Source organism: Rousettus aegyptiacus, unplaced genomic scaffold (assembly GCF_014176215.1).
Source record: "Rousettus aegyptiacus isolate mRouAeg1 unplaced genomic scaffold, mRouAeg1.p scaffold_m13_p_7, whole genome shotgun sequence".
Taxonomy (NCBI): Eukaryota; Metazoa; Chordata; class Mammalia; order Chiroptera; family Pteropodidae; genus Rousettus; species Rousettus aegyptiacus.
This window is the reverse complement of record NW_023416310.1, coordinates 96,087,809-96,664,524: the sequence shown is the minus strand read 5'-3', so window position 1 is coordinate 96,664,524 and position 576,716 is coordinate 96,087,809. Positions and strand designations below refer to the sequence as shown.

The following is a 576,716-nucleotide window of genomic DNA, read 5'->3' as shown; positions in this document are numbered from 1 at the left end:
TTATAATTCTAGAAGGATTGAATTTTGTATAAGCAGCATATATTTTTAATATTAATGAACCTAAATAAAATAAGTAGAAGACCAAAAAAAAAATAAATCACACAGGAAGTATAACCAAAATTTATCTTTTAAAAACCTAAAATATATGGCTATATGTTCACTTTTTCAAAAAGCACAGTTGTGTACAACAGAGGCTGTTTTACAACAGTACAAGCAGATATACTTTTACTGGATAGTGGTCCCCAGATCTTTTTTCCTTTATTAGTTGCTTCTAGGAATTTCCAAGACACCAAGTACCCTTCGCTTTGGGAAGGTCATTGATTTTGTACAACTTTGTAACCACTTCAGGAGGAGACTTATGTATAATACATAAGGAACATCACCGCAGTAGAAAGGAGAGTAAGGCCAGTACAGGAAGTGCTATTAAAGGATAAAGGTAACTTTGCAGCTTTGCCCAGTGTCCACATTCATTCAGAAAATGTTAATTCATCTGTCATTTTAAATTCTTCAGCTCAGACCCTCCTGCTGAGTTCCAAACTCTCATATCCTATTACCTAATATCTCTGCTTGGCTTTCTCTCAGGCAATTCACACAGTCTAAAGTTGAACAGTTGACTTCCAGGCCTGCTTAGACCATCTCTTCCCACAGTCCTTTTAGAATTTGATAACGCCGTCCACTCAGTTCTTCATGCCGGAAACTGGGGAGTCATTCTTGATAAACTTCCTCTCTCAAGGGGAATTTGTCCTCTTATTAATCAGTCCTGTAAATTCTGTCTCTGAAATTTAGCTTACAGGGTCCATCTTCAAATGACAACTGTTCCTTTGGTCCATGTCACCATCTTATCTCCCCTGGATAGATGTAATAGCATTGTAACTGGTTTTCCCGCACCTCTGCCGTCCACCCCGGCTCTCCATAGACAATTCTCTATACAGCAATTACAATAATGTTTTAAAATATATACATGGGATCATCTCACACTCCTGTTTAAAACCTACAATGGTTTACCTTTGAATAAATGGAGTAGAACCCAAACTCTTTATGGTAATGTACAATACTGTAAGATGTGGCCTGTAGTTGTTCCTCAGCCATGTCTGTCACTCTCTAATTGCTTCCTATGCTTTAGCCACGCTGGCTGTCTTTCTAATCTTCAAGAGTACCCTGGACTTTCCTAGGTTAGTGCCCTCACACTTGCTGTTCCCTCAGTAGGGAATGCTCTCCCCACTATTTTCACTGATGGCCCCTTCTAAATTATTTATTTATTCACTTGGTTATCATCCACCTCCCTCATTGCAGTACTCCATGATGATCAATATCATGCCTATTTCTTGCACCATAGTGTTTCCAATAGCCATGAGAATGTCTGACACATAATAGTCATTCAATCAACATTTGTAGAATGAATGTTAGCCAACCCTGTCCTTAAACATGTTGAGCAGGAGAGGTAAGTTATGTGCACACCTAACTCCAATATAATATGTAAATTAAAACTATATGTAAGAGGTACCAGGAAAGTGGTACAGATGTTTAGGGCTTAGTTCAGTCCTTCTCACAAAGTTAATGTTCAAGAAATGTTGAATGAATGAAAAGTTCACCAGCATCAGAAAGTGGACATGTTTTCTTTTAATAAGAATGTAGTGAGATTGGTTATGATTTATCTCTGCAGTTAAGATTCTGACACTCTAACTTAAGGCAATATTTTTAAAATAAATTCTGACTTTTAAAAATAAAAAAATAATTGGAAGTAAGTAGAAATAAATGGAAATACAGTGCAATAACATATTAATCAAGGATTAGTTTCAAAATAAGTGTATATGGTGAATATTATGTTTGAATAATGTTAAGCTTGAAAAGTCATATACATCTTTTCAAGTACAAATTTTCCTAGTTGTGTTGGTACCACCCTACCAGGAAATTCTCATGTACACTAAAGCTTGAAAACCACTAAACTCTAAATCAAGGAACAAAATGAATGCCTATATCTGAACATTCAATTTTTTTCTGCATTGAAGATAAATGATGAATGGGGATTGATGGAGGGTTATAAAGTGCTCTTGCTTGCAAACACGGTTTACTCCATTCACTTTTTTTGATTGAGATATAATTGACATATAACATTATATTAATTTCAGACATACAACATAACAATTCAATATCTGTATATATTACAAAATGATCATCACAGTTTAGTTGGTATTTTTCACCACATATAGTTATAATTTTTTCCAGTGATGGGAACTTTTAAGATATACTCTTTTTGTATTATTAACTGTAGTCACCATGCTGGACATTACGTTCCCTTGACTTATTTATTTTATAACTGGAAGTTTGTACCATTTAACCACATTTCACCCATTTTGCCCATTCCCCATCTCTCAAACCTCATTACCCACCTCTGGCAACTACCATTCTATTCTTTGTATCTATGAATTTGTTTTTTTTTTCATTCACTTTTGATATTCACTCAATAATTTAATGCATATTAAAATATTCCTTTAGTGAGAATTAAATTTGGTGATATATGGGAACACACTTAGCTCTGGGACTGTCACATACTAGATACTAAATGAATGCTTGGTGAATTTGAATTTAAAACTTGCTTCATTAGACTATCATACAAGAGTTTTAAAAATAGTTATTATGGAGAAGAATATGATGACCTGCTTCCTGTATTTCTAAGTTGGAATTTCCTGTTATAACACTATTGAATCCCTCTGTGATGTTTTTCAAATACAGTGGGTGGAGGAATAAGCATAGGGAATAATCAATGATAGTTTGCTGTGCCTACCACCAACCTATAATTCTCAACTTTCCAGAATTTTAGCTGGATTTTTCATCCAGGGATGAAATATTCATCCTTGTACCCAGGAAACTAACAGTCTGACTTTATCAGACTAGTTGGTACTTTTCTAGCACATCATTACTGACCCTTTGCAAAGCATGACTTTTTGTAATTTGAAAATCCCCTTTATTCTTCAGCTCCTAGTTGATGTTGCACTAAGTCCACATATCCTAGGAGGCATAGCTGTCCTCTATATTCTATGCATACATTGATTTATGAACCAATAAATGTTTCATATACAGTTGAGATTTTAAATGAGCTGATCATAATTGAATCAAAGAGCACTGCAGAAAACCAATCATGGGAGACAATGATGAAATTTTAATTATAAAGGATATTGAATGTTCTAAGGTGACAACTCTGTTATAATAGATGTAACATTGAATTAGAAAGAGAGGAAGTGAAATTTTTGTCCAGTTTTGCTTGAAATCAACTCTGTATTTCTAGTAAATTATTACACTATTCTCTGCTTTAATTTTACACCTTTGTTAAAGTTATTACTCTATGGTCTTTGGTTAACTGGATTTAATAGAGAATTGCCCAGTAGATTTAGATAAAGAAAGTCACAAATTTGTGTTGATTATTTGGGGGAGTTTTGTATAGTTTTTTTCTCTATTCAGTACTGAAAAGCTGAAGTCGGCATCAACCAACCTCAAGTTGTAGATGCACCAAGTTAAATGATTTTTAAGATCTTTAAAAGCATTAGTATAAATAACCAGTACCATTTCTTCTCAATTCTGTGAGTCAGGTAGTGTATGCTTCCTTCCCTTGTGATAGAATAGAGAGTATGTAGAAGCTTGGATTTTCTATTCTTTTTTGATTCATCTCTCCTTTCTCCTCAGATTACTTGGATAATTCCATGAGACTTTCTATCCTATGCTGCCCCCTCTTTTTCTAGCTAATAATCATTGAGAATTTATGTAATGAAATTTTTATATGCTTCATCTCAATAAATGTCAAGCAGCAATTTTTTTGTAGTATTATGTTTTCCTTAATTTACCTTTAATTACTAGAGAAATTAAACCACTTTCCCAAGGAGACATAATTAATAAGTAGTAGAGCCTGATCTTGAGTCTTTGAGTCTGGTTTTATATCAAGCAGGATTTCTATAAGGTGGCTCTACCTAGGTTCATGATCTAAGCACACACTATGATTTAAGACCTTGAAGTGAGGTTGTGGTCTATAATTGCTAGTGGAATTTAACTCTAGATATTACTACCTAAAAATATGCTTTGTAAAAAATTCTGAGATTACCATAGAATTGAAGAATCTATGTCTTTTCCAAATAACTTTGATTAAAAAGGCTTTGATAAAGAAAGGTTTTAGGTTATGTTAATTATCTCATCAAAATGCCTGAAAGGGTCTTTTAATATTCACCAAAAATCACCATGTGGCTAATTTTTAGAGGATTTATATTTTATCCATCTTATAATATGTTGTATACATAACTGCTGAAGGAATTATGTAACAAAATCTATCACAAGGAAAACATGAGTTGGTTTATATCAGAAAAGTCCAAGTCATTTGTAAAACTCTATTACTTAGGCAGAATATTGTAGGTGGAAAGATAATATTGAAAGAAGAGATTAGGATATGAAATACAATTGTATTTAGCATAATATTGCTTAGGCCAGCCATTTAAAAACATATTCAGAAGATTCAATTGAAGTCTCTAAAAGAAAAAGAAATTTGTAGTTATGAAAACAATTGAGTAGGATCCCATATAAAATACTTGGAAATTAATAGCTTGTGACAAACAATATGATTTTTCTTGAATTCAGGTATAGTTGGCATAACTTTAATTTCAGGTGTGTAACATGATTTGGTATTTGAATAATACAATTCTTAATTAGAAGTGCATGCATAGTGGTCAAATGTTGTGTTACAATCTCAAGAAATGGGCATGGAGAAAACTTCTTGTAGATATTGATAAATTTCTTCACCTTTTGGGGATCCAGTTTCTTCATCTTCATTGGGCTTTCAAGAGGATTAAATGGGATAATATAGAGAGAAATAATGTGTAAACTGTTAGTGCTAAGGCACCAGAAAGCAAGGGGAACCCAGAGAGCCAACAATTAATTACTTGATACTCTTAGGCAGACATATAGGTTTCTTCAGTTTTTTTTTTTTCCAAGCAGCAAACGCTGTAAGTATAGAAAAGAGAAACCATGGCCTTCATTTAGACTGAGCTTAGGTCATATCTTGGAAAATAGTTCAAATTCAAGGTACTTCGATAGTATCTAGATTTTTTGAAATAGAAAAAGTATCCAAATTAATGAATGCTTTGGCTAAAACCCACTTGGGAACAAGGATGTTCTCGAGTGCCAAAGTACCATCTTATCTTATTCTATGGCTAAAATCCCAAGAATTGCAGAGGAGAAACAGGGCCAAACAAAGTTTTCTATTAAAATAAAAGGCCCCAAGTGATGAATGGAAACTTGGAACCGGTTTTAATGGCAACGCCAGAAGCCAAAAATTAGCTTAAATACAAACTCACAAATATCTTGCATGTATTAAGTATCAAATAGAACATTGGTAGTAATTTTAGTGAATTAGAAACATGGCTTAACCCAGGCAGTTGTAACCTTATTCCAGATTGCTCAACTTGCTGCTGGCTTGGCTTGGAAACTTGATGTTTCCTTGTCTCGAGTCATTGATAAAACATTGAATGGGATAAGATCAAGGGTGAATGGATCTCTGCAGTCACTCACTGGGCTTCTCCCTCCAGATTGACATATTAATAAACACTCTTTGGCATTGTTATTCAAACAATTATAAAACTACCTAACTATACTGTCTTGTGGCCTTTGTTTCTTCATTTGGACTGCAAGCATATTGGGAGATTTTAACATCTCCATTAATTCCAGATACACTGTGCCTGTAGCATTTCCCTTATCAGTGATTCTAGCAACTAAAAATCAAAAATGCCTACATAATTTTTTTTTTTCTCTGTGGTAGGGTTGATGTTACCACTTTTGAGTTGAAAAGTAATCCCCAGTATGAATGCCTTTATTTCTAACTGCTAATAAACAATTGCTTTAGTAATATTAGAGTTTTGAAGGAATTTATAACAAGCTCAAGGGCACGTCTTAAAAACAGAAAATCTGGTTCTCTAGTCACATTTGTAAGATCATTTTGCTACACACACTTAACTTACTTATAAGCACTTTTATGCTTCCTATCTCTTCACTGATCTTGAGGTTTGAGTTCTGCTTAAACATTTCCTTCAATGAAAAATAAAGAATTTGGGTGAGATACTTTCTAAATACCTCTCAACCTTAAACATTCAATGATTCTCGTTAGGCCATCTCAATTAGGAATATCAGTAGAGAAGCAAAACCCCAACATAATTGAATAGTTTGATTTTATCTATGAATATTGCACAATCTGTCTCAAGCCTTTAACCTACTCTCCCTTTTTATTGTTATCCTTCCAAAGTTTGAGTCCCTTCATTTGCTCTGAGCAATTTTCCATTGCCCAAGTCAAAAAGCAACAGTATATTAGTTTCATAGAACTAAACATTTAGAGGATATTTCCCTAAAAGCTAATGTATTCCCTCTTCAGAGAAGGGAATGTATAAAAAATTCAGCTCTTATGTTATATGAAAAATCTTTTTTTATTTCCCCATCCACTGGATGTTACTATATCTGTAAAGAATGTTACAATCATATGGGAAAGTATTTTTCTTCTGGAGAAACATAAAGAATGGAAGTCCTGTTCCTTCATAACAAGATAGAGTTTTTTTTTTTAACTACCCTGGACCACATTAAACATTGGGATGTTCATTTGTTTTTGTTTTAAATTACATATCATGTGCTCAATTTGTGGAAAACATAAATACACAACTTCGAAAATGAAAATTAGGTCCTTCCTTATTTGACAGGTATTCTCATAATGGTCAGCCCAAAGCTTGAGCAAACTAATGAGCATATCATGTCCCCTTGCCCTGTGGCCAAAGGGCTCCAGATTGTTTGATTCCCCAAAGTAAAATGATTTTTGATGCTAATAAAAGAAAAAGGGAAATGTATGTGAATTAGATTCATGGAGTGCCAGTATTTTTCTTAGAGGATTAATACAGTTGTGATGTGATTGATTTTGCTCCTGTGCCCAGTGACCTCATCATGATAGATGTATTTTACAAATAGAATTAAGGGATGCAATCGAGATACTATTTCAAAGTTTTTGTCCAGCATGGAGGTAAATAAAACCATGCCTTATCATGGCACATCTCTTATTGTGTCACTTTTCTTGTTAGTTATGAACAAGTAATTGCTTTATTTTATAATTTGTCATTATAAAATAAAAAGAATGATAACATAAAATTGGGGGGCAGAGTCTTTCTTAGAATCCAGCACCTTTATTAGTGGGATTTAGTTTTCCAGGTTAGAAATACTTTGTATTTCAAATTTTAAAGGAAGAAAACTATAGTAAATATTATTGCAGGCTCTTGAGCCCTTCTCCATTAGACATGGTCTGTCCATGTACAACCAATGGGAAGTGCTTGAATTGTAGCAGTTTCTCCTGAATTTGCTAAAAACATCTGAATATGAAACAATCATCAGTTATTATTGAGTGTTTATAAGATTTCCCATTGAGAAGAATAGCCACAAATACAAGACATGGCATCTGCTTCCCCGTTGCTTATAATTAAGATAAAGAAATAATATTAAAGCATTTTGATGAATTAAAGAATGACATGTCAGCATTCAGGGATATGTGGTAGACTGTGAAGGAGAAAAAAGAAAAGACCATTATGTTTAGAATAGACACTGTTTCATGGGTTAGGTGGGTCTTAAGATGGACTTTGAAATGTATGTAAGATTTAGAAAGGGGGAGAGAAATGAAGTGATTTCTATTTGAGAGAATTATACAAGTAAAGTTGTAAATTTAGTTCTGTTAAAAAAAAAAGACATTAAGTACTTCTGTGCCAAGTCTATATTGGGTGCTGGAGATGATAGCATGTTTGGGAACTCTTCTGCACTTTGTTGCCGAAGTATTTTCACATATCTTAAAATGGTGAATCTGTTGTGAGGAAATCAGTACCTTGAAGGAATTCTTATGGCAGAAATCTCTTTTCCTTGGTGACATAGAAGGGGACTGGTTTTTGTTTTCAAAATATAGGACGAGCTCTAGAAATAACTGAAAAAGCATAACTTTGGTGCACACTCATCTTCCACTGCATCATGGCCTTTCTATCTGGCATAGTTACAGGTGCTTATCTGTGCTTGATACCTAAAGGGCTGTGCCATACATAGACCGTCAATTACGGTATTATCTGATGATAATGAATTGTTGCATTTTAATAATAATAGCAATAATGTACTTATTAATATTTGTGAGTCACTATGCAAATTGTTTTATATACATCATCTCAAGTAATCATAATGACCCTATGAGTTTTACTTAATATTACCTTCCCCAGGTAAAATGAGTAAACGAGAGCTTAGATTAAGTATCATGTCCAAGGCCATATACGTGGTCATTGGCAGGGGTGTGACCGACTGCAAAGTCTGTGTTCCTAATTACTGTGTTCTGCTTTTTAATAGGGGGGTTCTTGAAGGTCCAAGGGAAGAGAATGCATAGTGGAAAGGTTGAGGCATTAGCATTAATATTTGTAGACAGGGCACTTGCCAGCAGTCTAAGCAATCCCATTACGCCAACTAGTAAGCAAGAGTCGAAGTATAATAGTGTGAGGAACTAAATCATTGCAGTGCCAAATATAGAGTATACCATCTCTTTAGACAATGTCATTGAGGTGGCTAATTTGTGTTGGCTCTGTTTGCCTTTTCAATCATTGAGGGACTAAATACTAGTTGAAGCTTATGATCCTGACACATCAAAATGGACAACCTAGAAGGTGTCCTTGCTGGAAGATGACAGGATTGCCAAAAGACGAGCCCTGGTTTTTCTCCCGAGATGTGACACTTGGGGGCTTCCATTAAAAACATCACCAAGCCTCTGTCACTTTAAGCTCTTCCTTAAGTGCCTGTGATCTTTTCTGGGGCACGGGTCCATGCATGGTCAGTACCCAGTGGCCAGGTTTCTGAGCTGTGGGCAGAGGAGGCAGCAACTGTGAGGGCCTGGGAGGAGATGTAGGAAGAAAAGGTCATTCTTCCTGACAACTTATAACTTGATTCCACTTATAAGCCATTTATTTTCAGAAATAAGTAATGGGTGAAGACAAAGGCCAGGCCTACAATTCATGCACTTGAGAGTTTAAGGCTTTCTGAGATCAAATTACCACAGCAAACAGAGACAAAGTTGCTGTAGGGACGTTTTGGGAGGAAGCAGACAGAGAAGGAGAAGCCAGAGACCTAAGAAAGGAGACAGGAATAGAATGTGATGGAAATTGCTTCCCACTCTCTGTACCCTTGAGGGAAAAAAAAAGGACAAATAAGAAGCAGCAGTGATAGGAGGAAGCTGGGAGCTTCTCTGGACTACAATTGGTTAGGTCGAAGAGTGCTGTCAGTGAGTGTACTTGGTGGGTGGAAGGAAGGGATGTGATAGTCCAGGCCTTTGAAATCTGGGTGTCAGGATCATTGCCTTGGCCCCTTCAACTATACCCTCAAGAAGGGAAGCATGCCAAATGTTAGGTCTTATTCTGGCTTTGTTCCCTTTCATAGCTAGAAAATGATCTACAAAGAAAGATCTGGGAGTGAGAGGATGCTAGGAGATGAAGAAAAGAAAGGACATTTTAGTAATGTGACACTTTAGTAAGTGCTTTTTGTTTGTGTGGCAATGGATTTTAAACTCCCATGGAATAGACCTGGGAACAGTGGATGTTTAGAACAGAGAAGCAGAGACAATGACATAGCACAGAAAGGCTTCCTCTGATCCTTCTGCCTCTCACTCACCAAAGAGAAGTGGTTGTCTTTTTGTTGTCTCTGCAGCAATACAAGGTGGAGTCTTAGGGGAACCAAGGCCCAGAGATGCAAAGGAGCCTTATATTAATGAAAGGTGAGCTGCAGCCATTGACATTGCTGGCTGTGATAAGATAAACCCCAGCCTGCCATATTTTGCTTAATGGAATTTTCACTGCAAGGCATCTATGGACTCCAGATTCCAGCCAAGCATGGGAGATCAAGAGTAACTCTTGATTTAGTGGTTTTTGTGGGCTCCTGAAGACATTGTCATCCATTAGAAAAAAAAAAAATTTAAATCACTCTTGAAAGAACAAAGAAAATGTCTTGGATGATAAATGAAAAAGATTTGAAGTAGAATAAGGAAAAGCTTGAGAGAAGAATCTCTTTAAAATCTTACTAGATTTCCTCCACTGTGATCCAAAGGGGTCAAATAAGAACTTAGCCTGCAGTTTCATGGAGCCAATTTTTTAAAGAGAGAATTTAAAACATGAAATGTTGGTTATTTGCCAAGGCACACACTGAAAGGAAGGGCCACTTGGCTAGGAGTAGAATTGAGAGTTGGATCCCAGGATGCTAGGTTTAGGCTTGCTCCTAGGGAAGACTGCACTTGCTACTCCTCTCCCCTTTGCATTAGGAGCTGAACACTTTCTGCAGTACTTAGGAGTATTCCAGGGCAAATGTCAGAGGTCAGGTAGATAATCTCCATCAGTAACCCCAGAGCACCTCCCCTGCGTTTGTTTCCTTCGAACGTGGAGCGTCCGCCCAGGTGCCTCTACTCTGCTAAGGCCTTCGGTTTCTTTTCCTGAGTTGCGCTTGGAAATCTTGTCCTAGGGAGCTGATAGCCTGAGTCCTAGAGACAACTGCATTTTCCATAATAATCTCCTTACAAGACCCCATTGAGCAGCAGAAGGACTGTGGAGACTGGCTGAACAGAGCGGGAGGGGGGAGGCAGCAGGGAGGGAGAAAGGGAGTGGCCGCGTTCGCGTGGTCTGCTGGGATCTGCTGGGTCCTGGGTGAAGGAGTTGGGGCTGGAGTGGCTGGAGCGACTGAGCAGTCCTGGACGCCGTCCGCCACCTCGGTGCGGAATCGGAGCCCAACCTGCTGAGCACAGGTCCCCCTCCTCTTCTGCTTCCTTTTTCCTCCCCCTGGAACAGCGGCGGCGGCGGCGGCGGCGGCGGCGGCCGCAGGAAGCGAAGCCAGGCTGAGTGACTGGGAGGCGAGCGGAGGAGCTGGGATATGGGGACTCAGCGGGGCGGCGGGGCCGGGAGCCCTCCGGAGGCCCTACGAGGGGAGCGACCCCGGGCGTTTGCTAGCGCGTGAGCGGTGGGGAGCGGGCGCCGGGCCGCACGAGCGGAGGCGGAGGCGGGGCCCCGGCGTGGAGCGCGGCTGAGGAAGCTGCTGCCTCCGGCCCTGCCCCGCTGCCTCCGCCGCGGCCGGTGGCTATGGAGCTGGCTGGCACCAGACCTGGAGCGACAGAGCATCCACGACTCCGGCCGCCCATGTCCTGGCTGCTGCTGCTGCCGGCGCCTCTCCTACTGCTGCTGCTGCCGGGCCCAGCGGCCTCCCAGCTGCGATACTCGGTGCCGGAGGAGCAGACGCCCGGTGCGCTCGTGGGCAACGTGGCTAGCGCGCTGGGGCTGGAGCTGCGGCGCTTGGGGCCGGGCTGCCTGCGCATCAACCATCTGGGTGCACCCAGCCCGCGCTATCTGGAGCTGGACTTGACAAGTGGAGCGCTCTTCGTCAACGAGCGCATTGACCGGGAGGCGCTGTGTGAACAGCGGCCTCGCTGCCTGCTCAGCTTAGAAGTGCTGGCGCACAACCCCGTGGCGGTGAGCGCCGTGGAGGTGGAGGTACTGGACATCAACGACAACTCGCCGCGCTTCCCGCGGCCGGACTACCAGCTTCAGGTCAGCGAATCGGTGGCGCCCGGAGCGCGCTTTCACATAGAGAGCGCGCAGGACCCCGACGTGGGCGCCAACTCGGTGCAGACATACGAGCTCAGCCCCAGCGAGCACTTCGAGCTGGACCTGAAACCCCTGCAGGAGAACAGTAAGGTGTTGGAGCTGGTGCTGCGTAAGGGCCTAGACCGCGAGCAGGCAATCTGGCACCGCCTGGTTCTTACAGCTGTGGACGGGGGCAGCCCAGCCCGCTCCGGCACGGCCCAGATCTCTGTACGTGTCTTGGACACTAACGACAATTCTCCCACCTTCGACCAGTCCACGTACCGCGTCCAGCTTCGGGAGGACTCGCCTCCAGGCACATTGGTGGTGAAGCTGAATGCCTCAGATCCGGATGAGGGCTCCAACGGCGAGCTCAGGTATTCCTTGAGCAGCTACACATCGGACAGGGAAAGACAGCTTTTCAGCATCGATGCTAGCACAGGGGAAGTGCGGGTAAGTGGAGCGCTGGATTATGAGGAGGCTTCTTCCTATCAGATCTACGTGCAGGCGACTGACCGGGGTCCAGTGCCCATGGTTGGTCACTGCAAGGTGCTGGTGGACATCGTGGACGTGAATGATAATGCACCAGAGGTGGTGCTCACAGACCTGTATAGCCCCGTGCCTGAGGATGCTGCACCCAACACCGTTGTGGCCCTTCTCAGTGTCAATGACCAAGACTCAGGCCCCAACAGGAGAGTGAGCCTGGGTCTGGGAACTACACTGCCTTTCCGACTGAATGGCTTTGGAAACTCCTACACTCTGGTGGTTAGTGGCCCGCTGGACAGGGAGCAAGTGGCCGCCTACAACATCACAGTGATAGCTACTGATGGGGGAGTACCACAGCTCACATCCCAGCGGACACTGCAGGTTGAGATCTCTGATATCAATGACAATCCACCAAGCTTCCTGAAGGACTCCTACTCCATCTATGTCCAGGAGAACAATTTGCCAGGAGTGTTGCTCTGCACTGTGCAAGCCACAGACCCAGATGAAAAGGAGAATGCAGAGGTGACCTACTCCCTCCTGGAGAGGGAGATTCAAGGGCTGCCAGTTACCTCCTATGTCTCCATTAACAGTGCCAGTGGCAGCCTTTATGCTGTCAACTCCTTTGACTATGAGAAGTTTCGGGAGTTCTTCGTGGCTGTGGAGGCCCAGGACAAGGGGAGCCCACCACTGAGCAGCAGTGTGACCGCCAACGTGTATGTGGTAGACGTGAATGACCACGCCCCTTACATCCTGTACCCTACCTCAACCAATTCGTCAGCAGCCATTGAGATGGTGCCTCGAACTGCCCCTGCTGGCTACCTGGTCACCAAAGTCATAGCCATGGACTCAGACTCTGGGCAAAATGCTTGGCTCTTTTACCATCTGGCCCAGACTTCTGACCTGGATCTCTTTAAAGTAGAGCTACACACAGGAGAAATTAGGACTACCAGGAAGATGGGAGATGAGAGTGGAACCACTTTCAACCTGACCGTGGTGGTCCGAGACAATGGTGAGCCATCTCTGTCAGCCTCTGTAGCCATCACAGTAGCTGTGGTGGATAGAGTTTCCAGAATCCTCCCTGATACCCAGAGACATGTTAAGAGTCCTCGGACATACTCAGAAATTACACTTTATCTAATAATAGCATTAAGCACAGTGTCTTTTATATTCCTTTTGACAATCATTGTTTTGAGCATCATCAAGTGCTACCGCTATACTGCATATGGCACTGCGTGCTGCGGAGGCTTCTGTGGAGTGAGGGAGCGGTGCCCTGCAGAACTGTACAAACAGGCCAACAACAATATTGATGCCAGGATACCACATGGCCTCAAAGTGCAGCCTCACTTCATTGAAGTGCGAGGGAATGGCTCCCTCACCAAGACCTACTGCTACAAGGCCTGTCTGACAACAGGCTCAGGGAGTGACACTTTCATGTTTTATAACACAGGGGCTCAGACAGGACCTGGGCCTGGGGGAGCTCAAGCAGCAGCAAGTGACAGCAGGCACCTCACGGGCCAAAGTGGACAGAGTGCCGGGAACCTGATTATTCTCAAAAATGAGGCTGTTTCTCAAAATGAGGTGAGATAGTAATCAGAAGGTCTTCTACAAAGTCACCCATTCTTCACAGCTCTATGATATCATGTAGTTGGCTTTACTGAGTTATTAACAGTGACTGGGGTTATCTGGCAAAGTAAGTATATATAGGACCTGTGATTTGATTATAATTGGCTATGTATTCTCTCTAGAAAAATGGTAGTAGAAAATTATTTTGCTTTCCATTTTCTTTTCAGACATGTGGAGACTTGTTTGAGAAATGAATATTAGTCCTAAATATTTGATATTAGAGCACAGCTCTTTAGAGAAATGGTATAGGCTTGAGAATAAGATGATGCTATAGGGTAAAATTTTATGAAATCAAGGAGAAATGGCTTCTGTTGTATCATCTACAGGGAAAGTTCTCTTTTGAAGTGCTATAGGAGTATTGTTTTTTAAAAAGCTCTGAGACTGTAGTGGTCATTCTCTGTATGCTGTCCTGTTTATACCTTAGACTGTCTACAGTGAAAGTATCCAGTTAATATTTCTAGTAATTGCACTGAACTAATGAGATAGGATCTTCTGGAAATTTGTGGCAGAGGAGATAAAGCCATAGAATGTGGATCTCACCCTGAAGCCAAAGTTTGCTTTGGCTGTTTGATGTGCCCTTCTGTAGAGGCTGTCAGAGGACATGAATGATGGCAAGCAGAGAGACCAAGAAACCATTTTCATCTGCTTGGGCCCTGGCAATATTAGAATGAGTGGATTAGGATATGGGTGTATGGTGAAGGCCAGAACAAGCTGGGATTGTGGAGAAAGAGAAGGAGAAAAGAACTCCTTTTTAGCCACTTTCATTAACATAAAGTGAATTCATTGTAAGAGGATTTCCCTGCATTTAGCTTAGATGCAATCAGTAATCTTCTGATTTTCTGTTGATAGTTCCTAAGGTTTTGATGAGATGTGAAGTAGTCCCTTCAAGCCCCTCATGTCTTTAAGTTAAATAATAATACTTCAAACAATATTCAACATGTTCCAAACACACATTCATTTTATGAATCTAAAATTTAGTTTGCAATAGCTACAAAAGGCTTGGAAAGTAGATAAGTTACTGTACACGAAAAATAGGTGTTAGTAAATACACTGGTTTTAAATTTTAAGTGAGCATAAGACCAGCTTGCTCATTATTATAAAGAATGTTTCTGAATTATTGGACATTGTGTAGATGTGTTTGTATAGTGTGTTTGTCTTCATATGCATACTTGAAATAACAGAGATCTGTTTTGCGATTCTTTAAACTTGGATTTCAGAAGCCAAAATTGTATGCCATAAATAGTGGTGAATTGTTATCTCCCATACAACTACTTTGTAGCTAGGGCTTTTAGAGCTATTACAAAATGAGTTAATAATAACTGCCCCTCCTGTATTTTTTGTGTTGTATTTTCATTGACATATTTCATTGTCTTTTTATTAATGTCCATAGTTTTACATTCTAAATTCATGCTAATCTTGATTAAAGTAATGCATACACACAGAAAAAAAACAAAGATGGATTGAGAGAACTTCTTGTGTACACTGCAGGTAGATTTATCAGAAAAGCCTGGTGTTTGTCAGTACTGAGCTGCCATGGGAGGCAAATTGCAGAAGAACAGGGAGAAAAACCAAGGAGCTTCTAGAAATCTGCAGATCATAGCTTTTGAAACATGTCAAAGGGCTTAGCTTTAAATAAGGATGCTGTAGACATTTGCTTAATAAATTCCTATGAAGCCCTCTGGGGCCTGGGGTGGGCCGCAGATGGAGGGGCATGCAGGCCAGGCAAGCTTTTCCACCAGGTGTGACCTGTAGCTCAGAGGGATGACAGGCTTACCCTCTCTTCCTAGCTCAAAGCTTGGGGCAGTTTGATACATGAACTATTTCTGTTTTACGCTGACCTGTGTGTTAATACATACTTTGGTACACAAACGTTTAATCTAGGAAGAAAATCATGTCAGAAAAGTGCTTACTCTTGTGGGATTTTGCCAGGAGAGGACATGTTTAAATAAAGGCAAATTTCTGCCAGACACTTTTAGAAATCAGTGAAGGGGCTTAAGACCTACAGCTCCTGACATTATTGCAGTGATGGGGAGAGAGTGTCATATTGTCATAGCATGGCAAAATGGGAACAAAAGTCACTCAACTCTGAAAGTCATCACTGCTAGATCAACCTGTTAAATTCTCATGATAGGCTTTTACTTCTCCATACCTAGTTACTGCAGATGGCAGGAGAGTCCTGGGGTCCAATTAATGCCACGTGCCTACATTAAAATTAGATGGGGGATGGAGAGGATGAATAAGGGAATTTGTACTCACTGACTACCCTGCTGCATAAAAATGTTCTGCTTTGCAATATATGTATGGTTTCATCACCTAAGTCATATGTTAAACACTTATCAGTATCTGGCATGTGAGGAAACAAGCTCAGGGAGGTTAGGAGACATATCAAATCACTCCACTAGTGATATTTTAAGTCATGTCTGTCTAACTCCAAAGACTTTGCTTTTTGAAATAGCATGAGTAGACAAAAATCTCAAACGTCTATAGTCCTTTTGATACGAGACACTCAGAGATTTAGGCTACCACTGATTTGCCTAGTAGTGTATATTAACTGCTTTTGGGAAAAGAGTAATTTCTTGCATTGAAGTAGGTCATAAATGGGAGGATCGATGAGTAAAAATGTTACTACCAAGCTAATGTATTTTTATGTATTTGTTTTAGCAATGGCATAGCCTATTAAGATCTTTTATCTCTATTCTTTCTCTGATTTCTCTCTTGCTGCTCATTAAACATCAGCATTTAACACCAGACTCTAATCTTTTGGTGAATTTTAACCCCAGTGAGCTTATTTCATAAGCCACTTGTGCAGTGAGGTTTTTGAAGTAACTATTTGGCAATAGGGCAGAATTTCTCTTTGGAGATTTCTGAAAACCTAATACTGAATGTGATTGGCACTGCTTTCAGAGTCTCCAAGAAAAAGAACCTAATCTTAAGGTGAATTCTGTGCATTTGTGGTCCTGTGGACTGTTAAAGAGTACTTTGAGTATTCTGTGCCTCAGTGGGACTAGTTCACACAAAATGCAGAAATTAGTTAAGTTTGCATTCATTTTTACTTATTTAAAATCCATTTGTAGTCACCGGGTCTTCAGATATTTCTGTCACTGTGTGTACCTATTTACCCTAATTTCAGATGAAATGACCTACAACAGTTAACCCTTCTTAAGTGGCACCTAATTTATTTTCCTCAGGACTGATTTTTCTCTCTGGTGACTCTATCCTGGATCAGAATTTATACTTAGTGTAAAATGACATGCTGTGAATTTATAAAAAGTGCACAATGGTCAGAATAGGCAAAAAAAAAATGTATCTGTGAACTTTCGTTTTACTCTTTTATCCTCTAATAGGGTGGGGCTGTTTTGTTTTGCCATTTTCATATTGGTTTAGGACTGTTCTGAGAAAATGGTTATTTTCTTTGGTCTGATAATATAATAATTTCTTCAAATTACCTCCTTCCTCTCTTTTCCTACAGATCTGCTGAGCCAGATGGAATTATGGCTGAGCTCTTCTCTGTCTCTTTATCTTGCACATATTCCTACTGATGAAGAAATCTATTTATTATAGCTCGAATGTCATTGGCCTACCCTTTCCTCTGACCCAGGAGTGAGCAGTCATATGGGCATCTGGTCTACCTCAGAACACTCTGCAGGGACACAGCCTGGCATATTATAAATTGTCTATTGGCATGCCCGTCTGCTTGACAGAATAGCAGAACCAGTTCTGGATACTTGCCTTGATTGGCCACCATTTTTGCTCTCAGTGAGAGGTCAGGATGATGTTAGTTTGCAAATGTTTGAGGAAAAATTGCCATTACCAAGCCCAGAGATTTAGCGAAATTTAATGGGGATTTACAGGTGTTTTTGAATCTGACTTTTGTAGGACTTCACCTGGTTCAATGTTTCTATGCTTATTACAATGTAAATGTAAATTTAGCTTATTCATATGATAATATTTTGAGCATTATAATCTTTAACCGTGATTTCAAAAATCAAATGTCAAGAGAGTTCCTTAGGAGTCTGAATATGATACAAGTTTTTCCTTTCAAGAATTTGAACTTGAGAAATGCAGTAAAGTATCTGACTTTGCAAAGGTGAAGATAAATGTTCGTTCCTTGGCACATAAGCAACACCAGTTCCTTTCTGGCCTTGCAGGGTCAGAGCTCTGGGCTCCAGGGAAGTGAAACTGTGAGTGAGAGAGTAACTGCTGTGTTAGCAGGCTGTGCATCCGGAATTTAGCAAACCTAGCATTTTATGTTGTACTAAAATCCATTAGGTATGTTTTAAAGTCATGTTTATTTTACTTTCCTGCTCTGTGTATCAGGAGTTGTAAATGACTGCAGAGGAAAGTATTTAACCTAGAATTCTCATATTTATCATATTTTCCATTTGCTTTATTAGATAACTAATACTGTAACATACCAATGACTATTTTAAAAGTTATATTCCTTTTTGCCTTAATGACCCAACAGTATATATAATCATTTTGCATTGCTTTGTAACAAATTACCACAACTTATGGTTAAAAATAATACTCATTTATTGTCTCAGATTCCTGCATGACTGTGATTGGGTTCTCTGCTCAGGTTTTCACAAGGCTGAAATCGACACAGCATCTGGGCTGAGTCCTCTTCTGGAGGCTATGGGGAAGAATCTGCTTTCAAGCTTATTCAGGTGGTTGGCAGAATTCAGTTACCTGAGGATTAGGAGTCCCCATTTTCTTAATTACTGTTGGCTGGAAGTCAGTCTTCGCTCCTAGAGATTGCTCTCAGTTCCTTGCTCCATAGTCCCCTCCATCTTCAGAGCTAACAATGAGAATCTTCTCTCATCTAGAGTCCTTCAAATGCCTCAGATCTCTCTGATACCTGTCTCTGATCTCTAGACTCAAATTTAAAGGGCTCATGTGATTAGGTCAGTCTCACCTGGATGATCTCCCTTTCTTAAAGCCAGTCATGGCATATAACATAGCCTAATCACAGAGTAAGAGCCATCATGTACAGTCTTGGAGATTATTCAGATCATATACACCAGGGCATGGAGGTCTTGGGGGCTCTCTTAGGGTTCTGCCTGTCATAGTTTATAGAAGTGTTCACAGAATATCACTGTGAAAAATCTACAGTGAATAAATCTTTAATAGAGTCCTATTAGGAAGGAAAAGGAGATGGTTCACCTAGTTTCACATCTCAGAGGGCCATTTAATGATAGCTTCAACATGATAGCCTATCATTTCCAGAGTCATCCTATGAATCTATGAATGACAGGGTATTTTTAACCTATTTTGCTTTAAATCGGTCATGGTAGAGGCAATTCACTCTTCTGTAGCTCAAATATACTGTGGTATAATTAATAAATAATACTATTACAGAATAAAGTAAGTCTTAGCTATAATTTTGATTGAAACTTAAGTGGGTTCTTGTTCTTCAGTAATACTACATCACACACATGGATTACCTAATTCACTTTCTCCACATCTGGAGTTTTGTGACCATTATTCTACTAAAGGGGTAAGCTTTGGAACAACAGAACATTCTGGGGCTTTTCACCAAAATAAAATATGCGTAGTCTGGGCTGTATTATCGAAATATTAGAAAGCTAAATAATCACAATTAGTTCAAGGCCTTAATATATGTCTCAGAAGTCAGTTTTTCAGTTCGAATTTTTCCAAGTTTAATCAAATTTGGATGAAATCTGTGTATATTTTATTGTGTTTAATTTTGTATCATTTAAAATAAAGCAATATCTGGGAAGCTCAGAAGTAAAAAAGAGAAAAAAAACATACATCATTCCCCGTAAATTGATTTAAAACAGAGAATTTCATGTTAGGTAAACATAATTATCAGCCAAATCCACCAACCAGGCAAGTATATAGCTGAACCCTGCTAGGTTCTGAGGACATAGCTATGTGTTATAAATATCTGAGGATATTCATATGTTTTTTGAACAAAACAGATATAATCCCTTTTACAGAATATATGGTCTGACAAAGAAAGTATTAGGATAAATGCAACAATGTGTCTAAAGTGCTTATTCCATTGTATACATATTTTCCCAACAATGTTGCCTAGTGTTGTGTGGATACTTAAAACGTTAATTACTTTCTTCCTTACCTTTTCCCTGACTGAACTTAATGCCATAAGATGTCTCATAACTATGATTCTGACAAATGAATCTCAGAATCATCTCGTTGCTCATGGACTATTGTAAAAAATAGCAGCATGACAAATTAAATGTTATTGAGGAAGTGAGTTTATGTAATGAACTGAATTTCCTGGTCAGTCCTGCTAGAACTGTACAATTCAGCAAAATGAGGTTGGTGATTTCATTCCAAAGATCAAGTTGCAGCAATTTTCATCACGAATGTTACCCAGTCATTGAAAAACTGGCAACATTGACTCAACAGATGTTAAAGTCTTGAAGGAAGGTTCTCACAGCTGACAAGCTGACACTAGAGCCTCTTGCTGAGTGTAAAGAGATGGTGATGACATGATTAATAAAAAGTATTTCAGTCATATTTTCAGGTTCATAAAATCATTTGCAAGTATTTTCTCTTTTATTCCTAATAACAGCACTGGTAGAAAATGGAAACGCCTTCATTTTGTCTGTAGATAGTTTTAGGCTACTTTATATGGAATATTTATAGCATTTTGTGAACTTAAAAACCAAGGATGAAGCAACTTGCATATTTAAATTTTACCAGTGGAATGGCAGGGAACCATAGAGGGCAGTTAGTGTATGGGGACATTTGAAGTAAAGTGTCCCAGAGTTGTAGCTTTTTCTGGGCCTTGACTTTGGCTCAGTCTTTGAATACCATTTAGCCATCCCGAAGTCTCTGGAAATTGAGATGCTGCTCACTTCTCTGGATGTTGTGAAGAAGTTTGTTTGTGAAATACTGTGCATTCTGTGAATGAACTATAAAATGAAAAGAATAAGATTTATTGACTCTTGAAATAGTTTATTAGTATTCAAATTAGCTGTGTCTACCCAATATGAAAGTTATAATCCAGAGGAAATATAGAATACAAGATCTGTCTCCTCATCTTTCCACTCAAATAGACAGGATCACTTTAATTTCTTCCCATGAAAACACAGCAAGAGGAACATCTATGACAGGTTTTTCATAATAAAACTTTTGCTAATTGATACAAGATAGTGGTGGTCATTGATTTTTGTCCACGTTGATTCCTGGGTAGCTTCTACTCAGCACATAACTCCCCAAACAGTCCTTAGGTGCCCATATTTTCCTCTTTTTCCTTTCCACTTTGGACTGAAAGTGTGTAGACACAGGGCAACAGATCTTTCAGCACATAAATGGTGCAGAGTGAGTCAGGTTCTTTTTAGGTATCAGTTATTCCCTGCTAAACAATCAGAGCTTTGTGGATGATAATTGAGTGAGGAGGCAAAGCACTCAGAGGAGCCGGGAACAAGTACAATTTTATGAGAAGGATTATGTAGCAAAACGAAGTCAAACTCCGCTGTGGTTTTTTTCCCTCTCCCTAGTATCCCTTTTCAATCAGCAGCAGAGGCGGGGTTATCAGTCACCTTATGACTGGGCACATCTGTCCTGGGTCAAACATGCTGCAGTCTGCAAAGCCAGCAGCAGATTGCAGTCCTCTGCAGTCCAGCCAGACCAGCAAAACTCGTGTAGTCATGCGCCCTGTTATATCTAGAATACCAAATCGGGGATATTCCCTTAACATTTGAGATTAGAAACAACGAAAGCTTTTCCTGTCTCAAAACAGATGGTTCTTTTCCAGTGTTGCTTTCAGAACATAGACCTGTTTGCGGGAAGGCGAAGCCAAAACTGTTCCTCACAGCATCATTACATCTGGTCTTCCATGATATTTAACCTATGCAAGGAAAATTTAACTTCCTCCTGAGATGCTATATGTATGGATTTCAGAGTTGCACATGAAAAGGCACCTTCAGTACATTTTTAGGTGGATGGACAGACATACTTAAGAAACAACTAATCAATTAACATCACTGGGAGGTCATCGTTTGGCCATATTAACAAAAACTCCCTTTGTGATTTTGCAGCCACGACAGCCCAATCCTGACTGGCGTTACTCTGCCTCCCTGAGAGCAGGAATGCACAGGTATGTATTTCCCTCTTTCCTTCACTCAGAAGTAACTTTGACTTTGTATGGTTCAGATAAACTATGTATCTACAGGCTGGAAGCAGCTGTCAAAACTAAGAAGCTTTAGACATTTTGCCAGGGAAATGCAATTATTTTTGTCTCTGTGTCTATTCCTTGAAACATTGGAAGTGGTCAGTGCCAAATGCTTATCAAGTGTTGGCAAATAAGAGTCTCTTGTAAAATTATGTACTTTCTGCTGTATACTTTCATCAGAATTTCCATAAGGAAATAATTCCAACTTCCTTCATCCCTTCTCCACCTATACTTTCTGTCCCTCTCTTAAAAATTATTATTATGTGGTGACAGAAAGAAATCTAACTATGGGAGGTAAACACACAATGTAAAAATATATATATATTTTACCTGTTAAAATGTTTAGCTGAAACTTATCGGATTTTGTTAACCATTGTCACCATAAAAAATAAATTAATTAATTAAAAAATACTGAATACAGCTAAAATGGGATTTTCACATTAAGTTTGCAACCTTCATTATAATTCAGAGATAATCAAATTTAAAGATATATGCTTTATGGAAAATTAAGCTGAGTCATGCTAATATTGAGTTGTTGAAACGATATTGTCTTTTGCGCATTAAATCAGAAATTCCTACCATTAGCCTGCCAGTGTCTACCTGTATTAATAAAACCTGTTGCCATTAAAAAAAATGATTATTAATGCTAATGCCTTTAAACTTGAGTACATTGTATAATGTATATGTACATGTTGTCTGCCTTGGTTTTCTATCACATACCGGCTGTTATGTCCTATCAGCCACAATAATTGATGATGGTTCTTGCTCGTGTTCACCCCTATTCGAGTCTCCTTATCATTTTTATCTTGTTGCTATCATGTGGCCATCAATGGCATGGGCTTTTCGGAGGATGAGCCATGTGACGGGCCTTTATTAAATATCTGAAGACCAAATCTAGCTTACTTTAAATTAACCTGGAGTAATAGTATTACTCTAAGACTCGGATTAAATATAATTTTGCTTTCTCTACTTTGTCTTTTTGACAGTAATTGATTAGTTACCATTATCCCTAGAGCCGATCTGTTGTCTGTGCCATGGGGCCAAAGAAAAGATTCATTATTTGTGAATGTCCGTGGAAGTCAAATGTGGAGGATGATCACCACCACCAAAATGATCTAGTTTTAAAGAAGAAATAAACTTCAAACTTAAGCCCCTCAAAAATATCTGGGCCACTCTTTAAGTTGATCTTCACCAAACCTAGATCAATTTCTGAAGAAAAAGCTTACAAAGCATGTGTTGAGTTCATGAAAAATTAGTTTCATTCCATTCAAAATGTATTCAATTAAGATAAGTTAACATAGTTGCAAGCATTACATTACAAATTGAGCAGAAATCATTATAATGGCTGCTGTTTCTGAACAAGAAGTAATCAGTGAAGGGCCGAAGATCATAGGTGGCTTGGTAGAATGTCACATTGGAACCTAGGTCACAATTTTTGGCCAGAAACATTTATATAAGGATTCTTTTTGTTTGTTACTGACCAGCTTATGTTTTTGCCTGCATCTGAGCTATTGCGGTGAAGCCACACAATAAGAAAAAGTATGATTTACATACCAACTCTTTCTCGACTGAATTAGTGCCTTACTTGAAAAGTACCCAAGTGATAAGATATACCTTAAAAGCTACACTTAAGATAAAATACTAAAATATATCACTTTCTTATCCCATTTTCAAATTAAAAAAAAACAACAAAGTACTCCTATTCAGGTTTTAATTAAGATATTATGAGATTTCAGCAGGATAAGAAATGAAATAAAAATTGAAGCTAAATGTAGTTTATTCTTCACAATGAAGTATATTGACCATATATTAGAGTGTGAACTTAAATAATACTCATCCTTTTCACACCTGGCTTCTTGGCCTTTCTAGCCTCAGACATCATGTAACTATTCCTTTGAAAATTCTGCTTTGAGCTGAGCTGGTTCTAGGGTAGTTATATCTGCAGAATTAAACCGATTGAACCCAAATAATTTGCTGGTAGGATTCAGGAACACCTGAAGGATATTAATATTTTAAAGAAAGAGCAGATTCTAGGGTATAGAAGAAGGGAAGAATAGCAATAGGGCAGAGCTTAATGATTGAATTTCTAAAGAGTAAGAGAATATTGAATTTATAGATGGTCTTCCCCTTGATAGTTCAAGTTTGCCTGCTCTGTTGCTTCATATAACCCCATTCAGATGGTATTATAAGTTTTATATGAGTAACTTACTTTGTAAGATGAACCAATGTCTAGTTTAAAAGAGTCCTCTAATTTTGGTGAGGGTTTTATTGGATAATATTTACTCTCAAGGTCCCATTTGTTCATTCATTCATTCATTCAACAAATATTTGAGGGTCTAATAAGTGCTAGAATTAGACATAACACAACTGACTGTGCTATTCTCTCCACCTTTGAACAGTTTATGTTCTCTCTCTATTTGCCTCAGACAGTCTTCCAGATAATGTCTTACTGCCTGCCATATTTCATGCTGAATCAATTTCTTCTGAACTGGCATCCATGAGTGGTGGTATTAAGCTTCCTCTAGTCCCAAGAAATGTAGGATGGGACAAAAATAAGGTTAAGAATCAATTGGGTAGTCAAACTAGAATAATGCTACAGTTATCAGCAGAAAATTTTCGTGTGTTTTCTTCTTTGCTATAGAGAATTCAGAAACAAGAGAAGCAGTGGAGAGGCTTTTGAGACTAAGCTCTCATCTGCTTCAACATTAAGATGTTAAAATGAAAAAAAAATGTTAAAATGACATTAGCCCTCTGATGGGCTTCCAGTTAGATTAAATGAATACCATGGTATTAATGAAAACCAAAATTGCCATGAAGATAAAACATGTTTATTGCCCAAATGATACAGCAGGCAGTATGTCAGCAAGGCTTGTGCAGTTTATGGCTGCTCAGCAGTAATTGCTTCTGTTTCGAGCATGAGTAGAATGTGTTAGCTGCAGCCTTGCCTCCAGAGATATAAGCATTTTCTGAGGGTGGAAGGAGATCTGGAAAGGCATTTTTGGTCTAACTGTTATTTGGGTGTATGTGTTTAATCAGCTCTGTGCACCTGGAGGAGGCTGGCATTCTACGGGCTGGTCCAGGAGGACCTGATCAGCAGTGGCCAACAGTATCGAGTGCAACACCAGGTAAAGACCCAGGGTTTCTCCCTTCTTGCTAGGGTTCTTGAAAGCAATCAGATGATCTGTTTTTGTAAGACTAGAAATGTTAATGGCTCTATTTTTATTTGTTCTTCTTTTCCTTACATGCATGACTTCCTTACATACATGATTATTTTGATTTTCTACTTAATGTCCTTCACGGGTTTAAAATAGATAATATAAGGTTATATGTGTGTGGGGGGGGCGGTGAAGTGTTTTTTTAAAAAATAACTAGTTAACTTTCAAATGCTTAGGTTCTCTGAGTTTCCTAGAGAAAATTTTGTGGCCTCATGCACAGAGATGGCACTGTTAGTAAAGACCTTTTTGTTGAAGACCGTGGAAACCCACTCAAAGTAGTGAACAAAAAGGAAGTGGGTGGGTGGATGGATGGATGGATGGATGGGTGAATGGGTGGGTGGACGGACGGACGGACAGACGGACAGACAGATAGATAGATGAAAGAAAGAAAGGTGTTTCTCATGGAAGTGAGACGTTATCAGAACCAAGGCGCCTCTTTCTTTGACTTCAGGTCAAAGTCAGATCTCTTTTATTCTGCAAATTCATCTTTACTACCTTGACATGCACATTGCCAAACATGACACCCTAACAGTTTCTTAGTTCAGAGGACAAATGGGGACCAAATCCTAATCCAAACTTTCAGGAAAAAGGATATTCCAGGTTGAACCCAAGAACCAAATGGCTGGGTGAGCACAAAAAATTGCTTAAAGTGACATTTCCTTAGTTTCCTTATTCTTGCCCAATCACTAAAACAGTCTCATATAATAAAAATATGGCTTCGGAGGCTCATCCCTGTGGCAGTTTACAGAAAAGAAGGGTTATGGACACTGAAAATGGTGTCTACTCTGCTTCTCATATGAATAGAACTTTATGACGATGATAATAGTTGTAAATTATTGAGCCATAATATACCCAGACACTGTGCCAAGCACGTTACATGTGTATCTCATTTATTCCTCATGACAACCTGGCAAAGGATTTATTGTACCTATTTTATAGATGAGAAACTGTGAACACAGAGAAGTTAAGAAACATACCCAGGCTCATATAGTTTGTAAATGGCAGAAGTAGGATTCAAACCCAAGTGTGTCTAGCTCCAAATACAAGTATATCTAGCACTTATATTCAGAGCATGGCTGGTCTGCAAGAATCCATCCAATTTCAAATACATACACACATACATAACAGATGACATAAGTGTGTGTGTAAAAAGTACTTTCCAAAAATAATCAGGTGCCTTCAAATAATTAGGCTATCCAAGTGACATGTGCAGCTAAGGGCCTGTTTTTGCTGGCAACTCGTAAGGGCTTTTGTTGATTCTAATCAGCAAGCTTTTGCTATTTATGAATGTTGCATAATTCAACCAAAAGTCACATTTGTCAAAAAACAAATGCACAAGTTAAAGCAATTCATTAGAAGGCTACTATTGCCAGATGGCAAGGGGAAGAATATAAAATACTTCATTGACAAATCCGCAGCCCCAATGCCAATGATGGAGTGAATAAGTGATGGAAGAGAAAGCGAGTTTAGACTGCCAAGTATTGCAGGATGGGGAGGCGTCTAGAAAAGTGAGAACTACCTAATCAAAGCAGCCACATGAAATCATGCCCTGCTGTCCTGCCTCATGTCAGGATGTTTCTTGTACTCCTGAGGGCTTTGTAGGTCAGTCTGGTGAGCCAAGAAGTAACTTTGAATACATTCTCCCTTTTACCGATGATGCTAACTGGTGTATATTTCTAGGCAAATGCGAAATAGGAACTGTCTACTGATTATTTTATTTGAATTTGGCCCAGGTCTCTCCTTCGAATTCAAAAGAATGTTAGGAACCCATCTTCTTGACAAAAGATAGGGAAGGAGTCTCCATTGCTCCCCTTCCCTACTCTCCTACCCCCCTTTTTTTATAATCCCTTCCCTCCAGGACTTTGCCTCGCTGATGACTCATGCGTTGCAGTCCTCATGGACTGAGGTGGACAGAGCTTACATCTTCCAGTTACTCCATGAGATGACCCAACCATACTTTCACTATACCTCCACACCAACGACATGAAGTTAAAGAGATATTCCTCTGCCTTCTGCTCTGTACTTTTAGGTTATAGGACTCAAAATATGTTCTGCACTGTTTGAAGGAGTATGGCATAAAGATTAAGATTATGTTTTGGAATCAGATCGGAATTGAATTACAATTCCAAACTTACTTGCTGGGCGAGCATAATTCGTATTTTCTTAATTATGTCATCTCTGTAAATTAGGTCTGATAATAACACCTATATTATTGAGTTGCCATGATAGCTAAAGAAGAAAGAGCTGAAAATAGTGCTTGACATAGAATATTAATAAATGTCTCATCTTTTTACTCCTTTTATTCTGGGATACTTTTGTGCAATCTGTAATGTAGCCTCGGCTGATAAGCTGGTGGCCAGAATTCAGTTGTTTTCACTTCTAGGCCCAGACAGAAACCCTCAAAGGTTTTCTGGATCATCTTGACATCTATTCAGTTCAGTCATCCCTCAGCTGTCCTCTTGGAGATGAAACGAGGAGGATTTATTCGTTTTGCCCAAAGAAAAGGAAAATGTTTTGAAAAACTTGGTTGTTTCCAGTCCCAAATAGAGCGTGTCTTTCATTGATTCTGTTCACTGACTAAGGTGCAATTGCTTCCAAACAGCTTCCTCTTGGTGCCTGAGTCTCCTTACGCTTGTGTCTGAGACCTGCTCATGCACCAGCACCTTCTCATACAGCAGCTGCAGTCGTGGGCATAGAGGGAGAGAGGCCTGCTGTGCGGTATCCTCATTCACACGTGTTCCTGCAGTTGTTTTTCCTCCACTGATGAATTCTTTTGCTTTGTTACTAAACTGTTCATTTATTTTCACAATCCACAAAAGCCTGGGGTAAGATGCCAGGCTCTGAAGGGATGTATGGGGACATCACCAGGTGATGTTTGCCGCAGGATAAACAAGTCAGGTATTAACTCCGTCAATCTTGATTACTGGCTCTTCTCTCCAGCCTCCTCTGTGTGAGCAGACCTGGGCCACGGGGCTTCTTACTTCTTTGGCAGCTTCCTGTGAGACTGAGTGGAAGAAGAAAATGAGCTAAATAGGGAGTGCAGGGCATACTGTCACAGCCTATTCTCCAGATGGAGGAATGTGTTTGGAGGAGAGTCATGTGAAGGGCCAGTCGTTCACCTTTAAAACTCTGACTTTTTCAGTGTGAATGCTCTGAAGAGGTTTTAATGAGTGCCCTCTTGTGACTAGTTCCTAGAGAGAGTTCTGAGACATTATAAAAATACTGCCCTTGCCTTCTAGAGAGTTGATCTGGCTTCAGGGCATCAGACTGCTTTTCTCTTTCCCGCTGATTCATCCAAGCTCCTCTTTCTATATTTCATGGGATCTCAGGACTTACCTAAGGCAGCAACAGTAGATTATTTTTTTGGAGTGGGAGCTATTCACTATTTTCAAAAGAGCACAGGGAATTCCCAAACACACAGCACTGCCAAAGATAACTTTATAGTTCATCAAGCAACACCCCAGGGGATCCAGGACTGAACAGTGAAAGATTAATTAGGTAGGAATGGCAACTAAGGCAACGAGGCTCAGTTAGTTCACCTCAGTTTAGAGCCACTGGGCAGTTCTCAAAGGGTGGTTCCCCGGAGCAGTGGCACTAACCATGCCTACTGAACCAACCTGAAATTCTCAGGGTGGGACTCAGTCATCTGTATTTTAACAAGCCCTCTGTGTGATTCTGATGTACCCTAAAGTTTAAGAACTGGTTTGGAAAGTTAAGAGTAAATATTCATGAGGTTGTCTGATATCTTTGGATATCAGAAACCATGCAAGGAAGTATCTGCTTATGATTCTTGCAAGAAATAGAAAGCCTTTCTCCATATCAGAGAATCACTAAGAGCTCAGGCTCTGGGTCTGAGTAACTCTCCTGTGGATTCTAGCTCTGCCACTCAGCAGTTGTATGTCCCGGGGACCATTACTTAATTTTCCAGTTTCCAGTTTCTTTCTCTGTAAAATGGAGATAATACCAGTACCTACCTTATAGGGTTGCTGCAAGAATTAAATGAGATAGTACACACATATTACAGAGCTTGGAGAACAATGTTTAGTAAATGGTGGCTATTTTTATGATTTGTCAAGGTATGAGTCTATCCTTCAGCTTCAGAATGTAGGTCTGAGTTGTTCTGAGTAGTCTCTGTGGGAAGGCTCTATTATACAGAAGATTTTTTTAACGTGCCTGTCTTTTTGTGTCCTTGGGGGATATTTTTGCCCTGGTTTGCCACATTTCTTTGCTCTGTGTAAAATGGACATAGTTTGTGTCCTAGTTTTAAGGGCGGTGGGGTGGGCTTTTATTTGTCTTAGAGATTCCTACCCCTCTGACAAAATCAACTCCCCACAGAAGGCCACCATGGAGTCCTCCATCTCTGGCTCTTCCCCAGAAAAAGGAAAAAAAAAAAAAGCCATGATCCTTAAGTTTTTTGGAATCCATTTAGGAGAACTGCCAACATGAATTTTTCCACTTCATGATCGAGCGCAGCCTCAGGCCCTGTTTGAGAATTTAGAAAGCATGCTGTTCCACTAACCTGCTCACCCTCGATTTCTGCTGTTGTCATGGCAATGATAGTCCTGGGAGGTGTGTGCATATCCTTATTAGGGGGCAAAAAATGAGATCAGTGGTTTCTGGGTGGGACAGCTCCATCCTGGCAGTATGTTCCTCTCTCACCTTGCATCTCACAGCCCAGGAGTGTCATCTTGGCTCAGGGGTCTCTAGCTGAGTAAAGTGAATTCTTTAAGAAGCACTTCTACTTTCTGGGGGTGTAAAGCTTATCATATCTGTTAGAGGTCTCTCTGTAGCTTATATTATGTATTCTGACCTGGAGGGAGGGAGCCATATGGTATGGAAGGGGAATTAGAATCCTCTAACCTAGGGGAAGCCACGAAGCTTACGTCTTTGCTGGCTCCATCCATCTATCCATCTATGACTTTCTTCATCTTCTTCGAAGAACACGCTACATCTTCTATTTTTAATGGTCATGGAAATAAACAACTAAAGTGAAGGCTTCCTGGTTTCTCCGAAATTAAATCTTTCTGTTTAATAGATTCTGAGATAGTTCTTTCCTTCCGCCCTGTAGTTCGTGCACCTCTTGTTTCTCCTACACCAAATCTTCCAGGAGTGGTAGCCCTGGGCAGAGTGCAGTCGGGGTTAGGGCCATGGCACAGAATAAGTGAATTTCTTCTCTAACAGTGGCCTAAAACAGAGATTGTGTGCCCCCTGAAAATCTAATCCCACACGAACTCAGACATGTGCTCCTGTACCTTAGAGGGCGAAGTGAAAAGAGAGCAGCAGGAACTGTTCCCTTCGCCTGCATTTCCCTTCAGGTCCCACAGATGCAGTGAAGCAGCTAATGCAGGTAGAAAATGGAGACTCGTTAAGGTTCCTTCGGTTGTCATTGATCCCTCTGATGTGCCACCGGAGTGGTACAGTCTGGCCCCTGAAAACTTCATCGTGAGAAAATGCCTTTCGAATCTGTCTTAGAAAAATAACACAGCTTATCCTCCTTTTGTTTAAGAGTGTTGCATGGGACAGGAAGAGTTTCCAAATCACCATCCCTTTAGCTTTCCCTATGCACAATCCCTCATACCTTACGTTTTAAGCCCCTTAGCAAAAGGGATACTCAAGTTTCTACTGGGAAGATCCTAGTATCACAAAGGACCAAGGAAGCGGGAGAGGGGTCACCAGCTCTGCCACCTGACTCAGCTCAAAGATGACAGGTTACCTGTCATCTGTATGTTTGAGAGCTCTGTGGGGAAGGAGCAAAGGAGGGTAGGAGTTCACATTTCATTCTGTGGGAAAGATTGGTTGAATTGTCGGGCTTGGGGCTCTTGCCTGGGAGGTGCTTGGACAAGAAGGATCTACTTATACCGTGGGTTGAGGGAAAAAGAGTAGTGATAACTTATAATTCCTTTAAGCTTTGCAGCTCCAGCAAGCACTGCTCTCAATCTCACTGATTCTACTGAACTAGAAATAAAGGTCTTTAATGACAAACATTTTCAGAAAAACTCAGCCCAGATTCCAAAAGAACTTGCAAAGCTCATTTTCACAGAGGCAGTCAACTTTGCAGTTGAGAAGGTCATTGCCTAATCTGGAGAAACATATTCAGGCCAAGCACTGCTGAGACTAGGGGCCTCTAGGGAAGGGTCACAGAAGAGAGCTCGTTCCCAGGAAGCCTGGAAGCGAGCATGTGGATCAGAGAGGAGCCTCTCTCTGCCTCAGCACTTGAAGCCTGTTACCCAGACAGAAAAGGGAGCGGAAGCAGATACCAGTGCTGTTCCACGCGTGTCTCAGTGAGACCAAGAGCTTCCTCAGCAGCTGTCCTGCCTGGAATGGTCTGTCTCCAAGGGAGTGGGCTTAGCGAAGGACGGGGGGAGGCGGTCCTGAGGATGGCAATACCAAAGGAAATAAGGGGGAAAAGGATATTTGTGCTGATACTAAAACAGGAAATTGAGAGAAGTCAGACTGAAAAGGTATAACTCTAGAAGGTTAGGATATGAAAAGGTAACTTCTGAGAACCAAATTTGGATCCACAAGAGAACAAGGATGGCCCTTGAGCCCTTTGAGCTGTTCTTCTCTTGCTCAGGCCTGTTTCCATGTCTGGAAGTGTACTGTTGCTTTATTTTCACTTCCAACAAAGCTATTTGCTGATGGGAAAAAAGAAAAAAGAAAAAAAAGGTCATGGGGGTAGGGAGCACAGCATAGGGAATGCAGTTGGCATTAATGTAAAGGCTAGGTGGAGAGCCAGAGGAGAGAAAGAGCAATTAGGGGGATCATTTTATAAGCTATATATATATGTCTAACCAATGTACTGTATTGGCTATTGAAACTAATAAAATAATTTTTTTTAAAAAAAGAGAACAGGTTTGATGAGAAGTTTATTGTTACTAGAGTTGTGTCCCCCGACTGCTGAATCCCAAACAGGGCATCCTGGGCCTCCAGATTACAGCTGCCATTGAATATTAAAACACACACACACACACACACACACACACACACACACACACACACACACACAAAACCAAACCTAAAAAAAAAAGTAAAGCCTCTTCTGTACAGAAGGTCTGAACAAACAAGTTTGTTGTTGATGGTCCAAGAAAGTCCGCCAGCTTCGGCTTACTTCCAGCACTGGGCCAATCTTGTGTTCAGGGCTGTTGCTCTAGGTGACATCGTGGACCAAGCTGAGTAGTGAAGTGATGTTCCCCAAGTCTTCTCTCTTATCTTTTTTGACTCTGCATCATATATATTGTTTTAACCAAGAACATATGTGTCACATCTGTTCCCACAATCACCTGGGGTCACCTAAAGGTCTGTGGCAAGACTGGAAGCCTCGGCGAGTGTGAATGGTTTATATTAGGTGCTCACCAAGCTGCATGTCAGAGAGAGTTCTGGGAGGAGAAGAGCATTGGCAGATATGGAACCAGCCCAGATCTGGACACCTTTGAGCCTGTGAGCCTGGTTCTGTGTTTGATGATGAACCCAGGGAACACAGAAGTTCCCTTCTCTCAGCCAACGTCTGTTAGCACGGAAGTGTGTGTGTCTTTGTGTCAGTGGGATGGTCTTTGTTGTTGAAATTTCAGAGTCTTTAAATCCTAGGCTATTGTCCCGTAATTTGTAGAAACAGTTTAGAATAAGAGAAAGGAAAACAATAATAGCTACTAATATTGAGAACGCAATATGCACTTTACATGCCATAACTCCTTAAACAAGAGAAGCACATTATTATTTTCATGTTTTAGAGAAGAAAATTGAGGCTCACAGTCACACAGTGTTTTTTGGTCACCATTATATGTCAAGCAAGGTGTCTAGCACACAGTAGTGCTTAGTAAATATTTGTTGAATTGATTAATGACTACGATGGCAAAGACAATATTTCAACCACTGTCTGCCTGCTGCTGAGCCCTGTGCACTTTAACTAACACACTACCATTACTTTATCCCACTTGTGTGATGACCTGGAAAGGGCTGTTCACTGAGTTCGAGGCTGGCCGTATGGATCTGATTAATTTCCCATCACTGCTGTAACATGTTATCATAAACTTTGTGGCTCAAAGCAACACATTTTTTTTTTTTTAATGTCTGCAGCACCTGGTCTTCCTAGGTGGTCTCCCATCCAAGTACTAACCAGGCCCGACCCTGCTTAACTTCCAAGATCAGATGGGATTGGGCATGTTCAGCGTGGCATGGCTATAGGACACCACAAATTTTTTTATCTTAGCATTCTGGAGGTCAGATGTTCAAAATGGGTTCTCCTGGGCTAAAATCAAGGTGGGTTCCTGCCATTATATAACAAGGATCCACTTTCTTTCAGTTTCCAATAACGTGTTCCTCATTTCCATCTGAGTCCTCACCGACAGTGCCTTTCATGTCCATATTTCTACCAACAATCTGTTCAAGGTAATCAGGGTGCTTCCTCCCATGCTCCTCAAAATTCTTCCAATTTCTACCCATTGCCCAATGCCAAAGCCACTTCCACAATTTCAGTTACTTGTTAACAGCAGCACCTCACTTCCGGGTACCAAATCTGTATTAGTTTCCCATTACTACTGTAACAAATTACCACAAACTGCGTGACTTAAAATAAAATACAGTTTTGTTATCCTGTAGTTCTGGCAATCAGAAGTCCAAAATGGCTTTCATTAGCCTAAATTCAAGGCAAAACGGGGCTGCATTTCTTCTGGAGGCTTTAGGGAAGGATCCTTTTCTTTGCCTTTTCCAGGGTTTAGAGGCTGCCAGTGTTTCTGTCCTCCTGGCTCCTTCCTCATCTTCAAAGCCAGCAGCACAGCATGTGCAAATCTCTCTCTTCTGACTCTCCTGCCTTCCCTTTTCACTTCTAAGGACCCTTGTGATTACAGTGGGCCCACCTGGATAATCCAGAATAATCTCTCTATCGGCAGGATCTTTAATTCAGTCACATCTGCCAAATTCCTTTTGTCATGTAACATAACATTTTCACAAGTTCAGGAATTAAGACCATGGGCATCTCTGGGGGACCATTATCTTTCTACCACAGGGTCTTTCATGCTCAGGCAGAAGTAGCTGTGTGTGTTTCTGTGTGTGTAAATTTTAGTGAAGGTAAAATAAGGTGCATATTTAAAATAAAATAAGGTGCACACAACAACTTTGAAAAGAGTGTGGTCACCGCGGACTAGACTTTAAATGCTTTTCGAAGGCTATTAATTTTCAGAAGTTTGGTGGAGACTAGTTAATCACTTTGCTTTCCCTCTAACTCTTAACTAAGAATAGATGCAAGGAACTAACTGAGGGATCAAAGTTCAAAATGAAGTATATTATTGGTAAAGATGGTCTGGAGAATATGACCTTCAACCTTTCAAATGCAAGGGAAGAAAATGAATGGCAGACCTCTCTCTATCCTGGTTTGATTATCAGACAGAGGCTGAGCTGGAGCTGAGAAAGGTAATTAGAGGTGAGGCACTTCACAAAAAGAATAGTGACTGTTGATACTAACTGCTCAATCAAGAAGCACAGTCCATTTAAAGTATGATTCACGGTAATCTCCCCAGTCAGATAAGCAACTTTTCCTTCCTGGGAAGAGCTACCTCCTTGAGATCCAGACAAGCTAGGCACCTCCAAAGCCTAGAGCATCTCAGCACCCTGAACTAAAGGTGAGATCTCCCTTCCTAGCCTACCCTCCACAGGACAGAACTATTGGTTTGGTGAGTGTTCCCTTCTCTATGAGCAGAGGTGGAAATGTGGAGAAGGGAAGGAAATGGTTCCCACTATATTATTAAAGGCTGAGAGATATTGTTCTGTCCCAGGCTTAAGAGTATTTGCCCAAAAAATATTTTGGTGGCGTAGTTAGGAGAAGATAGTACTCTTTGGATCATCTACAGGATAATCTAGAAGGAATCAATAAAGGGCATGGTAGCCAATGGAAAAGTCTCTGTCCCCAGGGTGATGCCAGGAGACAGGGGGAATGCATATTGCCTGTCCTGTATGTATCTAGCATCTGTGTCTAAGAGGAAGCAGATGAAAGCGTATATTTAGGTCTTCCCTCGAGAAGAAAGTGCAGAGCCTGATCAGTGTGTTTGTGTTGGGGGTTGCAGGCATTGGGGCAAAGGAGGTACTTTAGTCAGCATTCCTAAATCTTGCTTTTCCCCAATGATGCATCTTGTGTCAGGGTCAGGAGTCAGGGTGGTTATGGGCCAATTCTGTGGATACACATGTACTCAGGTTTTGTTTGTTTGTTTTTTAGGAGCATTTTGCTTAAATAGAAACCTATTCTTATACTAGCTACCTTGAGATCTGGACAGGCTGGGCATCTCCAAAGCCTAGAGCGTCTCAGCACCCTTAGCAGCTCTGATTGGAGAATAAATTACCCCTCATATCTCTAACAGTGATTAGGCATGAGACCCACAAAAGAGCTTCCTTGGAGGCCAGCATCCCCCGGAGGCTCCTTGTGTCACCAAGATGTCGATCCAACTTCTGGCCTGCAGTCAGTGGGATTGTGTTTAGTCAGTGATCAGTGTCACACTAATTTTCCTCTATTGGACCAAGTATAGATTGATTCTAAATATTTGCCTTGGGAAAATTTCTTTAGGGAGGGTGAGCTCTTTAATATGTTCTCTCTAAATCTAGAGATTTAGAGGTATAAGTTAGCTGCCTTGGATGTTTCTCACTCAGGGTCACAACTTTGCCTCCAGGATACTAGTTTCTAAATGGTTGTGATTCGAAAGGCGCTAAGAAGATCCTCACAAAACCTCCTTCGTAGGCAGGTCCCCAGAGCTCTGTTGGAAACCACCACCACCAGTATTCTCTTTAAAATCTTCATTCATTCATTCATATTCTCTCTCTCTCTCTCTCTCTCTCTCTCTCTCTCTCTCTCTCTCTCTCTCTCTCTCTCTCTCTCTCTCTCTCTCACACACACACACACACACACACACACACACACAGAAGTAAAATATCAGAATATCATGTCCAACAGTACTTTCCTTGGCTTGGCTTCAATATGGAATTTGGTTGAAACCTCCTATATAGTCATTAAACATTTATTAAGCACCCACTTAAGGCCAGTCTCTGTTCTAGGTGATGCTAATACAATATTAAATATAACACAATCCTGTCCTCATAATCTAGTGGAGGGGAAAAATAAACGTAAAGAAATAAGACAGACATATTGTAATGACCATAATAGTGCCATGCACAGGCAGGGCCCGTGAGGGGGAAGGAAGCTGGAACAGACCACAAGGGCTTGTCAGTTTAGAATGGGACCCAGAGTCTGTCTATGTTATAATCAGTACAAACCCCGTGTAAATATGGTAGCTGGTTCACCTATCCTGAGAAGGGCCCCCCACCCCCAATTATTTCCAGAGGCCCCAAACCCTCCCTTTGATAGAACTGGGAATTTAGGCTTTAGGTCAGAGATTATGTAACATGTAGTATAGGTAGCGAAGGATGGTAAGTACGATGTGGGAAGGAAGAGAGTTCCAGGAAGAGGGAACAATACACGCATTAAACAAACAAACAAAAAAATCAGAAGTGCATAATCTGGGAGAATAGAATGAGGGCATTTGTTGGGCGAGGTGGAATGGAGGACTATTGGGAAATGAGATCAGAAGGATAGACTGGAGTCAGATTTTGTAGGGCTTTAAAAATCCTGCTAAAGAACTTGTAGTTGCATTTGCTGGCAATGGAGAGTCACCGGAAGAATTGCTTTTTTAAGATAGGAGGCTCTATGAGCCCCCTTTGCTCTATGAATCATCAAAAATCAACCTATAATATATCAAGACAAGCTCATGACTTATCGGCTTTGTTTTTCTCTACCTCAACCAAGGATTGGAAACTTTGAGTGTCTAGAAATTTGGGCCCAAAAGGGAAGCGAATATAACATTTTTGCAGAAAGGACTGGCCTTGGAAATGTTCTTAGATACTTTCGGTGGACTTGGCCTGACTGTGTCTGAGAAAATGTAGAGACTGGAGGGCAGGTTTGTTTAAACCTGCCTTGTGTGAACTTCTTAAGAGTGGTGGGGTGGCATAATGCCTCCCATCCCTGTTGTACTACTTAATCATTGTGCCTCAGATTTATTAATGTGTGAAAGAGGCAAGACTGTGGGCTGCTATAAGCATTAAATGAGACATTGCATGCAGAAATGCTTAGCTCATGGGAAGCATGCAAACATGCTAGCATTTACTCAATTTAATACTCCTGGCACTTAGCACAGTACCTGGCACACAGTAAAAAGGATTCAAATATTTTTTGCTAGATCCAGCAGAATAATATTGAATGTGCAGTGAGGGATACTAGTAGTGGAAGGGATTCTCCTTGATGACATTCTCTCGTGCTTCTCCTGCAGTGTTCTGACAGCACCTCCATTTTATACCCTCGATGCAAGGATATCACTACTTGTCTAGAAATGGTTGCTCAAGGCTGAGAAGTGACTTAGCAACACAGAGCCTGGGACTGCTGCCAAATTTAAGAAGCACAGATTGTAACAAAGTAAGGGAGAAGGATGCAGAAGAGTTTGAAAACCCAACCAAAGCTGTGTTGTTGTTAGGAGACGTGATTATGCCTCATACATTCTGGGGTGGGACAGGCGGTGTGAAACCCCTGGGAAGAGTCAGGTCAGATTATGGTGCTCCAGGAGGAACCCAGCAGGAAGCAAAGCTGCTTCCTGGGGCCCTGCACTTAGAAGGGCCCTGTGTGGTTTAATATTATGCCGCCGCCATCTTGAAGTTCTTAATGATTTTTTAATAAAGGGTCCCCATTTTTATTTTGCACTGGGCCCTACAAATCATGTAGCTGATCCTGGGTGCAGGCTATCTGGGACACTGACCTTTTGTCTCAGCTAGTTGTTGAGCTAGTTTTTTAATTTGCAGATGATTATACAAGTAGTGACTGGGCTAGAATTATTTTTAATCTCTCTCTCTCTCTCTCTGATTTAATTATAAAAGGGCAAAAATCATAACAACTTAAATCTGTACAGAATTAAAATGAGTAGTGCCTTACTCCCATCTCTAGTCACACTCCCCAGAAGTAACCATTACCAATAGTTTAGTGTCTATCCCCCTACTTTCTATAAGTATAAAAATTTAAATACTGTATTATAAAATAATATGCAATTACATTGTTGATGTAAATATTAAACAACGCAGCATCATTTGCAGAACAATATTCAAGTTTTCCTCAATCTCACTCCCCTTCAATGAGGAAACCATTGTGAATGGTTTTGTGTGTATCCTCCAAGTTTTTAAAAATTAATATACTTTATTTTTTAGAGTAGTTTGTGGTTTACAGCAAAATTGACCAGAAAGTACAAACAGTTTCCCAGGTACCCCTGTCCCCACACCTGCAGAGCCTCTGCTGCTATTGGTGTCCAGTGCCGGGGTGGAATATTTGTTATAATAGATGAACCTATATTGACACATCATCATTATGTAAAGTTCATAGTTTTTTCTAGGGTTCTTTCTAGTAATTTTTAATGATATGGGTGATATATGAATGTTTTTTCTATGTTTACAAACAAATATGTAAGCTTTCAAAAGCAAAATGAGATAATGTCATGCATATTAGTACTATATACAGCTCTTTTTTTTTTTTTTAAGAAAAATCCCCTTCCAAGTTAGTACATATAGACCTAGCTCATTTTTTTTTAATAAGAGCATGCTCCGTTGTATGCCTATACAATAATTTATCCAGTTTCCTATTGGTATCCAATATGTATGTTTTTTTGAACAATGCAATGCAATTTTTATACATATATTTTATGCATTCCTCCTAGTATTAGATAGGAGAGATTTCCAGAAGTGTAATTAGAGGGTCATAGGATATGAACACATCAAATTGGCACTGTCTTATCCGGGGTTGGACTGTACTTGTACACTTCCCTTTGACCCTCACCTCTAGCTAGTGCTATATGTCACTTAACTCAGTGACACTATCATCAAAGGACTTAACCCTCAGGGTTGAGAATACTGGAACAGAAGGAGAGGAGAGAATATACTTGTGAATAGTAATTGTGATAGAGCTAACCTGTATCAAGCATTTCAACCATATTTTGTGCACCTAAGCCAGGTATTGTTCTCAGTGCTTTTTGTATATTATCTCCTTTAACATGTATACGCAGCCCCAGGGATAAGTCTATTATTATACCCATTTTAGTGCCTAGGAAACAGACACCTAGGGTCAAGTAAGGGTACACATCTATCTAGTAAGTGGTGAGGCCCGGGGGTGAAGCAGGCTCTCTAAAGTGTAATGCCCTCTTTATGCCAGAGTTTCTCTACCTTGTTTATTCCTTAAAACAATATTGTATCTTGTCATTTACTTGTCTTTTTCTATACCCTAACTCTTTGAGGGTAGGGTAGCTGTCCTAATATTCGTATCCCTATCCCTGATTCCTGGCACAATGTCTAATTTATTGTACATAATAAATAAATTTATTTGAATGGATAACAGTGCCTCTGGGAGGTAGCTACTATGTTCATGTTACAGCTGAAGAAACTACAAGTCAATGCTACCCAAACAACACAGGAGAAAGAGTAGAAAGCAGAATGGTGGAGCTGTGGTTTGACCCCAAGTCTTTCTATACTTAGTCCAGCATGCTGATCACGGTGTCCAAGCTGCCCTCTCCTGCCTGCTTCCGAAGGCTCTGGACAATGGCTCCCCACTGAGCAACCAGTTCTAAGCTGGAAAATTTCCTAGATAGATATCTTTAATGATCCTGGGGAGGGGCAAAGAGGGGGCAACCAGAAAAGAGAGTTTTTGGAAGTACAGCTATGGGAATAATTGTTAGAGGGAGAGTCAGGTTCCCAGAGGAATTCTACTTAGTAATAATATAGATCCTTTATTTCAGATTCTGCATGCCAACATCAGTCAGTGTGATTTACAAGCATTGTGGGCATTTTAATGCCCACAATCCCATTAGAAGGATAGTGTTATCTCTGTTTTACATATGAAAGAATGGGGCTGAGAGGCCAAGTGATTTGCTCAAGGTTACACAACAAATAAATATAGTAAAGCTGAGATTTCGACTGGAATATGTGTGGACTCCAAACCTTCTTTTTAAGCATTCTGCTACCCCCAGAATATAACAGCAGCTTGAGGCTGGGGGCATTGTGAGAAGGAGGCCTTAAGGGGAAATTGCCCTCCTTAGACCCTAGGGGACTTTTAGCAACTAGGAAATAAGGTAGAGAAAACCATACAGCCTGAGCCCTGCTGGGTTAGGGGTCACAGAAAGAAGAAATGTGATTTAATTTATTTTTTTTTTTTTTTTTTTTTTTTTTTTTTTTTTTTTTTTTTTTTTTGCTAGCTAGGAAGAGCTAGGAAGATTCAAGACCAGCAATTCTGATTTTTGAATCTGGGTTCCTAGCACGTGATGTCTTTCTACTCTTAACCTAGAAATGGCAGAGTTATTTTGGGCACAAAGCAAGAGCTGTGGCTTTAAAAATAAGCCACTGTATTTATCTCTTCCGCTCCAAGATTACTGAAAATTAGCCCAGCTGTGGCCTGAGGCACCAGGCAGCCACAAAATCTTCTTCTAGATCGCTCAACCCACCCAAAACCGGTGAAACACTCGGGGGTGGCAGCCTCTGGGGAGTAGTGTCACATCAGCTTCTCACATCACCAAGCCTACCATCTGATCACACACATCATCCCTTTCCAGCTACTCTAGGGATCAGAGTCTTATGCCTGTGAATTGAGCTGTTATGCCTATGAATTGAGCGCATCTCTGTCTCTCCCCTCATCCCCAAAGCTTCAAGAAATTAAAAAAATAATAATAACAATTCTATTATTGAGCTGGGTAGTTATTGTGAGAATAATCTTTTAGCTTTATTACCAAATCTCTCTGTGATTCAGGGCAAATCATCTTGCTGTAATTTAAGACTTCAGTTTATTTATAAAATGGAAATCTTAAATAGATATGTATAATGTAAATAAACAAATATAATATAATATACATATTTACAAATAAACATATATGTAAAATGCTTCATAAAGTACCTGACCCATACTCAGTAATCAATCAATAGTCCTTAAACAAATCTGTTGCTCTGATCTTGCTACCAAGTAAAATGTAATGAGTTGTTACTTCGTGCCAGGCACTACCTTATGTGCTCTATAATTGCAACCCTATGAAGTGGGTGCTATTGCCTCCTATACACATGAAAACTGAGGCCCAGAGATATGAAATAATTTGCTAAACATCACCGAATTGATGTAGCCAGATTTAACCCTGGTGTTCTGATTGTAGAGCCTAAGGTCTTACAGAGAACAGGAGGTATATTTTTACATTTCTTGTTTCCATGGAAAATTCTTTCCACTGTCAACTGAAGGACTAAGGAGCAGTGGGAAATGCAGGAAACCCGCCCCAGGTAGTTCGAGCTTTCTCCCCATCTCTCTGATCCTGGACAGGATCTGAGTTTCAGACCACAGTTCTCCCGTGTTTTGTGAGCTGTCATTACTCAGATTAACGTTGCCCGATTCCTGAAGGATTACTTGAGGGAGAGGAGGCGGAGCTTGCCCAAGCAATTCACACACCCTACAGATGGCCGAGTAGGGGGTGGGGAGGGAGCTAGAGATGTTTTACAGCCTAGTCTTTCAGCTTTTTGCCTTTTGGGCAGGCTGAGCGTGTATAATTCTACAACCTGCCAAATTCTGGTAGATACACACGTGTGCGCGCGCGTGCACGCACATTCACGCAGAGGAAAAGAGATAGAGACAGAGATGAAATGGTTGCTCAAAGCCAAAGAAGGCTCTCATGAAATCGGAGATGCTTGAAAGGCTGCGGTGGTAGCCTCAAGCGGGGAGAGGAGTCCAGGAAGGGGTTGAGGCGGGGGTAGCCCTGCCAGAAAACCTGGGTGTTTACTTGCAAACTCAGAATCTGCAGAGCCTTCTGTGTCCTGACTTCTCCCAGCACAGCCAGAGGCAGAGGCAGAGCACCCGCGCGGGAGAAAAGCCAATGGTCCAGGGGAGCTGTCTGGCTGGGCCAGAAACGGCTGTAATCATTTAATAGCCTTTGCTGGCTGCACTGACCTAGCAGAGTGGGCGGGTAGGCAGCCTCCAGAGTGCTGTCTGGCAAGATAATCCCTGGCTTTAATCAAAATGATGGGTTTTCTGGAAGCTCTTTATTAACCTTAGCACCGGAATCTCAGAGGTGGTAACAAAGGGATGAATGGGGAGCAAAGGGGAGGGGCTGAGACCTGCAGACTGGGATGTGCTTTTCCTGAGCTTGTCATTCCCCAACCCCCACCCTCCCCATCTCCTTTCTGCTGATTCTAGCTTAGAGGCTCCTGCCTGCATCTCTGTCTCCCAAATGGTGACAAAACAGATATAATTATAGTAATTGCTACATTCGTATAATGCTTCAGGATTTTCAAAGGGCCTTCATATACAGCTCAGGATGTGGGTCTCATAATTGGAGTGAGACTGCTTAGATCTGAGTCCCAGGCTCTGCCAGTTAGTAACTATGTGACTATTATTAGTCCTTAGTCTCCTCATTTGTAAACACATATCTATTAAACAGACATGGATACTGGCAATATCTACTTCATATAGTTCTTGTGAGGAGCAAAAATCATATTGCATGCAAGTCTGCTTAGTGCAGTGCCACACACATAGGAAGGGCTCAGGAAGTGTGAGCTACATCCCTAACCTCGGTGTAGACAGGTGATCATCCCCATTTTATCTGAGAGGAAACCGAGGCTCAGAGATATTTATATACATTGCCCAGGCATATAAACTATTAGGTGACAGAGTCAAGGCAGGCCCTCAAGTTCAGAAGAGCCAAAGCAAGATTAAGAGCGGAAAACAGAGTTAAACGCCCCCAACAATCTCCCATACATGCCCCCCTATAAGCTTTCCAGAAAGCAACATCCTTGGCCAAAAGGACTTTCTGTCGTTCTGTTAGGGGTAGTCGGATAAACCTCTCATGGCCAGTAGCTGATTGTTCAGGGCAGTTCACAGTAGGAGTTGTGGGGCAGTTCACAAGTCTGGCATTTGCTTCACAGTCTTCAGGACCTTCCTTGGCATCTGCATTGGTAAAGCCTTCAGCCCATTCATTCTCAGTCACAGAGACTTAACTCCATTCAGAGCTGGTTTAATATGAAAGAGGAAAGGAAGTAGTGAATGTTGCCAAGAACACCCTAGGCAGTGCCCAAAGGAAGTGCCTAAACTGGATCTCAGGATTAAGTAACGTGGTCAGCTACCTCCAAAGGACAGTTTTTATTTATTTTTCATTATTTTATTTATTTATTTATTTTTTAGGCAAGGCAACCCTTGGTTGACCTCACAGATTGCAAGGATCTTGTCAGTTCGCAATCCCTTATTTTATTTATTTATTTTTTTCTATTTTACGCCTACAGCACCTGGTCTTTCTAGATGGTCTCCCATCCAAGTACTAACTAGGTCCGACCCTGCTTTGCTTCCTAGATCAGACATCAGGCTTGTTCAGGGTAGCATGGCTGTAGACTGGAGGGCGACTTTTAAAGTTGCAGATTTTTATTCTTTTTTTTACAAAAGTACATTGTTCTGGTTTTTAAATGTATTCATACCTGTTGTGGAGAAATCAGCCAATACCAAAAAAAAAAAAAAAAAGGCAAAATCATTGACTATGATGATCATTTTCTATTAGAACTTTCAAATCTCAATAGTTTGTAATCTGAAAATCAGGAACGGGCTGTGCCTAAGGATCCAGACCTGCACCTGCTTGAAGTGCGTCTGAAATCCTCTTGCTAGGCTCTAACTGAGCCATTCATTTGGCTCTTTGTCTGCCTGTGAGCTAGGTTCCCCAGGAGCAGAGGGGAGGGGACTTGTGGGAAGTGCAAGGATGGGGGAAGGGAGGCAGCGCTGAAAGAAGAAACCTTCCCTTGATGGATGATTTGCTGGGACTGGCCCTGGGCCAGGATTAGGGACAGAAAAGGTGTGTCTTCCTTTCTCTCTTGTTCAGAAGGGAGTATCTCCTTGATTCTGCCCCTAAATCACAGCATTTTATAGGCAAAGCTGCCCAAGGGTTTCTGTGCTCTTGGCCAAAAGGGACTCAGACTAGATGGTCAGCAAATGCTGTTTGTCAGATTCTTAAGCTATTATATCACCTAAATGAGCCCTCAGAGATTTGCTTACACATCAACCCTAACAGGTTAGGCACAAGGGTTTGTGAGGGATTGGAGAAACCAGGTCTTGTTCGGCTCTGCCGAAGCAGAATGTGAGAGGATGCACCTGAATGCTCATCTCATTGCTTCTTTGAGTTTAAGCTGACTGAGTCAGACCCAACCAAGACTCCCGGCAAAGGCTGGAGAAGCTCAGAGACACGTTAAGGAAGCTCATTAACTATTAGCAGTCCTGCTGTGAGGGGCTCTGCCAGGTGAAGATGTCTCAGCTCTGCCCCTACAGACAACAGGCCCAAAGACCTTGTGCAGAGTCCTAGCTGTGGTTGGAAAAAATTTCCATCCTGGGCTCTGTGAAATCAACTGAAGGACTGAGGAGTGGTGTTGACACCCTGTCCTCTTAGACACCAAATCAGAGGCCTTTAAATGCATTTTTCACATTTGTCTGTCTCTCAGAGTCAGGGCCTGTATTTGAAAGGTAAAAGGCAAATTCTTGGCTGAGCTCAATTGCAGATTCAATTATCTTAGATGAATCAAAGAAAGTAGTCTCAGAGAAAAAATATCTATTGCCCTTTGTCCAAAGAGCTTTAGTGTCAGCTTTTCCAGGGGAAGCATGGTGTAGGGAAAGGGATTAGGGAAGAGAAGAAAGTTTCTTACTCCCTTTCTCCACTGCCTTGAACTAAATCTGCAACATCCATATTCTGCACCAAGAGCTGCACCATATATAGTTGCCCGTGTGAGGTTCTATTTATTGAGCTTTTACCTTGTGCTGGAGTCAAGCTTAGCGCTTTACATGCATTACCTCGTTGGCTTTAGGGACTCTAAAAGTGCCGTCAATTGAAAGTTGTTTGATCTTCTAGGGAGTAGGCACCGCTGCCACTTCTCATATCAGTCCTTTCATTCATGCATCCAGCAAGGATTTATTAAATACCTTTTATGGGCCAGGGATTGTGCTAGACACTGTTTATACATTGGTGAATAAAATAGACATATTTTCTGCCTCCATGGACCTTATAGTGATAGAGACAGAGAAGGAGGAGCCACTTGGCTAGGGTGCCTCTGAGGAGGTTACATTTAGGCATAGACTTGAAGAATGAGGAGTCATGCTAAGAATGGAGAGATCATTCTAGAACAAAGGGAAACCGCAAGTGTGCAGATCTTGAGGCAAAAACAATCCTAAGGGGACTAAGGGGGTGTTTGTGGAACTGAAAGAAGGACAGCATGGTTGGAGAATAGTGGTAAGAGGGAGACTTGTAGGTGAGATTGGAGAATTAAAAAATTAGATTATTGAAAGGCCTTTGACTTCTTTTCTCAAGGCCATAGAAAGTTTCTGAATACTTTTAAGCAGGGGAGTAATATAATCTGATATCACTGTATCAGATATATCTATTTTTTAAGGATTTTACTATATAATATTATGCTTTGGTTTTTTTAAAAGGGAAAAAGACTTTAAGGCTCTTATTGTAATTCACATATGAGATAATGGTGTCCTGAAAAAACATAGTAGCATTGAAAATGGGGAGAAAAGGACAAAGTCAAGGTATATTTAGGATGCATAGGTCTTGATATATTATAAAGGAAGAATGAAGATAAGAAAAAAATGGAGAATGGCTTTGAAGTTTCTGGCTTAAGCATTGGGGTGAATAATGTCATTTATGACAGTGCAGAGATTTAGAATGGAACAGATAAGAGGAAGCATGACTTTGATTTGAGATTCCCTCAGTTTGAGATTTCCATGAGACCTCCAAGAGGAGATATCAGATAAGCAGGTGGATACATGAGATTGGAGTATAGAGAGATAGCGGCTTTAGATATAAATTTGTACCTCATCAGCAAATTTAGATAGTATATATACCCATGGACATGGCTGAGATCCCAAAAGGGCAGAGTGAAGAGAAAGAAGAGAAGGTTTAGGACCAAACCCAAAGATGCTCCTGTAAGAAAACTAACAAAGAACAGCCAGAGGAATAGGTCAGGAGAATGGACAAGGAACTGATAAAAATAAGTGCTTCAAAAAAGGGATGGCAAATGCTGCAAAGAGATTCAATAAGATGAAGACCAAAATGTCTCCACTGGCTTTAGAAATAATGTAACTAGTGAGCTTGCTGTGAGCAATGTTAGAAAAGTAGTGCTCAAGGATGTCAATTAGAGAACATTGAGAAGTGACAGGAGGAAAAACCTGATGTAGAGAACCCAAAACTGCAATTAAATGTAAATGGTTTATCTAGTGGAACTTTTCACAACTCCACTAAAGGAGCAGTGTCAGATACATGAACACTGCTGTGATGTCAAAGGTTCCAGTGTCATGGCTACTGGGATTACTTTACCCAGATGAACCATTACCCTTCCTCCCTTCCTCTCTTCCTCTGACCTCTGCTGATGTAGAAGTCATTAGTATACTTTTGGTGTGTTTTTCAACTAGACTCTTGGGAAAGTCTTGCATTGAAAACCCTCTTGGATGCATAATCATTTTCTCAAATCTCAGTGCAAATTTCATCTCTCTTCTGGAATCTCCTTTGACTTTCTCAAATATAATTAATAATTGTCTCCTCTGGAGTCCCGTAATATTTTACATGTTCCTTGGTAATTGCAGTTATCAAATTGGGTTATAATTGCTTAATGTATGTCCCACCTAGACTGTGAGCACAGTAAGGGGGCTGGGTTTGGAAAGTAAGGTTGGCTCCTAGTGTTGGCTCCCAAACAAACAGGCAGGATTCCACACTCTTATGCTGCGTAGTATCCCTCTATATCCACAGTTCTTCCCATCTCTCTTCTGCTTTATCCTACCACCCCTCAAGGTCATTATAATAGAATTAGGATCAAATACAGTTGGCCCTTGAACAATGGGATTTGAACTGCACATGTCCATTTATAGGTGGATTTTTTGGATAAATATGTACAGTAGTGTAAATGCATTTTTCTTATAATTGTCTTAATAACATTTTATTTTCTCTTGCTTATTTTATTGTAAGAATACAGTGTATAATACATATAACATACAAAATATATATTAATCAACTTCATTTTATTGATAAGGCTTCTGGTCAACAGTAGGCTGGCTATTAGTGGTTAAGTTTTGGGGGAGTCAAAAGTTATATGCAGATTTTCAACTGTGTGTGTGTGGGGGGGTGCGGTTGGGTATCTCTAACCCCCACAATGTTCAAGGGTCAACTTGAACAAGTAATTTAGCTTTTGTTTCAGACAGAGTAGGTGTCAAGATACATTTGTAGCCAAAGTTTTCTCTAATTCATACACTAAAAGAAGTATATTCTGTTTTGTTTTGTTTTGTTTTGTTTTACATCTTAAACTGCATCATATATTTCTAGTTTAGGTCCCCCCACCATTAGCCAAAGAAAATTAAAGCATTTTGAGTACAGTTGCAGACAAGGTTCTGAAATCTGGCCATTCTTGGTTTGGGGAGCATCCTTCAGGTGATGCAGAATATACTATGTCAGCTGCCTTTTATGTTACCATCATTATTGAAACCTCTATTTAAAAATTTCTGACAGAAATTGGAGACCTCAGAGGTCCTTAGACTGGTTTGAGAAACAGCAATGTAGTAGTACCTGACATCAAGTGAGATGTCCCAGGGTGTCTCTCATCGTAGAAAGGTTTAAAAAAGTTAGCACTGATTGCTCCCGGGAATCCCCTGTTTATAGTAGTTCTTAGGACCTTAGGTTGTTATTGTGTTTTGTTTTTTTTTTTTCTGAAAAAGATTCTCTTTAATTTTATATATATTATTGAAGTATAATTGATGCATTTTAGATATACAACATAATGATTCGATATTTGTATTCATTATAAAATGATCACCACCACAAATCTAGTTAATGTGTCACTATACATAGTTACAAATTATTTTTCTTGTGATGAGAACTTTTAAGATCTATTCTCTTGGCAACTTTCAAATATGCAATACAGTATTATTAACTATAATCACTATGCTGTACATTATATCCCCATGACTTATTTATTTTATAACTGGAAGTTTGTACCTTTTAACTCCCTTCACCCATTTCGCCACCACCTCCCGCAACCACCAATCTGTCCTCTGTATCTGAGTTTGTTTTCTCTTCTTTTTTTTTAGATTCCACATATAAGTGATATCATATGGTATTTGCCTTTCTCTGTCTAGCTTATCTCACTTAGTGTAATGCCCTCAAGGTCCATCCATGTTGTTGTAAGTGGCAAGATTTTATTATTTTTAATGGCTGAATAATGATTTATTTATCCATTTTTATCCATTCATCCAGCAGTGGACATACATGTCGTTTCCATGTCTTGGATATTGTAAATAATGCTGCAATGAACATGGGAGTACACCTATCTTTTTAAGTTAGTTTTTTCCACCCCACCCCCTTTGGTTAAATACCTAGCAGTTGACTTGCTGGATCATATGGTAGTTTTATTCTTAATTTTTTGAGGAACCTCTATACTGTTTTCCATAGTGGCTGCACCAATTTACAATCCCACCAACAGTACACGAGGGTTTCCTTTTCCCCATATCCTTACCAACACTTGTTATTTCTTGTCTTTTTGATAGCAGTTAATTCTGGCTGGTGTGAGGTAGTATTTCATTTTGGTTTTGATTTGCAATTATTTAATGATTAGTGATGTTGAGGACCATTTCATTTACCTGTTAGCAATCTGTATGTTTTCTTTGAAAAAATGTCTATTCAGATCTTCTGCTCATTTTTTAACTGGATTTATTTATTTATTTATTTATTTTTATTTTTATTTTTTGCTATTGAGTTGGATGAGTTCTTTACGTATTTTGGACAGTAACACTTTATCAAATATATGATTTGCATATATTTGCATGTATTCTTTATTCAATAGTTTCCTTTTAATTTCGTTGACTTTTTTTTCTTCTGTACAAAAGCATTTTAGTTTGATGTAGTCCCATTTGTTTATTTTTGCTTTTGTTATTTTTTCTTCTGGTGTCAGATAAAAAAAAAAATGACAAGACTAATGTCAAGAAGTTTACTGCCTATATTTTCTTCTAGGAATTTTATGGTTTCAGATCTTATACTCAAAACTTGAATACATTTTGAGTTAATTTTTGTATATGGTATAAAATAGTGGTCCAGTTTCATTCTTTTGCATGTGGCTGTTCAGTTTCCCCAACATAGTTTTATTGAAGAGACTGTCCTTTCTCCATGGTATATTCTTGGCTCCTTTGTTGTAAATTAATTGACCGTATATGCATGAGTTTATTTCTGGGCTCTCTTTTCCATTCCATTGATCTATATGTCTGTTTTTATGCCAATACCATACTGTTTTGATTACTATAGCTTTGTAATAGTTTGAAATCAGGGAGCATCGTGCCTCTGGGTTTGTTCTTTTCAAGATTGGTCTGGCTATTCCCTGTCTTTTGTGTTTTCATACAAATTTTAAGATTGTTTGTTCTGTTTCTATTAAAAAATACCATTGGAATTCTGATAGGGATTGCATTGAATTGATAGATTGCTTTGGGTTGTACGGATATTTTAACAATATTAATTATTCCAATCCATGATCAGGGTATATCTTTCCACTTATTTGTGTCTTCCATTTCTTTCATTAATGTCTTATAATTTTCAACATACAGGTCTTTTACCTCCTAGGTTAAAATTTATTCCTAAGTATTTTATTGCATATTCTGCTTTAATCCAGTACATTTCATGCCCCATTCCCCGGCAAGATAATCACAAAAATATTCTTTGGGTAATTCTTCATAAAGAACCAAAAAATATAGATTTCTGGATCCACTGCTAAGAAATCTGCCTTCCTGCTTGTAATCAAATACAGCCCTTGTATTCAGGCTTAAAGAAATAACCCATGATTTTGAGGGGGCCAGGCCTCTATCTATGTAGCTTTTCTTGTACTTTACCCACTAATGGGCATGGGAGGCATATGACTGTTACTGACTTTTGATGTTTTGTCTTTTAGAACCAGAGGCAGGAGAGGTGTCCCCTCCAGTCGGTGCTGGAGTCAACAGCAACAGCTGGACCTTTAAATACGGACCAGGCAACCCCAAACAATCTGGTCCCGGTGAGTTGCCAGACAAATTCATTATCCCAGGATCTCCTGCAATCATCTCCATCCGGCAGGAGCCTACTAACAGCCAAATTGACAAAAGTGACTTCATAACCTTCGGCAAAAAGGAGGAGACCAAGAAAAAGAAGAAAAAGAAGAAGGGTAACAAGACCCAAGACAAAAAAGAGAAAGGGAACAGCACGACTGACAACAGTGACCAGTGAGGTCATGTAATGGAAACAAGCCACTTAGCCAGTTTTTGTAATAATGGCGAATCCCTCCCATGTAGCAACGCCCTACTCCTTTCTCCTATCCACGCGAGCCCTCTCTTACTAGACCTCAGAAATCTGCAGAAAGTTCCCTGTGTCTGTCTAGATCTCATTTAACAGGTTTTGTCTTAAAAGCTTTACTAAGTCTGGTGTTAACTCTTTTCTCCACTCTGGCTTGTTTTCAGAACCTAAAAAGCAGACCCAAGTTTCCTTTCTCCTCCGCCGAAAAGGAGAGGCTTCCCAGCCCCGCCAGTGAGAGGTTGGACTCTCTGCCCTGTGCTCCGGGGATCCTGTCTTGATGACACTTACAGGGCAGGCTGAAAGGTTTTGAGATTGAGCAGCTTGGGTATCTGTGGCCACTGGGTATGTGTGGCTACCGTGGGTATGTGAGTGCCAGATGTTGGCTGGGATGGGCCAGATTAGTCTAGCTGGTGCAAGGAGGGCTGGGAAACCAAGGCAAATAAACAGTGGGAGTTACCAGACTGGAGGGGAAATGTGGAATTTAAAAGGGACCAGACTTTCTAAATCTTACAACTCAAGAGGCGGTGGCCACCCTCTAGCAGACAAAACCACCTTCACTGACAAGGCTTTAGAAGTCCCTAAAGTCTGTTGGCTGTGATATCACTATACTTAAAACTCACATCATATCTACAAGCCAATAGCTCAGTGTTTAACAGGGGGCCAGCCAGGGCGACAGAAGCAGATCTGATGTGTTTCCTGTACATGTCCTTGTGCTCACTTTATTAAAAATTCTTTTGCACACAATGTTTGTGAAAAGGCCAGATCCTTTTCCAGCAACACATATGCAAAAGCTAAAGAGAAAAAGAAAACCCCAACACCTCACTCATGCTGTTTGTTGTTTGATAGATTTATTTAAAAAAGATAAAATCTATAAGTATAAATCTTTAAAGAGAACTATGATGAGAGCAATGCCCCTAAACTCCCCTCAAAAGAGAATTCAGTCGACAGCCATTTAAATGATCATTGCTGCTACAGAAGTGCTTTAAGAGAACTGCCTGAAACATCTGTATTATACCGGCCACCTGCCAATCACAGCTTTACTCTTTCAGGTCACTCTGAGGCTGCCTCTTGCATGTGTTGATTACTAAATAAAAGAATCTTTCTCTCTCTCTTTTCTAAGAAACAATTATGTGCACTTTGAATACACAACCTTCTCTAGCCAACTATATCAAGACCCAGAAATTGAAGAAAAATATTGTTTTCTCATATGTACAGTGAGCAGACTTTTCAATCTAATTCTGTGATTTGTCTTGGTGTGCGAGCCTACACCTTCCCTTTGGTTTCGTTTACCTTTTCTATTACACTATGAATTGCTAATCTTGCTAACACCTATGATGTTCCTGAAATCAATCTCCCATATGTATGCTGTATGCTATTATAAGACTCCTGAAATATACTTACTCTGTGCTTGTGTATGTGAATGTTAATGCAACTATTACCTAGAGTGAACTTTAAGCTTTACTGTTGAATGTAATTCCATTATATTTCCTTTTGTACACCTGTGAAAAAGTGGAGTAGCGTTTTTTTTTTAAACCATTGTTAATTTAATCAGCTTTTGTGTATGTAAGACACAGTAAAATTTCTTTCTTAAATCAAGATAATGGTGATTCAAGGAATTTTATTTATGGTCAGCCAAGAGCCGCTCCCTTGCCAAGACTCCTGCTGGCAAGGGAATGGGTAAAGCTGTTTTTTTCTAGTAACAATTCTGGAATGAATACTGAAGATATTCCCTGAGGGTGTGCAAGCACAAAATTTATCAATCTGACGTCTTTGAAAGTGGCAGAATGCTTCGAAATTTTAATGACAGCTGGAATATCAGCTCATAGAGAAAAACAAAATTTACTGTCACCTTAAATAAGAAATTTTAACTTTGTTAAAATGTATAATTTAGAAATTTGAGTAATTATCTTTTAAAAGTTAACGTAAAAGAGGTAGGAGTCTGTTATTAAAACAAAAGCATTAAATCTCAAAAAAAAATCTGTTTGTCTACTTTTAGCTTCATTCTCCCATGTTTTGAAGGGTGTGTAACTTCAGCTCTGCAGGATTGCATGGGGTAAAACTTCTTGCCAACACATGTGAACCATTGCTACATTGTAGGTTGTGATCATTTTGCCCCACTGAAACCCATGTACCTGACCTTACGTGCCTTTTGAATACTAGGAGAATTGGGCTAATTTATTAATGATGATAATTATAATGTATCTGTACAGCACTTTTTACCTTGACAAAGTGCTTTCCAATCCATGTTAGTTACTAGTTATTACAGCTGTAAGGATAAAACACATCATGTGGATTCATTTTTAATTGGTGCTATTGGTATTTCCTCTGTTATTACTAATAAATGGAAAATGGTGGTATGAAAGAAATGGTGGTCATTTCTAAGTATAAGAGTAGGAGAAAATAGCACACTTAGTTATTGTTATCGAAGAAAGTTTCAGTATGGAACTTACTGTATTACCCTCTGGCTATCTCCCTGGCTTTTATGCTCATTACTATGGCAGAACACCCAATGGAACCAAACTCCATAATGTTACTAGAATGGGCAGCCAGTAGGTTTCTGGATCACTTTCCAGTACATTATTTCAGTCTTCTCTGATAAGAATTGCAACAAACCAATTTTTATCACTAGAGTACTCTAGTCATTTTGTTCATTTTTTATTTAGCCCTTGCACCTCTCTACAGTTGAGAAGTCAAATAATGCTCCCCAAGAATTTAACTTTTATTGAGTATAGAGTATGTGCCAGCCACTGTAATAGGTTCAGTTTGTGGTACATGCTCTGTAACAAATGGACTATATTTTCCTTCTGTAGTTAAATTTTTATGGGTATAGACTTTCAATGCAGTGATTCTTGACAGGGAACATTTTTGGTTTTTGTTACTTGAGTAAGGAATGCTATTGGCACCTAGGAGGTAGAGGTCAAAGATGCTGCTAAAGACCCTATAATGCACAAGACAGTCCTCCACAACAAAGAATCTCCCAGCTCAAAATGTCAGTACTAAGATTGAGAAATCTTGAGATAAGAGTGACCATTTAATTTGTTATCAAGTCTATTTTTGAGATAAAGACACCATTAATAATTACAAGATGTGGACTGCGATTATCCCAGACAAACCAGGATGTATGTGACTCTACTCAAAGGAAGAAAGAAGCTGGTACACTTACTAGAACCTTGAGAAAGCTACTACTCTCAGTTTTCAGCCTCTGTTTCACCATCTATAATATAAGAATAATATAGTACATACTTTATAGATTTGTGGGGAAGATTTAATGAGATAATCTCAAAAAGACTTTAGAGGTCTGGCACACCATAGTGCTCAATTAATAGCTATTGATATTAATAATCTTTTCCTTCCATTTCCTTATCCCTCTTTTGCAGATTTAGCTATTGCGCTCAGGGTACTTTCCCTCCTGATTAAATTGTGAATGAGAGAAGGTAAAATAAATCAACATAGATTTCGTAATAAAAATATTTTTACTCCTCCACTTTTTTGCTCACCCTTGAAGGAAAAAAAAGTAAAGTCAGTTGCATAACTTTTTATCTATTTCTATTATGAATAATAATCAGGGCTCTAAGTAAGTAGTCAAGTCACTAGTCTCTTTATAGCTAGCTGTTCCACATCAGTGGTCAGTGATCTGAAAGTCGGGGACCAAAGGAATCTGCATTTTCAAATGAATAAATTCCATGCGAGCCTAAGTACAACAACTTGAGAGAGAGAAAGAGAGAGAGAGAGAGAGAGAGAAAGAGAGAGAGAGAGATAAGTTACCTCTAACAACTTCTTTTGGCAGATGGGCAAAACACTAAAAGATCCATGAACTTGCCTAGTGTCCTCCAGGCAATCAGGAACAACTCAGGTTCCATCTCTTTTAAGGGTCAGTCTACTTGACATGTGTCTCACATATACAGAATGCAGGCGTCATTCTCCAGAAGAACTGCAATTCATCTCATTTTCAAGGACGAGGAAAGCCTTCGCTATTGGTTTTTGGGCCCTAAGTAAGATTCTGAGTTTCAGGATCTTGTATTAGTATATTTTATGTTTCGTAAATTTGAAACATAATCTTAAAGCACAGATGTAATCGACCAAAAACACTAATGCAATACTAGTGTTAAATTTAGATTTTAAAACCACCAAAACATCAAGAGATATACTAAAAGCACAAAAAAAAAGCTACAGATATACTTCCTGAGGTCTTGAAAGTCCCAACTTTCCTTACGAAACGGCAAGTTCTTGACCCATTTTATCATCTTTTCATGTGCTTCCTCTTCTTGCAGAAGAAGCTGATCACCTAATTTCTGCCATAATTGGCTCGGATGTTGGCTAGCAGGACATATAACTTGCAACCTGAAAAATCCCTTCTGATTTTATGTGTGCGCGCACGCGTACACACACACATACACACACACACACACACACACACACACACACCTATTATAATTACGAAGGAAGCTTGAGTAAATCAGCCTGGTGCTGGTCTCCCTTAGAAACTGTGCCCAAGACTGGTATATAGCAGTCTTAATTATCAGAACTAGTTAGGTAATGTATTTGTTGGTTCCCATTTTCTTTTGAGGTTGATCCGTGGGGAAATGTCTGCCGAAACATTAAATCTTAAGTCTTTTGCTTCAAAAATAAGTCTGTGAGTTTGTCTGTGAGCTTAAGCTCCTGTAAAATAGACCCCAGTAGATTTAGTTCCATAATATGCAATCTATTCTGCATAAAGAAATAAGGGAGACTGGGTTGTGAAAAACATAAAGCCCAGCAATTTGTTAGGTTATGCAATTACCTGAGCATCATCAACCCACAAAGAACATGAGCAATTCAGACAAGCATTCAGTCAGTTGCTGGTCTTCAAGCAGAACTAAAATAATTGCCAGTGGAGGCATATACAGGAGATTAATTAAACAGTTCCCACTTTTAAGCTTTGCTTTCACTAGCCTAACTTTTGAAATGTTATGTGATGCTAAATTTTTATTATAAAAGTAATCATCTTATTTTTTATAAATCCAAAGGCATAGAATCCAGAGGCATAGAAAAAAACTATTAATCTGCTCACCAGCTTCTTTCAATTCTCACTCACTCAGGAATCCAGTGTTAAGATATTCAGGTGTGTTTTTCCACATTTTTTTCTCTCACCGCACACACTTCTATTATAATTAGGTTGGAGACTTTAGTCAATAAGCTTAGTACTATTTTCCCTTTGAAGTTATGCCTAAGGGCGGTATACAGCAATCCTAATGTCATAACCAGTAAGGTAAAATGAGGATTAAATTTATGTGAGATCTATATTTATATCTATATCTATCTATACCTATCTATCTATATCTATATATCTCATGTAAGTTTAATTGCTTTTTAAAATAAAAACAAGATAATACCATACTCATTATCCTGAAGCTTTTTTTAAAAAAAATAACTTACAAGAACATGGAGATTGCTTCAAGTAAACTCACAATCATTCTTTTTAATTCCTGTACAAATTCTACACACTGGCCACATAATGTCATAATGCATTTAGCATTAATGGACAATTGGGTTGCATCCAGATTTTTGCTACTTGAAAAAAAAAGGTAGCATAGTGTGCAATGATAAATTCAGTACCTGAGCTTTATAGAACCTGGGCTAAGTGTACCCCAAAGAGAAAATTTGGAAAGATTTTATGAACTTCATGTGTAAAGGATAGTACTAGTCTTATCTCCTGTAACATGCTTTTTCCCACATAAATAGAAATCTTTTGAATTACTTGCATATATTCCATGATATGGTTATAATATAATTTATTTCTCTAAATGTAATTTCATCACATAAGTCCCAGTTAATAGATTTTAAAGGTTTTCCAAAATTTTTCTACCTCAAACAGTGTTACAGTGAACACTCTTACCACATTTGGAATATTAGCCCAATATTCCTTCAAGATAAGCCCCAACAAGGAAATTACTGAATAAAAAAAACATGCACATTAAACTTTTCATACATACTACAAAATTGGTCCCTGAAAACACAGTATACTCCTACCAACGGTTTATGAGAATTTTTACACCTTGCCTAACATTGGATATTATCAGTCATTCTCATTTTCGAAATATGATAAGCAAAGCATTGTGGTTTAATTTGCATTTCTTTGATTAGCATAATGTTGCACATTTTTTTCCCGCCTCTTCTATCAGAAGATTATGGTGTGACTAGTCTGATTTATGGTTATTATGTAAGCCCTGACAGCAATGCAAGTGGCTGGCTTAAGCTTCTATTGGTGAGGCATCCATTTCGAAGATGGCTAGCTTGAATAAACGCATTGCCAGCCACTGGACTAAATGAAGAGTGAGGCTGTGCCACCTCACCCCTCAGCGCTCGGCCCTCCCCAGGCTCCTTTGTTTCAGAGACCTTAGCTAATTTTGATAACTAATCATTTGGGCTACTTGTTTTTTCTCTTCTTGCACTTTAAATTCACACTCATATTTTATTTTATTTTATTTTATTTTATTTTATTTTATTTTATTTTATTTTATTTTATTTTATTTTATTTTATTTTATTTTATTTTATTTTTCCCCCTTTTAAATCTGCCTCCCCACCGCCGCCTCACTTAAACCCCTGACTCATGGATGTTGCTGTTTTCCCTTAAGAACTGGATCTCTGAAGGCATGTGTACACCCAGGGCCTAGGGCCTGGGGCTGGGGCCTGGGGCTGGGGCCTGGTCTGTGGCATGAACCCAGGACCTTCTGCATGCAAAGCAGATGTGGTAACCATTACACTATGGAGCCCCCCCTCCCCACACACACTCTTATGTTTTAAATTCACCAATGAAGAGTGAGGCCATGAAACCCAGGGCCCCCACTCTCAAGCCCAATAAAAGCAGAAGCCCAGGCCTCTGCTTTCAGATGCTCGCTCTCCCTCTCCCTGCTACCTCTCTGTGTGGCCCAAGGTGTGCTGTGTAATTTCCAGGATCTGTAAGTAAGAACTCCTTTTGCTCTCCAAAGTTTCCCGACAGTTATTACTGAGGGTGTATTGCAATCAGTAACTATAAGGGCTGATCCAGCCATAACACTGGTTATTGATAGGCTAAGACCAGCACAAAACAGATGTCAACTATTTACCAGAATACAAGATGCCTTTCAGCAAATTTGGCTTTAAAACAGTGTGAAAAATTGATGGTGTTATTTGGCTTAGTAGATACGTTAGATAGATTACAGTATGTGATCTCAGAATCAATGATTAGTCCATATATTTGTGCGATGGATAATTACTATAATAAATGCAGACTCAGCATTTCAGTGGAAGGAACAGAATGCATTAGGCCTGTGTCCCAGAGGGCTTGCTGGATCAGGAGCTAAGAAACCAGTGGGCCAGTTGCGCTGCTTTAGAGCTCTACTCTTCAGTCTTCATAGTGACTTGAGACCAAACCACACCATGCAAGATTTTGTCTTCTGCTTTTCTGAAAAAGAGCCCACATGTCACTGTTCAGAAGTTTCCCTAACTCAAGTAGCAGACCTAGAGCCTGTTTCATGTGGGTCTTGGATTTATCGAAAGAGCTGGCAATGTGTAGTAACAATACCAACAATATCAATTTTAACACTGATGTCTAATCCTACACCAGGAGAGAGAGCTGAGTTAAAAGAATTAATATTTGTAAAGATCTTAGTACAGGGTCAGGCATGGAGAAAGCACTTAATAAATGTGAGCCATTTTTTTTTTTAATTGACAATGGGCACCTGAGTCTATTTTGAATGACTGGGAATTAATTTGTTTTTTTCTTTTCCTTTCCTTTCTCCTTTCCCCCACCTCTCCAATTTTTCCTTGTTCCCAATGTGACTTTTCCTTCCCCCTGATTTTTTTTTTTACTCCTCCTCACCATTTTTCCTTTTCTCTTCTCTCTCCTTCCCATACCTTTATTAAACTCTTTTCTCATCTTCTCAACTCCAGTGAGAGCCAGGTTATGGTTGAAACTTTCAACCACTCAAAGTCAACACACTGCAAAAAATCGCTTTATATAAAGTGAATCTGCCTAATGTTTAATTGGGTTAAAATTTAATTTCTCCAATTCAATGCATTTCACGTGGAATATACTGAGTGTACTCTTTTCTCATGCTTTAATAGTAAGTTAAATTGACATTTTCTCTCTTATATTTCAAGGGTTTCTACTTGATACTTTAGTACTTTTATTTTAATTTCAGGAAAACATGCATGTTGTAGGCTTCTAGTCAGAATGAGAAAGTGTCTAGACAAAGTTGGTCACTTGCAGAGATAACAATCCTTCTAATTAAGAAAACAAACATCACATAATTATTGGGGCCTGTCAAAATCCAACACTTTATCACTGTGTACCCAAAGCTTTGAAGATATTCAAAACCTTTTATCTATTTCTTGAACTTACATTTAGACAAACCTGCACCAAGATCTTCATTATGTTTTTATTGTTAATGGTTCAATAGTGGTTACTGATTTTATGTTGTATCCACCAACAAAATTATCACTAAAAAGCAAAAATCAAGATGCAAAAAAGGCTAGAAGGAAATATATAAAAAACCTTAACAATGTTTATGTTTAAGTAGTAAGACAAAGACTGATATCTTGATTATGTGCTTATATCTTTTAAATTAGCCTGCCCTACCTTTATGACCTTATAAAATGTATATACCAAAATAAATTTAAAAGCAAATTGATTTATCATTTGGATTATTTTAGGTTAATATATTTTTAAATAAGTCTGGAGGTAGAGAATCAAAGCTGATAGAGGATGTCTTTAGAGACCTACTGTCATATCTTCTGCTCTGCCATCCTTGGCATGAGATTTCTTCGTTGTTAAGGTCTTCCATAATTCAATATGACTGCTAGATTTGTAGCCATTTCTGGAACAAGAAAGAAGAAGGGAAGTCTTTAAAGATTTCTCAGAAGTTCCGCCTAACATTTTTATTTACATCTCACTGGCTGGCCAAAAAAAAAAAAAAAAAAATCACATTGTCAAAACTAGAGTCAAAGACATGACCAACTAAAAATCAGGGTTCTCTATCTAAAAAGAAGATAGAATATTGTAGCCTCTACCACAAAATAGATAAATTTTAAAAAAAAATCTCAAAATGGGAAAAGATTTTATAAGTATGACAGAGTACTAAGAAGGCAATAAAAAAGAAAAACTTTGTATAGACAATGTTTTTAAAATTATATTTCAAAAATCATCATGAACAAAATCAAAAGATAAAATATCTTTTTATTAATATCATAGAGAAGGTCAAATTTCTATACATATAAACAACTCCTACAAATTAATAAGTAAAAGCTCACAAAACCAATAGAAAAAAATGTGCAAAGAATATTTTACCGAAAAGGAAGATACAGACATTTGGAACATATGGTTAAAACAAATTCAAAATAACAACTCCAGTGAGATATTATTTTTTTCATATATTGATTAGAAATTGCTGAAAAGTTTAACAACTGTGTTGATAAGTCAAGAGGTGCCCTCATATGCTGTGTATTTGGTCTTCTTGTGCCTCACTTCAGATCCTCTAAACTTCACCTTTTTTCAGTGTTGCTGTATTAAAAAAAAAATCTCTGTGGGCTTAGACTGATTTCCTCTAAGTCTTTTGCTTTCTTTCCTTAGAGCTGTTCCGTTATCTCCTACTGGGACACTAGTGGTCGAAGATACAGGTTTACTCTAGAAGTGTTAGGATTTAATACCTCTGGGTCAGCCTTTAACCAATGAAGGGTGAGGACTTTTGATCAAAGGTTTCTCCCTATTGATCCTCTGATGAACAATTACAAGGGGCATCCCACATCTTCCTCTGAGGCTCCTAGTTGGCTGGAGCCCCAGTTGCCCACAGTGGTCATCTTGATAATGCATCCTTATATTGGCTTTTCTGTTTCACTTTTCCTGGTAATTCGCTTCTCCTTTGGATCACCTCCCAAACTGAATACCTGTGTACAATTCTTGCTTCAGGCTTTGCTTTCGAGAGTAATTTGAATTCAGACATACTGCTAATGGAATATAAATTAGTAAGAGTAATTGGACAGTTTTTACCACAATTTAAAAAATATTGCCCTAACAATTCCACTTTAGGAATTGATTTTAAAGATATATACTAATATTTTAGCATATGAGGAAAGATGGTTGTAAAATAATGTTCATTAGAGTGCTATATAATAACCAGGATTTTTAAAAAAAAACCCATTGAATTTACTAAAGTATGAGATTGCTTAAATAAATGTCAATATATCTATACAATGTAATAAATAATAAGCAGGTGGTAAATAATGAAGTAGTTTTATATGGTAAGAGCTTTAAAATTGGTGTAGAGCAGGAAATATTCTGTTAGTACCATATATGTATTCATTCCCTGGAAAGAAATACATGGATCCAACATCATCAGTGGGTTGTCTCTGAGAACTTGGTGGCTTCAGGTAAATGTGAGAGAGATTTGTTTTTATATTATATAATTTTGTATTTTAAATGTATTGTGCCATGTGAATATACCACTATTTAATTTTTATGTCAAGCAAAAATTTTTTTTGTTTTGTTATTAATATGTCATGATTTCGTATTATTTTGCTATTTGGAATGCTGGGCCCTGTCTGAATGCCTGTCGGAAATGTCTACTATATCTATTTACTTTTTCTTAATTTGAAAACTATCAAAAATTTCAAATATATAAATTAGAATGAACAGTACAATGAACCCTCATGTGACTATTATTCAGCTTTGAACAATTATCATTTGCCAATTTTGTTTCATTCATCTCTCCACTTTCCCCCCTGGAATGTTAAAGCAAATCCCAGAAATATACCATTTCACCTGTAAAAATCTACTGTTATTTTCAAAGCTCTGATGCTTCAGTAATTGGACATGACATCGTATGTTGTAAAATTTTATTTAATGCATGAATACAAAACAATAATGTCAAATAGCAAAAAGGAAGTAAATACTCAAAAGGATTAAATTGGATGAATCACATGAAGCTTAATATATTAAACATATTTATTAGAAATATAAAAACAATAGATATTTAATAGCCTCTTAGTAACTGACAGGCTAAAAATGAATTCTTGAACTGCCTAGAAATGGGGAAAACATACTTATAAAAAGATGCAAAGTTATTCAGAAATCATTAAATAAACCCAGCCCAATCTGTATGATCTACATACACCAGAGCAGTGGCTGTTAATCCTGGTTATATCTAGAGTTTCAGGTAGAGTTGCCAGATTTTGCAAATAAAAATATAAGACAGCCAGTTAAATTTGAATTTCAGATAAATAGCAAATAATTTTTTAGTATAAATATGTCTCACGCAATATTTGGAACATATTTATCCTAAAATATTATTATTTGTTTTATCTGTACTATTTGTTCAACTGAATCAGAATCTCTGAGGTTGTAGCCTAGCCATTAGTATTTTAAAAAATTCCCCAGGTCAGAATGAACTGATTTAAAGCTAAAATTCAGAACCACTGCTCTAGAAAATGCTAATTTTTAGCTGAATTAATTGGGTAAATTGGCATCAGAGGAATTGACTTTAGATGAAATGGTATCAGGTGAGCTAAATCCCCATCACCGTCTTAGCATACTACTTTCAAAAGGCTGTCCATCCCTCTTGGTGTATTGTGTAGCCTAAGAACCAAATCCATTTTGTAGGCATTATTTACAAGGTCCCACTCTGAATCTGGCATCTGCCTTTGGCTGTCTTCTTGCGTAAGTGAGGCCTCTTCCGAGAGGAGCAGTGTGCATCTCTTGCCTATCAGCAAAGGCCTGGAACTGAAGATGTGAACATTCCCTCCATCTTGGAGGTTGAAACACCCTGACTCCAAGTCAGTGATGGTTCAGAAATCTCCTTTGACGCTTTATGGGCACTTTTATTTTCACTTGCATAGATAGAGAAACTGTAAGAGTAAGTCGATGACTTACTTGTAAGCATCAGGGACATAACCAGAGGCAAACGCAGGGATCCTAACTCCTACTTCAGTTGATTTAAGAAAAGATGTCGTGGTGAAAGTCTCTGATATTGCTTGGTGTTGCTCAAAAAAATAGATCAGACTTTGACATTTGTCGACTTTTTTCAAAACAAAATGTCACCTGAAAGCACTTCTTTCCACTTCTCTGTAGCTAAGGTACTATCTGCCTCCTCATCAGCTCCCAGTGACCAGGGTGGCAGAGAAGAATGGGCTGTTATTTGATGCCAAATTGGATCTGCAGAGATTCGGTGAACTAAGACTAGAGAATTATTACAGTGGCTCAGAATGTGTGTGTCTATTTGTGATTTTTAGCAATGATAACAAGCAAGACTTACTTTTAATTTCCTTTTAAATATTAGGATGTTTCAAAAAGTCCACAGTTACTGATTATGCCATTGTGTTTCTGATCTTGGTGATAGAAAGTAGCCAACTTTTAAACTTAAAAAGAAATTCATCTGGAAGGCTCTAACTGAACTTTCCGTATTTCAAGAGCACCCTTCCTAGCCATAGGGGAAATGAGTATGCTTCAGCTCAGGGCTGCTTTTCAGTCATCCTTGTGCTTTGGTTGTCACGAGCCATTGCGCCATGCAAGAAGAGCTGGCAGCACAACTACCATCCCCACAGTCATGCTCCTGAGAATCATGAGCCTCAGAGTGGGTTTGTCTTCAAAATGGATAGAAAGCCAGAATGTTGATTCCTCCTGCAATTGACAATATCCAAGGCAACAGAAGGAAACTCTCAGGCCAGATGGCAACCGCCCCTGTCTAGACCTCCAAACCTGCATTGGCAGGGGTTAAAGGGGTCTCTCTGGGGCCCTGTGCTTAAAGGAAGATATCAATTTTAGCTATGTGAGAGCCTCAGAATTCTGAATGTTTCTGACAAAATTCCCACCACTCACTCCCAAGTCATATAGCCTCACCAACACTGTCTGCTGTTAGGACTAGCAGAATTAACCTTACAGTTTATATCAGCTTACAAAAGTTCAGAACTCCGCAATAACGCTTTCCCTCTAGGGAGTTATTCTGTGGATTCATTTTTTTGTACTATGTCTAACCTCTTCACGCCTGAAATCCTTCCACTGTGTCCTCTGGCCAACCAGCAAAATCTCCTAGGCCCTCAGCCTCCTGCTTGAAAATTCACCTTCTGCTAACTAAAACCTGGCTCTCCCTGAGGACATTTCTATTTATTTTTCTCAAAATGTAGTTGTGGTTTCTTCTTAGCCCTAATACTACTGAGCCTAGAGAGAAGAAATTCTCTTTCTTACTCCTCATTACCACTTCCCGTTGCTTACCCTAATGACATTCAGCTTAGAGTCTCGTGTCATCAAATTTTAGTACCCATGACCTGCAACACTTCCTTAACATCAGTTTCAAGCATCAGACAGTCTGGTACCCCCTCCAATTTGAAAAGTGAGTTTTAAAAATCATGACATATCACTGTAAATAATGTAGTATGTACCTCCTAAATATAAGGACATGCTCCTACATAATTGTGATGACATTTTCACACTTAAGGAAATTAATATTATTTTGATGAGTCTACCTTATATGCAGTCCATATTCAATTTAATCAATTTCCCCCAAAATGTATAGTTTTCTTTCAATTTGTGATCCAATTGTGTTCCACTTATTGCATTTGGTTATCATTGGTGTTCAGTCTTTTTTGAGTTAGAATGGTTTCCTTACCTTATTTGTTTTTCATATAATTGACTTTTTAAAAAGTCCTGGCTAGTTATTCTATAGAATATTCTACATTGTGGACTTGCCTAATTCTGTCCTCTCATGATTAAACTGTAGTTAAACATTTTTTGGCATAAATACTATATATATGTATATATAGCACCCAAAAATATATATTGCCTCTTATCAGGAGGTATACAGTATCAGGTGATATTGTCCCACTATTGGTTGTCCCACTACTGGTGATGTTAAATTTGGTCACTGGGTTAAGGCAGTGGCCACCACATCTCTTCTTTGTAGAAATATATTTTCATCTTGAAATTAGTAGGTAATACATAGGTTTTAACATCCACTTATGTTGTTCATTGATAATATCTATTATGTTGGGGGTTACCAGATGTTAATTTTCTAATTCTATTATTCCTTCTTCATGTATTAGCTAGGTTTTTTTTTCCTGAATAAAAGAGTTTTTCCTATTTCCTTCCTCTATCTCTTTTGAGTATGAATGTGGAAAAACAGACTTATTTTTTTTAAGGTATAGTAAATATTATCATCATTATTATTTTTGATGTTCAACATCTCTTCAGTTTGGCCAGTAATAGCCCTTTCAAGTAAGTTCTCTGTCCTTTTGACCGGAACTTCTCATTCTTTGAGAATTCTTTGCTTTCTAGAAATATAATCGTTCAGACTTATTTTATACTTTTCTTGCCCCAGACCTGGAAGCAGGCATTTCTCTAAAGATCTCTGGTTCCTTTTAGTGGAAAATAGTATTTAGAAACCAAAGTCTAGATGATACATGTATTCATTGTTACTAGGTGTTTGAGTTTCTGGCCTCTATTAGGGGACTTGCATTCACGGGTTTATTTGAATACTTCCAGTTAAAATCCAATGGCTTATGGTTCTTACACTTCCTTTCTTCAGTAACAACCCTGGTTCTAAACAACAGTTACATATTTACTCATTTTTTTTCATCTTACAATATACACAAAATAGTTTCAGAATTATACCACCAATATGACTGGCAACCACAACAAATCTACTAAGAAAATGTTTCTTACTCTCACAATCCCACTCTAATCATGCTTTCACCATGACCATTCCACTGAAATGCTCTTTTCAATTCTCAGCTCTCATCTTACTTGACATTTCTGCAGCACTGACCACAGTAAATCCCCTTTCCTCCTTGGAACACTTTCTTTACATGTTTTTTACATGTTACTGGTTTTCCTCTTGGGTCAGTGGTTCTCCTCAGTCTCCTTGGTTAGTCCCTCATCATCACTACAACCTCTTAATGTTGGCGGGCTACAAGGATTGGTTCTTATACCTCTAGTCTCTCTTACCTCCTTGCACTTCCTTGGTTATTTCATCCAGTCCCATAAATTTATGAACCACCTACTCACTAACTACTTCCCAATTTTATCTTGAAGTTCCAACACCTTTCTTGAACTCCAGACTTGTATATACAATTGCCTACTCAACATCTCTATATGGCTATCTAATTGATATATCAAATTTAACATTTCCAAATGCAATTTTTTTATCTTTCTCCCCCAAATCTTTTCTTTCTTATGACAGTTATTGGCAGCACATGCTTCCAGTTGCTTAGGCCAAATTCCAGAGTTATCCTTGTCCTTGATGTCTCTCTCTCTCTCTTTTAAATTATATCTAATTCATCAGCGAATTTTATTGTTTTTATCTTCAGACTTTACTGAGAATCCAACTAATTCTAGTGGCATTATTTAAAAGGAATCCAAGCTGTATGATAGTTCCATAATAGATCGTCACATTAGATCAGATTTTTATTTTATCTCTTCATTAAATCTGCTCCGCCAAGATCACAAGGGACCGCCATCTTTCTATCTTAAGTTTCATATTCCTAAACTTTCAGCATTATTTCCACAGTATTTCCTTCCACCTTTTGGACATATTTTCTCTACATGGTTTTCAGGGCACATTCTCCTGAATTTCCTCCTACCACATTGACTACTCCCCTCCAGTCTCCTTTGCTGGCTTCTTCCCATTTTCTAGACCTCTAACTGTTGAAGTGCCCTAGGATTGGCTGTCTTCTCTAATTCACTAATTCCCTAGGTGATCACATGTAGTTTTACTGTTTAATTATGCTTTTTCTAAACCTTAACCTAAAATTCATATTTCTAAATGTGATAGCTCCCCTATATACTCAGACCCAAATATTCAATTGCCCAGTCAATATACTTTAATTGTTTTTGAATTTAACATGTATTTTAAATTTAACATGTCCAAAACTCTTGATTTTCCATCTCAAAACTAATCCAAACTTGCCCCATATCAGTAAATGGCACCACCAAGCACCAAGATACACCAAAGAGACTGAGGGCCATTCTTTTTTTTGTTATTTAACATAATATACCCAAACCCATCCTTAGATCATGTCAATTTTATCTTTAAAATATGCCCCAAATCCAACCATTTTTTAAAATTAACTCTAGCACTATCACCCTTATTCGGACTAAGCCTTTTAACTGGTCTCTCTTCTTCCATCCATACAACAACCAGACTTATCTTTTTATGACATAAATAAAATCTTCATTCAAAACCCCTATTAGTTTCTTACCATTTCTTTTCTTCTTTATAACACTCACCATATCTCATGCAATGTTCCGTATCTGTTTGTAGGCTCTCTAAAGGGAGGGACTTTGTATTATTCATACTGTGTACCCAGAGCCTAGAAGGGTGCCTGACACTTAGTAGATAATTAATAAATATTTGTTGAATAAATGAATGAATCACCATGTAGTAAAAAAAAAACTTTGTCATTTTAACCTGACAAAGATAAACTATGCTTATCTGATCATACCTGTCTTTGTAGCTATATCCTATGATCATACTTAGAGCATCATTTCTCACATGACTGTAAAGAGAATGCAAACTCTTCATCCTAGATTACCTTTTCTTCAGCAGCACAAGTCCTGTGATATGCCATTTTCTAGGAGAAGGTAACTTATAAACTGTCCTTTTAAATACAGTAAAAAGATGAAGATATCTGTGACATACATGGGCCTTTATCTATAGGCACGGTGTTTTTTTTTTTTTTACAGTGAGTTAGTATGATAGAGAGCTTCAAAATCTACGCTGCGATTCCCCCAGAAATTCCCTTCTTGCCCCCTACTAGTCTTTACCTCCACCAAAGGTAACTATCATTCTGACTTTTATCATCTTACAGTAGTTTTTCCAATTTTTGAGCTTTATATAAATAAAACATTTCTTCATTTCTGATTTTTCCTTCCCTTCATGACACTATATTTGTGAGATTTAAATATATTGTTTCATATAGTAGTCACTTTACAATTGTCTTTGCTATATATATTTCTATATATGGCAATAATAATATATCTATTCTTCTGTTGAGGTACATTTGAATGGCTTCCAAGTTTGAGTTATGATGAACATTCTTGTACATATCTTTTTGTATACACATATAAGCATTTCTATTGAATATGCACCTAAGAATGCAATTACTGGGTCATAGGGTATACAGATATTGAGCTTTAGTAAATGCTGCAAGTTTTCCAGGGTAAATGTACCAATTTACACTCTACCAGCAGTGTGTGATAGTTGAAGTTGCCTCATCCTTTTTAACACTTGAAAATGTCAGTTTTCATTATTCATTAATTAATTAATCAATTTAGTCATTCACTTGGGTAGGCATTTTATTATGGCTTAAAACTTCATTTCTTTGATAGTTAATGATATTGAAAACCTTTTCATGTGCTTATTGAATATTCGGATATCCTCTTTTATTGAGTGCTGGTTCACTGACTTAGTACTTTGGTTTTTGAAAGATAATTCTGGATTTCATGGGGAGATTATATTTGCCTATTGTAAGCACTAGTTTGGATCCTGGTACAACATAAATGAAGTTTGTTATATGCATAGAAAATGTATTTAACAAGTGCTTGTGTACAGAGAGAATTCTACAGAAATGCAGGTGTGCAGTGCAATACCATCAAAGTGCAATTTATCAGTGAGATTAATCATGAAACTATGAGTCAAAAATGCTTTCGGAATAGTGTTGGTCTATCCTGTTAAGACACTTTACTCTTGTCCTTCTCATTACCAACTTTACAAGAGAATTATACTCTCTCATCAATTGAATTTATTAATGAAATGGTGTCCTTTAAACACAAACTTTACAGAAATTCAATGATTGAGGGAGAGAAAATGTAATGCTGCATGCAATTTAATTTAATGGCCACCAGGAAAAATTAATTTTACTTGTATAAAACCAAGTTAGATGAATTCAGAGACATAAATATATGAAGGAGAAAGGGCATGTTCAATTAATGGGATATCTGGCTGCCTGGCCAAGGAGATTCTGCAAAATCTTACAATGCAAGTTACTCCCCTCTGGAGCAAGTAGTACACTTAAGCAGAATGAAGAAGGCTCCACCCCACAATAAATGAACTTTGTACAGCATGCTTTATTGCTCAGCCCTGCATTCTGGCAGGCTTTCTCTCATTGTCTCTCCCCAAGTGGCTTGCTTTGCTTTCTGTTTTAAAGATGACTAAGCCAGACCCTTATTCTTTCCTCTCATCTCCTCTCCTGTCCCCATTTTTGTTCCTAGACTAGCAAAGTGAGAGCAGAATCTTTTTTTGTGGATGTTCCAGCATAATGAGCTATTGGCCCTGAGAAGTAAACTGCTCTCTTTCTATTCTGAACCGTCATAGGTTATATTCATCTAACTAGGCTACTGCTGGTCCTCTCAATTCTCTGAAGCTAGTGATCCCAAATAGCTAAGGCTTCTGAGGGTGCGGCTGCTTTTCATCCCTGCCCCCTTCTGGGACAACCACTGCAATTCCCTCAGCGGCCCCAAGAAGGGAGACTCGAGAGCTGCCGCAGATCCAAGGCTGACAAGGCAGGCTCTCTGCTCTCCTTCCACCACACCTCTCTGGGCGGTTCGTATTTGAAGAACCTAGTAAATTAATTTCCCCAGGGAAAGGGAGTGGGGGATAGGGGGAAGGGAGTGTCTTAGGGTCGAAAAATGCAGCCGACTCGCCCTCTGCTGGTTAAAGACCTGAATTATCACCAGCAAAACAAAGTGGGGAAGAAAAAGCAATCCGTTTAACAGGAATAAATACAGCTGAAACTCGGCTGAATTTAGCCTATTTGTCCCTCTTAAATAGCTGCTTGTTTCCCTTTAGCCCTTTGCTGCCCCAGAACTGAGATTTAATTAGACTCTGATTCTAAGCCTTAGTCCCAGTTAATGTTATGCAGTTCTGAGCCCATTTTCATTTTGGGTTTTTGCCCTTCTAAGACGCAAATTAGAAAAGCAAACATGCTCTTTATGTGTAATTCGTTGCTAGGCAACTGGAAAATGACACCTAACCCGTCACTTCTAGAGCATATTTATGCTTCAGCCCAATCAATCTTTGTTTAAAATAGTAATTTCGTGCGAACAAAAGCAGTTGCTGTTTGTGTTTTTAAGAGTAATTAATTGAAAAACAATGCAGCAAAAGCAGTCCATCCCCATGCTGGTTTCTTAGAAAAGCTGCAGAGGGACTGGTCGCCATAGCTCACACAGACTTTTGCACCGCCTTCGGTGTCATACGCATTTTGTCGGAACAAACCAACACACCGAGGTTGGTTAATCTACTGTCTGTCGCACAGCAAGACAGCATTTACAAGAATGCTTTTAGAATCCAGCAGGTAGGGAGAGAGAAAAAAGAATCAGTATTTTTCAATATGGGATATTATCTAATATCAGCTGGTTCCCCTGCCAACCTAAATGTCCCAAAATCAAGGGGTTCTTACTCCCCTCCATATCTGGCATTGTAAATTAGTCGAGCACGCGGCCTTTGGAACCAGTTGGTATTGGCCATTTCCTTTGTCAGGTGAAAATCTCTGCAGTGAGTCATGGGACTAAATTGGGCGGTGTCGCTGTCCGCCTCTAGGGTGCTGAACTCTAGGCGTGGCCAAAGAGGTTGGCTTTACATGACAGCTTCCGGTAGGGCGGGGTCGAAGTTGCGCTTCAAATAGTGGATCCACCTGCCACCTGGTGGTAGAAAAGGAAAATGCTTTTGATGAAGTTTAAAAAGGACTGAATTGAGACCCTAACCTCCAAAGAAGAAAATTTAGAATTTAGGATCTTCGTTTTGGGGAAATCTGCCTATTTTTAAAAACCATATAGAGGTATAGGAGAAATTGAGAATTTTCAGTGCCGTCTCTTACTTCTACCCAAGAAAATAATTTACAAGTACTTTAAAATTTCCCCAAGCATTTATTCCAACACATCTTGTTATCGGATAGGTGTTTGAAAAGTATTTGTATATATAGGCATTAGAAATGTTTACTAAAATATTCACCGAGTACTTTTTACTAAGATAAATGCTATAGAATCTCTATTTTGTTATCCAAATACATTTAAAGAACCTTAGCTGAGAGTACTGCTCTGATTTCAGCTTCTGGAAGGAAAAATATATATAATTATATTTAAAAAGTGGAAAGAGGTAATAGTAATTCTAAGAGGAAAACTCATGTTTCTTCTCCTTTTCAGACTCGTATATAAACTACCAGAGAGTTGAAAATATAAGAAATGTATAGTGTGCTTATTATTTTTACTTTTTGTATTTTTACAGTTTTACTCTGTGTATTTTTACACAGTGATTAAGTCACTGTGAAATATGTAAATTTGAATTCAGATAAGGAAACTCTTAGGTTGCTAAGTAGAGATTCTTTGATAGATAAGAAGAAAAAATAGGAGCAAGAAGTAATTAAATGCTCATTCAAATGTTATTTTTATAAAAATGCTATAGAAAGATGGGTACACCTTTTTTAGAAGCTATGAAGTCAAAATTCCAACTGATCATAAATTTCTATGTCTCATGGTAACCTCTTCTTCCTAATTAGTTTAATATCACTCCCTCCACCTTTCAAAACAAGTAACTGGTCTATTATAGCCAGTGTTACTATATGTTCAGATGTATGAATTACATAGTGTAAAACGAAGTCTAACAAATTGAGAGTGAAAGAATTTCTTTCATAAACAAACTTATCAATTATAGGAAGAAAATAGACCTTTCCAGGAAACACACTTGAATTTATCAGCCAACCCAGTTAATACTTAATTTTCTTATAGCTATTCTCTCATTTACTCTTCTATGGACCTTAAGAAAATATAGTTATCATTTCTGTTTTAAGGTATAAGGCATTTTAAAAATATTAATTTCAACACAAATTTAGGTACTGAATTTGGGGTTGTTACTTGAATTGTCTTCAATTGTAAAAGGAAGAAGTTGGTCAGAGTTTAATGAGGAGAAGAACTATCACTCTAATCTAGGCTCCATTTGACTAAACTGGGAAGTTTCACAAACACTCATCAGATTTCATGAAAAGATCCCTATAAACTATGTGATCAGAGTCAATGTGGAAAACAAACAAGCATGAACAAAGGCATGAAAGCCATCTGTCTAAAATAAGAGTGTAATATAAATCCAGCGTATAAGTGATATTGGTTTATGTTATATCTTCTCATGTTACTGTGGAAGACAGAAACATTATACACACATGCATATGGCGAACAATAAGAGGCATTGTTATTTAAAGCAACAGATGGTAGGTTAAGAGCAGGTGCAATAAACCGAGCTACCTACAAAAAACTTCTAGGCCCCCAATGCCTTATGTTCCTGCCAAAATGAATAAGAATCTAAAGTGCATGAAAAGACAATGAAAGAATAAAATTCTAAAATGATAGTAAAGTCTAAAACTGCAGGGTGTGAACTCTATGCTTTAAAATATATCTGCTCCTAAAAATACACAGCTGTTTTAAGACTTAAGAAGTATATATGAAAAAAAATGATAGGGAATGTCAGATATTAATATGCTCACAAATATGACTCTAACAATAAATATAAATATTATAACTCTAACACTACTTGAAGTTTGGCTACAACAATAGAAACAACAAATGGGGAGATTGCCCAATATTCTAGTTAGTGTTTTTGTTTTCTGAAAGAAGTTGAAAATAGTGACAAAATTCTTAGCAGAACAATTTCAGAAGCATTAAATCTATAATATAAAGGTAAATTAATAAACACAAATGATGCATTTCACATGAATATTAGAATAGATTTTAGTTCAACATTATTTCATTATAACATTAAATTTAACATTGAATTTAGGAACTTCTGTTTACATCAGTTAGTTTTTGGTAAAATTGGTTTTGTTATATGTCATTTTGCTTAAAGTTACAGAACCTATCAGTGACGTTGAGGAATTACTCTATAAATACACATTTATTATTTAAAAATTGTCACTCTTCCCTTCAACTTCTATGAAAAGAGTGCATCTCTCTGCCTCGTTGATTTTGAGTTTGTTCATGTGATATACTTTGACCTCACACTGCATTTAGTGTAGTGCCCCACTCTTTGACTTTGGGCTTGTCCATGTGAGTTGCTTTGGCCAATGGAACATTAGCAGGGTGAATTGAACTGTGTCCACCAGAAAAATATGTTCAAGTCCTAATCTCTATGTATCTAATGTATAATATTTTATATAATTTATTATGTAGTGATATAATAACATATATATGAAAAAGAAAGGGAGTACACAAACATAGCAAAATTGGTGGATCTAGGTGAAGAGTATATGGTCATTTATTATTATTTATTATGTCAAATATAGCAAATCTGGACTTAGTTAAGAAAAGCACTACTCAAGACTATTGCAGAACTTTCTGACCGTAAAATATGTGAATGTGCCAAAGTCAAACAGAAAAAAAGTTTGGTTCTTTTTTCAAGTAGGGATGGGTAAACAGGGCTAGTAGGAACTTCATGTGGGAGTAGCACAAGGGGCTAGAGTGAGCAGATGATATAATTGGGGTTCTTTCACAGGAAATTTTTCCCCTGTGGTTGACCAATTCTCAGAAGGAACCATTATGTGGGAATACTCTTCATTTTAGGGTTTGTTTAAGTTTTGTAAAGTTCAGGGACCTACAGGGAGAAGACAGCCAGACTAAAGTTTTGGTCCAGCCAAGTCAAAGGGTAAGTAATGGGCCATTGTAAGCATTCTTGTAACTTTAAATTGTTTCAAAATAAGATTTGTTTTTAAATTTAGAAGTTAATACTTAGATAGAGTTTTGGAATGAATTTTTTTATTCCCCCAAAACCTCATGATATATTACTGTGATTTACACCTCTTCTCAATATCTAGATTTTGAGTAAAGACCCTGACATTACAACCTAAAAGTTTGCAGATTTATTTTGTGGGCCCCTACTTCTACCTTTCCTGGAAAGAATGAATACCACCATTATGAAAGTCCTCAAAGTTTTCAAAAGAAAAAAAAATATTTTGGAATTTAGTCCCATCAAGTGGATATTACTACATACTCTGGGGACCAATCAAACAGATTAAGAATCCAAATGAAGAACAACATTTCTTGTATTTCAATTCAAAAGAATGTATTTTTTTAATTTATGAGTTTTTAATGAATTATTTGGAAATTAATTATATTAAGACTTCCTAGGTGGTGACTATAATTAGTAATACTGTATTATACATTTGAACATTGCTAACAGATTAGGTCTTAAAAGTTCCCATCACAAGAAAAAAATTATAACTATGTGTGGTGATGGATGTTACTTAGACTTATTGTGGTGGTCATTTCACAGTATATACAAATATCGAATCATTATGTCATACATCTGAAACTAATATAGTTATGTGTCAATTATATCTCAATTAAAAAAAAGACTTTCTAAGATGCCATAAGCTTTTGTATAACATGTGAGTCACTAGGAGAAATATCTCCTTTTTAAACAAAAACTCTCTCTCTCTCTCTCTATATATATATATATATATAGATAGATAGATAGATAGATATAGATATAGATATAGATATAGATATAGATATAGATATAGATATAGATATATGTGTCTCTTTTTCTTACATATAAAGAGATACTCAGGACTCATATTCAGAATATATGAAGAACTACTACAAATTATAAGCAAAAGACGACACAATGTAAAAAATGGAGAAGAGAATTGAACCACCCTCTTCTTACCCAAAGGACATCCAGATGACTAAAAATATATTAAATAGTGCCCTATCTCATCAGTAATTAATAATCAGAAAAAAATAAGATCATGTTATAATCATGTCTGAACATAGACAAAAAGGAACATTTTCTAATCTATAAACATGACCAAATATCTCTCTATCTTAGCTAATATGAATTTCCAGTGACAGCTTACTCATATATCACAGCTTTAGCCTCATTTTGTTCTTTTCACCTTCTAGATAAGAATTATTATATGCTCCATGATAAAATTAACTCTGTTTTTGACAGTGTCCAATGCAGAGCAAAGTCCTACATCAAACCACCCCAAATCACCTTGCCCAAGACTAAATACCATAAGTCCTCTTTAACATCCTCTTACTGAGATACCCCATGGTTCTCTGAGGTGTGCAGTCTTCCTTGTTGCAATAAGTCAGAAAATATAACTTTGTTCAACTACAGATGTGTTTCCGATGGTCTGTGGCCAAAGGACATTGACATATCACTGGTACACAGCAATGGAAATGAATGAACTAGAGCTAAATGCGACAATGCCAATGTCATACTGAGCCAAATACCAAAAGAAAGAAATTAGATTCAAAAGTTTACCTACTGTGTTATTTTTTTACTATAATAAAAGATTACCTTCCATACACTTTATATAGTTTTTTTTTAAGAGGCAAAATTAAACTACTTAGAGATGTGCACTTAAGCCAGCTGTTAAGGTAGCTAGTGGAGATTGAGGGATCTGTTAGCTCTTTCAGGTCAGGGTATCATTAATGTTGTACACGCTATTTTCATCCAGGTTTTTGTCACTCAGAAAATATGATTTAGACTTCTGTTAAGTGGCAACAACTGTTTCTACAGCATTTAGCACAAATAATGCTGAGCACAAATGGAAATCACCAAATGCTTTTGATAACAATCATGAAGCAGAGTGTCAGAAGACAGGTTCTAATTCTTATACTGCCATTAGTTCATACTGCCATTGTAGCTGTGTGAACTGAGCAAGTGATCTCATCATTTGGGCCTTAGTTTCTTCATCTATTAAAAAAGAGAGGGAGAGATTGGACCTCATATTTCTGAGGTGCCTTATCATTCTTAAACATTCAGTGATACAATGATTGTAAAGGAAATGCTCAACAAGTATCTCCCGAATTTCTATCAGGTCATTTCAATACATGTAAATAGTCTATTGTTTCATTTATTTTAAGGTCTAATGGCAAGTATTTACCTTCATTTAACTTATCCACTCTAGTTCTGGCAAGCAGAGTAGTACACTGATTAAGAGTGTAGACTTTGTAGCCAGACAATATTAAACTGAGTTCTTTCTTTAATATTGACTAGGTAAGGGGCCTTGGGGGAGTGACAAAACCTCTGTTTCTTCATTTGTAAAATAATGTGTACCTCGCAGAGTTGTTGCAAGTATTAAATTAGATAATGAATGTAAATCACTCAACACAGTACCAGTACATAGAAATCATACCCAGTAAATATTATTGCCATAATAATCATTTAAGTGCCAAGCCAGTCAGCTTCCTAAGCTTTTGAGTGTTCTGGGAGAAAAAAAAAAATGAACTTGTGCAAATCAAGGGGCTAGTTGGCCAATTCCCCTTTCAGTGTACCTATTGGACCCCAGGTTCCTGAAAGATAAAGTCTATCTGTCCCCTTTCCCTTTCCTAGTGATCACTTACTACAACCTCCCATCCCTGTCCACTTGGCTGAGGCTCCGGAAGACGACGCAAAATCTTTTTGCCTCCCCCTTGGTGTCTGGGTAGACTGTGTGGTTTGCGGATTAACTTGCTCCGCGCTGTTTTGGAGTTGCTGCGGCGGCCCCAGCCGGCTAGCAGATACGGTGACTTCAGCTTGAGCGAGTATCCTCATTGGCTTCTCAATTCCCAAGGACATTTTTTTTTTTCTGAAAGGGGATTACAAGGCGAGTCTGCTGTTGCTTTGGCAACAAACTTTCAACCTCTACCTAACTCTCCAGAATGAGAACATATCTATTAATACATTCAATAGACTGGGGAGTTGAGTTGCTCAATGCAAATGTTCTTCCAAGTACAAAACAGCTTACTGGGCTCCGCTAGCCACTGGCGGCGCTGCGGTTAGAGGCTAGTAAAGGAGTGAGCAGCGGTTGCAAGAACCTGTTGGCGGAATAGTGAAAGTATATCCGCAACAGGTGGCTGCTGCTGTAAAGAGTACGCTGGTGAGAACGGATGGCGGTGCGCAGAAAACTTGTGCAAAGCAGGCAAGTAGGGACTCTTCTCCTTTTCTTGTGCGTTTCTGTGGGGGGTGCGGCAACCATCCGCTATTCGGTGGCGGAAGAGATGGAGAGCGGTTCATTTGTAGCTAATGTAGCTAAAGACCTGGGGCTGGAGGTAGGGAAGCTCGCTGCTCGCGGGGCGCGGCTCGTTTCCGAGGGCAACAAACTGCACTTCCGGCTCCACCGCAAGACAGGGGATCTGTTCGTGAAGGAGAAACTGGATCGGGAGTCACTTTGTGGCAAAGCCGACCCGTGCGTTCTGCACTTTGAAATAGTCCTGGTGGAGCCACTGCAGTCCTTTCGTGCCGAGGTCAGGGTGTTTGATATCAATGACAATGCCCCGATTTTCCCAAATAAGGAGCCGCTTTTAAAGATTCCGGAGAGCACCCCCCTGGGTTCACGTTTTCCTCTGCAGAGCGCCCAGGATCTGGACGTGGGCCTCAACGGTCTCCAAAACTACACCTTGAGCGCCAACGCCTTTTTCCACCTGCACACCCGCTTCCGCAGCCACGGGCCCAAGTACGCCGAGCTGGTGTTGGATAAACCCCTGGACAGAGAAGAGCAGCCTGAAGTCAACTTGACGATTACTGCTGTGGACGGCGGGTCCCCGCCCAAGTCTGGCACCGCCCACATCCGCGTGGAGGTCCTGGATGTCAATGACCACGTGCCTCAGTTCTCCCGACTCGTGTACCGTGCTCAGGTTCCGGAAAATAGCGGGAATGGTTATTTGGTGGCCACAGTAACTGCCACAGACCTAGACGAGGGTTCCAACAAGGAGATAACTTATTCTTTATCTCAAAATCCAGAAGCAATTCTCCAGACGTTTCAGATTGACTCTGAAACTGGAGAGGTCCGACTCAGAGGGCCCCTAGATTTTGAAGCGATTGAAACCTACGACATTGACATTCAAGCTACGGACGGAGGAGGCCTCTCTGCCCACAGTAAAGTCCTGGTGGAAGTGGTAGATGTGAATGACAATCCTCCTGAAGTGATGGTCTCCTCTGTGTCCAGCCCTCTCCCTGAGGACTCCCCACTGCAGACTGTAGTGGCCCTTTTCTCTGTCCGAGACCGGGACATTCGAGTGGGAGGAAAGATCACCTGCTTCCTCAGAGACGACCTTCCTTTTGCAGTCAAACCTACATTCCGGAATTCTTACTCGCTGGTCACTGACAGAGGCTTGGATCGTGAGGAGGTCTCAGGCTATAATATCACTCTTGTTGCCATGGATACTGGGCCACCCAGTCTGTCCACAGAGACTGTGATAGAGGTGCTAATATCTGACATTAATGACAATTCCCCAATATTTCAGGAAGACTCCTACATCTTGACTGTCCGAGAAAACAACAGCCCTGCGGTTTTTATTGGCAAAGTCCATGCTGCAGATCTAGATTTGGGTGAGAATGCCCAGGTAACATACGCTCTGCTGCCTCCAAAAAGTGGAGATCTGTCAGTCTTTGCTTACATCTCCATAAATTCAGACAATGGGAAGCTCTATGCATTGAGAACCATGGATTATGAGGCCATTCAAGATTTTCAGTTTGTGATAAAGGCAACTGATAGGGGCTTCCCATCACTGAGTAGCCAGGTTACTGTCAGAGTGATTGTTTTGGATGACAATGACAACCGCCCAATGATCTTGTACCCATTGCAGAATGGCACCTTACCCTGCAATGACCTGGTGCCCAGGTCTGCAGAGGCAGGCTACTTGGTGACCAAGGTAGTGGCTGTGGATGGTGACTCAGGTCAGAATTCTTGGCTTTCATATCATCTGCTGAAGGCCACTGACTCTGGGTTATTCTCTGTTCAACAACAAAATGGGGAAATCCGTACATTGAGGCAGATATCTGAGAGAGACCCTATGATGCAGAAACTGACTATTCTTGTTCAGGATCATGGCCAACCAGCTCTTTCCACTACTGCCTCACTCAACATCCTGCTGGTCGATGGCTTTTCTGAGCCCTATCTGCAGTTCCAGGATCCATCCAAACATCCTACAAGGGTAAATCCATCCACTAAATATTTGGTCATTTCTCTGGCTGTGCTTTCCTTTCTCTTTCTCCTCTGTGTCACAGTGATCTTCATTATACATATCTACCATAAAATTAAATATAAAGAAAAGATCACAATTCAAGAGCATTTCTATGATGACTGTAATTTCCCTAACCACCTGATACAAGGAGGAGCCAATGGATCTTTATCTCAGCCTTGTCCCTATGAAATGTGTTCAGCCACTGGTACTGGCACTAGTGAGTTCCGGTTTCTTAAGCGCTTTATGCCCTCCTTCCCCTTCCCCCATGGCACCGGAGAGGTAAAAACAGAGGCTGGCTCCAGTTTACCACCACATTCTGATAGGAATAGGTCTCGAGGGTCAGAGGGCCATGCCCAAGTATCTGATGACTATATGTAGCTCATATTCCCAAGCTGTGTGTAGCCATTATCCATGTCTCCCCTGAAAGTTCATTAGTGCTGGCCTTAGAAATACTTAGTTCCATATACATCCTTTTATTTTGTTTTTAAATTTTTTTTCCAGTAGAAAGTTGTATATGCATGTGGAAGAGAACTAGCTTCTATTTTTTGATATAGTATCAGGAAACAATTAGGTTTGAGAAACAGAAATATCGTTTATCTTTTTTCAGAATTCTAGGGGTTTTTTTTGTGTGTATATGTGTCTCTTAATGAGTGAAGATCATCTTTGAATCAGCATCTTGCATGCCATCATTAATAATCATGCAAATGCCTGGTGAATAAATGGTGGTCTTCGCAGATAATCAGGTGGATGGAAAGGTAAAGAAAAAAAGGGTTTGATTTATTTGCAAATGTGAGTAAGGGCAGATATAAGGCTAAAGAGATTTAGTTCAGGAATGTTCTCCAAAATTAAGTTAGATGTAAATTTCTTAATGGTTGTTTGGGGCCTTGGGCAAGTTCCGAATCTTTCTTTATACATAGGTGTCTATCCCATTCTTAACAGAAAGCAGTTTTTGAATGTGGAGAATGAAAGGTGGATGACAAAAAATAAAGTAAATTAGGCTTGTTGTAGTTTACAACTGCTAGCAAACAAACAAAAAAAGATTTTAAAGGAAAGAGTTCATTAATACCAATTAAGTGGCCTTAAGCAAAGGTACATTGTGAAACATTGGATTTCATTAACAAATGTCACCATAAAAAAAATAAATATTAAAAAAGATACATTTTCCAATCATACCATATTTGATATTAAGCAATTTTCCCCTATGGCATTCTGAAATGATGACATAAAAACTGAGAGAAAGATATTTCCTAGCAAACCATCCATAAAATGAAATGGAGTGGGGAAACAGGTTTCTTTCTTGATCATCACTGTTTGCTTTCATAAACTATTTTAAGTTCTCTCATTCTCAAATGAAATAAACTAGTATAAAAACAACATATTACAAGGATGCTATCACTACTGTGCCTTAAAGTTTAAAAAAGCCTGCTTTAATGAGACTTTAATTATGTGCCTAATTTTATAAAAATATGTGTAAATTCAGATCCACGAAGAAATGTCCTCCACATACCTGTAATTTAAGGGTAGAGCAGTACCTCTTAAAATATTTCTCAAATATACAAAAAATATTTATTGATATAAGTTTTATTCTTGGTATTATGACTGATACCTAATGGTATCATCTGCCTATCTACCTAGTGGCTAGGATATACTAAAAATTAGTGCTAAATTCTTTTTAAAATGTTGGCAATGCTTAGGGCAGAATTGGCGTAAACCTATGGCTGACTTCGATATTTTCCTTAATATTTTAAAAATAGATGAAACAAATGAGAATATCAATAAAGTCTTATTAATAGTAAACATTTTCCATAAGTTGAGTCATAATCCTGTTCATTTGGAGTAAAGGTCTTTTCTTACACAAATCACACAATAGTGTTCCAGTGTATTTGAGTTATGATTGGCTAAGGAATGCTGAAATTAGAGGCTTTAAGAAAGGACATAGAATTAACTTTATGGGTAAGTAATAATTAGTTAAAACATTGTTATCTAAAAGCCACTGGATTTATTGCATTTGATTGCATAATTGTATTTGATTATACTTGATGATGTGAGCATAATAATGAAGACAAGCTTGATGTCAAGGAAAAAGAAAGCAAATGGTATAGATCAGTGATTTTTAAGACTAAATTTTGAACAGTTGTCAAGTTCACACACACACATACACGAAATAAACAAGAGATGTAGGTCTATCACCTTTTCATTTTTCCGTGTGTGGACATTAAATTAAAATGAAACAAATCCTATTATTTCATCAAGGAAATGACATCTTAATAAAAAATGGTAAGGCAACAATCTCATAAAGGAACTATCCTTTAAATTAAAAAATAGTTTTATGAAAAATGTATTTTGCCATTTTTTTTTTCATTTTTGCCTTAGACTTATGAAAATTTTGCAGTTTGGGAACTACTAGAATAAATGATGATGTAATCTCATTTTTATTCAGACTTAAAGTTTCCAAGAAAATTCTAGTTATACCTGATGATTAAAATCTAAGAACACTTCTGTATCAATTTGCTGAATATGATGCAAGCCATTTATATTTTGAAAGAACTATATACCAGCTGAGATTAAATCCAGGTTTCCATCAGCAAATTAACAGAAAGAATGGAAATAATTAGGACAATTGCTCTTCTTCAGATGTCAAGTGACATTAGAATGATTTTTATTTATTCAAAACTACAACCCCAGTGCTTTGAAGTGTACTAGTATAAAAAGACCCCAATAAATATTTAATTTAAATACATACCTAGTAAAAATAAGCAAACAAACTATACACAAACACACATATATATCTAACTAGTTTGAACAAATTGTTTTAATCACCTGTTTAACTTTGAAATGTATATAATCTACATTTCTACTGGAAGTTTTAAGTTATAAAGAATTTAAATTCTTTAAAAAACTTTTCATTATGAGATAATTTTAGACAAAAAACTGCAAGAATAGTATAGAGTTCCCATATGCCCTTCGCATAGCTTCCCTTAATGTTAACATCTTGTATAACCATAGTACAGTTACTGAAATTAAGAAATTAACCTGGTACAATTCTATTAACTAAACTATAGGCTCTCTTCAGATTTTACCAGTTTTTTCATTCATGTCCTATTTCTTTTCAAAGAATCAGTCCAGGATCCCACAAAGCATTTAGTTATGTCTCCTTAGTTTCTACCATCCATGATAGTTCCTTAATTTTTCCTTGTCTTTCATGACCTTGAGACTTTTGAAGAGTACTAGTCAGTTATTTGTAGAATGTCTCTCAGTTTTTTTCAGTTCTGTTGAAATATAATTGTATAAGCTTAAGGTGTATGGCATAGTGACCTGATTAACATATATCGTGAATTGATCACCATAATAAGTTAACAAACATGTGTCTCTCAATTTGAGATTGCCTTTGTTTTCTCATGATTATTGGGAAGCATATCACAGAAATGACCTTGTGTTCTTCTCAGTGCATCATATCTGGGGGCACCTAATGGCAACATGTCATATTAACTGGTTAATCTTTTTTTATTGTGATAAAAAAAATAACAAAATTTATCATGTTCACCATTTTAAAGTGTAAGTTCAGTGGTGTTAAGGTGAAGTTTATCTTGATCATTTGGTTAAGATAATATCCGCTAAGTTTCTTCACTGTAAAATTACTGTTCTGTCTTTTGTAATTAATAAATACTTGGGGAGAGACATTTTGAAACTGTGCAAACATCATGTTCCTGCTTAAACTTTTTCCCAGTAATTTTAGTACCCATTGCCAGATATTTCCTGTGGCAATTAATGCTATGGCATTTGAATGGTGATTTTCTGTTTCCCTAATTCCTTTTAATATAATTGAAATTCTTCTGTAATTAAGAAGAATACTTGTTACTTCTCCCCCTTTTATTATTTATTTAGTTATTTCTTTATATAAAGACTCATGGATATTTATTATTTGGGTTATAATCAAATGCTATAATTTGTTGTTTAGTAAGCCTTTTTATCTGGGATGAAGAACAGATTTTTAAGACTGAAATTATTCACATAAAACAGATTTTGATCAAAATTAGCATTTCTTTGTAACACTATATGATAGGTTATATTAAATAAGTGTAAGTTTTTTTCATCTTGTTAACGTTTATATATAATGGTGTTTTAACTTTAAGTGAAAATTACATTAGGTTAATTTTAAAATTTCCATTACAGTTATAAAACTATTAAGTAGATATTAAACTATGAAAAATTTAAATTTTGTTATGTCGACATGTTTATTTACTTATCAACTATGTATAATAGAGATGTTATTTAAAATAGGTTTATATGCTGAAATTAGAGATATACATGAAATAGATCTGTCTGGTTTTATTGAATTCTCCTAAAAATAAAGAAATATATTGCTTCCTCTGTCATGTCTTTGTATTTTGTTGTCATGGTTGTTTTCTATTTAAAGATGAATTAGTCTCATTCTGGAAGCAGAATTTATCCATATAATCATCCCATATAGAAGTCTATTTTCTATAGAGTCGAATAACATTAAAGCGTACGACTAATCAGAAATCCACTCTTCAACCAAAAATTTGACTTCATTTCCAAATCTATGTAATGGTTTAAAATAATATTATTAAAGTATTGGTTATGTTTATATAACTCTAAACAATAACGTTAAAAAGGAAAAATAACGAGGGCTTTCTGGTTAATCTGGTGAAGCTTGTGTTTCTACACCATGCTCTGCTCCAAACATAGAAATTATAGATAACAATTAAAGATAGAAAAATTTAAGCCCAAAACCAGAAATGGAACAAACATAAACTGGTGAGCAGGAATAAAACCTTTGCATTTCTGAGCTACAGGATGGGAGGCTGGCATTGGTTGCCATTAGTTTGGCTCTTATGGGCTACCAGGCAAAATGTTCTCCAGGAAAGATGGAGAACAAAAGCAAGGTCAATGCTTAGAGCCAGGAGCTAGGATGGGTCTATCTTGTTCATGAAAAAAGGCTGAAAAATCATTGCCAAAAGATTTCTAACATTATACACTATAGTATGTTTCAGACCTATAGAGGATGGAAAACACAGACTATGTACTGAATTTTATAGCCAACAAGCTCAATGAAGTCAACAGTACTATTTTAAGTACCATGTTGGGCCTGAAGCCCAAATCACTATTATAAGACCTAATTCTAGACCATGTCTGGGTGGTCTAGGAGATCAACATAGATGGGGAGAGCAAGTAAAGAGAAGACAGCATTTTAAAAATAGTACTATCAAAATAAAACTTAAAATTTCTATTACAGTTGACAGTCAATATTATTTCATATTAGTTTCAGGTGTATAGAATAGTGATCTGACATTTATCTAATTTACAAAGTGATACCCCTGATAAGTCTAGTACCTACCTGACACCATACATACTTATTACAATATCGTTGACTAAATTCCCTATGCTGTACTTGACATCCTGTGACTATTTTGTAACTACCAATTCATACTTCTTAATTCCTTCACCTTTTTCACTCAATCCCAAAGCCCTCCCATCTAACAACCATCAGTTTGTTCTCTATATCTATGAGTCTCTGTTTTGTTTGTTTATTTTGTTTTTCAGACCACATACAAGTGAAATCGTATGGTATTTGTCTTTCTCTGTTCTGACTTATTTCACAGTATAGTACTCTCTAGGTCCGTGCACATTGTCACAAATGGTAAGATTTTATTCTTTTTCATTACCAAGTAATATTTCATTGTATATGTGTACCACAACTTCTTTATCCAATTGTATATTGATGGGCATTTAGGTTGCTTCCATATCTTGGCTATTATAAATAATGCTGAAGTAAAGAGTGCATATATCTTCTTCAGATTAGTGTTTTAGATTTCTTCATATAAATGCCCTGAAGTGGAATTACTGGGTTATATGGTAGTTCTATTTTAATTTTTTGAGGCACTTCCATACTGTTTCCCATAGTGGCTGCACCAATTTATAATCCCACCAACAGGGCAAGAAGGAATTCTTTTCTCCACATCCTCTCCAACACTAATTCGTTGATTTATTAATGATGGCCATTCTGACAGGTGTGAGATGTCTCATCGTAGTTTTAATTTGCTCCTTTTTTTTTGATAGTTAGTGACATTGAGCATCTTTTTTTTCTTAAATAGTAAGTTTACTTGGGTAGCATTGGTTAATACAATTATATAATTTTCATTATACATTATAATTTGACGTCTGTATATTCTATTGTGTGTTCACCACCCAAAGTCCAGTTTCCTTCAGCTACCATATTTTGATCCCCTTTACCCACTTTACCCTCCCCCTACCTCCCATCTACCTCCCCCCTCCTCCCCTACCCCTCACGCTCTGGTAACCACTAGTCCATCTCCATGAGTCTCTGTATGTCCTGTTCATTTGTTGCTTTTAGGTTTATATCCCACGTGTGAGTGATATCATGTGATTTTCAACTTTTTCAGTCTGGCTTATTTCCCTTAGCATGATTATCTCAAGGTCCATCCATGTTGTCGCAAATGGCAGTATTTCATCTCTTCTTACGGCTGAGTAATATTCCATTGTATATATGTACCACAGCTTCTTTAGCCAATCATCTGTCGTAGGACACTTCGGTTGCTTCCACGTCCTGGCCACTGTGAATAATGCTGCAAATATCTATTTGGATATGGGTTTTCATGTCTTTGGGGGTAAATACCCAGTAGTGGGATTACTGGATCATATGGTAGATCAATTCTTAGTTTTTTGAGGACCCTCCATACTGTTTTCCCGAGCGGCTGTACCAGTTTGCAGTCCCACCAGCAGCACATGAGGGTTCCTTTCTCTCCGCGTCCTCTCCAGCATTTGTTATTACTTGTCCTGTTGATTATAGTTATTCTGACAGGTGTGAGATGGTATCTCATTGTGGTTTTGACTTGCATTTCACTAATAGCTAGCGATGTTGAACATCTTTTCAAATATTTGTTGGCCGTTTGTATGTCCTCAAGGGAGAAGTGTCTGTTCAGGTCCTCTGCCCATTTTTGATTGGATCATTTGCTTGTTGTTATCGAGCTGTATGAGTTCTTTGTATATTTTGGATATTAGACCCTTATCGGAGGTGTTGCTTGCAAATATGCTTTCCCATTCGGACGGTTGTCTCTTTACCTTGTTGATGGTTTCTTTCGCTGAGCAGAAGCTTTTTAGTTTGATGTAGTCCCATTCATTTATTTTAGCTTTCACTCCCTTTGCTTTCGAGGTCAAATTCATAAAATCCTCTTTAAGTCCAAAGTCCTTGAGTTTAGTTCCTATGTTTTCTTCAATGCATTTTATTGTTTCAGATCCTTAATCCATTCTGAGTTAATTTTGGTGTGTGGTGATAGACAACAGTCTAGTTTCATTCATTTGCAGGTGGCTTTCCAGTTTTCCCAGCACCATTTATTGAAGAGGCTTTCCTTTCTCTACTGTATGTTTTTGGCTTCTTGGTCAAAAATTATTTGTCCATATAAATATGGGTTTACTTCTGGACTCTTGATTCTGTTCCACTGGTCCGTGTGTCAGTTTTGCTGCCGATGCCATGCCATTTTGATTACCATCGCTTTGTAGTATAATTTGAAGTCGGGCAGAGCGATGCCTCCAGCCTCGTTCTTTTTTTCTCAGGATGGCTTTGGCGATTCGGGGTCTTTTGTGCTTCCATACAAATCTGATGAGTTTTTTGTTCTATTTCTTTAAAAAACGTGGATGGAATTTTGATGGGGATTGCACTGAATCTGTATAATGCTTTAGGTAATACGATCATTTTAACCATGTTGATTCGTCCAATCCAAGAACATGGAATATATTTCCATTTCTTTGTATCTTCTTCGATTTCTTTTAATAGGGTCTTATGGTTTTCATTCTATAGGTCCTTCACTTGTTTGGTTAAATTTATTCCTCGGTATTTTATTCTTCTTTGCAATTGCAAAAGGAATTATTTTTTCCACTTCTTTTTCTGACACTTCATTATTAGAGTATAGGAAAGCTATGGATTTGAGCGTTGATTCTGTATCCAGAGATTTTACTGCATTTGCTTATTGTTTCTAGTAGTGTTCTTGTGGAGTCTTTTGGATTTTCTATATAGAGAATCATGTCATCTGCAAATAGTGACAGTTTGACATCTTCGTTTCCTATTTGGATGCCTTTTAAATCTTTCTCTTGTCTGATTGCTCTCGCTAGGACCTCCAATGTTACATTGAATAACAGTGGCGATAGTGGACAGCCTTGCCTTGTTCCTGATCTTAGAGGGAAGGTTTTCAGTTTTTCACCATTAGGTATGATGTCGGCTGAGGCTTTGTCATATATGGCCTTTATGGTGTTAAGGTGCTTTCCTTCTATACTGATTTTGTTAAGTGTTTTGATCATAAATGAATGCTGTATCTTGTCAAAGGCTTTTTCTGCATCTATCGATATGATCATATGATTCTTATTTTTTAATTTGTTGATGTGGCATATCACATTAATCAATTTGCATATGTCGAACAATCCCTGTTGCTGTATTTGGTTTCCTAGTATCTTATTTAAGATTTTTGCATCTGTGTTCATGAGAGATATTGGTCTGTAGTTTTCTTTACCAGGTTTTGGTATCAGAGTAATACTGGCCTCATAAAGTGAGTTGAGAAGTGTTGCCTCCTATTCGACTTTTTGGAAGAGTTTGAGGAGAATAGGTGTTACATATAGTTATATAGTTATATATACGCAGTCGTCCATTTTCTTCTGCACGTGCCTTATCTCCATCCCCCTTTGAGAATTTGGATCTTTGATTCCCCCCCTTTTCAGTCATTGTTGTCTCAATTTGTCCCTATGTATACTGAATGTTCATAACTATCTTTCTATAGCAATTCTCTTCTTATTATTTAAGTTTATAATGCCCTTTTCTTTGGAAGGGTTGCACTCCTCTGCTTCTATTTGCCTGATAGTCATTTTACTCCTAATTATTTTTTTTTTTGGTCATTTTGTTTTAGGTGAACTGACCCCTTTCAGTATTTCCTGTAGTGTAGGCCTCATAGTAGAGAATTCCCTCAATTTTTGCATGTCTGGAAAGGTCTTAATTTCTCCTTTATATCTAAAGGAGAGCTTAGCTGGATACACTATTCTTGCCTGGTAGTTCCTTTCATTTAATAGTTTGAATATTTGATTCCATTCCTTTCTGGCTTGTAAGGTTTGCGCTGAGAAGTCCAACAATAATCTAATGGGTTTTCCTTTATAAGTTACCATTTTCTTCTCCCTGGCTGTCCTGAGAATTCTGTCTTTGTCATTGATTTTTGATAATTTCAATACAATGTGTCTTGGCGAAGGCCTTTTTAGGTTGAGATAATTGGGGGTTCTGTTGACTTCTTGAATTCCAAGTTCCAACTCATTCCTTAGATTTGGGAAAGTCTCATCAACTATTTGTCTGAAAATGCTTCCTAGTCCCTGCTCCTTTTCCTCATTTGAAAATGCCCATTAATCTTATGTTTCCTCTCCTGACGGTATCAGCTAGTTCTTGTATTTCTCTTTCATTGTTTTTCATGCTTCGGAATTAAAAAATAATTAGAAAAGAAAAAACAAGTGAGGCCTGAAGTCAGCAGAAGGAAAGAAATCATCAAAATTAGAGCAGAAATAAATGAAATTGAAAACAAAACAAAACAAAACAGAAAGATAGAAAAAATAAATGCAACAAAGAGCTGGTTCTTTGAGAAGATTAATAAAATTGACAAACCCCTGGCTAGACTCACTAAAGAAAAAAGAGAAAAGGCACAAATAAACAAAATCAGGGATGAAAGAGGGAAAATTACGACTGACATCGCAGAAATATAAAGGCTCATACAAGAATACTATGAAAAAGTATATAACACCAAATTTAGTAACATAGAAGAAATGGGCCTGTACTTAGAACAATACAACCTTCCTAGACTAAACCAAGAAGAACTGGAAAATCTAAATAGACCAATGAGCAGTATGCAAATTGAAACGGTCATCAAAAACCTACCAAAAAGTAAAAGTCCAGGACCAGATGACTTCACCAGTGAATTCTACCAAACATTCAAAGAAGATATAACACCTATTCTCCTCAAACTCTTCCAAAAAGTCGAATAGGAGGCAACACTTCTCAACTCACTTTATGAGGCCAGTATTACTCTGATACCAAAACCTGGTAAAGAAAACTACAGACCAATATCTCTCATGAACACAGATGCAAAAATCTTAAATAAGATACTAGGAAACCAAATACAGCAACAGGGATTGTTCGACATATGCAAATTGATTAATGTGATATGCCACATCAACAAATTAAAAAATAAGAATCATATGATCATATCGATAGATGCAGAAAAAGCCTTTGACAAGATACAGCATTCATTTATGATCAAAACACTTAACAAAATCAGTATAGAAGGAAAGCACCTTAACACCATAAAGGCCATATATGACAAAGCCTCAGCCGACATCATACCTAATGGTGAAAAACTGAAAACCTTCCCTCTAAGATCAGGAACAAGGCAAGGCTGTCCACTATCGCCACTGTTATTCAATGTAACATTGGAGGTCCTAGCGAGAGCAATCAGACAAGAGAAAGATTTAAAAGGCATCCAAATAGGAAACAAAGACATCAAACTGTCACTATTTGCAGATGACATGATTCTCTATATAGAAAATCCAAAAGACTCCACAAGAACACTACTAGAAACAATAAGCAAATGCAGTAAAATCTCTGGATACAGAATCAACGCTCAAATCCATAGCTTTCCTATACTCTAATAATGAAGTGTCAGAAAAAGAAGTGGAAAAAATAATTCCTTTTGCAATTGCAAAGAAGAATAAAATACCGAGGAATAAATTTAACCAAACAAGTGAAGGACCTATATAATGAAAACCATAAGACCCTATTAAAAGAAATCGAAGAAGATACAAAGAAATGGAAATATATTCCATGTTCTTGGATTGGACGAATCAACATGGTTAAAATGATCGTATTACCTAAAGCATTATACAGATTCAGTGCAATCCCCATCAAAATTCCATCCACGTTTTTTAAAGAAATAGAACAAAAAACTCATCAGATTTGTATGGAAGCACAAAAGACCCCGAATCGCCAAAGCCATCCTGAGAAAAAAAGAACGAGGCTGGAGGCATCGCTCTGCCCGACTTCAAATTATACTACAAAGCGATGGTAATCAAAATGGCATGGCATCGGCAGCAAAACTGACACACGGACCAGTGGAACAGAATCAAGAGTCCAGAAGTAAACCCATATTTATATGGACAAATAATTTTTGACCAAGAAGCCAAAAACATACAGTAGAGAAAGGAAAGCCTCTTCAATAAATGGTGCTGGGAAAACTGGAAAGCCACCTGCAAATGAATGAAACTAGACTGTTGTCTATCACCACACACCAAAATTAACTCAGAATGGATTAAGGATCTGAAACAATAAAATGCATTGAAGAAAACATAGGAACTAAACTCAAGGACTTTGGACTTAAAGAGGATTTTATGAATTTGACCTCGAAAGCAAAGGGAGTGAAAGCTAAAATAAATGAATGGGACTACATCAAACTAAAAAGCTTCTGCTCAGCGAAAGAAACCATCAACAAGGTAAAGAGACAACCGTCCGAATGGGAAAGCATATTTGCAAGCAACACCTCCGATAAGGGTCTAATATCCAAAATATACAAAGAACTCATACAGCTCGATAACAACAAGCAAATGATCCAATCAAAAATGGGCAGAGGACCTGAACAGACACTTCTCCCTTGAGGACATACAAACGGCCAACAAATATTTGAAAAGATGTTCAACATCGCTAGCTATTAGTGAAATGCAAGTCAAAACCACAATGAGATACCATCTCACACCTGTCAGAATAACTATAATCAACAGGACAAGTAATAACAAATGCTGGAGAGGACGCGGAGAGAAAGGAACCCTCATGTGCTGCTGGTGGGACTGCAAACTGGTACAGCCGCTCGGGAAAACAGTATGGAGGGTCCTCAAAAAACTAAGAATTGATCTACCATATGATCCAGTAATCCCACTACTGGGTATTTACCCCCAAAGACATGAAAACCCATATCCAAATAGATATTTGCAGCATTATTCACAGTGGCCAGGACGTGGAAGCAACCGAAGTGTCCTACGACAGATGATTGGCTAAAGAAGCTGTGGTACATATATACAATGGAATATTACTCAGCCGTAAGAAGAGATGAAATACTGACATTTGCGACAACATGGATGGACCTTGAGATAATCATGCTAAGGGAAATAAGCCAGACTGAAAAAGTTGAAAATCACATGATATCACTCACACGTGGGATATAAACCTAAAAGCAACAAATGAACAGGACATACAGAGACTCATGGAGATGGACTAGTGGTTACCAGAGCGTGAGGGGTAGGGGAGGAGGGGGGAGGTAGATGGGAGGTAGGGGGAGGGTAAAGTGGGTAAAGGGGATCAAAATATGGTAGCTGAAGGAAACTGGACTTTGGGTGGTGAACACACAATAGAATATACAGACGTCAAATTATAATGTATAATGAAAATTATATAATTGTATTAACCAATGCTACCCAAATAAACTTAATTTTTTTAAAAAATGGAATCATCCTTAGATTAAATATGTCTAGACCAGAAAGTTGTCCTTCTGTTTCTGTTTCTTTTGCATGCCTTTCAGAAATAGAGAATCACTAATCCATTCAGGATCTTAGCCTCAGCTCGACATCTCTGTGAACTAAGGCAAGCTATTCCCCCTTTTAATTCTCAAATTCCTTAAATTAGGCATACAGAACTAGATGATTTCTAAAGTTCAACCCAATGCTGCTATTATTTGTTCTAGAGTCTAATTACCTAAGGCTATGGGTTTACACAATTCTCCAATATAAATCAAGAAGAGTTCAAAACAAATAAATCAAGATTTGTTTTCTAAAGGACTTTTAGTTGAAAAGAACTTAACTTAAAAGACATTTGAACGAGCATACTGTATCTCCAACCCCATTTCCCATTAAAATCTAATTGAAATAACCGAAAGGATTTTTTTACACCTCATATAATTACTTTTTTTTTTTTGGTGTGATGAGAACATTTAAGATCTACTTTCTTAGTAACTTTCAAGTATATAATACTGTATTGTTAGCTATAGTCGCCATGTTATACATTAGATCCCCAGGACCTATTTGTCTTATAACTGGAAGTTTATACACGTTGACCAAAACCTCTCCATTTCCCCCACCTCCAGCACCTGGCAACCACCATTCTATTCTTTGTTTCTATGAGTTCAATGTTTTTTTAGGTTCCATAAAGAAGTGAGGTCTTTCTCTCTGTGACTTATTTCAGTCAGCATAATGCCCTCAAAATCCATCTACGTTGTCACAAATAGCAGGATTTCCTTCTTTGTGTGGCTGAGTAATATTCCATTATATATAAATAATCTTTTCTTTATACATTCATCTGTCAATGGACAGTTAGGTTTTTCTATGTCTTGGCTATTTTGAATAATGAATCAAAGAACATGAGGGTGCAGATATCTCTTCATGACAGTGATTTCATTTCCTTTGACTATATAACCAGAAATAGGAGTTTTGGATTATACGGCAGTTCTATTTTTAATTTTTTGAGGAACCTCCATACTATTTTCCATAGTGGCTCCACCAACTTACATTCTCCCCAACAGTGCATGAGGGTTCCCTTTTAAGAGTCATTTATTTAGACTTACATTTGTTTGTAGGAATTAACAGGGCTATGTCAGTAAGTTCCTGTTTTTGTAGTATTATCACTAATAATAGCTAGTATTTATGAAACGCTATAATGTTCCAGGCACTAGGCTGAACATTTCATAGGCATTGTTTCACTTACTCCTCAAAACTTCACAAATAAAATAACATCATTATTTTAATTTTTTTTTTCAAATAGGGAAGCCGAAATTTGGAGAGATTAAGTAACTTTTATAATATAACATAAATGAAGTAGCAGAGCCAGGATTCAAATATGAATCTTCCTGACATAAAAGTCTATGCTCTTAATCTCCATTTAAAAATATCTCCTAAATATATTGGTAACAGAAAAAACCACTCACTGATGCTTTGGGACTTCAAATTATTAGATATAAGAACCAAATTCAACTGAGAAAAAGGACTCATCCCTGGTCTTGAATTATCACCTCATACAGGGTTCTGTACTGTTGACTATGAGATTGCCTTCCACATATGCCATGATATTCCCATCTTTTGAGAAAATCTTATTTCCTGAAAAATCAGAAATACTTCATCTGCAGTAGAAAATAATTTTAATGGGTCTGTACTTTAGTTGGTGCCATAAAATTCAACTTTGCCCAAACCTCACCGTGGCCTCTGGTAATCTTTCCTGATCACCCACTTCTGTTCTTACTTAAATATCCCTTTTGACTACCTCACAGTGCTTGTGCAAATCTCTATCTAAGCACTCACTACAGTAATTGTCACTTGTGTCACACTCCTAGGCGGGTAACCTCTTGGGACATAGACACCAGGCTTTATTCAATTTTATATCTCCAATGCCTTTCACGGTGCCTGATTATAATCTCAGACACCTGCCTATGAATTAATAAATTCAATGAATGCGTGGCCAATGACTGGCCTACCTGAAAGGGAAATACAATTCAAGTTACTCTCAAAAAAAAATTGTAGAGCTATGACACTATGATAATAAAATAATTGATATGTCAATAAAACCGTATACTAATTAACAATTGTTTTTGTTCACATTGGCTAAACCAAAATCCGGAGAAATAACTTCATCTACCGGGAGATAAGAACTGTCGCTAGACGACATCATTACGGCCGGCTTTGACAGTTTCTGAGGGAAAGCAGTGTAGATACCAGGTTTTCGGTTCCGACGCCTGGTGGTGCTACAGGCTAAAAAGTAGGAGGAGGAGCCAGCCCTTGGATAGTGATAGACTCCATCTTAGAAGACAAAATCTGAAAGGTGCTGGGGGTGGACGCGCTGGGGAAGCGTCGGCAGCGAGTTCAGATCTTAGACCTTTCTTCCCATGAATGAGGACTAGACATAAGTTGATGTTATACCGCTTATAACACCTCTGAAGTCTTCTTTTATTAAAGACAACGCGCTCAGAGAATAAGCAGGAAATCGGGCGAGAGAAAATCTGGCGGAAAAGGCAAGTGGTGAGTTTTCCTTTTCTTCCTGGGCGTTGGCGCAGGCGGCCCAGGAAGGGGAAAGCTGCTGTTTAAAGCCAGAGTTTCTGGGTGTCTGGCGCTGGCGGCGGAAAGGGGAACGCGTCTACGCGTCTGCGCAGCAGCGGGAGGACAGGCGAATGCTGGGTGTTTTCCAAGGAGATCAAAGAATATTTCAGATCCAGCCACAGAAAAGCCTTTTCTTCCGAATAGGAAATGAGACCTATAGACGCTCCGCATCTCCAAGTATTAAAGTCTGGGTTTTTTGAGAAAAATCTATAATCTGAGATGGAACCCCTTTGAAAAATTCTTCTGAACGTTCCAGAATGTGCTCTGGGGACGTGCATGAGATTTGGGTGAATTTCATCATTGGAAACTACACAGTCAGTTTAACTAATTTCCATTTTCACAATAATGTGTGATGCAATAGTGGGGTAAGTAATTTGCCCATTCGTGCAGGAAAATCGCTGGATGAAGAACAACCCAAGGTAAGTTTGACCCTCACAGAAAGGAATGGTAGGTGTCAACACTTGTCCGGGACAAATGACGACAATCAGTGACAACCCTTCAGATGCATGCCCCTCAGCAACCTGGTTGTCAAAGTCTCAGCTGAAGAATTAGTCTCAGTAAATAAGAAATGGCTGGATGAATTCTCCAACCTCTGGAGAGTACTCACCAAACATTTTAAATGCTGCTGAGGTCTGTGCATTATAAACATCCACTGCAAGAAAATTAGGAATTTCATGGCTATGTGGCAAATATTCAGGCAATTCACAGCGAAAATAGTTTCAGATATATATTTCTTCATGTGAAGGATGTTGGGTGACAATTCCATAGAACTGGTCATGTTGACATGTATCTGCTGATCTTGGAGTACTTCCAGAAACAGACTTCACCTCTTTAAGGATCATAATCTCAGCACTCTGGAATAAAAAGAAAATGCCTTGACCCTTCTTTCCAGAATTTTCTTTGCATTGACTGTTAAACACATTCTGCCAATCCAATGCAGAAGGAAGAGAGATACATGCAACTTCATCTTCATCTTTATACATCACTTCATCTCCAATGAAATTAGGTTCCTAGAAGCTGAAAACCAGACAATAACTAGAAACAAGTATCATCCTTAATATTCCTGCGTTTGGGCTCTGGGTAAAAAGTAGAGGAAAATACCTTCTTTCTGAATAATATTAGAGTTGTTATTTTATGGCTCTAACTTCAGAACTGTTTACTTCTGAAACATAGATAATTGTTAATTTATAGTCAACAAGTACTGATGGCTTAGCTATTTTTATCTTTTTATTTACTTTGCAGTAGTCTGTTTAGAAGCCAGTAGCCTCTTTATTGTTAAATACAATGCATTTTTCTGCTCATACCTAATTTCCTTTGATCTTCCAAAGGTAAGTTAACTCTAAAACTTTGTGTAGACTATCCTTGCAGATATCTTGAAGCTTGATAAGAAAACTCATCCCAGGTCTATACATAAAATGATAGATTTATAATTTCCTACAGGAGGTTAGGCTATTTATTTTAAAGTCATCTTTTGCTTTTCTTGGTATTTCATAGATGATGGCTGATAAACTGTGATAGTCTGCTTTTCAGCAGGACTGGTCTCCATCTATTAAATTCAAGTAACTATTTGGGATGCTTAATGTTATGTAGTTATTACTTTTTATTTGAAAAAAGTCATGTGATGATTTTTGACCACATGACACAAAATAAAATACAGTTATAAAACCACAGTTGACTTTTGAACAATGTGTGGGTCAGGGCACTGACTTCCCCCAGTCAAAAATCCCCGTATAACTTCTGACTCCCCCAAAACTTAAGTTGTCCCTTGGTATCTGCAAGAGATTGTTTCTAGGACCCCTGAGATACTAAAATCCAAAGATGCTTAAGTTCCCTGTATAAAATAGTATAGATCAGTGCATTCAGTTGGCCCTCAGAATCCACAGACTCCCAACGTTGGATCCAAAACAGTACAGGTACTTACTATAAGTGGACCTGCACAGTTTAAAACCGCATTGTCCAAGGGTCAGCTGTGCAGGGAAAAAGTCACTGATAGAAACAAAAGTCTCTTATTATTTAAGGCATAATCCACTGAGTTGCTGTGTAGCTCATTTATTGCAGTGCTAAAATTTGTAATTGGTAATTTTTACTGTTTTTTAATTTATTAAACATCAAAAATAATTCATTCTTTATCAGTTAATGTCCCAGCATCTCCAGTAATTTGGACTGAGAAAACAAGATGTATATAATCAAATCAGTAGAACCCATGGCAGTGTCTGGCCATGATTTTTCTTTTCAAGGGAACAGTTTATACTAATAGACTATGATGGTACTCCTTAAACAAAAATGCTAATATTCTTATGCAAGTGTCCCTTTCAAAACCATTAATTGCATATTTGTATTGAGGGAAGAGAATGAAAAACACCTTCATTTCCCCTGCTTGAATCACCTTTGTTTTGAAATCCTGCTTGCTTGAGCTATATGGAATGTATATCATAATAGACTATGGAAAACTTGTTTATATCCTTAATAAGGCAAAAGCAAATTGTTCTAGTATTATCACAGGTCCACAATTTCTACCCTAAGATAATAAAAGGTTCCAAAACATTCCCTTCCTATGATAGAATATTTCTCATATATTTCCTGCAGAGTCTCAATGGTAAGTCACTGAAAAAATCCTCTTTTGCCATCTGATTGCTGAGTGAGTAAAGCCAGTTTATGGGCTGAAGGTTTTTGCGGGGCTGAAGATTCCTCTTTTTTGAAAAGTGCTAGTAGTATGGATAATCTATATTGTTTGTCATTATCTTTGATAGGGAAACATGGTCTTGTAAATCCCTTTGAATATTTTTTTCTCTTAGTTCTTGTAATTTATGTCTCATGGCAGTCAAGAGACTCAAACAACCCTCTAACCCAAAAAAGAGAGATAAGCTGAATTATAGTAGATCCTGTAGAATGTGTTCCTATTTACTTTTTAAATGGATCATCTTTTTGTTTTATAGTAAGATTATGATGACTTGCTGTCATAGTCTTTGATATAGTTGAAAATATTTTCTGCTATCTATATAAAATTTATCATTCATACATTTTAATGTATTGGATTTTATTGAAAATAATATTCATAATTATAAAAGTGACTTGTAAGATAATTTCTCTGATTGGGCAGTATATGAAAATAAAGTCAAACCTAAGAAATTAAGCCTAATGTAATGACATAATTCTTCATTATCTAATAGATTCCTTCATTATGATATAATTATTTATAAATATATAACATTTTATTTAGAATTTAATATGGTATGTTGCATTTCTAATACACATGATTATTTGTTAAAGGAGATTGAGGAAATAAGAGCTTTTGTAAAGGATACTCAAGGAGGAATGTGAACTCATCAAAATTTAAGAACTTAAATGATTTAAAATAACATAGTGGATATGACGCATTGACATCTGTTAACCATCTACAATATAACATCGGTACCAATTCTGTCATCTCTGAAAGAGAAGCTTCCATTTATTTCTAGATATATTTTTAGATATATGAATAGTATTGAAACTGGAAGAAAGGTGAAAACTTATGAATTGTGGAAACACTTATGACTCAACATGGGAAGGCTTAAGAATTTTTTTGTACAACAAGCCTAATGTGTTCTTGAGTATTTTTTTCTCTGAAATCTTAGAGATTAAGTTTTTAATTTTTAAACTTGAGAGAGGTGCTAGATTTGTAATTTTCTTCATATTTCCTTCTTTCCTCTCCTTTATGTAATCTCAAAATTCACCATAACAGCTTTAATTCAGAAAACCTATCATAACTAAATAGTTATATGCTTGGTTAAATGTAAAATATCAAGTGATCTACCAGTCATTGTTTACCTTTATAAGTGATCTTCACTACATCTATTTCTGACCATAATTAAGTTTTGTAGCCAGGGTAAATGGCTGTTTTAAAAAATTTGGATCTTGGTTTTTATTCACCTGGATGCATTGTGTTAAAGGCTGCATGTCAATGAATCAAAATATTTTGAATTAGTATAATATTAATATAAAAGCAATCATCGTGAAAAACAAAAATAATATCAACAGAATACAAGCATTTATTTTCCAGTTGTTAAGAAAGGGAAACTGTGATTATCTGATTTTTTTAAACCCAATTACAGAAAATAAATAAGAGCTTTAAAAAACATTATGCCCTTGTTACATTTAATAAATCATCTATTCCAGTTTTCTGGAAATACAGGGGATAGAGGAACAGGTTAAATGACACCATAAGGAAATAATCAGACAAATTAAATATGCAGGATATCCTATAAGACAACTGGTCTGGGCACTTCAAAAATTCAGTATCATAAAAGACAGGGACTATTCTAGTTTAAATAGATGTTAACACCCAGGACAATCGTGAAACTTGGTTAAAGAACAAATTTTTTAAGACATTTCTCATAAGAAATATAAGAAAGTAAGTGTGTTTGTAAAAGGAACTCAAGAGTGAATATGAATTCTTATCAAAGTTGAAGAAAATCAGAGAAGGATAATTAGTGAGATTTCATAGGGACTGGATTTTAGATAACATTCTGGAATTATTATTAATTTTGTTAAGTGTGATAGTTTCATTATGATCATGTGGGATGATGTCCTTATACTTAGGAGATCCCTGCTGAAATATCTAGAGGTGAAGTGTCATAATATCTTTAAGTTACTTCCAAATGGGTCAGCAAAAAAAGGGATATGTTTGTGTAGAATAAAATCTGTAGATAGGACAAATGTGACAAAATACAAAGAATTTTGAATTTTTTAGTTAAGGTAGGATTATGTTTAGTCCTTTTTAACTTTTTAACTTATATACAGTATATTTGAAATATTTAGTACAAATATTTACTTAATAGACTTTTTTAGAGAAGTTTTAGGATTTACCAGAAATTGAGCAGATACTATAGAGAGTTTCCATATACTGCTTTCTCCCACTCACAGTTCCCCCTCGTATTAACATCCTGCATTAGTATGGTACATTTATTGTAATTGATGAACCAATATTGATCCATTATTATTAACTAAAGTCTGCAGTTTACATTAGGGTTCACTCTTTGTGTTGTACGTTTTGACAAATGCATAAGGTCATGTACCCACCATTACAGTATCACAAAGAAAAGGTTTAATGGCCCCTGAAGTCCCCTGCGTTTTATCTTTTGATTTTCCTCCCCCTTTTCCCTAGCAACCACTAATATTTTTGTCTGTTTGCCATGTATCTGTACTTTTGCCTTTTCCAGAATGTCAGGTAGTTGCAGTAATAGTGTATGTAGCCTTTTCAGACTAGCTTCTTTCACCAAGCAGTATGCCTTTAAGTTTATCCATTTTTTTTTGCTTGAAAACTCATTTCTTTTTATCAAATATATTAAAACACAAAACGACAGAAATTTCAAAAACCTAACCACAAACAGCAACATATATACCTAGTTTGGCACCTGATTTACCAAATTATCTATTAAAAGACATTTTTAAAACAGTTGGAAATTTTTCAACATTTGCTGGGTATTTGATATTATGAAGTTATTCACATTGCTAGATGGGATAATTGAAGTTATGTAGAAAATGCTCATCTGTTAGAAAAATAAAAATACTGACATGCACAAGAATTATCCAACTTTATTTGAAGATTCTCATGTGGCTTAAATGCATCAACTTCCAGGGAAATGTAAAGTGGGAGCAATGCAAGAGAGAAATATGAGTAAGGAGAGTATTTTCGTATCCATGAGAATGTTCTTATGTGAATTCTGTGCTTTTCTGGGGCCACTATACTTTTCTGTCAGCTTGAGTGTGAAGATGGTAACCTAACCACCACCGAGATGCACGCATGCCTTAACTCTGAATAAAAACTGTGAACTACCCATTTAAACCCGCCTTTGATCCTAGGACTGGTTTCTCTCTTCTAGTTTCTGAAGTAGATTTTTTTCCAGTTTCAAAAGAGCTACTTGGATCTGTGAGGAAACTGGAATGGAAATTTGTCTGTTTGCCATGTCGTTATGAATGCAATGAAAAAGTCGTTCGAAATGCAGATAAGACTTCGGCACATCGGGAAGTACTACTTGAAAATGTTCCATTTATATTGTCATCAGTCTGAAAGAAAAGACTGGGATTTTCTTAATGTTTTGGAGAAAATAAATACTTGGAAAGGACGCGGGGTGGCGCTGCAGCATTAGAAGTAGAAGGAAGAAAGCGACCAGTCTCTCCTCCGTTAGCCAGAAGCTCCGCTAAAAAGGCAAGCAGGAAGGGGAGACTTTCTAAGGAGGTGACTCCAGGAAATCAGCGCCCTAGGTATCTCCACTTATCCCAGTATATGGGAGATACGGGGGGATACAGTAAGCTACAACGGAAACTGGAGCTGTGTTAGGTTTGCTGGGAGACCAGAAGACGATGGAGGCCGGAGAGGGAAAGAAACGCTTTCTGAAACAAAGGCAAGTCTTGCTATTCTTTGTTTTTCTGGTCATAGCTCAGGCTGGTTCCAAGCCTAGGCACTATTCAGTGGCTGAGGAAATGGAGAGTGGTTCCTTTGTGGCCAATTTGTTAAAAGACCTGGGGCTGGAGGTAGACCAGCTAGCTGCACGGGTGCCCCAGGTCATTTCCAAAGGAAAAAAAATGCGTTTGCGTTTGGATAGGCAGACCGGGGATTTGTTGTTAAATGAGAAACTGGACCGGGAGGAGCTGTGCGGTCCTATCGAACCCTGTGTGCTACCTTTCCAGGTGTTATTTGAAAATCCCCTGCAATTTTTTCAGGCCGAGCTACGTATTAGGGACATAAATGATCATTCCCCGGTTTTCCTAGACAAAGAAATAATTTTGAAAATTTCAGAAAGTATCACTCCCGGAACTGCTTTCCTAATAGAACGTGCCCAGGACTTAGATGCAGGAAGCAACAGTCTCCAAAGTTACACAGTCAGTCCCAATTCCCACTTCCACCTTAAATTGCAAGACAGTTCCGACGGCGTAATATTACCACAGCTGGTGCTGGACAAAGCACTGGATCGCGAAGAACAGCCTGAGATCATGTTAACCCTCACTGCGCTGGATGGCGGATCTCCACCCAGGTCTGGCACCGCCTTGGTCCGTATCGAAGTCTTGGACATCAATGATAATGCCCCAAAGTTTGCAGAGCTGCTCTATGAGGTTCAGGTCCCAGAAAACAGCCCCATTGGATCCCAGGTTGCTGTTGTCTCTGCTAGAGATTTAGACATTGGAGCCTATGGAGAAATAACTTACGTATTTTCCCAAGCCTCTGAAGAGATTCGCAAAACTTTTCAAATAAATGCAAAATCAGGAGAACTACTTTTAAGACAGAAACTGGATTTCGAATCCATTCAGAATTATACATTAAATATTCAGGCAACAGATGGTGGGGGTCTTTCTGGAAGTTGTGTGGTGTTTGTCCAAGTGATAGATTTGAATGACAACCCTCCGGAACTGACCATGTCAACACTTATCAATGAAATCCCAGAAAACTTGCAGGAGACCATAATTGCTGTATTCAGTGTTTCAGATCCTGACTCCGGAGACAACGGAAGGATGGTTTGCTCCACCCAAGATGATCTTCCTTTCTTCCTTAAACCCTCGGTTGAGAATTTTTACACTCTAGTGACAAGCACAGCCCTGGACCGAGAGACAAGATCCGAGTACAACATCACCATCACCGTCACCGATTTGGGGACACCCAGACTGAAAACCGAGCACAACATTACCGTACTGGTCTCCGACGTCAACGACAACGCCCCGGCCTTCACACAAACCTCCTACACCCTGTTCGTCCGCGAGAACAACAGCCCCGCCCTGCACATCGGCGGCGTCAGCGCCACAGACAGAGACGCGGGCGCCAACGCCCAGGTCACCTACTCGCTGCTGCCGCCCCACGACCCGCAGCTGCCCCTGGCCTCCCTGGTGTCCATCAACGCGGACAACGGGCAGCTGTTCGCCCTGAGGGCGCTGGATTACGAGGCCCTGCGCGTGCTGGAGTTCGGCGTGCGCGCCGCCGACCGCGGCTCGCCGGCGCTGAGCAGCCAGGCGCTGGTGCGCGTGCTGGTGCTGGACGCCAACGACAACTCGCCCTTCGTGCTGTACCCGCTGCAGAACGGCTCTGCGCCCTGCACCGAGCTGGTGCCCAGGGCGGCCGAGCCGGGCTACCTGGTGAGCAAGGTGGTGGCGGTGGACGGCGACTCGGGCCAGAACGCCTGGCTGTCGTACCAGCTGCTCAAGGCCACGGAGCCCGGGCTGTTCAGCGTGTGGGCGCACAACGGCGAGGTGCGCACGGCGCGGCTGCTGGGCGAGCGCGACGCGGCCAAGCACAGGCTGCTGGTGCAGGTCAGGGACAATGGCGAGCCGCCGCTGTCGGCCAGCGTCACGCTGCACGTGCTGCTGGTGGACGGCTTCTCGCAGCCCTACCTGCCGCTGCCGGAAGCGGCGGCCGACGCGGCCCAGGCCGACCCGCTCACGGTCTACCTGGTCATCGCGTTGGCGTCGGTGTCGTCGCTCTTCCTGTTCTCGGTGCTGGCGTTCGTCGCGGTGCGGCTGTGCAAGAGGGACAGAAGCGCCTCTTTGGGTGGCTCCTCGATGCCCGAGGGTCACTTCCCGGGCCACCTGGTGGACATCAGCGGTACAGGGACCTTGTCCCAGAGCTACCAGTATGAGGTGTGTCTGATGGGAGGTTCAGGTACCAGCGATTTCAAGTTCCTCAAACCAATTGTTCCCAAATTTCTTGCTCAGTGTGAGGAGAGGGTTAGTGAGGCAAGCTCCAGTTTCAGGGATAGCTTTGAATTCATTAAAAATTAGAAAGGGCCTACAGAGCCTAGTGTCACTTAATTTGTGGAAAATCCTTTTTAGCTGTCTTTCTCATTGGGGTCGTTTCTTTTTATTTGAAATGTAAATATCCCATTTTAATTCAGTGCATGTTGCTCGGGTTTCTAAATGTGTTGCTTTGTGGTATAATGAATGTAAATTTTCTTTCTTTCTTTTTTTATTGGTGATTAATGTTCCCGTACCTTAATTTGATTTAAAATATGAAAGTAATTTTTTTTAAAGTCTTAATTTTTAAGTTAGAGCACCTTTTTCCAGGGTACCTAGTGCCTAGGTAATTTTGCAGTCCTACATTTTTAAATGTTTGCTGTCACTACATGGGATTATTCTTTTTTCTGCCCAGAATATTTGTGCTTGTAATAGTCTCTTAGGCTAGTGTAACTTTTATCCTGTGAATTCACATTGGGTAAAACCATTAACATAGGTATATTCATGAAAAACGAAGCACTCTCTCACATTTTTCTAAATATGTACTTCTGTAAAGTATCCATACACGAAAATGTAGTTTAAAACATAGCACATGTTCAGTCATTTTCAAAGACGTCGTAATTCTTCATGCTTTCTATTTCAAAAAATTTTAGACCTCTGCTTATTTTAATCTATCATTTTTATAAATCACTTTTCATGACTAAAAACTATTAACGTTGAGCACGTAATTAAAATCCAAACGATTTTAGGGAATATATCTTCTTGAACAAGTTTTAGAGATTTCAGATGTAATTTGGCATTGCATTTTTCAATTTTTTTCTGAAGCATGTATAATTCCATTAGAAATAAGCCTGTGGAGAAAATATTTATCATGGTCTTTCAGGTCATTCCATTTTTTTCCCCCATTGGCTGCTTCTGTTTTTCCCTTTCAGTTTCCTACTTTTCAATGCTTTTTTTTTTTTTTAGGTGCTTGAGTTATGTTTCTCATTAGCTCTTCATTTATTGCATGATTAGCTCAATGACTTGAAGATTATAGATTCTTAATAAAATTTTTAACTGATTGAAAGCAGTGTCTTTATTTCACCTGTGATACATATTGATATTTAAATACATTAAAATACTTACAAGATAAAATTTTTCTGTAATTATATAGCTCTCTGCTATATAATGAATTATGTATAAATATAATTTTTGATTATTCATTGAACTGATCTCTGTTGTTCAAACTATGCAGTTATCAGTCCCTGGTATCTCTTTCCTTCAACATATTTTTCCTTTATCTCTTCCTGCTTAATTTAAATCTCCTTTCCTTTCTACTAGCATTAAGGAATACAAATGGGGAAGTTGTGTTTTTAATTTTATAATTTAAATTTCCTTCTAGAATTATCTAAATAATTAATCCAACTATTTTTTTCAGCTCAATTTCTGATCCATACATTAAACCTAAATTTTAATTCTTAATGTTCTTCAGCTTGTCTTTGAATTTTATGTTATTTAATGTATATTTGAATGATCTATATGATTTAAATTATAACATAAATTTTAAATGTATGATTTTGAGGTCAGCAGTAGTGTAGAATACAGAGTGTGTAGAGCACTCTGCTTAACCACTTGTCACCTGTAGGATCTTGGATCAGTCACATAATTTCTCTCCATGCAAAATTATAATAACAGTTATTTTAATACCTTATGATCAAATAAGATAATATAAAAACAGGGAAGTGTATTTGCTATTCTTTTAAGTATTACTAATATTAAGCAGAAAGTTAATAGATGAGGCTTCATGTACCATTCCTGATAATTCCTGAAGAAGGTATTTTAAACACATATTTGTGTTATTGCATTTCTCTGTCTAAAATCTTGCAATAGCTTCCTTTTATTCTTAGAAAAAAATCCAAGCACCCATTATTTGCCCGCAGTTTACCTCTCCAGCCTTCTCTTCCCACTTACTCTTGAGACACTGAGTTTTGGATACGCTACCCTTCCTTCATTATCTAGAATAGCTATGCTTTACTATCCCAGGGCCTTTACATACTGGCTTCTCATATACAGATTTTTCCCATTTTACAGACTTATAGCCTGGCAAACTTTTCATCCTTCATGTTCCAGATTAAATGACACGTCTTTGGGGAAACTTTCTCACCTCCCATTATGTTAGGTCCTCCTTTTGCTTACTTTCAAGTGCATTCGGTACATATATAGCACTTTTCACACTTCATTTGAACATTTATTTAAAATCCATTTACCCTATCGTATAGAAAACTGTATAAGATATATATTTCTGCCTTGTTACCACTATATGCCTATCTTCTACAAACTCAACAAGCATGTTTCCACAGGTGAAATGCAGTTATACTGATGAAACAGTTAACACAGCACAGATGAAACCAATAATTGTAAAATTACTGTGCAGTAAGAAGAGAAAGCCCTGTTTTCCTTGAGTGTAAAATTGTGGAAGAAATGAGGCATTTGTGGTCTCCAGGTATACCCCTGACATGATCTATTATATGTTATATCACCTTGCACGAGGTCATCTGTTCATAGAATTTTTTTTTCTGATTGTAAAAGGAACTTGTACACACTTTACAAAATCTGGAAGATAAAAACAAACAGGATAGTGAAACATGTCATCATATAGAGAAAATTTTTTTAAATTATGTGTCATAATTACAGATGCCGGGAGTAGCCCTAGCAGGTGTCCTCTTCCCAAAAAACCATATAAATGAGGACTTTGCCAGGGACAATCACTTCTTGTAGATGACAGCACATTTAATTTCGCTGCGTTGTGTTTATATAACTCGAATAACACAAGAAACTCCTTCAGTAGTGTCAATTGGGTATTCTAAGGGGAATAAGCGATTAAAAATATCAAAACAAAAAAGAACTCCAAACAAGAAAAAACAAAAACAAAAAAACCCTTCTCCAAGAGTTTGAAAGTGCTAGCGAACGCATGGTGGCGCTGTTGACTAAGAAGGAGAATTAAACGACAGCCACTGCGAGTACTTGGTAACGCACGGATCCAAAGAAGTAAACTACGGGTTGTGAGCATGGGCGGATTTTCAAGCAAGCAAATCTGAGTCCTAAAAGGGATTATTTTCTAGACATTCTTCAAAGGCTGGAAGGCAAAAGACGACATTTCCCAGCGACGTTGGAGGTTCAGCTTGGCAAAATTTCTTGGAAAGACATGGCAGAAAGTGAAATGGAGGCTGGAGGGAAGCGATTTCTTAGACAAAGGCAAGTCCTGTTTTTCTTTGTTTTTCTGGGTGGGTCGCTGGCTGGGTCCGAATCGAGACGCTACTCTGTGGCTGAGGAAAAAGAGAGGGGATTTTTAATAACAAACCTAGCAAAGGATCTGGGGCTGAGTGTAGGGGAACTGACCATGAGAGGAGCCCAAGTTGTGTCTAAAGGAAACAAACAGCATTTTCAGCTCGATCTTCAGACTGGTGATTTGCTACTGCGTGAGAAATTGGACCGGGAGGAGCTATGCGGCCCCACAGAGCCATGTATACTGCATTTTCAGATTTTACTGCAAAACCCTTTGCAGTTTATTCCAAATGAGCTCCAGGTCGTAGATGTCAATGACCATTCTCCGATATTCTTTGAAAATGAAATGCAGCTGAAAATTCCAGAAAGCACTCCACCAGGAACCATTATTCCTTTGGGAAATGCTGAGGACTTGGATGTGGGAAGAAACAGCCTCCAAAACTACACGATCACTCCAAATTCCCATTTCCACGTTCTCACAAACAGTCGTAGGGATGGAAGGAGGTACCCAGAACTAGTGCTGGACCAAGCGCTGGACCGTGAGGAGCAGCCTGAACTCAGTTTAACGCTTATGGCGCTGGATGGCGGGACTCCACCCCGGTCTGGGACCGTCCAGATCCACATCCTGGTCTTAGACATAAATGACAACGCCCCAGAATTTACACAGTCGCTCTATGAGGTTGACGTTCTAGAGAACAGCCCCGTTAACTCTGTTATTGTCACTGTCTCAGCTTCTGATTTAGATACGGGAAATTTTGGAACAATATCATATTCATTTTTTCATGCTTCTGAAGAAATTCACAAAACTTTTCAACTAAATCCAATTACTGGTGATATCCAGATAGTCAAATATTTGAATTTTGAGGCAATTAAGAGCTATGAAGTCGACATAGAAGCCAAGGATGGTGGAGGTCTGTCGGGAAAATCAACAGTGATAATTCAGGTGGTCGATGTGAACGACAACCCACCGGAACTGACCTTGTCATCAATTACCAGCCCTATCCCGGAAAACTCGCTAGAGACCGTGGTGGCCATTTTCAGTGTTTCCGATCTAGATTCTGGAGACAATGGGAGAATGGTGTGTTCCATTGAGAACAATCTCCCGTTCATCCTGAAACCGTCGGTAGAGAATTTTTACACCCTAGTGTCGGAAGAAGCACTGGACAGAGAGACTAGATCCGAGTACAACATCACCATCACCGTCACCGATTTGGGGACACCCAGACTGAAAACCGAGCACAATATTACCGTACTGGTCTCCGACGTCAACGACAACGCTCCAGCCTTCACACAAACCTCCTACACCCTGTTCGTCCGCGAGAACAACAGCCCCGCCCTGCACATCGGCAGCGTCAGCGCCACAGACAGAGACGCGGGCGCCAACGCCCAGGTCATCTACTCGCTGCTGCCGCCCCACGACCCGCAGCTGCCCCTGGCCTCCCTGGTGTCCATCAACGCGGACAACGGGCAGCTGTTCGCCCTGAGGGCGCTGGATTACGAGGCCCTGCGCGTGCTGGAGTTCGGCGTGCGCGCCGCCGACCGCGGCTCGCCGGCGCTGAGCAGCCGGGCGCTGGTGCGCGTGCTGGTGCTGGATGCCAACGACAACTCGCCCTTCGTGCTGTACCCGCTGCAGAACGGCTCTGCGCCCTGCACCGAGCTGGTGCCCAGGGCGGCCGAGCCGGGCTACCTGGTGAGCAAGGTGGTGGCGGTGGACGGCGACTCGGGCCAGAACGCCTGGCTGTCGTACCAGCTGCTCAAGGCCACGGAGCCCGGGCTGTTCAGCGTGTGGGCGCACAACGGCGAGGTGCGCACGGCGCGGCTGCTGAGCGAGCGCGACGCGGCCAAGCACAGGCTGCTGGTGCAGGTCAGGGACAATGGCGAGCCGCCGCTGTCGGCCAGCATCACGCTGCACGTGCTGCTGGTGGACGGCTTCTCGCAGCCCTACCTGCCGCTGCCGGAAGCGGCGGCCGACGCGGCCCAGGCCGACCCGCTCACGGTCTACCTGGTCATCGCGTTGGCGTCGGTGTCGTCGCTCTTCCTGTTCTCGGTGCTGGCGTTCGTCGCGGTACGGCTGTGCAAGAGGGGCAGAAGCGCCTCTTTGGGTGGCTGCTCGGTGCCCGAGGGTCACTTTCCGGGCCACCTGGTGGACGTCAGTGGCAGCGGGACCTTGTCCCAGAGCTACCAGTATGAGGTGTGTCTGATGGGAGGTTCAGGTACTAGCGAGTTCAAGTTTCTGAAGCCTATTCTCCCCAATGGTCTGGTTCAAGACGCCGAGCATGACTAGCGCAATACTCCAACTGCAAGAGTAGCTTAGGGTTCATTAATTGAAAAATTTAAAAAAATAGTTGTTTAGCCATGATTTTTTTAACCAAGAATCTTTAATTGACATCACATTTTGTTATTCATTAATTTTACTTTCTGTTTACTTAGTTGACCTTTGCATATTCTCTGCTTTTCATTTGCTTCCTGTCTTAGTGATGCAGTTTTTTTATTAACACTGTTTATGTCTATATAATGGCTTTTCTCAAGGAGGAGAAAGCATTGGAATAGGTTAGACTTTCTAGCTATAGCAAGCTCAAGTTGTTTCAGTTTATCATCTGCCACAGAGTGTTGTTTGCAACAAATTCAATCTTTATGTCTCCTTTTTTTCTAATAGGTGAGTAAAAATAAATTCGTTATCTTTAATGGTGATTTCAAATAGGTGTATTTTAAGGAACTCACTTCGAATTCTATATCCAAAGCAATGTTGAGAGTTCCTAACCACCAATCCCATAAATTGTTTTGTTGATATAGTCAGATAATGTTCTTTATAATATTCCTAAAGCAACTTTGTCTATGGTTAATGAACTTTGTAGGTAAGAATATGTTTTCTTTAAGATGTACCATTTTAAGGTGCCCCATCTTTCTAGGGTCATAGTATCCAAATGAAAGTAATACATTTAATTCCTTTTCTTTTTGACATTTCCAATTAGTATTTCAATATTGTATATACTTAAATTGGCCAAAAGTAGGCAAAAATATAGGCTAATAGGGCAATTTACTCTTAGATTTGCTTAGTGTATTCATGACTGAGGAAAAAAAATTAAATTAAGGCATTTTGAACAACTCATTGTGCTTTTCTATTTGGAATGAAAATATTGTTGAGTAAAGCATCTGGTGGGATAACAATTTAGTAAATTTTGAGATTTAAGTGTTATCAATCCGAGGGCCTTTTTTAATTTCAAGGAAGTACATGTATATATGACCTCTAAATGCTTTATGGTATAAGTGGTGTCCCATCCAATCCTACTTTTTAAACATTAAAATCTACTTGGCATTATATATCATTATATGAGGGAAATGTTTTCTTTGTTTCCTATCTTACTTTCATTTTTCAGATTTCAATTTGACATGATTTAGAATTATGGATGGTCCTTCTAGGATAAACACTTAATTCACATCAGCATTCTTCCTCCTACAGTGTAATTAAAAGAACATGTACAAGAATAGGAAGTTATAAAGAGAGAGCAAAACCACTGTAAAAGTCTAAATGAGCTACAAATAAAAATAGGCAACCAAAACATCACATTTTATGGCTATTTTGAGTAAACAGAAAAACTTATTTTTAGGTAACAAAATATTTAATTTCCAATTAGAGAAACTAATGAAGAAAAAATAAGTTTTCTCATAGACATTTTCTCATTCTCAAAGGCAATTTATTTGAATACTGATGACTAGAAAAAACAGAACTGAAGATTCTCAGAGATTTTCAAAGTTCCCCAAAGAGAAAGGAATTTAAGATCGATATCCCTTCATACATTATGTGTAGTTATAAATGGTGTCATTTTATATAACTGAGAACTAAATGCATGAATTCTTAATCAGAGAAAAGACAATGTTTACTTTCATTCATTATTGTTTATAAATCTTCCTCAATCCTTAAATATGGCTTCCTTGCAAATGAGGACTTTTAATAAAATGACAGCTCTTCTACACATTCCACTACTCTATTCTGGGAGTCTTTTGCTTCTTAAAGTAGATTTTTTATGTTTTAAAGCTGGAAATCTATTAGTCTTAATTTAGAGTTATTTTTATTTCTAATACTCATAATCTTAACCAATGGTTTGCTTGACCGTGGATTTTTTAATTTTAAAGTAACTGTCCTGCTATTTTGGTATTCAACACTGTTGATGAAAAAGTGATATCTGTCTAGTTCTCATTCTTTTATCTATAAACTTCTTTACTCTCTTTTAGATGTTTTATTTTGATGTTCTGATACTTCCTAGGTCCAAACTTGAGATTCATCCAAGATGCTGAATTTTTCTTTGTTTGACTAACTATAGTTTTCTTTTTCAAAATTTCTATTTGGCAGGTTTTCACAATTTGTGGGTTTTTTCCCCCACAATTGCTATTTCCTTCTTTTTTGATTTAGAAAATTAAGTATTTATACTTTTAAATTCTCTCCATATTCTTCTCAATGAATGAAGAATTTTTTTTCTTTATGAAATCCAACACTTTTTCATGATAAAAACCCTCAACATACTAGGAATAACAGATTATGTACTCAACTTGATAAAGGGCAACTATAAAAACCCAGAGCTAACTTCATATTTAATGATGAAAGACTGAAACTCCTGAGATCAGGAACAAAACAAGGATGTCCCCTCCCACCTCCCTTGCATTGAAAGTTCTAGCCAGGGCAATTAGGCAAGAAAAATAAAATAATTCATACTGAAAATGAAGAAGTAAAAGTATATTTGCAGAGGATATGATTGTACATAAAGAAAATCCTAAGGAATCCACACGCAAAAAGAATACCTACTAAAATTGATAAATGAGTTCATTGAGGTTGGAAGATACAAGATCAATATACAAAAATCAATTAGTATTTCTGTATTTTAGACAACCCAAAAAAGAAATGAAAACAATTCCATTTATGATCACATCAAAAAGAATAAAATACTTAGGAACAAATTTAACAGAATAAGTGCAAGACCTGTACACTGAATACTACAAACCAACATTGAAAGAAATTAAAAATAATGAAGACCTAAGTAAGTGGAAAGTGTTCATGGATTGGGAGATTTGTTAAGATGGTGATACCCTCAAACTGGTGTACATATCCAATGTGATCTCTATCACAATCCCAACCATTTTTTTTTGCAGAAATTGGCAAATTAACCCTAAAATTTATTATATATGTCACTCTTAATTTTTTTAACTTCATTGGAAGATAAACCATTTTAAATGTTCTTAATTGAAAACTTGAATACTAATATATTTCACTTATGAGATCTATGTACCCAAGGTAAGGCTGAAGTTTGGATCTAAATGATCTAAAATGTTTACCTCTCCAATTCCACTCAATAGATGAGATAGTGAATTCTGGAGCCACACTGTAACAGTCTGAATACAGCTCTGCTGTTTCACATGGCGTGTGACTGTGGGAAGGCTATTTAAACTCTGTGTTTTAATTTCTTCATCTTCAAAATGTAGATAATAAGAGTGCCTCATAAGGTTGTTTGGGGGATAAAATGAATTAATTACTATACATAAAATGCTTAGAATAGTATCTGGCATATAGTGGCACACATATGTTAATAGCATGTAGGTTTCATTTGCTTTGGATTGACAAAAGAAACTGAAAAGGCTGATTTGCAACACTACTTCTATCTCAGCATATAGGAATAAGTAAATAAAATATAGTTTGAATTTTGTTCTGAACTCTTTAACTTGAATCTAACTAGAACTTAGTTACTGTATTATGAGCAATTTGCTCTTTATTTTTTCCAGAAGATTTGTTTTTCATTTATATCTTAAATAATATTCCTTTTGTCCTTTTCAGTAAAGTGTGTTTTTTATTTTACTTAATGTTGATACATAGTATATCTGCTCTGATTTGCCTTAAATGTGAAAGAAAATTCTAAAACGTATTAATATTATTATTGCCACTGCTATATCTCTTACAGGAAGCAATTAATCAAACTGATTCAAGGTAAATTTAATTAAATAGTACTTAGCAAGTATATACCCTCATCTCTCAGAATTCTATATTCAGTTTCAAACATGTTCATGGCTGAATGTATGATCTGACAATAATCTTCATATGTTGGTAGAAACAATAATTAAAGTAGATTAATTAATGTATTCAACTGATATTTATTGAATAACTACTATAATCCAGTTTTCTTTCAAAAATATTTTTTCCTAATACTTCCTAGAATCTAAGATTATTGACACACTTAAGAATAATTCATTTAACATGAATTATAAACTATAATTTATTAAGTGAATTAATTAAATTTAATTATAAGATATTTTAGAAGAGGATATCCCATATGCACCAAGACAAATGTATTCCGTTCATTATACTAATTGTAACCAATAAGTTGGTTAACTGTATCTCAGTTACCCTACTACATCAGGATAATCACAATAGCTGTATAATGTGCTAGAATCCATTTTATAAACAAGTCTCTTCTCTTCATCATATATGAGTACACAAAGCCTGAGGCACCCTTTTCTTACCAATTAAAATGTTTTAAATCAGGTCTTCTTGTTTTCCCCAAAATCATCTGTTCAAAAAATATGATATCTGAGACACAAGGAATGGATGTGTTAAGACTCAAACTCATTATAAAATATAGGTATCTATCTAGTTAAAGAAGCTTAAGCTTAAAGCTTTTTATCTTAACAAAATTCTATGATTGTATGCATTTGGTTTTGTCTTGATATTATTCTGATAATAGCCAGTAGAATAATCAAGTCCTATCACCTCTGAGTTTGTTTCTTTATCTGTAAAACTTCCTTTCATCTCCTTTCCAGTTCTAAGAATATGATTCTAACACTATTTGACTACCTTCTAAATTTAATGTGGCTTCATACTGTAAAAGGACTTATAACAAAGCAAGATGACTCTTCTTTCAACGGTATTATTTGCACACTAGTGAGGGAAAATAGAACCTTTCCTTTGAAAAATAGTCTCCTGAGACCGTGTGGTACAGAACACCTTAAAAACCTTTTGCATCATTATAAATTTCTCACAAACTTGGAAATAAACAGACATAACTATTATGAATTGTAATTTTATAAGAGTTTGTCCCCCCTCGTTAGATTATGCAAAGGGGAAATAGAGTTTTTTGAAGTTCCACTGATTAGGGTGTAGTGAGGCCAAGATACCCTCTTGTTTTGTGCTCACAATTATTCTAGCTCATGCAATGTAATGCTATAACCTTATAAATTATGCAATTCAATGGAATAACAGTTTGTAAAAGTTCTATACCCTTCAAAAAAATGAATTACTTTTGGACACTTCCAAAATATGCTTTGACTTGAGAATATCAATTTTTCAATCAAGACGCAGGGTGGCGCTGCAGGCTAAGATTGTGAATAAGCCCTAAAAAGCTCGCGTATTCCTTCGCTGCAAAACGGAATCAGACGCACAGAAGCTTTGCCAGAGTACTGGGTTTCCGACGAGTATGGGCAGCACTATGATAAATGAATTTAAGATTTAAAGCAACTTTGTGAGGATTCCACCAAACAAAAAATCGGAATTGACAATCTCAAGTCTTTTTGTGGTTGCTGAAAAGATTGGATTTAAGCACCCGGACTCCAACATGGAGACGCTAGAGAGAATTCAACCGAACAGGCAAGTGATGATGGCCTTTATTATGATGGTGTTCTTGTCTCAGGCTCGCCTGGAGCCTATTCGTTATTCTGTGCTGGAAGAAACAGAGAGCAGCTCCTTTGAAGCCCATCTGGCCAAGGACCTGGGCCTGGGAATAGGGGAACTAGCCGCCAGGTCGGCCCGGGTGGTGTCTGATGATGACAAGCAGCGCTTGCAGCTGGATCGTCAGACTGGAGATTTGCTTTTGAGGGAGAAACTAGACCGGGAAGAGCTATGTGGCCCCATTGAACCGTGTATACTGCATTTCCAGGTGTTCCTGGAAACGCCAGTACAGTTTTTTGAAGGAGAATTATCAATCCAGGACATAAATGACCACTCCCCAATATTTCCGACTAAGGAAATGCTCTTGAAAATACCGGAAAACAGTCAACCAGGGACTATTTTTCCTTTGAAATTAGCTCAGGATTTGGATGTGGGCAGTAATGGTCTTCAAAAATACACTATAAGCCCCAATTCTCATTTTCACATTCTTACTCGAAATCATAGCGAGGGTAAGAAATATCCAGATTTGGTACAGGACAAAGCGCTGGATCGAGAAGAGCAGTCTGAGTTCAGCTTAACCCTCATGGCGCTGGATGGTGGGTCTCCACCTAGGTCTGGCACCATTACCTTGCAAATCCTGATCATGGACATCAATGACAATGCTCCTGAATTTGTGCAAACCCCATATGAGGTGCAGGTTCTGGAAAACAGCCCCGTAGACTCCCCATTACTTAGTGTCTTAGCTAGGGATGCAGATGCTGGAAACTTCGGGAGTGTTTCCTATGGCTTGTTCCAAGCATCAGATGAAATTAAACAAACTTTTTCATTGAATGAGGTCACAGGGGAAATCCGACTGACAAAGAAATTGGATTTTGAACAAATTAAAACTTACCATGTGGAAATTGAGGCTACAGATGGAGGAGGCCTTTCTGGGAAAGGCACTGTAGATATAGAGGTCGTGGATGTGAACGACAATGCCCCTGAACTGACCATGTCTTCACTCACCAGCTTTATCCCAGAAAATGCACCTGAAACCGTAGTCGCGCTCTTCCGTATTCGAGACAGAGACTCTGGAGACAATGGAAAAATGATTTGCTCTATTCCAGATTATTTGCCATTCATTCTAAAACCGACTTTCAAGAATTTCTACACTCTGGTAACAGAAGGTCCATTGGACAGAGAGAGCAGAGCCGAGTACAACATCACCATCACCGTCACCGACTTGGGGACACCCAGACTGAAAACCAAGCACAACATTACCGTACTGGTCTCCGACGTCAACGACAACGCCCCGGCCTTCAACCAAACCTCCTACACGCTGTTCGTCCGCGAGAACAACAGCCCCGCCCTGCACATCGGCGGCGTCAGCGCCACCGACAGAGACGCGGGCGCCAACGCCCAGGTCACCTACTCGCTGCTGCCGCCCCACGACCCGCAGCTGCCCCTGGCCTCCCTGGTGTCCATCAACGCGGACAACGGGCAGCTGTTCGCCCTGAGGGCGCTGGATTACGAGGCCCTGCGCGTGCTGGAGTTCGGCGTGCGCGCCGCCGACCGCGGCTCGCCGGCGCTGAGCAGCCAGGGGCTGGTGCGCGTGCTGGTGCTGGACGCCAACGACAACTCGCCCTTCGTGCTGTACCCGCTGCAGAACGGCTCTGCGCCCTGCACCGAGCTGGTGCCCAGGGCGGCCGAGCCGGGCTACCTGGTGAGCAAGGTGGTGGCGGTGGACGGCGACTCGGGCCAGAACGCCTGGCTGTCGTACCAGCTGCTCAAGGCCACGGAGCCCGGGCTGTTCAGCGTGTGGGCGCACAACGGCGAGGTGCGCACGGCGCGGCTGCTGAGCGAGCGCGACGCGGCCAAGCACAGGCTGCTGGTGCAGGTCAGGGACAATGGCGAGCCGCCGCTGTCGGCCAGCGTCACGCTGCACGTGCTGCTGGTGGACGGCTTCTCGCAGCCCTACCTGCCGCTGCCGGAAGCGGCGGCCGACGCGGCCCAGGCCGACCCGCTCACGGTCTACCTGGTCATCGCGTTGGCGTCGGTGTCGTCGCTCTTCCTGTTCTTGGTGCTGGCGTTCGTCGCGGTGCGGCTGTGCAGGAGGGGCAGAAGCGCCTCTTTGGGTGGCTGCTCGGTGCCCGAGAGCCACTTCCCGGGCCACCTGGTGGACGTCAGCGGCAGTGGAACCCTTTCCCAGAGCTACCAATATGAGGTGTGTCTGACGGGAGACCCTGGGACTGGTGAGTTCAAGTTCCTGAAGCCAATATTCCCCAACCTTTTGGTTCAAGGCACTGAGAGAGAAATTAAAGAAAACCCCAATTGTAGGAATAGCTTTGTGTTCAGTTAAGTATTGTATTTGGTTAAGTGAGCGTCTCCTTAATTTTGGCAAAACTCTCATTACAACACCTTTCTTTTAAAAAATTGTATTTATGTCTAATTCTGTATATCTCTATTCCAAACCAATCTATGTCCCTGATTTTGCTAAATTTCTTTCTTTTATTAATATTCATTGGACTTGGCCTTTAATTATACTGAATACTGAATGTGTATTTTCTCCATATTTGGCTTTATCATAGTTATTTATCTTTCCATAGCTATAAATTACTCAAGTAGTATAAGAAGAATTTTTGTTTAAATCAATTTTTAATTAATGTCTTTTTAATGAAACATTTAAAAACTTTTATGTAATTTTGCATTTCTATATATTTTTGATTTTTGTCTTTATTATATAGCTTAATCTTTGCAAGACCAGTGTTTGAAATTCTTTATAACTACCTAGGCCTTTCTTATTGACTATTCTATCAGGCTAGGAGCCTGAATAACCAACCATGAGCATATAACTTAGCATACTTGTTTCTCTCAAATTGTACATAAACATGCACCTCATTAAAATATTAATACACTAAAATTGTGACCTCCCATTGTGAGCACCATATATGCTAGAGATTTTAAAATTTATTTGGTTACTACCTACCTAGCACATTGTAAGTATTCTATAAATACTCATTAATGTTAAATCTTTAAAAAATTCTCATCTGTACTTAATAATTAATGAGAAAATTTTATATAATTTAGCATCACTTTCACTAAATAAAACTAAGTGGCTTCTTGGTAAAACCTTTTTACAATAATCTCAGAATCTTAAATCCAAATCCTTTTATAAGATTTAAGATGTAGAGGGCATCATATACTTCCTTGTCCTTCCTTTTGCTCTATAAATAGAAGTTCAAATGTAGTTTAATGTATGTTTCTCTTGGTTTTTCTGCATCTTCTCCCTACTGTTCAAAGAATCAGATAATTTCTTTTGAATTTAGTTGTTCTGTTTAAGTCTAATTATCAGGTGATATCAGATTTTCATTTTAAGTTACTTTGCAGACTTAGATAGATTTTATCAACAAAATAAGGATTTATTTTTGACGTCCAAATTATCTTTTGTTCTTCAATGTAGTTTTCAAGTATTTTGTGTAAGTTTACAATTATGCTGAACTTTTAATTGTAAGAAATAAGCATTATTTTGTTCTTTAGGACATTAAAAAATGGAAATAGAAATTAAATAAGAAACAAACTTATCTGAATTATAATTGTCTTCTGTTGTGTTCAATAAGTGAAATAAGCTGATCATGTTATTTCCACCTAACTTTGTGACTAGGACTATAAGACCACTTAGTTGAACTTTTAGCACAACATGAGCAGTTAAAGAGCTTGCTTTATAATCTAAATATTTATTTTGAAATCTCAAGTGTCATTCTACTAGAATTTACTTGCATTTTTCCCTGAATTATTTTTTTATCATAAGGATATAATAAAACGAAAAAAGGAGAATGACTTACTGTTTAAGTTATTATTGAAACAGCTTTTTAGCTTTCATCCAATTGAAAAAATTGAAATAAGAAAGCGATAAAATGAGAACAAAATTAAACACAAGCAAATATATATGACATAAATATGATAGTCAACTTTAATGACTTCTCCATTTATTATTAGTTATTTAAATTAAATGGCTTTTATGTATAATAACAAGAAATCTGATTGACATTTTCACCAATATAGTTCAATGCTGCAAAAATGCAAGTTCACTTTTTCTGTTTATGCCAAGAAAGTCCAATTTGTATAATCAACCAAATGAGACTGTCTAAATAAATAACTAGAACCCATCTTTATGAATTTATGTAGTAAATTTATTAATTACCTGTGTATTACTTTATGAATCATTGTGTATATTCATAAAGCATGGATCATTCTTTATCATCTAGAGATCACTACCAGACTGGTGTAGAATAGGACAATATTTTGAAATTCAATGATTAGAATTTAGTAGTAAACATTAGTTGGATAACTTCCACAAAATGCATACCTTATTAAAAATAGGCCAATATAGTCTTGCAAAACAAAAATAGAGAATAGAGGCCAAATATCTTAAGTAGAGGGATATATAATATTCACTAGTTGGAAGATTCAATGTTGGGAATTATGTCAATTCTCCACAATCAATCTATAGATGTAATAAAATCCTAACCAAAATTTCAGCAGATTTCTTTATGAAAATTGGCAAACTGAATCTAAAGTTTATATGAAAGTACAAAGGGACTATAATAACCAAAACAATCTTGAAGAAAAAGAATTAAACTAGAGGACTTATCTACCAGATAATAATCCTATTATAAAGCTCAAGTAATTAAGACAATATATTCCTGCAGGATAAACAAAGAGAAAAATAGGGGCAAAAAAAGAGTCGTAAACAGACCTATGGTTACCTGATTTACTACAAAGTGATATTTTAGAAACAATGGGAAATGGATCATCTTTTCAATAGATGGTGCAAAATCATTTGAATATTTATATAAAAAATAATTTTGACCCTAACCTCATTCATGAGAAAAATTCAAAAGGATTATGTCTCTAAATGTGAAAAATGATTAATTTTGAAAAACCCTATACAAGAATTATTTTCGTGACCTTGGGTTATGGAAAGATTTAAAGAAAACACAAAGAATGCTAGCCATAACTATTGAGAAATATTGACAAATTAGTAGACTAAATTAAAGTTTAAGAAGTTTTGTTCATCAAAGATACCATAAGAGTTAAATCCCAAGCCATAGAGTGGGAGAAGATATTTGCACTACATATTTCTGAAGAAGTACATATATCCAGAATATATTAGGAGCTTCTAGAGATGGATAAGAAAAAAAAAAGGCAAATATCCTAAATAGAGAAATAGACCAAAAAAAACCTTTCAGACACTTTACAAGAATGTACCCTAATGGCCAATAAATGTGGAAAATATGCTCCATTCAGTTAACTATTGGGGAAATACTGATTAAAATTATAATATGATATCACCACACACTCATCAGAATGGTTAAAGTTAACAATATCAAATGTTGACAAGGATATGGAGCAACAGGAACTCTCATTCTTTGCTGGTTTTGGTAAAACTGCTTTTGCAATATCTGCTAAAGCTAAATATATGTGCACATCTTAATGCACAGCAGTCTAACTCCTAAGAATATATTAAACATCATCCACTCATAGACACCAAAGACTTGTACAAGAACATTCATAGCAGCACTACTCAAAATATCCCCAAACTGGAAAACCCCAATGTCCATCAAGTGAAAAATGGATAAACAAATTGGAGTATAGTCATAGAATAGTATAAAGCAATGAGAAGAAAATAGAACAATATGCAAGAGATGAATTTTAGAAATGTAAAGTGAAAGATGTCATAACACAGAAGCCAAACACTCCATAACTCCATTTGTGTAAAAGTTCAAAAAAAGACAAAACAATTCTGTAAAAATAAAAGTTAGGAGAGTCTTTACCTTTAGAGGGGAGGGCAATGACCAGACAATGATAGGAGGAGGCTTGTAGGGTTTCGGTAACATTTTAGTTTTCATTTAGATCTGCTTATTGGAGGGAATTCACTTTGTAAAAATTCTTTGAGTTGTACACTTATGATTTGTGCCTTTTTCTGATATATGTTATATTTAAAGATAAAAGTTATTTTTGGAAAGTTGTAAACTTTTGTAAACATCCATTATCACTTATTTCTTTAATATAACCAAACAAGAAACCCACAAGAAAAAGTTTCTTTTCATACTCTAAAGGTACTTTTATGAGAAGTACTAAAATATCATTTTAGTTCTGAAAAGTACTCTTTTACTTAAAGTTAACTCAGCAAATATTTATTTAGAGTTTCCAATAATTAAGAACTGGAAGCCAGATCGGGAGCACTTCTGTGACTTAAAAGTTTTGATAACACACCAGAGTTATAATTTGGAATGAAATGGCAAATACTCTATGCAATAGAAAATAAGAACGCCTGGTGGCGCTGCAGACTAGGAGTTTGAATGAAAGACTCTGGCTACCCGGATCGCCCTTAAGCTGGAAATCAGAACTCTGACTGCTTCCTAAAAGGAAGCATATTAGGTAAGATCTAGGGACAGAGATCTTCAGAGAGAGCACCGTTCTAGTGCAAGTCGGTCAGAAAGACCTAAATAGGGGTTATTTAACCAAATCATCTGGGTTGATTGTACACAGAGCTGAAGAAACTGCCACTTCTCGAACAGGGTCTGAACAATGGAGACTGCGCTAGCAAAAACGCCACAGAAAAGGCAAGTTATCTTTCTTGCTTTATTGTTGCTTTTGTGGGAGGCTGGCTCTGAAACAATTAGGTATTCTATGCCAGAAGAAACAGGAAGTGGCTCCTTTGTGGCCAACCTGGCAAAAGACCTGGGGCTCAGGGTGGGGGAACTGGCCCCTCGGGGTGCGCGCATCCATTACAAAGGAAACAAGCAGCTCTTGCAGCTTGATATAAAGACCGGGAGTTTGCTTCTATATGAAAAACTAGACCGGGAGGTGTTATGTGGGGCGACAGATCCATGTATACTGCAGTTCCAACTATTACTGGAAAACCCAGTACAGTTTTTTCAAGCTGACCTTCAGCTTACAGATATAAATGACCATTCTCCAGAGTTCCTAGAAAGGCAAATGCTCCTAAAAATCCCAGAGAGCGTCCAGCCAGGGACTGTGTTTCCTTTGAAAATAGCGCAGGACTTTGACATAGGCAGCAACTCTGTTCAGAACTACACAATCAGCCCCAACTCCCATTTTCATGTTGTCACTCATAATCGCGGAGATGGCAGAAAATACCCAGAACTGGTGCTAGACAAAGCGCTGGATCGGGAGGAACAGCCAGAGCTCAGTTTAACGCTCACGGCACTGGATGGTGGGGCTCCGCCAAGGTCTGGGACGACTACCATTCATGTTGAAGTCTTGGACATCAATGATAATGCCCCTGAGTTTTCACAGTCACTCTATGAGGTACAGGTCCCAGAGAACAGCCCCCTGAACTCCTTAGTTGTCAGGGTCTCCGCCAGAGATTTAGATGCAGGAACATATGGGACTGTAGCTTACACTCTATTCCAAGGCGATGAAGTTACTCAACCATTTGTAATAGATGAAATAACAGGAGAAATTCATCTGAAAAAAGCATTGGATTTCGAGACTATGCAATATTATAACGTGGAGATTGCAGCAACAGACGGTGGGGGCCTTTCAGGAAAATGCACTGTAATTATACAGGTGGTGGATGTGAATGACAATGCCCCTGAACTGACCATGTCCACGCTCACCAGCTCTACCCCAGAAAACTCGCCAGAGATTGTAGTTGCTGTTTTCAGTGTTTCTGATCCAGACTCTGGGGACAATGGCAAGATGGTGTGCTCCATCCAGAATGATCTCCCTTTTCTCTTGAAACCAACATTCAAGAACTTTTACACTCTGGTAACAGAAAGCCCATTGGACAGAGAGACTAGATCCGAGTACAACATCACCATCACCGTCACCGACTTGGGGACACCCAGACTGAAAACCGAGCACAATATTACCGTACTGGTCTCCGACGTCAACGACAACGCCCCGGCCTTCACACAAACCTCCTACACCCTGTTCGTCCGCGAGAACAACAGCCCCGCCCTGCACATCGGCGGCGTCAGCGCCACAGACAGAGACGCGGGCGCCAACGCCCAGGTCACCTACTCGCTGCTGCCGCCCCACGACCCGCAGCTGCCCCTGGCCTCCCTGGTGTCCATCAACGCGGACAACGGGCAGCTGTTCGCCCTGAGGGCGCTGGATTACGAAGCCCTGCGCGTGCTGGAGTTCGGCGTGTGCGCCGCCGACCGCGGCTCGCCGGCGCTGAGCAGCCGGGCGCTGGTGCGCGTGCTGGTGCTGGACGCCAACGACAACTCGCCCTTCGTGCTGTACCCGCTGCAGAACGGCTCTGCGCCCTGCACCGAGCTGGTGCCCAGGGCGGCCGAGCCGGGCTACCTGGTGAGCAAGGTGGTGGCGGTGGACGGCGACTCGGGCCAGAACGCCTGGCTGTCGTACCAGCTGCTCAAGGCCACGGAGCCCGGGCTGTTCAGCGTGTGGGCGCACAACGGCGAGGTGCGCACGGCGCGGCTGCTGGGCGAGCGCGACGCGGCCAAGCACAGGCTGCTGGTGCAGGTCAGGGACAATGGCGAGCCGCCGCTGTCGGCCAGCGTCACGCTGCACGTGCTGCTGGTGGACGGCTTCTCGCAGCCCTACCTGCCGCTGCCGGAAGCGGCGGCCGACGCGGCCCAGGCCGACCCGCTCACGGTCTACCTGGTCATCGCGTTGGCGTCGGTGTCGTCGCTCTTCCTGTTCTCGGTGCTGGCGTTCGTCGCTGTGCAGCTGTGCGGAAGGGGCAAGGCCGCCTCGTTAGGTGGCTGCTCGGTGCCCGAGGGCCACTTCCCGGGCCACCTGGTGGATGTCAGCGGCAGTGGGGTCCTTTCCCAGAGCTACCAGTATGAGGTGTGTCTGACAGAGGATTCCAAGTCAAATGAGTTCAAATTCTTGAAGCCAGTTCTCCCCAATCTTCTTCCCCAAAGCACTGGCGAGGAAATGGAGGAAAACACTATCTTCCGAAATAGCTTTGGATTCAATTAGGGATCTCATCATGATGCAGTGTGTTTCATCCATATCTAATTTCCCCCGATACAGAATTAGACAGCATCACGGACAATAATCCACCTTCAGGTATAGCCTGATTTCCCTTTTGTAATGTATTTGTCCATTGCACTTTATTTTGTCCCATTTTGGAAAACTCTATTTTATGCCATTGCATTATTTACATAATGCCATTCCAAAACCATGCGTGTTGTTGATTTTCCTGAAGTGTTTGCTCCTCTCATTGGCATTTGATGTGATGACCACCTTAATAAAATAAAATATTAGTTGCTTTTCTCTGTATTCTTTTCATTGTGTTTTATCACACTCTAATTATATTGATGCTAAATAACAAAAAAATACATAATTTTAAATATTGTTTTCAAAGGAATACATGCATATGATAACAAATGTAATATGTTAGAAAACAGAATGGAAACAACAATTTTTTATCTCTTCTTCTTTCCCAGTTCTTATCTCCACTAGTAACCTTTTTTTTTTTTAAAAAAAAAAAAAAGCATTTTCATTGAATTATACATACAAGAAAGTGAACAAATTCTTAACATCAGCTCAATGTATTTTCAGAAAGTGAACATATTGGTATCAGCATCTTGATGAAAAAATTAAACATTGTTAGCATCTCAGGTGCCACACTGATTATCCCTTAAAATCCAGCCCAAATATAACAAATATCATGACTTCTAATACTATAGTTTAGTTTTCTTGTTTTGAATTATTTAAATGGAATAATAAAATATGAACTGTTTTGTGTATGGCTTCTTTCATTCAACATTATGTTTATGACATTTATCTATGATATTGCTTTTAATTTTAGTTCTTTATTTTCATTGCTGTATAATATTAAGTGTATAAGTATTTCACAATTTATTATCCTTCTTACTGTAGATGGATATTTGGGTTGGTACAAGGTTTGGTTGTTTGAATAATACTGCTATGAACATTCTCATTCGTGTCTTTTGGCAAACATGTACATGCATTCTGTTGGGTGTATACCTAGGGGTGGAATTGCTGCTCATTAAGTACATGTTCACTTTCAGTAGATAGTTCCAAATAGTTTTCCAACATGGTTATACCAATTTACACTGCTATCAGCAGTGTCTGGATGTACCAGTTCCTCCACACTCTTGCCAACACCTGGTGTTGTCTATTTTCTTATTTTATCCCATTCGATAGCACTTTTAAACCTTTCACTTTCTAGGTCTTTTTTTATATTCACTTCCTTATCTAAAAAGTTTATGCTTGTAACATTTTTATAAACTTTAAATGATTAATTTCCTACTATTATTGTTCAGTACCTAGCTAACTTAAACTTCTCTCATCCATCCTTCATATGTAGTTATCTCAATATTTTCCAGTATGTTTTTGTGCAAACAAACCTACAGTTATTGTTCCACTAACAACAGCTTCTTCTGATTTTCTGTATGAAAGAAAAAAATATAACATTTTTTTCTGTTACCTGTTTCTCTCTTACACATTCAAACCTCTCTCAAACGAACTTTTAGATAATTAAGGTTGCTGTTTTATAAGTCTTTTCTGCATTTGTATGACAGGATAGTCTGCCTCCAAGTATCTATCTGAGTGGAAATTATGACAGGGTGCTCTCTGTGAATCAGTTCAGGGCCAGGGTTAAAAACATCAGGCTTCACTTTAAGGTGTATTGTGGTGTATGGGCAGGAAACTCTTTTCAGGACATAGCCCTTCAAATGACTGGATGCAAAAGGTTGTATGCTGAAATTCTAAGATTTTTACTAAATGTCTTAGTGCTCTCCAGAAAAATTCCTTTTATTTCTTTAGAAATGAGCATTAAGGTTTTTGAAGGGAGTCTTGAGAGAAAATAATATATGCTGTACTGCTAATAAAATTTGTTTTAAAGTGAAAAATAATCTGTAAGCCATATTTAAGGATACCTGCTTGTGCTGCAGTCAAAGAGAGTGAGTAAAGGACCCTAGATGCCAGAGATGCCATTAAGCTGGAATCAGGATGTCCATTGAAAGAATGAAGCATTTAGGATTGAGCTGGAAATTGCTTTATTTCAGTGAAGAAACTAAACCCAACCAAGATGTTTGTGGTCATTGGCTTTACTTCATCAGTTTATTTTGTTATTGACATCCTCAAGGAAGTATTCTCAGTAACATTAAGCAAACCATGGAAGCTAGTCACAGTGACCTGATCTTTATCCTTCGGGATAGATATAGATGCTCTTCAACTACAAGATTATTTCCTCTGCTTGGAGTTTAGATTTTATTTAGCTTAATTTGTTTTACCTAGAGTTGAAGTATTTTAAAAAATATTCTCATTTTAAATCTTCTATTATTTTAACTCTTACCTAAAGTGAATTTTGCTAGTACTCAATTGATTTCACCTCTCGATAGATATGAAATCAACCTGAAACGAATTATGTTTGGTATATTTTGTTTCCTTATATGTGCACCAACCCATTTCATGTACTTTTAGGATATTTAGAGATACATTTTACTATTTCTCTGAGCAAAAACTGGGGCGATAGGAATGGATATAGCCATGATGAATTATCATTGAATTCCATGGTTTCCACTCAAAAGTAATTCACCTTCACACTACTTTATTTGGTCTATATTTATATGACCTAGTGTCATCCATGTTGTGAGAGGATGGCAGAGGCAAATCTTAAATATTTGTTTTCTGCATTGCATTATGTTCTTATGACAGGGTAATATATTTAGATCTTGGTTAATTTAAGAGGTAAATTTGATGTTAAAAGTTATAGTAAAATGAACAATACTAATAAAATCACAAAAATGAAGTGAAATCCTAAAATGTTTACTTATGACAGACACTTAATTGCTCTTAGTTCTTCTTTTAAATAATATAATTTGATAAGGTATTTTCATCATAAGTATATCTTGGCCTCAATTTTCATCATAATAGCCAAATTGTTCCTTTTACTATGCAGCTGTAACCACAAAACAAATTACATCTGATGTTCATGCCATTTTATGAGTCAAATAATTTAGAGAAATGATTGCTTATTTAACATCAATGTTGCTAACCAACTTTTACATTTTGCATAGTTTGTTGATGTGTTTGTTGGGACAATTAAATAGTATACTTTGTGGAGTCACAGTTATATGGCTCGTCAGAAATAAATTGCACTGGTAATGAATAAAAGTTGATCATAAGAAGTTTATATTGTCTGAGGGAGTGATTTTCAATTAAACATTAGTGTGCATAAAAATCACATAAGGAGAAAGATTGAAGTTGAGATTTCTGTTAGCACCACCAGAAAATTTGATTCTAGGTCTGGAGGGCAGCCCAGAAATGGACTTTAGAAAAAAAAAAACTCAAGACTTCCAAGTAATCCTTTATGCAAGTGGTTCGAACACTTCAGTTTGAGCACTGACTGGAACTAAAAGCCTTTATAATGGTGTTGACTACAAGTTCCTCATGAAGTTATAAATTTGAACGCGTGGTGGCAGTGCAGGCTAAGAGAGTAAATTCAAACTGCAGATTCCGTGGACGCCATTTCACCGAGAAACCCAAGAAAAAAATACAGAGCGCATTTAAGCTAAAGCCAAGGTAGAAGTGTTCAGGAAGGTAGTAATCACCAGACCTATTAAAAGAACGAATTCGAAGCAAGGACATTTCAGAAGGTCGACGGTGGATGCGGTGATTGCGAGTCGAAAAGGATTTTTCCTCTGGAATCAGACATAACAATAGAGATGGCAGAAACAAAAGCCCATCGCAAGAAAAGGCAAGTGGCGACCTTCATTGTATTGATGGTTTTGTGGGAGGCAGGTTCAGAATCAATTCAGTATTCTGTGTTGGAGGAGACAGAAAGTGGTACATTTGTTGCTAATTTGACAAAAGACCTGGGACTCAGGATGGGAGAGCTGGCCACGCGGGGAGCCCAGGTTGTTTTCAAGGGGAACAGACAATATTTGCAGCTTGACCCACACACTTATAATTTGCTGCTAAATGAGAAACTGGATCGAGAGGAGCTTTGCGGCTCCAGTGAGCCCTGTGTTCTACCTTTCCAGGTGTTACTGGAAAATCCCTTAAAGTTTTTCCAGGCTGTCTTGCAAGTCAGAGATATAAATGACCACGCCCCGGAGTTCCCGGCCAGAGAAATGCTACTAAAAATATCAGAAATTACTACTCCAGGAAAGACATTTCCTTTGAAAATGGCACAGGATTTAGACGCGGGTAGCAACAGCCTTCAGAGCTACACCATCAGCTCCAATTCTCACTTCCATGTTCTCACTCGCAATCGCAGCGATGGCAGGAAGTACCCTGAGCTGGTGCTGGACAAAGCTCTGGACCGTGAGGAGAAGCCCGAACTCAGGCTAACCCTCATGGCTCTGGATGGAGGGTCTCCGCCCCGGTCAGGGACCACAGAGATTCAAATCCAGGTCTTGGATATCAATGACAATGCCCCTGAGTTTACTCAGGAGATCTATGAGGCTCAAGTCCCTGAAAACGACCCTCTAGGCTCTCTGATTATCACCGTCTCAGCAAGAGATTTAGATGCAGGATCCTTTGGGGAGGTATCTTATGCCCTATTTCAAGTTGATGACATTAACCAACACTTTGAAATAAATGCAATCACAGGAGAAATTCGACTGAGAAAGACATTGGATTTTGAAGAATTCCAATCTTATCACATGGATGTTGAGGCCACAGATGGCGGAGGACTATCAGGAAAATGCTCTATAATCATTAAGGTCCTGGACGTGAATGACAATGCCCCTGAATTGACTGTGTCATCATTCACCAGTCCCATTCCTGAAAACCTGCCAGAGATGATAGTGGCAGTTTTCAGTGTTTCAGATGCAGATTCTGGGCATAACCAACAGGTTCTTTGTTCTATAGATGACAATCTCCCCTTTCTTTTAAAACCGTCGGTGGAGAGTTTCTACACCTTGGTAACAGAAGGTGCGCTGGACAGAGAAAGCCAAGCTGAGTACAACATCACCATCACCGTCACCGACTTGGGGACACCCAGACTGAAAACCGAGCACAACATTACTGTACTGGTTTCTGACGTCAACGACAACGCCCCGGCCTTCACACAAACCTCCTACACCCTGTTCGTCCGCGAGAACAACAGCCCCGCCCTGCACATCGGCGGCGTCAGCGCCACAGACAGAGACGCGGGCGCCAACGCCCAGGTCACCTACTCGCTGCTGCCGCCCCACGACCCGCAGCTGCCCCTGGCCTCCCTGGTGTCCATCAACGCGGACAACGGGCAGCTGTTCGCCCTGAGGGCGCTGGATTACGAGGCCCTGCGCGTGCTGGAGTTCGGCGTGCGCGCCGCCGACCGCGGCTCGCCGGCGCTGAGCAGCCAGGCGCTGGTGCGCGTGCTGGTGCTGGACGCCAACGACAACTCGCCCTTCGTGCTGTACCCGCTGCAGAACGGCTCTGCGCCCTGCACCGAGCTGGTGCCCAGGGCGGCCGAGCCGGGCTACCTGGTGAGCAAGGTGGTGGCGGTGGACGGCGACTCGGGCCAGAACGCCTGGCTGTCGTACCAGCTGCTCAAGGCCACGGAGCCCGGGCTGTTCAGCGTGTGGGCGCACAACGGCGAGGTGCGCACGGCGCGGCTGCTGGGCGAGCGCGACGCGGCCAAGCACAGGCTGCTGGTGCAGGTCAGGGACAATGGCGAGCCGCCGCTGTCGGCCAGCGTCACGCTGCACGTGCTGCTGGTGGACGGCTTCTCGCAGCCCTACCTGCCGCTGCCGGAAGCGGCGGCCGACGCGGCCCAGGCCGACCCGCTCACGGTCTACCTGGTCATCGCGTTGGCGTCGGTGTCGTCGCTCTTCCTGTTCTCGGTGCTGGCGTTCGTTGCGGTGAGGCTGTGCCGAAGGAATAGAGCCGCCTGGGTGGGTGGCTGCTCGATGCCTGAGGTTCAGTTTCCGGGCCACCTGGTGGACATCAGTGGCAGTGGGACCTTGTCCCAGAGCTACCAATATGAGGTTTGTCTGATGGGAGGCTCAGATACTAGCGAGTTCAAGTTCCTGAAGCCGATTCTCCCCAACTTCCCGCCCCAGGCTGGGCATTGGGAGGGAGGTGGAGGAAAACCCCATCTTGCCGAATAGCTTCTTATTCAGTTAAGTATTGGATTATTCTGCAACTCCTACTTAGTAAGTTTGGAAATCTCCTTTAACTTACAGTTATATGCTATTGATGGTTGCTCTCTTGATTATTTTACTACTGCTTCTTTTGGTGACATGAAAAGAAATTCAGATGCTTCATTTACACAGTATATTATGATTAGTAGTTTTTATATTAGACAATCTGAATAAAAAGTAAATTTTTATTTGCATGATTTAAAATTTTTGAAATTCAATTACCTATTGTTTTCACAAAAAAATTATATTCCAATGTTTTTAAGATTGTTTTTCTAACTATTGGTATGTCATCGCTATTGCTATGTAGAGAAAATTTTAAACGGGAGTGTTCAATATTATTTCATCTGCTCTTATAAATCTCATTTTGGAGTAACTCCTACAGTATGATAAAGATAAACCCTAAAGATGGCTAAATGCTAAAATAGGAATTTATGTGATTTCAGTATACCCTATAATAATAGTCAATACATAGTTTCTATGAATATAGACTTTTCAAAAGCATCTACATATTAAATTACAGTTTGCCAACTTCATGTAAAAATATAATAGTTTTTTTAAACACCAGTCCAATTATAAATGTTTAATAAATATTTACAGAAAGTTATTAACATTTCTATAATGAATTAAAAAATAATTTTCAAGGGATACAGAAATGTTAATATCCTCTCTACACTATAGTACCCTTGCCAGTAAGTAAAATTATTAAATATCACTTTTTTTACTTTCTTCTAGATACAAAACACCCTCCACTCATTCTAAACTTTATTACAGATTATAAAATGCTTGAGAGTACATTTTTTTGAAAGTACATTTTTATCTCCTTATCTTTGACCAGTTATTTGTAAGTTCAAAGATATTGTTTAAAATCCAAATTATATTTTTCAAACTCCTCCTAGTTTCTCAAGCTTCTGTATGTGTGATACCTGCCAAGACCTAAGTAAGTTATTAGTGCCAAGTTATTAGATGATGACAGATTTTCCCTTCTAGTCTTGTATATTAATCATTTATCTTTATTAACCATAAAATCATTTACAATTTAGCCCATATTTGTTCTTATATGAGAAATTCCTCTCCAATTTCCCATCAAGGTCAGACAATTTATACTAATGTAACAATTGAGTGAAAATTTTATTTTTATCATTAATTAAATGGAAGTGTGCTTAACTAAATTATATTTGGCTGTGTTTTGTGTCCAAATAAGTGAACTGTCATGGCTCTTTGTCATGGATGGTTACCAATAGGTTCAATGAGTGTAGAGAATACTTATTCTGTTTTATTCCCAGATTTTTATTCTCTCCTCCTTGGAATAATAGCGTTCTTCTTTGGTAGAAGCTGCTTGTTTTGCTATTCTCACTCCAACAACATGATTTTTGTTGGTGTGGTGGTGTTTTTCAAACCCCTTCTCCATAGTTTCAGAAAATGTACATTTGGATGGGCCTCTATACATTGCTGATAAGGTCAAAATCCTTTCCTAGAAAGTATATACTTGACGTCATTGACTTTATTGTCTTCTTCATGTTTGTAGAAAGACATTGCCCAAATTCTGAGCTCATATTTACTTCTAATAAAACAAATGGCTATTTCTTTTCAACTTGACTGGGCTATGGACACAATGAATTAATGAAGAAAAAAAATTCCCAAAGGCTATGTAGCCCAGAGACTGACAAGAAGTCATATTTTATTCAGGAGTTACAGGTCTATTTCAATTTGGGAGTAGAAACTGTATTTAAAATTCATAACTTCTAACATAATAGAATAAATTACGATTTTTGTAATCTTAAGCTCCTCAAGAGCATGAATTTTTGTGTTTAATTTACCATCTTATACCCAGAAACTAGGAAACTTTCTACACAGAGAAATACTTATTAAATGACTAAATATTTGTCTCCAGCTGAATTTTGTATACTAAACTTGTATCTTTTAAAAGAAGATGAATATAGATATAGATAAATAGGTATTACTTTGCTCTCACAACTATTGTTAGCTCCCTGGAGAAGACTGCACAAAAGATAAGGGGGAAAGAAGTTTATAACACTCCATGACCCAAAAGGAATTCAATGCGTTTTCACTATTATGCTTTAAAATGAAAATTACCTGAAGTTGTAAAGCAGAACGCTTGGTGGCGCTGCAGGATAAGAGTGAAAAAATGTCTCACAACTTGGAGACTCCATAAAGCTGAGCAGTCTCTGGCAGCACACAAAGGAAACATTTTACACCACTGGGGATAGAAGATTTCAGAGAGGCAGCTATCTCCATGTCAGTCAGAGTTAAGAACTAACTCAAGATTATTGAACCAAGATTGCAGACTTGGCTCCAAAGCAATTATTTTGTGATTTAATACTGAATTCTTTTGGACCTGGAGGAAGGATGGAGACACAGCTACCCAAAACGTCCCAGAAAAGGCAAGTGACCGCCATTATCATTCTATTACTATTGTGGGAGGTGGGCTGTGCGACCATTAAGTATTCTGTTCCAGAAGAGAGGGATAGTGGCTCTTTTGTAGCCAACCTAGCAAAAGATCTGGGGCTGGACTTAGGGGAGCTGGCCATGCGGGACGCCCGGATTCTTTCCAAAGGGAACAAACAGCATTTGCGGCTGGAGCATAAGAGCGGGAATTTACTCCTAGAAGAAAAAATGGACCGGGAAGAGTTGTGTGGTGACACAGATAAATGTATACTACATTTCCAGGTGTTACTGAAAAACCCAGTGCAGTTTATCCAAGGTGAACTACAGCTCCAAGATGTAAATGACTATGCCCCAGAATTCTTGGAAAAGGAAATCTTTCTAAAAATTTCAGAAAGCAGCCATCCAGGGACTGCATTTCCTTTGAAAATAGCTCAGGATTTAGACGTGGGCAGCAACACAGTTCAGAACTACACAATTAGCTCCAACTCCCATTTCCATCTTTTTACTCGTAATCGCAGCGATGGCAGGAAATACCCAGAACTGGTGCTGGACAAAGCGCTGGACCGAGAGGAGGAGCCAGAGCTCAGGTTAACCCTCACGGCGCTGGATGGTGGGTCACCGCCCAGGACTGGGACATCCCAGGTTACCATAGTAGTCCTGGACATAAATGACAATGCCCCTGAATTTGATCAGTTGCTCTATGAGGTTCAGGTATTAGAAAACAGCCCTGTAGGCTCCCTTGTCATCACTGTCTCTGCTAGAGATTTAGATGCTGGAACTAATGGAGAGCTCTCCTACTCATTTTTCCAATCCTCAAATCAAGTAATTCAGGTGTTTGAAATAAACGCAATCACAGGAGAGATTCGATTAAAAAGAATGTTGGATTTTGAGGAAATTCAATCTTATCAAATGGAAATTGAGGCCTCAGATGGTGGGGGTCTTTCAGGAACATGCGCAGTAGTCATACAAGTAATGGATGTAAACGACAACGTCCCGGAACTGACCATGTCATTACTCATCAGTGATATCCCAGAAAACACGCTGGACGCTGTGGTTGCTATTTTCGGAATTTCAGATCCAGACTCTGGGGACAATGGCAAAACGATGTGTTCCATCCAAGATCATCTCCCCTTTCTTCTGAAACTTACTGTAGAAAATTTCTACACCTTGATAACAGAAGGTGCGTTGGACAGAGAAAGCCAAGCTGAGTACAACATCACCATCACCGTCACCGACTTGGGGACACCCAGACTGAAAACCGAGCACAACATTACCATACTGGTCTCCGACGTCAACGACAACGCCCCGGCCTTCACCCAAACCTCCTACACCCTGTTCGTCCGCGAGAACAACAGCCCCGCCCTGCACATCGGCGGCGTCAGCGCCACCGACGGAGACGCGGGCGCCAACGCCCAGGTCACCTACTCGCTGCTGCCGCCCCACGACCCGCAGCTGCCCCTGGCCTCCCTGGTGTCCATCAACGCGGACAACGGGCAGCTGTTCGCCCTGAGGGCGCTGGATTACGAGGCCCTGCGCGTGCTGGAGTTCGGCGTGCGCGCCGCCGACCGCGGCTCGCCGGCGCTGAGCAGCCAGGGGCTGGTGCGCGTGCTGGTGCTGGACGCCAACGACAACTCGCCCTTCGTGCTGTACCCGCTGCAGAACGGCTCTGCGCCCTGCACCGAGCTGGTGCCCAGGGCGGCCGAGCCGGGCTACCTGGTGAGCAAGGTGGTGGCGGTGGACGGCGACTCGGGCCAGAACGCCTGGCTGTCGTACCAGCTGCTCAAGGCCACGGAGCCCGGGCTGTTCAGCGTGTGGGCGCACAACGGCGAGGTGCGCACGGCGCGGCTGCTGAGCGAGCGCGACGCGGCCAAGCACAGGCTGCTGGTGCAGGTCAGGGACAATGGCGAGCCGCCGCTGTCGGCCAGCGTCACGCTGCACGTGCTGCTGGTGGACGGCTTCTCGCAGCCCTACCTGCCGCTGCCGGAAGCGGCGGCCGACGCGGCCCAGGCCGACCCGCTCACGGTCTACCTGGTCATCGCGTTGGCGTCGGTGTCGTCGCTCTTCCTGTTCTCGGTGCTGGCGTTCGTCGCGGTGCGGCTGTGCCGGAGGAATAGGGCTGCCTTTTTGGGTGTCTGCTCAGTGCCTGAAGGCCACTTTCTGGGACAGCTGGTGGACGTCAATAGCAGTGGGACCTTGTCCCAGAGCTACCAGTATGAAGTTTGTCTGATGGGAGGCTCCGGTACTAGTGAGTTCAAGTTCCTGAGGCCGGTTATCTCTAATCTGCATTCCCAGAGCACAGGGAGGGAAGTGGAAGAATATCCTTCTTTTCAGAATGATTTGGGTTTCTGATAAAGAATGGAAAAAAAATGCAAGTATTGTGTCTGTGAGTATTCCTAAGAGATTTATCCTGAATTACCTCTAGAGGAGTGCTTTCACAACAATTGTTTAAAGTATTCTTAAAGTCACGGAAAAAAATTCTTTACACAGAAGAGGATCCAACTCTAGCCCTAATACTTCTCCAGGAAGCATGTGGTGTCCATTTTACTTCTAACAGTTGTGCATTGTGTGCAGTCTTTAACGTGATGAATCTTGTTTGAGATGTTGTAAATTGGTTTTCATTGTCTTCGAACTTTTATCTTCTGAGTTGATTTCAGTGTTGTAGAAGTATACCAATTCTAAGTTTTAGAAGTATCTTTTAAAGCTTTTTAAAAAGTAATTACTATGCATCATACACTATTTTAACACTTTTAATCTTGGAAGTAATCTAGGAGGGGAGGTATTTTAGAAATGAGGAAATAGGTGTTCATAGAGTTTTAGTAAATTCACTAAAGCCACCAACTACTAAATGACAGAGCTGAGTCTCTCTCTTAGATCTGTTAGATCCTGAAACTTTGTTATAATGCTACACTGTTTTCTGTCATTAAATATCACCTGGAAAATTTATCCCTAATTAAAAAAAGATTTTTTTTTGTATTCATATTACTGTTCAGTCTTTTCTATATTTGGAATATATATATATATTCTGTTTTTATTTTCTTATAAAGCAATAATCCAGTTTGGATCAATTATTTGACTATTATTATTAAAACTCTGATCTAACCAAATCTTAAGTTAAAAAAATTGGAAGATCAATTCGTGCTTTCTCCTTGTTATCCGAACATATGACCATCCTTTCACAGAAAAGATTAATGACCCTTAATAGAAATGTTACATAATTTTAATTGCTTCATTAGTTTATTATTTTCCTCACATTGCAGTAATTTTTCTACAATACTCTTTACCTACCTTTTAAACACATTTTCCTCCTTTAATTTGAAAGTTTATTTTTAAAGTTTCTTATTCAATACACTACAGTGATGAATTGTGAAAGTATTTTCAAAAGAATAGTTTTAAATATGTACTATTAAGGAGAAACAAATTATCATTAAATTACTTAGATATTCTGGGAAGTTGAGGAGAAACTTTGTTATAATAATCTGTAACTGCTTTTTTCTTTAACATTATCCAGGTAATTTTTGCATAGCTGTATTCTGAATATATTATAAACTAATGCTGGTAACTCTCAAAATAGTACTATTACTGTGTATTACTAATGGGATATAGTCTAAAGACAAAAAAAAAATCCCTCAGGATAACCTTAAGTTGTTTTTATAGTGTCAGAATAAACATCTAATTTTTCCAACAAATCGATGACATGGAAAAAGGGAGGAGGGAATTTTACACAATGAAATAAATTAAGAGACATACCAACAAATGCAATGTGTGGTGCATCTTGTTTGAATCAAGATTCAAACAACCATAACAACTGTAAAGAATTGGGGATATTTGAATATAGATGGATGTTAGATAATATTAACCTAATTTCTTAAGCTTGGTATGGCATTTGTGGTTGTTTTTAGGTCATTAAAAGTTAGAGGTATATAATGAAGTATTTATGGGTGAAATTTAGTTCACCTGGGATTTGAAAATGTTAGAGATCAACAATTATGGCAAAATATTCCTAATTGTTGAAGCTAGTTATGAGTACCTGGGGCATCATCATACTTATCTGCTTTATGGGGTTTGAAATTTTTCAAAATAAAAGATGTTTAAAAATTGATGTTGTAAGAAGAGGAGTTAACAAAAATAGGACATCCTTCTACATACAGAGTCACCATTGCCGTAACAGATTATACCTCTATTAGAGAAAAACTCCAGTCTTTCTTTGTGTGTCATTTGACAAGATAACTTATACCTTAGATAAATAATTCTGCTCATGCATTCTTCTACCATGTGAATATTGGATATTTTTCTAGTTATGGCAATAGACTCATGCAAACTTAGCTACCTGGTGGCACCAAAGTACATGCCTTGGATGTGTGTGTATGCGTGTGTTTATCAGATTAGTCTGTTTCTGCCTCAGTTTCCTCATCTGTATGGGGAGAACTCACAGCAGTCCTATGTAGTAGGTACTATTATAACTCCATCTTACAGATGAATAAACTAAGGCAGAGTTTAAATAATGTGTCCAAGATTCATAGCTACTAATTATTCTCATAGCTCATGGCAATAAAAGTATATAATTCTGAAACTTTTCTGTTAGTCCAATAATGTATTTACATTTTTTCCTGCATATATTCTTTCTTTTCTGCCAATCTGATACATAAATAGTTTTTTGCTCCAAGCTCAATTAGCATTATTAAAAGTAGAAAGTCCTTATTAATGTCATTTCTCTTGTGAGGCCCTCAGACGACTGTCTGCACTCATATGGTCTGGCGATAGTAAACGTAGTGTTGTAACCTGTACAATATAGGAAAGAAAACTAGTGCATCCATTTTCATCCCAAAAGATGTAAGATCTTGTGAGAACGCGCGGTGGCGCTGCAGGATAAGAAGGTACAAACCGGAACCACAACTGCGGCTCCATTACCAGGCAAAACTTACCGGCAGAGCCTGGAAGCCCACGACAAGCTTGGGTGCCACAGAAAGACGACTGGGTCCTCTAAAAAGGACTACTCAGTGGAATATTTCTGAGGTATCTTGTGGAATTATCACAGCTCAGACACTGAATTCTTTACAGCTCAGGGGAACCAGCTGAGATTGTCCCAAACAACAATGGAGGCCAGCAGGAAACTCATTTGCAGACAAAGGCAAGTCCTTTTCTTCTTTTTCTTCTTGGGCTTATCTCAGGCGGGCACTGAACTTAGGCGCTATTCTGTGGTGGAGGAAACTGAGGGGAGCTCGTTTGTAACCAATTTAGCAAAGGACCTGGGTCTGGAGCAGAGGGAACTCTCAAAGCGGGGGGCTAGGGTCATTTCCAAAGGGAACAAACTGCATTTGCAGCTCGATCAGGAGACTGGGGACTTGTCGCTAAATGAGAAATTGGACCGCGAGGAATTGTGTGGTCACACAGAGCCCTGTGTGCTGCGTTTCCAGGTGTTGCTAGAGAATCCCTTAGAGTTTTTTCAAGCTGAGCTACAGGTAATAGACATAAATGACCACGCTCCGGTATTCATGGACAGAGATATGTTGCTGAAAATATCAGAGAGCAGTCCGCCTGGGACTGCATTTCCTTTGAAGAACGCTCAGGACGTGGATGTAGGCCGAAATAATATTGAGAGCTATAAAATCAGTCCAAACTCCTATTTTCGAGTCCACACCCGCCAACGCAGCGATGGCAGTAAATATCCCGAGCTGGTGCTGGACAAAGTGCTGGATCGCGAGTCAGAACCTGAGCTCAGGTTAACCCTCAGCGCTCAGGATGGCGGCTCTCCACCACGTTCTGGCACCACTGAGGTCTACATTGAAGTCGAGGACATCAACGATAATGCCCCCAAATTTGAGCAGCCTTTCTATAGGGGGCAGATCCCTGAGGACAGTCCCATAGGCTTCCTGGTTGTCACGGTCTCTGCTACCGATGTAGACATAGGAGTCAACGGACAGATTTCCTATTCACTTTTCCAGGCTTCAGAAGAGATTAGCAAAACCTTTGAGGTCAATCGCATGACAGGAGACATTCGATTGAAAAAACATCTTGATTTTGAAACAATTCAGTCCTATGAGATCAATATTGAGGCCAGAGATGCTGGAAGCTTGTCTGGAAAATGCACCGTTCTGACTCAAGTTTTGGACGTGAATGACAATGCCCCAGAAGTAACCATGTCCGCACTTACCAGACAGATCCCTGAGAACTCCCCTGAGACTGTGGTTGCAGTTTTCAGTGTTTCAGATCTTGATTCAGAAGAAAACGGGAAAGTAAGTTGCTCCATTCAAGACAATCTACCCTTTTCCCTAAAATCTTCCTTGGAAAACTTTTACACCCTAGTAACAGAGAAGCCACTGGACAGAGAGGCCAGAGCCGAGTACAACATCACCATCACCGTCACCGACTTGGGGACACCCAGACTGAAAACCGAGCACAACATTACCGTACTGGTCTCCGATGTCAACGATAACGCCCCGGCCTTCACACAAACCTCCTACACGCTGTTCGTCCGTGAGAACAACAGCCCCGCCCTGCACATCGGCGGCGTCAGCGCCACAGACAGAGACGCGGGCGCCAACGCCCAGGTCACCTACTCGCTGCTGCCGCCCCACGACCCGCAGCTGCCCCTGGCCTCCCTGGTGTCCATCAACGCGGACAACGGGCAGCTGTTCGCCCTGAGGGCGCTGGATTACGAGGCCCTGCGCGTGCTGGAGTTCGGCGTGCGCGCCGCCGACCGCGGCTCGCCGGCGCTGAGCAGCCAGGCGCTGGTGCGCGTGCTGGTGCTGGACGCCAACGACAACTCGCCCTTCGTGCTGTACCCGCTGCAGAACGGCTCTGCGCCCTGCACCGAGCTGGTGCCCAGGGCGGCCGAGCCGGGCTACCTGGTGAGCAAGGTGGTGGCGGTGGACGGCGACTCGGGCCAGAACGCCTGGCTGTCGTACCAGCTGCTCAAGGCCACGGAGCCCGGGCTGTTCAGCGTGTGGGCGCACAACGGCGAGGTGCGCACGGCGCGGCTGCTGAGCGAGCGCGACGCGGCCAAGCACAGGCTGCTGGTGCAGGTCAGGGACAATGGCGAGCCGCCGCTGTCGGCCAGCGTCACGCTGCACGTGCTGCTGGTGGACGGCTTCTCGCAGCCCTACCTGCCGCTGCCGGAAGCGGCGGCCGACGCGGCCCAGGCCGACCCGCTCACGGTCTACCTGGTCATCGCGTTGGCGTCGGTGTCGTCGCTCTTCTTGTTCTCGGTGCTGGCGTTCGTCGCGGTGCGGCTGTGCAGGAGGAGCAGGGCCTCCTCATTGGGTGGCTGCTCGGTGCCCGAGGGCCACTTCCCGGGCCACCTGGTGGATGTCAGCGGCACGGGAACCCTGTCCCAGAGCTACAAGTATGAAGTGTATCTGAGGGGAGGCTCAGGGACCAGCGAGTTCAAGTTTCTGAAGCCTATTGTGCCCAATTCCCAAGGCCATTACCTTGCGTCCGAAATAGAAGAAAATCCCAGCTTTAAAAATGACTTTGGTTTCAGTATTCAGGGACAATAATTCTTTATCATATTCCAAATATTTAAAATTGATTAGTTCAAGGTGATGGATTTTCAGGCAATCTATTATGAATTTTTTAATTACACTCAACTTGCTGGAAATTTTCTGATATTATTCCATCATTTTAAAGAATGGTATTTTATCTTTTCTCCATTACTATAACAAGATGAATGGTCCTTAGTCTTGCCACTCAAAAGACTGATGAAATCAATAGTTCTAATACTGATTCTGGAATAGCTTATGAATTATTAGAGGAAAAACAGTTAAAAGTTAATTCTATGTAAGTGATTGAATTTCCTTGTGCTTTTAAACGTTTCATTAGTTTTTAAGCCATTAGGTATATAAGAGCAGTAATGGATTAACACTTATGGGAAGTATGCCTACCCTGGAAGGAAAGAGAACTGGTACCATGAGCATTTGGCTCTTGCTTTATTCTGCTCTTATAGCAGTTATCTTTGCTATTGTTTTCTCTTAAATGTTATATTGATGGTGCGTCCTTTCATTAATGTACCAGTGTTAATTTTAATTTAATTATTTTGATTGCTTTCTTTTAGTTTCATTGGTGTTCAAAGGGAGAGTAAGCTACACTGTATTTATCCTGTGAGATGAAATAGCATAGTAGTGAAATTGGCTTTTTTTTCTCTTGGGAAACACTGAGCATCTGTGACAGAAAATGTAGTGGCCTCCAATACCCATTCATTTTTCTTCTTTAATAACTGACCTCAGATTTCACTAAGGGCATTAGTGTGCTCAGTCAAAAGAATACATTTTGCCAACCTCATTGGCTGCCAGAACAGGGCATTTGACCAGGGTTTAGTCAGTGACATGTATATACAAATATTGTAGAAGACTTCCAAGAAATCTGTTTAGGGGAGATAACTCATCTAGGAATAGGTCCTTTTTTGTCTTTCTCTAACTGCTCTTTGCTGCTTATAAATTGTAAGTCATAGTTGGAACACAGCCAGCCATGTTGGGTCATAAAACAACACTAAGGATTGAAATAATAGAGAAAGAATGACCATATAGAATAAATTTTTAAAAGATGAAGGTCCTTGATGATCACAGAGTCATTATGTCATCCTGAATTTCTTCTTCTGAACTTTTTTTACTCAATAAATAAAGGGACTTCTATCTCATTTAAGCCACTATCTTTTTAGTTTTGTGCCGCCTCCAGTGGAATCCAATCCTAATGCTTTAATATTAAGATTTTTCATTAAACTATTATATATTAAGTAAAATGTGCAGATCTTAAGTGTCTAGTTTGATCTAACTGAACTTTTTAAGCTTTTGTTTCTTGAGTTCTAATTTAGTTAAAAGTCATGTACAGAGTGCTTTACATTTGTCATCTTTTTATTCCTTTGCCAAACCTTAAGGGAGTTGGCATATTATCTCTTCTTTTACATATGAAAAACTGAAGTTAAGAAAGGTTAAATAAATTGCTTGAAATTATGTGCAGTAAAAGGAAAATTTTGAAATAAATCCTCAGTATACAGAATGCTGCAGTTCTTAACTGATATGTTATAATGGCACGCGTTAACTGGTAGCGTCGTCTTCTTAACAAAGGAAGTGAAATCCATTTATTCCATGAACTGAACTCTTATGTAGAAATGTAACTATTGGTCTATAGTTTGTATTTGTTTCTACCAATGGCCACACTGTTCTGGGCCAATAAACCCAAAGTTCTTATAGAAGCACTGACCTACATAAGCTAGGTCAAGCACCACAATTAATCTTCATCATGAGTGAATCAGCTGATTATCTTTCTGTACATTTTCAACATATTCATTATTGCAGAAACAAATGCCCTGAATAGGGAGTAGTTGTATTTCTTGAATTTCTTGTACTATACCTTCTGTCTTTTTCTGTCATCCCTAAAACATATTTTTCATTTTCTTTGGAAAGTTGAAACTTGCTTTATTATACACATCTTTGTAAGTCCCTTATTCAAATTAAATATGCTGTAGTCATTTTAGTTTACTATTTATTTGAAAGCAGTTGCTATGTTAGTATTAATTGTAAATTAAATAACTAATTTCAGAAAAGTATTGACGATATTGTGGAGGAATTTTTATCACTAAATAATTCAGAGATTCTGGAAATTTATGGAAAAAAATGATAGGTTCCAGTTTTTTTCTGTTATAATGAATGATATTCTTTGGCAACTCCTCTTTAAAAGTATGCTGGAAAAAAAACATCTGAGGTCACAAATGACTTTATTCTGAAAAATGGCTCACCAGAGCTGAATCAGACATTCTTCAGCATTTGCTCTGATAATACTATTCTTATAGATAGGTAAATTTTTGCTAACTCAGCTGCTGGGTGCATGAGAATCTATGTTTGTGTTTTGCATCAGTTTTCTATTACTGCTATAAAAATTACCACATATGTAGTTACTTAAAACAATAAAAATGTATTACCTTATAGTTCTGTAGATCAGATCTCAAATATGGCTCTTACTGGGCTAAAATTAAGGTGTCAGTAGGGATGCCTTCTTTTTGGTGGCTCTAGAGGAGAATCCATTTGTAGCTCTTAGCTGCTGCCTACATTAGCTGACTCATGGGCCCTTATTCAATCTTCAGAGCCAGCACATTGTATCTCCCTGATCATTCTTTCATAGTCACATCTCCCTTTGACCATAGCCAGAAAAGGTTCTATTTTACTCACATAATCCAGGATGATATTCCCTTAACAACGTACTCAATTTAATTATATCTGTGAAGTCTCTTTACCCATATATGATAAGATACTTACAGATTTTTGGGAAATAGGGCATGAATATCTTTCAGTAGATGGCCATTATTCTGCCTACCACAGATTGGCTACTTGGAAGAAAATTATCTGATCTAGTGGTACCACTGTGGCCAAAGGAAGGCACATAAATGTTTTTATACCAGGAGTTTAAGCCTCATTGATTAGATAGATGCTTTAACCCCAGAGAAGGAAATTAACAAACTTGTAAAAATCCTTAACAAGAACATTAAATGGATAAAGATATCATAAATCTTTATGATAATTTAAGAATGTGATTTAAATTATAGAAATGGAAAACCTAAACAAAAGAATACAAATCTTATAAGGGACTTGTACCTAGAATATGTAAAGAACTCTTAAAACTTAATTATAAAAAGACAAATAACCCCATTTAAAAATGGGCAAAGATCTGATTAGACATTTCTTGAAGGAAGATATACAAATGGCCAATAAGCACAAGAAATGATGTTTAACATTATTACTCATCAGAGAAATGAAAATCAAAATCATATTGAGCTACCACTTCAAATCCACTAGGATGACTAGAATCAAAAAGTCAGATAACAGCAAGTGTTGGGAGCATGTGCAAAATTAGAATGTTGATACACTGCTGGTGGTAATGTAAAATGGTGAAACTCTTTTGGAAAAAAGATTGGGAGTTACTCAAATATACAAATACCTATGACCTAGCAATTCTACTCCCAGAGAAATGAAACATATGTCCACACAAACACTTGTACATGAATGTTTATTGTAGATTATTTATAATAGTCAAAAGGTGGAGACAACCCAAATGTCTATCAACAGATGGATGGATAATCAAAATATGATATATCTATACATTGGAATATTATTCAGCCACAAAAAGGAAGAAAGTACTGACATAAACTATAACTTGAATGAACACTGAAAACATGCTAATTGAAAGAAGCCAGTCACAAAAGTCCACATGTTATATTATTCCATTAACATGAAAGTACAGAATATGGAGGTCTATTGAAACAAAAAGTAAATTAGTGATTGATTAGGGTTTGGGGCAAGAGAGACAGGGGAATAGTAGGTCTGATAGGTCAAGGGTACAGTTTTATGGGGTGATGAAAATGTTCTAAAGTTGACTGTGGTGATGGATGCACTGCTCTGAATATACTAAGAAGCCACTGAATTATACACTTTAAATGGGTGAATTTTATGGTATGTGGATTATATCTTACTAAAACTGTTTTTAAAAAAGAATAAAACAAGTTATTTGCATCACAATAATTTAAAAGAATCCAAAAGCATGCAGGCCTAACCTTGAGATCTGCCTATTTGGGAAATAATTTTCCAATAATTTGAAACCATGAAAACTTACAGTTGTTAGTCTTAGTTTTCGGAAAGAAGAGTAATCTTCTCTTGATAAGCCACTTTGGAATCACCATCAATTGCGATTTTGCAGTCTCTACTCATTTGTAATTTTATAATTTGTACGTATCATGAAAAATGTGTACTTATGAAACTGTTCCAATTTACTTTGAAAATATTTTACTCCTAAATTTATGTCCTTTTCAACTTAGATGTTAAATTATTTTACTTAATCATTAAACCTCAACAGCTTTAAAGAGTCAATAATATAAGTGACAGTTTGATCCGTGCAACAACACACAGCTCTATCTGAACACACACAAAAAAACACACGAAAATAGAACTCGGTGTTTTATATTACAGAATACAATTTACACAATTTATTTGATACATTTAAGAGAATTCTGTATCCAATGTTAAGCCAGAAAATATAAGACGCGGCGAGAACGCATGGTGGCGCTGCAGGTTAAACGATGGAAAGCTGAATCGCCTCCGCAGCTCCAGTATCCAGCCAAACAGTTTCACACTGCCTGGAAGCTAAACAACAGCTTTCTCAGCCAGAGTGAATTGAGTTTGAACCTTTATAAAACCTCTATTTAGCGGCACACTTCCACCATTCTGGACTTCAAGACCAGGCTACAAGGATCCTGGGCATACGTGAAGCTCCTGTGAACCAAATTTGCAGGAAACAGCAATGGAGACTGGATGGATGTGCAATCGGAGACAAAGGCAAGTCCTAGTTTTCTTTCTTTTGCTGAACATGTCTGGGGTGGGCGCCGAGTTAGGGCCCTATTCAGTAGTGGAAGAAACGGAGAAGGGATTCTTTGTGGCAAATCTAGGAAAAGACCTGGGATTGGGGTTGAACGAGATATCCACCCGTGGGGCCCGGATCATTTCTCAGGAGCACAAAGAATATTTGCAGCTCAAGGTTCAGACTGGAGATTTGCTCATAAATGAGAAACTAGACCGAGAAGAGCTATGCGGTTCCATGGAGCCTTGTGTACTACATTTCCAAGTACTTATGGAAAATCCCTTAGAGATATTTCAGGCTGAACTGATGGTAAAGGACATAAATGACCATTCTCCTGTGTTCACGGAAAGAGAAATGATTCTAAAAATACCAGAAAACAGTCCTCTAGGAATTGCATTTCCTCTGAGTAATGCTCTGGACTTGGACGTAGGAAGCAACAATGTTCAGAACTACAAAATCAGCCACAACCTACATTTCCAAGTTCTAACCCACAATCTCAGCGATGGCAGAAAATACCCAGAGCTAGTGTTAGACAAAGAGCTGGATAGGGAGGAGGAGCCTGAAATCACATTAACCCTGATAGCCCTGGATGGTGGCTCTCCACCCCGACAGGGGACCGCCCAGGTGCTCATCGAAGTGGTGGATGTCAATGATAATGTTCCTGAGTTTGAGCAGCAGCTCTACAAGGTGCATATTCCCGAGAACAGCCTTGTTGGCTCCCTGGTTGTCAACGTCTCTGCCAGAGATTTAGACAGCGGTGTCAATGGGAAAATATCATATTCATTCTTTCAGCCTTCAGTAGATATTAGCAAAACTTTGGAGGTAAATCTTTTGACAGGAGAAGTTCGACTGAAAAAACAAGTAGATTTTGAAACAGTGCGGTCTTACGAAGTAGACATCAAAGCCACTGATGGGGGAGGTCTTTCAGGAAAATGCACTCTTCTCCTGCAGGTGGTGGATGTGAATGATAATCCTCCAAAAGTGACCATGTCAGCATTCACCAGCCCGATCCCAGAGAACTCGCCTGAGATTGTAGTTGCTGTTTTCAGTGTTTCAGATCCTGACTCAGGGGATAATGGAAAGACTATTTCTTCCATCCAGGATGACCTTCCTTTTCTTCTAAAACCTTCAGTCAAGAACTTTTACACCTTGGTAACAAAGAGTGCTCTAGATAGAGAAGAAAGAGCCGAATACAACATCGTCATCATTGTCACTGACTTAGGGAAACCCAGGCTGAAAACGGAACACAACATAACCGTGAAGGTCTCTGACGTCAACGACAACGCCCCGGCCTTCACACAAACCTCCTACACCCTGTTCGTCCGCGAGAACAACAGCCCCGCCCTGCACATCGGCAGCGTCAGCGCCACAGACAGAGACGCGGGCGCCAACGCCCAGGTCACCTACTCGCTGCTGCCGCCCCACGACCCGCAGCTGCCCCTGGCCTCCCTGGTGTCCATCAACGCGGACAACGGGCAGCTGTTCGCCCTGAGGGCGCTGGATTACGAGGCCCTGCGCGTGCTGGAGTTCGGCGTGCGCGCCGCCGACCGCGGCTCGCCGGCGCTGAGCAGCCAGGCGCTGGTGCGCGTGCTGGTGCTGGACGCCAACGACAACTCGCCCTTCGTGCTGTACCCGCTGCAGAACGGCTCTGCGCCCTGCACCGAGCTGGTGCCCAGGGCGGCCGAGCCGGGCTACCTGGTGAGCAAGGTGGTGGCGGTGGACGGCGACTCGGGCCAGAACGCCTGGCTGTCGTACCAGCTGCTCAAGGCCACGGAGCCCGGGCTGTTCAGCGTGTGGGCGCACAACGGCGAGGTGCGCACGGCGCGGCTGCTGAGCGAGCGCGACGCGGCCAAGCACAGGCTGCTGGTGCAGGTCAGGGACAATGGCGAGCCGCCGCTGTCGGCCAGCGTCACGCTGCACGTGCTGCTGGTGGACGGCTTCTCGCAGCCCTACCTGCCGCTGCCGGAAGCGGCGGCCGACGCGGCCCAGGCCGACCCGCTCACGGTCTACCTGGTCATCGCGTTGGCGTCGGTGTCGTCGCTCTTCCTGTTCTTGGTGCTGGCGTTCGTCGCGGTGCGGCTGTGCAGGAGGAGCAGGGCTTCCTCATTGGGTGGCTGCTCAGTGCCCGAGGGCCACTTCCCGGGGCACCTGGTGGATGTCAGCGGCACGGGGACCCTGTCTCAGAGCTACCAATATGAGGTGTGTCTGATGGGGGGCTCCGGGACAAGCGAGTTTAAGTTTCTAAAACCGATTATTCCAAATCTCATATCCCAGAATTCTGGAAGAGAAGTGGAAGAAAATCCATCCTTGCGGAATAGTTTTGGGATTTAATTATTGACAGGAACTTATTTAATAAGGACAATAACTTCTAATATATAATGTCTAATATATGATGTCAATTAATAAATTGCTTAAGTTCACTACCACCAATAAGATGCTGTTTTCATTTTGGTTCATCCTCAATTTCCAATTTTATATTTAACTTCAGAAGTTCTTTTTTAATTTATTTGCTTTACTTTTAAAATTGATACTATTAATTTTTCCACGATATAAATGTCTTTATTCACTTTCTAATTACATTTTTCATTTTAGTTTTTTACCTAGAATTTTTCAGTTATTAAAATAATCTGTTGCATGTGATCTGTGTACCATCTGATATTTCTTCTATTTTCCTTTTAAAACTAGTATTGTGTTTGGTTTGTCATCTTCAGTCTTCATTATAGCAATTTTCCTAAATCATGTTACCTTTTTAGAAAGTTTACTTTCCCTGTGTTGACATCTGCCAATTTTATATAAATTTTTATTGTGTTACGATATGATAAATAAATTTCTAATCAGCTCTGAAAATAAGAAGAAACACCATTGAAAGGTATTAAGTGTGTGTGTATATGGTTAAATTTAAAGACAAAAAAGGCAAAGTTTAGGCATTCTATAGCATCATGCAGAAATATTTAATACTTTTTGCATTTAAATCTGTATGAAAAAATCAGAGATCCTTTCTTATGAAATGTTTAATGGCTAACAATGCAGTCTCATTCAGTTGAAAATATAGGAGTCAGCAAGCAGAGGTTTATTCAGTGTAGTTTTATATTCAACAATAACTGTTTTGGGCAGTATCTAGCCCTTTCTTTGTATAATAGCCCTCAATTTATTCTGTATCTCATTCTCATTATGGGAAGATTGAGGTTCTTTATGTATTTTAGGTCTTTGAATAAAATTCTATATGAGGCAGGTATTAAACTGATGTCCTTATTTTCAGTAGTGTTAGGATAGGCATTGGTGTGGTTTACTCTTTACCTACCTGTTTTGTGCAAAGACGTTAGATCTCACTAGATTTTATTAGAATGACCTTAAAACAAAGGCCAGTTCTTCTTTAATTCTGAAAGTAATTTTAAAGCTAATATAAAAAGACAAAGGCATATGAAAAAAAAAGAAACAGAAACTGCAAAGAATGAGTAAGTAAAAGGATACAATTTTCAAATGGCAAGAATTTAAGTCACTAAAACTTGTTTTGTATTGTATTCAAGGGTTTATTTATGTACACCTGAATACAGCAAACATTTAATGAGTGTCTAATTTGCCAACCAAGATGACAAAGGTATAGTTTCCATCTTTAAGTAGGGACAGATTGGCATGAAGCTGGAAGAAATAATATTTACAAGACAATTATAAAGTTTTATGGGAGTACAGAGGAGGAAAAGCCTATATGCTCTTTTCTGGATTATAGAGTGATGATTCTTTTTAAGCAATGTAATAGATTTTGAAAAAATTTGTTGAAGAAGGTCTGAAACAAGTTGTTTTTTTTTTTTTTGTCAGTTTTTACTGTTCTTATACCCAATGTTTCTGGAAAAGTGAAAACTATTATTTTGGTGATCCTAGAGGTCACCACAAATTTCCCTTCGGTTCCTAACATTGCATGGCAGTAGTGTTGGAAGTGAAAGGCCTAGTACGGAACTAAATCTAGCACAATGAGGTGGATACAGTTAAGTGCTAGAAACTTTCTTTTTCTAACTGTTGAATTTTTAACTTTCTCATGAAGCAGGGAAAAATATCAACAACGTGAACAGTTCTCTATCCCAATTTATTTTTCAATGAGATACTTAAATGAGCCCCTAAAGAATAAAGTTATAAATATATACACACACAAGTCGGGTTCAGTCGTTTGAGTCTGTTGGAGGCCACGCGGTGGCGCTGCAGGCTAAAGAGAGGAAAAAAGAACTGAACTGAGAACACTGCAGATGTCATTAACAAAAAAGAACGCGGCAGGTAGGCTGGGAGAAAACCGCAACTGCCCCAGATTAGCAAAGGGACAACATCCCAGGTCCCTGCTACTACATGGTGTGGATTTGGAGTTTGCAAGTGCATTTTCCTTTATGCTGGGAGCTGTGATTGTGACCAATATTGACGAAAGACGTGTTCAGAAGAAGCTATGGAGGCTGGAGGGTTGTGCTGCCCAAGACAAAGGCAAGTCCTGCTTCTCTTTCTGTTTGGGGGAGTATCTTTGGCAGGTTCTGGATTTGGACAATATTCGGTGACAGAGGAAACAGAGAGAGGATCATTTGTGGTCAATCTGGCAAAAGACCTGGGGCTAGGAGACCAGGAACTGGTTGCAAGGGGAGCCCGGGTGGTCTTTGATGATAATGAACATCACTTGTTTCTGGATTCTCATACTGGGGATTTGCTCACAAATGAGCAATTGGACCGGGAGAAGCTGTGTGGCTCCACAGAGCCCTGTATGTTGTATTTCCAAATTTTAATGAATAACCCTTTTCAGATTTATCGGGCTGAGCTGAGGGTCAGGGACATAAATGATCATTCACCAGTGTTTCAGGACAAAGAAATAGTCTTAAAAATATTAGAAAATACAGCTGAAGGAACATCATTTCGACTAGAAAGAGCACAGGATTCAGATGGAGGACTTAATGGTATCCAAAACTACACCATCAATCCCAACTCTTTTTTCTATGTTAAAATTAGTGACAGTGATGAAGATATGATATATCCAGAGCTAGTGTTGGACAAGGTGCTGGATAGGGAGAACCAACAAGAGCTCAGTTTAACACTTACGGCACTGGATGGTGGGTCACCACCCAGGTCTGGGACGGCCACTATACGCATTGTGATCCTGGACATCAATGACAATGCCCCAAAGTTTTCTCAGGCAATCTACCAGACGCAGGTTCCGGAGAACAGTCAAGTAGGATCAACTATTGCTAAAGTCTCAGCAGAAGATGTAGACTCTGGAGTCTATGCAGACATATCCTATTCATTTTTTGATGCTTCTGAAGATATTCGAACAACCTTTCAAATAAATTCTTATTCTGGGGAAATTGTTCTAAGAGTGTTGCTTGACTTTGAGATAGTAAAATCTTACAAAATAAATATACAGGCAGTCGACGGTGGGGGCCTTTCTGCGAGATGTATGGTTTTGGTGGAGGTATTAGACACCAATGACAATCCTCCTGAGCTGATCATGTCATCACTTTCCAACCACGTTGCTGAGAATTCTCCTGAGACCATACTGGCTGTTTTTAGGATTAAAGACAGAGATTCTGGAGAAAATGGAAAGATGCTTTGCTACATTCAAGATAATCTGCCATTTCTTCTGAGACCCTCTGTGGAGAATTTTTACATTCTAATGACAGAAGGTGCGCTGGACAGAGAAAGCCAAGCTGAATACAATGTGACCATCACCGTCACCGACTTGGGGACACCCAGACTGAAAACCGAGCACAACATTACCGTACTGGTCTCCGACGTCAACGACAACGCCCCGGCCTTCACACAAACCTCCTACACCCTGTTCGTCCGCGAGAACAACAGCCCCGCCCTGCACATCGGCAGCGTCAGCGCCACAGACAGAGACGCGGGCGCCAACGCCCAGGTCACCTACTCGCTGCTGCCGCCCCACGACCCGCAGCTGCCCCTGGCCTCCCTGGTGTCCATCAACGCGGACAACGGGCAGCTGTTCGCCCTGAGGGCGCTGGATTACGAGGCCCTGCGCGTGCTGGAGTTCGGCGTGCGCGCCGCCGACCGCGGCTCGCCGGCGCTGAGCAGCCAGGCGCTGGTGCGCGTGCTGGTGCTGGACGCCAACGACAACTCGCCCTTCGTGCTGTACCCGCTGCAGAACGGCTCTGCGCCCTGCACCGAGCTGGTGCCCAGGGCGGCCGAGCCGGGCTACCTGGTGAGCAAGGTGGTGGCGGTGGACGGCGACTCGGGCCAGAACGCCTGGCTGTCGTACCAGCTGCTCAAGGCCACGGAGCCCGGGCTGTTCAGCGTGTGGGCGCACAACGGCGAGGTGCGCACGGCGCGGCTGCTGAGCGAGCGCGACGCGGCCAAGCACAGGCTGCTGGTGCAGGTCAGGGACAATGGCGAGCCGCCGCTGTCGGCCAGCGTCACGCTGCACGTGCTGCTGGTGGACGGCTTCTCGCAGCCCTACCTGCCGCTGCCGGAAGCGGCGGCCGACGCGGCCCAGGCCGACCCGCTCACGGTCTACCTGGTCATCGCGTTGGCGTCGGTGTCGTCGCTCTTCCTGTTCTCGGTGCTGGCGTTCGTCGCGGTGCGGCTGTGCAGGAGGAGCAGGGCCTCCTCATTGGGTGGCTGCTCGGTGCCCGAGGGCCACTTTCCAGGCCACCTGGTGGACGTCAGCGGCACGGGGACCCTGTCTCAGAGCTACCAATATGAGGTTTGTCTGATGGGAGGCTCAGGGACCAGTGAGTTCAAGTTCCTCAAACCCATTGTCCCCAATATTCAGGCACAGGGCCCTGGGAACAATAGTGAAGAAAATCCCACCTTTCGAAATAGCTTTGGATTTACTTTTCAGTAAAAATTCTTTTTATGTTTTTGTGTACTTTTGAATTATTATACAATCATATTAGTTTAGTTTTAACATTCCAAATTAAAGAATTATTCTACTTCGAGTCTAATTTTAAAGTATTATAAATTTGTTTTTGTTATTTTATCCTTTTTTGCACTATTAAACAGTTAGCTTTAATTAGTACCTCTTCTAAACAGTATTTTAAAGGTTTAATACTCTCAAAATGTACAAGGATTTAACTTTTATTATATTTCATTCTAGAAAACTGAGATTTTGATACTTCTCCTAGGATATTTCACAGACTACATCTCGTAATTCTCCCCATACCTCTATTGCACTTCCTTCATGTAAGAAGACATATCTGTACTTCTGACCTTGTTCTAACATTGTTTAATCATGTTAGAAATCCATGTCATTTGGTTCTAAATCATAGCATTTAAAAAGAAATATTTCTTTATTATTCAACTCATGATAAAATGAAACATTATTTTGTGAGTGATATTGGACTCCCGTAATGTTTTTGTGTTTCTATTACCTCATTTCCTTTACATATACTACTCTTACTCAGTATTTTCTAATGTTCACTTTGCTGAATCATAATACAGATCATATCCTGTAACTTAAATCAAATGTAATAACCTGCATGAAAATGAATAGAAATTAAAACAATTTGAAAATTTGACTGTGAGAATGTTGATCCACTTTTGGAAAGATACTCACTTTTCATCTTATATGTAAATTTATTTAATTATTATCAAATTTAAAAATCAAGATGAACTAAAATCATAAAGGAAAATATATTCTTCACTCTCCAGCTGCCTTCTGCGTGATTTCTCTAGAATAATGTCAATATTTCTAGGTTATATGTTTATATCTCTATATCTTGATATTCAGTTTTATACTTTAATCACTTCACCCTATGTTAAAGGATTTAACTTTCTTACTTTCCAACTAACAAACACACATACAAACATTGCATATTTCTATTCTCCTATTTTCCCAGTTGTGTTAAATCAGTAGTTTTTGTCTATATAACTAAGATTATTTCAAAATACATGTCAGTGTAGCATGATTCCATGTACTTTCTTGAAAACATTTTTCCTAGAGCTGACCATTTTCTATTTACTGCATCATTTTCTATTTACTGCTATTAATTTTTTCTATTATTCCTCATTTGACTCAATCTTTCTATGTAAATATTCAAATATGCTAGGTACCTATTATTTATTTCCTTGAGATCATTCACCCAGGTCCTGCCATATCTCTGCTTCATTAACACTGGCCATTCTATAGGCTGTCACCCTAGGACCTTTGTCCCTTCAATACTTTCTTGTATTTATCCCCTTTTACAAAGTCCAGTACATTTTTATTTCTTAGATTACTCTTATCTAGATGGTACACATCTCACAATACCTTCATAAAATGGATTCAGAGGAGGTAAAAGTTTTGAAAAACTTGCCTTGTGAAGGTATTGTCATTGATTGATAGCTTGGCAGGGTATAAAATTCTAGGTCAAAACTAATTTTCTCTCAGATTTTTAAAAACGTCATTATTAGTTTCATGTATACAGTACATTGGTTAGACATTTACACAGTTTATAAAATGATCCCCCTAGTTACTCTTTCTCTCTTCTGGCTCTCCACCTAGCCATTACACTAATGCTAACTGCATTCCCTCTGCTATGGTCCCCATCTCCGTGCCCATCTATCAACTACTAATTTGTATTTATTTAACCCTTCACCACATTCCTCCCAGTCCCCCAATCCCCCTTGCCTCTGGCCAATCACCAGATTGTCCTCTATGTTTGCATGTCTATTTTTTGATTAGTTTGTTCTTTTTGTTCCTTAGATTCTGCATATAAGTGAAATCATATGTTATTTGTCTTTGTCTGACTTATTTCGCTCAACACAGTAACCTCTAGGTCTATCCATGTCATTGCAAATGGGAGTATTTAATTTTTTAATGGCTGAGTAATATTCCTTTGTATATATGAACCATAACTTCTTTATCCAACCATCTGTTGATGGGCATTTAGGTTGTTTCCATATCTTGGCTATTATAAATTGTGCTGCCATCTCTCAGATTTTGAAAGGAGTGTTTCTTTTACTGACTTCATATGGTGGTGTTCAGAAGACTGATGCCATTCTGATTTCTATCTCTTTTAATGTTACTCCATTTTGTTTTTTATTGTGGATGCATTGGAAACTTTCCCCTCATTCTTCAAGTACCTTAATATCAGCTATGTATTAGTTTATTTGGTCACATGTGTGTACCCTGTTAATGTTTAGATACTCACTTTCAGTTCTGAGAAATTTTCTTGTTATGTTTCTTCATAATTTCTCCCTTGAATTTTCTATGTTCTCATTTTAACCAGAATCTAAGTTAAATATTGGATCTCCTGGATTGAGTCTCTAAGTGTACAATTTTTTCCTTTTTTATTTTCTCTTTGTCTCTAGTTCTACTTTTCAGAAAATTTATTTTATTATCCAACCCTTTTTTTTCTTTTTTGCTGACAAATATTTATTTTTAAGAGCCCTTTTTGGTTCTCTGAGTGTTGTTATAACATCCTATTATAGATTTGTAAATTAATGTCTTCTCTCATCTATAAATAACCTAGTTGTTCTTTTAAAATGCCAATACAAAAAAATCCAGTAAAACTACTATTATACCTATTTTCAAAAAGGGAGAGTCACAGGGAAATTAAGAATTTACCCACGATTATATAGCTAGTAAAGGGCACATAAGACATAATTATTCTTTATCTTACAATAAGAATATATCTACATAGAGTTACTACTAAGATTAAATGAGTAAACACATATGTGGCACCTAAAATAATGGATAGCAGAGAGTAAATACTGAATAAATATTAGTTCTTATTAGATATTACTACCCTGGGGATATTAATCAGACATTTTAAAGTTCTTTCTTCAGTTTTCTCTATTCTATCTGTTTGTTTCCTGCTGTTCCTTTTTTGAGGTGCTTTTGGCCTTTCTTCATTGTAGGCATTTCCTCATATATCTAATGGTCCTTGGCTCTCTTCTCATGTTTAAAAATGATGACATATTATAGTGCTGACAGCCAGCTCTTTGTGAGTGCGTGAGGCCCGTTGATAGCAGGGCTTCACTCTAATGTAACCATGCTAGGATGGGGCTATTACCTTGGGAGATCCTCAAATATCAGTATGTGTAGGTCTTTATCTGAGTCTTTCATATTCTCCAGGTTAGGATTCTGCAATATCTTCTGTGCAAGAGTTAGGGAGGGAATCCCTTTGTGACTTACAATTGGAGAGTATTACATGGGAAGAGGCTAGAAATTTCACCATTCAGAATGCAAAGTTTTGCTTAATTTTCCAATTTTAATTTCACACCTCACACTTGCGCTCAGTCTGCCTATGGTCTCCAAAACTAAGGATAGTCCCATTTAATTTCTTCATAGAATAAATCTTTCGTTCTCTGGCCCTGAGTTTCTTTTCTGTCTGTATAGGATGATTACAGGATCAGAGAAGTCAACTCTCCTATATATGTACTTTCAACTAATTACTTATTTTTAGTCCTTAGCTGACTTCAGTCTTCTTCTACACTTGGTTCCTCCAAATCTTGTACCTAAATGGGATTATGTGAGACAAACTCACTAGTTTCTTGTGAATACCTCCAATGCAAGAACTTTAGACATTTCTTGAAACTGCTAATTCAACTGCTCTTACATCTGCTTTCAGTCATCATCATATAAGTGTGTTCACTTGTGTATTCTTAGTTTTTGTGAGTTCATACCATTTTGTTAGAGTTATGTCATTTTCATGGGTATTTTTTAAAGGGATGATAACAGTATGTAGTCAATCCACCTACATGTCAATTTCTACCCTTTTGTGGTGATTGATTTTGCAACCATGTGTCTAGTTTACATTTTAAGAAAACTTAATTTAAACTTACCTTTTTAAAAATGTAAACTTGTTATCAGCTCTCTTCTCCATCTATTCTTGAGATCACTTTTGAGACCTCCTAGTGTGCACATTGGTGAGCTTTTAGCATCTATGCCAAATGATCTTCCTTATTACATAGCAGCCATGCCCTTTGACTAAGACTGAAATCAAAACAGGTCTTCAGATTCTGGGACTAAAATCTCTATAATTCTATACCTCTTGAAAAAATGATTGTTTCAGTAGCATGTACATGATCTTAGTTGGTCTGATCAGAGTAAAACTAAGTTTTTGTTCTATGATTGGGAAAGAGAGTCTCACTTTGGCTTTCTTGATAGAAAGAGGAAGCAGATGATCATAGTTATAGCTGTAGTAGATCTTGGAACCCTGAAGGAAGCCAGCCCTAGGAGTGATTCTGCTTTAAATGAAACTAACATATTTGTGTTTGTGTATTTATTAAATATTTTTGTAAATTATAAGAAAATAGAACAAAATTACAGATTTACATAATATGTTCCACCCCAGTATCTTCATTTTCTTCCAGTTCACAGTTCATTGCTATCAAGGAAATCTGAAATGCCTCCTGGTGCTATAACAACTATCTACATATGTCCCATCTCATGGTTAATCCAGTTTTATATTCTCCGAGAGCACTTCTGAAATGATTCATGTACACTTTCCCTTTCCCTTACCACCTAAAGAAGGCCAAGTAGTGATGGAATTTTGTTTAGCTTAACAGTCACTTATATTCTCCTGGTTTCAAGTTTTCAATCTTCTCCAAAAGATTACAAGCTATTCATGGCCAGGAATCACATCTTCTATTTCTGTATTCACTACACTCGAGAATTTTCAGTCATCCGGGGAGTGCGGATAGATACTTAAATGCTTTAAAACAAATACTAACAGCATCACAAACTATAAGTAGTATATAAATCAGTTATTGTAGAAGATAGAATATATTTGTAATCACTTAAACACAATGAATAAACCTATATTTGTTTCCAGAGGATGTTTATGCCAACAGAATTTAGGTAGCTTTCCTCAAATTCTGAAAATCTGTGCAGACGCATGGTGGCGCTGCAGGATAATATTGTGAGGTGGAGGGACCTACACTAGATGATGTTCTGGACACTGTTACCTAGTGTTCGCAGAGTGTTGAGAAGACAGAAGACCTAGAGGGGTTAACTAGACGCCCTTTTCAAAGGGGTTTAAATCCTTAGGCCTCCAAAGATTCTGTGGACATACCAAGGCACATTTCCCAGAACTGCGAAGGCTAGCTTAAGCGATTCTGCAGAAAGCCTTTGGGAAAGGAGCAATGGAGAACGGAGGGGCAGGCGCTCTGCGGATAAGGCAAGTTCTGCTTCTCTTTGTTTTGCTGGGAATGTCTCAGGCGGGCTCCAAGTCTGGGCGCTTTTCCGTGGCAGAGGAAATGCAGAGTGGGAGCTATGTAGGCAATTTGGCAAAGGACCTAGGACTCGAAGTGGGTGAACTGTTTTCTAGGGGTGCTCAGATAGTCTCTAATAATAACAAACACCGTTTGCAGCTGGATCTAAACACGGGGAATTTACTCTTAAACGAAGTGCTAGACCGGGAAGAGCTCTGTGGCTTCACGGAGCCCTGTGTGCTGCATTTCCAGGTGCTAATGAAAAACCCCTTGCAGTTTTTACGGATTGAGCTGGAGGTCAGAGACATAAATGACCATTCTCCTGTCTTCTTAGAAAAAGAAATGCTCCTAGAAATCCCAGAGAATAGTCCTGTCGGTGCAGTATTCTTACTAGAAAGTGCAAAGGATTTAGATGTAGGAATCAATGCTCTAAAAAGCTACACAATAAGCCACAACTCTCATTTTCACATTAAAATGAGAGTCAATCCAGATAATAAAAAATACCCAGAGTTAGTTCTGGACAAGGCCCTGGATTATGAAGAGCAGTCCCAACTCAGTTTCATCCTCACTGCTATGGATGGTGGGTCCCCACCCAGGTCTGGGACTGCTTCTGTTCGGGTGGTGGTCGTGGACATTAATGACAACTCCCCAGAGTTTGAGCAGCAATTTTATGAGGTGAAAATTCCAGAGAATAGTGTACTAGGCTCACTGGTTGTCACAGTCTCAGCTCGGGATTTGGACTCAGGAAAAAATGGAGAAATATCATATACTTTTTCCCATGCCTCCGAAGATATTCGAAAGACATTTGAAATTAATCAAAAGTCTGGAGACATTAGTTTAACGTCATCCTTGGATTTTGAAACAATTGAATCATACTCAATAATCATTCAAGCCACAGATGGGGGAGGCCTTTTTGGAAAATCGACAGTCAGAATTCAGGTGATGGATGTGAACGACAATACTCCTGAAGTCATTGTTTCATCAATTACCAGTCCAATTCCAGAAAATTCGCCTGAGACTGTGGTCATGGTTTTTAGTATCCAAGATAGAGATTCTGGGGACAGCGGAAGGATGATGTGTTCTATCTCAGAAGACCTCCCTTTCGTGCTAAAATCTTCAATTGAAAATTACTACACATTGGAAACAGAAGGAACGCTGGACAGAGAAAGCAGGGCCCAGTATAACATCACAATCACCGTCACCGACTTGGGGACACCCAGACTGAAAACCGAGCACAACATTACCGTACTGGTCTCCGACGTCAACGACAATGCCCCGGCCTTCACACAAACCTCCTACACCCTGTTCGTCCGCGAGAACAACAGCCCCGCCCTGCACATCGGCGGCGTCAGCGCCACCGACAGAGACGCGGGCGCCAACGCCCAGGTCACCTACTCGCTGCTGCCGCCCCACGACCCGCAGCTGCCCCTGGCCTCCCTGGTGTCCATCAACGCGGACAACGGGCAGCTGTTCGCCCTGAGGGCGCTGGATTACGAGGCCCTGCGCGTGCTGGAGTTCGGCGTGCGCGCCGCCGACCGCGGCTCGCCGGCGCTGAGCAGCCAGGCGCTGGTGCGCGTGCTGGTGCTGGACGCCAACGACAACTCGCCCTTCGTGCTGTACCCGCTGCAGAACGGCTCTGCGCCCTGCACCGAGCTGGTGCCCAGGGCGGCCGAGCCGGGCTACCTGGTGAGCAAGGTGGTGGCGGTGGACGGCGACTCGGGCCAGAACGCCTGGCTGTCGTACCAGCTGCTCAAGGCCACAGAGCCCGGGCTGTTCAGCGTGTGGGCGCACAACGGCGAGGTGCGCACGGCGCGGCTGCTGAGCGAGCGCGACGCGGCCAAGCACAGGCTGCTGGTGCAGGTCAGGGACAATGGCGAGCCGCCGCTGTCGGCCAGCGTCACGCTGCACGTGCTGCTGGTGGACGGCTTCTCGCAGCCCTACCTGCCGCTGCCGGAAGCGGCGGTTGACGCGGCCCAGGCCGACCCGCTCACGGTCTACCTGGTCATCGCGTTGGCGTCGGTGTCGTCGCTCTTCCTGTTCTCGGTGCTGGCGTTCGTCGCGGTGAAGTTGTGTAGGAGGGGAAGGGCCGCCTGGGTGGGTGGCAGCTCAGTGCCCGAGGGCCACTTCCCGGGCCAGCTGGTGGACGTCAGTGGTACGGGGACCCTGTCCCAGAATTACCAGTATGAGGTGTGTCTGAGAGGAGGTACTGCGACAAATGAGTTCAAATTCTTGAAGCCGATTTTCCCCAACCTCCCGCTCCAATGTCCGGGGAAAGAAAGAGAGGAAAATCCTCCCTTTTGCAGTAGCTTTGGATTAAATATTCAGTGACCATAATTAACTTTTATACCCCATATGTATTTTGTTTTCTGCCACTTTCATACCAATGTTAATTTTCTCCCCCACCCATTTATGAGTATTTAAAATTGTACTGATGTTACTTTTATATTTTGCATGTTCTACCCACCTTTACTTTTAAGTGAATATTTATCATTACTTGTGGTTGTAAGTAGATGGTAATTCTCTAAACCAGGAAGTCTTAATTTGTAATTAATTTGCCTCCTTAAATAACACCAAATCACTTTTTGTTCCTGACCCTCTCTCCAATTGAACTTTCACCCACAATTATGCCTATGGTAAAATAAAGCAGTCCACTTCCAGAGTATTTTAAGTGTTCAAGCAATTAATTCTTCATTTAATTTAATTTTTTTTGCAGTTTTTCTTGTGGTTGCTATTCAGAAATATTTTTTCTTTCTTTAAATCCACTGAATTTTTAGTTAACATTTAAAAATGTCTATTGCTATTGAAAATACACCTGAAAAATCATGTTCTATGATGCAAGCATAAGTGTTATTACCTTGTTAGAGAGGGCTGGGAGGCAATTCTCTTAGCATTTCTTCATTATTAATCCTGGAGCATAATTGTGAAGGCACATTAATATTGTGGCCACCCACAAAATCTTGAATTTGAAGTTATAATTTTCCAGATGTCTCATTATAGTACAAAGCTATAATACAATCCAGTTAAATGCAAGTGCCTGTATAATAATTTGTATAGTATAAAATAAACTTGTGTGCTAATGTATATAATGTTTTGCCTCCTGTTTTCTTTCAGGACTTAATATATACACAATGGGCACAATTTTCAAACTTAAAAAAATTATAGCCAGTAGAAGAATTATGTTGTTCAGATTATGTAACATACAAACATAATAGAAAGAAATGTTTGTTAATTATTTTGTCTAATGCTTAGCTTTCTTGTGACGCAATATGAAATTACCTGTATTATTCCATTTTAATTTTCTAATGTTGTCATGATAAATTGATTTCATGACATACTTAGAGGTATTAACCCAAAGTTTGGAAACCACTTTTCGAGGAGATATAGGTAGAACACTGATAAGTATCAAAAGATACTTAGTCCTTTAAGGTTCTAATTTTAAAAAATGTCAAACCATTATAGGAGTAAGTTTTGCCTCATGTTACACAGGCACCAACCAACCACTCTTGCCTTTAATGATCTAACTACATTACAGAAGAAAAAGCCTTTATTGTTGGGGAAAGAGTTTTTCGATAAATTTTATTTAAAAAATCTAAAGCCTATATGATGTTAAAGAAAGTGTAATGAACAAAATGAGTAAGAATATAGAGGAAAAGGAAGCATGTGTATGAGAAAGAGGAGGCATGGGAAAGATGAAATGAGTGAGGGTGAGTATAATGATTGTTTCTGTTGCTTCTAGTGCCACAAACTAGAATCAGTGCTAGAAACTGCCCCTTCAAAATATTTTTAAACTTCATCTTAACATTGTAGAAGGACTGGATATCAGTTAATATTGTCAGGAAGTACAATCTCTTGCTCTAGCAATTCCAAAATAATCTGATGTTTACATTTCTTGAAAGCTAAGATTTCACTTCCAGTTCTTTTGAACTGTGTGAACTGATTAATTATTTTTTGAGTTCAGGAAAAATAAAGGGAATGGAAGTTTCTTCATGCAGGCTAATTGAATTCTAATTTTCTATTTTTTTTAGAAGTGGAAGTAGGAGCAAGATCTTCCCCCCACCTAAATGAAAACTGCTTAACATAGAGAATGAAAACTCATAAGCTATTAATAAAGTGAGGTGTTAAGATTACCTCCTGTCTTTATTGCACTTAATGGGGAAAATGATGGAAGACCACAAGCTTAAAGATATATAAAGTGTCATAGCTTTTTAGTATGTCAGATAATAATAATCCTAGGAGCTAAATACTATTATTACCTCTATTTTACAGGTAAGGAAGCAGATATATATATTACTTAAGAATGCTGATAGTGAGTGGCAGACTAGAATTCTAATGTAGACATTTTGGTTCCAAAATCCATACTCATAATGACTGTGCTATGCTGCCTCCTAAGTATAACATGTCTCTTCTAGGTATTTATGTATTACTCTTGACCTGTTCATATGTTGTGATATGATTTAATTACTTACTGCCAACTTGTTTTAGTTTGTGAACTCCTTAAAGATGAGGATTATCTCTATCTTATAGGCCATGTCCATCCTTATATATTTTAATATATATATAAGTAAAAAAGTAAAGACATTATTAACTATAATTGGCTGACCTCAGCAAGTATTTGCAAGAGTTGAGGAAAGAATATTTTGCAATGAGTCAAGAAATGGATGAATAAAATATAATTTCTTCAAGCATTTTAATGGAGTCTTCTTGTCAGGTATTCAAAACAGATAATTAAATGCACTGTGTGGACCTTATTTAGATCCCAATTCAAACAAACCAACAATAGGAAACATTTTTGAGAAAACCAAACATAGACTGAGTATAAATTATCTCAAGGAATTATTGCTAAATTTATTTATCGTGATAGTGATATAGTGATAATGGTATAGCAGTTATATTTTAAAAGTCCTTGTCTATGAGAGATAATCAATGAAGAGGTTAAAATATATGATGTCTGGGATTTCCTTTAAAATAAATACTCTGGATGTATCATTCATGAATTCTTCAGAGAAAAAAATTACAGAAGATTTAGAGACACATGGTGGCGCTGCAGGACAAGATGAAAACTGCATGGAGGCTATTAGGCTTCATTATTCAGAGGAACAGGGAATATTCCACCCACCGAAAAGAGAGGTATTAAGGAGCTTCGCCCACTGAGCTGCTGGAGAGCTATACACCCTTTGTGGAGTACCAACTTTAAAATACAGCATTTCAGCCTCCCAAATTAGGGCTGAACTTAAAATTTTCCATAAAAGAGGTTGCTTAAAGGAACTATGGCGATCAGAGGAGTACTCGCTTTGTGGAAAAGGCAAGTCTTGATTCTCTTTGTTTTGCTGGGATTGTCTGAGGCGGGTCCTAAATCTGTGCACTATTCTGTGGCAGAAGAAACAGAAATTGGCTCTTTTGTGGCTAATCTGGCAAGAGATCTGGGGCTTGGGGTGGAGGAGCTGTCCTTACGAGAGGCCCGAGTAGTGTCTGATGATAATGAAAAGCATTTGCACCTCAATTTGCTGACTGGAGATTTGCTCTTAAATAAGAGACTGGACCGCGAAGAGTTATGTGGCTCCACAGAGCCCTGTGTGCTGCATTTTCAAGTAGTATTGCAAAACCCTTTACAGTTTTTTTGGGCTGAGCTGCACATCAAAGATATAAATGATAATTCCCCTACATTTCTGGATAAGGAAATACATTTGAAAATATCAGAAAGTGCCACTATTGGAACTACATTTCTAATGGAGAGTGCTCAAGATTTGGACATTGGAAGCAATAGTCTCCAAAACTACACAATTAGTCCCAATTCTCATTTCAACATTAAAATTCAAGACAGTGGTGATGGAAAGATATACCCAGAACTGGTCCTGGACAGAGGGTTAGACTACGAAGAGGAACCTGAGCTCAGATTAACACTCATAGCGCTGGATGGTGGATCTCCATCCAGGTCTGGGACAACTTTGGTTCTCATCAAGGTCTTGGACATCAATGACAACGCACCTGAGTTTGCACAGATGCTCTACCAGGTGCAGATCCTGGAGGACACACCCATTGGATCCTGGATAATCACCATCACTGCTAAGGATTTGGATGCAGGCTATTATGGAAAAATATCTTATATATTTTTCCATGCATCTGAAGACATTCGTAAAACATTTGAAATAAACCCAACATCTGGAGAAGTTCACCTGAAATCGAGCTTAGATTTTGAAGTAATACAGTCTTACACTATAAATATTCAGGCAACAGATGGTGGGGGTCTTTCAGAAAAATGCACTCTTCTAATTACTGTAATAGATATAAACGACAATGCACCAGAAGTGACCATGTCATCGATTACAAAGATAATTCCAGAGAATGCCTCAGAGACCCTTGTGGCTCTCTTTAGTATCCGAGACCAAGACACTGGGGAAAATGGGAAGATGGTTTGCTCTATTCAAGATGACCTCCCCTTTTCTCTAAAACCGACCTTCAAGAACTTTTTCACTGTGGTTTCGGAAAAAGCACTAGACAGAGAGGTAAGAGCTGAGTACAACATCACCATCACCGTAACAGATATGGGTACCCCCAGACTGAAAACCGAGCACAACATTACCATACTGGTCTCCGACGTCAACGACAACGCCCCGGCTTTCACACAAACCTCCTACACGCTGTTCGTCCGCGAGAACAACAGCCCCGCCCTGCACATCGGCGGCGTCAGCGCCACCGACAGAGACGCGGGCGCCAACGCCCAGGTCACCTACTCGCTGCTGCCGCCCCACGACCCGCAGCTGCCCCTGGCCTCCCTGGTGTCCATCAACGCGGACAACGGGCAGCTGTTCGCCCTGAGGGCGCTGGATTACGAGGCCCTGCGCGTGCTGGAGTTCGGCGTGCGCGCCGCCGACCGCGGCTCGCCGGCGCTGAGCAGCCAGGCGCTGGTGCGCGTGCTGGTGCTGGACGCCAACGACAACTCGCCCTTCGTGCTGTACCCGCTGCAGAACGGCTCTGCGCCCTGCACCGAGCTGGTGCCCAGGGCGGCCGAGCCGGGCTACCTGGTGAGCAAGGTGGTGGCGGTGGACGGCGACTCGGGCCAGAACGCCTGGCTGTCGTACCAGCTGCTCAAGGCCACGGAGCCCGGGCTGTTCAGCGTGTGGGCGCACAACGGCGAGGTGCGCACGGCGCGGCTGCTGAGCGAGCGCGACGCGGCCAAGCACAGGCTGCTGGTGCAGGTCAGGGACAATGGCGAGCCGCCGCTGTCGGCCAGCGTCACGCTGCACGTGCTGCTGGTGGACGGCTTCTCGCAGCCCTACCTGCCGCTGCCGGAAGCGGCGGCCGACGCGGCCCAGGCCGACCCGCTCACGGTCTACCTGGTCATCGCGTTGGCGTCGGTGTCGTCGCTCTTCCTGTTCTCGGTGCTGGCGTTCGTCGCGGTGCGGCTGTGCAGGAGGAGCAGGGCCGCCTGGGTGGGTGGCTGCTCAGTGGCTGAAGGCCACTTTCCGGGCCACCTGCTGGACGTCAGCGGCACCGGGACCCTTTCCCAAAGCTACCAGAATGAGGTACGTCTAATGGGAGGTACTGGGACAGATGAATTTAAATTTCTGAAGCCAATTATTCCCAATCTCCCAGTCCATGATACTGATAGGAATATTGAGGAAAATGAGAACCTTAGGAATAGCTTTGGAGTCAACATTTAATAAAATAATTTCTTTTAAACTACTATTCTTTATCATTGGGAAACGGGATATTTTTGCCAATTTGTAATGGATTTTAGGTTGTATTGCTGTTGCATGCATTGGTTCTCACAATTGCATCATTACTTTAAAAATCTTATTAGTGGCTATAATGACATGGAAATATAATTTTTTTTCACTTATTTGGTCAAAATGTCATACTAACAAACTCATTGCTAACTTTTTGTCATGATAATGGCACTGTAATCCAAGACAATTAATTGCAGTTACAAACTTAAGTATTAAGATTGAATTCCACAATATATGTAATTTACTTCTAGATATATTATCAAATCATAAATAAAGCAAAACATTTTAATGCTACTGAATCTGAGTGGAAAATAATAGGATTTTATCTAACTGATCTTGAAATTTTTTATTATAAAAGGTAAAGCTGCTGCCTCTCCATATTCAGTACTAGGGTATCTTATTTGTTATATGTTTTCTTTTTCAAGAATTTATGACAAAATAAAGGTGACCACATTGGAAATTATTGATTTAAGTAATTTTCTTTTTTTGTTGTTGATGATGCTGTTTGGGGGATGAATCTTATAATATTCTGGGACTTAATATTGCTATTTCGTTTTCTTTAAATATACCATATTTGCTAGTTTAAATTTTATTATTTTATATTGTCCATTACTAAACTAAAATGTAGTTTATGTCATCATCTTGAGTAAAATACCCTCCATCAGCAAGGTATAGATAAAAACATGTTAAGAAATCAAAATGAAATGTCAAACTGTAAATGAAATAAATTAGGTTTACTTTTCCATTGATATTTAAGAGTAAACATATAAAGTTTTTAATACTTTATGATCTCTCCCAAATACCTACAAAAAAGGAATGGATCTGTATTTAGTTTATATATACCTCATGGTGTTACAAATTATGTCTCCAATCTATAAGTAGACAGTTAAATGGAAGATTATAAGAGAGATTTTGCTAACTGGAATGTAATGTGGTTATAGAGCTAGTGTGCACATACACTTCTGTAATTTCACTCATAAAACTAACTATTATGGACTAGTTGATGCAGTAAAATGGAATTTTACTTGACACTGTGAAATGGGTGAAACAAATTCCAATTTCCTTAAGAATCTTTTTTTTTTCTTCATACAATTTTTACTGGTTTTATTTTGTGTTGCAATAGACATTAGTTGTGAGGATTACATTTAAATAGAAATTTAAGCAATAAAATTCTGAAAAAGACTATTTAGACCCTCTTTTACCTCATAAGAAAATCATATGCTTTTTATGCATAAGAATAAGAATAGATAAGAACAAAATATTTTATTTGAACAATAAGAAACAGACTTGTAGACTACCAGATAGAATAAAATCCTGAGTCAGATTCTTTTATATAAATAAAAGAACTCAGATATAATAGAGGAGGTGTCAAAATCACTGGGGCTTGGGGGGAGACTGATCACTTAGTGAATGTTATTGGGAAAATTGGCTCACTATATAAAGAAACAAAATGATCTCAGGCCATATAAAAATAATAAACCTATGTATCTAAGAGGTAAATCTGAAATATTTAAATTGGAACAAATGTAATTAATCTAAGTGAAAATATATTTATGACCTTACTATTAGATTGAATTTCTTAAATAAGGCTTTAAAATATATAAACAATGAAGATAAAAGTTGACAAGTATTATGATCTCAAAACTAGATGATAGCACAGACAAGCTAGCAGATGACAGAGAGAAACTACTTGCAGCATTTTAACTGAGGAGGGTTAGTATTTAGAGTTTCAAATAACTCTTGCAGATCAGCAAAAGTAAAGTCGGGAAAGCCAACAGAACTTTTTTAGGACAAAGGGAAAGGAAACTTTTTATTTTTTTTTTTAAAAAAAGGTAAAACAAAGTTTGAAAAGAACATGAAGTGATGCTCAACCTCATTTGTTGATCAAATGCATACTAAAATAAGACACCAGTTTATACCCATGACATTAGTAAAGATGGGAAATTTGGGTAATATCAAATGTAACAATAGAGAGTAGCATATGTAGCCCACTTTGAGAGATTTTCAGTAGTATTTAGTGAAATTTAGAATGTATATATCCTATGATTTAGCAATTCTGCTTTGGGGTATATAAGCCAGAAAACTCTTACTCACTTTTCAAAATGATGTGCGTGAGAATGTTCATGTTGGGAAAGCAAAAAACAGGAGTTCACCCACATATCCTATCAGTAAAGCAATTAATAAATAAAATGTGGGACATGGTATTGAAGGAATGTGAAGGAATATTATGCAGTGATCAAAAGGACTAACTAAGTGTACATACAACCACATGGGTAAATCCCAAATGTATCAAAAGGAAGAAAGAAACTGATAGTTCCAGTACAGTGCCATATATCTATTTAATAGATAATATCTTATATTTGTAGAATGTACAAATATCCAATAAATATCTCAGGAGAGAAGAAGAAACAGATCTAAGAAAAAAGATACATGTTCATACATAGGAGAATAAGGGTTATAGAGAAAAGTGGGAGCTAACCAATGTACATTACAGAAATTATTTCTTCTAAGAGATCGTTTAAGTTGATTGCAGCATTATAGAGTTGATCTAGTATTGATCCATTGAAATTGGTAAAAATACATATTATTTCTTGAATCTCTCAAGAATATCAATTACCCATACCCCATGAAAGCTAAGAGTTTACTTATAATTTTGAAACATAATAGCACCCTTGAGACTTTATATTTTTAATAAGGATGACATAAATTATGTAGACCAACACTATGACTGAAAACAATTAGCTAATAAAACACTAATATATCTTCAGGTCACAGTTACTGTTTAAAGGTAATCCAGAGAGCCCCAAATTAATTCTTTTCCCTAGGAACATTTGGAATCCTAGGAAATTAACATCTCTAGGTTCATACAATTAGGGAAGAAATCAAAGCCCAACAAAGTAAGAAGTTTATAGAAGGCCCTCACATTAATAAATATGGACTCTTAAGATCAACACCTTTAAAGTGAAAGTAAACTGGAAGTGGATGAGTAAGCCCTTGTGTGGAAATATCAGCTTTGAACTTGATTTTTAGCATGAACTTAATTTAAGATGGTCATTAACAAGCAGTTCTCCCAGATCCTGATAGAATCGAATGCAGATCATCAATGAGAAGTTTATTCATTCTAAGCCTAGAATTATTAATGCACATAATTTTTATGTTCTTAAACACAAAGATAATTTCATACACAAGGAAATATGACACCATGAGTGAGAGCCAGTAGAAAAAACCGAACACAAATAAAGTTTCAAACACTTCGAATATTTTAATTATCATACACAGTCTATAATATGCTAACTACTTTAATTCAAATAAAAGGTATACTTGAAGATGTATAGGGAACAAGAAACAATAAATGTGAAAGATTAGAAAGGTTAGAAAGATTAGAACCAAATAAAACTTCTGGAATGGAAAAAAAATGATCACCAAAATTTAAAGCTGAACAAGAGTTTTAATAGAAAATTAGATTCCACCAAATAAAAAATTTATGGAGTGAAAAATAGGTCAGAATATAATTTATCTAGAATGCCACTCAGAGAGAGAATAAGATGAAAAATATGGAGGAGATGGTTAGAAACATAAGACAGAGTTAAAAGGTTTAACATATTTAACTAAAATTCCAAGAGGAGAAATGAGAAAGATTTGTTCGGAAGCAATATTTGAAAAAAATAATGGCTGAAATTTTCCAGAATTTATGAAAATGTCAATGCAGATTCAAGAGACCCAAATAAATCAGGCAGGATAAATAAAAAATAATCATGCCTAGAAACATTGTGAAAATTTGAAAGGCAAAGACAAAGATATCTTTAACGAAAGAAAGAAAGAAAGAAAGAAAGAAAGAAAGAAAGAAAGAAAGAAAGAAAGAAAGAAAGAAAGCCATAGGAAAAAGACATTTAATCTTTAAACACACAACAATCAAACTGACAGCTATGTTCCATGTTGACAATTTCTCACCAGTAGCAATGGAAACTAAAAGAAAGTAAGACATTCAATATACTGAAAGAAATTAAAGAAATTAGCAGTCATGTCTAAATAGTCTTTGCATGCAAGAGTCATTAAATAAGAGAATCAAATCAATTGTGTATCAGTTTGGTTTTGAATTAGCCAAGATCATGGGAGAGAATTGTGTAAACACATTTTATCTCTCAAATATAACTTCTTATAATTTTCCTTTTTCCATCCCTTACCACAATTCTGAGTATAGGAATTTGGCCTATATGTTTCTAGCCTTCTTCATTTCTACTGATATTCACATCTACTCTAATCACCTATGACCATGGCCACTTTCTGGAGATAGTAGTCTCTTAGAGCTGAAATTGCAAATTCATACACACTTATCTTAATCTATAACTTACATTCTTTCTCAAAGGCTTTAACCACCATTTGTACCAATAAATTCCAAATTCATCTCTGCAACCCAAACTTCTTTCCTCAACTTCATTTATGCAATGAAAGATTATTTATATTACTTTTACATGGATGCTCTATGGACACTTCAAATTCAACATGTTTTTTTTTAGTTAAAATTTTTCCTTCCTCAAAATGAAGATCTTCTTCAGCTCTATACCTGTTTCCTCTTCTCCTCTTCCTGTATTTACTTTATCAGTTAATAGCACCAACACTTGCTTAGTCCCTTAAACCTGAAAAGAAGTACACTTACTTTTACTCCTTACCCCAGTTCCTCTACGTCTAATCTATCAACACATGCAATAGATTTTATCTTTATCATTCTAATATAACCCCATTACTACATGTCTATAGAGGCCAATATCATATCTCAACTGTATTACAGCAACTTCTTTTTAAAATTTAATTTTTATTAAATTTTTTTGGTGGCATTGGTTAATAAAATTATATAGGTTCCAAATATACAGTTCTATAATCCATCATCTGTATATTGCATTACGTATTCACCACCCAAAGTCAATCTCCTTCTGTCACCATATATTTAACTCCCTTTACCCTTAACTACCTCCCCCTTTTCCGTTCCCTCTGGTAACCACTAAACTGTTGTCTGTGTCTATGAGTTTTTGTTTGTCTTGTTCATTTGTTGCAACTTCTAATCAGTCTGTTGCATTTAGTCTTACTCCTCTTTATTCTCAACAATAAAACAGGATAATCTTTTGAAAAATAAAAACATCAGTAGACTTGAAACTAATAACAAAAATAAATGATCCAATTAGACAATGAACAGGGGACCTGAACAGACAATTCTTCCTAAAAGACATACAAATGATCAATGGTTATATGAAAAGATACTCAACTTCACTAAATATAAGAAAAATGCAAAAAATAAAAATAAAAACATGGTCATGTCACTCTTCTATTTAAAACTCTTCAGTAATTTTGCATGTCCACTGACATGCACGACCTTATTCTTATTGTCTTTTCAAAGAGTATTTGCTGACAGCTAGAGACAACTAAGACCTTTGGTTCACATTTCCAGTTTTCCTGGGAACCTCTTATTCACTAAGTCAATTACATAAGAGGCCTCTTGGTTCTTTTTAATTGCTTTATATATTGCCTTCACAGAGATGAGAATTTATTTGAGATTGGGGCTATATTTTAAATATGTTTTTTTGTATCCACCACAAGCTCTAGCAAATTGTGGTTTATTGTGTTAAGGACTGAATAGTAATAGCCTCATATATTGCAAAGAATCCAACTCAGAAAACAAGAATGTAGAAGTAAAATATAGTTAAAATTCATCAACAAACAAGATAAATTAATATTTTCTTGCAAACTTATTTGACTTTGTTTAAAACCTGAGAATCTGCAGAGTCGCATGGTGGCGCTGCAGGATAAGATGGGGAGATTTTTGAAACATCAGATGCCCTAGCTTCTATTGGCTGGTGGAACTGAGAGTGCTGGAGAAACAGGGAGGCAAAAGGGAGCTTTCAAGAGATAGCTAGGCAGCCAACGACACCCTCGCGACAGGATTACAAATCTATAGATTCTCAAAGGTCCTGGCTGATAGGAGCAACTCCCAGAGTTGTTTGAGATTGAGCTGAAAACATTTCTGCAGGAAGACCTTTGAATAAAAGAGCCATGGAGCCGAGAGAGAAAAGCCCTCAGCAGATAAGGCAAGTGCTGATTTTCTTTGTTTGCCTGGGAGGGTCTTTGGTGTGTTCAGAGAACTGGCGCTTTTCTGTAGCAGAAGAAACAGAGATCGGCTTTTTTATAGCCAACGTGGTAAAAGACGTAGGTTCAGGTGTGGAAGACCTGGCTGCGCGGGGGGCCAGAGTCATCTTTGACGATTATAAACCATACTTGTGGTTGGATCAGCAGACTGGCAACTTGCTCTTAAATGAGAAATTGGACCGGGAGGCACTTTGTGATTTCACAGAGCCATGTGTATTGCATTTTCAAGTGTTACTTGAAAACCCTTTGCAATTTTTTCGGGCTGAGCTTTGGGTCAGAGACATAAATGATCACACTCCCACATTCTTAGATAAAGATATACTTCTGAAAATCCTAGAAGGTACTGCTCCAGGAACCTCATTTCAAATGGAGAGTGCTCAGGACTTGGATGTAGGAAAGAATGGTGTCCAAAACTACACATTAAGCCCCATTCCTCATTTTCACCTTAAATTAGAAGACAATGATGAGGGCAGAAAATACCCAGAGCTGGTACTAGACCAATCTCTGGATCGAGAAAAGGAGCCTGAGCTTAGATTCACGCTAACGGCCTGGGATGGTGGGTCTCCGCCCAGGTCTGGAACTGCAGAGGTTCGCGTTTTGGTCATAGATATCAATGATAATGCCCCTGAGTTCCAGAGTGCCCTCTATGAGGTTCAGATACCAGAAAACAGCCCTCTGGACTCCTTGGTCGTCAAGGTGTCTGCTACAGATTTAGACGCAGGAATAAATGGACAACTATCTTATTCGTTTTCCCACGTCTCCAGAGACATACGAAAAACGTTTGAAATCCATCCAGTCTCCGGTGAAGTCCATTTAAAAGCGCTTCTGGATTTCGAGTTAATTCAGTCTTACGTGATAAATATTGAGGCCATTGATGGTGGAAGCCTCACGGGAAAATCTACAATTTTAATTCGGGTCCTAGATGTGAATGATAACCCACCAGAAATAGTCATAACATCTCTTACCAGCCCCATACCAGAAAATTCATCACCTGAGAAGGTCGTCGCTGTTTTTGGTGTACGAGACCAAGATTCTGAGGACAACGGAAAGATGGTTTGCTCAATTCAAGACAATCTCCCCTTTCTCTTGAAGCCCACTTTCAAGAATTTCTATACCCTGGTAACAGAGCGCCCACTGGACAGAGAGACTAGAACTGAATACAACATTACTATCACCGTCACCGATTTGGGGACACCCAGACTGAAAACCGAGCACAACATTACCGTACTGGTCTCCGACGTCAACGACAACGCCCCGGCCTTCACCCAAACCTCCTACACCCTGTTCGTCCGCGAGAACAACAGCCCCGCCCTGCACATCGGCGGCGTCAGCGCCACCGACAGAGACGCGGGCGCCAACGCCCAGGTCACCTACTCGCTGCTGCCGCCCCACGACCCGCAGCTGCCCCTGGCCTCCCTGGTGTCCATCAACGCGGACAACGGGCAGCTGTTCGCCCTGAGGGCGCTGGATTACGAGGCCCTGCGCGTGCTGGAGTTCGGCGTGCGCGCCGCCGACCGCGGCTCGCCGGCGCTGAGCAGCCAGGCGCTGGTGCGCGTGCTGGTGCTGGACGCCAACGACAACTCGCCCTTCGTGCTGTACCCGCTGCAGAACGGCTCTGCGCCCTGCACCGAGCTGGTGCCCAGGGCGGCCGAGCCGGGCTACCTGGTGAGCAAGGTGGTGGCGGTGGACGGCGACTCGGGCCAGAACGCCTGGCTGTCGTACCAGCTGCTCAAGGCCACGGAGCCCGGGCTGTTCAGCGTGTGGGCGCACAACGGCGAGGTGCGCACGGCGCGGCTGCTGAGCGAGCGCGACGCGGCCAAGCACAGGCTGCTGGTGCAGGTCAGGGACAATGGCGAGCCGCCGCTGTCGGCCAGCGTCACGCTGCACGTGCTGCTGGTGGACGGCTTCTCGCAGCCCTACCTGCCGCTGCCGGAAGCGGCGGTTGACGCGGCCCAGGCCGACCCGCTCACGGTCTACCTGGTCATCGCGTTGGCGTCGGTGTCGTCGCTCTTCCTGTTCTCGGTGCTGGCGTTCGTCGCAGTGAAGTTGTGTAGGAGGGGAAGGGCCGCCTGGGTGGGTGGCAGCTCAGTGCCCGAGGGCCACTTCCCGGGCCACCTGCTGGACGTCAGCGGCACCGGAACCCTGTCTCAGAACTATCAGTATGAGGTGTGTCTGGCGGGAGATTCTGGGACCCGCGAGTTCAAGTTCCTTAAACCCGTTATTCCCAATTTCCCACCGCTGAACACTGAAAGGGAGGAAAGCCACATTTTTCTGAATGGCTTTGGTTTTAATTAGGGATTTGATTATCATGCAGAACTTTTAGAATGAGCGCTATTTCTTTGTAAAACTAATTCATTGTAATGTAAAATTCGTTTAAGTAACCACTGAGAGTTTGTAGAATTTCAATAATTTAAATCTATTTTCTGCTTTTCATATTAACTGTGAAAAAACTAAAAGAGCTAGGATTTGCTTAGTCTTTCTTCCAAAATGCAATCTTATTTATTCAAATATAGAGCATGTCCCTTGAAGCTTAATTGCACACTCAGCTCAGTCATATTCTCTGAGTGTTCTGGCTTCTAGATCCTCTCACCAAAACAGTTTTAATATGTTTGATAGTATTATTATAGAAGATAATGCATGGTATGAATAAAAACATAATTGCTTTGTTTTTCAGTTAGTTTGGTTTTTAATGTTATCTTTTAGAGGATTTTTAAAAAGCATAATCAATCTTCCCATTGTATTCTTCCGACAAATAGTTCAGAGAAATTTTTCTGCATTAATATTTTGTGAACTGTGTCTATTGCTGGAAGGTGGTGTTTTATTAAACTAAATTCTGATCTTGTTTAGATTAAAGCATATGTCCAGCCTACACTTCTTGTCTGAGAACATCCTGGTGATACCCAAGAAAGATAATTGCTATGGAGAAGTTTGTTCTATTGTTTTTTTTAACCTCTCTGACAATATTTGATTGGCCCAGTAATAGACTCCTCATTAAAGCAGGAATAGTCACATTCTCTAAGTTGAAAAATTGGCAATTAAGGTTCAGTTCATCTATTTTTTTTCTTCATTGCTTGTAACTAGGAAATAAATATTATGCATGAGCTTAAGTAGCTTTATTCATTCCTGTGTAGGCTGGCAGCACAGAAAGGCATCTAAAGAGGAAAGTAAGAAAGGAGTGAGGAAAGGAAGGAAAGAATAAACATGAGAAGGAATAAGGGAGTGGAGGAGGTAGAAGCCTAAGAAACAATAGAGACTAAGGCAGCTACTTGGTTCTAGACCTATCTGTTCCTGGTTTAGTGTCTATAAAGTCTCCAATGTCTAATTGTCCTTAGTTCTACAGTAAGACTTCATTTTCTTAATAATAAAACTTTTTCTTTAACTATCTTGGGGAGGCTGGGGCCTTTCTCGAAACCAAAAGAGACAGGAAAGATAAATACAGTCTTAAGTACTCAATTAGACTACATACCATCAAACCCTTCTTTTATTGCATGCTTCTAGTATTAATGAATTAAATAAAAATGTACAAGCTTAGAGATAATCTATACTAGAGAATTCTGTTGTAAAACAATTCTGTACATAATTTATGAGGTCTTTTAACAGAAAAATGCTACAAAGTGTTTTATGTAATGACTTGTTAACAGGTTCCCCTCCATTATTTCATGTGCCCCAGGACCAGTTTTAAAAAGTAGCACTGAAGTTGTTATTGTTTGGGTGTCTACGCCTTTTCTCAGGATCATCATACGCTCTTTAGCACCTATTTCTTTTAAAAATTATTTTCTGGGGTAACGTGAACAGAACTATTTTATCATTTAATGTACAATCTTCAACATCTACTAATAATCTGATTTGGTTATAGGGGTTGATTCTTGATTTCATTAAGAAAATAAATATTTGATTAATACATACTGTTACTAGATAGCCTCATGAAAAAGTTTTCAAGCTTCCTGCTAATTCTATAGGCTTAAATTTTTCTCTAGAAGAGAAAAATAAGATTTACTGAGAGATGACAAATGGGAATGAAAAGCTAGTAATCAATTTGCTCACTGACATAGACACCGGCTTTTATCCACTAACATTAAAAAATGCATGAACATTTTGAGTATATTTTCCACATGTAATTCCATAATAAAGAGTTTGAATCCATGACCAAAATCATTCTATAAGGAAAATTATCAGATTTTAACTGTAACAAGCATATTCTCATATTTTGAAGGTTTACTTAAATTTTTTTCACTATGTAGAGGAAAACATTCTAAAATACAAAGTCAATTTGAGTTATTTGTATCTTAATGGAATTAAACCAATATTCAGTACAATAATTACACTTGGGTGACACTAAGTTTTCCTAGTTAACCAGGTAATTGGAATGCCAGAATATATGATCCTGTTATTAGAACACTATTATTAAAATATTGGCTAAAGTTTAGTGCAGTTGGGGAGAACCAAGGTCCCCGAATCCAAGTTATTTTTACCATTCTTAGGGGTAAAAGAATTGCGGTTCCATGTTAGGGTGCCAGGGTCTTAAGCTATCCATAAGAGATACGTGAGTTGCTTGCTGAAAAGGAGTTGTGATCTTTTGAACTTGGGAATAAGTTTAACCTACTGTTTCAGATGAATCTAGTTTATTTTCTTCTGCACTTTAGTTTTTACTGTAACTTTGTCTTTGTGATCTTGACTTTCTCTGAATCTTAGCTTCAACATTTGTTTATCTTAGTTTTAGTAATAGATGTAGGTGCTCTTTACAAATCATTTTAGGTAGTGTACCAGTCAAAACAACATACTACAGAGTTAGAGAGATGTTCGCTCTAGACAACATTTACAGATAAATTATCCACAATGCCTTAAGCTGTCTATTGGGTTTGCATAATAAACCAGCTCTAGCTAGTCTATTAATTTTATACTTCTGAAACATGTACATGAATTTCTTCATTTACTGTTCTGGCAGTGTGTTGGGAGTTTAATGGTATATACTTTTTTCTTTAGAAATAAACTGATAGCTATGCATCTTTTTCTACTCAGTTTCCCCCAGAGAACTGACTATACATTATGGTAGACATTATATTGTAAACTCCATGTCAAAGAAGGTATTAGTATTTCCAGCACTTAGTACAGTATGAAATATAATATACTATCAATAATTTTGTTTAATAAACAAATAAATATAGTTAGCTTTGTTCTTGCATCATTTCCTAAAGTGTCTGGCACCATTTATACATTTATAATTTCACATGGAAATAGAAGTTACCATTTTATTTATAAACAATCTGTGGTGATTGTTTGTGTATGTGTGCATAAATCTAAGTGGAACACGTTTTATAGCATTTCCAGCAAATTGAGCTTAAGTACAACACATGGTGGCGCTGTAAGCTAAGGCTGAGAAAAACAGACCTGCAGATGGTTACTGTTGGGGCAGTCACATACAGACCTACCTAAGAGAAGAGGATTCTTAACGGAATTACCTTACAGCAAGAACAGACTGCTAGGACAGACTGCCTACAGACCCAACAGGAACTCAGACCCTAAAGACTTCTGGCGTTGGAGAAATGGAGGCTGAAGAGAAGCGCTTTCCTATACTAAGGCAAGTCCTGCTTCTCTTTGTTTTGCTGGCTCAGACTTGGGCGGAGCGGGAAGGTTATAGTGTCACAGAAGAAACAGCTGCTGGTTCTTTCGTGGCCAATCTAGCAAAGGACATAGGGCTAGAGGTAGGAGAGCTGTCTTGGCGGAGGGCTCGGGTCATTTTTAACAACAACAAAAAACATTTTCAGCTGAACCTTCAGACTGGAGATTTACAAGTAAATGAGAAATTGGATCGGGAAGAACTGTGTGGTCCCACGGAGCCGTGCATGCTGCAATTCCAGGTGTTACTGGAAGAACCTTTGGAGGTATATAGATTTAAGCTTTTGGTTAGTGACATAAATGACAATTCACCTGTGTTCCCAGAAGCAGAAATGATTTTGAAAATCATGGAAAATACTCTTCCAGGGACTCTGTTTCCCCTCAAAAATGCACAGGATTTAGATGTAGGCATCAATAACGTTCAAAAGTACACCCTCTACCCCAACTCCCATTTCCACGTTCTTACCCGAAATGGCAGTGAGGGCAGAAAATATCCAGAGCTGGTTCTGGACAAAGCCCTAGATCGTGAGGAGCAACCTGAGTTCAGGTTAACTCTCATGGCTGTAGATGGGGGAGTGCCTCCCAAAAGTGGCACCGCCCTGGTCCTCATTGATGTCTTGGACATCAATGATAACGCCCCTGAATTTGTGCAGCCACACTACCACGTGCAGATCCTGGAAAACAGTCCTCTGGGATCCCTTGTTGTCACTGTTTCTGCTAGAGATTTAGACATGGGAATAAACGGTGAAATACTCTACTCATTCTTTTCTGGTGATGAAGAAATTACTAGGACATTTGCACTTAACGAACTCACAGGAGAAATTAAAATAATTAGGACACTCGATTTTGAAAAAATTGTGTCATATGAGGTGGATATTAAGGCGTCTGATGGGGCAGGACTTTCTGGAAAATGCACTGTCATAATACAGGTGGTGGATATAAACGACAACGCCCCAGAATTAATGGTGGCTTCATTTGTAAGCTCCGTCCCAGAAAATTTCCCGGAAACAACAATAGCTCTTTTCAGTGTTCAAGACCGAGACTCTGGGGAAAATGGAAGAATGGTTTGTTCCATCCAGGAAGATGTTCCTTTCACGCTGAAACCGTGCGTTGAGAATTTCTACAAGGTGGTAACAGAAGGACCACTGGATAGGGAGAGCCGGGCAGAGTACAACATCACCATTACCGTCATCGATTTGGGGACACCCAGACTGAAAACTGAGCACAGCATAACCGTGCTGGTCTCCGACGTCAACGACAACGCCCCGGCCTTCACACAAACCTCCTACACGCTGTTCGTCCGCGAGAATAACAGCCCCGCCCTGCACATCGGCAGCGTCAGCGCCACCGACAGAGACGCGGGCGCCAACGCCCAGGTCACCTACTCGCTGCTGCCACCCCACGACCCGCAGCTGCCCCTGGCCTCCCTGGTGTCCATCAACGCGGACAACGGGCAGCTGTTCGCCCTGAGGGCGCTGGATTACGAGGCCCTGCGCGTGCTGGAGTTCGGCGTGCGCGCCGCCGACCGCGGCTCGCCGGCGCTGAGCAGCCAGGCGCTGGTGCGCGTGCTGGTGCTGGACGCCAACGACAACTCGCCCTTCGTGCTGTACCCGCTGCATGCAGAACGGCTCTGCGCCCTGCACCGAGCTGGTGCCCAGGGCGGCCGAGCCGGGCTACCTGGTGAGCAAGGTGGTGGCGGTGGACGGCGACTCGGGCCAGAACGCCTGGCTGTCGTACCAGCTGCTCAAGGCCACGGAGCCCGGGCTGTTCAGCGTGTGGGCGCACAACGGCGAGGTGCGCACGGCGCGGCTGCTGGGCGAGCGCGACGCGGCCAAGCACAGGCTGCTGGTGCAGGTCAGGGACAATGGCGAGCCGCCGCTGTCGGCCAGCGTCACGCTGCACGTGCTGCTGGTGGACGGCTTCTCGCAGCCCTACCTGCCGCTGCCGGAAGCGGCGGCCGACGCGGCCCAGGCCGACCCGCTCACGGTCTACCTGGTCATCGCGTTGGCGTCGGTGTCGTCGCTCTTCCTGTTCTCGGTGCTGGCGTTCGTCGCGGTGCGGCTGTGCAGGAGGAGCAGGGCCTCCTCATTGGGTGGCTGCTCGGTGCCCGAGGGTCACTTTCCGGGCCAGCTGGTGGACGTCAGTGGCAGCGGGACCCTGTCCCAGAATTACCAGTATGAGGTGTTTCTGACAGGAGGCTCAGAGACCACCAGAGAGTTCAAGTTCCTGAGGTCTGTTGCCTCCAACCATCAGAAGTCGGTTTGTCAATGATGTGGAGGAAAACTCAAACTTCGTAAACAGTTTTGGATTCAATTAGGAATTGGCTAAGTTTTCAGAGCATTCAAGATGAAGGTTAGTTCTTTCTAAATATACTACACCTCCCTTACCTTTTTTGGTCCATATAGGACTTCTTGGATATTTTATTTCATTTTCCAAGTTAAGAAGATTAGAGACGTTAAGTATTTTGATTTAGACAACGAACTTGTAACATTACTTCATTACTGAAAAGTCATAAATATTTGTTCAATGTATCAACTTTTCATTATCAACTACTACTGATGTAAATGACCATAGCCCCATTCTCTGTTTGAATGTTGTCCAGAAATATTTTCTAAATGCTTGATATTGTGGTTACTTAGGAGACAGGCATGATATGAATATAACAAGTTGCTAGTATGTCTTCAGTTTACTGTGATATTATGCATACCTGGCTTAAGTTTTTAAATGGTGAAATGTCTGCAAATATTGCATGTTTTTGTTTCATAGTAGTATTAAATGGAAAAAACTTATTTTCCCCCACACTTAAAGACATTTCATCTCTTTATATCAAACTTGAGTAGATAATATGCATGAGTATTATTTAAAAATTGGTAGATTTTTTTCTAGATATTTAAAATTATAGATCTCATCCTATCTCTTTCTGGAAATTTTTCTTTTCAGTAGACATCTACTATACTGTTACAGCCATGTTTATTTTAATGACTCATCTTCCTCTTTGATTTCAGACAATCAGACAAAGTGGTAGACATTACTGATCCAATTGTACCAATCTAATTCTCTCTGGTTTTTTTTTTTTTTAGTGGCTTTAGAAACCAGATATGAAATAGTCTATCTGTTAGGAACTTAACAAGAAATATCATATTGGCATAAGCCATGAAAAGAAGCACAGAAAGCCAATACACTTAGAGGCAAGAAGGAAGGAGATGCCTAAAGAGTAACCTTGTTGTACATTTTCCAGTCCCACCCAAGTCTGCTTTGCCCCTTGAGTTTTTGGAAACAAGTGCTCTTTTAATAAACTTTCCTCTAATTAAGAAACTAAGTGTTTTTTTTTCACTTGTTAAAGGCATGTTTAGATATTTTTGTATGGATCGAAACTATTATTTTGGGGGGGTTTTGTATTAATTTAATATTTGGGTCTAAAGGTTTTGAATATTAGCAGTCTATAAGAGACAAGCACAAGCTTTTGTTAGACTATATAATTTTTAGAATTGATAGATTATTTCAAAATTGTACAGTTTGTGGAGTACTTAGTAGAAACTTAGAAAATTATATTATATAAGTTATTAATAGCATTAGTGCCACAATAGCATTTGTGTGAAATAACACTGACAATGTAAAATGTATTTTAAAGAGATGTATACCTTATTTGTAAAATCATTATAGTCTGGTTGTTACGGTCTTTCTTTTTTTTTTTTAAATATATTCATTTGATTGGGGGGTAGCAAGAGTATTTTGCTATTTAATTAAAACCGTTTTAAATCATTCTGAATTATTTCAAAACAGCATGGAAAATAGCTGCTTGGGAACATGGTGCCTTGTTCATCTAGCTCGTATAATGAACCAGAATCCCAGCAAAAAAAAAAAAAAATGGAGCTTTTACATTAGGAGGAGAATCCATCAGTCAAATTTTAAGAGTAAATTGTGATTTATTCATTGATCTATTCAATAAATATTTGTTGAGCATCTACCATGTGTTAGGGACTAGATGTTGAGGGATATAGAATTGATCAAAACAAAGCTCTGGAACTCAAGAATGACAGAAAATAAACATGTACATATATGCTATATCAGATGGTGATCAATACTAAGGAGACAAAGGAGGGTAAGAGCTATAGGAAGTGACTTCATGCATTTCCCCATAGTTTGAGTTCCATAAAATCATAGCTCTCTGACTTTATGTAGAAAGGGTATATAAACTGGAATTAACTGGTAGCTTTTTACTTTATGTGTTTCAACCAATGAGAACCACAACTCTGGCACACAGGCTGCCTAGAATTTGGAAGAAAATCTGGAGGAATTCATGCTTTTTGCTGAGAGAATTTAAAGAAATTACATAGGTATATATTGTCATTTTTTACAAGATGACTAATCACTATTAAATCTTCTTCTACTTTTCTGTTCTCCTCAGAGCACCTCATACATACTACAGGTTCTAGAAAGTAAAAACCATGTCTGGGCTGTTTACTGATGTATTTCAGAACTTAGTACATAGATATCAATAATACTTCTTTGAATTAAGAGATGAATACTTATAGTTGCATGGTTTTGTAATTACATCATTTCCCCAAAACCACTTTCAAACTCCCATAGATTATTGGGATAATTCGATAAATTATTAGGATTACTAGATTTTTACAAGTGTAAAGAGAGAATACAAAGTAGCGATTCTTTTCGAAGACGACGCATGGTGGCGCTGCAGGCTAAGGCGTCCAAAATAAAAAGCCCTGGAAATGCAAGGACCTCAACCTCAGATCTCTAGCGGAAGAGAAAAGCCTGTAAATCGAGCTGAGGACCAGTGAGTGTCCAGAGAATGCTGCTCACCGACATTTCTGGACAAGACACCAACTGAGAGATCCATCACTGTCTCAGTCTCATCGCTTCCTAAGGTAGAGCTGGGCCCTGTTCCTGGAAAGGCTCTGTGGAATAAAGATGAAAGCCAGAGAAGAGCGCTTCCCTAAACAAAGGCAAGTCCTGATCCTCTTTCTTTTGATGGGAGTGGCTTCGGCAGGCTGGGAATCCCGTCGTTATTCCGTGATGGAGGAAACTGAGGGTGGCTCCTTTGTGGCCAACCTGGCCAAGGACCTGGGGCTGGGAGCGGGGGAGCTAGCTGAGCGGGGAGCCCGGGTGGTCACTGAGGATAATGAACTCCGATTGCAGCTTGATCTGCAGACTGGGGACTTGATATTAAATGAGAAACTGGACCGGGAGGAGATGTGCGGCCCCACTGATCTATGTGTAATGCATTTCCAAGTGTTACTGAAAAAACCTTTGGAAGTATTTCGAGCTGAGCTACTAGTGAGAGACATGAACGATCATTCTCCTGAGTTTCCTGAAAGAGAAATGACACTGAAAATCCTAGAGACCAGCTCTCCTGGGACCGTTTTTCCTTTGAAAAAAGCCCAGGACTTGGATGTGGGCAAAAACAATATCCAAAACTACAACATCAGTCCCAACTCTCATTTTCATGTTTCCACCCGAAACCGGGGAGATGGCAGGAAATATCCAGAACTAGTGCTGGACAAAGAGCTGGATCGTGAGGAGGAGGCTGAGTTCAGATTAACCCTCACAGCGCTGGATGGCGGCTCTCCACCCCGGTCCGGCACAACCCAGGTCCGTGTCTTAGTCTTGGACGTCAATGACAACGCTCCTGAGTTTGCACAGATGCTCTACCAGGTGCAGGTCCCAGAGAACAGCCCAGTAGGTGCCCTAATTGTCAAGGTCTCTGCTAGAGATTTAGACACTGGGACAAATGGAGAGATATCATACTCTCTTTTTTATAGTTCTCAAGAGATAAGTACAACTTTTGAGCTAAACAGCCTCTCAGGAGAAGTTCGATTGATTAAAAAACTAGATTTTGAGACAATATCCTCATATGAGCTGGATATAGATGCCTCTGATGGTGGGGGACTTTCTGGAAAATGCTCTGTGTCCATTGAGGTGCTGGATATTAATGATAACTCCCCAGAACTAACTATTTCATCACTTACCAGCCCCATTCCTGAAAATTCCCCCGAGACAGAAGTAGCCCTGTTTAGAATTCGAGACCGAGATTCAGGAGACAATGGAAGGATGACATGCTCCATCCAAGATGATCTTCCCTTCCTCCTAAAACAGTCTACAGAGAATTTCTACACCCTAGTAACAAATGGGGCCCTGGACAGAGAGACCAGAGCCGAGTATAATGTCACCATTATAGTCACCGACTTGGGAACACCCAGCCTGAAAACTGAGCACAACATAACCGTACTGGTCTCCGACGTCAATGACAACGCCCCGGCCTTCACACAAACCTCCTACACGCTGTTCGTCCGCGAGAACAACAGCCCCGCCCTGCACATCGGCAGCGTCAGCGCCACAGACAGAGACGCGGGCGCCAACGCCCAGGTCACCTACTCGCTGCTGCCGCCCCACGACCCGCAGCTGCCCCTGGCCTCCCTGGTGTCCATCAACGCGGACAACGGGCAGCTGTTCGCCCTGAGGGCGCTGGATTACGAGGCCCTGCGCGTGCTGGAGTTCGGCGTGCGCGCCGCCGACCGCGGCTCGCCGGCGCTGAGCAGCCAGGCGCTGGTGCGCGTGCTGGTGCTGGACGCCAACGACAACTCGCCCTTCGTGCTGTACCCGCTGCAGAACGGCTCTGCGCCCTGCACCGAGCTGGTGCCCAGGGCGGCCGAGCCGGGCTACCTGGTGAGCAAGGTGGTGGCGGTGGACGGCGACTCGGGCCAGAACGCCTGGCTGTCGTACCAGCTGCTCAAGGCCACGGAGCCCGGGCTGTTCAGCGTGTGGGCGCACAACGGCGAGGTGCGCACGGCGCGGCTGCTGAGCGAGCGCGACGCGGCCAAGCACAGGCTGCTGGTGCAGGTCAGGGACAATGGCGAGCCGCCGCTGTCGGCCAGCGTCACGCTGCACGTGCTGCTGGTGGACGGCTTCTCGCAGCCCTACCTGCCGCTGCCGGAAGCGGCGGCCGACGCGGCCCAGGCCGACCCGCTCACGGTCTACCTGGTCATCGCGTTGGCGTCGGTGTCGTCGCTCTTCCTGTTCTCGGTGCTGGCGTTCGTCGCGGTGCGGCTGTGCAGGAGGAGCAGGGCCTCCTCATTGGGGGGCTGCTCGGTGCCCGAGGGCTACTTTCCGGGCCACCTAGTGGACGTCAGCGGTACAGGGACCTTGTCCCAAAGCTACCAGTATGAGGTGTGCCTGACGGGAGACTCAGGGAATGAGTTTAAATTCTTGAAGCCGATCTTCCCCAATATTCAAGGCCAGATCTTTGGGAGTAAGTCAGAATAGTTTAGGTATCTAAAACGTCCCCACTTCGAACATTAGTGTTGTCGCCTTCACCGTTTTTTTTTTTAACCTACTAGTAGCCTTTCGACTTGCTTTTCTTTTTTCTCTGTTTTTCCTTATTAAAGTAACTCTTTGTTTTGTTTGCCTGATTGTCCTATAATTATTTTTCCAAATGTATTATTAGTAACAAATTTATATCAGGAAATTTCATATTTCTGATTAAAATTTTAGAACTCATTCCTAAAGTTAACCTCTCAGAATAAACATAATTCTAATTTTAAAATTATGCATCTCATTATATGACACTACATAAGAATATCTGATTTCTTTTTATCATACTTTATTTTTAAATTATTGGAAGTCTTTTTTAGTTTGTATTGTTGACACAGCTATGACTTTTCTATAATCCTTTTGTTTAGGGTGGAATCGATTTGTATTTACCCATGTCCAGTTTCTTCCAAGCTCTGTTTTGATTTTTGTTTTACCAATAGGCAGCAACATGTATACTTTCATGCTGTTTATATCACAATAACACTTTCAATCATTAGACTTTCATTCTAAAATATATATGTCATTTCATGAAAATATATCATCTATTCTTTCTTATCTAACATAATGTTGAAAAGACTTATGAGTTCTTCATTATATCTGACTGAAGTTATGAATTGGAGAAGACTCCTGAACAGGTTTACTGATGCCCAGATTAACTGTGTATAAAGTGTTCCTTTGTACCTTAAAGACCAGTAGACTCTAGGACCAAGTAATGCATTGTCTGCAATTGTCCCTTGCTATTGCAGAGAAATTCTCAAGTGAACTCCAAATTCTGGGCCTAAAGGAGCTTTTGGCAGCACAGCATGCCAATATCTACTTGCCTTTGGTTGATATGGTTCTGGTTAATAAGGAATTTGTAAGAAAATACATTGTAGAATTAATATTAATTAACTAAATAAAACTTAATAAAAGATATGTTAATGAGGGTGCTGAATGATTTTGAAGAAGTAATCAACTCTGTTGTCAGGACTCCTTTGTCTCCAGGAGCCTCTTAATTTTGCAGATACTATAGAATGGTATAATAGGCAGAAAAATGGCTCCCATAAGACATCCACATCCTATTCCCTGGAATCTATGAATATGTCATATTATATTGCAAAAGGGAATTCAGGGTTCAAATGGAATTAAAGTTGCTACTCAGCTAACATTAAAATAGAGAGAATGTCCTAGATGATCTGGGTGGACCTGATTCAATCAGTTGAAAGTCCTTGAAAATAGCTGACTTCCTTAAGATGAAGAATTTCAGACCGGGGCGGCACCATTGGCTTGAGTTCCAGCATGCCCTTTTGAATTGCCTACTCAGATTTTCAACTTGCCTAGCCAGCTCCTGCAATTAAATAAATCATTCACTTGCAATAAGTCTCTTAATATAGATCTCCTGCTGGTTCTGTTTTTCTGATTGAACCCTGACTGATACAGGTTTTGGTGTCTGAAAGTGGAGTGCTATTGCAACAAATAACTAAAAATATGAAAGTTGCATTGGAATTGGGTAGTAGGCAGAGGCTAGAAGAATTTTGAAGCGCATGATTGAAAAAGCCTGGATTACTTTGAACAGACTGTTAGTTGCAATATGTATGTTAATAATTCTGCTAGCGAAGACTCAGAAGGAAGTTAAGGAGCATGTGGAGAAAACATACATTGCCTTATAGAATGCCTAAGTCATTGTAAAGAGACTGTTGGTAGAAATATGAATGTTAAAGTCAGTTCTGGTCAGGGCTCAGAAAGAAATGAAGAAAATGTTACTGGAAACTGGGGGAAAGGGAATACTTGTATTATGGTGGCAGAAAACTTAGTTGAATTGTGTCCTGTGCTGGAAATGTGGAAAGAAAGACTTGGAAATGATGAACTTGGATATTTAGCTGAGATTTCCAGGCAAAAGGTTGAAGTCATAGCCTGGTTTATTCTTGCTGCTTTTAGTAAAATGTAAGAGGAATGAGACCAATTGAGGGAAGGACTGTTGAGCAAAATGGATCCAGAACTTGATGATTTGAGTAATTTTCAGCCTATTCAAATTGTAAAAGATGCTAAAATTAGGAGACATTATCAGGAAAGCATATTCTGGAAAGAAACCTGAAGATGTTAATGTGGCAAAGGAAAATTAAGGTTACAGAGGGACTTAAGGTTGATAATTAGCTGACCTTTAAATTAGATTACCCTGGGTTATCCAGGTGTTCCCAATATAATCACAAGAGCCCTTAACATGAAGTGGAAGTGAGAAGCAGAAGAGGAGACAGTATCAGAGTGATATGTGAAAAAGGCTGAACCAACCATTGCTGACTCTGAAGATGGAAGGGAGCCATGAGTAAAGGAATGCAGGTAGCCTCTAGAAGCTACAAAAGGCAAGAAAACTTATGCTCCCTTAGAGCCTCCAGAAAGCAGTTTCTTAGCCCAGTGTAACTTTTGATCTCCAGAACCATAAGATAATACATTAGTGTTTTTAAGCCACTGAGTTCGTGGTAATTTGTTACAGCAACAACAGGAAAATAATACACTTGTCTACTAAAAAAGCCATTTTCAAGCCAATTTTTCCTTGCCTTCCCCTGTTCTAGGCCAAAATATTCATATTCCCATAGTTCTTTGCAGGAAGGAGTGTCATATAACTCTGTTATTGTTAATGATTTAAAAGTATAGTTAGAAGATTAGACTTAAGGGAAATATTTTTTTTAACAGGCTAGTCTAAAGTTTCTTAGGTTTTTTGCCCATTTTTTTGTCCTAACCAACATGGATATTGGGGAAGAAACCTTGAGTCGAAGGAGACAATTTTCAACCATAAAATGAGTGCCATAAAACAAGGTTTATATACTAAGGATGGTAATATGGAAAAACCATGAATTTCTTACAGCGTTGTTAAGCGGCTACAACAACTCTAGACTACCTTCCTCCAGGTTGCATGATATAAAAACCTCTATGTCATTAAATAACTGTATTGGGTTTTCTGTTGATTACATACAAATGTATTTGAAACTGACATATCTCTCCTCTTCATAAGTAAGGTTGATTTAAAAAGTTGTCTGACTGGGTTGTCTATTTAAGATGTATGAGATGCTTGTCATAAAAGTAGTTTTGGTTTTCTTTAGGTTTTATCAAGGGACAGAACACTGAACTATTGTGGCTGAGTTTCTATCTTCATTCAGTCATCTTGCAGTTTGGCTAATACTAACATACAGAGATAATTGAACTTTCAAAGGAATATTCCTGGCTAGTAGCAATCCTAAAAGTTGAGTTTTGGAAAACAGAATGAGACACTAAACTGAAAAATGCCAGTTATATTTTTAAATCTGCATTAGTGGTGTCCTGATGACTATGATGTTTATGCAGCCATCCAGAACACTAGTTTCTCTCTCAGGCAGGACCAAAAATTTTAGTCAGTTTAGTAAAATAAATTGACTAAATACGAGTCCTTAAAATCTTCAAAGCATATCAGCAATCTACATGTTTTGGTAGCATATGCCTGGTGGAAGGATCAGAAAATCCTAAGAACCTTTTCAATATAAAAAGATACATGTTTTGAAACAGGTCCAGAGATCGTGATGTGTCAGTATCCACTACACCTTTCCTATCTAATTTACAAATACTTTATTGGTAAAGTACAGAATTTAAAGTCATCTCCAAAAGATTAATATTTATGTCTTTCTTGGATTGATCTGGAATACCTTCAAAAGAGCATTACTCCCAGTTTATCAGCATAATCATGAAAAATCAGTAGAAATTTATCACAACACATAATGCCTCAATTTTAGAACTCCACAGCTGCATCGGGTAATTGTGTATGTGTATGTATTTGAGTGTATGTGTGTGTGTGTATCTGGGGGAGTTGCTTCAGTAGATGGTAGAGATGCTCTGCATGCACAGATATATACCTGAGTAATGTTACTTTTGCACAGCTTTCCAACATTATAAAGATATTTTTCCCTTTAATGAGTAAATACATGTAATAAAATTGGCATTAGGAACATATTCTAGAATTGATCGTATTTGCAAATTAAAGGAGTTTTCTCTTTATAAATGTAACAATGCAGCATTATTGGATCTAGCCCTCCTGATGTTGAAAGAGCAGCCCAGGAGAGAGAACTGTAATTTAAATATGGTCATGTTTTCCCAATGAGGTCAGGAAAAAATAAAGTTAATGTCAGGATATAACAGGGCTTGGGTAGGGTGAGGCCAAGTTGTGCAAGTGTAGAGTGGGATCCTATCTTTATTTAAATGTTAAAATTTTGTTCTTTATGGATTTTTTTTTTTTGCTAAGTTTGATTTTTTGGACTATTGCATTAAATAGTATCTATCTTTACTACCAAGAGTTTTTGTGACCCATTAATTTTGCTTCTGAGATACTTGCCTGTCCTAGCCCTGGTCCTGTTGGTTACTTCCAACTTGCAAATTCCAATGAGCATCGCAGCAGTAGTGATGGTGGTCACAGCTGGAATCTGAACAGAGAAATCTAAATCAAGTCCCTTTCCATTCTAAATATGGGATAGCAGCAGCAACAATGGAAGAATACAAAGATATCCAAACAGATCTGACAAAGTGGAGTCCTGCAGACTGGGAATGAAAGAGCAGTTGTATGACTGTGATTGACTATGCAAATTATTTATATGTTTTCCAGGCGACATGCAGCAATGTGAAAAACATTATATATTAGGCAAATTCAATTTGCTACTGCAAATTGTTGAGAGTTTTTGCATCTGTGTTTGTGAAAAATGTTAGTGTGGTGTGTGTGCGTGTGTGTATACACACATTTTTTTCATGTTATGCCCTTTTTGGGTTATACTTTTAGTGTTATACTAATGAAGTAAAATGAGCTGACAACTGTTTCCTCCTCTTCTCTTTTATGAAAGAGCTTGTATAAGATATTATTTCTTTATATCTTTGATAGAATTTATCACAGAAGGCATCTATGGCTAACTTTTTTGTGTGGGAAGATTTTGAATTATAAACTTAATTATGATATGCCGCAATTCCAATTTTCTGTTTCCTCTTATGTCAGTTGGTGAGTTGTTTTTTAAGTAATTTGCCTATCTTATCTATGTTGTTAAAGTTATTGGCATGAAGTTATTGATAATATTCGTTTATTATCTTTTCGATATATTTATATGATACTGCTCTTTCATTTGGATATTGGTAAAATATGTTTTCTCTCCTTTTGTCTTTAACAGTATTGCTGTAACTGATTTATTAATCTTTTCTTAAACCAAACCTTGGCTTCATTATTTTCCTATTAATTTCTGTTTTGTTTCTTTGATTTCCACTCTTATAATTTTATTTATTTTCTTATACCCAGTTTGGATTTAGTTTTCTTTTCTTTTGTGTAATTTCCCTGAAAGTTTAGATCATTGACTCTAAGCCTTTCTTTCCTAATATAGATTAAAATATATGAAAATACAAATTAAACTATAAACTTCTTTCCATGCATTACTTAAGCTACATTTCATGAATTTTGATATTGTGGTTTTATTACTATTCAGTATAAATTTATCTATAATTTCCCTGTTAATTTCTTCTTTAACTTATTGGTTAATAAGAACAATAAGAAGTGTGTTGCCTAATTTCCAAATATCCAGGGATATCATTTTCGATATCCAAAATAATTGTGATGGTCTGAGAACATATATGGTCTGAGAACATACTCTATATGATTTCAATCCTTTGAAATTATTTAGTTTTGTTGTTTTGTTGTTGTCATCTAACGTATGGGCTATCTTGGTGAGTTTTCTTGTATACTTGAAGAGAAGGTGTGTTCTACAGTGGTTATGTGCAGTGTTCTATAAGTATCAACTAAATTAAGTTGTTTGATAATGGTTAAATCTTTATTCTTGCCACTTTTTCCTCCATGTTCTATTAACTAATAAGAGCAAAATGTTAAATTCTTCTACTATGATTATGATTTTGTTTGTTTTTCCTTTCATTTCTAGCATTTTTTAACCTCATGTATTTTGATACTGTTATTGGATGTGCACATAGATAGGATTATTTTATCTTCTTGAATTGACACTATCCATTATGAAACATCCCTTTTAGTCTCTAGTAATACTTTCAATCTGATGTTAATAGTCACCCCATTCTTATACTTGGGATCTATATGATGTATCGTTTTCATCCTTTTACTGTCATCCTGTCTTTATATTTTAAGTGCATCTTTTGTAAACTACATGGAGTTGGATCTTGCTTTTTATCCAGTCTTATCATTTCTTCCTTTTAATTGGAGAATTTATTGTCTATTTAATTATTTATATAATTGTGTCTATTACATCTTTTATTCATATTCTATTTTTATTCTTTTGTTTCTTATTTTGTTTTCTGTGGGCTTACTTGTGTATTTTTGGTGTTCCATTTTGTATCCTTATTTGACTTTTAATTATAACATTTGGGAGGCTTTTTCCTCTAAGGATGCATAGCCTTTACTTATTACCATTTACCTTAAACTAATATTATACTACTTCACCTACAATGTGAGAAACTTCCGATTATGTAATCCTCAGCCTTTTTTGCCATGACACAGAACATTCATGTAAGACACGGGAGAGATATTTAAGAATTCATATGGTCAAGAACCTATATGAATATAATCAAATTGGAAAATATTTCAGAAAGATCTTGATATCTATTGTGTATAAAATATTCCATACTGGAGAGAAATAAAATGAGAGTAATCAATGTGGGAAAGGTATTAGCCAGATTTCAAATTTAAATGTGCACAAGAGAACTCATACTGAAGAGAAATCCTGTGAATTCATTTGATGCAAGAGGTCTTCATTAGTCATTCATTTATTAAGACACACATGGGACCACACAATGGACACAAACCATATCAATGTAAAAAATGTAGAGAACCCTTCAGCTGTTCTTTATGTCTTAGTACTCATGAAAATTCACATTGGAGGAGAATACTATGAATATACAAAATGTAGGAAAGCCTTTATTCCTTCTTCATCCATTGCTGTATGAGAATTCATGGTGGAATAAGCCTTACATTCATATAATGTGAAAAATGTGAAGCTTTTAATTTGCTTTCATCTCTTAGAAAGTGAGAAAACTCTTGGGGAGGAAAATTCTATGTGTATTAAATATGTGGAAGAATCAACTCTTTAGGGCATGTGTGAGGACTTATATTGAAAATATACCCCCTGAATGTAAAAGAATGTAAGAAAACCTTTAGTTATTCCACATCCCTTACCATACATCTAAGAAGTCACATGGGAGAGAAGCCTTATGAATATAAGGAATGTAGGAAAACTTTTACTTTTTCCTCAAAATTTATTCTACAAGTGAGAAAACATACTATAAAGGAGCTCTATACATGTAAGGAATACGGGAAAGTCTAAAATTTCCCCTCTTCCTTTAATAACCACATAAGTACCAATACTGGAGAGAAGCCCTATAGTAGTAAACAATGTGACAGATCCTTCTAGTGTTATTCCCATTTTGCTGTACATGTGATAATTCACATTGGAGAGAAACACTGTGAATGTATGCAATACCTTCAGCTTTTGTTTATTTCTTTGGAAGCAGGACAAATCACACTGAAGAGAAATTCCATTAATAATTAGAGCTTTGGACAGTCTTAAGTTGTATCTAATTTTTTCAAAGCCATGTGAAAGTTCACATTAGAGAGAAGCCATATAAGTGCAAGAAACATGGGAAATATAATTCCTAGCACTTTAGGGCACATACGAGAACACATACTGAAGAGAAACCATATAAATTTAAAGAATATGGGGAAGCCTGCAAGCCTTTCTCATTACCTAGTCAGCATGTGAGAACTCATACTGGGAGATAGAAATGTAAGGAATGTGGAAATTTTTTTAGTTTTCCCTCCTACTTCAAAGACATATGAAAACTCACATTGGAGAGAAACTCAAAGAATGTAATCAACATATGAATGCCTTCAGATGCATCTCTTCTCTTACTATACATAAGGAAGTTCATAGTAGAAGAGAAATCTTTAAGATGTTTGCAAATATGGAATTGCTTTATCAGTGTCTCATCTTTGAAGTGATCCCTAGTTCATAATTTATGATTTTCATTTTCTAATATAAACCTATATGATAACTGTTTCTCCCAGTATCTTTTCACCTATATCACGCAACTATTGATATGTATTATTTTCATTGTGGTTCACTTATATATATTGTCCAATTTCTATTGTGAAGTCTCCTTGGGCTGAAGTAAAGCATATTTTTAATATGCAACTAAGTGTATTTGAAATTAGTTTTGTTATCATTTTAAATTAATTTCCACTATATACAATGCATGTGATCATTGTGACATTGACTTTGGTACTTGTTGGAATTTTCTTTCTGGCCTACACTGGCAGACTGTGGAATTTGCTAACCTAATATCTATTCTGCCCTTCTTCCTTATGGAAAGAACTTAGAAAATTTCAAGTTATTGATCTTTACTGTTGAGAAATATATCTTCAACATTTTTGTAACTAGTGTAGTCTACAACTAATTGTCTTGATCAATAAGAATTTGACATAAATTAGAAAAGTGCAGAGTTATCATAAAAAAGATGGTTTCATCAGACTTGATAATTTCACTTTTTGTACTTTGCTCCTCTTTCAAATTGAACACAACATTTCAAGTTGAAAAAAGAGATCTTGTAACCATGACGATGAAAGCTCAAGGTAATAATGGTTGTACTGGATTGTGTTATATGAGGCTTAAAACTGCAGTTTCCAGATTTGCCTTTGCTTTATGGTTATAAGTTAGAATTGAACAAAAGAGGAGCCTGCATGAAACTTGGAATGCAAAATTTAAGAAGCTCTTAATATCAAAAGTATATAGAAGTAGCAGATTGACAAACAGGTCCAGAACTGTTTTTAAGTTCAAAACTTCAAGCTTTTCTTCCTGACTACTGAATTAAAAAAAAAAATCAGCCTTGAGCTGATCACCGAGCACTTCATTTAGTTCCCTCAGAGGTGGAAACTTCCACAGACAACTCCATGAGCTCATTATGGTCCAAGGTTGGTGGCTAGATGTGCACAGCTGTTTGAATTTCCTTGCAAACTCAAACCTACCCATTCATACAGCTGTTCCAGGATATCATGATTAGAGATTTTCTCCAATTCTCTGGTACCCTCTTCTCCACATTTGTGAAAGGTCTAATTTCAGTAGTGAACATATAGTTCTTGGAATACTTTTAGTGGCTTTTTTCCTGAGTCATACAATGTTGCAGCAAAAACAAATAAATAAACAAATGAGTAACTTTGTTCCCGTATTGCACTGTTGAGCAGCTACTGCTGAATCCTACCTCTATCACCTCCATTCCACAGGTATTAATCCCAAAAAACTCCCTAGTAAAAACCCCACACTCTAACTCTGTCTCAGAGTCTGCTTTCTAGAGAGCCCAATTTGGTAATACAGCTCCTGGCTTGCTATTAGACCATGGTAGAGACTGAACCCCTGACTATGGGACACTAAGTGAACATGTGATCTGAGATGCCTATAACTTCCTAGATGTTACCTGATTGATCAAATCACAAAATTGGTTTCATGGGTAGCAGTATTCCATCTTCAAGCAGAAGTGGTAATATAAGATTATACATGAGCAGGGCTAAAGAGCGTGAATATGTCTCCTGAATGGGTGATTTACACTGACAATGCACCTACTGCTCCTGCATTACCACCTCTCTTTCATCCTACCTTATGGTCACAGTGGGAGTTGCTTGTGCTCAGATAACTAGAGGGACAGTCAGAGCCTAATTTAGAAATATTTCCACACAGAAATCTGGTGATTCAGAAGTTAACTCCTCCTGATAAGAAAGAACTTTGAGTGGTACCATCCACTTTTTCTGACTATTCTAACTATTCACTTTTCCCAGAAAGAAAGATAGCCAGAGGTATGGAACCGCATCTGTATTTATTTTCTAGGGATGCCATAACAAAGTACCACAACCGAATGGCTTAAATAATAGAAATTTATTATTTAATAATAATAACAGTTCTGGAAGCTAGAGGTCTGAAATCAAGGTAGTAGTAGGATTGGTTCCTTGTTGAAGGCTGTGAGGAAGAATCTATTCCAGGCCTCTTTCCTTGGCTTGTAGGTGGCTCTTTAGGTAATGTCTCTTTACAAAGTCTTCCCTCTATGTGTATATGTCTCTGTGTCCAAATTTCCCCTTTTCATAAGGACATAAGCCATATCGGGTTAGGGCTCACCCTAATGACCTCATTTTAACTTCATTACCTCTGTTAAGACCATATCTCCAAATAAGGTTACATTCTGAGATACTTGGGGTTAGGTTGCCAATATATCTTTTTCAGGGAAGACACAATCCAACCGATAACAGTGTTGCTTCACAAGCAGTGGCTAATGGTTTGGCTTGTAAGTCATGGAGATAAAAAGGAATAAGATTAAAGGGTTGGTAACAAGAAAGTCTGGGTATAATCTCTTGCTCTGAGCCTCTTTCATGGTGTTAAGATAATATCAGGTCTCCCTCATTACATAACCCATTCATACCTTTACCCATAACTACTATTTTTTCTTCATTTAATCCCAAACATTTCTGCCTTTGGAAAGGACATTAGGTTAGGCCACTATGCTGGTCTAGATTGCAGGCAACAATAATAGTCTAACAAGTGCTCTCTCTCTCAATCCACTCCTGTTCACATAGAGTAAGGTTGCACAGGTACAGAACTAGTGGGCTGTCTTTACTACGAGGCAATACGGCTGTGTTCATTGTTCATCCCAATTTTGCCAAATGGGGTAAAGGTGCATCCTGCTTCATCAGGCCCTTAGGAATTCCAACGTGAAGGTTAAAAACATCATTATAGTTTCTTCTTAGGAATCATTCCTGCTTCCAGCCCTTATACTTGCAGCCCTGGTCCTATGACCACTGCATTAGGTAGGGAGGAAAAAAGTTGAGGAGTTGTGGAAAAGAAAGTATATGAGTACCTTCCCCTAGATCCACCAGGAAAAAAAAATAGACAAATCTATCCAGTGGGAACACTCCTTTAACCCTACTTGCATTCATGTCGAGTGTGAGTATACAGTGTTGAAGGCACGTAAGCCAGCAATTCATGTTTTTATCTCATGTTTCAGACAACCAGTATTTTAATTGCTCAGTCCAATTCTTTATCAAACTATTACTCTGGGAAAACTATCTCTCTGACCATTGTTGGACATTATGGGCCATAAAGTGAGTTCTTGAATCTAAAGAAATGGCAGTCGACCATACAAATCAATGCATTACCATGTGTTTCATTTCTTTGATAATACTCTCAGCACTTGCATCTACTACCCAGTAAACCAAGCCCAGTACAGAGTCAATGTCTATTCCTGTCAGGGTCCATTTGTAGCCCCTAGTGTGGTAGCCCGACTCTAAATGGCCATTTCCTGCTTGAAAGAGTTCATTCCTGATTGCCCCACACCTCAAGGACTATCCAGCTAACATCACTTTTCCCCCAGCGCCATCCTCTACCTCAAGGACTATCCAGCTAACATCAGTTGTTTCATAGCTTGCCAACCAATTAATGTTCTTCCTTATATCTGCAGCTGTGTAGGGATGACAAGACTGTATAAACTGCCTGTTATGTTACAATTGGGGCTCAGCCTTTGGATAAGAATCCGCTAAGCTGCTGCTGGCATCAATAAATGCTGCTTCCTGCTTATAGCCTCGGTGTCCCATCTCCCAGTTTGAGAATCCTGCAACACTAGGGCTAACAATATCAGCTTGGCTTGCCAGCTGTGTCCAGTGTCTTCAGATCAGGAAATCTGCCACATAGCCATATGTAGTCTCTGTCTCTTTTGCTAGGAGATGAAATGGTTCTTATTGGCATTTTGTGTCTCAGGGGGTGCATGAAGAATATGTCTAGATTCAACCCATTTATGCATTGCTGCAGGTCTCCAATGTCCACTTATTTCATGGACCTAGGTGGCCACCTTAAGCAAGCACATGAGAATATCTGCTTGTTGATGCCAATCACCTTCCAAACCTGCAAGGAAGTTCTAATGGACATTAACATTTCCTACTTTAATGTACCCCTTAAATTTCCGTAGGGCTGTGACTCCTATAGGCTGGGTTTCCATTGCCCTCCTGTGTGACTGTTTGGCCACTGCCCATGAGTCAGTAAAAAGCCAAACACAGAGGCTTTTCCCACTGTTCAATTCTTCCACAACTCTGGGAAAACAGCATGCAATTCAGTCCACCAAGCTGATAGGTTTTTACCTGTTTCCATCTGAGTAGTAGCCTTCCAAACAGGATCTTGTCCATTTACCTTGGAACTGTTTCCCACGAACCAAGTAGCTCTTTGTCAGTCAGTTGAGGGCTCTTAATAGGGCACTGCCCTTGTGACAATAGAGTCCGGCAATTCCTCTCACAGTTTCAGACCAGTCCTAGGGGAAAAGAGGCTTCCTACTTGTGAATATCTCCTCCTTGCATTCCTCAAGCAGCATGATACTGTATAAACCATTTCTATTTTATTATGGAATTATTTGGAGCTCTATAATCCTCATTAGAGTGTTTCTCTGACATCACCCATCATCCTAGATATTATGGCTATTTTAGATTTTAAGCTCATTTTCTCATAACAAGATAGCAGACACATTCACTGTCTTGCCCCAGAGCTATGTTAAGATTTTTGCTTTCTTTTGTAACATACTCCATAAAAACCTCAATATTGAACATTCCGCAGAACATAATGCTAGACCACAATACTGATGACATCATTCTATTTGGACTGAGTGAGCAGTATATGGCAAGGATCCTGGGTGGCTTAGCAGGATACATGCATGTCAAAGAGTAAGAGATTAACCCCACAATGGTTCAGGGGTTTGCCACATCAGTGATGATGCTAGAGGTCTGAGGCATCCCAGGAAATCCCCTTGGAGGTCACATGCAAATTATCTCTTGCATCTCTTGCCACAAAGAAAGAGGCACTAGAGGTCTTTAGGGACCTCTCTGGATTTTATTGGCTGCATATACCATATTTGTAATTTAAAATGCACCAGGTTTGAGCAGGCCTGAAGTAAGAGGTATAAAGCAGGTTCAGGCTATGCTACTAGCCAATCTGATGTTGCTAGAAATGTCCATGGTGGATAAGGGTGCTGTGTGGATTTTCTGACAAGCCACAAATGTGCAAATCTTACAATGCAGACCCAAGCCTTCTATAGCAGATAACTTCTCTCAGTTTATAAACAGATCCTATCACATTCTTGAGCCCTAGTAGAGACTGAGTGATTGACTAGGGGATACCAAATGATTATACCATCATCATAAGGTTAGGTAGCTATAGAAGCAATTCTTATATAATAGAAATGGTCAGTTTAGAACTGGCTCCAAGCAAGTCCAGAAGAAATTTCATGAACAGATGGTCTGGACTCCTATTTCACCTACCTCTATTGCACCAAAGTCTCTCCCAATTCATACCTATGATTTCATAGGAAGATTCTCTATGACCAGTTGCAGAGGAGAAAAGATCTTGGCCCAAGTTTACATATGGTTGGTGCAAACCAACAATGTTTAACTGATGAATTACAAGTCAACACAAGGGTGGGCATGAAGGACAGTGGTAAAGGAAAATGTGTCAAGTAAGCAGAACTATAAGCAGTACATCCACTTTTTAATGGAAAAAGACATGGTTTGAGGTATGGATGTACATAGAGATAGCTGAGCAATGGCAAATGAATTGGCTGGTTGGTTCTGCACCTGGAAGGAACACAATTATTACATTAGAGACAAGAAAAGTGACTTACTAGACATGTATAGAACATCAAATTCAGCAAGTATGGAATGCATATTATTTTATTCATCATTTATAAAAATTGGCCACATTATGTGTAAAAAAATGTTTCAACAAATAAGCTAAAGATGGAAATTACACAAGCATATTATCTTATATTGCAATTAAGCTAGAAATCAATAACGAAAATATGACAAAAATATCCCACGTTTGAAAAATTTTAAATTCAGTTCTAAATAACCTGTGGGTCAAAGAGATTATCACACTAAAATTAGAAGTTATTTTGAACTGAATGAACTATTTTGATACATTATAACAAACCGCATAGGATCCAATTAAGCAGTATTTAGAGAAAAGTTAACAGCCTTTAATAAATGTATTAGAAAAAGAGAAAGGCTAAAGATTAATGAATTAATTATCCTTCTCAAGAATGAGGAAAACAAGAGATAACAAACCCAAAAGAGGTCAAGGAGAAAAGTAATTAAGCAAAGAAATGAATGAAATTAATTTCATTAAACAAATACCTAAGAGAGAGAATTTAAAAACCTGAAAGTTGATTCTTAGAAATATTAATAAAATTTGACAAATCTCTGGCAATGTACAAAAAACTAGAGTGAAGGCACAAATAACCAATATTAGGAATTGAATGGGGAATAGCAACTCAAATATTGTAGACACAGATAATTTAAAGGTAATAATAAAATATTATACACAATTCTCTGAAAAGAAGCTAAAATTTTAGTTGAAGTACACAAATTGCTAGAAATATAATCAAACTGATTCATCAAGATTAGAAAAAGCCGAAGCATGATGACTATTAAATAAGTGAATTTCAGGACCATCTGGTCATGAGTACTACCAAAAATTCAAGGAAAAAATAATTTCAATCTTATACTAATGATTTCATAGAACAGAAAAAAAGAACACTCCCTAAAGATGTTATTTGTTTAGCATAACCCTGATATCAAGAAAGGAAAATTAAAAGCACAATACCATTCATTAACATAAATTAAAGGAGAAAAATCACACAATTATTTTTTATAGACACAGAAAAGGTATTTGTTTAAATTCTGTTTCTAATGGGGGAAAGGTCTCCTTAAACTAGGAATAGAAGAAAACTTCCTTAATCTTTAAATGATATGAAAACACAGCAAAATATAAATTGTGAAATGTTAAACGCTTTCCTCTGAGATCAGAAACAAATGCCCACCATTACATCTATTTGATACTGTACTAGAGGTTTTGGTTAGCATGATATAGAAAAGAAATACAAGTTATGTAGACTGCGGAGGAAGAAACAAAATTGTTCTTAAAGTGTGCACAAAAAAATCCAAAATTACCTACAGATAAAACATAATTTTTAAAGTTAGTAAGTTTACAAAATTTGAAAAGTCAGGATTAAATAATTTTACTTTATAAACAGCAACAAACAGAAATTGACATTTTGAATAAAGATACAATTTACAAACATAAAAAAATCAAGTAGCTAGGGATAAATCTAAAGTGTAAGATCTATACAGGGAAATTACATGACTTTTTAAAGATACATTAAGATGACTTACATAAGCAAAGAAATATATGATGCTCATGAACTAGTAGATTCAATATTTTAAAGTTATCAAGTCTCCCCCTACCCAGGACAACATTACTTTGAACATTACAACAGTACTTTAACATTACTGTAAAATTCATATGAAAGAATACAATATCAATAATATCTAAGAAACTTCTTAAGAAAAAAGAGCAGGTAAAAAAAACTTGCCCTACTAATTATTGTTGTGAGAAACGCCTGCAGTTCTTGCAGGATGCCTAGTGCTTGGAGCAACACAGTCAGAAGCAGATGTGGACTTGCACACAAGGACACATTGCAGGGAGGGCGCACACGCCTGACCTATTTTGGGACTTCTTGCTCTAGGGACAAGGATAACGCAGAGACAGGAACTAGAAAAGATACTTAAGAGGAGATAGCTGAGAACACAGAGGTGGCTTTGAGGCCAGATTTGGGAGTTAGCTGTAGTTTGTATCCAGCTAATATCTGCTGACCTTAGAGTAACAATTACTAAATTACAAAGCCAGCATTGTAGTGAAACTTAATAAAAGGCCATGGAGATAGGGGTGGGGGATGCTAGCATTGCCAATCCTCCTCTCCCTTATTCATGTTAGTAAAAGTATTTCCAGACTCTGACTCTTCTTCCTAACCATCTCTGCAACAATTATTAAGACTTGTTTTAAAGTTACGTATTAGTGCGCAGATAAAATCTAACAAATGTAATAGATTAGAGAGGTCAAAAATAAGATATATATATATATACACACACATATATATGTATATGTATGTGTGTATATATATATATGGAACATTTGAGTATAAAAGAAGTGGCAAGTCAGATTGTCTTAGTTCAGTCTTTTCTAACAAATATCATATACTGGTGGCTTAAACAACAGACATTTATTTCTTGCAATTCTGGGAAGTCCAAGATCAAGGTGCCAGCAGATTGCATTCTCGATGAGGGCCTTCTTCCTGGCTTGCAGACTGTTCTATCTTCACAAAGCTGAGAGAAGCAGACATGGTCTTTCTTCCTGTTCTTATAAAGGCAATAACCTCAGCATAGAGCTCCACCCTCACAATGTCATCCAGGCCTGATTATCTCCCAAAGGCCCCACCTCCTAACATCATCACGTTGGAGGTCAGGGCTTCAGTATATAAAGATGAAGGAGAGGTGGGCACATTCAGTCCATAACACAGATCAGTGGAGAAAAGATCAAATGTTCAATTAAAAATGGTTATTCATATAGAAAAAAAATTTTAAATTGAGTCTTAATTTGAAAATCAACTCCAAATCAATCTAAGACTTAAATGTCAAAAAAAAAAATCCTTAAAGTTCTTAGCGGAAAATGTAGGTAAAAATAGTTTAGATGTTGAGAGTAGAAATAATTTTTTAAAAAAGACACTGATGGTAGTATAAATACATTTAACTCTATTAAAATCAAGGACTTTGACTCACCAATAGACAGACATCTTAAAGTTGTAAAAGGATAAATCCTGGGGAAGTGATGTACTGCATGGTGACTATGGTTAACAATACTGTATTGTGTATTTGAAAATTGCTAAGAGGGTAGGTGTGTGTGTGTGAGAGAGGCTGGGGGAGAGAAGAGCAGGGGTGGTATTGTAATGGTGCCATGGCGGTCTCCAGACTCAGGACCAAAGACTCACCCTACTGCGTGGCCTCTTTGTGACCTCCTTTCCTTTCAAGCGTAGCAACTTAGGTGTATTATCTTGTTTTGTAAGAGTGAAAAATTCTCCAGTAAGCTAGTCACAAAGACAAGACAGGGAGTGATATCTTCAAGTTCCAGCTCCCAAAGGAAAAAATAATATCACTGCTAGGATGCAGATAACAGAACTCTCTACCAGGCCCTGTTTGCTACAAAATTTAAGAGTCCCCCAGAAACAATATATCTTTGTACTAGACAATAACAGCCAACTTCTGCTTCTATAATCTGCTTAATGTTTAACCAGGGTGTAGTTCTAGGAGATGTCCTGTGCAAAGATGTACTAACGGCTAACTTCTGCTTCTGTAAATCTGCTTATTTGTTTGATGTAGTTTTAGGCTTTATAAGCTGCCTCCTCTGGAAGCTCGGGGCTAACTCTCTAGTGGGGAGAGTCAGTCACCAGCTGGCTAATAAAGGCTCATAATTAAACTCGTTTGGCTCCGTGGGTCTTAGATTTGAATGCACCACAACATTTGGAGGCCCCAGCGAGATTTCCCCAGTGGAGGGAGATCTCCTAAGACTTCTAAGACCTGAGGCCCCAGCCATCTTGGGCGAGGACCTGCCCCGTCCAGGGGATGGCCTCTAAGTGACGTTCCTCAGCCCTGGATGCCAGACAGACTCGCCCAGGAAGGCAGGTGGACAAAAGTTTCAATTCTGTAACAATTGGGCACAAGCCATCTGGAGCAGCTTCACCAGTGAGTCAGACTGCACTACAGGTATTCAGGTTTCTGGGTATCTGGTTGGTTGGTTGGTTGGGCCCTGGGAACTAGTGGAAGGCTGGACGTGGCATAACTTCCCTAGTCTGGTCAGGACTGAGACGTCAGATCCTGACCCTGGTTGGTTGGTTTTGTCCTGTTTGCACTGGCGCCTGTCTTGTGTTGGGCCATCATCTCTGTCTCTTTGGTGTTTGTTTTTGAAATTGTAGTCTCTCTGAATGTCATACATTCTTATCCTTCTTCCTTTTCTTATAGGTCTATTCTCTCTCGGCTTAGCTGCCACTGCCCCGCTGGACTGGTCCCCGGGGGAATGCGTGGCTCTTGCTCTAACTTTTTAACTTTTACAGGTATCATATTTTCTTTCTCCGCTGTTCCGACCGCCATGGGTCAAGCTTCCTCCAGACCCACTCCTCAATAATTTCAAAGACTTCAGGTGGTAGGCCCAAGGTTATGGGTCCCACATCACCCCCTTTGATCTTCAGAGGTTCTACCAGTTAAATTGGCCCACATTTGGAACAGGGTGGCCATCAGAGGGGTCACTTGACCTACAAAGAGCTTTTCAGGTGCAGAATATTATCTACAGTAATCACAGGCTTCTTTTAAAACAGTACAGAAAGGTTTAAATTGGAATTTGTCGGCAGTAGGGATGCACTAAAGATTTTGATGGCAGTGACTTCCATTTAATGTGCGCTTTCAGTGTCCCTAACAGTGCGCTAGGTGCTTTGAGTTGCTGAGGCATTTAACTTTTGATAACGTTCTTTCATTCAGTGGTTCAGCACCTGTCTTGTGCCTGATGCATAGTGGTAGGGTTCTAGTTGTTTTTTTTTATTCTTGTTTTACAGATGAAGAAATTGAAGTACAAGAAGTTTAAATAATATACCCAGTGATAGAAGTGAGTTTGTTTTTAATATTGAAAATACAAGAGTTGAAGAAGCTAATAAGGGTCTGTTAGGCTAATCTTTCTTTATATTTTAGATTAGAGCAGGGAAGAGCAGTAGGAAAATGGTTGCGTAGGTGGCAATTGGAAGCCGGGATGTTATTGAGGGTTGGTGGAGAGATGGATGTGCATTTGTGTTGGAGGTATGAGTCTGGAGAGTGACTGAATGTGAATTTGATTAGAAGGTTCACAGAGTGTCTGTGGGGCAATATTCTAGAGGGTAGAGTCTCCTTTCTAAATAGTTCTTCGGTTTGGGTTGGCGTTTATTTTTATGAAAGGTGGATTTGTAGAAGACCTCTGCTTTGGTTGGTTTGGAGAGAGGTAAATACTTATAGATAAATTAAGTCTTCCTAAAATTGTCAGAAAAATAGAAACTAATCCAAATGTTTTGTTTTATCAAGTCTACATGATCTGAGATAATCTTTGGTAATAAGGATAGTTCAATATCGTAGGTTAAGTAAAATAAGAATGTCTTCAAGTTGTCAGACACACAGTTTTATTCTACCTGTGTTTATTGGTCAAATAAGTTTATGCTATTTCTACTAGTTAAGATTATAAAATTATAAATTCAACCTAAAAGCTTATAAATGAGTCTTGATGTTTAAAAATAGTTTCCAAAATCTTTTTGGCAAAATATTTAGTTAAGTTTAATGATAGATATTCACTGACTCTCTAGAGCATTTCCAAATAAGAAAAATATACTGAAACATAAATTTATCTACTTTTGGACTCTCTTAGTAAACATATTCTTTTACCACATTTTTACAATTTTTGAAAAATTGTACTATGAAAAAATATATGCCTTTAAAAATTATAAAATTGGTATATTCATAAATTTGCTAACCTTTTGAATGCTGATATATAAAACACAGTTTACAATTGCCTACTTCATTGTTTTCTCTAATAAAGGCTACTAAGAATTATGAATTCTAGTATATGTAAATAAATTACTAGGAATAATACAAGTGAAGGAAAAATTCTGTATGCAAAGTATGCAAGGAAAAAATGTGTTTCGAGATATGAAGGATGTGTTTTTTTAAGAAAAAGGAGAGTAATTTTATCCTAGAATAGTTTCAGGTTATTTAAAGGTCGTTTGAGGCACGAAGGAGGAAAATAAAGGATAGAAACATAGGTAAATACATAAAGTGGTAAAAAGAAAGAGAAAATCTTGTTTTATATAGTCAAGTTGGCTAAGGTTAAATATATTTATCGTAAGGTTTTAAAATGAACTTTAATATCAACAGTGTATTGACACAAAAACTAGAGTTTGGATTATTAGTCTGTTCCTAATAAGAGACTGTAAAAGATTTTTCTTTACCTGTGAGCAATACGCTCAAGAAACGAAGATTCTATATCTTATCAAAATAATTTATTGTGTATAGTCTTTATTATGTCTTTGATTACTTTTTAAAAACTGAGTCTTCTTAACATTAAGAGTGCTAAGATTTTTTATATAGTCATATTCACCTTTAAAATCTCTTATTATCACTTTGGTTAAACAGATAACTAAGTATTGTTTCATAGTGACATGTGATCCTATTTAATCAAGTGATCAAACCTTGTGACATTATGACAAATTTCCCAGCATAAAATCTAAATGGGATCTTTTCTTTTATCTCAAAATAACTTTGAGATTTCCCAGAGGGCACCTGGAAAATCTCGAAGGTTTGGTTTTGTTACCTTGTAAAAGAAAAATGTTAAACTAATTCAGTCTATTTAATATATTAAATTATATAAGAAGCATTGTCAAGTAATAAATAATGCTTAACCTTATTTAAGTTACATTTTTATAAATACATGTTACTAATACAAGTGTTTCAGAAATTATATAAAGTTCCTAGAAATTTGTCAATATCTTTATTATTCATATGTCCATGTATAATGGTATCAGTGATAATTTCAATTATTATAAATTGTTGTATGTCATAAATATCAAATATAGACCTGACTATTCAGAAACAGGGGGCTTATAAAGAAGCAAAGGGCATGAGTCTGATTTGGGCCATGACAGTAAAACTATTACAATAATTAGATAGCTATGATTTGAGTAAATACATGGTCTTGATATTGAAATTGGAATTTCGGATAACAAGAAAGGTCTGTATAACTGGAAACATCAAAAATTTTCTTTCTCAGAGAAACCACAGGGACTAATCTCTCCTTTAGAAACTATTTTCTTTACCCATCAGCACAGCTGGGATGACTGTCAACAGCTTCTCCAGGTCCTTTTTTGCCTCAAGGGAATGAGAACGGATTCTCCGAGAGGCTGCCAAGACTGTGCATGACCCAAATGGGCAGCTCACTACAGACCTAGCTCATATTCAACATGTGATCCCAAATACCTGTCCGCCTTAGTACCCCAACACCAAACAAGGTAAGGAGGCTCTCCATCGCTATCGCCAGTTTCTGCTCTAGGGCCTGCAGTCTGCTGCCAGAAAGCCTACTAACCTTTCTAAGGTAAGCAAATTCCTCCGGGCCAAGGATGAATCGCCGGCAGTGTTTTTAGAATGACTCTTAGAGTCTTACCAGTTATACACCCCTATTGACCCAGAGGACCCAAATAATAAAACCTTGCTTTTGTCAGTCAGTCAGCCCCAGATATTAAGAAAAAAAGTAACAAAGGATAGGAAGGTTTATGGACAAGAATTTGCCTGAGCTAGTTAAGGTAGTAGCCCTGTGCATCTTCAACAACCAAGATAAAGTAAATATCGACCAGACTCTAGAACCATGGAAGAGACCCGTTGCATACCTCTCCAAAAAACTGGACTATGTTGCAGCAGCGTGGCTTAATTGCTTGCGGGGCCATTGCAGCCACAGCCATCCTCACCAAAAAAGTACTGAAACTGACTTTAGGACAGACTATCCAGATTATAGCTCCCCTTGTGGTGGAAACCATGCCCCACAGCCCCTCTTGATCATTGGATTTCCAATACAAGAATCACCCAATATCAGGTTCTTCTCCTTAACCCCCCACAAGTACAATTCTTGAAAACTTCTACTCTTAACCCAGCCACCCTTTTGCCTGATGATGACTCTCAACAGCCTTTATAGTATCACCAGCCTCAGACTAGACCTGACTGACGTCCCATGGCCGCAAATGGATGCCACACTGTACACCGATGGGAGCAGCTTCGTCTCAGAGAGAGTCAGGTATGCTGGGGCGGCAGTAGTTACCAGAGGAACTGTCATCTGGGCTCAGGCCCTGAGCCACAGAACATCAGCTCGGCGAGCTGAACTCATCGCTGTGACCCAAGCACTCTGATGGGGTAAGGAGAAGACAGTCAACATCTAAACAGATAGCAGGTATGCCTTTGCTACTGCACATATTCATGGGACACTATATAAAGAGAAAAGATTACTCACCTCGGTGGGGAAGGGGGAGGAAATTAGGAACAGAGAAGAGACCCTAGCTCTCCTTGAAGCCATCTTGCTGCCTAAGAAAGTAGCCATCATACACTGCCCAGGTCACCAGAAAACTGAGTCTGAGATAGCCTGGAGCAACTCCTTTGCCGACCAGACCACAAAGGAAGCTGCCCGAAAACCAGTGGGGCCACTTGACATTCTGCCGGCCCTACCACCCAGGGTGCTAGCGGACACCCCTACCTACACTCCAGGAGAAGTTGAACTATGCAACAAGCTGAGAGGAAAAGAAAATCTGCTGCTAGGGTTAGGCTCCCGGACGGCCACATTGTAGCACCCGAAGCCTCCAGCCAAGACCTCATAACCCAGGTTCACCATAGCACTCACTTAAGAGAGACCAAGTTAATTGAACTGTTGAAAAGAGACTATTACATTCCGGGGCTGCAACGAATGGCCAAGCAGTTATCGGCCCAGTGCCACATCTGCACACGAGTGAATCCAGGGTCCTCCAAGGGAGTACAACAAGGGACGAAACTTCATGGACAAGCACCGGGGGAACACTGGGGATGAGATTTTACTGAAGTCAGCCCGGGTACCTTCAGATTCAAGGACTTGCTTGTGTTCATTGACACCTCTTCAGGATGGACTGAAGCCTTCCCCACCAAGCAGGAGACAGCTCGGGTAGTAGCAAAGAAATTAGTCTCAGAAATAGTGCCTCTATTTGGCCTGCCCATAACACTGGGGTCCTACAATGGCCCAACATTCATCACCCAGACCAGTCAATCTTTAGCCAGGGTTCTAGAAATTAATTAAAAGTTACATTGATTGCATTTACAGGCCTCAGAGCTCAAGACAGGTAGAAAGGATAAATAAGGCCCTGAAAGAAACTTTAACCAAGTTCAAATTAGAAACTGGCAAAAACTGGGTAAGCCTCTTTCCCTCCCCTCTGTTAAAAGCATGATGCACCTTATGAAATCATCTTTGAAAGACCTCCTCCACTTCTCCCCAAATTAGAGAAAATAAGCTCACAGAAATCGGTAACTTCTCCCTTCTTAAGTCCTTACAGGCTCTCTACCTAGTGAGGTGAAAAACTCACCAATTAGTCTCTGCAACCAGAATCCCAACTCAGTCTCACCCAGCCACAACCTGCCTCACCTGAGCCTCACTGAAGAAGGACCCTTTCCAGTTTTAAATGTTTTTTTTAAATGTAACTATTTAGATAAAGTTTTTGTTTGTTTTGATATATTCATTTACTGCATCAACCGTAGTTTCAGAATTTACCTTTTGAACAGCTTAGTTTCAGAATCTGTAAAATGAAATAAGAATCTTGTATATTAATTCATACATGCAATACTAATGTGTTCATAAAGCATAGATCTTGCTTTAATTGTATAGCTTTAGGTAAAACCTGCTGTTCTTATGCTAACCATCCAGGCATTATTAGAGGCTTTAGCCAGACAACGGCTCAGCAAGAGAGAACACTGCCAGAGGAAAGAATCTTGGTATGAGAACGTGTTTAACTGGTCCCCGTGGTTGACTACTATGCCTTCTTCCATTGCAGGACTTCTAATATTAGCATTTCTAGGTTCATTATTTGGACCTTGTATAATAACTGGTTAACCGCATATGTCAAAAAAAAGGGGGTGCAGGCAGTGAAACTCATGGTTCTCAAAGCTCACTGCCCACCGCTCCAGGTTGACAATTCAATGATTTGAATTCCCCCTTGAAAACCAGTGTGGAATGTTAAGAGTGAAAAATTCTCCAGTAAGCCAGTCACAAAGACAAGACAGGGAGTGATATCTTCAAGTTCCAGCTCCCAAAGGAAAAAATAATATCACTGCCAGGATGCAGATAACAGAACTCTCTACCAGGCCCTGTTTGCTACAAGATTTAAGAGTCCCCCAGAAACAATATATCTTTGTATTAGACGATAGCAGCCAACTTCTGCTTCTATAATCTGCTTAATGTTTAACCAGGGTGAAGTTCTAGGAGGTGTCCTGTGCAAAGATGTACTAATGGCTAACTTCTGCTTCTGTAAATCTGCTTGCTTGTTTGATGTAGTTTTAGGCTTTATAAGCTGCCTCCTCTGGAAGCTTGGGGCTGACTCTCTAGTGGGGAAGAGTCAGTTTCCGGCTGGCTAATAAAGGCTCATAATTAAACTCGTTTGGCTCCGTGGGTCTTAGATTTGAACATGCCGCAACAGTTCAATTCAAGAAAATGGGTAGGTTTGATACTCCATTGCCAGACATGATCCTTTTGAGATGTCACATACACTTAACAATTATTACAGCTTGATATCCTATGAAAGCAAAGGCAGAGAATAAATTTCTAGCCACAATATCACTGTAGCATGCAGACCACCTGACCTTGTCCATAAACCAAAGAATTTAATAAATACCAGAAAAGATTTTTCGAAGTTATGCAATGCAAAAGTGACGTTAAATAAGATAAGGCAAGGCATCAGGAAAAATGGATTTGACCAATTTTAATCTTAAAAATAAGTACCATATCACCACACAAAAAATAAATAAATGTTATATATCAATTATACCTCAGTAAGGAAAGGTAACTCTATAAGGTGATGGATGTCTTATATCAAAAAAAAAAAATTCAACTGAATAAATTTGGAGGTCTAATTGGCTTTATTAAGCAATTCATAAATAGGGTAGCATCTCATCTAGCAGCTAGTTGGAGGCTCAGAGAGGTTGTACAAATGGAGGGTTTTTATAGGCAAGAGGGTGTGGCAGGGGGTTATTAGCAAAAGAAAAATAATTATGTTTAAGCAAAGACATATTCTTTTGAAGGGAAGGGAATGGCAAGGGGTTTTATCATCAAGATTGCCTCTTCTTTCTATGGAGGAGGAGGCTAGGGAAAAATGAAGAGGGTCCATATGACAGATGACCTCATTGGTATTAACCAGAAAATTCCAGACTGGTTGTTTAAGGTTACGTTTCTGGGAGAGGCTGAAACAGCAATTAGGTCGGGTCTTAAATCTGGGTTTGGCGTCATGGGCTTTAGCACAAGTGATGCCACTTTGGGACTGTGGTTTTCTCTTTAGAAGTAGCAATCATTTCCAATATATATGTATATCAAATCACACTCTACACCTTAAGCTTACAGTGTTATTTGTCAAATATATCTCAATAAAGCTGAAGAAAACCAATGGTACTAATTTAAGAATATACAAATACAAATATAAGAACAATTAAGGGAAAGAGTTCCTTAAATTCAGAGATTCCATCACTGATTTCATACACACACACATGCACCCACACAATTTGGATTCTACTTTTTTATTCTAAATTTTATTCTAGAATATGACTCTTCTAACTGTAAAACAAACTTCTAGACCATCAGATCCTTGAAAACAGAAACCAGATATCAGTAATGTCTGAATACCGAGAGGTCAATACAGTACATTGTGAATGGTATGAGTTAAATAAATATTTTTATTTAGATAAATAATTTAATGATAGAATTCTCAAATTTCCTTAAACACACTATTTCAAGCTACTATATTTTTGTCTAGAATGTAGATATGAAATGGTACAAATTGTACCTAAATATTAAACCATGAATTCAGCAAATAGGAGTATTTTAAAAACCCTCCTCAGTTAGGTTTCTACTCCCAATTCCACTTACTCTTACTTTTCTCAAATTGTTTCTACTGAAGATATTTAGTTAAACCTTAATAGACAACATGTGTAAAGGTGTGCTGACAACAGGATTAATTGAGACAAGGGGTCCTGAACTCTGAAGAGGCCCACTTCCTGTTGGAAGCCAGTCCTTTTCTCTGTTCTGCGTTAATGCAGGCCTGGGTGAATGAAGCCCCACTAAGTAGCTATTGACCATGTAAGTATGGAACATATAACTTAAATGTATAAATAACTTTAAAGTAGGAAAATGGTTATCTTTTAAGGAAAAAGCAAACGGAAGACCAGCCATTTCTCTTAAACACACCAGGCACAACACTGAACATCCCCTCCCCTAATGTCTGCCTCAGCCCTCATTTGTCAACATCTCATTTTCCCAACCCTCTTGCTTCCATCACTATGGCTAGAGTTACCACAGTGGGTTCAGGGATAGCAAAAAGCTAAAGGAAACGAGAAATTTTACACAAGATTTACATTCTACAGTGATAGACACACATGGTGTGGACTATTAAGAATGGTAGCCTGATTGCTTTCAGGCTGCTTAAGAACACTTCTTATTGAGAGATTCTCCTGGTCTTGGAGCAGTAAGAAATGATGAGGATTATTTTAGTGGTGAAAAGAATCACCCCCTAATATCATAGGGCACATGGTCCTTGTCACCAAGTTGGTGGAGATCAGAGGAAATTTTGTGTGTGTGGGGGGGGGTGGGAATACATATATATATATATATATATATATATATATATATATATATTATAATTTAATAAAATTGCTTTTCTTATGTTTCATTGCTTTATAAAGTCACACACCATATCACCATATTCACTTATGGTCAGAACCAAATTTAGAAGTTTTGAGCATTTTAAAAGCACAGCAAGGAGTTATGGACCCTAAGGTAAACTTCAGGATGGGTCAACCTTAATGTTACTCACTGTGGAGTGCAAGCACTAAGCTCTGTCTAGTTCTGCCTGAGAGGAGAGGACGTCATCTATGAGTACTGTCACTTGATCACCAAAGAGAGAACAGTTTGGCACTGTTCCCTGGAAGGCTTTCTGACTGATGGAAATAGACAGTGAATCATCCAAAGTGGATCAACAACCCCTAAATAGGCCTAGAGAACACACTGGAATCCAACCCAGGTTAGGACTCAGAGACTGGAAGCTGAGAATTGTCAGCTACATGGGTCTTCACCAAAGCATAGCAGCATGGCTCCTTTCCCTCAACCCATTCCTCAACCTAAAGCCTAGAAGAGGGGAAGCTCTTTGGAAGAGAAGGGAAGTTGGTGCAGATGAAGTCTGGGCATCTGACCTTCACAAGGTCTGATGTTCTAAGCCACACCTAACTAAAAGTGTGGAATATGATCCCACTTGGAAAATGGGACTTAAGAGTAGAGCATCTTGGAAAAATCTAGGCTGCCAACTCTGAGACTTTAACTCAAGAATATACCAGTATGTAGGTATATTCTCTTATTTAAAATAAGGATGGGTATTTTGGTTTTCAAGTACCACACAGAAACTTCTTGAGTAATTGAATTGCCTAATGCAGTGCACAGTTTTCAAGAGAATCTACATCTTGAATGGGTTAAAATATCATTTATAACCAACTACATGAAACATAGTTAACTTGGTTTTTCTGGTGATATGAAATTAAACATGGAACTAAACTTTCACTCATAACACATAATCAACCAAACTGTATGTTCAAGTACAGGTTTATGCAAAAGCTGCAATATATAACTATATTTAACCTTTCAGAGTGGATAGATAGGACTACCCACTCACTCTGTATATCCTACCAAACACAAGAGTAGAAACTTTTCTATTTCAATACAATTATGGGCAGAAATTATATGATGATATGCTGTTCATTATGATCAGTTTGGTACAATTAAAAAAATAAACTCATGCCCTTCATTAGAAAAAAATTGTAAAATAAAAAATAGAGGCTCTTCAATAAAGTTTAAGATTTAGAGTAGAAGAAGACAAAATCGAAATTCTCATGAAGTAAAAAATAATTCCACATTGGTCCAGTACTCCGTGAAACCCTGAAATGGACTATAGTCCTCAAAGGTGTGTAGATAGAAATCTTGGTTCACCAAGACACATCAGTATGCTTCTAACTGCGTCATCATCATCTTCCTGCTGTATTCATAAGCCAAAAACAGTGACCCATTAGCAGGGAACGCTCGAATCATAGTAGCTGTCAGTCCAGAATATAAGGCTGTTATTCCTTCACTTTCCACAATACTTAAAAGAGTCCCAATAAATCCTGCCTGTTTTCCAGACATGGAAAGAACCTGAATTCTGGATTTGATACAATCCACTGGGAATATGACAAGCCAAAGGCAAATCCCAGCAATTCCACCACTTAACATCAAAGGGATAGGGCCTAGTTCATCTTTTGATCTCCCTGAGGCAAAAAATGATCTGCTCAGTTCATAGCCACCAAAGAAGAAGAAATAGCCTGGTACTTCTTGAAGTAGAGTACTCGAGAGTCCATGGTAGAAGCCCAAGGGGCCATCCTTCCTAAGGATACCCTTCACAACGGACCAAACTGTATTGTGGCTTTTGACTATCTTCCCTGATTTTTCCATTTCGTGCATGGTCTGTAGTCGGCACTTCACAAGCTCAGTGGGACACAGGGCCAGCGCAGCAAACGCAGAGGCTAAGGAACCGGCAGTTGCAGTCTGCAGATCACTCAGCTTTGCCTGCTTGTCCAGTCCCACCACTTTCCTCACAAACTGTTGGCAGAAGCCGTAGCACATGAAAAGGACAGAGTTCTCAGCGACGTAGGCCATCAGAGCCGGGCCAGTTCCCTTGTAGAAACCGCGAAAGCCCGCTTCGGAGTATGTCTTCAGGCAGCAGTCGGTGAAGCCCTTGTACAGGACAGGGAACGTCTGCATCTTCACTTTCACTGTGTCGAATGGCTGCCCGGTCAGGACACACACGGTGCCCCCGAGGGCCCCCGCTGTGAGGTCGATGGCGGCTTGGATGGCAGGATTGGACTTCATGTTCGCCCACTGGTCCTCCGGTCTCCGTGGAAGGAGACTCCCAGGAGCTGAGTACCGGCGCCCCTGATCCCGTCGCCTACGTTCAGCTCTCACTCCGCGGCGGAAGAAGCCGCTTAACTCCACGCTAGGCCGCGAGCCGCCCTCCCCGCGCGCTGAGGTAACTCCCGGCCCGCGACTTCGCGCGCGGCTCTCCAGCGCACCCTGCGGGCAGAGCCCCAGGAACTGCCCGGCGCCACCCCGCCATCCCTGCAACCGACACGGAGTAGACTAAATGTATAAACGCTGTTAATGAATACAGCAAATGAAAGCTATTCGATAAATTCTTGCAAGGACGAAGAGATACTGGGCATCGCTCTTCACGCTGTGGGGAAAGAAATGCTTTCGTATTCGGCCAGGTCCCCCCCCCCCTCCGCTCTCCCAGGTCTTCCAGTTGATCCAGCCTGGAGCCGGTGGATCAAGCTACATAGAGGTTTACCTATGAAAGACAAACTTCTGAAGAGAGAGAGAGATGTTACATGACAATTAGTGGCTGCTTTTAATCAGAAAACCCTTAAACGTTTCAGACGGGAACCCAAGTTCTTGCAGAGGGCCCCGCCCTGCTCTGCCTCTCCTGGCCCTGCTCCTCATTGGCCTGCGGTGCTGGGGCGGCCTGAGGCCGGAAGATCCACTATCCTTGCGGGACTGAAGAAATATCTCGTGGCAACAACGCTGAAGATGTGGGACCAAGTCATTATTTCTAGAGGTGGGTACTTGGCGTTTTGTAATGTTTGGAAAACGTATTTATATATCGCTAAGAAACTTGACAGTAAAGGGCTGTGTGGCTTCAGCAATCTATGCTTGCTAAGTTTCGAGGTTTTTGAGGAGCCATAGTTTTATTTAGCAAAAACAGAAGTTGGGAATATAAATGACAACACACCTAGCTTCCAAGGCAAGATGAAGTTTGGGATATCAGTGAGGGTACCGCTGTTAAGACACACTATTTTCCTCCCAGTTGCTTGTAATCCCAGTGTTAACAAAGTCTTACATTCTAAGGCCTAGTTGGTATTTTACTTTAGGGGGTAAAAACAAAATGGGGAAGGGGACAGGAATATGCTCATTTTTTTTTCATCTAGAAAGTTTTCCTTATCTGATTATCTTTGGCTGTATATATTTAAAAGTTAGGCACTGAGAAGCCAATTGTGCAGAGTTAGTCAATAGGTAGATTTCATTGTAGTTGTGACCTGGCCTTTTCTTGGAGAATGTCTAGGTGTCAGTATTTGGCTTCTTCTCTGGAACCACATGGTTTCTTTAGAGAATAATCTTCCAATCTTGATACTGTGTATAGGTGTGTGGGGAGGTTGGGTGTGTATGCCTTGAATAGGGATTTAATGAGACCAAGATGGAGGAAGAGAGGTGACATTCCTACAGTAAAGGATATAGATTTGCACATAATTCCCTTGTTGGATGCTATCCACCCCAGCCATCTGTGCCTGCTTTCTCCAAGTTCAAGCCTTCTTTGGTTCAACTAACCTAGAAAATAAACTGTCCATTTGTGGAAATGGGGAAACATCATCTGAATTCCCAGGGTGGGATAGGAATCCTGGACATCCAAACAGCTCTGAACACAGACTTAAATGAATCTCATGTTTCCAGCTCCACATCTTCCCCCCCATTCTTTGGAAACTTTGGCCTGCAAAAACTGAGCCTCACAGGTTCTATACCAAGTGGGTCTGTCTCTTTGGTATACCCCCTTGTAGACATTTAGCATATAACTTTCTCTGACCTCCGAATTTCTCATTTCTTCATCTGCTTTAGCCTTCTGATGAGTTGACAACTCTTATTTACTGTTGTCTCATTTCTTATTATCTTTGTCCTTAGGGATTACTGTTATTTTGGCAGACTTTTTTTTTTTATAGAGAAAAGATATGTGAGAACAATCTGCCATTTTAAACTAGAAAATAATTTTTAATTTCTTCATGTTGTATTTCAGGGATTTTAAAAATGTTTTGATATCACCCTCAAAAGTCAAAGAGAAAAAAGCCTATTTTAATACTTATTGTGGAGGCCCTATCAAGTTATCCAGAAGTGTATTTGATATTTTAATAACCAATGATTATCAGTTAATTACATTTGGTTCACTGTCATTTTTTAAAAACACAAGTTTTTTACAAATACAAGAGATGCAGAATACTATAATAAATCAGCAACTGCTCTTGCATTAAGTTCTTATAGATGTTTTGGAGAGATCAAATTAGTAATCAAGGCCAGGGATCACAAGGGCATTAATAGAGAAATGGCCTGTACCTTCACTGAATTGTCAGACAGCTGCACAAATAGTGGAAATAGAGATCAAATAGAGATCAAACTCCATGAAATATATTTAAACAGCTAGACTTGGAGAGAACAGACCCTAACATATACTAAACACTGCCCAATAAGCAGTCTTGAAACTATTTTCCCCATTCTTCCCAATCAAAAATGACACGTTTTAAATTTAAGCACATACATACCAGAAAATGGGAAAGCAGCTTCCAAGTTTCAGTGAAGATCCTCGACAAAATGAGAACACCCAAATCACATGCTCTCTCCCAATTAGATTAAGTGGCCAGATAGGATTACTAGAGAAAGTGAGGTTTGAGTTAAAGCCTGAATGACAAAAAGCTAGCCATAGAAAATATCTGGAGACTGTTCCAGGAAAATGAAACTATAAGCAATAAAGCCCTGTGGTGAAAGAGTTTGGCATTTGAAGTACAGAAAGGCCAGTATGGCTGTGTGATGAGCAGTCTTCCTGACCTATGTTTCATAGAATTCTTACAGAGGCCATGTTGACATGAATGTTTATTGCAGCATTCTGTGCAAAATAGCATATTTAAAATGGGACAACCTAAGTGACCAGTAATAGAGGAGTGAATGAAATTAAGACAAAATCTATCATGAAAAAAAGCAGATCTATATATGCTGGTAAGGAAGATAAGTCATGTTTTTGAATGGTAATTTTAGAAGTGCCTACAACCAAAATCATACTTTTCTGCTTTATAAAACTACATATATCTTAACATTTGTCAAATACCTAATTAAACTGGGCTTTAAATGTTTGTTTTATGAGGCTAATGTTTTCAAACCAAAGATTTTCTTTATAAACCAATCTCAGAAGTGAACTGCATGTAACTCTACATTTTGTAAAATTCATCAGTCTTCTAAAATAGCTCAAGTGAGGCATTAGATTAGAAGAATATTTAGAGCATGTGAAGAATGTGAAAATTGTGTTTCAGAAATTTTGAAATATAAGACTATTATAGTACTGACATCCTTTATGTGCACATTGGATGAAGAGACATTGACAAGTCACCTTAGTTCTCAGATTAAATAATTAAGTTGAAAATACTTAGAAATATAATCTTAATCCAAACCAATGGAATGAATTCCTTGAACAGTACCTGATAGCCCTTGCTTTTTGTTTCTAGTATTTTAAGCAGGTAAGTGTAGTACTTAAAAATACACAGAACTATAAAAAGATCTTCATCTACAAAAATTAGGGTAGTTTAGGAAGGTTCTGTACCTTGTTTAACCTCCAAATAGAGCAGGTAGATTAGAAACATAATGCAAAAATGACATTTCCCAGTTTGCCATTTTTTTTTCTTAAAACCTAGCATAACTGCTTCTCAACCTACAAAACAGGATCAAATTGTTGTCATTAAACCTCACCAAGAAACCACTTCACAAGAGGATCTGACACTCACTACCCCTAAAAGAGCAAGACACATTATGAAGTGAAAACGTTATATTTATTATGTTAAAACAACTGTATGAAATGATTTACAACCCTACTTGTAGAAAACTGAGTACCTAGGAAAATAGCTACTGCATGGAAAACATACAAACTAGTTTAACTGCTTCTAGACTATTCTTACTGATCTTAGATGGCATCACAAACTGGCAATAGCAGCTTCTGGAAAAAGGAAAACCAGCAGCAAAGTCCTGAAGTGAAGTTGTGATTACTAAGTATTAACTGTTTATTCCACTAATTCTATAACTTTCCTACAACCATTTATCTGTTTACACATTCCTACTTCCTACAGGATAAACACCTAGCAAAGTGGTTCTGAGACAAAAGAGATAGAAAATCACATTTATATTTGTCTATAAGACAAATTCAACTGAAGGCAGCAGAGAAAATGGAAATTACTGCAGTTATATCTAGTCCTGGTGGTGAAAGCCCAAAGTTTTCTTCTAATGCTGACTTTAAGAAATTAAGTATCAAAACTCTTCTTACTTCTCTAGCAGTGATTCTAGCTCTTCTTGCAGAGAGCTGAGCTGCTCCTTTTCTCGGTCTTCCTTTTGTTTGAGTTCATCCAGCACAGCCTGAAATCTGTTCTTGAGCGCCAGGTTTTCCACTTTCATGATGAGATCTTCCTGTCGTTTTGCCCTGTCCTGGGTCTCCTGGAGCTTGCCTTTCATGTTATCAATCTGTTTCTGAATTCCGATAACCAGCTGATTGGTTCCCTCATTTTCTTGGTGCTGTTCATCTGATGCACTTAGCTTGTCCCTTAGCTGTCTTTCCAGATCTTCCTCAGTGTCAATGATGTTTATGTCTTCTTCATCTTGATGCTGTGTCTCATCTTCATCCTCACTGCTGCTGCTGAGGTCATTGAATATCTCCCGAAGCTCATCGTGTTCTAATGAGTCATGGCCCTGCCTATGGCCTGACATTCCTGGAGAAGAGATATCAAGGCCTTGATTTTCTGTTTCTTTTGTTTCATCTTCAGCAATTATTTCCCAACGAGTACTGACAGCTTCAGCATCTGTACTCAGCAGACGTTTCACTTCTTTTTCCACATCTGGAGATTCAATGTACTTCTTCTTTGCTGTCTTCCGGAACCTTCTCTTTCTGACATTTTTTAGAGGTAGAGTGATTCCATGGTTCCATATAAACTTTTTTTCTTTGTCTTTATCCTTCTTTTTGCTTGCTTTGGGATCAGCAGCAGCAACTGGTTCCTCCACGGGAGGATACAGATCACCATCAACTGTGGATACAAGCATCTGACATATATCAGCTGTCTTGTAAAAAGTTTTTTTATCAATGGTTTTCAAACTTTCCATAACACATGGCAGATCTACCAATTTGGAGGCCAGTGGGACCCGGTCCACTCTGACAATACCATGACGCCCATCAGGGTGTAACTCAATTGTCAGTCTGTCTTTCAAGTTCACATGGCCGGACTGTACTGCGCGCCTCACAGTAGACGCGTATTCTGGAGGTAGACGTAAGATAAACTGGCTCTCTAGTTCGTGAGGAGCATCATCTTTGCTCTTACTCATCTTTATTTCTTTGTGATCCACTTCTCTAGTAAATACTTGTTGCACTAAAAAGTTCCAACTATTGCCAACGGTTAACCAGTTATGAATTGAAGTATTTAATTACAAAGACTTCTAAGCAGAGCAGCAGCTAAGCGTCTATTGTCTTAATTTTGAATTAAGCACCAAGTCTTTTTAAATATGCAGTGACTGAATACCAGTTGTTTCTCACACTGGCTTATGCAATCAGGTCCATTTAAGTATGTTAGCTGCAATGCCAAGTTCCAACCTCTAGATGCCGCTGCCGGACAATGCAGAGCGAAAGCAAGCAGGAAAGCAAATGGCGGCTCCTGCGGAATGATTTTAGGGACAGAAAGTTAAGGCCCAGCAGACACTCAAAACCCACAAAATTTCCCGTAATAAAGACAGTCAAAAAGCGGGAGGCACTGAGCTCTCTTCGCCTCGGGTACTTACAATACAATGGCGATTATAAACCCAGCTTCTCCGGACAGGAGCAAGCGAAAGAGGAAGCCACTCGGGGCAAAGCGGCTGGGAGCCGAGCGTCTCCTTCCTGATTCCTTTGTTCCTCCCGGCTCTTGCCAAAGCGACCCGCTACTGATTATCAGTGAAGCGGCCCCAGAAGGGCAGCGCGAAATCACGTCGAAACCCGCAGCTCCAAGCACCACACTCTGCAAATCCGCAGCTCCGCGGACCTCCGTCCGGCACTACAGACCTAGCAGAAAAGAAAGCACTACGTCACCGCGTGGGGCGGGAGACCGCTGTGAGTGACAGCACGACTCAAACGGAAGTACGATTTGCCCCCAGCGCGCGCAGGCGCAACACGCAATTACGCCGTCTGCCGTTGACTTGTTCTCGCGAGATCTTGACTCCATGCGATGGGAATGAGTTTTCTTAAAGAGCTATTGGTTCGAGACTACTATGAGACAGAGGTTCCAAGAAAGACGTGGCTGGATGTTCCCGCACCTCTTCCCCTGCCCCCAGCTGCTGAGCCAGAACTTTTACCCGCTCACCATGGGGCCGGATAGCTCTTAGGCTTCCAGGTGATGGTCGGATGTAGGGCATCCGTGCTTAAAGCGTCTTTGCTTCTGGAAAAATCACGGACACACTCCAGAGTATATAGAATCTGGAGCCGATACAAGAATTTATAATTAACCATGCAGTGGGTTTTAAATACCCAAATCGGTAGAATGAGGAGGATTTGCTTCCCAGTATATAATTCTATGTTTTGTTGGTTATGAAAATCCCTGGCTGTGAATCCATGCTTCAGTCTGTTTTTGTTGTGAAGGACCCCAAGGGAACAAGGGTGATTCCTCTTTTTAATATGGTTGACTTAGATATAAATGTAAACAGAGAAGTACGTCTTCTAGAGGCACACCTTCGTTTAGGACAGAGTTGTCTGGTAGACAAATCATCTTATTGAGGTAGAATATAATTGAAGTATTATTCTCTGCCATTCACTTGCCAGTAATTTTTAAATTAGGGATGTTTTTTCATTCCACCTCTACTATTTTGATAACTGTTTTCTGCTTGGTTCTTTTATATGTAGTCAGATATTCATCAATACGAATCTATAGTATTTAAGCCTAACAGTTTACACTGATTCCTACTCATTTCTATTTTTTTAATGGAATCAGTTTGATAGAGCACCAATGTCGTTAAAATTTAAATTTCTATACTCTAAATATTAACAACTGTATCTGCATTTAAGAACCTCTCTTAAAATACGATTAACATTTCCAAAATTCACATTATTTCTTTATGCATTCATTGTCTCCATGCCAGATTGGAAGCTCATGGTAATCAGGAGTCTACTTTCTTATTCATCACGTCCCAGTGCCTAGCACCAAAAACAGGGGAAATATACAAAAAAAATTGTTAATTGAATGAACCAATTGATCCATCTAGAGGGAACATAAATATAGTCTATAACAATTTGTGAAATAAAATACATTTTATGTCACTATAAAATGAGATAGAGCCACTTCATATACATTTTCTCTAGTCAAGGACAATGCCAATTGTTATGAGCACAGAGGTTTGCTAATAGTGTTGTGGATGTGTCCTCTTTGGTTTAGGTAGATTATGTATTATGGGAGGAAATTAAAATAGTCTAGTAGTTTTTTTATGTTAAAATTATGAAGTTGAAATTATGCTATTTCAGATAATTGTACATTAGTTCTCTTGGTTCTATAATGTGTTGATAAAAGTTGGCTGATTATAATTTCCAGGATGATCTATTTCCTCTTTTCAAAGATGAAATTTTTTATTGTGCTTGTCCTTTAATTATACCTGATTTCACTTATTTTATAGATAAAAGTTTAACATGCTAGCTTCCACATAATGCTTTAACTATATAAAATGTAAGTCTATGCTTATGCATGAAAATAGTCCAAATATTGCTTTGCATTTTAATTGCTTATGAGTTTATAATGCTTAAATATCTTTGTCACAGAAAGTAACCTGAGAAATTCTATGAAATTCTGATTTGCCAAAATTATGATGTATTTTAGTTAGTAAACCTTTAAATGGAAGATGGTCAGAGATAATTAAACGGATTAATTGAGGTTTCCCCTAAAGTATCTACTTCCTTCAATCTTGAAACATATTTTCTGCTTTTGAGTTTAACACATTTTCTAAATGCTGGGGGTGGGGAGTTGAGGGTAGAATACATTGATCCTAAAGCTAAGGGCTCTACCACATCACCATTACCTCAAAGTCTGTTGATAAATCCAGTTGTTTTTTTTTTCAAATCCATTACACATACAGAAACACTCTGAATTGATGAATTATACTCCTGTGGTTGTTCCTTGGAATATCTGTGATACTAGTGAACCAAAGATTTAGGAAGAGCAATAACTTCCCCAGCGTGGTAACAGGTCCTCCAAAGGCTTCCTACCGATGGTAAAGTAGTATCACAATCAGGCTAATGCTGTATGTTTGAAAATTCCCTTTATTAAGTTTTCAAGTTCTTTATACTGTGGAGGTTAAAAAATTATGGGTGAGGGGAAAGCTCTGCTTATATTTTGGAGATCGATAATTATATATGGATGAGGAAATAGCAAACACCCCAAGAAGTACTCTTATATACTGCTATATCAGTGTATAAATAGTAAAAAGCAGGTTAAAATATAGTCTTTCATATAAAGTATGATGCTGTCTATAGAAAAAAAGACCAACCTAATTTACCCTGGTTTAAAAATAAGACAAATCTATTATCTCAAAAACCAGGTAGTCTAGAGCAGAAATATAACGTGAACCTCAAATGAAAGCTACACATGGTATATTAAATTAGTAGCCCCATTAGTAGCCCCAAAGGCAAAAAGAAAAAAGTGAAATTAACTTCAATATCAGTGTATTTAAACTAATCAAAAGTAGCAATTCATATAATCAATGTAAAAATTATTAATAATATATTTTACATTCTTATTTTGTACAAAGTCTTCAAAATCTGGTGTGTGTTTGACACTTAAAGCACATCACAATTTAGCCACATTTCAGGTGCTCGGTGGCCACATGTAGTTGTTGGTTATTGTATTGGACAGTACAATTCTAGAAGTATGGCTGTCTCTTGGTATGATTGAATCATGGCCTGGCACAAATTGTTTTTCTCTTCCTAATTTTAGAGATTGAGCATTTATTTATACTTTTTCTTTTTTTTTTTTTTTCAGCTTTGCTCTCATCTCTTTATAAACTTCCAAAGTCTGTAGTCACAATAACCCTGTCAGCAGGGAAACTTCTGTCCTTGTCCATGGTAAGTAAGTTCAGAGGGTAGTTCCCCCAACCAAAGTCTGTCTTTTGATCTGATTGCACTAGCTTAGGTCATGTGCTTATTCCTGAATCAATAATAGTTACCAGTTTTATGTTCAAAAGGGTGGGGAAGAGGTGGTATTTGGTAATGTCTGGAGACATTTTTGGTTGTTACAATTGTGGGAGTTAGGTCTTTTGGCATCTAGTGGGTAGAGGCCAGGGATTTTGCTAAATATCCTAAAATACACAGAACACCTATCCTCCCACGACAGAGTTATCTAGGTCAAAGTAGTATCAAGGTCAAGAAACCCTACCCTAAGCTTATTATTTTTAGCCTGTATTTCCAACTAAAAACTGACAAGTGGAATGAGATTACCATTATTAATTTAGATCTCTCAATACCTGCCACAACTATGAACAGGTTCAGCTTTGTCATAGATATGCAAAGGGTGAGCCCCTAAACAAAAAAGGAAATGTTAGAAGAAAGGAAATGGCATGGTCAACTGTCACAGTCCGTCTGGGCTGCAGTAACAAAGTACTGTAAACCAAATGGCTTGTAAGCAACAGAAGTTTATTTCTCAATTCTGGAGTCTGAGAAGTCCAAGATAAAGGCCCAAATTTGGTGTCTGGTGAGGGCAGACTTCATGTTCATAGACTACAATCTTTGCTGTAACCTCATGTGATAGGTGTATGGGAGCAGCCTCTTTTACAAGGTCATTAATGCTATTCCTGAGGACTCCACCCTCATGACCTAATCACTTTCCAAAAGCTTTACCTCCAAATACCATCACATTGGGGATTACATTTCAACGTATGAATTTTGGGGGGACACAAATATTCAGTCTATAAAGGCAACCAATAGTTTTCATGAAAGAGCTAAGTATTTAGGGGATTATAATAATATATATGTAATTCCAAAAACATACAAATGGCCAATAAGCACATGAAAAGATGCTCCTCAATATCACTAATCATTGGAAATGCAAATGAAAACAACAATGAAATACTACCTCACACCCATTATGGCTACTCGCAAAAAAAAAAAAAACAAAAAAAAACAAAACAAAATAATAAATGTTGACAAGGATGTGGAGCAAATGAAACCCTTGTGCCCTGTTGTTGGGTATGTAAAATGGTATAGCCACTGTGGAAAACAGTGTAGTGGTTCCTCAAAAAATTAAAAATAGAATTGCCGCATGATCTAGCAATTCCACTTTTGGATGTATACCCAAAAGAATTGCAAACAGAGTCTCAAAAGATATTTGTATACCCATGTTCAGAGCAGCATTATTCACAATAGCTAAAAGTTATAAGCAACCCAAATGTCTATCAACAGATGAATGGATAAGCAAAATGTGGTATATGTGTGTGTGGTATATATATATATATACACACATACATACAGTATGTTGACATATGCTCCACCATGGATGAACTTTGAAGATATTATGCTGTGTAAAATAAGCCAGTCACAAAAAGACAAATACTGTTGGATTCCACTTATATGAGGTATTTTGAGTGGTCAGAGTCATACAGATAAAAAGTGTTTGCTAGAGGCTGGAGAGATGGAAGAATGAGGCATTATCATTTAATGGCGATAGGTATCAGTTTTACAAGATGGATAGAATTCTGGCAAATGATGGTAGTGAAAGTTGCATAACATTATGAATGTATTTAATACCACTGAGCTGTATAATTAAAGATAGTTACGATGGTAAGCTTTGTGTCATGTTTATTTTGCCACAATAAAAAATTATATATGTATTTAAAAAGTAAAGGTATATATCAAATATAAATTCTTTAAATCAGTAATTTTATAATGCACTTACTGGTAATTTAAAGTTTTTAACAGTATTTTCTACCTTTTTAGAGTGAAAACTTGTTTTGTATTGTAAAACTTACAGTGAGAATTTCTTGTAATGTAAAATTTTTTTCACAATGGGTAATTCCTTGAGTAAAAAGTTTTCTAAGAAAAAAGAGGCTTCAATATGTTTTCTTCAAAACGAAATTTCAAGAGGGAAAATTCTGTAAGAATTTTTATTTCATGTCTCTGAAATGTAATAAAATAAAACGTTTTCTTTAAATTTTTGAAAATACTATTTTATTAATATTTTGTCAAAAAGAAGGAACGACTTCCAGCCTTTGTCTAAATCAGCTGGTATTCTAAAATAGGTCCCAGATATAAAGGAAACGCAGTCTTCTTGGGAGAACTTTGAGAAATAACAGGCGGTAGATACTGTTCTGGATCTCTAGGTGCCGCTGTCGGCCAATCCGTGGGTGGAGTGACGCAAAGCAATCCACTGGCGACTGACGCCACGATACTCAGTGTTTTGAAAAACATTTGGAGCAGATTCTGGACGCCATCTCTCCTGCAATCAGCTACAAATACCTGGGTCAGGAACGTAAGGATGTTGAATAACCTACAGTCAGGCGCTGCGTTTTCTTTCCAGCACACCTTTGTAATCGAGGAGCAACCGTGTGTGTAGTAGCGAGGTGCATTCGGATCTGAGAAGCAGTATTGAAAAGAGAAGAAGAAATCCGCCCCAGGGAAGGGGCGGGATGGGGGGGCGCAGGAAGTGCCGTTTCCCTTCCTGCTATCTTTGTTCACCCTAGTGAATTACGCAGCATTTGCGCTAGGAGATTCCGGAAGAGCCGGCCAAAGGTTTTAAAGTGGAGAATTTCGCCAAAGATCTGCATCTTAATGAAGAGAACCATGGGTGAGTTTTGAGAAAACTCTATTTACCGCCAGCGAAAAGAGAGCAGGGATGAACTCTAAAATGACAGAATAGATCTATCGGATATGCCCAAGAAAGTCCCTAGGCCTCTTGAATCTCAAACCTTCACTGGAAATCCTATAAATGCTTTTCATATAAATGTATTCATCTTGGATATAAATAACATGGCTTTTAAGGCAGACATTTTGTTTTGAAATTTCTAGAAAATATCTTAATGGGAACAAAGTTTACTCCTAAACCACAGTAGATTTGGACGCTGCAAGTAGTTCTCTATGACTTTACTAGCTCAGTTTCAGTAACCATCTTTCCTACCCCCAAACGTAAAAGGGAGCATTAAGGCAGTAAGTACTCTGGTTGCTATTGGAGGAATCTGGACCAGAGGAGCAGATCTGCCACCACTTAGTAGTGGGGAGGGGCAGAACAGCTAAGGGCAAAATTTAGGTCTTGGATGCCAATGCCACTCCTGAGCCACACGAAGTACAACAGAGTCTGCCTGCCGGATGCTCTGCCCCGCATTTTCTCTGAATCTTCAAGTGATCCTCCACTGACCTAGATGACACCCTTACGGTAGTGTTCTTCTATTCTTTCCACACGATCACACAGGGCATGCAGAATATATCTGGTGTTCAATAACGACAGCACCATCTTTGATTTTAAAGAGTAATGGTCACATCATGGAGTAGAAGAGAAGACTGGAGGCAGTTTAAGGGCCCATTTAAGAAATCTGACTGAAATGGAGGTTGAGAACTATAATGCAATACAAATGACTTTCAACTGGGTGTCTAGTCCTATTAGGGGCAAGAACTGTGGTTGCTCTGACCAAAACAAAAGGACTCAGAGACTTGCTTAAATGGAGAAGTGAAAGATACTGTAGAGAGTCATAAACACAGCCAAACAATTCACCTCTAAGAATTACTCTGTAGTTTTTTGTAAGCTATTGGCAGATAGAATTCTAAACTGGGAAGTACAGTGTCACCATCAGAGTCATGGACAAGGACAAGCTGTCCCTCTTCTCCCTGAATATAACCCGCATCAATGAAAATGCTCTGGTTTTCCAACGGGCCTCTTACATGATCCAGGAGACCTGGAACACCCACCCAGAGCCTCCATCACACACTTTAGTGCTTCTGACGTGGACTTGGGGCCTTACCTGCCTCCTATTTCTTCCTGACCCTGACCCAGCCCTGCAGATGTTGTCATCTGACATGTAGGTGAATGCAGAGCACAGTTCACTGTAGCCTACCTTTCAGCTGACTCTCTGGGTTCATGACCAGGGTTTGACTGGGTTCAGTGTCATCCCGAGCCTGTCTATACTGGTGGACCACCACCACAAAAACACACAGAGAACCATATGCCAGGAGCTGCAGCTAGAAGTCACAACCCTCTTCAATGGGCACCACACACTGTGTGGCCTGGCTGCCTGGTCACTAATTTGAATGCAATGCCTGGTTATCCTATAACATGCTTCAGATCACAAATTGCAACTCTTCAACCTGGGTGTTCACAAGAGTGGGATGCACACTATGGTGCCACAGGCCACAGAGACACTGTTCTCCATGGCTTGCAGGTCACCTCTGCTCAGTGACGACAGTTGTCATACTGCACCTGGTCTTTGCTTACAGTTTGCAGGAGTTGCTGCAGGATCATATTGACCACCTGGCACCTGCCGCCAGGCAGGCAGAGCTATAGTTTTGCCTAATAGTGGCCTTGGCCATGATCTTGGTGCACTTCCTCCTTGTGATACTCTGGCTATTGCCCTGTGCCTGCAATGCTCCTCCACCTCTGCTTTCAGTCTGGTCTCTGGTCCAAGTCTGGATTTGAAGTTATTCCACTTCAGGGAGAGAAATTTGCCCTATTCTTACAATCTATGTGTGACTTTAGATATTGCAAAATCTTAATTTCTTCAAGTTAACTTAAGAAACATCTTTCAACTGGATATTCTCTGTAGTGCCAGCAATGAAGCCTTAAATATTACACTGGATTCAATTTTATACATGTGAGTTTCAACACTTTTATTTTGTAAATATCATCCTATTATAAATCAGTTCTCATTTTTCTTATTATTGGGGGAGGGGATTTATACAAGTTGTACATGCTAGTTTTGATATACATTTTGATTTGCTCATTAACCTGAAAAGTTCCTTTGGAGAAGGTTTTGTGCCTATTAATGTGGGTTCTGAAAAGTTGTATTTCCTGCTAGAGTCTTTTTCTTGCAATAAGGAGGTTCAGTGCATTTTCAAGTTTCTGCCCTTAACCTCCATACACTTGCCTTTAAGAAGCTGAGAAACTGTAGATTTTGTTACACAGGAACAGAAGTTCTCCTTCCAAAAACTATTCTTATGGCTTTTGAGTGTTTCCTTTCTTTCCTCATTTTCAAGATTCTTCTCACTTAGTTTCCATGGGTTTGCTGCCAATATCTGGTCCATTTTGTTTCTGAAAAATGTCAACCTCTGGAATGCAGAGAACATTCTTCCCTAACTTGGGGATAGAGACAAATGAATCACTCTAAGCCTGAGATATTTTAGTTGGTAACCTTTCACTAATTTTGCAATAAATAGAAGAAGGAAGGCAATCTAGTTTAAAAATCCTGCTATTTAAGAAAGCCAACTTCTTGGAAAAATTGAATGTGCTTATAGGACAATACATATTATCCTAATACCTTCTAAAAATAAAGATGCGGAGAGAGAAAAAAATGACATGGATAGGGGCTCTGTTCATCTCTCTGGCGACCAAATCAAAGTTGTGACAGAGACAAGAAACAAACAGCAAGGAAAATTGCCTGGGATCTAGATGAACAAGCCATACAACTAGGGAGAAATCTAAGAAATCACCCTGAAATAGCAGAAGGTGACAAATCAGACACTGAGCTTGTCCTTCATGGTTCTTCTACAAGATATTCCAGTAAGACATCTGAAACCAGCTACAGTGAAAGCCTATGAATACTATGAGACAGATGAGTTTGCAATTACTGAATACAATGCTCCTTGCAGCAAAGATCACAGAAATAATGCCTGAAGACCAAGGCAATAAAAACTGCTCTGCTGGAGTCCCTGTTCCACAGATTCAGGTCTCTGTGGAAGAAAAGAGTTTTTGTATCTCTGAAGCCTTAATGAATATATTTTTTAAGTCGAAAAATAAAGATGCAGCCTTTTTCTTTCCAATTTTGAAGAATATACCTCTTGTGTCTCTTAAATTTGAAGTCTATATTAGACATTTATTTGATATTTTCTGGTGAAATTCCAAGAGATCAATGTTATTTTATTCAAAATATATTACCTTTGTGTAAACTAAGTCTTTTTAAAAACCCAGATTAAAGGTCTTAAAATCCACATAATACATAGATACTTCAGAAAAAGGATAGAGTAAAATATATTCTTCAAAATTTCAAGTTTCTGATAAATATTCAAAGCAGAATAGAGAGGAAATAGAACATTCCAATTTTTAAAAGTCTAGTTTATATTCTAAAAATGTATTTTCCCTTTGATTTTTTCATCCTCCAGTAACAGGTAAGTTGCTCTTTTATGTGGCCTGAGAAATTATCAAATGGTCAAGATATACCACAGAGTGGGGGGATGATTTTTTTTTTCCTTTGTGATAGTCCCTGAGTAACATACAGGTAAAGCAGATCGCTTGGAAATACTGGGATTCTACTGTATTGAAATTTAATAACATTGATATATGATTAAATGAACACAGTAGTTTCTCCTTTTCATATATATATTGTACCATGCTTGACTATTTCCTTGACAATAAACTAAAATTTAAGAATAGAGCGGATTAATAAGGTAGTTACCTAAGAGTGCAGTAACTGGTTAGGACTCTAGGCGCCGCTGTTCACTAGTCTGGGAGATATAGGCGGACGGAGAGCGTACAGCTCCTCCCCGCCGCGCCCCCTTCCCCCCCGCCCCTCCCCAAAAAAGCTTCTTGGAACCTCCATCACCGCCAGATTGAAAACAGTCTCCCTGAGGCTGCCGAGATCCTACTTCTGGACCACTTTCTGCTCTGAATTCTCCTGAATATTCAGTTAAGACTCAGAAGAGCAGAGAAACAATACCCTTAGTACTGGACTGGGAGAAAACTGTGAGGCGAGAAAGCAATGGCGATTTGGGTGAAGCTGTCCGGCTGCAGCGGGCAGGTCCTGCTGTTCCTTTTCCTGGGGCTGTTGTTGGAAGTCCGGGCTGGAAAGATCCTCTACTCGGTGCCAGAAGAGACAGACGAAGGTTTCTTCGTGGGCAACATTGCCAAAGACCTTGGGCTACAACCCCAGGAGCTGGCGGAGCGGGGAGTACGTATCGTCTCTAGAGGTAGGACACACCTTTTTGCTCTGAATCCGAGAAGCGGCAGCTTGGTCACCTCAGGCAGAATAGACCGGGAGGAGCTCTGCGCTCACAGCGAGCGGTGTCTGGTGAGTTTTAACATCTTGGTAGAGGATGACATGAAGCTTTTCCCCGTTGAAGTGGAAATAATTGATATTAATGACAACACTCCCCAATTCCAGTTAGAGGAAGTGGAATTTAAAGTAAATGAAATTACCACTCCAGGTACCAGGATCCCTTTGCCTTTTGGGCAAGACCTTGATGTGGGTATGAATTCGCTCCAGAGCTACCAGCTCAGCTTCAACCCTCATTTCTCCCTGGATGTACAACAAGGAGCTGATGGGTCCCAACACCCAGAGATGGTGCTGCAGAGTCCCCTGGATAGGGAAGAAGAATCTGTCCACCACCTTCTTCTCACTGCCTCCGATGGGGGCAACCCAGTCCATTCAGGAACCCTCCGCATTCGAGTTCAGGTGGTGGATGTAAATGACAACCCTCCATCATTTACTCAGGCACAGTACCAGATGAGTGTCCCAGAGAATGTGCCAGTTGGCACTCAGTTGCTCATAGTAAAAGCCACCGACCCAGATGAAGGAGCCAATGGGGAAGTTACATACTCCTTTCATAATATAGACCACAAAGTAGCCCAAATATTTCAGCTGGATTCTCACACAGGAGAAATATCGAATAAAAAATCCCTGGATTTTGAAGAATACAAAATTTATCCAATAGAAATTCAAGCTCAAGATGGTGCAGGCCTCATGGCCAGAACTAAGGTGCTGATTAAAGTTCTTGACATAAATGATAATGCTCCAGAGGTGACTATCACCTCTGTTACCACTGCAGTCCCAGAAAACTTTCCTCCTGCGACCATAATTGCTCTTATCAGTGTGCATGACCAGGACTCTGGAGAAAATGGTCACATTACATGTTCCATTCCTGGAAATCTGCCCTTTAAACTAGAAAAGTTAGTCGATAATTATTACCGTTTAGTGACAGAAAGAACACTGGACAGAGAACTTACCTCCAGGTACAACATCACAGTAATAGCAACAGATCAGGGAATTCCTACTCTATCTACTGAAACACACATTTCATTGCAAGTGACAGATATCAACGATAACCCCCCTGCCTTCCCCAAGGACTCCTACTCTGTGTACATTTCAGAAAACAACCCCAGAGGAGCCTCCATCTTCTCTGTGACAGCCCATGATGCTGATAGCGATGAGAATGCACGAGTCACTTACTCCCTGGCAGAGGACACGCTTCAAGGGGCATCTCTGTCCTCCTATGTTTCCATCAACTCAGACACCGGCGTCCTGTACGCACTAAGAGCTTTTGACTACGAGCAATTCCGAGAACTGCAACTGAGAGTGACTGCGCATGACAGCGGGGACCCAACGCTTAGTAGCAATGTGTCACTGAGCATATTCCTGCTTGACCAGAATGACAATGCACCAGAAATCCTGTACCCTACTCTTCCCACTGATGGTTCCACTGGCGTGGAGCTGGCACCCCGCTCTGCAGAGCCCGGATACCTAGTGACCAAGGTGGTGGCAGTGGATAGAGACTCGGGCCAAAATGCCTGGCTGTCCTACCGCCTGCTCAAGGCCAGCGAGCCGGGGCTCTTCACAGTGGGGCTGCACACGGGCGAGGTGCGCACGGCGCGGGCCCTGCTGGACAGAGATGCCCTCAAGCAGAGCTTGGTGGTGGCCGTCCAGGACCACGGCCAGCCCCCTCTCTCAGCCACCGTCACGCTCACCGTAGCCATTGCTGACAGTATTCCAGATGTCCTGGCCGACCTGGGTAGCCTAGAGATCCCGCATGACTCTGACGCCTCAGGCCTCACCCTGTACCTCGTGGTGGCGGTGGCCGCAGTCTCCTGCATCTTCCTCGCCTTTGTCATCGTGCTGCTGGCACTCAGACTGAGGCATTGGTACACGTCACGTCTGCTCCAGGCTTCAGGGAGCGGATTAGCGAATATTCCCACCTCGCACTTTGTGGGCGTGGATGGTATGCGAGCGTTCCTGCAGACCTATTCCCATGAGGTGTCCCTCACTGCGGACTCTCGAAAGAGTCACCTGATCTTTCCGCAGCCCAACTACGCGGACACGCTCATCAGCCACGAGAGCTGTGAGAAAAGCGAGCCTCTTCTGATAACTCAGGATTTACTTGAAGACAAAAAGGAGATATTTTCTAAGGTAAACTTTTTGTAGTAAATCTACCTAGATAAAAATAATCTGAGTTTACTTACTTCTTTTCACTCTTTACTACTACCAGTTCTTCTATTTCCCATATATCTTTGTAGATTTCTATTTACAGATCCTGAAAAATAGTTATAAAGTGTTTATATCCAGTATATTTATAATTGTTTTTCATTGAAAGTTAGACCGTAATTAATTATAAAGTAGGATGGTGTTTGGGATTAAGAGTGTGTGTGAGATGCCCGTTGTGGAAAGAGCACTCCCTCAAAGACATCTGGCTTCCAACATTTTCTTGCTTGCCTCTGGCCAAATAATTTTATTTTGGGGGGGTTTTATTGTCTTATCTGGCAAGGATAGAGTTTAAATATAAAATGTCCACCAATATTTATGTGACTAATACTATTTTCAGATTTCCTTAAGTTATAAACACTTCTTAATTTATCCCTAAATTTAATGTAGATGTCAACTGGCAGGTGTCAGGGTGCTGTTTTATTTTGGGACATTTAAAGAAGTAAAGATCTATAGGTAAAGGTCTAAAATAGTATTTTTAGTTGTGTTAGTATAAAATTACGGAAATCTATATGAACTGCAAACTTAATTTATTGTTGAATACTTTAGTCTTTTGTTTAATCTTTTATTTTGAGATATTTTATACATGCTGAAGAATACTTCAAATGTTTAAGTTACTTATGAAATGGAGTAATACAATGAATGATAGAAAATTTACTATGCAATTTGAGAATTAGTTCTGAAGCCTCCTGACTTGTATATTATTCCTGTAATAGAAGTGACTAACAAAAATCAACTATATATCCCATTTTAATGTATATGCTAACTCTTCACACACACACACACACACACACACACACACACACAAATGCATTATATGAGAGTAAGTCCATGCTTTGATTTACTTATTCTGCTCCAATAAATTACAGAGATATATAAAATATAAAAAGAGGAAAGCGAGGTGTTTCCATACAGTAGGTCCTGGGTTCAAGCCCCAGCTGAGCCACGGCCCATACCCCAGCACCCTAGACCACCTGGGTGTGCCAGGCCCCGTGGGAAGAGACACCTCGCCTTCAGAGATCCAGTTCTTAAAGGGAGATGGCAATACTAAGGGGTGTGGAAGTGGGGGGGGGGGATTAAAAAAAATAAAAATAACAAAGTGATTTGTAAAAATACAATATACATCTTAAAAGAAAAAAAAGGAAAGCAAAAGCATAATAAGGCACAAATAATGGACCAAAAATGAAACAGAAAGTAAAAATGAAACAGAAAGTGGAGAGCCAAGCTAAAGCTGTGGGAGTTCTTGTGGGAGTTCTAGTCCTAGTCTTGTATTTAGATGTCACCACCGAAGGTCAGGAGAATGCTCCAGAGATGTAATAGGGACTAATGGGGACGAGAGTGCTTCAGGCTAAACAAGGGACCTGAGCTAGGCTTTCTGTTTGAATCCAAAATAAGCAATTAGGCCCCTCAGCTAGTTAAAAAGGGGAAATCACATGAAAATGCTACCTACCAATTCCTATGGTCCTAACTGTTGCAAGGCGAAGACAGACCAAGGGACAGTGATGGACACAGGTGCTGGTTTCAGAAAATGAACACTGAGTCTCTCAGACATGAGCTGTGATAGTCAAAACACTGGACCCAGCAGGGAGGAAGAGAGGGAGAGGAAGTGGGATGGGGAAGGAGGACTCTTCCACTTAAAATAAATGTATAAACCAAGATGATGAAATATGTTGTCTTATGGAAATTTGTTGTTGCTAATGAGAAATTTCTGCAACAAATTGTCATTATTTTTTAGGTAATCTTTGTTTTCTCTCTGATGGCTTTAAATTTTTTTTCTTTCATTCCTGCTGTATGTCTAAGTGTGGATTTTTATTTTTATTTTCATTTTCTGTTTGGTTCTGAAAGTACATTCTCAATAACATAACTTATTATAATCTAAATTTTTCTCTGTTCTTAAAATTTTGCATGAGTATATATAAATGAGCTAAGTTTACCTGTTAAAACAAAGAGATTTTTAAAATCTGTCTGACAAGATATTCTGCTGACAAGATACATGGTTAAAACAAAGATAGGCAGTATTTATCTTAATTTTCAATATTTCAGTGTAATTCACACGTATTCACAAAGTAAAGAAGTCATATCAATATTAATATACCAACAAAGTGGTGTTTAAGGCAACAACATTAATGATGACTTTAAAAATGAACTGATGATAAAGAACAGACAGTCAAAAGGATATAAAAATTATGAATTCCCATCACCAAACAATACAGCTTTGGAAATAATATGAGGATATTTTAACCCAATTTTAAAAGAAACAATAGATCCCACAGGTAGAAAATTACTAAGTATACAAAAGATTTGAACAACAGAATCTTTAAGAGTGATCTAAAAGATCTGCATAGAATCCTATCCTATACATACACAACAAATATAGTCATTCTTTACATGAGCGTATGGAAAATTACAACAACTTACTACATAGTCATTACAAAAAAGGCACAGCAAATTTCAAAGTACCAATAATATACATGCCTTATAACCTATACTTAAATCACAAAGCTAGGGGTTGGGGAAATAGAGAGAATTTAATGTATATGTGGTGGAGACTACAGTTGATAACATTGTATTGTATAATGGAAATTTGCTGAGAATAGAATTCAAATGTTCTCATAGAGAAAAATGATAAATATATGAGATGATGGGTGTTTTAATTAACTCAGGTGAATCCTTTTACAATATATATGTATATCAAATAATCATGTACATTTTAAATAGTTTAGAATTTATCAATTATACCTCAGTAAAGCTAGAAAAATCAAAAAGTAAACATTTAAAAATGGTAAAAGGAAACAAAAAGTTTGGACACTTAAATCTACACCCTTAAGTTACTCTCGAATTTAAAAAATTACAGTGGAAATTAAAACTATTTAGAAACAAACAAAAATTAAAATAATATTTATTAAAACTTATGAGTGCAGATAAGACAGTATTTAGTGGTAAATTTATAAATAAGTGTAAAAATTTTTTAAAGTAAAACAAATGCTCTAAAATAAATGAACTTAGCTTGCTGTTCAAGAAACAAGGCAAAAACATAGCAGCATAAACTGAAAGAAAATAATAGGAAAAATAAAGATAGAAATATAAATTATTGGAATGCAAACAAAGAACAATTCTGACGATGAAACAATAGAAGCAGACAATAAAAGTCATACTGAAACCAGTAGGGAGAAAATGAAATTCTGTCAGTCCAGAGACTAATATAGGAGGATGCCATCACTAAAATTCTTTTGGAAGGTCCTAAAGGAAAACTCAGAATTCAAATCAAAGACAAAAACCTGGAAAAGGAGAAAGAGAAGGAAAAAAAAAGAGACTGGGGAAAATATAACAACCTGACATGAAGCAAGAAATGTGAGTGGGATATTACATACAGAGTTAAACTAGATATTGTCAAAGACGAAGTAAAAGAGATAAATTTTTAGAGAACTGCAATGAGGATGTGAGCAGTTATTTAATGAGACTCAAAAGCACTAAAACAATGTTAATGAAAAGGTTTTTAAAAACAAACTAGAGGCTCTACTAGAAAACATGATGAGTTGGTATCAATTGTTCTCAATAAGTATTTCGTCAGTGTTCTCAGAGGACTGGATAAAAGAAAAAAGGGAAAAGATCCAACAGGGAAGAAGCCTTCAACAGGCCATAAGTGAGAGCAGAAGTGGGCATTCTCACTTAAAAATGTTGATTCAATGTCTCGATTAAGATATTATCAAATCCTGTCCACTAAATATTTTTAAAATAATGTTTATAATTTATGACTATGCAAGGTTCACTTCAGAGATGCAAGGATATTTAAATAATATCCTTCAATTTAATAGTATTAATCTCCATATTGAGATGAAAGATAAAAAGCCATATGTTCATTTCAATAGAGGCATAATAAAGTTCTTGAGAACATTCAACACATGATTGAAATATTTTAGCATACTAAGAATTGAAAGAAATTTCCTTAACCTGACAAGGAGTATCTATCAAAAACTTATAGAACTCCCCAAAATAACCTACAGAGTCAATGCAATCCCTACCAAAATCCCAAAGGCTTTTTTTTTTTTTTTTTGCAGAAGTAGAAAAAATTCATCCTAAAGTTTATATGGAACCTCAAGAGATCTCGAATAGCCAAAACAATCTTGAAAAAGAAGAACAAAGTTGGAGATTTCACACTCTCTGATTTCAAAATTTACTTCAAAGGTCCAATAATCAAAAAGCATGGTGCTGGCACAAAGATAGACTTATAGACCCATGGAATAGAATAGAGAACCCAGAAATAAACTGTCACATATATGGTCAAATGATTTTCAATATAAGGATGCCAAGACTGTTCGGGGTGGAGGGGAGGGCGGGAATTTGTCTTTCAACAAATGATTTTGAGAAAACAAGATACCCCATGCAAAAAAAAAAAAAATGAAGTTAATCCTTACCTTAAACTATATATAAAAATTAACTCAGAATAGATCAAAGATCTAAGCAAAAGAGCTAAAACTGTAAAACTCCTAGAAGGAAACGTTGGGGGAGAGCTTCACGACATTGGATTTGGCAGTGATTTCTTGGATGTGACACTACAAGCACAGGTAACAAAATAAAATAGATAAATTGGACTTTATCAAAATTTAAAACTTTTGTGCATCAAAAGACAATATCAACAGGGTGGAAAGACAGCTTACGAAATGGGAGCAAATATTTGCAAATCATATGTCTGATAAGAATTGATATCCAGAATATATAAAAAATGCCTACAACTTAACAAAAACAAAACAAACAACTGAATTTTAAAATGGGCAAAGGGCTTTAATAGACTTTTTGCTAAAGAGATAAACAAATGCCCAATAAGCACATAAAAAGATGTTCAACATCACTAATCATTCGGGAAATGCAAATCAAAACCATAAAGAGATACCACTTCATACCCATTAGGGATGGCTACTATTTAAAGCAAAACAAAACAAAACAAAACAGAAAATAAGTGTCGGTGATGATGTGGAGATGTCGGAACCTTTGTGCATTGCTGATGTGAATGTAAAATCATTACTGTAGAAAAACAGTATGGTGATTCTTTTTAAAAATTGAACAGAATTATTATATGAGCCAGTAATTCCACTTCTGGATATATACCCAAAAGAAATGAAAGTAGGAATGTGAACATGTATTTATACACCCCTGTTCATAACAGCATTATTAACAATATCAAAGAAGTAGAAGCCACCCTGGTGTCCATGGCAGTGGATAAACAAAATGTACACATAATGGAATATTTTTATGCCCTAAAAAAGGAAAGGACCTTTGACACATGCTACGATATGAATGAACCTAATGGAATATTTTTATGCCCTAAAAAAGGAAAGGACCTTTGACACATGCTACGATATGAATGAACCTTGAAGACATTATGCTAAGTGAAACAAGCCATCCACAAAAGGACAAATAACTGTATGATTCCTCTTATATGAAGTTCTTAGAGTAGTCAAATTTACAGAAACAGAAAGTAGAATGGTGGTTGCCAGGGGTAGAGAGGAGGGAGGAATGGGAGTTAGTGTTCAGTGAGTACAGAGTTTCAGTTGGGGAAGATGGAAAAGTTCCAGAGGTGGATGATGGTGATGGTTGCCTAATTATGTGCATATGCGTAATGCTACCGAACTGTACACTTAAAAATGTTTCAAATGGTCAATTTCATGTTACATATATTTTACCACAATTAAACAAAAAGAAGTCCAGTACTCGCTGTTAAGATCATGGTTAAAAAAAAAAAAGCATACATGGAAAAATCATGTGTAAAGGGAGAAGACATGAGACTGCATAGAGAGAAAATCACCCAAATGTCTCAGCACACCAGCTGAGCGCAGTCCCCAGATGATGCGGAATGAGTAACGACCAGCAAGACCAGCAGAACTGAGATAGATGATCCCAGACAGATTGAAAATTGTTGAACGTGTGAAACCACGTCATTTTAAGACACTAAATTTGGGATGGTGTATTATACTTAATGATAACTGAAGTGATATGAATACAATTTGACCCAGCAATTCCATTTTCAGGTTAATACCCTAGACTTAGAGAGATGTGTACATGAGAAGAAATGGCCAGTAAGGTTCACTGCCTCATTGTCTACAATAGTAAAGAAAGAAGAAAGGGAGGGAAAGAGACAGGGAAGAAAAAGAAAAGAAATAACCTAATCCTCCTATATTAGGAAAATGAATTTTAACATTTTTCTTATAATGGAATATTATACAACAGTTAAAATAAACATTATCAACATAAATAATTCTCAAAAGTAGAATGTTGAAGATGGAGTGCATTGGAGAATACATATAGCATGCTATTATTTGAATTTGAAATAGATAAATGTTCGTGGATGCATATATCTGCAGTAAAAAATGCATGGGAATAATAAGTGCTCTATTCTGGTTGGTGATTATTCCTTTAGGCAGGAATAGGACTGTTTTAAAGGAAGGGTACCAGGGAGATTCACCTTTTTCTATGGGTTGTTTTTAAAAATTGACCCCTAACAACCATAGTAATGATTGTTCAAGCCTTGTCTATGGTGAACTGTCTATAGTGAAAGCTTATTTAGAAACATACTTACATAGTATTAAAGCATCTTTCTAGCAAATATTAATTACAAAGAGAAAACAGTAATTTTACTAGAGATACTAATAGAGAAACCCTTAACCAAGTGACCAATGTTAACATCAGCAGTAATGAGACAAAGATATATTGTGCCTCCTGATAAGATGCACTTAGAAGGCTACAATGTTTCTGTAGCATTCCTGCTGCAAGCCACATAATCTGAATCTAATCATGGGGGGAAATCATCAGACAAATCTTAATGAGGGCTATTCTACAAAATAACTGACCACTACTTTTCAAAAGAAGTGTAAGTCATAAAATTTTTAAAAAGACTGGTAAACTGTCTCAGATTAACTGTTTAACTAAAGAGAAATCATTAAAATATTGTGTGATCCTGAACTGGATCCTAGACCAGATTTTCCCCCTTTTGCTATAAAAAGGCATTATTGTGACAACTGGCGAAATTTGACAAACGTTTGTAGATAAGATAATAGGACTATATCAATTCCAATTTACTGACTTTTATTGTATTTTGGTAATGAGGGAATGTTATTGATTTTAAGAAATAGACACTGAAGTATTTAGAAGTGAAGGAACATCACGTCTGCAACTTACTCTGAAATAGTTCATGGAGATTGAAAGAGGGAGAGAGACAGAGACAGAAACGGAGCATGAAATCAAAATGTTAACATTTGGGATAATATGGATGATGGGTGTGTGGGAATCTTTTGTACCATTTTTGCAAACTTTCTTTAAGTCTGAAATTATTAAAAATAAAATGTTTAAAAACTGGTCTCAATTAAATATGACAAAATGTTAAGATGTGATCAATGTTAAGTGGCATGTATACAGGCTTTCATTACATTATTTTCTATATTTGTCTGTATGTTTGAAATACTTCAAAATTTATTTTTGAAATAACAAATGTGTTATTCATAAGTACATTAAAATGAAACAGGAGTAAAAAGACATGCAATGTATTGTTTTATATACTTGAAAAACACTAAATATCAGGAAAAGGACTTGGCAAGCTCTAACCACTTTGACTTATTCTCCACGTGGTAAAACTCCTTCCTTGTTTTCTTAATATTCCATGCTGCCTCTCACTTCCCAGCATTTGTGCTGACATTCTAGAACACTATTCCAGCCTCTTTCTTGATCTAATCCTACCTTTTAGAATTCATGTCCCAGAAAAGTCTTTCCTGACCCCCAAAACTAGGCCGGATACCCTTCCTGTGTATTCCCCCATTGCTCAGTGCTTCCCACCATTGTAGCAGTTATCATACTCTATTATAATAATCTATTAACTTTCCTATGCCTTCCCCAATCCTGAAAACTTCCTGAGAGAAGGGACTGTGTTAATCAGGTTCACTATTCTATCTCCAGTATCAATCAGGCAAAGTGTCAGGCACAAGATAGTCACCCAATTAAGTGTCTGATAATTCAAAAATTTAAATACAGGTCTTGAAGTTAAATATTAAGCTATCAAGCACAAAAACCCAAAATATATAACCTTAGGAAATAATGTGGCTTATGTTTTAAAATAGAGCTTATTGTCTGAGAATATAAAATAAGAGATTGAAGATGTTTGGAGAAAGGACCACAGCAACCTTGATTAATAGAATGTTTTGAACTTCAATAATACTTTCCTAGAAAATACTATCAAGGTCACATTCATTTACACCATTCTTATTAATTCTGAGAGAAAAACTCCTAACTTGAAAGATCTACTTCTAAGGTATTTTAGAACAGTAAGAGTCCTCAAAGCAACTTGAAAGTCACAAGGCTAACATAAACAAGAAATAACTTGGGTTTGCCTGAAAGGGTGCAAATATTACTTAGGCCTCTGAGCGTCGCTGTTGACCACCTGAGAAGTAAAAGCCTGCAAGACGTCCAATCCAATGCTACGACTCCCACAACACAAAGGGCTGGGCTTTTGGCCCGCAGGGTTCCGAGCAGCGAAGGGATTCAGTCCAGTTGTCCACTAGTTCTCTCCACTAGTGGAGACCTGGCTCCCGTGAATGCTGGTCACCACAGGCTCTGAGGAATAAAGGTTGGAATCCCGCACTGTATGCTGGAAGTTGCCTGGGAGAAAAACCAGAAGCAGAAGAAATGGCGGTTCTGCAAAAGTTGCCACAACGCAGACGACTGGTCCTGCTGTGTCTTGTTTTGGCAGCCCTGTGGGAGATGGGAGTTGGGCAGATGCGCTACTCTGTGCCAGAAGAGATCGACAAAGGCTCTTTCGTGGGCAACATCGCCAAGGACCTGGGGATGCAGCCCTGGGAGCTGGGGGAGCGCGGAGTCCGCATCGTCTCCAGAGGTAGGACGCAGCTCTTTGCTCTGAATCCGCGAGGCGGCAGTTTGGTTACCGCGGGCAGGATAGACCGGGAGGAGCTCTGCGCTCAGAGCACGCTGTGTCTGGTGAATTTTAACATACTTCTGGAAGATAAATTGAATATTTATTCAGTAGAGGTAGAAATAACAGATATTAATGATAATGCGCCTCGCTTTGGAGTAGAGGAACTGGAACTAAAAATCAGTGAGACAACTACGCCAGGATTCCGGATTCCTCTAAAGAGCGCGCATGATGCGGACGTAGGGGAGAACACCCTCCAGAAGTATGAGCTTAACTCAAATGACCACTTCTCCCTGGACGTGCGAAGTGGAGCAGATGGGAACAAGTACCCGGAGCTCGTGCTGGAGCGGGCGTTGGACCGCGAGGAAGAGGCGGTACATCACCTGGTCCTCATGGCTTTGGACGCGGGCGACCCAGTCCGATCTGGCACCTCCCGCATCCGCGTGATGGTCCTGGATGTGAACGACAATGCGCCTGTTTTTACACAGCCTGAGTACCGTGTAAGTGTTCCGGAGAATGTGCCCGTAGGCACCCGGATACTCACGGTGACCGCCACTGATGCAGATGAGGGACACAATGCACAAGTGGCATATTTCCAAGACGAAACCCCTGGAGAATCCTCAGAGGTATTTGAGGTTAAGTCGATATCGGGAGAAATAACAATCAGAAAAAGTCTGGATTATGAGGCTGCCAAATTCCACGAAATTGATATTGAAGCTCAGGATGGTCCTGGCCTTCTGACTAGAACGAAGGTTATTGTCACGGTTCTGGATGTGAATGACAATGCCCCAGAATTTTACATGACCTCTGCTACTAGCTCAATTTCTGAAGACTCTCCTCCAGGAACCATAATTGCACTTTTCAATGTACATGACAGAGACTCTGGGCAGAATGCATTTCTCACATGTTCACTCCCAGAGAACCTTCCTTTCAAGTTAGAAAGGTCAGTGGACAATTACCACCGACTGGTTACAACCAGAGCCCTTGACAGGGAACAGTTTTCCTCTTACAACATCACTGTGACCGCAAAAGATGGAGGGAACCCATCTCTGTCCACAGATGCTCATGTTTTGCTGCAGGTGGCAGATATCAACGACAACCCGCCCATGTTCCCCCACACATCCTACTCAGCCTACATTCCTGAAAACAACCCCAGAGGTGCCTCCATCATTTCTGTGACTGCCCATGACCCCGACAGCGATGACAACGCCCATGTAACTTATTCCTTAACTGAGTACGCCCTTCAGGGGGCGCCTCTGTCCTCCTACATCTCCATCAACTCTGATACCGGTGTCCTCTACGCACTAAGCTCCTTTGACTATGAGCAGTTCCGCGACCTGGAGCTCTGGGTGACAGCGCGTGACAGTGGGACCCCACAACTCAGTAGCAACGTGTCTCTGCAACTGTTCGTGCTGGACCAAAATGACAACATACCAGAGATCCTGTATCCCACGCTCCCCACTGATGGTTCCACTGGCGTGGAACTGGCGCCCCGCTCTGCAGAACCCGGATATCTGGTCACTAAGGTGGTGGCAGTGGACAAAGACTCCGGCCAGAACGCCTGGCTGTCCTACCGCCTGCTCAAGGCCAGCGAGCCGGGGCTCTTCACGGTGGGACTGCACACGGGAGAGGTGCGCACAGCGCGGGCCCTGTTGGACAGAGATGCACTCAAGCAGAACCTGGTGGTGGCCGTCCAGGACCACGGCCAGCCTCCTCTCTCGGCCACTGTCACGCTCACCGTGGCCATTGCTGACAGTATCCCAGATGTCCTGGCCGACCTGGGTAGCCTAGAGATCCTGCATGACTCTGACACCTCAGGCCTCACCCTATACCTTGTGGTGGCGGTGGCTGCTGTTTCTTGCATCTTTCTCGCCTTTGTCACTGTACTATTGGCGCTCAGAGTGAGGCATTGGTACACGTCACGACTGCTCCAGGTTTCGGGAGGGCGATTGGCCAGCATGCCAGCCTCACAGTTTGTGGGCGTGGATGGGGTGCAGGCATTCCTGCAGACCTATTCCCACGAGGTGTCCCTCACTGCGAACTCGCGGAAGAGTCACCTGATCTTCCCGCAGCCAAACTATGCGGACACACTCATCAGTCAGGAGAGCTGTGAGAAAAGTGATTTTCTATCAGTGCCTCAGACTTTACTTGAAGTTGAAGAAGAAACATTTCCTCAGGTAAACTCTCTTCACAATATACTTGTGAGCTATTACTAAAATAAATAAAATCACCTATTTACTTAGCTTCCTCCATTGTTTAACATATCTCTTATATTTTGCCTGTTTCCTTGGGAATATATTCAATTTTTAGGACATAAGCCCTGGTGGATTACTTCTTGATATGTCTAAGTGTTCACACATTGTAAGGAGGAAGAGGGGCTAGAATAATTTGTCATGAGTGTAAATCAGGAATTAGTAGGTGAAGATATTTAGGTTATCAAAAGACCACTGAATTAGGAAGAGGGGTATCTAGTTTCTTGTATTTTTTGTCCCATCCCTGGGCAAATCATCTGATATGCTTGGTCAATAATTCTTCCTCTTTTAAAAATATGAAGGTTGGTCATACGTTTATTCAAGTGCTTTAAAATTTAAGGCCTTTATGTTTTATATTTGAATTTGTTTATGAATAATGAAAAAAACTTAAGTGATTAGTTTCTTCTCACTCAGTCTTAATATTTTTCCTTCAGGTTGGCGGTGAGGTTCTTCATTTTACTTGATTTGCATGACCTTCCCTGTTTAAAAGATGGAAATTTAAAAATACATATGCTTCACCATGTTTCAGGAAGTTATGTCATGGTATCTCTGCTTAGTTAAAAATCTCATTTGCCTCTAAAGTAGCTGTGTGTTCCTTGAAGAAGTTATTTGCTCTATAATAAATTAATAGTGTAATAGTAAACATGTTTCCGTTTGATGTTTACTCAAGTGCTTTAAAATGTTTTTAAAATGATGTTTTTATTTTTCTCATATTTGGAAATCAGATTGCCTTTTTCTCTTTAAGAATAATGTATACCCTCAAGGGATTCAGAGACTATATCAAATAATTGCCCATAAATATCCTCCTTATATATCTCTCTTTTCAAAATTTCTTATAGCAGCTGTTTAAAACACTTCCAATCCCTCACACAACCTAAGTCCCCCTCACAACCACAACTTGCCTTCTCATTTCTTTTCCCATGCTGGCTTTAAGTATGTTGGTTATATATTTAATAACAGAGGGCAAAGAATACACTAATACTCTATGTAACTGGGATTGTTTTTATTTGGAAGTTATCACGTACTGAGTCTTGTATGTAATGGTATCATCATCTTCAAGGTGCTGTGATTCCTTACCATATTTAAGGGCATCTGAGGGAAAATTAATGGAACAATATATTCCCTTGTGTTTATTACTATTGCATAATTCTCTATGAGATTAAATGGGAACTCACTGTGGAATAATACAGCATAACACTTTTACTTGTAAGTAATTAATAAATTATGAACTGAGGAAAATAAAAGACAGTTCCTTTTTTGTGTATAGTAACCACAAGTCCTATTTTTGTGCTTGGAGAGAAAAATAAATACAAAAAAAAAAGAGTTTCTGCAACATAAAACAAAAGCGTATCTCTACTAGTTTCAGTTTGGATCTTTAAAAAACATCCTCACCCTCTAGATTTAAGCAAAGTGAACTACTTTTAGTACCATAACGTTCTATGATTTCTCACTCACATCTAGGCATTGCCATGCTGTTCTCTCTCACATCCAGACTTCTTCCCTGATCTATTCTTCTTATGTTTCTTGGGAAAGCCTTCGATAACCTCTCTAAGGTCAGTTGGAGGCCCTCCCATCGCTCTTGGATTCCCCATGATGGTTGTGATCACAATGCGCTGTAATTCCTTGTTCGCTTTTATATCTTTATAAACTTTGTGAAGGAAGTGGCTGTATCCATATCATTCATCCTAAACCCCCAGATATTGTCTGACACCCAATTATATGTTTGCTTAATGAATGGATTAAATAAAAATATGGAAACTAATATGTCAAGCTATCAGGGGCAAGCTTCAAGAGGCATAACTTAAGATTGCAAATGATTTTTCTGTGTGGTTCTTAAGTTTTGAACATTTCAGAACAGTATCTCTGGCTTGTTTGAAATAATGTTGCTTGTGTTAAAGTTAGTGCATGGTTTCCCAAGGAAGTAATTTGAAGTCACCTATTTAACATAAAGCAATTCCATTATGTGAGATAAACACCAATCCCAATACCTCTGATTAAAAGGGTTTCAGCTGTTGGAAACCTTTAAAAATACTAACGGGTTTGTCTGTGAGGGTGCACTAAACGGTTAGGCCTCTGAGCGTCGCTGTTGACCACTTAAGGAGGAAAACGTAGCTAGAGAGCTAGTCCACCATTACTTTGTTCATAAAAAGTAAAAAGCCAGCAAATTAGACCCAGAAGATCCAGGCTGTTACCAAGCTCACCCGGCTCTGTGATCTATGAATCAGGCCCATGAAAAGCTTAGTTCATTGAGAAAATAAGAGTGAGTCTATCGTGGGAAATTGGAACCGAATTCAGGAAAAAAAAAAATTCACCAAAAAGGAAATGACCGATTACATGAGATTCAGAAACAGTGGAGGACTGGCCCTGCTGTGTGCATTCCTGGGGACTCTGTGCAAGACTGGATCCGGGCAGATCCGATACTCGGTGCCGGAGGAGCTGGACAAAGGGTCCTTCGTGGGCAACATCGCTAAGGATCTCGGGCTGGAGCCCCGGGAGCTGGAGGAGCGCGGAGTCCGCATCGTCTACAGAGGTAGGACGCAGCTTTTCTCTCTGAATCCGCGAGGCGGCAGCTTGGTCACCGCGGGCAGGATAGATCGGGAGGAGCTCTGCGCTCAAAGCGCGCAGTGTCTAGTAAAATTTAACATCTTGGTTGAAGACAAATTGAAAATTTGGGAAGTAGAAATAGAAATTAAAGACATTAATGATAATGCTCCTAATTTTCTAACAGAAGAATTAGAAATAAAAATTGGTGAACTAACGGCCGCAGGAACTCGATTTCCACTTAAGACTGCATTTGACCCAGATGTGGGCATGAATTCTCTGCAGAATTACCAGCTCAGCCCCAGTGACTACTTCTCTCTGGAGGTGAAGAGCGTCTCTGATGGGGCCAAGTACCCAGAGCTGGTGCTAGAGCGGGCTCTGGACCGTGAGGAAAAGGAAGTTCATCATCTTATTCTCATTGCCTCTGATGGTGGTAACCCTGTCCACTCTGGCACCTTGTGCATCCAAGTGATAGTTCTGGACGCAAATGACAATCCACCAGTGTTTACTCAGCCTCAGTACCGAATAAGTGTTCCAGAGAACTTGCCAGTGGGCACTCGGCTGCTCACGGTGAATGCCACCGACCCTGATGAGGGGTTCAATGCTCAAGTGTCCTATATACTAGATGAAATGCCTGGGAAAATTGCTCAGATTTTTCACCTCAACTCCGTGACAGGAGATATATCAATATTAAAAAGCCTAGATTATGAGGATGCTATGTTCTATGAAATTAAAGTTGAAGCACAAGATGGACCAGGTCTTCTTTCAATAGCAAAGATTCTAGTCACAGTTCTGGATGTGAATGACAATGCCCCAGAAGTCATGATCACTTCTTTCACAGGATCAGTTCCAGAAGAAGCTACCGCTGGAAGAGAAATTGCCCTTGTCAATGTGCATGACCGAGATTCTGGACAGAATGGGCAAGTCACAGTTTTTGTCCTGGGAAATATGCCATTTAATTTGGAAAAATCAATAGACCAATATTACCGCTTAGTGACAGCCAAGTCCCTGGACCGTGAACAGTTTTCTGAATATAACCTCACTCTGAGAGCAATTGATGGGGGAAATCCTCCTCTGTCCACCGACACTCACTTCACCGTGCACGTAGCAGACATCAATGACAACCCACCTACCTTCACTTATGCCTCCTACTCTGCCTACATTCCGGAAAACAATCCCAGGGGAGCCTCCATCTTCTCCGTTACTGCCCAGGACCCTGACAGCACGGAGAACGCCCACATCACTTATGCACTGGCTGAGGATACCGTCCAGGGGGCGCCTCTCTCCACCTACCTCTCCATCAACTCCGACACCGGTATCCTGTACGCTCTGCGCTCCTTCGACTATGAGCAAATTAGAGACCTGCAGCTACTGGTGACAGCCAGTGACAGCGGGGACCCTCCCCTCAGCAGCAACGTGTCTCTAAATCTTTTTGTGCTGGACCAGAACGACAATGCACCAGAGATCCTGTACCCCGCTCTCCCCACTGATGGTTCCACTGGCGTGGAGCTGGCACCCCGCTCTGCAGAACCCGGATATCTGGTCACTAAGGTGGTGGCAGTGGATCGAGACTCAGGCCAGAACGCCTGGCTGTCCTACCGCCTGCTCAAGGCCAGCGAGCCAGGGCTTTTCACGGTGGGGCTGCACACGGGTGAGGTGCGCACAGCGCGGGCCCTGCTGGACAGAGACGCCCTCAAGCAGAGCCTGGTGGTGGCCGTTCAGGACCACGGCCAGCCCCCTCTCTCGGCCACCGTCACGCTCACTGTGGCAGTGGCTGACAGCATTCCGGATGTCCTGGCCGACCTGGGTAGCTTAGAGATCCCGCAGGACTCTGATGCCTCAAGCCTCACGCTATACCTCGTGGTGGCAGTGACCTCAGTCTCCTGCGTCTTCCTTGCCTTTGTCATTGTGCTGTTGGCGCTCAGAGTGAGGCGCTGGTTCACGTCGCGCCTCCTCCAAGCTTCAGGAGGCGAGCTGGTACACGTGCCCGCTTCGCAGTTTGTGGGTGTGGACGGGGTGCGGGCATTCCTGCAGACTTATTCCCACGAGGTGTCCCTTACAGCGGACTCGCGGAAAAGTCACCTGATCTTCCCACAGCCCAACTACGCGGACACGCTCATCAGCCACGAGAGCTGTGAGAAAAGTGAGCCTCTCCTGGTATCTCATGACTTACTTGAAGCAAAAGGAGACCCCAAGCTACCTCAGGTAAGTATATTTTTAAAATATTATAAAGAACAATTATGCCAGTGAGGTTATTATAAATCTTTAATGCACATTTATTTGAAAATAAAGCAATATGGTAGTCAGTCCAGTTGTTTAAATATTTGTTCCTCTCTCCTTCTGGGTCTATGATGGGGTGCACTTCCAGGTCTGGTATGGCAGAGTGGGCCTAGGTAACTAGTTCTGGCCAAGACATTATAAGTGGAAGTTGGTTTGTATCTTTTTGGAGGAAGGTCTAGTTGCCATTATGAGAATTTCCAAATCTCTAAGATACTCTGTGAAATTTTGACCGATCTTTCTACCTGGTTCTTGAAGCACTACAATGAGAGCAGAATCCTGTGGTTGACCCAACATTGACCTGTATACTTATAACAAATAGACCTTTTTCACTTCAAGTATCTGTAGTTTGGAGTTTGTCTGTCACTACCCTATCCTGACTGATACAAACAAGTGAAAAAATAGGTATGAATACTAGGTATTTTAGGCTCCAATAAAATGATGCTTAACGTCTTCCAAGCCAAACCACTCTCTTCATTTCAACAACATAAAAGTTGTAAGGTAAAAAATGTAGAGGTTTGTCAAATAGTTTTACCTAGCCTGTAGTTCCTATTATGTATACTTTAAGTGTGTGTGTGTGTGTGTGTGTGTGCGCGCGTGTGCGTTGATTTAAGATTTTTGCCTGAAGGTAGGAAGTTCAATTGCCTAAACTGTTATGGGCCTTGGAGTGGCATTTCTTGTCCCTTGAGAAGCACAAAAATATAAGGAGTTATGTCTCACCCTCCCCAGGAAATTTCCAGACCATCTACTCCAATAATGAAATAGGAGTCCTACAACTTTCTTGGGCCAGAAATTGTTGGCCCATTTTGAAATTAATGAAATTATTTTCACCCATAAAATGGCATCAGAGAGTCATTCACAAATGGACCAAAATATATTTTATTAGGTCTCGCCAGATGTCTCCTTCAATATATTAGGACGAGGTACATCCGAAAGTGGTGACAACAGTGTTTGAATAAAATAACTGAAAGCAGAGAAGGGTGTTTTCTCACTCACACATGCAAATATATCACAGAAAAAAGGCACATAACTTTTGAATATTTGTTTTGGGGAAATTTTTATAATATTACTATCACTTTCTATAATAAGGAGAAAAAATTGTTAAATGGCTTAGTGCCGGGGGAACTTCAGATGCTCAAAGGGAATTTTCTAAGTATCCTATAGAACACAGCTTACCTGAATGTTATGAAAATGCAAAGAAACTACAAAAGCAGTACAATTTCCATCTACACGTATAGATAATGAAAGGTCTCAGACATCCCATTTCCACTAAAAAGGATTTTTTTTAAAGATGGTCAGAAATTCATCACAATGGAAAGGGAGGAGGGATTATGATACAAGGAACAGAAAGTATAAAGCCATGAAGTAGGGAAAGCAAGGGAAAAGATGTCTTAAGAAAACAGATAATATCTGTTTATACTGGAGTGTAAGATGAGTTTAGGTTAGCACCGAAAAATAGTAAAACAATTTGAGTTGGTATCTAATTTAGTAGTGCATTTGTTGGTTTTAGTTACCCAAGACCAATTCAAGGATTACAGGGTGAGTTCCAAAATGGAATGCCTCTTCAAGATTTACCAATTAGTGATCAAGTCAAACTCATTTCACTATTAATGGCTAGAGCTGAGAATTGGCATTATGGAATATTGCATATACCTTCTATAATAAAGAAGCTCTGGTTTCATAAAAAATGAATGTGGTTTACACAAGATTCAGCCTTATAAAAGGGTACATTCGCACCCGAATACTGAATTGGTCCCTTTAACAAAATATCAGGCTCTGCTGTACTTAACAGGAAAATTATGTTTAAAAAGATGAACAATACATTAAAATAACTCTAGGGCCTTGACTCACTTTTTTTTTTTTTTTGCAAAGACTACCTTTGAAAAGTATTACTGAATTGCTGAAGTATAGATGGAGATAGTTTAAAATACTAAATAAGGGAAATTATGGACTTACAAAAGTATAAGGATCATAGTCCACTAAAATGTAGATAAAAATCCAGTAACTTACTTGGGTACATCCATACTAGTTCTGCCAATTTTATACAGTGAAATCACTAAAGGTATTTTTGCCTCCAAAACTGAAAAAAAATGACTGTGCATTATGAAATATTTTAATGAAAAAAGAAAAATGTAAAATGATGACAAGGATTATGAGATGACAAAAACTAGAAAATGTTGATTTAAAGGAAAAACTTGAATATTTGGGTTTTTTCCAACAAATAAAAAGACAAAATGCATAGATTCAAGAGCTTACACTTTGAGGATAAATAGCTGGGCAATATGCAGTTTTCACAGACAACCTCGGGACGTCGCTGTTGACCAAAGGGAAGAAAAGAGTACTCAGTTCTGCAGGAGCTTCTGGCAAAATGCTTTACAGCTGCACACATCAGAATGCGGGATGCACCCTCGAACACCTAACAAGTCCTACACTCAAATTACAAAAGCCCAGGGTGCAGCGATTGATTTTTTAAATATCCCAGAGACAGCTTGGAAAGAAGCTTCCCAGAGAGTTCAAGAGATGCAAAGGAGCTCCAGGAAAGCTGAAACAATGAAAAGCCAGGTACTGTTTCTCTTCCCGCAGTCTTTGTTGTGCAGGGTCATCTCCCAGCAAATTCAGTACGAGGTTCCAGAGGAGCTGGCCAAGGGCTCAAGGATGGGCAACCTCGCTAAGGATCTGAGGCTCAATGTCCAGGAGTTTCCAGCTCGAAAATTGTGGGTTAGTGCAGAGGTTTTTTTCAATGCGAGTGCAGAGAGTGGGGATTTGTTAGTGAGCAATAAGATAGATAAAGAGAAGATTTGTGGAGGAAATCTGAGTGTGCACTGGAATTTGAAATAGCCTCTGAAAATCCAATGAATGTGTTCCACGTGATTGTTGCAATCTAAGATATTAACGACAATGCACCATATTTCATTGCAAAAGACATTGACTTAGAAATCTGTGAGTCAGCCTCATCAGTGGTAAAATTCCCTCTGGATTCTGCACAAGATGCAGATACAGAAAGTAACTCACTGAAGATTTATACCATCAACCCCAATGAACACGTCTCTCTGTCAACTAAGGAAAGTCCTGATGGAAGTAAATACCCAGAATTACTGCGGGAAAAATCACTGGACAGAGAACAGCAGAACTCCCACCACTTAGTCCTGACGGCCACGGAATGGGGGGAGGGGGACTGTCCTCTAAGTGGCACCACCCAGATCTGGATCCATGTCACTGATGCCAACGATAATGCTCCAGTATTCGGCCAGGACACATACAGAGCTAGACTCCAAGAAAACATGGCCCAGGGAACCTCTCTGCTAAGGGTGAAGGCCACAGACCAGGATGAGGGCGTTAATGCAGAAATCACCTATGCCTTCCTCAATGCTCCAACAAGCACCAGCCTCCTCTTCAATCTCAATCCATATACAAGTGACATCACAACCAATGGTACATTAGACTTTGAAGAGACAAGCAGATATATGTTGGCTGTAGAAGCCAAAGATGGAGGGGTACACATGGCTCGCTGCAATGTTGAGATTTACATTGTTGATGAGACTGACAATGCCCCAGAGGTGACATTCATGTCCTTTTCAAAATGGATTCCTGAAGACACAGACTCTGGAACCATAATAGCCCTCATTAAAGTGCAAGACCAAGATTCTGGGCAAAATGGTCTGGTGACATGTTATATTCAAGAAGAAGTTCCTTTCAAATTAGAATCCACCTTCAAGAATTATTACAAATTGATGATTGATAGTGCTCTAGACCTGGAGCAAATGGCAGAGTACAATGTCAGCGCAGCAACTGACAAGGGCGAACCATACCTATTCTTTAGTACAACCGTCACCATACACATCAGCGACATAAACGACATAAACGACAACGCTGCGGTGTTCCACCAGGTCTCCTACCTGGTTCATGCGCCAGAAAACACCCCACCCAGGGACCCCATCGCTCAAGTCAGCGCCTCCGACCCCGACCTGGGACCCAACGGCCACGTCTCCTACTCCATCGTGGTCAGCGACCTGGAGCCGCGGGCGCTGTCGTCCTACGTGTCGGTGAGCGCGCAGAGCGGGGTGGTGTTCGCGCAGCGCGCCTTCGACCACGAGCAGCTGCGCGCCTTCGAGCTGACGCTGCAGGCCCGCGACCAGGGCTCGCCCGCGCTCAGCGCCAACGTGAGCCTGCGCGTGTTGGTGGGCGACCGCAACGACAACGCGCCTCGCGTGCTGTACCCGGCGCTGGGGCCCGACGGCTCTGCGCTCTTCGACACGGTGCCGCGCGCCGCGCAGCCCGGCTACCTGGTCACCAAGGTGGTGGCGGTGGACGCGGACTCGGGACACAACGCCTGGCTGTCCTACCACGTGCTGCAGGCCAGCGAGCCCGGACTGTTCAGCCTGGGGCTGCGCACGGGCGAGGTGCGCACGGCGCGCGCTTTGGGCGAGAAGGACGCTGCCCGCCAGCGCCTGCTGGTCGCTGTGCGCGATGGTGGGCAGCCAGCCCTCTCGGCCACCGCCACGCTGCTCCTGGTCTTCGCTGACAGCCTACAAGAGGCTCTGCCAGACTTCAGTGACCGCGCCGAGCCCTCGGACCCCCAGGCTGAGCTGCAGTTTTACCTGGTGGTGGCCTTGGCCTTGATTTCAGTGCTCTTCCTCCTCGCGGTGATTCTGGCGGTCGCCCTGCGCCTGCGACGCTCCTCCAGCCCCGCCGCCTGGAGTTGCTTTCATCCTGACCTCAGTTCCAAGTCTGGACCTGGGGTTCTCTCCAATTACAGTGAGGGAACATTGTCCTATTCCTACAATCTGTGCGTTGCCTCACAATCAGCTAAGACAGAGTTTAATTTTATGAACGCGCCCCCAGAAGTGGCTCCCCCTCGGGATCTCCTGTGTGAAGCTCATTCTATGGATGTATGTGCCAGTAATGAAGACCCCCAAGTCGCTTATGACTCCTCTTTTTCCTCTGCAAACCTACTTAAATTAGTCGTGCATAATTATTTTTCATCATTTTTCATTTTTCTGGTGATGGTAGCGAGACAGGAAGTGTATTCTGTGGGCGGGGATGAGTTTTTTGATTGCTCAGTATTCTTGGCATTTACCGAATTACTACTCACAGTCTGTATGATTGGTCAGCAAATCTTACTAAAGAGAGATTTTCTTGAGTGTCACTACTTTTATTAATAGCACTGCTTTTTCTTAATTGGTGTGGTCCTATTTTTTTTTTTCAAGCTTTATCCCTTATAAGGTAGTGGCAATTCTTTCTGCCTATGTTAATGTTTATGTTCATCTCATCAAATACATTCTACTTGTTATCTTTTTGCTGCAATGTGGATCTTTAATACGGCTTTCCAATAATTAAGTCTCTTAGCACGTCTTGGCCTTATGTAACAAAGATTGTCCGATTTTACATTTGAATCATTAACTTTGGGTCAATTTTATTCCCACTTTATAATCTCATTCAAGAAAAGTTCTCTTAACCATTCTTCAATAACTTATGTTTAAACCCATTCAACTTCGTCACTATTTTAATAAGGAGCATAATGAACTTTTTGTATACATAGTCTTCATATTTCTTTTTTTAGTATAGGAGTCTAAAATTTTCAAAATATCTCATTTTCCTCCCAACCTCCAGCACTTTCTGGGTCCTCTGAGGATTGTGAAAAATACCTTTAATCTTCTCCACAAAGCGTGAAGATTTAAAAACTCTGAGTAGTCAATGTATTTTGTGTCTGATTAAAATTTATGAGTAACTTCTAGAAGTTAATTATTATGTTAGGGATAATCCAAAGAACTGACTGCTCACTGCCTTATCTCAGGTTTTCTCAGGTTAGTAAAGTACTCTAAGTTTTCTTAAATAAGAAAACTGTGAGACATGCAATGATAACATACATACAACTGCTAAAATGTTTCCTTTTACTACCTATTTCTAAAAATCAAAGCTAAAGTAAACTTTGAAATAATGGTGAAATAGTACCTTCTGGATGTGTTCTTAGTGAAAAAAGATCACTGAAATATTGTTTGCTCTTTATAGTACTTTACTAACTTTTCTATCTTACCTTTATTTTTTAAATCAATGGTTTTTATCCATTGTTTTAGACTTTGCAGTTGCATTAGTGACTCACTAATTAAATATTGAAAACCTATTTGAGTGCACACTCTATGAAAGGTGCAATTCTAAAGTTTGAGGACACACTGTGAACATGATAGTCACAGACATAGCTGGTGGCCTAGAATCTTCTTTATAGAAAATTAATGAGCAAATTCTCTTCCCAAACCTATTACTATATTTACCAATCCCATTGACACAGTGGTAAAACTAGCTCTTGAACAATAGAAGTTTTCTTCCAAGGGAACTAAAAAGTTGCTCCAGATTCTAAAAGTCAACTCATGTGAGGAAACTGGCTTTTGCATTGGTTGAGACTAGTGCCTAGACTTCCAACTCCCCAGACATTGGCTTTTCCATTTTTTCATTCTTCAAGCCCATCTCTGTTCCTGGGAGATATAAATGTGTCCTTCACATAATATACTGCACAAAGAACGGGCAATAAGAATAAATAATGCAAAAACTTAAAAGTGATAGAAAAATTCTTAGCAAAAAAAAATCATATGTTTCTCTGAAAGTTAATTACTTCACAAGGCTTATTGTAGAGGAAGCTATAGGTTGTTTCTATATTTTCATTACAAATAAAACAACAGGAGTTTGACTTTTATTGTTTTGGGAGAAATAAGGTAAGGAAAACGCTGCACACAATTGATAACTTTACCAAAAATAGATTGCAGTAACAGGTTAGGACTCTGAGCGTCGCTGTTCACCAATCGGGGGAAAAAAGACAACCAAGAATTTAATCCGAACCATAAGATTTCTGCATCACAAAGCAGTGGCCCTGGCGCTTTATTAACGCTCCACTTGGGAACCCCCAGAGCTTCAAGACGTTACAGTGAAAGCACATTATATTGGACCACGAAGATCCTGGGGCTCCTCAGTCCTGCGCCGAGGGAAAACTCAAGCGCAAGCTACTCCGTGGCAGGACTGTGATGGAGGCTCCGCCTTATCGCCCAAACTGCGGCAGGCTGGTCCAGATCTGCCTTCTCCTGGGGGCCCTGTGGGAAATCCGGGCCGAACAGATCCGCTACTCAGTACCTGAGGAGCTGGAGAAAGGCTCCTTTGTGGGCAACATCGCCAAGGACCTGGGGCTGGAGCCCCGGGAGCTGGCGGAGCGTGGAGTCCGCATCGTCTCCAGAGGTAGGGCGCAGCTTTTCGCTCTGAATCTGGGAAGTGGCAGCTTGGTCACCGCGGGCAGGATAGATCGGGAGGAGCTATGCGACAGATCTCCCAAGTGTTTAGTAAGCCTGGAGATTCTCCTAGAGGATAAAGTGAAAATTTTTGGAGTAGAAGTGGAAATAATCGATGTTAATGATAACGCGCCCAACTTTGGGACAGAGCAAAGAGAAATAAAAGTAGCTGAAAATGAAATTCCTGGGATAAGATTCCCTCTTCCTGAAGCTTTTGATCCAGACGTAGGGGTAAACTCCCTGCAGGGCTACCAGCTCAGCTCGGATGTTCACTTCTCCCTGGATGTGCAAAGTGGGGCCGATGGGATAAAGTACCCGGAGCTGGTGCTGGCACGCGCCCTGGACCGCGAGGAAGAGGCAGTTCACCACCTAGTCCTCACCGCCTTTGATGGAGGCAACCTGGTTCACTCTGGCACTGTCAGGATCCATATAACACTTGTGGATACCAACGACAATGCCCCCATATTCACTCAGCCTGAGTACCACGTGAGTATTCGGGAGAATGTGCCGGTGGGTTCCCATCTCCTCACTGTAAAAGCCACTGATCCAGATGAAGGAGCCAATGGAGAAGTGACATATTCTTTCAGGAAAGTGAGAGACAAAATATCCCAGCTGTTCCAGTTGAATTCTGTGACTGGAGACATAACAACATTAGGAGCCCTAGATTATGAGGACTCTGCATTCTATGATATAGATATAGAAGCTCACGATGGTCCTGGTCTCCGAGCCAGAAGTAAGGTACTGGTGACAGTTTTGGATGTAAACGACAATGCTCCAGAAGTCACGGTTACATCTTTCACCAACTCTGTCCAAGAAAATTCTTCTCCAGGCACCGTAATTGCACTTTTCAATGTTCATGACAGTGATTCAGAGGAGAATGGCCTTATCACATGTTCTATTCCAAATAATCTGCCATTTACACTTGAAAAAACCTATGGAAATTATTATCGGTTGTTGACGCATGAAACTCTGGATAGGGAAGAAGTCTCAGAATATAACATCTTGGTAACTGCCACTGACCACGGAACTCCAACACTGTCTACAGAAACTCGCATTTCACTGCAGGTGGCAGACATTAATGATAACCCACCTGCTTTCCCCCATGCTTCCTATTCTACCTACATTCCTGAAAATAACCCCAGAGGAGCCTCCATTTTATCCGTGACCGCCCAGGACCCTGACAGCATTGAGAACGCCAGAGTCATTTACTCCCTGACTGAGGACACGCTCCAGGGGGAACCTCTCTCCTCCTTCGTCTCTATCAACTCTGATACTGGTGTCCTATATGCGCTACGTTCCTTTGACTATGAGCAGGTGAGAGAATTACAACTACTGGTGACAGCCAGTGACAGCGGAGATCCTCCCCTCAGCAGCAACGTGTCTCTAAGCCTGTTTGTTCTGGACCAGAATGACAATGCACCCGAGATCCTGTACCCCACTCTCCCCACTGATGGCTCTACTGGTGTGGAACTGGCACCCCGCTCTGCAGAACCCGGATATCTGGTCACTAAGGTGGTGGCGGTGGACAAAGACTCGGGTCAGAATGCCTGGCTGTCCTACCGCCTGCTCAAGGCCAGCGAGCCGGGGCTCTTCACGGTGGGGCTGCACACCGGCGAGGTGCGCACAGCACGTGCCCTGCTGGACAGAGATGCCCTCAAGCAGAGCCTGGTGGTGGCCGTCCAGGACCATGGCCAGCCCCCTCTCTCGGCCACCGTCACTCTCACTGTGGCTGTAGCCGACAGCATCCCAGACGTCCTGGCTGACCTGGGAAGCTTCAAACCCTCTGCCGATCCTGACGATTCCAGCCTTACTCTGTATCTGGTAGTGGCAGTGACCACTGTCTCCTGCGTCTTCCTCACCTTTGTCATCGTTCTTCTGGCACTCAGATTGAGGCGCTGGCACACGTCACGTCTGCTCCCAACTTCGGGAGGCAGATTAATGGGCGTGCCAGCCTCACACTTCGTGGGTGTGGACGGGGTGCAGGCGTTCCTGCAGACCTATTCCCATGAGGTGTCCCTCACTGCGGACTCGCGGGAGAGTCACCTGATCTTCCCACAGCCCAACTATGCCGACACGCTCATCAGCCATGAGAGTTGTGAGAAAAGCGAGCCTCTTTTGATAACTCAGAATTTACTTGAAACTAAAGGAGACCCCAATCTTCATCAGGTGAGTCAATTTGCTATACCGAAACATTATCAGAGAGCTGTGTAATTGTCTCCAATTGTATAAGATATATACTATATTACATAAAAGCACTTTTTTTTAGTATTTGATTGCTGGGGGCAGGGCAGTAGACCCTACAAGAAAGATCAGTAACTTTTACTGCACCTAAAAGTCATTTTTTCTTATCCTTTGTAATCTTCATCCAGTTATAAGTTTCAGCAACAATTTCTTAATTTTATGTCTCTAACCATCTCACTACTGTAAATGCCAATTCCTTTAGGTCTTATTGAGAGTATAGATTGGAACTGTGAAATAGAAGGCAATTGTGTGAATTCATATATAAGCATCCTCTCTTATGAAGCTATATTTTAATCTGGACTGAGAATTTAAAATTTTTCTGGTTTTATACCCTGACATACTTTGCTTAAAGTTTACTCTTCTTTACTTGAAATTGTATTTTCCATTAAACAATGGCAGTTAATAAATTTTTATATTTTAATATTTTTGTGTATTTTAAATATTTTGATGTTGCATTTTGTGGGATGCACCAGCAGTGACTATGTATGATTCCTTTGGTGGACTTCTGTGATTACCAAAAATATTGCCCACTTTATTTCACTTGAGACCCTTCACTATGAGATCCTTCTTTATTTCTAAGGAAGCCTAACTTTTAAAAAATCTTTCATTTTTCATCATGGGAGCCTCTTATGAAGGTTGGTTAACTTGAATTCTGAAGTTATGCTACTTACTCAGTAGGACTCATCTCTGTTCCTGCAAATTGCTCTTGGGTTGCTCTCACTGTGTGGCTCTGGGATGACCTGATAAGGGGAGAAATCTTTTGTATGCAAGGGATATTCAATTTTTGTTCCTTGTTCATTCATTGCGTTGTGTGACTTAATTCAGAATTTCTGAATGTCTAAATTATTAATACATTACTCTTTATTAGTGGCCTATGACTACCTGGTAATTGTGGACTATGCCTCAATTAGACTTAAGAAAGAGAGTTTAAGTTTCTAGATGCTTTTGTCTCCATGGGAAATTGTGGTGCAATGAATAGAGTAAATAAAAATGTGATATGATACAACCAGCTGGCTCGGGGAAAGGGAAGAAGAAATAACAAATGGATATTGAGAGACAAACCATATTTGAGGACAGATTATTTAAATTGCTGAAGCTTTAAAATATAATTTGGAAATATCAGTTGGCCTCAAACTGTGTCGAATATATTTAAGTGCTGACATCAGAAACACATTCTAGAATCAGTGATACATATTTTAAATGCTTAGGAGAGCATCAGTAGATGATTTATAACCTAATAGCATATGGAAAACATATTTTTGTTTGAATTGGCACTGGGTTTCTTTTAGAAAATAATATTTCTGGTTAAATAAATCATTGTACAACCATTATGATGGATTACTACATAGCTATAATAAATGGGAAATGTCTTTATGTACTGATATAAAATAACCTTCAAGATATAATGAATGAAAAAAGCAAGATGCTTTTTTTGATATAGGTTTATAAAATCAAGGGAGGATATTTATAAAAATCTACTGCACTATACAAAGCACATCTCTGAAACAGTATTCACCAAAAAAAGAACACTAATTTCTCCTGGGAGGAATGTGTGGTTGAAAGCAGAGAGGGAGAGCCTATAGAATGTACCATGTGTGCCTTTTGAATTTGGAACCATATGAATTACACCTATATAAAAACAAATAAATACTTTTTATTAATCCAAAAGAGAAAAAATTGTTCTTTACAAAACATTTTCAAACCATTGGAGCAGTTTCACGGGAAAACCTCTGGGCGTCGCTGTAGGTCAAAAGAAGAGCGAGAAGATCTGCGACATATTTGAGAGCCTCTTAGAGGGTAACTTCCTGCTCAAACCAACCACACAGGACGCCAGTACAGGTTCGGTTAGAGAAAACAAAAGCAAGAAAAGTGGCCTTACCCCGGATTTTGCCATCCACGGAGGGCTCATTCTTCCTCCCGGCCGGGGAGCAGAACAGCAGCGAAGGGAGACGGAGGATGAGGCTGAGCGCAGAGAGAAGCCACCCGGTGCGGTGGCGGCAGGTATTGTTGCCCTTTCTGCTGTCTTTGTTTGGCTGGGCTCTCCCAGACCAAATCCGCTACTCAATTCCCGAGGAGCTGGCCAAGAACTCGGTGGTAGGCAACCTCGCCAAGGATCTGGGGCTCAATATCCGGGACTTACCGGCCCGGAAGCTGCGGGTTAGCGCGGAGAAGGAATATTTCACTGTAAACCCTGAGAGCGGAGACTTACTTGTGAGCAACAGGATAGACCGAGAGAAGATATGCGGGAAGAAGCCTCTGTGTATTCTGGATTTCGATACTGTTGCTGAAAATCCACTCAATATTTTCCAAGTAGCAGTAACAGTGCAAGATATAAATGACAACATTCCATTATTCAAACAGAGTAAGATTGATTTAAAAATTGGAGAATCCACTAAGCCAGGTAAAACATTTCCACTAGACCCAGCCCTGGATTTGGACGCTGGTCCTAATTCACTGCAAAGATACCACCTTAATGACAATGAGTACTTTGGTCTCGCAGAGAAACAGACTCCAGATGGACGTAAATATCCTGAGTTGATTCTGAAACATTCTCTGGACAGGGAAGAGGAGAATTTCCACCAACTGGTCCTAACAGCTGTGGATGGTGGGGACCCACCCCAAAGTGGCACCACGCAGATCCAAATCCAAGTCACCGATGCCAACGATAACCCCCCAGTGTTCAGCCAAGAAGTGTACAGGGTCAGCCTGAAGGAGGGCGTGCTCCCAGGCTTCTCCGTGCTTCAAGTGACCGCCACTGACCAGGATGAGGGCAGTAATGCGGAGGTCACATACTCCTTTCATAATGTGGATGAACAAGTGAAACAATTTTTTAACTTAGATAAAAGAACAGGAGAAATCACAACAAAGGATAATTTTGATTTCGAAATTGCTAATAGTTACACTCTCGGTATAGAAGCGAAAGATCCTGGAGACCTAGCAGCCCACTGCAGTATCCAAGTCGAAATTCTTGATGAGAACGATTGTGCACCTGAAGTGATTGTGACCTCAGTATTTACTCCCCTTCCAGAGGATTCACCACCAGGAACAGTGATCGCTTTGATAAAAACAAGAGATAAAGACTCTGGAGAAAATGGAGAAGTTTACTGCCGCATATTAGGAAACGCAGCGTTTATATTGAAATCTTACTCAAAGAACTATTACAAACTAATGACAGATGGGGCCCTGGATCGGGAGGAGATCCCTGAATACAACGTCACCATAATGGCCACTGACAGGGGCAAGCCGCCCCTCTCCTCCAGCACTACCATCACCCTGCGCATCACCGACGTCAACGACAACGCTCCGGTTTTCCAGCAGTCAGCCTACCTGGTCCACGTGCCAGAAAACAACCCGCCCGGGGCATCCATCGCCCAAGTCAGCGCCTCCGACCCCGACCTGGGACCCAACGGCCACGTCTCCTACTCCATCGTGGCCAGCGACCTGGAGCCGCGGGCGCTGTCGTCCTACGTGTCGGTGAGCGCGCAGAGCGGGGTGGTGTTCGCGCAGCGCGCCTTCGACCACGAGCAGCTGCGCGCCTTCGAGCTGACGCTGCAGGCCCGCGACCAGGGCTCGCCCGCGCTCAGCGCCAACGTGAGCCTGCGCGTGTTGGTGGGCGACCGCAACGACAACGCGCCTCGCGTGCTGTACCCGGCGCTGGGGCCCGACGGCTCTGCGCTCTTCGACACGGTGCCGCGCGCCGCGCAGCCCGGCTACCTGGTCACCAAGGTGGTGGCGGTGGACGCGGACTCGGGACACAACGCCTGGCTGTCCTACCATGTGCTGCAGGCCAGCGAGCCGGGACTGTTCAGCCTGGGGCTGCGCACGGGAGAGGTGCGCACGGCGCGCGCTTTGGGCGAGAGGGACGCTGCCCGCCAGCGCCTGCTGGTCGCTGTGCGCGATGGGGGGCAGCCACCCCTCTCGGCCACCGCCACGCTGCTCCTGGTCTTCGCTGACAGCCTACAAGAGGCTCTGCCAGACTTCAGTGACCGCGCCGAGCCCTCGGACCCCCAGGCTGAGCTGCAGTTTTACCTGGTGGTGGCCTTGGCCTTGATTTCAGTGCTCTTCCTCCTCGCGGTGATTCTGGCGGTCGCCCTGCGCCTGCGACGCTCCTCCAGCCCCGCCGCCTGGAGTTGCTTTCATTCTGACCTCAGTTCCAAGTCTGGACCTGGGGTTCTCTCCAATTACAGTGAGGGAACATTGCCCTATTCCTACAATCTGTGCGTTGCCTCACAATCAGCTAAGACAGAGTTTAATTTTATGAACGTGACCCCAGAAGCGGCTCCTCCTCGGGATCTCCTTTGCGGAGATGCCTCATGGGTACCAAGTACAAATCCTGGAGATGCTGAGGGTCCATTTGCTTCAGATACTATTTTAAAGGTAAGTTTTAATTTAATTATTTTCACTTTGATTCAAATGTTCTTAACAAATCACCTAACTGGGGTAGGTGTCTTCATTTCATATTTTTATTGTCTTCTGGGTTGAATTTAGGCAGTTTTCTGCTCTAATTACCTTAATCTTATCTAACCAAATCTTTGACATTGTTTTCTATGTAATGTGTGAGATGCATTTGTTCATAATTACAAGCCTTTATTACATGAGATCTCTTTCTTCCTCATCTTTACAATCCTTCCCTCTGAGGATTTATTACTATGGACATCTTAAGCTATTTCTTTCACATTCAGGGCCTTTATTACTCAAATTTTAATTTTACTTCCTCCAAGAATTGTAGTACTCGAAAGTAAAGAGAACTCCCCATCTTACTATAGTGTTTGGGGGAACCAGAAACCAGAAAAAGGATGAATTTTACTCATCATGGCTTGTCAACAGCAGAGCATAGGTAGGACTGACATGAACACCATCAGTCTAAATGTCTTTACAGGCTAAATGTCTCGAGATTCCAGATCAACTTTTAAAGGATGGGCAAAGTTTGAGGTCTGTGGTGTCTGCTGTTGGGAATATGTTGAATAAATGGGAGAGATCTCTCTTATGCATGCTAACATTGCTGTTGTGAAAATTGTACATTGAGAAAACATTTGCAACCTATACTCACATTGTGTACTTAAAACTTTATGTTTTGAAGTTTCTAATTATAGATATAGAATATCTTCACTTTCTTCATTGTCCTATGAAGGTATCATTCAGAAAAAAAAATTATTTCACTTAATAGACTCTCAGATTAAATATCTGTCTCAACATAGAAGGTCCACTCACTGCCTCTTTGTTATGTTATAGACATGTTTTTCTGCATGCATGAGGAACTAAAGCCCTTTACTCCACAGGCACTATATGGATTTTTTCCCCCAAGAGTCTGTCACTGTATAACATTCCAATGAAGACATGGTAATAGGAAAGTATAAGTAACACACGGTTTACCCAGCTCAAACTTTCAGTCTGATATAATGTAGCTACCATATTCCTAGTGTGAAAAACAGGAAACTTTCTCAAAGACCTCACAGTAACAAAATGACACTGTAATCTTTTCTGCATATGACAGCTAATACAATTTGCCTGAATCATTAGTCCTTTTTGGAAAGATGCATTGAGAGCGAGGCTTGTTTCCTTGGCATTTTTATGTACAAATGGGCACGTTCTCATAAATATTCCTAATACAAAACTGAAATCTCAAAACCTACAAAAGTAAGAATTACTATGTCCTAATTTAATTAACTCAATGTAGATAAGAAGTAAATAAACTCAGTGGCACATTAAATAAAACTTTCCTAAAGAAGTAAAAAGAGCCTCATAATTATATTGACTTCAGGGGTTTATGGAAGTCTTTTGCCTTTGAGAACTAAATCTTAATTAAATATAAAGAACGTCACATGGCAATACATGAAGGATACAGCAAATTATTAGAAATAAAATATAATTAAACGTTTATGAAATAAAAATGGAATTGGTGTAGTAACTCGTTAGGACTCTGAGTGTCGCTGTTCACCAAAGTGGGAAAGAAACTGCTGCTGATGAGACCCTACTTTGCTCCTTCTGCACTAAAACACGCACAAACCGGACTAGCTCCTGGGAAGAGCCTTCCGCTCTGGCCCCTCTCCCATTTGCAGCAAGGAATGTGTTCTCTTTGGCTTCAAAGAAATAAGGAAACAGCAGGCTGGAACCAAGCCTAAAAGAAAACTGGTCAGAGAGAAGGCAATGGCGAATCCTTTGAGGTGTTGGAACTGCAGACAGCTGCTCCTGCTCTTCCTGTTCCTGGGGACACAGTGGCGAGCCGGAGCCGGGCAGATCCGCTACTCAGTGCTGGAGGAGCTGGACAAAGGCTCGTTCGTGGGCAACATTGCCAAGGATCTCGGGCTGGAGCCCCGGGAGCTGGCGGAGCGCGGAGTCCGCATCGTCTCCAGAGGTAGGACGCAGCTTTTCGCTCTGAACCTGGGAAGTGGTAGCTTGGTCACCGCGGGCAGGATAGACCGGGAGGAGCTCTGCGCTCAGAGCGCGCGGTGTCTGGTGAGTTTTAACATCTTGGTTGAGAATAAAATGAAAATTTATGGAGTAGAAGTAGAAATAATAGATATTAATGATAACTTCCCGCGTTTCAAGGATGAGGAAGTAAAAGTAAAAGTTAGTGAAAATGCGGCTACGGGAACACGGTTAGTGCTTCCCTTCGCTCGAGATGCGGATGTGGGTGTGAACTCCCTCCAGAGTTACCAGCTTAGCTCCAATATACACTTCTTTTTGGATGAGAAAAGTGGAACTGATGGACATAAATACCCGGAGCTGGTACTTGAGCAGCCCTTGGACCGCGAGAAAGTAGCTGTTCACGATCTCCTTCTCACAGCTTTAGATGGCGGAGACCCCGTACTCTCTAGTACTACGCATGTCCGAGTAATGGTTCTCGACGCAAATGATAATGTGCCCCAGTTTACTCAATCAGAGTACAGAGTGAGTGTTCCAGAGAACATACCTGTGGGCACTCGGCTGCTCACATTAACGGCTACCGATCCAGATGAGGGGATAAATGGGAAATTGACCTACACTTTTCGCAATGAAGAAGACAAAATTTCAGAGACTTTCCAACTTGATTCTAATCTGGGTGAAATCTCAACCGTGCAATCACTGGATTATGAAGAATCCAGATTCTATCTCATGGAAGTGGTAGCTCAGGATGGAGGTGCTCTTCTTGCCAGTGCAAAAGTGGTGGTCATAGTACAGGACGTGAATGACAATGTCCCGGAAATGATCCTCACCTCTCTTGCCAGTTCCATCTCTGAAGACTGTCTTCCTGGAACTGTAATTGCACTGTTTAGCATACACGATGGTGATTCTGGAGAGAATGGTGAGATTGCATGTTCTATCCCCAGGAATTTGCCCTTCAAATTGGAAAAGTCAGTTGATAATTATTATCACTTATTGACAACGAGAACGCTGGACAGAGAAGAGATGTCAGATTATAACATCACAATAACTGTCACTGACCATGGAAACCCACCCCTGTCTACAGAAAACCACATCTCCCTGAAAGTGGCAGACATCAATGACAATCCTCCCATCTTCCCTCATGCCTCATACTCCACCTACATCCCAGAAAACAATCCCAGAGGCATCTCAATCTTCTCTGTGACCGCCCACGACCCCGACAGTGGCAACAATGCCCAGGTCACTTATTCTCTGGCCAAGGACACATTTCAGGGAACACCTCTCTCCTCCTATGTCTCCATAAACTCTGACACTGGAATCCTGTATGCACTGGGCTCTTTTGATTATGAGCAGGTTAGAGACCTGCAGCTGTGGGTGACAGCCAGTGACAGTGGAGACCCTCCACTTAGCAGCAATGTTTCACTGATCCTGTTCGTGTTGGACCAAAATGACAACGCTCCTGAAATCCTGTATCCCACACTCCCCACCGATGGTTCCACCGGTGTGGAACTGGCACCCCGCTCTGCAGAGCTTGGCTACCTGGTGACTAAGGTGGTGGCAGTGGACCGAGACTCAGGCCAGAACGCCTGGCTGTCCTACCGCCTGCTCAAGGCCAGCGAGCCAGGGCTCTTCGCGGTAGGACTGCACACGGGCGAGGTGCGCACAGCGCGTGCGCTGATGGACAGAGACGCCCTCAAGCAGAGCCTCGTAGTGGTAGTCCAGGACCATGGTCAGCCCCCCCTCTCGGCCACCGTCACTCTCACTGTGGCTGTGGCAGACAACATCCCAGATGTCCTGGCCGATCTGGGCAGTTTTGAGCCCTCTGCTAACCCTGACGACTCCATCCTCACACTGTACCTGGTGGTGGCAGTGGCCGCTGTCTCCTGTGTCTTCCTCGCCTTTGTCATCGTTCTTCTGGGGGTCAGAGTGAGACGCTGGTACACATCGCGCCTGCTCCAGGCTTCTGGAGGAGGATTGGCAAGTCTACCCGCTTCGCACTTTGTGGGTGTGGACGGGGTGCAGGCGTTTCTGCAGACCTATTCCCATGAGGTGTCCCTCACTGCGGACTCTCGGAAGAGTCATCTGATCTTCCCTCAGCCCAATTACGCGGACACACTCATCAGCCAGGAGAGCTGTGAGAAAAGCGAGCCTCTTCTGATACCTGAGAAAATAAATGCAAACAAAGAACCAGAAGTTGTCCAGGTGAGTTTTCTTTTTCAGTAGAAATCCTCGAGCATTTTATTCATTTTGTTTCCTCAGTTATTTTTCTTCCACATTCAAAATAAATTTGTTACATAATGAATCATAATTTACTTTATTTAGAGATTAGCTTAATTTAATTTAATAATTGATACTCTTTCCATTTATTTTCAAGTTATACTTTGGTTTAATGCCTTATTTTTTCAATATGTAGATATTTTAGAAAATCTAGCTAATGTCCAGAGATTTAAATGAAAAAAGGACCTTAAAATACAGAGGTTAAATATAATCACTTTACCCAAAGACTTTCTTATACTTAGAAAGTCTTAATAAATGAGTTGTTTGGTTGGTCAGAATTGCTATATGTAATGTTCTTTTTTGAATATTTGCCTAAATACCAATAGTGAATGTGTTTACAAAGGATACTGTGCAACATTGCCATTCTAGCATATCTGCTGTCTGCATAAGGGAATAATTTACAGTATTTGACTAAATCGGTGGGAAAATATAGAAAACTTCTACATAATAAATACCAGAAAAACAGCTTAAATTTCTAGTGATGATAATGTCTGTGGCATTCTGAAATTTGGAAAGTTTGGATTACACCATGACATTATTGAATATGTGTATCTGTTGAGATAAGGAATTAATGAGGAGCCTTAGAATTGTACTTTATTCTGTGATGTAATTTAAAATCTCCAAAGATTTAGAGACTGCTGTTCATTAAATTCAAATATGTCACACACCTGACACCTTCTGGTTACAGGTAACTCCTTCACTTTTCAGAATCAGTATCTACCTGAATGTTTGCATACAATTCTGCTTCATTATAAGAGTCTAAGATTTGTGTTTGGAAAATCAATTCAACTTTAAAATGATTTAAAATTTTAAAACTCATTTCTCAGAGATGTGTTTATCTTAAATTAACAAATTTTTCTTAATGAAATGCTGGTGTGTATGTCTCAAATTTCATGAGTATGTGTTGTAATGACAGAGCTACCCTATTCACTTTGGCTTCTGATTTACTGACGATGATTTTCAGAAGCTTCTTTTTATATAATTTTTGATCTTTCATATTTTGTATTTTCAACTTGAACATCAGCTGCAAAGTATGAATAAATGGGAGAAGTGGTAATAAAACATTATTTATGGAATAGTAGGCTACATTACTCAACCACACGAAAGGATTATTGGTACATTTGGGAAACTAGGGCCACGTGATTTTTATTTTAAAATATTCTTTGAACATTTATTTTCAAGGGGATCCAATTATATTTACATAGGGTTGATTCTGACCTCTTTGTAAAATGTGCAGACTCACTGAATAATGAATGCATCCAAAGAGTAACAGGAGAATCTGTATAATAGATGCTGATATCATTCACTCCTACACGAAAACTCACTTTTCCATTATTTTTTTAAAGAAAAAGTTATTGATTTGGGTGTGTGTCCTAAATTTTTCATGCAATGGAAAAATACCTTTTAAAACTCTACAAACTTCACTAGATTTTACATAAAATTCTTGAGTGTACATATTATAACTACTGTATACCTTTTTAAATGTTCGAATCTTTAGTTTCATACATGTTCTAAAAAGACAGCTTTACTAATAAAGTTTACACAGTGATGGAAAGATACTTGCTCAGTCATGTTTTGAAACAAAGTCTTGAGTCAGTGGTGTTTTTTATGTTTGTATAAAGTAGAGGTGCCTATGAGTTTCTGTCCAGAATCCTAAATACAATGATATCTAATGCTATTCTACTATAAGTTTAACATTGCTACACATCTGTAAAATTTTAGAATGACAATATATTATGTAGGTTAAACAATTTATTTATGACTATTTCTAGTTTTGAAATGGAATCAAAACTGTAAGACATATGTCAGAAACATGGAAATTGGCATGCTTATTAACAAGAGAAGAGTGTCAATAACAAAAAGTTGGGATGACCAGATAGTAAGCTGGGTATCAAGGAAAAATTGGCAACATAGATTACTTTCTTTGAAATAGGTAATTATAAGGACTCATACTTCACCCCCATAAACCAAATAACTCACAAATAACTCACCATTATTAAGCTCCTTGAGAAGAAACAATACAATTAAAGACAATAGTAATGTAATGTGGAAAAATTAAGTTAGTGGAATAATTTTTTATTTATAGTCATTCAGTTAAAAATAGACACTGGAAACTAAGGAAAAGAGAGTGTATTGCTTCTTACCATGCTTCTGTTTTATAAAGACAACCAATCTCCTTGCTAAATTAATTTGGAGAGAAGATAAAGATAAGATGATGATGAAGATAATAAAGAGGAAGATAAGACACAGGAAAGTGAAACAGGATACAACTAAAAGCTATGAGACATAACTTTTATAAGTTAGAAGAAAAAGAAATAGAGTGGAATAACATATCAAACTACTTACTATTTCAAGTATCTACATATTACACTTTATGCCACCACCAACACTATCTTTCATTTGTATTATTTTCTATATATTATTTTATTTGGTCCTCAGTTCTACCAAGGTAAGCAGGAAAGGTTGTATGACCATTTTATGAAAATGAAAACTAAAAGCACCACTCTACCAATAAATATTTTCAGCAAGGTACCTCTGCTCTTTGAAGAATAATCATCACTTGATTTGGATGGATAAAGTTCAACCTCAAAAAAATGACAGCCAGATCTAAAGCATAGTAAATATTTAAAATAACATGAAAATTCTTATCCAACGGTTAGAATGATTATCTATATCAGGACACAGTGGAATTGTCTTCTAGGCATCTCTGTATTTGGAGCTGACTTAGTAACCATTACTGCAGTTCTGCAGCCCAGACGCGGGGTGCCGCTGTCGGCTAGTACTCAGAGAAGTGTCAGCTCCTCCAGACCTAATGAAATCCTCATTGGACCCCGGAATCCAGAGAACTGTGCACTCCCTCTCCGGCTGTCTTCCGCGGAGATACCTATCAGAGAATCTGCCTGCCAAGACAAATCAAGGAGTCACTCCTGCTCAGAGAATTATTGGGATCATTTAGCAATCTTAGCTCTTCGGAATCAGTAAGGTAAAGGAGCAAAGAACGGGATGGGAAGCCGCTGGGGACCGCCGGGCCGGGCTGGGCGGAAGCGAATGCCTTTTCTCCTCCTGCTGTCTTTGTTCTGCCCCGCGCTCTCGGAGCCGATCCTCTACACTATTCCGGAGGAGCTAGCAAGAGGCTCGCTGGTGGGGAACCTCGCCAAGGATCTGGGGCTTGGTGTGCCAGATTTGCCTACTCGGAATCTGCGGGTTAGTACTGAGAAGAAATTCTTTACAGTGAACACCGAGAACGGGGACTTACTTGTGAGTGATCGCATAGACCGAGAGCAGATTTGTGGCAAGAAGTCGACCTGTGTTCTGGAATTCGAAATGGTCGCTGAAAAGCCTTTGAACTTTTTTCATATAACGGTGGTGATTCAGGATGTGAACGATAACCCACCGACCTTCAGCAGAAATATCACTGAGCTGGAAATCAGTGAACTGGCCCTAACTGGAGCCACCTTTGCCTTGGAATCCGCACAAGACTCAGATGTAGGGCTCAATTCCCTGCAGCATTACTACCTCAGCCCAGATCCACACTTCTCTTTGATGCAGAAGGAGAACCCAGATGGCAGTAGGTACCCAGAGCTGGTAGTGAAGGCTCCCCTGGACAGGGAAGAGCAGTCCTTCCACCACCTGTTCCTCACAGCTGTGGATGGCGGTGAGCCTGCCAGAAGCTGCACTACCCAGATCAGGGTGGTTGTGGCAGACGCAAATGATAATCCCCCAGTGTTCACCCAGGACATGTACAGGGTCAGTGTTCAGGAGAATCTACCAGTGGGCTCCTCTGTGTTACGAGTAACGGCCACTGACTTGGATGAAGGCATCAATGCTGAGATCACCTACGCTTTCATCAATATTGGTAAAGCAGTGAGACAGCTGTTCAAGCTGGACAGTAAAACAGGGGAACTCACCACTGGCGGAGGACTGGATTTTGAAGAGAGAGAGAGCTACAGGATTGGGGTAGAAGCAAAGGATGGTGGGCGTCACACAGCCCATTGTAAAATACAAATAGATATTCTGGATGAAAACGACAATGCTCCGGAAATAACCCTGGATTCTGAATCTAAACATATACAAGAGGATGCTGAACTGGGGACTGTTGTTGCCCTGATCAAAACACATGATCGAGATTCTGGATTAAATGGGGACACCCTATGCCAACTACATGGAAATTTCCCATTTAAAATAGTTCAAGATACGAAAAACACATACAAGTTAGTGACAGATGGAGCCCTAGATCGAGAGCAGACTCCGGAATACAACATCACCATCACAGCCACCGATAGAGGTATACCTCCTCTCTCCTCCGAAAGAAGTGTCACCTTGAATGTCGCCGATGTCAACGACAATGCTCCTGTGTTCCTCCAGGCCTCCTACATGGTCCCAGTGGCCGAGAACAACCCACCCGGGGCATCGATCGCCCAAGTCAGCGCCTCCGACCCCGACCTGGGACCCAACGGCCGCGTCTCCTACTCCATCGTGGCCAGCGACCTGGAGCCGCGGGCGCTGTCGTCCTACGTGTCGGTGAGCGCGCAGAGCGGGGTGGTGTTCGCGCAGCGCGCCTTCGACCACGAGCAGCTGCGCGCCTTCGAGCTGACGCTGCAGGCCCGCGACCAGGGCTCGCCCGCGCTCAGCGCCAACGTGAGCCTGCGCGTGTTGGTGGGCGACCGCAACGACAACGCGCCTCGCGTGCTGTACCCAGCGCTGGGGCCCGACGGCTCTGCGCTCTTCGACACGGTGCCGCGCGCCGCGCAGCCCGGCTACCTGGTCACCAAGGTGGTGGCGGTGGACGCGGACTCGGGACACAACGCCTGGCTGTCCTACCACGTGCTGCAGGCCAGCGAGCCCGGACTGTTCAGCCTGGGGCTGCGCACGGGCGAGGTGCGCACGGCGCGCGCTTTGGGCGAGAGGGACGCTGCCCGCCAGCGCCTGCTGGTCGCTGTGCGCGATGGTGGGCAGCCACCCCTCTCGGCCACAGCTACGCTTCTTCTGGTCTTCGCTGACAGCCTACAAGAGGCTCTGCCAGACTTCAGTGACCGCGCCGAGCCCTCTGACCCCCAGGCTGAGCTACAGTTTTACCTGGTGGTGGCCTTGGCCTTGATTTCAGTGCTCTTCCTCCTCGCGGTGATTCTGGCGGTCGCCCTGAGCCTGCGACGCTCCTCCAGCTCTACCCGCTGGAGTTGCTTTCAGACTAGTGCTGTCTGCTCCAAGACTGCACCTGGGGTTCTACCTAACTACTGCGAAGGGACTTTGCCTTATTCCTACAATCTATGCACTGCCTCGCATTCCTCAAAAACTGAATTTAAATTTCTCAATATAAACCCTGAACATGCTCCACCACAAGATCTTCCGTGTAATGAAGCCTCTTGGTTTGAAAGCATCAGCGATGACAATCCCAAAATGACCTCTGAATTAGTTAATTTACAACAGGTGAGTTACATCAAAGTCCTTTCTTCCCATAAATATAATTAAGTTTCAATTGATTATTTTAGAGGTAAAAAATATACAGGCTAGATAATGATTTTATTGTATTTAATTGATTTCAGGGGCATACAATGAGGGTGTTAGAAATTCTTTATCCACTTGCCTATATTACAATTGTTCTTTCATAAAAGTTGCCTTGTGATGGTCTTGAAATTTTTGATTATCCTAAAACAATATATCCTGAAATATTTCTAATACATTAGTACCTCACATTCTCATTGTGAAACATATTACCTAGACGTAATTAAACACAAATTCAGGCGATTAAGCGACTTACTCAGTTTCAATGCAGTCTTAAACTATGGTTTGTATATAATGTATAATATAAAAATATTTTTTAATGCAGCACATATAGTCTCATTCCTTTTCTTGTTTTAAAAAGTATACACAAATATTGGCTAAATTAGAGCAGATCTTAATTTATATGTTTATAAAAATAGATCATGACAACACTTAACTGACACTAAGTGGATTGGTTCCAAATATGTCTCTGGTTATTGGTACCGTTATCGAAAATGGGACAAATATAAATGACGGTGGAGTGTGATAATTCAAGATTTACAGGAAAGTGTAATGTTATTTATTCTCCAAGGCCCTAAGAAATATTGCCACAAAATGAGTCATAAATTCCAGGGAACAGATAAAATTATTCAAAATAGGCTCTTTTATTTTTCTAAATGCTTCTCATTCTTGGGGACAAAAATTTTACAAGTGTCATCTATGCGGATTTAGCAGAAATAAGATCCTGTGTATGATGGTTTCACAAAAAGGATGCAGTATTATATTAGGACTCTAAGTGTCGCTGTTCACTAACCCGGGTAAGGAAAGCGATGAGAATTCGAGTTAACATCCTCCAAGCATAAAGCAGATCAGACATAAAAGCTCTGCAGCTGCACAAAAATTCTGACCTAAAACGCTTCACTTAGGATCTCTGCTTGTTTATGGACCTTGACCTCTAATTCTGAGAAGCTCAAGAGTGTGCGAACCTGTTCCCCCCACTCATAATCCCAGGGAGGTCCATAAGGAGCCAGTAATGGAGCCTCTGCAAAGATGCCGGCAGCGCTACAGTGGGTTAGTCCTGCTCTTCAAGCTCTTAGGGACGCTGTGGGGGGCCCAGGCCGGGCCAATCTCTTACTCCATTCCTGAGGAGCTGGGCAAAGGTTCATTCGTGGGCAACATCTCCAAGGACCTGGGGCTGGAGCCCCGGGAGCTGGCGGAGCACGGAGTCCGCATCGTCTCCAGAGGTAGGACGCAGCTTTTCGCTTTGAACCTGGGAAGCGGCGGCTTGGTCACAGCGGGTAGGATAGACCGGGAGGAGCTCTGCGCTCAAAGTGCGCGGTGTCTGGTGAGTTTTAATATCCTTGTTGAGGATAAACTGAATCTTTACCCCATAGAAGTAGAAATCTTGGATATTAATGACAATGCACCCCAATTCTTAAGGGAAGAATTGGAGGTGAAAATTCTCGAAAACGCAGCCCCATCCTCTCGTTTTCCACTAATGGAAGTCTATGACCCGGATGTGGGAATGAACTCTCTTCAGGGCTTCAAGCTCAGTGGAAATAGGCACTTTTCAGTGCACATGCCAGCTAAAGCCCATGGGCCCAAATACCCGGAACTGGTGCTGGATGGCGCACTGGACCGGGAAGGAGAAGCTATTTACCATTTGGTTCTTACTGCCATGGATGGCGGTGACCCTGTTCGCTCAAGTGTGGCACGAATTCTGATAACTGTCTTAGATGTGAATGACAATGCTCCAGTGTTTAGTCAGCCTATCTACAGTGTGAGTGTTCCTGAAAATCTGCCAGTAGGTACGCCAGTGTTGTCGGTAAATGCCACCGACCAGGATGAAGGAGTCCATGCAGACATAACATATTCCTTTGTGAGAATCTCAAAGATTTTCTGCTTGAATAATTTGACTGGAGAAATATCAACTTCTGCAAGCCTAGACTATGAGGACTCCACCTATTATGAGCTGGATGTTGAAGCCCGGGATCGGCCAGGTCTACAAGACAGAGCAAAAGTCTTAATAACTGTCTTGGATGTGAATGATAATGTACCAGAAGTGGTAGTTACATCTGGAAGCAGGTCAGTTGCTGAAAGTACGCCTCCAGGAACAGTAATTGCTCTTTTTCAAGTATATGATCAAGACTCTGGGCTGAATGGCCTGGTAACTTGTTCCATATCAAGAAGTCAGCCATTTGAATTGGAAAAATCAGTAGACAATTATTATCGATTAGTGACCAATGCAGTTCTAGATCGAGAACAGATATCCCTGTACAACATCACTGTGACAGCCACAGACAAAGGAGTGCCACCTCTGTCTACAGAAATGCTTATCTCCATAAATGTGGCAGACACCAATGATAACCAACCTCGAATTCCCCAGTCCTCCTCACTGGTATATGGCCCCGAGAACAACCCCAGAGGTGCCTCCATCTTCTCTGACCTGCACATGACCCACAGTGACGAGAACCCATCACCTCTCCCTGCTGGACACCATCCAGGGTGACCTTGTCCTCTAGTCCATCAACTCTGACCACGGCATTCTGTATGCATAGAACATCTTTTGACTATGAGCGTGGAGTGACATGCAGATGAGATCTGCGCATGAAGTGGGGACCACCGCTTAGCAACACGGGTCGTAGCATAATTTGGGCGACCAGAACGACAAGCACCGGAGATCCTGTAACCGGCGCTCACCCACTGATGGTTCCACTGGTGTGGAGCTGGCAACTCCCCCCGCCCCCGTTCTGCAGGAGCCCGGTTACCCTACCTTGGTACCAGTGGTGGTGTCAGTGGACGAGACTCGGCCAGAACGCTTGGGTGTCCTAACCACCGCCTGCCTCAGGGCCAGTGGCCAGGCTCTTCAGAGGTGGGGGTGCACACCCGTGAGGTGGCACAACGCGGGCCCTGCTGGACAGAGATGCCCTCTAGCAGAGCCTGTGGTGGCCGTTCAGGACCAACGTCCACCCCTCTCTCGCCACAGTCCCACGCTCACTGTGGCAGTGGCTGACAGCATTCCCGGATGTCCTGGCTGACCTGGGTATCTTAGAGGTCCCGCAGGCTTCGATGCTCAGGCCTCACGCTGTATTTAGTGGTGGCATGACCCCCTCGGTCTCCTGCGTCTTCCTCGCTTTTGTCATTGTGCTGTTTAGCGCTCCGAGTGAAGGCGCGTGGTACACGTCGCGCCTGCTCCAGGCTGCAGGAGGCGAGCTGCCACACGTGTCCGCCTCACAGTTGGTGGGTGTGGACGGGGTGAGGGCGTTCCTGCAGACCTATTCCCACGAGGTGTCCCTCACTGCGGACTCGCGGAAGAGTCACCTGATCTTCCCGCAGCCCAACTACGCGGACACGCTCATCAGCCAAGAGAGCTGTGAGAAAAGCGAGCCACTTTTGATCCAGGAAGATTCAGGTTTCCATAAAGAGGAAGGATCCCTCGTTCAGGTGAGGTTATTGATTTTATTGGTTTTAGTTAAATAGGAAAATTTAAAATTCTCTTTACTCATAGCTTAGTTGTTTTAGTCCTGTGTGGTGAGTTATACAATTTTAAGGTTTTCTTTTATAGCAATAGAAATCTATTAAACCTTAGTTTCCTCGAACTTCATGGCAAAAAACTTAATTTATGTCATAATTTTTAAATTTTTTCTCCTCTTGGAAAGCTTTTTGGGAAGCTCTCTGTGCCTTCGTTTGCATACATCTCATTTCTTGGGGTCTCTTTTTTTCTAGTATGTGAAATTTCTGAAATTCTTTTTCTATTGTGAAAAAAAAAACCTGAATTGCAGCCTCTGTTAAATAAGATCAATATCATGTTCCCCCCCCCACCCAGTTTTAAATAAGAGCAGCTGCTTTCTAAAATGATGGAGATCTTTTGAGAGATATTTCTATCTTTACCACTTAGTAATCCAAAACTATTTTTATAAAAAATAAAAGTAATTGGGAAGACCTGACCTTTGGTGTTTGGAGACCTGAATACTATGCTTGGAACTATCTGTTATTCATCTTAGGCCCGTCGCAATATCTATAGTCTTCAAAGTAAAATTTAACTTGAAAAGATTTGTCTTATCTACCTGACACAAATTCTGGGAAAATAAAATAACTGTATAAAAGTCATTTTCAAACTATAAAGCAGCACAGCGAATGAGTATCTGTTGACATCACCATTATTATAATTATATCATTAACAAATAAATGTAAGTACCTGATGCTGTATGCCTACTACAATGTCTCTGCAATCTGTGTGCTTGATAGTATTTAAAAAGAAAAATAAAATTTTAAATATGCTCATTAGTATCCTTTACAGGATATATCTTTAAAAATAAAGGTGTGACTAGTGAATGGAAGAATGAAAGAGAAATAGTGCTCAAATAACAATTTAAATAATCAGCACATTTAACCCATATAAAATAGGGCTCTGTTATGTAGGAACTCATTCAAATATTTAAGGAAAGGAGGGTTGCCATTTGAAAGGATAATTAGTCTGATTTATTGTGGCCCAAAGGTGTGAATTCTAAATCCCTATTGTACTATTTACATTTTAGCCATTATTGTAGAATTATTTATTACCAGATTCCAAATGTATATGACTAACCAAGAGATTCCAGTCATACATATTTTCAAATCTGATTTGTTTAGACATTTGTGATATAATGCTTTGTTGCTTTTAATCAGTATTTAATAGTAAATAATTTTAAAGGTCTTGAATCTTGGGTAGTGGTCAAGGGGATCAGATGGTTTCTCATACAAATATTACAATTTATTTCATACACTCTGACAGTTAAATGTTGTTTTATTATATCATCAGTTCTGGATGATTTAAACTACATCTTGAAACTTCATTGTTATAAGCAACACTCACTAACTGGTTTCATGAGTAGCAAACTGGTTTATTTTATTATCTTATCTGAATCACCTGTGACCATTTCATTTAAACAAATAAAATATTTTACTAATAGAAAAACTATCAGATTCTACTCTCACAACAGTCATTCATTCATTTGGATTGATCAAGTGTTAAATCTTGGCAATCTTGGAATTTGCTAAGTTCTGACTAAATGAGGTGATTTAAGCTACATACCATATAGGTCATTGTGAATAAGATAGGCATTCTGAGATTTTGAGCATATACTGAATTTTGAAGCATCAGGGGCAAAAATCTACCAAATTATTGGGCTATTTTGACGTCCCTGAAAACCACCAGTTTCTGATCGAATTTCTTTTGAGGTAGAAGTTATCAAAGGGAAAGGAATAAAATCTCAGAGAGAATCATTGGAAAATTCCTATGTCTTTGGGAATGAAAACCCAAATAGAACTCCAAACAAATGGTTCTTCAATTTTAAAAAGTTCCATGAAGAAAGGAGAGAAGATAATTCAATGCCTGGGGAGTCAAATAGCTTTTCCGTAGAATTTTTTAAGGCAATGAAGGTCAAGATTCTTCCTAACAATTCAACCAATAATAACATACTTTGTTTAAAACTATGAAATTATTTCAACTTTATATAATAGGCTTATTTTATATTTAAACATAATGTGGTGATCTAGTAGAGACTCTTGATGTTTAATTTTATATTGTAGAATAACTTAGAAAACTTGATACTAGAGACAATGCAGCCATTTACTCCTAAAGTATTCTTTATGTTTAGAATATGTCTATAATTTCATCTGTCTTGATCTTATTTAGTTGGCTCTAAATAAAGTGCTCAGAAGTAATGTTAATTGAAACTTTTAAGAAATAGAATAAGAGACAAATATGAGATGACACTGAGTTTTGAAGTATCAGATAGAAAAAATTATGACATTAGGAGCCATAATATCCAGACATGAAAGTTTTGTTTGCAGATATCTGCAAATACTCATAATCTTTGGTGACAATATGCTTTATATACATCAACAAGAAGTTTAAAATTACTACTAAACAAATAGTATTTAACTGTTTATGGAATTAATCTGTAATACTCATATTGGTTCATTTAAACAAAAAGCTTTTTATCTACTTAGTGAAAACAAACATGACCATGAATTATTTTGATAGATATAAACAGCATTTCATTCAAAGTATTCCCTATATTTTGGAGCAATGTAATCAGAGAGCAAAAATAGATTACTTAGAAACTTCTCACCAACTAAGGTAAGCATTTTCAATATTACTTCTGGTTCCTTCTTTTGGTGCTGCTACCTACTCCCCTGGGGCTTAAAATAATTTGCAAAGCAAGGCTAATTCTTGCTAGGTCATCATTCCAGAGCAGGTCATTCTCTTTTCTCTTGCAACTATGTAGGAGAAACTTTGTTTTATTTACCAGCTGAGGGTAACCACAGATGCATCAATGATTGAGATTTATTTTACTAACATCAGCTGAAAAATGAGAACCTTGAAGGATCCTCTCAGACCATCCTGCATGTATGCTCAAAGGCTGTCTAGAGACACACCTTTCTTTAATTATTCTGGAATAAGGTAGAACAATTATTTGACTTGAATGATGAAAAAAAGCAGTCAAGCCAACACCCACTTTCTTATGAATCCACAACCTTTAGGACTTCTACAAATTTCCAACTTCTGTACAAAATGAGTTGCTTCTATAGCTGATTGTTGCTACTTGGCTTCTCACTTTATCTCTAGTGGCACTTTTTGAGCATAAGGCATCAGCCATGGCCAATAATGATTCCCCTTTTCTTCTCAGAAGACTGGGAATGAGAATATTTATATTCTGACATTGGTTCTACTACTGGATAGTCCAGGACAAGGCAATTCCCTCTCATTTTAAAAATTATCGAAATAAAGGTATTGGACTAAATTCTCTCTAAGGTTCTATCCAGTTGAAAACGTTATTAAATTAACTCTTTATATTTTAAAGTAAATTTTTACTATCTGAGTTTTACATGGTGATGTTTAGTGCATAGTATGTGTTCAATATTATTTAATTAATTTAAATTAATTTTACTCTGATATAAACAGTTCCTATATAACATCTCTCTTATTTATACAAACACTGTTTTGAGTAAATCACACTTTTTTTTACCTGCAATGACTGATTTTTATCTATGTGCAATAAAGTGTGAGGCACTGCCCAAGAATCATTGCAAAGTTTCAATGCAAACCGAAGAATTCTGAAAAATCATCTGGCATTAATAAACACTCATCCATGAACATTGTTGCATCAATTCAGTTTCTTAAAATGGGTTTTTAAATAATATCAGAGCTATATGGATTAAAGAAATATAAACGGAAGCATTTTGAAGGATAAAATAACTTTCTGAAAAATCAGTTTTTGTGCTTCAGTATGATGCAGTAACATAGTAAGGACTCTGAGCGCCGCTGTTCACCAGCCAGGGGAATAATGGAGCAAAAAGATCTGCCAGAACTACGGTGCTTTTACAACAAAAAGAAATGCCAGTTTGAGACAAACTCTTTTCCAAGAGGCACCAAACTCAGATCTCTATTCTACTGGATTCTGAGTTCCTTTTCTGAATACAGAGGGCCCTACGCGGACACACTGGCGTCCAGAAACACAACAGGAGGTAGCCCAGGGTCTAAACAATATCTGCAAGACAACGATGGCGGCTCCGCAGAGGGGCGGGGATTACAGAGGATTCATCCTGCTCTCCATCTTCCTGGGAATCCGGAGCCAAGCTTGGGCAGGACATATTCTGTACTCTGTGCCAGAGGAGACAGACAAAGGGTCCTTTGTGGGTAATATCGCTAAGGATCTGGGGCTGGAGCCCCAAGAGCTGACGGAGCGCGGAGTCCGCATCGTCTCCAAAGGTAGGAAACAGCTTTTCACTCTACATCCGCGAAGTGGCAGCTTGGTCACCGCGGACAGGATAGACCGGGAGGAGCTCTGCGCTCAGAACGCGCGGTGTCTGGTGAGTTTTAACATCCTGATGGAAGAGAAAATGAACCTTTACCCTATAGAAGTGGAAATCACAGATGTTAACGACAACCCTCCTAGGTTCTTGATGGAAGAAATGAACGTAAAAATAATGGAGAATACAGCCCCCGGGGTGCGGTTACCGTTAAATGAGGCTAGGGATCCGGATGTGGGCACCAACTCCCTCCAGAGCTACCAGCTCAACCCCAATCCCCACTTTTCCCTGGTTGTGCAAACTGGTGATGACGGAACTAAGTATCCAGAATTAGTGCTGGAGCGGGCGCTAGACAGGGAGGAAGTGGCGGTTCACCACCTCCTCCTCACAGCCTCTGACGGTGGCGACCCACCCAGATCCGGCACTGCCAGCATCCAAGTAACAGTGGCGGACGTGAATGATAACGTGCCAGTCTTCTCTTTGCCCCAGTACCAAGCAACTGTACCTGAGAACGTGCCAGTGGGCACAAGACTGCTCACAGTAAATGCTGTTGACCCAGACGAGGGAGTCAATGGGGAAGTGACATATTCTTTTAGGAAAATAACTCAAAAAATTCTACAAGTATTCCAGCTGAACTCCCATACGGGAGAATTATCAACTTTAGAAGGCCTAGATTATGAAGAATCTGGCTACTATGAAATGGAAGTTCAGGCTCAGGATGGTCCTGGCAGTACAACAAGGGCTAAAATACTGATCACCATTTTAGATGTGAATGACAATGCCCCGGAAGTGACTGTAACATCTGTAAGCAGCTCAATCCCTGAAGACACGCCTCCTGGAACAGTAATTGCTCTTTTCTATCTTCACGACCGAGATTCCAGGAAGAATGGTGAAGTGACCTGCACTATTTCAGAAAATCTTCCTTTTAAATTAGAAAAATCAATAGACAATTATTACAGATTGGTAACAGCAAAAAACCTAGACCGGGAAATACTCTCTGTGTATAACATCACGCTGAAAGCCACAGATGGTGGATCCCCACCCTTGTCTACGGAAACTCACATCTTGATGATGGTGGCAGACACCAATGATAACCCACCTGCCTTCCCCCAGTCCTCTTACTCTGTCTATGTCCCCGAGAACAACCCCAGAGGTGCCTCCATCTTCTCTGTGACTGCACATGACCCTGACAGCGACGAGAACGCCCAGGTCACCTACTCCCTTGCTGAAGACACCATCCAGGGTGCACCTCTGTCCTCCTATGTCTCCATCAACTCCGACACCGGCATCCTGTATGCATTGCACTCTTTTGACTATGAGCAGTTGCGTGACCTGCAGTTGAGAGTGATTGCGCATGACAGTGGGGACCCACCGCTTAGCAACAACGTGTCGCTAAGCATATTTGTGCTGGACCAGAATGACAACGCACCGGAGATCCTGTACCCGGCGCTCCCCACTGATGGTTCCACTGGTGTGGAGCTGGCACCCCGTTCTGCAGAGCCCGGTTACCTGGTGACCAAGGTGGTGGCAGTGGACAGAGACTCAGGCCAGAACGCTTGGCTGTCCTACCGCCTGCTCAAGGCCAGTGAGCCAGGACTCTTCGCGGTGGGGCTGCACACCGGCGAGGTGCGCACAGCGCGGGCCCTGCTGGACAGAGATGCCCTCAAGCAGAACCTGGTGGTGGCTGTCCAGGACCATGGCCAGCCCCCTCTCTCGGCCACCGTCACGCTCACTGTGGCAGTGGCTGACAGCATTCCGGATGTCCTGGCTGACCTGGGTAGCTTAGAGGTCCCGCAGGACTCTGATGCCTCAGGCCTCACGCTGTATTTAGTGGTGGCGGTGACCTCGGTCTCCTGCGTCTTCCTCGCTTTTGTCATTGTGCTGTTAGCGCTCCGAGTGAGGCGCTGGTACACGTCGCGCCTGCTCCAGGCTGCAGGAGGCGAGCTGCCACACGTGTCCGCCTCACAGTTGGTGGGTGTGGACGGGGTGAAGGCATTTCTACAGACCTATTCCCACGAGGTATCCCTCACTGCGGACTCGCGGAAGAGTCACCTGATCTTCCCGCAGCCCAACTACGCGGACACGCTCATCAGCCAAGAGAGCTGTGAGAAAAAAGATTCCTTGTTAACATCCATAGATTTATATGAATGTAAGGATGAAATGCAAAGTATTCAGGTAAGTTCAGTCATTCATTTATCTTTAGGATATAAACGTGGAGGAATGATAGTTTGTGTAAATTTCTTCTTGTTTTGGGAAAGGTGTTTTGAAGATGGGATGAACAAATTTTAAAGAGCTAAAGCAAGTTTAATGGTTTATTTCAGTGGTGATTCTTTACCATGCAACACTTAATTGACATAGGTTTTGGTATTATTTCCATAGTGAACGTCTATGGACAAGAATGTGAATAAGTGGACTATCACATTTTTATACCTTCTACCTATTTCTACTTGATGTTCCTAATTTATGTAGTTGATGAATGTGAATGAATTACATCTTTCTCATTGCACTTGGTTAGTAGAAGCCTTATTCTCAGGATTCTCTTTAGATCAGATCTATAAACGGTTCTTGAAGATGGTTTTTGTCTGAGGTTTTCTTTGGTGTCTAGCTTCTGCTTTCATATGCCTCAACTTGGTAACCTTGAAAAATCTCATTTGCTTCTTGACCTTCTAAAAGCATAATCATTTATTAAAGTTAGGTCCTTTTGGAAGATTTGGTAAATGCTTGAAGAATAAAATGTCTGTGTAAAGCTTTACTAATATCTATGACAATGATAGACTTGGAGTCTAATGCCACACTGAGGATCATTTTTCAAAACCAATAAAATATGTCAAATAAAATTTATTTTTCAATTATTATAAGTTACATGTTTTACCACAGATTTCCAGTGTGCAGGTGTAGTAGTGCAGCCATGTGAAGCATGACTATGGGCTCTGCAAGTGGGAGCTTGGAGATGGCACCTCAATGAAACAACCACCTCATATACTCAAGTCCTGGGTCCGTAGTCAGACTTTACTTAATGGGTATGCTGAAATATTCAGTTAGAAATAACCCAATCTGGGATTAACTACTTCCATACTTTATAATATTTCAATAAATCCCAATGTATCAGTTGATTAGCATCTGGAAGGGGTTGATGATGAGGTAATCTTGTTTACTTGGACATTTTGAGTGCTAAAATGACTTTTTTTCTAGCACAGTGTTGTGTTTGGTGGTATTTTTCATATAAATATGCAACAGTGTGAGTATTTTATATATTTTGCAGTGTTCAGATGTACAGTACTTGGGGAGAAGAAAATGTTACTGACACTTTGTGAGGCAGAAATGTGGTTATTGAATATTTTGAAAAAGAAAATCCCCTCCCCAATTTGTTACTTAAAAATATTTTTTAAACGAAGACGAGAAATAGTCACTAAACTTTTTTGGAACAATTTCCTTCATTCGAGGTCATCATGGGATATTATATAAGTGCAGAAGTGGGAGTCAGTGCCTCAGTGGAGTAGACCATGGTTAGGAACTTTGTGTTGCAAGGAAAAAAATTATTCCCCTGGTAACTTAGAGAAATGGTGTTACATTTCATAATCAGAAAAATAATTGTGCAACGGAAAGGAGCAGGAGAGGCTTACTTTTCTGGCTACATCATTTCCTTGACTGGTATGTGAAAATCAGGTAATATTACTATAAATAAAACACTGAAACTATTTTCAAAGAAGAGAAATATTTGGAGATAAGTATAAATTGTTCTCTTTTTAAGACAATTACTGATGCTTTCAGGAAAAAATAAAAGAAATAAATAGCACGGAAGTACCCAAAAAATAAAGAAAAACAAAAGGAAAATAAACTAGGAAAGAGGCATGAAGCTTTATTAAATGTATTGCTCATCATTAAGTATTCAAAATTACTGTACCCTGAGATCGTTTACCAAATCTCTGTATAGCCATCTTTCTGTTACTAGTGCGGATTTGAAGATTGGGGAACAATTATGTCAACATATAGAGGTTATGTATTAAATCTATGTGATTTCCATAAAACCTGGAAAGTTAGGATAAGGATATTTCTACTGGTACAAATAAAAAATTATTAAATACGTAGACTCAAAGTTGTTCGGTCAGGCAAAAACTGTAATTATGGTAGCTGGTTGGACTGAAGTAGCAGAGGCTGCAGTTTCCTAGTGCGGTCTCTGGGCGCCGCTGTTGGCCAGAGTGATAAGCTCGGCACCCGCGATCGCCTCGCGCAGCCGCAGAGCGCTTTACCCAACTCAGACCCGCTAAAGCGAACCTTTACACCGCTTCCTCCTCTGGAAAAGAAGCAAACCTGACCCCGTGCAGAAACTAAAGCCTGTTCCGAGCTCCCGACATCTACAACGCAGAGATTATTTGTCATCCACGCCTCCAGGCCGGTGAGCAAGCTGAGGGGAGCAAGAGGGATGGGGAGCGGCGCTGGGGACAGGGGCTGGGCTGAGAGACGGCCAGTGCTCTTTCTCTTCCTGCTGTCTTTGTTCTGCCCGGCGGCGCCCTCTGAGCAGATCCGCTACAGGATCCCCGAGGAACTGCCCGAGGGCTCCGTGGTGGGGAACCTCGCCAAGGACCTGGGACTCAGTGTCCGCGAGTTACCGACTCGAAAACTGCGCATCAGTTCAGAGAAGCCTTACTTCAGTGTGAGCTCAGAGCGCGGGGAGTTACTTGTGAGCAGTAGAGTGGACCGGGAGCGGCTATGCGGGAAGAAGCCGGCTTGTGCGCTGGAATTTGAGGCTGTTGCTGAAAATCCCTTGAACTTTTATCACGTGAATGTAGAGATCGAGGATATTAATGACCACACGCCAAAATTCATGCAAAATTCCTTTGAGCTGCAAATAAGTGAGTCCACAAAGCCTGAGGCACGATTTATCTTAGGATCTGCCCATGATGCAGATATTGGTACCAACTCACTACAGAATTACCAACTCAGTCCCAATGATCATTTCATACTCGTGAATAAAGAGAAATTAGATGGCAGTAAATACCCTGAGCTAGTACTGAAGATGCCTTTAGACCGGGAAGAGCAGAAGTCCTACCACTTGACCTTGACTGCCTCAGACTGCGGGGATCCACCCCTAAGCAGCACCGCACAGATACAGATCCTAGTGTCTGATGCCAATGATAATCCCCCAGTGTTCAGCCAAGAGCTATACAGGGTGAGTCTTTTGGAAAACGTGTCCCCAGGCACCACTGTGCTTCAAGTAATGGCCACTGACCAGGATGAGGGTGTCAATGCCGAGATCACCTTCTCTTTCACTGAATCAGGCCAGATCACCCAGTTTGACCTGAATTCTGATACGGGTGAAATTACTATTCGAAATACATTAGATTTTGAGAAAATCAAAGAATATTCCATTGTCTTGGAAGCAAGGGATGGTGGAGGGATGATTGCCCAATGTACTGTGGAGATAGAAGTCCTAGATGTAAATGACAATGTCCCAGAAGTGATATTCCAATCTCTACCAGGTCTTATTATGGAAGACACCAGAATAGGAACATACATTGCTTTACTCAAAATCCGTGACGAGGATTCGGGACACAACGGAGAAGTTATTTGTAAATTAGAAGGGGATGTTCCATTTAAATTACTCACTTCTTCAAGAAACACTTATAAATTAGTGACAGCCGGAATTCTAGACCGCGAGCAAACCCCTGAGTACAATGTCACCGTCACAGCCACTGACAAAGGCAAGCCGCCTCTCTCTTCCAGCTCAAGCATCACCCTGCACATCGGCGATGTAAACGACAATGTGCCAGGTTTTGAAGAGGCCTCCTACGTGGTCCATGTGGCCGAGAACAACCCACCCGGGGCATCGATCGCCCAAGTCAGCGCTTCCGACCCCGACCTGGGACCCAACGGCCGCGTCTCCTACTCCATCGTGGCCAGCGACCTGGAGCCGCGGGCGCTGTCGTCCTACGTGTCGGTGAGCGCGCAGAGCGGGGTGGTGTTCGCGCAGCGCGCCTTCGACCACGAGCAGCTGCGCGCCTTCGAGCTGACGCTGCAGGCCCGCGACCAGGGCTCGCCCGCGCTCAGCGCCAACGTGAGCCTGCGCGTGTTGGTGGGCGACCGCAACGACAACGCGCCTCGCGTGCTGTACCCGGCGCTGGGGCCCGACGGCTCTGCGCTCTTCGACACGGTGCCGCGCGCCGCGCAGCCCGGCTACCTGGTCACCAAGGTGGTGGCGGTGGACGCGGACTCGGGACACAACGCCTGGCTGTCCTACCACGTGCTGCAGGCCAGCGAGCCCGGACTGTTCAGCCTGGGGCTGCGCACGGGCGAGGTGCGCACGGCGCGCGCTTTGGGCGAGAGGGACGCTGCCCGCCAGCGCCTGCTGGTCGCTGTGCGCGATGGTGGGCAGCCACCCCTCTCGGCCACCGCCACGCTGCACCTGGTTTTCGCAGACAGCCTACAAGAGGCTCTGCCAGACTTCAGTGACCGCGCCGAGCCCTCTGACCCCCAGGCTGAGCTGCAGTTTTACCTGGTGGTGGCCTTGGCCTTGATTTCAGTGCTCTTCCTCCTCGCGGTGATTCTGGCGGTCGCCCTGCGCCTGCGACGCTCCTCCAGCCCCGCCGCCTGGGGCTGCTTGCAGCCTGGTCTTTGTGTCAAGTCTGGACCCGTGGTTCTCCCCAGCTATAACGAAGGGACTTTACCTTATTCCTACAATCTGCACGTTGCCCATGCTGGAAAGACAGAGTTTAATTTTCTAAAATGTAACGAGCAATTGAGTTCAGGACAAGATATGCTTTGCGCTGAATCATCTGGGGCCTTATTTCCATTTTGTAATTCCAGTGAGTCGACTTCCCATCAGGTGAGTTTTCTTTAAGCATAACTTGCTTCTTGTGGTTTATCCAGTTCTCAGTATTCACAGGAAAACATACAATGTTCAGATTTAAAAGTTGTCTTAAGAAAATTGTCGCCAGTCAAAAAGCTGTCATACCGTTCTTAAAGGGAGGTTGAAGTAGGAGCATATGTGTGTTTTAGGGATGTCTTACCAGGCTCTGATTTACAAAGCAGTGAGGATGAAGTTTTATCTACAAAAGGAAAAGTTAAACAATGCTATAAGCTCTGTCACATAGGCTAATGGGATTTCCCCCTTAATTTTTCTTTGCCATTTAATAGATAATCTTTTTTCAACTGGGACATGCTGTAAATGTAAAAGTAGGCAATCATTTAAGTAAACATTTAAAGAAAAAATTTAAGCTAAAATTATTTTTCTTAACCTATTTTTACTGTTATGATTTCCATACTAATCTGTTTTGTCTTTTCTATTTACTTTCCCTTCTTTCAAAATCACCTAGAATAATATATCTTAACCTGAATTTTATGTAGATGGACCCGTTGTAATTGTATGCAATGTACTGTGTGAGTGTTGTATGTAAAATGGTTTGACTTAGCAGTAGGTCAGTAGGTCCATTTTGTTCACCGTAAGATTGAAGTATGCTCTCCCTACTTATGCCATAGGATTTCAGGATTAACCTGCATTGAAGCTTTTTCTGTCAACTCTTCCATTAACAAAAGACAATATTTTGACCTTTTTTTTTGCAGCCTTAAACTAACATGGCTAGATGTCTTTTAGTCATTCTGCTATCTCTAGGATAAAAGATAGTTGAATTCTTCAAATTTTAGACAAAATTGCTCATCTGATGTACATACAAGTATATACAAAAGATAATAATACGTTGTTTCAGCCCTTTGCTAGATTTTCCTTACTAATTGCATTAGATAATGTCCACTTTACAAATTGCTGAAAAATAAAAAAATATTTTTTTACACTGGCACTTTTTAACTCTTTAGTGATAATTATGTGTTCCTTACCTTTTTTGTGATTCTTTTGCTTTAAGGTACTAATAAAGGTGAGAATAACTTTAGAATACATGTCTACCTTAGGAAGATAATTAAGTCTTCTTTAAAGTGTAATAATCTCTTATTGGTAGAAAAATGGGAATTAGTTTTACTTTTCATTTGTAAATTTATATGTACCTTTCAAGTGTTTTCTACTCAAATGGAAAAAAATTAAATAAAATATTTAAATAGCATAATCTCTAATAAAACTTGAAAGTAAAAGCACTTAAACTGTTAAAATTTTACAATATTAATTTGACATTTTTATCTATGCACAATTAAAAAGACTTTCCAAAGAAAATTAAAAGCAATAACTACAGAAACCTTATTATAATGATTAATTAGTTTAAACCAAGTAAAATAATTTCTTAGTCAATCATCTTTAATAGGTCTGTATTAGTCTATAAATGAATTTCTAGTGACAAATGGAGTTCTTATTTATTTGATAATATATTGAAGACATTTACAATAAATCTTAGAGCATAATAAGGAATAAAATTTTAATAATTTTTAAGGGTAAATGTATTCCAGAAATATGAATAATTTAATATGAAGCTAACCCATAAATCTGATCATTTTGTAATGCTTTATAAGACTTAAACCTTACTACATCCCATGCTTCTTGGCAATTTTAAAATATGAATTCAGGTACAAATTAAAGAAATGCAAAACGAACTAAAAAGCAAATAGTATTTTTTCCCAGTAATCTAGCATACAGTATTACGAATCTAAGTAGGTGCAATAACTGTTCAGGACTCTAAGCGCCGCTGTTCACCTGATTTGGAGATAAATGTAACCCAACCCCGTCCGGATACTCAGGGCTGCCACCTCACAAAGACCCGCAGATCCCACAAACGGCAGCGAAACTCCGTCCCTAAATTTGGGACCCTCCAGCTTTCAACAGATTGATCTCCATAGCTGCAGCAGAAAGGTAAACAAGAAACGTATGTCCAATGAAGATTCTAAGTGGATTCCGTAACAAGAGAACAATGGCCGCTCCAAAGAATTACCGAGGACGCAGCGAAATGGTCCTGCTGTGCGCGCTTCTGGGCACGCTGTGTGAGATCGGGAGGGGACAGATCCACTACTCAGTGCCAGAAGAGAGCGACAAAGGGTCCTTCGTGGGTAACATCTCTAAAGACCTGGGGCTGGAGTCACTAGAGCTGGCGAAGCACGGAGTCCGCATCGTCTCCAGAGGTAGGACGCAGCTCTTTGCTCTGAACCGGAGGGACGGCAGCTTAGTCACCGCGGGCAGGATAGACCGGGAGGAGCTCTGCGCTCAGAACGCACCTTGCCTTGTAAATATAAATATCCTGGTTGAGGACAGAGGAAAACTTTTTGGGATAGAAATAGAAGTCACCGATATCAATGATAATAACCCAAAATTCCAGGCCGAAAATCTGGAAGTAAAGATTAACGAAATCACTGCGCCTGGCACACGTTACCCACTCCCAGAGGCTGTTGACCCGGATGTGGGCTTGAATGCCCTGCAGAACTACCAGCTCAGCCCCAATCACCACTTCTCCCTGGACGTGCAAACTGGAGACGACGGGACTATCAACCCAGAGCTGGTGCTGGAGCGCGCCCTGGACCGCGAGGAAGAGGCTGCTCACCACCTGGTCCTCATCGCCTCTGACGGCGGCGAGCCGCGTCGCTCCAGCACAGTGCACATCCAAGTGACAGTGTTGGATACGAATGACAATGCCCCGGTTTTTGCTCAGCCGATTTACCGAGTGACAGTCCCAGAGAATGTGCCCCTGGGCACCCGGCTGCTTACTGTAAGAGCTAGCGACCCGGATGAGGGAGCCCACGGCGAAGTGGCATATAAATTCTGGAAAATCAGTGAGAAGCAATCTCCGTTATTCCAGCTTGATGAAAATACTGGGGAAATATCAACAGCCAAGAGTCTAGATTATGAAGAATGTGCATTTTTTGAAATGGAAATACAAGCTGAAGATGTGGGGGCACTCATGGGGAGGACCAAAGTACTCATTTCGGTAGAAGATGTAAATGACAATAGACCCGAAGTGATTGTTACATCTTTGTTTAGCCCAGTCTTGGAAAATACTCATCCAGGAACAGTAATTGCCTTCTTGAATGTACATGACCGAGACTCTGGAAAGAATGGTCAAGTTGTCTGTTACATACATGATAATTTGCCTTTTCGATTAGAAAAATCAATAGATAATTATTATAGATTGGTAACATGGACATATTTGGACCGAGAAAAGACCTCAATGTACAATATCACAGTGATGGCCTCGGATCTAGGAACTCCACCTTTATCCACTGAAACTCATATCACCTTGCATGTGGCAGACACCAACGACAATCCACCCTCATTCTCTCATGCCTCCTACTCAGCCTATATCCCAGAGAACAACCCCAGAGGCGCCTCAATCTTCTCTGTGACTGCCTATGACCTGGATAGTAGCAAGAACGCTCAGGTCACTTACTCTGTGACTGAGGATATCATCATGGGGGCACCTATGTCCTCATATGTCTCCATCAATTCTGACACTGGTGTGTTGTATGCACTGCGCTCCTTTGACTATGAGCAGATCCAAGACTTACAGCTACTGGTGACTGCCAGGGACAGTGGGGACCCTCCACTCAGCAGCAATGTGTCACTGAGTCTGTTAGTGCTGGACCAGAATGACAACATCCCTGAAATCCTGTACCCATCGCTCCCCAATGATGGTTCCACTGGTGTAGAACTAGCACCCCGCTCTGCAGAACCCGGTTACCTGGTGACCAAGGTAGTGGCAGTGGACAGAGACTCAGGCCAGAATGCCTGGCTGTCCTACCGTCTGCTCAAGGCCAGCGAGCCAGGGCTCTTCACCGTGGGGCTGCACACGGGTGAGGTGCGCACCTCCCGGGCCTTACTGGACAGAGATGCCCTCATGCAGAGCCTGGTGGTGGCCGTCCAGGATCATGGCCAGCCTCCTCTCTCCGCCACGGTTTCGCTCACTGTGGCATTGGCCCACAACATCCCAGATGTCCTGGCTGACCTGAGCAACATCAGAAACCCCACTAACTCTGATGATTCGGATCTAACGTTGTACTTGGTGGTGGCTGTGGCTGTTGTCTCCTGTGTCTTTCTCGCCTTTGTTGTTGTGCTGCTGGTGCTCAGACTATGGCGGTGGCACAAGTCAAATTTACTTCAGGCTTCGGGTGGCAGGTTGGTGGGTCTGCCAGCCTCAAGCTTTGTGGGTGTGGAGGGAGTACAAGCCTTCCTGCAGACCTATTCCCATGAGGTTTCCCTCACCGCAGACTCAGGAAAGAGTCACCTGATATTCCCACAGCCCAACTATGCGGACACACTCATCAGCCATGATAGCTGTGAGAAAAGTGATTCTTTGTTAACATCCATAGAATTTCATGAAGGTAAGGATGACACTGCTACTGTTCAGGTGAGTTCAGTTTTTTGTTTATATTTATTTCTAAGAGGAATTATTTTTAAATAAATTTATGTTTCAAAACATGTTTTGAAGAAAGTTGAAAATAATATTTAATATATACCGCACAGTTTAAGGTTTACTTTAGTGGTGATACTATAAAATTGAGTTCTAATAATCATGGTTTGTTCCATTTGCTTTCCAAAGACTTGAACAAGGTTGTTTAAATGTGAACTCTCAACCCCTTAAAGCCTTCCATATTTTACTATAATTATCACTTACCACTCATTCACTTAAGAAACAGTTACTCAAACACATAAGGTAAGTTTGTTTATATGTATGTATGTACGTATGTATGTATATGTATACATATGTGTGTGTGTATATATATATATATATATATATATTCCTAAATTAGAACTGAGGGAAAATTATCAAGACTTCTAACTCGTTGGATTAGCTTAGTAGAAGTAAAATTTTTAGGATCGTGTTTAGAGTTTGGACCTAAAACGGGGCTCTCAAGGATTCCTTCACTTTAAATCTCTTTTCTGAGCCTTGGGTCTGCTTTAATACCCTTAAAAAGCTTTAATGATTCTTATATTTCAAAACATGAACTTACTTTAAAGGATGAATCTGATCCTGATGGTAGGTGAGACTGGTCCTTAAACGTTGAGTTTGCATGTCAGTAGTCACCCAGGGCTCATACCAAAGGAGAAGTGGGATCTAAAGTCTAAAGCCATTGCTTTCCACCACCACCACCCCCCAAAAAAACCAGATTTGTAATAAAATGTCATTTTAAATTGTTGAAGGTGACTGCTGTAAAATACAGAACATGTTTGGGTAAAGCTCCAATGAGCTGCTTTGGTGATGTGGCCATGTGAAATATGCTGTATTCTCATGGTGAGAGAGTTTGAGAATGTTAGTTTACAAACAGAAGTTTCATGTTTATAGATTTTAAACAAGCTAATTAATTCAACTAAAAATGACTTCGTCTGGACTGTGTGTGTGTTTTCTGTATTCCTTGTTATAGCTTTTTAATAAAGCTATAACCTCTGTTGCATTATCAGGTGAAACTAGAAAATACAATGAATCATCTATTAGTAATAAAAAGTACATTTCCCAAGCACAGTACAGTATTACCTACTAATTTGTATATATAGTGGGTGGGAGTTAACTTCATATTTTCTGTAGTGTTTGGGTTTAGTCATTTAAGGGAACAACTATATTATTGACACTTTGCAATTTTAAAATGTTTGTGGAAAGTTGCCCTGATAGAAAAGAAAATCCTTACTCTTGCTCAAAATGTTCACTTATTGTCAAAAATTTTTTAACAAATAAAGTAAAATAATTAGAAAAAATCACTATAATAAGTAAATTTATTTAAATAAAACCACCATAAGCTTAATTACTCTAATTCCGAAGTCACTGATTCAGTGTAAAATAGGTCCATAGATAAGGAAGTAATGCAGCCTATTAGAATATCCCTTTGTGACTTTATATGGAAGAATAAATAATAAACATTCCCCTAGTAACTTTTAAGACTGAGTTATGTACTATATTGGGTGTGATATAAGCCAAGTCATTTTAAGATACAAAGAAGAAGACAGAGTAAATTATGTCTTGGCTACATGATAGGGACAGTTTTATTTTGAATGAATGAATACTTCTTAAGGTAGTTGGAAGAGTAAAAAGAAATTATTTTTATAAAGAAAGTGTTATTATCATAGGGAAGAAATGTTTGAGCATTACTACAAAATTACACTATTTTACAAGACAGTTTTTAACAGGATCAATGTTCCCTAATATGTTATATGAAACAGCATTAATTATGTAGAAATGTTGGGGGAAAACAGGAATAGAAAGAAGTTTAAAAATTCTTTCACATGTCATAGCTAATGAAGAGGATGAATTTTTTAAATCAGTAGTTAATAAATTCTCTGAAGGCAATACCTGTGTCGTATCGCCAAAGACAAGGGCAGTATTTAGCACAAGGCAAGAAGAGTTCAATGTATGTTTGTTGAATGGTGAAATGAATGTACCAATACATGTAGATGTGTATAAAAATCCAACATATGTCTAATAATTTGGAAACAAGAGAAAGATACCTTCAAGGAAGACTTATAATCTAAGATATTAAATATATTAACATAAAAACATGGCTTGTTCAGTTAGGCACACAATTATTACTGTAGCTGGTTGGACTGAAGTAGCAGAGGCTGCAGTTTCCAAGTGCGGTCTCTGGGCGCCGCTGTTGGCCAGAGTGATAAGCTCGGCACCCGCGATCGCCTCGCGCAGCCGCAGAGCACTTTACCCAACTCAGACCCGCTAAAGCGAGCCTTTACACCGCTTCCTCCTCTGGAAAAGAAGCAAACCTGACCCCGTGCAGAAACTAAAGCCTGTTCCGAGCTCCCGACATCTACAACGCAGAGATTATTTGTCATCCACGCCTCCAGGCCGGTGAGCAAGCTGAGGGGAGCAAGAGGGATGGGGAGCGGCGCTGGGGACAGGGGCTGGGCTGAGAGACGGCCAGTGCTCTTTCTCTTCCTGCTGTCTTTGTTCTGCCCGGCGGCGCCCTCTGAGCAGATCCGCTACAGGATCCCCGAGGAACTGCCCGAGGGCTCCGTGGTGGGGAACCTCGCCAAGGACCTGGGACTCAGTGTCCGCGAGTTACCGACTCGAAAACTGCGCATCAGTTCAGAGAAGCCTTACTTCAGTGTGAGCTCAGAGCGCGGGGAGTTACTTGTGAGCAGTAGAGTGGACCGGGAGCGGCTATGCGGGAAGAAGCCGGCTTGTGCGCTGGAATTTGAGGCTGTTGCTGAAAATCCCTTGAACTTTTATCACGTGAATGTAGAGATCGAGGATATTAATGACCACACGCCAAAATTCATGCAAAATTCCTTTGAGCTGCAAATAAGTGAGTCCACACTGCCTGGCATGCGATTTATATTAGAAGTAGCAGAAGATGCAGATATTGGCTTAAACTCTCTCCAGAATTACAAACTCTCTCTAAGCTCTAGTTTCTCATTGGTAAATAAGGAGAAACAAGATGGTAGTAAATACCCGGAACTGATATTGGAGAAACCCTTAGACCGGGAACAACTAAATTATCATAATCTGATCCTCACTGCCTTGGACGGCGGAGATCCACCGCTAAGCGGCACCACTGAGCTCCGGGTCCAGGTCACTGATGCCAATGATAATCCCCCTATCTTCAACCAGGACATATACAAAGTCAGCCTTCGAGAAAACGAGCCCCTGGGCACCACCGTGGTGCAGGTGTCAGCCACCGACCTGGACGAGGGCGTCAACTCAGAAATCACTTATTCATTCTACAGGACTGGGCAAGTCTTCCATCTGAATTCAAAAAGCGGAGAAATAACCACTTTAAGGACACTGGATTTCGAAGAAATCAAGGAATATTCTATTGTGGTGGAAGCAAGGGATGGTGGAGGACTGGTTGCACAATGTACAGTTGAAATTAACATTCGGGATGAAAATGACAACAGCCCGGAAATTACAATCCATTCTCTACCGGAAATGATACTGGAAAACGCAGTGCCGGGAACACTAATTGCTTTGATTAGAATAAATGACCAAGATTCCGGGGAGAATGGGGAAGTATATTGTCGGTTAGACGGTGATGTACCTTTTCAGATAATCTCTTCGTCTAAAAATTCATATAAATTGGTAACAGACGGGACCCTGGACCGGGAACAGACCCCAGAGTACAACGTCACCATCACAGCCACCGACAAAGGCAAGCCGCCCCTCTCCTCCAGCACTACCATCACCCTGCGCATCACCGACGTCAACGACAACGCTCCGGTTTTCCAGCAGTCAGTTTACCTGGTCCACGTGCCAGAAAACAATCCGCCCGGGGCATCCATCGCCCAAGTCAGCGCCTCCGACCCCGACCTGGGACCCAACGGCCACGTCTCCTACTCCATCGTGGCCAGCGACCTGGAGCCGCGGGCGCTGTCGTCCTACGTGTCGGTGAGCGCGCAGAGCGGGGTGGTGTTCGCGCAGCGCGCCTTCGACCACGAGCAGCTGCGCGCCTTCGAGCTGACGCTGCAGGCCCGCGACCAGGGCTCGCCCGCGCTCAGCGCCAACGTGAGCCTGCGCGTGTTGGTGGGCGACCGCAACGACAACGCGCCTCGCGTGCTGTACCCGGCGCTGGGGCCCGACGGCTCTGCGCTCTTCGACACGGTGCCGCGCGCCGCGCAGCCCGGCTTCCTGGTCACCAAGGTGGTGGCGGTGGACGCGGACTCGGGACACAACGCCTGGCTGTCCTACCACGTGCTGCAGGCCAGCGAGCCCGGACTGTTCAGCCTGGGGCTGCGCACGGGCGAGGTGCGCACGGCGCGCGCTTTGGGCGAGAGGGACGCTGCCCGCCAGCGCCTGCTGGTCGCTGTGCGCGATGGGGGGCAGCCAGCCCTCTCGGCCACCGCCACGCTGCTCCTGGTCTTCGCTGACAGCCTACAAGAGGCTCTGCCAGACTTCAGTGACCGCGCCGAGCCCTCGGACCCCCAGGCTGAGCTGCAGTTTTACCTGGTGGTGGCCTTGGCCTTGATTTCAGTGCTCTTTCTCCTCGCGGTGATTCTGGCGGTCGCCCTGCGCCTGCGACGCTCCTCCAGCCCCGCCGCCTGGGGCTGCTTGCAGCCTGGTCTTTGTATCAAGTCTGGACCCGTAGTTCCCCCTAACTATAACGAAAGGACTTTACCTTATTCCTACAATCTGCACGTTGCCCATGCTGGAAAGACAGAGTTTAATTTTCTAAAATGTAACGAGCAATTGAGTTCAGGACAAGATATGCTTTGCGCTGAATCATCTGGGGCCTTATTTCCATTTTGTAATTCCAGTGAGTCAACTTCCCATCCTGAAACACTAACAGCGGTGAGTTGCATTTAAGTGCCTCGTCCTTTTCATTATCTACCCAACTTTCCATATTTATATGAAAATATATTACATTTCTAAGTATAATGAGTTGTCTTGGGGATATTTAGCCTGTCAGAAAGCTATACTTATGTTCTTCAATGGGATGGTGAATTGGGGGTGTCATACATATTTATGTGCCATAAAATACAGTTATCTTACCAAGTTTGGATTTACAAAGTAGTGAGAGCTTGCTCTTTGCTTCATGGCAAAAGTATTGTACAAATTCCTTACCTTTTTTCAAAGCTACTGAAATTTATCTATTGTGTAAGTAAACATTAAATTTAAGTATGCAATCATTTAATTGACCCTTTATAGCATAAAAACTACTACTTGGTATTATCCTTCACTAATTTCACTGGTACAGTTTCTATCCCTTTCTTATATTTATTCTTCATGTCTAATTCCTTATATCTACATATTCATGATTCTTCGAATCCCTTATAATCATAAGAAAAATAATCTCTGTGTGTTTTGTGTATATGAGGAGGAGAAAGAGACAGGGAGACAGAAAAGGAGACAAACAGAGAGAGACAGAGAAACACTCTATAAACTCACCAGAAAGTTGAAGTCATTATTTAAGTTCCATCATGCTTTCTTGAATGCAAAATTCTCCTTTTCCTCTTTATAGTTATAAGAAGACTTTTGATAAAAGATGAGGAAATTCCACTGCCTCTATCACTGTTATCACTCCTGATCTACATTTTTTGAAGAAGAGGTGGAAAAGTCACTAGATTTGTCTTATTACTTGAAGCACTATACATTAGTGACTAGAAGTTTTCTCATCCTTATATCTGTAGAGTGAAAGGAGAATCTTGAATTTTCCATTTTAAGGCAAAACCTAATTTTATTCATATACAAAGTTGCCATTACATAAGTATCAGTTTTTTGCTTGCTTTCCCTAAGGAACTGAACTTTCCTTCAGTAAAGGGCATCTTTACAAACTGCTGAAATTGCTTATAATGTCACTTTTTACTTTCTAGTGGTTATAACTTGTTTTATTTCTTGTGTTCTTTTTCCTGAATTAAGTTTAAGTGACTCTTAGAATAAGATTACGATTACCTTAAAATTGCATTATTTCTTGATGAAAAGACTGAAATGAAAACCAGCCTTTCAGTGTGTTTATTTGACTCTTCCAGATGCCATACCCTGTGCATGAATTATGTATACACACCGAAAACTAAAAACAAAACAAAACAAAAATTTTAAAGCATAAAAGTTTTACAGTCACAAATATATAACATTTGAAAACCAATCCTTTTAAGTTTAGCAATATTAGGTGAGAAAATCTATTGCTATTGCCTCATTAAAATTATTTTGTAAGCAAAATTTCAAGGAAAACTTACTCCAGGAATTTTGCTATCAAAATAATTAACCTTATAAAATAACTTAAAAAGTGAATAATCTATCATATGTATTCATTCAATTTAAATTATTTAAGATGCATATATTTATAAAATTAAGAACAGAAAGCAAAATTCTACCAAGAATTAGAGTAAGTTAATTTGATATGTTTGATATATTTAATAATACACCTAATAGCAATTTCATTCCACTTCATTTCCAACTAAGATATCCACAAATGTCAATTGCTTTTGAAATATAAATGTGAGAACAATTAGAGAAATCTAAACTCATAGAAGAGAGTAGTGTTTTCTTTTTCAGTCATCTGTGATCAAGTACTGTATTGCCCATCTCAGTGAGTGTAGTAACGCCTTAGGACTCTGAGCGCCGCTGTTCACCAACTCTAAGGAAAGCTCCGTCAGCGCTCCATCGGGATATTAGAATCTGCGACTACACAAAGCCCCTCAGATCCCACAAACCGACTCTGGGCTGCAACAAAACTCAGCCTCTCAACTTGGGACACACCGGGTTTCTCAAGGAAAAATATACTCATAATTTTTAGGAGGAGAAAAAAACCTAAGGAGTCAGCGTGCACAGAAAGCATTCTGGGGGGAAAGAAATCCGAGTGAAGCAACTATGGCCGCTCCAAAGAATCGCCCGCACCTTGGGAGACTGGTCCTGCTGTGCCTTTTCCTGAGGAGGATGTGGGAGACCCGGGCCAACCTGATCCGCTACTCGGTGCCTGAAGAGACAGAAAAAGGCTATGTCGTGGGAAATATCTCCAAGGACCTGGGGCTGCAGCTCCGGGAGCTGGCGGAGCGCGGAGTCCGCATCGTCTCCAGAGGTAGGACGCAGCTTTTCGCTCTGAACCTGGGAAGTGGCAGCTTGGTCACCGCGGGCAGGATAGATCGGGAGGAGCTCTGCGCTCGGAGCGCGTTGTGTCTGGTTAACTTTAAAGTCCTGGTTGAAGACGGAGTGCAACTTTATGGAATAGAAATAGAAGTCACTGATATCAATGATAATAACCCAAAATTCCAGGCCGAAAATCTGGAAGTAAAGATTAACGAAATCACTGCGCCTGGCACACGTTACCCACTCCCAGAGGCTGTTGACCCGGATGTGGGCTTGAATGCCCTGCAGAACTACCAGCTCAGCCCCAATCACCACTTCTCCCTGGACGTGCAAACTGGAGACGACGGGACTATCAACCCAGAGCTGGTGCTGGAGCGCGCCCTGGACCGCGAGGAAGAGGCTGCTCACCACCTGGTCCTCATCGCCTCCGACGGCGGCGAGCCGCGTCGCTCCAGCACAGTGCACATCCAAGTGACAGTGTTGGATACGAACGACAATACCCCGGTTTTTGCTCAGCCGATTTACCGAGTGACAGTCCCAGAGAATGTGCCCCTGGGCACCCGGCTGCTTACTGTAAGAGCTAGCGACCCGGATGAGGGAGCCCACGGCGAAGTGGCATATAAATTCTGGAAAATCAGTGAGAAGCAATCTCCGTTATTCCAGCTTGATGAAAATACTGGGGAAATATCAACAGCCAAGAGTCTAGATTATGAAGAATGTGCATTTTTTGAAATGGCAATACAAGCTGAAGATGGTGGCGGATTGAAGGGGTGGACTAAAGTGCACATTTCAGTGGAAGATGTAAATGACAATAGACCCGAAGTGATTGTTACATCTTTGTTTAGTCCAGTAAGGGAAGATGCTCCTCAAGGAACAGTAATCGTTCTTTTCAATGCTCATGATGGAGACTCTGGGAAGAATGGCCAAGTGGTCTGTTCCATCCAGGAGAGTCTACCTTTTCAGTTAGAAAAGTCAGTAGAAGATTATTATAGATTGTTGACATCACAAATTCTTGACCGAGAGAAAACCTCTGAATATAATATCACAGTGACAGCAACAGACAGAGGAACACCGCCTCTTGCCACAGAAATCCACATCACCCTGCATGTGGTTGACATCAACGACAATCCACCCTCCTTCTCTCAAACCTCTTACTCAGTCTATCTCCCTGAAAACAACCTTAGAGGTGCCTCCATCTTCAGTGTGACAGCCCATGACCCTGACAGCAATGAGAATGCCCGGGTGATTTACTCCTTGGCCGAGGACATCATCCAAGGGGCTCCTCTCTCCTCCTATGTCTCCATTAACTCCAACACAGGTGTGCTTTATGCTCTTCGCTCCTTTGACTATGAGCAGTTTCGAGATCTTCAAATGCAGGTGAGGGCAAAAGACAGTGGAGACCCACCACTCAGCAGCAACGTGTCAGTGACCTTGTTTGTGCTGGACCAGAACGACAACGCACCAGAAATCCTGTACCCCACCCATCCAACTGAAGTTTCCACCAGTGTGGAACTGGCACCCCGCTCTGCAGAACCTGGGTACCTGGTGACTAAAGTGGTGGCAGTGGACAGAGATTCTGGCCAGAATGCCTGGCTGTCCTACCACTTGCTCAAGGCCAGTGAGCCAGGGCTCTTCGCAGTGGGGCTAAACACAGGCGAGGTGCGCACAGCGCGTGCCCTGATGGACAGAGATGCCCTCAAGCAGAGCTTGGTGGTGGCCGTCCAGGACCATGGCCAGCCCCCTCTCTCGGCCACCGTCACGCTCACAGTTGCTGTAGCCGACAGCATCCCAGATGTCCTGGCCGACCTGGAAAGCTTCAAACCCTCCACGAACCCTGAGGACTCTGGCCTCACACTGTATCTGGTGGTGGCGGTAGCCGCAGTCTCTTGCATCTTCCTAGCCTTTGTCATCGTACTGCTGGCGCTCAGACTGAGGTGCTGGCACACATCGCGTCTGCTCCAGGCTTCTGGAGGCGGATTGGCAAGTCAACCTGCTTCGCACTTTGTGGGTGTGGACGGGGTGCAGGCGTTTCTGCAGACCTATTCCCACGAAGTGTCCCTCACTGCAGACTCTCGGAAGAGTCACCTGATCTTCCCGCAGCCCAACTATGCGGACATGCTCATCAGCCAGGAGAGCTTTGAGAAAAATGAACCTTCATGTGTTTCAGAGGATTCCAAGTTTCCTATAGAAGATACCCCTTTGGTTCCAGTGAGTTCATTTTTCTCTTTTACTTTCTATTACAATTGATTTTCTCTCCACGGGTTGGCACTTAAGGTAGGAAACACTTATATTAACATATTTCTCGCCGTTTATGTTTTTACTGGTCCTCATTTTTGCCATAACATGGATAGAGGCATTTATTCGTTACATCGCTGATATTTTTTCACTTTCTCATAACAATAAACCTAAGGTCAAAGCAGCTTTCCTCATGGGCTGCTATCATGATCCAGCACTAACACAGATTCTTTGGATGGGGTTGTTTGATTGGTTACCTTGGTTCATTACTAATTTTAGGGCTGGATTTTCATTCCTGAAATTTATTATTATTATCATCTCTAATGTGGAATTCTTACTCTGAAAGCATTACCACAACTGATACCATTTTTGTAAGGGTAAATTAATGAGGTGGCAAATGCATTCTTCTTGGAGAAATAACTGAAAACCTAGATTTACTGCTTCTGCTCTTCTGTTTCTGGGACAGAAAAACACCCCTTCGAGGTGATGTTTTTCAGATCTAATGTTTGTAGAGGTCATTTGTATTTAAAGATCATTTCTGAGGAAGATTCAAACTTCAGTTATCATCTATCTCCAAACCCTAGTAAAGCATTTTTTATTCTTTTAATGGTAAAAATTTTAACATCCTTGTTCTCATATGCTCAAGGTTTTAATTTCTTAATGCTATAAGATCAAATTATTAATAGTTGAAACTCTTCTTTCCTATACTTTATGCTTGCTCAAGAGGGATTTCTGAGACTGAACACTGTGAGAGGACAAAACAAGGAAAATAAAAACTATTCTTTGACTGTCTGTTATTTATGGCTCAATTCTCCAAACTTTAAGGCTAGAAATAAATATGGATATGGGAGATGATTTAGGAAAATATCTTCAGGAACTTGTGAGGAGGTTCTAAGAATATTTTATTAGCTCTTAGCTATTAGGGAAAAAATAATGTATTATTTAATTTGATGTTAAACATAGTGTCATTTCAAGAAATAAATGATGTTCTGAGATTTTGAAAATAAGCTTTGAAGTTGTCACAAAATTCTATTCTAAACATACTGAATATAAGGTCTAATAAGTCTGGAAGTCCATTATGACATACAGACATAATTATTTCAAATACTCTTTTTTCTTAAGGTACTAGGGAAAAAGTAAACCATCATTCATGGTCATATTTTAAACCATGCAGTAGGAAATCTGTCACTTAAAGTTTCTGCCCTGGGGAGTAACCTTTAGTACTTAGCATTCATAAATATTAAAATATGTGTTAATATGAGAGAGAAAAGGTAATAACAGATACCGAGGGCTGCATGTCATAGTAGGTAACTACTAGTCTCTACTATAAAAATGTCACTTGCCTTTAAAAACAGAACACAGGGCTTACTGTTTTTAAAGGCAAAGTGTGGAAATGCTAAATTCTAGTTTTCTTAAACTAGGTAGGACTTTTGCATTGGTAACGGATTATATAACATAACAGGCGTAAAGATAAAAGTTTAGCTCACCTTAATGTCTCATCTAAAAGAAATTAATTAAATATATTGTATTTAATTGAAAATAATAAGTGCAATATATACTAAACAAAGGTGGTCTTGTGCTGATCATAGTTGCAGTAGGTATGGGTATATAAAGATTCAATAATAATGCTCTCTACTTTTATGTTTGAAAATTTCCACAACAAGTTTTATGAAAACGCCAGGCACATAGGCATCCTATGATCAACTAAAACGTAGGGCTATTATATAACTGCATTTTTGAAGAGATATGTATTACACTAGAGATAAACTAGGATTCAAGACTAACATGTCAGACTGCAGTTCCACAAGGAGCCTCTAGGCGCCGCTGTAGGCCAGTGCAGGACAAGCGAGGACGCCCAGGATTCTTCAGCCTCTAGCCTGGGATTTCCTGCACAGCCAACCACACAGGGAAGGAAACCTACTCAAACACTGGGGCTCCCGGCCTCGCAGGCTCTCCCCAGCACACACGGATTCCCAGCTCCGCCTGTCCTAGGTGGAATGCTCTTCCAGTGACGCTGTGGGTTGCAGTTTCTTCAGCTTTCGAAAAAGTCTGGGACGCAGCGAGAACTAGAGCGCGCAATGGGAGGGAGCTGCGCTCAGAGACACCCAGCCCGCCGGCCGCAGGTACTGTTTCCCTTCCTTCTTCCTTTGTTCTACCGCGCGCTCTGCGAGCCGATCCGCTACTCGATTCCCGAGGAGCTGGCCGAGGGCTCGGTGGTGGGGAACCTCGCCAAGGATCTAGGGCTCGGTGTCCTGGAGGTGTCGGCGCGGAAGCTGCGTGTTAGCGCGGAGAAGCTGCTTTTCAAAGTAGACGCGGAGAGCGGGGATTTACTCGTGAAGGACAGAATAGACCGTGAGCAGATTTGCAAAGAGAGAAGAATATGTGAGTTGCAGTTGGAAGCCGTGGTGGAAAATCCTTTAAACATTTTTCATATAATTGTGGTGGTTGAGGATATTAATGACCATGCTCCCCAATTCGATAAAAAGGAAATACCTTTAGAAATTTTTGAATCTATATCCCCTGGTGTACGGATATCCCTAGACCCTGCCACTGACCCCGATATAAACATGAATTCTGTTAAAGATTATCGGATAAACCCTAACCCTTATTTCTCATTAATGGTTAGAGTTAATTCCGATGGTGGCAAATACCCAGAGTTATCCTTGGTGAAATCCCTAGACCGGGAAGAGCAGAGGTCTCATCGCTTGATATTGACTGCCATGGATGGAGGGGACCCGCCACGAAGTGCCACTGTTCGAATAGAAATCTTTGTCAAAGACACAAATGATAATTCCCCAGTATTCAGCAAAGAGGAATATAGAGTCAGTGTAAGTGAAAATCTGCCCCCGGGGTCCTCCATATTGCAAGTGACGGCTACTGATCAGGATGAAGGGATCAATGCCGAAATAAACTACTACTTCAGAAGCACTGCTCAGAGTACAAGGCACGTGTTCTCACTGGATGAGAAAACAGGCATGGTTAAGAATACTCAGCCGTTGGATTTTGAGGATACAGAAAGACACACTATGGAAGTGGAAGCAAAGGATGGAGGTGGTCTTTCTACTCAGTGTAAAGTGATCATAGAAATACTAGATGAAAACGACAACAACCCGGAGATAATCATCACTTCTCTCTCTGATGAGATTTCGGAGGATTCTCATCCAGGAATGGTGGTTGCCCTCTTCAAAACACGGGACTGGGATTTCGGAGGAAATGGAGAAGTCACGTGTAACATAGAAAGAGATATTCCTTTCAAGATTTCCTCCTCCTCTAATAATTACTACAAGCTTGTGACCGATGGGATCTTAGACCGAGAGCATACTCCGGATTACAACGTCACCATCACAGCCACCGACAAAGGCAAGCCGCCCCTCTCCTCCAGCACTACCATCACCCTGCGCATCACCGATGTCAACGACAACGCTCCGGTTTTCCAGCAGTCGGCCTACCTGGTCCACGTGCCGGAAAACAATCCGCCCGGGGCCTCCATAGCGCAAGTCAGCGCCTCCGACCCTGACCTAGGACTCAACGGCCACGTCTCCTACTCCATAGTAGCCAGCGACCTGGAGCCACAGGCGCTGTCGTCCTACGTGTCGGTGAGCGCGCAGAGCGGGGTGGTGTTCGCGCAGCGCGCCTTCGACCACGAGCAGCTGCGCGCCTTCGAGCTGACGCTGCAGGCCCGCGACCAGGGCTCGCCCGCGCTCAGCGCCAACGTGAGCCTGCGCGTGTTGGTGGGCGACCGCAACGACAACGCGCCTCGCGTGCTGTACCCGGCGCTGGGGCCCGACGGCTCTGCGCTCTTTGACACGGTGCCGCGCGCCGCGCAGCCCGGCTACCTGGTCACCAAAGTGGTGGCGGTGGACGCGGACTCGGGACACAACGCCTGGCTGTCCTACCACGTGCTGCAGGCCAGCGAGCCCGGACTGTTCAGCCTGGGGCTGCGCACGGGCGAGGTGCGCACGGCGCGCGCTTTGGGCGAGAGGGACGCTGCCCGCCAGCGCCTGCTGGTCGCTGTGCGCGATGGGGGGCAGCCAGCCCTCTCGGCCACCGCCACGCTGCTCCTGGTCTTCGCTGACAGCCTACAAGAGGCTCTGCCGGATCTCAGCGACCGTCCTGTGCCCTCTGATCCCCAAGCTGAGCTACAGTTTTACCTGGTAGTGGCTTTGGCCTTGATCTCCGTGCTCTTTCTTCTCGCTGTGATTCTGGCCATTGCCCTGCGCCTGCGACGCTCTTCCAGCCCTGCCGCTGGGGGCTGCTTTGGGTCTGTTCTCTGCTCCAAGTCTGGACCCGAGATACCCCCCAACTACAGTGAGGGAACGTTACCCTATTCCTACAATCTGTGCGTTGCCCATACTGGAAAGACAGAGTTTAATTTCCTAAAATGTAGCGAGCCTTTGCATTCCACTCAAGACATAGGTTGCGGTGATTCTCCTGGGGCTTTGATTCCACTTCAGGATGGGAGTGATTTGACTTCACATCCTGAGACTCTAACATTGGTGAGTTTCGTTTTTTGTGTCTTCCGTTATAATCTACTAGGTTCTCATATTTCAGGCGTACTACTTTATTTTTATACCTAGAATTATATTTAGAAAAGCCATAACTAATCACCATCTTGTCTTCTCCAGTGTTCACTTTTGGCTGATTATATTTTTCAAAACTCACTTGGTTCATACATTACTTATAATTCAGAAAGAATGTCATTAAATTGGAGATGCCTTATCAAGGTCAGATTAACAAAGCAGAGGCAGTGGTCTTGGCTTCTTACCAAATAAGTAAATAAATAATAACCTATGTATTCTAATCTACTTAAATTAAAGATGAATTTTCTATGTTCTATTTATGTTTTTAACACTTAATAATATTTAGGCACTCATTAAATATCAAAGCGGGTGTTCCTTTCAAAGAAACATTTATTGCAAATAGCCTCTCAGATGCATTTAGATATCTTTCTTCGTTTATTTTAATAATTTTTAAAACTGTAAGCATTTGAGGGAGGTGGTGAGTAGATCCATGAATTCCTGAAATTATATGCAAAGTTATAGATGTATGCATTTGTTCTTGGAGAAAAGTCAAAATTTTCTTTCCATTGCCAAGGTTTCTATGGTCACCCAAACTTATTAACTATTCTAGAGGAATTTTCCTCTTCAACTTTTGGTCCCTCTGGCCCTCTTCTTATATTTACTTATATTTTCTTGGAGCTCAAGTTGTACTCTTTCCCAATATTTTTCCATCTCCATTGGAAGATCAAGAATTTCCAAGAAAGCAAATGAAATGCTCTTACCTTTTGTGCTCAGTCTCTGTCTTGGATTGCCTTGGATTGACATAAAATTTTGAAGAAAAGAGATAGACTTTGAAGAGTTCCATACTTGGAGCACAGTGACATAATCATTTCTGAACGACGTGTTCTTTTTATGAAAGAAGTGAACTTCTAAACCTTTCATCTTTGAGGCAAGAACTGCCTTTGGGTTGATGGGCGCATACAGTTGAAGATGTGTTTACCACTTTACTTTTGGCTTCCATATAAAATGCCAAAAGAGATTATTTATATTGGCATCAATGCCCTGATGAAAACAGGTCATTTGACATAAATGCTTATTTTGCAAATACCTACATCACTGCTTTGAACTTAGTTTTTTTGAATTCTAGCACTTGAATTTCTTCTACATATTTCTCTTCCAACACCAACATGTCACTTTTAGTTTATTACCTGTTTAATTCATTTAAATATGTCAAATTAATTTCAATTGATATATGCCTTTCATTTAAAACACATTTTTTAAAAAAAGATTCATTGAGGCTCCATTTTAGAAATTTTTTTTTAAATCTTTTACATGATCTTAATACTAAACAAATTAATTAGTTAAATCTAAAATAAAAATTCTAAGTGGCTGTAAGGAGTATATCTCACATAGTCTCTCTATATGAATGTCTAAACATAATTGGAGCATTTAAATAAAATTCCAAACAAAATTGTAGACTTTTCTGAATATATCTAGAAGATCACAGAAAAATAAAATAAGCATTACTTACCTGTTAAAGTGGATATATTTCTATTGGGAAAATATATTTAACCATTTCCATTTAATATTTTACAGTACTTTTATAGTACATTTCACTTTATCCCATCCAGTAAGAAACATACAAATAGTTAATTTAAAGATATTAGTCGAGAAACCAAAGAACATAAAATCTCTAACAAAGAGTAGCGATTGTTTTCTATCGCATACATGGTGGGTGTAGTAACTTCTGAGGACTCTGAGCGCCGCTGTTCACCTACTAGGAGAGAGACGCAGCCAGCGCTCAATTCGGATTCTCTGGGTTCCAACTACACAAAGCTTCACAGTTCCTACAAACCAGCTCAGGGGCTGCAGCGACACTCACTCCAGAATTTAAGGTGCTCAGGCTACAGCGACTCCCTGCATCCAGAGAAAGAAAAAGGAACCGGTCAAAACATACAACGTGCCCAGAGAGGACTTTGCGAGGATTCCGCGACCAAACAATGGCCGCTCAAAGGAAGCGGTCGGACCGCAGCCCACTGATTCTGCTCTGCCTTTTCGCCGCTGTGCTATGGGAGGCTGATGCCCGGCAGATCCGCTACTCGGTTCCTGAGGAGCTGGAAAAAGGCTCCTTCGTGGGCAACATCTCCAAGGATCTCGGGTTGGAGCCCCGGGAACTAACGGAGCGCGGAGTCCGCATCGTTTCCAGAGGTAGGACTCAGCTTTTTGCTCTGAATCCGCGAAGGGGCAGCTTGGTCACCGTGGGAAGGATAGACCGGGAGGAGCTCTGCGCTCACAGTGCTAGGTGCCTGGTGAATTTTAACATTCTCGTGGAAGATAGGGTGAAACTTTTCGGGATAGAAATAGAAGTAACTGATATCAACGATAATGCCCCAAAATTCCAAGCGGAAAATCTAGACCTAAAAATTAATGAAAACGTCTCCCCAGGAATGAGTTTTCCTCTCCCGGAAGCTGTTGATCCGGATGTGGGCGTGAACTCCCTACAGAGCTACCAGCTCAGCCCCAATAGGCACTTCTCCCTAGCTGTTCGGAGCCGTGCCGGTGGCATCAAGTACCCGGAGCTGGTGCTGGAGCACGCCCTGGATCGAGAGGAAGAGGTGCAGCACCACCTGGTCCTCACTGCCTCTGACGGGGGCGACCCTATCCGCTCTGGCACTGTCCTCATCAGTGTGACTGTCTTTGATACAAATGACAATGCACCGGTGTTCACATTGCCGGAATACCGAGTGAGTGTTCCAGAAAACTTGCCTGTGGGCACACAGCTGTTGAGAGTCACTGCCACCGACAGGGATGAAGGAGCCAATGGAGAAGTGACATATTCATTCCGAAAATTACCTGATTCGCAATTGTTGACATTCCAACTAAACAAAAATACTGGAGAAATAAAAATATCAGAAAATCTAGATTATGAAGAAACAGGTTTTTATGAAATAGAAATACAAGCGGAAGACGGAGGAGCATATCTTGCAACTGCAAAAGTGTTGATTACAGTAGAAGATGTAAATGACAACAGTCCAGAGGTGACCCTCACATCTCTGTTTAGTCCCTTGAAAGAAGATTCACCTCTGGGGACTGTTATAGCCCTTTTAAATGTGCATGATCTCGACTCTGGGCAGAATGGACAGGTCACCTGTTCCATATTGGGGGATCTACCATTTAAGTTAGAGAAGTCCATTGATAGTTATTATAGATTGGTGACACACAGGGCCCTTGACAGGGAACAGGTTTCCTCTTACAATATTACTGTAACAGCCACAGATGGAGGAAGTCCACCCCTATCAACAGAGACTCATTTCACCCTGCAAGTGGCAGATATCAATGACAACCCACCCACCTTCTCTCACATATCCTACTTTACCTACATCCCAGAGAACAACCCCAGAGGTGCCTCCATCTTCTCTGTGACAGCACTAGACCCAGACAGCAAAGAGAATGCTCGGGTTATTTATTCCCTAGCTGAAGACACTATCCAGGGGGCACCTCTGTCCTCCTATGTTTCCATCAACTCTGACACAGGAATCCTGTATGCACTTCAGTCCTTCGACTATGAGCAGTTTCGCGATCTGCAGATGCAGGTGACTGCCACTGACAGTGGGGACCCACCACTCAGCAGCAACGTGTCATTGAGCCTGTTTGTGCTGGACCAGAATGACAACACACCAGAGATCCTGTACCCTGCTCTCCCCACTGATGGTTCCACTGGTGTGGAACTGGCACCCCGCTCTGCAGAGCCCGGCTACCTGGTGACTAAAGTGGTGGCAGTAGACAGAGACTCGGGCCAGAACGCCTGGCTGTCCTACCGCCTGCTCAAGGCCAGCGAACCAGGGCTCTTCACCGTGGGGCTGCACACAGGAGAGGTGCGCACAGCGCGGGCCCTGCTGGACAGAGATGCCCTCAAGCAGAGCTTGGTGGTGGCCGTCCAGGACCACGGCCAGCCCCCTCTCTCGGCCACTGTCACGCTCACCGTGGCAGTGGCCGACAGCATCCCAGAGGTTCTGGCTGATCTAGGCAGTCTCGAGCGCTCCACCAACCCTGATGGCTCCAGCCTCACTCTATACCTGGTGGTGGCAGTTACCGTGGTCTCCTGTGTCTTTCTCGCCTTTGTCATTGTACTGCTGGCGCTCAGACTGAGGCGTTGGCACACGTCACGGTTGCTCCAGGCTTCTGGAGGTGGATTGGCAAGTGTGCCTGCGTCGCACTTTGTGGGTGTGGACAGGGTACAGGCGTTCCTGCAGACCTATTCCCACCAGGTGTCTCTCACTGCTGACTCTCGGAAGAGTCACCTGATCTTCCCACAGCCCAACTATGCGGACACGCTCATTAGCCATGAGAGCTGTGAGAAAAAGGATCCTTTGTCTCTGTTAGATGACTCGAAGTTTCCTATAGAAGATACTCCTTTGGTTCCAGTGAGTTCTATTTTTATTCCTTTCATTTAAAAAATTATGATTGATTTAGCTTTTAGGTTTGTAGCACCGTGAAAATTTTAATTTTTACTCTTTCACTTTTTCCTTTGTTTTGATGACATTTGCTTCTTGGTAAAACATTGAAGAGTAGAACTTGTTGGTTATGAAGGCTGATATGTTTTTACTTTCTAGTAAGTATTTACATAATGGCAATGAAGGCCTATTGTCATATTAGCTTTACAGAGCCTTACATTTTTATAGCTTGTGTGCTCTCCTGTTGGCTACATGATGAAATCCTAGCTCTCATTTTGAAGGTAGTTGAAGGTAGTTCTGGTAAGAATAGGTAGATGTCAGAAACAAATGCATCAGCATTGCTGAAAACACAGCTCAAACACAAGGCCACTCAATGTTGTTCTTGCCCAGGAGGACAGTACACCTCTGTCATTACATTTTTCAAATTATACTTGTAGCGATATTTATAGTTGAATAGACTTCCAAAGAGATTTAAAATTTTCATCAATATTCTATAACAATTCATAACAATGTGTGCTTAAATTTTTTTCAAATATAATCATATTTAGTAATACTGCAGAATCCTTTTTGCCTGTGAATCTAATTTTATACTCTTATGTGGAAGACATAGCATTTTAATTTGATTTTCTTTACTCAGTGGATTTGTAGAGGACCTATAGAAAGCTAAATTAAGCAAATTTTGTGTTCTGCTTCCTCTGTGTTATTTTTGTTAATTCTCCAATCTCTGAGGCTGAAAAATGGATTGGGGAAACAAATTTATACATGTTCCCAAGAACAGGAGCAAAAGATGTGTGTCCAGAGTATTTCAGTGGCTCCTTAATGTAGAAAAAAGAAGATCCACCTGAAATTCTGAAAACTCTGAAATTAAGAGTCAAAATAAACTTAAAGTCAAGAAAGAAATGTCATTTCTGCAGGAGATCCAAATATAAGCAGAGAAGTACACAAAACTATTCTAAACATATTATCAGAAGAGTTACTGGAGAACCCATTCAGGTTACTGAAGACGGTGCATTTGGTTTGATCTCTTACTTTTAGTTTCTATATAGTTAATTTACATAGAATGTCTAATACTCTTCTAAACTAATACTAGCGTAAAGTCAAAGAGTGTCCGAATATGTCTCAAAACATTATGAGAACATTATTTTTTTCACATCATTCAACAGTGTTCAATGATCGGTCTATAGAAAGAGGACGTACCATTTAGGGTTGTAGTTATTTACTTTTAAATCACTGAAACTGTCACTTAAAATTTCTGTCCACAAGACTCAAAATTATTATGCATCCATCTCAAATAATTTTTATTTTGAAAAATATGCAGTTTTTTTAAAAAACTACTCTTTTAACATGATAGCTATTGTAAGCAAGTTTTTTTTAAGTGTAATTATTTAAAAGCAGCACAGGAACTTTGGATGATTGTAATCAATATGGCAATGATTGCATTCTAATCCCTAAATATAGGGAGTGGGATGGATTGATACTTTGTGTCCAAATATAAGCTAATGTTGAAGACAAAACAGTTTTTGTTTATCGTCAGTACTTCTCTTTGTGGATCATACTCTTAAAAGGAACAACAATGATTGCTTCTGAGTGGAAGAACCAGATAGCAGTGAGCCATGAGATAGAGACCTACTTTTCACTCTATATTCTTTTGTGCCTTTTTGACTTTTGAAAGAAATACTTTAATATATTCAAAATCTAGATAAAAATTTTAAATATGAAAATATATAGATTTGACAATGGGAAAAACATGTTTCATGATGAAAACGAAATCACTGAGGAATAAGATTCAAATATTTTAGGTGTTATCATTTTGCGTTCAAAGAGAAAGATTTCCTGAAACTGAGAAAAACTAGACTGCAGTTCCACACAGAGCCTCTGGGCGCCGCTGTAGGCCAGTGCAGGGCAAGCGCTGAGCTTGGGATTCCTAAGCCTCTAGCCAGGGATTTCCTGCGCAGAGACCAACACTTAGAGAAGGAAACCCCCTTACACACTAGGGCTCCCGGCTGCACAGACTCTCCCCAGAGTCTGGGGGTTCGCCTGTCCTGGCCGTAAGCTCTTCCAGTGCGATAGTGTGCACTCTCCGACCGAAAAGCCTGGACGCAGCGAGAACTAGAGGGCGCAATGGGAGGGAGCTGCGCTCAGAGACACCCAGCCCGCCGGCCGCAGGTACTGTTTCCCTTCCTTCTTCCTTTGTTCTACCGCGCGCTCTGCGAGCCGATCCGCTACTCGATTCCCGAGGAGCTGGCCGAGGGCTCGGTGGTGGGGAACCTCGCCAAGGATCTAGGGCTCGGTGTCCTGGAGGTGTCGGCGCGGAAGCTGCGTGTTAGCGCGGAGAAGCTGCTTTTCAAAGTAGACGCGGAGAGCGGGGATTTACTCGTGAAGGACAGAATAGACCGTGAGCAGATTTGCAAAGAGAGAAGAATATGTGAGTTGCAGTTGGAAGCCGTGGTGGAAAATCCTTTAAACATTTTTCATATAATTGTGGTGGTTGAGGATATTAATGACCATGCTCCCCAATTCGATAAAGATGAAATAAACTTAGAAATCAGCGAATCTGTCAGCCCAGGAGTGGGAACAATTCTGGACTTTGCCAAAGATCCTGATATTAGTATGAATTCACTAAGCAAATATCAACTAAATCCTAACGAATATTTCTCATTGGTGGTGAAAGACAATCCCGACGGTGGCAGATACCCAGAATTAGTACTGAAGAAGAACCTGGACCGAGAAACGCAGAGCGCTCATTACTTGGTCCTGACAGCCTTAGATGGTGGGGTTCCGCCACGAAGTGGCACAGCTCAGATCCGAATCCTGGTGGTGGATGCCAACGATAACCCCCCAGTGTTCAGCCAAGACGTGTACAGGGTCAGCCTTCGTGAAGACTCGCCTCCAGGCACCTCAGTGCTGATGGTTAGCGCCAGTGACAAAGACGAAGGCTTCAACGCTGAGATCACCTACTCCTTTTTCGGTGTGGATGGTAAAGTTGAGCACGTATTCTCTCTGGATTCCACTACAGGAAGCATTATAACTCATCAACCCTTGGATTTCGAAGATGTAGAAAGATACACCGTGGATGTAGAAGCAAAGGACAGAGGATCTCTCGCTGCGCGGTGTAAAGTAATTATAGAAATTCTAGACGAAAACGACAACAACCCAGAAATAATCATCACTTCTCTCTCTGAGGAGATTTTGGAGGATTCACATCCAGGAATGGTTGTGGCTCTCTTCAAAACACGGGACCGGGATTCCGGGGAAAATGGAGAAGTCACATGTAATTTAAGTAGACATGTTCCATTTCAGATTCATTCATCTTCTAATAATTATTACAAGTTAGTAACAGATGGAGCCCTGGACCGGGAACAGACCCTGGAGTACAATGTCACCATCACAGCCACCGACAAAGGCAAGCCGCCCCTCTCCTCCAGCACTACCATCACCCTGCGCATCACCGACGTCAACGATAACGCTCCGGTTTTCCAGCAGTCAGCTTACCTGGTCCATGTGCCAGAAAACAATCCGCCCGGGGCATCCATCGCCCAAGTCAGCGCCTCCGACCCCGACCTGGGACCCAACGGCCACGTCTCCTACTCCATCGTGGCCAGCGACCTGGAGCCAGCAGGGCGCTGTCGTCCTACGTGTCGGTGAGCGCGCAGAGCGGGGTGGTGTTCGCGCAGCGCGCCTTCGACCACGAGCAGCTGCGCGCCTTCGAGCTGACGCTGCAGGCCCGCGACCAGGGCTCGCCCGCGCTCAGCGCCAACGTGAGCCTGCGCGTGTTGGTGGGCGACCGCAACGACAACGCGCCTCGCGTGCTGTACCCGGCGCTGGGGCCCGACGGCTCTGCGCTCTTTGACACGGTGCCGCGCGCCGCGCAGCCCGGCTACCTGGTCACCAAGGTGGTGGCGGTGGACGCGGACTCGGGACACAACGCCTGGCTGTCCTACCACGTGCTGCAGGCCAGCGAGCCGGGACTGTTCAGCCTGGGGCTGCGCACGGGAGAGGTGCGCACGGCGCGCGCTTTGGGCGAGAGGGACGCTGCCCGCCAGCGCCTGCTGGTCGCTGTGCGCGATGGGGGGCAGCCGGCCCTCTCGGCCACCGCCACGCTGCTCCTGGTCTTCGCTGACAGCCTACAAGAGGCTCTACCGGATCTCAGCGACCGTCCTGTGCCCTCTGATCCCCAAGCTGAGCTGCAGTTTTACCTGGTGGTGGCCTTGGCCTTGATCTCCGTGCTCTTTCTTCTCGCTGTGATTCTGGCCATTGCCCTGCGCCTGCGACGCTCTTCCAGCCCTGCCGCTGGGGGCTGCTTTGGGTCTGTTCTCTGCTCCAAGTCTAGACCTGAGATTCCCGCCAACTACAGTGAGGGAACGTTGCCTTATGCTTATAATTTGTGTGTGCCTGGCGATCAAACTAACCCAAAATTTAGTTTTCTCACATCTGTTGATCGTTGTCCGTCCAAACAAGATACTCTCAACAAAGATAGTTCTTCAGTACTATTGGCTAGTATTCTAACTCCTAGTGTTGAAGCAGATAAGAAAGCTTTTAAACAGGTAAGTAATTAAAAGAATTTTTTTATATTTCGTTGTGCCAATATGTACCAATATAGTGCTGTTATTTTAAGATCCTAGGTTCAATCTCTTGATAAAGTTCCTAAAATAAATCTTGTTTAGACCTATGGGTATCACTATTAAGACTAAAGTCTACAATACTCAATGTTTCTAATATTCAAATACATTTTAAGGTAAATATACAGAGAAATCTCCGATGAAATTTCATGAAATTGAATGCCTTTTAATTAAGGATATGGAATACAGTTATATTTTTACATTGTGACATTTTATATAACAGCCAGCCCTAATGCCATCCAAATTTTCTCAGCGTTTCATTTTTTTCTTAATAAAGAAACATAGGTAAGAATTATAGTCATGCATCTTATCTAATGATTTTGTTGAGACTGTAGTATTCCCACATCCACAAATGCTGTTCCTTCAGTCGGGAAAAATCAATAGAGACCTAATCTAACCTGCAAGTCTGCAATTCCCATAGTATTTGAAAACTTTAAAAAATTTTTATGCAAACCCCCTTAATAGTCTTCTTTCCAAAAGTACTCTTTAACATCACATTATATATCTCTTTATTGTCTGCGATTTTAAGCTTTACATATATCGTACGTGCGGTTCTCCAAGAGGTGAGTGTATTCATTAACTTCTGGAACAGGCTCATTACTAGTTGGGTTTTCTTACTCGTTGCAATAATAAGATTGGACTCTAGGCGCCGCTGTTCACCAACCAGGGAATGGGAAGCTGCCCGCTACAGAGTCCCTCCCTTCCCCATCTCTATAACACAAAGCAGAGTGAGGTGGATACCCAGAGATCCTGATGCTGGAAACTTAATGTACGGACTTCGCTTCGCTCTCTAATATATTTTGGATGCAGTCGGCCCGGGACTTCGTAGATACATAAGCTGAGTCAGAACAAACCGGCTCAAGAAACCGCGGACTTACCAGTTCGGCCACAGCCATGGCGAATCAGCTACTACGCCTGGACCGCAGAGGGCTGGTCCTACTGTACATTTTCCTGGGGACGCTGCAGGAGTCCGGTGCCCGGCAGATCCAATACTTGGTGCCCGAAGAAACAGACAAAGGCTTCTTCGTGGGCAATATTTCCAAGGACCTGGGGCTGGAGCCCTGGGAGCTAGCGGAGCGCCGCGTCCGGATTGTCTCCAGAGGAAAGACGCCGCTTTTTGCTCTGAATCCGCGAAGCGGCAGCTTGGTTACCGCGGGCAGGATAGACCGGGAGGAGCTCTGTGAGACGGTGTCCTCATGTATTTTAAAAATGGAGATACTTGTAGAAGATACCCTGAAGATTTACGGAGTGGAAGTGGAAATAATGGATATTAATGACAACGCCCCCAGCTTTCGGGAGGAGGAAGTGGAGATAAAAGTCAGTGAGCACGCAACTCCGGGATCGCGATTTCCCCTTCCTAACGCTAGGGACCCAGATGTAGGAATCAACTCACTCCAGGGCTACCAGCTCAACTCTAATAGTTACTTTTCCTTGCAAGTGCGAGGCAGAACCGATGGGGCCAAAAATCCAGAGCTGGTGCTGGAGGGGAGCCTGGACCGGGAGAAAGAGGCTGCTCACCTCCTCTTTCTCACAGCCTTAGATGGAGGAGATCCCGTCCGCCAGGGCACTGTTCCCATTCGCGTGGTGGTCCTCGACATAAATGACCATATCCCAAAATTTACGCAATCTGTATATAGAGTGAGTGTTCCTGAGAACCTCAGCCCTGGAACTCGGGTGCTAGTGGTCAACGCGACTGATCCAGATGAGGGAATCAATGGGGAAGTGGTGTATTCATTCCGGGATATGGAAAGCAGAGCTTCTGAAATATTCCAGTTGGATTCTCAAACTGGAGAAGTGTTACTACAGGGGCCTCTGGATTTTGAGAAATATAGATTCTATGAGATGGAAATTCAAGGCCAAGATGGTGGAGGTCTCTCGACCACTGCCAAGATGTTGATCACAGTTGTGGATGTAAATGATAATGTTCCAGAGATAACGATCACATCTTCTACTAACTCAGTGCTGGAAAATTCTCCTCCAGGTACAGTAATTGCTCTTCTGAATGTGCAAGATCAAGACTCTGGAGAAAATGGTCAAGTCTCTTGTTTTATTCCTAACAATCTGCCCTTTAATTTGGAAAAGACGTATGAATATTATTACAAGTTGATGACAAACAGAGTGCTGGACAGAGAGCACATCCAGAGCTACAATATAACATTGACAGCTACAGATCAGGGAAGTCCACCCTTGTCTACAAAAACTCACATTTCACTGAACGTTGCAGATGACAATGATAACGCGCCCACTTTTGCTCACTCCTCTTATTCAGCCTACATTCTTGAAAATAACGCCAGAGGAGCCTCCTTCTTCTCAGTGACTGCACTTGACTGGGACAGCGAAGAGAATGCCAGGGTCACTTACTCCCTGGTCGAAGACACTGTACAGGGAGCACCCCTGTCCTCCTACATCTCTATCAACTCAGATACTGGGGTCCTGTATGCCCTGCACTCCTTCGACTATGAGCAGTTCCGTGACTTGCAGCTACAAGTGATGGCGCATGACAGCGGGGATCCTCCACTCAGCAGCAACGTGTCATTGAGCCTGTTTGTGCTGGACCAGAATGACAACACACCAGAGATCCTGTACCCTGCTCTCCCCACTGATGGTTCCACTGGTGTGGAACTGGCACCCCGCTCTGCAGAGCCCGGCTACCTGGTAACTAAGGTGGTGGCAGTGGACAGAGACTCGGGCCAGAACGCCTGGCTGTCCTACCGCCTGCTCAAGGCCAGTGAGCCAGGGCTCTTCACAGTGGGGCTGCACACGGGTGAGGTGCACACGGCGCGGGCCCTGCTGGACAGAGATGCCCTCAAGCAGAGCTTGGTGGTGGCCGTCCAGGACCATGGCCAGCCCCCTCTCTCGGCCACTGTCACACTCACCGTGGCTGTAGCCGACAGCATCCCAGAGGTCCTAGCTGATCTGGGCAGCCTGGAGTCTCCCACCAACCCCGATGACTCGAGCCTCACCCTGTACCTCGTGGTGGCGGTGGCCGTGGTCTCCTGTGTCTTCCTCGCCTTTGTCATTGTGCTGCTGGCGCTCAGACTGAGGCGCTGGCACACGTCACGCCTGCTCCAGGCTTCTGGAGGCGGATTGGCAAGCGTGCCCGCCTCGCACTTTGTGGGCGTGGATGGGGTACAGGCGTTCCTGCAGACCTATTCCCACCAGGTGTCCCTCACTGCTGACTCGCGGAAGAGTCACCTGATCTTCCCACAACCCAACTACGCGGACACGCTCATCAGCCAAGAGAGCTGTGAGAAAAGTGAGCCTCTCTTGATAGTTGAAGATTCACTTACCGGTGTAGGCAAATGTCAACCTACGAGTAATCGGGTGAGATTTTATTCCTGCATCCCAATTACTAGTGTATGTGCACAAGTCTATTAAGTGGCTTTTTTTGGAGAGCCTGTTATAAAAACTTTTGGGGGTCAGCATATGCAGTTCATACAGACTTAGAGCAATACAAGTGAGTTTGTGTACTTTACCTTTCATCAAATTACCATCGTTTTTCAGAAAAGTTTTGTGGAAGTCATTTTTTAAAGTTCTGGTATATTTGCGTTTGATTCCAAAGGTCCAGTTTAACTATCATGACTTGCTTTTCAGTAAGTTGAATTTTAGTAATATTTTTCTATCATCAGTGTCTGTGGCTATCAGTGTAAACTGGTTATGATTCACAAACAGTTTTTATTTATTCCCCTGTTTCAACTTTGCATTGCCTCCACTGGTTTAAGTATATTCTGCCATTATTTGCTTTACTTCTAATGCTCAAATTTAAGTCTGTTGAATCAATAGCATACTCTCTAGCTCATTTTTCAATTTATATACACATACACACACATGTCCATGTTTACACATGTAAGCTTTTCTCTGAGCACAAAACAATTCTATTTTGATTTTCGATGGCTGGTAATATGTTTAGATCTGTTGATTATTTTGACTTTATCTCATTTATTTATCCCACCGAAACAGAAATCTTGACTGCCTTTTAATTACTAGACTTCCTTAGGAGAGGAAAGGTAGGATACTCCTTGTTTCTTAAATTCTAGACATCTTTTCTATTTCTAGAGTTAAATCATTAGATTGTTCTGAAGAAATAATCGAATTGGTGAACTAGTGTTATTTTCTTTTATTCTTTTACTTGTACTTTAGTGTCTATGGTGAAGAGTTTTTAATGTGGTAAAATCACAGAAATAACTTAATTTTGATCCAGTGCTTATTAAAAAGTTATTTTCAAATCTGTTAAACATGGTCACACTTTTCAAATTTATTCATATAGAATAGCCTGTTAAAATAAGAGATGGAGTGGGTATATAGACTATATAAGAAACTGATTTAGCTGGTATTCCTCTGGATAATTTTGTTTGTTTTCAATATGGCTATGAGTCATGGATTACTTCTTTCTTTCCTTCGTAAACTCATTTTGTATTATATCTAAGTATACTTGTTTCTTATATTCAGAACCAACTCATTATTGAAACCCCAAGTTATCTAGTACTGCACATGTTATCTGAAGCAATGTCTTGGAAAGTCAAGCAAGAAAAGGAGACTTATCTAGGGGATTCGATGACAGGAATCATCTCCATAATCAGTTTAGCCCAATACTCTCACACCACTTCTAGATATTTGGCTCAAATTACTTACATAGTCATGTTCCTTTTCAAGTTTTCCTTCTCATTTAAGAATTGACCTTAATGTGATTAACTATAAATCGAATGTTTGATGTTTAGAGGAAAAGGATTTCAACTGTAGGAGAGGGAAGTCTTATAATAGATGCATAACTTTGTCTTGAAGTCAAGAAAAATATTAATATGTTTTGAGCATATAGGGGTAGAATTATGCTTATGGAAATCCAAAATGAGAAAAAAAAGATTGAACACATTTTACTTGAACTTGAAATTAGATGAATAAAAAGCATATGAGGTATTTGCTGGGAGAGGGAGGTGTTCCATATTTTTTAAAACATAGTTTAAAACTAGTTAGAAACTGGCAACCAAGATCTTGGAAAATAAAAAGGAAAGGTTGGCTTTGAAACTTGATATTAAGAAGGTTACTTTGAGGTAGTGATAAAGCTCTGTTAAGGTGTAACATATAGTTCAGTTAAATAAAATAATAAAAATAAAACACTCTCACATTACATGTCATTAAATTTCTATGGTAACCCACCAGGGTATGCTTTTATATGCTGTTTATGATGAAAGTGTAAAACTTATTCCCTTTCATAAGTCTTTTATAAATAACAAGAATGGCATTGACCATTCTTGTCCTCAGTATACCTAGATAGCTTTGAGTTCTCCTCCAGTTTCCTCTGATAAACGAAAGAGGAAAATTATCTGTATGCAAGATCGAAGCTAATGCTGGGTGTCAAAATCCCCCCATACCACTTGGTGGGGCTATTTTCCCACGTGGTCTTTGTTCTAAGTCTGGAGAGAAGACTGCTTTGTTCTCCCAGGAACTGCACTGCCTCATTAGAAAAAGACTTCTCTCATTACTGGATTAATGGCTCTTCTATAGGGCCCATCTCTAAGGAAACGTCTTCGATAGTAAACACTGGAACACACACATCTAAAACTCATAAACTGCTTGAGTCCCTATACAGCAGCCCACCATATCTGTCGGAATACCGAATCCCATCAATTGCAAGGCTTCTGACTGCAGTTTTCTAAATAAACTCGGAGCGCCGCTGTTGGCCAATGTGCTGCAAGAACCGGAGTCCAGGATCCACTAGGGTGATTTTCTGCGCAGTCACAAAAGCAAGTCTGAAAGGCAAGTGGCCCGGACGGACCACCGCTCTCGCAAATCTGATTCTGGAATGCTGATTGGGATGCCTTCAAACTGGGAGCTTTGAGTTTTCTATGTGGTGGATATTCTAAACACAAACTATACAGAAAGCATCTTCTCTTAACGTCGGAGGCTGCAGCGGCGCAGAGAAGGATGGGAAATAGGGCGAAGCAGAGGAGCAGTACCCAGCGGCGGCAAGTACTCTTTCCTTTCCTGCTGCCTTTGTTCTGCGGGACGCTCTCAGAGCAGATCCGCTACTCTATTCCGGAAGAAATGGCCAGGGGCTCCGTGGTGGGGAACCTCGCTGAGGACCTGGGGCTGCATGTACGAGATTTATTGACCCGCAATCTCAGAGTTAGTGCAGAGAAGCAATACTTTACCATAAACACAAAGAACGGGAACTTACTTGTGAGTGACAGAATAGATCGGGAGTCGCTCTGCCCTCCAATCCCTCTGTGTGTCCTGCCCTTAGAGATCGTAGCTGAGAACCCTCTAAACGTTTTTCACATAAACGTGATGATAGAAGATATAAATGACAATCCACCTCATTTCCCCCAAAATAGCATTGTTTTACAAATCAACGAATTTGCAATTCCAGGAACTCGGTTTGGCCTGGAATCTGCTATAGATGCAGACGTAGGGGCTAACTCTCTCCAGAGTTACCAACTCAGCTATAATGAGCACTTCTCTCTGATGATGAAGGATAAGACTGAAGGCAAGAACGCTCCAGAATTAGTGTTGGAGAAGTCCCTGGACCGAGAACAACAGAGCTCCCATCTCCTGCTCCTGACAGCGGTGGATGGGGGTGATCCAGTCCGAACTGGCACTACTCAAATCACTATCGAGGTCACTGATGCAAATGATAACCCCCCAGTGTTTAGTCAGGATGTGTACAAAGTTAGCCTGCGTGAGAACTTGCCCTCAGGCACTTCCGTGCTAAAGGTGACAGCCACAGACCAGGATGAGGGCATCAATGCAGAGATCAACTATTCCTTCAGAACACTAGGAGATGTTGGAAATATGTTTATGCTAGACCGTCGAAGCGGAGAGATTAAATCCAAAGGCCCCATAGACTTTGAAATCAGTAGCAGTTATATCATGAGCATAGAAGCCAAGGACGGTGGAGGCATGGCCACTGAATGTAAAATTATACTAGAAGTTCTAGATGAGAATGACAACGCCCCAGAAGTGGTTTTCACGTCTGTGTCTAGTTCCATAACCGAGGACGCAGAGCTCGGAACCGCGATTGCTTTGTTCAAAATACATGATAAAGATTCAGGAGAAAACGGGGTGGTCACATGCCTCATAAAAGAGAAAGTTCCCTTTAAAATTCAATCTTCCGCCAATAATTACTACAAGCTTGTAACAGATGGGGCCCTGGACCGGGAACAGACCCCGGAGTACAATGTCACCATCACAGCCACCGACAAAGGCAAGCCGCCCCTCTCCTCCAGCAGAAGCATCACCCTATACATCGGCGACGTCAACGACAACGCTCCGGTTTTCCAGCAGTCGGCCTACCTGGTCCACGTGCCAGAAAACAATCCGCCCGGGGCATCCATCGCCCAAGTCAGCGCCTCCGACCCCGACCTGGGACCCAACGGCCACGTCTCCTACTCCATAGTGGCCAGCGACCTGGAGCCGCGGGCGCTGTCGTCCTACGTGTCGGTGAGCGCGCAGAGCGGGGTGGTGTTCGCGCAGCGCGCCTTCGACCACGAGCAGCTGCGCGCCTTCGAGCTGACGCTGCAGGCCCGCGACCAGGGCTCGCCCGCGCTCAGCGCCAACGTGAGCCTGCGCGTGTTGGTGGGCGACCGCAACGACAACGCGCCTCGCGTGCTGTACCCGGCGCTGGGGCCCGACGGCTCTGCGCTCTTCGACACGGTGCCGCGCGCCGCGCAGCCCGGCTACCTGGTCACCAAGGTGGTGGCGGTGGACGCGGACTCGGGACACAACGCCTGGCTGTCCTACCACGTGCTGCAGGCCAGCGAGCCGGGACTGTTCAGCCTGGGGCTGCGCACGGGAGAGGTGCGCACGGCGCGCGCTTTGGGCGAGAGGGACGCTGCCCGCCAGCGCCTGCTGGTCGCTGTGCGAGATGGGGGGCAGCCGGCCCTCTCGGCCACCGCCACGCTGCTCCTGGTCTTCGCTGACAGCCTACAAGAGGCTCTGCCGGATCTCAGCGACCGTCCTGTGCCCTCTGATCCCCAAGCTGAGCTACAGTTTTACCTGGTGGTGGCCTTGGCCTTGATCTCCGTGCTCTTTCTTCTCGCTGTGATTCTGGCCATTGCCCTGCGCCTGCGACGCTCCTCTCACCTGGCCACCTGGGGCTGCTTTCAGGCTGGTCTCTGTTCTAAGACCGGACCAGGAGTTTCTCCCAACTACAGCGAGGGAACTTTACCTTATTCCTACAATCTGTATGCCTCCAATTCTCAGAAAACGAGGTTTGATTTTGTCTGTATGACGCCAGAACCAGTTCCCCCACAAGATCTTTCTAATGAAGCATCTTTGGTAGTAAGTGTCACTGAGGAGAACAAGTTAAGTTCTAACTCTCTTACTTCTACTCACGTGAGTTTCAGTTAATGTTTTTCATCTGCAATGGTTCGCTTTAATTTTCTTTACCCTATTAACTACAAAGTAAATTCATGACAAGGGTTTTTTAAAAAAAAAAACTGATGATTTTATAATATTCAACTACGTTTGCTAGGGATTCTTTGAATCCCACTGAGTAGGTCAATACTACCTCCAGTCTTTTCTCAGATTTGCCTGTATATTTCTTCCTAATTTAAAAAATATTATTTTCTGGTATGCCTGCTGAATGTGGTTATCCTCAGAATATAAATATTTACATTCATGAAAGCAAAATGGTGAGAATTTTTTTCTATATTTAGATAGGTTTGCAAATGTATTGCCAGTAATTCTCAGTAATTGGAATTAAGGTTATTACCCAGAAAAAGGTAAGTTTATAATATTCTTTGGATTAGTAACTTTTCTACAAATTCTTTTGAAATATAATGTATTCGAGCTTTAGAATACTACCCTTATTTCCAGTAAATGCGAGTTAGAATGCTTCCATTTTGTTCCAGAAATGTTCATGTGTCTTCTCAACTTCCTGTGATTCTGATGTGTACAATCACATTTCTTATTTTTACATTTTTATATTGTGAAAATTTGGTTTTTAAATGTTAAGTGTCAACATGTTAAAGTAGTTCTTCCATTTAGGCAGATTTAAGAATCTATAAAAAATTGCCCAAATTTTGAGTGAGAAATTTTAAATTATTCTTTACATGATTTCTCAAAATGATTCCATAATGGATGTTCCTTTAGGGGTGATATCAAAACAGGTGATCTAAAATTATAGGGATAAAATTGCTGTGTATAGAAACTTAAAGTTCATTTAAAAGCTCATTGGAAAAATCTACAGAAAATCTCAAGAAAGTGGACTTGTATGAAACATTTCAGGAAAATAAAAAGAAGCTCACTGAAATTTCGATTAAAACAAATACTGTAGTTTTAATTGGCTTCATTTCCATCCATATTTGAAGAACAGTAGATGGGGCTATTGAAGGTCTAAAAATCTAAAAATCCTTTCCCGGAGTTCAAGGTTGTGCAGTAATTGGTTAAGACTCTGAGCGCCGCTGTTCACCAATCAGCGAGAGAAAAGCGGCGAGATCCTGCTTGCAGTGCATGCGCCTGAAGCACAAAGCACGGATAGAAACTAACCATCTCCTCTGGGACAGAGGAAACTGAGCTGAGGAGTTCTTGTCCCCCAGCTGGCTGATTCTAAGGACGGAAGAGCTGAACCTGCCTTGGGTGGTCAAAGACAGAATTGGAAATAATCCTCCTGAAAAGTTACCATGATTCCTGTGCGACTGCACCAGGACTGCAAAGGGCTGGTCCTGCTGGGAGTACTCCTGGGGATTCTGTGGGAAACTGGATACACACAAATCCACTATTCAGTTCTTGAGGAGCTGGAGAAAGGCTCTAGGGTGGGCAACATTGCCGAGGATCTGGGGCTGGAGGCCCGCGAACTGGAGGAGCGCGGAGTCCGCATCTTTTCAGGAGGTAGGATGCAACTTTTCGCTCTCAATCTGCGAAGCGGCAGCTTGATCACCGCGGGCAGGATAGACCGGGAGGAGCTGTGTATGGGGGCCATAAAATGTCAACTAAACCTGGAGATTTTGATGAAAGATAAAGTGAAAATATATGGGGTGGTGGTAGAAGTGAAGGACATCAATGATAATGCCCCCTACTTCCAGGAAGGTGAATTAGAAATAAAAATGAGTGAAAACGCAGCCATTGGGATGCGGTTCCCCCTTCCCCATGCTTGGGATCCGGATATCGGGAAGAACTCTCTCCAGAGCTACGAGCTGAGTAGTAATACTCACTTCTCTCTGGAGGTGCAAAGCGAAGCGGATGGTAACAAGCACCCGGAGCTGGTGCTGGAGCGTGCCCTGGACCGCGAGGAAAAGGCAGTTCACCAACTGGTTCTCACTGCCTCCGACGGAGGCGAGCCAGTGCGCACTGGCACCGCGCGCATCCGCGTGAAGGTCGTTGATGTGAACGATAACGCACCAGCGTTTGCTCAGTCCGAGTACCGCGTGAGCGTTCCAGAGAATGTGGTCGTGGGCACTACGCTGCTTCTGGTAAACGCCACCGACCCGGACGAAGGAGCCAATGCGGAAGTGATGTATTCCTTCCGGTATGTGGACAACAAAGCGGCCCAACTTTTCAAGCTAGACGATAATTTAGGGACAATATCAACAATAGGGGAGCTGAACCACGAGGAATCGGGATTCTACGAGATGGAAGTGCAAGCGATGGATAATGCAGGATATTCTGCACGAGCCAAAGTCCTGATCACAGTTGTGGATGTGAATGACAATCCCCCTGAAGTAGTCGTCACCTCTCTCTCCAGCTCTGTTCTGGAAAACTCTCCCAGAGGCACATTAATTGCCCTTTTAAATATAAATGATCAAGACTCTGGGGAAAACGGACATGTGACCTGTTTCATCCAAGGGAATCTGCCCTTTAAATTAGAAAAGTCTTATGGGAATTACTATAGTTTAGTGACAGACACACTCTTGGACCGAGAACTGGTTCCCAGCTACAACATCACGGTGACGGTCACTGACGGAGGAAGTCCGTCTTTGTCCACAGAAACTCACATCTCATTGAATGTGGCAGACATCAACGACAACCCGCCTACCTTTTCTCATGCCTCCTACACCGCCTATATCCCAGAGAACAACCCCAGAGGATCCTCCATTGTCTCCGTGACCGCCTACGACCCCGACTATGGAAAGAACGCACAGGTCTCGTACTCCCTAGTTGAGGACACCCTCCAGGGAGCTCCGTTGTCTTCCTACATCTCCATCAACTCAGACACGGGGGTCCTGTACGCATTGCGTTCCTTCGACTATGAGCAGTTGCGTGACCTGCAGTTGAGAGTGACTGCGCATGACAGTGGGGACCCACCGCTTAGCAACAACGTGTCACTAAGCATATTTGTGCTGGATCAGAACGACAACACGCCAGAGATTCTGTACCCTGCCCTCCCCACAGATGGTTCCACTGGTGTGGAGCTGGCACCCCGTTCTGCAGAGCCCGGTTACCTAGTGACCAAGGTGGTGGCAGTGGACAGAGACTCTGGGCAGAATGCCTGGCTGTCCTACCGCCTGCTCAAGGCCAGCGAGCCAGGGCTCTTCACCGTGGGGCTGCACACGGGAGAGGTGCGCACAGCGCGGGCCCTACTGGACAGAGATACCCTCAAGCAGAGCTTGGTGGTGGCCGTCCAGGACCACGGCCAACCTCCCCTCTCGGCCACCGTCACGCTCACCTTGGCCATGGCAGACAGTATCCCAGATGTCCTGTCTGACTTAGGCCGCCTGGAGGTCCCATACAACTCTGACGCCTCAGGCCTCACTCTGTACCTCGTGGTGGCAGTGGCTGCTGTTTCTTGCGTCTTCCTTGCCTTTGTCATCATGCTGCTGGCACTCAGACTGAGGCATTGGCACACGTCACGTCTGCTCCAGGCTTCAGGAGGCGGATTAGCGAGTGTGCCCGCCTCACAGTTTGTAGGTGTGGATGGGATGCAGGCGTTTCTGCAGACCTATTCTCACGAGGTTTCCCTCACTGCTGACTCGCAGAAGAGTCACCTGATCTTCCCGCAACCCAACTACGCAGACACGCTTATTAGCCAAGAGAGCTGTGAGAAAAGTGAGACTCTTTTGCAATCAGGTGATTCGATGTTTTCTAAAGATAATCATGTCTGGATGCAGGTGAGTCCATATCAAATATTCTTCTCTAGGTTTTGAGCAAAATATCTTACTATAGATAATTAGTATATCTTTGGAATTTATAAAACACACTAATAAATGCATGTATATGTGGCAAACACCAATGATGACCCATCTGCCTTCCCTTGGGCCTTCCCTTACACCTTATTCGTTACAATTTTCATATATTTGTATATGCTATATATAAAAATTTATATCCACTTTATAAAATATTTGTTAATACTTTACATAATTTTTGTAATTTGATTTTCCAACTATAAAATTCTTCCTGCTTTTAATTAGTCTTTTTCTTTCCCATTGCGACAGTTTTATATTGAACATCTGATGTCAATTGACTTATTAAGAACATGAATTCTTTCAGAGAGGATAAATCTAATTCAATGAAAAGTAGAAGTATTTTTTAATAAAGTTTTATAATAGAGTGACTTCTAACTACACATGCAATTGCTAACAAATTCATAAAGTGCCTTTGGTTTCTTCGAAGTGCTGTAATTCTACTTAGTCTTTAAGGATGCATACATTTTTACTTTCTCATTGTCCTAAGTTATTTCATTGTTTTAAATCATTCATGAACTTCCAGATATGGTGAGTTTATTTCTTATACACTTACAACTTTCTCACTGAAATATGCAGAGTGTAAGTGTTGTCATAAGGAAATAATGAAGAGATTGTTTATTTTTTACCCCCATCATAGGTTTTGAGAATACAATATTTATATATGTTTCCAGGTTAGATATTTACCTTTTGTCTATTTAACCCACACTGATGATCTTAATGATGACTCTGTGGAACACGCAGAGTTAACAAGCTGTGTTTTGAGCACATTTTTTTGTACTGTGGTGAATTTGCAGTAATTCGCTTTTCTTCTTAGGTTAACTTTCCCACAACTTTCACACACATGGAAAATTTTCTGGAAAGTGCCCAGATCCTAAGTGTTTCCTGAGAATCTTATGCTTACTGTAGTAACATGGTGAACAGAAATTGAATGCTAAAGTACATTATTCAGGGGAAAGCATTGCTGGAGACTGTGAAAAGCCTAGTTTTTTATTTTTTATTTTTTTGGGGTAAATTCTGTAACAAGGTAGGGAACCATAACATCCTAATTATTTTTTCTTTCTTTGTTCGTTGCCTATCTACTTTCAAAAATACAACAGTTAATCAAAACCTAGACTTATAAAAGAGATTGAAAACTATTTAGAGAAAAAAAGGTAAAAAAATGGACCTAAAACAAGACAGTTATTGCTACTGAGATTTACACGCCACCTTATGCTTCTTGACAACATAGACCAAAAAAATGGAAATATAGTGTTTCTATTTGTTTGAGTTTTATTTATTTATTTATTTTTTATTATTTTTTGGTCTGAGTTTTTAAAAGGAAGTTTTAAATTTATCTAAAAAATGCAAACTTTGTATTGACGTTAAGTTTCAAATGGAATTGAATAAGTAGAGCTTTTTAAATAATATTGAAGGAAATAGAGGACAATGTAACTCCTGTTGTTTTGTAAAAGCTATCAAAATGTTTATCACAAGGCCAGTTTTCATATGGTGGCTAATTCAAAATGAAAGACCATACACACAACAGAAATTGTTTGGGAAGCTGACGTAATATGGTCCAAATATACTGACTTCTGTTCATTTAACCCTATTTAGGGATAAATCATTAAGAGCTAGGGCAATGAACAGTCATGATGCTTTCAGTTTGAGCTAAATAGGCGTTATTAAATATTTGCTGAATGAATGAATGAATGAATGAACAAATGTATGTGTTCTGGGGATTATCTGATATCAGTATCTAAGATGTAGTATAATAGAAAAATATAAGCTTTGCAACAAGGTAACTCCTAATTGTATGACCTTTGATGTTAACTCCTAATTGTGTGACCTTTGACAAGTTGTTTAATTTCTTTCAGTTTCAGCAAAATAGAGACAATATGTAGTTTGAAAGACTCTTTCATGACATGCCTCATAATATATACTTAACAGTAGCCATTTGTTTTACATGGTTGATAGAAAAAGGAGTCATACTTTCAATGTCAGCACACTTGAAATCCTATTGGGAAAAATAATAATGATTTGTGTGCTTCTCCAAATGGTACAATGGAGTTACCTGCTGGTGGAAGTAAAACTGTTTTAAAACTTTGATGAAAGCTAATTTGAAAATCTTAAGTACTCAGGCACATTCTTGATCTAGAAGTTCCTGTTTGAGATCATAAAAGATGGAGGAACAATGATTTTGAGTGAGACAGTTTTACGAATGTTAATTTTTCTGTCTATAGTGTAAGCTAAACAAGGGTCCTTTAAGACTTCTTGTTCGAAGGACCAATTTACCCCAATAGGATTGATAGGATGATTTAACTGGAAAATGAAACATCAAAACCTGAAAGGTGGAGTTAATTTAGTTTTGACTGTGTTAGTTTAAGCTAATAGCTATGCAAATTATCAGCTTTAGGATATTTCCTGATAATTTAGAGTTGATAATTAGAATATTTGTTGATTGGCTTTTTTAGGGTAACTGGGCAATGGGTTTGGATGTTTACATTCTGGTTCCAGTAAAGAAATTATGTCAAGGAAAAAATGTCAAGGATTTTGCTTATCTTCCTATGATTATGAAAGGTGGGCATACATTCACTTACTCTAATAAGTTAATCATGTTCAGATATTAGTTAAGGTTGTAGCTCCACTATTTTATAGCACCTACAATTTGGATGTAATCTATCAGCAGAAATTCTTCTCCCACCTCCATTCTAGAAGAATTTTCTGCTCCTTGAAGCAGCAATATCCTAGGGTCCTTGCTCAGACTGTACAACTTGTTGAGACTATGAATCCCATAGATCATCTTGAACTGAGTTAGAAGGCTAATGATAAATGAGTGGACTGTATCACAATTTTCTCAGTTACATGTAACAATATAGCTATAATCATGAATTGAATAATTATGGTAAAAAATTGTCTTCCTCATGCAAGATATCAAGTCCAAAAAAGTAAACAACTCCACATTAAATATGTGAAGTTCTTTATATATCAATTATACCTCAATAAAGCTATTAAAATTTTTTTTAAGCAAACACATTGTTGTGAAGGGATGATGATCAAATTAATGAGTATGAATATATTAAGAGAGAGACAAGTTTACTCTTTAATGTTACACTTAAAGAGTTCATTTTTAGAAAACCATACCTAATGAAAAGTTATGGAAAACAGAACACACTGTTTAGGACACATTCTTAAAATACAGATAGGAAAAGGTAACCAAAGACAAAGGTAATTGAAAAAATTCTTTGATAGTGGATGAGTTTTCTGAATACCAAATGGGAAGAGCTCTGGTTCAGAAAATGTGAAGAAACTGTCATCAGATAGCCCATAGAATTAAATAAAATAATTTATCTATTTGCAGAAGGAATCAGTACCTCCACAATTACTCTCAGAGAAGCCATTAAAAGATCTGCTATGTATAATATCATTGAGGATAAGTATAACTTTTTAGTTCATCTTTAAGTCTCTGAAGCATTTCACATAGTGGTTTGTATACCTTCTAAATACTCAATAAAAGGCTTGAGTTCAATGATTAGAAACTGGTTTCTTGGGAGAAAAAAATCATAGTGCAAAACCAATTATTTTACATGTGTTTTCCTTCTATTTTGAACTCCTAATAAGAGTGAGATCTCTGGCCTAACTATACAAAGTTAAGAAACTGGAGATTTGTCAAAATTTAAAAATTCAAAAGATGTCTATATTGTGAAACTTCTTGGAAGCCTCTATATATCTGCACCTGAATATTCAGCCAATAGTTTATCCTGAAACTATTATATGAAAAAAAAAGCCCCCTCCCCCAAATAAATAAAAGGAGAAACTTGGCCTAAAAATATTCTTATACATCAAAAAGAAAGTTTTAAAAAAAGTCATCACTTTGATTTCATATGCTGGAGTCACTGAGAATATAAATTCCCAGGAATATTTAACTGCACAAATAGGACTATACTAATGCCTTTCAACTTGCAAATTCTAGTGAGAAATATCTATCTTTCTTATTGCTCTCAACTCTTCAAAACTTCCATCTCTGATGTTGTTAGGCTGCAGTTCAGAGTACTGCTATCAGCCAATGTAGAAACAGATAAATAAGGAGTTTCCTTAAGGTGACTTTCCTAACTGGACCTTACCAAAGATCTGAAGCTTAGTGTCCAGGACTTACCCACTCAGAAGCTATGGGTTAATTAGGAAAAAAAAATACTTTACTCTGAGTGAAGAAAGTGGAGATGTACCAGGACGACCCAGAGTAGATATGCCCACATACTATAGATTATTTCATCTGTTTGAAATGGCAGTTGGAAATTCTTTAAATGTTTTCCACAATAATATCAATATTCAAGATGTAAACAATACTACCTCTTGATTCAGCAGGAGTGTTATTGAATTAAATATCTGAGTTGACCCATCTTGGAGCAAGATTTGCAATAGAACCTACAGAAGATTCTGATGTTAGAAGGAATTCCTTTATAAACTTACCACCTTAGCAGCAAGTCTACATTTCTCTTCAAAGTAAAAGAGACCAACAGTAGACAGAAATACATTGAACTTGTGTTATAATAGCCACTAGACCTGGAAAAGCAAAGCTTGCACCACCCAGTCCTGACAGCCTGAGATGATAAGAACCACCTGGAAGCAACACACTACAATGTCTCCCGCTTCCCACCCAATTTCAACCAGAATGTATACCGAATCAGCCTTTGAGAAGACATGCCCTGGGCACCTCCATGGTGAGGTAAGGGAAGGGCCACTGACCCAGATAAGGGTCTCAAAGTGGAAATCAAGTATGCCTTTGCAGTCCAGAGTACCCACATCCAGTTTGGTCTTGATCACAATAATGGAGAAACAAAGACTTTAAGTCTATTGGACTATGGAAAGATTTTAAAAGATTACATGGTTTTGGAAGTAAGCTATGCGGGGAAATGCCTGCCCAGTGTAGTTGAGGTCAGAATTCTAGGTGATAATGACAAAGACCCAAAGGATGAGTCAACTCAGATATTTAACTCGATAACACTCCTGCTGAACCAAAGGGTATTACTGTTTACATCTTGAATATTTATATTAATGTGAAAAACATCGAAAGGATTTTCAACTACCATTTCTAAATGGATGATACAAACTGTAGTACGTGGGCATATCTGTTCTGGTGATTTTTACTTCTATTTTCACAATGATTCCTGAAGATTCTGCACTTTGGACAGTAATTGCCCTGTTTAGAACACAGGATCCAGAGTCGGGAGAAAATAGGGAGGTCACGTGTCTCGACGAAAAAATGCACCTTTTGGAATTTAATCTTCCTCCAATAATTACTACAGGCTTGTAACAGAGGGGAACCTGGGCCTGGAGTAAACTCTGGAGTACAATGTCACCATTACAACCACTGACAGAAGCAAGCCCTCCCTCTCCTTCAGCAGAAGTGTCACCCTGCACATCAGCGACCTCAACATGGTCTCATGACTGGGACAACCCTCTCAGAGACCCTATTACCCAAGTCTGCACCTCAGATCCCGACATGGGACCCACTGGCCATATTTCCTACTCCACTGTGGCCAATTCAAATTCTTTAAGTGAATTTGAAATAGCAATAGCACAGAATCCAAGTATAGCCTGTTCCTTATATATTTTCCAGGTAATTGTAAGAATGGGTCCAAATAATGTCAGCATAGCATTTTGGGGAACTTGAAATTTACATAAACTTCAAAAATCATAGAATAACATTTGCATATAAAATTCCCCCATTTGTATATCACTGTCAGTGATTTGGAAGCTTGCAGTCCAAAATATAACCTCCCCCAGCCCCCCAAAAGGAAAAGGAAACATTTACCTTTGGAAAGTGAAATTAAGTGGATAATATGGAAACCTCAGAGTGAAAGGAGAATTACTGGTAAGTCAGGAGAAAAAGAATATTAGTAGTAAGATGAGTAAAAGAGTGTCTGATTGGTTAGTCACAGGAGAGTTCCTTATTGGTGTAGATTCTGTTATCCATCTAAGCTATATTAGTTTTTTACCCAGCTGTTGGTCTCTAAAAAGAATTCAGCAAATCAGGTTATTTGGCGTCTTCAACCTGGATTCTGATGCTCACCTGAAGAGTTTTCTAAAGCTTAGAAACCAAGAAATGGTTTCAAATATATGTCGTTTGCATGTACTGGCTTTATCATGTGTAATACTTGCTCTAACAGTATGTTCAGAGAGGCAGTTAATATTCCCGCTGAGCAAAGGGCACTTATTTGACACCTATTGACTCTTCTATTTACCATATTTAAAATTAATTTTTGCATGTGGTATGCAGGTAGCAATTCCATGAGGTAGGGTCAAGGTTCTTTCTTCCCATTGAGATACCCAGTTTTTGCAGCATCATTAATTGAAAATTTTTTCCATTTGCTATTGAAGAGCTTTGGCACACTTATTGAGAATCATTTCATTGATAAATGTGGATATATTTCTAGACTCTGTATCATGTGGCACTGATCTGACCATCCTTTTGTCAATACCACACTGTCTTGATAATTGTAACTTTTTTAGTAAATCTTGAAGTCAGGTAGTAAGTCTTTCACCTTTTTTGTTTTTGTTTTTCTTTTTTTTTTTTTTAACATTGTTTTGACTATTCTTGGTTCTTTGTCTTTTCAAATAAATTAAAATCATCTCATCACTTTCCAGAGGGGAAAAGCCTGCAATGGTTTTGAATGGGATCACATTGAATCTACAACTCTTAACAATATTGAGACTTCCAATACATGAGAATGGTATATATTTCCATTTATATAGATCTTCTTTAATTCCTCTCAGCAATGTTTTACAGTTTGAGCATAGAGGTCTTGTATATCTTTCGTTAAATTATTCCTACATATTTGATGGTTTGGGATGTTACTCTAAATTGTATTTAATTTCATTTTCTGATTTTTCATTGCCAGTTTACAGAAAAACTATTGATTTTTGTATATTCCATATGCTTTTGAAAAACAGGAGTTGCAGGGTGCTCTGTTTTCATATTGCGTGAGAATATAATGTGAGAGGATATAGTTTAAGTGTAAACCACCTCTGTATAAGTTTAGGCTTCCATTCTCTACAATGTATAGGTTGAAAGAGCCCACCCAAAAATAGAGTAAACACTAGTATCTGCCCCAAGTCTAGTAGTGGTTGGTTCATTCATGCATTTAATAACAAATATTTATTACCTGTATACTATGCAAGGCACTGTCCTAGGAACCAAGAAAGCAGCAATAAACCAGGCAGATGTAATATCTGCCTAAACGGGCCTGTCATTCTAAGATACGGTCTTTTACAAGTCTGATAAATGCTACCAAGGAGAAAAACAAGGATGCTAAGAGAGTTTGTAATAGAAGGTCCTTCCATAGTCTGAAGGGTCAGATCTGAAGGTGTGTAGAAGTTAGCTAGGTAACAAGGAGATTAAAGAAGAAATTATCAGGCAGAGGGAAAAGCATGTGTAAAGGTTATTAAAAAAAGAACAGGTGAGCAATTAGAAGGGGTAGAGAGGATAGAAATGGCACATCTTTTACAAGGCAGAGCCTTATAAATCACATTAAATATTCTGGATTTTATTCTAAGTACCTATGTACTTAAGAGGGATTGTAAGGTTTTAAACAAGATAATGAAAAGATATTGTTTGAATTTTTAAAAGATTACTCTGGCTGCTGTGTGGTGACTTGATTTATGAATGTTAAGAATGGAGATAGGGAAAACAGATGGGAGACTATGGCAACATTCCTAGTAAGAAACAGAAATGGATTGAATTAAAAGGAAGGCAGTGGGTATAGAAATAAATGGATGGATTGGAGATGTATATGAGGAATAGGTTCAACAAGACAATAATGGAATGGCTGAAATGTAAATACCATGAGTGCAAGGACTATTTAGTTTATTATATATTCTTCAGCGTCTGGCAAAATCATTGCCTGGCAAATGGTAGATCCTCAATAAAATACTGTTGATCGAATAAATACAATGGATGAAAGAGAGAAGGGATAGAGTCATTTCCTGGTTTCTGAATTAAGGAACTGGATGGACAAAGGTACCATTTAGTGAGATATGGAAGACAAGAGAAGGGTAGATTTCAGAGAAATCAAGCATTGAGTTGTAAACATGTTAAGTTTGAGATTCTGAGAAACATCCAAATGCAGAGAAGAGTGTGGTCATCATTCTTTCGTTCTGATTTCTTCCATTGTGATAAACCATTGGGTATGTCCTTACCAGGCTAAGCATGATAAGCTTCCTTATAGCTCTACACTGGTATGTTTTGGGGTTCATGGCAGAGCTACCCTTGTGTTTTATTTTTCTTCTTGACCTCTTCCTCATTATTGGAAACATCCAGCGCCTAGAGAACCTACTGTGTCTAATTCATACTTACCCTACTCTTAAGACTAATCCTGCTGCCCTGTTCTTTTCTGTCTCTGGAATTTTGTTTGGGTTAAAACTTATCAGGCTGTTTAATATGTTGTTGTTATTTAATTTTCTTTTACTTGATTGTATGTTTTCCATGGAAATTTTTAAGCTCGGGTTTTCTTCAACTGTTTTTGGCTTATAAACAATAAAATTTCAGATAAGGAATGTTTAGGATAAAAGACGCATAGCAACAATAATAAAATTGTTGGATTTTAATATTATGAATACATTTGGAATATTACATACCCACACATACCTTAAACATCCTATAGAGTCCTCAGTAACCATATTAAAAAGATACCACTTTTTGTTCTGTGACTTTCATCTGATATATATTTGCTTCTTTATCAATATATTAACTCTGTTGCCCCAAGAAAAATATAAGCTCTTTGATGGCAAGAATTTATTTTTTTTCCACACTATATTTCTAAGACCTGGAATTTTTCATACTTTGAAAGAGGGGTGGATAATATAGAATTATATATTTGCTAAAAACTCATTGAACTTACTGTATATAAACAATACTTCGATTTAAAAAGCGATTTAAGAAAAGACATCAGATTCCCCCACACCCTTAACCTTGCCTCCAGACTCACCTTCAAGAGGTCACTACTGTTAATACCTGACTACGTGTACTTCAAAGCATTTTTATATATGTAAATATGTATGTGCTTTTTTGGTACAACATTTTTATACATTTTATAGTATATGTATCATTCTGCAACTTGCTTTCCCAGTTAATAATAGCTCACGGATGTCATTTCATTTGAGTCCTTATAGGTCTGCCATTTACCTCAATCTTAGTAATTTTCTTTTCTTTATTTTATTTTGAGGCAGGAAAGACATTTACATGATTCAAATATCAAAATGATAGGTATATATCATTTTATTCCATTCCTGTTTTACTCCTATTCCACTCATTTCCTCCTGCCCCCTCGCAGCATTTCTTTATGCAGATATGGGAAAATATGAACATACGTGTTTATTTTCCCATTTTTCTTACAAAAAAAGATAACATACTAAACACTGTTCTATATCTTGCATTTTCCGCTCCACAATGTATCTTTTAAAAATATTTCCATATTAATACATAAGAAAGCTATTTTTTAAACAGTTGCTTGGTGTGCCACTGTGATATTAATCACTCTCATGGTTAATAAATTGATACTTGCATTCTTTCCAATCTTTTATTAGTACAAACAACTACATTGAATAGCCTTATACCTACATTATTTTATATATGTGCAGTTTATCTGTGGGATGAATTCCCAGAACTGCAATTGCTGGGTCAAAGAGTAAATAGGTTTGTATTTTGATAGATACCTTCACAGCAAATATCCCTTTTAACTTTCTATTTTGAAACAATTTCAAATTTACAGAAGGGTTGCAAGAATTGTACAAAGAACGACATACCCTTCACCCAGATTTACCTATTGTTATATTTTGTATCTTGTTACATTTTCTTTATAATTTCTCTTTTTAGTCTCTCTTCATCATTTATATATATATGTGTGTGTGTGTACACATATGTGTATATATATTTATGCTTTTGTACATACATTATTATTTTATGAACAATTTGAAAGTAAGTTGTAGATATCATGTCTCTTCCTATATCCTTCATTGTATATTTCCTAAGAACGAGGACATTCTTTTATATAATTGAATTTCTATAATGCAAATTAGAAAGTTTAACATTGACACAGTATGATTATCTGTAGTCTATACTCAAACTTTACTAAAACCTTACAGTAATTTTTTCAAGTCCAGGATCAGACATGGCATTTAGTTGTCATGTCTCCTCTGCTAACCCTAATCTGAAACACTTCCTTAGGCTTGCTTTGTCTTTTATAACATTGATATATTTTTTAAAGACTATAAGCCATTTATTTTGTAGAGTGCCCTTAATTTTGGTTTATTTTATCCTTCCTTGTGATTATGTTTAAACTAGGCTTTTTGGTAATATATTAGTTATTCATTGCTGTGTAACAAATAACTGCAAAACTTAGTAGCTTAAAACAAAAATATTTATTATCTCATGCATTTCTGGGTGCCTCTGCCTCCAACTTTCTCATATGGCTGCAAGGCTATTGTCTTATCTGACAGCTCACCTGAGGGAACATATACTTCTAACCTCTCTCACATAATTATTGATGAGATAAAGTTTCTCATAGGTTGTTGGAATGACAGCCCTAATTTCTTGCTGGCTGTTAGCTAGAAACCTGCCTCAATTCCTTGCTATGTGGACCTCTCCACAAGGCAGTTCAAAAGATAACATCTGGCTTTCATCAGAGCAAGTAAGGGAGAGAGCCAGAAGTGGGAAATAAGATGGAGGCCACAATCTTTCTGTAAATCTAATTTTGAAAGTGACATACCATCTACTTTTGCTGTGTTCATTAGAAGCTAGTTACTTGGTCCAGCCCCCACTCAAGGGGACATGATTTTCTAACTCCATTTATAATCATTTCTTCTACATTTATTAGTTGGCATTATACTGCAAAAGATAATGTCCCTTCTTTCTTATTTATTCATTTATGGCTCATGTATTTTTTTCAGTGAATTGTACTCCATGATTGCCACTATTTATTTTGATGCTAAATTGTCCTAGATTTATTTTTATTTCAGATTTAGATTTAGTTTTATCCCAGATTGTTTTGCTAATGAGAACCTCTTCAGGCTGGTTCTTGTGTCACCATATCCCTATCATTTTCTGGAGCATTTTCTTACTTTTGATGTAAGATATTACAGAATTACTTTACACTTTCCCTGTTCCAGTCATGAGATGAGCCATTTATCCAAAAAGCCCTGCTTCATTTTAGTAGGAAATATTATTTAGAAATGAAGCTCTGGGTGCTAGGCATACTCATTGCTAATGGACTATCACTGTTTGTAGGCTTTTTCAGCAGACAGAGCTAGGAAACACACAGAAATATATATACATCTATATCTATACATACGCACCCTTTCAGAATCATGGGTTTATATTAATATCTCCAGTTCAGTTTTCCCTAGCCTTACTCCTTTCCATCTTTGTATTTTCTTTTTAAAAGTGAGAACTCTGGCTCCCAACATTATGAATAAACTTACTCAGTCCTAAAATACACAGAAGGTAGTTTCAGAATTGCTATACCCACACCAAAGAGAAACACAAACCTACAGAATTCAAGATTTGCTTGCAATTGTCTGTTTTTAAGCTGAGAGTGTTTAGTCAAAGTACCATATTCAAAATTACTTATAGTATGTTCACGTTATTCATTTGAAATAAATTTAAGGTTATTAATTTCTCTCATATACAATTTTAGAGTTTTTCCACACTACAAAATTGATTTGAGTGTTGATTAGTATTCTTTTTTGAATATGTAAAACATTAACATAATTAAAGTCAAAACTATGTTTTTAGTATACTCAGAAAATGGTCACTCTTTCCCTATCTCTTCTGCCTCACCTCGCGCCCACTGTACTTAATCAATGTCATTAGTTTCTGGTTTATCCTCTCTGTGTTTCTTCTTGGAAAAAAATTACCATGTATAGTTATATTCTTGTATTCTTTCTTCTTTCTTACACAAAAGGTAACATACTGTGCAGGGAATCCTAGCTTTGAACAGTTACAATATACACAAATTTCAGTTACCGCAGTTTAAATAACACCAGTTCAACTGTTTAAATAAAAACAGTTCAAACTTCAGTTATCATGGTGTATTAACTGAATAATTGCATAAAGTACAAATTTCTCTGGTAGCCCTTCAGTCCACAGATTACTTTGCAAATAACAAATGTGAACCATGATCAGTGACCAATCACATGGCTTCCTTCAGTCTGTTAGTGACTGGTTACTCTGCGTCTGTTATTTAGTTCATACACAGACAGCAGATCACGTGGTTGTGTTGCTTTCTTGTCTCCCAGTGATAAACTCACATGACATTTTACAAAAATGCGTAGGGGGAGTTGACCAACAAAGATGGAAGTTCAGTCGAGAAACAAGAGTGATAATGCTATCAGTGAAATTCAAACTGAATTTAAATGAGGTTACAAAAGAAATAGCTGACTTTGGAGATGTTGACAGTATTGCCTTCAAGAGTCTCTAGACATGCAGCCAAAGGAACTTAGTAAAGGTGAACTTAATGACACGAATGAGGAAAGTGGTTGTGATGAAAAGGACGAAGATGTCCCAGAAAAAAAATGACACCAGCAAAAAATTTCACATTTGAGTAACAATCAGAGATATTTCATGACATTAAAAGGATACAATGGAAGTTCATCTAAACTTAAAAGTATGATAAGTTGCCAAGGCATGGAAAGGATGCTTGCCCCATATTGTAAATATAGGGTGAGAAGAAGCCAAGCCCTCTTCAAACTCTTCTTGGTAATTCTTAGTGGTGCTAATGTTTTAGATTATAAGGTACTAAATAAATATCAGTTTTATTATTTTTTACTTCCCTATAAGAAAGTTTTTAAATGTTTTCATAAAACTTTTTAAAGGTCAAGGAACAATCATAATGTCCCCCATTGGTTATTAAGATCACTTTACACACTTTCAGCTTGCATGGTCATTTTCACAGTCCTGCACTACTATGCAAAGAGAAGACTGCCTGTGGGTACTCTTTTGCACTTCACTTTCTAAAAAATTTTAATTTTATTGCAGTATAATTTATATTTAATAAAACATACATTTTAAAATTATACAGTTCGATGAATTTTGACAAATGTTTGCACCTGTATAACCACTACTATCATAAAAATATAGAGCATTTCTATAACCTTGAAAAGTTCCCTCGTGCCCCTTCACAATCAATTCCCTACATATCCGGCCCTAGGCAACCGCTGATCTGCTTCCTGTCACTACAAATTACTTTTGCCTCTTCTGGAATTTCATCTAATGGAAACCTTCAACATATGCTCTTTTGTGTCTGCCTTCTTTCGCTCAACATATTTTTGAAATTCATTCACATTGTTGCATGTATTAGTAGTTTGTTTCTTTTTATTACTGAGTAGTATTGTATTGTATGGATGTATCACAAAAATCACAATTTGTTTATCCATTCGCCTGTTGATGGACATTTGGGATGTTCCTAGTTTGATGTTATTCTTAATTAAGGTGATACGAAATTTATGTACAAGTCTTGTGAGTGTAGTCTTTTAGTTCTTGGATAAATACCTAAAAGCACAATCGCGATGTCATATAATAGGGAGAGTGTATATTTAGCTTTATAAGAAGCTGCAAAACTATTTTTAAAGTAGTAATATCATTTTATATTTCCATCAACAGTGTATGAGAGTTCCACTTGCTCCACATCCTCCCTAATGCTTCTTGGTGCCAAACTTTAACATTCTAACCATTCTAGCAGGTGTGTAGTACTATTTCATTGTGGCTTTAATTTGTGTTTTCTTGTTTACTGAAGATATTGAACATCTTTCCATGTGCTGATTGGCTTATTTGTATATCTTCCTGAAGTCTGTTCAAATCTTTTGTTCATCTTTCACTGAGTTGTCTTCTTAAAATTGAGTTATAAGAATTTTTAAAAATTTCTTTGTGAGTTCTTTGTCATATACATGTTTAGTGGATATTATGACATGTCTTAAAGACTGACTTGACTGTTTACTTTCTTAGTAGTATTTTTTGGAGAGCAGAAGTTGTAATTTTGCTGAAGCCTAATTTATTCATTTTTCTTTTATAATTTGTATCACTTATGTCCTATTTAAGAAAGCCTATTGCAAAGTTCTGATAATTTTCTCCTATATTTTCTTCTAGAAGTTTTATAGTTTTACCATTTACAATTTGGTATATGATTCATTTTGAGTTGATACTTGTGAGTGAAAATTTGTATTTTTTCCAAAGGAATATACTATTGTCCCTTGCGAAAAACTTGCTGAGATTATCCTTCCCCATTAAATAACCTCAGCACCTTCTTCTGTTAATATGGTAAATTACACAGATTGATTTTTAAATGTTTAACTAACTTCGCATTTTTAGAATATGCCCAACTTAGTCATCATATTCTAGTCTTTTTTATATCGCTGGATTCAATATGCTAATAGTATATAAAAGATTTTTGCATGTATGTTTATGAAGGCTATTAGTATGTGGTTTAATTCTCTTATAATTTCTTAATTTCATTTTGTTGTTAGGATAACAGCTTGGCTTCATTGATTTTTCTCTATTATTTGTCTATTTCATTAATTTCCACTCTTATTTTTATTATTTCCATCTTTCTACCTATTTTGGATTTCATTTACTCTTTCTAACTTCTTTTTTTAATTTGTTAATTTTAATTAATTTCAAGTATATTCTTTCTAACTTCTTAAGGTGTAGCTTAGGTCACTGAATTTGTACCTTTCTCTTTTTTTCTAGTATAAGTATTAAATAAATTTCACTTTGAACTTTAGCTGCATCCAACTTATTTTAGGTGTTATGTTTCATAAAAGTTCAATTAAAAATGTTTTCTAGTATACCTTGCAATTTCTTCTTTGACTCATGTATTATTTAAAATTTATTGTTTAATTTCCAAATATTTAAAATTACCTAAATATCTTTTTGTCATCCATTTCTAAGTTTATTTTATTATGATCCAAGGACATACTCTGTATGGTTTCTATACTTTTCAATTTTTTTTAAGAGAAGTAAGACTTTATTTCCGTATTTCACAAATAAAGCTGGCTGTGCTTAAAATTGTTAACCTTTGTTTTGTGGCACAGGATTAGTCTACCTTGGTGAATGTTCTTTACACACCTGACAACAGTGTGCATTCTGCTGTTGGGATTGTTGTCTTATAATTTTCAACTAGGACGAGTTGGTTGATAGTGTTGTTCGGGCCTTCTGTACCTTACTGATTCTTTGTCTATTCATTCTATTAGTCACTGGCAGAGGAAAGTTGAAATCTCTAACTAAAAATATAGATTTTTCTTTCTCCTTTAAGATCTATAAGTTTTTGTGCCGTATATTGTTTCATATATTAAGCTCTATTATTAAGTATGCTTTTTTTACTTTTTATTTTAAAATCATTATAGGTTCACAGGAACTTGCAAAAACAATCATAGAAGTCCCATCACCCAGCTTATCCCAATAATAACATCTTACATTACTATATTAATAACATAAAAACCAGGAAATTCACATTGATACAATCTATAGACCTTATTCAAATTTCAAGTTTTCACATGCACTCACTTGTGTGTGGGAATAGTTCTATGCAACTTTATCATCTGCGTAGATTTGTGCAACCACCACCATAATCAAATACAGTTCCATCACTACAAAGAACTACCTCATATTGCCCTAACCCCTGGCCACCACTAATCTCTTCACCATTCTTTTAACTTTTTATTTTGAAAATGTTATATGAATGGTACAGTAAAGTGTGTAACATTTTGAGATTGGCTTTCTTTTTCACTCAGCATAATGCCCTTGAGATCTATCAAAGTTGTTGTAGGTATCGAGAGTTTGTTTCTTTTTATTACCAAGTAGTATCCTATTATATAAATATACCACAGTTAGATTAGCCATTCACCTCTTGGAAAATATTTGGGTTGTTTCTAGTTTGGGGGTATTACAAATAAAGCAGCTGTGAAAATTGCGTAGAAGTTTTCGTGACATAAGTTTACATTTCTCTGGCAAATATGCCTACAAGTGCAGTTGCTGAATCAAACGTTAAGTGTATGTTTAGTTTTATAAGAAACTACCAAACTATTTTCCAGAGGACTGTACCATTTTGCATTCATAACAGCACTTTATGAGAGATAATTTTTCCATGTTCTCACCAGCATTTGGTATTGTCACTATTTTTTTTTTAGCTGTTCTAATAGGTATGATATCTCATTGTGTTTTTAATTTGCATTTCCATAATGGCTAATAATATTGAACATCTTTTCATATGCTTATTTGCCATCACTTCTTTAGCCAAAAGTCTGTTTTTGTGTTTTCCCCATTTACTAATTAGATTTTTTTATTACTGTTGAATTTTGAGAGTTCTTTATGCATTCTAGATGTGAGTCCTTTGTCAGATATATGGTTTGGAAATATTGTCTTCCAGTCAATAGCTTGTCTTTTCTTCCTCTTAACAGGACCTTCCTTAAAACAAAAGTTTTTAATTTCGATGAAGTACAATTTATTAATTTATTTTATAAATCATGTTTTTGGTATCATATCTAAGAATAGATAAGTCCTGAAGATTTCTGTCATGTGTTTTCTTCTAAAAGTTTTATTGTTTTAAGAGTTATATTGGTACCTATAATCCGTTTTGAGTTAATTTTTGTATACGGCATGAGGTTTAGGTTGAGAGTCAATTATTTATCTATGAATGATCGATCAATGGTTTCAGTACTGTTCATTGTTTGTTGGAAAGATGACACTTCCTCCATTGAATCCCTTTTGCACCTTTGTCAAAAATCAGTTGGTCATATAAAAAGTTGAATGAGGAGTATGCTGGGGATTTGAGGAAGATGCTTTATTATTCCTTAGGAAATAGAAGTATTCAAAATTGGTGGCAGCCATGTTAAGACCCTAAGAGAAGGGGCAGCCTTAACATGAAGTTATACCATGAAGAATACCATTGTATGTTAAATAGAGAAGAAAGAAATCAGGTCCATGGTGATCTACTTATGCCTCTGGATCCAACTAATCATAACACATGCTTACTTCTGGACTTAAGATATGTGAGCCAAAAAATATTCATGGCTTAAAAAGACACACGCACATACAATTTGCCATACTCGTGTGGGTCTATATCTGGGTTCTCTATTCTGTTTCTCCTCCAATACTACAGTATCTTGATTACCATAACTATATTGTAGATCTTAAAATTGGTTAGAGTAATTCTTTCCACTTTATTCTGTTTTTATTTTCAATATTGTTTTAGCTATTCTATGGTCTGTGTATTTACAAATATCTTTTAGAATAAACTTGTCTATATTACAAAAAAAAAATCTTGCTCATATTTTGATAAGAATTATGTTAAACCTGGAGGTCAAAATGAAGAGAATTGACATCTTTACTGTGACTCTTCCGATCTGTAAATACTTTATGTCTTCTTCTCTATTTATTTAAGATATTCTTTGATTTCTTTCATTAGCATTCTGTAAGTTTCAACCTACCAGTTCCGTCCATATTTTGGTAGTGTTATACCTAAAGATTTCATTTCTTGAGCAATTGTAAATGGTATTGGGTTTTTAATTTTAATTTCCACATATTCATTAATACTATATAGAAATACAGTAGATTTTTACATGTTGATATGGTGAATTACATTAACTAATTTTCAAATATTGAACCAGCCTTACATCCCTGAAATAAATCTACTTGGTGATGGTGTATAATTCTTTTTACATATTGCTCATTTCGCACTCACTTTGGCAGCACGTGTACTAAAACTGGAACATATTACTGAATTCTATTTGCTTATATTTTGTTAAGGATTACTGTGTCTAAATTCATGAGGGATGTTAGTTTGTAAATTTTTGTGTGTGTGTGTGCTGTCTTTGTCTGACTTTGATATTAGAGTAACATTTGCTTCATAAATGAATTGGAAAGTGTTTTCTCCGCTTCCACTTTCTGGAGAGATTGTGTAAAATGGTATTAATTCTTTAAAAACTTGATAGAATTCTCCAGTGCAACCCTCTGGGCATAAAGACTTTTGGGAGGAATTTTAAAACTATGAGTTCAATCTCTCTACTCGCTATAGGACTATTTACATGGTCAGTTTCATGTCGGGCAAATTGTGGTAGCTTTTGTTTCGGAACAATTGGTCCATTTCATCTAAATTGTCAAGTTTACATGCATACAGTTCTTCATATTATGCTCTTAAATTTCTTTTAATGTCTGAGGGGTCTGTGGTGCCATGCCGTGGTTCATCGTGAATATTGGTTTGTCAGTCTTGCTAGAGTTTGTAAATTTATTGATTTACCAATTTAATTGTTTTTTAAAGAACCAGAGTTTTGTGCCATTGATTTTCTCTGCTGTTTTTCTATTTTCAATTTTATTGATTTCTACTTTTATTTTAATATTACTTTATTGAGGTATAATTTATATATCATAAACTCTACCCATTTTAAGGGTACAGTTACACAAGTTTTAGTAAATTTGCACAGTTGTGCAACCATCCCCACTATACAGTTTTAGAACATTTCCTTCGCGCCAAAGGTTTCCTTTGTGCCTCTTTGCAGTCAGTTCTCACTCCCACCTCCAGCTCCGGGCAACCACTAGTTTGCTTTCACTCTCTGTAGTTTTTACTTTTCTGGAAATTTTGTATAAATATAATCATATAACAGGTAGACTTTTGTGTTGGCTTATTTGATTTGGCATAATATTTTTGAGGTTCATCCATGTAGCATGTATCAACACTTCATTTCTTTTATTGCTGAAAACTATTTCATTGTATAGATATGCTACATTTTGTTTATTCATTCATCCATTGATGGACGTTTAGGTTGATTTCAGTTTTTGACTATTATGAAAAATGCTGCAGGGAATATTTGCTACAAGTCTTTGTATAGACCTATGTTTTAATTTCTCTTGGATATAACCCTAGGAAATCAATTTCATTGGTTTCTGCTATTGTGTTTATTATTTCTTTGCTTCTACCTGCTCTGTGTTTATTTTGCTCTTCTTTTTCTAGTTTCCTGAGGTAGAATCATAGTTTATTGATTTAGACCTTTTCTCTTGTCTTTAGTGCTATACATTTCCCTCTCAGGATTGCTTTAGTTGGATCCCATAAATTTAACTAGGTTGTATTTTCATGTTCATTCAGTTTAATGTACTTTTAAATTTCCTTTGGGATCTACTCTTTGACTCATGGATTATTTAGAACTGTGTTGTTTTATTTCCAAGTGTTTAGAGAGTTTCCTCTTATCTCTAATTTTTAGTTTAATTCCTAAATGGTCAAAGCATACATTCCATGTGATTTTCATTCTTTTAAATTTGTTGAGCTTTGTCTTCTGACCCTGGTTATGATCTAAATGTTCCATAGGTGCTTGAAAAGAATATGTATTCTGTTGTTGGGTAGAATACTCTAGAAGTGTTAATCAGATTCTATCAGTTAATGGTGTTCACTTTTTCTATATCCTCGTTAATATTTGTAAATCGATTTTTTATATGTCATTTTGAAATGTCTCTCTTTTTCTCTGCTAATATAGCTTCTCTTAAAGTCTACTTTTTAAAATTTTTTATAGCCATTCCAGTTTTCTTATAATTAGTGTTTGCATGATATATCTTTTACCCTTCTTTATATATAAAGTACATTTTCTGTAGACAGGATATAGGTGGGTCTTGCTTTTTTATTCATCTCTTTATTCATCTCTCTCTTTGGTTGAACTTACCAAAATTACATTTAATATAATATTGATATGATCATGTCTACCATCTTGCTCTTTGTTTTCTCCTTATTTCAGTTTTTTATTTTTCATCTTTTCCTACCTTCTTTGACATTCAGTATTGTTTAGTATCCCATTTGTCTCTAATATTAATTTACTAGCTATCCTCTTTAATTTTTTAAGTGAATGTTCTAAGGTTTACACTATGCACCTTTAACTTATCACTGTAAGTATAAACCAAATAAATTATAGCACTTTACATATAATGGCAGTATCGTTTAACAATATACTTCTATTTCTCTCATCTATTTTTTTGTACTGCTGTTATTACACATATTATTACTTCTGCAAATATTTTAAGTCTCATAATATGTTATTATTTTTGCTTCAACTAGTCAATTATCTTTTAAGGAAATTAAAAAATGAGAAGAAAAGTCTTTCATATATAACCTACATTTTTATTTTTTCTGTCACTAATTTATTTACATAGATCCAAGTTTCCATCTAGTGTCATTTTCCTTCAAGCTCAAGCACCCCCTTTAATGTTTCTTACAGTACAGATCTGCTGGTTGCAAATTTTCTTGGTTTTTGTTTGTCCGAAAAAAATCTTTATTTTACTTTCACTTTTGAAAGATACTTTTGCTAGATATAAAATTCTAGGCTGACTTTTTTTCTTTTGTTGCTGTAAAGATATTGTTCCTCTATCTTCTGCCTTGCATTATTTCTGTTGAGAAGTCTATAATCTTTCTTACCTTTGTTCCCCCATATTTAATGTTTCTTTTCCTTTAACTGCTTCTAAATTTTTTTTCTTTATTGATGATTTTCAGAAATTTATGGTGGACCTTGGTGTGTTTTTCTTTATGTTTATTCTACTAGGTATTCATTGAACTTCTGGATTCTGTAGGTCTATAATTTTTATTTAGATTTAGAAAGTTTGGGGCTATATATATATATATATATATATATATATATTCAAATATTATTTATCACACCCAATTATGGAACTTCAATTTCACTTATGTTAGACCACTTGATATTTTTCTACAGGTTGCTGCATTTCTGTTCATTTTCTTTTTCGATCTTTTTTCTCCGTGTATTTTAATTTGAATAGTTTCTACTGCTGTGTCTTCAAATTCAGTGAACTTGGTGTTTAGTCTGCTGCTAATCTCATCTAGTGAATTTTTCATTTCATATATTGTATTTTTCATCTCTGGAAGTTCTATTTCATTCTTTCATTTCTCTCCATTTCTATCATCATCTTCATGTTTTCCTTCAAATTCTTGAGAGCATTCACACTAGGTGTTTTAAAGTCCTTACTGCTAATTTCACTGCCTCTATCATTTCTAGTGCTGATATTTTCCCTGGTTTTAGGTCATGTTTGCTGCTCATGTTCATGTCTAGTAGTGTTTTTATTGGATGGCAGACATTGTAAGTGCTACATTGTTAAGTGTTTGCATTTTGTTGTCTTTCTTTAAGAAATATTGAAGAGGTTTTTTGTTGTTGTTGTTTTGGAAGCCTTGATCTTTTCAAGGCTTGTTTTTAAGCTTTAATAGGGAAGGTCTATAGAAGCCTTTGCGTTGGACTAATTTTGTCCTACTGCTAAGTTGTGACTTTTTTATTTCTCTCAGTGTTCAGCAGAGTCTCTGTATTCTAGCTGAATGGAATTCAAATATTTCCCATCCCTGTGAGTTCCAGGAATTCTTCAGCTAATAGCTCCCTTGACAGTTGTTCTTTGCTTAGCTTCAAAAGCGGGTCAGTCTATGTATGCTCAGATTATCATTTAGCCAAAGACTCAAGAGGATCCTTATCCAGATTTCTGGAGTTCTTTGTATAGCTCCATTCTCTCTGGCATTCTGTTCCACAAATTCTAGCCACTTTTGTCTCCCCAAATTGCCTCAAGGGAAAAAACCAGAGACCTAGGACTCACTGCATTTGCTTCCTTTCTCTCAGTTTTGCACTCCTTTTGAGCCAATGTCTGAAAGCATCTTCCACATATTTTCACCATTCTTCTAGTTGTTTATAGTGGTGTGGCTAGTTCCACTATGTCATAGTTCCACCACTATGTTCAAAAGCACAAGTTTTCACTTTCCTTTTTGCACTAACGATATACTCTGGAAATCTTCTATATAAATTTATAGATATCTTCATTGTTTTTAAAAATACATAGTTTCATAAAACTCCATTATATTTGTACATATAATCTAGTCAACCGATCTACAGTTTGTCTCCAATCTCCTTTGCAATTACAAATAATGCTATAATGAATAACCTGGTACATATTTTTTTTCATAATTTTTGTGGTGTATATTTACTGTTAATCCCTAAAGGTGTGATTGCTAGTTCATAGGGTAAATGCATATATAATTTTGTCAAATATAACTATTTCTCTATTTATTGGTTGTACCATTTTGCATTCCTACCAATAGATGAGAATGCTTACTTTCCAAAAGCCTCATCTACAGAATGTGTGTGTTGTCAAGCTTTTAAATTTTTGCCAATCTGGGCAGTAAAAAAAAAAAAACAAAATAGTCTTAATTAAAATTTCTCTCATCATTGATGGAGGATCAATATCTTTTTATATGTTTAAGAGTCAGTTTATCTCTTTTTAAAAATTGTTCATGTCTTGTGTTTATTTTTCTATTAGATTTTAAGTGTTTTGTCCTAAGATTTTTAAAAGTTATACACACACACACACACACACACACACATACACACACAGAGATATTAGTTCTTTGTCCAAGGTACAAGATGCAAATTCTTTTGCATTTCATTTGCCTTTCACCTTTGTTTATGTTATGTTTTTTGCGGTGCAACCTTCCCCCCACACACATACTTTTTAAAGGAATCAAATTAATCTGTTTTTTCTTGTATTGCATTTAAGCTTGGAATCTTAGAAAGCTTTGCCCAACACTGAGGTTATAGAAAAATTGATCAATTTTCTTCTAGAACTTGTATATATTTTGGTTTTTACATTTAAATTCTTAATATATATGGACTTTATTCTCGTGTGCGCTGAGGTATAAAACTAATTTTATCTTGTTTTCCTAAGTGGCTACCAGTTGTCCTTGTATCATTTATTAAAAGCCCCCAGTGATTTGAAATAGCATCTTTATCATGTACTAAACTTCTATATTGCCAGAAGGTTTTAATGATCAGAAAGCTACATCTCTTTCTCACTCAAAGTTATCATTATATCTTAAGGTAAATTACTTCATCTAGAAAAAATAAACAAATAATTCAGCCATACAAAGTTATCTATTTGATGCGAATAATTTAGATTAACAATAACATGCTGGGGATTAAATGAACAAATTCTATATCTCTAAGTATTTAGGTATCTTGGGAGATTTTCATGTGGACAAATTTAGTAATCTTTTGCAGGTAGTTTCCTGGCATATTGAAGCTTTGTGATATAATAAGCAATAAGAGGGTACTAATATGAGCAAGACTAGAAGAGAATAGTACTGAAGTGGAAGAAGTAGTAAATATCTCTTTTTCTTAAACTTTTGACTTCTTAAATCACTGATCATAGTTCCAAACTATTTTGATAAGTTAATTTCTTCTTGTTCTAAGGGTAGATAGAATAGAAGTCTTAGAAAAACCTATTCTTAGGAGTCACAGACATCTTTTCAAATCAAAGTATACAGAACATTTTTTTGCACAAATAAACTTCAGATAAATATAGGACTAAACCACTCAGGTTCTTCACCAAATCCTTGAATCACTCACCTCTCTAAACTGTGATACATGTTTGATTGATCCGTTGGTTATCTATTTTTATACCATTTCTCAAATGAGCCCTTAATTTGATCTTAGCATGTTCCTCAAATAGATAAATTAGATTGACTTGAAATATTTTAGATGATATTTAGGATTTTAAGGGGATAATAATATGTTTTTCCTTTAATGTAGTAATGAAACGGTATCATGAGTAGGTCTTTCTGATATCACTGACCTTTCGGGAATAAGTAGTATTAGGTAATTACTTAATACTAAAAAATAATATCAAGTAACATTTATGGAGAGCTGTCTCTGTGCCAGGCAAGGCCAGTGTCATGGGCATGTGATCTGTGCAGGTACATTGGCCCTCATTCTTAGAAGGGCCCTCATTTGGGTTAATGCTGTGTTGTCACCACTTTGAAATTCTTGAAAATTTTTAAACAAGGAGACCCCTATTTTCATTTGCATTGGCCCCACAAATGATGTAGCCAATCCTAGTACCAAGCACTATGTTTATAAGGAGAGCCTATCATGTAATTTATATTTTTAAAAAATCCCTCAAGCTTCTGCATGTGAAATGGAGTTTAGGGAAAGCAAAAGAGAAAATAAGAAGACAATAAAAGATATCATAATAGTATTTAAATTGTTTTTGACTGAAGCGGTGGCTGTAGAGAGGGAAGGTAATTGATAGTTTCACATATATTTTGGAGGTAGTGAACATTTTGTCATGAACTGGTAATGTGTAGACCGTGGGGATGTAGAAGAAGATGCTAAAAATGACTTGGGGATTTTTGACAGGATAGAAGTGCCTGTTATCCAATGAGAAAAGTTGGAGAAAGAACAGATTTGAGAGTGTAATTTCATTATGCTAATGAAAGAAACCAGATACAAAAGGCTAAATATTTTATAATTCCCTTACAGTGAAATTTCTTGAAAAGGCAAAACTACATAGAAGGCAGATCAGTGGTTACCTGAGGCTAGGGGTAGGAGCAAGGACTGACTCCATACAGGCATGAGTGCACTTTTTGGGGCCATAGGAATATTCTGAAACTGGATTCTGGTGTTGGTTACATAATTGTATAAATTTATTAAAAATCATTGATTGTCTAGGTGAACTCTATCATAAGTATAAAGCTATTAAAAGATTAAAACAAGAGAGTGAGATTCCTGTGGTTATGTCAAGGAGTACTATTATCATTCTCATTTTATGGATCAAGAAAATAGGAGTTAAAAATAACAGCTTCATGGTTACGTAGCTAGTAAGTGTAATATCCAGTACTGGAACTCAAATCTTTTGAACACTAAGGCCTCTTCCCACTTGCCCATTATAATATATTTACTTTATATTTTAAAACTATGTTTGTTGCATTGCATTGATCAGAGGCTCTCTTAAAATCATAAAACAGTGAGAAAAAAAGATAGAAACCAGAAAACTGTTTTGCTCCTATACACTGGTGCTTCCATTTCCCCTGGATATAAGTGACATAGGAAGTTATGTCATTTATGTTTTTCTCCAGTGCGAATTGTAATAGTGTAATAACCTCACCTTACTTGGTTCTTTGGCGAACTATATTTTCTCTTTCAAATAATGAGGTTAAGAAATAGTTTCATTAGGCCCACTGGTAGCTTAATGCTTACTCCTAGGAAAATGGATGCACATAAATGAATATACATATATAATCCTTTGTGCATTTTATGATTACTAAGATGTCAACATGAGGATTGGTACATTAATAAGCATTAAGTATAGGGAGATGTTGGTCAAAGGGTACACATGTTCAGTTATAAGATGAATAAGTTCTGGAAATCTAATGTACAGCAGGTGACTATAGTTAACAGTACTGTGTGTATACTTGACATTTGCTGAGAGAGTAGATTTTAAATGTTCTCACCACATGTGTGCACGCACACACAGCAACTAGGTGAGTTAGGATGTGTTAACTATATTGTGATAGTCGTTTCACAATATATACATACAGTAAATTATCATGCTGTATACCTTAAATTTATACAATTTTATTTGTCAATTATACTTAAAGATGGGGGAAGCATTAAATATCTCCTGTACTAGACACTAGGGATACTAGTGGTCATCAAATAGGCATGGTCTCTGCCCTCCTGCAGCTTTTTTTTTTTTTTTAGTGGGAGAGGCAGACATTATACTTACACAAAAAATAATTATAAAATTTTTACTTGTGCTAGGTTTAACAAAGGAAACTGTAAGGTGCTCTGAGAGAATATAACAAAGGATCCTGGTTTTAACTGGGGCCTAAGAGAAGACCTCTGTTAGGAAACACATTTAAACTGAGACCTGAAAGATTTGTAAATATTAGGAAAGCAAAGGAAAGGAAGAGGAAGAAGCTTTCCAAGAGAGGAACAGCCTATGTGAAGGCCCCGGGGCACAAAGAGCTCGGCTGATGACCACACTGAATTCAGTGTTATAAAATATTGAGAGAAGACATGAGAACTTGGATACTATGCAAAGGATTTGGTATTTTATTTCAAGAGCAGTGAAATGCTACTGAGGAGTTTTGGGCTGGAAAATTGTATGATCCAATTAAAATGTCAAGAACATTCTAGCTACTGTAAAGAATGGATCCAAGAGAGTTCTGCTGGCTTATAAAGAGATCTTAGGAAAACTATGAGTCTTACCATGAATGGGAAAACTTCCTCAACTTATCAAAGCTAGTTTCAAAAGACATATTGCCGATTAAGTGATGGCAAATGGGAAAAAATGATTGATAAATCGGTATATCTCTGAATAATCCACTAGATCAGTGTTTCTCAAACTTTATTGTGAATTCAAATCACCCAAGTATTTTGTTAAGTGAAAATTCTGATTTGATGGGTCCGGAGTAGGGCATTTCTGCTTTTCTAACAAGCTCCCAGATGATGCCCATGCCACTGGTCCTTAACTCACACTTCGAGTAGCAAGTGACTGGGCTATATTCTAAATTCTAAATATAGTCTATATTTATATTCTGTCTTTTAATGCCTATCAGCCTTCTGTGGTCTGGTCAATTGTCAAACTTTAGTGTTTAAAACTATGGGTTTTAAAAGATAAATTAAAATATTGAGGACGAGAAGAAGCCAGTCAAATATGGGTTTTCATCTTTTCAATAAATAGCCTATATATATTTGTTTCCTATTTGCCTATCTAACCTGTCTGCCTTTCTCCCTGCCTCAGGGTTTAGTTATACTTAAGAAAGAACTATAGGCAATCAATGTAATGTCCAAGACAGTTAGTTATACAGAAATAGTATGTGAAGCTCTGAAATTTTACCTCTGGTATCTAATGGAGTGATTTACGTGATTAATTATGACTTTCTCTGTGCCAGGCATTTTACCCGCCTTATTCGTTTTATAGACAGGAACCCAGGAACAGTTAGAGGATAGTTTCTTGTGCAAGAATGTACAACTCAGCTCTGACTTACTCCATACCTGACTCTTATTCATTATCCTAATCATTGCTAGTTTGTGTTTAGTGACTGCAATCCTAAATACAGAAAACTCGAGGCTCTTTATTCTGTGAGTTAAGAAAGGCTTTGCATTTTTCTAATACTTTATGGAGCTTTGCAGCCATATCTCAATTATTTTATAAAGGTCCCTTGGCCTGGTCCCTGTCCCCCTTGGGAGGGGGAAGGAAGGGTGCTGTGTGTGTGTGTGTGTGTGTGTGTGTGTGTATGTGTGTATTTAAAGCATATATACATATATTAGCAATGCAACTTCTCTTTGTGGCATATGAACCCAAGATCTTGGGAAACACTCTATCGAGTAAAGGGAAATGTTTAAGATTATGCTCTATGATTAAGATTATGCTTGTTGGGAAAGAAAGGGTAGGAAATTTCATATTGCTCCCTGGTTCCTAATAAACGAGAACCAAACACATCCTATTTCAAAAGAAATCTGAAATGAATTTTTAAATTTCATAAAACAGTTAAACCAAACAGACGGTAGTTCCTGCTGATTTTCTTTACTGAAGAAGTGACAGGGGATTCTAAAGTCTCATTTGGTAAAAGATAAAACTGAAATTATTAACATCACCACAGAGATACTAAATGCCTCCTTACAAGTAGAGTCCTCCTAGGTCGGTTTTACCCAGTCCTCGAGCAAGTCAAATTTGTTGGTGTTTTTCCAGACAACGTTGTATCGTTTTGGGTTTGGCTTGATCCCCCTTCTCGCGATTAAAGACAGCCATTAAAATGTTTAACAGTCCTTGGTTTGGCTTGAAGACTTGCAGAACCGCCGGCTTCATCGCCCTGCAATTGGCTTTCCAGGCTAAGGTAGGTTTCCGATGTACCGATATTGCCAAGGCGCTTTGGCCGCAAACTCTGGAAAGAAGCCAAAGGAAAGTGAAGTTCTTGGCGCTAAGCGCTTGTCCGGCTCAAAGAGCCCGGCGCTAGCGCATTCTTCGTGCAGTTATTGGCTGGGACTCTGCGTGCCGCTGTCGGCCAATGAAGACGCTGGAGATCTGGCCCCGGCCCGTCCCCTCTCCGCGCCCCGGGATGAGGCAGAGACTGAACAGCCGGCGAGTAAATCAACGGCATCCAGAAAGCCATGTCGGACTCGGCGCCCAGCGCCCAAGCGCTAACCCGCTGAAAGTTTCTCAGCGAACAAGCCGGGACGATCTGGACCCCGCTAAGAGGCACTGCCTTTGAGTGAGATGGTCCCAGAGGCCTGGAGGAGCGGACTGGTAAGCACCGGGAGAGTGGTGGGAGTTTTGTTTCTGCTTGGTGCCTTGCACAAGGCTTCCGCCGTCATTCGCTATGAGATCCTGGAGGAAAGAGAGAAGGGCTTCGCGGTGGGCAACGTGGTCACGGACCTTGACTTGGATCTCAGCAGCCTGTCAGCCCGCAGGCTTCAGGTCCTGTCCAAAGCTAGCCGAAGATTCTTCGAGGTTAACCGGGAAACCGGGGAGATGTTCGTGAACGACCGCCTGGATCGAGAGGAGCTTTGTGGGACACTGCCCTCCTGCACCGTAACTCTGGAGTTGGTAGTGGAGACTCCGCTAGAGCTTTTCACTGCGGAAGTGGTGATCCAGGATATCAACGACAACAATCCCGCTTTCCCTACCCGGGAAATGAAATTGGAGATTAGCGAGGCCGTGGCGCCAGGCACGCGCTTTCCGCTCGAGAGCGCGCACGATCCCGATGTGGGAAGCAACTCTTTACAAACCTACGAGCTGAGCCGAAATGAGTACTTTGCGCTTCGGGTGCAGACGCGGGAGGACAGCACCAAGTACGCGGAGCTGGTACTGGAGCGCGCCCTGGACCGGGAGCGAGAGCCGAGTCTCCAGTTGGTGCTGACAGCGTTGGATGGAGGAACCCCGGCTCGCTCCGCCAGCCTTCCTATTCACATCACCGTGCTGGACGCGAACGACAATGCGCCCGCCTTCAACCAGTCCTTGTACCGGGCTCGCGTCCTGGAGGATGCACCCCCCGGCACTCGCGTGGTCCAAGTCCGTGCAACCGATCTGGATGAAGGCCCCAATGGTGAAATCGTTTACTCCTTCGGCAGCCATAACCGCGCCGGCGTGAGGGAACTATTCTCCTTAGACCTTGTAACCGGGGTGCTGACAATCAAAGGTCGACTGGACTTTGAAGACACTAAACTCCACGAGATTTACATACAGGCCAAAGACAAGGGTGCCAATCCCGAAGGAGCACATTGCAAAGTTTTGGTGGAGGTTGTGGACGTGAATGACAATGCCCCAGAGATCACAGTCACTTCCGTGTACAGCCCAGTCCCGGAGGATGCACCTCTAGGAACTGTCATCGCTTTGCTCAGTGTAACCGATCTGGATGCTGGGGAGAATGGGCTGGTGACTTGCGAGATTCCTCCAGGTCTCCCCTTCGGTCTTACTTCTTCCCTCAAGAATTACTTTACTTTGAAAACCAGCGCAGCCCTGGATCGTGAGACTGTGCCAGAATACAACCTCAGCATCACCGCTCGAGATGCGGGAGCCCCTTCCCTCTCAGCTCTTACGACAGTACGGGTGCAAGTGTCCGACATCAATGACAACCCTCCACAATCTTCCCAATCTTCCTACGACGTTTACGTGGAAGAAAATAACCTCCCCGGGGTCCCAATACTAAATCTAAGTGTCTGGGACCCCGACGCCCCGCAGAATGCTCGCCTTTCCTTCTTTCTGTTGGAGCAAGGAGCTGAAACTGGGCTAGTGGGTCGCTATTTCACGATAAATCGTGATAATGGCGTCGTGTCATCCTTAGTTCCCCTGGACTATGAGGATAGGCGGGAGTTTGAATTAACAGCTCATATCAGCGACGGGGGCACTCCGGTTCTGACTACCAATATCAGTGTAAACATATTTGTCACTGATCGCAACGACAACGCCCCCCAGGTCCTATACCCCCGGCCTGGACGAAGCTCGGTGGAGATGCTGCCCCGAGGTACTGCTGCGGGCCACGTGGTTACGCGGGTGGTGGGCTGGGATCCGGATGCAGGGCACAATGCCTGGCTCTCCTACAGCCTCTTGGGAGCCGCCAACCAGAGCCTTTTTGCGGTGGGGCTTCACACAGGTCAAGTCAGCACTGCCCGCCCAGTCCAAGACACAGATTCGCCCAGGCAAACTCTCACGGTCTTGATCAAAGACAATGGGGAGCCATCGCTGTCCACCACCGCGACCCTGACTGTGTCGGTAACCGAGGAATCTCCCGAAGCCCGGGCCGAGTTCCCCTCCGGTTCTGCCCCTAGGGAGCAGAATAAGAATCTCACCTTTTATCTACTCCTCTCTCTAATCCTGGTCTCTGTGGGGTTCGCAGTCACAGTATTGGGAGTGATCATATTCAAAGTTTACAAATGGAAACAATCCAGGGACCTATACCGAGGCCCCGTGAGCTCCCTGTACCGAACACCAGGGCCCTCTCTGCACGCGGACGCTGTGCGAGGAGGCCTGGTGCCACCGCACCTTTACCATCAGGTGTACCTCACCACTGACTCGCGCCGCAGCGACCCGCTGCTGAAGAAACCTGGGGCGGCCAGCCCTCTGGCCAGCCGCCAGAACACGCTGCGGAGCTGCGATCCGGTGTTCTATAGGCAAGTGTTGGGTGCAGAGAGCTCCCCTCCCGGACAGGTAAGGGTTAGCAGGTCGTCCGGAATGATATTAATGGTTTTTGATTCTTGCACCGTGTTCAGAAAAGCATGGAGCGGTTTTTTAGTGATGAAGATGTTTTCCTTCCTGATGATGTATCCACTTTTTCACTTGACCCAACTTAGATCAAACTTCCTGCCTTTGTAAAGGAGATGGCCAGGTTAGAGTGTAGTCTGTGATCCCACACATTTTGGAGTTGATTCATTTGTGGACCTAATTCTCACCTTCAGCACTTGCTTACCACAACAACTAACCAATTGCCAAGGGGCCATTAAACTATAATCCAAGATCTCAGCACTCAGAGCTTAGCCTGGTGGTATTTGCATTAGGAACTAGCTGTTGGACACCTTTAACCAGTGGCAGCTGCTAGAAATACAAAAACTACCTCATTTGTCTATCTTTCAAGTGATTGCCACATCTGCATTAAAACTAATGGTTGCTGATCATTTTCCTTTGCCTACACAGATCCTGTACCTCATTCTTAGACAATTTTCTATGAAAAGTAAAATTCTAGGCATCCTTTAAATTTTTTTCAAGAATACTACTGGAAATGACAAAATATTTTTGTTATAATAGTGATGCATACGCATTATAGATAATTTGGAAAATAGAGAAAAGTATAAAAAAAAAATTAAAACTATAATCCCCCAATCCAAAGTTGACCATCATTAATTATAAAAGTAAAAGTAATTACTTATTTTGAAAATAAATCCAGACGATCCAAAATAACATGAAGTACAAAATGAAAGTGTTTTTGTACCCTCTGTGTAATTCCCTATCCATCCAGCATTATTTTTCTTAGATATACACATAATGTGAAGGCTGGCTAAATTCATATCCTGAGAAAGGTGAAGCTTTCATTTATTCAGGATGGTGTGCAGGTGACTGCAAGACCTTTGTCTTGGAGTGAAACTTACATACACTTCAGATGGGGAGAAAGCCACAATTTTGTTACTAATAAGTGTATTGTTGCTATTTATCCTTGGATTTGGCAGTTAGACAAATGAGGCTCTACCACTTACCAACTATGAGTCCTTGGCCAAGTTAATCTTTTTAAGCCTGTTTCTCATATGCAAAAATAGGGAATACATGGTACTATAAGATTGGTACATGATATAATGTATACACAACCCCTGGTGTATCATAAGTGTTAAAAAAAATTCTCAGCTATTACTATTACTATTTTTATTAGTTCCTTGCCTACTCCAAATCTTAAACACATCTTGGAGATAAGCAAATCTAGAGATAGCCAAAGATGACAAAGTAGAAGCATGTATGGAAAGGCTAAGGAAGGATGAAAGCCAGAGAAAAGCAGCTGCTACTCTTCTGGTAACACTGTGAAACAACTGGCACTTTCCCTAGGACAATGTTCTCAAACTGCGTTGCACACTAGAATTACCTAGGGACCTTTTAAAAATTCTGAAGCCCAGGCCACATCCCAGACCAATTAAAGTACAATCTCTGGGGTTAGGACACAGGGATCAGTATTTTTTAAATGTCTCCAAGTAAATTCAATGTGCAGACAACTTTGAAAACCACTGCCCTAGAACCTGCCAGTCTATCAATTAGCGTGTTTATGAAGCAAAGTGTTATTCTGGTATTTACACTACCAGGAGCCAACCTTACAGGGCCAGGCCAAACTTTAAAAAATTCTGTGGTATTGTTTCCCAACCTTAAAATATTACATAGAGTACCTCTGGAAGAGTATCGTAGGGAAGATATAAGATGATAGTTGTCATCTAAAGAAACCTTCTGAAACCACTAGTAACCAGGCAACCATTCTTCAGAAATCTAGAGCTAGGCAATGGGTTTGGGGTCTCTTTAGGGGCTGACATAAATGTTCTATAATTAGCACGTGGTGATGGTTGCATTGCTTTAGTATAAGTGGATATCATTTAAAAAAAATCACTGAAGTGTCTACTTTAAATGGATGAATTGTAGGGTATGTGAAGTATATCCCAATAAAGCTATTTTAAAAATCTAGAAATGAGAGAATCACATACCTGGCATAATAAAATGGTTAAGTCAAGGATATGTAGGGTTAAGGCTTATGATGCTCCAATTCTAGTAATAACACACTGTATGTCTGTTTGTTTTGGTGTGAAATTGCAAGCAAATATAAGGGATTGAGCCCTATAGGTCTTAACTGAGGTCTAGTTCTTGGATATTAAAGGCATCAGTAAAAGGTCAGTTTATGGATATAAAGATAACAAACCGGTAGAAAAATTGTTTAAGGTGTTAGAGAAAGAGGCTTTATTCCTTTCCAGACAGATGGGGGTAGGAGTGAGAGGATCCTAGTACTTCACATTACTAGTTGTTTAGCTTTAGATAGGTCTCTTAACCTCTCTAAACTAGTGTTCTCATCTATAAAATAGAAGTAATGCCTCCTTTCAAAATTGTTGTAAGAGTGAAAAGTAATGCATATAAAGTATCTGTACTCATCATAAAGTACTCATATAAAGTCCAAGTATTCAATAAATATTTGTTGAACTAATTAATAATATCAATAATACACCATTTATCAAGCATTTCACTGTAAAAGATGAAAAGACATAGTCTCTGTCGTTATGGTACACAAAGTACCATAGGAGACAGACATGCAAAAATAAAAAACAATGGGAACAAAGGAACAGAAACATCTAAGTCAGCCTGGGGAAATCAGGAAGACTTCGTAGAGGTGGTGATGCTGAAGCTGAAAACTAAAGATTGAGAAGTAGTTTATTAAATAATAAAGGGAGAAAAAGAGCAGGGAGGGGACCTTGCAAGAAATTCCATGCAGAGCGATAAAGATATTATATTATTGCTGAACCTTAAATTATGTTTGTAAAACAGTCTTTGGAAGAGATAAAGTGAAACAAGTTAGATCTTGAATTACCTTTATGCCAAGTCAAGGAGTTTTTATTCTGTATAGATGATAGTCATTGCAGAATTTTTAAACTGATATATGTATGATATCATCAGGGATTTTTTTTTGTTTGTTTATTTTAGAGAGATTTTTCTGGTAGTAACCACATTCTGAGATGGATTGGGGATACTGAGACTGGAGACAAAGAGAACAGTTAGAAAATTATTACAATATTTGAGGAAAAGATTGATAAATGCTTGAATCACCACATTGGTGGTATAGATGGAGAGAGACGACTATAGTAAAATCATTAGGACTTGTTGATTGACATGATATGGGTAGAGGAATGAGCCAAGGAATGAGCCAAGGATGACCCTACTCTCCCTCATTCTGACTGAGGCAGCTGGGTGGATGATGGTCTCGTCCACTGAAGTGAAACCTGTAATAAACACCTAGTAAGTCAGACTGATTTATATCTCCATCATTCCCATGGGAGGAGGTTTAGGTGTTTTTTTTTGTTTGTTTGTTTGTTTTTTGTTTGTTTGTTTTCTGACTGAGGCAGCTGGGTGGATGATGGTCTTGTCCACTGAAGTGAAACCTGTAATAAACACCTAGTAAGTCAGACTGATTTATACCTCCATCATTCCCATGGGAGGAGGTTTAGGTGTTTGTTTGTTTGTTTTTTGTTTTTGCAAAAACAAAAACAAAACAAAACAAAACAACAACAATAACAGAAAACAGATCCTTCTTTTTGAGACCAGAAGGTGGTTTGCTGGCCTCACCATAGGATATTCCTAAGGGTCAAGGGTTTGGAAAAAATCTAGGGAGAATAAGAAATCCAGGTTTTGCTCCTGTTTGGGGTATCCAGTGGTAACCCAGGTGAGGACTGGGATGAGTTAAGAAATCTCATGTCTAGATCAGGCTAGATTTTTCTCTTTGTGCTGTGTTGTGTTTGCCACTCAGAGTACAGTTTGTAGGTTTACAGTGTGAAATGAGCTCTGTTTCTACATTTGTGCAAGGTGGTAGCCAGGCTTCTGGGAGGGTCTGGATCAGGGTGGGTGTGGAGTGAGATCAAATCTCCAGCTCCAAGAGGCCCCCTGGGGCTAAGTGAAAAGCTTGCTCTTTTGAAACAGTCTCTGTTGGTAATTAACAACATATCAAGCATACCATGGTGTCAAATAAAAGGGATTTGTAGGCACAGTGCTGTTGGTTGCTGATCTCAATCATTCACGGGAGCTATTAAATCTGTGAACATTAGCATTCTGCCTATTAATGAGATCTAGTCCTTAGCGCCTCCCAGACACAACTGATTCTTTACTGATTTGGAACATCTCCCTCTCCTGGCTTTCTCCACTCTGCTTCATCCCCTTCCATACTGTCCTTGAAATCAATGAATGGTAATTTAGTATATCACTAGCAAGCTTCTGAATAAAAGAGGTTTGGTTTCCGCTGTGCCTCCTGTTACAACAAAAACGTGTACTGCATAAATTTAATTGGCTACATTAATGTGTAAGCCTTTTCTGCAAAGAGAAGGATATGTTTCTGAATAATCTGCAGAGGAGCAGAGTTTTGTGTATGTGGTGGTGTTTCTAATTAGCTCCTACTCTAATACAAATGGATTGGGGCAGAAGCTACTCATTTAGAATATTGGTGGATAACAACACTGGCTTGAACAAAGTGACCAACCTCAAATGGCTACTCCTCTCTGGGCTGCAGGTTGCTAGGGCTCTGGCTGTCGCGGTTCCTCCTCCCCAACCCTTGCCGAAAAGGGGCGGGGAAAGTTGATGTGTTAGAGAGAAAAAAAAACATACATATATGTTGTCTGCCTCTCCATAGAGGTAATAACCCGTGGAAAAAAATGCTGTTGAGCGGGAGAAAAGCAAAAAGATAGGTGGGTTTTTTTGTCTTTCTTTTTTTCTTTCTTTCTTTCTTTTTTTTTTTTTTTTTTTTTTTTTTTTCTTCCAATGCTGCGACGCATTAACCCTGCTGCTATTGGGATGTTCTCTGCTCAGCCTATTGGCTGAGCCCAGGAGCCGCTGTCTGCCAATCCGATGGTGGAAGGCAGACAAATCTACCCCGCCACCAGCAAAAACGGCGCGTAACCCTTGCAGCGCCAGCCCAGCCGCGCCAGAGCTGGCGCGGGGAAAGGAAGATAGGTGTTTCCAGCTGCTGTGTGGCCGTTTGGGGCGGGTCGGCTTCTTCTGCTTTCTCAGGACCAGGTAGAGAACTAGCGGGAGGCAGCAATGCTCCGCAAGGTGAGGAGCTGGGTAGAAATCTGCCCCGGGGCTGCCCTTTTGTTCCTCTTTGGCCACCTGGGTTACGTTTGTGGGCAGATCCGCTATCCGGTCCCAGAGGAGTCACAGGAAGGGACTTTCGTGGGGAATGTCGCCCAAGATTTCCTGCTGGATACAGAGAGTCTGTCAGCTCGCAGGCTGCAGGTCGCTGGAGAGGTGAACCAAAGACACTTCCGTGTGGATTTGGACAGCGGAGCCCTGCTCATCAAGAATCCAATCGATCGAGAGGCACTGTGTGGGCTCAGTGCCAGCTGCATCGTGCCCCTGGAGTTTGTAACCGAAGGGCCTTTGGAAATGTACCGAGCTGAGGTAGAAATTGTGGATGTGAACGATCACGCCCCCCGATTTCCTCGGCAGCAGCTGGACTTGGAAATTGGGGAGGCAGCTCCTCCAGGACAGCGTTTTCCTTTAGAAAAGGCTCAGGATGCAGATGTGGGGAGCAACTCCATCAGCAGCTATAGACTAAGCTCCAACGAGCACTTTGCCCTGGATGTCAAGAAGCGCAGCGACGGCAGTCTGGTCCCAGAGCTGCTCCTGGAGAAGCCTTTGGATCGGGAGAAGCAATCAGACTACCGCCTGGTGCTGACTGCTGTGGATGGAGGTAACCCCCCAAGATCTGGCACTGCAGAGCTCCGGGTATCAGTCCTGGACGTGAACGACAACGCCCCTGCCTTCCAGCAATCCAGCTACAGGATTAGCGTTTTGGAGAGCGCGCCAGCCGGGATGCTGCTCATCCAGCTCAATGCCTCTGACCCGGACCTGGGTCCCAGTGGTAACGTCACCTTTTCTTTCAGTGGTCACACCCCTGATCGTGTGAGAAACCTCTTTAGCCTGCACCCCACTACTGGAAAGCTTACCCTTCAGGGGCCCCTAGACTTTGAGATTGAGAATTACTATGAATTCGATGTTCGGGCTCGGGATGGGGGTTCTCCAGCCATGGAGCAACATTGCAGCCTTCGAGTGGATCTCCTGGATGTAAATGACAACGCCCCCCACATCACAGTGACCTCGGAGCTTGGAACTCTCCCAGAGAGTGCAGAACCTGGCACTGTGGTGGCACTCATCAGTGTGCAGGACCCTGACTCAGGGTCAAACGGAGATGTGAGCCTCCGTATTCCTGACCACTTGCCATTTGCCCTCAAGTCTGCCTTCAGAAACCAGTTCTCCCTGGTGACTGCTGGGCCCCTGGACAGAGAGGCCAAATCCAGCTATGACATCATGGTCACTGCTTCTGATGCTGGAAACCCACCTCTGAGTACACAGAGGACTATTTTCCTCAATATTTCAGATGTGAACGATAACCCACCCTCTTTCTTCCAGAGGTCACATGAGGTGTTTGTTCCTGAAAACAATCGCCCAGGGGACCTGCTTTGTTCCCTTGCAGCCTCTGACCCAGACTCTGGCTTGAATGCGCTTATCTCCTACTCTCTCCTAGAGCCCAGAAATCGAGATGTGTCAGCTTCCTCCTTCATCTCTCTGAACCCCCAGACGGGAGCTGTTCATGCTACTCGATCCTTTGACTATGAACAAACACAGACACTGCAGTTTGAGGTGCAGGCCCGGGATCGGGGCAACCCACCCCTCAGTAGCACCGTGACAGTTCGTCTCTTCGTGCTGGACCTCAATGACAATGCTCCAGCAGTGCTCCGCCCTAGGGCCCGGCCCGGTTCCTTATGTCCCCAAGCACTGCCTCCATCAGTTGGCGCTGGCCACCTAGTTACAAAGGTGACCGCTGTGGACCTGGATTCAGGTTACAATGCTTGGGTTTCATATCAGCTCCTGGAGGCTCCAGATCCCAGCTTGTTTGCAGTCTCTCGCTATGCTGGGGAGGTACGGACGGCCGTTCCCATCCCAGCTGATCTTCCCCCACAGAAGCTGGTCATTGTGGTAAAGGATAGCGGTACCCCACCACTCTCTACTTCTGTTACTCTCCTTGTGTCCTTGGAGGAAGATGCTCATCCAGTTGTCCCTGATCTTCGAGAATCTTCAGCTCCAAGGGAAGGAGAATCCCGCCTGACCCTCTACTTGGCTGTATCACTAGTGGCAATTTGCTTTGTCTCCTTTGGCTCATTTGTGGCACTACTGTCTAAGTGTCTGCGTGGGGCTGCCTGTGGAGTGACCTGCTTTCCTGCTGGCACCTGTGCCTGTCTCACCCGATCTCGAAGGAGGGAGGGGCTTCCTCCTTCCAATGGGATCCTCCGAATCCAGCTAGGGTCAGATGATCCTATCAAGTTTGTTGATGTGGGTGGTCATTCTCATGGCTGTACACCCTTGGCTTCTGCGCCCACTCGGAGCGATAGCTTCATGATGGTGAAGTCGCCCAGTGCACCTATGGCAGGGGAGCCTGTTCGCCCAAGCTGCCCACCCTCTGATCTTCTCTATGGGCTAGAGGTGAGACCTTTGCAGGCTCAGCCAATGTTTGAGGGTTATTCTGGTCCAGGTGTATGGCCAGGCTATGTCCCAGAGAGAATAGGCCTCTCTGTAAGAGCCCGTAGTGACGTCATCATTTTTGTGAGTGGTAACTATGTGGTAGATGCTGTGCTTTAGAAGTGTTTTGTGAATTAATCAGGGAGTTGAAACAGATTACTACTTGGGTTTGGGTTATGCCCTTATCTGAGAGTAAGAAATGAAATTAAGTGGTCAAGAGCTAGAGTATTGTGGAAGCGCGCTGCCAGGATGTGGGAGCATAAGTTATAGTGCACTAGGGTAGAGTGTACCATACAGTCACCTAAACCTAGGTGGCTGGTTTCTCTACTCTTCCTGAAGGAGGGGGCCAGGTTCTGGACTACCTTAACTTTAGGTTACCCTTTCCCAGTGGATTGAGGGAAACAAACATCGCTGTCTCACAGTGTCAAGCCCTCTGTGAAGGGAGCTCTCTGCTTGAAACCCAGAAGAGAGCACAAAGAGGAGAGAGCCAAGAGAGTAGAGAGGCATCAAGGTGGAAGCAGAGGTCTGTTAGACCAGGTCTGTGGGACTCCCAATCACGTTTCCACTGGGATTTGAGCTAGATGCAGTGGGTTGGGGGCAATAAGCAGTAAGTGAGATCACTTAATGTCAGAAAGCTGGTTTACAGATGAGGAATTCATAGAGATAGCTACTCCGGAAGTTTCTAAATAGATTTCTTTTGAACTGGTGAAACCATAAAGCCTAGAGGGCATGCTTAGCTATTAGTCACCCTCCTGGGTAACCTGGGTACTCCCAGAAATGGTCCCCCTTACACAACCTGTGGGGCTTATTCCACAGCAAAGGTCTGGGATCTCAAGAAAGCTGCATCAGCTGACACAGAGATTCCTCAAAGCACTGCTGGAAAGTTGGCAAGATCCTATAGGGTCTTAACAAAACTCTTCTCTCATCTCAGCAGCATCTGTCAGGCTGGGGGTGGGAGGGGGAACACATAGGCTTTGCCACCCCCAGAAGGACAAACTTTTGTTCGTTCAAGCAAAGTAGTGGAAGCTTCTGAAGTCGTGCAGGAAGTTGCTGGGAGAGAACACTGAGAAGTTTTGTACCACTTTGTCTTCCCTGTGAGCACCATCTGAGCTGTCAAATTTTGCTGCCAAGGGGGCTGTATCAACCTGCAGCACGAAATGAGTGGGGAGGTAGGAGGCTTCTGTGACACAAATTTGCAGCGGCTGTTCCTAAGGTTTCCAGGACTGAGGAGACTTCATAATTGGTTGAGAGCAGACAGACTTTTTGGCCAATCAAACTCACAGCCGAGGTGGGGGATCCGCTCTTCTTGCCCGCCTCTCCTCCCCCAGCTCCCCAGCTCCCCAGCTCCACTCCGATTCAATTTCCCTCCCCCCTCCCCACCCCCGCCATTCGGTGACTAAGAAGAACTGCTGCAGGCTGACAAACCTCCGAGCAGTTTTTAAGAGGCTGGAAGGAGACACAAGAGATTTCAGCTGCCACATTCCAAGCCCTGGGTCTGCCTTGGAGACAGGACAGCACAGAGTCAGTGTCCAGGAAGGGACTTCTGGGTCATGGGGCCCAGGACACCCCCACAGCTCGCTGGGAAATGGCAAGTGCTGTGCATGTTGTCCTTGTGCTGCTGGGGCTGGGTGTCTGGGCAGCTTCGTTACTCAGTGGTGGAGGAGTCTGAGCCGGGGACGCTGGTGGGGAATGTTGCTCAGGATCTAGGCTTAAAGGTGACAGACCTGTTGAACCGCCGACTGCGCTTGGGCTCAGAGGAGAATGGGCACTATTTTTCCCTGAGCTTGATGAGTGGTGCTCTGGCAGTAAATCAAAAGATTGACCGAGAGAGCCTGTGCGGAGCCAGCACCAGCTGCCTGCTGCCAGTGCAGGTGGTGACCGAACACCCGCTGGAATTAATCCGTGTGGAGGTAGAGATCCTGGATCTCAATGACAACTCTCCCAGCTTTGCCACCCCTGAGCGAGAGATACGCATCTCAGAATCAGCTGCATTTGGGGCACGATTCCCACTGGATAGTGCCCAGGATCCAGACGTGGGCACGAATACCGTGAGCTTCTACACTCTGAGCCCCAATAACCACTTCACTCTGAATGTGAAGACCCTCAAGGATGGGAAGCTATTCCCAGAGCTGGTGCTAGAGCAGCAGCTGGACCGTGAAGCCCAGGCAAGACATCGGTTGGTGCTCACTGCTGTAGATGGGGGTATCCCGGCCCGCTCAGGGACCACCCTAATCTCTATCACTGTGCTGGACATCAACGATAATGCTCCAACCTTCCAGTCCTCAGTTCTACGTGTGGGACTCCCAGAGAATACACCCACAGGTACGCTGCTGCTCCGCCTCAATGCCACTGATCCGGATGAGGGCACCAATGGCCAACTAGACTATTCTTTTGGAGACCATACATCGGAAGCAGTGCGGAATCTCTTTGGCCTACACCCTAGCAGTGGAGCAATCCATGTGTTGGGTCCCATAGACTTTGAGGAGTCAAGTTTCTATGAAATTCATGCAAGAGCCCGTGACCAGGGACAGCCAGCCATGGAAGGCCACTGTATGATTCAAGTGGATGTGGGGGATGTCAATGACAACACCCCAGAGGTACTACTGGCCTCTTTGGTCAACCCGGTCCTGGAGAGCACGCCGGTGGGCACAGTAGTGGGATTGATTAATGTGCGGGACCGAGACTCAGGGAGAAACGGTGAAGTGAGCCTTGATATCTCTCTGGACCTGCCATTTCAGATTAAGCCTTCTGAGAACCACTACTCACTGCTAACCAGCCAGCCCTTGGACCGTGAGACTACATCCCACTATATCATTGAGCTGCTGGCCAGTGATGCAGGCTCACCTCCCCTGCACGCACATCTTACCATCAGGCTCAACATTTCAGATGTTAACGACAATGCACCCTTCTTCACCCAGCAGCTCTATACTGCTTACATCCCAGAAAATCGGCCTCCAGGCTCCCTTCTCTGCACTGTGGCTGCTTCTGATCCAGACACTGGGAATAATGCCCGTCTCACCTACTCCATTCTAGGGAATCAGATTCAGGGAGCACCAGCCTCCTCCTTTGTGTACGTCAACCCTGAGGATGGGCGGGTCTTTGCCCAGCGCACCTTTGACTATGAATTGTTGCAGATGCTGCAGATCACGGTGGGAGTTCGAGACTCTGGCTCTCCCCCGCTGCATGCCAACGCATCTCTGCACGTGTTTGTCCTGGACCAGAATGACAACGCCCCAGCAGTACTGCACCCAAGACCCGGCCAGGAATTCTCAGTCCCCCAGCGCCTCCCTCGCTCCGCACCTCCTGGCTCCTTGGTCACTAAGGTGACAGCTGTGGATGCTGACGCAGGCCACAATGCGTGGCTCTCCTATGCACTGCTGCCACAGTCCACAGCCCCAGGATTGTTCTTGGTGTCTGCACACACTGGTGAGGTGCGCACAGCCCGGGCCTTACTGGAGGATGACTCTGACACCCAACAGGTGGTAGTCCTGGTGAGGGACAATGGTGACCCTTCACTGTCCTCTACAGCCACAGTGCTGCTGGTTCTGGAGGATGAGGACCCTGAGGAAATGCCCAAATCCGGCGACTTCCTCACACACCCTCCTGAGCGTTCAGACCTTACCTTTTACCTCATTGTGGCTCTTGCAGCCATCAGTCTCTTATCCTTAGTCACCTTCACCTTTCTGTCAGTTAAGTGCCTTCAGGGGCACGCAGATGGGGATGGGGGTGGGGGTCAGTGTTGCAGGCGCCAGGACTCACCCTCCCGAGACTACTATAAGCAGTCCAGTCCCAACCTACAGGTGAGCTCAGACGGCACGCTCAAGTACATGGAGGTGACGCTGCGGCCCGCAGACTCGCAGAGCCATTGCTACAGGACGTGCTTTTCACCAGCCTCGGATGGCAGTGACTTCACTTTTCTAAGGCCCCTCAGTGTCCAGCAGCCCTCAGCTCTGGCGCTGGAGCCTGACGCCTTCCGGTCCCGCTCTAACACGCTGCGAGAGCGGAGCCAGGTGAGGGGCTCGGCGCGACCCCTGGGGGCGGCAATGGAGAAGCCGCCCATCCACCTAAGGGACTTTGAACTTGTATCCACACCTCCCGGTTGAGCTCGGCAGCTAGCTGCGCTCCACCGGATTGTCAGGACCGTTTGGACTGATTGCGCGGGGCCACAGGTGTGGCGGAAGCAGGGAAGGGGCTGTGAGCCTCAGGAGGTGGTGGGTTGTGGCCGAGGAGGGATAGGACCGACCCCACCCCCACACTCTGAAAAGGCTGGGGCGGGGCAATCTTGCCGCGAGGCAATTTCCGCCGGGGTCGAGGGTCTGGGGTGGAGGCGGTCTTAGGTCCCCGCCCGCAGCCAGCCTCCTAGGCCCTGGCGCGCGCACGCTCCGCCGCTCCGCCGCTCCGCCGCTCTTTAGTTTTCTTCTTCTGTTTCTCCCCACTCTCTGGATCTGGGACTTCGCTGTGATTCTCAACCATCCTTACTCCCGCATCAAACAAACGCATCTGTAGGCAGGACAGAGTTGCCGGCGCAGGGCTCCCTAGTGTCCAACCAGCAGATCACGCCCACGGGCCACACAGCCCCGCCTCGCCTGCACACACACGCCCTCACCCTTGAGCTTGCACGCACACCCCCTTCCTCTGCCCGCGCTCGCTGCCAGGTCACCCGCACGGGCTGTCCCCGGGCCCCTCACAGCTTCTTTCCACCCCGCTGCCAGCCTCAGAGGTACTCACCGCTGACTGCGGGCCCTGGTGACAGTCCCAGGTCAAGGCCGTTGCGGTCCCGCAAGGACTCAGGAGCCTCCTCCTGCCCGCTCCCCGGGCCGGACCCGCTAGTCTCTAGGCGAGCCTGAGGCCGGCTGCGGCGTCTGGAGCGTGGGAGCTACTCTGGGCGCGGGGCAGGCGGGACTCTACGACCCACGGGCAGGCGGGTCCCGCTGGGCCGGGGGCTCTGAGCGAGCGGAGGGCGGCAGCGCCTTCAGCCCAGAAACCTGGGCTGGGCAGGGTGAGCTGCCCTGGGGTCCGAGGGGCAGCAGGGCCCGATCAGGAGCGAGTGAGCAGGCGGCTATAGGACTAGCAGTCTGGGACCTCGGTGGCGCCCGCGGTCCTGTCCTCCCGCGGGAAGTGGGAGCCTAGCGCACCGGGCTCTGGACGCGCGCGGAGTTAGGTTTTGGCTCCGTCGTGACCACAGTGTGCCTAACGATCTAGGGCCGGGGCTTTGAGGGTGACTAAAGTATCTGAGACTGGCATGTCCTTCCTTCTCTGGCTAATGGAAAGCTACACAGCCTCTGCCAGGTGCCAGGGTGTCCTCATTGACGGTGAAACTGTAATAGTAAAAAGCACAAGTTGCCACAACTTCAGAAGTTTTTGTTCAAAATATCTATGCCCCACCCTCCCCCTATCAAATCAGAATTATATGTTCAAACAACCTCCCAGTGCGATTCTGGTAGTTGATTGAGAGAGCTTACTACACACTTCCTCTGAGAACTTCAACTCTCATTTGCTCTTCCCAACACTTTTGTTGGATGGGTACTAGCATCCCCACCTCATAATAGTTTCAGGGAAGTTGAGTGACTTGCTCAAGGTCACAGGGTAAATGATAGAGAAGATGTAATTCAGATCTGTCTGCCCCCAGAATTGGTGCTTTCAATCACTTGGGACTTGCAACTTGGAAACCTGGAGGACAGCAGAGATGATTTGCATCTGCCAGGATGGGGCAGAGGTTCAGTTCTTTCCCCCTTAGGGACTTACAAATAGAGAACCGTCTTCTGGGGCTTCTTATCCCTGAGAAGCCCTAACTAAACAAACTTGGACCCGCCATCCTTATGCAGGTTGTGAGTTTTGCCCAGCTCCTCTTCTCCAATCTATTGGTGTACCTGCATCTATCTCCTTGTAGATTCTGTTGTGGCTACGAATATAGTGGGCTGAAAGCTGGACATCCCTGTGCCCTTCCCCATGGCAGCCCCAGAATGGTGTTGGTGACTCCTGTTGCACCTGGGATGCTAAGTTTCTGGGTTCTGCTCATATCACTGCCACCTGTGAGCCTTAGAATGAGTCATTTGGCAGCCATGGGTCTTCCTTCTCCCCAGTGTAACCGGAGAGGCTCACACCTCCTTCTCTGCTTCTGGGACTATGAGAATTAATTACTCACACATCCCAGGACCAGTGAGGAGATGGCTCTAGGAGTGCTCGATGAGAGTGTGCGGTGGGATAATACACCTTTGGAAAGGCTGGGAGGGAGTCAGGAGTGAAGTGGCTGGCCAGCATCGTACACCTTCCTCCAGGTGGGAGATGGCTACAGATCAGCCCCTTGGGAGCCCCGGAGACTTCGTTGGCTCTGCTTGGAGGCTGTGGGAGCTTGATCTCTGCTGAGTTCCATCTAGCAGTTTTCTCTGTCCCAAACAGAGGGGCCTTGTTCTCCTCCTTAGTCACAGTCATTGTCTGGCCCAGAGTTCTGGGGGTGAGAGGTGTCCTGGGGCTTGGATGCCCTGCAAAGGCCCAGTCTGGCATGACTCCTAAATTAATAATGTATTTAGCTGTGGGAAGGGATCCTTGATTGCCAAGGGCCTGGAGGAGGTACCCCTCTTGAATGCATTACAGCACAGTGTGGCACCAAAGGGGTTAGTTACCCAGAGCAGCAGCCATCTTGCTGCAGAGGATGCTTTGTTCCCAGCTGAGGAGCTGAATCAATTTTTTTCTAGGGCTGGTGGAATTCTCATCTAAAAGCCTCTTCTGCCACTTCTGGGAGACTCTCTTCACCACTCCTCCCACTCGATACCCGCCCCCCCACCCCAGACTCGGAACTTCTCAATTCAGAAGTTCTGAGTCTGGGGGTAGGGGGGAAGAGTCTGTTTCTTAAGCAAAGGAATCTGGGTTTGTTCACCGTTGTCAGATAAATGTTACCTTATCTCTCTGTCTCTGGTACCTCAGGCCTCTGAGACTTGAGGTATATTTGTCTTTAGAGATGAGTCTACCTCTCCCCCATCTCACCCCATTTTCTTCTCTGTGTCCAATCCACTCCCCTTCTTCCCTCCAGGCCCATCCCAGGGGTCGGGTGACATTCTGATTTCTCCAGGGTACTCAGCCCCTTTCCCTCTGTTTTCTCCACAGCAAGCCCCACCCAACACGGACTGGCGTTTCTCTCAGGCCCAGAGACCCGGCACCAGCGGGTAGGTGACTGCCTCTGCCTCTCCAGCCCACCCTCTTCTCTGCAGTATTTTCTCAGTGATGACGTGGGAGGAGATGGGGGAGGGCTCAGCATTTGCTACAAATGGCTTCTTCCTTCAGTTCCAGATTTCAGGCAGGTTTCAGTGTATTGGGGGCTGAAACATAGACCTCAGAAGGAAGTGGCTATTTTCGAAGCTCAATTCACACTATCCTTTCCCTTCTCCCTACCCTACGAGCCTTTTTCTATCTTCTGGGGGCTCTGTGAGACCAGAAGATGGTTTTAAGATGATCTCTGGGTGAAAAGGAAATGTTATATACCTTTCTATTGCCTACATCCCCCTGTTCTGGGTTGAGCTGGGCTCCATCCTGACCTGGGATTCAGGCAGAGAAACCTGGGGCAGGAGGAGGAGAGCAGGAGCTGTCAGCACTCAGAGCATCTTCCAGAGCCTGCAGGAAAGAGCAGAGGCAGAGGAGGGGTGTCAGGCCGCTGTGGGGGAAGTGGAGGCAGCACAGCTGGAGGAGAGGCTGATGAGCTACAGCTCCTAGGGCAGGTCCCCTGGTCCTGCCCCTCCTCCAGGCTACCTTCTGGCCCCCACTGGTCCTGCCCTCTAGGCCTGTAGGCCTTTTGTCTCTGCCACTTTCTTATCTCTGAGTCCTTCCCTCAGTCTCTGTGTCTCTGTGCTCTCTGCCTCTCCCTCTCTTGGTCTCTCAGTTTCTGTCTTTATTGCTGCCTCTCCATCCTATCATTTGTCTACTTGTCTACTTGTGTTGCTCTGTTCCTCACACTGCACCCGCTGTGGCTAGGTGCTCAATAAATATGGAATCAATGAATAAATGTGACTCTTCCTAGTCTCAATCTGTTTCCCCTTTTCTCTCTGTCTCTGCCTCCTCGTCTCTGACCGTGAGCTCTATTCTGTCTCTCCTTCTTTCATCATTTGCTAGTGTCCCTGTGTTCTGTCTCCAGTCTTTGCTTTTCAGCCTCTCACTATTTCCGCTTTCCTCTCTGTTTCTCGGCCTCTCTGTATCTGTCTCTCTCTCTCTTTCTTTATCTCTTTCTGTCTCTCTTTTATCCTGTCTTTTACTCTGTCTTTCGATCCTTTGTACTTTTGGGCAAGCCAGCACACATATGTGTCCCCACCTCTCTTCCTCCTTCTGCCCCTCACACACAGAGCCTTTGATCAACACTTTTCAACACGCACCCTCCCATCCAGGCTGCCCCAGCTGCTCATTTCAATCTGGTACGAATTCCTGCTGAGACAGGAACCCCCTGCGGGTGGGGGAGGAGGGAAACTTCAGTGGAAAGATCTTCTGTTGGTCTGAGGGGAGTGGGGTGGGCTCTGGGCCAGGCCTCCCTGTTAGGAGTCAGGAGCCTGGACGAATCTAAGGAGCCCTGGGGAGAGAGGTTGACAGAGCTTGGGCCACCTCCCACCTCCCAGACACTTGCTGCCCACATTTCCCCAGATGCTACAGATGCGGAGCCCTCACTGCCACAAGAACCCAGGAGGCTTTGGTGTATAGTGGAGACTCAAGTGCCTGGGAGTGCAGTCTTGCCACTGATATCAGATCTCAAAGCATTTCCTAGAAGGTCCCTAGAAAGCAACAAACCAGGAGGCTTGGACTGCCTTTACACCTCCTGGAAAGGCCTCGCCAGCCTTTCCATAGGTTAACCATTAGGTCATTCATGTGTTTGTCCATGTATTCATTCATTCAACAAATGTTTGTTGAGTATCTACTATGGGCCAGTCCCCAAGAGAGTGAACAAGCAGACACGATCCTTGAACTCATAGGCTTTCATGCCAGCAGGGGAGACAGAAAATTGACAACGAATCACAAACAAAAAAGTGTAGTTTCAAATCATAGCAAGTTCTGGGAAGAAGAGGGTAATGTGAGTGTAATGGAGGAAGGGGATGGAGAAGACCTCCAGGAGGAAGTAACATTTGAGCTGCCCCGATGAGAAGGACAGGGCAATCTGTGTCCCTTTTACTCACGCCCACCCAGGCTATATACGGGCCCTGAAGCAGAATTCACTACTGAACCTGGAAGCCCCACCAGTTGCCTCCGATGTGCCCTCTGGGTTGAGCACCTTTTCCCGCCTCAAGTTCTTTTTTATCAAATAAGAGAACCGTGGACCTAAAATGCATGCAGGAGCTCTTAGGGAGATGGAGAAGGCTCAGGAGCTCTCCCATCCTTAACTCCGAGGGGGATGGGACACACGTTTCTGAAACAGCTCCAAAGTGACCCAGTGGCCCTGATGAATAAGAGTTAGGGACCCAGGCCAGCAACTGTGACTTCCCTCCTTCATTCATTCAATAAATAGTAAGTACTTAAGGCCAGGTAGTATTCTAGGTGTAGGACATTTGAAACAGACATAGTTCCTGCTTTCGGGAATTTACATTGTTGAGGGAGACAAAAGTTAACCAAATAATCACAGAAAATAAATCTAAGATTGCAGTTATCATAAGTGCTATGAAAAGTGGTACCTGGTGGTGAGAGCATAAAATAGGGATCTGACCTGGTCGGGGAGCAGGAGGATATGCAATGAGGCTTTGCTGAGATCTGGAGGATGAATACGAATTAACCAGCTGAAGGAAAGAGTTAAGAGCATTCCAAGTGCTGAGGCTTCAGTATCAACAGAATGACAGGGAGTTTTTTGCTTTGCTGCCATTCTGATGAGTGAATTGGAGTGAGGATCTGAAGACGGGAGATTTCTTAGCCTAACCCTGGTTCCAGATCCCAGAAGCTGTTGTCTCAAGCTCTGAATCCAGCAAGCCAGTTATCCTTTCTCAGGCTAGTTCTCTCTTCTCTAACCCAGGCCAAACCTGCAACTGTTTCCAGAGAATCTCCCTTTGGCTTCCTCTGGTCCCTGCTCTGTTCTCTTTGATGGTCCACTTCCCCTTTCACTTCTCTGAGAGACACTATCCCTGGCACTCCCTTAGTTTGGGCAGTCATTCAACAAACAAATAGAAAGTTTCTTTTTTCCTGCTTATAAAATAATACATGCTCATTATAGAAACATGAGAAACAGAGAACAAAATTTAAAAGAAAAAGCACTCATAATTTCACAACCAAGGGAAACCATCACTAACATTTTTAAATATGGAAGATTTCAAATCTATATGAAAGTAGAGAGAGTGGTATAATGCACCTCCGTGGGCCACTATTCAGCTTCAACTAATTCCCTATCTTGTTTTACTTCAGTTTCCACCCCCATCCTCCCTGGAATTATTTGGAAGAAAATCTCAGCCATCACATAATTTAATCTGAGTCTTCACTATCTTTAACAGAAAATTCTTTTTAGAAATATATAAGCACTAAAAATGTTAATAAGCTAATAATATATTAGTAATAACATTAATAAACTAATATTAATATCTAGTTGGTATTTATGTTTTTCCAATTATATATCTTTCTGTTAAGTTGTTTGCATGTTTATTCAAATTATGGTCCACATTTATTTTTTTAGGCGAGGCAACCCTTGGTTGACCTCACAGATTGCAAGGACCTTGTCAGTTTACAATCCCTTATTTTTTATATAAACTACAGCACCTGGTCTTCCTAGGTGGTCTTTCATCCAAGTACTAACTAGGCCTGACCCTGCTTAGCTTCCAAGATCAGACGGGATCGGGCTTGTTCAGGGTGGCATGGCGAAAGACTATGGTCCACATTTTGTATTTGGTGCATTATCTCAACTCTCTTAAGCTCTATTAATACTTTCAAGTGTATCTTTCTAAACCTTTTTAAAATGAGGTCAAGAAACATGCATAGGCTTCTTTTTTCTTTTCAATCTGTTTTTTAAAATAAATTGTTTATGAATTTGTTCATGGAATATTGAAAACGTTCATTCCTAGCTTTTTTTTCTTTGTAGTAATTGAGATTATACCGTCCATTAATATTGTAGCTTCTTTTTTGTTATCTTTGCAATAGATCATGAAAATTTCCCCATGTCAGTAACAATTTCTTTGAAAGTCATTTAATTATTGCATAATAGCTCCACATATGGACATATCTGTATATTTTAAAATATGGATAAGCTTTTAATACATTAAAAATATATATACATGCATTTACTTCTATCACAATTAAATCTAGGCTGTTGTCAGGAGTTGCTTTCCCAGATTTCTCCTTTTTTTGAGCCTGATGCAAGAAGCATTTGACCAAATCCTAGCTCCCGGGATGCTCCCCCCATCCCCCCACACACCCAGCAAACCAGGTTACAAGCTCCTTATGGCAAGGACTGTATCTATCATCTTTTAAATCCTAGAGCCTGTCACAGACACCGGCACCTAGTGGGTGCTTGGAAAGTGGCCAATTAGATGTAGTCTCTGTCTTCCACTTTTATTTTTCGTTATTTCCCACATCCTAGGAGAGTCCCCGACACCTGCTGCCGGGGCTCCAGGGCCTCTCTGATGAAGCCCAGTATGTTGCTGTGCTTAAGAGCATAGGCTTTAGGGTCACACTAGACTGTCCCAGGTTGCAGCTCTGCCAGTTACCAGCTGTGTGACTTTGGGAAAATTTCTCAACCTCTCTGAGCCCTGATTTCTGGAAAATAGGGATAATTTTAATACTTACGTGTAGGTGGTTCTGAGGCTGAAATAGACTATATATCACACATACGTATTTCAGTCAGCCCAGTGCCCAGAAATAGGAAGCTCTCAGGAAATAGTTAAAAAAGAAGTCTCTCTCTCCTACTCCACTCATCTCCTGTCCAGCTTCAAAGAGCTGACAGCCTGTCCATGTGCTTGGGCAGTCATTCAACAAACAAACAAATAGAAAGCTATTTTCCTAGAATCCTCCTTATTGCCTGGCCTACCATGGTTCCGGGCTCACTCTTCTACTCGCCCTTATTCCCTCAACACCACTACCCACCTCCACAGGGTGTACCCCTAATCTGTGGTATCTGACCCTGTTGTCTACCCCACAGCCCCAAAGCTCTCCTCCTGGCTGCCCGCCCCCATCTTCTCTCCCTGCTCATTCCCATTAGGCCCTTCTCCTAGGCCTGAGCCTGTCTGCCTCAGCCCTGTGACCTCAGGCAGACCCAGAGACAGCTCAGTGAGACTGCAAGTCAGGAATTCTGGATTTTCATGGAGACTGAGGTGGCTGAGGCCTTATCACAGGCCTCTTGTCCTCCTAGAGGTAACCCAGCCCTCAGTCCTCTCACAGGAACAAACACGATCTTTAAATACATAAATCTGATTACGACAACCCCCTTTGAAACACCTTGGTAGCTTTCTGGAGCTCTTAGGATGAGACTAAAATCTTTAGTGTCCCCACTCTGCCGCCGCAAACCCTGACACGACCTCCCCTTGTGGCAGCCATACTGGCTTTCCCATAGTCCTGAGAACTCGCCAAAGCCTCAGGGCGTATTGCTTTCCCCAGCCTCGGGGCGTATTGCCCCCTCTGCCTGGAAAGCTGCTCCCACAACACTACGCCTTCTCCTGATAACTTGATTTTACCCTTTTACACCTCGTTTTTCACTTTGAAATGTTTCAGGCCTATTGAAAAGTTGAAAGAACAATATAGTGAACATCTGAATACTCTTTTTACCTAGATTCATTGGTTAACTTTATGCACATTCGTTCTCTCTCTCTGTCTCTCTCTCTGTCTCTCTCTGTCTCTCTCTGTCTCTCTGTCTCTCTCTGTCTCTCTCTCTCTCTCACACACACACACACACACACACACACACACACACACACACCCTTTGAGGCCTGCCCTGAAGCCCCTCTCCTGGTGCCAAACCCTCATAGTGACCTAATGCTCTCCATAGGCCTTTTCCCATTCACTCAGGCAACAAATATTTATTGAGGAACTTCGGTGTGCCAGACAGTTGCCAAAAGTCACCTAATAGACTGTGTGTCAGAGTGCTTTTCCATCTCCTCAAAAACAGAAATAATTTGATCCTTGAAAATTCCAAAAAAGCATGGAAATAGTCACTATGGGAAAATCCCACGTTAGGTTGGAATTGCTTAGGGTTCTTCTATGGGTTAGCGTTTTTCACAATTATGAATCACTTCATGGTTTTTTTAACACTTAGAGTGTCTAAAAGTCTTAATCAGGTGCCGCAGGAGGAAGCAGGCAGACAGTCCCACCCCACAGAGCTCTATCTGGTGGTGGAGCAGACAGTACAGCAGCAGTAAAGTGGGACCACAGGGAGGACCTGGCCCAGCCTGGGTGGGCTTAGGGACCCCCTCTGACTAACTGTATTCGGGCTACCAAGGCAGAGGGTGGGAACTGGCATTCTAGAGGCCAGCGTCTGTCCTGCTGCACTGTAAGAGAGAGCTTGAGGTACTGGGCAAGTGCCTCAGAAGAGGTTTGATGGCAGAATGTCTGGGAGGGTCAGGGGGTGCCCTTGTAACATGGGAGGGACAAGTTCTTATGTGGGTTTTATCCTGAGGGCTTAGCAAGCCTCCCAGCTCTGGGGATTGACTCCTGGGGTCTCCTGCCTCTATCCTCCGCCCAATGTTCTCACCCCTTTCTCTGACTCTGACACAGTCTCTCCCATTTTCACCTTCCCTGCCCTGGGAAGAGGCTCTGATTTCCCTCACTGGGATGGTAAGCACCACTCTCTCATGAGGGCCAAGTTGCCGGTTACCCTGTTTCATCCCTCTAAGGGCCATGGCTTCTGACACATGTGTCTGAGACAATAGAGAGCTGTTTGGGGGACTGAGGAATGGGGGTCTGGTTTCTGAAGGATTGTATAAACTACTTCTTACGTTGCCAAAGGGGAGCAGATCTTGGGCATGGGGTAGGGATAGAGTAGCAGATCTGGGAGCTCTGGGAGAGGTGGGGCAGGAACTGGGCTGGCCTGGGGGACTGCTCACCGTCCCACTCTCTCTCCAGCTCCCAAAATGGCGACGAAACCGGCACCTGGCCCAACAACCAGTTTGACACAGAGATGCTGCAAGCCATGATCTTGGCCTCTGCCAGTGGTAAGTTGTGCCAGCGCGTGTGTTGGGATGAGAGAATTCTGGAGTTTGGGGGCATCCCACAGCCACCATGTCCTGAGACTGGCTATCGACCTGCCTGACCTCCAGATCTTTCAGCTGGTTTGATAGAACTCATAATTCTGGAACATAAAGCCAGGTTAGGAACAGCAGAAGAACTGGGAAGGGGGGGGAGGGCGGGGTGGCTGGGATGCCCCGAGGGGAGTGAACAAGGGAAAGACCCATCAAGAAGATGAGGGGAGTAGTGATTAAGCATCTAGCTCTAGAAAGGGACAGCATCAATCCAGTCCAGGCTCTGCCACTTAAAATCTTTGTGACTTTGATCACTTTGCTTAATCTCTGTAAACCTCAGTTTCCTCAGCCAAGAAAATGAGGATAGTGACCTCACGGGGCTGTTGTGAGGCTTAAATGAGATGACACCACACAGCATGGAGCCCTGGGTCTGGCACACGCAAGCCCTCAATCCACGGACCCGGGTGGGGATTCCCCCAGCAGAGAGGGCACGCTCTGAATATGCGAGACCCCTTCTCTTTTTTGCTGTCCCCACCTTCAGAGCAGGATTTTGGTTTTCCCACAGGTTAACAAAGACTTCACATGCCATAGAAATTAAGATGATGGTTGCTGTCCCTAGAGAGTCACAAGGGTCCTGAGCAGGGAAGCAGAATAATATCCTTAGGAATTAAGAGCACAGGTTTTGGAGTCAGGCCAACATGGACTCAAATCCTGGCACCTAATTTATCTGCAGGTCCTCAGATAAGTTACTGAACCCCTCTGGGCCTCAGTTTCATCGACTATAGCATTGGTCCCCAACCCCCCCCCCACCCCTACCCCAGCGGCAACCGGTTCCAGGTCAGTGGCCTGTTAGGAACTTGGATGCACAGCAGGAGGTGGGGGGGGGCACGGAGAGCTAGTGAATCTGCATCTGTATTTGCAGCCGCTCCCCAGCGCTAGCATCACCACCTCAGCTCCACCTCAGATCGCCAGGCACTAGATTCTCATATGAGCACTGGTCCCTGGTGCCAAAGAGGCTGGAGACCATTGGACTATAGAATGGATGCAATAATAACATATCTCATTGTGGTGTTGTGAGGGCCTAATATAAGGCCTCAGCACAGAATTGGCAGAGTAGGGGCACGATATATAGTGACAAATATTGATTATTATCTTTATTGACCTATAGGTGTAGATAGAAGGCAGAATTAGAATAATGCCTATTAATCGAAACTAGCTTCTAGAACAGCAAATCCTGGGGCTTCTGGGAGGCTGGCGGAGGATTAAGGCATTGGCCTTACATAGTGAACAGAGTGTGCTCTGCCCCGCAGCACATCTGGAGGGCTGGTAGGTAGAGAACCAGGTAAAACCAGAAGAATAATCACCATTACCACGCCTGTGTATTGTCCCGGGCACATGCTAGACAAACATTATGGGCCTCACGTCAATGAACCCTCTGAGCAGCAATGTGAGGCAGGTCCAGTTCTTACATTTGACAGATGAGAGAACTGAAAAGTCACTTCTCCAAGGCTGCAGGCTGGTGATTCTAATCCAGCCCAACTCCCAAGTTCATGCCTTTTCTGCTACAGTGACCATGTCTGCCTTGAAACCCAGCCTTAATTTCCCTTTCAGCTGAACAGGTCTGGAGCTGAACTCCACCATCCTGCACTATTCTCTCGAATTAGGGTTGCCAGATAAAATGTAGGATGCCTAGTTAAATTTTAATTTCAGATAAAACAGCAAATAATATTTTAGTACAAATAGATCCCAAACATTAGTACTGAGACATACCACACTAAAAAATTGGTCATTGTTTACCTGAAGTTCATATTTTTATTTGCTAAATCTGTCAGGCCTCCTCCAGATGACAGTGAGGCCGACTGGGGCCAGGCCTGTGGTTGGTGAAGGGGAAACAGGACAGGAAAGTGGCAGAGAGAGCTGGGCCCAGGTCTGGGGGCTGTAATTCTAGAGCGGCCAGATGTGAAGTCCGAAAGAGGGAGGCCACAGGGTCTGGGGAGATGCCAAGTCAGGCTCTTGATGGAAGTAAACAGACAGTCAGGTATATTTAGCTCTTGTGGCCTTGAGCCCTAAGGCCAGGAAGCAGGCGTTTTTAGCCTAAATCCACTTTATAAAAACAGAAATGGAGTATTTATGGCCCCAAACCCTCCCAGAAGGTCTCCTGGGTCACGGCAGCCTGGCTCCCCTCTCAAGGCTCCCCTCTCAAGGCTCCCGGCTCCTGCCCACACAGGGCCTGACCTGCGTGTGAGCCTCCTCGGCCCTAGGGAACAGACCCGGAGGGTGGAGGTGGCTGGGTCAGGCCCTACTCTCACTTTCACAGCCGCTTCCCTGCCCTGGAGCCAGAGAGGTTCCTGGAGCCCAGCCCAGCCAGGCCTGGGCTGCTGAGGGGGAGTAAGAGGGAGAGGGTGAGTCCACTTGGGAGGCTTTTTAAATAAACAGTTCAGAGAGGAGGTGTGCTCTCAAGGAGGCTGTGGTTTGCAGTTCAAGAGGCTGAGACCTGGCTTGACCAGGCTGCTGAAGAGTTGCTGCCCTCAGCCCTGGGGTGGGGAGGGCAGCAGGTGAAGGGAGGTTACAGTGCCTGGAGCTGTTTCTCTGAGGAGAGGCCAGCTCGGGAGAGGAGGCCAGCACCGCTCCTGCCTCCTCCAGGCCAGAGGTGCCCAGGTTTTCCTGCTATTTTTCAAAGTCTTTTTTTCTTGGACCAAGGGAAGACCCCGGTCTGCCCAGTGTGGGTCTTGCAGGGGTAGGAGAAGGGGCCATTGGAAGATTGATTCCTAAGAAGTCAGAGACCACAATCCAACTTCTCCCCTTGGATTTGTAGATAGGGAAAATGAGGCCTGAATCATGCAGGGCCTCCACCAAGGTCACACAGCACCTTTAGTGGCAGAGCTGACCAGACAAACCTCAAGCGAGGTCCTCTTTCTTTTAAAACTTTTTTCTCTGCCCGTCTAGCTCATCTCTACTGCAGGCCATAGGGCCCAAGCCAATAGCAGGCAGGTGCTCCTGGGAAGGAGGTGCCAGGGGCTGGCTTTGTCGTTTTCACCCATTCGGGTGTTCTCCAGGGATGCTAGGTGTACACAGGATGTGGGTGGGCCAGGCTTTCGGTTACCCAGTCAAGCCCTTCCTGTCTTTCTGCCTCCCATCTTCTCCTCCTTTCTCCCTATTTCCTTCCCCCACCTACCCCCAGGCCCTGAGGTCTCCTGTCTAGCCCCTAAATTACTCTGGAATCCTAGCTCTTGAAGCCAGATCTGGCCCCCTCCCCCAACCCCTACATTCCCAGGCTGGAAAAGGAAACTTGGGAGGGGAGGGGGTGCCGTCAAGGACCCGGCTCCCTCCTGGAGTCAATTAGGGGAAACAGAGAAATGTCAGTGGAATGAAAAGTCTAGGGACGGGGCCCAGCCTGGGGAAGGAGAGCAGGAAGTGGGCAGCGCCCCCCACCCCCTTCTTTCCCAGCTCCTGAAGGCCCTCTGGTCCATGGGACTTGAAATGGAGGCTGTAAAAACCGGAGCGCTGGAGTGAGGAGGCGGGAAGGCTCAGGCTCATCTTTCCTTTCCTTCTCTTATGCCCCTCCCCGCTCTTGTGCCGCTCTTTGAAAATATTTCCTGTCTCCCTATTTCTCAATCCCTGGTTGGTGTCCCAGGATTACTCAGCCTCTCCAGCTTTAGTCACCCTCTCTACCCGCTCCCAGGGTCTGGGGGTGGGGGGCGGCTAGGGAGGAAAGTTCCTCTGCCTGCAGGCAGGGGCAGGGCTGGGCATTCCTGGGGCTTTAACCCTCCCACTGCCAGATGACTGGGCTACCCTCGTGAACTCAGCAGATTGTCAAAACTTCTGCCACCTCCCTTCCTCCTCTCCCCCAACAACGGCATGAGTGAGCACTTCCTGAGTGCCCGGGCACTGGATGAAGCACTGTCTCATTTAAACCCACTGAGTCAGCTACTTCTGTGCTTCCCTACCTTCAGTGTGCGTACATATCACCTGCAGATCTTGTTAAAAAAATGCAGATTCGGAGAGTCTGCATTTAGAATGAGCTCCCAGGTGATGCTGAACCAGGGCCAGAGTTTGTACTTCTCTGGGCCCCGGTTTCTTCTCACAAACAGCGGGGAAGTTGGGAAGGACACTGTCTCACGTCCCCTGCCTCTGACACTGTGAGCCTACATCTACATTGTACCTCAGCCTCATAGAAGACGCCTCGTGGCTGTCTTCTCTCCCCCTCCTGGACCCTCCTCAGAGGAGTCACGAGGGCCCCATTGCTGCAGGCAGTGGTGATTATACCCCGCCCCCCCCCACACACATACTTAATGCTCACCCCTGCTCTAAACTGCGCGGGCTGCTATGGCCTTAGGCTAGTCTTCTAGTTCTCTAAGCCTTGCTTTCCTCATCTGTAAAGTGGGGATAATACCATATACCTCAACTGGATTGTTGCATTGAGGTTAGAAGCCATCATGCACGTACACCATCTAGCAAATGGCTTGGTACATGGTAGGTGTCAATTGTTGTTCCAAAATGAATGCCTGGAAGAGCACCCCCTCCTGACTAATAACGGAACTACTAAATACCCTACTCTGCCAGGTACCCATTGGAGAAGGAAAAGAGGATGCACAAACAGTGGTCATAGGCCCTCCCTTAGGAGTTTAGTGTGGAAACCAGAGAGGCCCCCAGGGCAAGGATTTGCAAGCCAGTGTCAACTCTGAGAGAAATAACAGCTAGTATATTTTAAGCTCTTACTTTAAGTGAATAGATAAAAGAGTTAGAAATCAAACCAGGGCTGTTGTTCCAGATCCCCTTACCCCTACCCCTGTGGATAGAGATGGTCTTCCCTGCGCTAGGCGTGGTCAGGGCCAGGTGCTTTGCAGACACTCATTAGCTGCTTGTGCTATAAGAGTGACTGTTGGGGATCTGAAGTTTAGCTCCTGACCTTTTTCTGTCTCTGCAGAAGCTGCTGATGGGAGCTCCACCCTGGGAGGAGGTGCCGGCACCATGGGCTTGAGTGCCCGCTACGGGCCCCAGTTCACCCTGCAGCACGTGCCCGACTACCGCCAGAATGTCTACATCCCTGGTAGCAATGCCACGCTGACCAACGCAGCAGGCAAGCGGGATGGCAAGGCCCCAGCAAGTGGCAACGGCAACAAGAAGAAGTCGGGCAAGAAGGAGAAGAAGTAATGTGGAGGCCGGGCCCAGAGCCACAGGGCCACTTCCCCCCAACCAGCCCAGCCTCCCCTACCCGGCCTGGGCCTCAGATTTTCAGGGCTCGCCCCCAGGATCCTGGTCAGGGCCCAGGCCATGCTTCCCTTGGGAAACAGAAACAAGTGCCCAGTCAACACCCCCTCTCTGCCCCTGGGATTGAATATGCAAAGGGAGTTCTGCTGAGAACCCCCATCCAATCAATTGCTATGCCCAAGGGGGTGGTGGGGTTAGTGTAGACATCATTTATCACTCCCCTTTAGTTACTGCTGAACTCCTCCATCATCCAGATTCAATCAGGCCCAACCATCCGCTGCCTCCCCCTGCCCATCCCAACCCCACCCTACTCCTTCCACAGCTCCTCTTTCTTGAGTAAGGTGGTTGGGGTGTTGAGGTACCCGGTGACTTAAAAAGGCTCATAGTTCTGAAGAGTTGGAAGGGCATCATGACCTCTTGGAATCTCCTTCAATTCTCAAACTTCCCCCCAAGCATGGTTTGGTGCCAGCCCCTTCACGTCCTTCCAGAGCCTGAGACCAAGCTCAAGTTTTGGGAGACAAGGTCAAGGTTCCCGTGGTACTGATGCTTGCCAGATTTAGGGAGGGCATTTTGCTACCATGCCTCTTCCCAATGCCCTAGGGACCAGTTTTTTTTGTTTTGTTTTGTTTCTCATATTTTGATGTTCCCACTGCATGCTGTGACTTCCCCCTCCCCAAATAAGAGACTCCATTGCATGTTCCAAGACAGTATGGGGTGGTATGATAAAGGGAAGGGTGTGTATGTGGATGGGGGATGGACAAAGCTTGACCTCTCAGTTGACAGGGTCTCTCAGGAGGCTCTGTGTGACCCCAGGGTACTGATCAGATCCCCAAATTCCAGCCATAAACCAAGCACCAAGCTGGACCCCCATCCACCACGTTCAAGGCTCTGCCCAGGCAGCCAGCTCTGGGCTGAGCTACCAGCACCAAGGGGTTTAAACTGGCAGTACAGTCCAAGGAAGCTCTGAGCAGGTTTGGGACCAGGTTCCCTGGAGAGGTCAGAGAAGACTCTGTGGGTGCTGGGTACTCCAGAGGTACCGCTGGTGAAGGATCAGTGTGGCCCCCTCGCCAGCAGGAAGGGAGGGCCAGCTAGGCCGTTCTTGGTCCCTGGGTTGGGGAGGCAAGGGACTAGAGCAGGGACCAAGTGGACAGAAGTTCTCAGCCCAGGATCAGGCTTCTCCCGGGGCCCCTGCATTCCCCAGCCTTGGTCCTTCACCTTGCCAGGTGCCATTTCTTCTCTGTGAAGGCCACTGCCCAGGCCCCCCAGTGCGCCCTCTAGTGGCCAGAGGCTGGTTAAAGTCCCCAGTGCCTCCTTGTGTATAAACCTTCCTCTGCCCACCCCGTTTGGCCCCCCGGAGTCCCGTTCATTCTGCGGGGCTGCGGAGACCCCCACCCCCTTCCTTAAGTAGTGTAGAGCCCCCTCCCTTTTTTCGGCTGGTGTAGAATAGCCAATAGTGTAGTGCGGTGTGCTTTTCCGTGATGGCGAGTTGGCAGCGGGCAGCGGGCTCCGCGTAGCCGTCTGTCCTTGAATCTGCCTGCGGCGGCCCGTGCTGTGTTTTGTGCTGTGTCCACGCGCTGCGGCGACTCCCTCCCCGGTACTGACTCCTATAAGCGCTTCTCTTTGCATAGTCACGTAGCTCCCCACCCCCTTCCTGTGTCTCACGCAAGTTTTATACTCTAATATTTATATGGCTTTTTTTCTCTGAAAAATAAAAATAAAAAAGGTTTCTTCTGAAAGGTTGGACGTTTCTGTGTAAGAGATGGAGGCCGCTGGCACGTGTGGATGAAGCGACCTGGGAGGTGCATGCTGGAAGAAGAGCGGGATCGGGAGGCGATTATGGTGTTTGCGTCTTGGTTTTGTCATTGCCGTGAGTCTGTGTATGACTGTCAAATGTGTCTGCTTATGCTTGCAACACCGTTGTGCATGTGTAATAGTGTGCGATTGACCGTGCTGGTGGATCTGTATTCCGTGTGTGTAATCGGCTTGCGGGTGCTTTGTGGGGGAGGGGATTTCTGTGCGCGGCGTGTCAGTGTGCAATTGAGTGTGCAGTTGGATGCTTGCGGCTGTCTCCCTTACGGTGCTAAGCGCCAGTCTCCAGGCAGAAGAGGAGACCACGACACGGGGGCGGACGCGGGTTGGCGCCCGGCAAACCGCGATGGAGGTGGGGCGGTGACGTCTCCTTTGTGTCCGCCCCTTCCCGGCTGAAATTACCACCCCGGTGCGTGCGCCCTTGCCGGCAGCATGGGAGGAGGGGCTCTCCTCTGCCTGCTCCCCTCCACCCTCCATGTCTAGGGGCTGGGGAACACCGCGGGAGTGGGAGGGAAAGCCCGAGGCGATCCTCCGAAGGCTGGGTTTGTAGCTTGAGACTCAGTTTCCCCACCTGGAATTCACCTTCCCGCTCACCTCACCACAGCAAAGCCAAGGAAATTGGAGAGCTCATCGCTTTCTTGCCCGGGGGTGGGTGAGGGTGGTCAAGGGGACTGAAAGGGCGAGCAGGAAATCAGGTTGCCCACAGACCCAGATCGCCCTCCCTCCTTCCTCGCTCCCTTTCCGTGCTTTTCCATTCACTCATCGGCTCGCCTATCTCCCCGCCTCCTCCGCCTGCCTCCTCGAAGCACAGGGATTTCGAGGCTGCCGCAGCCAGAGAAGCTACAAGAAACACAGAGGGGGAGGGAAGGCTGTGCGGAAGGACAGAAAGGCAGACCCACTGGGGTTATCTGGAGGGTCAGGGAGGATTTGCCCAACCACAGGGCGGGAGGAGAATGTCTCTGGGCTTCCGCTGCTGGAGCCTCTCAGAGACGGGTCGTGCGTTCTGCCTGTTCCTTGTCTGTTGTCATGGCAACCAAATCTTCCAACCTAGCATCTGGGGGCGACTTTCCTTCGCGGGAGGGAGGTGGTGTGCGCTGTTTTTTGAAAGGAAGCGGGGTTTTGTTTCTGAGAGCCAGGTTGCGGAGGGCGGGGAACCGGACGCCTGGGTTCTATTCCAGGCGCTGGCAGAGAGTGAGCAGCAGCTGTGGTTGGTCCCCTAATTGGTATGTGTGCCTGTAAAGCTCTGAGCCAGAAGCATGTGGCCTCTGGGGAGAGAGAGAGAGGAAGCAGGCAGTCCACCCGACATCCCCAGCCATCCCCAGCCATAGGAGGCAGCTGCCCAGGCTCCAGGGTTATTTAAAAGGCTTTTATTTCCAGTGCCAGGGCCTGCCCAAATGGGCTTGTGGTCCTCTCCAGGCCCCTCCCTGTCTATTCTGGGCCTGCTCATAGCTTGTAAAGTTTCTTTCTGCAGGTCACAACTTGCTCAAACAAGTGTGACTCTGAGCAGCAAGTCATCTGGAGCATGACCTCTAGCTTCTGACCTCTGCCTGACAGGCTCTGGTTTCCACCCAAGTGAGGCCCTTCTAGTGTGGAATGTGGTCTGTGGCCACCAGAAGGGAAGAGGGGGTGATGAATGGGAGATATTTTCCTCAGCGAAAGAGGAACAGGTACTGCCAGGAAACCGTGTGACACCTGGGGGCATGGGGAGGTGGGGAGCTAGAACTGAGTTTAAGAAGAGGGTTCCAAGCCAAGAGGCAGCTATGAGGAAGGGGAGAGGGCTGGATTGGGGCCCTACCACTTAATGGGAGGGCATATGGGGGCAGAGGCCATCCTGTATTAATCATCTCTAGGCCTCTGCTCAACTGTAGTGTCTGGCACGTGACAGGAACCTTAAACTTTTGATAGTGGTTTGTCAGGTCAGTCAGGGATGTGAGGCAGGACAAGATGGAGGGGCCTGGATGAGAATGGAAAGAAAAAAAAAAAACAAGCTCAGAAAGTCACACAGGAGGCTATAAGGCAGTACTATTTCAATGCTTTATTAACAGTTGGAAACAAACCCAACGAACTGGAGGTGATGACATCCCAGAAGCCCAAGAGGCAAGGGAAAGAGATTTGCATTTTCTCCCTTTTTTATTTTTTATATTAAATGCATCTTAGCAAAAGTAGATTAAAAAAGAAAGGGTCAAAGCCCCAGATGTCAGCAGGAAGAAGGAGGGGACCCAGGGAGCAGCTGGCCCTCACAACACAGTCTTCTCAGGAATAGCCCAAAGGAGCTGCTGTTACCCCTTCACACATACTCTTGCTCCCGGCCCCTTTCTTCCTGGCCTCTAGGCCTCCCTGCAAGTGTCTAGTCTTCCCTAAGCTCCCCCTTACTCTAACAGCCACAATTCTGGGCCAAGCCCTAACAGTGCCATTCTCTCTCCCTACCTGTGGGTGGGAAGATGAAAGGAACACAGGAGGGCAAAGTGTCACCTTGAGCCAGAGTCTGAGCTTCCTGTGGCTGGGGTCACCCAACAGTTTGGCCTGTCCACTGTTCAGAAGGGAGCAGGGGTACACTGAGTGTGGGCACTCCTTGTGCCCACTTCCCCAGAGCGTCCAGTTAGCATCTGCACATTTGGCTTGATAAATATATTAAATTTATAAAAACTCTGTGGTCTCAGAGCTCGCACTCCTCTTAGGCCTGGTTAAGCTCAACCAGAGAAGAGCTTCCTCCTGCCCCAGAACTGGATGCTGGGAGGGAGAATCTGCACTGGCCTCAGGGGCCCAGAAGGCTTGAGGGCTGAGATGTAGGTCCACCCAGGGGCCTGTTCAGGATTGAGGCCTGTGGCGAGAAATTCCAGGGACTCTGGAATCTGCCATTAAAGCCTCTTAATGTTATGGAGTGGGGAGGGGAAAGGAAGAGTTATTTTCTTTAAAAAAAAAAAAATCTCATACAAAAATAGATCCATTTGCAAAACAATTTCTCAGCCAGGAGGCTCCACCTCCCATTTCCTTGGAGACAGAGGGTGAGGTGTTGGGATGGTCACAATACAGCCCATACTCCAGATGAGATGCACCGAAGCTCTGGGGAGGGCACGAGGAGGGACCATGGCTCAGTAGCCTGGGCTGGTGCAGAGGGTCCAGGGAGGCAATGGCATAAAGCATGGCAGCAGGCTGGGGCAGGTCCCACAGTGTCTCTATGCCCTGCCCGCCCGCCAGTGAAACAGGTAAAAGTGGTCTAGGTCCTTTTTGTTTTGGGAGGCCTTTCTCAGGAAGGTGGAGTGAGGATGAGATTTACTCCCACTTTCTTAAAAGCAGCTCCCAATGCCACACCACTAGTAATAAATAACAGTAGCTGGGAGAAAAGCTGAGCAGAGGTGACAGCAATGAGAGAAGGGATATAGCCCAAAGGCTCACAAGCCCCATGCTGTTCTCAGGGCCAGAGAAATCACAAAAGAAAAGCACAAACCCAGCAAGATTGACCTATGGGAAGCCCCCTGGAAAGTTGCGGGGCTGAGAAAGCAGGCGGGCCTTGTCTGAGACAGGCCTCAGAGTAACAGAGGAGACACTTGGGGTTAAGGCAGCAAACACGGAGCCTGCTTTGGTAATGCGACAGCCAGGGCTGGCTGGGTTGGGCTCAGGCCTCCCCACACTGCCCTTTCCTTCTGGCCTCCAGGCAGCTGAAGCTGTGTGTGATGTACGAAGAGCAGCAGGCCAGAGAGAAGAACAGGTCAGGGCAGTGGGAGTGGCCACTCCACGGGAGAATCTCCATGACCCTTCAGGCACATGCTGAAGGGCAGGACAGTCTGGGGCCCCACCGAGGAGCGCGTGGCCACAGGACCCGGCTTAACTTGCACGGCCAACCAACTCCTTGGTTTCCTCGAGGATTGTGGGGATCCCCTCACTGGTCTTGGGCACCTTGGCAACAACGGCAGTCATGGCATCGTCCTTGGTCAGCTCCGAGGCTAGCAGAGATGTGACTGCACACCCGGCCTTCCTGTTGGCTGCAAGAGAAGATATAAGAGATCTTGTCCACAGAAGACTCAACTTCCAATCCCTTTCGAACTCCAGGACAGACATTCAGCCAGGAGCCATGAAATGTGGCTGCCCTGTCCGGGTCACAGCAGCCCTTATTTTGAAGAAAGGGTAGAGATCCAAGAAGATGTGGAATATACTGCTGGAGGGCGAGGGTACAGAGAACATAGGAGAGGATTAGCAGGCAGGAGAGCGAGCCGTGCTCTCGCTTTCCTGTGTGAAAACAGCACAGGTTCGAATACAGCTAGACAGACAGAACAGGGTTCAAGCATATGTACTTAAAGAGAGGTGAAGTACTCAAAATCGATTTTCTCATTGTAATGTTATTGGAATTAAACAGCCTCAAGCTTAATAAATAGTATTATTTTTGTTTTCTTGGCAGCTCCCAGGAAGCTCTTTAGTGAAAATCACTTTCAGTCAGCCCTGGGAGAGTTGTCCCAAGCAGGGGAAGGCCTTCAGCAGGCTGCCAGGGAGATTCCTGCGAGCGGCAGCCACACACTGACGTCACTCGCCTGTCACACTCTCATGTGCTCCACTGACCCTCCCTCCCTCCCTCTCCCCAGGAGCCCACCTGCCCAGCTCTCCCCCACCTCCTCAAAGGTAGCAGCTGTGACACAAATGCCAAGGGCCCCCCACGGCGTGGATGTCTGTCAGGGGGAAGGTAACGGGGCAAGGACAGGTAAGTTGGGGCAGGCAGTGCCAGGGCTGAGGATGGCCAGTAGGGGCCCTGCTCACTGGGAAGCTCCAGTGGTCCTCCTCAGACCAGAACAACCAATCAATCCATGAGTTTCTGTTCTAACTGCTGCGAGCCAGCCCTACGGCTCTCTCATTCATTAATGGAATCCAGATTTACGGCCCGGTATCCTCGACAGGAAGGAAGCTCCTTGGGAGGATGCCCATCTTGCGTTGCCTGCCTCTTCCCATGCCCCGGGAGCAGCACGGAGAGACCGTCATGTATACAAAGAGCTGGGCTGAAAGGCACCAGACACAAATGAAATGTCTATGAAATGTCTAAAATGGGCAAATCCACAGAGACAGAGTAGATTAGTAGTTGCCAGGGGCTGGGGGAGGGGAGAACGGGGAGTGACTGCTAATGGGTATAGTGTTTCCTTTGGGGGTGATGAAAATATTCTAGAATTAGACAGCGGTGATGGTTATAAAACCTTGTGAGTACTAAAAAGCACTCAATTGTATACTTTAAAAGGGTGAATTTTAGGCACGTGATTTATATCTCAACTAAAACAAACAAACCAGCCTGGTGGGTCATGGGAAAGCTGAGTGGAGGAAGCAGCGCCTAGGCCTTCATGAAGCCGGGCCCTCCCAGCTGCAGGTGTGGGGCCAGGGCGGCTGCGGCGCTCGAGCAGGAAGGAAGCATCCAGAAGAGCCAGTGAAGCAGGCACCCAGAACGCCTTTGCCGCCTTCAGACCAGCGAAAAGCTTCAGGGGGCGCAGAAGCCAAACAGGGTCAGAGGGCCTAAGTCTTCACCAAGCTGTTAGCTTCTTTGCAGAAACGTGACCTAGCGCCACTGTGTTCACACGGCAAAGGCTACCTATTGGTCAGCGGGGAGCACACGGCATGCTCACGGGTTACCACTTTGCAGGGCTCCTCCTCCTTCCAGGGACACAAGGGACTGTCTAACAAGAGGAGAAAGAACAGTGAAGGCCCTGACTGACAGACACAAGGCCCATCTGGTTACACGTGGAAGGTGTGTGACCTAGACTCGGAGGCTGTCACACGAGCCACTCCTTGGATGGTGAACATGGAACACTGCCTCGGTGATCGACGGGAGGGAAAGAAGCGCACAGAAGTGTGACTAGGATGGTCCACAGGGACACGCTTCTCCTGTCCTCCTCCTTAGTCTCCCCAGTAAACTCTTCCTCAGACCACTTAGTTTCTACTCTGCTGAAACCAGCCCCTCCTTCTCGTGTCCAGAAAGGCAGAGGCTGACAGCACTTTACCGCTCCTTTGAATTCAGTCTCCAGTAGTTAAGAAAATCTGCAAATATCTGTCCTATGTGTGTATGTGTGGTGGTAGTGGTGGTGGTGGCGGGGGAGGGGGGCAGCAAGACAGACAGACTTGAGGGGTCTGTATGTGTTGAAATAACTTCCAACTCCAGATCCCAGGTAAAAGAACACTGGGCCTTCAGGGGCGCGTGTCTTCAGCAACAACGTCAAGCGTGGCATGTCTTTAGCTGCGTCTCTCTCTGGTTTCTTCCTCTAATCTAAGAGGATACCAATTGTACCTAGTCGAGCAGTGTTTCTAGACTTTTCTACATTCAAAAAGCATCTGATGCGTTACAGAGTTCAAAAAATCAGGAGTGGGTGGTAGGTAGGGGGAAGACCAAAACGACCCTTTCAAGCTTTGGAAGTAGGTATATTAGGGATGGACACGACGTGGCCTCAGGTCAGCCTCAGAATGAGAAAGCTCTTGTCGGAACGGGAAGCAATCGAGGAGCGTGACTCCCACACAGTCTTCAGGGCCACAATTCTGCTGAAGAGCTTGAACGATCCGTAAACACTGACCGCTCCCCATCCTTTCTCTAACTTGGGTACACGTTAAGACTATTGAAAAGTAGCCACAGAAGCAGATACGTATTTTGACTATATGGGATTAGGGAGGATATTTAACTCATAAGAAAACAGTCCCAGTCTGTGGGGAAAAAGGAACAATCTTGGGACATTGGTCACAGGTCTCTGAGACCAGATTCCTAGAAATCAGGGGTGAGCTAGGGTAAAAACCCCAGTAAAATCAAGCATATGACACCAGTAGAGATGAATTTTAAAAGGTTAATGGTCTGGAAAAAGACATTTCCAAAACATAGGCTAGGAACTATTACTAAGAGGAAGTGCTCTGGTTAATAAGCTTCCTTAGGGAAGACGAAACTAGGACAGATGGGGCAATCATTACCACCCTAAAGAACTCATTATTGTCTAAAACTCTCCTGATTATAATTCCTGTCCTATTTTTACAGATGTGGAGGGAGGATAAGTGGTGCTATAAGAAATACTCTTAAACTTCTACATACAGGTGGTCATCAGAAAACTCCCTGAAGCATTCACCTTGTCCAAGGCTCTCCTTGCTGGAAGGTATGAGAGAGTATTTCTGGCCTATACGGAAGGGTCACTCACCTCCTGTCCAATCATGTAGGCTTTGTTGAAATAGCCCTGGACTTGGCTTCATAAATGTGGGCTATACTGGCTCCACCATGAGCCAGCTCTGTAGACCTGGGCAAGGCCTTATCTGGGTCTTAACTCCTTTAGCCTATGAGGAGATTAGGTGCTAATCACTAGATGGCTTTAGAGTCTTTTCCAACTTTTCTTAGTGTTCCATTAGTGCATGGGGAGCCCTCAGGGAAGCTGGGCAGTGCAGAGGAGAGGAAAGGGAGAGAGATGAATTTCTTTCTTCCCTTGACTTTTATCCCAGTGAACAGATGGCCTGTATATGACAGGCCACAATTCAGACATGGAGATAAAGTTGAGTCATTAAAACCACAAGCAGACTCGATCATCGGCCTGTAACAGTAGCAGTAATACAATCACATGGATTCTTCCCCTTGACAGGCAAACCTCTGTTCTCCCACACCCTGCGGATCACAGCAGTTTACACGTCACTTTTAATGAACCAGCCCTGATAGTAACTTCCCTCTTCCAACTGCTCAATGGGTCTTTGTATACTGGTCACTCCCTCAGGTCTCCAGAGATGGGAGATTTTTTTAACATTCCTTTAAATCCTAGGGAGAAAGCTAGTGTCTTTGAATAGAGACAGCTGCCTCCCTGAGACTGAGGAGGGCTATGAGGCGGATCTGCTTGACAGCGCTTCAGTTTTCTGGCTCAAAGAAATGGGGCAGGAGAAACAGAAACAGCCAAGCAACAGCTAAGTCCAGTAGCCACCGAGGGAAACCCACAGCCACCAGAGCCTTTACAGTTTGAGAATGGGGCCTTCTAGAGTCCTGCCTCTTTTCCTCTCCTCTTAATCCTGTTATCACTGTATTAAAAAATATTAAAGCTGGAAAGGACCCTAGAAGCCATTCCAGTCCAACTCTCATTTTATACATGAAGAAACTGAGTCCCAGAACCTTGCCTAAAGTAACCTACATAGCATCAGAGTTAGACCTGACTTTGGGTCTTTTGGTCCCTACCTAGTCCTATGCTCTTTGCACTCTATTCCGCTGCCCAGCCTTCTGCTTACATTTAATGTAAGGCCACGTCACTTCATATGAAGGTCTGAAGGGCTTATTAGAGTAACTAGAAATGTCTCCCGTGAGAGAATCTCCCAGGTATGTTCAGGTATGTTTAGTGTACCCAGAGCCCAGATAAGGTTACGGGATGGAGCCAATTTAAAAGGTACATAGTTTTCACTTCCACCTTCTTTTGGCTTCACTATCTCCCGGTGTAAGTCTGCTCCTATTCCTTCTTGCACTGGGGAACAGTACGTTGACTAATTCAAGTCCTCTGCTGAAAAGCTAGGTTCCAACAAAATCCCCGCTTCCTCTGCCTGGGAGTCCTGGGCTCCCACTTGGGAAGAAGTGGAGAATGGGCCTCCCTGGCAGAGGGAAGCCACTGATGTCTGGCCGCCTGTGTACAGGAAGCATCTGGGATTCTAGCACAGTTCCGCAGGAAGAGGCTTAAAAGGGAATTCCCCACCAAAGTCTGATGCAGGTTAGCACTTAGCTGAGAGGACAGAGGAGAATAGTGATGCCGTGTGCTTTCATCTGGCTAGAAATGCTTAATGCAAGGCCACATTACCTTATATGGTGGTGGTGGTGGGAAACGGTGTGGCAGAACCTCTAAAAACTAACACAAAAAAATACTACTAGTTGCATTCTCCACACAAACACTGACCTGTAAGGCTAAACACTCTGTTCCAGGAAGTCCTACACCCATCACATCCACCTCTCCTCCCCTGGGGAGAGCCTGTACCCAGAGGAGGCCGGAACATGGCCAAGAGTTGCAACCAGAGATACGGTATCGGGAAGGTACTGAACCAGACACAAGGGCCCTCAGGAGGGAATTTCCCTTTGGATCTTCCGAGTGTGGGTGGAAACAGGCAGTTGGCCATTACAGATGAAACTCACAGCGACCTACAACATTTGGGCCAGGACACTATGTTTATATGAGCTAGTGTGCTCTATAGCCTTGACCCTCAGGTCCCCTTTCCAGGCTGTGACAGGTATGACAAGCCCTATAGATACCACTGTTAATAGCTAAGCACAGGCTGACGCAAACTGCACAACTGCTCTGCTATACAATAACCTTAAGGTAAAGCTCACATCAAACAGGCCTACAAATGGACCAGCCAGGGAATAGGGAACACGGCTCTACCTCCCCTAGAAACAAAAACCCTTAATAATTCCTTTTCTGTTATTCTCACCCGTCAACCTAGGAAAGAAACCATCACCCCGAGCCCCAGATGGACCTTGCTGACACGTGGTGCAGGCCAGCCCCACACGAGCGGTAGCCCTGACTGTACCTTCTTCTGGACTGGTCTGCAGGCCACTGTGCACTTCCTTCTAAGGAGACTTATCCGCTAATCCTTCCTCATACTAATGCCTGGATCATTTGTCCTCCTATCCCCATAATTCTTCTTAGAGGCTCTGGCTCAGCGTAATCCACTTAAATCTTCCAAAGGTCGGGAGAGAAAGTTGCAGGGGAGTAAATGGGGATGGCAAGGGCAGTGGGGGGCTAACTGCACCCAAGGAAAAGGTAGCTCTCAGACACAACACCACCTGCCCTGAAGATGCTGATCTGTATCTGGAGATAACGATGCCTAACCTCTTCTCTCTAGGATTTTATACTTTTTATTTATTATTTTCCATCTCTTCTGCTTGTGGAGAGTAAGGACTCCTGACTTATTTTTCCTTTCTATTTCCAACATCTAATGTAGTTTTGTATTCCAGTCAATTTTTGTTTAATACTCTCATATACCCACCCGAATCTGTGTCTTGCACCCTGGTTTGCTTGTTCCACACTTCTCCTTCAAGGATGGGGAGAAATGCAAGAATAATCAAATGTGATTGACTGCTATCTGTCCCGCAAGCCCCAGTTCTCGGTACTTTCTAATGTGGGAGGAAGAAGACCAGACAATCCACTCTAGACACAGGGACTCTGTGGGAAGTTTCTAAGCCTCCGGAGCATCATTACCTGCTCTTCGGCCCAAGACAAGCAGGGCTATGAGCAGAGAGGCCTCAGTCCCTTTACCACGGGGAAGGCTCCATTTGCTTACTTACCCTGACGGGGTCCTCTCTTTCGTCGGAATGCTGCGCCTGATTGCAGGGCTTCTAGAAGACTGTCCATCACACCTGTTTCATCACCTTCTGTCGTGAACAAAGATGGAGATGTAAGCTTGTCAGTCCGAGAAGCACGCATGTGTTGAGCCCCACATGAAATGCACAGCGACTGCTTGGCTTTTGCTCGCCCATGGTGGCTGGGGGCTCAGAGGAGACAAAGGGCTCAACCTCAAGCCTCAGGCCACGTTTACTCGTGTCTGTTTGAAAATGATTGAGACAAAAGTTTTCACTGCCTACTAACCACTGTAAGCCCTGGGATATTTTCCTGCAGTGCGCCCTCCCATCTCAGTCAGGGCAGGCACACGGAATAGCAGGACTGCCCAAATCCAAGACCGGGATAACTAGAGACTGGGATCATGAAATTATTTAATAAAGAACTATATCTCTCTTTATCCTAAAGTGTTTCACTCCCATCTGCATAAACCTTTCACAGAGAGCCTGGTTCCAGTTTCAGGGCAGGGCTGCGGAAAGATGGGAAACCTCTCATCAAGAGTACATTTCACTGAAGTGCTGCTCCCAGTGGCTGCATCTCCCTGAAGCCAGCTTGGCATCTAAGAAGAGCATCCTGGCCGGAATAGGAAGAGTTAATGTAGAATCCTTGTTCCAGCCTGGCTCTGTTTCCATGGCAACAGCTCAGGGAGGTGAAATCCAAAACTGTGAAATCCCAAGGAGCCTAGAGGCTGCCAGCTACACGGCAGGGCTCACTGCTCCCAGCGCCACCTGCTGGCTGAACATCATCATTGCAGCTGACCTACATTCCAACCTCATTTGCTTGCCCTGGGGACCGTGCTGTACCCTGATTACTGGGGTACAGCCCTCATCCCACATCAGCTGGACTCTACCTTCCTCTGTTGTGTCCTAGACAGTACCTAGGGGCAAACCACAGAGGCCTGGGGAGAATGGAGGAAAGTGAGGGCTACCTGGTGTGGGCTTTGATAGCATTATTAGAACAAAAGTTTGTGGCTTATACAGAACTGGGACTGGGGTTAAGAGCAGGGAAATGCTTCCCAGAAAAGTATGAAGAAAAGAGAAAAATGTAGGCTGTTCCTGCTGCTTCAGATCCCTGATCTTACCACAACAGAAGCTTCCAAAGAAAAGTCCCTGGGAGCAAGAGGTGTCGGAGCAGCCCTTCCCTCTTGTGCTCAGCAAAGCACTCTGATTCTTGTCAGACCCAGCGGCTCTGAGAAGCCCTTCACTTAGATGGCTCGTAGGTTCAAGAAGGGTGGCATCAGCTCAGTGTCGTGTACAATATATGCTGTATTTCCGCTGGAGCAGCCAAAGGGGGGGCAGGGAATCGGCAGCAGGAAAGAAGCAGAGGCAGGAAACAGAGGGCCAGTAATTGAGGCCATATGTTTCAACAAAGACATGCTTCTGGTAGTAAAAGAGAGATTCTGCTGAAGAAAGGAGAGTGGCCAGCTCCCCCACCCCCTTTCCAGAAGTTCAATCCATTTACAGTCTGATAGGTGTGGACGGTTACGCTGAGGTACTGGGGACACAGTACTTAGTGAAATAAGCAGAAAGAGAGGACAAGCCGCTACTAAGGAGCAGGGCCAGGAAAACATTTTGGGGAAAAGAACAAAAGATTTAGTAGAGGGTATAGAAACAGACCAAAGGCGCTTTGGATGGGCAGAAGGAAAGAGTACGTGTTGCGGCAGTATTAAAATCACTGGGGAGATGAGACATGATGCAGGAACCAGCAAAGGAGAGAAGAGGATTCAAGCATGGAGAACTGCCCTGTGCATGTCACTGAGCTGGGGTGTAAGTCCAGCACCAGGATCTGCCAACAATCACTCGCCAAGAACTGTGCTCAGACATGAGCTGTTCTCTGGCCTCTAGATTCTAGACAGAGAAGTCTTCCAAATGTTCCTGTCTCAACCCATCATCCTTCCTCCTCCACGTCTTACCTGCATTCATGTCTATGAGCTGCTCCCTCTTCTGCTGCTTCTCCAGCCGCTCCTTCTCGGCCTTCTCCTTGGCTAGTTTTGCTCGCCGCATCTTCTCCTCTGTCTCCCGCCGCTTCTGGTTGTCCTTGACTGCTTGCTGTGGAGAAAAAAAAATAAACATGTGGGTAGGTATGCACTCACACATGCACACCCACCACAAACCAACATGGGCCCTGTGGATAGTGAAAAATGTCCACGAGAGTCAGTCGAGAGGTATCCCTTGCTCACCACGAACATATTCTTAAAGTTGTGCAGATCCATGAAGAATTCTTCCACAGACAGCTTCTTGGGGTCAAAGAGGAAGTACTCGCCCAGCTCCTTATAGAGGGTCTCCATGTTAGAGTGCATCATCCGCAGCTTGTTATACTGTTCCTGAGCATCCTTCACAAAGCTGTGCAGCCCAGGAGTAAAGGACCAACTTCGAGAAGCAGACCCACTTCTCCCCCCAGGGTAAGACTCAAAGATGCAGGCTGGCATGCAAAACAGTATTCGATACAGCACTGTTCACAACGGCAAAAGCCAGAAGTGATCGCGAAGTCCATGAGAGGGGAATGGTAAACCATAAACTACGGTACACTTACAGAATAGGAGGTGGCAATTAAAAAGGGAGCTATTCTGAACACACTGCTGTAGAAACACAGCTACGACGTATTGTGGGCGAAAAGCATTAAGATGCAATTTTTGTTTAAAATAAATTCACGAGGTGCAAATCAGGAAGAAGTCCAGTGGCAGTGGTTACCTTTGGGAAAGGGAGGGGAGAGGGAACGTGTGTGTGCGCGTGCGCGCACAGCAGAGACATGGCAGACAGCAAGGGATCACGCGGGACATTCGGTTTATCTGTATGGTTTGCTTCCCCTGCCAGAACAGTGAGAATGCTTTCAAGAGCTATGAATTTAATGAAAATATATTTTTAAGAGAGAAAAATTGTAAGCCACCATACCTATCCTGTTGCCCCCATGGGAAGCTCTTTCCCTTCCTAGGACGTAACTCCCTCCTTTCAAAAAAGGATATAGTCATTTTTTCAACAAACTTGTCTTTCTCATCTGTGGCAGCTGGGAAATTCTGAAGATCACGTTCCACATCAGAAATTTGTTTCTTCATCTGATCTAGATTCTTTTGCAAGTTTTCAGCAGAAACTAAAGGAAACATAAAAACAGACAGGAAGCGCTTACTAAATCCAGTCTCAAGACCCTTAGCTTCCACCCTTCAGGGCACATTCAGCTCCAGTCCACATGTACAGCTGGTACTTAATTATTTTAGTTCTCTTATGTCCTCTCTAGTTGTTTCACACATCTTTCCAGTGAAACTATAAATTACTTGATGACGGAGCCTCCAGGCTCCCTCCACAAGCTGTACAGTACTGAGAAAAGAAGCTTCATTTAATATAAGAATCTATGAAATCCCCTGGGATCTTGGTGTCATTTATTTTAGAGAACAGGGTTTGGGAGGAAGGAGACATATGTAGAAAGAGAGAGGCAGGGCAGAGGTCTGTTCCTACATCTGCCGAATGCCACTTTTTCTTTGCCCAGTTCCAGGAGGGTGAGCGCTGGTTTCCCTTAATCTAGTCTATGCTTTCTGCATGAGAACAGCTGTTGCCCTGGACTAACGACGGCTGCCTTTCTTCCAGGTGTTTTTGGTGTTCACTGTTTCCCCAGGAAATACTTCCACACATGGAGCCCTCTCTTCTGCCTGATACTCCACCCCTGGGGCCCAGACGCCACTTAAAAGAGTCTAAACTGAAGATGGCCTAAAACCTCAACTGCATCTTATTTCCCTCCTAGTGCAGAGATCCTTGGGGCCTGGAAGGTTCTCTGGCTACGCCCTTAACCTGTCCCACCTCGGCTGGCTTTCTCCACATGGGCGAGCTCATCTGGGAACTTGAGGACATCAGGATAGTCAGTTTCACACAACTCGGCCAAGAAGTGCAGCAATGTCATCTTCTGATCTGTGGACTTGGTGTCTCGAAGCTTGGGGAAGAGGAGAAATTGTTAGCCCTGATGTGCCTGAGATCGCCTTAGGCCAAAAGCAGTTTGCCACACTGGGCTCACAGAGGCTGGCAGCCTTCCCTTCTTTGTCCTGCTTCGATGCTCTGGCTCACCTTACAGAGGAAGCTGATGTTGAAGCCAAAAGCCCCCGCATTCCTGGAGCCAGCATTCATATAGTTGCCGACGAGCAAGGTAATCTCCAGAAGGCTGGAGAAGTTCTGGCTCTTTCTCAACTCCTCACACGCGGCCGTCACAGAAACGATCTCTGGCTTGATATTCTCCACTTGCTCGCTGAACTGCAGCCTGAAGAGGATGGCATTGAGGCGAGGCCGCAGGCGGGGCACAGTGCCCATCTGGAGGGAAGACGAGCAGTTCCATTACAGCCCACACAGACTGAGAAGTAAGAAAAAGAAAAGATACAGGCTTGAGCCTCCTATGGGAGGATCTGAGTTCCAGAGTAGGGAGGAGAAAAAGAGAAAGACAGGTTCGAGATAGACCAGAGGCAAGGAGCAAGTGCTGGCTGCTCTTGGGAGCAGGAGGCAAGGGGGTCGGAGAAAAGGCTGTTGCCACAGGCCGAACTCACCACCACACCAAACTGCTCTGACTCGGCCAGGTCATCGTATTCGTCCTTCAGCTCGGAAAGCATTTTTAACTGCTCTGGCTCCGGCATCTGCTTAATGAGGTTCTGAAACAGAGAGGGGACTGTTTCAGTTTGAGGGGGATGAGATGACAACTTGAGCCCCCTGTCGGTCCCTCACTCTGCCCAACGACCTCTAAGAAGGAAACATGGGCCTGGGACTCGGGGGACGGGCAGCTGGTGAGGTGGCAGGACTTTTGAAAAACATACCAGAAATAACCTGACCACCAGAGAGATGGACGCTCACCCAGAGCTAGCATCCTTTAGGTCACCAACGCTAGAGAAGGGTCCCCACCCTCTAAGCAGAGACGAGGCTGGTGCGCAGCGATGAAAGCGCCAGCTCCAGCAGGAGACCTTGCTCCTTACCTGGATCATGGACTCAGTCAGAACAGCCTCATTCACCTCCAGGATGACGTTCTTAATCTCTTGGTAGGGCATGCGGAAGGAACCCAAAAAGATTGCTGCCAGAAAATGATATAAAGACATGTTCCTCTCAGTCTCTTGCTCCTTCCAGCCCACCCTACACAGCTATGCCGCACACGGCGCTCTTTTACAGTCACTATCAGAAAGCCATGAGTGTTGGGGGTTGGGCCTTGCCAGAAGTGGTTTGGGCACAGGTGAGTGGCCCCAGGCATTCCTAGTTGACAGTATTTCCAGGCTGAGCCCAACACAAAACACTGGCAGGACGGATTAACAAAAGACCCAACAATCTGGTGTCTATAAAAAACTTACTTCAAACACAAAGACGCAGGTAGGTTGAAAGTAAAAGGTTAAAAAAGATGCACCATGCAGACGTAAGCTCTCAGAAGCTCCTCACTGCTTATATAGTTAAAATCCGAGTTCCTGAGTCTAGTGTTTAAGGTTCCCACCTCACGGCTTTCTCTCTCATGAATCCCCACCTTTATGTCACACAGCAGCCACACTGTTCCAAGCACCACGTTCTGCAAACACTATGACTCCTTGCCTTTGCTCCTAGAAGCCTTTAATCTTATCTATATACATCAAAGCTATTCGCCCCACTTATTTTAGTTCTCCGCTCCCATGACTCCATCCTCAAAGCCACTATTACTTAGAAATGCTCTGATTCTTAAACTGCCATATCTCGTTCCCTAACAAACACTTCCTACCCTTCTAGCTCTCTCACTCACTAATCTGTAAATTGGCCCTTCCACCTCATAAGGGTGGGCTCGCTCTCTCGCTTGCTCTCTCTTTCTCTCTCTCTCTGGCAAGGAGGCCGACCATTCCATTTTCTCTGAACGTATCAGTTCCACTTTGCCTTCTCTATGTAACCTAGACCTACGGTCTACCACTTCACTATTATTCTCATTTCTATGACTCCTATTTCTCTTCTCATTTCCTTCTCCTCCAGCCTCTGACTAATCCAGCCCTCTCGTTTTTCTTCTCTTATACCTGGGCTAACGAACACTGCTAGTAAAAACTGCGGGTCAGAATCTATGAACTTGTGATGGCGCCGATGATAGCTGAGGCCTCAGCGCTGCCCAGTAATCATCCTCTAGTGTCCCCTAGCCCTTGCTCCCTGGCCGGCTTCGTGGCTCCACCAAAATATCCCATTCTTCCAACTGTCCCATCACTTTCCCATGTTCTAAGATCTTGCTGAAAAAAATTGAAGCCATTGGTTAAATTACTTGCTAAGCTTTCTCTATGTCACTTACAGACTGAGCATTAGGGGTCCTCAGATGGAGCCAGACAAGAAAAGGCTTGGGTAAGGAATGTTTTGGAATCATCTAGAAGAAAACTTGTAAGCTTACCAGTAACTAAACCCATGTGCTCATCCTTTGCTTATGTTGAACACAACAGGTGGTCCTAAGGACCTTTCCCTTTAGCACATATGCATACATAATCGAGTTTCTCCTATCTTAAAAAAAAACACTCCCTGACCCAATAACTCCCTAATTACCAACTTCCTTCTTTCTTTCACTTTACAACATTACATTGTCTGTCACTTCCATAGCTCTCATTTATTCTTCTGTCCTCACACAGTGAAAAGATGGCAATGATTTGTTTAGTGTCTACTCCATGTGAGATATAGTACCTTAAACAAAATCTACATGCACGATCGCATTTAATTCTATTCATAATATCCCTCTAAGTTTGTATTCTCAGCCCCATGTGATAGAAAAAGAAACTAATATTTCGAGAAGCTAAATTAAGCCACCCACCCAAGGTCACACTGCTAGTAAGGGTTGGAGCCAGGATTTAAATACAAATGGATTCTAGAGCCTCTGTTCTTAATTCTTATGCTATGCTGAAAAATTATTCTTGCCTCAGCTATTGACTTTCGTAATGCCAGATCCAAAAGACACTTGTCCTGTCCTGATTTTACTTGGCTTATGTCTTCATCTGACACTGACGACTACTCTCACTTTTAGGACTATTTCATACTATTTTCTGGCTGCTCCTTTCCAGCTCCTTTCCTCTGAGGTCGCCCCACATTTTAACTTGTCCCTTAAATATCAGTGGCCTTCAAAGCAAAGTAAACTCAAGGCTTCGATTATGACTCATATGCTATCTCCTAAATTCCTATTTCAGCCAGACGTTCCTGATTTCTATATTCAAATGCCTACTACACTCATCCTTTTGGAGGAGTCCCACGGGCATCTTAAATTTTAGCCTAACATTAAATTAGTCATGTCCACCCACCACCCTGCCATCTCACTCATGTCCACTACCTACCGCTTTGCCCACAGAATTTGCTCCTGCTGGATTTTCCTATTTCCATAATGGTGCCACCACTCCCTGAAGAGTGATCTAAACCCAAGAAAACATCTCCTCTATCCCTGCGTTAATCACTAAGTTCCATTAGTTCTATCTTCTTAATATCTTCTGCCTTCCTATTCATTCTCACCACTTTAGTTTCAGGCCCTGATCACCTGGGATCTAGTTTAAAGCAGTAACACAACTCATCTCTCTGCCTATGGTCTTCCCCACCCTAGCAATGCCTCAAAACTCACTGCCGAAGCAGCCTTCACCCGAATCACACAGGGTTGTACCATTCACTTTCCTGATTAAAACCTCTTCAATAACTTCCAGAGTTTTCAGGATAAACTATGTAATTTGAAGCCTACGCCTCCCAGAATTTACTATGACCTAGCCTCTATCCATTCCTTGAAAGCTTCTTCTCCCACTACTCCCCCACACAGGGTCTTTACTCAGCTGTATTTAACAACTTGCAGTTCCAAACCGCATTCTGTTATCTCAAGCCTCCGTGCCTTCATACATGCCGATCCCTCTGCCTGAAACCAGCCAGCCCTCCCCACCACTTAATTCACTGTCAGTAGTTCTTTCAACTCCATTTAAGCAGTACCTCCTTTAGCATGACCTCTAGAATGAGCTCTCTCCAGTACTCCCCCTGCTTGATTTAGTGTTCTCATAAGCATCCCAGCACGGCCTCCACTACAGCACTGATCAACCCATGCTATTACTTTGCTGTCTCCACCAGACGTATGGTTTATGAGGATAGGGACTATGTCTCACTCAGTTTTGTATCCCCAGCACACAACTGGCACTTAATAATTTCTGAATCACTAAATTACACCTCCTAGATCATCCTACCCTTAACTAACCTAAATTCTCTTCCTGAATTCTGTTGTCCATGCTGATACCACTCAATTGGAAATAACAATGCATTATTCCACTTGTATCATTTTCTAAAATATTAATTACTCATGTTTTATGTTCCCAGAGATAAATCTTGAGAAAAGGTATTCTCACTTAGTCTCCATAAAAAGACTTACTTACAGACACTAATTAGTGATATTTGTTGACAACGATCTAAGATTACACAGCTAAGAATAATGTAAAGCCTTACTGTTCTCACTGTATCACTGAATTCACTTATGGGTATATGTCCTCATTACTTGTATGACCTTGGCCAAGTTACAACATCTGAACTTTAGTTTTCTCATTTAGAAAAATGGGGACAACAGCCACACTGCAAGATTGTGAGTCGGTTTTATGAACTATATAACTTTTCATCTCTGGAACACGTGCCTATTATGTGCCTAATACAGCCTGCAACATGACAGATCCTCAGATATTTGTTGAGCAAATATTTAAATTTATGTTACTAGGGAGATCAACAGCTGAAATGAACAAAAAAAAATGAACATACCTCCTGATCGTCAAAGTACTACCTACCTATATCAACTTGGTGGCAGAGTTTCTGATCTGAAATTCTGCCACCAGAGTTATGAGTAAGGTAGCAAGTTCAGAACAGAACTCGTTGATCCCACTCTGAGAAGTGCAAGATTTACATTATTTATTCTAAACTGCAAAGTTATTTTAGATTTAATTTAAGTCAAGCCAGTGCCTGTATTTAACGGAAATACTTAAAAGAAAGTAAGAAAAAAGGAAAGGTACAGTATCTAGAACATTTGTGGCAGATCTTCTGTGGATGTAGTAGAAACAGTAAGAGTTTTGAAATAAAAAAAGCTGAGATTCCAATCTCAAAGCTGTTTCCTACTTGCTATGTGACTAGGCAAATTCCTAAAAAGTCTTAGCCTCTATTTCCTTACCATAAAACTATATACTAACAATTGTGCAGTGCTATTGAAGAGATTAAAAAATATATCAGCAATTCACTCTGTGGTGCCTGGCATACAGCAGCTCAACAAATGGAAGTTTCTGGATCCACTAGAATCAGGCTCTTAGAATCACAGTTACTCACAGAGATTCTGGGCTGTCTTTGAATCCAACACCTTTAGCTCTTTTACTTTTTTCTTTTGCACAGATTTTTTTTCTTCTCCACCTTCCTGATCCTTCTTGGCTAGGAGAGAAAGATTAGAAAAACATGATTAAGAACAAGCCACATCTGTGCCTTATTGAACTATTGTCCCAGCCTGGAAAGGCCCCTCACCTCTTCTCTATTAATAAGGGTCTCCCGATCATAACCTATAAGGCAAGGCTCCTCCATAACCACCCACCCTCCCAGTACTGACTCTCCCCTCCAACTATAACAAATAATCTCATTTTCATGTCTTTAATAGTTATCAATAATGCTTTCCCCACCTATATCCTATCTACTTGCAGGGAGCAGCAAACTTTCTGTAAAGCACAAGACGGTAAATATTTTAGGCTTATGGTTTAGTTAAGACAAACCATATTGCAGACCATATGGTTTGTCTTAACTCTGCCACAATAGCATGAAAGCAGTTATACACAATATCCACACGACATGGCTGTGTTCCAATAAAACTTTATTCACAAAACAGGTGGTCAGCCTGAAGGGTATGGTTTGCCAAGCCCTGTACTAGAGGTTTTCACCATGTTATCCTATTGTGTCTATTAAAAATCCTATTTATCTTTCAAGCTCCATCTTGAACATGAGTTACCTATAAAATTTATTTTATATTTGATTTTCCCAAATGACTGGTCTTTCTCTCTGAATCCCCACTGATTATGATACTTCATTATAGCAAGTCTTCTCCCTGACTTTGTCGTAAGTATATATGGTGTCTCCCTGACCAGATAAAAACTTTGTTATTCCTCTTTGCAAATCTCGTGGCACAAAAATATATTCCTAGCAGGATCTGATTGCTTAAATATCATTTTGGTGCACACACAGAGATGGTACAATACACTTCCTACACTCTTCTTAGACTATCGAGAGCCAACGTATCCTTCCTTTTCCATGACTCTTTCCCCAATAAATGTACTCACTTTCTGCTTTGCTGAACCAATTTTCATGGTATTTGTTATCTATACCTCATTTGACAATTAATTATACAGTGTTAATTATTCAATGTTTTGTGACATTTTATATGTATCATCTTGATCCTTTGAAACCTGTGTTACTTTGTAAGTGTGGCTACCTTCCCATCCTTCCTACACTTTAACTTTCAAGAGCATAGGCAAAATAATATTTCATTATATCATTCCCTCAGCAGGTAGCATGGCAGTAACATCCACTAAAAATGGTTTATACTGGCTACGAGGAGGGTGGAGCAGTAGATAGGGAAATAGGAGCTGTTCTGGACAGATGTTAATTGTAAAATATTCTGTGTAACTTGGTATCAACTTTTTAGAGAGCCATATGGGACCATTTCTGCAAGGACTGTCAAGAAACTGACATCTATAGACTCCACAAAGACACTACTATAAACAATAAGCAAATATAGTAAAGTTTCTGGATATAAAATCAATATTCCAAAATCCATAGCATTCCTGTACTCTGATAATGAAGTGTCAGAAAAAGAAGTGAATAAAATAATTCCTTTTGCAATTGCAACAAAAAGAATAAAATACCTAGGAATAAACCTAATGAAACATGTGAAGAAACTATATAATGAAAACTATAAGGTCCTATTAAAATAAATCGAAGAAGATACAAAGAAATGGAAAGATATTCCGTGTTCTTAGATGGGAAGAATCAACATAGTTAAAATGACCTTAAAGCATTATACAGATTTAATGCAATCCCCATCAAAATCCCACTGGCATTTTTTAAAGAAATAGAACATAAAATCATATGGAAGCACAAAAGACCCTGAACTGCCAAAGCCATCCTGAGAAAAAAGAACAAGGCTGGAACATCGCTCTGCCCGACTTCAAATTATACTACAAATCAAAATGGCATGGTATTGGCAGCAAAACAGACACATGGACCAGCAGAACAGAATCGAGAGTCCAGAAGTAAACCCATATTTATATGGGCAAATAATTTTCAACAAAGAAGCCAAAAAAATACAGTGGAGAAAGGAAAGCCTCTTCAAAAAATGGTGCTGGGACAACTGGAAAGTCACCTGCGAGAGAATGAAACTAGACTGTTGTCTATCACTACACACCAAAATTAACTCAAAATGGATTAAGGATCTGAATATAAGACAGGAAACAACAAAATACATAGAAGAAAACATAAGAACTAAACTCAAGGACCTTGGACTCAGAGGATTTTATGAATTTGACCTCAAAGGCAAGGGAAATAAAAGCAAAAATAAATGAATGGGACTACATCAAACTAAAAAGCTTCTGCTCAGCAAAAGAAATCATTAACAAGGTAAAGAGAAGACCATTCGAATGGGAAAATATATTTGCAAGCAAACCCTCCGATAAGGGCCTAATATCCAAAATATACAAAGAACTCATACAACTCAAGAACAACAAAAAAACCAAATGATCCAATCAAAAAAAATGGGCAGAGGACCTGAACAGATACTTCTCCCTAGAGGACATACAAATGACCAACAAATATATGAAAAAATACTCAACATCCCTAGCTGTTAGGGAAATGCAAATCAAAACCACAATGAGATACCATCTCACACCTGTTAGAATAGCTATAATCAATAAGACAAGTAATAACAAATGCTGGAGAGGATGCAGATAAAAAGGAACCCTCATACATTGCTGGTGGGATTGCAAATTGGTACAGCCACTGTGGAAAACAGTATGGAGGTTCCTCAAAAAACTAAGAATTGATCTACCATATGATCCAGCAATCCCTCTACTGGGTATTTACCCCAAAGACTTGAAAACTCATATCCAAAAAGATCTTTGCATACCAATGTTCATAGCAGCATTATTCACAGTGGTTAGGACATGGACGCAACCAAAATGTCCTACAATGGACAACTGAATAAAGAAATTGTGGTACATATATACAATGGAATATTACCCAGACATAAGAAGAGATGAAATACTGCCATTTGCAACAATATGGATGGACCTTGAGATAATCATGCTCAGCGAAATAAGCCAGACTGAAAAAGTTGAAAATCACATGATATCACTTATATGTGGGATATGAACCTAAAAGCAACAAATGAACAGGACAAACAGACTCATGGACATGGACAACAGACCAGCGGTTACAAGAGGGTAGGGAAGGGGGGAGATAAATGGGATAAAGTGGGTCAAATATGTGGCGACAGAAAGAAATCTAACTATGGGAGGTGAACGCGAAGTATAAATATATGTGTGTCTGTGTAAACACACACACACACACGCCTTACTGTTAAAGTGTACAGCTGAAACTTATAGGATTTCGTTAACTAATGTCACCATAAAAAATTTTATAAATAAATAAATAACTGACAAAGCTAGCTACTTCTGAGGAAATGAATGGGGTGCTTGAATATGGAAGTGAAGGCATACTTTCAATACAAACAAATTTATATCATTTAAATTTTAAACCACATGAAAACTACCTGGTACACACAAATGAGAAATGAAGCAAACAAAAAGAAAGTTATATGACAAAAAGTACAAAGAATTATAAAAAATTCTATCCTTTGTCCTAATAGTCCCAGCTTGAGGAAGAAAATGCTAAATACATGAAGATTAGTTACTTACATAAATACTTACTGAGTACCTACATGTGCCAGGCTCTATTCCAAGCAATGGGAATAAAACAATAAACAAAACAGAGAAAGAGTCCCGCCTTCATTGAATTTATATTTCAATAAAGAGCAATAGATAATAAACCAGTTCATACATAAATGGCATATTAGATGGTTGTAAGTACATCGAGTAGGGAAGAGAATAGAGGGATTTGATAGGGGAGTGGATTACAGTTTTACTGGGGTGCTCAGGGAAGGTCTTAGTGAGAACATGACATTTGAGTAAAGACCTTTTCGAAAGTGAGAGATCAAGTCACATGAAGACCTGGGGGATGTGCGCACTTTTCCAATACCATTCTGGTGGTTTTGTGCAGCAAGGGTACTACAAGGATTAAGGTCCAGTTTCTGCCTAATGTAGAGTTTCACAGAGACTCTCGCCTCATTAGCTGAGAGCAAAAAAGGCTATATCCTCAGGGTAAAGGTGAACACAACATGCTTACAGTTGGAAGCCCCAAAAGCCTACGCTCTCGGATCAGGGTGAACCAGAGGTAGATCAAACCTTTCCAAAACCACGAGCCTTGGCTCAGCTCACTCCCTGACTGAATTAAGGCGATCAGCTCCCACTTTTATCTGTCTACAAAGGAAAAAACAATGATCCAGACATTGGAGCTAGCCAACAAGGACTTTAACTATAGTTAACATGTTCAATTACATAGAGAGAAAAATAAAAATAGATGAAGATGGAGAAGTTCACCATAGAACTAAAATTTATTAAACATTCTAGAATTAAAGATTATCGTAACTGAAATTAAGAGCTCAATAGGTGGGTTTAACAGGAGACAAGAAGTAGTCAGTGAAATGGAAGACAGGTCAATAAAAAAGATAAAAACTAAAGCACAGAGGTAAAATATGAAAAGCAATAAAAAAAGTATAAGGGACATGTGAAAAGGTCTAACACATGTGTGATTGGAGCCCCAGAAAGAAACAAGACTAGAACAGAAGCAGTTAACAATATGGCATTGTGCATGTAAAAAACTTGTTAAGAGGGCAGATCTCATGTAAAGTGTTCTTACCATAAAAACAAAAACAAAAACAAGGAGACATAAGAAATCTTTTGAAGGTGATATATGTGTTTATTACTTTGATGGTATCTCAGGTATATGCATATGTTCAAACTCATCAAAATGTATACATTAAATATGTGCAATTTTTGTATATTAAATATACCTCGATATAGCTTGGGGGGAGAAATATTTACTATTAAATGTGATTTAGAACATGGGAGGAATCCTAGGATTTCAGTTTCACAAGAAAGCTTTAGACAGGTGTGCAGAGAAAGTAAATGCAGAGCGTAAAATATTTAAAATAACAGAGAAAACAAACAAAAAATGAAACGAATACACATAAAAAGGAATGCTAACCATAATATTCAATGGCACTGAACTTGAAAGCAAAATAAAATATCTATAAATTAAGAAAAAAAAAAACTGGAAGGAAGCAATATTTGAAGAGAAAATAGCTGTGAACTTTCCAAAAGTGATGAAGATTTCAACATACAGAATCAAGAAGCTCAGAGAACCCCAAGGATAAATATAAAGAAAACCACACCATGGCACACCATTGCAGTAAAACTGCTAAAAACTAGAGAAAAAAAAAATTCTCAAAGTAGCAGGTGGCAGAATACATTACCTTCAAATGAACAATAACACTGACGCTGGAATTGTTTTTTTAAACAGGGGAAAAACAAAAATTATCCTTCAAAATTAGAGGTGAAATAAAGATGTATCCAGACAAAAACAAGAGAGCTCATTCATTACCAGCAGACCTGAACTAAAATGAATACTAAAGAGAGTACTTATTCAGGCAGAAAAAAATATATACCAAAAGGAGATACAGAAATGTAGGTAAGAAGGAAAAATACTAGAAAGGTGTTGTAAGTAAATATTGATATCACAAAATAATAGCAAAAATGTTTGTGGGGATTAAAACATATGTAGAACTAAAATGGATGAATGACATCAGTAACTCAAAAACAGGGTGTATAGTAAACAGAGTTAAAATGTTAAGTAGTAGCATTTTCTGGAAGGTAGTAAAAGTTAAAATGTGTATTTGATTGTAAAAAGTCAAGCATACCTGCTGTAATTTCCAAGGGACCCCCTAAAGGATAGTAAAAATTGTGTAACTAAAAATTGGAGAAATGTAAAATAATAAGTGAGTTTTAAATGAATCCATAATAAAGCAAGAACAACAACAAAAAAAAGAATGTAAACTGGAAAAATCAAACAGAAAAAAAAAACAGCACTATGGTATATATCAACTCAAATGGGTTAAATACTTCGCAGTGAAAGACTATAAGATCATTAGACTGAATTTACGAAACACACACCAACTAAATATGCACGGCTTACAAGAGATACACCTTAAATAAAGATACAGAAATGTTAAAGGTAAAATAGTGGAAGGAGATACACTAACCAAAAGAAAGCTGGTGGAGCTACACTAACAACAAAGATTCCATCTCTAATAATGCTACTGCCTTGAAAAGACATATTTTATAATGATAAAGGGTCAAACCACAAAGAAGAAATAATAATTCTAAATTTAAATACATGCAATAATTTAGTTTCAAAATATGTAAGTATAAATTAACAGAACTAAAGAAAAGAGCAAATCCATAACCATAATGTAAGAATCAAAACTTTTGTACAATAACTAATAAACAAGTGACAAAAACTTGGAAAGGATATAGAAAATCTGAACACATTGAACAAACTTGACCTAACTGATGGAGAATAATGTACCCAACAATGACAAATTATACCTTTATTTCATATGCACACAGCACATTTACCAAAATTCACCACATGACGGGTAAAAGCAAGTCTCAACAAATTTCAAAGGACAGAAATAATTCAGAGTGTGTTCTCTGACCACAGTAGTATTAAGCTAGAACTCAGTAAAAAGATAACTAAACAATTCCCAACCATTTGGATATTGAGTATCTAAATAACGCTCGAGTTATTTAGATATTTAAATCACAAAAGAAATCAGAAAATATTTTCAACGGAATGAAGTCGGTATATTACATAGAACATACTAGATACAACACAAAATAAGATGGTCGATTCAAACCCAAATATTTCTGTAGTTGTATCAAATGTAAACAGACTATATATGCTTCAGGTAAGACCAGTGTTGTCAACTGGATTAAAAATAAAAGAGTCTAAGTATATGCTGTTTTTATAAGAGAAATATCTATAATAAGGATAGAAAAGGATGAAAACTATGAAGTTATACCAGGCCAGTTCTACTAAAAGTTGATGGAAGTTATATTAACAGTGGAAAAAACAGTCTTCCAGGCAACAAAAAGCACTACACAAGATAAAAGGACACAGTACGATGATAAAAGTTTTAGTTCACAATGAAAATGCAAGAATTTTGATTTGTATGTACCTGATAACATATATTTGTATGTTAAGATATATAAAGCACCAAAAATGTATAATCTGAATCTAATGAGGATATATTAGATGAATCCAAACTGAGGAGTATTCTACAAACTAAATGGACTGTACTCTTCAAAAACTTCAAGGTCATGAAAGATAAAGACCAAGGAACTATAATGAGGAGTCTGACTTCATTTTTTGATGTTTCACTGTTGAAGGCTGTTAAGCCTCATCCTTCCCTTTTCCCGTTGTCCCCCACATCTGGGCAAACTAATAGAAAGCCTCAGTACTCCTCCTTTGATGCCAGAAGGAGATTCAAACTGCAGGAACTTGTGCTGGAATTCTTACCCTGTCCCACCCCCCAACCACAATAAAAACTCAGGCCAGTCTCCTCCTTTCTTTGTCTCAAGCCATTTCAAACCTGCTCTTCCCAGAGATCCCAATTATGTAAGTTAATGAACTTTCTCATACTCTCCTGGTGTGTGTGTGGGGGGTGTCATCAATCTTGACATCCAAACCAAATTCTAAGTAGCAGTCCATCTGCCTTTGCAGATGACTGTAACAGGAATCATTCCCAATTAAAGAAGACTAAAAAACAACTCTATGAGATGCATGATCTAGCATTTTTTCTGTAAAGAACATTAATGTGACAACGGGCAAAATCTAAAGAAGGTCAAATTAAGTAATAGTATTATATTTATGTTAATTTCCTAATTTTGATACTTTGGTTATGGACCTGTCATTAGGAAACACACACCGAAGGATAAGGAGGCATCAGGTCTGTAACTTACCCATAAATGGTTCAGAGAAAGAATGATACGCACACACATGCGCACGTGTGTATAAATATATAGACACTTAGAGAAGAATAGGCAAATGTGGTAAAATGTTAACATCTCAGGAATGCAGTGTAGTATGTGCAGGAATTTTTTTTTACAACTCTTAGCAAGTTTTCCATAAGTCTGAAATTATGTTGATATAAAAAAATAAAAGAAAAAATAAAGCAGAATTACAATGCTAAATCTATAAAGCAGGATGTTTTAACTATCTTATTAACTGATAAAACAAGCAAACAAAAAGGATATAAAAAATTTAAACAACACTATTAACAAACTAACGGACATATATAGAACACTTAATTGAAGAACACATAAATGCTTTTCAAATACATATAGAACAGTCAGGATATTTAACAATATTTGGAGTCATAAAGGAAAACTCCACAAATTTCTACATATTGAACTCATAAGAGCACTGACCAAAAGGCAATAAGATATTTTTAAAAGCCTGAAAACTCACTGCAATAGACAGAATAACAGTTCCTCAGGCATGAAAATGAATACTTTCACATAAAATACATGAGAGAATTTAGATGAAATAGACAAATTTCTAGCAAACTATATAACTTACCAAAACTGACTCAAGAAAAAACCTGAACAGTCCCTATAATCATGAAAGATATTAAATTGGTTGTTAAAAGTTTCTTAAGAAACCCAGATGACTTTGCCAGCTAATTATTTCAAACATTCAAGGAATAAATGAGTCCCATAATCATATGGAAAAATTCTTCCATTGTATAAAAAAAGGAAATATTCCTCAACTCATATTAAGAGGCTGGCATAATCTTAATAGCAAAATGTGAAAGAACAGTATCCAAAAAATCATACTTTTCCTCATAAAACATAGGCATGAAATTCCTAAACAAAATACTAGCACATTGAATTAAGCAATATAAAATAAAAATAGATCATGCCCAAGTTAGACTTATTTTAGCAATGAAAGACTGGTGTAACAGAAGCCAGTTAGTATGATTCACCGCAATTACAGATTAAAGGAGAAAAATTATATAATTTTAACAGTACGAAAAAGCATCTGATCAAATTCAATATCCATTCATGATAAATCCATTCTTAACAAACCAGAAACAGAAGAGAACTTTCTTAATGAGACAAAAGGTATCTACCAAAAGCTTAAAGCGAAAACCATGCTTAATGGTAAAATGACAAAAACTTTCCCTTTGAGATAAGGAGCAAGAAAAGAATATACATTATCACCACTTCACTGAACAACTTTGGCTGGATGTCACAGCCAGTACAATAAGGCAAGAAAAAGAAACAAAAACTCTAAGAATTAGAAAGGAAGAAATAACATTCTCAGTTTAAGACAATGATGGTAAGTATAAACAATCTGAAACAATCTGTAAGTTATGAGCAAACAAAACAATGAAATACATAAATATATGAAGTATCTAGGAAAAAAAATTAATGAAAGTTGTACAAAACTCTTCCCTATGGGGTAACAATATAGCTTTATTGAAAAACAAAAATGATAAGTGAATATAGATCTAATGACTCACAAATTAAAAGACTCAATAATGTTAAGAAGTCGGTTCTTTCCAGATTGATTTGTAGAGTCAGTAGAATAAAAATTTCAACAGGTTTCTTGTTTAAGTTGACAAGCTGATTGCAAGATTTACATGGAAATACAAAGGCCAAGGAGAGCTAGGTCATTCATGAAAAAGCAGCAAAACAGGAGATACCAATACATATAAAACTGTAATAACGAAGATCATGTGGTATTGACATCAGGATAGACAAAACAACCAACAGAGGAGCATACAATCCAGACAACAGACCCATGCAGAAAGGCACTTGCTATAACAGACTGGGCATGTCAGATGACTGGGAAAGGGACAGGCTTATCAATTAATGGAACTGGAACTAAATATCTGTATGGAAAAAAGAAACTGTATCCATATGCATATAAATCAATTACAGGTCAATTAAAAACCTTAAACTATAGGATTAATTATCTTGGTAACTAAAAAATTCTTAAACAAGACACAATATGCATTAACCATAAAGGAAAAGACTGATAGATCTAAGCACTTTACATAAAGAACTTCTATTCATCAATACACTATAAAAAAAAAAATAAAGAAGAGACAAACCACAGTCAGAGATATTTGTGATATATACAAGTGACAAAGGATTAATATCTAGAATGTATAAAGAATCCCTTTTGTTTGTAATATCACCATTTTTGCAACTCTAATGAACTAATAGATCTATGCACTGAAAATCAATAGCTGCTAATATCACAGAAGGGACAAGCAGACATTATGTGCTTTCCAAAGAGAAACTTAATACCCATTATGAAGTCTTGGTGAAAAGAGCCTCATTCTGATTTAGCCTCTAGATCTGATTACCAATTTACAGTAAATACAAGAGACAGAAACTACGCTATGGGAATACAATCACAAAATCCATGTGAAACTCCACAGGACAAATGATATAGTTTTTGCAACAAATGAATTTCAAGGAAAAGAAAGAGGGGACGATTGGGAGACTGAGATGACATTTAAAAAGATAGGCAAAACTCAACTACGGTGTTCAGGAATACAAACTTGGGTGACAAAACAAGAAACATAAGTGACTGCCAAACCAGTCGGAGAAGGGACACAAGGGTTTCTAGGGGCCGCCTGGAAAGTTTCAATCTCCCGACACATGGCGTTTACAAGGATATTCAACTCATAATAATTCACTAAATTGTACATCTGTCTTATTAACTTTTTGTATTGTTATTATGTTTAACAATAAAAATTTTAAACATTAAAAGACCTAAAAATTAGATAATGATAATTTGGAAGAAGGAAAAGGGAAGGGTAGCAATATAAGTATTAACATCCTTAGTTTCCTAGCGGGAAGGCAACAGATAAAATCTTCAATTTATAAATCAAGAGAAAGAGGCAAAGCATATTATTTAAAGTATTACTAGTCTACGGCATGCTACCCTGAACACACCCAATCCCGTCTGATCCCGGAAGCTAAGCAGGGTCGGGCCTGGTTAGTACTTGGATGGGAGACCATCTAGAAATACCAGGTGCTATAGGCTTAAACAAAAAAATGAATAAAATAAATAAAGTATTACTACACAATAGAGAATGACTGTCACCGAGACTTATAAAAGCTTGAAAAGAAAAAGTGTTTAATATTCCAGGTCAGAGAGGAAGTCACAGCCTACGGTTATAGTAGGGCTGGAGAGAGACAGAAATAGATGTATTTGAAAATTATCTAATAAAAACAATCAAATAAGTCTGGTATAAACAAATACTGAACTCTAAGAGTATATCTGTGTTTCAAAGTGGTATGAGTTAGCAATTCTCATGGTACTGATGTATATTGTAGGAGTGAGCAAAAACTAAATGTGTTGCGAATAACGGGAGCCAGGTGAAAGGGAACTACGGTGTTAAAAGCCAGGAGCGTGTTAGTCTAGGTCAGAGGAGGGAGGAGTAAGTTACTGGTTATAACTAGAAGTGGGTATAAGGAGTTTCTAGTTCCTAGTAATGTTCTTTTTCTTGATATGGGTGTTAAATAGTTTGACTTATTAATGTAGTGAGATACTATAATTACGTGTACATTTTTAAAGCTGTCACCCACCAGGGAACTGGAAGGAAGGGAAGGCAGGCATGGATCTGAATACCACCTATGATATTTTCATGTCCTTAGACAGCTGGCTCTAGTTCAGCTTTGAAACTGGGTTGGGGGAGGGAGGGGCCTCACTGACAACCAGCAGTAGATAAACAGTCAAATGAAGAGCCCATAGAATATTCCCATTTGCAGCCAACCCAAACTTGTTATAAAAATGGTGCATTAATTCAGCATACAGTTATTATAGCACTTAACATATAACCTTATCAATACTTGGGTTCTAAACGCACTTTTGCCAGAGCAAAGATGCAGAAATGGATACAGACAGCACCTTAGCACAGAGGGGAGAAGGAGAATCTCATTTGTAAATGACTGTGACTCTCTGCTGACGACAGCAGAAAAGAGACCCTTATCGGTCAGCTGACTCTGATAAAAAGGCATGTCAGTGCCAGGGTCCATGCTCCCAACTGCTACAACCCTGACCTCTTCAGCAGATTCTAAGCACTTCTGCTAATGGGAACTACAGCTTCCAAACTGGCACACAGCCAACCTAGTCTCCGAGGACCAGACTTTACAAGTGCCCTGCCAGCCTTGCCAAGAAGTCAGACTCTGCAACTTCCCTTCTGTAACCTGTGCCCTCCCAGGAGCAAGGGAATAGGCTGCCTGCTATAGCTGCTGAAAGTCAGAGTCACTGACCCACTTCGGAAGGGGGAGAATGAGCACCAAGCAAGAGCTTTCATCTCACCATCTGCATCAAAGTCAGTCTCAGGGGCAATCTCTAAAAAGGTCATGGGGAAGAGTGGGATGTTATAATGCTAAAGCGATGAAAAATTTTTAACCGTGCCCACCCCCAACATTACATTTTTTTCTTTCTGTACAATAACCTATGAACTGCTGCTAACTCATTAATCTGATCAGGGAGAAAGGCTACCATTGAAGTAAAAATAAAGTGGTTGGGAGATAAAACAGGCTCTGAATCATCCTACGGATGCAACCATTACACAGCAGGTAAATCCGCTGTCCCAAAGCTTTGAAGCTCCCTTTAATGCCCAGGAAAGAGCATGGTCCACGTTGACCATGCTCTTTGTTGAGAGAAGTCTGCAAACTTTTCTAAAGACTTCAGGAAACAGGCTATCATGTCAGGAGAAACAAGCCACTCTCCTATAAGAGACTCCAGCCCTTTTTCCCTCTGGAATTTGCAAAGCATGGCCCCTTCACGTCCTCTCCCATCACCTCACGAAATCCAAAGATGGGAGGCTCAGATTTGTAAAGACAAGTCTGACTCTGTACCTTCTAAGTCCTAACCTAAGAGAGCCTCTCTATTTCCTTAAGAAATTAAGTCTATAAATGAATTGCAAGATAAAAAAAGAGACAACAAAAGCTAGAAAGGGAAATATAGACACATCGACCAATTGAAAGGTATACATTTTACTTGGCTCTGATTCGGATGAATGAACTATTTTAAAAAACACTACTATAATCTGAGAAATTTAAAACGCTAACTGGATATCTGACATTAAAGATTTTTTCAGATGTGACAATGGTGATATAATTCTTTTCTTAAAAAGTCCTTATTTCTTGACACACATTCTGAACTACTTAAGGACTAAATGATATGACTATGACATACTTTAAAATAACCGGGGTGGCAGGAAGATGAACAAGACTGGCTGTGAGTTAAGATTTTAAACTGGGAGATGGATACATATTCAAATTCTCTTCCGATATATATGCATGTATATGTACCTAATATATTGCATAATGTGTCTTCACATTTTCAAAAATAAAAGCTCTTCTCTTAAAAGTTAGATTGTCTCCCAGAGTCATTAGGCATCTAACTCTTCTTAGACAACTGGGTGAAAGAAAAATGCCTTTTCCTCTTAGCTGAGCCTATAATTGAGAATACCACCCAACACATCTCTGTAATGAAAACCATCTAAACTCGATGAGGAACAGGGGATGCCCTGCCTGCTGTCTCGGAAGCCAGCACCCTGTCACCGTTAGTAGGTGTCTGGTAGCCAGACAGCACCTTGCTCTCTGCTCTGCTGGCAAGGGCTTGCTGCATCCATTGCTCGTGATGCAGGCAGCCTGCTGCAAGGTGAATTCCTGGTGCACCAATGCTGAGCACAGGAGTCAGTCTGTCTCACCCCCTCCCTCCAGTCAGGCTCCTCCCTTGCTGCACTCTTTTTTTCCTGCGTCACAAACACAAAATGGAGTTAGTGGGAGCAAAAACAATCTGTCTAAAATGGCTGAATGCAGTAGGGAGTGCCAGGCAATGAAGAGAAGGGAAAGGGCACCCCCTGCTGTCCAATGGAGGGACTCTATTTTTCTTTCTTCACTATTTTTGAATATGTCAGAAGAAATCGATCCTACAGCATCCAAGCTAATTTTGTCATGAATCTTGATACCTATGTGGAATTCTAAAATCAGAGAATAGAAATGAGGTGTGAGAAGGAAAAAATAATTTTCAGTCTCTACAAAAAGAGAAGGGTCAAGGTACAAAGTCAGCAGCCCACATCCCGGTTATTGCTTGGTTATGATTAGCAACAGTTTCTAAGGGCCCACAGCATGGAGAGCAGATCCTTTTCAGTCCCACTTTGGCAATGACCTAACGGTGGAGTCCCGCAGCTCTAGCTATCACTTCCCCAGGAATTCCTGTAGCAGGCTTCTCTCAATGAAGAGCACAAACAGGAAATGGAGGCGTAGGGAGTTGCCTGACATCCTGGAAACTAAGTTCTTAAGAATTACAGGTGGGAGTGAGTAACCGGGGTAGGAAAAAGGCCTTTAGTATTCTAAATTCGGTCACATCTCCAGGGCTGAAGGAGTCAGGCTGAGCCACAAAGCAACTCCACCTAACTGTAATTCTCACGGACTTACTCAAGGCCACACACTACCTGCCCTGCCCAAGATGAAGCCTGCAGCATTTGTCCCTATTCGGCAGGGAACACCCTCCATAATCTTATGCTACACCTTGCTTGAGTGAGCCAAGTACCTTATGACTAAAAGAGAACACAGGAGAAAGGTAGAAAAACAAGAAACATTGACAATTCTATGGGTCCAAGTCACCAATGATTTCTGCTATTTAAATGAGGCACCATGATGTTCAGTAAGTGATAAAATCGCATACATATGAGCACAGAATCCAAATAGGAAGTTTAAAAAAAAAGTGGACTCTGGTGCCACTATAGTTCTCTGTAAAGAAACAGGGTCTCTGTGGAAGAGTCCCAGAACTCCCCCGCACATCTGAAAGATGAGAAAGACCCCTAGAGAATAACAACAAACCTTCTGTGAGGGTAACATCACTCTAGAATCATGAAGTCCACCCAGCAGACAGTAAGCCACAGTCGTGAAGCTTTGCACAATCTGATTCTGGGACAAGGACAGAGCAAGAAGGTCCTGCCTTGTGTTCATATAGGAAGGTGCCCAGTGGAGGATTTCTACTTTAAATTCCTGACAGCTATAATATTCGCGAGAGGAAAATTCAGCACCTCAAAGCCATTATACATCAGAACAGGGAAAAACAGATACACAGCAATCCAAATGAACAGAACAGCTGTTATTCCTGCCCAAAGGTAACCAGATTCCCACCACTGGTCTCTCGGACAAAACAAATCCCCATCTGCTAAATCCCACAGAGCTGCACCGTCATGGGTGTGCAAGCTCTGAGGAGGGATGGAGCAAACTGGCAGAAATGGATAAACCTGACAGGAACAGAACCAGATGGAATTCCAAAGTGACAAGAATGAAGTGCTGAGAGTTGGGAAGAAGGGGGCAGCTGGGAGTATGAAAGGGTGGCAGAAAAGCAGTATCAGAAATCTGGACACTTTGCAAAGCACTGATCATTCACAGAATAGTCACTAAGTTTCTCACAGACACTTTCCCAGTCCACCCAGGAAGGTGACTCAGTAAGGGAGTGATCAGGAAGAGATCGGCTTCAGAGACGTGGATGGGTATGAACGTGTAGGGACACTGCCCCGAGCAATTCAGCAAAGGGGCAGGACAGGTTTACTTAAGGGAACTGTAAGGCTAGAGGGCAAAAGAAAAGGCAGCAAAACAAAGTCCTAGCAATAAAGGCTTTTCCTTTCTAAAAAATGGATCAGGATCTAAATAAGGCCTACACGCTGCAACTGGGTGACATATTTTACAATTCTCTTTTAATCTATATGTTCCCCTTGATCTCATTTTTTACCTTGAGATCTATTTTCTGAAGAAATCAGGACACCGGTAACCAGTGAAAAGCACAGCGCACTGGAACGGGGCCATGACAGTTCCCTTAGGTGTCGCCTGGCTGCCTTCTTGCCACTCCCTTACACTAAATACTGGATTCTGAGCCCAAAGGACTTGGGGGTCTGATTCTGGCTTGGTATTTACTTGCTACGAGACCTTAATAAGAAAAGGACTTATTAATCTTGTATGTCATATTTCTCAGTTATAAAATGAAGACAATACCTACTAGGCAGTATTGTTTTAATAATCAGAAATAATATACGATAAGCTTTTATCACAGTCTCTAACATTAAACAGGCATTCTCAAATAAGACAGAATGAGAAGGCAAAATACCCTCATCTTTTTTTTAGGTCCTTGAAGCAGTTTTAATCTGTTCTGTCTCACACCCATCCAAATACTGAATAAACTGCAGATTTCTAAGCCATTTTCTGTAACAAAGGATCCTAGAAATACCCTCCATTTTATTCAGGGTACTGGGAGGGGAGGTAACAGTGCAAAAGCATAACAAAGAGAACAGATGGAATAAACACCCAGCCCCCAGCCTGAGTCTGCAGACGCAGCTGCTGGTTTTCGTCATATTGCTGTTTTTTTCCCTTCTTTGTTCCTAAGGTAGAAGCCAGGAAAGGGTGGGGAAGGAGGGGGAGAAGGGGTGGGGATCAGGGCAGGACCATCGTCACAGTTACTGAAAGTCACCTGATGTTCTCCTCCAATCCCTAGTCTCTGACCTCACAATCTGGAACCTGAGCCAAAATAGCTCAACTGCGCACACCCCGTGGCTGAAAATAAAAATGCAAGCAGAATAGGAAAAGAGAAATTTTTTAGGATTTTTAGCAGTGTTTCTTGTCAAGAGGAAATTTAAACACACAACACACACAAACATACACACAAGAGTCTTAACTTCTCATCTAATAGATATGAAAGAAATAAGTCACTGACTCAGAACAGAGTTGGGATTACTATAGGATGAGGAGGGGGGAAAGACTGCATCTTCATCTTGTATGCATGGGGTTACCAACGCCCTGATGTTGTACAACAGGGGTTCCCTTACCCAAGGGAGCTGAGAGAAGAACAAAGAGCTTTTTCAGTTGGAATCTGATTTTTCAACAGGCTAAGATCATTATGGAGAGTGAAGTAAAAGACGCTGTTACCTACTTTGTAGAAGTGAATATTGGCACTCTGCTCTGCAGACATTAATTTGTCAGGTGCAAGTACTTCTACAAACCCCATTTTCAAGCATCTTGGACCCTGGCAAATTTCTTTCTTAATCCTTCTGTCCTTCCCATTATAGAAATAAGATGACCACATTATAGAAAAATTGAAGGAAAAAATCTAGCATCCTAAAAAATGTTAGTGTTCTGATAATATACCCTTCCAATCTTTTAGTTCTGCATTTTTTTTTTTCTGTAAAACAATTGCAGTAAAAGGTTATATATAATTGTCTCCTGCTTTTCCTGACTAACATTTTATCATGAGCATTCTTCCACGTTCCTCCGAAGGTAACGGACCAGAGTTAGAAACGGGACAGGTATGGGGTACTAAGTTCTACAGCAATTAGTCCCAGAACAAAAACCGAGAAGGAAGCAAAAGAAAAATGAAGTAAGTCACCCCTCTGAAGACCATACCCCTTTATGGAGTGGTGTCCCATGCTAGCGAGATAATGCTCTGCTCCTACTCCAGGGTATAATGCTCCAGCCAACTAGCTGGAGGTCTGGAAATCCTCTTAGCAGAACTTTCCAAGTTTCTCTTTTCCATACCACAATGGCTCAAAGGCTCTAGAATGAGTTTTTATAGAGCTCGTATAGGTAACTAACTGTTCAGTCATGACAAGAGAGAGTTTGCTGGGAAAACAAAAAGAAAAAGATACATATGCATGCGAAAATGCAGTCAGATCAAATGGGTTATTGCAGCCAGTTTCAAAAAAGGACAGATTACTGCATTATTATATTTCTGTTTTATCCTAGTGTTCATTATAAAAGTAATGAATGCTTATGGAAAATTTAAAGTGTTTTTTAAATGAGAAAGATCTCTATGAACTGGATATGAAAAATCTCCAGGATATAGAAGGTACAGAACTGTATAGAGAATATGTTACCCTTTGGTACAGGGAAAGAAATTAAGAATATGCATTAGTATTTGTTTATAATTGTATTTTAAAAAAACACTGAAAGGATAACCAAGAAACTAAAATGCTCATTCTAGAGGACGTGGGGGGAAGAATGGGATGGATGAATACAAGAGCGGGAAAAAGACTTTATATACCATTTTGACTCCTGAATTCCCTATATTGCCTGTACAGAAAAACAGATAATAGCAAGGTGGAAAGAAAAGCCCCAAAGGAATCATTCTATGGTAGAGATACCCCTAGTGTCCCCTGAACACTAGTCTGTCTACTACTTCATGTTTGGAAGGAGATTTGTCCCCTATCAGCAGAAAAATTCAGATCCAACAGTTCCCAAAGAGTGTAAGGGCTCCTCAGAACAGTGCCTTTGCCTTGAGGCAGCAATTTTGGGCTCCAGTATGAGCCAAAGAGCACTGATCAGTCTTCCGCTTATCCCAAAGCCTAGCTCCGCTCTGAAATTTCCTGGAGATCCCGGTCCTCCTCCTAATCGTGTCTCTGCTCCCTGCCAACTCCAGGTATCCCTGGGGAGAGAACAACCAAACTTGAACCAGAGTTATGTCTGCACAGCTGCAACACTCTTCCCGATCTGATCTTCCTCCAATTACTCACCAACCCCTTATCTCTGTCATATAAGCCTGAGAGGCCTCTAAGCATCTGCCCCACCTGCCTTCTCCGGCCTGGTCCATCTCTGTGGTTCCCAGCTACTTTACTGACTCCAGGAAATGTTTTCACAGCATCCTTCTAAGATGCCTTTTAAGATCTTGCTAGGAAGATGGCAAAGAAAAAAAAAAAAAAAACTTTTGTAGAAACAAGTGCCCCTGAAGTAGAGCTTCCAAAATGTTAAATTGTTTCCTATGTGATCGTGTATGACCGGCATAAAAACAAAGATAGTACTTGTACGATACCTACTTGGCTTCTACAGTCCTTGTAACTTGGACTCTCTGGACCCTTAACGAAGACCTCATGTAAACCATATGTATACTAGAAGTTGTTTATTACTGGTAGAAACAGACATTTAAGTACAGGGACTGACTGAAAGATGACAGAAATTCAGGCAATACTGATCTCTTACGAGATGGTTTAGGTCTCAAACAATGCCATTTAAAAGGACATTTTTTTTTTTTTCAGAAATCAAATCTAGAATCTGCATGTAATGGTGGATGTATCTTGGGTTTAAAAGATACCATTTTAGTCTACATATGTCTAGAATAGTAATACAGGCACACACTAAAGTCTGAATAGCTAGAAAGAGGCTCTAAAACTGAGATTATCTTAGGATAATTAGGAGTCAACAAATGACACAAAAGGGTTGACTGTAAAAACCTTTCTGTACCAGCAAATTATATCCAAGGCAGGCCAGGGGAATTCCTTGAAGGAAATAAATTCAGTATCATATCTCTGGGAAATTATCAGTATATAATCAGTGAGCAGTTCTATTACGAGCTTGAAGTAGCTATTAGGCAGAAACAGAGATAGGATTATGAACGTATATATAATGGGGTTAACAAACGTATTTATAATGAACTACCTAGCTGGTAAATATAATCCTCTATTTAAGCACTGTGAAAGGAAGGCAATGCTTTCACGAAGCTATCAGACTAAAACAAAAACATTCTCCGGCCTCTGGGCCCCGAAAAGAACACTAATTTGCCCCTATTATAAGGAAACAAAGGGTTTTAGCTTTGCTGAAGACTGGGCTTATTAATGGATATTAACTCTTATCGGGTATTAACAGCTGTTTCAGAAACATGGCAGTATGTTTACATGTCAAGTTTTGCTTAAATCTATGATACTTCTAAATTGACTTGTTTAAATAAATTCAGGAAATGGGAGGGGGGGACTAGCTGCGACAGAACAAAATCCTTTAGTAAAAGGGCAAGTCCTCCAAATGAATTTCCTGACAGACAGAGGGCAGCACACCAAGCAATTTGTATTTGAAAACAACAGAGGAGGCCTCTCTCTAACGTGATTACATCACTAACAGACGTAACAATGACACATCTAAAATAAAAGAGATCCATGTGCCATCTGGTGGCGAAAAGGAGAAAGAACACACTGCAGATAGATCAAATTTCTCCAGTTTAGAAGGAATTAAAATTTAATTTTATCTTTATCTGATGACACCCTCCCTGAAATCTCTACCAGCACACCGAAAAAGGAGACTGAAACTCTGACCAGAATCAACAAAACAACCCAAGAACTTTTTAAAAAGCTGCCAAAAGAATTTGAGATGACAGACAACACCAAAGACACTTTATGCAAGGAGAAAGAAGAAAAAAAATCTCTATTAACAGAACCAGAAACTTAGAACTGAAAGATATCTTTAGGTTCATCTCTCTCATTTTACAGATGAGAGAAGAGTCAAGGCATGAAGGGAATCTCTGGTGCAATCTCATTAGTGATCAGATTAAAACAAGATACCACTTTCCCTCTATCAGACACTACAATAAATCATTTCTTATTTTTGTGGAAGTTTAAATTGGTATAATCCTGTACCTCGCAATTTGAGCCCAGAAATTTTGTGTAGAGATAAATATAAAATGATGTTTCCTGCAGCACTGCTTATAATAAAAAAAAACTAGTAACAAATTCTCAGTGAGATCAGTTGTATAAAATTGTATTAATTACTCATTTGACATAACTATCTACTAGAAATAATGTGATAGATCTATATGTAGTGATATCAAGAGATGCTGAAATGTTTAAATGTAGGAACAGTATGTACCATATGGGATCACACAGGTTACATTAAACATATGTGTATTCCTCGACATTTCTATGATTTTCTCCTAATTCCACTGCCCCTTAATTTTCCAGTAAGGTTCTATTTGACAATTTCGCCCATTTTCTCACCTGAACCAAAGCAGAAAAAGATTTTATCCATTTCTTTATCAGAATAGCATATGCCTATTAAATATATGATTAAGCACAGTCACTGACGGGAAAAGAGATTTTTTTTTTAATTTCATGTCTTCAGTGTATTCTACACATTTGTTGAAATGAAGATATCACCTTAATCCAGGAACTTGCTTTAAGCAGGACCATGGTGACAGAGGAAGACACAGAAAGTGTGTAAGAGTAACAGTGGAAGTCTACGGAAGTTCCTCTTCTGATTGTTTCAATTTTCTCAGTGAAAATAAAGAAAAACATCTTCAACCGAGAATGAAGATAAGGAAGGTGTTGGGCCTTTCTGGACAGAAAGGTGTGAAATAACCTTTAGGAGAGTAGAAAATCAAATAGACTAGAATTTTGAAATATCTGACTGCCTAGCAAGGCAAGGGCCAAGCAGCGTTGCAAACTGAGCAGAAGAGAGCCAGGAGAAAGAACAGCCAGGGAGGTAGAAGGAGTAACAGCACCTGCTGTCCTGAAAGCCAAGTGAAAAAAGTATGCCAAGGGAGGACAGTTGTTAAGTTATCCTCCAGCCATGTTCATTTGCACAAGTACAGGTGCAGGGTGGAGAGAGAGAGATGGAATTAATCCAGAAGGTGGTCTTGCTGATCAATTATGTTGAAATGAGAGAGAGGTAATGAAAGGAAGGAAAAAAAAAAAAAAAAAAACAGCAACAACAAAGGAGTGATTATTATAATGATTAACCATGGAATTTTAGTTGAGGAGGAGAGTGAAGTCATCAAGGGGGCTAAGGACAGTGAAAGGTGGTGAGATAACCTGGAAGTCCCAGTGGGGCTGGGGGATTATTGGGCTCCGGGTACTAGAGCGAGCGAGGTAAAAACATAGAATGTAGGTGGAATGAAGCTGAGACTGTGGAAAGGGTGCCAGACCAGAGCACAGAATGGGTGAGGCAGGACAGAAGACGAGGTCCCTGGAAAAGGATAATTTAAGGAATTGCAAAGTCAGAAAATTCATAGGATCATGATCCTCTTGTATAAAAACTGCTAAGAACTAAGACAGAGGCAGTACTGGAATACTGCAGAGCGTGGCCAGGAGCCAGGAGCTAACTTGGCTGAGAGATAAGAGGAGTAACTGGGGTTGTTAGTAGATGACAGCACAAGGAGAGGAAGTGGGTGATATAATTTGAAGTCATGAGATTCAAGATTATGGGTTTTTAGAAAAGAGAAAGGTGGTATGACCTGCAAGTGGCAGTGAAGAACAAAGAGAACATCTACACCATCTCCGGGTCTGTTGGGGTGAAGTTTACGGAAGAGAAAAAAACCACCACCACATTGAGACGACAAGAGGGAAAGAAGTGTTGAGGAAGAGCCAGGTCTCTGTCGGAGCAACAAGATGAAGCTGATGAGAGATTTTGCTAGTTAAGGACTGCGAATTCCAGGGGGCACAGTGGAAGGGTTTCAAGAGTTCCCGGTGGGATGGCAGGAGATGGAACAGCAGATCACAGGAACTTATGGAGGCCCGAGCGTGGGAGATGAGGCTTCCTGTGGGGAGTGGCATAAACCAAGATAAATGGCATAATAGTAGATTCAGTGGATTCAAGGCAAATAGTGATGGCAAGGTTAGGAACATAAAGGGGTAGTTCAGGTTCTTTTTTACACCACTGACAAGGGGAGAGCCCAACCCAGAGGTGTGTAAGATTCCTTGTGACCCCAAGTGATAGGGGTAGATTTGTTCTTAAATCACAAAGAGCACTATCTGACACTATGGATCCTCCTAGCTTCTTTGTGCTAACAATCTGACTGTATTCAAAACCCAAGAGAAGTTAGTAAATAAAAGATAACTCCAACAAATGTTTGCTTGCATAGCACCTCTGGCTTTAATTCCATATGCCTGAGAGAAATAAGGAACTGATGGGACCGACGTCTTTCTACCAAAAGGCTCCCTGAGTAAAGTGGGGCATGTTGTGCTCTTACAAAATCTTGTTGCTAGAGGTTCAAGTTGAAGAAATAGCAAAGAAAGATTCAGTAGGACATTTCCTGATAGAGATTCAACTGTGTGAGTGCCCTCTAGTGGACAGAAGAGGATAACAGGGAAAGGAAAGGTCCTTGGAACCCTTTTGGGAGAGGGGATTGCTTCCCCAAGTCTCCTGCTGAAGCCTGAACCACAGAAGTTCTAGGTGAGCAGCAGACAGGTAAACCTACCCATTGCTGCCAACAGTTCTGACCTGTGGGCCAACAGCACAAACCTTGGGTTCTGGAACCGCCCAGTCAAATGCTAACTAGAATACTGTTATTGTTCATGAAATTCTCAGATCTTGGTCAAGATCTTACATTTTAGCCATAGTTCTTTTGAAATGACTGCTATTAACCACCTGGAGAACTATTCTGATGCTCACGGTTCTCATAATGCCCCTCGTACTTTAACAAGGAGACGATCTAGTGCTACATATATTGTCCGCTGCACATCTACTAAGGGGGATTAGCTTGTGGATCTTACGAGCCCAAAAGGTTTTTGGAAAGAAGAAATAAACCTCGAAAAAAAAACCACCACTACACTTGTCACTCACCACACTGTGTTTCAAAAGGTAACAGTTTTAATGGGATTGTGTCATCAACAAAGGAGGGTAAGAGTTAGAAGGAAAGCAGAAAGAAAATGTAGTTATCTTGTACATACAGATAATGATCTGAGGCCACCACAGTGATGAAAATGCTCCCTAGGAGATGAAAACAAATATAAATACTGAACATGTTCCCAAGGAATTCAAGAAGCGGAATCAACAAAATGACCACGATAAAAAAAAGTGAGAAAGTGTAAAAGAACTAGCACTTTCATAACACTGCCTATCAAATCTGCATTCAAAATACTCTTTGGCCAGCAATAAATCGATGGTAAATTTCTGATTTATAGGAAGTCAAGAGTTCAGAAACAAGAGAGTAATCCTTGAGAGAGAAAAATGTGTAAGAGAACCTGTCGTATAAATTTGAGGACTGTTCCTCTCTCTTAACTCTTCTCAGGGAAAGGCACACATCTTCTTGAACCTTAAAAAAGCAGTGGCTGGAGACCTTTGACTATTGGAGGCAGACATAAAGAGTGAGGCAGATGTTTTCTTTCATTTCCATTCTTGGAGGAGCCACTGGGTATATGGGAGCTTTTATGTAGCAAATATATATACACACACACACACACACACACACACACACACACACACACACACATACTAGGATAGAGCCATGTTTAACAGAGTTGTATTTAGCAAGCGAGAGAGGAAACAATGCAATATTATGAAAACCTAGTGTCCAAATAACTTCCTCATCAAGACGGGCAACTCCTGGGCTAAAGTCTCTAAGCAGGACTTCTACTAGAACTAGATAAGTATGTCTTATTTCTCCAACTGAATTAGTTTTGCTACAGTTGAATCTACTGTAATCAGAGCATGGCTCCTTTTCTTCAACCCTAAATATCTGGTATTTCATTTACTTTTCCTCTTCCAATGTCGTTCCTTTTATACACTCCTAAGAGTCACTGCCAATTCAAGGACATTTGTGCCTGAATGACTGAAGTGGTTGCAGGAGCCAGTGTATCTTCCAGTTTCTGTCTGGATTGAAGCTTTCCGGAGCTCTTAGGCAGGGACACACACTTCTAGGAAGCAGACAGTTGGAGCAAGGGCTTTGGAGTCACACGGTCTGGAGGTGAACTCTGGCTCTGGCACTTTATTGGCCTTGAGAAAATTTTTAACCCATGTCTCTACTTTTTCATTTGGAAGGTGGACTATTTGTAGAGTAGTAATGAGCATTTAAGACTATGCATGGGAGAATTGGTAACTGAAACTGGTCACCAACTTAAAAAAAAAAAAATAAGGAGGAAGGTTCTGAAATATTATACCAGATATGTTTAAAGCACCAGATGCAAAGTAAACCTTGCTGATGCGATCTGGGTCCTCTGAGTCCTCACCTCTAAAGTTTCTAGAGACTGAAATTCCTCATCTGATAAAAACCTACACTCTAAGAAGACCAAAGTCTTTTTTACTAAAGTGTTCTTTTTGGGAGCATGTTGTGAAGAAGGGGGCATGTACTGAGCATGCCAGTGTGAGCACCAAGATAGGGAGGCTCTCTTGGTGCGGCATCACCAAGATGCACCGGAAAAGAAGGGGCGAGTTAGTGACCCCAACCACAGTGGGTGTTATACATGGCATTGGGTCTACATGCAACACTTCCATCTGCTACTTGATGCCCATGCATAGAATATCAAAGCAACTATTTTGTCCCCAAGAAACATACCTTAAAACAAGCCCTTTTAAATACTGCTTGCATCACCATCGATTTAAAGTGTAACTCAAAAGGAAAGAAAGCAAGAAAATGTGGAAGAAAAAAATAAATCAGATAACACTGAAGTCAGTACAAAAACTGAAAATCCCAAGAAGAAATAATTTTTTAAAGGGGGAAGTATTTGTTTCCTGGGAAGAAATGACTGAAAACATATAAATGTAGCATGATTGACAAGAAGCGGGAAGATTTTGTTGCATCTGAGTGTTACAGGCAACTATTAGAGTTGGATAAACAGTTAAGTACTTATGACTATAGCTGACAGGGAAAAAAAAATCTCTTCTAGGAATTTCTGAAAATAATCGATTAAGATTTAGGATGTCTGGAAAACTGCTCATGATTTAATAATTTTCAAGAACGCCTTCTCTAGTGCTTCCTAACGAAAAGACTGGGAAATTAAGACTGTGCCAATTTAATATCTGAAAATCCTAACTAAAAGTAAAGATATTTAAAGAAGAGAATAAAGACTAGTTAGAAATTTCCTTCATCAAAAGAGCAGCATCTACTAGTGATAACTACATGAAAATTAATAATGCCATTAAATTGACAAATTCATATTCTTTTCAGATTTTAAGATAGAGATTTCTAGTAATAATTTAAGAAAAAGAAAATAAAAAAACAGAGCTGTTAGGAAGTTAGAACCTTCAATGAATAGAAGGTAGCGTCTAGGATCAAAGTTGAGAACTGAAGGAGCATTAACAAGTTTGAGCACACTGTTGGAAATAACAAAAGATGAGATAAGGTCTTGTTTGGGTATTTTAAAATACTGTATACCAATTCACAGTGGGAATATAATGGCAAGGAAAACAACTAACCTACAGAGAATCACACTACAATCAATGGTAACACAAATGTAAAAGATAAAAGAAGGATGAGGACAGAAAAGAGGAGTAAAGGGACCTGCCAGTGTACATTTGCAGTGATATTAAGAGCCTAGCCACAAGAAAGGGACTTATGTCAGAGATCAACAAAGGGATAGATTCTGTGAACTTATTAATTAGCAAACCATTTGATTTTGATTTTCATTGTCAACTAGTCTTTGCTGATGTGCCAGAGTAGTAGAAGTGATCATTTTCACAATATTTTAAGAGGGTGGAAGTAATTCCCTGAGTTGGACTTTAGTTTGGAAGGTGGCAGTTCTCTTAGAAGAAAAGACCACTCTGCCCTAAATGCTAGAGCAACAGGAAAGGCCTGAGCACTGTGATCTCATATTCCTAGATACATACATGTAACTAAGGGCCACCAAAAGCACCTAGCAATCTGTTAGGCTTCTTATTAGAACAAAGTGAACAAAGTGGAGCCTTGTCCCTTAGCGGAAAAAAAAAGTCTTTAAAAATGCTTATTTACTACACAGGGGGTGGGGGAAAAGCTCCAAAGTTGTACTTCATTTTCATCACGAGGGTCATAATAAACCTTTAAGTAAACAAAAAAGCTAGAAGAAGATAGAGATATAAAATTATCACAAGGCATATTAAGGGAGCACAAACACCATAAAAATTATTAGGAAGTGCAGAAATAAGAGGGCAAAATAGATCGGCTCTTCTAAAATAAAGGGGAAGAAGAAAAACAGGAATTTATGCGATAAAATGAATGAGAATTTATATGAAAAAATGGACCAGAAGTCAAGATTCCTGGATCTGGTCATATAACCTTGGGGAGACTACCTAACTATTCCGTTTGCATATTTTGCAGAGTGGAGATAATACACATCCTGCCTATCTCAGTAAGGCTTCTCTGGCTCCTTTGCAGGTCAAATAGAGTAATGCTATGTTAAAACACTTAAAGAATTGTAAACCACAACACAAATGTAAGCTAATGGTATTATTACTTAAGTTGTTCCTCACCTTCCAAACAAAGGTTAAGCATATGATAGTTTTGACTTACACTTACTTTTCTTCCCTGTTAGTTAAAAGCACAGCTACGGGTCCTTTTCTACTCTTAAAAAACAACAACAACAAAAAAACCCTCTAGCAACAGAGAAATCAACCCCTGATCTCTAGTGTCAGTTTTCTGAAGAGAAATTCCTTTACATGTGTTTTGTTTCATTTTTTTCTCTAATATTCAGAGACCCAGCTCAAAGGCTCTTCTGTATTCTTACCTTTTGAAGCTGCAGGAGCAAAGGGCCAGGAAGGAGAAAGCATCCAATTTTGGAAGTAAATGGAAGAAAGAAAAAGAATCACATACGGTTCATTATTTGTTATAGACAGTCTCTCAAGCACTTGACCTATTAAAGACTCTGCCCAACTCTTACCAGTTACATGTGCAGGTCCAGAGACAGCACCTTAAAGCTGGTGCCAGGATCGGTTCAAGGGTATCATCAAAATGGGCTCAGACTAAGCTGTCACCTTAATCTCATATCCCCACAAATTATAATGACACAAAATAATTACATGCAAAAAAACCCCAACCCACAGGCAATAGTTCCCTTTCCTAAACCCACCAACCCCAGAATACAAAAATGTCTTATTTTCTTCTGAATAAGAAGCCCCATCCGTCTTCAACCCTCACCCCAGGGAGGGGAAATGAATGGGAAACCCACTTAAAGGGTATTCTAAGTCTTATGCTGGCCCTTTGCATGAAAGAGGCAGAAACTTACTCTTAGTCTGGGCAGAGAAGGCATGGGTAAGTTTGGCGAAAAGTTCATTGTTCTCAAAGCGGTCCTCCTTCACCTTTGTCCAGAAGCAGTCCTGGGAAAGGTCCTCGGCAACAAACTGTGGACACAGGCAGGGGGTTAAGAGTTATTAAGCTGAGCTCTGTACTTTCCATCCCCTAAAATTTGCATTCAGATGCAAGAGGTGGCTGGCCAGTCTTGGCAGCATCACACTAGAATCAGGTTGACCTGAGACATAGAGAACAGCTGTGTTCTTTGTGGGACCAGGAGATGATGCTTCCAGTTTGTTTACTGATGATTATTCAAGAACTAGATTCAGTTGTGTTACATTTCTTCCTCCTAACCCCAAATTCTCTAGTTTTAGAAGCATTTAGGCTTTATTTTATAATTTCATATCTTCTCTTGTTCTGCATCATATATTTTCCCATCAGTTTGGCTAACTGTGCCAAACTTGTTCATTTTATGAACAAATTCCTACACTCCTTTATTTTAACTCGGTTTCTAGAAGCAAAAGGCTGATGCAGAATCACAGGGGTCTCAAACACATAGTGGGAACAATGTACCATGCAAACATATCCTACTTAACTTATTTACGGGAGGGTGGAGGTAGGGGGGCTGTATCCATAAATCTATAACTAAATCAGCAAAATTATCAGTATCTTGCAGATTGGTGAAACGATTATTATCAACCTATGTATTACCCTGGTACTCATATCCTCAAAGGCCAAAAATACTAACTTTAGGTTTTGTAGCAGAGTATAGGACTCAAAGATCTTGCCAAAGTGATGTCTAGCATACAGGATATGCCTAATATCCACTGAATACACATAAGTATGAGTGGTACTTGAAGACAGACAGATGTGAGGTGCAAGAAAGGGAAGCGTAACTGTGCTTAAATACAAAGTAGGAAAGTGAAGTAGTTTCTCAAGATATGTTGATGAAGAAATGGACACAAATTCTCACCTTGGACCAGTTTGGCCTGCGGAGCTGCACTTCCGGTTTATAAAGCTTCTTTGGGGTTAATCCATATGGCAGAACTGGGGCTGCAGGAACTCCAAATCCTCCGAAAGGGGGAGGGGGAGGCATACCCATTCCGGGTGGAGGTGGAGGAATGCCAGGGCCCCCAGGAAATGGAGGGGGTGGGGGGATTCCAGGACCACCAGGAAGAGGGGGAGGGGGAGGGGGCATTCCTGGTCCTCCAGGCAAAGGAGGAGGAGGTGGGGGTATGCCAGCACCCCCAGGCAAAGGGGGAGGTGGTGGGATGGCAGCGCCCCCAGGCAAAGGAGGGGGTGGGGGTATGCCAGCACCCCCAGGCAAAGGGGGAGGGGGTGGAATGGCAGCACCCCCAGGCAAAGGGGGAGGGGGTGGAATGGCAGCACCCGCAGGCAAAGGAGGGGGTGGTGGGATGGCAGCATTTCCAGGTAAAGGGGGAGGTGGGGGGGTGTATACACACCCAGGCAGGGGAGGGGGAGGGGGAGGGGGAGGGGGTGGAGGAGGAATACCACCCTCAGAAAGAGGTGTGGGGGGTAAGCTAACCCCTTCTAAAAGAAAGGTTGGGGGTAGAATAACAGAGTCACCAGGTAAAGGAGGGGCAGGGGGAACAGTGGCACTGTTGGGAGGGGCTGCAGCAGTCACTGCAGCGGAGAGAGAAGCCATTTCTTGCTTGGCATCTTCCAGTTCCTTTGACAGCTTGGCAACCTAGAAAAACAGCATGGATGGGAGTACACTTCCCACCCCTGCAGGGACGACTGGGGCTGTAGGGGACCTAAGCAATTACTTAATCCCATCTTCTTATTTTGTACATGAAGGGAATAAAGGGAGTCAGACGTGAAAGGATCCGCCTCAAGTCACATAGCTCCTGGTGGCAAGCCAGAAGTAGTCTGGGTCTTCCTGTTCTTAGTTTAGCACACTCTGCACTGAAAAGGCAACTTCAACTTTTATGTTATATTCTCCCTTTGATTAAAAAATTCAAAGATCAAGTATATCAAATATTTTAGTTACATAATTAACACATGCACTGCCCAGATAATTATATAAGCAGTCAAGTTATCCGATATCACAGATAAATTAAATATTTTTAACTGCAGAGAGTGCATGTGGAGATAAATCTGTCCAGAGATGACTAAAGTAGGAGAAAATGAGTAGATATGAGAATAATTTAGTTTCTAATCCTAAACTTATTAGACTATTATCTTTATTTCTGGGTAGTACTATGACTCATTTTATAATTACATTGTTTCATATTTTTCAAATTTTCTATCTGATATATTACCCTCAAAACAAAACAGTAAAAGATTTTTTAAAAATATGCACTCTCTAATTAGATTACCTATTAGCAGCTGCACCCTCCCTAGGAGTAGGATGACTCCTGCTCCAAGACAGAGTCGTCCTGAGGCTGCTGATGGCAGTTATAGGTCACTGCTCAGTTACCTCTCCTGTGAGCTGAGACACCTCTGCTTCCAGGCCTTGCTTCTCTGTGGCAATTTGTTGCTTTTCAGAATTCAATGTGTCCTTTTCTCCCTGAAGATCCTGGAGCTTCTGCTCAAAGTCACTTTCCATCTTTTTCATTTCCACCTGTAGCTCATGTCGGGCTGTTAACTCTGAGTCCAGCTAAAGGAGAAAGGAATCAGGCTCTGAGTAAGCTCTCCATCTCAGCAAGAAGCACAGCGTTATTCCCCATAATTTACCTTTTTGTGCCACTCTTTGTTATAGAGTATACTGACCCAGGTAATGCCTGGAACAAAAGGGCACCATGGTTTTGACCTTAAAATCAAGTTAAAGAAAGGGCGAACCAGGGATTATTTCTATAATCTATTTTCGGAGTGAAAGAAAGGAAGGAAGGGAGGGAGGGAGGAAGGAAGGAAGGAATAAAGAAGGATGGATGAAAGAAAACCTAAGATTTCAAAGACATTTAACCAGGACATCCATGGTGTATAATCCCAGTAGTCCCTAGGATCAAAGTTTATCAACCACAATAGGAGTCTTTAACAATCAAAGAGAAAAAGAAAATTCGGACATACTCCAGTTCCTCCTGTTCTTGGCATAAGAGGCCTGAGATGCCAAGCAAACCTGAGTGCTCTCACTATTATGAGTGTCATCTGTCTTTCCTGTCCTGCCCAGGGGCCCAAGAACTTGCCACCAACTAGCTCCTCATGATCACATCCATATTACTTTTCCAAAGAGTAACCTACACCAGAAAGTTTCCCCTAGGAACTGCTATTGTGTGCTGAATGCTTTCAAAGCATTGCAGGTAACTCATGTGTCAGAAAAATCATAATCCTTAGACAAAGAAAGATATACTCCGATTTTTTTTTTTTTCATACATACCTTTTTTTCCAGCTCTGTAGCTTTGGCTTCAGATTTCTCTACCTTTGTTTTATCAATCATTTGATCTGAAAAGAATAAGAGTCAAGAAGTAAAGTTCCTAATTCTCTTGCCTTCCCCTCTCACCACCTAAGCCCTTCAATATATCCGAGGACAGTCTTTGGTTCTTTTGTTTATTTTTAGTGCCTTTCTTAATGTTCTCCACTAGACAAAGAAACGGAATTTTCAGTAAAGGTCAACATAAAATTTCTGGGTGGCATGGAGAACGTCTACAGGTCATACTTATGAATCTCTGAGACTGGCAGAAGTCCCAGATAACAGCTTAAGTCCCTTGAAAAGGTGGAGTAGTATGTGAGAAGAGGTAAATTTTTAGAATTATGTAGAAATAAACTAAAGGCCTGTATACTCGCTCCTAGCATAGATGTTGGTTAACACCTAAGAAAGGGTCAAAATGGAAAAAAGTAGAAACCAGAAAGATATCTTCTCTGAAATTTTCACTGAAAGATGCACAATGAAAGGTAGAAGCAATATTTTAAGGAAACAGATAGATAAATACACTTACCAATCAATCCCTCAATATCAATCTGAAGGTGCCGGCACTTGAAGTCAGGATCGGCCCCATTCTTGTGCAGAACTATTTGAGAAATACATTCTTCAATCAACTTATAGTACTGCGGTCTACAGAAAGAAGAAAACAAAACAAGGTTATGAAAGGGAAACCGCGATATACTGTTCAGAAATTTTTAGGACCAAGGAAAGTTCACTGCTTTGACAACAGAGGGACCAGAGGCTAAAAGCGTTCTGGAAAAGATCTTTCCACAAAATTAACAGAAGTATCGCTACCATGCTAAGCAACGCCCTCCTCTACATCACCTACCCTACCTACTTCACATAATCAAAACTTCTTACCACCTGCCTCCTAGTGCCAGGCCTTTTCCATCTAAAAACTCGGGCTTGATCCTTCCTGTCACGGATAGTGCTATTGCTAAAACTCGACTTCCAAGCAACCTGCAAGAACTTTGAATTTCTACCTCTTTTTGCTATCATCGTCAGCCGACCCTACTGTCCCCCTCCAAGGAAGGGCACTGCACCTTATACACTCTGACTTCTTCTATAGAGATGCCTTTCAGTTGGATTAAAGGGACAACTGACAACTCCCTTTATAACTATGATTGCAAATGAAAACTAATTCTTGTCTTTCTTTTTTCCCCTTTACAGACAACCTTTGAATTTAAGGATTTTGTTCTTTCCACTTAGGCTCAAGTTCAAAACTTCCCACAGGTATACCATTTTACCTGGCCTCATAGTCATTTCGAACCAAGAGTAGGTGCTGCAGGATGGACAGGAAGTGTGGCTCTGCCTTTGAATCCTTCACCGTGTTTAAGAGAATCTGGAAGACTTCACTGAAGTCGGTGGAAAAGGGGAAGAGGCTAAGGAAAGCACATATTTAGAAACTATGACAGGTGGTATGCCCAATACTTGGGAATAGCAGTAAGATGCCTTTCTGGTCTAACAGCTTTTCTTCCAGTAAACACTGCCTGAAGCTTTAAACTTTATAAACTTCCTTTAGCTAGCGAGTTGGGTGGTACCATACAGAGATAGAGGATTCCTAGTATTTGGCTTAAAGATCAATCAGTAGACAAAAACTAAATGATAACTGCCTCAGTCACTTGAGGCAAGTATCAGTAGATAACGGAATTACTCTATCATCTCAGAGACACATACAAGAAAGCAAATTACAAGTCTTCTCCCTGACTTATACATGTTCTCTAAAAACCAATTCTATCTTAGTAAGTTAAGCTATATGTTCTAGGAGGTCTATATTAATTCTGATGGCTGCTTCCATGCTAAGCAACCCTTACATCACCTTTCCTAACTTCTCTGGTCCATGCTGAGGCAAATAAATCCAACAGCTATCAAAAAACCCCTGCCTTATCTACCAAGAAGACGTGCAGGCTCATGCCCTGTTCAGAATCATCACTGAATGTCTCCTCTGCCTCGAACCCAGTCGGTAAAAGGATATTCCATCTCCATTCGAATGTCATCCAGCCGTCCCTTCAGGTCATAGGAATCTTCGTCACCTTGCTCATCAAACACAGTTAGTTGCACTCTCATATCATCATTTTCAATTTCCCGAAGGTCCTGTCAAGGACAAAAATAGAAGTCAGGGAACCCAGAAGTGCCCTATGCTGGCTAGAAACCCAAACCTTTCAACCTGATTTTTAAATTGAAAATTAAAGTTACGCCAGGGGTCACTGGGCCCTAAGAGCAGGAAGGGATCAGCCCAACCTTTCTAATGAAGTGCTGCATCTCACCTTCAACAAGTGATGCAGCCCCAAGCGCATCAGCTCACTTCGGATATGAACTCGGAAGTCAAGTTCTTCAGCTGGCGTGATGAGAGCATTGATCAGCTGTAGGCATCCCACCTAAAATAAGAAAATTAAGCAGTTGTGTCAGTGTTACCCGCTAGAGATCGAGATTCCGTTCTCTTCATATGCAAACACAGTACAAAACTAAAAGAATGACTTTCTGCTGGAGCAGTAAGACCTGTTTGAGCACAGGCAGGTCTGGAGAGTTCAGAGTTTTAAACAATTCCAAGGATCTGATAGTATATTTTATTCTAGGCCTTGGTTTTCCTAGCTCGTAAATAGATACCATGACTTTTTCCCATCTCATGAGGAAAACAGTTCTTTCTCTGCCTTCTTGGAGAGAAGGATAATCATTTTCCCTTCAGAACAAATTCTGAAATATAAAAAGTATAGTTGGGAACCATTCCATGTGTTCTATGAAGCAGTCAAATGGACTTAAGTTCTTCCATCTTGAATGCCACCCTTGGGCCCAGTTTCAGGGGATATACATGCCTTGAGTGCAATGGAGGTCCCACTTTTTAATCCATCCAGCAGTGGCTGGAAACGCTCCACCTCATCCATCTCAGCTCTTTCTGTCATTGCCTCCAAAACCCTTTCATTCCTGACCAGGAGGGAAAAAGGGAGAGAACTGCTCAGGTACTCTGACACAGACATATACGACAGGTAGATTATACAGGAGCACAGATCAGTTAGGAAACAGAACATTATCAGTGTTCTTAATTCCTCGCATTATTCTCATCACCTAAACTGGGGCCAGAATCTGTTGAAAGCTAAGGACTATCTCTTTAAAAAAATGTACCTGAAAACCTATCCCTAGACTTCTATCTATGGATAGCAAATTAAGATCCCTGTTCTGTAGAGTATAAATTGGTAAGACTTTTGGAGGGGCATTTAATACCCATTTTTAATGCACGCAATATTTGACCTACATCTAGAAATCTACTCAACATAAATGCATAAATACAAATGTATGTACATTCATTATGGCATCATTTGTAATAGCAAAAACTCTTCTTCTTATCACCTAGAGCAAACCCAGAATATGCTTAAAAAAAAAAGTCTACCTAAAAGTCTAGCAATGGGAAAACTGTTAAATTATGGGACCTATATACTATGGAATGCTAAATAGCCACTAAAGATGATAAGGTAAATCTATAAATACTGACAAAAGGATGTCTAAGATCTACTGTTAAATAAACAAGTTGAAAAAAAAAATGGTGTGATTTAGCTTTTGTTAAACCAAACCCCACCACAAAAATAAAATTTTATCCTATACATGTGATTGGCATAAGCCACCTTTTGTTATAGAATACCATCTTTTGGAATAGCATATCTGAGAATCTAGGAAATGCAATATATTTGTCTATGCTAGAAAAAGATGTATGAGACTGTACTGAGCCATTAACAGTGGTTACCTCTAGGACAGGATTTGTAAAAGGAACGGGGCTGTAAAATTTTATTTTATATACTTCTGTCTTGTTAAAACTTTAAGTGCAAAGTTGTATTGCTTCTGACTTTAAAAAAAATGGAAAAAAGAAACCCTGTCCTAAAGAACACAGACATTAATGGAGATCTAGGAGATATCCAGCTTACCCTACTGATATCCAATGATACACTTAGGACAGCCCCGAGCACTTAACAATCTTTCTAAAATATTAAGATTTGTGGAGTTTATGTCTGGGAAGAAAAATGGTCTTACCTAGTATTTAAGACCAAGCGGCCACCCACACAACTCAATTTTCCTTTAGACTAAGGAAGACGGTAAGAAGGAGAATGGACAAGAGAAACAATTCCAGTCACGTACATGTCCTCTGGCTGTGGTAGGATGCAAAGAGCAGAAAGCAGCTTAGCTGCATCAATCATCATGTTGGGAACAGCAGGGTCCATGGCTCTGACCAGCAGCAGGATTCCTTCTTCCGTCTCTAACATGGTTTTGATTCCAAACTGGTAGGACAAGAACAGAGAAGGAAGGCTTAAAAATGACAGCATCTAACCTGGGACTAGTTTAGGGCTTGTTATGGCTTGAGTGGTATTTACCCTCCAAAATGCTTATGTTGAAGTCCTAACCTCCAGTACCTCAGAATATGACTTTATTTGAACATAAGTCACTGGCAAATGTAATTAGTTGTTACAACAAGGTCATGTTAGAGTTGGGGTGGGCCCTTAATTGCATCTGGCTGTTGTCCTCATAAAAAAGGGAAATATGGACGCAGACATGCACACAAGAATCCCATTGTGGACATGAAGGCAGAGGAGGGGGTAACGTGCCACAAGACTAGGATTGTCAAAGATGGTCAGCAAACCACAGGCAGGTAGAGGGATGCATGGGACATACGCTCCCTCATAGCCTCCAGAATCGTGAGACAATAAATTTCTGTTGTTTAAGACACCCAGACTGTTACAGCAACCATAGCAAACTAATATAGGGATAGAATACTTTTCCCAACAGAGTTAAACAGAGATGAGCAGAACAAAATAATTTTCTAGTAACACACAACAAAATTCTACGTTTTCCAAGAATAAAAATTTTGGATTTTTATTTTTTTTAAATGCCGTCCCCGATCCAATAGAATAAGTTAATTAAAACAAAATTAAACAGTGAGGAAGACAGATTTGCACTCAGGAACAAATAATTGTGGGTTTCCTAGATTTAAATACTAAACAGACAAAAAAAAAAAAAAAAAGGAGAAGAAGAAGAAAAGTCTGGAAAAAAAGCTCCCCAAACATATAAGCAGAAAATAAAGTAAAACTTTCAAAAATAATACCTATAAGTCAGGAAATTCAAGAACTAACAAAAGAAAGTATAAAAAGAGGAAGAAAATTAAACCTACCCTCTGAAACAGACATCAGAACTAAGAAAAAGCTCCACAGAAGCATATACATAAGACAATCAAAAAGACATGATACTAAAAGAGAAAGCTGGAAGTCTTGGACCTCATATTCCTAGGTTCTTTTTAGAGTTCAGCAACACAAGAGAAAGAATAGGAGTCAGAAGAGAGGTTGGAATAAAAATGGGGAAAAAAAAATCTCACCTTGTTGTTCATAAAAGCTTTCAAGCAGCGAATGATCTCATGCTTGTTACGGCTATCGTAGCTTCTGCATGTAAAAGACATAATCAGTGAAGTCCCTTTATTCTATCTTCCTCTCCCCGTTGACTTTTCAATCTTGCAAACAAGGGTCTCAAGAACATCCCCAACTAGTGGCTGAATAAATTCTAGAACATAGCACTTTGCCTTGGAACACTGGCAAAACAGGTAGCTGAAGAGAGATACCCCACCATCATTAACTTTAGTTCATCCTCTAGAAAGACAAGATTTAACATCACATTAAAATCTTCCTTTTACCTCTCTCTAGGCTCCTAAGTGCTAAATTCTATCAGGACAACATCCTATCTATTACTACTTGCCTGGGTACTTCAAAGGTTTGAAGTCTGTACATTCAGAAGGTACAAGCCCTGTGTTTGTTTTCAAAAGATCCCAGGAAGTAGAGAAGTCACTTTGGGTCAGGCTGGCTTCAACGTAGCTAACAGTCCAAGGTGTCCCCAGAAATATTCCAACCCTGAAGACTGTCATAAAGCTAGCCCTAAACCGATGAAGTGTCTTATAAGACTTCTAAATGAGATATGAGCCAGACCAGACCACAAAGAGCTCTGGATTAAATCGGACCTCCTTCCAGACAAGACAGAAACCTGTGCTAGGAGATTCGGTCTTGTGTGGTATATATCCTGCTTTCTTCACCATGAAATTTAAGCTCCTCCCTTCTTTCTTATATCTATAACCATCATTCGTCCTCTAGCCACCTCTATAACAAATCCCATTCCCAGCTAACAGCACATGCTCCTAGTCCGGAACTTTACATTTAACTGCTATTTTCTCTTTTAGAGCAAATAATCAAGTCCCCACCACCCAGATATCAAAACGTGGAAGTCCTCACCCAGGAATCTCCTCTTTCTCATCATGGAGTCGTTTAAGGATGTCCAATAAGGAGGCCAGGCCCTCAGCACCAAATGTTTGCACCCAACTGTAAGGGACAGACGAGACAATGCAATATTAAATCAAATCAATAAATACTTCTTCTCCAAGACAAAGTTGATCCTGCAACTCCTTGCTCCCAATTCAGAGCATTCTCATACTTCCCTGACTCCTTTGATCATTAGTCCCCACCAGTGAACTCAACCTTCAGCTCTCCTGTGACCATGTCAGAAGCCTCACCTGACAGGGTTGTTGTTGAGGGAGACACGGAGGGACTCGAGGCAGCTGAGCAGAGGCATATCCCGCAAGCCTGACCTCAGCTCCTGGATGTACATCATGGCAGACCGAGAGCTCTCCTTTTGGCTCATGCCCTAGACAGGAGCATATAGAGAGATTAGGGAACCCTGGACTCAGTCAGAAAGTGGACTAATATTAGTCAATAGTTAGATAACATAAGGGCAGACACCCATCATACATACAAACCGCCAAACTATGTGCGACTCAGAATTTCCCATCCCATTCCCCCTACATGCTTCATGCAGACTGAATCAGATCAAAAATATGTAAGAATGGCAAACCCAAATGAAAGTAGAAATGAAAAAAATAGGACTGATGTAGACATAAAATGTTCTATGAAATTAGCAAAACAAACAGGTCCAAGATAAGGGCACGGCCTCCCATGTCATGGGTACCTGCCCCAGAACTCACAGCCTTGGAGGTGTGTAAGTATTGGGACACCATCTCCCTCTTGATAATAATGTCCTTTTCCCTCAAAGGTTGCTGTTTCTCCTCATTCAGGTTCATATCCAGCTAGTAGAGAGAGGGAAAAAAGGAAAAATCAAAATCACCTCTAATTCTTTACAAGTTTTCAGTGTTTAATATTTTGTATACTTATCAAAAAGTTGAACACATTAAACAAGTATTGAATAACTTTCCTGATCCCTAGAGATCTGAGCTATTACAGATGATAAATGTGGTCAACATTTTAGTATAAATCCTTAGAGACATTTTTATACATACACACTTAACTTTCTAACAAAAATGGACTCCATATAGACAAAAATGTACCCTGTATTATTGAAAGTAAAGCATACATAATGTTCTTTGCACACAGAATGGACCGTAATAATCTCTTTACACTGAAGCACTGGGTGACTGGCATCACCCAAACACCAGCAAAACCTGCACCATTCTAAGGCCTAAACACCCACTACCCCTGGCTAACTCAGTTCCTATACAGATTCCTCTCCCATAAAGAAACGGAAACTCTGTGGTAAAGCCCCTGAACAGACAACCTGGAGTGTGTTATTGGGAGAAGTCTCTGCTTGAGCCTATTACCTGTGTCTGAGCCCAATGCCTCAGTGAGCACAAGTTTAACCCTAAAAAGTTCAGAATGTTATTTGAAATGGGGAAAGTATAGGGGAAAAATGGATATAACCCAATTCTTCTCAAGGGGGGCAGAGTGGGGAGGAAGGGAGGGAGAAACGGAGGGAGGAGAGAGGGAAGGGGAGAGGGGGAGAGAGAGAGAGAGAGAGAGAGAGAGTGTATATGTGTGTGTGAGTGAAAGAAATCACTGTTTCAAATAGCAATACTGATTTGACATTTTTCTAACTTAATTCCTAGTACTTTTCCCTCATTTTACAGATGAATTGAATGCAGAAGCTGCGAAGTGGTAGCCCTCAGGTTTAATCAGACCCCAAAATAAAGTATGTTTGGTCTGGCTAGCCCACTATTTTAATTTTGGGAGACTTCATACAAAAATCCAGATTTCTAGTATCAAGGGATATAATCATCAAATTTCAGATTGTGGGAAACTCTACAAGTCAAACAGTTTATATAAGAAAAGATTAAATGAAACTTAAAGTGATTATTAAGACACAATAGACCTTGTATGAAATTGTGATTTGAATAAAAACATTATATTTTAAAAATGACCTAATTGGGGAAATCTGAATGCTAGCTATGATATTTGATATGTTAAAGAAATATTGTTGATTTTCTTAATGACAGATTTTTGGCTTCTTTTGAAAAACAGAAAAATATTGCACCACTAGGCTAGTATTCCCAATTGGAATGCTATAAAATCTATTGGAACTAATGAAAATGCCAAAAGTCCTTCTTCGTTTTACCACAGTCTTTCTCCTTTTTATTATCTTCTAACTAGCCTGTTTTATTTATGCTACCTCCCTGGCCCTAAAGACATCTAAATTTGCAATCCAAGGCCAAGAGAGTATCCTGATAGATCAAAATCTTAGACTCTTAATGCTCTTGGATTATTAAGAGACAAACTGAAAGCTTCAGTGAAAAATGCTAACAGTAGTGCTTAAGTGTTTACTATGTACCAGGTCCTGTGTTAACGGTTTTAAAAGCTCAAGCTTTTAATTAGGTTAGGCCTGCCCTAGCCTCTATTTAAGATCATATATCTGGGTGCTACATAGGTCTTAGGAAACCTTGCAAGCATGTACTCAACCTTCCAAGACTTACCACTAGTGGACATTCATTGAGTGTCCTCCTCACTCAATGTCCCTCACTGAGAACAGCAAAGGAAGCCGCATTAGTGTATACTTCACCATTAGACTGACTTCAGCCACTGTCTTAAAAGGTCTTCTAATGATCACAGCAGCGCAAATCTCTTTCCAGATTCACAACTAGAGGGCTTTAGGTGAATTATGCCTTTCCATTCCTCAGTTTCTTCTTTGTACAGAGTTCACTGTGAATGTTTCAACACTCTGTCTACCCTGGCTAACCCAAAGGCAGTCTCCAACTCCACCATATGCGCTGACCCACTCATCCCGTGTCTTCGCTGGGCAACAGGACATTAGCAAGGTGATCAAATCCAAGCCTAACTCATAGATGCCCAAGTTGTGGACTGATACTTGCATATTTAGTCCCTTCCTTAATGGAGCTGCTATTAAGAAGTCCCATCTTAAGCCTGGATTCTTTGTAATTAAGGGCTAGTTAGTGGGACTATGCACAAAGAAGGGTCCCCATACCCATAAATGCATTATCAGAAAGAAGCAATGTTTTGGGGAGGTACACTTACCAGCATCTGTTCAAAGAGCACTAGAACTTGCTCGTCTGAAACATCTTGCAATGACTGTGCCATGGGATCCTCCCCATATGATGTGGAAGAATTTCTATGAGCAGAATTGGGCTTTTCCTTCTCCTTCTTAATTCTCATGCTGGTAAATCTCTCCAGCTGAGAAAGAGAAAAAAGTATTAGCAGCGATCCGTTTTCACTTACACAACAAACCACAAATCAAATAGCCAACCCTCTAACTTCTTATACATGCATGATTACTCTGGCTTATGGACAGCTCAAGGCTCTGCTGATATGAAAAAAAGAAACCAGGCTTCTTCATATCTAATTTAGCATACTGGCAAAGATAAAGAGGACTGGAGTATCAAGATTTGGAACCTCTCTAAAAAGAAAAACTCTGTCCTTGAACTCCTCTGCCATTTCTAAGCCCTCCAGAAGCACAGAACTGAAAGCATCTCATGTACAGAACTCTCTCAATATAATGTCCTTTGTTTCCCCCTAGCTATCCAATAATAAATCTGGCCAGGCCTTAAAAGGATCCCTCCCTTCAAGAGGTAAGTATGACATAGATTTTAATAGATATTAGTCAAACAGAATGCCAAGTAAATGCCCTAAAACCAGGAACCATTCTTTTTCATTTTTCTGAACATGACATAGCACTTGTGTCATAACAGCAAAAGTTCAATACATATTCTTCAAAATACCCTTTGCAAAGAATACAATGCACTTCAGGGGTATAGATGCCATCTCTCTGCAAGCAAAATGCTCATGAACCATTCCTCAAACCTCAAGTAGAGATGCTCAAATCAAAACAGCCACTGATAAGCTGCAGATTATCGCCTCCACCTGTCTGAAAATAACAGTAAATACCTGCAAGCATTATGGAGCTTCAAGTGTTATGAGCAGCACCTAGACTTCAAGTCAGCCCAGAGAATAAAGAACGTGCCTACCCTTGGAAGCCAATGGATGTGCCAGGGAAATGCATGCAATGAGCCAAACACAAGAGGAAAGAGTTAGGTAAAAGTGCTGGGATGCTCTGAGAATAGGACCTATACCACTGTTACAAGTTATAGAAAATCAAAGTTATAACAATTGGTAAATATCGTAGTGTAGGAAATGGGCTAGAACATGCACATGCTGAACAAAACTTCCTTACTTCATCTGCCATGAGCCGCTTCAGAGTCTAGGAAACAAAAAAAAAAAGGGATAAGAAAAAGAGAGATGAGTTAAATACCAGGAAACCTCCCAAACACCAGACAAGCTGGAGGCAAAAAAGAAGAGAAAATGAGCTGATAGGATCTAAGTAACTTCCTGCAAGGAAAAAGATTTCTGCCAAACTGTTCCTCAGCATATTCCCTTAGGTGAGGGGCAGGAAGAGTTTTAAGGTCACTAACATAAGGCTCATTGAAAAAAAAAAAAAAAAAGGTGGAGATATGAAAAGACTCTGAATCCAGTGACCAATAAACCTATGAAATGTGCTCAACTTCATTAATAAAAAAGGAATGCAATCTAAAACCACAAAGAGATATTATTTCAGACTCTTAAGATTGGTAAAAATTTCCATGCCTGTCTAGTCACTGAGTGTCGGGAGCCCTCACACACTCTTGGTGGTAATGTAAATTGCTACGGCTGCTTTGGAAAACGGTATGGCATTATCTAGTCACATTAAATATGCACATTTACTACTACTCAACACAGTGATTTTTAAATATCTACCCTGTAGAAACCTGCACATATGTAGCAGGATATCTACAACAAGAATATTCACAGCAACACTATATAATCTAAAACAGAGAACCTTCAAATGGCCATCAAGAGTAGAATGGATCTACGGCCATGCTACCATGAACAAGCCTGATCCCGTCTTATCTACGAAGCTAAGCAGGGTCAGGCCTGATTAGTACTTGGATGGGAAACCACCTAGGAAGACCAGGTGCTGTAGGCATTAAAAAATAATAATAATAATAAAAAAATAAGGGATTGTAAGCTAACAAGGCCTTTGCAATCTGTGAGGTCAACCAAGGGTTGTCTCACCTAAAAAGAGTAGAATGGATAAACTGGTATATTAGTACAATGAAAAACTGCATAAGGAAAGTAAATGAATTTACAGCTACCCATAAACATAAAACTGTTATTTATGTTGAGCTTAAAAACATACAAAATTAAATTATATTATTTAGGATATAAAGTTATAAAGGAAATGATTACCACGAATGTCAAAACAGTGGTTACCTGGTGTGGGTGGAAGGATTGTGATTGCAGAAAGGGACAAGGGGGCTTCTGGGGAGCTTACAATATTCTATTTCTTAACATAGATGATGGTTATATGGGTGTTCAGTTGATAATTATTCTGTATGATTTATGTTCTCTTCTGTATACATGTTAATACTTAACTAAGAAAAAAAGTCTGAATGAGCAAGTGCAGAAAAGCAGTGATTCTTCATCCCAATACTTAATTTTAAGCTATATTCTTGTTGCTAATGTCCTTAGAAGAGTATAGTGAATACGTCTTGACTTAACCTTCCTAATGAAAAACTAGTTCTGACCCTGCCACAAAGCTTTTTACTAAGCTTTTTAGGAATAAGAAAAATCTGTATCATTATATCCATGTTCCCCATGTCAGAGCAGTTAAATCAAGTTAGACTGTGAATCTTAACTTTGCCCTCCATGGCCCAGGAGAGGCCAAGCTTCTGTTGACTGAGTGCTAATCACTCACTTGAAATCATAAGAACCTTGCTCAGCATCAATTGAATTTAAAGTTACTTCACGTATGCTGCTTACTGGGGATTGAAGGCAAAAGGATGATGAGGGAGACACAGCAACATCTCAAAAGACTAACTGTTCTTTTTATCACCGCCCTAAGGCACCTGGCACACAGAGGTGACACAACCTACAAAAAGGTATGTACAGTTTATGTTGCCACTGACAAGGTCAAACTTATTTGCTCCTAGAGCTACTGCTTCTAGCATCTTGTCCTCCAAACTCAAAACGTTTCCTCAGAATTCTGGGATGGATGTAACACAGGTAACAGAACCTAGACCTAGTGAATCAGCATCAGCTGAATTGCTCACAACCACAGGGAAACCAGCGAACTATTCTTTCTGCCTATAGACTCTTATTTCTCTTCTGTCCATCCCCACCACCACTACCCAAGTTCATGTCATTATTATCTCCTGCTTGATATACTGCAACAGTTTCCTAACTGAGCTCTCTATCAGATCCATCTGCATCACACCAAATATAGATGGATATATCTCCATAATATATCCAAAAGTAACTTCCTAAAATGCCAACCTGTCCATGCTATTTCCCCATTTAAGACCCTTCGATAGCTTCCCATTGCCTTCAGGTCAAAATCTAAATTCCTTAGTATAGCATATAACACTTCTGGCTTCTTTCCCTCAACCCAACAAACCCTCTACCTCAAACTTTTATCTTCTGGGCATCCTGAAGTAGTTGCAGGTTCACGAACAGATCCTGCTGTCTCACCACCCCAGACTTTCCCTAGGATGCTGCTTCCCTCAGCTTAGATTGTGCTTTCAAGGCTAACTCCAAGATGTCCTATAGGATGACACCTCCTCTAATTGAACAGGTACCTCTCTTCATGCTTCCATAGTACAAGTCACTTGCCTATTTCACAGCGCTAGTAGTGGATTACAATTGTATTTTGATTGTCTGCCTCCTCTATCCCTTTAAGACTCAATTCCTTCAGGGCAGAGCCTGAGAATTCGTCATTACATCTCCTATGAACAGATACCATAAGATCTGGAGCTGCTTTCCTAAAATACCAATCCCTGGAGAAGCCCACAAATCTATTCCACCTCTTCACTGTATCAATGAAGAAAGTGAAGCTCAGACAGGTGGAGTAAATCATCGAGGTCACATGATTAGGGGCAAGCTGGGTATGGAACTCCAGTCTTCAAATTCCAAAGTCCCAAATCTTTGCATTCCCCAAATTCTTCTGCCTTGTTCCCATTTAACACTTACTAACATTTGCATTTGGATACAAAAGTAAATATATCTTTTCATAATAAGGAATATATTTTCCCTTGATTCCTTTGGTGCATCATTAAAAACAAATTTAATTATTAAAAAAAAATTATTCATGTTTTAATACTTGATTTGAGTAAAACAGTAAAAATCCATGCAGGATAAAAGCTGCATTTCCTCAACTAGTCCAACAGGGGGCAGCAACTACCAGTAAAGTGAATCACAGGACAGGCAAAAATTCTATTCAGAACTCAAGAGTAACACCAAACAGCAAGCTCAATTCAGTTATTGAAATGGAACCTGCTGCTACAACATATTGCGAGTGTATTGCTTATTTATTTAGTACTGTGTTTTCCTTACAGATCCTATGTTTACTGTGTTTGCAAACAGTAAGCTTTGTTCAGTTTTTTAAAATTGTATCAGTTATTTTGTAGATTCCCTGAGATATAGAGGTTCCTAAATCATAAAAAGTAGAAACAACTAAAAATAGTGGAGTCCAGGAAGATAAATGCCACTGGGGTTATATTTGTGTGCCTTACACCTCAGATATCCAAGTTTTTTTTTTTTATAAAAACTCTAAATTATCCTACCTACCTCTAAACACTTCCTCTCACCACTGACCCTGTTCACTGTCATTCTCTCCTGTCCCTAAACCGTACTCCCCTAGCCTGTGTGCACTAAATACTTCATCTTCCTGTCCCTGCTATTGAGTTTTTCACTAAAACTATCACAAATATAGATATTGAAGGAAGTATAAATACTGAATAAAATTTCTTTAAATATCAAAATCTGCTCATGAATACAGATTAATAGGAACTTCCAGATAAAAGATTGTACACTAAATGAAAGCATCTAATTTCTCCCCGTCTCAAAACCCTTCTAAATCTACAGAAAAGGAATTTTTAGAAAGAGAAACATAATGGAAGGAAGGAGACTACAAGGTTGGGAAGAAGAAGCATGATTGCAACCAAATTTCAAAGCTAGGGGAATAAATGGAAGGACTAGTGGCAACCCAATAGACCTAAGAAAGCTCAGTCTAAAACCAGAAGTGGAGAAAACCAATCACTGATCCAAGTTATACTTAAGGATCCTCAAAAGGCTCAGGAATTAGTGGCACCAGGTATCTATGAAAATGGATAGGATGGGGAGGATGGGGTAGGCTAAAAATAATAAGATTGGCTGAAAGCTGATTAAGCAGTTAGACCTGTAGATCTTCCTGTGCTCCCACCGTTAGACCTGTAGAACTTCCTGTGCCCCCACCCCCCACATGTCATTGGGAGACTGTCCTCTCTTACTACAGCAGAAGTCTGTATGTTTATTCTTAGAAGAGGGTAAAACGAAGGGTCTCTGGATTCGGGGATACCAGGCACAGTTGTGGGTAGGGATTCTATACAAAAAACAAAGTTAATCTATGCATACTATACTCTGAGACATCCAGCACCTCCCCCTTTTAGTTTCTCTAAACCCCAGAAGCCTGGCCCTTACCCTTGAAGCAGAAGATTGGAAGAATCTTCTCTGGGGAATTAACAAAACAAAACAAAACACCTAAAGCTACTGACACAGTCCAAGTGGACCACCCAAGAGCTCAGCTGTCCAATATGGTGCAGCCACTCATCACTGAGTGGCTGGGACTACTGAGACTCCTAAAGGGGCTAAGTGTGATTAAGGAAGGAATTTTTCATTTTATTTAATTTTAACAAAATTTGAATTTAAAAACTAATATTTTATTGTTATTGTTAAACTTAAGTATGTTTGGTTCACCCTGGGTATGTAAATCTACTTTCACTTGTAAATTTCACGAAGTCTAAATACACATCAAGTTATTTTTTACGAAAATTTAGAATCTGAATTGAGATGTGCTACAAATGTATAATAAACACTGGAGTTCAATAAATATTTAAAAACAAAATGCAAAATAGCTCATCAGTAGTCTTTACATTTCTTACATATTGAAATAATATTTTAAATATATTGGGTTAAATAAATTATATTATTAAAATTCACGGGGGTTTTTCAGTTTTTTCTTTTTGCCTTTTTCTGTGGTTATTAGGAAATATAAAATTACATATGTGACTCACTGTATATTTCTATTGGACGAGGCTGTCCTACAGTAGAGCACACAGCCAACAAGCCCTAGCCCTGCACCCAGAGCTTCCAATCAGTTTTTTAGTACTTCATTCTTAAACATTAGCAAACAACCCAGGCTTATCAGATATCTGAGGAGTTATTAATATGAGAAAAAAAGCAACTTGTCATATAGAGACTATGCAAGGAGATTAAAGATTTAAAAAATCATTAATATCCACAAGAAAGAATGCCATTTTAAAAAGAAACATTCAGAGGAAAAAAGAACTCTTAGAAGTTGAAAATGTAAGAACAAACTCAAGAGAAAGCTCAAATGAAGGATTGGAAGGTAAGAACTGAGGAAATCTCCCAAAAAGAAGTGCAAAATGACAGAGATGGAAAAATAAAGAGAGAAAATACAAGAAAATTAGAAAATCAGTTTGGGAGGTACAATATCTAAATTGGAGTAAACAGAGGAACAAATCATCAAAGAAATAATTCAATCCCCAGTACTGGAAGATGAGCCTCTAGTACAAAGAACAAAAATAGATCACACAAAGGCATATCACAACGACATTTCAAAACACTAGGAATACAAAGAAAATTCTACAAGATTCAGCGAAAGAGAGGAAAGGTGACCATATACAAAGGAATCAAAGCAGCTGTGGATTTTTTAACGATACACTAAAAGCTAGATGACAATGGAACAAGGTCTTTAACATGTAAAGAAAAACAGTTTCCAACCCAGAATTCTATATACCCAACCAAACTATTGATCAAATATAAGTTCAGAATAGACATTTAGCTTTCAAGAAATGTATCCCCATGTACCTCAGGTAGCTATTGTAATATATGCTCCACCAAAATGAAGGAACAAACCAAGAAAGTCGAATACTTGAAACACAGAAAACAGGAGACCTAACGCATGAAAGAGGTAAAGGAAAGCCCTAGGACAAAGATTCTAGATGACTACTCCTTGTTACAAAGCACAATTAAAAGAAACCCATAAGACCTGAGCCAAACCACTGAAGACTGTCATCGCCACCAACCAATTTGCTTCTATCTTGTTAACCTGATGAGCATGACCCAGGTTCTTGGCTTGTCTGATCCGTATGTTAATAGTTTCTTCTCTTCCTTCCAGGCTCCACAGCCTGGACTGTCAAGGACACTTCACAGAATTTTTCTACTTTGACTTACTAAGAAGAGCTGAAGGTTGGTTGTGGTGAACTTTGAAGCAGAGGACACAGACCAGTGTACTCCCCTGACCATACTCCTGCTGGATGTCTAGTATTTGGCTGTCATGGCAGCCTTGCCAGATGGTCAACTGTGATGAGCCCTATGTTCCCCCAGGTCTCCATGGCCAACTAATATGCTCAGAAGGAACTCTTGTAAATGCAGAGGATCTAAAGTAGGATAGTACTAGGTTATTGTCTTCTCTTCAGCACCTCCATCTGACAGTGGCAATACTGTCTATTACACACGAAGTCTAGATTTTTGCTTGTTACTCAATTTTTATAATAATCTTTCATTTATATGCAAACAGTTATTGATAGAAGCAGAAAATATTTTATTTAAAAAAGAGGTAGAACAACATTTATTCCATAAGAATTGTTTTTATTCAATTGAATTAGATGAGTAAATAAATTTCTAAAGGTCATTAGCTGGTACAGGGAAAGACTTTAACAAAAGTGCATTTATTAAAATGAGCTTCGCCTTCTCCAAAAGATTCTCAGTATTATCAAATCTTACTTAAATTGCTCAACAATGCACTGCATCGAAAGTAACAGCATCAAAAATAAATACACTTGGCTGGGTATACTCTGCATTAAGACCATCAATCAACATAAAAATAAAAAGCTGTCCCCTCAACTTGCCTTTCAGAGAGTAATTCAAGACTCTGATTCAGTCACCACATCCTAATGTAATATGTGGTAAGATAAATCTTTTGAATACCATGTACAGGAAATAAGAAACTTCCTAGACACTTCACAGTGCTGTAAGAAAACAAAAATTAAAAAGTCAAAAGATCCAAATGTATGCCCTGTGAGGCCAAACTAAATGACTTAACGAGCTTGAACATACCCTGATCAATTATTATCATCATAAAAGCAAATGAACTTCCTTATAAAACTTCCTTTCTATAACTGGATTTGTTGCAGTGGTGATGGTGGTGTATCTACTAATACTTAAGACTTTTAAAAAGTGGGCTGATAGAAATAAATTTGGCAGTCTTTGGGACAGAGGTACCCTCTGCTTAGTAACAGAACTGGACCTATTATATACTCAAGGATATAAGAAAATTCATCCAAGGGATTGATTCACCTCTACCCAATTCCCTGAATCTTTAACTTTTCCCTTCAGTCAGAAAAAGGACATAGAATTCTCAGACAATTAAGGATGATCTCTTGGCACAGGACACTTATGCAGCCAAACAAAAGGTAATCAGGTAGTATCCATAGCAGCAGAGAGGTTAGCAGGGATCTAAAAAGAAAATATGATTAAACATTACTCTGAACATAGAGTACATTACACAGCAAAAAGTGTTTCTAATTCCTACCACTGTGTTCCCAAGACAATAATCATGGACAAATAATCCCATGAACCACGTGGCTAGCACACAAGGTAATAGAAAACCTACAACTGTAAGCTTCTATCTCAGTACTTTCTAAAGATTTTGTTCAGGCTAACTTATACGGGACAAGTACAACTATACCCAAGCCCTTGGCTACGTGACTACCAACAGAACATCATGACTAAATGCTACTTGGCCCCTACTCTGTGATGATTCTGGGTGACCCAGGATCCCTGGAACCTGCAGGTTTTCTTATAATACCTTTATTTGCAATGCAATTCACAAACAGCCTCAGTATACTCAGTTCCTAACTCTCCCTCTCCTGACATCTGTCCTTGCTCATGGGCTAATTCAGTGTGAGGGAAATGTTCAGTGTGGGAGGTAGAATTCTGAGACATCTCCCAAAATTCCTAGGCTGATATACACACCCTGTATAATCACCAGGACCGTAAATATGAAATCACCCCTATGATTAGATTATAGGATTTGGCACAAGTGACTTTTAAGAAAGGGGAATTATCCACGTGGGCCTGACCCAATCACATGAGCCCTTTAAATCTGGGGTGAGAGGTAAGAGACACAAGGAATCAGCAGTGTGACATTTTCTGGCTTGAGCACAGAGGAAGCCAAATGTCGAGGATCGAAGGCAGCCTCCAGGAGTTGAGCACCAGCAAAGAAAGAGGGACCTCAGCCCTACAACTGCAAGGCACTGAATTCTGCCAACTACTTGAGTGAGCCTAGAAGCAGATTTTTCCCCAGCGTCGGAAGCTGAGAACTGGGGCAGCTGACACCTTGATTTCAGCCCTGTGATACTAAGAACCCAGCCACACCATCCATGCTGGACTTTTGACCAATGGAACTGTAAGCTAATAATAACTGGGTTTTGTTTTGAACTGTTGAGTCTATCACATAGCAGTAGGCAACCAATACATTAAGCAAACTGACAGAATTTAAAATTAATCTAGAATTCGGGCTAAAGGAAAGAAAAACATGAGTCCTGGTTTTTTAATATCTGGCATCCTAAAAAACCGCAAGTATTGGGGGAGGGCAAAGTGGGTAAAGGGGATCAACTATATGGTAGCTGAAGGCAACTGGACTTTGGGTGGTGAACACACAATAGGATGTACAGATGTCAAATGATAATTATATCATTTGAAAATTAATGATTGTATTAACCAGTGTTATCCCCAATAAACTTAATTTAAAAAAACTGCAAGTATGATTTTGAAAAAATCACTTTAATTCCTCATGCTTCAGTGCACCTATTTATTAAAAAACAAAACAAAACCAAACACACACTTAGGGCCACTGAGATCATTAAATGGAGTGGTGAGAGCTCATTCTGTAAAGGCAATTGTGGTATTCTTACTATATAAGGACTTACTGTAAAATACGCACCTGATAACCGAAGTAGTTGACACTGCACTCAAAAACCATGGCACTCTACGGCCATGCCACCCTGAACGTGCCCAATCTCATGGGATCTCAGAAGCTAAGCAGGGTCGGGCCTGGTTAGTACTTGGATGGGAGACCACCTAGGAATACCAGGTGCTGTAGGCGTGAAAAAAAAACAACTCATGGCAGAAGCTATTCCTCATCCATAATTATATACTTAACCATAGTCAATCATTTCGCAAAATGAACTAAAGCCCTTACCCAAGCCAGGCTCTAAATATTTTACATCAGAGCCTTCTTCAGACATTTTTGTAACTTTCTGTGGACCAGATCGCAAGTTGACCGGGGGCAGGAGGAACCCTGTCTTGTTCACCTGATGTGCTCAATATTTAATATTTTTAAAGTTAGCATCACTATAGATTTAAGAGCATCATCTTAAGCATGATTCACTCATTACTTTATTGAAATTGAACAAACTGAGGAAAAGTGTCAAGTCAGGGTTTATGACAGTACAGTATGACTGTCACAGACAGCTCAATAAGCTATCAGACCAAATCTTCAAGAGTAATATCTTGCCCTATGAATGTCTGCCCTGATGGGTTCTTCAGCCCATATACCAACCCACAACATATTTGTTAGCTGTCTTGGGGGAAAATATTCAATTAGGGAACACATGTCACCTAGGGAGTCTTCCACCTCCTCTGAAAAGTTATAAATGTTCAGTAAAGATACTGGTTAAAATGGGAAGTGTCACTGCAACCCAAAACAATTTTCTTTCTGATCCTAATCTACCCACCTGGGAAGCATCAGGTAAGGTATCTGTCATTCGGAACCATATAGAACAGAGAGCAGGGTCTGGCTCTGATTCACTTATTTATTCTATCACAGACAGACATTCAGTTCCTTAGGATAGTGAGGCAACAGAGGGTCATAACATGGATTTGAATTCGATCACCAAGGAATCCTATTCTAGCTTTGCCAAAGAACATGTCACATTTCCACTAAAAGACAGTAAAGGCAGGATAAGATCTTCTTTTCATCTACCGCAGTTCCAGTCTTCCTATCTTTAGGACTATGTTGTCTCATAGGACTAGTGTGAAGAATAAATAATAAAATGGATTCAAAGCACTTTGTTTTGTAAAGTGCTTTGTAAAAGGTAAATAATAAATGAGGATGGAACTAATGAAACTTGCTGGTCTCCCTTCAATTCCCACTCCTTATACAGAAATCAATTAGAACCAAAGAGAAGGAAATAATGGATGTCTTCAAATGTAGAGAACGTTCCCTTCCATTTTCAAGGAATGGCCCAAGGACAGCATCGAATAAGTCAATATCTCATTTACCATTTATAGCAGGGATCCCCAACACCCAGGCCGTGGACTGGTACTGGTCCGTGGCCTGTTAGGAACCGGGCCACACAGCAGGAGGTGAGCAGCAGGGGAGCAGCGAAGCTTCGTCTGTATTTGCAGCCATTCTCCAGCGATAGCATCACCGCCTCAGCTCTGCCTCAGATCATCAGGCATTAGCTACTCATAGAAGCACCGGTCCCTGGTGCCAAAAAGGCTAGGGACCGCTGATTTACAGAGAAATAAAACAGATTCTGACATTACTACTTATTGGTGCCAATAGCCTAAACGGGAGCTGTGTAGAACTGAAGCAGCCCCTTCAAAAAAGAAAAGGAGTATGTCAGAGGAAAGGAATTCTAAGAGAAGCACAAAATGACCAGGGATTGAAAAATATGAACTATAAAGTTAATTGAACATTATAAAGTTAAATGTGTTTAAGCAAAGAAAACTGGAGGTTATCAAGTGGTCCCCAGAAATGGAGATAGCACACCCATGTTCCCCATGATCACAAAGGAAAAAACACTAAAAGAATAAGTAAGACCCTAGCAGCTCGTCCATTTAGTTTCACACTGTGTAGGCAACCCCATTGCTAAACTCGGTATTGGAGAGTTAAACCCATTAGAATTCATACAAGAGACAACGAAGGGAACATAGTACAATCTAAGATCTCCTATTCCCAATTAAAAGAGTTCTTTTGATCTACCCTCTGCCTTTCAGGGAGCCCTGAAAGATTCCAGGCAGTGACACATGTCAAGCACAAGTTAGGAATGCCTTGTAAAGAACATTAGGTAAGTAATCCATTTCCTGCTTCAATAAGTTACATATGAACTTGAAACAATTTACTTACAAATTCAATGCAATAAACTCAATTTCTCTGACAACTGTCTAAAACTGATGATGAGAGTCTGCTTTCCAATAAACCACATTTCCTGACTGTAATTAAAATGAGGGGGAAACTATCTGAATATTAGAATTCAATCCTCTGACAGACAGGTCCGACATATGTTCTAATAATCTTCTATTAGTCGAAGAAGGCAAGCCTCTTGGGGGAACTTTCTGCCTACAGTTTAGCTCATCTTGAAGCCCTGAGACTGGCACAGCCTGCATCCTAGATAGCTGATAGCCTAGAGGGAAGAAAGTCCACTCAAGTTTCACTATTCCAGCTCAGCAGAACAGGTGGAAACCAGACTGGGAACATTGCATTCCTCCTACCAGTCCATCCAAACAAACTCCCAGTGCATTGCACTATGAAGCACTTGTGGGTTGGGAAAACAAACTACCAAAAGAGAAAGTGCTCAGGTTCTGGAAGTCCTAGTTTCCTATCAAGTATCATGAGGTGTGGCAGACATGCCCATCTCTTTCGCTGTCAGAAAGGAGGTGCACATACATTGTCACCTGGTGAAAGAACAGTCAGCAAAGCTTCCTCCCTTTCAAACACCCTAAGGTTCTGAGAAACCTTTAGAATAAATATACAGAAAATAACTAATGTTAACTTATTTTACCAAAGTTTCAACAAATTTCTCAAGCTCCAAATACTGACTGATACTTGTTCTATACTTGCTTACTAGGCCTCTCTCTTTACTGCCTGAAGCTTAGAGAAAAGACTGTGATTACGCCTTTAAAAAAGGGGTGTTGTCCATTCATTTGGAGACAGTGACTCAGGAATACTGTTTCTCAATCTCCGTAGCAACCATTTTCTCCTCCCATGTTGTGATGTGAGTACCAGAACATCTACTCTTCCTCAAGGGTGGGCACGTGTCTGACACACCCAAGGTCTGGTAGACAGGAAGTTCCTGTAGCTGATATTGCTTCTACATATACAGGCACCAAGTAGGAGGCCACCTTGTTTTAAATCCCACTCTCAACCCTTTCATTTCTAAATGATGATTACACCTCTTTTTTTTTTTTACCCTCACATCATTCCTGAATACCCAGAAATAATCACGGCCTACTGATAATAGCTTAACTGATCCAAAAATTACACTACCACTTAAAAAGCCAGACTTGATCTTATGAAACCATAGCAAACATTTTCTGGCCTTTTACAAATCTAGAATAAGATTTTTTTTTTTTTTTTTGAGAAAATCTAGGGGGAAAGAGGAGCATGGGGTGAAGTATCATTACTCTTCCATCAATACCAGAAATATAAACAAGAGTTAAAATAAAGTCCTTCTGATACTTCTAGCAACCTTACTGTGTGGAACTATATATATCACACAAACATATACAAAATTTCATGCAAAAATACTCAGGCTCCAGAGAGACTTTCATGTATCATGTATTTTTCTCTTTGGTTATATTTAAATATAACTATAATTTCTGGAAAACAAGGTAGGAAATTGTTTTACTCTATTTTTATATGCATTTAGGTTTCCTTGGAAAAATGTGATCACTTTTCTAATAAAAATTATATTTCCATTTCAAATAAAAGTAGCAACTTGTAAAGTTTAGAAAGCTGGAAATGTTTTATAATACACTGTTTTAAAAGTAGAAAGTGTGTAAACTGTAATTGTAATATTGTAAAAATATCTGCACAGTGATGACTAGAATATTCAAATACTATGTAAAATTAAAAAGAAAAATAGAAATTTGTCATTCTTAGATATTCTTATTTTGAAAATGTATACGTCTCTTCTGAAAAAAAAAAAAAGCATAAAAAATTATTAGCACAGCTTCTAAAAGCTGAGCAACATCATCCAATTCCCATCTTCAACATGCCCGCCGGTATTTATTCTTCTCCAGCAGCACTTTGTTTAAGTAAACACTCTGGCAAGGCACAGTTACAAAATTTAGGGGCGACAACACAATGTGAGAAAGAATAATGAATAGTTAGTGGAATCTAAAAGCTAGATCACCTAATTACATGATCTTAAGCAACTTAACACCTCCAGGCTTCAGTGTCCTCCTCATTTTAAGAGGAGGCTGAGTCAGATCATTTCTAGGGTCTCTTCAAAGGCCCTTGAAGACTGTGCTTAGCGACTGCTGCTCTTTCTGAAGGCAGCCCAATGCCTGCTGCTTGTCCGATAGCACATATCCTACAGCGGCTTCTCACCACTTCTTCTTGTGGTTTCAATCACAGGAAACAGACGTCACCCATGGACCTAGAAGTAAAACGAACAAGCCCTGGCGGATACAAAGGGCTGCCAACTAAAGCCAACTCTCATCTTTTTAAAATACAACAATCAAGAAATCACTAGAAACCTCTATGCCTGACACACATCTTTCATAAAAACCAACAAAACTAAAAATATCTCTGTAGACCCCATGTAAGCATGATGAAATGATTTTAGAACAGCCCAAAATTACTTTGCTTCTATGACCAGATTAAAGAATTGAAGGGACTCTATGGCTGTCAGTTCAAGAAAAAAAATGGGGCACTCCTACTGCTACTAGCATTTTTTTGTGGAGATCCAGAGAATTCCTGAGGATGTAAAGACTTATCCTTGCCTTCTTTATTTAACATTCTATGTAAACCTTTCTGTAGTCATTTAAGATTGTGATACAAATAGATTCAAATACCATGGAGACTCAGAAATCATTCACTTTAAATGTATGTTAACAATCCCTAGAGCACTGGGTCAAATACTGTTCTCATTCATAATGATAATAGTTAACGGCCATGTACTGCAGAAATTAATGCAGAGATTTTTAATCCTGTAGACAAGTTCCTTCATTAGACACAAGACAAAACTATAAGATTTTATCTCTAAAGAGAAATAATTTTTTCTCAACAGAGTTCTTCTGGCCAGATATAGTTACTTTAGTGATTCTCTCTGCCTCATAGCTACCTTTTGAGAGGACTACTAATGTTTTCAAAGCTATCAAATCTCCCACATCAGACCACAGAAACTGAGAGCTTTGAAAATAATCCCAAGATTCTATTAAAACTAAAATACATAAAAGGATATTGCTAACGTGAGCTAAATACCACCACTGCTCTTAAGCACTTTACAAGCTAGATAGGAGATAAGACCCCCCCCCAAAAGATTAATTAATTAATTCATTCATTCTCTTTCTCTGCCTCCCTCCCTCTAGCCCTCCCCCTTCTATATTTTTTTTTTGCAGTCATGAAAGACTAAAGAACATTTCAAATAAGCATGCACTCAAAACCTGTACTGCACTGCACTACAGAATGTTAAGAAGAAACAACAGGGCCCAAAGACGGGCTCAGATTGTTCACACAATGGCACTTCCCACCTGGGCCCACAATTTGGCTAGCTGAAGAAAGACACATTTTTTGAAATCTAATCTCTGACAGTCTGAACAAAGGGATGTATTAAAATTTATAAGGACCGGATAGCAAACAAACTTAACTATCTAAACTCCCATCTAGGTAGCAGAAATGATTTGCTGGAACCTTAACACGAATCCATTCATTCTTGGATATGTTGATTTACTGTCACCATGATGTATTCGCAGGACCAAAAATGCACCAACATTCCTCATGACATGTTACAAAATGCTAATTTTCAGTACTGCTTTCGTCAGGTTTCTCCAGAAAGAGAACCTAAAAGCCCTTCTCAGGACTAAAATAATCTCTACAAACCCAACCACTCCTCTTTGCTACAGCCACACATTCATACCCCCGTGCCTCTGTTTGCCCTGCTCCCTATCCCATGAAATCCCTTCCCCCTCCCTCTTCCCTACCAATCTTTGGATTTCCTTCCAGGACCTGTCATATCCCCCATCTTCTACGAAGATAACGAGCACTACTCGCAATTATATTCTGGATCATTTATAGAATTTGTGACATTAGTATAGACCTTTGAAATCATTCATGCTAACTCTCTAATTTTACAAGAAAAGTGGAGTGACTTGCCCAGAGTTCACATTAATTAGTAGCAAAGTCAGACTAAGCAGCAATACGTGAAAAGACTACTGCAGAGAGGGTAGGAGATGGGGGTTCCAATCTTAGACCTCGTTGAAAATTTGGGCAGATCACATCTCTAGGCCCACATTTCTTAATCTATAAAATAAAAGGTTTGAATTAAAAGCTTTTTAGCAACCTTTCACTGCCAGCATTCTAAGATTCTGAAACATAGGTCTTCTGACTCTCAGTTGAGTAATCTTTCCACTTAGTTCCTTTACTTCTCTGAATTTCTACAGCTTTTAAAGTATATGTTCATGGCTTTAGAACTTTTTCTACCCACTCTTCTAGACCAGGCTGAAATTATAATCTTTTAAAAAGCAAGGACTGAACCTGACAAGACAACCACATGAATTTTTGATGTTCAGCCTTTTGGATCTAGGGTAGATCTATGTAGATTCGTACAAACAAGAGAAACTATTTTCTACTCTTTGCCATTATTCATACAGAAAAATCCTAGTTCCGGGTACCTGAATCTCTGCAGTAATGTCTTAATTATTAACCACAGGCAAATAACTGCCAGATCTAAAGAACAAACTTCTACAGTCCCCAGACTCAGAAGAGACCCTGGAGTTATTAGCTATTTGTAATCCTTATGGTCAAGTGTCAGGGCCACAGAGAGAGATCTTTAAGAATGCCATATGCCAATTCTAAAATATAGTAAAGATAACTGAAAAGATAGTCTAATAACAGCTTCCTCCTCTCCTCCTCATCTGTCACCACTACTTGCTGCTCTCAGCAATTTAAACAACTAAGATTCCTGACGGGTGATGCTGGTAGAGCTGTTCTACTTACAAAGGAGACAAGGTTACATTTCAAAAAATAATAATTTAGAGAATTTTTTAATAACTCATGAGTCAGAGTAAAGATAGGCTTTCCAGCTACTTTTTCATGCCTAAGATAAGAAAGGTTTAATTACGATTCTTGCAATGGTTTCAAAGTCTAAATTACTAATGCAAAAAGCAGTTAGGTATTTAGCCATTGCACTTTGTACATCTAGACTCAATACTTTTTTCCCACCAATTAAACTGGAGGAGAGTTCAGTTTTAACAGACTGAAGTTGTCAAAGGACTCGAAAGAGGTATCAAAATTATCTAAGAAATTCCTAGAGGTGAATACTCTTTTATACTGAAGGTGCAAAAACTGGACACACGTAAACTGTCAGTACAATGTAGTGAATAAGAACATGGGTTTTTTGTTTCTGGTTTTGTTTTAATCAGTTAGACCTAGGTTTGAATCCCAGTTCTATGACCTAAAGCAAGCTGCCTGATCTCACTGAGTTTCAGTTTAATTACCCATAAAACAGGAACAACAGTGCCCTATATTTTATAAGGCTGATGTAGAGATTAATGAGATAATGAATCTAAAGCTCTTTAGCACAGTGCTAGGGCTATAATCAGTATGCAACAACTGCTATTATTACTGTTATTATTATTATTACTCCTTGCCCTTCCAGTCTGGTATGAATCAATCTTCCTATCTGTAAAGATGCTGAACATTCATTAATTTTTATAGATAGACTGACATTATACAACCTGTAGCACAATGAGTACAGGCAAACAAAAGGTTTCTAAAACCACCTAAGAAGAGGAAAATGATCTCAGGACAAATGAGATCTCAAAGGTCCCCAATCCAAAGAGTATCAGAAATGTTCTGTCTTGCCTACAGGTGAAAATTTATACCCTAAAGACGATGTATAGAATATAACTCACAAATCTACAGTAGAAAAGAGGAGAATTTTAGCTAATCTATAAAACTTATAAAAGAAAAGCGAGGAGAAAAAAGCATAAAGGAAAAAGGAAAAAGATTAATTGGACTTCATCAAAATTGAAAACTTTCACCTTGCACATTGTTAAGAAACTGAAAAGGCAAGTCACAGGAAGAAGGAAATGTTTTCAAAACCTATATCCAACAAAGGACTGGTATTTAGGCTACAATAAAAATGTTCAATGGACAAAAATTTTGAACAAACACTTCAAGGAATTTACAGATAGCAAATAAGCACATAAAAAGAGGATTAATATCAACAAGGAAATGCAAATTAAAGCCACACTGAGATACCACTACATGTCCACCAAAATGGCTAAAATTTAAGACTGATCAATGTAAAATGGTACAACCACTTTGGAAAAAAGTTCGGAAATTTCTTTAAAAAGTTAAATACAGACCTACCATATGACCTAGTCATTCTACTCTTCAGTGTTTACAAGAGAAATACAGGCATATGTCCAGACCAAAACTTGTACATGAATATACATAACAAAAAACAAAAACAAAAAATAAAAACACAAAGCCTGGAAACAACCCAAATGCCAATCAACAGGTAAATTAAACAAACTATGGTAAATCCATACAATGTAATACTATTTGGCAAAAACAAGAATGAGCTACTAATAAATGTAACAACATATACTATGCTGAAAGAAGCCAGGAAAAAGGGTTTATACTGTATGACTCCATTTATATAAACTTCTAAAAAATACAAACTAATCTATCTCTACAAAAAGCAAATCAGTGGTTACCTAGGGATGGTGGCACAGGGAGGAGGGACAAGGAGGGATTACAAAGCAGCAGGAGGAAACTTTTGAGGGTACTGGATATATTATCTTGACTGTGGTAATGGTTTCACAAATTGAGCATTAAATATATGCAGTTTACTGTATGTTAACTACAGTAAATAGAGCTATAAAAAAAATGGAGGGGGGCGGTGATGTCCAAATGCTGTGTGGCACAAAAAACGGTAAAGACTCCTAAACAAAATGTGAGCTACTCCAGATAATTTTTTTAAAAAGGGAAGTGAGGGTTATTTTTTACCTGATCCTGAAGAGCTAACAGTAAGAAAGAAAGAAAGAAAGAAAGAAAGAAAGAAAGAAAGAAAGAAAGAAAGAAAGAAAGAAAGAAAGAAAGAAAGGAGAAGAATGAAAGAAAGAAAGAAAGAAGAGAGAAGAATGAAAGAAAGAAAGAAAAAAGAAAAGAAAGAGAGAGAGAGAGAGAGAAAGAAAGAAAGAAAAGAGAGAGAGAGAGAGAAGGAAGGAAGGAAGGAAGGAAGGAAGGAAGGAAGGAAGAGAAGGAAAGAAAGAAAAAGAAAAGAAAGAAGAAAGAAAGAAAGAAAGAAAGAAAGAAAGAAAGAAAGAAAGAAAGAAAGAAAGAAAAGGGCAGCTATATCTGAAATATAGGTCTACTACCAAGGTATACTTCTTGGTTTTCTGTGACATTCAGGAGCAAAGGTTTCTAAACCACTCTCTGTTGGGTCCTTAAAGAATGTTAAACCTTAAAAGAAAACAAATCCTGTGCTTACACACAGTATTATTCCTGAAACAAGGAAAAAGTCATGGAATCGGAATTCCAGAAAAATAATCCAGGCCACCATAAACTCTATCTGTATCTGCTACCCTAACAAAATGCCAAAGTAGCTACTGCCTAAGGACCACTTATAACCACCAAGGATGGAATTTCCCATATTCTATATAAGAATGCTTCCACAGAAGAATGTCATGTGTTTCTCTTAATTCAGTTCCATTAAGCTTATTCTCCTTTGTGTCCCCTTAATCTATTCTATCCTCCTTCTCAGAGGAAAGGAATTTAAGCAAATATTTAAAGAACAAATTGACACTCTTTAATTGTCAGAGTCAAGCAACAGAGAGCCAGTTTCTTCAATTCTTTCTCTCTCAGTCATATCTTCTAGAAGTGTATTTGTTTCTCCTATATAATCTCTTTCTAGGAGTCCAGCTACTCCAAGATTCTGAAATTTACTAAAGGAAATGTAGAATCCAAACCATGTGCTTCTCTTCTTCCACTCCTCTTCCTCCATTCACTCCTTAGCCACCTGATGCTTCCAACCCACAGCTGTAAAGACGGCTGCACTGAGTGGGTGTCTGGGCTTGATGACATTTGAAGTCCCTCCCAACTCTAAAATTTAAGACTGCCATTCACAGCAAGATTTAATCAATGAATGGAAGTAAGACTCTCAGAGTTGGAAGAACAATGATTCACCCAGAGTTATCCTGTAATTGGTGGTAAAATTCATTAAAATACTGGTCTCGATATTTGTCTTTTTCTTCAGTAATTCTTTTACTTTCTTAAAAAGGATTACTTGATTCTAAAAACTGTTTTTTTTTTGTTTTTTTTTTTAAAAAGGGTAAAATATGTTCCTGGTAAAATAGTCCTTACTTCTCAATTTTAGCTTTGAGATTCTAAGAAATTTTAGTATCAACGGCTTTTACTGTCCTGATTCCTCAAAAGCCTGGCTGATCATTGAAACTTGAACCAGCCCCTACAGAAGCAGGGAGGGACTAAAAACAAAGAGGGAGGGATGACAGGCAGCTGGGCACAGGGAGAGTGTTGGCTTTGTCTCACTGAACCCTAAGAGCAAACGCCCACTTTGCTGGTGAGTAAGAGGTGAATTTTTTCCTAGAGCTTTCAAACAAAAGTGGTTGGGAATAAGTGGTTGGACATAATAAAGAAAAACACTTAACGCAAAGTTTGTTTCAAATGGGGATGCTTTTTGTAACCATGAATGATTTCAGCTGAGACATAAAATGGGAGAAAAACCATTTGCATATATAAACCATATATAATACCTAGTATTTCTTGTTAATAAACATGATTTTAACCTGTTCTAAATCATATGTGGCATAAGCTTACTTTTTAAGCCTCTATTACATTTCACTGAAAATATAACTCTCCAAGAATAACTTGGCAATTCATTTATAAAATACACTGAGGGCCCCAGGGGATAGCAAAAGGTTATTTTATCATACAAGAAATAAAATTACTCTCTTCTGACCCATATGCCCATCAACAAAGTTTAATCACTTCTCACTTACTAATAATTAGCTTTTATAATAAACATAATTTATAAGTCATAACGTTTTCAACTCTTCTTATAAAATACTCTAACATTTACCAACTCTCCCATGGCAGCGATTTTAATTCTGAGGCATTCTCTTAGTTTCACCTCCTATGAAGGAGGATTTCTTTTGAGACAAGAACATGTAACATTATCAAGTGGATCCTTGGGCTGTCTTTAAAGACAAGTCAGCAAGAAAGCCAGAATTTTCAAGGTATCATCCTGTCATCTTAAGCACCTCCACAACATTCCTGTAGGCTTCCCTCCCTCTTTCCAAGCTAAGTAATCCCTGTGTTTATCATCTTTCAAAGAACAGAAAAAACAAAAATGACTTGTATGAAGCTCTCTGTATACTCCTTCGTTTTCTGTGACCTTTTGTATCAAAATTAATGTCTCCTTTAAGAGAAGCAGAAATCTGCACAAACAACTCCACTTCTTTTATATTCTCTACCTTTTCTAATATCTGTTTAACATCCTACCTGACATCCTTCACCTTTAACTGCTGTCATTTTGGACAGGGATCTACAACTAAACATTTATACTTTCACTATCACTTTGCTTTTAGAAGGGCATGAAACTGCAACCTGGTAATAATTCAACATAGGCATCCGAGATTAAACAAGATTTTAAAAATTATCTACTTTCTATTTTCTCTAATTCCACATTGAAACTCATATTTTACAAAGTTATGCTTCTAGCCGAAACGGGTAGCAATATTCTTTCTTAGAACAGATCAATTTCTTGAATGTATGAGAAGACACAGAGTCCATACAATGCAGGAATAGTCTCCTAATATATTGGTTATACTTACTTCCCTAACACATATTTCAGAAATCAGTCTATTTGACACCCACATCCATCACTGCTGAAAAATCAGAAAACACTCTGTTCATTTGGAATTTATTTTCCTTCATCTTCAGGACTTCCAAAAGGAACTAGAATAATGCTAGAGAAGGGATATGCTCATGGCCCAGGAGAAGACAGACTCATAAAGAACCAAGGGGGAATACCAGGCAGCCTGGCTCCAGCCACACACGTCAGCATCTCTTACAACCATCTATTTTTAAAAGATGATGCCCAACCACTTTTCAACTTAGACTCCATCTCCTTTCCACACAAGATGCCTCAGAGTAAGAGCAGATCTTAGGCAATTTGTGAGTGTGAGCTCTGTGTCCTCATCAGTTGATCTGTACTTAGAACCTGCATAAGCCAGAAAAGGTATATAGCAGCTAAAGGGATTAGTAACCCCTTGGATACAAACAAATAACCTTCCTGCACACGAAGGACAAACCAGTGCAGTTTTATAAAGTACACTCTCAATGGGGTTCCAGAGGACACACACTCTAAAAAAGGTGAAGCAAGCAAACAGCTTTGAGTTCACTTTTAGCCTGTAGTTCAAGAAAACTAAGCCTTGGATAACAAAAGCACACTAGCAATCTCGCCTACTCCACCCACCCACAAAAAGAAGTGAATTGCAATGCTCCTCCTAGTCTATCATTTCTACAGATTTTTCATAAAAAGGGCAATGAAGGAGACAGAATATTCTGATGCCTTGAGGTATGTTATAGTTGGCAATAAAAAGGTTAAGAAGCACTGCTTTTCCGGAAACTTTCCAATCCCCTAACTGCTAATGCAATTCTCCTTCCTACCTGCACCACACGTTTTTTAAAATTCAGCAAGTTAAGGGTTAAGACCAGTACCTCAGCAAGAAAAGGAGAACTTGGTTCAGCCCCACCCTCTCTCAAGCAAATACCAACAACTCTGAGCCAAATCCGCTCAGCATTTGCAAGACTTCCCGGACTTTCCAAAAAACAGGTGAAAAGGAGTTATTTCCTGAGGTATCACACCTTCCAGCATCACACAATTAGTAGATTTCACACATTTGTGAAGCACACAAGTGTTATATAAAACAAAAACACATATAAAACTCTATTAGGGACTTAAAAACATTTACAAGTCACAAAGGTCACTATAAATCAGCAGGAATAACTGGAACTTGGGTGAGAAAGGTCAGACACCACCCGTGGAAACAAGATCAAAACAAAAAGATACAGAAATAGAAGGAATATGGGCCCTAGAACTTAAATCTTAGAAGAAAAGCTCTCTACCTAGAGAGTAATTCTTACCTTAAAGAAAGAGGGAAATGTTGCTGTAGTCACCATAAGGGAAGAGTCACTTTACTATTAACCCTACATTTCTGGAGAAAAAAAGATGTTCCCCAAATAAGAAGAGACAGTTCTGACAGCCTGTAAGTCACTAGACAGTCCAGAAGCACCCACCTTGCTAGAAATAGGTACGAAGAGATGAGTCACTATTTTAATTCTATTTAGTACTCGCCACATCTCAAATCCTCTAAGTCCCAAAGCAGTATTTTCTTCCTGATTCCATCACTATCAGTTTTCTTCCCAAACCTGTGGCATTGAGTCAGTATGCTGAGGGGTGGGGATAAGAGCAAAGAGAAAGAAAGGAAAAAGAGAAGCCATTTGGCTAGTGAAAAGAGATTCTGGGGTGGGGGCATAATTGTCTGGAAGAGAAGACTAAATAACTACAGTTACAACTAGCAAATGATTATTAGGATCCAAGACCCTTTCCCTCTCTTGGACAGTACCCTAAACCTTTCAAAGCTTTTACAGTAAAAGGAAACAGCTCTCTGGAGAGAGGAGTAAGATTTAGTGTGGGTGAAGGTAATGAAATATGTTAGGGTTACATGAATATCAATATTCCTTCAGACTCCGATTGGAAGTAATGGGCACCTGAGGAAAGCTATACTCCTCTACAGGTAGGAAAAGGGGTGCCAAGTAGCCTTGGGGCACAGGAGGTGGCAGAAGAGTTGAGGAGATGGTTATCATGGGAAAAGTAAAGAAAGCAATTCAATTACTCACAAACTTCTTGGACTTGCAGTCTAACTTCCTCCCCATGGGGGAGGTTTATCATCATTCTAGGTCAAGAAGGGCATAATCATGAAAAAAGTTCTAACCCCCTGAAAAGTGATAAGCAACAGGGCAAAGTGACAGGTTCTGTGGATAAACAGTGGGAAGAAAATTATCGTTATGCCCAGTAGGACCTGGACATGAACCCATTCCGGCAATCTCAAGGACAAACGTCCAAGGGAGGAGGGAAGGTAGGGCCCAAGTCAGGTAACATTCCCGAGAGAAAAAGATTATCAGGTGACACCGAGCTGAGGGCCCAGAGAGGCGACTGGGAGGGAGGAAAGTTAGCAGGTGAAAGCGATCAATCTTGGGGAAGGAAGTGACCTTTAGAAGAAGCAAATAAGGAGATACCAAAAAAGGGAGGAAGGCTAGCAGGAGAAAATGGACTCAGAAAACCACAGAAAGCCAAGAAATAGAAGGCGTGTATGGGTAATAAAGAAGAAAGGAAGTGGAGCTGAGAGAAAAGAGATGGGGCTGAGACCCGCCAGGGCTATGGGGGCGGAGGGCAGAGCGTGCGGGCGGGGAGATGCAGGAAGCTCCAAGGTTGCCGGGGCAAGAGCCGGGTGGGACTCCGGGGCTCCCCGAGGTCCTGGAAGGGTAGGATGTTGGGCTGTGGAGCCCAGGACCCAGCAAAACGAGAAAGGGAGGCGCGGGGGCGGCTCCCTAGAGACAGGCGTGCACCGCTGGGGCCGGCTGCGGAGATCTCCGGGGTCCAGAGGGCTGTTACCGGGCCGGGCTGAGGAAACGGGGTGAGAAGGACACTCACAAATTTCTTGGATTTGCCGCCGTCACCGCCCGCCGCAGGCAGCTCGTCCGGGCTCCGGCCCTTCTTCTTGTCCCGGGTCCCACGGCCGGGCCCCAGGCCCCCGCCAGGAGGCTCCATGTCCTGGTTCGTGCTGGCTAGTGACCACGCACCTACACCGCTCTCGCCCGGCAGTTCCAAGCCGTCCGACGCCGCCCAGCAGCTCCTTACCCCGCCGCCGCGCCCCGCCTCATTAGCATGCCGGGCTGCGCGCGCCTCATGAATATACAACGGCGACGCCTTGCTCCCGCCCGCCTGCCCCACTTCCGCCCGGACCTACAGCCCCTACCAATGGGGGAAGGGAGAGGGGTGGAGGGAAACCGCGGAAACGCGCTACCTGCCCAGCGGGCCTAACCATTCGTACCCACGTGGGGGGGTGACGAGTGGGCGGTGCAACTCTGCGGCTCCAACTGCAACACGCCCCCTGGCGGTGGAAGTAGCTCTGGCCTTTCCATTCCCATGCACTGCCCACGTGGCTGTAAAGCCTGGACCCTCTCAAATCCCAGACCAGGATATTATCTGAACCAAAATTCACATGAGAGACTGTTATCTTGGCAGAAAATGTAATGCCTGGATAATAGTTTTTATGTGTGCAACATTTAAATTAAAAAGTGACAGTTATCATTTATTAAAAACTATGTGCCAAGAACAGAGCTCCGTCCAAGCAAAGTGCTAGACTGGAACTTGATTGGCCCTGCAGTTACATTACCTAGTTTTGAATCCCAGGTCTACTACTTTCCAGTTCTGTTTTCAGTACAGAAAAACGGTTTATTGCCGATGTATGCCTAAATGATAGGCATGATATATATAATGCATTTGCTCTATGCCAGGCACTATATAAAACACTCTACATGTATTTATTTGCTCACTGAATCCTCATAATGGCATGCCAGTTTCCACTAGTCTCACCATTTTACACAGAAAATTTGAACTTTGAGACTTGAAGTGACTTGCCCAAGTACACATAGTTGGTAAACATTTAAATCCAGATTTGTCTAACTGCCAAGCCCTATGTTTACCCGGGATTCCCTACTGACATAAACTAAACCTGAGTGAAAATAACAGGCATTCTCTGAGTGTTTCTTGCTCTACTAGTTTGTTTCCTCCCTTGGTAATTTCATTCATTCTCCCGGCAACATCTGTTCTTTGTGTGCAAAATATGTGATACCCAGTAGGACCCTCAAAATATGGACTGAATTATTTTGCCCACAGCTGGCAAGATTGCAAATACATGTTCCTGGAGGGCAGTCAGTGACTCACTCTGTAGCCCCCAGTGTTTAGTCTAGGGCCTGAACCTATTCGGATTGCAGGTACTCTGAAAAGTTGGTTGGCTCCTAAATCTGGCCTTCGTCTCCTGTGTTCTACTTTCTAATTGCCTGATGGAAAGTTGCATAGAGCTGTCCAGACCACATTTCAAACTCAATCTGTCCAAAACAGTTCAAAAGCTATTTACTTTCTAAGCAAGAGTGTTGGGAACCAAACAGGATCAAGGCATGAGAGTGACCCATCTATTACTTTTTTCCTGTACCACTGTCTACATCTGCGATAGCATTTACTTCACTCCTTACTGGATTGTAAACTCCTTCAGGGAAGGGTCCATGTTTGTGACTACTGTATATAGCATTGTCCTTCACATAGACAATTAAGATGAGCAACTATGTGTGTCGGTCACTGTTCCAAGAAAGCACTTGACATGTTATCTCTGTGCACCTCCACCAACTAGCATCACCATTTCAAACACTCAGGTTCAAAAACCTGAAGTCATCTTCTACTCCCTCTCTTAAGCTAGTAATCTGACCAGGTTTTCTAACTCTTAACCAGAATGCTCTATTAACTCTCTATATATGAGTAAAATAATCCATGTAGTATACATACACAAGGCCTAACATAAAGTCAAGTGCTGAACGTTAACTCTGATGTTTATTACATACATTATCACCCCCATTTCTTCTCCTTTCACACATAAGCAGCTAGTAATTAAGAATAATCCCAGAAAGACAAAAGGTACAAAAAATATCAACTTGGTTTATTGAATAAAAAGTGGTGACATGGACATAAAGCCAAAATGTAGAACAGCATATTTTCACATCCTCCCCCAAATCAAACTGTATGTCTCATCATCTGGAGTTAAGGTATTAAGGAGCCAGAGCCCCCTAAGATCTCTCACTCTTCACCTGTACTATACTGCAGTATGAGAATCCAGGAGAGGAGGAAGTCAGAGGCAACCTCAGTCCTGATTACCCCTTTATCCCTAGAAGTCTCTGGATTGGAGGGAAGTAGAGAAGGAATAAGGGGGCCAGAGGGGCTGGAGCTGGCACCTAGGGACCAGTGCCCAAGATGGCCTTGAGAGAGCTACCCTTATCCCATACAATCCCTAATAGGTACCATTGTTAGGTCTTGGAAGGGAGAAGAAAGGGGATAGTTGGTTTAAGAACCAGATGTGGTCTCCAAACCATCCCCTAGCACTGGTAAAAGCCCCAAAAGTGACCAGTCCGGGGCTAAGGAACCTATGCTTTTCCCCTCCCATCCAACCAAGAGGTAAATTCCTTGAGACACAGCTGCTCTTAAATCTCCACATCACTTTCCTTGTCATTGTCATGGTCTCCATCATAGAACTCATTGGGTGCCTCTGGCCTGCAAAGCAAGGGTAAGAGAAGTAAGAGTCCCACTTTCCAAGTCCCAATCTTCTCTCACATAGACACCCTCTCTGGAGCCACTTCTCAGGCCCCCTTTGTCAAAGGACTAATCCTCTCCTTCTGTTAGTAGAGACTGATCATTAGTCAGTCCTTCATTCATGTAGTCAGTAAACATTTGAGAGACTGTTCTGTGCCAGACACTGTCACAAGCCTTAGCAATACAGTAGAGAATAAGTCAGACAAAATTTTTCAATCCTCAAAAACTTACCTAATAAGTGAGACTGACAATAATAAAGTTATGTGTATATATGTGTATATACATATATACACATGTGTATATATGTGTATATACATATATACACATATGTATATATATACACATATATAATAATTTCAGATGGTGGAAAGCACTGTGAATAAAAAGAAATAAAGAGAAATGTGACTGAAAGAGATGAGAGGAAAGGGGTAAAATTTCAGACAGGATTATTAGGAAAAGCTATTCTAAGAAGATAAGACCTGAGGTCTGAGAAGGAGCTGGCCAAAGATCTAAGGAAGACCATTCCGAGCTGCAAAAAAACCAAGCACAGAAGTTATCAGGTAGAAGGAGATTGATGTATTCCAGTAAAAGCAAGGAGGCCAGGATGGCTGGAGTATGGAGGGGTGTGCATGAAGGAGAATAGTTAGAGCTCAGACCAGGGATGTAGGTAAGAGCTAGCATGCAGGGTCTTTTAAAGCCATGGTCAGAAATTTGGATTTTCTTCTAAGTGCAACGGAAAGAAGAGTTTTAAGCAGAGGAGTGACATGATATGATAAACCTGTAGTAAGAGAAGGAATATGAAAGGGACATAGGGCCCAATAAGTATTTAATACTTGTTTCTTTCTCTTTGAAAAACTATTCTCTGGGAAAATATGAATAGCTGATAACTGGATTATCTTGCCCACAGCTGGTAATTGAGAAAGAAGGGAAAAATTCATCAAAGAAAAGCTGGGGAACTGAGTCAGGAAAGGCCCTATATGCCTGGTAAGCAATGTCTCAGTTACTTCTTAAGTGTGCAAGGGTTCAAGGTGTGGAGGCAGAGGCTCAAGTTTGATTGTCAGCCCTGATATTTAACTAGCTATGGGACCTTCAGAAAGTTATTTATCCTCTATAAGCCTTAGAATCCTCCTCTGGTAATTTGAGAATAACAGCCACCTCTTGGGAGTTGTCTGATGGCAACAGAATGATAACATAATGATGTGTATGTTTTTATATAAAGCACATAGTATTGAGTCTGGAGCTTAGCAAACCCACAAAAAGTGGTACTATTACTATTACTACTCTTCAAATGATATGCAAGCTATAGATACAGGCATCAAAGAACAGGAACTTGGTGGGCGGTCTGACAGTGAGGTACGGCTTAGGACAGGAAGAGGCCTGAGGCTTCTTTTTGCTGGCTGTTGAGAGGGGCCAATGCAATGTGGAGATGGGCCCAGATATCAGCCTGGAACTATAGATGAATAAGCCAAGCTTTGCCAAAAGGAAGAATGAAAATCTGTTTCCAGAAGTCATGCCTCAGAGACATGAAGAAGTTGAGAAGGAGATGATGGGTCAAAAAGGATTCCCTGAGGCCAGAGGTTCAGACACTTCCTCAACCAAAAGTAGGAAGGAGTCTTCACGGAGAGTTAGGGCGGTCCTAAGGGACCAAGCAGTAATGCCCAAGTCTAGACAGGCCTGGAAGCCTAAACTCTGAAAGAAGCAGATTCCAAAAGGGACTGAGAAGCTTGTCAGATTTTTCAGCAGAGCCAGCTCGAAGCTCTAACACTGTGTGGGTGTTAGACCAGGTGTCCTGCAAGTGTCCAGCTGCAGTTACCCCTCAGTCACGTTAGGAGATCGGTTCTCTGTTAAGTGCATGTTTCTGCACTTCTGGGTTCTGTTGTCTTTTCCCTTCGTTTTTCAGAAAAGCCTATTCTGGGGTTTAAAAAAATTTCATTCCAGTCTTTTTTCCCTAATTCACTGCATCTGTAAATATTTTAGTTTGTATCTCAGAAAAATACTTTAAAAAAAAAAAAAAACCCACAATATAACTATCATAGTTGAAAAAATTAACAGAGGAAAAAAAATCAAAGGGCCTTAAAGAATAGTATTAGGGCAGTGATCTGTCCAGCTCAGAACCTGGAAGGAGTAAGATGCTGGCAAGAATATAAACCATTACTGACTTTTTGGAAGGGAATTTGGCAGCAAATATAAAAAATCTGAGTGCACACAGCCTTTGACTTAGCAGCAACAATTCTAGGAAGCTAATCAACTCAAACAAGCACGCAAAGATGTATATGTAAGGGGGTTCACTGTTAAGTTCTTTGTAATAATGAAAAAATGGGAACTAATGTACATGTCCATCAATGGTACTTGGTTAAATTATGCTACATCCACACAATGGGATATTATACAACTGATAAAATGAAGCAGATCTATATATACTGACATAGGAAGACACATTGCTTTGTAAAAAAAAAAAAAAAAGAACCAGTTGAAGGAATTCTAAGTTGTAGAACAACCCATATAGAACAATCCAATTTGTATCTAAAAACGAAAAATAGATATATAAATAAATGCCCCAAAACTACACAAACTCCAAGAATAAGTGTGTATGTGCATTTATGTTTATCTGTGCATGTTGAACGGTACACTTATCATCTATAGGAAAAAGTCTATCTGAAAAGATGCAAATCAGACTAACAATGGTTAATCTGTGGGTATGGATTGTGTGACTGCAAACTTAACATATTTTGGCACTGTTTAACATTTTTATAAGAAATATGTTACTTGTGTCATTAAAAACAGGGCAAAAAGAGTGTGAAATTGCAGTAGACCCAAGAATAGGCATACTAAAGAAAGTTAGTCAGAGACTACTAAACTAATGCCTCAGTTTACTTTTCTGCTCCCCAACAAGCCTGCTGGAATCCCCGCTCTCTACTCCCTGCTCCAGACCTGCTATAGTTCTCCTCAGGACCCCTCTCCTCTGCATCAGCCTCATCGGTCCTGTCATAGGTCAAGAGGTCTGCTGGCACATCATGAATCTGGACGCTAGGTGCATGGTTCAGCATCTTCAGGTTTTCAAAGATTGTCTGGCGGATCTGGTCCAGATACTGGTTGGGGACGAGGAACAGAGAGTGAGCAGCTACTACTGATTCCCAGGGCATCCAACCTTCTAGCTGCCTATCATCTTAGTTTTAATCTCATCCTGAAACCTAGTTCAAGTCCCCTAGCTGATCACTGTCCCTCCTCACACCCCCCGACTGCCTCTACTTTAACCTGGGCTGCCTCCTAGCTGATAACAGTGATAGTGATGGCTGAGAACTTTCTTCTCATCTCTGGTCTGATTTCCCACATCCTGGACCTCTCCAGGGCCTCCCCACCCTTGTTCTCAGCTTCTCCGAGCTGCTGACCTGGCGTGAGTTCTGATTCTCAATGCGGGTGCTGACGTCTGGATGGAGCGTAAAGTCTGGAGCAAAGTACTCGAAGTATTCTTAGGGAGGAAAAGGAGGTTAGGAGCAGGATATGACTCAGACAGGTGTGTCCCAAGACTTTCCAGTCACTTTCCTTCCCAACCCAAACCCCTACAAAAAAGCTGCTCAATTTTTTCACGGCTCTGGGCCAAGGTTGAATTTATAGTTTTGAGAGTTTCAAATTTCCCATTTGCCTTCAAACCAGGCCACTCTGGGGTCTTGTGAAAATGGCCTTACTGGTGTGGCGGTCATTACCACTGTAGGGAAGCTCCTCACTAATGGCCTCTTCTACCAGCAGTGATGTTTCATATGTCCTGAAACCGAAGAGTAGAGGGGAACTGGCTAAGCAAGTGGGTGGAAGGGCCCATCTGGCCATCCCTCAGGAAGCCCTTAGCTCACACCAGACAAGAGGGTGGAGGGTAATCTGGGAGCACACTTACCAGCAGCGGGCAACATTTCGGACAGTATAGCCACCACCGCCTAGCACCAGTAGAGGGATATTAAAGCTCTTGACATATTCAACGCACTCTCTGTTAAAAGGAACGGAGAAATGCGTAGAGGAAGTTATCAAAAGCCAAAGTATACACCTCTAGGTATTGCCTGGAAAGGGGCACGAGGGAACTAGAAATGTTCCATCTCCATCTAGGCAGTGAAATTCATTGAGTTATATATATCCTTGAGATGTGTGCATTTTATTACAGAGATATTGCATCTCAATAAAAATTTTAAAATACAATGCACTCCTACCTCTTTCTTGCTCTACACCCACTCTGGCACCCCACCTGTTAATTAACTATTCTCATCAATGCATTAGCAAGTGCTGTCAGTTCTAGTCACCAAAATATAACTCAAATCATGTACTTTCTCCATCACCACCTCCTCTACCTTAGCAGGGGCACCATATCTCCTGCCTAGACAATACCAATCATTTCCTGACTGGTCCTTCCATTTCTGCTCCTGTCCTCCCACCCCAAACCTTTCTCCATTCAGTAGTCAGAACGGTCACTTTAAAACATGACCTGGGGGAGCTGAGATCTTGCTCCCCAGCACATGTTATCAATTTGGCTCAAATAAGCTCATAACAATTAAAATAAAGAAAGAAAGAAAACATGAGTTGGAGAGTAGCACTTCCCTGTTTAATATCTTCCAAGGGTTTCCCATCATACTTGCAATATAATCTAAACACTTTACCAGGGTCTGACGGCTCTGCTCAGCCTCGCCACTGCTGATTTCTCAGACCTCACACCACCTCAAACCACCGCCAGCTTGTTGCCCACCCTCACTGGTTTGACCTCACCTTCTCCACTACATCAACTCTCCCCGGCCTCAGAGCTTCTGCGTGGGCCCTTCCCACCACTTGGGACAGACTTCTCTCGCTCCTCTTATGGGTCACTCTTTTCGAACACCAGGTCTTTGCCCAAATTTCAACTCAGAAAATCCTTTCCAAATCGTGCTATCTAAAGTAGGTTCCCCACTGTCACCCTAAGTTTTCTATCATTTCCCCTCATACGATTTATAACAATTTACTTTCTTTGCTTACTCATCTTCTGTTTTCTACACTAAACTGTTAAGTCCATAGGAGTGTCCCCATTGCATCCCCATCTCCCATCTACAATGCCTGGAACATAATAGGTGCTTAATAAAAACCTATTATGAATGAAAACCAGCTGGGGAATCCTGCTCAAAGTGACTATTTCCGGTTCAAGTACAATTTGTAGCTATTTTGGACTCCCAAGAAAGAGGTGAGACCCATTCTTTAACTACCCTCAATCTAGGTATTGAGGCCCGAGGCCGCTTGAAAACCTGGAGGAGTGGAAGGAGGGCAAGTCTCACCCATGTCCTCGAATGCTGAGGTTGAAGCAGCCCAATCGATCACAGCCCAGAGAGTCAGCTCCACACTGCAAAAAGCAAAAGCTCAGGCAGCCGTGGTAAGAAAACTGATCAAAACATCCCAGATGCCCCCATTTCCCTTTTCCCACCAACCTAGAGGCTCTCCTCTTCCCTGCTTTCTTACCCCAAGACCAGGCAGAGCCCTCCTGACTAGGCACTGGCAGTATTACCTGGAGAACAATGCACGTAGGTTGGTAGAAGTCCACCACCTGGTTAATAACTGGCTGGAAAAGGTGCTTGTAACCTGGGAGAGGGCCAAAGATGGGTACCTGGCACCCCAAGGGGATGGGGAGACAGGGAACAAAAGGAAAAAGGGGGTTGAGAGAGCATGTAGCCCAGGAAAGGGGCAAGCCAAAGAATCAAACCATTGGTTCTGAACTTCTGAAGGAGAGATCCCCAGATCCCTTTGAGTGACTGATGAAAGCAAATGACTCATTTCCCAGAAAAATGCACAGACACATAATATGTTACATATAATTTCTGGAGGGGGTCCACGGTCCCTCTGAAGGCCATTCATCCTTAAGGACACCTAACCCAACTGTAGAAAATACCAGACAGAAGAGGTTAATTCAAGGAGAGAAAGAAGGGGACCAGTGAGCAGGGTGAAGACTTTAGAACTTACTCTGGTCATCAATGCCATCCCGTAAGGGCACATTGAGGCAGTAGTAGCGGCCACTCTCTGCTCCAACTTCATACATGTCCCCTGTAGGGAATCGGGAGGTAGGGGGTGGCAGCCACACACAAGAGGCACCCACAACCCAGCTGCTTCAGCCCCAACCCACAATGAGGGCCTCTCACTACGTACCTGCACCACATACTCCCTACAGCCACCAAGTCTCCTGAAGCTAGCGTTCATTCAACAAATACTTTCTTAGGCCTACTATGAACCAAGCTGTGTACTAGGCACTAGGGATACAGTAGTAAAAGAGAACTAAGAAAATGAATGAAATCCCACCAAGCTTATTTTCTTGGGGACTGAGGATGATGAGGAGGGAGATGGTCAACAAAACATCACAATAAATACAAATAGCTGTGAGTGCTCGGCCAGAAACAAGCTGAGTGATGTAAGAGAGCAAGGAGGAAGGGGGTGACTATTTTAACTGGGTGGTCAGGAGAGGCTTCTCTGAGAAAGGGCCATCTGAGTAGAGAACAGAAGGCTGCGAAGGAGGCAGTCATGGTAAAGGGCTGAGGGGTGCGAAGGGGACGGACATTCCTAGTCCCATACCTGTGCCAGGGAAGAAGTAGTTTCCGTACTTGTGGAAGGACACTGTCATGACCCGATCAGTGAGGTAGAAAGCTTCCTGAACCCCATCACCATGGTGGATGTCAATATCAATGTAGAGCACCCGAGGATGGTACCTGGAGTGAGGGTAGAGCCAGGTCTGAGGCAGAGGTGAAGCCCAGGAAGAAAACCCCCCATCCGCTCCTCCCAAACACAAGGTCTGAGATTATGAAGAGTCTTGCTTTGGCCCAAGTCACCTGAAACCTAACACCACCAGTTCCCTAAGGGCAACCCGGGAGCTCCAGGCTGGAGGCAGGGACAGGAGAGGGATGTGCAGAGAAGGCTGAAATGTGAGCAGGCAGCAGGGAATCTGCAGCAGAGCATAGCAAGAGGCAGCCTGAATGAAGCACAAAGAACTTGGGAGAAGCTAGTATGGGAGTGGAGGTCAGGGTCAGGGCCAGGACAGTCTGAGACCTCGTCAGCTAGTCTCGTAAGTCCTTCCATCTCCTCCCAGGCTACTTACTTGAGCAGCTCCAGGATGCCAATCACAATGTCATTGACATAGCAGAAGCCAGAGGCCTACGGCAAGACAGTGGTCTTAAAAAGAAAGGATCGATACCTCCACCCAGCTGCCCCTACTGTTATCCTGAACACTGACCCTGAAGTGACCATTATCTCCCCCATCACCTCTTCACTCACCTCAAACTTCTTGGCATGGTGCAGACCACCAGCCCAGTTAATGGCAATATCACAGATCTGAAAGACAAACATCCAACTCACAGTCCTCCTCCTGCTCACTTGCAAAGCTGGGAGCTCAGGGTCAAGGTCAAGATCTTGAGTCCAAGGACCCACAGAAAGGGGAAAGGGAATGCAGGGCTATGGTCACCTTGTTGTTCAGCTGGGTTGCTCCTTGCAGAGATGCGCCTGTGTAACGGGAGCAGAATTCAAAGAGCCCTGGAAACACTGGGCTGCAGGGAAGGGGAGCAAGTTGGAGCCTTTTATTTCTGTCTAGGCCTTCCTACACCTCTCCTCCCACCCAAACCTCTCCAATCTCCAGTCTTCAATAACCCTCTCTTCCCCTCCTACACACCCAAATTATCTGAAAATGTATTCAACATATATTTTGGACCAAACCATGTACCAAGCCCTGTGCGAGGCACTGATGGGAAGTAAAGGAGTATTTAACCCTGTCAGGAAGTTTGGACTCTAGCCGGGGAGGGCAGCAGGCAGTTTCTAGGTATATGAACGTACACACAAAAAGGAAATAAGTTGAAAGAGAATGTAGCTCTATTTTCCTTAAGAGATACTATGTTCAAAATATTCTTTATAGTTACATATTTTAAAGAACGTTATATTCCCATAGTATACATAAAATAGTAATAATGATGAGATGACCCACAGAAAGCCTTTAACATGGTGTGTGGAATCTAGTAAGCACTTAATAAATGTTAGCTATCATTATTACCATCTTCATTCTTTCTAAAAAGGAGAGGCTTAAAGCCAGACACAAAGGTTACATACCACATGGCTCCATTTATATACCACTCTGGAAAAGGCAAAATTTAGGGACAGACCTCAGGTCAGTAGTTGCTTGGTGCTAAGATGGAGAGAAGGGATTGACTACAAAGGGTATGAGGGACCTTTGCAGGAAAACTGACCTTTCTACCTAAACTCTCAGAACTATGTATCTAAGAAGGGTGAGTTTTACTGTATGCAAATTACACCTTCACAAACCTGACTTTTAGAAAAGGAAAAGCTTTTTAAAACTCCCTAGTTTTAGGTCTCCAAGAAAATAGTGCAGCTGACACATGTGACCAAATGAAAAGAGAACTGCAGGAAGTTTTACAGTTTCTCAAAGGGTTTGGGAAGAATTATTAGTGACTGACACCTAGAAAACTAAGCCAGTGAAAAACACAATGCAATTATTAGCTCCAGAAAAAACATGGATGCGTACTAGAATATAAGCAAGGATCCTGCCTTAACTTTCTTGTCCACTCCCTTCCCCATAGGGCCTGCGTCTTCTTCTATGGTACAAGCTGGATGCAAACCTGATCATGTCTACTCACTCTTTTGTTTTTTAAAACACTTCGAAGACTTCCCTCTACTCTAGGGGTAAAAATTCCAATTAATCAGAGGGCTATTTACTTATTAAAGGCCCTATAACTTCAGCCTCAGTTCAGATCACTCTTCTCTTTCTATTCTGCAGTTGTCCTTTTTTCTGTTCCTCAAATGAGTCATACTCCATCCTACCACAGACCATTAGCACATGTCCCATGAGACTATGACAGTTTTCCCCCTCACCCTCTCTCTTCCCAACTATGTTTTATCTAATTATCTCCTACTTTTTTTTTCAGATCTCAGCTCAATCTTCATTACTTCTTCTAGGAATGCTCCACTGACCAGAACACCCCCAAACTTGGGTAATTCTCCCTCATATACTCTCTCATATGCTGTCATGTACCTCTCTCCTTCATAGGACTTAACACAATTATAATATTAAATTTTTGTTGTTACTGTGATTGATCATTGCATCCCCAGCACTGGGCACAGGGCCTAGCCTAGAACAAATAACTAATAAATATTTGTTGAATAAACCAATGAGTAAATGATGACTTGCTGACAAGTAGACCCACTTCATAATCTTCTCACTCGCTGCCCGCAAGACCTCACTCAAATGTCTTCCTTAAAAGCAAGGCATCAAAAATCCCAGTCCTCTCACCAGTCATCACCCACGTTGAAAGCATTAAGGCTTTTAGTGAAGCCCTGCATATTGGTGGGGCTGACTCTCTGCAGGAAGTCGATGTAGTCCTCAGAGTGGAAGCGGCACATGTCATGCTGGGAGGCCTGGTATGGCTTGAAGACCTCAGAATGGAAACGCAAGGTGAATCCAGGCAGGGTCAATCCCGATCAGGGCTGAGACCACCCACACTGAACCCAGCCCTGGGGACTGTCCAAGACCACACCTAGCAGTCCCTCTCACCCCTAATCCATGTTTTCTATGAGGCAAAGGTAAGTGAAGAAGAGACATGTTGCTTAGCCAGATGGTTTATTATGATCGAGCCCCCTAAAGATCCCTGGGCTTGCCTTCTTCCCACCTCCAGCCCTGCCTTTCCTACCTTCTCAACCATGAGCCCCAATCCACCTGCCCTATTCCCTGGATCTCCTGTTCCTGATTCTTTCCATATTCATCTCCTCCTTTGGGCTCTGTGTCCTCTCTGCCCTCTGAGTTTTTAATTTTTGAGTCAAACAATACGGGATATACACCACTCTTCTAATTATAACCCAAAATGCCCAAGTGCTAAGCCAGAGCCTTTGAAGGCTCTTTCAAGGGCTTCACACACTTCTTAAAAATTGAGCAAAACAAAAAGCTTTTCTTGCCAGAAAACGCAGAGGTACATATCAACAAACGATTTCAAGAAATTTCTAATTCCATGCACTAACATCACCTTAGTCTTTTTTATGACACTTGTCTGTGTCTCAGCACAAGCAGTGGACACTCATTCATTCTGTTGATTAGTTCCCCTTGCAACACATGAGGGCTGAACTTAACTGTTATAATCCCATATCACAGCCACAAATTCCAAGCTGGGGACGGACAGCATGTGTATACCTGAGAGACGGAGGTGCGGGACCTGGTCCCACAGGCACCATGGCCAAGACCGTGTACTGATTACCCAAGTAGGAGTATTCTAGGTTGAAAAGAGAAAACCCAGGACATCTCCTATTATCCTCCAAAGACACATACAAATTTACACAAAGGGCTGCAGTCCTTCCTGGAGAAAGGTCAGAGAAGGGCTGGGACCTGAGGGTAAACCTCATATCCAGCTACAGTGATTCAGCTCCTCTCCCTTCTTTGAGGCCACAGCACTGCCCACATCTTAGGATGCTAAGGAGTAAAACACCTTCTGTCTTCGAAACCAGCCTAACTCTAGTCCAAGTGTTAGTCCACTTGAGGTCAAAGGGTGGCTGACCTAAGTTGACAAAGCAACTCCCATTAAGTTGGTGGACGCACCTATCAACACTCTGCGTGGAGCGGGGCTGCTCCCGGTTCATTCTATCTAGCCCTCCCCCACCCCCACTCTTGGGATGGGTCTCACTCGGTGCAGCCTACCTTATTTAGGGCCGCAGCTCGCCCCCACCCTCAATCCCCAATAGAGGCGGCGGGACTCACGATCATCTTCTTATAGAGACCGTAGTGCAGGACCAGACTATGAGTCAGTGCCAAGCGATGGGGCTTCATAGGGTGCCCAGCCCCTGGGAGTGGGAAAAGAGAGTTCGTCAGTTCTCAGCCCTGGAGTTGTAGCCCTAGCCTCGAAACCTCCGCGTCCCGGAACCCCTGGCATACCACCTTGTTCCCTCACCGTAATGGAAGTTGCCCACGTCGGGGTCGTAAAAATAGGCCACGGTCTTGGCCATGGTTGCCCGCGGGACCAGGCCCCGCGTCTCCGCTGCCCGCCCGGCCGCCTACCCCACGGTCGTGCGTGCTGCGTAAGCACGCAGCCTGCCTCTGCGGAACCGGGAGTCTTGGGCCCCGCCTCCCCAGGCCACGCCCCCTGCGGAGTTCCGCCCCTCGCCTCGCCTCTGGGCTCTGGGGTTTGAGCGTCTGGGCTTGGGCAGGGGACAGGTAGCATCCGTCCTAGGATGTGAGGGTCATTTCCTTCCGGGTGGGAGTCAAATCCTTGAGAAGCCGAGCCATCCAGTCCAGCCATCTGCCCCAAACGGGGCGCAGGCCGTGGCGACCTCTCTAGGAGGCTCTGGAAAACCGGCCACACCGCCCCTCTCGAGCGCGGAAAGCCGGCTTCCCCCGGCCCATTGGGAAATGCCCGGCTATCCTCCCGGCCAGGGCAGCTTGAGAGCAGGAGCCGCGCCAAAAGTGCCGATAAACCAGTGGAGAGCACTCTCGCCTGACCATCCATCCCACCCGGACCCAGACTCTGCGCTGCACACTCGCGTTGGGGGGCGGGGGGGCTGCGCAGTCACGCGCGCGCCACACTTGCTCTCACAAGCGCTCACGGCTTTCACTCTCCGCCCCGCACACCTGTGCTCCGCCCCCTGGTCCCGGGCCGGTGACAGGCTAAAGCATTTGGGAACCCAGGGCAGCTGCGGCAGCGCCCCCCATCGTTTCTCTTTCCCGAGGTTGGAGTTGTCCAGAGCCTGCCACCGCTCCCAACCAGCCTGCATCCCTCTCCATCCTTCCCTCCCCCCGCCTGCCGCGGCACCGGTAGCTGCAGCTGCAGCCCGGAGCCGGTGAGGTGGCTAAGGGGGAGGGGAAGGAAGCAAGGGATGAGCGCCGGGAGGGCGTCGAGGGCCCTGAGCCGGACTAGGAAGCCGCTGGAGCCGGAGCCGGAGCCGGAGCCGGAACCAAATCACCGGTACCGGGTTGGGCAGGTGGTCAGGATGGGAGGACCCGAAAGGAGAGGGGTGCTGGAGTACAAGCAAGGGAGGGGACTGCAGAAGCTTGGCTCAGGCCGGCGCGGAGGAGGTACGGACGCTGACTCAGGCGCGATTCTTGCACTGGCCGCTTGAGAATTCCGTCCCATCTCGCTCTGCAGTGTCCTTGGGAGGGACGGAAGTGCAGGACAGCTAGAAAAGGGAACACTGTGGGTGTCGGGGAAGAGTGGCCGGGGTCGTGGAAGAGGGCTTGCACAGCCGCAGTCTGGCATCCCTGGTCCGGACCAGCACCCATGGTCCGGACAGCTCCCTATTTGGCTAGTGGGTGGGGCCGGACCTCCGGGATCCTAAGGATGGCATTCCTATCCCTTCCCCATCCCTAGCTGCAGCCTCCTAACCCCAGGAGGCGCCCTGGCCCGCGCTCGCCCCCCAGGGCCTCATGTCGGAACCACAGCCTGACCTGGAGCCACCCCAACATGAGCTGTACATGCTCTTCCTGCTTGTGCTGGTCTTCTTCCTCATGGGCCTTGTAGGCTTCATGATCTGCCACGTGCTCAAGAAAAAGGGCTACCGCTGCCGCACGTCCAGGGGCTCTGAGCCTGATGACACCCAGCTCCAGCCTCGTGAGTGAGGAGCCTAGAACCTGGCTCAGTCATCTTTCTCCCTTACACTTCTCCCCACATCTCTGTCTGCGGTCCTGGCCAACAGACCCAGGCCAAATCCCAACCAAGCCTTCAGAAAGCCTAGTGATGCTTTCTTGAGTCAGCAAGTAGGGTGACACCACCTTGAAAGCAAGGCTAGAGAGGGCAGCATGAGTGGGAAGAGCCCGCTGACAGTGATCTTGGGCTCTCATTAACTTTCGCATCTTTTCTGCTCTTGATCCCTGAAATACTTTCTCAGCATGATGGCAAACAAGCAAAGGGGTATGTCTTGAGCAGTAAGCCACAGAAGCCACCTCATAATGTCCTCCAAAGCTGACTCATTTCCCAATTCCTTGCCAACCTCTTTCACCCTTCAGCTGAGGACGATGACATGAATGAGGACACAGTAGAAAGGATTGTTCGCTGCATCATCCAAAATGAAGGTGGGCGTCAGCTGGCCTGTTGCTCCCAGGTCCTTGACTTTCTCTTGCTCTGACCTCCACCTCTAGTGACTCCCTCTTCTTTCTTACCTCAGCCAATGCTGAAGCCTTGAAGGAGATGCTGGGTGACAGTGAAGGAGAAGGGACAGTGCAGCTGTCCAGGTGAGCTCGAAACAAGGGCCAACATGACTTAGCTTGCCTTGGAGAGTGCTCTCTCCTTCAGCACAATCCTCTCCTAGTATCCTTGCATGTTTGGGGTAGGGAGAGGGCAAGATTGGCTAATCTACAGCAAGAAAGTTTTGTTGAAATCCTTCATACCCCCTATCTGGATATCATCAAGCCTAACGTTCACCCCTTGTACCACTCCTCTGGGTTAAGCATTGTCCTTTTTAGAAAACAGCCCTGGAAGGAAGAACACATGGTCACTACCATCTTAATATTGAGTTTATTAGAAAAAGACAAGAAAAGAATATTGGGACCTGGGGATTGTGGGGCATCTGGAGGTTTAAGGAGCACATTGAAAGAACAACAACAAATGGGAATGTCACCCTTGCTCCTTTCCTCACTACTGTCCAGTGTGGATGCCACCTCCAGCCTACAGGATGGAACCCCCTCCCATCATCACACAGTGCACCTGGGCTCTGCAGCCCCTTGCATCCACTGCAGCCGCAATAAGAGGCCCCCACTTGTCCGTCAAGGACGCTCCAAGGAAGGAAAGAGCCGCCCAAGGCCTGGGGAGACGACAGTGTTCTCTGTGGGCAGGTAAGCACAGAGTGCCCCAGGACAAGGGAGGCTGAGGTGGGAGACCCAATGAGCAGACACCTGCCTCCAGAGGTGGGCCCCAGCTCTTTTCTCCTGGACTGTGATCTACAGTAGGAGTCAGGTTACACAATGTGCCCCACAATCTGAGGTGTCCCCTGCCCTAGCCCAGAGGGAAGTGGCTATCAAACCCAGAATGTCCCTGGTTGGAGGGAAGGGCCAGCAGCCTCTGAACTGTGGTCCTAAGCCCCAGTGTTCCCTTCCCTCCCAGGTTCCGGGTGACACACATTGAGAAGCGCTATGGGACGCATGAGCATCGTGATGGCTCCCCCACAGACAGAAGCTGGGGGTCTGGTGGTGGGCAAGACCCCGGGGGCAGTCAGGGGTCGGGGGGAGGACAGCCTAGGGCAGGAATCCTGCCCACTGAGAGCCTGTCCCCTGAGAGGCCACAGTCCCAGGCCCTCGCCAGCCCCTCAGTACAGAATGGAAGACTCAGGGACAGCAGCCTAGTCCCTGGTGCACTTGGGGGAAACCCTGGAGCTTCTGCAGAGCTGACCCTTGGGGCTGGAGTGAGGGGCCCAAGCCCAGGGCTGTCCAGTCAAGAAGCAAATGGACAGCCAAGCAAACTGGACACCTCGGATCACCAGGTATGAAGACGTGGCCAGGGCTGTGGAGGGCTGCGGTGGGCTGCAGTGGGCTGAGCTCTTATTGCACCCTACTCTGGGGTTGGGGGTGCACTGATATGACCTACATCCTGTTCTCCCATTGTTGACTCCTCTCTCTCAGGTGTCTCCAGCACGGGAAGCAAGGGGTGTGTGAGGTGAGTCTGCCTGGGCTCCAAGTCAAACAATCTCATCCTCCCACCCCCTATTTATACTACCTAAGCCCTTAGGCTCCCTATGCCCACAGGGTAAAGTGAAGGCTTAGCCTCTGCTACAGATTCCTTGGTGTGATGGTAGGGAGTGAGCCTGTGCTCCAGGGTATGGGGAAGGTCCTGCAGCCCCCAGGGAAAACGGCTAGAACACAGCTTGAATAGGAGGTGACATTGTTACTTTTCCTCTCTTTCAAGCCTCTTTCTTCATTGCGCTGAAGGACTATCAGCTGGCAAGGCCAAGGGGTGGGAGCATATTAAGCCCTTCTTCTCCACTGGACAGTACTGTCCCCCAGCTGAAGGACCAGTCTTACTTCTACCTGGAGTTGCATGGTCTCAGGCTGGGCTATCTTGGGAGAAGCTCATCCCCGACCCTTGGCCCTTAGTCCCTTCCCCTTCCCCTGCCTGCCAACAGGTCACCTGACCCGCCTTTCCCATCATCTAGCTCCATATGGTAGAGCGTGGCAGCTGGGAACAGGCCCCTGCCCTTGGTGGGTCCCTAAAGCAATAGCACCTTAGGCCCCTTGCCCTCTTGGCACAAGAGGCCCAGGCCTTGGCTTGGGCTTCGTGCCCTTTATTCACTGTCAATAAATCCGCTCAGACCATTACAGTTGCTTTGCATACTGGCTCCAACTCCTTCTGACAGGTCTGCCCCTGTCCTGGCCCCCAACATCCGTGGTCCTGGGATCTGGAGTGGGATGGGTCACAGAGCCAGAGTGGAGATATAGATGGGCCAGAGCCACTTAAGACTTTGGGGGATGGGGGCCAGCCCCAGAGATTTCAGGGTATTTCACCACCCTAGAGATGGGGTAGTGGAAGAAGAGATAGGGGTAGTTCCAGCCATAGAGATGGCAGGAGGACTAATGATGGAGGAAAAGAAGAGTGGGTTCCAGCCCTAGAAGTGGGGAGAATGGAAAGTGGGGAGAGTCCAGCTTTTGGCTGTGTCACAGATCACAGAGGGGTGATCTCTGACAGCATGGTCACTGAGGGGTGATCTCTGACAGCATGGAGAAGGGGCAGCAGCAGCATTCCTGGGGGTCAGTGATCCCCCCGGCTTCAGGTGAGGGGATCTGGGTGGCCAGGATCCGGGGCTTTAGCCGGTGGGGGAGGTGGTGGTCGCATCTGTAGGGAATAGACCATCAGTGCTCCAGAGATCTCCCTTGGGGATATCTATGTCCCTTCCTTCAGCCCTGAAGACAAAACAGGACAAATTGGAATGACCCCTCTCCACACAATCTCCTCCAAGGGAGGGACCCTTACCGGCCTGAGTCGGGGCACCATCATGTCCAGGGGTCCAGGGCAGTCCAGGTCTTGGTCTAGAAACAAGAACCACAAGTCAGTCTTCAGACTTTGTTTTGTTCACTGCTGTATCTTCAGCACTTGAGACTGTGGCATTCTGTAAATTTTTGTTGAATTAATGAATAGTCACCAACCTGGGACATAAAATCCATCAATCTATCCATCCTCAACACTTATTGGACACCTGCCATATAATCAGCCCTGCTCAGGGTACCAGAGGAGAAGAGGTGGGATCCACAGCACCCTACTCCAAATGGCTCTAAGGAACCCAATAATGAAACACCAACAAGCACCATGAAAGACTGAGTGCTAAATCATTCAAAGTAAACTATGGGTGCTGCAGGAGTGGGTACTGAGCATGCTCACAGGGATCCAGGATCAGGGCAGGAGGCTCTGCAAAAAAGTGTAAGTACCGGATGGCTTTAGGGAAGGTGAATATTCTAAGAAGGAAAATGATTACACAAACAAAGGTGTTTGCAGGATTCAAAAACACTAAGCGGAGAAAATGTGTATTGGGAACAGTCTGGCTAATTTTAAAAATAATGAGAAAACAGCTACTGCTTGCATGCTCGCTACATGCCAAACACAATGCTGGGCACTCTACGGACATCTTTTTAACTCTCATAACATAACTCAGTGAGATAGGAACCTTTCTCCTTACTCTGTAAAGGCCCAGATAGGTTAAATGTCCTGCCCCAAATCACATACAAGGAAGTCACAGAGCCGAGTCTGAACAGTCAGTCTGCTACACAGCCCACATGCTTCAGTGAGCCTGATGGTAGAGGTTCCCAAGGGCGGGAAGAGGAGCTAAGTGTGGCCCAGGAGTCCCAAGTTTCCTTCTTATTCCTGCCCCTTCCCCTCCCAGGGCCCCTAGTTTCCTCTACTCACCTCCAGGCAGGACAGATGTGGGGGGCCCATCCAAGGCAGAGGTAGGTGCAGGAGGGGAGAAGCTGGGAGGAGAAGGGGATGGCAGCATCTGGGGACGAGGGGGCACAGTTATTTCTGGCATGTGGGAAGGTTTCCCCAGCTTGTCCTTTCATCCCATCTTCAATTCCTGTCCCATCACTCCCCCGTCCGGAGAGAGGCCAAATGTTTGTCTCTGGCTGGGAACTGTAGCTTATATACATTTCAATAGCCAATATGTATTGACACTTATTATGCCCTAAGGATTCTGTCCCACTTCACATGCACCAATTCATTCCTCACCACCATCCCATGAGGTAGGGATGTTTATGGTTCCTCTCCTAAAGGCAAGACTCAGGGTAGGCCATCTACCCAAAACCATGGACCCAGTTAGTGGCAGAGTTCTGGCTAGAGCCCAGGTCTCCTGACTCCCATTCCTATACTCTTCCTACTGCATTATAACAATAGGTACCGTATTTTATTTTGCTTTACTTATTTATTTTGGGGAGTGGGGGGAGTACCATACTTTAAAGCACTTCTTGCAAGCCACTGTGCTAAGAGCTTTACCTCCATTATCCATAATCAGGATAGTTAGCCTGCTGAAGTAGGTATTACTATTCTTTTTACATGTGAAGAAATAAGCTCAAATCACTGCCCAAGGTGACACAATAGAAATCTAATGAACTCATATCTATCCAGCACTAAAGTAGCACCACCAAACTTTTATTAAGATTGCCTTGTTTTCCCTTTTCTCAGTCCAACCAAAGGAGATGGGGAGGTACAACTTGGGAGGGGAGGGGGCATTAAAATGAATATGGGGCCTTGATGGGATAGGAAAGTCAAGCCAGAGGTGCCTGGGGACCCAGGGAGAAGGAAGCCTTACCTGTTCAGGGTCTGAAGATTCAGATATCCCTGGGGGGCCAAGAAGCTCCTCCACCAGCAGGGAAGGGAAGACCCCAACATGGCCCCCAAATTCTCCCCTCCAGAAGCCATCATCTACTCCATCCTGGGCCCGGGGCAGCAGGCGGATGAGTGCCCCCTCGGGGAAGCTCAGTTCCTCTGCGCTCTGTCCCATGTAGCTGTACAGGGCACGGGCCAGGAATGCTGCAAAAGCCCAGGAGAGATGGTGAGGGGAGGAGGTGGCAGTGGTCCCCCAGGACCATTACACCTCAGGGCCACAACCACTCAGTAACTCTTCTCCATAACCAGTGTCCCAATCCAGGATTTTCTTTTCTTACCTGTGGGCTCTGAGGGATTGTTACTATCATGGCTGCTCTCAGGGAAGAAGAGGTCCGGGAAGTTGAGATAACGCTCAGGCACAAAGCCTACCTCGCCATGCTGGTTCCGAGCCTGCTCACCAGCAATAAGAACAGATAACAGACTTGCCTCAGCAGTTCAGAGCCGTGGCCCTCCTCCACTTAGGCTTCTAGCTTTGCCTGGTTGGGTCCTTGTGGGCCACAGAGTAGTCCCTCTTGCTGTTCCCACCACCCAAAGTCAGAGCCCAGGGTCCATACCCACCTTGACCCATTCGTCGGCATCTCCTTCCTCTATAACCTCCAGCCATTCGCCTTCTGTGATAGTCAGCTCATCCTCACGCCCTGCCTGGGCCCCACAAGGAAGGATTCAGGACTTAGTAGTCCCCCATCCCTGCCCGTTTCAGGTTCCCACCCCCATTCACACCTGATAGCCAAACACCACATGTGCAGAGTAGGGGAGAGGCCTGGTGGCCAGGGCTTGTGGGGCAGGCTCCTCAAAGAGCTCCCCTGTCTCCTCACATTCTTCAAAGTCAGACAGCTCAGCATCCTCAGCCTGAGGAGGTAGGGCAGAGAACAGACATCACTGTCACTCTCAAGTACCCACTGTATCTCCCCCTCCCCCATCCTATTGTAAAGAACTTGGTGGATCCTCCTCCAAGGTAGTAGCACCTATCCATTCACCAGGTATCACAAGCAAAATGACCACAGAGCATTGTTACACTAACAATGGCCACAGAGTTAGAGTACTGAGCTTACTCTGTGCTAAGGCACAGTGCTAAGTATCTTATGCAATCGTCATAATAACCCAGTGTTATTTTGTAAAACTATTAATTTCATTTTACTTATGAGGGAACTAAGGCTCAGAACGTCACTTTCCAAGATCACACAGCTAATAAGTGAGTGGCTGGTACTCGAACTGCTTACAATCTGCCCCCGGAACCTTAGCTCATAACCACCATCCTATATTTGTAATACAAGTTTGTTATGAACACTCTATGCTATAAACTATGCAAAGAATTATACTTAAATGATTTCATTTAAGCCTCAGAACAACTCTTTAAGTGCTGCTATGATTCCTTTTATAGTGCCTGCCCTCCACTGGGGAGTTTTACACTCCTGGATGGGTAGGGAGCAGAGGGAGCTCACCGTGGGAGAGAGGTCCCTCTGGGACAGCCGGGCCTCGCTGAGCCGTCGCTCCTGCTCCACCTCATCCTGGGCCTGGGTCATTGCTGGCTTCAGCCAGTGCTGTACATCCAGGCCAGCCCCCTGCAGCAGGGCCAGCCGGGCAGCCCCCTTCACCTGGCTCACCTGGCATAGGGAAAAGGGTTCAATCAAGGCTACAGCTGGGCCTACCTTTGTGAGGTGAGTGGAGCCTCCCCATATATGTCCACCCTCTACCACAGCCTCCCCTCACCCTACCATCAGACAGAGGAGTGGAGGAAAGTGTTACCTGAGGTGGTGGGATCTCAGTGGCCCCAACACCAAGGGCTGTGTCTCACCTGTGCCCGCCGGATGCTCTCCCTCACTTCCTGCAGCCGCTGCTCCATGCCCGGAGCCTCCCGCTCTGGAGCCTGCTGTCGCCTCTGCTCCAGCCGCTGCAGGACCTGGTTGGGAAGGTAGAGGACAAGGGCAGATGGAGATATGGGGCATAACTTACCTTGGACCTGGCACTTTGCTAGTGACTTCACATGCATTATGTCATTTCTTCTTCCCTATGAGGTGGGTGCTATTATTAGACCCACTTTAATGATGAGGAAACTGAGGTCCAGAGGGGTTAAGTCAGTCCATTACTCAGGGTTACATAACTAGGAAGCAACAGAGCAGGATTTGAACCCAGATGAGTCTAGCTTCAAAAGCTGTGCTTTTAACTACTATGCCACACTGTTGGCTTAAAATACCGTTTCTTCCTCTCCAACCTGCAGCCCCAAGACATCCCCAGTGACTCCGGGATCCCCATTCTCAGCTATTCTGTTCCACCCACACACCTGCACTCCCCACCTCACCCGAAGCCCGTGGTTCTGGATCTTGTAGTCTCGGGCAGCTCGGCTCGTCCAGCGCTGAACCTCTTTCTCCAGGTCACTCTCCCCAGCCACATCTCCTGCAACCCCCTCCAGCTCCAGGGCACACACCTGAATGAACAGGGGTACTGTGAGGCGGGCCTGATGCTGCTCCTTCTCTATTCCCCTTCCCTCTAGTTCCTGCCTTTTTTTCTCTCTGTCCTGACCTCCAAGGACAGGGAAAAAGAGGTGGAAGCACACATCTATATGTCCATGGACACAGGTGTGTGTTCGTGTGAACACATGGACATAACGAGTCCCAGAAATGGGATCCAGGTTGAGAAGCAGAAGTAGAAAAAAACAGAATATTGCAGTGGTCAGAAAGGTAGAATGAAGTGTGTTAATTTGTGTCCTGGTGGGAAGGAAGTAAATTGGAGTTCTGAAACTTCCTCTCCATGGTTTAACAATCGGTAAGTTAGTATCAGGACAAGGATAATGGGTGAGAGACCTTAACTACAGTCTTGTTTACATTTAACCTTGTTCCAACAAGCAGGGAGGTCTCACCTGATCATTCCCTGCTGGCTGAAACTTCTGAGGTGGTGTGGGGGAAAATACCCCAGGCTCTTGCAGAAAGAGCTTCACATCCTGCTCCCAGCTTACCTGGGGGTTGGAAGAAGTCAAAGTCAGTCACGTACTGGCTCCCTCTCCAAGCCTATCCCCTCTAGGAATAAAGAGGACAAATGAGAAGGAAAGGGGCAGATGTGCAGTGGGGTGGTCTGTACTGGGAGAGAAGGGAAGACAGGATCTCTGGGGCGGCTCTTACAGGGCACAGCCCTCACCTGGGAGGTTGCCTGTGTTCCATGGCGGGCATGCTCCAGGGCCATCTCTGCTGCTTCCAGCTCAGTCCTGCTCAATAAGGTTAGGGGGTCCCTCAAATGTTCCAAAAGGTCACTGACCAGGGCCTGGAAAGAACCCCAAGATACTGACACCACCTTTCCCCCAGGCCTCTACCACAGAGCAGCCTCTCTGTCCAAATTTGGATAGGTAATGGGCATGACGTATGGGGGAAAAAGGAAGGAATAAGACCTTATTGTTTCTAATAATAGGTCCTCATGTGTGCACAGCACTTAACCATTTAAAAAAGCATTTTCATGTCCATTCTCTTCCTTGAGCCCCATTCGTCTTAAAAAGTAGGCACAGCGGGGGTTATCCTTGATGAAGAAACTAGAGTTCAATGTGGTAAATGTTCTATATGAGGTCATTCTGCCAGCTAGAAGCAGAACCCAAAGCCAGGTATCTATTTTCTCCCCACTCTAAGCAGGTTAGGTTCCCGAGCCCCACCCAGCCTGCTGGTGGTAGGGAGCAGGAAGAGGTCCTCTCCTCCCTCCCCACTGAAAGGCAGGGGGATCTAGACTGGGACTGGCCTTGAGCAGGGTTGGCAATTCCTCCTGATAGTAGTGGTCAAGGTGAGCATTGGTGGACACCAAGTTGAGCAGGTACTCATTGCGGGCTGCTCTCAGCTGCTTGGAGTACTGGGCCGACTGGGTAGCCAGCTAGGAGGGGAAAATAAGGTATCAATAGGGAGTCCTGGACTCCTGAGTCCTTCCAAAGCCAACCCAGCTCCAGAATGGATTCTCTCACATTATTGAGATGCCTGACAATATACTAAAAATTCTATATACTCACAACTCCTGCTCAAATACCTCTAGTGCCATCTGTATACATTTAAAATGAAACCTCAACTGCTCCTTACCGTGGTCTACCAGGTCCAATAGGAGCTGGCCCCTGCAACCTCTCTGACCTCTGTTCACAGTGCTTGTCCCCTTATTCACAGTGCTCCAGCCACACTGGCCTCCTCTGAGTTCCTCGAACCTACAAAGTTATTCCCACCTCAGAGCCTTTCTACTCACCATTTCCTCTCCCTGGACTGTTCTTCCCCTAGATCTTTGCATAGTTGGCTCCTTCTTGGCACTCAATCTACCTGTTCAGAGAGGCTTTCCCCCTAAATTATACCCCCTCATTACCCTTTATCATAGCACCTTGTTTTATTTTCATTTAGTCTAACTATTTGTTTGTTTGTTTACTATCTGTCTCCCCTCATCAGGCTGTGAGGGCAGGAACTCCATTAATAGTGTTCTCTACTATATCCCCCTTGTTTAGAACAGTGCTTAGTACACAGGAATCCTCAGTAAATACATATTAAAGGAATGAAAAAGAAAGGTATTATTTTTACTTTATACATGAATAAAATGAGGCTCAGAGAGATCAAGTTAAGCGAGGTCACTCACCAAGGAAGTAGAGAAGCTTGGATTCATCCCAGTGTCTCAGACTTAGTCCCCTGGGTTCTAAACCACTAGACTAGTCTTCCCACCTCTTCCCTGCCCCCCATCATGTCTGCATCCCCAAACCTTGATGCTAAGTTTCTGAAGACTGGTGCGAGTGTGGAAGAGTCCATGATCACTTCGGTTCAACCTGTGCCATCAAGGGAAAGGAATTAAGGTCAGGCCTGGCCGTGGTTCCTTGGCACCACTGCCCTCACCCCCACTCCGAGGTGTACTAGCTCCCTATGGTCCCACCTGGCCTGGACATCAGCTGCTTTCTCCTGTGCCAAGGCCCACACACGTTCCCGCTGCCCATACAGCTTCCGACTTCGGCTCAGCTCCCGGACAGACTGCAGCACCTCGGCCTGTGCCCTCTGGAGGTTCTCCGCTCCCTAGGGGCATGGACACACAGAATTCTGACCCAGACCACCTCCAGCCTTGAGCCAGCCCTTCCTTCACCCCATCCACTGAGCCATACCTTCCTAAGCACCTGCTCCTTGGCACTCCGCCCTGTGCCCCCTGCCAGGTCACGGTATCGGTCGGACGCCTGGAGCCGGGCTTGGCCCCCAGCCACGGTGGCATCCAGCAGACAGCGCCAGGCACCAAACACCATCCTGCCTCTCCCCAGAGAAGGTCTGTATTGAGGAGGGGAGCACTCCAAAGCTTCACAAGACACCCCACCCCCCAACACCATGGGAGACGGAGTGTTTTCCCATCCCCCTCATCTGGGAGCCCATTAATCGATCAGCGCATTAGCTCAGCCACAAGGATCACTCATGCTCTCCGCCCCTACCCACAGTGTCCTTGCTCGGTCAGTTCCTCTCCCACTGCTGTGTCAGCTCTACCTGCAGCTCACATGTCCTTCCCCCTCGCTGGGCCTTCATCCTAGCAGGATCCTGGGGTTGAGCTCCTCACCCTTTCTTGGTCCCTTAGCCTCTCCCTCCGTGGGACCCACCTGCTGTCCGTCTCTCCACTCCGGTGCCCTTCCCTCTTCAGGAATGGCCCAGCCAGTTTCTGGAGTGCCTGGTGGGAAAGCCATCACAGACCCAGCTTCCTTTCAAAGACTCCCCTCAATTGGGAGAATATGGGCTCAGAGTATAATTATGCTATTCGTTGGAAGTGTATCATGTGCTTCTTACTTCATAAGTGCTTTATATGCAGTAACTCATTCCACCTTTAGAACAACCCTACATGAAGGTACAGTTATTGTTATTCCCAATTTACAGAGAAGGAATTGAGGCCAAGAAGAGTAAGTAGTACATTGTTCAAGGTCACATATCTAATAAGTAGTACAGCAGGGACTTGATGCAAATCTGCCCTACCAGGGTTTGCTCTTGGCCAGAACAGGGGTGTGTGTGGTGGGACACTGCTGGTGGTGTAGAAGAGGCCAGAACAGAAGGGAAGGTCCAGAGAAAGTTGTCCCATACCTGCCCATACTCCCGTTCGATGGCAGCTCTCTGCTTGCTGTAGGATCTGTGAAGATTAGGACGGTGGTATTACTGTTTGGTCCTTTCTCCCACTCCCAATCCTCTCCTCAGCCTGGGCAAGATGAAGAGGGGAGAGAGGCCTAGAATGTAACTATACCAGGAGGGAATGAGACTGAAGAGAGAGAGTCCTTGAGATCACCTCAGGCATCACCTCAGGCAGCAGCAACAAAGGACAACCTCACCTCACTACTCAGAGCCTCGGTAGGATCCTTCCCACCCCCGGAGAACCATCTGTGGGCTTGGAGGTAAAGACTGATGGGGACTTGGGTACAGTGTCCACCAGCCTTCCAATAGGTCTGGAAAAGGGAGGGGGGAATTATGCCCTGATTGTGGGGGTGGAGGGAGTGGAGCGGAGTCAAGGGGGTTAAGGGCGGGTCCCGGTGTGTTATGCGTTTGTTGGGATGGGAGGAAGTAGAATTCCTATCCGGTATCTGGAGAGGCAGGTTTGGGATGAGGGCTGTTAGTGGGCAGGATGGAGAGTTCTTCATCCCAACTTCCCGCCCACCCCAAGATGTACCTCGAAGGTACAACTTCGCAACAGCGAAGATTTGGGTATGTCGAGGGGTCAGGGGCTACCTTATGTCTTCCAAGAGATCCGCCTCCCTCTGCTGACGGGTCTGGAGAATGCTCAGCTGCTCCAGGAAGCGAAGCTTCACCTCCTGGGCTGGCTTCACCTTAGGGAGTAAGAAAAGGTTGAAGACCCCTGGCGCGGGGACCGGAAAAGCACTCGGCGCAGGCAGCAGCGAGGAGGCGGGATCAGGGAGGGGCTGGGCTGTTTCCTCAGTTACTTTGGGGTCGGGCCCTGACCCTTTCCCACTTCTCGTCCCCCACCGCGACGCCGGTGCCTCCTAGGTCCCCACCATTCCCTCAGCCCGCCAGAAGTCCCCATTCCCAGGCCAAGCTCACTTTTCGGGGTGGCGGCTGCATCCCTGCTGCGGCCCAGGCAGCGACTCGACTCCGGAACTCAAGGAAGCTCCGCCTGCGCTGAAACCCCGCCCAGACCCGGCCGGGCTCCGCCCCGTCCCCGCCCCCGTCCCCGCCCTCGTCTGGTCCGGCAGCGCGTTGGGCAGCGAGGCGCTGGGGCCCGCAGAGGATCTAAACTTCTGTCGCTGCTTGGAATATCCTAGAAAGGGTCCGGGCCGCGGAGTGGACGCTGCGTCCCCTGGGAGGTAAGGGGAACTCCAGGTTTCTGAGTCAAGACGCCTGGGTTCCACTTCTAGTGGAGCCGCTGACTCAGCCCGTAATTATTTCTAATTATTCATTTACATATGCAGATCTCTAGTTCTGGCTCGTAGAGTGAAGAATGGCGAGGAACTCAATCTGTGACCAGGTAAACTGAGTCACTAGATGCCTGAGCGAAGATGCGTCTGACTAGGCAAACAAGGTAGTTCCCACTGAACTGGAAAAGCCAGAGCAAGCAGAGGTGAGAAAGATGCCTGGAGCCCAGAAAGAACTAGTTCGAGTAGGCACATTCTGAGCCAGTGGAAGCTAAAGGGTACCAGTGAGTGGGTATGAGCTGGGAGATGAGCGTGGGGCCTGCAGCCCAGAAAACCCCAATCAACTTTAGGGTCTGCCCTCCGGGTTCTAGACCCTGGAATCTACCAGCTTCGTTCGATGCAGCTTTCAGAGGATTCGCATACCCTTTCCTCACCTACCTCACCGTGGATCCTTCGCCCATGCTTGTCGCCACACCCCCGACTTGGAGAAGGCTCCAAACTCCGGGTTCCCATTTCCAGCAGCCACTGACACCTTCACTTGTGTATCTAATAGACACCTTAAACTTTTAAAACATCCCCTTCGACCTGATCCTTCTGCAGTCACCTCCCCCAGATAACATACTAAATGGCCCCACTCTCTATCCAGTTGGGAAAGTCGGAAAGAGTCAGTCAGTGTTCCCTATCTGTTGCCCTCACATTCTATCCACCAGCAAATCCTATAGGTTGTTTCTAAATAATCTCTCCAATTGAACCACTTCCCTCAATTTCCAAAATCACAAAACTAGTCCAAGCCCCCATTTTCAGTCTCCTGGTTAATATCTGGTCTCCTTGCTTCCAGTCTTCCCTGTTAGGACCTACTGTTTATAAAAGTGATTGCATTTAAAAAATAAATAATAAATTTAAAAAAATAAAAAGAAATAAGACCTTGTCACTGTCTTCTTTAAAACTCCTCCATTGCTTCAGAATAAAATCCAAACACCCTGGCATAGTATACAAGGCTTTACACGATTGGGTCCCTGCCTATGTTTCTCCCTTCAGCCCATGCTCTTCTCCCGCTCCTCACTCACTGTTCCCCAGCCACTCCAGCCTCCTCGCTTTCCCCCCAGCAGAACAAGTCTTTTCCCACTGCAGAACCTTCACGCATGCTGCTTTCCTTCTCCTTCTGGAGTGTTCCCTCCCCCAGCACTCCACACGTCTGGCTTCTTACCTTTAAGTTTCATCTCTTCACAGAGGCCCTCTCCATCCATCCAGCCTAAAGACCCCCTCCACAAGCACATCACTTTGGTTTATTTTCTTCACAGCATTGAATTTGTGTATGTATTGTTTTCTGTTCCTTCTCTACAGTGGAAGCTCCATAAAACTAACTGTTTTGTTCATACTGAATCCCTAATACCTGGTACCAACTGGGTGCTTAATATATATTTGTTGAATGAATGAATGATGAATGAATGAATGAATGAATAAATAAATAAATAAATAAATAAAAGGATGGCAGCCTTTTGGTTCCAAGCTTTAGTAACAGTGACCCATCCTTTTTGGCTCCTCTTTGCTGCCGCTCCCGACCCCAATCAACCTCCCCACTCTAGGGCTTCAGAATAGTTGCCAAACATAGGAGGTGGGGTAAAACAGACTTGGAGTTCATTCAGATCTCTGGCTTTCAAGTCTTTTTTTTTCTTTAATGCACCTAAACCATTCTTTTCAAACCCAAAATCTCTCACAGAATGCCTGCATATCAAATATATAAAGCAGGAGTTGCCCTTGTTGAGGGAGATATGTGGGGAGTATGAAACAGTTTGACATTCATGGCTCTCCTCATTTCAGTTACTTTATGGTAAAGATAAGTGAGCAGGGAGACCCAGAGAAAGGCCACAACCTCCCCATCTCAGGGCAGGACACAGCCGCTGGAGCCCTTGGTCCTGTGTTCCTTCCACAGCACCACACTGGATTCTAGAGTCTTTCCAGACAGGGCAGAGGAAGGTCTCAATAGTGTCTGCCGTGGTGAGAGCTTGGGTCTCTTGGTTACCTACCCCTCAGACTGCTGGTCATGTGAGGGGCTAGCTGGAGGGTAGACTGGAAGTGCAGGGAGGTGGGGTGGGGAAGCCAGGTGTCTGTGTTGGAAGGCTGTTGGGGCTCGGGGGCTGGGGGCTGGAAGGCTGGGAGGTGCTGCGCAGGCCTATGGCAGTTTCACTCTTCCTCAGGATAAGGCTGCTGAGCTCCTGGAGCAGCTGTTCTTCCAGGGACATATGTTCCTGGGAGCTGTTCTTTGAAGGGGGGCCCGGAGGCGGCTCAGGTGGCTTCTCCTCTGGGCCCAGGGTGCCTGCCTTGGACAGAAGGGGTTGATCAGAGGGCCTCTGGCTGGTGAGGAGGGTTTCTGGTTTGGCAGTCTGCTCCCATGTGGTGGAGAAGGAGGTAGAGGTGTCCTCAGTCAGCTCGGGGAAGGCTCCCACTTCCTCGTACACTGGCTCCTCATACACAGGCTCTTCCAGTTCCTCTTGTTCTTCCAAAGACCCCTGGGATGACTTCATCGGCTGGATGGGAATTAGTTGGCAGAAGAAAGAGAGTTATTAGATTATTAATCACTATCATTTATTGAGCTCTTCTTCTCAGCCAGATGGTGCAGAATACATTGCAGGTATGATATCAAAACAACTCTGTACAATGAGTTGCACTGCAAGTGAGTGAACTGAGGTACAGAGTCAATGGCAGAGGTGAGGCTTGAACTCGGGTTTACCTGACTTTAAAATGCATTCGCTTAGCCACTTTCCTTCTGCTTCTCAGATCCTGTAACCACTTCCCCCTTTCCTTACCACATCTTACCACCCCTCATTTTCTTCACTCTTTCTGGCCCCAACGCTCTCTCATGCACTCTCTTTCTTTCCTATACGCACACATGCCTGCTGATGGCCCGCCTCAGGACAAACATAGAGGGCACACTGGCTCAGGCAGCACAGAGGAATAGACAGGAACACGGTGGAGCAGGCACAGTACTCACAAAGAACATGGACAGGGTCCTCCGGTTGTGAAGTCGCCTCTGGGCACAGGTGGGATGGGGATGCAGGGAGGGAGAGACACAGAGACACAGTGAGGCCTGGCAACAGGAGGTGGAGAGTAGGGGCACAGAGAAGGCAGGGAGGGGGCACCAGGTTGAGAGGTGCACCGCTCCCTCCTGCAGTGCGGCGAGGTACAGGCAGGGATCAGGAGGGGGTTGGGGTAGGCCGGGATCTCACCAGGGTCTGATTGGCAGAGAGGAGGGTGGCCCCGCTGTCATCCCCTCGGATGGGCAGCAAAGGCATGGTGCCAAACTTCTGACGGGCGAGGTCAGAGGAGGAACGGCGTCGTAAGACCACTGGCTGCTGGTCATCATGCTGGAGGGAGGGGAAGAAGTTGGCACGGTTGGGCATGGGAGGTACCGAGGATAGAGCTTAGACCACAGAGCTACCCCTCAGCTCTCCTTTCTTCACCTGGGCTTTGAGGATGCTGGTGGTCCAGTCCCACATCTCATCCTTGTCAGTGCAAGACAGGTATCTGGGAGCAATCAGAGGGGAATTTAGGTGAAGGGAAAAGGTCACAGCTACATGGATGGAAGACAGAAAAAGCAAGGAGATGGAGGGCAAGGGGCAGGGTTAGGCCACAGGAGAATCTAGACTGGGAAATACTCACAGTTGCATCTTCTCCAGTATCAATGTGAAGCCCCACCTAGGAGGCAAAGAGGCAAAGAACAGTGATGCAGTGACCGGAAAGGCCAGAGGGGTGGTGACGGGGAAGTCCTCAAAGGATGGTCTGGGGAGCCAACTCACGCTGTTGGAGGCTTTAACTTCTTGCGGATTCCCAGGTAGACCTTGGCACCTTCCAAAGACCATTCCCGTTCTGGTTTGGAGCTCTGAAAACAAGGAGAGTCAATGAGGTTGATAGGTGAGAGAAAGATCACGGTTCATGAGGTTGAGAAGTCACAGAAGCACTGGGGTTATGTGATCACAGGGTCAGAAGGCCAGGGAAGCAGTGAGATTGATGACTGTATGGGCTGTGAAGTGAGAGGGTCAATGTGGTCATGGCTCTTCCCATACGGCCACCCAATGTCTGTCCCCACTCGCCCCTGGGCCCCACCTTCTTCTCCTTGAGCAGCAGCAGGCAGCGGCCGCGCAGCAGAAAGAACCTCTCCTGGAAGCGGTTTCCCAGCAAGCGGGGTGGCTCCTCACGACACCGCAACAGCCCCAACCTGGGGTTCTCCCGCCGGACACCTGGGCACAACGGGGCAGTGCTGAGTGGAAGGTTCTAGGGGAGAGGCCTAGGGGCGCTGGGCCAAAGAAGGAGGCTCACCTGTAAAAAGGCAGCTGGCCTGGGCCAGGGAGACTTTTCTCAGGAGCAAAGAGGCTGAGCAGGGCTCTGGGAGGTGGCACCATTGGAGGGCCTGCTCCAGGACCCTTTCCTTGGGGTGCAGTGGCCGCTCTAAGAAGCAAGGTGGGGGGCGGGGATATCAAACAGAACATCCATCCACAGCCTGGAGCCCCCAGCTCCTCTCCGACCAGTCACTCACTCCTTCATCCATTCCACCATTCAGGCCACAGACATTTATGTTACGCTATCCATGCCAGGCACAGTGCCGGCCTTCGGGACACAGTGGCAAGCATGAAACACATGGCCTAACTTCACAAAGCCCATGGCCTCATGAGGGAGCAGACAGTAAACAAGTAAGTAAACAAAACAAAGACAAATAATTATTTTGAAGGAAACAATAAGAAGCTAAAAGAGTAACAGGGCAACTATTGATATAGGGTGATCGGGCAACGCCCTTTGGAGGGGGCAATTTGAAGATGAGATTAGGAGGCCTGAAGGACTAGGAAGAACAAGTCGTGCTAAGATCGGGGGTGGTGTGTGGGGGGAAGATTTCAGGCATGAAAAACGCCAGAATAAAGGCCTACAGCAAGGAATGATGTGTTTGAGGAATTAACAGCCAAGTGTGGCTGGAGCAAAGAAAATAGGTGAGAGGATGAGTTATGTAAGATGAGGTCTGAGAAATAAGCAAGGGCCAGACACTCAGGGTCTTGTGGGCCATAACGAGAAGTTTGAATTTTAAGTTCAAAGGCGAAGCCATTGGAGGGTGCTCTGATTTATGATCGAAATGCCCATTTGGCTGCTGGGCAGAAGATGGATTGTCAGGGAGTGAGAACGGAACACTGGCCTTTCAGTGGTTACGTTAGAGAACAGAAAGATAATGGTGACTTTGATCAGGATGGTGACAATGGTGTAGATGGAGAGAGTGACAGATCTGAATAGAGTCTACAGAGCGAGTTGGTTGGGTTGGTTCTGAAGATGAAGAAGAGCAAAGAGCCCCAGAGGTCTCCCAAGCTGACTGAGCTGGGAAAACTAGGAAATGACCTGGGCTTTTTGTTAGGGGAGGGGGCTGGGAATTACATTTGGTTTTAGACATTTTAAGTTTGAGATGCTTATGGGATGTAGAAGTGGAGGTGTCAAGTTGACAGTTGGACATGTGAGTCTGGAGCTCAGAGGAGAGGTCTGGGCCAGAGATAAATGTTAATGACATTTAAAGCCATGGGAATGGATGAGCTCATCCAAGGAGGCATGTAGATAGAGAGTGTAAGAGTGGTCAGAACTGAGCCCTAGGGTCCCTCCAACATTTGGAATCTGGGCAAAGGAAGAAGAGAAACTCCCTTTGAGATGGAAGGGAAACCAGGGTTTCTGGGGTCCACAAAAGCCAAGAGAGGAAAAAGAGTACTGATAAAAAGGGAGTGACCAACTGCGTAGACTGTCCCCTCATATGCGTGAAGACAGTGTCTACTGTATTGGGTAACACAGAAGTCATTGGTGACTTGGACCTCCCACCACACATGCGCATGCACACACACGGTCATACTCACCAAGCTCTCCGTGCTCGAGAATCTCAAACATCACCCACAAGTCTGTCCCAGCTGCTGTCCCTCGCATCTCCAGTACCTGGTTAGTCAGCTCCTCAGCAGTCAGTGTTGGGGACACCTGGAGTTAGGGCAAAAGCAGAGAACCCTTGCTGGTCAGGCCATTGCCCCTGCCCCGCATCGTCCTCTCATCTCCCCTCCTGTCACCTTGAGACTGACCTTCAAGGTGACACAGTTGTCTGGGAGCTGTTGCTCTATATAAACCTCCATGATGAGGTCTCCGGCCTGGGACAGCTAAAGAGAGGGGTACAGAAGTCAGGAGAACACAGAGGATGCAAAAGAATCAAGGTCAGAGGACTCTTCATGTTGCCTCATAAATGCTCCCCTCCAAAAGTCTCCTCCCAACCCTCACCCCACAGTTGCTCAGGCCCTAAAAAGGGAGAACTCCAGAAGTGGCAGGACCACATCTTCGGGCCATGTAGGTGCTTCCTGAGACAGAGCGGCATGGGGCCTGCAAGGACAGCTTTGGGGTCAACCTGGGTTCCAACTCTACACGCCCTATGGTGTGACCTTGAATAAGTGATCCTCTGAGTCTCAGTTTCTTTATTTGAAAAAATGGGACTACCTACTTCAATAAGCAAGGGCCAGATGCTCAGGGTCTTCATGGGTCGTGCGGTGCTAATGTGAGATTACCAGCACTAGGAATATAATAACTCCTCAGCTGTTTGCTGCAGTGTTTATTATTATTAGTCTCACCTTTTCGTCTAACTTAGCTAACCCTTCCTGGGACCTCTTAACACATGGAACTGAAGAATTTCTGCCACCATTTTGTAATAAAGAATCCTCATGGTAGAATGAATGGAGCAAATCTTAAACCAAACCCCTCTCTCCAAAGTATCCCCCTCCTTGGGTTTCCCCTGTGTCCAGAAGCAGAAGGCCAGCTTCCTACCTTTATGTCCCCTCTTGCCCCACTGAAGAGCCAAAGTCAGGACAAGTTACCTGTACATCCTTCCAGGTGGTGATAAGACTGACCTCCAAGTCAATCTGTGCTGCCTGGTCAGAGTCAATCTGTGGAAGAGCCAAAAGGGAGTGTGTGGGGGTGGGGGATGCTGGGAAAGGAGGGGAGCAGGGAGAGGTGTGCAGGACCAGATGACCCATATGAGAGGGTTAGAGGCCAGAAGAGCCAAGAACCAATGGGGCAAGGATGTTAGGAGCGAGGTTATGTGCAAGAGGGGCCCAGGACTCTGGGAGGTGATTCCTGATGCAGAGGGCCTTCAGGGGGCCTGGCTGGGGGGCTTGGGGTGAGCAAGAGCCAGAGTCCAGGAAGAGGGACTGTCAGTCAGGGGTCAGGCAAGCTTACATCGAAGACAGAGATGTAGCCGTCGATGAGTTCCTGCAGCACTCGCACCTCGTGCTCCCCCCGCCCATCCGTCTGGAACACACTGGGTGCAAACAGCAGGGCCAGGTTCCGCGTGCACATCTGGTTTAGAGCTGCACACTTCTGCACCCTACGGAGGGGCGTGAGGGTCGTGAGGAATGCAGTTTATGCTCACTTGTTTGTCAGCGCATCTATTTATTCAGCAAACACTTATCGAGTCCGTATATATCAGGCCTTGGGCTAAGCACTTGGGATGCAGCAGTAAGACACAATACTGGCCTCAAGGAGCTTCAAGTCCAAGGGAGAGACAGACAAGGAAAGGGTGATTATAAACATAGCAGGAATCAGCAAACTTTGTATGTAAAAAGACAGCAAATACTTTAGGCCTACAGTCTCTGTCCTCACCTCTGCTGTTGTAGTTTTGATGGGAGCCATCAAAAATATATAAATGAATGGGCATGGTTTTATGCTTTATGTATAAAACTTGATTTATAAAAGCAGACAGTGGGCTGGATTTGGCCCGCAATTCATGATTGGCAAGTCCCTGTGATATGATGTAATCAGTACAATGTAGCAGCTGGGGTTCGCCCTAGAATTATTTAAAGACCTGTCTCCCCAATAGACTGGTAAAGGTAGATCTGCATCTTATTCTTTGTCTTCTTCATCTAGTCCTTTATCTGGCATAGAATAAAACCAAATAATATTGATTACTTACTTTTTCCGAATATTTACAATTCATATGCCAGGTACTATAGTAAGAATTTTACAAGGATTATCTCACTTAACTCTCTTATCACCTGAGGTGGATACAATTCATTATGTCGTCTTCCTTTACAGATGAGGAAACAGGCTCAAGGAGGGTAAGTAACTTAGCCAAAGACACACACTAGAATGGTGAAGCCAGATTAAGGCTTACATCTGTCCAATCCCAAAGTCCACCTCTGAACTTTTATGCTATGACACCTTCACTTAACCACTGTTTGTGGGATGGATGAATGAATGTAAACAAGGGGGTTGGGTGGAACTGGTGAAGGGTCAGTGAGAAGGCCTACAGGGGGTCTCCCATACTGACCGATAGAGATGCCCGATAAGGGTGGACAGTGTGCGACGATTGACCCGAGGCAGGCAGCCAATCACTTCTTTGTATTTCTCCAGGCGCTGGTTTTTCTGGGGCAGCTCTGGGATAGAATGGAGGGTTGGAGAAGATCAGGGAAGGGAGAGTGGAGGGATATTTAGAAAACCAGGATGAATATGCCTCTGCCTCCTTTCCACCATGCCCTGAGCCAAGTCCCTGGCCGATCCTCCAGGGAGGGGAGTGGGGAGAGGGCCGCCCAATCCCACAAGAGAGCCTCAGGGATTGGGCGTGGTGGGTGGGGTGGAGTTCCTGGTTGCCCACTGCTTGCCCGCGAGGGGTGCTTAGGAATCTTAGGAGTACCGGCAGCCTCCCTCCAGCGAGGCAGCAACCGAGCAGAGGTCACAGGGTCATCGAGCTCTCGAAAGAAGCGTTTGAGTGTGTCGGTGACATCCTCCACAAAGTGCTCCCCTGGCCGGAGCTTCACTGACCGGGCGTCCCGCCGGAAGTCAGCCAGGAGCCGCAGGCTTCGTGCACGAGCACCCCCTTTTCGGTATACACCCTCCAGCCGGAGCCCTGAGGACAGCCAGTGTCTCATCTCAGACTGCCAAACACCTACCACCACCCACCCAGCATCCCATCCGTGACTTCTTACATGGCATGTGGCTGTCGGGGGCTCAGAGAGGGGGTATTCTGCCTCCATGGTCTTGCTTCTCATGTCCTTGCTCAGTCCGTATCCTCAGAAAGTCCTTCCCTAACTGTGCCGTCACACATAGCCACCCCCATTACTCTCTATCTCCTCATCACTTTTATTTTTACATAGCACCCTCCAAAATCACATTACAGGTCTTAGTTTTTTGAGTATTTCATATTTGCGAATTCATCTGCTCGCTAAAATTTCTATGTAATGCCCAAATCAATACTGGTGGTGGCACCTTTTCAATCGTAAACATGCGCAGAGCACAGAAAAATTTGAGTTGCATGTTGGACATGCTCCCAGCTAAGGTCTCATACAGTAAACATGTATCTTTTTCATGGTATATTTAGAGCCACGTTTTTGCATTCTTGTGCTTTTTCTGTGGGGGTGATTTCGCTGTTTACAATGGCCCCTGACTGTGGCACTGATGTGCTGTCCATGTCCCTAAGGACAGGAAGGCTGCGATGTGCCTTCTAGAGAAAATACGAGTCAGATAAGCTTCCTTCAGGCAGAAAGACGTACTGTGGGCCATGAGTTCAATGTTAACGAACAAACAGTATATATTAAATAAAATGTCTTTAAACAGAGACGCACATAAGGTCATGTATTGATCGGCTGATGAAAATGCGACCAGAAATTCCCAGAAACCCAACCTTGAATTTCCACTGGGGCAACAATTCAGTCTTCATTAATTCATTGTTTGCAGTAACTTTATAGACTATAACTACCTCGAATAATGAGAACTGATTGTATTTGTTTTCTTATTCATTATTCATATCTCCTATTAGTCTCTGAGCTTCATAGGACCTTCCCTGTTCTCGGCCACGTCCCTGTGTCTGGCCTGTGGCAACCACGCGACCAATGTCTGCTGAGGAAGGATGGCAGTACAGGAGTTGTGCAGGGGTGGGCGTGAGCACCTGCCCTCTTTCCCTGGGCCTCTCACTTAATTCCACACTTGAATACAAGGGAGGCTGAGAAGAAACTAGGGGTCCAGTGAGTGAGGGAAGTCATTTCATGAGGCTACTGCCAATGCGTGGAGAATGTCATTAGCCACTGACTCCACTTTCCATGTTGTAAGCACACTTATTTATGGGTTCATGGATGTGCATTTTTCCCCTTTATTGACCTCCTTAGTTTTCTGTGAATTTTCCTTCAGCCTTCTAATGGGAGTTTGCTGGGGATATACATTCTACTTGTCCTTACTCGGCCTGGAAAATAAGGCAGAGGCCAAAAACTCACAAAGAATTTGAGAACCTCTTTCATAGCTGATCCTTTGGGCCTGAGAAACCTCTCACACAGAATAATTGTGCTCAAATCTTCAGGCATTTGGCTGCACAACTTGGCTCTGGCCTTGTAGCTGCCTCTTCTTTGTTCTCCATGGCTCTACATCTCCAGTCACATTTCAGTGCTACCCTTTCTCCACGCCCCAGTAACAGCTACTTTGGAACACTTACTACCTGCCATGATTATTAGTGGCCCCATTTTACAGAGGAGGGAACAGAGGCTCACAAAGGCAAAGCAGCTTGCCAAGCATCACACAGCTGAGGCTGTCAGACTGTAGTCTCTGGAGGCAAAGCTCATATAAACATATCACCCCTCTACTCATGCCCCTGTTCTCCATCCCCCACTGGCTCAGCATCAGCCAGTACCCACTCACCATGCTGCGTGACAAAACTGATGCAGGCATCCACGATTATGGGGATGTCACCCCGGCTCATCTGCTGCTCCTGCAGCCCTGTGCCGCCCCCACCGGCCGCTCCCCCAATGGCTGCATTCCACGCTGAGAAGTCTAGCCGGCTCTCTCCCTGCAAATACAGGGTCCTGAGACCCAAGAGGCCTGAGTCAGAAGCAGCTCCAGAGAGTCCTCTAAGACAGGGGTCTCCATCCCCTGGGCTGCGGACAGGTACTGTCTTGCGGCCTGTTAGGAACCTGGCCCCACAGCAGGTGGTGAGCAGTGGGCAAGTGAGTCAAGCTTCGTTTGGTTTGTAGCCGCTCCCCAGTGCTAGCATCACCACCTCAGCTCCACCTCAGATCATCAGGCATTAGATTCTAATAGGAGCACCGGTCCCTGGTGCCAAAAAGGTTGGGGACCACAGTTAAGAGGCCTAGGATCACAAAGGCCACATTTCCCAGATGCACCAGCAGGGGGCAGCCACAGCCAACTCAGTCAGGGCCCCTGAACTAGGGAAGGAACTTTGAGGAAGTGGGCAGTGGTCCAGCAGGACAGGGCGGAGTGCATGGGCCGAGCTCTAGACAGGGGTGGGGGGTGGGGCAGGGTTCACTGTACGGGCAACACTTACCTTCCTGTCTCCACCAGGACCAAATGCTCCTTCTTGTCTGGGGTGTCAGCTGCTGAGACTATACCTGGAAGGAGAGTCATCGGAGATTATCATCATCATGACTAATAATTATGCAATATTTAGGGTATGTAGGTTCCAGGCTAGGAGACTTACAAACAATGCAGCATTAAATCCTATGAGTTACATATTATCCTCATTTTACAGGTGATACATAAAGCTCAGAGAGGTTAAGTAACTCGCCTCTGATTATGTGCTATAAAATGGCAAAGCTAAACTTAAACTCAAGTTTCTTATCTTCAAAGCCTTAAAACGCTGCCCCACACTGTTCCTCTTTTAGGAGAAAGTGAGAGCACCCAATTCTCTCTTCCAGTCCCTGACCAGCAAGTGACTCTAAATAATGATAATAACAATATTTAAAACATATAACATTTACTGAACACTTATAAGATGTCTCATGCCAAGCTCAGTGATAAGTGTTTTATATGTGTTGCCTTATGTGAGACTTACTACAACACCATTGTGCCCATTGTAAATATAAGGAAACAAAGGCACAGAGAGGTTAAGTAACCTGCCCAAGATCACACAGTTAGGAATTGATAGAGTGTGGGGAGTGGGGTCTAAATTAGGCAGTTTGACTCCAGAGTTGTGCCTGAATCCATTATATTCTTCTGTTGCCTGTAGGAACCTCCAGATAAGTGAAGGTCAACCCCATCATGGCCACCCTTCATCCTTGTCCCCATCCCTGCTCACTGATCTCCTGTAGCCGCCGCAGATGCACCATGTCCTCAGGGGCTGCAGGGCCGGGGCCCGGTGCTGGACACAGGAAGAGGTGGTCACCACGAAGAAGTCCAAACCCTGACAGCCAGAGGCCAGGGGCCAGGGCCGTATAGGAAGGGGACCGCAGCCACAGGCGGCCCAGCCGCACCAGCCCAGGGCCTAACAGCTGGTGACAGCTCAGCGGGGAGAACCACTGTGAGGAAGGAGGACATAAGGAGAGAAGAGGATGGGGAAAGAGGACATAGGGAAAGACGTGGGGGTGGAGCAGAGATTAGAATGAGAGGGACAGGGAAACGCAGAGAAAGACATGAAGAGAAAGCAGAAGAAAGAGAGGAACAAAAAGGGGTGGGGAGGGAGTAAAGGTGAGATCCAGGAAGAAGACAAGAGATGGAGAAAGACAGGAGAGAAATTTAATTCAATTCAATTTGCTCCAGCCAAAACAGAGAAAAGCCCTGTGTGACAGCCTTATGCCCTTAATTGGGATGTAGGGGTAAGAAATAATGGGTAACTATAATGCTATAACTGAAGAATCGTGACACCCTGGGAAATCCCACCAGGTCACAGGGAGAGGCTTCGTGGAGAAAGGACTATTTGAGATGTACCTCAAAGCAGTACTTCTCAAACTACCTGTGGTGAAGGAAGAGGAAGTTTTTTCTTTTCTTTTTTTTAAAAAAATTTCCAAACGGTCACTAACCAATACTTTCATTAAAAATAATAAAAAGGAATTACACTAGGAAAGTGAAACGAAAAAAGCAGCACATATAAAATATGAGCCCCCAATTTTTATAGATTCCACCCAAAATCACTCGGTCAAACTGCTATGAAATATTCTAAATGCTGACTCTTGATCTGTACTTGTCTTGTCATGGACCATAACGAAGAGTCCACGGGCAAGTACAATGCAACAGTCTGCAGCCCACACACTGGGTAGCACCACTGCCTTGAAGGATGGGCTAGATTTTTGGATAGTGTAGATAATAATAAGAGGAGACTTGGACCTGGCTGGGAGGGCTGCTATAGAACCCTTAAAGGACATGGAGACAATTCCTTGGTGTGTGGCGTTGTAGTGGAAGCTGGATAATGGAGTCAGAGGAGTGTCAGATGCTGTAGAAATGACCTAATAAGGCCAGAAGGAAGCCCATGGACCTTGGCAATGGGAAGTCACTGGCCACTCGCAGGGTGGCAACTCAGAAGAGTACATTAGAGGAGGGCAGCTGCAAGGGGAAGGAAACTACAGGCCACCAGGGCATAGGACTTTCTGAGTTGTTAGGCAAGTACCAGGGTGATGAGCTGAGGGAAAAGCTATTTAAGGATGGGAGCGACTGTCGTCATCATCACCATTCCTGTGTCAGCACCCACAGATGGTGGCTCACTGTGTGCGAGGCACTGCGGGTCTCACATGTCTCTCATCCTCAGCCCCACTCTACCCCAGTGGAAAAGCTCACAAGGCTGAGAGTTGGAACACTCAGATGCCAGGATATCTGAACCCAGGGCTTGAACTTTTTAACTCTAGGGAGAGGGTGCAGGATGGAGAGAGATCGGCTTGACTGGGAATGGAGGAGCTGGGACGGATGAAGGCAGCTTTGCCTCTGGACCTGGAGAATTGGGGGGAAGGGAGCAGGAGGCAGAGACAGTGAGGTTTGGGGCATGAGCTCTGGGGACAGAGGCCTGATTTTGGTCCTGCTCTCTGCTGCCTCCTAGCTCTGTGATCTTGACCCAGTGACTTCATAACCTCTGAGACTCAGTTTCTTTACGTGTAAAATATTAATAATCCTTACCACTGAAGGTTGTTGTGAAAATTGAATGAGATATTGAGTGCTGTGCTTACTACAAGGCCTGGCATGGAATAAGTGCTCAGTCCGCCTTAGCTGTTAACGGAAGGGGCATAGTGGCTGTAGGAATAGAGAAGACAGGATGAGGGCAAGGGAGGACAGGGAACCCACGGGAGGGGTCTCTGCTCTGTCACCTTGCCCATGGCGCTGGTCCAGGCCTCCAGACTGTCAGCTCCATCTGTGCCAAAATGCTGGATCCTCCCTCCAGTAAGGATGAGCTCAAAGGAAAAGGGAAACCTGAAGAGAAGACGAGGTTAGGGAGGAGAATGGGGGCCATGGAGGGGGCTTCAGGATCAGGATCAGGAAGGGAAAAGGGGAGCTCAATGAGCATGGGGGGCTGTTACCTGTCAAGGTCACCTGAGTCAGTGGGTGGAGGGCTCACACCCAGACATACAACATCCTGGGGCTGGATGAGGCTGAGGGGTTCAGGGCTGCTTTCTGACACGAACATTTCCAGAGCTGCTCCCAGCACGCACCACATTCGTGGGGGAGCTAAGGGACAAACTGATGGTCAGAAGGCAGACGACCTCTGTCTCTACTTTCAGAATTCCCATTCACCAGATCTTCGTTCTTTGCCAAGTCTTTGTGCGATCTCACCTAATCTTCACAACAAGCCTATGAATGGGTGTTGTATTCACTCCTGTTTTGTAGATGGAGATACTGGGGATTCGAATTTGCCCAAGACTCAGGGGTAGGAAGTAGCAGAGCTACTGTCTGACTTCAGAGAACAATGCTGCCACCTAGCATGGTCCCTCTCTTACCCCCTCCACCCAGCCCACTCCTGGGCATGAGCCTACTTTGCCATTCTAACCCTCTCCTCCTTCTCTTCCCCTCTGTGGTACATTCATGCCCATCCTAGTTTCCCCATCTCCTCCCATCCCTCGGCTCCCCCCTCACCATCCCGGCCCCTGCGGGGGGGCGGGGGTCCAGCTTTGTTGCTGACGGGGCCACAGTACAGGAAGCTGCTGTAAGTGGCAGGTACCACCACCTCGTTGTACACACCAAGGGAGGGGTCTGCGAGAGGAATGACAAGTGGTCAGGTCAGGCCAGTACAATGGGATGGACTGAGCCCCCTTGGGAAGTGATCAAATTGAGGAAGATAGCAGGACCAAATCTACTGGCAGCATGGCCAAGTAAAGCCCAGTGGGGCTGGACCCCTCACTACTCAGATTAGAAAGAGGCCTCTAACGCAGCCCTTGTCCATTGCCTTTCCCCACCAGGCAGCCTACCAGGCAGTCAGCCCTAGGCGGAGGCCTCAGAGCATGGGCCATCCTATAAGTGTCTTAGCCCTCTCTGGCCTGATCACTGGAGACGAGTATCTTTAGATGGCCATTGCTATGATCAGACTGCCCCCAGGGAGATGAGAGCTGGTCTGTGGGTTGACCCTGTCAGGGGCAAACCAGCCCTAACACCTCAAACATTGAGATCCACCCCAGACAGTGGCCATCATCAGTCATTTCATGACATCAGGAAATAGGCCCCAGAGGATCTGAAAGTTTGGGAAATACCCAGGCTGGACCATTGAGATAGACTTGGTCAGGGGTAATTGCAGCCCCCTGGAAGAACCAAGGCACAGGCTGGGGCTGAGAACTGTTGGTGGGAGACAGAGGAGGCACTCGTGGGGATCACCTGGGGACAGGAGACCAGGGAAGCTGCCGCCGAGGGCCGAAGGAGACCAGGGCTCCTCGCCGTCAGATGTCTCAACACAGAGGAGCTGGGTCATGTTCTTCAGAAGGTTGGGTCCTGCCACGGCTGCACACAGTGCCTGCAGGGAGGGCAGAGCCTCTGTCAGGCCCAAGCCCCAGCCTGAGAGCCCTGGGGACAGTCCTCTGGTCATTAAACACAGCCCCCTCCCCCAAGTCTAGCCATTCCATTTCAGAGACTGCTTTCTCCCTTCCCATCAGCTCCAACCGGTCCCTCCTACCTGGAGAAGCTGGCTATGGTCTGGATACTGAGGGTGGGGCTTTCGGAAGAGACCCAGCCGGTATTTCCGGGAGATGAACTCTCCCCGGGGGCCCGGGGTTGTGTCAGGATGCAGCCCCTCACCTGGGGGTAAGGCCCCCGCCCAGAAGCGGTTGGCACGATCATTTCCCAAGACAATGAACAACTGTAGGATGACAAGGGGCAGAGGCAAGGGACAGGAACTGGAATCCCCAAACATTCCAATCCTGTGGCCAAGATGGGTCCAAGGCCTTTTTTGAATGTTCTCCTTCTGTTCCCCTCTATCCCTATTTTCTCCCTTTTCAGACTCCTCACCTGCACTATCTCATTACTCCAGACACTCGTGTCCAGCTTCAGACTCTGCACTTTGGAGATCCCAGAACCCAGGGCCCGGTGCTGACCTGTTAGGGTGTGAGGGGCATGTGGCGTGAGTTACCCCGAGCCCTCCCGCCCCAGCCCCCTCTTCCTTCCCATCTCAGCTAAAGGCTCCAGTTCTCACCTGCACACTGCTTGCAGATGACCACCCCCAGGTTGACAGCGGCCCAGTCTGGGCGGGAGGCCCCACAGTCTGCACAGTGCCGGTTTGCCCGATTGGACCAGATCTTCTCAGCCACCTCGTAGTCAGACAGGGTCTCGGTTACTGCTTCCTGCAGAGCGGCCGCCCAGCTCTGCCGAGCCCCCCCAGACTCGGCTGTGAAGCTGAGGGTGGACAGCCAGTCTGTGGGCATGGACAAACCCCACCTGTCCCATCCCACTGGCCATTCCTGTAGGAACCTCCACAGACCACATCTGAGCCAACCCAGACCCCCTTCACTGTCCGGACCCTGCTCCCTGGACTCCAATCAGCGCCCACCTACTGACATCCTACTGAGGCCTCCAATCCTCTGCACCCTGTGCCTCCCTCAAAGTCTCTCCCCCAGCCCTGCCTTCTGCCAGTCTGGGCCCCACCTGAAGCAGCGATGGGGGGTGAGCAGGTCAAAGCTGCGACTCTTGGTCTCCCGGACACTGCAGCCTTGCAGTTCAATGAAGCAGATCCCGATGCCCAGGGAGAAGGCCTGGCAGGGTCGGTGGGGGAAGGCAGGGAGGGGAGGCATGGTGAAGGCCACAATGGGCTAAGGCCAGCCCCCTCGCCCCGGCCAGCCCGCCTCACCTGTTCACTCTTGTACAGTGCCAGCTCTCCAGGGCTCAAGGCAGCAAACACCTTGGCCTTGTGTCCGCGCAGCTCCAGCATGCCCGTGCGGAGGGGTCGGGGAGGTTGTGGGGGCCGAGGGTGGCCCAGGAGGCGCTGCTCCTTCAGGCAGGACTGCAGTGTGGAGCACCATGTGTCCCGCTGAGCTGGTAGGGGACAGGGAAGCAGGTCAGCAGGCCATGTGTTTACATGGCCTCCTCAGGCCCGCCCTGAGGGGTGGGGGGGGAGCTCTGGCCCTCACCTTCACTCTCTGTGCGAAACACAAACACCCTCTGGCTGGTGATGACCTGGAATTTGTTGTCCTTGCTGCTGCGGGTCATCTCAATGGCGGTCAGAGGGATCACACCCTTGGGGAAGGGGTCCTGGAGAGACAGCCCAATGACCCACAGAGACAGAAACTCGGTCAGGTGTGCTGACGCTGGGGGCCAGCAACAATTTATAATAAGATTGGCACTCAATCCACAAGCAGTGAGGTACAGCTGCTCACACGGCTACTTCGGATGCTGATGTCAGTCATGTGGTGACTGCCCCCCTCAACCCTACCTTCCAATCCTGAGCCTCTCTCAGCCCTCCCTGTCCCCAGGCCTCATGCAGAAACCCTTGCATCCCCACCTTGTCACTGCCAAAGTACATCAGACTCCTCCCGTTGAACTGCACAAAGCGCCTCTGGAAGACGTAGTTTCTGGGGAAGGGAGGGACCAAGATCAGTGAATGGCAGAGGCTGTATCCTGGGGGATGCCTGGGGCCTGGGACCACGTGGGGCCTGACCCTGCCCCCACCCCATCACCACCACCCAGCCTCCCTCCCCTTCCCTTCCCAGCAGCCCCACCCCTGCGGGGAGAGCTTGTCTAGCCAGCCACTGAGCAGGGGTGTAGGGCGGTCTGCCGTGGAAGAGAAGCTGGCATAGGGTGAAATGAGGTCATCGCTGGTCTCTGTGTCCAGGGTGGGCAGCGAGAGAGTGGAGTCCCCAGGGAGCTCAAGGCTGGCATAGCCAGTGTCTTCCCGTGCCTCTAGATCCTGCTTGCTGAGCCTCGTGGGGGCCAAGACAGAGAGGAACACACATTAGACCCAGTTCCCTGGACATCCCCACCCACACCACCTAGTAGAATGCCTGGCAGGTGCTGGATCTGCTTTTTCGAATAGGAATAGGAAGATCCAGAATCCAAAAGATTAGCACAGACCTTCTTCTCTGAGCATACTTGGACTTCTTATTGGGAAAATTTCAGTCCCTCTCCTCTGCTATTTGTATTACTTGATAGAAGAATTGAGAAAGGGCTGTGTAGATGACTCCCTGTCATGGCGGCTTACTTATATCTAATAAATAAGTCTTATTGCTTCTTCCTCCAAAAATTTCCTGACTTTCTCTCACTGGACCAAGTTCCCACCAGTTCTCACTGGGGTGATGTGGATTACCTAACTGGTCACCTGCTTCCATTTTTGCCCAACCCCCAACATCCATTTTCCCGCCATCGCCAGAGGGCTCTTTTAAAAATGCAAATAAGATACTTTAACTCCCCTGCCATGGAACTCTTCAATAACTTCCCTTTTGCCCTTAGAATAAATCCAAATTCCTTACCATGGGCTGCCAGACCATGGCCGGTGAGACCTACGGCTACGGCCCTGACCTCACCGGCCCTGACCTCACCCTGCGTCACCCTCACCTTTGCTACTGCACTCCAGCCGCATTCTCCTCCCTGTCTCAAAGCCTTTGCACATGCTGTTCCCTCTGCCTAGAACGTGCTTCCCTGGGCTGCCTTTCCTCACTCTCAGGTCTTTGCGTATGCCATCTTCTCAGAAAGCCTTCTATTATTCTCAATCATTTTCCAGTGGTTCTTCACCTCAGCAAAACAAAATCACTTGGGAAACTTAAAAACACCGGAATATGGGCCCCATACCACCAGACACTCAAACTTGAATTTCTGGGTGTGGGGCCCAGGCATCTGCAGTTTTAAATGTTCCCTGGGTCATAGAGCAGCTGGTTGAGAACCATTCCTCTACTCATTAGTTTCCTATTTGCCTGAAGAGTTGAAGCAGCCAGACAAGAACCTCCACAGATACCCAGCATCTCATCTACCCCACTTCACACATACTCTGCTTTCCTCCTGTTACTATAGTAAACACCCTTATCTAAAGCCAGTCCCTCCTCTGTGCACTTGATCCTCTTCCTCTCATTTATGCAAAGGCCGCTCCCCTGACTTTCTTCCCTTTCTTTCCCCAACATCAGCTCATTTCCCTCTCTACGAGACCATTCCTGTTCACCACTAAACCCATGTAACATTCCATCCTATTGAAAACCTTTTTTGACTTCATCTTCCACTCTGAAGAACCACTCTAATTCTCTGTTTTTCTTTGCAGAAACACTCCTCAAAAAATGTTGTCTATCCGTTTCTAACCCCTTCCATTCTTTTTAAATTAATTAATTAATTTAATTGAAAAGACGATTTCATTTTTCCCCCGTCCACCTTCCCCTCCTCCCTCTTCCATTCTTTCTTGAGCCGACTCTGACCAAGCTTTCACCCTCAGCACGTGTCAGGGGTCCCAGTGACCTCTATGTTGCCAATTCCAGAGGTCAGTTCTTAGTCCTCATCTGGACTCTCAGCAGCATTTAACGCAGCTGACCGCTCCCTCCTCCTTGTACACGTCCTTCACTAGGCTCCTATGATATCACATTCTCCTGTATTTCCTTCGCCTTCACTCGCCATTTCTTTTCAGTCTGTTTCACTGATCCTTCCTCTTCTCCCAATCCTCTAGATATTGGAATATGCTAGGACTCTGATCTTGGTCCTCTGGTCTACTGACACTCACTCACAGCTTTGTATTCCCGTCTCATGCTGACAGCTCATAAATTTAGCTCTCTAGCTCAGACCTCTCACCCAAAGTCCAGACTTGCATATCCAGTTGCCTGTCTGTCATCTCTTCTTGGGTTTATAATATACACCTCAAGTTCAACCCGGCCAAAACTGAAATCCTGACCTACCCCTCCTCCCTGCCTTATGCACAGTCCTCCCCATCTCAGACCATGGCAATTCCAGGAAGTTTCAGTTGCTCAGAATAGTGCTGTCCAAGAGTCAATGTGAAAGCCACAAATGCAATTTTCAATTTTCTAGTAGCACATTAATAAAAAAATAAAAAAGAAACAGGTGAAATTAATTTTAATGATCTATTTTATTTAACTCAATATACTGAAAACATTAACATATTAGTATGTAATCAGTATAAAAATTGTTAAGATAATTTATATTTATGTCCATTATATCCATCTAGTATTGCTTTTCTTGTACTAGGTCTTTGAAATATGGTAGTTGTTTTACTGTTATGGCACATCTCACTCCGGACTCGCCACATTTCATGTGTTTAGTAGTCACATGTGGCTAATGGAGACCACACTGGACAGTGTAGGTTCAGGCTGAAACCTTGAAGTCATACTTGACTGCTCTTTCTCTTTCAATTTACCGGAACAGTTTGCCTTCAAAATATAACCAAAACTCAACCACTTCACATCTGTCCCCACTACCTAGTCTGAGGTGGCACACCTACATTACTGCAGTAACCTCCTAACAGGCCTCTCTGCTTCTGCTTTTGCCCCTTACAGACCGTTCCCAACACAGCGACCAGAGAGATTCTTAAAATGTAAGTCCAACCCTTCCAGTGGCTTCCTATTTCACTTACAGTAAAATCAAAAGTCCATAAAGGTCCTGGCCTGTCTGGCCCCTTTACCTCTCTGATGTCATCTCTTCCTACTCCTCCCACCCAGCCCACTCTGCCCCAGCCTGCCTTGTCACAGCTACTGGATCCCCCTGGAGAGAGGGTCTCCTTGAAGCCTCCATTCTGCCCACACCCCTGCCTGGGACACTCTTCTCCCAGATATCGCTGTGGCTAACTCCCTCACTCCCATCATGTTTTTGCTCGAGTGTCATCTTCTTAGCGCGCTGCTAATGCTTCATGAAAAATTGCGGACTGTTCTCCCTCTCACTCCGTCCCAGCCCTCTTACTGTGTTCTATTTTTTTCTTCCCGTGGCACTTAACGCTTTTCAACATTATGGTGTAACTTACTTATTATATCCATTGTTAAGTGACTATCTCCTCCATGGGTTTGGGATTTCTGATCTCTCCCAAACATCTACAACAATATCCAACATGTAATAAGGCGCTCAGTAAAGATTTGTTAAGTGAAAGAATGCAAAGCGCTTCTCCCTATTTTAAATTATATACCCGTTTGCTTATCAACTTGTTTTATTTCCTTTCTGCCCCACTGAGTCACAAGCTGCCTGAGGTGGTGACTAGGTCTGTTACATTCATCCTGTATTTGATCCTGTACAGATACGGATCCACTGGCTGGGGCACAGTGGACATTCAATGCACATTTGATGAATAACTGGAAACACAGCCATCACCAGCTCCTCAAGCTTCCCCACTTCCAGCCATCACCACCCTACTGAATACTCACCTGTGTTCAGCCCTGTCCTGACAGGCACCACTGCCTTCTCTTCTGTTGGGCACCCCAGGGACTCCCACTGGCTGAACACCGTAGTATAGGCAACCAGGGTCCATGATGTGCACTGTTAGGAGGAGGATGCGGGAGACAGGAAGAGAAGCTCAGGTGGGAGTGTCTGAAGTCCTGAAGGGTACTGTCCCTCTCCCCTAAACCCATGATAATCCACCTACCTGTGCCTGTGGTGGACCTGACGGCAGGGGCGGGAGCAGCTGTCTGGGAGCTGTCTGGGGTTCTGAGGGAAAATGTCTAGTGGTCATTATGGGAGCGAAGAGGAAGGACGAGCCTTCATGCCCTGCTCCTCCTTGCTCCCAGCCAGTATTGGATCCCCAAGGATCTAATCCCACTCACGTGTCCTGAGCTGTCTGCGCCCCGCCTCTTAAGTCCAGGCCAAAGTAGATGGCATTGGGCATCATCTCCATAGTGTTCAAGGCTGAAGGCTGCTCAGAGGAGGAGGTGGGAAGAGGAGAGGACTTCGAGCTGGATTCAGGGCTCCTGGGCACTTCTGGTCTCAAGAGCGCTGAGCTCAAACCAGGCCTCTGGGTGGTAGTGGGGCCACTGAGCCCACCAAATACTGTCCTGGGCTTAGGCACAGGTTTGGGGGGCTGGGCTTGGGGGGCTGGGCTGGGGGATGGCTCCATGGCACTATCTGACTGGGGATCCAGGGAGTCCTCTGCAGTGCCCGCTTGCAGCAGGCGCAGAATGCGCTTCCGGTGCCCAGTGGCGTTGATGCCCAACTGCTTCAGCTCCTCGTGACCCAGGCCCCGGGCTGCGCCCGCTGTAGCCAGGCCATTCCGCCGGAACGTGTCTGCATACTGCTCCAGGTGCACCGTGGCCAGCCACACAGCGATGTCCAGGTCCTGAGGGGCAGCCATGGGGGCTCAAGCCATTGCTGGGGGGAGGGGGGAGGGGGAAGGGAGGGCTCAGGCTGAGATTCCCCCTCCCTGTCCTAAAGTCTGAGGCCTGGACAGGGCTCACAAGACTCCAAAGAAAAAGAACCAGAGGCCTGAGATCTGGAGACGCAGCCAATCCAGAACATTAGAAAGGGCTTTCTCATTACAGATGAGCAAACAAACTGAGGCTGAGAGAGGGGAAAAGGCTTGCCCCAACCTCCTGCTCACCCCTGTTCTGGGTCAAAGTGCTGCCTCTGCATAGTCAACTAAATAAGGATGAGCCAAGATGCTAGAACCCTGCAAGGATGCGGGTGCAGTGAGATGGTGGGGAGGAGGAGGCCCCGTGGTGTGACCGGGAAGGAGGGGGCCCCGTGGTGTGACCTGATCCAGCTGCGGCATAGGAAGAGGGACAGATCTCACTCCCACCGGTTTCCAGAGCTCAGGCTGAGGCTCGGCCATCCTAATCCTGGTGGTTCCCAGTCCCTCCTCCCCTTCCACCTATTGTCCCTGCTCAGACTTCCTTCCTGTCCCTCCCGTTCTGGCCGCCGCCCCCGCATCCTGCCTGCCTTGGTCAGACTGACCACAGAGGCCGAACCAGTCCCAGCATGGGGGGTCCTGGCTCTGAGCAGAGTGGGCACGGGGTGGAGAACTGGACCAGAGAGACCAGGAGCCAGAGTTCAGGGTACTCCAGGGTCTTACTCTCCATTCCCTGCAGCATGTGCACACTCTGAGCACAGACATCAGCATTCACCCTGTAGGGGGCTCAGCTGTGCGACATGACATCCTCCCGCCTCAGCTTTCCCCAAGCCTTCTTTCTCCCTGCCCATGCCCTTGGACTCAGGTCTCAGAGGCGCTGTCTCATCTGGCAAGCCTCACCTTGACCCTGGTCTATTTCCTGGACTTACCTCTGATTCTGTCTCCTCTGAGTTTTATCTCTTCGCTGTCCCTGTCTTAGCCCCAGGAACAGGGCAGAGATAATCCCCAAATCCATCTTTTTTGTCTCTTTCCTTGTTTTGCTCTCTGTTATTAAGCTTTCCCCTGTCTCAAATCTCTAATTTTTAACTACATCTATAGTCGTATCTGCGTCTCTGGCCACCTCTGACTCTAGGTTTCTGTCTCTCGGCCTCTGCGGGTATGGATTTCCCAGTTTCTCGCGCATGGGGTCCTGACCAGAACTCCCTCTCCCCCGCATCAGTCCTGGCCTCTTTCTGCCTCTCAGTGGCTGGGCCCCATTCCCAAGCTAGGGCCTGGGTGCTATGCCTCTGGCCCTGACTCAGAGCCCAGTTTCCAGGTGACTCAGGCCTGGCCGGGAACATGGGACTGGGAACCAGGAGGTGCGGGGCAGGAGTGCCGGGGGCGGGCCGGGCAGCGCGGGGCAGCGCGGGCTGCGACGAGGGAGGGGGCAAGGAGGGAGGGGGCAGAGGCCGGGCGCCCGCAGGGAGGGGCGGGTCGCGGCGGGGATGGAGGAGCGCCGGCGTGGAGGGGGCCTGGGATTCCCACGCAGGCCCTCGAGGAGGTGATGGGGAGGAGTCTGAGCAGCAGAGGCCCAGGGTTTCGGGGGTCCTCACCTTACTGCGCGGCCGCCGTCCGCTGCCCGGTGCCTGCCGGGCTGTCCAAGGCTCCAGGTCCCGCCGCGTCGTCCCCGCCTCCCTCAGCCCTCCCCCGGCCGGACCCAGCCCCGCCCCGCCCGGCCGTCCCCCCCCGCGAGGCCCCGGCCGCTCCTTGTGCAAGCGCGGGCCTTCAAAAACTTTGGTCTCCTTACCCAACCGCAGCGCTTATCTCGGGACTGGCCCGCTCTGCCCCCTTGGGGACCGAGAAAGGAACCGGAATAGAGCTGGAGGCCAGGACAAAGAGGCAGAGACCATAACGGAGATGGGGACGGGGGAGAACCGGAGAGAAAGAGCGCTGCGCAGGACCGCTGTGCATCCCCTCCCCGTCGTGGCAAAAGGGGAGGAGAAAAGTGTCGCGCCCTAAGCTCCCAGGGCACTTCTGCGCCCAGCGGGGTGGTTGGACCCTGACACCCAGTGAATGGGGGCGTCGGAAGCCCCTCAGCAGCCCAGCTATGTGACCTGGGGGAATAGGGGCAGAGGCTCAGCAGAGGCGTCCCCGTCTGCTTTTTCTTCCCCAAGGGTCAGGCCTGGGTTTCTTCCCAGGGATGAAAGTCAGCAAGGCCATGTTTCTATTCCCGAACCGGGGTGAGGACAAGGCTGGAGCCTTGCAAGCACAATGGCCCAGCAAGCAGCCTTTTCACCCTTGGGAGAAGACCCTTCTTCCCATCCTCCTGCTGCACTTTCTAGTCGGAAGACACCTGAGGAGAAATGGTTCCTCTCCCCTCCCCCATCTATCCGGGAGCCCCAGCCTTGAAACCTGTCCCAAGAGCCTGAGGCACTTCCCCCTCAGAGCTGGGTTGCCTTTTAGCTTTGTGTGGTGTTGGTGGGGGGGGCCATGGGGGAAGCGCTGGCCAGCTGTGTTTTCCTGTTTGTTTGAGAGGAAGCTGGCTGTGAGTCAGCAGACACAGGAACTGTCAATCGCTAGGGGAAGACCCCTGCCTCAGGGGAAGCCGAGAGGAGTGTTGGCAAGTGGTTCCCACCTCTCCTGGTTATTCTGGCTAGGAGAGGAACTGCCATCTTTAGCCAGCTAGCCTCCTCCCCTCTAAGAAAGAGAATGATAATAATAATCGATAAGTAAAATGGCCATAGTAAAGGCTACCAATTATGGAGAACTATGTCCCAGGCCCTGTGCAAACATTGATTGGCAAACTTAAATAACTCCTCGCAACAATCCTTAAGATAGGAAATTTTGTCACCTCCACTTTATAGATAAGGATGAACAACTGTGGGGCCAGGTGAATGTTTCTTACAGACCTCCGACTATAAGGTGTGAAAACTGACAAAGGCTGCTTCTCTCTGAGCCTCCATCAGTTCTGACTCTAAAGACCAGCTTCCCACTGGGCTGCCTCCAGCCCTGACCATGCTCAACATAGATCCTAATGTGGACCCATTCCTGGGAGATGGGGGATGCCGCTAACAGCTGACATTGGCTCACAACTCTCTCATGGCCTTGAGAACTTTCCTTCTACTGCCTCCTGGTCTAGGTTGTTTCCCTCCCTCCTGCCTGCCTGCCTTCTCTCTCTTCAGAGCTTTCCCAGTCCCTGGCTCCCTTCCTCTCTCTCAGGCATTCCCTTAATCAAATCCTTGCACATTTCATCCTGCCTTGGCAGCTTCTTCTTGGAGGACTCAGAGTAACCCAGCAAAAGAGGGGAGTTGAGTAAATTAGTACAGGGCACAGGGAGCTTGTGGGGATGGGTGCTGGGGAGTCCTGGTCAGGGACCAGGTGGGGTTCTGAACCTTTGTTCGTGTCATGTCTCCTTTTGGTAATCTGGTAAAGGTTATGAACCTGGTCTTAGAATAATGTTTTAAAATGCATAAAAGGATTCTTAAAAATGTAGGATTACAAAGGAAACCAATTATATTGCAATAGTTATAAAACAGATTTAATGTGATAGTAATATAAGCAATTCTTTACTAATGCTTTAAATGAGATCTAGCAGTAGGTTGACACCTCACATAATTTTGAGGCACTGATGAGCATAAATGGTATTTCAAAATATCTGCAATACCATAACATGAAACAAAACTATATGTAATTTCTATTGGCGACAAAGCCATAGATATAGCTAATGTGAATGGTTTATCACTATTGTCATAATTGAAGGAAACACTAAATTTCAAATAGAGATTAGTATAAATAATGTAACTTCTTTCCCGTCCAAGTTTAGTGACCCTCAGTTGAGGACACCTGAAACAGAAAGTCAGGGCGAAGCTGCAGAGAGGGACCCAGCTCCCTCCGTCAGATGCTACTACTTCCTCCTGCTCAACCCTTTGGAGAGGAGTTGGAGCCTCTGGCCCTTGGGTTGTCTGTATCTTCCTTCTCTCTTCCTCCCTGGCTTTCTTTCTGTTTCTCTTTTCTCTGTCTCTGTATCTGTCCCTCTCTACCTCTCAACCCCATCTCTATTTCTGTTTCTATTCCTATTTCGGTCTCTTTTCTTTTTTGTCTCTTTCTCTTTACTCTGAATCTTTTTGTGGTTTTTCTCTGTGTGTCTACTCTTTGTCTCTCTGTGCCCTCATAATCTGTCACTGAAGGGACAGCGCAGACTCAAGGGATTCCAGTAGCCTGGGCACAGTGGGACAAAGAGAACTCTTTAATTCTAGAGGCATTGGGAGCTAGAAGAGGGGTGTCCCTGGGCTTCAGTATCTGCTCCACCAGCTCTTTCATTCTCAGCTTCTTAAGGGCAGAAAGAGGTCAAGACAGAGATGAGTGAAAAGGAAAGCAGGGAATGAAAGCATCTCAGGCTCATGAAGATAAGGGCTGAAGCTTCTGTGACCCTGAACTTGAGTTCAGTGGATCTTTCCCCAAACTCTGCTCCATGGAGCTGTAGTCCAGGAATACAGGTGTTGAGGCTGTCTTCTACCCTCCTCCATGCCTGGGCTGACCAGGTCTGATATGAGGGCACAGTGACTCATAGAGAGAGTATGCCTGCAACAGATATCAGCCCTGGCCCCTAATGGGTGGGTAGAGGGAGGCCAGTGGGCTTAAGGGAGGAGAGTGGCATTCAACGGTTGATCTTTTCGCTGAATGCTTAAGAATTGGGTAGAGCACCAAGTCGCTGTTCCCTTGGAGGGTGGGGAGTAAGATGATATGGATGAGGGGGAGGCTGTTGCTCTGAGAAATTAAGGACTAAGTAGTCACAGAATGTCTTAAAAAAGCTGAAGGCATCCCAGGAAAAGAGAGCAGAGGGAATGGTAAAGCTGAGGTGCGCCACCTTATAGGAATGAGAATGAGGCAGGGTGGGTGGCTAGGCTCCCTCAGAGGGGCTTCTTCACTGTGGGGCCATCTCAGGTGCCTACTCCTTAGCCAGATCTCCTTCAATCTCACTTCCCGAGGAGTCCACCTGCAGCAAGATCAGCCATGCCAGGCTGAGCTGGGGAACTCAGTCCCTGGACAGCCCTAGCTGGTAACCTGTGCTGCCTTTTTTTGTTTTGGGGTATCTTCTGACTCCTACAAGACCTGATGGGAAAAGGGTACTGGGAAGGGACCCTCTCCAAACCTTAACCCTGGGCCCCCTCCAGTTCACTCTGGCAAGAGAGGCTGCATTATTGACCATCACCATCCGATCTGTCTGCTCTGGTCCGATTCCAATATAAACTGCAGGGTTCATGTGACCCAGTGCATGGATAGGAGCCACAGTTTAAAAATAAGGTACAGTCCAGATAGCAAAGAGAATGACCAGGCTCATCCATGCTTCATCTCTTAAATGACCTCACAACCTCAACAACACCTCCACGTGGCTCACAAAGCCCAGTGTCTGGGACTTCTCCCTCCCTGACAGCCTGTTTCCTGGAGTCCTTCCCATAGCCAGCTTAGTCTTTCTCTGTCCCATGTTCATTACTGTGTAGTTTAGTTCAGCCTGTCTGGCATATTGCAGGAAGGAAGGAGTAAGAAGGACAGTGACATTAGTAAATTTTAACCCTAGCACACATGACAAAAGGGAGTGAGCAGAGGAAGGGGTAGAACCAAGCCGTGGGGGTGTGCAAGGAAATTTCTAATACCCCCTTCCATGGATCTCCTTGCTCTGCCCCCTCCTCACTCAAACTACACACTACTATACAGCACGATCACTTAGGAGGCCGTTTTGTTCATTGAAAGGCTATGGGATGATGTAGTAATTAACAGCACAGTCTCTAAAGTCAGATCCTGACCCCACCTCTACCAGCTGTGTGACCTGAGTCAAGTTACTTAATCTCTCTGTGCCTCAATTTCCTTTTCTACAAAACGGAGATGATAATAGTGCCACCCACACATGCTGTTGTAAAGATTAGTCCGTATGGAAATATAAGGATGAGTGGAACGGGCTTGATGCACCGTAAGTGCTCAATAAATATTTCCCATTCCTTTTAATAATTTTTACCAGTCACTTCCATGGTGACTCTGGATTAAAACCAGCTCGCCTGTTACTCTGTCATCCTGGTACCTTCCATGATCTTGTTTTGATCAGTTACCCCATGGCATCATATCACTAACTTAGACCACACTGCCCTTGGCAGTTTTACTATCTCCCAAGCTCCCCAGTTGTCATCTTGTCAGTTCCACCATTTGGTGTTCCTCATCCAGTTTTCATTTCCCCCTGCGACTCCTGGTCACCTCCATCACCTCTGGAGCCTCCAGGTCTCATTTCTTCCCTTGCCTTCTCTCCTCTGGGTGGTAGAGGGCACAGCTGTCACCCACTCTCGGTCCTGATGAAATGGGGCAATCGGGATGGGGGTGGGCTCTGAGGAAAATGTTTCTTGCGTAAAGGAACACATCCGTTCAATTGTTTCATTTATTTCTCGTATTTTTATTGAGGATTTCTTCTGGACCGACCACTGCTCCAGGATTTAGAGATACAACGATGAGCAGAAGCAGACTGCGAAGAACATGCTCTGCTAGAGGAATGAGACATTCATCAAAGAACCACCAATAAATATATAATTACAAACTGAGATGAGTGTTCTTGAGGGAAGCACTACCAGAACACCGAATAGAGGAAGCCGACCTGGTCTGGAGGTCCCGGAAGACTTCTCCAGGAAGCTGTACTTAACCCGAGATCAAGATGAATGGGAGTTGTTTAAGGCCATGCCCACCCTGAAAGTGCTTGATCTTGTCTGATTTGGAAGCTAAGCAGGGTCGGGACTGTTTAGTACTTGGATGGGAGACCACCTAGGAATACCAAGTGCTATAGGCATAAAAAAAAATGAATAAATAAAGATGAGTAGGGGTTAATTGGGGGTGGCAGAGAGAGTATTCTAGGCAGAGGAACCACAAGTGCAAAGGTCCTGAGGTGAGAAATAGAGGCAGAGCAAAAAGAAGGGGAGTCTGGGGCCCCCTGAGATTCAGAGACCTCAGGGCCAGGCCATTCTGCCCCTCATGGTTCTTAGTTGACATCTGGTCTCTGGTCCATGAAGAGTTTAAGCATGAGGTAATAGTTAGTTTCAGACTTGGATCTTAGAAAGATGGCTGCATGGAGACGTTACAATCAGCATAGCCCTCACCACCCCCAATTTCTCAGTCCTCAGGACTGTGCCCTCTCCCCCATCCACACCCCACCACCCACGCCTTCCCTCTCTACAGCTCTACATTGCCCTTTTCACATTTTTGTGAGGATGAGATCATCATGGGGAGAGGAGGGAGTTCTGGGCCTCTAAGCCTCCTTTTTTTCTGGAGGCAGGGGCAGCCCTGGGGAGTGGGGAAGGGAGGGACAAACCCAGAACACCTCCGTTCCCCCTTCCCCACCTCTACGAAGAGAGCCCTGTCTCCTTGCATAGCTGTATCTATTAGAAGATATTTTTACGCAATTTTACTGCAAGACTTTTTATGAAAGGCACCTAGACCTGCTGCTTCCACGGACTCCCTTAGGGCCTTGGACAGGTTGCCCCTGCTTAGGTCTCTGTGGCCCTGTGCATAAAGTTAATGGGCAGGGATCTAATTCCAGCCTGGTGACTACAGTTAACAATGCTGTAATATATACTTGAAATTTGCTAAGAGAGATCTTAAATGTTCTCACCACACACGCAAAAAAGTGGTAACTATGCGAGGTGATGGATGTTAACTAACTTTATCGTGGTGAACATTTCACACTATATTTGTATATCAAATCATCACTTTAAATTCATACAATTTTCTTTGTCAATTATACCTCAATAAAGCTTGAAAAAAATTTTAACATTAAAGTCTACTAGAACTTTCTGCAATGATGGACATATTTTATATCTGTGCTGTCCAACATGTGGCCATTGAGACATTGAAGTGTGGCTGGTGAGCTAAAGGAGTTGAGTGACTTCATCTTACTGCAATTAATTTAAACTCAAATAGCCACATGTAGCCAGTGGCTACTATACTGGACAGAACAGGCAGATCTTAAACTTTATTTGATGACAATTATAGACTCCTCTTTAGAAACATATCCACACGCTCTCTCATAGATAGTCCCCTCCAGTCCCACTGATGTACCCCAGACAGGTGGGGCTCAGGTACCTCAACTCTGCCCTCCTTTCTGCTTTGAAAAATGTAGGGAAAGTGGGGCGGTGCCTGGAGGTAGAAGATTGGCTGGAAGGGACCCAGGAACTAGCAGACCACAGTTTTAAGCTGAGACTTCTGTCCCCAGGTGCACTCCTTCCACGGCTAAAGAAAGGCCAAGAGGTGAAAAGCAGTGTGGGGTGCAGGGGTGACATTGAGGACATTTGGTCTCAGTCTCTGGCTGAACTTCCTTCTGCTCCTGCCTCCCTGCTAACCACTGAATTGCCCCCATTCTGTTCCTCTTGGGACACGTAACTCCACTGGAGTGTGAGGCTGTGTTCTGGGGATGGGCTTGTGCCATGGGCCTGCAGGGTTTATGAACTGGGGAATCTGGAGTAGCCAAAGGTGAGAGACCTGGGCCAGGAGGGCAGGTCCCTCAGCCTCAGTCTAGCACCTCTTGGTCTCCTTGCATGGAAAAGGGAGCAGTCATTGTTTGCTGCCCTCACCTTCGGCCTGGTGCTGCCTCTCCTGCCTCCAGCACAGCCCACTCGCTCCTGATGCCTTCACTGTCCAGGTCGTCTGCGAGTCAGACACCACCCAAGCCAGGAATACGGAGGTCTGAGGGGGCTCAGAGGAACTCACTCACAGCCAGGTGTGGATGGGTGTGTCCTCCAAGTTCGGAGAGTGAATATTGTCTTCCTTTCTCATCTCCAGGATCCAGCCACTTCTTCCCAGAGAACTGCCTGCATAGGCCCCTTTATAGTGGACAATTTCACTAAGACTTAACTTTCTACCCTCTGCTCCTCTCCCTCCTTCCTGCCCCTGTCTGTCTTCTCCTCTCTTGTCTCTCAGATGTCCACCCCCTTAGACTCCCATCTGAAAAGTAGTTAGTTGGTTCCTGCCCACCCTCCACCTCCAAGTCTCTCCATCCTTGCCTTCAGCAGCAGTGGTGCTAGAGTGGTCAGACTCGGGTTCCAGCAGTGACCATAGTGGGGGACACAGGGGTGGATAGCTCTCAGAAACCCCTTGTCTTAGGGACTCTGGAAGCCAGGTCCTCCTTAGGTCCTCTTGTGGCCAGGATTCAGGTGAAAGCCCAGGGGCTGAGGATGAGGAGAAGGGAAATATGGGCAGGGGACATGCAAGGCAAGGTGGTACAACGCTTCACTGTACTTCCAGCAGACCACAGAGAGACAGACACTGCATGTTGCACAGCCAGTGTGTGGGCTCAGCATGTGGAGGGACTTCTCCAAAAGCTGCACGGAGGATGCATACCCGAAGTACCCCAGAGCACTCACTCACAAACTATCCCTAGGGGTAAAGTTTCACCCCAAGCCGCCAAGTTCCTGGGTTCTGTCATCCAGTCTTTAGCAGTACTCAGAAACCAGATCCTACACTGCACAGGGTGGCTTCTTGTCTGAGCCTGAAAGTGCAGGGGCAACGTCAGAGAGAGAGGTAGTTAGGGCATTAGAGAAAAGTTTGTGTCTCAATACGGTCCCTCTCCCATGCCACTAGGATCCACTCACGCCTTCCCATTGTATCTGACTTCCATGTCACGACCTAAGAAGGCCTCTGTTTTGTTTTGCTTTGTTTTGTTTTGTTTTTCACGAGAACAAAGTTATCATTATTTTTTTTCTGAAAAAGAGAGGTACGGTCCACTGTAAACAAGTCTCCATCAAGATAGTACAAGATGTGATATCAAGGAAGATAAAGGCAAGAGGGCTAACGAAGCAAGCCACGGTCACCACTGCCCTAACAGGTCCTGAGTCCGTAATTGATACGATCTCCCCCCTTCTCTTACCCTCAGCTAGCCCGCTGCAGATCTGGGCTACTTGCCTGATGCGATCATACAGACTTTCATCTTTGAGAGGTCTGATCCTTAGGTTGCCTGCCCTTTGGGGACTGTTGAGGTTGCCTGTTGTCAATTACAACTAGAAGGGAAGTTCTGAGAGATGCCCAGTGCCTCCCCATTGGGTCCAGACACGCCCTTCCCTGACTTCATTGTCTATAAATGCACCTATCTACAGCCCTGGCTCTGTGCAGTAATCAGGATCTGTGACCTTGACCAGTACAGTAATCCCTCCCCACCCCCTTTTTTTTTGCTCTTAGTTCACTGGCATGAGGAGGTGGCTAGGTGGCAGTCACAGCTTCCAGTTTAATGGAAACATTACTGTGTGCCTCCGCGTATGTTCTCCCTCCCTGGCAGAGGGAGAACTAACTGGCGGAGCCTAAAGATTTGCAGACAAGAGGCAAAAATTGTGTAGATCTGAGAGTGAAATGGGCCCCTTCCACTTGCACATTATTCTTGCAGCTTTCAGGTATAGGGGACACAGTGCTATTCAAAACAAATACCATGTCAAGGAGTTCAGGGCCCAAACGCACAGGCGACGTGCTCCCGCTGGTATCTTCTGAGCATTTAGCAGGCTGCACCAGGCCGACTACTTCTGGATGATGAGGTACAACTGAGTAAGACCGAGGACTCTGTCTGTCACCGTCACATCATCACCTCACACTGTATATAAAAACGAACTCAAAATGGATCAAAGACCTAAATGTCAGAGCCGAAAGCAATAGTCCTAGATGACCCCATTACTTTATCTTCTTTGTGGAGGCACAGTGGGCAAGGAAGACGAGTCAAAATCCCAAGCACGCACTGGTTCCAGTAAGGATAAGCCGCTGTTCCCTCCAGGTGGAAAGAAGGGGTTCAGTGCAATCCACCTGCCGCCAGGGGCTTAGCTGGTCTTCTGAGGAAGAGACCCATGCTGAATGCTCAGTGTAGGTCTCATTGTAGGTGGGTTGAGCCCTCGGAGTGTTAGAACAAGCTCAGCCCTGCAGCGGGGTGTGGTGCAGGTTGATACCATGCATTGCCTCCACCCCTGACACCAAGATCGCTCTCTGCTCAGGGATTTTGTGTGGGCATTTGGGGTGGGGAGCAGGAAGAGATTCACTCACCTGACAAATCATTCAATATGCCCAGTCGAGAGCCTCCTGGCAGTGGATGCTCTGTAGAGTGTTTTCTTGAGACTGGGAAGTTTGCACACTTGATGACCACTCCCAGAAGTCTGTCCACTCACCTTTCCTTAGCCCTCTTTGTCACTTATCTTGACCCTATTCCTTCCAGGCTCCTGACCAGGGAATAACCACACTTCAGGCTGCCTATACCTCTAGACAAAGCTGATGACCAAATGTACTATTCAAAGTTTTGCACCCTGGGTGGGACTTCCCTTCGCCACTGTCCTTGAGGGTCACTCTAAGAGGGCTGTAATGTGGCAGCAGTCTGTGTCTGACTCTCACCAACATATCGCACCGACCACCTGTGAACCAGGCCTGACTCTCTTACTCATCTATCAGTTGGTCAGAAGGAATCTGAGAAGCCACACGAGGTATGTGACCCAATATCCGCCTCTATTCATATCTGCCTGTGAACTCTCTATTCCTGACTCAAAGTGAAGTAGCCACTCACCCCTCTGGCCTCCAGTATCACTTCACATCCTTGCCAGACCAGGCCAGATAGGAGCTGGGGTGCTACTTCTTTTTAGGCCTTGGGAGTAGGGTGCTGTCTTCCCAAGGCCTTAGCATCCTCACAGCAATAACAAAACAACATCCACAGGCGCTCCTCCTGTGCCAGGCCACGTGCTAACAAGCCGGGCCAGGACTAGGGCAAAAAGAATGAGGAGCCCAGGACTCATGTTTTAAGGACATCTCAGTCTATGGCCATGCCACCCTGAACAAACCCGATCCCGTCTGATCTTGTAAGCTAAGCAGTGTCGGGCCTGGTTAGTACTTGGATGAGAGACCACCTAGGAAGACCAGGTACTATAGGGATTAAAAAAATAAGGGATTATAAACTGACAAGGTCCTTGCAATCCATGAGGTCAACCAAGGGTTGCCTTGCCTAAAACAAATTGTTTTAAAGAGGTCTCGGTGTCCTGCCAAGTCCCAAATCTTTAAATTTTGCGCCCTAGGCACTTCATGTACTTTTCCCTATTCCTGACTTTATTAACAAGCTCTTAACATTTATTATCTCTTTTTCTTCCCACAAGTAAATATTACAAAAGAGAAAACTTACAGATGAGAAAACTGATTCAGAGGTTAATTTGCCAAAGTCACACTGTCAGCAACCAGTACAGCCATGCCTTTCTGACTTTAAACCCTAAGCTCTTCACCACTCCGCTGTATTAGCCCATCTAAGCCTGGCCCAAGCCCCGTGGGAAGCTGCTTGCTGATGAGCCTCCGGAAAATCGCAATCTCCAGGCCCACTCACAGCGTGGGCTGCAGGACCAGGTTCTATCGTGTGCTTCCTCCGCAGAGGGGAGGCAGACACCCACCGGGTTTTTTGCAGGCAGCGACAGGAAGGGCTGCGCCAGAGCAGGCAGGAAGGGGCGCTTTCCCGAGTATTTCCACTAGATGGCGCGCCAACACCGAGCCACTGAGCTCCTACCGCCAAGTAGGCGGCCCTCCAGAGGGAAGACGCAATATAAGGTCTTCCTCTCTTCTCCAGCCCCCTTCCCAGGACGCGGGGCTGGGGTCTCCCGAGCCAGGCCTGAGCCTTGGCCTTCCTCCTGAGCGCCGCTCACTGACGGAGAACCCAAACCCTCCTCCGCTCTCCGGACTTCTGAACCCCTACCCGCTTTCCTGCTGCCGTCAGGCGGATGGGCACATGGGGGAAAATCTTCCTGCTTTCTCCTAGAAACTGCCTCTTGGCAGTGCCCAGCGCCTCCCGGTGCCTCCACAGCACTGCCTCTGTCCTCCGTTCCCTTCCTGAATTCCCCAGGCCCTCCCTGTCACTCCCACCCTCTTCGGCTTCTGCCAGTCTTCTTAGGCAGGGACCATTAAGGCCAATTCCACAGATTTGGTGATGCAAATACATGCAAATATATGCAAATCGCCATGTAAAGAAGGCTTGCCACTGTGGTTCTAAGTGGCTGTCACAGCTTCTCTGACACCTGTTCTGAGAGACAACTGCCTTGCCCCTGCTCAAGCGTCTATCTGCTATTTGTCCCCCTTCTCCTCCAAGACTCTGGCTTCTGGTTCGCTTTCTTCAAGGGACCCTGGCTGGTTTTTGGTTACTAAGGGGTCATCTCTCCAAACTCCCTAGGGAGAGCAAGAAGGGAGGCACATCTTTTTGGCTACAGACTTTGGCCTCTGAAAATTACACCAATTCTTGGCCGTGTGGCCTTGGGAAAGCAGTTTCATTTCTCTGAGCCTCGGTTTCAGTGTTAGTAAAATGGGAATAATGATAGTGCTCTCCTTATAAGGCCCACTTGGTAAAGATTCCACATGGCACTATATGTAAAGTGCTTGGCAGTGTGCCTTGGGACATAGGAAGTGCGTCGTTTATTTAGTAGCATGATGATCACCATTGACCCTGTCGGTCATCATATTCTGAAGGCTCAGGCTTGGAGACAGGTATGCAGATGGACACGCTTGGGCATGTGCACATGTGGACTCATCCCAGTGCATGCATTTGCGCACATGCGTGCACAGCTGACAGCCTCACCGACCGGCGGGGCGCATGCTCGGGTACACACACATTCAGAGACACGCACAGGAGGAGGCTGTGGGAGGTAGAATCTGAGTCATCGAGACCAGAGCTGTGGGTGGTGCTTTTGTCCTGATTTCCGGGGCTCCATGCTCCATTTCGAACAAGGAAATGTATGGGGGATGGCGCAGCCAAACCTCCAACTGAAGGGCCAGTTGTGTGGGCACTTTTCTTGCATCAGCCCCCTCCCCAGGCCTGCTGTTATCCTGGTCCTGATCCAGCTCTGCATTGCCCGGGCTTCTCCCTCCTCTGACCTTGCCCTCAGCTCCACTAAGTCCCCACAGGTGGGACGGTGCAGGCCCACTGGGGCCTTGACGTCAGAGTGCAGGCCCTTGGTGACATCATAGAGCAGGTGGTGCCTGCTCCCTGGAGCATACCCTGGGACCTTGGTGAGTGTAGTGGTGAAGGAGGTCAGAGGGAGGTGGCATATGGTGGTAGTTAAGAGCTCTTAATTGGGAAGGAGGAAGACCCAAGTTCCAGAAAGTCCTGGCTCTGTGGGACCTTTTGTAAGTTCCTTAACCTCTTTGGATTTTGATTTCTCTACCAGTAGAATGAGGTCGGTCATACTTAACTCAGAGGGTTTTTGTGACTTTTCATTGAGATAATGCACATAAACATGTACTTCATTCAGTGCCGCATGGACCGAAGGCTCATATTTGGCCATTGTTTTGGATGACGCTTATTGAAGGTGAGCGCAGACCCTTTGGGCAGCTCCATTCCAGCAGTTTCATCTCATTTCCTAGAGCTGCCCCTCCTCCCACACCACTCAGACCAGGTGGGAAGAAGAGAGGGGCAGAGCTATCTGGTGTATGGAGTTACAGAGGACCACCTCCTAGGTTGTTGTGGGCTGGGGTATCGCCAGGCACATGCATGTGTCTCAGGAGACGGGTTCAAGCAGCTTTTCTTCTCTGATTGGGAGGTGATTGGTCAAGATGGGTCAGAGTCTCGAAAGTTCTTCCCTATGCACCTCCTATATGCGAGGCGCCATGCTGGGTGCTGGTCCACGCAAGCTCTTTTCACCCTCATGACAACCCTGCAGAATAGGTACTGGCATCCTCAGTGTACAAGACAAGAAGAAAATGAGCGACTTGCCCAAGGACACGCAGTTGGAAAATAGAGAAACTGGGATTCAGACTGACTCCCATGTCCATACACATCAGTGATTCCCATGGAGTCCACAGACATGGCATCAGGGAGAGTCGGTCCCCTGGATATACAAGGGGAGGGCCTTCCACTTCTCATGTCAGTCTCTTGAGAGAGCCTTGTGGGCAATGGCAGAACTGTTGTGAGTGTCCCCAGGTGTTGTGCACTTGGCTTCCAGCCAGTGGTTATATGACATCGGGGAAGGGACACAGGTGCATGGACACAGGTGCATGGACGTTGGGGGTGGGGAGGCAGCCTAGACACCTGCTCAAGGCTCAGGCCTGTGCTGGTGGGTGGGAGAAGGGAGCAGCAGATGGACAGGTCGGGGTGGGGGCAGAGATGCTGAGTTGGCTCTCAAGGCCAAGGTGACTCGAGAATCTGCCAGGAGGAGGAAAGTGTGAAGAAGAAGAAAGGAAAGGAGGGGAGGGCAGCTGTAGTGGAAGAGAAACTGAGGCAGCCCAAGGACAGAAGTGTGGGGTCAGGCAGTTGACAGAGAATGGTTAGATGTGCAGCCTCGGGGGTCAGATGACACAGGTTCTCAGCCAACTTCGATGGCAAGAACTGTCCTTTAGTTTTCTCGGCTGCAAACCAGGGTACAAATAATGCCTACCCCGGGAATCTCTGGTCCTCCATCACTAGAACCTAAACTTCATTTTGGCCTAGCTGCCAAGCAACCAGCCACAAGGACCTCATTACTGTGGGGCCCAGGGAGGCCTGGCTCTGGAAGGCTCCAGGACCAGTTTCCTAGCCCAGTCTAACCACATATTTATTTTTGACTCCAAGTGATGGTCACCTTTTCCTCTGGCCCCAGGTCTACAGGCCAATATAATAGGGGCTCCGAGAATTTTCACTGAGAAAGATGAAATGAACAATACTTGTCAAGTGGCTGGTACATTGTTTAATAATTGCACCTCAGCTGATTTAACGTCAGCAAATATTTCTGGAGCAGCCACTCTGCGCTTAGCAAACAAGATCCAGTTCCTACCCTCATGATCTCACAGATCAGTGGGCGAAGAGTTTAAGGTGGCAATAAGTGTTACTGGGGTGACTTCAGGGGCATTCCCAAAACCAAGGCCCAGAGGAAAAGGTGGTCAATGCTTGGAGGAAAAAAACCGTGTGTGGTTAGGTTAGGCTGGGGAGGCGGTCCCCAGAGCCTTCGGAAGCAGGCCCTTCCTGGCCCCAACAGTGATTAAAGTCCTTGTGGCTGGTTACTCGGCAGCCAGGCCGGAAGAGAAAGCCCGTAATTAACAAGCTGGCACTCACACAACCACATGTCAGCACGCCCAAGCGCTGGATAGCTGTCTGTCAGCCGTAGCTGCTGGTGGAATTTTTTAGACAGCTGGGCTCAAGCCGGGAAATGAATATAAGTTACATTTCTATGCATCGTTGTTCGTGGTGGTAAAAAAAATTAATCAGTGACATAGCTGTGACACATACTCATTTAAGAGTCTACAGAGAAATGTTCATTTGTCAGAGGCAGCAAAGAAGAGATTATGTGTCAGCTGGGGAGGGGTGAAATATTTATACAATGGCTAATAAACACCGGTGTGTAAGGGGGTCAATTGATTGTGTCAGTGGCCACATGACAAATACACCATTGAGCGGCCGTGGGCACTACCCCTGTGCCCGGGGGCTCCATTCTGATGACAAATACACAACGTGTTACTGTTAACGCTCCCCGCCGAGCACACGCTCAGCCCTCTTTCCCGGCTGGGCGGCTGCAGATTGCTAGGAAGCAGAACTCCCATGGAAGCTGCCTACCCCCAACTTCATTAAGTTGAACTTGAAGTTGGTAAATGACTCCCCAAATGCCAAAAACAGCTGCAAAAAAACATTTCTTTGTGTGTGTGCTGATTTTTAAAACTTCACATTTCTAAATTTCAGAAGGCCTGGAAATGACTGGCCTTGCTGCCTGCCTCCACCAAGATCATATACCAGCACTGGCAGTGCAGACCTCGGCCTGCCCCAAGCTTCGTGCCCCCTTACAGTGGACAGGGACGCTTTTCCAGGCAGCCCTGTGGGAGGTTTGAGCCCCCTCGCTGTTCTCATACTGAGACCAAGGCCGACTTGTTCCCCAGCTGCAGTAAGAGGCTCTCGTACTCTGTGGGCATAGTGGTGGTTCGGGCCTGGACCCCTCCCCACCATTGCCTAAGGGGACAGTAGTCTGATGTGACATCTGTCATCATGTCCCTCCCTCTCGCTCCTCTCCACAGGCAGCCCACTTGGAGCTGTGAAATTGGTCATCAAGATTCCCAGAGGGAGAAGTATCTCATATCAGCGATGACCACTACTAGTTTCTGAGCCCGGATCATGTGGCAGGCCCTGTGTCAAGCACTCCGTGTGCATGATTTCGTTGAATCTTGACACGACCCTTGAGTTAGGTCTAATGATCGGTGCAGTTGTGTAGGTGAGGAAACCAAATCCCGGAGAAGTGGCATGTCTAAGGCGCCCAGTTCATAGATGGAGGTGGGATTCCAGCCAGGCAGGCTCTGAAGGATAGCCTTCTTGGACCTGGTTCACCTCTCCCACCATGTTGGAGCTATGTGTCCCACGGTTAACACCTGAAAATCTTAACCCCCAAGCTTAAATGGTTCAGATTCTAAGAGATCAATTTGTAACTCTAGAAGATGTTAAATCTCTGTAGGCGGGGGCTACGTCCCAGACTCTGTTCGCCGCATTCGGTCCAGAAAAATGATTCTCTGGAGTGACTGGCTGATTCTCTCATCTTGATTGGAGCAAGTGGAGCCACTTCTAAGCCCTGAAAATCTCCCCACCATTCCAGCTTCGAAATGTGGGGCTCGTCACCCCTCCAGGGACTGCGAGAGGCCCCCTCCCCTGTACCGGCTCCCAGCCTCGAGCTTGCTGCCACTTGCTGTAATGCCCCTATCAACATCCGACATCCGAAACGTCATTCGATTTCGGATGGGATGACACCCTGAGAAAACAGTTGCAGATTAAATTTCACACATATCTGTGAATGTGGAGATTACAGATAAATACACGTTGCAACTTGTTTATACTTTTTAAAATGAGACTCTTTCCTTACAAAGTGGTACTCCACATAAGATTTCCACTGTGGAACTGTTAATAATGATAATATTAATGATAGCAATGATAATACAGGTTGCGTTTATTGTTTACTACATGCTAAGTGCTTTGAGTATTCTTTTGTTTACTCTTCACAACAACCTCATTTTAAAGAGGAGAAAACTGAGAACCAGAGAAATTAAGTAATTTGCCCAAGGACACATAACTAGTAGCCCCTGGGGTTTGAACCTAGGTGACCATCTGCAGTGTCCCTGGACTCTTACCCATCAAGTTCACTCTTATTATACAGTGGTGGCTCCATGTAGCCCAGACCCTGGCTTCAGTTATGTTGAGCTACTCTAGCTCCACAGCTGGTCTTGCTCTCTTCTGCCTCTGAGCCTTCACAAATGCTGTTCCCATCATCTAGAATGCCCTTCCTTCTGCCTGCTTTCAATGGCACCTCATTGGAGACCACCGCGGGAAAGCTTTGGCTTGAAATAACTGGGAAAGACCTTGCACTAGAGTGCACAGTGTCCCCAGTGTCAGCCTCGCCCTCCACACAGCTTCCAGAGTATCCTTAACACAGACCTAACAGATCATTAACCTGTCACATGCTCCTCTTTAACACTGCGCAAGCCTCAAACTCTTCTTCCTTCTCCAGCCAAACTATCTCACTTATGGCATCCCCGAACAGGTGCTGCCCTCTCTTGTTCTGGCTCTTTCTGCTTGGACCATTTTCCTTCTTCTTTCTCTGCTGTCTTCCCCCAACTCATCTTTCAAGATTCATCTTGGGTGCCCCTTCCTTCATGAAGCCCTCTCAGATTTCCCCAGCCTGGGCTAGCTCCTTCAGAGCGGGAGATTAGGCCGCTGTCCATTGGGCCATTCCTCATGCCAGGTACAGAGGAAGGCCTCGGTGAATGTTTGTCAAATGAATGTGTAAATGAATGAGCTGCCTGGGAAACAGAAAGCCACAGAAATTAGAGACTCTCTAAAAGTCCCAGACTCCAAGGAAGGGGTTCTAGAGGTTTGGGGTCTGAGAAGGAAGCCTCAGTTAAGCCAGGGAGAGCCTAAGGATAGGGGTTAAAGTTAGATTGTTCAAACAGAGCAGCATTTTGTCCTGGATCCGAATAGCCTGTGTGACCACAGGCAAGTAAGTAACTTAGCCTCTCTGAGCTTTGGCCACTCGTCTGTAACACAGGGCCTACAATATTGCCAATCTCATAAGGCTGTGTTGGGAGTTGAATGAGATAACATAATTCAAGTTGAATATATGTGCCTGACAACTATTTGTTGTTGCTGCTGGAATGGAAGGAAGAGCTGAGAGGGTTTGTACTCATCAGGCTACTTCAGGATCCTGGGCAAAAGGATAATTAAGAGCCATGAGCTATTGGGAACCTGTGTCCTGTGCCCAGCTTTGGTCTCCATGGGCTGTGTGACCTCAGACAACAGTCTTCTCTCTTTAAGTCTTGGTTTTCTCCTCTACAGAATAAGGACATTAATTTCCTTCCTAGCAACTACCCAATAGGATTATTGTGGGAGATCATATGAGATAATATATGTGAAAAAGCTTTGAAATGTGTTCAGGGCTATATAAATGCAAGGGATTATGCTTATCTACAGGCAGTTCACAGGGACTTAATTATTAGTCAGCATTTGCAGGCACTGAAGCTTTGGCGTAGCTCAGCAAATGCTGCCTTGCCAGCTCCTTTAATGGGAAGGAGCTCATGGAGAAACTGAGGCTGGGCTGTCAGGATGTGTCCAGAGGCCTTTGGTAGCGGAGTGGGGTTGGGAAGGTAGCACTGCAATGGTTCAGCATCAGTGGTTCCGCCCTGACCCAATCCCTCGTTCCAGGGCTTCCATTCGCTCTTGCAGAGGTAGGAATCTGCAGAAAGGGAGCAGAAACTCTTTGATTTCAGTTGCGAAGCACTTCAGATGCTGCCAGGGGCGGCTCTGCTGGGTTTGCTCCTGGCAGCTCCTCAGGCTGGAGGAGCTGGAGACAGGCAGCAGCCAGCAATGACTCGGCATTTGCTAGGCCCAGCTGGCTGGTGAGGGGAGAGAGGTGCTCAGCCTCACCATGTCTGAGAGCTGAGTTCTTTGAAAGAGGTAAAGGAGGTGGGCCCGGGGCTCCCTGGGCCAGGCCTGCCCTCGGGAGCTGAAAGCAGGCCCTACTCTTTACCAGGGAGGGGCAACCAAGGCTGAAAGGGCCCAGTCAGTGGGGTGTCCCTGGGAACCAGGGCGTGGCCTGGGAGTGAATGGCTTCGGAGGAAGAAAGAAGGAAGAGGGGTTAGAGAGCCAAGACCCAGAAGTCATTCATCTGCAGATGGAGAAGAAGGGTCGGTGGGAAGGGCTAACACAGCAGCGTGGAGTCCCAGTGCCATCTACTTGCTTGTTCACAATATTTCTTGAGCACTGGCTACGTGTTGGGTAACTGAAGACAGAGCAGTAAACAAGAAAGAGCTCGTCCCTGGCCTGTGGAGTTTCATCTAGCAAAGAAGACAGACATCAAACACGCTCATTTTCCAGGGGAAGTGCAGGAAACTTCAGGAGAGGAAACTAGAACCACCCCCCCCATACACACACACACACACACACACACACGCACGCACACGCGCGCGCGCGCGCACACACACACAGTGGGAAGGCCTTTCCTGAGAAGTGAGGTTTGAGCTGAGGCCCTAAGGAGTCAACTGGGATGGGGGCGGGTTCAATTCACTTCAACAAATATTTACTGATCCTCCACTTTGATGAACCAAGAGACCAAAGTCCCTGTCGCCAACAGGTTAGAGTTTGAAGGGGGTAGTGACCCAGGACGAAGGAAATCCTGGGGAAAGGCAGAGGGAGGAGGGTCCAAGTATTCTGGGGGGAGCAACAGGTAGCCTGGAGGGCGAGGAGCAGGAGAAGTAAGTGACAAAGCAGGGAGGGAAGACACATCCAGGCCCTGGAGGGCATTTGAGGCTTGTCCCAGGGCAATGAAGAGCTGCTCAGATCTGCTCCCTTGAAAGGCCATTCTCAGGTATCCGCTGGCACCAAGGCAGATGAGAAGTCATATGTGGGAGCGTCTGTCCCACGTTCCTTGCTATTGGGCCAGATGTGAAGGCAGGGGAGGGTGTATCTAGGCTGCACATCTAAACAGCTGTCAGGCTGAGTGTGTCACTGACCCAACACAGGATTGACTGCGTACGTGTCCACCTCTCACCTGGCGCCTCTGTCCGTTGAGTTTCATTAGAGATCTGTCCAGGAAGCAGAGCCGGTGCTCCTACTCCTAGTTTACAGATAATCATATTAATAACAATAGCTGACACTGAGTGTTGGTGTGAAGACTGTTGCATACACTGCCTCATTAAATATCCTCAGGAACCATGTCCATTGTACAGAAGGGGAGAGATGAAGTAATTGCCCAAGGGCACACGGCTTGTAAACAGCAGAGCGGGGGTCCGTTCCAGGCCATCTCAGCTTCTCCTGCTTCCTTTCATCTCTCCCCTTGGAGCTGCAAAGCTGCCTGAGCAGACAGTAACCTGCTACTGCTGGAACAGCCCTATCTCCTGAGCTCAAACAATGAGCTTTACCCCTTCATACCCACGCCCCTTCACCGCGGCTGCGCTCCCATCTTGCAGGCCAGTGCCCCTGAAATTCTGAGCATTTGATGCCTGAATGCTGCAGGCCTCTGCCCACAGGCAGCACTGATGCTCCCCTAAATCTTTCCAGAGTGGAGACCCCTCCTGCCTCCATCTCAGAGCCTCACTTGGTCAGAACAGCCAGGGGAGGCAGGATCGATGTGCAGAGAACTCAGTAATAATCCCCGCGCAGGCAGCCAGGCTTCTGTATAAAGACAGATTAAAAACTCATCCGGTTGAGATGAGGAAATAATTCAGCCGGTTGGCCACAGTGGGAAAGCCTGAGGCTGCAGGTGCTCCTGGTGGGTACATGTGAGGGGGGTTGCCAGGGATGGGAGCAGCTCCTGGCCTTGAGAATCTGCACCCCACCACCTTAGTTTCACCCCCGGAGCCACCTTCCTTTGCTGCCTGCCTTGAAACCAAGGCTGACAAATCCCAGGCCCCCAGGGAGCAGTGAGGGGGAGGCAGGCTGGGGGAAGCCGAGAGCACAGTTGCTGCCTAGCTCCACACCCTGGTTTATTTCCTCCACAGCGTTGAAATGATTTTGCTCATTTATTTGTTTACTTGTGTGCTGTCTCCTCACCAAGACTATAAGCCCCATAAGGCTAGGGACCTGTTGGTGCTGTGTACTGTAATATCCTTAGCACACAGTAGGGACTTCTTAATAACTGTTGAGTAAATGAATGCATGGATTGGAATCCCGGCTCTTGCTACGAAGTCTAGCTGTATGATCTCGCCGGGTATCCGTTCCCTTTTCTGAGAAGTGGGCACGGTAGTGTCCGCCAAAGAAGGTATCGGCCCAGGCGCTTGGCTCCTACGAAGCACTCGATCAAGGATTTTTAAAAACTGATTAGAAAATAGAAACTGTGACTCGTGAGGTGCCATCAGGGGGCGCCCTTGTGCAAGGCGTTTGGCGTGCTGCGGCCTCCGCGGACTAGGGGCGAGCGCCTCCCAGGCCGCCCCCATCCACAGCCCCCACCTTTGGGGTCTTACCTCCTCCCCTCTAAGACCGGTTTGCACGCCCACCCCCACTCCAGCGTGCTGCCTGCTCCAGGGACTGTCCTGTGTTCCCTCCCCCTGGCCCGGCCCAGACGCCTTCCGCCCACGCGGCCCCATATGCTGGGAAGAGCCTCCCACTCCCCATCTGTCGAGCCACTTCCTTGTCCCCATTCCCTGTTCCGTCACCGTCCCCTCCTCCGGGAAGCCGGTCGTGATTGAGGCGAGGAGGAGGGCAGACTTCCTGGACAACCGACCTCCATCCCCCATTCCTCCAACCACCGGGGTTTGGGCAAATGCCCACTGCCCTGTGTAGACGACCCCCACCGCTGAGCTCTGAGCCTGGAGTCAGGATGTGTGAACAGATGCCAGCTGAATTCTTGTGTGCGCTTCAGACCAGTGGGAAAGCCTGCCGAAGTGGGGAGTAGGGGGACCTGGAAGCACCCCCTTGTGTCAGGCTGGCCAGCGGGGGACGGACTGCTCTGTAGGTCCTCCACCACACAAGTGCCAGATCCTGGGGTCCTAGCTTTCTTCAGGGCAGTCAGCGAAGGGACCTTGGCTAGCTCGCGGGAACCAGGGATGGACAAAGGGTTCAGGGAACACAGTGCGGAGGAACAGCCTGCTTCTCTCGCCTGAAGGACCGTTTTCATTTCACAGATTGATTATTGCTCTGTGTGTGTGTGTGTGTGTGTGTGTACGCTTGCGCGTGCGTTGTTAGTTTTTTCTTAAATGTACCTTGCTTGTCTAATGAATGTTTGATTGCACCTACATCCGGAGGCTGTTTTAATGAAAGGTGAAGGCCTCCGAGAGAGAAATAAATAAATAAAGGATCGTTCCGTCCCTCGCCACCCCCGCCTCTCCAACAACAACTCTCCATCCATAGCTGTCTTCTGAAGCCTATGCCCTCGCGGAAGAATTCTGTTCCTGTTTGAATGTTCCCATGTAAATGCAGCTGCTCTCCTGAGGAAATCACACTCTTCCATCGGTCACTCTCAGGGCTTTTATTAAGGATGTGAAGGGGAAGATGAATGAGGAGAGGGAAACTTGTGGGGGTACTTCTTCCCTGGCCTGAAGGCTGAATTGTGGATTTGCTTACTGGTTGAGCCAGTGCCCACTCTGGGCCAGGCCTTTTGATGAGAGCTGTGGACACGGAGGAAGCAGGCACAGGTCAATGCCAATGTCATCAATTCAATTTGCCAACTGTTTAACATTCTAGAACCACATTTTGACCCTGGGGAGTTTACTTAACCTTTGAGAGCCAGTTTCCTCAGCTATAAAATGGAGATAATAAGCATGTGTATCTCATAGACGTGATGAGAGGATTATATAAAATAGTGCCTGTAAAGTGCTTAGCACTGTGCCTGGCACAAAGTAAGCATTCAGTAAATGCTAGCTATTATTATTATCTGCTATTGAGGTGGCACTGTAGAGGCCGTGAGAAGGTAAAGATGTGGGGCAAAGACCTAAGCATTTATTAGAGGGTGGATACAAAGTGCCTCCTTCTGAGAGGTAGAATGTCTGAGTTGGAGCTTGGCCCCATTCACCTATCAACAGGTAATTAATGACCTAGTGCCTAGGTACCGGGCACTGTCCTCTGCTCTGTGGATACAGCTGGGAGACAGGTTGATCTGGCCTCTGTGCACAGAGAACTCGTGACTAGTAGGGGAGAGTAGGTCCCTAAATGGGTCCTTAGGTGGCAGGGCGGGCAGAGTGGAAACAGCAAGCTCAGGCAGCCAGTGGTTGCTCAAAGCAGGGGTACCGCACCCTAAATTGCTTGGCTTCCCAAAAGAAGGCAATTTAGCCAGACAAAGGTATGGAAGGTGGGGGTGAAGGCGGGAGGGAGAATGTTCTAGGCACAGGGAACTGCCACTTAGAAGACGCAGAGGTTAAGAGAATAGCTCATGGTGAGATAGAACTGAAATTTTAATCTATCTTGGTGGTGTAAGAAACAGCTTTGGAGTTGAATTCCTGGACTCAAATCCTAAGTCTGCTATTGACCAGCCGTGTAACCTTGGCCGAATTATTTAACCTCTCTGGGCCTCAGTTTTTTCTTCTGTGAAATGGCTACGTTTGTAATAAGTGGTTAATAATATTGCCCATTTTATCGAATTGTTGTGGAGAATGAATGAGATGACATCTGTAAAGGGCTTAGCTCAGGCCCGGCATGAGGTAACATTCAATAACTGTTACACAGTAGTACTAGTCACTGTTGCTGAAGATTAGCCCACAGTATAGGGAGGTGAGGGGATTCAGATCGTGAAGGTCCTTATAATTCATGTTAAGAGGTTTGGACAAATGTAAGAGCAGTGGGGAACTAGTGGACTGACAAGATCCAATCTGCAATCATCCTTGGCGTCATTCCTGACTCCTCTCTTTCACACTCCATATCCAATTCATTAGCAAATATTGTCGGCTCCACCTCCATAAATCATCCAGCGCCTGACCACTTTTTACCACTTTCATGCCACCACCCTGGCCCACGCCATCAGCATCTCTCTCTGCATTGCTGCAGTGGCCTCCTAACTGGTCTCCCTGCTTCTACTTTGTCCCCCCACAGTCTATTCCCATGAAGCAGCTAGAGGGATCCTGTTAAAATGTACATCGAATTGTGTCATTTCTCTGCTCAAACCCTCCAACGATTCCACATTTCACTGAGAGACAAAGCCAAAGTCTCTAAAATGGCCTGCAAACTCTGCAAGGCGTGGCCTCCTGCCAAATCACGTCCTCTTCTGCTACTCCTCTAGCCTTGCTGGTCTCTGTGCACTTCCTCAAACACCTGAGGATTTTGTACTTGCTGTTCCATCTGCCTGGAACAGCCCCAGGTGTCAGCCAGGCTCACTCCCTCGCTTCTTTCAGAGGTCTGTCTGCTCAGTAAGGGCTTCCCTCCCTAACTTGTATAATAACAAGCCTCTCTCCTGCCTGAGCGCTCCTTTGTTTCCTCCTCTGCTTTTTTTCTTTTCATAACAGTTGTCACTCTCTAGGTACTATATATTTACTTGATTATTTCTTACTGGTCCTCTACCTCCCTAGATTGGAATACAAGCTCCATGAGGGCAAGGGCTTCATTTTGTTCATTGCTGTATTTCCAGCTTCTAGAACAATGCATGGCAAGTAGTAGGCTCTCAATGACCATTTGTCAAAAGAATGAGTGAATGAATGAATAAATGAGTATGCATCAGAGAAAGACTGTGCCGATGTAGTACACAGAACAAACGGGGTGTGGAGATGGCCAGCTCACCTGGACCAAGGTGGTAAAGCTATAGAGCAATGAGTGGTCTGGAGAGACTGAGATGTCATTTTCAGGAGTTGAGGACTGCCTGGCTGCGAGAGAAAGGATGAGATAAAGGATGGCAATGTTGCCCTTGTTTCTTGGGCCCCTGGTGGACAGTGGTGCGGGTGGCTGGGCTGGTGAAGGGGGTGAGGAGTTTGTGCTGTGAGCCTTGCACAGCCTCGGTTGCCTTACTCGTAGAATAAAGAGGATTTTACATCCTCACTTTCTACTTTCTAGGGTGGTTGTAGAGACAGAGAGAGATTAAAAAAAAAATGGAAGCTCTTTATACAAGTGCCCACTGGGTTTCCAGATGTGAGGGAACATTATTATTATTATTATTAAAGTCGATTTGGGGAGATCTGACAGGCAAGTGAGATGAGAACCTGTGCCAGAACCTAATCAAATGCCAGCCTAGGTGGAAGCAAATGCCAGAGAGCACGATTCGGTCGATACATTCAGTGGGTGGTCAGGAAGGAGAGAGAACACTGTGGCCTGAGCTGTTGGAGGCTGTTTGAAGGGGGAAATTGGCTGGATTCTGGCATGAGGAGAGGGGGAGCAACAGCAAAGATTGGGGTTTGGTCAAAGGCCCATGAACAGAAAGACTGCAGTGTAGCTTAGAGATATGGGGTACATGGAGACCCCTGGGCATAGGATGGATGGTGATGACCGCCATTGGACTTCTTTCTCTTCACCTCCACCTGCCGAATCAGGGATTGTGGTTATCCTCGGGCAACGGATGGAGAAGGTAAATCCTGGGTGATGGGTGATGAGGCAGAAACCCTAGGTGTGGCCAGTGTAACGTGGGGTTTGGGGGGTCTGCCTCTGCAGTGCTGTCTGACCAGTTTTAGTCATGTACACGCTGGGTGCCACGTACAGTGGGAAACATGGAAGTTCACTCTCCAATTTATTGGGCACCTACTGAGTGCTGAAGAGTCAGCCATGAACTTGTGGATTTGGTCCCGGCCCTCTGAACATTCAGGGTATAGTTGGAGACAAGCATTCAGGAGGTGCATTCCAGAACCCCAGGGGTAGGTAGTCATCCCTCTTCATTTTGCACACTAGAGGCTCACAGATGTTAAGGTCACCCAATAGGGAAGTGGGAGGACCAGAATTTAAATCCAGGCAGTTTGGCTCCAGAGCCCTGGTTTGTAACCGCTGACCACACTGCCCGTGATCAGGAGGTCTGTGATCCGGGGCATAGAGGTGGTAGGGGACAGGCATGTGTGATTCTGTAACCAGATCCCTGTGACCTTGGACCCCTGTAGGGGTCAACAGAGAGAACTTGGGAAGCTAGAGGAACAGAAGGAGCCCCTTAGAGCAAAAAAGATTTTAGAGAAAGACCCACTGATGAACACAGCTTCATTCATTTTTTTGCATTCATTCATTTACCTACTAATATTTATTTCATGCCTACTATGTTCCAGGCACTGTGTGAGATAGTAGTAGGTAAGAGATTCATTTTACTTTGCTGAACAACTAACTATTGAGCACCTACTATGTGCCAGGCACCAATCTAGGCTGTGGAGGTACAATAGAACAAAACAGACAAAAATCCCTGGCATCCTAGAGCTTGGAGTCTAGTGGGAAGATAGGAAAGAAACAAGATAAATAGGTTTACATCTATATATATTGTATCTATAGATCTAGATAGATATAGTAAGATAGGTAGTGATAAACGATACAGAGGAAAAAAATTAAGGACTATGTGAAGTTGAAATTTTAGATCAGGTGGACAGGGGAGAGACCTTAGTGACATAAGGTGAGAAAAGTGGGTAGGGATCAGGGCATGCAGGCAAGGCCTTGTTGCCTCTCATAAAAAAGAAAATGATTTTTTATTGAAAATACTATGGGACGCCAGTGGAATTGTTGTTTTGTTTTTGATTTTCCTTTAGTATGCAGGCTCTTGTTAAGGTGCTCTCTTGGGATCATCACTTGTGGAAGGAGGCAGGCCTGGGCAGAGGGAGAAGTTGAACTGGGTATAGGCCCAAGGTCAGCCTCGGCCAACAGGATGGGGAACTCTGGGGCCAGAATGGCCCTTTGGAGTTGTGCCAAAGGCTTGTCCTTAACGTCCCACATCAGTCAGTTCCTGCATGTGGAGACCCCAGGAAGGGGCGTGGCCTTGGAAAGAGCGCTTCTCTGGCTGAGACAGTCCCTGGAGAAGCTGAGAGCAGACGTCTGTCTGCCCGCAGTACCCCAGCGCCTGGGGCCACCAGCCCTGCCCTTCAGGGAAGTCTGGCTGGCATTTTTATATAGTCAGGCCTTTCTCTTTAGCCCATCCTAGTATTTATTCAGTGGATGTTTTTAATCATACATGATTCAATCTGATTCATATATAATTTTTTTTTTTAAATCACTGTTTTTTATGTATAGAGAATAGATGGGGGGGTGCTGCTGGTGAGGTGGGGAGATGGATTTAAAGGCTGAGGCGGCTGGGAATGATGGTAGGATCCCCTGTGAGGCCAGGAAAGGAGAGACTCCATGTGGCTCAGGTGGACTCTGGGCCCACCCCTCACAGAGCAGCTAACAAGTCACCTTGCTAACTGAGTGCTTTCCCGAGGTCATCTTGCGTCTTGAGTCACAAAGGTAGTGGTGGTGGTGGGTTAGGTCTCTAGAAGGCCAAGTGAGCTATGACCAGGCTCGAATTCCTTTGGAGTCAGGAGCCCCAGCTCTACAGACTCCCCTTCCCTGGCTTCTGCACTTTTCCCCTTTCTATCTTATTCTTCCCTTGGTTTGCTAGATGAGTTTCCTTAAAAAACAATTCTTACCTTATCTTAGCTGAACAGAGGTGGAAGGAGATGTGTCTGTACTGGTGCAGGCTGGCGGGCAAGCCCTCCCCCTGCTCCTTCCCCCTAGCCCCTGGGTTCGGAGTGAGGGTGTCAGGAGCCTGTCCCAGCCAGGTAGGAACAGATGGACAAATGGGAGGGACAGGTTGGGGCAGCTGAGCCTTCTGCCTGGAGTGGAAGGGGCTTGAGGGATGGAGAGGCTGGAGATTTCCTTGGGTAGCCATTGACAGGATGATGGACTTGATCTGGTTTTTGGTCTCTGCTCAGCTGTGAGGCACCTGGTCCCCAGCCTTGCAGAGGGCTGGCTGACTGGAAGACCAGGAAGCTATCTCTCGCTCTCAGCAAATGGCAGAGCGAGCTGCATGTCCCACCCTGCACCACCCACCCTAGTACTAGGTAAAGTGAAAGCAATGTCAGTGTGGGCCAGACCCCTCCAAAGTGATAGCGCAGCTGCAAGATGACAGGTTCTCAAACGGGTTTGTGAGTTGTGAGCACTTGTTTTCACCTCCAGGAATGTTCCCCCCAGCTCATGCGTAGCTAGTGTACCTGCCCTCATACGTTTATCAGTTCAAATCTCAGACTCTTCCTGGCCGCCTGTCTCAGCCCTCCCGCTCCCTTCCTCACATCCTATTTGTTTTGTTTTTCATTTCCCTAAAAAGCACATGTCACCATTTGAAATGATATCTTTTACTGGTTTATTAATAATTCCTTGTGTGCTTTCTCAGACTCGATTATACACTCCATGAGGCTGGGACATACGCCTGCCTTGTAATCTCTGTCTCTTCAATTCCTAGACTACTGCCTCGTATGTAGTAAGTAGACATTCTATAAATTATTTGTAAAATGGAGGAATGAAGTGAATGAAGGAATGCATCCCCCTATCGGAGACCCCCAGAAAGGACAAGGAGAGAATTGTTTATATGTGAGAGTGTATACAGCCAAGGAGAAACAGTCCTCTAAAAAGGTTGGCCCAAACCCCAAGATGCCAGGCCTGTGGGCCCAGAATGTGTGTGTGTATGTTCCATGTGTTGTATTTGTTGTGTGCGTTGGTGTTGTGTGTGTATATGTGTGTGTTGGTGTGTATGTATGTTGTGTGTTATGTGTATGTGTGTGTGTGTTGTTGAGAAGAGAGAAAACAAACCACTAGCTGCAAGCTGAGGTTCCTGCTGCATTAAATGCAGGGACTCCCAGAGCCCTGGTCAAAGCCAGCTTCTTCTGGGGAGCAGGAAGGAGGAAGTGGAGTGTGATTCTGACCACATATGAGTCTCGCAAGGCTGCAGGCTGCCCAAGTGTGACCCATATCACCCCACAATTTCCAGACCCTCTGAACCCTGCTGCCCCTCCTGCCAGAGAGGTGTCAGTGGAAAGAAGGAGAATTTGCTCTATCAAGTGTGATCGGAAGGTTGGTGAGGAAGCCCAGAGATGGTAAGATCAGCTAGAATAACATGTCACATGGTGGGCTGCGTTCAAGAATGCTGGATTGGGGAACTGGCAAATTGAAAGCCTGCTTCATACTATAATGGTTAAAGAAAAAGAGAGAATTATCTCATGCCTTTCTTTTCGTCTATCAAGGTGTCAGCGTATGCTAATTACCTGGCAGAGGCTTCAACGGGAAGAGGAAGAACAACTATTATATTTCTGAGGAAAGATTTATCTTGTGTTATTGGCGCCAGTTGGAGGAGGAGGTGGGGGTGGTGGGGGGTCAGAGAGGCAAAGTGAGAACTGTTCCTTGACTCAATATGGAATTGAAATGCCTTTGAGCTGAGGCAGATTAGAAATAATAAGCCTTGTTGGGAGAGGCTTTTTTTCTGAGCCTGTGGCCAGGGGAGGGGGTTGAATGGTCAGTGGACTCCAGGAGATTGTGGGAGGGGTCAGGCCAAGTGCAGCTGGCTGAGGGAGGCATTCATTGATTGATTTTTTTCATCAATTGATTACATTAAGGGGAAGAATAGGATGGGGGTGGTGGTGGTGGTACGGGATATGACCTTGGAGGCAGGTAGCCCTGAGTTTTGAATCCTGGCTCCACCACCTCTTAGCTGTGCCACTTCTTAGATGGCACATCGCCCCATCTTTCGTAGTTTCTTCACCCGCAGGGAAGATAATACCCCCTTTATATGGTCTATCACAATGAAGGCCATGTAAGTGAAGTGCTCCGTACGGCTCAGTCTGAGCAACTATGGAATCGATCATCCAACAGGTATTTTCCAAGTACCTACTGCGGTTCAAGGCACCGCATGTATGTGGTCGGGGCCACTTTCAGAATCCCATCCCGCTTCCTCTTTCTTGATCCCCAAACAAAGGTGAGTAAAACAGACAACATTCTGCCTCAAGGAGCTTATCAAAAAATGGAGGTCCTGTACCTCCTTTGGCCCCTGCTCTCTCAGAGATCCCTGAATGTGGAAATGTAGGGCCTGGAAGCCTTAAATAGGTTGTGATTGCCTCATAATAATAATAACAGTTACCTTGAATATTTGACATACATCGACTCAAAGAGAGATATGCTGTGTGGGTGGTGGAGGCCAAAGGATGGGTCCAGGATCTGAAAGAGACAGGTGAGGAGCCTCCTGTGGGAGGAGCTGGTCAGGGCCTGAGCCCTGGAGAAAAGTGCTCGGGGCAGTACCTCTGAAAGGGCCTGTCCTCACATGGGGTGGGCCCTGGGGTCAGATAAGCTGACTTTTCCTCTGTTGACCTCCTCCCAGCCATCCCCAAGGCCCTCCCTTTAGAATCAGTGGGCTGTAGAGCAAGTGAGCTGGAGAGAGGACCTGGTATGGTAGCAACCGTGCAAGCTGTGGTGGCCGAGAGATCTGGGTTCAAATCCTACCTTTAATACTTATCAATTAGGTGAACTTGAACTTGGGCCAGTTTCTTAACGTTAGTGTGCCTCAGTTAAATAGAGATAATAAAGCCTAACTGTGGGGGTTGGCAGATTAATAAGGCATTCAAAGCACCTGGCACACAATAGATATTGCCAAATCGTAGAGGTGATTGCTAAAATTGGCCATCCTTGCTGCTATGACTGACTCAATGCCAGCCTAGGCCCCTGTGGCCTAGAGAGGTATTTAGTGCTCTGGGGATGGCAGAGAAAGAAATGAGGGTGCCACCAGGTGGGTTTTGTGGCGGGCAGAGACTTTGAGCAGGTAATGGCTGTCAGGGACCAGCAAATCACAGGTGTCTCAGGAACAACAGGAGTTACACTCAGACACCAAAGAACAAACACGCAGCACAAGATGTTTTGCCAAAGCAAAGCTGTTTTGATCGTTCCTGGATGTGACATGTAGCGCATGAGGAAAGAGCCTCTTGCACTGAGGCTGCCTAATTGACAGCCAGTGGCTCCATGCGGAGTGGCACTGGGCAGGGTCGGGGAGGGGGACTGAGCAGCCCACCCTCACACTGCCTTGCCCCCCCTTCCCCGCCCCCAGGTAAGCCTTCATCAGCTGAGCTGTTTGTGAGGGAAAGGAGGCTGCTTACTCCCAGGCCCTGCCTATACCTCCCCAGTCCCGCCCTGCGTCACTCCGGGGGCCCAGGCTGCGTGCCAGTCTAATTGAACTTCTCAACTTTGCCAAATGCACCAGGCTCTCTCCGGCCTCCAGGCCTTTGCATATGCTGTTGTCTCTGCCTTGGATTTCTCTCCTCCTCACCCCTCCCATCCACCTGGCTAGTATTGGCAAACGCCTTCTTAAAAACAAAAATAATAGCAGCTTACATTTATTGAGTAACTCCTCTGTGCTAAGTGCTTCCCAAATGCTATCTTATTTAATCTTCACAACAACCTATGAGGTAAAGATAATGGTAGTTGACATGTAGTAGATGCTTACCATTTGCCAGGCACTGGTCTAAGAGCTTTATATGTATTAACTTGCTTAATCCTTACGACCCCATGGGGTAAGTTGCCCTTATTATCCCTATTTTACACACAAAGAAATCAAGGCACAGAGCAGTCAACTGACTTGCCCAGAGTCACCAGCTGTAAGTAGCAGAATCCGGGTTCCGCCATCTGTGTCCTGGACATCTTTTAGGACTCAGTCCAGGCATCACTTCCTCCTGGAGGCCCTCTCTTTCCTTGATTGGGTCAAGAGCCTCCTGTGTGCTCCCATGGCACACGTGCTTAACAATGTCCCTCTCCCACCCCCTAGACGCTCCTACCCCTCTGTGAAGTTTGCTTGCTTGTCCTCTGCTGGACTGGAAACTATTGAACACGGGGAGTGTCTGCCTAGCTCACTGCCGAGTCCTCCAAGCCTAACACAGTGCCTTGCATACAGCAGGGACTCCATAGATATTTGTTGAATGCCTGCATGAATCCTGCTCAGGCACATTCCTGTTCTGTTTCCTTCTTGGCAATCACAAGGACTGTAAGACCCTACTGTATGTATTATCTGGGGCCCCCCAAATTCAGCCACATGAAATCTGGGTTCTCATTTTTTCAGGGTTAGTGAGGAACAATATTTTCCATCCATGTGAATTGGCACAAAAAGTAAAGATCATGAGACTTGTGCTGTGCACAGCTGACCCTATACTGAACTTAGCAAATAATCACAGGGCAGTCATTTCCTGACACCCGCATTCGCTTTTGAGAACTGTGACTAAGAGCAGGACAGGAACCCTACCCGAGTCTCCCATTATGTTATATCTGAATTTAAGTCTCTCATGAAGGGCATCACCACACCCACTTTGTGCCCAAACTTGGCCACTCGTTCTGATGGTCAAGGAGCTGAGAAGAGATGCGGAGCCAGAGGGGCCAGGAGAGGGTGAGGGGCTCTGGTTCCATTCCACTCAGACTTTCTGTCCTTACACCATCAGGAACAAGTGCTCCAGCAAACTTTGTTTACTTTCCCACTGCTAAGGGTAACTAGTTGTTGGCTAATACCTTTTGTGATGGTACAGAGATAATAAGCTCTGCCCTGCTTTGGGAGGGGCTGTCAAAGGAATGGAAGAGATGGACAGCTCAGAAAAGAGTGAGATTCCTGAGGTGGGCAGGTCTAGGCAGGCTCCTTGGAGGAAGTAGCATTTGCTCTGGCCTCTGCCCCCTGTGATTATAGGGAGCTCAGAAATGTCAGATGGGCCTCAGCCTAGATTTACCTTTTGAGCCCACGACAATTTGAGGAGAGGTATTGACAACCTCCAGGAGAAAAGAAACAAGTCCTTAACATGGAACTATCCAACCCCTCTTCCCCCATCTCCCCAGGTATGCAATCTGCCCAGGCCAAGCCGTGTGGTGTGGGAGACTTACTTTCCTCACCAATAAAATGTAGATAATGATAATACCTTCCTCTCAGTACTGTAGTGAAGATCAAATGAGAGAATTCGGGGGAAAGCGTCTTATATGCTATAAAAGACTCTGACAAATGCTCATTATTTCTTCCCATTCTTCTGGAATTTATCAAACACTTTACGGGCCCTGGAGGTGGTTCTGCCTCCATTCTGCATGGCTTTCTCCGACCCACAATCCTCCTCTTCTGCTGTACTTCAGGGGAGGCAGATTGGCACAGTGGTTAAGGAGGGATCGAGGCAGGCTGGTCCAGGTTTGAATCCTGGTCCCACCTCTTCTTAGATGCATGACCCGGGGCAAGTCACACAGCCTCTTTGAGCCCTTCAGATTCCTACTGTGTTCATCGGGTACAATCATTGAACTTAACTCATAAGGTCGATGTGAGCACTAAGTGGGATAATTTGTGCTAAGTTCTCAGGACTGCGCCTACTATGTGTTTAAGAAAGAAATGTTGTGGTGGTGTGGTTGTTTTCCTCTCTGGTCAGTGGGACTACACTTTTGCTCTGTGAGTGGCAGAACCAATGGAAAGAGGCCCCAGACACAATTTTCATAGACTTCCTGTTTCTACACTCGGGAAGGGCGTAAATCAAGAAGCAGAGCAGGTGTTCATGTATTTAGCAAGCAGTGTTTGAGTGTCTACTCTGTGCCAGGAGCTCCTGGAGTGGCAGGGTGACTAAGTTACAGTCCTCATCAATGGGGAGCTCACACTGCAGTGAGGAAGAACTTTATTCATTCACTCATTTATTTGTTCATTCAGTTGGTCAGTTCTCACCCATTTGCCGGGGTTTCCCCGTGCAGGTTCTGCGTTGGGTTCTGGGACACATGGCTGGAGCAAGGCAGGGAGCCAGAGAGGCAGAAGTCTGGCTGGGGTCCACTGAGGCCTCTGCCTCTCCCAGATATGTCTTTTCACCTCCTGTCACTTGGCCTCAGTCTCCCCATCTGGACATCGAGGGGTTGCTCGAGCTGGTCCCCAAACACCTGACCCACACCAACATCCCGGATTTCTGAGCCTGGATGAACAAATGCTGAGTGACACCCCCATCTCTGCTCCCAGCCCACGCGTTCACACAGGGCTCTGGCATTGACCGGCTCGGAGCTCATTAGCGGCCGCACAGCCATCGCCGCATGTCACAGGCTCTTAAAGTCTCCATTACCGAGGGCCCTTGCTCCTTTGTATTTTTAGCTCGCATCTGGAGGAGACGGCTGGCGTCTCCTACAGTTATATATGTCAGGTTCAGCGGTTTCGACAACTCCTCAGGCCTCTGGGCACCTGGAGGACTGGGTCCCCCACGTCTGCTCCTGGAAAAGAAGCTGATGGGAGATGTGAGGACTAGGGGATGGGGCTAGGGGTCCTCCCCTCCCTCACAACACCCCTCCCCCAGCTCTGGGACACCACCTCCCAGGTACGACAGAGTGGAGGGCCTCCCACACACCCAGGTTGCTATGGGACCTAGGGCGACAAACAGCTCTTTAGATGACACTAGAGTGAAGGTGGTGATGCCAACTTGGGAACAAAACCCACATCAGTTGTACATCCCTGAGGACCAGCCGCTAGCTCTGGCTGCAGACAGGGAGAACAAGGCACAGAGAAGTCGCCCGGCAGTACATTGTCATACAACATGGTCAGAGCAGTTTTCTGTCAGCCTGCGGGGGACGGAGCAAGCCCCAGAAGCCAGCCCCACCTGGGGTTGCCCAGATCCCTCTGGCACTGGGTAAGAACTGCATCCCACAGACCCTGGAATGCTGGAGAGAGAGCTCTGAGATTAGTGTCCCCTGGTGACATCATCAGGAAAAGAGAGGCAAGCCACAGCTTGCCTGGGCGGAGTAGGACGCTGTGTGGAAGGGAGTGGGGAAGGCTGTGCCCATGTCGGAAGCACTGGAGCCTGGACCTCCAGAAAGAATAACCGCCTCCATCAAGGATACAGTTTAAATCCTCCCTCTTCCAACAGCCTATACCCTAAGACTTGCTAATAAAATTAAATAATAATAATGAACGGTTTATTACTCTGTTACTCTGAGCCAAAGAGTATACAAAGTGCTCTCTTTGTATTTCCTGATTGTCTTGCTGATGCTTCACATTAAGTCAGGAACTATTCTGATTACTCCCATCTTATAGATGAGGAAAGTGAAGCTCAGAGAGGCGAAGCAACCACCCAAGTTCACCTGAGTTCACAAGGATCGAAAAGATGCAGAATTTCCATCCAGAGTCCAGTCTCCACCCCACATGCAGCCTCCAGACGCCAAGGGCAGGAGTGAGGTAAGTTCCCACTGAATAGTCACATGTTACTGACGAGGCAGTAGGGAGAACATTGACGTGAGGTGTCAGAAGGTTCTGGTTCTGCTGTCAGATCGTGGTTCTGACAAATCTCCACTTTCCTTTGGACTCAATGAGGGGCTGGAGTGAGGGGGGACGGGATTGGTGCCACACCACACATCTGTTCTGAGCTTCCATACGACTCTGACAAGGTGATTAAGAACAACTTGCTTAGAATTAAACAAGCTATAGAAAAAGATCAAAGATTAAACTTTTCTGTAAATAAAAGATCTAATATAAATTGTCATTAATAAACTTTCCATATTTCACCAAAAAAAAAAAAGAGCAACAGTAATAATATGAGCAAACATTCATGGAGCATTTACTCTGTGTCAGGCGTATTACATGCGCTGCTTCATTTAATCCTCATACCTCTCTCGTGATATATTATCCTTAAGTAGTTGAAGTAGTGGAGCTCAGAAAGGCTGAGCAACCTGCCCGAAGCCACAGAGCTAATAAGTGGTGGGCCGGAATTTGAAATGTGGTCTACCCTTCACCACTTCTCTATTCTGCCTCCTGTGGGATTAGTCTTGGGATGCCTAAGTGTTTGAGAAGGAGGGGCTCTAGGTGCCCTTCATCAGAGCTGGAGGGAGGAGGGAGGCCTCCATTACCCCTGGAAGCACTCAGCGTGCCCAGTGACCCAGGTGGGAGCGGCAGCCCCCTTCCTTTCAGACTCACGGGAGCAGCCTTCTCCATCCTGTCCCGTTCCACCACCCACTTCCCTCCAGGTGCTCCGAGTGCCTTCCAAACACAGGATACCTCACTCCGAGGAGGAAGGGGAGAGCCCATAACACCTTTGCCTCCAATGAGAGGGCCATAGAGCAGCAAAGGGCAGACACCAGGCCCAGGGACCTGGAGATGGCTGAACTTTGTCACCATCTATGAATTCACCAAATACTTACTGTGTGTGTACTCTGTGTCAGGCACCATTCTAAGGCAGGGAGGGTGTTGCAGCCCCCAACCCTCAGAGGGCGCTGTTCGTACTGTGAATACATATACCTGACCCCTTACTGGGTGCTGGGGGTGCTGGGAATGCCATGGTGAACAAGACTGACCTGGTCCCTAACTTAATAGAAGATGCGGTCCCATAAGGGTGACAGTCAGAACTGATGAATAAACCAGGAATTATCTCACAGCGTGTTGATAAGGGAGGAGCAGGGGCTGTGAGAGCTTTCAAGAAAGGCCCCCAGGCTACATTTGGTAAGTCAAAGAAGGCTTCCTGGAAGAAGTGACTTCTAAACCAAGAATTGAATGATAAATAGGAATGGCTTACCTGTGGAGGAAAGCGTGTTCCAGGCAGAAGGAAGAGCAGGAGCTGCTAATTATAATACGAGGTGATACAGGCTATAGCGTCAACATGAAAAAGAGCATTGGGAGCCTTTATTCATTTTATCAACTAGTCATTAAAGCAAACATTTATTAAGGAGATGGAGAATAGTTATACCCGGGAATTAGAAAAGTTTCACCCAGGAGGTTATCCTTGAAGGCTGAGTAAGAGCTTTCTGAGGGAACAAATCGGGGAGAAGCATCCAAAGAGAGAAAACCACACGCGCAAAGGCCTGTGGTCGAAGGTTTTGTAGAATGTCGCCTGCACAAAGTAAAGGTTTAGGATACCTTCCCCAGGCTCCTGGGGTAGCTCTTTGTCTCTCAGATCCAACCTTGATGCTTATAATTCATTTTTAACCTGACTTCATCAGAGGTTCAGTTGGAATGTTGGATAGATGCATAGAAGGCAGGAATAAATGGATGGGTGGAAGAATTAGTGCATGCATGAATGAAGGAATATAAGAAAGAATGAATAATAATAGTGAGCACACAGTGCTTTCAATGCACCAAGCATTGTTCGCAGTGCTTTATTAAATCATTAAATCCTCACACAAGTCTAGGAGGTAAGTTTGCTATTACATGCATTTTACAAATGAGAAAAGTAAGGCATGCAAGGTTAAGCAATGTACCCGAGGCCACACAGCTAGGAAGAGGGGGAGCAGAGTTTGCACTGAGGCACCTAAGGATGCTGCAAACTGGGTCCCAGGAGCAAACACTGGGAGTTAGGTATTTCCTTATTCATCCAGAATCTATCTCCTTTCTCACTCCATGGTGGTTTCTTGGCTAATCTTCCACCAGAAATGTGCTATTTCCTTGGAGCAGACCTACATCCTGGCGACCAGAATGAGTCTGGGTGCTGCCCTGGCTGGCTGTGACAGCGAGCACCAGCGGGCCCTGCATGGCAGCTGCAGGGTGCTGAGGACAGGCTGCTGCTCCCTGACAGGCTGGGCAAGGAAGCAGACCTCTGGCCTCCTCCAGTGGCAAGCGCCCAGCTCAGGGAGCGCCTCTCTGATCACTGAGCAGGAAACCTAACGTTTGCCTTTCAGGCTGATTGTATTAGCATATCGAAAGAGTGCCCCTTCCTGTGAAGTGCATTAAGGATTCACTCCGCTGGTCTCTCACCCGGGCAGGCTCCTCGAGAAGTGCCTCAGATTTCCTAGGAATCCTCAGAGACATTTTGACATTCTGGTTGTCACTGCCAACGTGGGCTGCGAAAGAATTAATTGACATGGATGAAACCCTCAATTTCCAAGGGCTGTGTAATAAAATAAAGGTTATTGTATTATTACAGATTCAACCACTAATGAGGAAGGGCTAAAGACTGTAATCACAGCATGGTATGCTTAGTGGGGACTTACCTTGATTTCCACAGGCAACCATCCTGAACTTTAGGGAATAATAATTCTAACAGTTAATATTTATTGAGAATGTATAATATGTTAAGTACATTACTAAATAATCTCCATCTGTTATGTATTCTCACAACAACCCTGTGAAAGAGATATTGTTTGTTTTCATCTCCGTTTTACAAAGAAAGAAACTGAGGCATGGAGAGATGAAGCGAATGTGGCTAATAAGTTGTAGAGTAGCAATAGACAAATTTGTGGGTAAAACATTCTATTTTCTTGGAAGTGAGGGAGAATTAAAACACTTGGGTGGGCAGGGTTGACATTGGCCAAGCACTGTATAGGGCATTCTGGGAGGTAGAGTATTAGGAGCATTTGTGTACTTTTCAGACTCTGAGGGAACACTGCAGCCTTTTCATTCAGATCACAGGAATTCCATCCATCCATCTGCCCAACAAAAGAGACCCATCCAGCCATTCATCTATTCATCATCCATCTACCCATCCACCTATTTATCTGTCCATCAATTTACTAGTCCATTTATCCATCACCCGTCCATCCTTTCATTTAGTCATATCTTCATGCATTCAGTTATTTATTCAAACCAAGGGTGTCTCTGATTGCCTTTCCCAAAGTCCTGTCATGCGGTTAGGTATTCTCCTCCAACATGTATGACTAATGTAGCAGGTAGGAGAGAAGCAGGACAAAGAGCCAGGAGATATAGTACTAGATCCATAATTTATAAAGTCTCTTCAACTTTCTCTTTCTCAGTCTCCCCATATGTAAAATGGGGATAATATTTGCAGGCTATTGAAAATTTAAAGCAAACAAATATGTAACATGTTTTGGAAACACAAAAATGCTGCACAAATTTCTGTCACCATTATCATTATCATGAAGAGTACAGTTTGTACACTAACCTAAAATATACTTAAGTTTGAGAAGTCAGCATCTATAAAATCTGATTTTGTTTGACAGTAATTCTGTAAAATTTGAAATATGTAAAATTTAAAATATGAAATTACTTAACTTATTCAATTTCTTAGTTTTATAATAATCAGATCTGTTCCATGTCCTCTTGGGGTTACAGGAAGTATTGGGTGTAGGAATTTGAAAGGAACTTGGTAATAAGGGGTACTTGATCATGAAAGGTCAGCCTATCATTCCTGGCTTAATGGATATTGCTCTCCAAAGTTACTATATATCAGGATGATTGTTTAAGGCATACTTCCTGTTGGCTATAAGGAGAGGAGAGGGTGTACCATAAGGAAATATATGCCTGAAAACCCAGGAAAAGATGAACAATTGAACTTGAAGTTCAGCAGGAACTGTAGGAAATATAGGCTTTATAGACACTGTGTACCAGTCAGCTTAAATTGTGCTGCAGTAACAAACAACTCCCATATCTCAGAAGCCTATGACAAATGTTTATTTCTCCCTTATGTTACATGTCTGGCATGGGTAAGCTGAAGATTTGCTCCATGTTTTCTTTACTCTGGAGCTTAGGCCAACAGAGGAACTACTCTGGGTCTTAAAGCTTCCCTTCACATTTTATTGACCAAAGCAAATCACACGACCAAGCCTGACAACAATGAGAAGAATATTTCCCCTTCAGAAAAGGCACCCAGGAGAGGGACAGCGACTATTTTGAACAATAATACAACTTTCCATACATTGTATCTGAACTAGAAAGTAATTTGAGACTCAAATTGGCTTGAGAGGAGGGACCTTTGCAAGAAGAAGTGGTAGCTCCGGCAGCTTACTGTCTTCTCTCTGTGTGTCTCTCTCCCTTCCTCACCATCCGCTGACTCTGTTCCTTTTCTAGATCTTGTGGTTTCTACTCTTCTCTGTCTTGAGGCCCCAGTTCTCTTATGACTTTAGTTTTCTCTTCATGGTTCCTTTGCCCTCTTTGTTCTTTATGACTTCTTACCTTCTGATCTTGCCATGAATTAGCCAGAACTCTTTGGGTTCAGATGCCAGAAATCTACATCAAAATAGATAGGGATAGGGGGAGAGGAAGGAAGGAAAGAAGAAAATGCAAAATGGAAAAGAATTTATCGGCTCGCATAAATGAAAAGTCAAAGTAGCCCTAGCTTTCTGCGGGGCTGGATCTGTGGTCCCCAACAATGTTCTTGCATCTCTCTTCTCTTCTTTCTTTTGTGTTAATTCTATCTTTGAACAGACTCTCCCGTCATGGCGACAGGATGGCTGCTATGGCAGAGGCCTCTGGTTGTCTCGAAATAGCCATTCTCCTCTCCTTCCAACGTGGTGGAAGTTTTTAGCTGGCCATATGGCCTCTTTTGCAACTAGATATGGTTTCGGACTAAATTCTGGCTAATGGGATGTAAGCAACAGTGACGTGCGCAACTTTGGGCTGTTCCTTTAAAAGGAAAAGTTGTGTTTCCCTTTCCTTCTTCCTGCCTTTTGGCTGGCTGGACCGTGGTCACAGTGTGGGGAGAAAAACCCCCAGGAGCTTGGCGCCTGAGGACTTCTGTGGAGCAGAGCCACTACATCTACTTGGGCTTTTATATGAGAAACAAACTTTTATTGTTTAAGTCACTGCTATATGGGTCTCTTTGTTACAGTAGCCAGACCAATAGCTTCACTAATTCACTTCTGCCTCTGAACCAATCACTGTGGTCAAGAGATAAAATCTGCTGACTGGCCAGACTTGGGATTGGGGCCTTACCTTGGACCGAAAGAGGTGGAAGAGTTGCTCCCCAAGGAATATGGGGGTGCTATCACCAGAAAAATGTAAAATGAGTGCTGCACAGGCAAAGATAGCACATGTCCATTATAGTTCTTAAACTTGCTATTTAGATTCTCTAAAGAGAAAATCTGATTGACTCAACTCACTTCTTTCCTCCCCTCAGGCCCCAGCAGAGGGTTCTGGCTTGTTGATCATTTGCCAGGTTCTTGGTGTGGCCCTATCAGCTGTGGCCAGGGAGATGGGTCTCCCGTGATTGCCCCTTCGGTAGCCTTGGTAGAGCAGGCAGTGTGATTCGCATGTCTTCAGAGCCCTGTCTGCTTGCTGCAGTGAGTGGGGTTCATGAGGAGGCCTGTGGGGAACTCATGAAGCAGACCAGATTCGCCTAGTCTGCGGAATGGACTAGGGAAATGTACGGACCAGCTATACTCTCTGTGTCTGTGCTCTCTGCCCCAGCATCTAATAGTCCGCCTCTGCAAAATGGCACAAGGAGCCTAGTTGAGTCATTTTCACTGTGCCAAAGACAAGACAAGTCCTTTAAATTTACTGCAAATGCTCAATGGGGATGGACCAGAGTGTTTGTTAACTCCAAACACCAATAAATGTTGATAAATAATGCTATTAAAAATGTATCATTGCTCTGATGCTTTGTTATAACATCTTTCCTCTTATTTTTCCCCATGTAACATTTACTTTAAAATGCCCCAGACAAAAGCCAAACACCAATGATATTGTACCTAGCCTCCCAGAACATCTTCATTTATGAAACACTCCAAGACAGTTCTTGGGGAAAAGCCACTGAGAAATTCAACTGTTTTGTAAACTTTGCAGAATCTATAGTTCTTGTGGCTGAAGACTAACTGCATGTTGAATTTGAAATTTTGAAGCTTCAATTGTTTAAAAATATTGTAACTGCTCCTCAAACAGGAAAATTGCATTTAGATTTCCCTCTGTGTTTAACCTCAGACTGGCAAGAGACAGTCCTTAAATTTCTCCAGCAAATGAAAATCACTTTAGGATTGAGATTGCATAAGGATAGCTTCTACCTCGAGAAAAAGAGAGTCTTCAGGTACAACTACAGTCATACATTCTGTGCTGGGCCCATAATGTGGAGAAATAAATAATCATTTTGTTCTATAATCCATAGCATGAAGGATTTAGGACAGGGACAAGGAAGATGTTCTTGAATATCAAGTTCAGTCACATCTGAACTTTTACTAAGGGAAATTGCAGCATCCTGCACTCAATTTTCTTACAGCCAGCCTCCTGCAAGATTGTATGATCCTTTTGGCACTTTCCATTTCAAAATTCCCTTCTTCCTCACTGAGGCTCTAGTGCTTACAAATCACTTCTTTTCATCAGTCATGACATTTTATAACTCATTTAAACTAAAGTGTGATTGTTTGCATCTTATTGGGACCAAAGGGAAGAGGATTGGTGCTTTACTCAAAGGAGTGAATCCACACTGGTGAAATTCTAGGCAATGATAAACAGTTTGTTAGATGGGGTATTGAATTCCTTGTCTACTTATAAATACATCCCGTTTTACCTGTGACAAATATATCCACTTTCCTTTTTCCTTTCCTCTCTCCCTCCCTTCCTTTCATCTATTCAACAGATTTCTCTTGGGAGGGGCCTGCTCTATTCCATTCTCTATGTTCAGGGTTGAAGTCGTGAAGTGGGAACTTCCTACAACACAGGGTACAGAGTTCGAAAAGAATAATCATAGTCATATAACTGCAAGTACTGTTTATTGAGCAAGTACTTACTACATGCTGGGGACTATGCTGGGAATTTTTCATGCAGAGCATTTAATCTTCATGACAACCCAAGGAGCTTAGAAGTATTATTCCTTTTTTCCAGACAGGAAAACAGAGGCACCATTTTTGGGGGTCCAAGGTCACATATATTAAGTAAGGTACTAGAATATCATCTCAAGTAGTCTGACTCCAGAGCTTTCTGTTCTAGGTGAGATCAGATTAAAATGAGCAAATAGGATGGGTGGTGGGCTCAAGGGGACCAAGTCCCTAGTGTGCGCTGTGCTACCTGAGAAGTTATTTTGAGAGACTGTAAGAAGGATCAGACTCTTGCTGAGTGTATCTGAGCCCCAAAAGAGTACCAGTGGGGGCCTCCTCTTGTTCTCTTCCACCAGAAGGGGCCCCCTCTCCCCACTAGCAGACACCAGAAGCTGGCGGTGCCCCAGGCATGGCTCTGGTCAGGAAGAGAGGATCTTTTGTGAGCTGCTGGCCTGGTTTCTGTTAATGCCAATTAGCGTTCCTGCCTCCTTGGAACTGTGGGGTCAAGCGGGCTGCTGTGATCTTGGTGGCTAGAAGTTCTGGCCTAGAAATGTTCAGGATGTGGGACGGAAGTCAGAGAGAATCTGAGGCAGGGACTGTGTCATTGGATGGAAAGGAAATGAGGTTTCGCAGAGGCTCGTGGGGCCCAGCAGCTGCAAGGACAGGGTGGTCTGGGGCCAGACAAAGAGGAAGGGGAAAGGAAGTGACACTTAGGACTGCCTCCCCACCTCCACGCCCTAATCTCACTGTGTCTTTGCTATGACTTGGGAGACTGGTTCTTGAGAGAGGAGGAGAAGGCAGAGAGTGGGCTCTGATATTCCTGGGCTTGTGGGAGACTCTGAGGAGAGTTCTTCTAGGAGCTCCACTATCTAGGGCTATTTAGGGGGTGGGGTGGGGCACCCTCTTCCACCTTAAGGTGAGCACAGAAAATTGTCATCAGATCCCAGCTGTTCTTGACCAGTGGCTGGTGGGGGGATGAACTTGCATAAATGATATCGAGCAGACTAAATCCTTTTGAAGAGTTGGGCAGGGGCTGCCAAAAAGCCTGGTCACCCATTTATGAGGGTGTCATTCCCAGATGGGTATGGCTGAGGGACCACTGAGGCCCTGTGGCCCAGCAGATTGGCCTCGTCAGCTTACCCAGCTTTTTCCTGCCTGCCTGGCCCCCTAAACCCCCCTCCCTTGCCTCTGGCTCCCTTCACGTTGCCCCCTCCATCTGTCCTTTGTGTCCAATTCTGGGCTTCCTCTTATCCTTCTTTATCCCTGCTTGGTGGGCCAGCCCTCTAGCAGGGATAATCATCCATTCTCACATTTCCAAGCCTCACTTGGGCTGGACCACCTACCGTGCTCTTGCTTCCTGCAGGGGGGCTGCCGCCAGAGTCACTGCAGAGGAGGCAGCCACAAGAGCCAGTTAGTGTTCATCCCTTCCCTGGCCTCTGTCTCCAGCTCCACCTGCTTGCCCGCTGCTCTTCAGTGACTCACTCAGGTGCCCCAGGGGGATGGCTTTCCAGAATCCTAATAGTGTAGCATCAAGAAAATCACTTAACCTTCCAAAAACAGAGCTTGTCCTATTCTCCCCTGCTCCCCACTGGGGGCCTTTTTGAATAGAACATGAAGGGACAGAGATAGGGTATCTATAGTTAAAAAGGGTTCAGGCCAAATTTCCCACACTTGAACCCCCAGCCTCTCTCCTATTCCCAGAAGCCTCCACTCTCTTCTTAGTGGCTTCTCCAAACTCCTGTGACAACCACTACTTCCTGGCCCACATCCCTAGGAAATGGACAATTTCAAGGTTAGAGAAGAGGCCTCTATGGTGATAGAGGCCTGGTATTTGCTTCTCTGGCCCCAGACTCGGCGCTTCTCTGTCCCTGCTGGATGAGAGAACAAAGGGGTATTTCTCCCAGCAGCAAGAATAGGAGGTCACCTCTCCACCTCCCTGGTGGGGACAGGCAGGGCTGCCCCTCTTCCTTGCTGAGCTTTTCCTTACTAGGTCGATCCCGTAGGTGGCCTTTGGTGTCATGGCCAGGGGCTGGAAAGGGGTATTGAGAGGCTTTCTCGCCACCCGCTAGCTACCTACACCCACCCTGTTATTAGTGGCCGACAGAGACAGCTTTGCCACCAGCTAAGGCGTCACAATCTTTCTACTAGTTGGTCACTTACGTCTCCCAGGGAAGGAGTGCGTGAAAGGACCAGTCATTGCACTTGACCCTGCCCTTCTAGGAGGTGCTGCTACTACCCACAGCTCCTGAGGGAGGGGAGGAGACCTACCAGGGGCTGCCCCCACGTTCCTACGGCTTGAGGTACACAGCACATCCCTGCCTGCCCTCAGTCCCCTGAAGCCTGGGTCACAAGACTCTGGAGAAATTGCTCTCTGTGCTTGGCAGGAAGAGATTGGACTACCTGAAGCCAGAGACCCTCGGCCTGGCATTGCAGGCCTCTGCAATTTAGATCTCCCCTCCGTAGTTCAACCGCTAACATGGTTTTCTCCCCTCAGACTAATCCTATGAAGAGGCCCCAAGGCCTTTATTCGCGCTGTCTCTTCACCTCATCTCTTCTCTCCTCTCCTTTCCTCTGCTCACCTTTCATCTTCTCCTCTCCTCTCCTCTTCTGTGTCTAAATCATTGGAGGGCCACGCTCAACTTTCACCTCCCACAGGGAGCCTCCCTTGACTACTCAAGCCCATAATAAGAGCTCCTTCCTCTGAGCCCTCAGCTTACAAAACAGAACTAAATTCTATAGTATCTTTCATCATATATTTGTCTTGTTTTTCCAATTAGCCTGTCAGTCCCTTGAGGACAAGAGACCATAAGTGACCCCTTTTTGCCTCTCCCAGTGCACGTAGAGAAGGGTTGGACTTTGGAACTCAGCCATTACTGGTTGACTAATTGGAACCTGCTGGACTGTGTTCAAGGCCTGGCATTTGTGTGTCTATATAGTTTTCTTGTATGTACACACATGTATGGTATATTTGTTCATGATTCACATATTTGTGCCCTGTGTATAAGTGGTTTAATTTATTCAACAAACATTTATTGAGACCTTGTCACTGCTGGGTACTGTGCTAAGAGCTGGGGATACAATGATGGGTAAAGAAATAGACTGTTCCAGCCCCTCAGAGCTGGGAAGAGAAACTATTAAAGAAGCAATAACCAGAATGCGGGCTAAGTGTCATGATGGGGGAGCGCAAAGCAGGGACACTTACTTAAGCCAGCCCAGGAAGAGGTGAGAGAAGGACTCATGGAGAGAGGGAAAATGTGGCCAAGACTTAGAGCTTGTTGAAGGTTGAGCTGTGTCTCACCCCCTCCCCTCAAACAGCATATATTCAAGTCCTAACTCCCAGATCCTGTGACTGTGACCTTATTTGGAAATAGTCTTTGTCAATGTTATGGAATTAAGACAAAGTCATACTGGATTAGAGTGGGCCCTAACCCGATGACCGGTGTCCTTATAAGAAGAGGGAAATTTGGACAGACATAGGAAGAAGGCCATGTGACTACAGAGGCAGAGATTGGGGTGATGTGTCTACAACTCAAGGGATGCCAAGGATTGCAACCACCAGAGGCTAAGAGAGAGCTGTGGATCAGATTCTCTCTCTGAGTCCTTAAGAAGGAACCAACCCTTTTGACACCTTGATTTCAGACCTCTGGCCTCTGTTGAGAGAATAAATTTCTGTTATTTTGGACCACGCAGTTCGTGGACTTTGTTATGGCAGCCCTAGGAAAGCCCTAATACAGAGGCTTATTAGGCTAAGTAGGAATCTGTCAGGTGAGGAAAAGGAGGGAAGAATGACTCCATCACAGGGAACAGACTGCACAAAGGCATGGAGGAGTGAGAGAACATAGAAGAGAGAAAGAAAAAGTTCAGTAAGGCTGGAATGTTCGCTAGGAGGTGGGAATGGGGGGATTACATGGTAGAGTGTGTAACACATGGTTTGCTAACTGTAATTATGTGTATGTGAATAGTTTGTATGTTCACGAATGTGCTTTTTGGAGTTTTGCATGCTTCATCTTGTTTTTATGATTTGTATATTTTTTTACATGCTCTCTCATGGTCTGTGTGTCATGATCTGTGTGTGTGCTTTGCGCATCAGTGTATGTTTTTAGATAATCTACAGATGTGCATTAAACTCAAAGCAGTGGGTTTGTGTCCAGCGACAGGAAGTTTTGAAGCCAGGTGGAGCCCAGCACCTGTATGAAGATGTTCCTTAGTGCTCACTGTAGATGGCAAAACCTAGTCAGACTGAGTAATGACTCAGGCAGACACCAGGAGCTCGGAGCTCACTTGTTCTGGTATAAGAAGACCATGGCAAGGTGGACGGTACCTGGACTGCATTGGTTAGCAAGAGGTTTGAGAGCTGGAAGTGGCCTCGGGGATGGTTCAGATTCCTCTTGCTCTTTAGCCCAGACCCACTGGCAAAACTCAGTCCATGAAAGGATTTGGCCACATCCCCACTTGCCTGGAAAACACCTTAGAGGACAGGGGTTGCTGCTGAGGGCAGGAATCAAGGGAAGGGCCACCCCCATCCCAGGCCCTCCTGATGGGACACGCAAAAACATTGTGCACATTTTTCTGGGGAGAGGGCGCTTGGCTTTTATCACAGCCAGAGGGTCTGTGATTCAGGAAATCTAAGGACTATTTCTCTAGTTTAGGCTGACATTGAGGGTATGAGTGTGTGCGTGGTATGCGCAGGTGTGTGCAAGCATGCGGAACTTCCAACCTGCTTCCTCTCTGAGAATATGGTTGGATCAGGATGTCAAGTGCAGCCCCAGGCCCTGCCAGCTGCTGCCATGGTCAGATTGCAGGGGCCTGTCCTTGACGGGGCTGGTAGAACAGACGGAGGCAGTGTTAAGGACAGGAGGGGAGGGGTGGAGGCTGCTGCTTTCAGGAGGAGGCTTGTAACCTAGAGGAACTCCTTGAGATCAGCTACCCCGACTAAGCAGCCATACATTGCTCACATTCAGGATGAAGCCTTGGAGGTGAAGCCGGCTGGATATGTGTGTGGGGGTGGAAGGAGAAGTGTGCACAGGGGGAATTGTGAAGGTTCTGGAGAAGGAATTGGGGCTATTCAGCACCTTGGTCAGTACCCTCTGCATTTCTGCTGCACCAGCTTTCTCTGCCTGTTCTCAGCCTGCCTTATGTTAATACCTCTGGGTTTGGTGGAGATGCTGAGTTCAGTGGACCTACATGTAAAGTTTCTATTATAGTTGGGGGCTTTTTGGGGGCTACAGAAGTTTCTGAGAAGCTGGATAGACAGAAAAAGGGCCCCTCATGGATAATGAAGTGTGCTGATCTCCCAAAAGAAAGATGGAGGAGGACCTCCCAGGACTCAGAGCTGTGGGTGGAGTGGAGGCATGGCGGGGTGGGGGAAGGGAGCTCCTGGCTTCAGACTGAGCCACTGGGAGGAAGGGGAGGAAGTACCTTTGGCTGGAGTGGCGTTTCTCTGCCCCCTTTCCTCAGGCACTGGGTTGAGCCAACCGAGGCCTTGCCACCCCTGCCCAACAAAACACTCTTCCTTAGGTGGGGTCTCCAATCCCTCTAGGGTTGGGGGATTCCTCGAGGCTGTGCTCTCCTCCATCCTTTTCCTCTGTTACCCCACTCTCTTCTTGTCCCTGCCTGCTGCCATCACAGCCCCCACCCCGCCCTCACCCTTTGTTGTAGCCAGCAGAGTCACTGCTAGCATCCTGTCAGGACCCTCTGGATCCCAGATGTGATGGCTCACGTTTCTTCTTTTTTTTCCAAAGAACCTTCTAGAAGTAATTAATTAACCTCATCACATCCTTTCTATGGAGTCCAGTGCAGGGAGAGAGGAGAGCACCTTGTCGCTTAAGTCAAATGAACATGTAGCTACTCAGACAGCTACTGGGGGATTTTCTCTCAGAGCTGGTGCCTTCTCCCCACTTTGGAGCTAGCTGCCATGTGAGTCCAGCTCCAGGGAGAAGTGAGGGTCACCCGGTCTGCTCTCAGGCCTGGCTTAGTCTCCAAACAATCTGACAAAGGCCTTTATCATTTGCTTCTTCCCATCGCTTCTACCCTTTCCTCTAATTCTCCCCCGGGATCAAAGATCAGGCAGAAGGACTTGGAAGGGAATGCAGATGAGCTCAGAAGAGCACACGACCTTGGGTGGCAATGATAACCTTTGCCCTGATGTTGTGCCTGCCCTTTTGGCGCAGGAAAGGACATGGAAATACATGGAAATGCAGTGTGTCTGACTGCTAATGTCCCCAGGCATCCTGGCCACTCCGCCTTTTGTAGTCTGATTCCAAGAGGTTTTAGGGCACTGGGTGAAAGGAGCACTGGACCCACCTCAGCTGGTCCTGATGCCAGTGGACAAGTCCCCTCCCCCTGCTCTGGGACCTCAGCCAGGCCCTGCGTGCACTTAGTGTATGACAACTGAGGAGAGATGGGGCCTAGTCTGGGGCTCAGGGGAAAGAGAGAATAAAAGAGATACAATAGGGACTAGATACACTATGCATGTTAACTCATGTCATCCTACTGACTTCCCAAGAAATTCTCAAGGAAATTGAGGTTTAATAATGTAGGAACTTGGCCCAAGATCACACGATGAGTGAATTGTAAAGCCAGAACTAGACCTAGGCTTTTATTATCTGAGCAAGACTTAAATAGGTACATCAGACAGGGCTGTCCCCTACCTAAAGCACTCTCATGGTTTTCTGGTCCCTTCGGCAAGAATCCTTTCCCTTCCTGTGGCTGCCACGACCCTGCATCTCTAACCTGTCTCTTCCTGCCATTCACTGCTCACTCTGCTCCAGTGACCTGGCCTTATTTCTGTCCCTCTAGCACAGCGATCACCAACCTTTTTGGCTCCAGGGATCAGCGCTCCTGTGAGAATCTGATGCCTGATGATCTGAGGTGGAGCTGAGGTGGTGATGCTCACACTGGGGAGCGGCTGCAAATACAGAGGAAGCTTTGCTTGCTCCCTGCTGCTGACCTCCTGCTGTGCTGCCCTGTTCCTAACCAGCTGAGCTTGAGGACCCCTGCTCTAGCAGACACACTCATTCTCTTCACAAGGTTCTTGCACTTTCTTTTCCCACTGTTTGGAGCACTTTTCCACTGGATCTTCATGGGGTGGCTCCTCTTTCTTCAGGTCAAATGTCACCTCCCAGGAGAGGCCTTCCCTGACCACCCAGGCAACAGCGGCCTCCCTCCTTCCCTTTCTATCCCTCCGTGACAATTTCTTTTCTTCCAAGCCCTTAACAACATCTGTTTTGTTAACTTGTTCATTGTGTTTTGCTCACTGGAACTTCAGCTCCTTGAGGGTGTGCACCATTGTGTTCCCAAGACCTGGTGTTCTGTAAGTGCTCAATAAATGTTGGAAAGCCTTCCTTGGGCCCCAATCGGCAGCTAGGAGTGAGGGGCACACTAGGCAGCAAACCTGGCTGCTGGGTTGCAGACTACATTGAGGCCTTGTCACTGAGATTCTCGGGTTCATAGGCCTACCTGTCTGTCTGTCCCTAAGGTAGCTCAGCCTCCCTTTCCGCACAGGAAATATGTGTGGACACATTCCCCCAGACTTTTCTTGAAGCTGGGCGAAAGGGACAAGGCTTCCTGGCATCCAGAGATGGGTGTCCTTGGCCCCCTGCTTGCTACTTTCCTCATCTTGGGAGAGGTTCAGGGCTGCAGAGGAGCCCACCCTTACTGCCCCCAGGGGGCGGCAGGCCTTGCCCAGAGGGGAGGGAGAGACTGCTGTTCAAAGAACTTGATCTTTTGCATTTGCTGACATTCTTGGATTTGGCATTTACAACCTCAGGGTTCTATTCCGAGGAGGCCTTTTGCATTTGATGTAAATATTATGGTGATGAGAGGTGACATGGAGAATACCCTGTAGGAAATGCAAATCCACCCCCACCAGGCTAGGAGCTTTGGGTTGTTTTTCAAGGGATTGATTCTTCCCAGTTCTTGGGTTAACCCTGAAGAGCCCCTTCTACTCCTAGGCAGCAGGGTCTGGAAGTAGCACATCAGTTATTTTTCCAATTTGCAGAGACACACTCATCCATCAATGTGGGAAACAATGGGGGTCTGGATACCGTTGATACTGCAGCCATTCTTTTAGGCAGGGGGGGCAGGTGTCCCTTTCTGGAAAGAGGCTTGAGCAGTCCTCAGCTCGAGAGAGGTGGGATTGGGGGATCCAAACCAGTAATAGGCTCTGTTATTCCCAGAAGTCAGCTGCTCTCCCAACCATTTCCTCAGTGACTCTTGGTTCCCACCTTTCTCCCTGCAGGGTTTTAACTCTCAATCTATGTGCCTCTCTGCTCAGCACTGAGGACCATTTCCAGCTACAGTGGCTGCTAATGCCATATTCCTACTCTCTTCCCAAACCCTCAGGGAAATTATGTTTATAATCCCTATGTGTGATCATGGTGGAAACTAGGACCAGGCACCTGCCCCCAGATGGTTTGCAGGACCAGGGAGAGAGAGATAGAGCCCTTTTACACTGATAGGCCTTTGATACGCTATGTGGCCTGGAACAAGTGACTGAGTTTTGGTTTCCACATCCCTCGCAAGGGGAAAATAGTACCTATGTCCTGGGATTATGTGAAGATACAAAGATTACATATAGGACCCCAGCACAGCACTTGACATGAAGTGAAAACTCAGGAAATGCAGGCAGTTATTATGAAGTACAAAGGGTTCTATGAGGGATGGTGTGGCCCAAGGACTAAATGCCAGCTTGGAAGCCCAGGGTTTACAACTTCTTCTCCCAGCTGTTCTATAAACTTTATATCCAGCGACCAGTCATTCAATCAATAAATATTGATTATTTGGACGTGTAATGAGTGTTTTTTATTATCATCAGAAAGCCAACATATCTTAGAGATCAGATTCTGGAGTCAGAGAAATGGAGTTCAAATCCTAGCTTGGCCACTATATACTGGACTTTTCAAAATTTCAGTTTCTTCATATGTAAGAAGGGAGTGATCATAGAGCCTATGTCAGATGTTGTGAAGGTTAAGTGGAATGATGCTTGGCATATAGCAATGACTTCATGGACGTTACTACAAAAAATTATGAGATATAGGCAATGGGAAGGACTCCAGATTCGAGATCAGAAGACTGGGGTTTAATCTACTTCCACCCCTTATTTACTGTCTTACCTTGGACAAATCACTTTACCATGAAGTTTTTATCTCCCAAACTATAGAAAGGGAATAACATCTAGTTTAGATTGCCATCAAGAAAGCTTGTCTATGGCCACGCCACCCTGAACAAGCCCGATCCTGTCTGATCTTGGAAGCTAACCAGGGTTGGGCCTGGTTAGTACTTGGATGGGAGACCACCTAGGATGATCAAGTGTTGTAGGCATAAAAAAAAAGAAAAAGAAAAAGCTTAACATTTGTCATAAGAAAGATTCTCAATATTTGTGTGATGAATCAATGAATGAATGATGTGAAAAGATTTTAGGATTTGGATCAGGGGACTTAGATTGGCATCTCAAGTTTATTAGTTATGCTCTGATTTGTTTGGGACAAGTGACTTCACTTCTCTGAACCTCGGGTTCTACCAGTATAAAATCAGATAACACCTGCCCCCAGCATTATTGCTGAATAGACAGTAAATATTAAAATATCTCACACACTATAGGGCACTGTGCTCAGCCTAGTTTAATATTACACTGTACAGAGCCCTGGGTGAGGAACTATGGGGACTCCAAAGATATGCCAAGTCCTTGTTTCTAGCTCTAGAGGAGCTGTGATAGACTTGGGGAAAGAAGGCAAAAAACAAGGGCAGAATTACACAGAGAGTTCCACCTATTCACTGATTGCACACGTATTTATGGAGCGCTATGCCTGCTTTCATAGATCTATTGAAGGTTTATAGGTTAGGCCTGGTGGTGGGGCCTTCAAGGTCAAGGTAAGGCCCCTGAATTGACTGTTCTCATGAAGCTTGTGTGCTATCTATGCTCCTGAGTTCCCTTGTGGGCCAGGCCTCTGGCTCACTGAGTAATTTTTTTCAGTCACTCTCTGAAGAAGAAATGTTCACAGTATATTGTAGGGGGAGCATTTGAATCAGCCATTCAGTGAATAGCCCCTCCTCAAAGGTCAGTGGCCTATCTGGCCACTGCAGCTGGTGGCCACAAAAGACCTGCAGAAAATCCAATCTAATGGAGCAGCAAAGCCTCCAGCTGCTCTTCCTGGGAGCAGGAGGGTGAGTTGCAAGGTGATTTCACTGCTGTCACAATCTCCCTTTAGACAGGCTGTCCTCGAGGGCAAAAATAGCAGCTTCGGAGGCAGGAGAGTATTGTGACATCATCCTCAGGTTCAGCCAGCAAACCCCTCTCCAGCCAGCAAACCCCTCTCGAGCCAGCTGATCCCTCTTGCCCCTTGGAGATTTGGACCAAGGTCCTAGGGGATGGCTTTAGTGGCCTTGGGCCCCTTTCCAGCTCCCTGGCTCCTGTCTGGGTTGTGTTTATGAACAGGAATTCCCCGCCCCCACTCGAATGTTTACCCACCAGGTGAGGAGGAGTGTACTCAGCAGTGCCCTGTAGCTGGCCCATCTCCACCTCCCCAGGGCTGAAGCAGCAGATCTGAAGGGGCCTGCAGCCTCTCTGGGCCAGGAGCATACAGGCTGGGCTGGAGATGCTGAGGATGGAAACCAGGCTTGGAGGCTGAGCCACAGGGAGAACATTTTGCAGTCCCTGGGAGGTAGAAGGAAGGGAGAGAGGGAGGAAGGTTTGCAGAGAGAATAGAGGAGTTTGTGTACAGCTCTGTGTGTGTGTGGGTGTGTGCGTGTGTGCGTGTGTGTGTGTGTGTCCTGCAGCAGAAGATGGCAGGAATGGGGACTCTACAGCCTCTACTGATTAGAAGGGTTTTGAAATTGATAAATTACTTTGTATTGGGGCAAAATGATTTGACCAGATTTCAAATGTCTCAGAGAAGGGAAGCTTCTCTTGGGCCAAGTATTGATTGCATTTAATAGAGCTGGGACTTTCTCACTTAAAAACAACAAAATAAACATCTAAGAGAAGGCACTAACTCTCTCTCTCTCTCTCTCTCTCTCTCTCTCTCACTCTCTCTCCACTTACACACACACTCCCTTCCCTCTTTTCTTTCTCTCTAGGAATAGGAAGAGATCTAGAGACCCACCCAAGCCTGGGGCAAAGGTAGGGGCGGTGGGAGCAGTGCTGATGTCAAAGACATGGAGTTCCTTTGGGGCAGATTGATGGTGGGGACTTGGAAGAACAGGGGGCCCTGGGTTGGTCCCATTCTTTATAGATCGATCTTTGCCAAACAGGGACTGTCGGGAGTCTTTGATAAATCACTAACCCAAGTGATGAATGCCCTGAGGCCCGGTGGGGTGGAGGAAAGGATGCTAATTTGGGAGGCAGCCCAGGGAAGGACAAGAGTGAGGATGGAGGGCTGGTGGGCAGAGGGAACCAGAGCTGAGTTAAAGCTGAGTTCGAAAAATTCTGTGAAATGCCCCTGGTTAGCTAATCCTAGATTTTTCTCTCAATAGGATTTGATGACAATTATTAACAGTGCTTCAAAATTCATTTTCAATCTGTCTCTCACTGTCTGTCTCACTGTCTGCCTCTTTATCTGGTTTCAAGTGTTTTCTGATGCCTTCCTCCTAGGAGCGGTTTCCTTAGGGCCTTCTGGAATATGGAAAGCCTAAAAGTAGGAGCTTGGCTGTAAGAAATGGAAGGAGAGGGGTGAGGTGGCCTCTTGTAATGAGTGGAGGTGAGAAACTGGGGTCAGCAGAGAGAGGGAGGGGCTGGGAGAATGCAAATATGAGTTTGTAGAGCAGCCCTGGCCAGAGAGAAGCTGGTTTCCAGGGCATCCTGTTTCTCACAGAGGGAAAGGTCATGTCATATGGTTCTCCCATCTTTCTCCCCAAAGGAGTGAGAGCAGGGACCTGCTTTGACTGAGCTCCCTGGGGAATAGTAAGAGTGCACAGAGGGAGAAAGACCATCTCAGAGCCACAGACTGATCTCTTTTCGTGGCCAGAGCCTGCCTTAGAGGCAGCCCGGCTCACAGACCACAAGTCTGAACCAATCTGGGTGACCTTGGACATGTTACTTAGCCTCACTCATCTTCTGGTTACTTATCTATAAAATGATATAATATAATAGAATTGTGTGAGGTTTGTATTAATTAAGACCATGTGTATAAAATGCTTAGCATGGGGCCTGTCAAATAGCAAGCGCTCAGTAAATGTTAACCAGGAACATTACTGTTCTCCTTGGTAGCAGCACAGCAGATTCTGGAGTCATGAAAACCCAAAAGGCGTCAGCCATTCTGGAATCAAGAGAAGGGGCTTCTGGGTCTGTCTGAGGTCGAGCATTCTATCCAAATGACCTATCCACAGGCCTGGCTGTGTTCTACGCCCCGTCCATACTGCCAGCACTGATGTGCCATGGGCCAAGGCTCCACTGCTTTCTCTGTAAAGGCAGATGGAACCTAGCCCGTGACATGCCTGCCAGGTCCCCGGCCTGCCCTCGGGCGTCTGCCCACAGGAGCTGAGCTTGGCTTCTCCTCATCCCACCATCCAAGCTGCTACTCCCAGGAGCCCAACCCTGGCCCTGTCCATGGTGCTGCCCCACATCCCAGCCTGAGACTTGTCCACAGTGCAGACAGAACTCACCCCAATCACCACCACCCCTTACCCTCCAAGTTTAACATCTCTGATGATCTCCCCAGTCACCAGGAATGAATTCTGAGCTCACGTTCTGGAACGCTGCCAGGAAGAAGGCAGCAGCGTTAGTATAAAGAATCACACAAAAGGCCTCAGGTAATTATGTCTCTTTTAAGCTGCTAACAGGATTGGCCGTTTGATAAATGGGAGGATTTGAGGCTGTTTTGTCACTGACAAGCTGTTGTAAGATCATATTGGAAGCTGAAGACAGTTTATCTTCATGTGTGTGGTGGAGAGAGGGGAATTCTCCGTGGATTTTACACCCTCTTCAAATTAATGTGATTTCCTAGGCTGGTCCTGTGCATGGGAGTGAGTGATCTTCATGACTCACCCCTGATTAGATTGCCTGGCCCGGCAGCCACCTGCAGCCCCTTGGGTGCCCTCTCACTTTCCAGCCCCTTCAGCTCCCATCTCTCCAGCTCTCCTCTGACCTCCGTACTTCCCTCCCTCCTCGAGCCCTGCTCTCAGGTCCAGCTGCTGAGCAAGCCCACGGCTCAATTACTGCTGGCTAGCCCGAGAGGCAGAGGGATCTGGTTTCTTTCATTTCTCTGGAGGGAGCAGAAGGGAGGGAGGTGGAGCGGGAAGAAGAGGGAGGCGATGGGAGAGGGAGGAAGGGAAGCAGAGGAGAGAAGAAATGAGACAAAGAGGGAGTTTAAACAGAAACAGAGAGCCAAGCCAAGGAAAAGAAAAGGAAGAAGAGAGACAAAAGCAGTAGCAAAGGGAGTGGAAGAGTTTTTCCCTTTCATTTCCAGAGCCTCATTCTCCACAAACACCAAGGTAGCCTCCTTTCCTGATCCCTGAATTAAGCAGATTCCCCCAGGCATTTTCTCAGATAACTCTGTTTTATTGTCTTTGTAGCATTCACCACTATTATCTTGTTTATTTATTTGCTTCTATAATATTTGTCTTCATCCTTAAATTAGAAGACCCATAGGGCCAGAGGCCATGGTTGCCATGTTCTTCCCAGGATTTCAACACCTCGCACCCAGTAGGTCCTTGGTAAATGTTTTTTGACTGCACGATGTGGCAGGTCTGGCAGGGGCCAGCCTGGCTTGCCCTCTTGCAGAGGTGGTGAAGGGGAGGGTGTAGAGTCCAGGGTTGGACGGCCAACGATAACATCACTGGCTAGATTTGGGGAGATATTTCTGGGGAAGAGACTGCTTTAGCAGTTCTTTGGACAGAATTAAGCATCCTCCAAGACACGGCTTTTCAAAATGTGGTTCGTGAACCACTATATCAGAGTCCCTTGGAAGCCTGCCTTTTCACGAGCATTGCATGTGGTTTGGAGGCAGTATGTCTAAAATTCACACTTTGAGAAACACTATTCTGGGGGATGGGTAAGCTGGGGGCTCCAGGGAGATCTTAGTAAAAACAGAGATCTAGGCAGCTTAGCGTGTGTGTGCGTGCGTGTGTGCGTGTGTGTGTGTGTGTGTGTGTGTGTGTGTGTTAGGATAGTGGTTAGAATACTCGCAGTGGAATGAGGAAGCTAAAATCCATTATCTCCAGCCAGGTGCTGCTTCATTCTACACACACACTGGAAACTGTTCGTGGGAGAACCCTCATGTTCAAAGGAAGGGCTCAGCCTGCTGGAGACAGTTCCCCTACCCAACCCAGGACCCTAGAGGAAGAGGACACCAGCAACAGATGTAAGGAGGAGGAGCTCTCCCTACCCTGTGCCCAGGGGCCTCCGCTCCCCCACCCATTTCAGTTTCTGCAGCTGGTAAGTCATGCCTCATTTCCTAGGCAAGCTGTGTACCCACCCCCAAGCCCAGGCCAGACTCCCTGCCTCTTCAGGGGACCTCCCCCAGACTTGTCTGCAGTGTATGCTCCAGCATTGATTGACTGCATATGCTCCCCACCATGCACATACACACCCCACAAGTCACAGCTCCATCATACCAGATGTAGACAGGGCATAGGATACCTGAAATACAGCAGTGGGTGCTCGAAGGTGAAGGACAGGGTGCCTGAGCAATGGGTCAGCATGGGTATATTCATGCTGGATCTCCACCCAGGCCTGAGAACAGGGAGGAGGAGTATGGAAGACAAGGGTCAGCCGGCTTAAAGAGGTAGCTCACCCACGTCACTTCTGCCTAGTAAAACCAAAGCACGTAGATGGAAGTAACACCACCTCCCATTCACGCTACACTCCAGCAACTCTGTCCTTACTCTATGACTCGAATATTCCTTGCTCTCTTCTGCCTCAGTAGCACCCTCACTCCCACTGTTCCCTCTGCCTGCAATGCTCTTTTACCCTCTTCCATCCCTTTTATCTGATAATTCCTATCTCTCTTCCTCAGAAGGCCTTACCAGATCCCCTGGCTCTGTATCCAAGGCTCTACATCCTTGACTGTTCGCAACATTCCACACTTGTGTCATTATACATGCAATATCTGTCTTCCCCGCTCAGCTGTGACCTCCATGCAGAAGGGATTGTACCTGTGTGTCCTGTCCACTGCCATATCCCTGGCACCACCACCCACAGTGCTTGTCCCATGGTGGGCACTCAGCTAGATAGATGGAAGCTTAGACAGAGTTATTTATTTCAATAAAGGATTCCTGAGTGTCCACTGTGTGTCAGGCACAGTGCTAGACCTGAGGGTGCAGCAGAAGGGGAAAAGGCACCCGCTTTCCTTTCACAGAGGCTGCAGTCTGGTGGAAAGATGGATAATCGTTAAATAATCATACAAATTACCATAAATTTGCAACTATGGCAGGCACTTATAGAGGTTCATGGTGCCAACAAGAGTACATAAGAAGGGGATTTGGTCAAGCCAAGAAGATCAGGGAAGTTTCCTAAGAGGATGATATTTCTCTGAGATATAGAAGGTTGTATGGAGTAGTAGCGGAGGAAAGTTGTTCTGGAGAGAGGAAACAGCATACGCAGAGGCCCTGTGGCAGGAAGGAGCGTGACTCCTACAAGGAACCAAAAGTCCAGATGTTCTGGAGTGCGTCTGGTAACTGGGAGGCTGGAAAGCAGGCGGAAGCCGGGCTATGCTGGGCCTAGTCAAGTGAGGTAAGGAATGTATTTCTTCATTTAAGAGCAAACACTGAAGAGTTTAAACAGCAGGGGGGCGGCCATAGGCAGCAGCGATATAATCAGAATTGCATTTTGAAAAGGCCACTCAGGCTTCAGTGTGAAAAAGGAAGGGAGGGGCTCGGGTGGACGCAAAGACACCAATAAAGGGGGGGGGGAGGGCTGCAGCCATCCAGACTCAGACCATGAAGGTGCTGGTGGAGGCTGAGAGTAGTAGACAGATTTTGAGAGAAAGTTTTCAAGCTAAACCACCAGGTGGTGGCAAAACCAGGACAAGCACCTGTCCCCAGCCTTTGCACCTTTCTGTAGCTGTTGGCCTCCTTCTGGGATGTCTAGTGGGCCACCATAAGGAGGGGTTCCCAGGCCTCCCCTAGAAGTATCCCTGCTCTCTGGCCCCCTAGGTTCCCACCTTCTGCACTGTGTTCCCCTAGGAGGGGCATGTGTGTTCTCTTCCAAGCTGGAAGGCTCTGGCTGGACACCGGCCCAGGAGGTAAGTTTCTCTCAGAAGCCCAGGTGCTTTGCATTCTGGGAATCGTAGTCTGGAATAGGAAAGCTGGGTCTGCTCCCGACTGTGGGTCTGGCAGGCAGCCTGGTTGCCATGGCAGCAGCTGGGCTGGAGCCACCGAACCATTTCATCCACAGCTCTGCTGGCTCTGAGAGCCTCTCAGCAAGAAAGCTTGGGCTCTGGGAAGGAAGAGGAGGGAGGAGAGAGAGAAGGGAAGCGAAGGAGGGGAGGACCTCATGGGCCTTCCCCAAAGGCCTAGACTAAGCTTCACCTGCCTCTGGGGCTTGTGGACTAAGTTGACGAGAAGTCACCAGCTCACCCTCAGAGCAGGACCCTCCCACCACTGGGATCCAGTTCTGCTGCTCTGTTCTTGTCAGTTAATCAGACCCTGTGATCCAGCTCCGTGGATGCAGAAGCCCGTACCAGACACAGAGCAAGGAGGGAGCAGCCTCTCATACCCAGGGGATATTGGAGCCTGGTTAGAAGGCCAGAAAGCCCAAAATA

General features: G+C 42.6%; 25 protein-coding genes, 1 long non-coding RNA gene, 1 other non-coding gene and 7 pseudogenes across 81 annotated transcripts in view; 25 read left to right on the top strand and 9 right to left on the bottom strand.

Annotated features, from left to right (window-relative positions):
• The window catches only part of LOC107521563 (protocadherin alpha-C2), a 114,900-nt gene extending 62,053 nt beyond the window's left edge, over window positions 1–52,847 (top strand). For 4 of the 6 annotated variants that reach the window (XM_016166367.2, XM_036224485.1, XM_016166371.2 and 1 more), the window contains exons 2-4: window positions 21,782–21,840; window positions 24,952–25,040; window positions 50,109–52,847. In XM_016166367.2, coding sequence (XP_016021853.2) covers window positions 21,782–21,840; window positions 24,952–25,040; window positions 50,109–50,419 — 459 coding nt within the window. In that variant the 3' untranslated portion in view covers window positions 50,420–52,847. Of the gene's footprint in view, window positions 1–9,024; window positions 13,707–21,781; window positions 21,841–24,951; window positions 25,041–50,108 lie in introns of those variants that run through there. The other 2 variants (XM_016166366.2, XM_016166364.2) reach the window with 2 other exon arrangements.
• Window positions 33,195–33,313, bottom strand: LOC118606307 (annotated as a pseudogene).
• Window positions 52,848–76,265: 23,418 nt separating the features above from the next.
• On the top strand, window positions 76,266–78,881 carry PCDHB1 (protocadherin beta 1). The gene has a single exon (XM_016166320.2). It carries the CDS (start codon window positions 76,351–76,353, stop codon window positions 78,802–78,804), a length of 2,454 nt encoding a protein of 817 aa, XP_016021806.2. The 5' UTR covers window positions 76,266–76,350; the 3' UTR covers window positions 78,805–78,881.
• Window positions 78,882–93,339: 14,458 nt separating this feature from the next.
• On the top strand, window positions 93,340–103,378 carry LOC118605279 (protocadherin beta-2). Of its 3 annotated transcripts, none has more exons than XM_036224655.1 (2): window positions 93,340–93,537; window positions 99,501–103,378. In XM_036224655.1, the coding sequence occupies exon 2, from the start codon at window positions 99,958–99,960 to the stop codon at window positions 102,358–102,360; it is 2,403 nt and encodes an 800-aa protein (XP_036080548.1). In that variant the 5' UTR covers window positions 93,340–93,537; window positions 99,501–99,957; the 3' UTR covers window positions 102,361–103,378. The 3 variants fall into 3 exon arrangements, with proteins under 3 accessions (XP_036080548.1, XP_036080547.1, XP_036080549.1); XM_036224654.1 differs by having other exon boundaries at window positions 93,340–94,034; XM_036224656.1 differs by having other exon boundaries at window positions 93,340–99,998; window positions 101,070–103,378.
• A 490-nt stretch (window positions 103,379–103,868) lies between these two features.
• Window positions 103,869–108,902, top strand: PCDHB3 (protocadherin beta 3). The gene has a single exon (XM_036224657.1). The coding sequence runs from the start codon at window positions 105,497–105,499 to the stop codon at window positions 107,858–107,860; it is 2,364 nt and encodes a 787-aa protein (XP_036080550.1). The 5' UTR covers window positions 103,869–105,496; the 3' UTR covers window positions 107,861–108,902.
• On the bottom strand, window positions 108,073–108,192 carry LOC118605874. Its single transcript, XR_004952272.1, has one exon. It is a non-coding gene; the product is annotated as a small nucleolar RNA SNORA28 (small nucleolar RNA).
• A 2,992-nt stretch (window positions 108,903–111,894) lies between the features above and the next one.
• Window positions 111,895–122,182, top strand: LOC107499703 (protein dachsous). The gene is made up of 2 exons (XM_016124177.2): window positions 111,895–115,559; window positions 119,792–122,182. Exons 1-2 carry the CDS (start codon window positions 113,172–113,174, stop codon window positions 122,180–122,182), a joined length of 4,779 nt encoding a protein of 1,592 aa, XP_015979663.2. The 5' UTR covers window positions 111,895–113,171.
• A 3,353-nt stretch (window positions 122,183–125,535) lies between these two features.
• Window positions 125,536–130,203, top strand: PCDHB6 (protocadherin beta 6). Its single transcript, XM_036225178.1, is given in 2 exon segments — window positions 125,536–128,229; window positions 128,231–130,203. Coding segments are annotated over 2 exon segments (2,388 nt in total). The 5' UTR covers window positions 125,536–125,901; the 3' UTR covers window positions 128,291–130,203.
• A 115-nt stretch (window positions 130,204–130,318) lies between these two features.
• LOC107499702 (protocadherin beta-17-like) lies at window positions 130,319–133,692 on the top strand. Its single transcript, XM_016124176.2, has one exon. It carries the CDS (start codon window positions 130,675–130,677, stop codon window positions 133,060–133,062), a length of 2,388 nt encoding a protein of 795 aa, XP_015979662.2. The 5' UTR covers window positions 130,319–130,674; the 3' UTR covers window positions 133,063–133,692.
• Window positions 133,693–133,835: 143 nt separating this feature from the next.
• Window positions 133,836–141,740, top strand: PCDHB8 (protocadherin beta 8). The gene has a single exon (XM_016124172.2). It carries the CDS (start codon window positions 135,807–135,809, stop codon window positions 138,207–138,209), a length of 2,403 nt encoding a protein of 800 aa, XP_015979658.2. The 5' UTR covers window positions 133,836–135,806; the 3' UTR covers window positions 138,210–141,740.
• Window positions 141,741–142,149: 409 nt separating this feature from the next.
• Window positions 142,150–145,538, top strand: LOC107499708 (protocadherin beta-16-like). Of its 2 annotated transcripts, XM_036225177.1 has the most exons (2): window positions 142,153–143,030; window positions 144,004–145,525. In XM_036225177.1, exons 1-2 carry the CDS (start codon window positions 143,007–143,009, stop codon window positions 145,381–145,383), a joined length of 1,404 nt encoding a protein of 467 aa, XP_036081070.1. In that variant the 5' UTR covers window positions 142,153–143,006; the 3' UTR covers window positions 145,384–145,525. The 2 variants fall into 2 exon arrangements, with proteins under 2 accessions (XP_015979672.2, XP_036081070.1); XM_016124186.2 differs by having other exon boundaries at window positions 142,150–145,538.
• Window positions 145,539–145,931: 393 nt separating this feature from the next.
• On the top strand, window positions 145,932–149,972 carry LOC118605591 (protocadherin beta-10-like). The gene has a single exon (XM_036225176.1). The coding sequence runs from the start codon at window positions 147,482–147,484 to the stop codon at window positions 149,876–149,878; it is 2,397 nt and encodes a 798-aa protein (XP_036081069.1). The 5' UTR covers window positions 145,932–147,481; the 3' UTR covers window positions 149,879–149,972.
• Window positions 149,973–151,868: 1,896 nt separating this feature from the next.
• Window positions 151,869–158,253, top strand: LOC118605589 (protocadherin beta-11-like). Its single transcript, XM_036225174.1, has one exon. It carries the CDS (start codon window positions 155,104–155,106, stop codon window positions 157,498–157,500), a length of 2,397 nt encoding a protein of 798 aa, XP_036081067.1. The 5' UTR covers window positions 151,869–155,103; the 3' UTR covers window positions 157,501–158,253.
• A 70-nt stretch (window positions 158,254–158,323) lies between these two features.
• Window positions 158,324–163,362, top strand: PCDHB14 (protocadherin beta 14). Its single transcript, XM_036225175.1, has one exon. It carries the CDS (start codon window positions 160,440–160,442, stop codon window positions 162,831–162,833), a length of 2,394 nt encoding a protein of 797 aa, XP_036081068.1. The 5' UTR covers window positions 158,324–160,439; the 3' UTR covers window positions 162,834–163,362.
• A 4,820-nt stretch (window positions 163,363–168,182) lies between these two features.
• LOC118605588 (protocadherin beta-18-like) lies at window positions 168,183–174,201 on the top strand. Of its 2 annotated transcripts, XM_036225171.1 has the most exons (2): window positions 168,190–168,979; window positions 169,802–174,201. In XM_036225171.1, the coding sequence occupies exons 1-2, from the start codon at window positions 168,945–168,947 to the stop codon at window positions 171,330–171,332; spliced, it is 1,566 nt and encodes a 521-aa protein (XP_036081064.1). In that variant the 5' UTR covers window positions 168,190–168,944; the 3' UTR covers window positions 171,333–174,201. The 2 variants fall into 2 exon arrangements, with proteins under 2 accessions (XP_036081063.1, XP_036081064.1); XM_036225170.1 differs by having other exon boundaries at window positions 168,183–174,201.
• Window positions 174,202–174,263: 62 nt separating this feature from the next.
• LOC118605587 (protocadherin beta-15-like) lies at window positions 174,264–178,317 on the top strand. The gene is given in 3 exon segments (XM_036225169.1): window positions 174,264–176,272; window positions 176,274–176,884; window positions 176,886–178,317. Coding segments are annotated over 3 exon segments (2,388 nt in total). The 5' UTR covers window positions 174,264–174,580; the 3' UTR covers window positions 176,971–178,317.
• A 1,107-nt stretch (window positions 178,318–179,424) lies between these two features.
• On the top strand, window positions 179,425–186,270 carry PCDHB15 (protocadherin beta 15). 2 transcript variants are annotated; one of them, XM_036225173.1, is made up of 2 exons: window positions 179,426–179,617; window positions 179,811–186,270. In XM_036225173.1, the coding sequence occupies exon 2, from the start codon at window positions 179,865–179,867 to the stop codon at window positions 181,932–181,934; it is 2,070 nt and encodes a 689-aa protein (XP_036081066.1). In that variant the 5' UTR covers window positions 179,426–179,617; window positions 179,811–179,864; the 3' UTR covers window positions 181,935–186,270. The 2 variants fall into 2 exon arrangements, with proteins under 2 accessions (XP_036081065.1, XP_036081066.1); XM_036225172.1 differs by having other exon boundaries at window positions 179,425–186,270.
• Window positions 186,271–205,821: 19,551 nt separating this feature from the next.
• On the bottom strand, window positions 205,822–214,214 carry SLC25A2 (solute carrier family 25 member 2). The gene has a single exon (XM_016124171.2). The coding sequence runs from the start codon at window positions 210,602–210,604 to the stop codon at window positions 209,699–209,701; it is 906 nt and encodes a 301-aa protein (XP_015979657.1). The 5' UTR covers window positions 210,605–214,214; the 3' UTR covers window positions 205,822–209,698.
• Window positions 214,215–214,349: 135 nt separating this feature from the next.
• Window positions 214,350–216,638, bottom strand: TAF7 (TATA-box binding protein associated factor 7). Its single transcript, XM_016124170.2, has 2 exons — window positions 216,353–216,638; window positions 214,350–216,228 (listed from the first exon to the last, which is right to left on the bottom strand). Exon 2 carries the CDS (start codon window positions 215,900–215,902, stop codon window positions 214,853–214,855), a length of 1,050 nt encoding a protein of 349 aa, XP_015979656.1. The 5' UTR covers window positions 215,903–216,228; window positions 216,353–216,638; the 3' UTR covers window positions 214,350–214,852.
• Window positions 216,639–226,331: 9,693 nt separating this feature from the next.
• LOC107499678 (protocadherin gamma-C4) lies at window positions 226,332–381,822 on the top strand. 27 transcript variants are annotated; one of them, XM_036225163.1, is made up of 5 exons: window positions 242,094–242,666; window positions 243,519–244,882; window positions 367,866–367,924; window positions 374,760–374,848; window positions 379,803–381,822. In XM_036225163.1, the coding sequence occupies exons 1-5, from the start codon at window positions 242,459–242,461 to the stop codon at window positions 380,027–380,029; spliced, it is 1,947 nt and encodes a 648-aa protein (XP_036081056.1). In that variant the 5' UTR covers window positions 242,094–242,458; the 3' UTR covers window positions 380,030–381,822. The 27 variants fall into 27 exon arrangements, with proteins under 27 accessions (XP_015979612.1, XP_015979620.2, XP_015979619.1 ...); XM_016124129.2 differs by lacking the exons at window positions 242,094–242,666; window positions 243,519–244,882 and adding exons at window positions 268,547–270,937; window positions 277,462–278,562; XM_016124126.2 differs by lacking the exons at window positions 242,094–242,666; window positions 243,519–244,882 and adding an exon at window positions 226,332–228,898.
• On the top strand, window positions 247,340–250,135 carry LOC107499682 (protocadherin gamma-B1-like). Its single transcript, XM_016124136.2, is given in 2 exon segments — window positions 247,340–247,757; window positions 247,760–250,135. Coding segments are annotated over 2 exon segments (2,757 nt in total). The 5' UTR covers window positions 247,340–247,354; the 3' UTR covers window positions 250,114–250,135.
• LOC107499683 (protocadherin gamma-A4-like) lies at window positions 251,941–255,982 on the top strand. The gene is made up of 2 exons (XM_016124137.2): window positions 251,941–254,391; window positions 255,908–255,982. The coding sequence occupies exons 1-2, from the start codon at window positions 251,968–251,970 to the stop codon at window positions 255,935–255,937; spliced, it is 2,454 nt and encodes an 817-aa protein (XP_015979623.2). The 5' UTR covers window positions 251,941–251,967; the 3' UTR covers window positions 255,938–255,982.
• LOC118605678 lies at window positions 371,457–371,575 on the bottom strand (annotated as a pseudogene).
• A 2,088-nt stretch (window positions 381,823–383,910) lies between the features above and the next one.
• DIAPH1 (diaphanous related formin 1) lies at window positions 383,911–466,766 on the bottom strand. 2 transcript variants are annotated; one of them, XM_016124114.2, is made up of 28 exons: window positions 466,547–466,663; window positions 442,924–442,950; window positions 441,771–441,926; window positions 439,436–439,537; window positions 438,968–439,098; window positions 438,690–438,776; window positions 437,789–437,852; window positions 436,561–436,700; window positions 435,249–435,357; window positions 434,703–434,813; window positions 434,411–434,529; window positions 433,683–433,799; window positions 432,950–433,065; window positions 432,391–432,455; window positions 431,494–431,673; window positions 430,027–430,761; window positions 429,049–429,163; window positions 428,551–428,559; window positions 401,448–401,546; window positions 397,127–397,221; window positions 396,707–396,808; window positions 396,237–396,476; window positions 395,976–396,105; window positions 395,150–395,274; window positions 394,367–394,531; window positions 394,100–394,235; window positions 392,136–392,222; window positions 383,911–385,878 (listed from the first exon to the last, which is right to left on the bottom strand). In XM_016124114.2, the coding sequence occupies exons 1-28, from the start codon at window positions 466,661–466,663 to the stop codon at window positions 385,721–385,723; spliced, it is 3,837 nt and encodes a 1,278-aa protein (XP_015979600.2). In that variant the 3' UTR covers window positions 383,911–385,720. The 2 variants fall into 2 exon arrangements, with proteins under 2 accessions (XP_015979600.2, XP_036081048.1); XM_036225155.1 differs by lacking the exon at window positions 442,924–442,950 and having other exon boundaries at window positions 385,338–385,878; window positions 466,547–466,766.
• On the top strand, window positions 412,280–412,397 carry LOC118606128 (annotated as a pseudogene).
• Window positions 443,594–443,712, top strand: LOC118606310 (annotated as a pseudogene).
• On the top strand, window positions 451,835–451,953 carry LOC118605901 (annotated as a pseudogene).
• Window positions 466,767–468,587: 1,821 nt separating the features above from the next.
• Window positions 468,588–480,313, bottom strand: HDAC3 (histone deacetylase 3). Of its 2 annotated transcripts, XM_016124167.2 has the most exons (15): window positions 480,178–480,313; window positions 479,988–480,070; window positions 478,536–478,678; window positions 476,703–476,784; window positions 476,516–476,572; window positions 476,340–476,395; window positions 475,820–475,953; window positions 475,217–475,297; window positions 474,765–474,838; window positions 474,538–474,602; window positions 473,145–473,234; window positions 472,960–473,018; window positions 472,645–472,724; window positions 472,187–472,344; window positions 468,588–469,216 (listed from the first exon to the last, which is right to left on the bottom strand). In XM_016124167.2, exons 1-15 carry the CDS (start codon window positions 480,230–480,232, stop codon window positions 469,147–469,149), a joined length of 1,287 nt encoding a protein of 428 aa, XP_015979653.1. In that variant the 5' UTR covers window positions 480,233–480,313; the 3' UTR covers window positions 468,588–469,146. The 2 variants fall into 2 exon arrangements, with proteins under 2 accessions (XP_015979653.1, XP_015979655.1); XM_016124169.2 differs by lacking the exon at window positions 480,178–480,313 and having other exon boundaries at window positions 479,928–480,018.
• A 114-nt stretch (window positions 480,314–480,427) lies between these two features.
• RELL2 (RELT like 2) lies at window positions 480,428–485,195 on the top strand. 5 transcript variants are annotated; one of them, XM_016124183.2, is made up of 8 exons: window positions 480,429–481,188; window positions 481,591–481,830; window positions 482,226–482,291; window positions 482,384–482,450; window positions 482,865–483,050; window positions 483,319–483,694; window positions 483,834–483,867; window positions 485,107–485,195. In XM_016124183.2, exons 2-7 carry the CDS (start codon window positions 481,647–481,649, stop codon window positions 483,864–483,866), a joined length of 912 nt encoding a protein of 303 aa, XP_015979669.1. In that variant the 5' UTR covers window positions 480,429–481,188; window positions 481,591–481,646; the 3' UTR covers window position 483,867; window positions 485,107–485,195. The 5 variants fall into 5 exon arrangements, with proteins under 5 accessions (XP_015979670.1, XP_015979669.1, XP_015979668.1 ...); XM_016124182.2 differs by lacking the exon at window positions 485,107–485,195 and adding an exon at window positions 484,117–484,526 and having other exon boundaries at window positions 480,432–481,188; XM_036225167.1 differs by lacking the exons at window positions 480,429–481,188; window positions 485,107–485,195 and adding an exon at window positions 484,117–484,526 and having other exon boundaries at window positions 481,551–481,830.
• On the bottom strand, window positions 482,715–494,195 carry FCHSD1 (FCH and double SH3 domains 1). 5 transcript variants are annotated; one of them, XM_036225165.1, is made up of 21 exons: window positions 494,088–494,195; window positions 493,758–493,855; window positions 493,122–493,167; window positions 492,650–492,717; window positions 492,173–492,329; window positions 491,950–492,086; window positions 491,782–491,845; window positions 490,798–490,926; window positions 490,213–490,335; window positions 489,938–490,033; window positions 489,380–489,505; window positions 488,876–488,980; window positions 488,523–488,684; window positions 487,801–487,929; window positions 487,639–487,722; window positions 487,359–487,470; window positions 487,004–487,224; window positions 486,106–486,193; window positions 485,584–485,610; window positions 485,179–485,234; window positions 482,715–485,040 (listed from the first exon to the last, which is right to left on the bottom strand). In XM_036225165.1, exons 1-21 carry the CDS (start codon window positions 494,106–494,108, stop codon window positions 484,975–484,977), a joined length of 2,115 nt encoding a protein of 704 aa, XP_036081058.1. In that variant the 5' UTR covers window positions 494,109–494,195; the 3' UTR covers window positions 482,715–484,974. The 5 variants fall into 5 exon arrangements, with proteins under 5 accessions (XP_036081058.1, XP_036081059.1, XP_015979664.2 ...); XM_036225166.1 differs by having other exon boundaries at window positions 492,173–492,308; window positions 494,088–494,194; XM_016124178.2 differs by lacking the exon at window positions 485,584–485,610 and having other exon boundaries at window positions 494,088–494,194.
• Window positions 494,196–496,047: 1,852 nt separating this feature from the next.
• Window positions 496,048–518,892, bottom strand: ARAP3 (ArfGAP with RhoGAP domain, ankyrin repeat and PH domain 3). Of its 9 annotated transcripts, none has more exons than XM_036225153.1 (33): window positions 518,602–518,892; window positions 516,298–516,806; window positions 516,120–516,181; window positions 515,902–516,013; window positions 512,284–512,484; window positions 512,067–512,136; window positions 511,696–511,816; window positions 511,416–511,600; window positions 511,214–511,320; window positions 510,765–510,964; window positions 510,581–510,666; window positions 510,249–510,431; window positions 509,954–510,089; window positions 509,222–509,338; window positions 508,669–508,816; window positions 508,459–508,561; window positions 506,466–506,685; window positions 505,716–505,779; window positions 505,073–505,236; window positions 503,082–503,294; window positions 502,719–502,824; window positions 501,629–501,776; window positions 501,268–501,336; window positions 500,488–500,562; window positions 500,275–500,389; window positions 498,716–498,844; window positions 498,503–498,636; window positions 498,196–498,278; window positions 498,059–498,094; window positions 497,860–497,923; window positions 497,626–497,763; window positions 497,391–497,486; window positions 496,048–496,926 (listed from the first exon to the last, which is right to left on the bottom strand). In XM_036225153.1, the coding sequence occupies exons 2-33, from the start codon at window positions 516,585–516,587 to the stop codon at window positions 496,453–496,455; spliced, it is 4,449 nt and encodes a 1,482-aa protein (XP_036081046.1). In that variant the 5' UTR covers window positions 516,588–516,806; window positions 518,602–518,892; the 3' UTR covers window positions 496,048–496,452. The 9 variants fall into 9 exon arrangements, with proteins under 9 accessions (XP_036081046.1, XP_015979650.2, XP_036081047.1 ...); XM_016124164.2 differs by having other exon boundaries at window positions 516,298–516,838; window positions 518,602–518,722; XM_036225154.1 differs by lacking the exon at window positions 518,602–518,892 and adding an exon at window positions 518,408–518,515.
• A 9,702-nt stretch (window positions 518,893–528,594) lies between these two features.
• On the top strand, window positions 528,595–528,713 carry LOC118606151 (annotated as a pseudogene).
• Window positions 528,714–530,562: 1,849 nt separating this feature from the next.
• LOC118605454 lies at window positions 530,563–534,716 on the top strand. Its single transcript, XR_004952165.1, has 2 exons — window positions 530,563–530,819; window positions 533,787–534,716. It is a non-coding gene; the product is annotated as an uncharacterized LOC118605454 (long non-coding RNA).
• Window positions 534,717–569,221: 34,505 nt separating this feature from the next.
• Window positions 569,222–569,340, top strand: LOC118606259 (annotated as a pseudogene).
• Window positions 569,341–576,716: the final 7,376 nt, after the last annotated feature.

What these genes read in the sequence shown, in the direction of transcription:
- SLC25A2 (XM_016124171.2), bottom strand. Translation starts at nt 210,604, where the DNA reads ATGAAGTCCAATCCTGCCATCCAAGCCGCCATCGACCTCACAGCGGGG.
- FCHSD1 (XM_036225165.1), bottom strand. Translation starts at nt 494,108, where the DNA reads ATGCAGCCGCCACCCCGAAAA. An exon ending in AGGAGCAGGTGCTTAGGAAG is followed by an intron (nt 492,087 to 492,172) that starts GTATGGCTCAGT and finishes CCATGCCCCTAG; the next exon opens with GGAGCGGAGAACCTCCAGAG. An exon ending in ATGTGGTGTTTGGCTATCAG is followed by an intron (nt 487,723 to 487,800) that starts GTGTGAATGGGG and finishes TGTGGGGCCCAG; the next exon opens with GCAGGGCGTGAGGATGAGCT.
- LOC118605588 (XM_036225170.1), top strand. Translation starts at nt 168,945, where the DNA reads ATGGAGCCGAGAGAGAAAAGCCCTCAGCAGATAAGGCAAGTGCTGATT.
- LOC107499703 (XM_016124177.2), top strand. Translation starts at nt 113,172, where the DNA reads ATGGAGACGCTAGAGAGAATTCAACCGAACAGGCAAGTGATGATGGCC. An exon ending in GGAATAGCTTTGTGTTCAGT is followed by an intron (nt 115,560 to 119,791) that starts TAAGTATTGTAT and finishes AACAGGGTCTGA; the next exon opens with ACAATGGAGACTGCGCTAGC.
- ARAP3 (XM_036225149.1), bottom strand. Translation starts at nt 517,298, where the DNA reads ATGGCCGAGCCTCAGCCTGAGCTCTGGAAACCGGTGGGAGTGAGATCT. An exon ending in ACCCCCCATCGCTGCTTCAG is followed by an intron (nt 510,965 to 511,213) that starts GTGGGGCCCAGA and finishes GTCCACCCTCAG; the next exon opens with CTTCACAGCCGAGTCTGGGG. An exon ending in CTTATCGGGCATCTCTATCG is followed by an intron (nt 501,777 to 502,718) that starts GTCAGTATGGGA and finishes GCCCCTCCGTAG; the next exon opens with GGTGCAGAAGTGTGCAGCTC.
- LOC118605591 (XM_036225176.1), top strand. Translation starts at nt 147,482, where the DNA reads ATGGAGGCTGGAGGGTTGTGCTGCCCAAGACAAAGGCAAGTCCTGCTT.
- LOC107499708 (XM_016124186.2), top strand. Translation starts at nt 142,996, where the DNA reads ATGGAGACTGGATGGATGTGCAATCGGAGACAAAGGCAAGTCCTAGTT.
- LOC107499678 (XM_036225157.1), top strand. Translation starts at nt 285,198, where the DNA reads ATGAAGATTCTAAGTGGATTCCGTAACAAGAGAACAATGGCCGCTCCA. An exon ending in CAGAGACCCGGCACCAGCGG is followed by an intron (nt 367,925 to 374,759) that starts GTAGGTGACTGC and finishes CTCTCTCTCCAG; the next exon opens with CTCCCAAAATGGCGACGAAA. An exon ending in GATCTTGGCCTCTGCCAGTG is followed by an intron (nt 374,849 to 379,802) that starts GTAAGTTGTGCC and finishes CTGTCTCTGCAG; the next exon opens with AAGCTGCTGATGGGAGCTCC.
- PCDHB8 (XM_016124172.2), top strand. Translation starts at nt 135,807, where the DNA reads ATGGAGGCCAGCAGGAAACTCATTTGCAGACAAAGGCAAGTCCTTTTC.
- LOC107499702 (XM_016124176.2), top strand. Translation starts at nt 130,675, where the DNA reads ATGGAGACACAGCTACCCAAAACGTCCCAGAAAAGGCAAGTGACCGCC.
- RELL2 (XM_016124183.2), top strand. Translation starts at nt 481,647, where the DNA reads ATGTCGGAACCACAGCCTGACCTGGAGCCACCCCAACATGAGCTGTAC. An exon ending in TGACACCCAGCTCCAGCCTC is followed by an intron (nt 481,831 to 482,225) that starts GTGAGTGAGGAG and finishes TTCACCCTTCAG; the next exon opens with CTGAGGACGATGACATGAAT. An exon ending in CTGCATCATCCAAAATGAAG is followed by an intron (nt 482,292 to 482,383) that starts GTGGGCGTCAGC and finishes TTCTTACCTCAG; the next exon opens with CCAATGCTGAAGCCTTGAAG.
- HDAC3 (XM_016124167.2), bottom strand. Translation starts at nt 480,232, where the DNA reads ATGGCCAAGACCGTGGCCTATTTTTACGACCCCGACGTGGGCAACTTC. An exon ending in CGTGGGCAACTTCCATTACG is followed by an intron (nt 480,071 to 480,177) that starts GTGAGGGAACAA and finishes TCCCACTCCCAG; the next exon opens with GGGCTGGGCACCCTATGAAG. An exon ending in CCTGAGGAGAACTATAGCAG is followed by an intron (nt 469,217 to 472,186) that starts GTCTGGAGCAGG and finishes CTTGCTTTGCAG; the next exon opens with GCCAGAGGCACCCAATGAGT.
- LOC118605589 (XM_036225174.1), top strand. Translation starts at nt 155,104, where the DNA reads ATGGAGAACGGAGGGGCAGGCGCTCTGCGGATAAGGCAAGTTCTGCTT.
- LOC107499683 (XM_016124137.2), top strand. Translation starts at nt 251,968, where the DNA reads ATGGAGGCTCCGCCTTATCGCCCAAACTGCGGCAGGCTGGTCCAGATC. An exon ending in GAGACCCCAATCTTCATCAG is followed by an intron (nt 254,392 to 255,907) that starts GTGAGTCAATTT and finishes TTTTTGATATAG; the next exon opens with GTTTATAAAATCAAGGGAGG.
- PCDHB14 (XM_036225175.1), top strand. Translation starts at nt 160,440, where the DNA reads ATGGCGATCAGAGGAGTACTCGCTTTGTGGAAAAGGCAAGTCTTGATT.
- LOC118605279 (XM_036224655.1), top strand. Translation starts at nt 99,958, where the DNA reads ATGGAGGCCGGAGAGGGAAAGAAACGCTTTCTGAAACAAAGGCAAGTC.
- TAF7 (XM_016124170.2), bottom strand. Translation starts at nt 215,902, where the DNA reads ATGAGTAAGAGCAAAGATGATGCTCCTCACGAACTAGAGAGCCAGTTT.
- PCDHB1 (XM_016166320.2), top strand. Translation starts at nt 76,351, where the DNA reads ATGGCGGTGCGCAGAAAACTTGTGCAAAGCAGGCAAGTAGGGACTCTT.
- PCDHB3 (XM_036224657.1), top strand. Translation starts at nt 105,497, where the DNA reads ATGGCAGAAAGTGAAATGGAGGCTGGAGGGAAGCGATTTCTTAGACAA.
- PCDHB15 (XM_036225172.1), top strand. Translation starts at nt 179,583, where the DNA reads ATGAAAGCCAGAGAAGAGCGCTTCCCTAAACAAAGGCAAGTCCTGATC.
- DIAPH1 (XM_016124114.2), bottom strand. Translation starts at nt 466,663, where the DNA reads ATGGAGCCTCCTGGCGGGGGCCTGGGGCCCGGCCGTGGGACCCGGGAC. An exon ending in AAGCTTTTATGAACAACAAG is followed by an intron (nt 436,701 to 437,788) that starts GTGAGATTTTTT and finishes TTGTCCTACCAG; the next exon opens with TTTGGAATCAAAACCATGTT. An exon ending in AAAGACAGCCCAGAATCTCT is followed by an intron (nt 397,222 to 401,447) that starts GTGAGTAACTGT and finishes ATTTTCTGGCAG; the next exon opens with CAATCTTTTTGGGTTCCTTC.